Source organism: Perognathus longimembris, chromosome 1 (assembly GCF_023159225.1).
Source record: "Perognathus longimembris pacificus isolate PPM17 chromosome 1, ASM2315922v1, whole genome shotgun sequence".
Lineage (NCBI taxonomy): Eukaryota > Metazoa > Chordata > Mammalia > Rodentia > Heteromyidae > Perognathus > Perognathus longimembris.
In genome coordinates, this window is record NC_063161.1 from 84,369,798 (window position 1) to 84,946,513 (window position 576,716).

Below are 576,716 nucleotides of genomic sequence, written 5' to 3' on the forward strand. Positions count from 1 at the left end.
ATCCAGAGAGATTTCTCTTTTCTCAGTCATTCCTAGTCTAATCTAAGCCTTTGTTATTATTTCTTTCCAGCCCAGCATGGCTCGGAGAAGCAAGGGTTACACGATGAACCATTAAGCCGAGACCTCCAGGGTGTTACTGGCTCTACACTCCAGTAAGCGACTTTCCATGGGAAATTAAAATAGATGTCCTTTATTCCTTCCTCTCATCTGTGGAGTCAGGAGTGAAGGAGACAGTGTCCTCAAGAACGAGGTCTTGTGATTATCAATAGGAGTCAGGACAACTGATGGAAGGCTTAGGTCTGATTTATAAGGAATGCGGGATTTGCATTAGCATGGTAGGTTGAAAATAACATCCATGCATTAGACCATATTCAGATTTAATGGAAAAATAATGACTGCATTAAATCAGGCTTTATTATTATGGAGGGTTTTAATTTGGCAGGACCACTTTCCTTTTGTGATCGAGAAAGGGCTCTGTGAAGGAAGGCAGGGCTACCATGCTGATTCTTGACCTATATCCATTCTGCATGCACCCAGAAAGGATTGCACCTTCTAAAACAGGCTCATCTTTTTCTTTCCTTCCCTTTTCCCCTTCCACATTGGCATTTACTTCTTTAAAATCTTACAGATTAATTTAAAAGTAATAAAAATAAATAGAAGCCATTGTTCTCTCTGGCTTTATGAAATGGTTTCCATTGTGGCTTTTTGAAAAAAGAGGAAATGCATCATTAAAGTCGTTGCATTATTTATCAGAGAAGCTAATGAAATCGTAACTACAGTTACTGCATACATGCAGCCTAGTGCATTTTTGAAACACTGGCTATAAAACCCCAGTTAAACATTGTGGGGCTAGCTCTCCTAACACTTCATTGAGTGGAACTCACATTACTGCAGAAGTCTCTAGTCCTACCAAAGTCTTCTGTCATACTCACGGTTAAGTCCTGACCCTGAAATGCAGCCAGAAAGCAGGACTGACACAGGCAGGACCCATAGTGGATTTTAACCCATTTAAACTAAGATTGCCTCCCATCTTGCTTGTCTCTTGCTGCAATGAAGCTTATTGATTTATTCACCTTCCTTCCTACCTGCCCAAGTCAGTTGGAATGATTACAGGGAAAAAGGTGGAGAAAGATATATATTTATTTTTCTCTCTGCCTCTCTCCTCTTCCTCCTCCTCTCTTTCTCCATAAGACCTTTGCTCTTTCTCTACATATACATGTATATGTATATAGATAATATATTAATTGTACATAATATATTATATAAATTATATATTATATATAGCTCTCTATATATGTACATATAGAAGAAAGAGAGCTAACACTGCAGAGACAGTGACAGAGAGAAAGAGAAAAGACACACATAGAGAGAAGACAAACAGTCAGACAAAGACAAAGACAGGAAGACAGAGAAAAAGACAGTGAGGCAGAGAGAAAAGACATATATACAGAGAAAAGGCATGCTCACACACAAAGAAATACAGAAAGACAAAAACAGAAAGATAGAGAAAACAGAGAGAGGAAAAAGACACACACACATACACACACACAGAATTGACAGCCAACAGTCTGCAATTTTTAATGGAGGACATGGCGCTAAGGATGTGACTTGGCATCAAGTCCTCCTTTATAAAGTGTTTTACTTCCTACCTCATGGCAGCTTAGCATACCTTGGGGCCTGGGTTTGGGGGTGTTGAATGGTTTGGGAGTCCAAAAATGATTCTGGGTGAAGAATAAATCTGTCCCCTATGTGTCCTACGCTGATAGCTACTGCATCTCCAATGCCTCTTGATTCATGTCTCTGTAGTTGTTCGTTTCCTCTCCCTCCCTCATCAATTTTCCTCAACAACTCCTGAGCAGGAGACCTGGCAGGTAGAGCTTTATGAGCACAAGTACAAACCTTGTGTAACTAGACATCAGGGGAAAGCATGTGCCAGAAAGATTTCTGGAGGCTGCTTGGTGGCTCAGGCTGTGAGTTGGGGTCTTGGTGTATTCTATTGAGCATGTCAGGGCATATAGAACCAACAGAAAGAAAGGAGCTCAAGCCATTGAACTTCCTTCTTCCTTTTCTTTTGTGCTCCTCATGCATGCTAGGCAAGCACTCTGCCACAGCCCCAGCCTGACATTCTTTATTCATCTGGCATGGCCAGAATATTTGGCTCAAGTGCACCTAATTCTTTACAGGCCTGTAGCCTTTGTTTCATCTACTTTTAATGCACTGTTGACTCCTTTCATTAATTCCTGACCAAGAAGATTTTACACCAAGAAAGTCCTTCTACAGGGAGAGAAGGAGAGAGTGGGAGAAATGGAGGGAGGGGGAGAAGAGAGAAGAGAGAATATTTCATGATTTATTTCATGGTTCCAGTTGATTGGTCTTGGGAGGAACACCTGACCCAAGCTGAGACAAGCATGACCTTCTTTAGTCATTTGGGCTTAGTACTTATTTTTGGGTCATTCTTTGTAGGTGATAAGTGTACTATGGATGTAACTTGGGAGTTATTGTAGAAATTCAACAAAAGGAAACAGAACCCAGATGCATTTGATTGGATCCCTTCACTCTGCCAGCCCAGCTTTATTTTTATTTTGTCAAGGTGATGTACAGAGGGGTTACAGTTACACAAGTAAGGTAATGAGTACATTTCTTTTCAAGTACTGTTACCCCATCCCTTGTTTCCTTCTGTTTTCCCTCCCACCCACTCCCCTCCCTCCAAGTTGTAAAGTTCCTTTCCAACATAGTGTCTTGGTAAATATTGCTGTTACATTGGTTCACCCTTTGTTCCACTGTTTCTGTGATTCCTCTTTTCTTTCCCAAATCATATAAACTTGTATACAAGACAAAGGGTACAAAATAAAAAAACAACAACAATGACCACAAGGAATAAACCAGAGGAGAAAAACAAAAGAAAGACAAAAGAAATAATTGCAACAGTACACTATAAAAAAGAAAAATAAAGAAAAACAAAGCAACCCTGGCTTTCCCTGGATTATACAAGCCAGTGCCTTCTCTCTCTCTCTTTCTTCCTCCCTCCCTCCCTCCCTCCCTCCCTCCCTCCCTCCCTCCCTCCCTTCCTTCCTTCCTTCCTTCCTTCCTTCCTTCCTTCCTTCCTTCCTTCCTTCCTTCCTTCCTTCCTTCCTTCCTTCCTTCCTTCCTCTCTGTCTTTCTCCTGTGTGTTTTCTCATGCACACACCTTCTCTTTCACATACATTCTTTGCTTTTTTCTCTCTCTCCTTCCTTCCTTTCTTTCATCTTCTCTCCCTCTTTTTTCCCTCTCTCCTTCTCCTTCCTTCCTTCCTTCCCTCCCTCTTTCCTTCCCTCCCTCCCTCCCTTCCTCCCTTCCTTTCTTCCTTCCTTCCTTCCTTCCTTCCTTCCTTCCTTCCTTCCTTCCTTCCTTCCTTCCTTCCTTCCCTCCTTCCTTCCTTCCTTCCCTCCCTCCCTCCCTCCTTCCCTCCCTCCCTCCCTCCCTCCCTCCTTTCTTCCTTCCTTCCTTCCCTCCTTCCTTCCCTCCTTCCTTCCTTCCCTCCCTCCTTCCTTCTTTCCCTCCTTCCCTCCTTCCTTCCTTCCTTCCTTCCTTCCTTCCTTCCTTCCTTCCTTTCTTCATTCTTTCCTTCCTCCCTGTCTTCCTTCTTTTCTTTTTTCCTTTCTTTTCTTTATCCGTTTCTTTTCTTTCCTTATGCCATAACTGGGGCTTGAACGCAGGGCCTTGTGCTCCCCTTTGTCTTTTTCACTCAAGGTTGATAGTCTATCACTTGAGTCACGCATATTTAGGCCCTTACTGGGCAATTGGAGATAAGATTCTCTCAGATTTTTCTGCCCTGGCTGGCTTCAAATTGTGATTCTCAAACCTCATCCTTCAGAGTAGCTAGGATTATAGGCATGAATCATGACCACTGGACCTCCAATACCTCTTCTTGGGTGCTGTAGATTTCATTAGGTATCCATCATGGCAAACAGAATCCATTATGCTCTTCATTCATTCCTAGGTGCACTCTCACATGTTTGTGAAAGGCCAGTACATCCCTGGTATATGGTTTATCTTTCTCACTATGCTCACCATGTCCATTCACCTTCTCAATTTTCTTCTATGTCAGATAAATAAGGAATCCTCTCCCCAAGTTTTTTTTAATTGTTATTAAAAAGGTTATGTACAGAGGGGTAGAGTTACATATATCAGGTAAAGACTACATTTCTTTTTGGACAATGTCACTCCTTCCCTTGCTTGCTTCTGGTTCTCCCCAAGTTTTTAATAACTATTTTGTTTTTGCTGAATTGGAAGCAATGGGTGAGGAGGGTTTTGGGAGATGAGTTTATGGTGGACCCTGGGAGGCAAGGCTCAGCTACAGATTTGTGAGCATGTGATTAAATAATCTGTCACCAAGCTTTATGGCACATTTATTATTTGCTGGAAGCTACTAAAGAAAAGGAAGATACAGTTTTGCTTTTCTGGTGCCTACAGTAAAGGGGGTGGGGATGGATTAAGATAAATGTGAAGCACTTGCAAGTAAGGAGGGGAGATGTGTATAAGAGAAAATGATTTGGACAGCCTAACAGTAATGGAATGCCAGCTTGCTCTTTCTAAGATCAATTTGCACTTTTATAGCACTTCTCGTTCAGAGATCTGAAGGTGTGTGATAAATACAAACTTACTATGGCTTCCAATCCCCTTGAGTACAAGAGATTTAGAACAGGGAATAATCATGACCCAGAAGAAATGGGAAACATTCTTAGTCAATGTTCTGGGGGTGGGGGGGAATTAGGTAAGTGGAATGTAATTACCTCTGTTGGAATTGAGCCAGAACACACGAAGTTGAATGAATTATCAGACTTGTGGTCCAAGGTGATGCTAATATAACTCTGTCAGCTCAAATACAAAGGAGAACAGAGATTAGTTTCATTGCCTGCTTTCATTGAATATATTTCTTACAATATTGTGCATGAAAATGTTTTATTCTTCAAATTCTCAATCTCTATCTAAGCTAGATGCTTTCTGCAAAGCCTGCAACTGATCTATGTTCTCTACATCATCTGCAAGCATCCTCCCCCTTATTCTTAACTCCTGACCTTTCCCTCTTGTGCTGCCCCAGAGCCCGCGTAAGTGATGAACAAGGGAGTCTGTCTCTGCTGGGACCTCAGGGAAGACAGATGAGGCTGCATCCTTCTTTGACTTTTTCCCATTTCCTCCTTCCCTAGTTTCCCACTTGGATATATCATAACTTTTCCAGGTGCTATCATATCCCACTGTACCCTTCCTGTTTCCCCTTCTCCTCTCCTCCTCTCCCTTCCTCTCCTTTTCCCTCTTCTTATCTTCTCTCCCTTCCTTTCTTCCTTTCATCTTCTCACAGTTCAACAGTCTTGGGTAGCCTAGGTTGATTGGAAAAATCCCTTTCTATGCACATTAAATAAATTTTAAGTAACACAGATGCCAACCTCATGACACTCAAGTTCAGATATACAGATGCAAATAAAATGAAGTTTGTTTGTTTTTTTCTCCAAGTATTAAGATTTGAACCCAGGGTGCTGTGCTTCATAGACAAGCCCAAATGTAAATTTTTTTTTTTTGGTAATAAAAATGTTTCTTGGAACTAGAGCTGTGGCTCAAGTGGCAAAGCACCAGCCTTGAGTGGAAAAAGCTAATGAGAGTGAGAGGCTCTGAGTTCAAGCCCCAGTATATGTGTGTGTATGTGTGTGTGTGTGTGTGTATGCAAGCATGCACACACACACACAGAGTTACTTTTTGCTTTCTGCTTCCATTGTTCTAGAAAATGAGGTCTCATTACCTCCAAGTGAATTCAGTCAACTTCAGAGTAAAATCAGAGCCACATTTGTGATTTGCTTTTTTTCTCTTTCTCTCACACTGGCGATAAGTTTTGGAAAGGTAATGCAGATGCTTCTTGGTCTCTAATGAGATTAATTTGCTGCTATCCCTTGAGGCTTGCTTTGTATATCTAGTTATCAGACTGGGCCACCCCTGCCTGTTGCCTGCTGGCTTCAGCCTTGTGCTTAGAAGGTTACTTTTTGGTAGTAAAAAGATAGAAAGAACCCTGGTTGGGTTCATCCATCTTCTATATTCTTTTTTCTTGATTCCTGAATCCCTAGCTTTAGACTAAACACTGAAGAATTTAATGTCTTTTTTCCCTGTTTTCTTTTCCTCCCTCCCTCTCTCTTCCCCTCTCTCCCTCCCTCCCTCTCTCTCTTCCCTCTTTCCTTCCTTCCTTCCTTTCTTCCTTCCTTCCTTCCTTCCTTCCTTCCTTCCTTCCTTCCTTCCTTCCTTCCTTCCTTCCTTTCTTCCTTCCTTCCCTCTCTCTCTCTTTTCTCCTCTCTCATTATTTCTCTTTCTCTCTCTCTCTCTCTCTCTCTCTCTCTCTTATTTCTTTCTCTCTCTTTCTTATGCTGTCTTGGGACATGAACTCAGAGCCTGAGCACTATCCCTAAGCTTTTGTGTTCAAGGCTAATGCTCTATCACTTCAGCCACACCTCTAATCTCTAGGTTTTACTCTGGTTAGTTGAAAAAAGTCTTTCAGAATATTCTGCCCAGGCTGTCTTCAAATATAATCCTTAGATCTCAGCCTCCAGAGTAGCTACAATTACAGGCATGAGCCACTGCCACTGGCTTCTGTTTTCTTAATCTTAAGAGTTTGTATACCAAGAGAGGATGACATAAGGGAAATAAAAAGAATACTAGTTAATACTTCAAAGTATCTCTCCAAGTAAACCAAATTCTTATTACACACACACAGGTCTAATATAGAACTTCCTTTTACTTCTAGAAACCAGTGCGATATGGGCAGGGAGAGTGAGGAGGTGATTGGACTTACTCAGTGTAGATTGGTGGTGGCAATGACTATGCTCAGAAACCAAGGTTTTACTTCATTACAAGTGGAGATGGGATGTGCTCCTTTCTTTTTTGTTCTGTTCTCGGGGGCTTGAACTTAGGGTCTGGGTGCTGTTCCTGAGCTTTTCTACTCAAGGATGCTAGTGCTCTACCACTTGAGACACATACCCACTTCTGGCTTTTTGGTGGTTAATTGTAGATAAGCGTCTCATGAACATTCCTATCCAGGCTGGCTTTGAACCTTGCTCCTCAGATCTTAGTTTCCTGAGTAGCTAGGATCATAGGCATGATCCACTGGCATGGGGACTGTATGTGTCCCTTTTAACTAACAAAATGCTAGAGCTAGATGACAAAGTTAAAATGATGGAGAATTATCAGATTTGATGATGGCTCATTTCAAAGAGAGATCCAGAAGTTAGTTACAATAGGAAGAAATATTGCACCCATGTAATCATATGACATAATTATGCAGAGATGTATGTTCTTGCCAATCAGGAAAAAAGAAGGAAATACATCTTCAGTGCTAACATTAGTGTTGCCCTGCATTCTTATACTTCTCAGCTCCTTGTTAGTAACTGATGGTTTGCGATGTTTTTTTTTTGTTTGTTTTGTTTTGTGCTCAGTGGTCCATTTGAGCTTACTCCTAGAAAAGTTTATTAGACACATTTTCTTTGGAATATTGTTTTTGTTGGTTGTTTTTTTTTGGTGCTAGCCTGAGGCTTGATTTCAGGCCTGGGTGTTGTCCCTGATTCTTTTTTTGCTCAGGGCTAGCATTCTGCCACTTAAGCCATAGCTCCACTTCAAGATCTTTGGTAGTTAGTTGGAGATAAGAATTTCCTGGACTTTGATTTCCCTAGGCTGGCTTTGAACTGAGATCCCAGCCTCCTTAGTAGCTAGGATTACAGGTGTGAGCCAAGGGCACTTGGCTAATCTTAGAATTAAAAAAATTAATGCCTTATAATTTTCCTTTGGCTAAAATGTTTGTCTGCCAATGATATTTCTTTATTGTTTTGTAGTCTGTAGCATCAGAACAAGGCTCACATTACCTAAGCACTAGGCTAGAGGGAGTAGATTATGTTTAAGGACAGGAATGGTCAACATTAAATGATGAGTGGTGCGTGGAAGCAGAATATGTGTCATGGACAAATCAGAAGTGAAGTGTATGCCTAAAAGCAGCCTACTTATCTGGGAGCAAGATTAGGTGCATCCTTTCAAAGGCATAACTCGTAAATTACCTTGGAAAGTTGTGCACACATTTTTATTAGTTCACCATGGATCTTGGTAGTATTCGGTTTACTAGGTTAGTCTTTCTGCATTTCCTTTGAGCAATGCATTGTATTACCTGATCATTAGACTGAGCCACCTGCCTGTTGCCCAGTTTGATGACAAGGTAATACAAAGCCTAGTTGGTGGTGAAAAGAGAAAAGGCTCCAGGTTTGATTGGTACATCTTCTTCCTTATTTTTTTCTTGATACTTGAATTTTTGGCTTTTGAACTTAACACTTAAGAATTGGGTATCTTTTGTTCCCTGTTTTCTTTCTTTATCTTAAAGTTTGCAACCTATGAGCAGTCAATATAGGAGAAAGAAATGGATATACTGGTAGTTCTCCTAAACATTAGTTCTGCCAGATGCTGACGAGTCAGTCGTAGTGCCAGAAAGTTTTGTCTACAAGTATCAGAAGATGACTCAGGATGGCAATCAGAAAAAAGAGCTTATCCAAGTAAAGGTCTTTATGTGAAACCTGGACAACAGATTTAGAACAGGCAGGTACCCAAGGAGAAGCAGGCAACCAGGGGACACCATTTCCATCACCAGTGGATATCTAACTTTCTTTATGCTGCCAGTGGCTCAGAGTTGTGGACCTTGGATCTTCATTATGGTTATCTGGATGAACCTCCATTGTTCCTGCTTCTCTGCTGCTTCCCCCAGAGTGAGAGCCCCAGAAAGAGCATCCCACTGCTCCTGTCTGGAAGGTGGTACCTGGTTCCCATGAAACAAGGCAGAGGGCTCTCTGCCTTTTGACCTTTTGAAGTAAGAGCTGGGTCTGCCCTCCCAGTAAGAGTCATGCAGCTGGGAATTTCCCAAACATAGGAAAGTGCTTCAAATGCCTGACAGCCAAAGCATGCTAAATGAAAACAAGATGTTTCATAGGGAAATGTTCCATGGTCTATTAACTTGGGAAATAGCAGGTTCACCGGTTTATCAGAGGGGGTTTTAATGGAGACTCTTCAGGAAGAACTATATGATCCTCTTCCCTGTTTATCTCTGAATGAGTGTTCCATTTATAAGTCATCAATTCAAGGCAATAAGATGTTTTCTCATAGTTAACCTCAGCCAACCAGTCTCTTATGGACACACGCCATAGTTTTAGTTGTAAGAATAAGAAATTGCAGTTTCCAGAACTTTAAAATTATCGTTGGCTTCCTGGATAGCTCATATTTCACCATGAAGGTAAGATTACAATTCTACACTGGCAACAGTGACCCATGGCTTTTTCTTCATTGAGAATTCTCTTGGATGTGCTTCTATCATGCAGGTTTCCTTACCAAAGGATCTCCATTTGTTTCTGGCACATTCTCCAATTTGCCTGGACAAGTTAATGCAGCTTCAGAAAATGTAACTTGTGACCAAGAGACCTTGTATACAACAGAGATGGAAACTGCCAAGATTCACATTCTCTGATAACTCAAAACAAATGTCTCGCTTATTTTTATAGCACTACAATGTAAGAACCCGTAATTCAAACAACCAAACAAGAGCTGACCTTTATAGCCATGTTTGGCACAGAAAATAACTCCTATCCATATTCATAGATGATGTCTAAACTTTGAGCCAGAATCATAATTTATTTGAGAATTGCTAAGCTGAAGAGGATATCTTTACATGCAAACCCAAGGCCCACTCTCTAGGCAGTAGAGGAAAGTAAAAATTGTGTGCTTGACTTGAATTAGCCTGAGAGTTTAGTTTAGTTTTTTTTTTTTTTTTGGCCAGTCCTGGGCCTTGGACTCAGGGCCTGAGCACTGTCCCTGGCTTCTTCCCGCTCAAGGCTAGCACTCTGCCACTTGAGCCACAGCGCCGCTTCTGGCCGTTTTCTGTATATGTGGTGCTGGGGAATCGAACCTAGGGCCTCGTGTATCCGAGGCAGGCACTCTTGCCGCTAGGCTATATCCCCAGCCCCCCAGTTTAGTTTTTTAATACATTATATACTTTTCTTATTTTCAAATCTACCTATTACTGCCTTATTATCCTGCAATTTTTGTAAAAACGAAGTTAATACAGTACTATAAAATAGTTATTCTTAAAAAATGTTGGTTATATGCAGGGTATGAGTAATAGTATAGTAAGACATTTTCTATGCCTTTAAGGAACTTGTACTTAAATTGTGGATTTGTTTATTTAAAAGTGTGTGTGTGTGTGTGTGTGTGTGTATGTTGGCCTGGGCCCCTTAGCTTTTTTGCTCAAGGCTAATGCTCTTCTACTTGAACCAAAATTTCTAGCTTTTTTAAGAGCTTAAGCTGTTTTTGAACCTTGATTCTCAGATCTCAGCTAGGATTACAGGCACGAGCCACTGGCACCCTGCATAAAATTTTTTGAGACAAGATCTAGTCTATCTACAGTGCTAGGAACTCAGGACCAAACACTGAACAGAAAAATGAAGGTTTTTATTCTTTAGCACATAGAGAGTTAGATAGAGAGATGGGGGAAAAGAGAGAAAGAGAGAGAGAGAGAGACAAAGACAGAGACAAGAGACAGAGAGAGGCAGAGAAAGATACAGAGAGACAAAGACAGAGAAACTGTCATTAAACCACACATTCTATCATTGTTTATGGAACTATACTTGTGGTTAGAGCCATGCATGAAAAGTCTAGAATGTCACAAGTGTACGATGGAATGCGTTCACTGAGGATGGCCTATGAGCTGAACCTACCTTGAAGGATGGATAAGAATGAATGTGATGGAGATAGACATAGAGGGTAGAACCAAGAATTTTGTAGCGAAAAGACCTTTTGCTGGGACTAGGAGAAGAGTGGATTAAAATGCATACAGGCATGATAAATTTTACAGGACTTTAGACATTCACACAGAGACCAAAGGAGGATATTCTTAGGAGAGGATCACAATGGTTCAATAGCTATGGGCATATGATCATATAAAATGATGTTTATCAAAATGAACTCTAAGAAATGGAAGCAAAAGGTTTTATGTTATCTTGCCTCTTCTTTTCCTCCTTTGTCTTTGTTTTTTATTTCTGTACCTTGTACCTTTTGTCTTGCAAGTAAGTTTATCTGTTTTGGGAAGGATAAGGGGAACACAGAAATGGTGGGACAAAGGATGAACTAATTCAGCAGTGATACTCACTAGATTATGTTGAAAATGAACTATACACATTGTGGGGGGTGGGTGGCCAAGAGGGGAACACATTGTTGGGGGCGGGTGGCCAAGAGGGGAAAACAAGAGAAGAGCCGACACTGTTCAAAAAGGAATTACTCATTACCTAAAAAATGTAGCCATGATCCCTCTGTATAACACCTTCACAATAACAATAAAAATTTAAAAATGGATACAGAAATAGGTGGGGTCTGACTAGACAGCACCTTGGAAGTTAAATGCAGCAGGAAGGCATGAACAGGTATCATCAAGGAACAAGTGAATCAGATGTTCACTTGTGAGGTCAGTCCTCTTATTCCAGTGCCACTCATGGCAGGTAGAAAAGACCATGGTAAGAGCTATATAATTACATAAATGTAAGGGAATCCAAACCAACCAGACTTGGTGTTTGGTTAAATGAGAGAGGCATTTAGGAGAAGTAAAAGTAAATTTCCAAATGCAATATGTTTGACCAAGTGCTCTAAGGGACAGTAGAGCTATATAAATTGTCATTGGGTGTCAGCAACAGCACATACAGAGGCATATACCTTTGATGATGTGTAATATATTTAAAGAGATCAGATATAGGGAAACTTTAGCTTATAGCCAAGTCAGTAAACTGCAAACATCATATGTGATACAGGGGCTGTGGCTTGTAGGAGTTCTGTGAGAGCAGCTGTGGATTGAAAGATCCAGAAAGGCTTTATAACACCCACAGGACCTGGACAAAGAGAGGAAGAAGAGAATTTCTGGTGGAAAGACCACAAGGAGAAAGTGAGGAGAAAGTATGAATAGGTAGCATGGCAATGGGGTATGGAGCAGATTAGTTACATCTAAAAGTGGAATTTGTGTGAAGAAAATGGTGATGAGTTTGTAAGGGTAGACTGGAGATAACAGTGGGATAATAGAATTTTCATGAAATATTCACCAAAGCAGATTAATATTTGCAGTTAGGGAGAGGGACTCCTTCACATCCCCTGTGGTATTGGGTTCTGAGGGCATGGGCAATGTCTCTTAACTTTTTCACTCAAAGATGAAACACTACCACTTCAGTCACTGCTCTACTTCCAGCTTTTTGGTGGCTAATGGAAGATAAAAGTCTCAGACACTTTTCTGCCCAGGTTAGCTTTGAACTGTGAGCCTCAGATCTTGGCCTCCTGAGTAGGTAGGAGTACAAGTATGAGACCCTGGTGTCTGATTAGGGACTAGGAATTTTGTCTTACAACATCCCATTGCAGAGGTCAGAGAAACCTAGAACATGATGATCTTTTCCTATTGCAAGCAATGAAAGAACTTGATTAAAGAGGTTAACACAATTTTACACATTTATCTAGTCTGCCACACATTTATCTAGTCTGCCATATTGTTATAAAGCAAAAAATGGTCTAAGATACTATCGTATCTGATCATCACATTCTGCTCACTTACTTTAGCATCCTTGCTAATACTACTTAGTCAATGTGATCCTGACTTTCAATCCATCAACCCCAGCTCTGCCACTATCACCAGACAACTGGAGAGGCTTAGGTTCTAGGTCACTTCTGACCTACTTTATCATGGAATCTTTAACCCACCAAAGTCTTAATTCCTCTCTCTGAGTAGCAACCAGATTAGTGACTCTTGAATTCTATTGACCTAAGAGAAGCCCCCAAACAAGATTGGGAGTTCTAGGATGTTGGACAGCTCCAGGTCAACCCTAAAGTGGAACAATGCATTGTCTTTCTCATCCAGAAATCTGTGCCACATGGAGCTGGTTTTTCTGCTGATTTAGATGTGGTAACTTCCTTCTCCTATGCAAAGAATAGAGGGACCTTAGCCTGCAATAATATTGCTTCCTACAGAGCATTCCTGAATCTCTAATGGATGCTGCCAGATCGTTGACCTCTGTTCAGGAGGTCATCAAAAGAAATCAGTAATAATGACAACTAGGAACCATGGTAATTTAAATCCAAGTCCAAGTCACTATGGAACAATAGAAAAATACTTGGATTTGATATAGGAGAACTTAGTTTCAAATTTCAGTTCCATGTAATTTTGGGTGAGTTATAAGATCATATATTTAACTGTATTGTGAGATGCTATAATACCTTGGAGACATAGAGGAATTGAAATCAGGTCATGTGTATTGAAATTTGATGTGAATTATAAAGTTTGAAGTTATTAGCAGTAAGTACATTCTCTTCCTTTGAGACAAAAGTTCATCCCAGAGGGATAAACTTGAGAGTTTGGATGGATAAAGGTAAGCCTTTGACCTCTTTGCCTTATATTTATACTGTAGACTCCAACAACTCTAACCAACTGTAACCATCACTTCAATTTTGTCTTCTCTGAGACTATCAGTTATGGCTTCTATGTCCCCTCCAAAACTCATGTTGAAGCTTAGCTCTCATAATGATGGGAGTGAGTTGAAATCTTTAAGAGGTGATTAATGATGTTATCATGGTAGTGCATTAGTTATACAGTGGACTCCTGATTTTTTTTTTAAAGGAAAGGTTCAATCTGCTTTTCTGTTTCACACATTTGCTTGCCCTTCTGCCCTCCACCATAGGGTGATGGGATATGCAGATGCAGCCTCTCTACCTTGAAATTCTCAGCTCCAAATCACCAATCTAATAATCTTCTACTGTCTGTAATTTATCCAGCCTGTGGTGTTCAGAATAGGGACTATGACACCACCACTTCCTATTGTCTCTGTTCATGTATGCCTCTGGGTGCCTGGACTATGACACTCTGTCAGGTGGCCCTGGCTATTTTCAGTGTCACCTTCTCTTTTGTTCATTTCTCTCCTCACTCAGTTGTGAGAATGAGTTCTATTATTATGGCCATGTCCTTGCTAGTCTGCTTAGTTTCCTGGTTCTTCTTTCTCGCCTACTTACCCATTTAGCAAATTCCAGACTTTAGTTATAATCATTCATTCTTATTTTCTATCTCTATATTTAAAAAACTAAACATTGGCAAGGAATAACTTCACTGGCCAAGACCATTTCCTTTAGAATAGATGGCAATAAAGTAGCAAATGAGTAGTGAACTCTGCTTGACAATTTTAGTAATACCTTAATAATCTCTGTTTCACTAGAACAACTTTTTTTTTTTGTCAGTTGTGGGGCTTGAACACAGGGTCTGGGTGCTATCCTTGAGCCTTTTTATACTTAAGGCTAGTGCTCTATCACTTGAGCCACAGCTCCACTTCCAGTTTCTGAGTGGTTAATTGGAGATAAGAGTTTCACAGGGGCTTCTCTGCCTGGGCTGGCTTTAAACCGTGATCCTCAAATCTCAGCCTCCTGAGTAGCTAGGATTTCAGGTGTGAGCCACTGACGCCTGGCTAGAATGACTTTCTTTGAGACAAGATTTTGTTATAGGGCTCAGATGGGCCTTGAACTCACTATGTAACCAAGGCTAGCCTTGAATTCATAATTATCCCATCACTACCTCCTAAGTGCTAGAATTTAGTAACGTTTCTAAAAAGGGTAGTCTTTCACTTTATATCTCCTCCGAGTTTCCCCATCACTCCCCAAGCTTTCTAGTTTGTTCAGAAGATTGTATATGAATGAGGATTGCTGGCTTATCTAGTCTTCCCATACCGGATACTGCTGTCCCCTTCTATCTGGCCTATCTTCTCACACTTCCCTTGGTTACAGCAAGGTAATAAAGATGTGTCTTTGTTCCAAGCAATAGCAAGTTTCAAATCTGCTTCTGTGGGTGTCTGCTCTTTGTGGGACTTCACTCCATTTCATTTTCTCTTTCCTATTTCATCAACCTCTGACTTGGTTGAGACATTCATGCTCTTGAAGCTTTGTTTCTAAAACAAGCAAACAAATAAATACAGAAATCAGAAAGAAAAAGGAAGTCCTTTTTAGCTCTCTTACTGCTCCACTTCCTCATTACCCTCTTCTAGCCATAAACTCCTTTCCCTTGGGGTTATTGCTGTGGTCTCAATGTTCCTCCTAATTCACATCCTGAAATCTAATCACCAAAGAGAGGCAAGGGCATTGGGGGTGGAGGTGGAGCTTATGGGTCATGGAGGCAGAGCCTCCAATAAGTGACATCAGAACCCTGTTAAAGAATCCTGGAGAGATACTGCATGCTTCCATCCTGAGGGGATGATCAGGAAGGATCATGTGTGATTAAGTGGTCCTCACTAGACACTGAATCCTTTTGCACCTTCATCTTGAACTTCCCACCCTCCAGAATGATGAGAAATGGGTTTCTGTTGTGTATAAGTCACTTAGTTTATGGTATTTTGTTCTAAGGGCCAAGGTAGTTTTCTATTCTTCCTACTTTAGCTTGGTGTCATTTCCCATTCATCCTTCTTTCTAGGCCACACAGCTTCTACTTTCCACTCCTCTTTTCACCAGACTGGGGTGTGTGTGTGTCCCTTAGTTGTTTAATGCAAGAGATGTATTCTACCACTTAAGCCACACCTCCATTTCTGGCTTCGTGATAGTTAATTGGAAATAAGAGCAGACTTTCTTGCCCTGCCTGGCTTTGAACTGTGATCCTTAGATCTCAGCCTCCTGAATCAAGGGCACTCAACATCTCAGCAGGTTTTGACAGTCAGTTTTCCCCACTCCTCCTTTATGAAAGAACTGTTTGTTAGCCTTTGGAATGCTTCATGCTCTTGTTTTGTTCCCTATTACTCCTTTCTATTCTCTTTTGGTGCCTTCTCCTTTGCAATCCATGCATATTACAGTTGCTCAAATCCTCTGTTCTCTGTAAGATCAGCCCCTGGGGATCTCACTTAGGTCCACAGTTATAATTAAATATCATTTGTATGTTCACAATTCCCACGCTTCTTTCTCTCTGCCATGACCTTGCCCCTGAAATCCAAGCTTGCATAGGCACTTGTCTCTTTCATAGCTTCAGGTTTTTGTCCAGGGAATTTCATACACAGTACACAGCACTTGTTTGTTCCTTCTCCACCTCCTTTCCAACAAATGGCTCTGCTATTTGCTTAAGCCCCATACCAAGTGGCCCTTTTGTCCTTCTTGTCCATCACTTCCCCCAGGAAGTCAGGGACTTTTTGTCAAATCAGCCTCTGAGGTAGACATCTATGACACCCACGCATAACTGATGAGTTTTACCTAAGGCATCTCTTCCTCTAATCTGAACTGGTAAAGAAGTGCCTTGATTCTTTTTCTGGCTTCTGTGTTTTATTTTATAATCTTCTCTCCATAAAACATCCCAACTGTTTTACAAATGTAAATGAGATCACATTGCACCTTCTATAAACTTACACCACTGAAGAGAGAAAACAGTAACAACCACCACCAAAACAAAAACCAAAGAAGAAACTCTAACCCCATGAGGGTGCTAGGTTTTTCCCTCACGCTCCTGTGTTAGTCAGCCTTCTGCTGCTATCACTCATACCTCAGAAGATCAATTTATGAAGAGGAAAGGCAAATTTTGGCTCACAGGTTTGGAGCTTCCAATTCCTGATTAGATAAACTTAAGGCTTTTAGGCCTCAGATAGGGGAAGGGAGAAACCCATAATGGTAGTATTTGGTGGTGAAGCCAAACTACTCACCTCATGACCAGGATGCAAAAGAGAAGAGACTTAGGTCCTACCATCTGCTTTGATGTCACAATTCTACTGACTTAAAGACCTCCCACTTCCCAATAGTTCTATGCAAGGGACCAAACCTTTAACAAAGGCTTTGGAGGAAACATTCTAGATCCATATAATACCAATTCCATTGCCTCTCATTCCATTATTTTCCTTATTCACTGAGTTTCTGATTCTAGGGTATGTTAATTTCATTCTATCTCAGACAGTTTGTACATGCTGTCCCATTTTCTGGATTGTTCTTCCCCTGACTTTGCTTGTGGAGGATGTTTCTTCTCTTCAGCTTCTACCATTGTAGAAGCCATCCTCAACTCCCACTGAAACAGACATCCATCCTGATACTGTTCATCATAAGCATGCTGTTAACCATACTATGATTGTCCCTTTGTTTAATGTCTTGCTTACTGGAATGCAAGCTCCTCAAAGGCCCCTCTGTATCCTGTGCCCCTAGTACAGCTCCTAGTGGGGGAATGTATAGGACCTGTTGGATATAAAGAAGGTTTTAAATGTGCTGAAAAAGCAAACAAACGTGGAGATTAGCCCAGAGATTAGAGCAGATGCCAGTAATCCACTGAGGAAACCATGGCTTACTGTAAGCTGGTCAGACAATTCCTGGGCCCTGCCCAATGGAGAGCCCATAGAAATAATACACAGGTGTTTTTTTTTGTTGTTGTTGTTGGTGCTAGTTCTGAGGGTTGAACTCAGGGCCTTGCATTTTCCCTTGGTTTTCTTGCTCACGGCTGGTGCTGTATCACTTGTGCCATATTTCTGCCTCTGGCTTTTTGCTGGTTAATTAAAGATAGCATATCTTAAATGTGTGCCCACTGTGGATTTGAACCATGGTTCTCAGATCAAAACCTCCTGAGTGGCTAGGATTAGAAGTGTGAGCTTCTGACCACTTGTCTATAGCCATTTTTTGCAGCCTCTAAAAGTTGGAAAAACTCTTGTTATTACTGCCCTTGGACTAAAGTTATGCAAGTATTTTGAGTGTCCAAAATGCAAATATTTAAAATGTTTAAAAAACTTTTCAAATGAACCTTTTCATGAAATGTCTTCAAGTTCACAGTCAACTTTCCCACTTATCTTTTAATTAATGCTGGAAATAACTCATTCAACTTTTGTATGAAAATATTAGTAATTAATACTGAATCTAGAACTGAATTTTAGCGAACACTAAGTAAGAGGAGGAGATTACATACTGGGCAGGGGGATTTTTCAATGGCAAGAAATAATGTTGAGTGAGGCCATGCGTGTTGATGGTATCACAGGATGAGACAGGGCCGTGTTTGCTCCTTGCCATAGTTCTTTGTGTCTTAGTTTCTTTTTTTTTTTTTCAGCGCTAAGAGGGGGAGGAGGGCGCCGCTCTTAAAGGGGTCAGAGAGCGGCGGAAGGGGAGGGGTATGTGCACCTACATAGGGGCTGTGAAGGGATGCCCGAGCTCTTAGTTTCTTTCTTTCTTCTGAGTTTCCTTTTGCCTTCTAGTTGACAGAATTTGGTGCCTTGTCTGGGGGTAGATCCATTAGATTCTTACCCATAATTGGGACCAGACACAAGTGCAGATTCTTCGCCCTTAGTTGAGCATATATAGCAAATGACTCCTTATTTCCTCAGTGCTTCCATATTCCCGAGAATGCTCAGGCATTTCCTGGTACACAGGAGGCCCATTTGTCTGGTCTTCTCCCAGGAAGTGAGTCTGCCTTTGGCTGTTGAGAGGTTCTTTATTGTTTTTCAATTATCTCCAAGCATCCTCATTCTGTCTTGTGTTTCCATTTAGAACTTCATATTTTTCAGGAAACCCTTAACCATAATCATTTTGCTTGTCAGGGGCTGGGATAGAGCATCTCCCATGATAAATTAATGCAGCTAAAGCTCCCAGAAAAATTTTCATGTGGCATTCACTGCGTGTTGGGAATTACAGAACAGCATGCTGCAGTTCTTTAGTAAGTGTGATATACTGAGCTAGGGACTCAACATGAATGAAGAAACATGGAGATTTCTGAGTTTTCTTAAAAATGTCTCTGATTAATAGTCATTTGCAGTTAGAATGGATGAAGGGAAGGAAGGAATCCATTCACCATAGACTCCAAGAATGTGTTTCAGATGGTCAATTTTGGGGTTCATTTTCTCACTCTGGCCTGTAGAAAACTTAGCTCTAAGCTTCTGCAGATCTAAGAAAGAAAGAGAGAAAGAAATAAAAGAATCCTGGCGGTCTTAATAGCCAGGAAAGATTTACTTTCAGATGAGAATGTTGGTATTTGTATTACTGAGTCCTTTATTTAATTACCATAACACATTGTTTAAATTAAGTTTCATTTTAAAAGAAATAAAGGTTTAAATGAAGGGAAAAATATTATGTGAAAGTAGGCAGTTTGGGGAGACTTAATGTTCTGCTTCTCCACACCCTCCAAAGGAATTCTAAGGCCCTTAGGGAAGTCTTTCCTCACTGGCCTATTTACTTGACATTCACCTAACAGCAGTTTGTCTACCTATCTCCTGACTTAGGCCGAGGCAAGTGTCAGGTTGAAGTCCTGCTGGGCTCTCACAAGTCTGTTCAGAAGTGCTAGAACTGTTTGGCTTTATAGCAGCACACTATCAGATCTTTCACTATAAAGTGTCTATTTAGTGCCAAGCACTGCTAGCTCATGCCTGTAATCCTAGCTATTCAAGAAGCTGAGATCTGGAAAATCAAGGCTCAAAACCAGCCCAGGCAGAAAAGTTTGAGAGACTCTATGTACAGATTACCAGCAAAAAGCCAGTCTGGAGGATGACTCAAGTGGTAGAATACCAAGGATGAACAAGAAAACTGACCAAGATTATGAAGTCCTGAGTTCAAGCCATGGTACCATCACACACACAAGTCTGTTTAACTGGATATATGAGGCATACTTATATTCTAGGTAAACATGAAGAGCAGTTAAAATGGTGAATTAGACCAAAAAGTGGTGGTTATAGGATTTTATTGTCTGCTGAATTATCTTCTCCCTCTCCCCCTCCCTCCCTTCATTTCTCCTTTCCTTCTTTCCCCTCACTCCCTTCTCTCTTTTTTCCCTCCCTTTTCTTTTCCTTCCTTCCATGTTAAAAGTGTTTCTCAAGACAGCACAAACAGTAGACTTGCTGATAGATTTGGAGAAACTGAGGTTTAACCTTTATCTTAACAATTCCTTTTGCCCATAGTCAAATATAAGGCAGAGCAATAGAAATGTGCTACAGTAGCCCAGACATTAGTTGTTGATATGAGGCTTGATTTACCCATGTCTTTCGATAGCCATTTGAGCAAGAGACACATGCAGACTAAGTGACACTAAGAAGTGGTAGAGAATTGAGTGATGGCACCCCTCTGACTCTCCATGGTCCAGCCCCATGGCCCCCATGAGGCTATGCTGGTGGGAAGGCTGTGCAGCTGAACAAAACAGTTTTCACAAATGTGTCATCATTGTCCCTCTCCCCACAGTGCAGGTATGTGGAATGAGTAAACTGAGAGGTCACATCATCCCTCACAGTTTATGTACATGCCAGCAGCCATGGGTGATCTTTCTTATCTCGAACATTCAGCAGATGTTTCTGGAGTCCCAGAGTGGGAAATACAGTCAAGGGGCTCTGGGTAGCATGGAATTGGGATTGGGCACTCATTGAGAGTATAATTCAGGCCAGAGTTAAAAATGGACATCCAAGATGAGATGGAAAGTAGCAAATACCTTAAGAGAAAAGACAACAAGCTAGAAGAGTGGAGAGCAGAGGAAATGGACTCTAGTTGGAAAGCGAAGAAGAAACTTCATGTGAATTGTGATAGTTTAACCCAGCCTAGCAGCCTAGGGAGCAGGCAGAACAGAGAGAGCTGTGCACAGAATCAAGTCAGGGCAGGGAGCCCCAGAGGCATGTAGAACACGCTGGAAATATTTCTGCCACAGCTAAAAATTTGACATTGGTATTTACTGCTAATTAGATGCCACACTTTATTCATCTGCAGCTTCCCCCAGAATCAGTTTTCTGTTTTGGATGTTTTGGAGGGTGCTGGATTATACTTAGTTGTTTGAGATTCCTCTAGCCTGTGTTGGTTTCTCAGACCTTCCATATGTTCCAAGACCTGAAAGACATTGGGAAAAACTGGGCAAGCACTTTCAGAATGACTCCATTAGGATTTGTCTGATTTAGTTTGTTTTCTTTTGGTGAAGCCTAGGGTGATAGGTTTCAAAAAGGTGACTCCAGAAGTGAAGGGTCCTTTTCTGTATATGCCATCAAGTCTACCATTACAATATGAATGTGAAATCCATCATAGTTTCATTTTGGGTCTTAGAGTTCTTCTTTTCCTTTCTCCTTCTTCTCTTCTTTTCCTTCCTCCCTCCTTCCTTCCCACTCTTCTCTTCTCTTCTCTTCCCTTCTTTCCTTCCTTCCTTCCTTCCTTCCTTCCTTCCTTCCTTCCTTCCTTCCTTCCTTCCTTCCTTCCTTCCTTTCTTTCTTTCTTTCTTTCTTTCTTTCTTTCTTTCTTTCTTTCTTTCTTTCTTTCTTTCCCTTGTTCTACTTCTGGGCTTTGAATTCAGGACCTGGGTTCTATCCCTTTAGCTTTTTCCATTTAAGGCTACCATCCTAGCACTTAAGCCATAGTTCTCCTGGCTAGCACTTGAGCCACACTGCCACTTCTGGCTTTTTCTATTTCTGTGGTGCTGAGGAATTGAACTCAGGGCTTCATGTATATGAGGCGAGCACTTTACTACTAGGCCATATTCTCAGCCCCTCATTAACTTTTTTGACCAGGCTAGCCTTGGACCATGATCCTCTATATCTCCTGAGTACAGGTATGAGCCAGTGCATCAGGCTTGCTGAACAAGGTTTTATCATGGCTGTAGATAGATGGATGGAGGTATTTCTAGTCCCTAACATGTGATAGTCACAGAAGGCCTTCATAAAGGCCATTAGGAAGTACTGGTAATGTTGGTGGGGTAGCTGGAGCTAAGCTTGTTAAAGAGTCATAGGGGAAATATATGCCATATTTTTGAGACAGCCCCAAAACTCTACATTTGCTTATTATTTTAGAATATGAAACAGGGCCTAATGCTATGGATTATGCTGTAATCCAAGATACTTAGGAAGCTGATATCTGATGCTCACAGTTTGAAGGCAGACCCAGTAGGAAGGTCTACAAGACTCACATCTCTAATTATTCAGGAAAATAGCCATAAGTGGAGGTGCATTGTGGTTCAACTTGAAGAGCATTAGCCTTGAATGAAAAGGCTAGGGGACAGTGCCCAGGCCTTGAATTCAAGCTCAGTATTAGCAAACACACACACAAGATGTAAAACTGTCATTAAAGAGGAATCTCAAATGGCCTTTGTTCTGAGGCACCTACCGCTCCCCAGGCACTAATGTCTGTCCTCACACCTCCCTGTCTCATCTCCTTGGAGCAGAGGGCCAGCTAAAGCTGAGCCCTGGCTCACGAACCAAGATCCATTAACTCCATTTGAAGCCACTTTGCTGTTGGGTTTCCATCATGTTTTATCCACATTCATTAAACATTTTGAAATGGCTGTAAATTTCAGGAAGACCAGTGAGCCCTCAGATAAATAGAAAACATTAAGGCCATTTCCAAATGACCATAATAATCCTCACTGCCCTTCAGGAAGCTAAAAAGAGCAGATCTGTTCTGCAGTTCATTTCACTGAATTATCATGTCTATAGTTACCATTGATATGTTTATTTATTTAGTACACATCCATTTTCATCAGAACCTGTAGACGGGGAATGACACTTTTAGATGGAATAGCACTCCTGAAAGGCAAAACAGCAACAGACTGCTTACTGTAGATCTCGGCTGCAGGTGCAGATGCTTGGCTATGGTGTAGTAAGACATTCTTTAAACTATTTTTGATCTTAGCTCATGAAGTAATAGAAAAATATGATAACTTCTGAATGGAGGAGGAGAAAGTGATGGGAGAGAGCAAAGATGAGGGAGAGAAAGGACAAAGAAGTGAGGAGAGGGAGAGAGAGAGAGGGCATGGGGGAAGAGAGACAGGAGAGAGAACAATATGTATGAATTTGTTCCTTTAAGGATGGAGACTGGTTGTAAAGTGTCTGATGCCATGTCTAGGAGTGGTGGCTCCTGCCTGTAATTCTAGCTACTTGGGATATAGAGCTTGAGAGGATTGAGATTTAAATCCAAGTTGGGGAAAATGTTCATGAGACCTCATCTGGAACCAAAAGCGGAGTTCAGTAGTGCACAAGCCATTCCAGTTTGATGGGAGGCTATATTGGGCATAGCACAGTTCTAATACAACCTGGGCAAAAATGGTCCTGGGAGCCCCATCTCAACAAGCAACAACAAAAGCATGGGCATGGTGGTAACTTGTCTGTCATCCCAGCTGTGGCAGAAAGTGTAAATAGGAGGATTGTGACCCAGCCTTACCTCAGCCAGAAAGTGAAATCTTACCTTAATAATAAAAATGACCGAAAGCCTGACTCAAGTGGTAGAGCACCTGCCTAACAAGCACATAGGTCAGATTTCAAACTTTAGTGCTACCACCACCACCACTAAGAAAAAAAGATATTGCTATGAAAACAACTCATTCTCTTTCCCCATCATCCCTCCACATTACTTGTTCACTTTGTTCACTCTTATTTCTTAATTCTTTTTACTAGTGCAAACCTGCTGCCTGGATCTGGGCACAATTTTCTGGTTGACTTCTGAGTCTTTCTCCAGACTATCAAGCTCCAGGCTTCAGGGTGAGAGATACTACAGTTCTCTCACTCATGCTCTGATAGTCTTGCTGAAGCTTGCGGCTTCAAGCTTGCCATTCACTTCTCCTCTTGAATCATGCCATATGGACCTTCTAAAGTGAGAGTTGTTAGCTGGGGGTCATAGAAATTTACATCAATAGGATCCCGTGCATGGGAGGAGAGCCCGTCTAGGCACCTGGCCCAGTCTGAGAAGCTGTTCTACTGGGGGACTCTGAGCCTATATGAGGCAGAGCAGGCTGGGAGAAGAACCTGCAGTAGGTTTCCACCCAAGGACTAACACACATTCATCTACTTCTGATAGGTGGGGGGTCACACACTGCTCCTGGGTCCATATAAACCAGATAAACTATGAGTATCCTCTCAAGTCTGGCTCTTAATAATCATATCTGATTGCCCAAAATGAATGAAAACACAGAGAGGAGGGAAAAGATATTTCAATACCTCAATGACAGAGATTGTGCTGAACAGTTATTAAATATCATCTCAACTAATTCCTACAACAATTGTGTTTTCCAATTCAACATATCAGTTTGTGAGTATAATGCATTGCAATCACTTCTGTCATTCTCCCTCATCTTTCCCAAACCCACCCATCCCCTCAATTTACCTGGTTCCATGTTCATATAGTACATTATTATGCCCAATCTTCCACTCTCATTTGTCTGCCTCCTTAGCCTTGACATCACTCCTTGCCTGGGCTGGCTTTGAATCTCCATCATCAAATCTCAGCCTCCAGAGTAGCTAGGATTACAGGGGTGAACTTCTCCAGAGCTCAGCCAGATCCTGATGTTGATTCAGTCAAAGACAGCTTTTATTTTTTTCTGTTTTATATTAGAGAAACAAGTTGTGAAAATACTTTTAAAAAAGACTATATAGCTAGGAAGAACTGTGGCCAGCTTCCAAAGCTGACTGGTCAGAATTTTGGGCCTCTTTTGAACAGCTCTGCTATATTAAATGAAATAGCAACAAAAATCTGAAAATCTAAGTGCTAAGGGATATAAATATGTATGTATATTTATTTTATTTATTTTGCGTGCATGTGTGGATGTGTTTGTGTTCATGTATGTAATGTGTGTATGTGAATGTATGACTGTAATTTTGCACTGTATAATGAGGTTCTAGTCAATGACAGACTACATATACAAACAATAATCCCTTAAGTTTATGTCACCTAGTGACATTATAGCTGTCATAGTCTTAGTCATAATCATATGATGTTTGCATAGTGACAAAATCACTTAACACATTTTCCAAACACATATCTCTGTCATTTGTGCCACCATTGGAGCTTGTTGAGTTTAACCCTTTCCATTCAAGGCCACTTCAAGGTCACTTGAGCCACAGCTCTACTTCCAGCTTTTGGGTTGTTAATTGGAGAAAAGAATCTCAAGGACTAGCTTCTGGCAGCAATCTTCTGACTTCTGAGTAGCATGAACCACCAGCACCTAGCTATTGTTTATTTGTTTGTGTGACAGGCCCCCTTCAAGACCTTATAACATGAAATGCTTAATCACTGTATCATGTTAAAGATTCCTTAGGTTGGGAATATAAACAAGCACAAGGATGGCTGGTCTCTGCTTCTACATGACCAGGCATTCAGTTAGGAAGCTTGGGCATCTGGAGAGGGCAGTGAGTCAACTGGCTAGTGGATGAAATTATTTGCAGTTTCCTTCACTAACATATAAAAAGACTGGACTGATAATCAGGAAAGTCTGTGAGACTCTTATCTTCAATGAACCACCAGAAAACTGGAAGTGGCACTGTGGTTCAATGTGGTAGAGCACTAGCCTTGAGTGAAAAAGCTCAGAGACAATGCCCAGGCCTGAGCTCAAGCCCCATGACAAAAGCAAAGCAAAACAAAACAAAAAGAACAACTGTTGAGACTGCTAACTAGGATGCTCCCCATTTGGTTTGGCCTTAGGATAGGCTCAAGAGTCCAAGAGCAAGTATTTTAGTCAACAGAGAAGAGGTTCTATAACCTATTATAACCTAGCATAGGAAGTCACTGGGTGTCATTTTTCTTGCTTGCTATTGGCTAAGACAATTGTCTGGAAGCTGGAGATGTTGCTTGGGTGGTAGAGTGCCAGCCAATGAGCAAAAGTGTCAGATACCAAGTTTGAGTCCCCGTGTTGGACAAAAACCAAAACAAAATAAAACAGTTGTCAGCCTGATTATATTCAAAGGGAGAGAATGTAGACCCTACTTCTCTAGGGGAAGAATTTTTGCCAAGCTTGAGTTCATATTTTATGTCTTACAAGCTGATGCATTAACTGATCTCCTGTGTGCATGGCACAAAGCAGGCCAATCAAAGGAGTGAGTTTTCATCAGAATTCAAAAAGCTATAGCTTATACTTTCTTTAATCATCTCTCACCAGTTCAGGGAATTAAACTGAAATAAAGACAATTGTAATTGCTAAAGCCTGTGAGGTGTAATATGGTAGTCATTTCCCTTTAAGCTTGAATTTCTTCTTTTGAATTGTAATGCATGAGACTTTGAGGCAATAGGGAATCCTCTCTTGTCTGGTCTTTCTAGTCTCACATGTGTGTCAGATACATTTTGCAAATGTATCTACTAAGATTTGAGCTTGGCTGATGACCAGTTAGTCTACTTCAAGCAGGTTTCATGATTATGGAGAAGACATGGATTTATGTCATAGAATTTTCACATGTAGTGAGGTAAAATTCGGGGTGTCCATTATCTTTTATGGGAATAATTGCATACATTAATTATTTTCACTAACCTCTAATTGAAATACAGAAGCAACATCAATACTTACAAAACTATATGCTGTAAACCACCTGTACAACTCATGGGGTGGGGAGGGAAATGGGGAGGGCAGAGGCAGAGGAAAACGAAGGAGGAGGTAACAAGTTGGATAAGAAATTTACGCACTGCCTTATGTATGGAACTGTAACCCTTCTGTACACCACTTTGACAATAAATCAATTAAAAAAATGTCAACAAGCTAGGCATCAGTGGCTTGCGCCTGTAATCCTAGTTACTTGGGAGACTGAGATCTGAGTATTGTGGTTTGAAGCAAATTCAGGTAGGAAAGTCCTTATCTCCATGAAAAAAGCCAGAAGTAGAAGTGTGGTTCAAGTGGTAGAGTACCAGCCTTGAATGGAAAAAGCGGAGGGACAAAGTCTAGGCCTTGAGTTCAAGGCCAAGTTCTGGCACACACACCCACACCCCCCACACTCACACATGCACACACACACACACTCACACACACACAAGAATGGAGCAACAAGCCTCCCAAACATCTATACTTATGATCCTGGAATTGTGCCAGCAAGTGGAGTGACTGATAGTTCATGTGTTATTGTAGCATTGGAGTTCTGGGTATCTTAAAATACTGTTTATATTCACTGCTGCTGTGGAATTATGGGATTTATTGGACACATTGCTAGGTAGCATGTGACCACCGTTTACAGACAGTTCTGCCCTTGTAGACAGAGCCTTATAGTGAAAAGACATAAGCTACAACATTGTTTATTATATTTTTGGTAGGTTTAAGAGATAAAGTCACAATTAATCAAATTTAAAAGATGCAAAGGAAATTCACTGTAAGTTGTTGACCTCAGCCATTCAATTTTCTTCCCCAGAGACAAGAAATGGTATCAGTTTTAGGGGACAATTCTTGATCTGTTGAATACTTTCCACAATTTATATACACTATACACACAGCAAGTATCCAGTGTAATAAAAGCCTCTTATTTGGGAGGAAGTAATAGGAAAATAATACATTATCTTCTCAAATTCAAATTTCTTGGGAAGACAGTTAAAAAATTAAAGGCTTCCTTGGTCCTTAATTTTTGGAAAACACTTTGAGTTATTTGGTTTTGATGCTTCTAATGTTTTGTCCTATACTTCTAATAAAATGTTTAAATTTCTGTTTTTTGAATTAATAACTTTAGGTGGAGTCATATGACCTTCAGGATGAAATGCATAAGCTAAAGCAATGGAATTATCTAATGCAATTCCTCTACTGGTTACTTTCACAGCTTTAACAACTATTACTTCTTTAAAATTATTTTTTAAAGTAGTTGTTCAAAGGGGTTTCAATTCCACAAGTAATATATCTTGATCAATGTCATCCTTCCATCATTCTCCCCCACTTCCTCCTTCCTATATCTACTTTCAAGTTTTATAGTTGAATTTATACAAAATGTACATTGAATATAATGACTATTTTTGCTCACCCTTCCTTCCTCTATTCATGCCCTCTACGTTCTCCCTTCAAAAACACTTGTATTTCCTGATATTCATTTTGCTAAATTGCTTGTTGGTTTTGTTAAATTGTGTGTTAGTTGTTCAGAGAAGTTATACCATTGGATTCCTCTCCTGAGCATAACTCCCTTTGGTCAATTTATATATATTTGTACATGCTTTTGTGTATATTTCTATTTTAGATCTAATTTCCACACATGAGAGAAAGGATGCTCTGTTTGTCTGAGTCTGACTTATTTCATTTAATGTAATTTTTTTCTAGGTCCACCCATTTCTCTTCAAATGACACATTATTCTTTCTGACAGATGAGTAAAATTTGATTGTATATATGTATCATTTTTTGATCCACTCATCCATCATAGGGCATCTGGGCTGTTTCCATTACCTGGCTATTGGAATAGTGCATCAGTGAACATGGATGTGCAAGTACCTTTTCCATATCCTGACTTGTAATGCTGTGGGTATTTCAGTGGGTTCACTGGATCATTTCTTAGTTCTATGTTTAATTTTTTGAGTCATCTCCAAACTGTTTTCCGTAGTAGTTGTTCTCATTTATGTTCCTATCAGCAATATAAAAGGATTCCCTTCTCCCTCCAAAGCATCCTGCCAGCATTTGTTATTATTTATATTTACAATGTGGGTGCTAATCTTATTGGGGTGAGATGGAACCACAGTGTTGGTTTGATTTGCGTTTCTTTAATGGCGAGAGATGTTGAGCTTGTTTCTCAATGTGTTTATTTGCCCACTCTTACTTCTTCTTCAGAGAAGTCTCTATTTAGCTTCCTTGCCCATTTACTAATTGGGTTATTGATTTGGGGGGTTGGGGTTAGTTTCAAATTGTGAGTTGTTTGGAAAAATCACTTAAACACAAATACTATGATACTATCATATTTAATTTTTTATTTATTATATTTTATTGATGAGGTGATGTACAGAGGGAGTTCAATTACATAATAAGGTGGTGAGTACATTTCTTGTCATATTTGTTACACTCTCCCTCAGTTTTCTTTCCCTTCCCTAGTTCAGGTAAGCATATATACAATATCTAGTGTACCAAAATCATATACAGTAACCACATGGGGTACGCCAAAGGAAATTCACCTAGTACATTAAACATAACAACAATAAAATCCTCCTGTTTCCTTCTCTTGGAGTTCATTTTGCTTTAACCTCATCTTATATAGCCATATGTACGTAGTTGTTGAGCTATTGTGATCCTCTGATAGATCTATCCTAGACCTTTTTATGTTTATTTAGTAATTGTTTGGTTTTAGATATATGATGTAAAGTCGCTGACCCAAACATGTGGAAATGCCATTTGAAAAGAAGTTTGGTATTTTACAGACATGATCTCTCCTCCACCCCCTCCACCCCCAAGAACCACATATCAGGGAGACCATGTGCCTTTGTTCTCTATGTTCTAGGCTTGTCTGGCTTAACATTATTTGTTCAAGATCTGACCATTTCCCTGTGAATGCCATTATTTTATCATTTCTAATTGCTCTGCAGTATTCCATTGTGTACAGGTACAACATTTTTTTGGATCCATTCATCTTAGTGGGGCATCTGGGTTGTTTCCATATTTTGGCTATTATGAATTGTGCGGCGATAAACATGGATGTGCAGATGTCTTTATGGTATCCTGGATCCTGTTCAGGATAGATGCCTAGGAGTGGTATGGCTGGGTCATAGGGTATGTCTATGCTGAGTTTTTTGAGGCACCTCCATACTGTTCTCCAGAGTGGTTGTACTAATTTATACTCCCACCAACAGTGGAGAAGGGTTCTTCTTTCTCTGCATATGATAGTTAATTTAATACCCATGATGGCAAGTGGATGGGTAGCGTGTACATCACAGATACACTGGAAAAAGATTTCATTTATTTCCTGATTAGGAGGGAGATTGACAATTTGGGATTTTACATGCTTCTTAGAACAGATTTCCAGGAATCAATGGAGAAAGTCAATAGTAGCCTAAGACTTTGTCACAATACCTGAGTTTTTCACCTGCATCTTAATACATAGGTGTAGGTGTTGTATTATCACCTACCATCACAAGAAGAAGAAAGGTGAGTACACTACAAAATATTTTGGGAGATCACATTTATATAATTTATACTCTTGTAATTGTATTACAGTAATTATTCTATTATCAGTTATTGTTAACCTCTCCCTGTGCCTGATTTATAAGTTAAGCTTTATCATAGATATGAGTATATAGGAAAAATTAAGGGAAAAAAACAAGGCTTTAGTCCTACCTGTGGTTTTAGATCTCCACCAGGGGTCTTGGAGTGGATTCCCTGAACATAAAGGGGGACAAGCCAGTGTGTTAGTTAGGGCAGAGTAGACAGATGATCCAATTGCAGACTATGATGTGAACTACTACACTCTTCTGCCTCTTTAAGCAACAGAATCAAATAGATTCTCTTGTCTTCTACTCCATTGATTTCTTGTTAGTCCCAATTCCTTCTGGTAAAGAACATATGGAGGAGAGAGAAAGGAGAGGGGCTAAGGGGTATACACAATCAAAATATATTACATATACAAGTATAAAGAGAACACAATGAAACCTACTAAATACCTTTTGAGAAGGTGGGGAGGAAGGATGGGGTTAATGAATAAAAATAGAGGGTAAGAATCTAATCAAAATACATTATACATAACTATGAAAATACTATAATGAAACCACTTTGTACAATTAATGTATATTAACTTAAAATCTTTAAGAGACACAGGAAATGGTTGAAATGAAATATGATTGGTCCCCTCTACTTCCACTCCTTTCCCTATAATTTTATTAATTGATCTTGTGTTCTATACGTTGTCCTCTGACTTGCTCTTTGATTTGGCTGTCTTTCATTATCAGTATCAAAAAGTCTACTCTTTTTGTAGAATTCAATAGTCTTTTAATTACTTTTATGCATATTATATGATTTTCTATAACATTATGCAATAGTTGATATAATTTATGGTGATTATACTTAAAAGTAAATATTTGCAATTGGAAGAGAGAGAACCAGTACACAAAATTTTTAGAAGGGGGTATGTCTCTTAGTAAAAGCTAAGTGATTCACTTTGACTAGTGCCAAAAGGAAAAAAAGATAAGTTGTAGTGGTGCTGTCTCCATGGCTCCCAATGGAATTCTGCTTCTTGGTCCACATTCTCAACTTGAAAGAGAGATCCAGGCAAATTTCAAGGTGGCAAGTCAAAGAGATAAAGTCCCCAAAGGTCAATTAAATAAAGATCTGTGAATAAATTGATGGTTTACTTGATGTCCATGAGGCTCAAAATTATTTGGCTTTTCATTGTAAATATTTGGAGAATCATTATTTGAAAATTCACTACTTTTAAAAAAGAAGACCAAAGCTTCTTTATTTAGATATACCATAGTATACTTAATAGTTCTTCTGCTTGTGCTTGATGGATGTTTAGAGTGTTTTCGGTCTTCACTGTTACAAACCAAACAATATCATCATTTTCTGTGTTCTAGTTCTAGGGTCTAAACTCAGAGCCTTGAATCTCAATTTTTTACTGATGTATCCTTGCTCCCACTTTCAGCTTTTTACTGGTTAATTGGAAATAATAGTCTTAAGGATTCATCTGCCTCAGTTAGCTTCAAACTGTCATCTTTCTATCTTAGCCTCCTGAGTAGCATAGCTATGATTATAAACATAAGCACCTGGTATAAAGATCTCATTCATGCTTTGAGGCATTTGTGGTTCTCTTTAGACTGAGGAGCAATGACATGTCTAAATGTGTGTACACATTAAAAACTGTGATAAATATTGTCAAATTGCTTCTCTACACAGAGAAGACTTTAAAATGTGTATTTCTTCTACATTGAATGGGAATGTTTGTTTCTTCAGTAATAATAGGAAATTATAAATATTTTGTGAAATCAATGGGCAAAAGTTGGTACCTGATTATTCATATACATTTCTGTAATATTAATCAGGCTTACCTTTTAAAATTGACATTTTTCCAACTATCTGTTGACATTTGTAATTCTTTTGAAAATTGCTTAATAGCTTTCGCTCATTTAACCATTGAGATTTGGATCTCTCAGATCTGTAGATCTATTTGGTTTAGGTAACAATCTATATTTCTCTGTTAAAACTGAGCTCATTTTGCCAGGTGCCAGTGGCTCATATCTGTAATACTAGCAACACTGGAGGCTAAGATCTGAGGATCATGGTTCTGAGTCAGCTTGGTAGAGAAAGCCTCAAGACTCCAATTAACAACAATAACAACAAAAAAAAGCCAAAAATGGAGGTGTGACTCAAAAGTGGTAGTATGTGAGTCCTGAGGGAAACATCTAAGGGGCAGTGTTCAGATCATGACTTTTGTCCCAGTACTGGCACACAAATTATAAATAAAAACTCAGCCCAGTTAGATACCTGTTGCCCATGCCTGTAACCCTAGCTACACAGGGGGCTGAGATCTGAAGATTGCTGTTCAAAGCAAGCCCAGACAGGAAAATCTGTGACTCTTTTCTGCAATTAACCACCAGAAAAGCAGAAGTGATTTTGTGGCTCAGAGTGGTAAAGTGAGAGAAATAGAGAAAGAGCCCATGAGAGAAAGAACCCATGAGAGAAAGAGAGAAAGAGCCCATGAGAGAAAGAGCCCAGGGACAGCAAGTGCTCAGGCCGAGTTCAGGCCCCATGACCAACAAACAAAAAACAAACTAAGTCCATTTAATGATTAAGTTATGTCATGTCATGAACTTTATCACAGTTATAAATACAAGATGGTGCTTTACAGTTGCAAACACGAAATGGGAAGAAATTTGGATAATATCTTAGATCGTACATGCATATTCCTTTCTTCAACATGTTTGTCAATTTTATTTGTGGTGTTCTTTGCAACACAGACTAGAAATTTCTATGTAGTCGAATCTCTCAGGAATTGACATTAGCAAAGGATGTTTCAATCATTATTTCCCACCCAGCCTCTTTAAAACTGTACTTAACATTGTTTCCCTAAATTACCTTCTCTTTTTGACCTTTACAGTCATTCCTTTCTTTTTTTTCATATGACTCATGTTTCAGCTTTATTAAGATTTTTTTCCCCAAATTTTTATTATCAAACTGATGTACAGAGAGGTTACAGTTTTATATGTTAGGCATTGGATACATTTCTTGTACTGTTTGTTACCTTGTCCCTCATACCCCCCTCCCTCCTCCCACTTTCCCTTTCCCCCCATGAAGTGTTCAGTTCACTTACACCAAACAGTTTTGCAAGTATTGCTTTTGTAGTTGTTTGTCTTTTTTTACCCTGTGTCTCTCAATTTTGGTATTCCCTTTCAATTTCCTAGTTCCAATACCAGTATACACGGTTTCCAATATACTCAGATAAGATTACAGAGATAGTGTAGGTACAACCACAGGAAGGTGATACAAGAACATCATCAATAATAGAAGCTACAGATACAGATGGGATGTTGAAAGTAGTTACAACTGTGATATAACAATCGTTTCCATAACATGGAGTTCATTTCACTTAGCATCATCTTATGTGATCATAAGGGTATAGCTATTGGGCTCTTGTGATGCTCTGCTATGACTTGCCTAAACCTGTGCTAATTATTCCCAATAAGGGAGACCATAGAGTCCATGTTTCTTTGGGTCTGGCTCACTTCACTTAGTATAATTTTTTCCAAGTCCTTCCATTTCCTTACAAATGGGGCAATGTCATTCTTTCTGATAGAGGCATAAAATTCCATTGTGTATATGTACCACATTTTCCTGATCCATTCATCTACTGAGGGGCATCTATCTGGGTTGGTTCCAGTTTCTAGCTATGACAAATTGTGCTGCGATGAACATTGTTGTGCTGGTGGCATTACTGTGATTTTGTTTGTGGTCTTTTGGATAGATACCCAAAAGTGGGGTTGCTGGGTCATAGGGGAGTTCTATATTTAGCCTTCTGAGGAATCTCCATACTGCTTGCCACAGTGGCTGAACCAGTTTACATTCCCACCAACAATGAAGTAGGGTTCCCTTTTGGCCACATCCCCTCCAACAATTGTTATTGTTAGTTTGTTGCATGTGTTGAGGCAGTTTTGCCAGCACCATTTGTTAAAGAGGCTATCTTTCTTCCAAACTATTGTTTTAGCTCATTTATCAAAGATTAAGTAGGCGTAGTTCTGTGGGTTCATTCCCGGGTCTTCAATTCTGTTCCATTGGTCTTCAGGCCTGTTCCGGTGCCAATACCAAGCTGTTTTATTACTATAGCTTTATAATACAGCTTGAAGTTGGGAATTGTAATTCCTCCAGCACTGTTCTTTCTGCTTAGGATTGTTTTTGCTATTCTAGGTCTTTTATTGTTCTATATGAATTTCTGGATTGCTTCCTCTATTTAATTAAAAAATGGTGTTGGGATATTAATGGGTATTGCATTGAATTTGTAGATAGACTTTGGCAATATTGCCATTTTGATTATATTAATCCTCCCAATCCAGGAGCATGGGAGGTTTTCCCATTTCCTTAGTTCTGACATAATTTCATTTTTCAAGCTTTTAAAGTTCTCATCAAAGAGGTCTTTCACTTCTTTGGTTAAGGTTATTCCCAGGTATTTTATGTTTTGGGGGCTATTGCAAAAGGAGTTGCTTTCCTTATTTCTGCCTCGGTCTTCGGATAGTTAGCATAGAGAAAGGCCGTTGATTTCTGAGGGTTTATTTTATATCCTGCAACTTTGCCAAAGTTTTGGATCAGCTTTAGTAGCTTGGGGGTAGAGTCTATGGGATTCTTTAGGTATATGATCATGTCATCTGTGAAGAGAGAAAGTTTAACTTCATCTTTTCCTATTTGGATCCCCTTTATATTTGCTTCTTGCCTGATTGCTCTGGCTAGGAATTCTAGTACTATGTTGAAGAGTAGGGGAGAGAGTGGACATCCCTGCCTTGTTCCTGATTTTAAAGGGAATGGCTTTAGTTTTTCACCATTTAGAGTTATGCTTGCTGTTGGTTTGTCATAAACTGCCTTGATTATATTCAGGAATGTTCCCTGGAATCCCAGTTTTTCCAGGGCTTTTAGCATAAATGGGTGCTGGATTTTATCGAACGCTTTTTCTGCATCCAGAGATAAAACCATGTGGTTCTTTACCTTGCTCCAGTTCATGTGGTGGATTACATTAATTGACTTGCGTATATTAAACCAACTTTGCATCCCTGGGATGAATCCAGTTTAATCGTGGTGTATGATTTTTTTGATGACCTGTTGAAGTCGATTGGCCAGAATTTTGTTGAGAATTTTTGCGTCTATGTTCATCAGGGAAATCGGTCTATAGTCCTCTTTCTGTGATGATTCCCTGCCTGATTTTGGGATGAGGGTTATACTGGCTTCATAGAATGAGTCTGGTAGTGAACGTTCTCTTTCAATTTCATTGAAGAGTTTGAGAAATATTGGTGTGAGTTCTGTTTTGAAGGCCTTGTAGAATTCTGCAGTGAATCTATCTGGACCTGGGCTTTTCTTGGATTGAAGATCATTTATTGCCGTTTCTATTTCAATACTGGATATGGGTCTGTTTAGAAGGTTTAAATCTTCATGGTTAAGTTTGGGGATATGAATTTTTTCTAGGAAATCATCCATTTCTTCCAAGATCTCGAATTTGTTGGCCTAAAGGTTTGCAAAATAGTCCCTTATTATTTTCTGAATTTCGGTTATTTCTGTAGTGATGTTACCTGTTTCATCTCTTATGTTGTTTATTTGAGTGTGCTGCCTTCGGTTTTTGGTCAGGTTTGCCAGGGGTCTGTCTATCTTGTTGATTTTTTCAAAGAAACAACTCTTTGTTTTGTTGATTCTTTCGATGTTTTTTTTTTGTCTCTAATTGATTTAATTTTGATTTTATTTTAATTATTTGCTTCTGTCTATTGACTTGGGGTTTGGCTTGTTGTTCTCTCTCAAGGAAATTAAGGTGCTTCCTTAAGTTATTGAGTTGCTGTTTCTCCAGTTTGTTGATGTATGCACTCAGAGATATAAATTTTCCTCTGAGTACTGCCTTTGCTGTGTCCCAAAGGAGCTGGTACTTTGTGTCCTCAACTTGGTTGAATTCCATAAACATTTGAATTTCCGTTTTAATTTCTTCAATGACCCACTGATGGTTCAGCAGTGTGTTGTTTAGTTTCCATGAATTGTAGGATTTTCTGTGGTGGCTGAATGAGTTGAGCTCTAATTTTATTCCATTGTGGTCTGAGAGAATGCAGGGAATGGTTTTGATACTTCTGAATTTGTACAGATTTTCTTTGTGCCCTAAGATGTGATCTATTTTGGAGAATGTTCCATGTATTGCGGAGAAGAATGTGTATTCTGTTGTTGCTGGGTGGAATATTCTGTAGATGTCGGTTAAGTCTAGTTGGTCTATGCAATTATTTAGTTCTGTGGTTTCTTTCTTCAGTTTTTGGCGTGTTGATCTGTCCAGAGGTGATAGTGGAGTGTTAAAGTCCCCAACTATCAATGTATTTGGGTCTATGAGTGTTTTTAGAGTCAGTAGTGTTTGTTTGATGAAGTTGGGTGCTCCTGCATTTGGTGTGTAGATATTTAGAATGGTTATATCTTCCTGTAGGAGAGATCCCTTCGCTAGTATGTAGTAACCTTCTTTGTCTCTTCTTACCTTTTTTAATTTGAAGTAAATTTTGTCTGATACTAGGATTGCAACTCCAGCCTGCTTATGGGGGCCATTTGCTTGATAGATTTGATTCCAGCCTTTCACTTTTAGAAGATGTTTACTTTTGCTGGATAGATGTGTCTCTTGGAGGCAGCAGAAAGATGGATCTTGATTTTTGATCCAACTTATGAGCCTATGTCATTTGATTGGAGAATTAAGTCCATTAATGTTGAGAGTTAGGATTGAGAGATGATCGTTTGTTGCTTTCATTATCACTATCTTGTTTAAAGCTGTGTCTTCCCATTTCTTGATCTGATGTTTACTATTTAGGGTTCATTTCTCTGTCTGTATTGGGATCTTGATTATTTTCCCTGTATAGTACATCTTTGAAGATTTTCTGAAAAGCTGGTTTGGTGGAGATATATTGTTTCAGTTTTTCCTTACTGTGGAAGACTTTTATTTGACCTTCGGCTATGAAGGAGAGTTTGGCTGGGTACAGAATTCTTGGTTGGTAGTTATTTTTATTTAGTGTTTGTTATACTTCATTCCAGGCTCTCTTTGCTTTCATGGTCTCTGCTGAGAAGTCTTGGGTAATTCTGATTGCTTTTCCTTTATATGTGATTGTTTTCTTCTCCCTAACAGCTTTAAGGATTCTTTCCTTGGACTCTAATGATCCTGTTTTGATCACAATGTGTCGGTGGGATGTCCTATTCTGGTCTGGTCGATTTGGGGTTCTAAATGCTTCTTGTATTTGTATAGGCCTTTCCTTCTGGATATTTGGGAAGTTCTCAGCTAATATTTTGTTAAATAGGTTGCCTATCCCATTAACCTCTTTCTCCAAGTTTTCCTCAATACCTATTATCCTTAAATTGGGCTTCCTGATCGTGTCTTGAATCTCCTGTAGTGATCTGTTTTGTTGATTGGACTGGTTTTGTATTGATTTTTGATCTTTCTCCATAGAATCTAAGGAATCTTCAGCTCCTGAAATTCGATCCTCTGCTTCAGTTAGTCGGGACTGTAGGCTAGCTACTTGATTTCAAATCTCTTTTCCTTCTGACTGGTCTTTCCTGATGATTTCCATGTCATTTCTTAGGTCTTGTATGGACTTCTTTATTTCATTAACTTCATTACTTCGGTTTTGAGTGTTGTCTCTCATATCTTTAAGCTGGGTAGCTATCTTTTCATTTGACTCTTGAAGTTCATTTATTTATCTTTCTATTTGTGGATGTCATGAAATTCTCCATTAATTTTTGCTTTGCCTCCTCACGCTCTAGAATAATTAACTGAAGGGATTCAAACTTTTCATTTATCATGTTTATCAGTAGACTTTGTAGAGCATTTTGGGGGTTCTCTTCTATGTCTTTGATTGACTTTTCTGCTTCCTGCTTTTTTTGAGTGGGGGATAAGACTTCATTGTTTGCCATCTTTCTTGTGTCTCTTCTGCCCATTTGAATTGGGAATGCCAGTCTACCAGCACCTGTGAGCACCGTTTAAGACCCAAAGCAGCCCTTACCAAGCACTGTTGTGTAAATCTTACAAGTTCACAATTATATACAGATACCCTGTATACCTGTCTATAAAATTAGATTTGGTGTTCCTAAAGAATATAATTTCAATATAACAACCGATCCTGGGCCCTGTATTCAGTAGTTACTTATTTACTGTTACAACCCTATAAGCAATTCTTGTTTTTACATTAAGTTCTTTTAGGACTGGCTTTCTCTATGAACCCCTTTGATTCACTCAGATTAAGCTGGGATACCCTCTATCCAATAACCAGGAGTCAATGGAAACTGGAGGTCCAGGCAGTAAGTCAGGAGGGTAAGTTGGAGGTAGTAAAGAGAATAGAGTAAAATGTGTTGGGGAGGGGGGAGTGGTGATTTTGGTTTAGTTTCAGTGATGTGGAAATGTGGAGAAGAGTAGAATTAGTAGAAAGAACAAGGTTAAAATGACAGACAATGGAGAGTTAGCAGAAAAGAGTGGAGGTGTTATTCATAGGAAAGTAATTTTTAAAGAAAGAGAACGCAAAGAGAGAAATAAAGTAAAAATAGTGGAAGACAGATGCACAAAACAGAGAGAGATTATTTAAAAAAGAAAAAAAAAAAGGAAAAAAACCAGAAAAGGAACAACCCAAACAAACAGAAAAGAAAAAAACTTGATAAAACAAACAGGTAAAAATAGAAGAAAAAAAAACAAAACCAAAAACCGACGACGTTTCAGAAGTAAAAAAAAAAAAAATTTTTTTAAAGTTTAAAAAATGTTTGAAAAGAAAAAAAAAAAAAGGAATCCTCCTTGTTTGGGTGGTCTTTCCCCAGTCTCTGGTTTCCTTGCGATGGTCTGCAGTCTATTTTGCTGATTGGCTGGGTTTGACTTGATTTCAGTTTGCAGGGGGTGGTTCTGTTCTGACCCTTCTCCCTTGTTGGTGCAATCCTGGGTCTCTGTGGTTTGCACAGCTTGCAGATAGGCCTTGGGCGTCCTCTGTAGATGGGGACTTGAGCAGTCTCGGGAACCGTGGCTCCTCTGTCTGCTGTGGGGCCGCTGCCTTTAATGCCTGGCTTTGAATAGGCTGTGGACTCAGCAGGACGGGGCGCCTCTGGCCTGTTTTACCCGGCTGAGAGTTGCTCACCTGGGGGAGGCTCCTCCCTCCTGTGCGGGGCGGCCTCCTTGGCGGAGGTGGCTATGGAATGCAGCTCCATTTCGGGCTGGGAATTGGGCTTCCTCTGTGATGGGACCGTTTAACTTTCTCAGGAACCACTTGTTCCCCCATCTGGTGTTTCCGTGCCGCTGGGAGCTGCTCGCCGCTTTCGCTTTAAATTTATAAATTCCGGTGGGCAGGGTGAGGCACCTCTGGCTAAGCCGAGGCCCAGGACACACCTCCCGCCTGGGCAGGGGGCGTTCTCCTGGGCCGAGCTGGCTCTCACTGGTCCAACCCTCTTGCCCTTTTCAAAGATGGCTCCTTTGACCTCGCTTTCCCCAGGCCCGCTTTAGTTCCAATCTGGTCTGACCCTATGCCAGTGGCAAAGGTGGCGCTTTGCTCTGGCAGTGGGGGAAGGGCTACCTTCCAGAAGCTGCTCTGTGGGTGGGAGTGAGAATATCTTTCGTGGGGTACTCACGCTTTCTCTGCGATTTCAGGTCATCCGTGCTCAGCCGCCATCTGGAGGATTTCTCCCTGGTCTATGCTGTGTGCTTTAGCTGCGCAGAGTGGGGTTGCTGTGCCAGGCACTGTGCCAGCGCCGGCACTGGTGCGGCAGTGGGATGCCGCCTGGAGCTCAAATCTGTGTTTTTCAGACGAGCAAAGTCGATTTTTCCTTCCTGGCCAGAATCCCTGTACTGTTAGAACTTACTCTGGCTGTCTTTCTAGGAGTAAAAGTTTCTGTGGGGTGAGAAAACTGCGATGTCGGAGGGAGCTCAGCTAGTGCTCTTCAGCTCCTCTGCTGTCTTCCTGGAAGTCTACAGTCATTCCTTTATTCAAAAAATATAATGCCTAAGAGACATTTGGCATTTGCTTCTATTTTATTGTGTTTTATTTATTATCGTTGAGTAGTTGTACAAAGAGCTTTCAATTCCATGTGTCAGTTTATAAGTGCAATGCATCTTGATCAATGTCACCCCTTCCATCTTCTCTTCATTTCTCCCAACCTCACCCATCCCCTCTAGTTACTTTGTTCCATTTTCACATATGGACATTTATGTTTTTTATCACAAGGTTGGTATGGTAGATAAATGTCATAGACAATGACTTTCTAATTTTTTCATGTGTTGCAAGTAAAATTTATTATATTTTCAGGTACTAATATGTATCCAAACTATTTGTTGTTTGTTTTCTTCTCCACTCTACTGACATAGACAAATTGAATTTTTTTACTTTAAAAAATACTTTATTACCTTAAAATAGTTGTACGCAGGAGTTGCCATTCAATAAAGCAGTTTATAAGTCCTATGTATCTTAATTGATATCATCTCTTTAATGATATTTTGTTAATCACTTTTACTATACATGTGTCTTGTCCTTGGATTTCATGATTTTTTCTGATGTTTCTTCATTACACTAATGCTTATTGTAAGATTTTAAATTGTTATTATAAAGATGATGTACAGAGGGGTTACTGCTTCATATGTCAAGTAATGAGTGCATTTCTTTTTGTTCAGCATCACTCCTTCTCTCGTTCTCCCACTTCTCCCTCTCTTCCCTGCCCACAAGTTATATAGTTCATTTTCAACATAGTGTCTAGTGATTACCAATATTGTATTTGCTCACCCTTTGTCTCTCCAGATTTTGTAACTTTTTTTAAAGCAGAGAGAAGTTCCAAGGGATCCTTTTAATTGCAATGATTGTGCTCCCTACTTAGTGGCAAAAAACAATTTATCGTGTCTTTGTAACCAAAGATTATTAAACATTACTCAGTGTACTGTGGATGATAGGTTTCTCAATCCTATTGTTGTTAAACTGTGTTTGGTTTTCTTTAGTTTACTAATCTCCAGAACAGACCACTTTACAGCCCACAGAGACCCGTTTTTTATTGTAAGCACAATAAGAGTAGGAAGCAGATGGAAGGAATGCTGTGACCTTTTGCATGAACCCTAAGGCAGGTGTTCTTATGCTATAGTGAACACGGTTTATGAATTCTACCCAGGCTGGGGTGAGAGTTGGGAAGCAAATGGAGGGAAAGTTATTAGTTAAAAAAATGGTATTTCTTCCCTTCCTTCCTGGGATTTCTCCCATGCTTCTTTTCCTCCCAACTCTTCCACTGGTCCTGTCAAAGAAGGAACCATGGTGTTTCCTCTTTGTCCTCTCCCTTGACTGTCCTTTGGGGACCTCCCAGCAACTTCCTATTGCTGAGCACTTGACAGCTTAGAACCTGGATTGACTCAAACCTGTGAATTTCTTTTTCTGAAAGCTTAAGATGTCAAGGAGTTCCCTAGCTGATTTCATAAATTTTGTGTCACATTGTAAATCAAACAGCTGTGGAGTGGCCTGCACATCTGCTTGGTTCTGTTCTTCTCTTTATGCTGAAAGGAAACTGAGGTCAGTGAAATGTGTGCGTTGCTAGTAAGTACCTGTAGTATTCTTCCCAGTCATGAGCTCAGACTATCAGAATCTTTTGCTTCCACAAAACCAAAACACAACAACCAGTAAATGGAGCAAACTTTAACCTCCCCACACATACTTTTTATGGCTTCATAAACTTTTTCCTAAATGATAGGTTAGCAAGAAAAGCAAATGAGTAAGTCATAGTCTAGAGTCTACTGGAATCTATTTATCTTCAGTAATTTAAAGGTGTTATGAATAGTGATAGCAAATAGACTTAAAAGATAAAAGGCAAGAACTATTATTGACAACATTTTCTGCATTAAGACGATACCTTTCCATTTCCTTATGAATAGGGTGATGTTGTTCTTTCTGATGGAGGCATAGAATTCCATTGTGTATATATACCACATTTTCTTGATCCATTCATCTACTGAGGGGCATTTATGTTGGTTCCATATATTAGCTATGGCAAACGATGCTGCAATGAACATAGTTGTGCTGGTAGCTTTAGTGTGGCCTTATTTGTGGTCATTTGGGTAAATGCCCAGGAGGAGCATTGTTGAGTCATAAATAGGGGAACACCATGTTTAGTCTTCTGAGGAACCTCCATACTGCTTTCCAGAGTGGTTTAACAAGTTTACACTCCCATCAACAGTGTACTAGGGTTCCCTTTTGGCCACATCCCCACAAGCATCTGTTGTTATTAGTTTTCTTAATAATGGAGTGAAGTGGAATCTCATTGTTGCTTTGATTTGCATTTCTTTTATGACCAGAGATGTTTCCTATTGGCCATTTTAATTTGCTCATCAGAGAAGTCTCTCTTTAAGTCTTTAGCCCACTTGTTAATGGAGTGGTTGTTTCTTCGAAGATTTGTTTTTAGGGGATTTAATTTTTTGAATTCTAAGTATATTGTAGATATGAGGTGAAGGATTGACACCCACCCTATTACCCCAGGGACATATAGGCACCAGGCAAAAAACTGCTTTGATAAATGGGCAGGGCAATTCACCGAGGCCCTGCTGTAAACAGTCCTTTGTGGGCCTAACAGAAAAACTGCCAACTTCCTAGAGCTAGTGGCTCTTTCATTAACCTCTGCCTCCTTGCTCAGACCCCATATAAACCCGGTCCCAAATTCACTCCCTTGCACAACTTCCAATCCCATGAGAAGGTCTGTGCCCCTTACTGGCAATAAATAGTCCTTGTCTGTTGATGATCAAGTCCGGCCTATTCCTTTTCCATTCTCCTCCATTTTCCTAACATACATGAGGCTCTTGTCTGTTGTATATCAATGAAGATCTTCTCCCAATCTGTAGGCTTTCTATTTATCTTGCTAAAAATCATATTAAGTGGGCTGGGGATATGGCCTAGTGGCAAGAGTGCCTGCCTCATATACATGAGGCCCTGGGTTCAATTCCCCAGCACCACATATACAGAAAATGGCCAGAAGTGGTGCTGTGGCTCAAGTGGCAGAGTGCTAGCCTTGAGCAAAAAAAAAAGAAGCCAGGAACAGTGCTCAGGCCCAGAGTCCAAGCCCCAGAACTGGCCAAAAGAAAAAAAAATCATTAAGTGAGGTAATCCAGACCCAAGGAAACACAGGCTCCATGGGTTCCCTCATTTGTAATAATTAGTAATGTCTAGAATAGTCCTAGCAGAGGATCACAAAAGCTATGTACATATGACCATATAAGATGATACTAAGCAAAGTGAACTCCAAGATATGGAAACAAGAGGATTTTCTTTGTTGTCTTTAATGTATTGTGTGAAGTTATTTCTTTGTTTTTTTTTTTTTTCTTTCTTTTGGTTTGTCCTCTGTTGTCATCGTATTTGATTTTGGTACCTCATATAATAATGATACTCACAAGACAATATGCTGGAAATGAACTTTACAACAGGGGTCAGGGAGTTAATAGGGAGGGAAAGTGGGAGAAAAACGAAGGAGGAGGTAAAAATATTTGACAAGAAATGTACTTATTACCTTATGTATTCAAATGTAACCCCTGTGTACATCACATTGACAATAAAATTTCAAAAAACTAACAAACAGAAAATGAGGAAACAAAAACATAGTCTTTCCCTATTTTCCTTTCAGGGCTTGAGAAACTTCTTTTTTCTTCCAAGGATCATTTTGGATATTTATAATATCATTCATGGGCCATACAGAATTATCAGTGTAGGCAGATGGACAATGGGCAGCCAATGAGAAGAATATCTAACTGTCCTGTCATGTACCAAATGGGACTTTATATGGCTCTTAGGCCAGGTGATCCTCACCTCTGTAAGACAGATGTATTAGCCTAGGTTACTCCGTGGTAATAAGCACTCCTTTATTCCTTACTCTTTGGCCAAATTTCAGTAGCTTAATATGACAAAGGTTTACTTTTGTCTCATGCAGGTCTGATTCTGGCAAATGACCCTTTGGACAGTTTTCATTCATGTTGGCCATAGAAGGAAGTACTATAGAGTTTTGTGAAACTCCTAAATGTGAGTTATGTAGGTAGTGAGTAACTTACACTTATTTTCTACTGGTCAGACTAGCCAAGTAGCCCACTCCCACTAAGGGAATTTGAAGATCTAAGAGAAATACTACATATGGTACAAAGTAAATTTCCTTGTCCCTCCAAGCTGGATTTCAGGCAGATACAAACATAGGCTTCTTCAGTGTAATTACTTAATTCTTCACTTTTCAGTTCACAATTGCCCCCTTCACACTGTTTCCTTTCCTTTCACTTTTACCATGATGCCTAGAATTTTGCAATATGCATAGAATGCAGAGATGATTTAAAGTAGCAGAGAATGTGCCTAGATTGCATATAAATGCCACTAATTTTTTTTTTTTTTGGCCAGTCTTGGGGCTTGGACTCAGGGCTTAGGCACTGTCCCTGGCTTTTTTGTTGTTGTTGTTTTGCTCAAGTCTAGCACTCTGCTACTTGAGCCACAGTGCCACTTCTGGCCATTTTCTGTATATGTGGTGCTTGGGAATTGAACCCAGGGCTTCATGTATATGAGACAAGCAGTCTTGCCACTAGGCCATATCCCCTGCCCCTCCACACTATTATATACAGGAGATTTGAGCATCTAGATTTTGGTAAGTGGGAGTTCTGGAACTAATCCTGCATGGCTCTGATCTATTCCTGTATAGTGTTTCCATTGGTCCACTCACCACTATGAGATGAGATCGACTACCTTGAACCTTATTAGGCCCACCTAGACCTCATTTCTTCTACTCTCCTTTTCTTGAAGCAAATGCCCTTTCAGCAAGGTCTAGCTCAAGACTTCATGTCTCAGGTTCCCACAATCACCAGAATTTCTAGATGTGTTCTAATATTCCCAAGCCCTTCCTCTAGCAGCCATAACACTATCCCCAAGACTTAACTGGGTATCTTTTAAAAGTTTTGTCTTCTATTTCTTTGAATATATTCTTTATTTTTAAATTCAAATCACAGTGCTTTTTTAATATTTGAGCTTTACTCATACACATTTAGAGTTGGGTGAAAGAAAAATTCTGTTTGGGGCAGACATGACAAACATGGGATTCTCCCTTGTAATTATGTAATTCTTTTAGAGGTACTGGAGTTTAAAGTCAGGGCCTTACCTTTGCCAGGCAGGTGGTCTAGTGTTGATCTATGCCACTGGCAATTTTTGTACTATTTATTTTCAAGTTAGGGTCTTGGTGGTTCTTTTCCTTTGTTCCCCACCCCCCCACCCCCCCGGAGTGTGTGCCTAGGCCACTATGCATTTATTTTAGGCTTCCTGTCTTGTCTAGGATAACAGGTACCCACCACCATGTCCAGATCTTCATTGAGAAGAGTTCTCAAGAATTTTTTTGCTTAGCCTGACCTCATGAGACTATAGTCTCATCAATCTCAGCTTTTTAGGTAGATAAGATTATAGGCATGAGCCACCAGCACCCACCTCTAGTCACTAATTCTTAACTTAATTCTTAAGTGCATGCACAGCCTGCCATTTTTCCCTAAAGTTTTTCAAAGCTTTTTTTTTTTTAAAGATGTATGTTGTTTTGCACTTTTTGTGTGTTACTGTGGCTGCTGTTTTGTTTCAGGAATTTCCTTTCCTCTTGAATAATATTTGATGTTTCAAAAGTCCCACTGTGAAGCAGAAAACAGATCATTAGTCATACTGTCATATGGACATGAGATATCATCCCATCACACTGTGTCTGTTGAAGACAGCTCTGCCTGCCTTCTGTAATATAGGTTATCAGGCCAATAAGACAGCATTCATCTTCTTATCTACAGAGCTGGCACAATGCCTAGCACATAGCATTGGACCGAACATGTTTGCATTATTGGTGATGGAGCAAGGGCTCTGCCATGGGTGATGATGGGGATGATGATGATGATGATACTCATCAAAGATAATGTGTGTTAACACATCTATAAGGGGCTCACAGCATTCTGGGTCTGGTATGGAGAGGTACAATATTCCTCTTGGCTTATTGGATTTTTAAGTGCTATTAGTGGCTATTAACTAGTCAGTATAGATTAACACCCGCTCCTTGCCTGGATGCACATACAGCCATTAGTTGCAGGGAATAACCTCCCTGAGGAATTGAAAATACATAAAAACTGGGAGGAAGGACTTGTCTCTTTTGTTTCAGTGATGGCTCAGGTCCCAAGTATGTCCTCAGAGGTCATCTGCTACAAGCTCTGATGGTCTACCTGCTTCCAGTCTCCTTCTTTCCCTTCACCCTTCATTCCTTTTGTCTTTTTCCTTCTTGCCATGATAGGTAAAAGTGCTTAACAGAAAAATAAAACTATAATTTATCAGTGAATAAACTTAAGTCAGTAAATTTACTCAATAGCTTATTGAGTAAATTCTTTAAATTATTTCAAAAAGTCAAAAAATACTGTTTAGTGCTATTGCTGGGATGGAGCCCAGGGCCGGGACACAGAGTGACATCCTGGGCCCTCTAGCTCACTTTTTCCATGAAGAAGCCTGTCATGCAGAAACTAATGGCAATGATTAATGTGTGCTAGGCATATCATTATCTATTGTTGCTCAACATTTTAGACCTGTGGGATCATTTCAGCTCAGACATTATACCTATGTTCAAAGTTTATGCATTGAGGCAGTTATTCATCCCAGACAATATGCCTTGTAATGGTGGAGCTGAGTTCTGAGGCCAGACTGATTATAAAACTTTCCCGCATCATGATTGAACCTCATACCACACAGTTCCCTTCAGCTGAGTAAACACTCCATGTAGAGTAGCTACCAGGCCACCCACAGAGTTGGAATTCTTATTTTATATTCAAGAGTGATACCAAGAGCTAGAAAGGTTAGGTCTCTCTCTCTGCCTTCACACTGGCAGATTCAGGAAGGGATTAGGAAACCAAAGTGATTAGGTTTTCTATGGCTAATCTGGATCTGAAAGTTTGGGCCAGTACTAATTATCTATGGTCTGAATATACTTCTCTTATATTTTCATGATAAGGCTAGTATTTTAAGAACATCATTGTAGAAATGTTACAACATTAATATTAATAGTGCCAAGAAGGAATGCTAAATTACATTTACTAATTCAAAATAAATTTTGATAGGTAAGTCTATTTTACAGTAGACAGTGTGCACTGAGAGAGGATGAATGAGTGAATGAATGAATGAACAACATGTTAACCTTAATACATTCTATGAAAAAATTGATACTCTCTTAATGATGATGTCTAGCACCATCAGAGAACAAGTTTAGGTAAGTCAGCATTGTCAGTGAAAGAGGAGGCTTACTATCCCCTTTTGCTCTGCTAACAAAGATCTAGACTATAATTACCTGTGTGTTTGTGTGTAGTGATGATTGGGCTAGATATTCATTCATGACAGTATTTTACTGTTCTGTGTTAATAGGGAAGGTTAGAGGACATGGACTGACTCTGGAAAGTTTCTTTTTAAAAAAGCTAACCTGGCTGGGAATGTGGCTTAGTGGTAGAGTGCTTGCTTAGCATGCATGAAGCCCTGGGTTCAATTCCTCAGTACCAAATAAACAGAAAAAACCTGAAATGGTGCTATGGCTCAAGTGGTTGAGTGCTAGCTTTGACCAAAAGAAGCTCAGGGTCAGTGCTCAGACCCCAAGTACAATCCCCAGGACTGGCAAAAAGAAAAAGCTAGCCTATGCCCTTTTTTTGTCCCTTTTCCTGACTTAATTGCATTCTGTGATTGGAGATCCAGCTGCCATCTAGAATGGTGGGATGAACTACAATAGAGCAAAATGATAGTTTGGATCTCAGTTCTCACAGAGAATACAGATCCAGGGGTACTTTTGTGTAGATAATTTTGTAGCTAATTTAAGTAACTTAATTTGGATAGATCACCTGCAGCTGATCTAAATTGTAATTGTTCTGTCTTATACCACTAACTCACAACACATGTACTACAGTGTAAATTGGAAGAAGGAAGAAGTAAATCCTACTAAACAATAAAATAATTTTGTAGCTAATTGACCAGTCTAGAGAAATCCCATCCAAACAGCAGTAAGAAAGTTCAATCTGTTTGACCTATTTTCCCCAAGTTCTTGATCTGGGAAGAAGAAAACATTTCCTGGTTTTCTGTTTTCCCTTGTTATCACTTGCCTTTTGTCAGGTCTCTTTGTTGTCTTGGCCAGAGGATACCGGGTTTGAGACTGTTCTATCCCGTGTGGTGTCAGGATTTACCCCTTGCATAACAGCCAGATTTGGTGAGGCTTTTGGTACCATAGGCAAGGCAGGCCCTAGGAGAAGTGAGACAGCCATGGAGGAAGATAAGAAGAATGGTAATATAGGATGGATGCTCTGAGCCAGATACTCATTTGGTTATTTGAGAGCAAACAGGGTTTTCCTGTAGGCACACCGGCTCTGCCAATTGTATCTACAATTGAAGCTAATAAGTTTCTATGAGTAAATGGAAATAAAGTCAATAGACAGTGGAATAGCAGTTGTAGTGAAGGATTTTTCCAGTATTTGTAATAATAGCAAGATATCTTATTACTATCCTTCTGGGCCACAATTAAGCTACTTCCTTCTTGGGGACCGATTGTATTTCCTAATGTGGCTTGGAAATAGCGGCTTAAAATTTATATAGCACTTGTAAAAACATTTCTAATTTTTGGGAAAAGTGGTAAAACATGATGAGAGTTTTGAAACCTTTTCCTAACTCGGGCAACTTTTTACCATGCTGACCACATATTTGGTGTGTAAGGACTTTATTGGATGATGGTGAGAAATAATTGGCAAGAATGTGCTTCACTATGCTTTTAGAGGAGTATAAACAGATAGGGCATAAAAAGTAATGTGTGTTTGTATAATTTGGGATACACTTGGGTAAGATCAAATATATTAACAGCAATAGCACCACAGAGCTTATGGATGGAACCTTCTGACTACTTCATATATGTTAGCAATTCAGCCATACTACAGGCAAATATTGTAATTGTTTTCATTCAGATATTCAGATGAGGAAACTAAGGCACAGAGATTAATTTGTCTAAGTTTAGGTGGTAAAAGTTATATTTTACTGAGTATAAGGCAGAACTGGCTTTTAAACCAGACAGTGTGATTCTAAAGGTCAAGTGCTTTACCATTGCCCTAGACCATCTATAAACACACACACACACACACACACACACACACACACACACACACACACACACAGTTGAAGAATCCACAAGCCTCAATTATCTATCCTCAGAGTCAAATGAGATAATTTTTTAATAGTTCTTGACAACAACATATACATTGATGTGTGTGTGTGTGTGTGTGTGTGTGTGTGTGTGTGCACGCACACATGTTGTGCCAGTTCTAGGGCTTAAACTCAGGGCCAGGGTACTGTCTCTGAGCTTTTTTTGCTTAAGGCTAGCTTTCTACCACTTCAGCTACAGCTCTACCTCTGGATTTTGGTGGTTCATTAGGGATAAGAGTCTCATGGATTTTTGTGCCTGGGCTGGCTTTGAACTGCAATCCTCAGATGTCAGCTTCCTTATTATCTAGGATTACAGGTATAAGCCACCCATGCCCTGCAACATTGATTCTTAATAATGGAAGATATTAAGAATTACCTTCATTTTCTAAAATTAGAACTATCACTTTCTGTGTGAATCTGAACAAATAAAAGTAACCTTTAAGTCCTGATTTTTTAATTTGTAAAGTTGGAATCATATTTTTTCCTGTAAGGTTAAAATATGGAGTGAGATATAGGTGCATATAAAGTGCCTGTATTCTTTGAGACTCTGAGTTGTCAATTTCTGAAAACCCAATTTGAGTTGGTTTAAGTACAAAAGTGGGAGTTATTTCCTCCTAGATCTGAAAAGTCTCAGAATAATCATAAGACTGAATTCATAAGCAAATTGAGTCATCCTTTATGTTGTGATTTTCTTACTTTCACCTTCCCTTTTCTCTTGCTTACATTAGCTCAATTCTCAGGCTCCATGTGAGTATAAAATAATTTGTCATATTTTGTCAAATTCAAATCCATGTAGAAAGCAAGTGCCTGAGTGAGATTAAATTGGATTCAATCTGATTGGCTTAGATTGAGTCATATATGCTTTTTTGAACTAGTCTCTGGAACTCAGAAAAATTGTTTGCTCTTATTGGCCAGGAATAGGTGATGTCCCAAAGACAAGAATGAAGTCAATAATTCCTGAAAGTGGGTGGAGGTTGAGCGGGAGGCAGGATTTTCCTTTGGTACAAAAGCAGATTGTTTACCCTGTGAAGATAATGGTAAATAGATCCCAGACAAAACTCCCCACTTTAGTTATCATTCCATGTAAGGAATACAATTGGTTCTACTTTTAGGCCTACATTCCTCTATTCAAACACATGCAATACCACTCTGAAGCTATTTCTCAGATTGTGCAAAGAACAGCATAGGAAAACTGGGTCTTAACAAGGTAATACATGCCATTGGAATTGCAAGAAACTACATTGTTACCTTGCTTTTATGCAATACTTCCTTTTACTCCTACTTATTATATTCCCCTAGTGATCTTAAAAGCCTTTCACATCCTTTTTTTCTGGTAGGAAGAGCAGAGATGGAGTATGGATAATGCATCTTATCAGGCAATCTTCCAGCAAACCATCACCCAAACCTCTGCACTGAGAACACGAGCCAATGCAGAACACAGATGGGGATTTTTTTTTATTTATTAGAAATCAGACCAGGAAGTGAAACTTCCCTCCTAATCTTGACTATAAATAGCCAAGTTTATCATCTGGTGTCATTTGAGCTTTTTGTGTTCCACAGATATTATTTATTTATTTACTCATTTATGTTTTCTTGTTTTGTTTTTTGCCAGTCCTGGGGCTTGAACTCAGGGCCTGAGCATTGTTCCTGGCTTCTTTTTGCTCAAGGTTAGCACTATACCACTTGAGTCACAGCGACACTTCCAGCTTTTTCTAAGTATGTGGTGCTGAGGAATCAAACCCAGGGTTTCATGTATTTGAGGTGAGTGAGCACTTTACCACTAGGCCATATCCTAGCCCTCATTTATGTTTTCTTGAGACAGGCTTTTACTATGTAGCTTGGATTTCTCAACCCTCCTGATTCTGTTTCTTGAGTGTTGGGGTTACAAGTGTATGCCACTATGTCTAGATTTAACAAATATTTATACATTTATTGAGCACCTACAAAATATATCTTTGTGTAGGTACTGTAACTGCAATGGATTTGAGAGCTCCTTTTTGGTGAGTTTATGGATTCTTTTTGTTGTCATGAAATATGATCTCCATATATATCCTAGGCTAGACTACAAGTCAAGATCACCCTGCTTCACCCTCCTATGTCCTGGGATTGCAAGTGTACATGCCCAGCTTTTGAGGTTATATTCTACCATTCTTCTCCCATCACAGAAAAGTTCATGTTTGACCAGAGTCCTAACCCCTCCAAATGTTTCCCTATCAAACCACTCTATGCTTTTCAAATTCTTCTCCTTTCTTCTCCTCTCCTCTCCTCTTCTCTCCTCTCTTCTCTCTTTTTTCCAGCCTGGGGCTTGAACTCAGGGCCACTGGGTATTGTCCCTGAGCTTTGTTGCTCAAGGCTGGTGCTCTCCCACTTAAGCCATGACTCCCTTTTTTGGAATTTTGGTGGTTAATAGGAGAAAAGATGCTCTTATGCTCAAATGTTCAGATCTCAGACTACTGAGTATCTAGTATAACAGGCAGGAACAACCAGTGCCCATTAACAAACTCTGGTCTTATTGCACATTTACAAGGAGGAAGTGCCAGATCTTCTTGAGAATTGGGAAGGAGACAGTGACCTGGTGGCCACCACTCTGGTTTTTGTTTGTTTGTTTGTTTGTTTGTTTTATATCTTGAGATTCCTGTTAGGAATATTGTGAAAGACAGGATACACAGACAAAGAGACACACAGATATGAGAATGAGACAATCAGGACTAAATTTCAGCTCTGCCACTACTTTTGTAAACTTTAAGATGAGTTTGTCACTGATTGAAATACAGATGTTAATGAATACATTGTAGAAATGCTTCATAGAACATGATGAGATTTCAAGGTGATAACAATGATGACCAGTATTTGATATGATGTCTGGGACAGAGTAGAAACTCAATGCATGTCTATTTCTACACTCCTAACCTCTCCCTTCCCTTTCAGGCTCTTCCCTCCCTTCTAATCTGACTATGGGAGTGAACAGTGCTGGCCCCAAGAGGCTGACGCAAGGTCTGACAATTGTTTCTTCCATGCTATGTCTCAATTTCCCTTAAATCTTCATGGAGGTGAGTGCTCATCAGAGATACCAGCCAGGAATAGGGGGCCTCTGAGAGGGGGGTCCCCCTCGTCTCCTCTTTTCTCTAAAGGCTCTGGGATGATCTTGGCTGTCACCTTGGGAAATCTACTCTGGAAAGCATCATAATACCAGCTAGAAAAAGAAACCTGAGGATGGGCAAAACAAATGTTTCTTGGAGGGGGGTTAAGAGGGGAAAAACCTGGGAGAAAACGAGGGAGGGGGTAACACTGGTCTAAAGAAATGTACTCAATAGCTGCCTTATGTAACTGTAACCCTTTTATACATTACCTTTACAATAAATTTTAAAAATGTTTCTCTTTTCATTTCTCTCCAAGTCAGTATTACTGGGAATACATATACCCTAAATGTAAAGGACAACTTGTATTTAGTGTAGAAGAGCTTTTAGTGCAAAGTTACAGATCATAATTTAGTTTAGACTCACAGTTCAAATTGTTGGTTAGCCACAAAGTTGAGTGTCTTCAGGAATGGTTGTTTTAGGCACTTAAGCAATGGGTCTTTATCTCTGTGTCTCTCAATCTCAGCTCCGCTTTCTCCAACAGGCCATACTCTTATTCCAGCCCTTGGGAACATTCCTAGGAGTTTCCTTAACTAGACTTGTAACCACTGCTAAAAAGAGCACCCCATTTTGCTGGTTCCAAAAGAATTACAAGATTGTGTTTCCAAAGTCAGAGTGGTACAACCTACCCATTCCTGAACCAATCACACCTGAGCAGTGGGAAACAATTGTTCTGACTGGCCAGTCCTTATTTCTGGAAGCAGAGACAGACCAAGAATAGAAAGAAAGTGGTTCTAAAGGTAAATCTAGGCACCATTACCTGCAGAAGGAATATTAAGATGACAATAAAACAACATGGTGTTATGGCCTGAGATGTTGAACATTTCTTCATGTGTCAATTGGCCATTCTTCTGATGATGAAATATGGGTACTGGATCCAAGTAGCACCATCTTGGCATCTTGATAGGAATTAATAGAGGATGGGGACTTTCTGAGAACTTTAAAGGTTATAGAGGACATTATTTATATTGCAAGTATGTCATGAGCTGTTGGGGTCTAGATAATTGGGGTCCTTATTGCCCCTTATTGTTCCTCTGGATATTTGGTTCTCCCTATGTATAACACTTTTGTTAGGAATAACTATCCACATCTAGCTTGCTTTGTTTTGTGTATAACACTTTTGTACTTTTGTTAAGGCTTGATCTCCACACCAACATGTGTTTTTTGCCTTTAAAAGCTTTGTGCAAGAGACATTGGGGGGCTTCAGGTCTTTGTGACAAAAGTCCACCTGTGGTTGCCAGCTTTCCAATATAGACTCCCAATAAGACCTCTTAAATTGTGGTACCTGTATCTTTTAAAAAAATAATTATTTATTGTCAAAGTGATGTACAGAGAGGGTTACAGGGGTTATCTGTATCTTGCTGATCAAATTCTCATACAATACTAAGGAGTCGCTCTTTAAGTCTTTACCCATTTATTAATTGAGTTGTTGTTTCTTTGACTGTTTCCTTGGGAGGGGGGGTCATTTTTTTTTTTTTAGCTCAAAGTGTATTTTAGATTCCAGGCCTTTTTCTGGTGCATAGCTAATAAAAAATCTCCTCCCACTCGGTGGGCTTTCTATATACCTTACTGGCTGTGTCCTTTGCCATGCAGAAGCTCTTCAGTGTAATATGATCCCATTTATCCAGTCTTTCTTTGATTTGTTGTTTCTGTATCATTACTTAGGAAGTTTCAACCTGTGCCTAGGAGCCCTAGTGTTTCCTCTATCCCTTCATGTAATAGTTTCATGGCATCTGGCCTTCCTTTAAGTTCTCTGATACATTTGTAATTGATTCTGGTGCATGGTGATATATAAGGATCTAGCTTCAGTATTCTGCATGTGTATAGCCAATTCTTCCAGCACCATTTGTTGAAGAGGCTGTCTTTCTTCCATCCTGCAGTTTTGATTCCCTTATCAAATATTAGATGGCTATTAGGTCTGTGGGCTCAATTCTGGAAATGAAAATCAAAACAACATTGAGACTCAACCTCACTCCAGTTAGAATGACCATTATCAAGAAAACTAACAATAACAGATGTTGGCAGGGATGTGGTTGAAAGGGAACCCTACTACATTGTTGGTAAACTTGTTAAACCACTCTAGAAAGCAGTATGGAGGTTCCTCAAAAGACTAAACATAGAAATTCCCTATGATCCAGCAATTTCCAATAGGCCACAAATTAGGTCACACTAATGCCACCACATTAAAGCCACCAGTACAACCATGTTCATTGCAGTATTGTTTACAGTAGCCAAGATATAGTAGCAACCCAGATGCTCCTCTGTGGATGAATGGATCATGAAAACTTGGTATATACACAATGGAATTCTATGCTTCCATCAGAAAGAATGATATTGCACCATTTGTAAGGAAATGGAAAGATTTGGAAAAAATTATATTAAGTGAAGAAAGTCAGACCCAAGAAAACATATATTGCATGCTTTTTCTCATTTGTAGTAATTAGAATGTGCCTATAAATCTACAAGTAAACATAATGGATGATAAAAGACAAAAACAATTATACTTAGATATGGTAAATTAAGCAGGACTCTAAAACTTCACACAGTGAGACCAAAGGAGGATATTCTTAGGAGAGGATCACAAATGCTCAATAGCTAAGTGTATATGATCATATAAAATGATGTTTATTGAAATGAACTCCAAGAAATGGAAATAAGAGGATTTTTATTATATTGCTTTTTGCATTTTTTCTTGGTTTTTCTCCTTTGTCACTGTTTTTGTTTTTTTTCTGTACCTTTGTCTTGTGTGTAAGTTTTATCTGTTGGGGAAGGTAAGGGGGAGAACAGAAATAATAGCACTGACATTTGCTAGATACTCACTGGACACTATGGTGAAAATGAACTATACAACTTGTGGGGGGTGAGGGTTGGGGGTGGGAAGGAAAAAGCTGAGAAAATAAGGGAAGAGGTGACATGGTTCAAAAAGAAATGTACTTATTACCTGACTTATGTGACTCTAACCCCTCTGTACATTACTTTTACAATAAATAGAAATTAAAAAAAGAAAATCAGGGCTTAGTATTTTACCTTTTAAACACAAATGAGCCAAGTACAAAGTAAAACCTGTGCAAATGCAACAACAACAACAAAAAAAACAAAAACAACCAACACTCAGGGTTTTCCAGGCTCAATATTTTGTGGCCTTCCATATAAAATATCAAGAGCTTATCAAAAACTTCTAGGTATTCATGCACTTAGATAGGTATGGGAATTTTTTCAAGACCTAGAAAAATCTAATTATTAGCCTATTTGTCCTATCAAGCCACATAAATAAAAATGAATTAGAAAGAACTCATTCTTTTACCAGCAAAATGAAACTGATTCCTCCAAACCAATAAATGACTTTAACTTGGAAAGTACCAAAAAGTACTAGGAAGCCATGTGTGATGGTTACTTTTAACTTGGCTAAACTTTAGCACGTTGTTATTAAAATGCTAGCTTATGTATTCCTGTAAAAAATTTTATTCATGGTTAATATTTCTAATCAGTAGCCTTGAAGTAAAGAAAAAAAAGTTTTCCTTAAAGGTGGGTGGACCTCACCCAATTAGTTGAAAAGGATCCATCGTCAGGTTAGGTCTTGAGCTCCTGCTTGAGTTTTGGGCCTGTTTCTTAGCCCTAAAGGGGCTGCTTTAGGACTCCTTGTTCCCCTGCTTCTCATACATGCATATATACATATACATACATACATACACACATATATGTGTGTAAATATAACATATATGTAATATATGCACACAATATAAGTACATGTTATATACCTACACACATACACGTTTATGTACATACATACACATGTATACACATGCTTCTTTGGGAGAACACTGATTACACACTACACAGAATGTCAAAATGGGTCCTATGGCTAAAAACTGACACTGACTTTGCTTTCAGAAAGGTTTTCAGTGGAAATTGAGGTGGAATCCATTCTTCCTTACGATACATTTTTGTTATGTGCTTGTACCTGAAGAGCAGTAGTCTTAAAAAAATTTAGCCTGGTGCCAGTGGTGTGAGCCAGCTACTCAGGAGGCTGAGATCTGAGGGTCATGGTTAGAAGAAGCCAGCCTAGCAGGAAAGTCCATGATACTCTTATCTTCAATTAATCACAGGAAAGAAAAAAATGGAAGTGGTGCTGTGGCTCAAGTGGTAGAGTGCTAGCCTCGAGCAAAAGGAGCCCAAGGACAGTGCCCTGGCCCAGAGTCCAAGCCCCATGACCAGAAAAAAAAAATGTGTGTCAGTACTGTTGATTAATCTCAAAGCCTAGTCGCTCACTGTTCCTTAACTTTTTCTACTCAAGGCAGGCCCTCTATTCTTTGAACCACAGCTCTACTTCCAGCTTTTTGCTGGTTGATTTGAAATAAGTCCTAGGGACTTCTTACCCAGTCTGGCTTCGTACTATGATCCTCAGATTCCAGCTTTCTGAAAACCTAGGATTAGAGGCATGAGCCACCAGCACCTAGCTAGGAGTAGTCATCTTACTGACACAGTTTTACAGCAATGGCAATAGTTTTTATGGGTCCCTGAGAAACAAAGTGTCACTGTAATACTGCACATAAATACTTAAAAAGATAGCACCTCTCTACTGAGGAGCCTAACTACTTCACAGGCATTATCCCATGACAGTAGTGAGGTAGGTGGCAAATATGACCAAGCCCCACTTTATGGACCAAAACTGGGACACCACAAATGTGACTTGCTTAGGCTAGGCAGGAACTCACTGACATCACAAATGACAAGAGACAAAGAGCTTTGCAGACTTTAGGCCAGTGTTCCTCCAATTCATCCAACATGTGCTCTCCGTAACCTTGTATGGGAGTCACAGATGGTTATTGTAATGCAGATTCCTGGGCCCTGTCCTGTATATGAGGATGAAGCATTGGGACTAATTTGTCTGTCATGTTGCTCAGCTCCTCAGGTGGATCTGTGCAAGCTGAAGTCTAAGAACTACCTTCTCTGGTGTAGTTTTTCACTTGCTTTATCTGTTTGGCTTAATGGATAGAGAAACAGAAAAGTAGAAATGGAATAACTAGATTTTCTAGGTTAAATAGAAAGAAAAAATAAAAACATGAACTTACTTCTTCTTTTCAGTTTTTTGTGACTGTATTGGGCTTGAACTCATGGCCTGTCCCTTAGCTTTCTCAAGGCTGGCACTTGACCACTTGAGCCACAGCTCCAGTTCCAGGATTTTGTTGGTTGATTGGAGACAAGAGTCTCACAGACTTCCCTGACTGGTCTGCCATCAAGGCTGGCATCTTGAATCTTAGCCTTCAAAGTGGCTAGGATTACAGGCATGAGTCATTGGTGCCTGGGGCTGTCTTTCTCTCTCTCTCTCTCTCTCTCTCTCTCTCTCTCTCTCTGTGTATGTGTGTGTGTGTGTGTGTGTGTGTGTGTGTGTGTGTGTGTGTGTGTGTGTGTGTGTGTGTGTACATCCTGGGGCTTGAAGTTAAAGTCTTGGTGCTGTACTTGAGCTTTTTTTTTTTTTTTCTTAATGCTAGTGCTTTGCCACTTGAGCCACAGCTCCATTTTGGGTTTTTTGTTGGTTAACAGACTTTCCTACCAGTCTGGCTTTGAATTATGGTCCTCAGATCTCAGCCTCCTGAGTAGCGAGAATTATAGGTGTGGCCCACTGATACATGGCCTTATTTTAAAAACAAAATAGACTTTTAAATACCTGTCATCATTGTAAGGAGCTGATGACAGGAGATGAAGCTACTTGTGATCATGGATGAGTAAAGGCTCTGGACTTCCTAGTCTCCACTTGCTGGCATATTTATATTGCTTTGCTTTTTATCCTCCTCCCTCTCCTGGCAAAACTCTCTTTCTGCCTCTAGCCCCAAGGTTACCTGAGTTCTTATACTGAACAATTGCACTTGACATTTGCAAGCCCAGTATATTTTTTTCTGTAGTAGCTACTGGGAGAAGTTGCATAGCAGCTTTTAAGCGGTCTAAAAGAACTGACAGGTGTCAGAATGTCTGGTGAGTGAATTCATCTTGGCAAAATTGTTTGAACCACTGGTCAAACTCAATTGGTAGTTATGCCAACATAGATTGAGCTTCTAGTTTTAATATCCTTATCCACCATTTGTCATTGTTTTCTTTTGGACCAGTCTGATGAAAAGAAGGTTTTGTGCAACAGAAGTCCTTCCACATAACTAAAGCTGACTATTTTAGACAAAAAGGTTATATCTGTTATATATATATGTATGTATATATTCACATATATGTGTGTTATATCTGCATATATATATATATATCCTCAAAAGAATCTAGACTGCCACCACATATACTGTTCATTGTCTCTAGGAAACCTTTCTAAAACCAAAGCAAGAACTGTTTATGTAGCTGGCCTCTGGGTGAGTCCTGTAAGTTAGAAGCGGCCATCACTTGCTGCTCTGCATTGAACTCCATTCCTGTCCCAGTCCTTGATTGATCTGCACTTAGGACCACATAGTAAGTGAGGTGTGAGGGAAAGAATGGATGGAATATGGGAACTCCATCAATATGGGTAAACCTCCACTCAGCAGAAAGTAATGCAAAAACTCTTAGGTCCCAGAGGGGCAAAATTACAGAAGTGGATTCAGTTATTGGAACCCTATTTTATACCCTCTCCCTGAAAAGAACAAAGGAGATGATGTAAAGAATTAAAATGAAACTCTAGTATTTGCTTTCACAAATATTTTCATTATGTAAAACTCAAACTAAGTAGTATGAAAACTATGTTGGAAAGATGAGAATATAAATGTCTTTTGTGCCAAGATGCTGAAATAAATTATAGACCATTCATTCAGAGACTGTATAGCTGGTAATAAAATGAGGAGTATATATATGTATGACAGTACTTGGCATGCATTTGCTTAAATTGCAAAATATAATAGTTTCTGTTATTTAAAATAGTAACAATGAGATATATTTGAATGTGCACATGTAGAAAAAATTTAAGAATTGACACTGCATAGTTAAGAAAGTTTAGGAGCCGAGAGTTGATTTATTTCTGTAATCCTAGCTACTCAAGAGCTGATCTTCAAAATATTGTGATTCAAAGCCAAGCAAGCATAAAGGTTCATTAAATGCCATTTCCAAAATAATTAGTAAAAAATCAGTCAGAAGGTGTAACTCAAGTGGTAGAGTACCAGTTAGCAATCAAATCAGGTAACAGGGAAGCCCTGCGTTTAAAAAAAAAAAAGAAAGAAAGAAAGAGAGAAAGATTAAGGTCACAAGATCTAGTATTCACTTTCTGTATTATTGATGCTATGTGGGGGAATTAATTTGTTTTCTCTGCCCATGAAAGAATTAAAAGGCAGGAAAGTGTTTAAAGGAGACAGGGCAAGTGTATTTGAAAGTGAAAGGAAAGACATGAAGGTAAGGAGACTCTTCAGAAAGAAGGGCCCCAAATGGGCCCAAATGAGTCCTCTTGAAGGGGTTATAATATGGGGTTCCTCCCATATCTCCTCCCTTGAGCTTTGTGTGGATTGGTTGATGGCTTGTGTGTGTGTGCTGTCCAGGCTGTGTTCATTGATTGAGCAGACACCTCAGGCATTATGGGAAGAGGGAGTGTGTCAGCAGGAACTCACAGGTTTATGGGAAGAAGAAGCATTTGAGCAGGAGCCCAAGGCATGAGGGGGAACAAGAATGACCACCACAGGTGACCCTTCATCCCTACGCCCACCACTTCCACCACTTTTTAACTCTAACAACTTAACAGTTCCCACTTCTTTCCCTTGTTATAAATTTCTGTTATGTTTAGATTGCCCAAGAAGAGCACAATTAATTTCCTCATCAATGCAATGTTCCATTTTTAAAAATTGAAATGCTCAAACATTCTTTTTCTGGCCCTCTCCCTTCCTCCCGGGTATTAATTTGAACGTAAGGTCTTCTGCTTGCTAGGTAGACACTACCACTTGAGCTATACTTCCATCCCGAGATGTTGAAAAATGCATTTGAAGGGATTTTATTTTTTGTCACGAGCATAAAAGCAAGACTGGATGATGAGCCTCCTAACACAGGCTAATGGAGTGTGGGTAATGGACATGGTGCTCGTGTGGGTTCTCACAGAAGGAAGGATGGGATAGAATTGAGGTCACAGAAAGTGTATGGGTTACAACACCTATAAAAGAAGGAGGGAGCAGGCAGGGGATTCTGAGCTGAGTATATTCACCTCCGACATCGTGCCTTTTCAATTCCTCTACAGACTGGCAGAGAAAGCTTCTTCTTGTTTATTTGTCTGTTTTCTTTTTATTTTTTGTGTTGGCACTGGGGCTTGAACTCAGGGCTTTGCACTGTCATTTGCCTTTTTTTATTCAAGGCTGGTGCTCTACCACTTGAGCCACACTTTGATTTCAGACACATTGCTGGTTAGCTGGGGATAAGAGTCTCACAGATTTTCCTGCCTGGGCTGGCTTCAAATCATGACCCTCGGATCTCAGCCTCCTGAGTAGCTAGGAATACAGGTGCAAGCCAATAGTGCTCAGTGCTTTTGTGACAAAAATGGCTTGGGATAAAATGCTCAATTTCCCCTAGGCTTTTCTATCTGTAACAGTTTTTTTTTTTTTTTTTTTTACCATCTTGCCTCTACAGGTATAGGAGAAAAATAATGTGTGTGTGTGTGTGTGTGTGTGTAACAGGGTTTAAACTCAAGGCTTTCTATTTACTACATAGGAGTTCCACTTTTTGAGCCACATCCAAGTCCTTTTGCTTTACTTTTTAAATAAGATATCTTGGTGATCTGGACTATGAATCTCCTATTTGTGCCTACATCATAGCTGGGATGACAGACATGGATCCTGATGCCCAACTTCATTTATTTATTTATTGTTGTTGTTGTTTTTTGTTTTTTGCTCAAGGCTAGCACTCTGCCACTTGAGCCACAGCACCACTTCTGGCCGTTTTCTATATATGCGGTGCTGAGGAATCGAACCTAGGGCTTCTTGTGTATGAAGCAAGCACTCTTGCCACTAGGCCATACTCCCAGCCCAACTTTATTTGTTGAGATGAAGTCTCATTAACTTTTTAGCCTGGATTGCTGTTGAACTGTAATTGTCCCTATCTCAGCTTTCTGAGAAAATGAGATTACAGGTGTAAGCCACTGTACCCATCTGATGATGGCGTTTAAGAATTGTTTATTTGTTTAGGTAAAAATTATAGAGGATAAAGTTATTAGACAATACAGATATATATTTATTTGCTTATGTGAACTTCTCTAAATGAGTTTTGAGAAGTTATTGGGAAAAATATGACTGGCGGCCCTTATTCTTTATAACAGCCCTCTGAGGAAGTTAATATTATTTTCCTATTTTATAGGTAAAGAAACTGAGGCTTACAGTGATTAAAAAAATCACCTCTTCCAGGTCATTCAGTAAGAGGTAGAGTCAGGGAGTCTGGTTTCAAGTTCATATTTGTAAATAACACAATTGTCAAGTGCCAGTGGCTCACAGCTGTAACCCTAGCTTCTCAGGAAGCTGAGATCTGAGGATCACAGTTAGAAGCCAGTCTAGGCAGGAAAGTCTATGAGACATTTATCTCCAATTAATCAGCAAAAGCCAGAAGTGGAGCTGTGGCTCAATTGGTAGCCTTGGGTAGAAAAAGCTGAGAGACAGTGCTCAGGCCCTGAGTTTAATCTTCAGTACTGGCACAAAAAATAAAGAATAAAAAATAAAATAGCTTAATAAAATGCCTCCTATCTAAATAAATGAACATATTCACTACAGATCAAGGCTGACAACATGACCAGAGGAAAAGAAATACCTAGAGTGTTGTTCAAGAGTCATTCATGAAGATAGAGGTCCTACAGAAGACTGCAGAAGTGAACTGGGGGCCTCTGTTAAAGATGGTTTTGAAACAAACCCAACATAGGCTTAACTTCCATTAGCTTTTCCTGTGGGAGACTCTTCCCATCTAACAGAGAGTAAGTTTCACTAGATAACTCCAAATGGAGCCACTTGGAATATAGAATGATGGTTTCTACTTCAGAATTTGCTAAGGAATATCTTTCTGCCTTACAGATTTGTCTTGAGCAACCTTGAACTCACCACAATGTCCGTGAGGTCCTGAATTGTTCCCAAACTCTGCCTTTGCCCTTTGCTCTTGTTCTCCCAATAAAAGGGCCAATAACTAGCTATTCAAAGACTTGCTTTTTGTCTCTAGCCTTAAGTAGCGCTGGAACAAAAGTTCTATTTAAAAAAATATTGAGAGTCTTACAGTTATTGTTACTCCAATTAGGAACAGTGTTCACCCATAAGGTTACTTACCTAGAAAATTACTAAAAATCCAATATACATGGCAAGTCTCAAGTTTTCCAAAGGTAAATGTTAGATAGGGCTGTTTCCATGACAAAGTCTCCTTATCTTTATTGATCTTTTGCTCCCATTTTGTAGTAAGTAAACATTCACTTTGAACAGCAACCTTCTTCAATAATTTCAACAGACTTTGTTTGGAAAATGTGTTGGTTGTTCTTTATCATGATTGCAATTTTCCCAGATCTTGACATTAGGTTCATTGCTCATTCTCTGAGGCAATCGACTCCTGCCTTGCTCGAATAGAAAATATTCCCCTACATTCTACCTGTTCTCAAAAATTTAATGATTTAGGATATCTTTGCTGAAATGTATATTTGATTCATAAAGCAGTGATTATCCAGTATCTGGTCATGCCTTACACATAAATATTGTTCTTCCCTGCCCCACTGTCATTTTTAAGAATTATCTGTAAGGAGTTATACAAAGGAGTTGCCATCTCACAAAGCAGTTTATGACTGCAATATATTGGGATCAATGTTACCCCTTTCGACCTTCTCACCCATTCCTCCCCTATCCACTCCTTCCTTTACCCTTCTTAATTTTATAGGATGTAAATGAATTCTTGTCTACATTTCCCCCTCTTCTATTCATTCCTCTACCTTTTCTTCTTTACTCTTTTTGAGTATCTGTTTCCTGGTGTTTTATTTTGCTGAACTTTTATTTGGGCTTCTAAGGCATTACACTAGTTGAGATCTCCCTCAAATCTACTGTATTTCAGTCAATACACTGGTATACAATTTGCATACCACTCAACATATTTACTTATGAGTCTATAAGTGAAATCTAGCTTCCACATTGAAAGGAAAACATGCATCCTTTGTCACTCTGGGCCTGACTTACTTCACTTAATTTCTTCTAAGTCTTTCCATTTCTTTACAATGGTACAATATAATTCTCTCTACTTTTCTTTCTCATAGTTTAGCTTATCCACCAGCCCATCATTGAAAAACCCAAACAAAAATAAATAACAAATACCCCCAAATTCTTATGGATTTTATTGACTTTGTGTCATTCTCTGGTCATATTAACACAGAGTTATAGATTCATTTGGGGGATGTCAAGAAGAATATATTTTTTAATCACAAGTCTGAGATTGAATACATTAGAAACATAATTTTAATGGTAACAAAACAACTGTCAATTCATTTTTAATTTGCTTTTCCCTTGCTGTAACAAGTCCCTGAGAGCAACAGTTTAAAGGAAGAATGATGTGTTTTGGCTTATGATTTTGGAAGTTTTAGTCCATTGTGGCAAAAAGATGTGGTGGAGAACTGCTGCTAACTTCATGGTAGCAAGGAGAAGAGAGTGACAGAGAAAAAGGAAATGCCCTTCAAAGGCATATAGAGATAGAGAAAAAAGCCCTGCCCTTCAATGACTGGATATTTCCTGTAGCTGGGCTTTACCAGCTGGGGATCAGGCTTGTTAAATCAGCCTCCAAGAGATGCTTCACTTTCAAACTGTCACATAAGGTCACCTTGGTGTCTTAATAGTGATGTGTGCCTGTTCCCAACAGTAACATACATGACAAAGAGAAGATAAAAGGTGGAAGAAGGGGAGGAAGAGTAGAAAAGGAAAGAGAAGAGAAAAGAGGAAGAGGAGGTGAGGAGGAGAAGGAAAGAGAAGGAAGAGAAGGAGAAAGGAACAGAAAGAGGAGGAGGAAGAACAGGAAGAGGAGGAGGGAGAAATGTAGGAGGAGGAGAGGGAAAAAGAGGAAAAGGTGGCAGAAGAGGAAAAGGAAGATGAAAAGGAGGAACGAGAAAGAGAGAAAAGGAAAAGGAGGAGGAATAACCATGGAAAGGAAGACAAAAAGTATTCATTGTTCCAAGAAAAATAATTCTATAATTACAGAATTAAAATACTATTATGTGACCCTAGTGAAGAAAGTGCCTTGCTTGAAATGCTTTACCCCAAGTATCTGAAATAAGAAAACGTATCCAAAGGAAAAAAAATTCTGGGATACAAACATTGAAGACTCTCAAATTAGTCTGGTAAACCAGAATAACCATTTATATGCTTTGCCTGACACTTAAAACTTAAGTTCTTTGCAGATTACTTTTGGAAAGGAGAACAAGAGAAAGAAGAAAATGAGTCAGAATAACATGGAGAGAGAAAATAGAAGAAACTGAATTTCTTTTTCTCCTTTTCAGTCCAAAATATTGTAAGCAAAGAATGTAGCAGTGCTGATCAGAGATGAGCATTCAATGCAGTTCTCAGAAAACAAGCTCTAAGCTTTATAGGGTTCTGTTGAGTAGTGGGGTGGCTATAAGCAATGATAATGTAAACCATATTTATTTCAGAAAAGCTAGAAACAAGAATTAGTAGGGTTTTCACCACAAATAAATGATAAATGTTTGAAAAGATGGATAGGCATTTGAACATTTGTGTGATCTGAACATCACACAATGTATCAAAATATTAAATAGCACCCCATAAACAGACATAATTTTTATGTTGAAATAAATTTTAAAAACCAAATCTGAAATGTAAGGTAGAAATGAGAAGTTTTCTTCTTTAGAAATTTTGTTTAAAGTTGAGCTTAGAAGTATATTTGAACCTTTCAGTAATGCTGTTATTTCACCAATATGTAAAAGTTGCTGAATTCTTACAAATCAATTTCAAAATTCAAGTACTTTAGAACCAATCACCTTGAGTTTATGTAGCATCATCTCAAAACATTTTGACGACTCAAAATCACAAGGGAATAAAAACCAGATGGGTCAAGTGGGTTTGCAGAATTTTCTGGTTGAACAAACACTCCTTGCAGAAGTTTATTTACATATTCACGAATTGACATCTTGTACCCCTCTTCTGTGTTTCAGTGGTGGTGATCCGGGGGCATTCCCACAGCCACAGGAGATGGCAGCACCAACATCAGAGTTTATACCAAGCAGCAAAAGCCTTTGCACTTTCCCCTCATGAGTCACTTCAAATGAACTTTAAAATCTCCCAAAATTTCAAAGTTCATTCCAGAAATCAATTGATAAATGTGCAGTCAATTAATAAGTCAGGACTTTCCTTCCAAAATAACATGTTGGAAATATCACTACAATTTTAGGTGTTTCAATTTTTGTTTGTTTTGTTTTGCTCTTCAGGTTATGGATGTGTGATTCACTTTAATGTAAAAACTGTAATTTATATACTTGGAAAAGAATATTGAATTATTTCTTCTGAGAAAATAATTAAACCAATTTTTAACATTTTATAATTCAGGAAATTGAAATATAAAAAAATTAAATCTACTGGAGTAACTTTCCTGACATTTTAGAATTGCTGAAAACAATAAAGTGACTGTAAGAGCTAAAAAAACCATAATGAAGCAGACAGTTTTGGGCTAGATATTTGGGCTGTAAAACTTTGGATTAAAGAAATAAAAAGGATAATATATGAGAATTCTATTCCTTTTGGAACAAAAGTGAGAGATGGTGGAACAAATTGAAGGTTCAGGTATGTTCCACAGTATTCTGCACAAGGCCAGAATAGGTGGTCAGTGATGTAATATCAAATCAAATATCTATATTCATAAGAGGATAAATTAAAGTCCCTAATCAAGTAAGTAAATGAAATTTTCTTTTGATTAAATGTTATATCAAACTTGACAAATATGATAGCAGTATTGATATCCTTGGAAGCAATTTGGTTGGTGTGAGAAGTTAAACTCTACTGGTGTACAGCATGCAGCCCATATTTCTTTAGTTTTTAGCATTTTTCTCAGGATGAGACTTTTTATTCACTGCAAGATAAATCTATGTACCTATCACACTGAGAACTTAGCATCATTACTTACAACATCTAGTTCCTTAGAGATTTTTAAACTTAATTTCATTCCTCATCCAGCCATTTTATTATTTATAGTGGGATCTTAGTTTAAGAAGGGTTGAGGTCACAGTGATGAGAAGATCATTTTCTGATACCTTGTTGCAGGTAAACTTGTTTTAAATGAACTTGTTTTTAGAAAACATCTGTTATGTTACATATGATTTGGAAAACTATTCTTAGCAACTTACAATTTTTATTTTAATAATGCACTTTATTAAAGTGCATTTCTATTTTATCAGGTCCTGGATATTGTCGTTAAAGTCCCAATCACATAACATATGGTAAAATAGAAATACATATTTAAAAGCCACATGTAAATATTAGTTTTACCACAAAGAACATGACAGGAACTTTTTTAATAACAAGAGAAAAGCATAAACAAGTTTATTTAATCAAAGTTCCACATAACACAGGTGGCTTCAGAAATGACAGCTCAAAGATTCAGGGAAAACAGTTTTGTTTGTTTGTTTTGTTTTGTTTATCATGCTGATCCTGGGGCTTGAACTCAGGGCCTGGAAGTTGTCTCTGAGCTTTTTTACTCAAGGCTAGTACTCTACCGCTAGAGCCACAGATTCAAAAGCAACTTGGGCAGGATAGTTCTGTGAGACTCTTCTTTCAAATAAACTACCAAGTAAAGCTGCTAAGTGCAGCTATGGCTCAAGTGGTAAAACACTAGCCTTGAGCAAAGGAAGCTCAGGGAGATAGCTTAGGTCCTGAGTTCAAGCCGAGGACCTGCACAAAAAAAAGAGAACATACAGAACACACACACACACACACACACACACACACACACACACACACAGAGCAAGAGAGAGAGAGACAGAGAGAGACAGAGAGAGACAGAGAGAAACCAAAATAAAAGCCTTGTAACTACTATATTCATAAGAGGATAAAATCACAAATCAAGTACGCGTATGAAATTCTTGTAACTACAGAGAATCAAACTGAGGTATTAAAAGGTTTTATTTATGTTTTCATACAAGAATTTGTTAGATTTGAATTTTGTACAGATTAAGACTATTTTTAACAGATTTCTCCATAAATTTCAAAGCCCAAAGTCTCTTAATTTTGTTCTGTGAGACACATGGCAGAGCAAACAGTGCTTCTGAAAGACTTTACAATAAAATGCTAGGAAAAATTAGCAAATTTGCTGGGTGTGGGTGGCCCATGCCTGTAATCCTAATAACTCAATAACTGAAGTTTGATGCCAGCCCAGATAGAAAAGTTTACTAGACTCCCTCTCCAAAATAACCAGCAAAAAGCTAATCTGATGGTATAGCATATGTGGAAGAAACAAGCAAGTATGAGGCCTGGACTTCAAATCATGATAAAGCTATACACACACATGTTGGGGGGCTCTGGACCCCCTTTTCCCCTATCTCCCAGGGGAAATGCCTGAACCCAAACTATAAAGACACTCAGCCCTTCCCCTCCCACTGTCAGAAGGAGTAAGGCGTATCTTTGTGGACTTTGCTGAGTTGAGGAGAAATGCTGAAATCCCCTTACCCGTCAGATTCCCTCACGTGTCAGATGCAGGAAGAAAATTCCGGGGAGACAGCCTGATGGTTGAAGGGGTCTCACAGGATTTAATTGGGAGGGGGTTTATATAACGGTAATGGTGGGAAAGGAGGGGGACTGGCCAAAGGGCCAGTCATGGGCTAAAGACCATGTCTAACACGGTGATGTCATGAACTTCCTCTATGGGCAGGGACTACAGCCCCCCAAGAGCTGGGTCTCTGTAGAAGTCCCCACCATGATGGCACGCACGTGTTCGCCCCCCAGGGGCAGGGGCTTCTCTTCCTGTTAAAGGCGGAAGAAGAGGGGATAGGCTAAAGCCAGCTGTGGCCTCTTAAAGGCACAGCTGTCCCCAACACACACATACAAAGGAAGCAGTATATTGGATGGTTGTAACTGAGCAACAATGCAAGGCCAGGAGATTGACTCTTGTTGCCTTACAATAGGATTTATGTTCATTTAATTTTTCATGGCTTTCTTGAACAGTAGGGTGTCTTTTTAAACCTATTTCAATCATAGTACCAATCTTAATTTGCTTCTGTGAAATCATTATAAACTATTGCTTCCCTTCATTTTTGGAGTAAGCTATGATTGTGACTGGTTACCTTAATTTTTGAAAAATTCCCCCAATATGGACACGATGAAATGTCCATACCTACCCAAAAATCTCGAACCACTTTTAGTAGTATTTCCTCCAGAAATACCACTCTATGTAGATAAAATGAATTAAGGTCAGCCAGTCATTGGTAGTACACACCTATAGTCCTAGCTACTAAGGAGGCTGAGATTAGAGGAGCATGGTTCGAAGCCAGGCAGGGCACTAAATCCAAGAGACTTAAATCTCCAACAAGTCAGAAGTGGAGCTGTGACTCAAGTAGTGGAGTACAAGCCTTGAGTGAAAAATGCTAAACAAGAGTGTGAGGCTCTGAGTTCAAGCCCCAGTACCAGTACACACATATACACACACACACACACACACACACTCACATAGAGAGAGACACAGAGACAGATTGAGAGACAGAGAGAGAGAGAGAGATGAATTAAGACTACTGCCAGTAGGATGAGCAAAGAAAATAAAGCTTGTTTGCTAAATTGCTTCTAAACATAATGTCCAAAGATTTCTGTATCTATCCAGAGGTAGTACACCAAGAAACAACATGGAGGAACTATGAACAGGCATCTTTGTGCCAGACTGTAACAGCCACAGCTTGAGCATCCTTAGCCTAGAAAATCAAAGTCTAATCTGTGCCAAAATCTAAACCTTTGTCAGCATCAATATGATGCTGACTTCACATGATAGATCATGGTAAAGTGTAGGTGTACTAAAGACCTTATATAACGTTAACTTCAGGCTGTGTATAAGAATCACAATGAATAAATCTTATGTTTATGTGTAGTCATGGGCTCCATCACCTATATATTTATTACATATACATATATTACATATACTATATACTATATATGCATATTTTATATATATACATATACAGAGATATTTTTATACATCTTTCTCACACCCTACCCATTCTCCCTATTTAACCTAAGCCAGTGCCTGCGCCCCTGAAGGTGGCTGAAGATGTACTGAAGTCCTTTCTCCCCAAGCCTGCCATGTAATAAATCTCCTTCCTCTGCCCTTCATCATGGCTCTTTATTTGGCATATGAAGGTAAGTGGCTAGACTTGGGAGTCTTGGACTTTGGAACAGGGATCTGAAAATCCAGGTTCAGTTAACACCTAGAGAATTCTGTAAGTTCATTGGAACCCTCATTTTATTCAACACTGAGGAAGCTTTCCGTGTGTGTCAGGATGCTTTTAGGATGCAGGCGCTAGCCAGTGGAACCTATGTGAACACTCCCACATTCGCAAGTCAGTTTCCTGGGCTGCACAGTCTCCAATGATATCCACACAGGAGCAGGCGACCCCAGGACATACATCAAGAGCTGATTTTGGACTCCATCTCTCACATCTCAGCTTTTGCTATTTTTTTCACCTAAAAAAGGAAACAGAATATGTTAGTTATTTTTGGAATTAATAAAGCACTTCTTGAAGAATTTTTGATTGCTTGATTTGAGGAAGTAGCTTTCACTTGCCTCCACATAGCTTGTTAATTTAGAATGAAGCAGATTTCTTTAGAGAGCCAACCACATGGTGACACAGTTAAGAGAAGAAACCCCTTGAGAAAACCTGTGTGAGTGACAGACAGACAGGACAGTGGACGACTATGAACAGCTCTATAGATATAATGGAAGAATTATACGGAGTTTTAAGAAAAAGAAACATTTTGGTATGGGATTTGTAGGTAATATTAATCAGAAATAAGCCATGTTCCCCAACTTAGATTAGAAAAGGATCATCAAACAGAGTGGTTTTTTCATATTCAAAATATTTGTGAAAACTAAGTCTTTATAATTCACCTGTGCTATTGAGAGGCTACATTTAGCTCAGTAGAGGGTGTGGCTAAGGAAAAGATGTGTTACTGGGTTCATTCTTCCTGTATTTGTGAAGCAGGGTAGATGAGGAAAAAATGAGCCATGGGAAACAGTAGCCAGAAATTCACAGATAAACACTGTATTAGTGAGTAGCTCAATTAGAAGCACAGAAGCACTATATCTTTGCTTTAAGGTTCACATTCACTCATGCTGCAAACTTAAAAAAGGGAACAAAAGAAAAGGAATAAGAGAAACTATCTCCTTCTGACACTGACTATTTGCCCAAAATAATTAGTGTGGTCTGGAAAATAAGCAAATATATCTTAAAGAAAGATGCTTGTCCTGGTAAAACAACCACACAGGAAAATGATTCCACTCTTTGTTTAAAAATTTTACTGATTTTATGGATGGACACTGGTCTTGAAGGGAACATGGGCAGAATCCATTCATTCTTTAAAGGGATGCCCAAATCTTAAAAGAATAAAGAAAAAAGTAAAACCTTGCAGTTATGAATAAGTTTTGGAGACCCACTCAGATCAATGACTCAAGTTTGATGAGCTATTCAGTCTTAATGTGTCTGGGCCCAATTAATAAGACAGTATAATTAAATGTACCAGGTAACATATCAAAAGGAATACATTCATCCTAAGGTTAATTTGAGCCAAACCTGAATCTCCTCTTTACCCATAAATACCTGTGATGTTGGACCATTCATTGCACCTGTAGTCAGATGTGCCCACACCCATGTTTGAGTTGTGTGTTCTCTTTCTTTCCTCCACTTTGCTTTACCAATACACTTTTTTTTAAAATTGTGAAGTGATATACAGAGTAGTTACAGTTATATAAGTACATAAGTATATAAGTATATAAGTATAATGAGTACATTTCTTTTTGAACAATGTCACCTCTTCCCTCATTTTCTCCCAGTTTTTCCCCTCCCAGCCCCCATCTCCCACAAGTTGTATAGTTCATTTTCAACGTAGTGTCTAGTGAGTACCACTGCTGCATTTGCTCACCCTTTGTCCTACCATTCCTGTGCCTCCCCTTGCCCTCCCAAAGATGGATAAACGAAAATACAAGATAAAAAGAAAAAGAAAACAAAAACAGCAAACAAGGATGAAATTAAAAAGCCAACTAATGCGGCTGGGAATATGGCCAAGTGGCAAGAGTGCTTGCCTCCTATACATGAAGCCCTGGGTTCGAATCCTCAGCACCACGTATATATAGAAAATGGCCAGAAGTGGCTCTGTGGCTCAAGTGGCAGAGTAGCTAGCCTTGAGCAAAAAGAAGCCAGAGACAGCAGTACTTAGGTGCTGAGTCCAAGCTCCAGGACTGGCAAAAACCAAAACAAAACAACATAAAAGCCACCTAACAACAAAAATCCATCTTGTTTCCATTTCTTGGAATTCATTTCGATAAACATCATTTTATATGTTAATATGCACATAGCTATTGAGCTTTTGTGTTTCTCTCCTAAGGAGAGACATCCTCCTATTTTGGTCTCTACCTCAATGTGCCTTCAAATTCCTTTCTGCAATAATATCAAGAACTCAGTCTCCAAGGGTCAGGCAGAGGCCTCCTCCCTTTTGGAGACTTCCTTGAAGCACCACCCATCACCTGTATGGTAACAATTCTTGTACTGCTTGGGAAGATGATTAGTCAATCATGTGTTCTGGAAGCTCTGGACATTCTTTAACTTGACCCTAGATTGGCTCTTGTTTTTCATAAATGAGAGACAGTGTTCCTGGGAGTGTTTTACTTTTTTTATTGGCTGATTTTGGGGGCTAATTTTTACCTTTAAGATGTAAAACGGGAGAATTGAGGTCTGAATAATTTACAGTGAATAACTATTATTTGCAGTGAATAATTATCAGGATAATATATATGTAACAAGAAGGATAACTGGCAAAATATATGGAATGACACCTCAGCAGCTGTGAGAACAAGTCTCTGTGTGTGTGTGTGTGTGTGTGTGCATATATGTGTGCACGTGCGCGCACCAGTACTATTGCTTGAACTCAAGATCTCTTGCTCTTGCTTTGGCTATTAGCTCAGGGCTGGTGCTCTGCAACTTGAACACACCTTTATTTCTGGCTTTTTGCTGGTTAATTGGAAATAAGATTCTCATGGACTTTTCTGCCCAAGCTAGCTTTGAACTAGAATCTTCAGAATTTAGCCTCCTGGGTATCTAGGATTATAGTAGGGGATAACAACACCTGGTTCAATTTTCAATCTTCCACAAATCTCAGGCTCATTCTGAGTGTCAGAAGTTCTAGTTTTCTAGTAGGTCCTGAAAACAGAATGTCTACACAGAATCTTCTCTGCCTATATACTCCAGTCATTTTGATTCTAATCTCTCTCCAGGCTCTCAGCTAAATGACCTTCCCAGGCCACCTGCTTCTAGGTGGAGCTTTGTGAGATGTCTTAGAGAAAGTAACATATGCTACCCCTGCATGGACTGGGGAAGTTTCTGTTCCATTCTATACATATACTCCACCCCTTGGAAGTTGGGTAATGCCAGAGCAAACCTGCATTGAAGATGAAGTAAGACAGGCACAGCAAAGATTGAATTATAAGGATCTCTGAGTCACCGTGGAAGGAGGAGTAGTCAAGCAAGAATTTACTTTGAACTTGACATAGTGCAAAATACACTCTTATTGTGCTGGGTCACTTGGAATTTGGGAGTTTCCATAGAGCAGTATGGTTTATCCTGGTAACTATAATGAACCAATGAACCACTCCTGTGGTCCTATTTTATTTGTGAATTCTTCATCAGTATATCTTTAAGGCAGGTGACTTTTAGTTCCCTTAGTATGAGGGAAAGTTCTGAAATGGGGGGATTATTAGGAATGACAAAGACCTTTTTGTTCCTGGGATGTTTGATTTAGTTTCTTCTGAGTCCATTAGATTAGTCAGTATTTGTCAAAAGCTACCATGCATAGTTGAACTGCAATCCATTTTGGCAAAAAAGCGGTGAGGCAGCTTGGGTTTTCCATTTCATAAAACAGCAGTGTTTTGTGTTGTGTTGCAAATCATAGCACAGATGATTTATTATTAATTGTGGTTAAGATGCTGAAGTTTGTGAATTTTAAGGGCTTTTAATGTTGAAATAGTTACTGACTCAGAGGAAATTGCAAAACAAAAAAAGGTATAGGGAATTTCCATAAGCCCACGTACTCTACCTTCTTCAGTGTTGGTATCTTGCATAACTATAGAACATAACTACATAACTATCTTGCCCAAACCAGCAAGTGGATTTTGGTTGAATCCACAGAGCTAGTTAGCTGATTTAGATTACACCAGTTACATATTGTTTCTGTCTCTGTTGGTGTTTCTCCCTTTCCAGCTCCCTCTCTTTCTCCTCTCCCTTTCTCTCTCTCCCTTTGTCTGTCTTTGTCTCTGTCTCTCTCTGGGGTTAGCCACCATTCACAATTGAGAGAACTGCATCACTGAAAGACTCCCATTTACAGCCATATTTACCCCTTCACATTTTCCCCTCCCCAATCTCTTAACTCCTGGCAACACAAATTTGTGTTTCATCTCCATAACTGTGATTTTTTTGAGAATATTATATAATGGGAATTGTATAACATTTGACCCATGGAAATGGATTCTGACCCTTTCCCCTCTCTTTCCTCCCCTCATCTCATTTCCCTTTCTTCCTACTACATTGCTTCTTTGGTCTTTCCTTCTCAGGTTCTTGTTTCAAACTCAATTTTAACTTTGATTGAAAGTAAAGTGTCATCTGAAATGGCCTTTCACTGGCTGGTCCTAGGTCCTGTGGTATTTTTAGCAGACAATCCTTCCAGACTATGTGACTTATGATATGCAATACATCCTTTGTGCGCGGTTGTTATCTGACATAGAGTTGGTAGTAGGGTGCAGAGAATGCTCACTTGGGGCTTAGTTATTAATGCCTACTCTCCGAAGACTGGCTACCAATCCTTGTCATAAAAATGTAAATGTAGTTCATTTGAACTACAGTTATTTTAAGTCACCCTTAGAGTCATTGAAAAGAAGTTGGCTTTTAACTAAGGGATGACTCATGGAATTCTGGAGGATGGTCAAGAAAGGTCAGTACCAAAGGATGGGAGAGTCCAGAAGCTTCTGGGAAAAGAGGGGGGCATCAGACCTGGGTTCCAAGACTCTTCTCTCAAATCCTACAAATGATGCTCAATTTGAGAAGAAATGATGATGCCAATGATAACCACCTTGAGCACAAGATGGCAGTCTTACATCTGCTTCCTTCCTTGTGGCTGGCTGGAGAGAAGTGATAGGAAACAGCAGAAACAAATCTGCTTTAGTTGCAGAGAAATATTGAAAAATAAACAGTAATCACAAAGTGAGATCAGGGAATGCAAGAGATTAAAAATAAATGCAAGGGCTTTGGGAGTTTGTTTTGTTTTCACTTAAAATTTGGCTCCATTCATTGAGTCTTGAGTCCTGTGCTGAACACATGTGAGGTTGACTTTCACATTTGTATTTTAGACTCAGGTCTAGAAAATAGAAGCTCCCATGTACATTTGGAAGGAGGCAGACAAAGGATCTGGGTTCTCAGGTGAAGTCTTCTGCTAGGCTCTGATGATCTCCAGAAAATTTCTTCTAGATACAGAGATTCATGTTAACTTCAGGCAAGTGTGGAGGTGGGGATCTACTCATAGATAGGTGTTAACTAGAGCAACTGAGGCCTTGCCACATTCTCTATGTCTCTCTTACCTCCTCAACTGAAAACTAACTACAATGGAACACATTTTTATTTATTTATTTTATTTTTGTGCAGACCCTGTGGCTTGAACTCAAGGCCTAAAGTGCTGTCCCCGAGGTTTTTCTTCTCAAGGCTAATGCTTGACCACTTGAGCCACAGTTCTACTTTTGGCTTTTTGGCAGTTCATTAGGAATAAAAGTCTCACAGAATTTTCTGCCCTAGCTGGCTTCAAATTGTGATCTTCAGATCTCAGCTTCCTGAATAGCTAAGATTACAGGTGTGAGCCACTGGCACCTGGCTGGAATGTTTTCTTTCTGCAAAGAAAATCAGATCCCAGAATGGGAAGAAGGATGAGGAAGAAAGGTTGCCTTAACAAACTTCTCTCTGGCATTCTCTATTGAGATACCCAATCTAGCCCAGGCAGTTGGACGTAACTGTGTGCTCACAGACAGCCCTATAATTGTGTCCAAAGCACCAAAGCAAAGGAAGCTGTGAGACTGTTTCTGTGGTAAGGCAAGATTACATTGGGCTTTGGTGCTTCTCGTGAGGGTCAGCTAGAGGAAGATTCACATCACAGGCACAGAGGTTGCTTCACGGCTGTTTCGTCCATATGGAAGGGATAGGCTACCTTCCACTCTTGTTTAAGTGCTAGTGACCCTCCACTTGCCACTTACAAAACAAGGTTAATTAATGCAATACACACCTTGGGAGGCAATATTCTGCACATGAAGAGAGTTTCATACTTAACATTTGAGCATTCAAAGACCATGCCTAGTTGCTTATCCCAGAGCCTTGTAAGATAGAATTGGGCTGGTATGACCTTTTGATTAAATGTGGGGCTGCAGGCACAGAAAGAGTTCATAGTTAGAACCATATTATGCCTTGGCTTCATAAACAATCTTGTCATCTTTCATAGTTCTTTGGGTATGATATTTAGAGAACAAAGAGTTCCAAGAGGGGCTGGGGATATGGCCTAATGGCAACAGTGCCTGCCTCGTATACATGAGGCCCTGGGTTCGATTCCTCAGCACCACATATACAGAAAACGGCCAGAAGTGGCGCCGTGGCTCAAGTGGCAGAGTGCTAGCCTTGAGCAAAAGGAAGCCAGGGACAGTGCTCAGGCCCTGAGTCCAAGCCCCAGGACTGGCCAAAAAAAAAAAGAGTTCCAAGAACCTAGTAGAATCAGAACCGAAAACTATGGGTGATACTTGTTGAGGCTGTGAGACTACTGGTGGCAGATGTCATGATAACCCTCATCTCAATTCAAAATATTTTAAGTGAGCCAGGTGCATTGGCTTATGCCTGTCATCCTAGTTACTCAGGAGGCCAGGATGGAGAGGATTGTGGTTTGAGGCCAGCCCTGGCAAAATGTTTGAGAGGTTCTATCTTAACCAATAGGTTAGGGTGGTGGCATTTGCTTATCATCATACTAACTATGCATAGCTAAGAGGATCATAGTCCAGGCTGGACTGGGTGAGGTGAGAGTCTATTCCCCAAATAACAAAGTGAAAAGAGCCAGAGATATGGCTCAAATGATAGAGAGCTAGCTTAGTAAGTGTGAGGCCTTGTGTTCAAATCCCAGAATCACACACACACACACACACACACATACACATATGCACGCACATATCCTAAGTGGCATTTCCCCCCACATTTAAGAAAACGGACTTCTCATAGCAGAGCATCACAAGAGCCCAATAAGCTATACCCTTATGAACACATAAGATGATGCTAAGTGAAATGAACTCCATGTTATGGAAACGATTGTTATATCACAGTTGTAACTACTTTCAACGTCCCATCTGTATCTGTAGCTTCTATTATTGATGATGTTCTTGTATCACCTTCCTGTGGTTGTACCTACACTATCTCTGTAATCTTATCTGAGTATATTGGAAACCGTGTTATACTGGTATTAGAAGTAGGAAATTGAAAGGGAATACCAAAATTTGAGAGACACAGGGTAAAAAAAGACAAACAACTACAAAAGCAATACTTGCAAAACTGTTTGGTGTAAGTGAACTGAACACCTCAGGGGGGGAAAGGGAAAGGGGGAGGAGGGAGGGGGGTATGAGGGACAAGGTAACAAACAGTACAAGAAATGTATCCAATGCCTAACGTATGAAACTGTAACCTCTCTGTACATCAGTTTGATAATAAAAATTTGAAAAATAAAAAAAAGAAAACAGACTTTTTATTGTAATTCAAGGCTCTGAAGTTGTGTAAAACTTTTTCTGGAAAATGACTTCACATGTGTAGCATAAGAGAAAATGGGAAGCAGGAGAGCGCCTCTCAGCTAGCTCCAGGTCTTTCTTTTTTTTTTTTTTTTTTTTCCAATCCTGGGCCTTGGACTCAGGGCCTGAGCACCATCCTTGGCTTCTTCCCGCTCAAAGCTAGCACTCTGCCACCTGAGCCACAGCGCCCCTTCTGGCCGTTTTCCATATATGTGGGGCTGGGGAATCAAACCCAGACCTTCATGTGTAGGAGGCAAGCACTCTTGCCACTAGGCCATATTCCCAGCCTTCCAGGTCCTTCTTAAACACAAAAAACCATGCCCTATTAGTGGGTGTCTTCTAGGTAGTAGGAAAGGTTTGCTGAAAAGTTTCTTGTGTGTGCTGGTCCTGGGGCTTTGAATTCAGGATCTGGGCACTGTCCCTTAACTTCTTTTGCTCAAGGCTAGCATTCTACCACTTGAGCCACAGTGTGACTTTCAGCTTTTTTCAGAGCAGTTTATTGGAGATAAGAGTCTTACAGACTTGACTGCCCAGACTGGTTTTGAACTGCAGTCTTCAGATCTCAGCCTCCTGAGTACCAAGGATTTTAAGTGTGTTGCTAGCACCCAACTTACTGAAACTTTTTTTCCAGTCCTGGGACTTGAACTCAGGGCCTGAGCACTGTCCTTGGCTTCATTTTTCTCAAGGCTAGCCCTCTAACTCTTGAGCCATGGTACCACTTCCAGCATTTTCTGTTTATGTGGTGCTGAAGAATTAAACCCAGGGCTTCGTGCATGCTAGGCAAGCACTCTACCACTAAGCCATATTCCCATCCCCTTTACTGAAACTTTTAAAGAGTAATTGGAGGAAGGTAAATGGTACAGGTTCTATAGTTGCAAAGGACCTTGCCTGTCCCTGGAGCTTCTACACAGAAAAGAGGCAATTATATGAGAAGGCATGAGGTCATGCCTGATCATGAAGGTGTATGAAGAAGAAACCACTTAGGTGAATCTCAGGAAGAGACAGATTAATTCTACAGAATCACTTGTTTTCTATTTGTCTTTGTTGGATAACTTCAGGATTGCAATTCTGATACTGACTTTGTTTCCATGAGGCTTTGTCATCAGATTTAGGAGAGAATGGCTCTGGGTTTATCAAGAGCCTAGGGCTAGGGTACCCTAGAATAGGCAGGGGGAAGAAGAGAGGAGATGTCCACATGTAGAATTGTTTTTCAGGACCTTCTGAGCTTCCTCCAGACAGACTACTACAGCCACAGAGCAGATTCTGATCAGAGCAAAAGGAAGCAGGTAGCAAGCCAACCTCATGTCTTCTTAAGAGTCTAGTCTGGGGGCTGGGGATATAGCCTAGTGGCCTGCCTCGGATACACGAGGCCCTAGGTTCGATTCCCCAGCACCACATATACAGAAAAAACGGCCAGAAGCGGCGCTGTGGCTCAAGTGGTGGAGTGCTAGCCTTGAGCGGGAAGAAGCCAGGGACAGTGCTCAGGCCCTGAGTCCAAGGCCCAGGACTGGCCAAAAAAAAAAAAAAAAAGAGTCTAGTCTGGGGACAAGAGGCCAGTGTGCACAGTTGGTGGTAGGACAGAGAAAAGATGTAGGGGTGACCACCACTTGAGCAGCTTGAGATTCCTCCAACATGCCCTGCCATGCTGTTTCCAGCCTCCAGGCATTCAGTCATGTCATCCCTGTGGCCACTTCTCCTGGACGGTTCAAGTACACAATTCAAGACTCATCTCCAGAGTCTTTGCCTTCATAATACCTGACCCAGATCCCTGACTGAGGTTCTGTACTCTCCTCAGTTGTCAGGAACCTGTAGGCCTTTGGCTGATGTCTCCAATCTTACCCCATGTACATTGAAAAGATCTACTTTAGCATATGTCTTCTCATCAGATTTCAAGTTCTTTGAAGATAGAAATGGTGTCTGGTGCTTATTTACATTCTGAATGTTCCATGTTGCCTGTCAAGTGACTTGACAAGAACTGGAGGTCTGATAGTGCAAGCACTTCCCTGGATGTCAGGATGCAGGGAATGAAGGTGGATGCAATGGCGGCTGGATGCTGATGGTTGTAAGGTAGTCTAGTAGTGCCTTAAGAGAGCTCTAAGACTATTGAAAACATTTCATTCAAGGAACAGCTTTGTATTGTTTGTGTAATTACAAAGCATATTTTTTTGTTTACTGTTTTTATTAGCATGTCAGTAGTACAAGAAGATTTTATTGTGATAATTCCATAGGTACATACACTATACTTTGAACAAGTTTACTTCCTGTGTTATTTTCCTTTTACCTTTCCCAACTCTTCCCTTTATCAGTGTTTGGTGTGTTTAATTTTTATTTTCACATAAGAGAGGCCATATTTCTCTCTCTTTCTCTATGTCTACATATATGTATCTAGGTATAGATACATATACATATACACCTATACATTTTATGTATACACAAATACACATCTACATATATGTATGTGTGTATATATGTGCATGCATGTACGTGTATACTTGTATATATGTATGTGTGTATGTATATGTACATATGTGTATATGTATCTGTGAATGAGTATGCATATATATGTACATATGTAAATACAGCCTCTCCTTTCTTTTCTCATTTCTCCTCACAGACAGTTCCCTTTTTAGACTCATGGGTCATCATCATTCTATCAGTAGCAGCATTGCTGTCATCACTGTAGACCTAGAGTCCACAAGAATTTACTTTTTAATGGAAAATAATTCTTTGCAGATCGAGGGTTAATTAGCTATGCAATACAAATAAAGTTCTGCATAAAGACCCTTCAGAGTCATGGAGATGATTTTACAGTCTGAGCACATGAGGTCACTCTTGCCTCCATGTTGTTCTTAAAAATCCTAGCATGTCAAAGCTGAAACGAATCACTGAGGTTAACTAGTTCCTCATCTATTTGTGTGTGTGCGCACGCGCACACACGTGCCAACAGTGGAACTTGAACTAAAGGCCTTGCTCTCTTGCTTGGCTTCTTCACTCAAAACATGTTCTCTACCACTTGAGCCACACCTCCACTTCTGGCTTTTTGCTGGTTAATTGGAGATAAATGTCTCATGGGTTGTCTTTGAATCATAATCCTCAGACCTTCATTTACTTAATAGCTAGGATTACAAGTATAAGCCACTAGTGCCTCATTGTTTTATTTACCTATTGAGCTGAAGGAAACTACACAAAACATAATGACTGCAAACAACAGGAATTTTGCTCTATTTTTCACAAATCAGGGTCAGCCAATTCTCCCTTTTTACATGGCATCCAAGTAAATTAAGCCTCTCAGCAATGTTCAGATGATGGCTAGGTGGATCAGGAGGATTAACTGGCCTCATTCACATGTGCAGTAACTAGACAGGGAGTCTGGGGTGCAGGGCTGTCCAGTGTGATGGCTTTAGGGTGGTGGAACCATGGTAGTTTAGATTCTAAGGGTGAGTCTTACCATACCCAAGGTAAGAGCTACAACATAGCTTATGATGAATGAAGTAGGGAATGCATGCAATCTCCACATCATAGCATAAAGAGGAAGTTGTGGGAATCTCTGTCTCCTTTTTCTTTAGGCAGGCTGGGAAGTCAGTGTTGACCAAGGAGAGGAAGATGAACCTTTAGAAGAGGACAGAACAGAATGAAAGGTCTCAAAGTTCCCGATATACCATGGAACTCTAGATTTTTCCTGCAACATGCACCTAATCTGAACTGCGACACAAGAAGTATATTTTCTACTAGGGGAAGCAGGGAGGGGCTTGTGAAGCAGTATGAGCTTTAACTGTTAGTGAAAAAACTTAGCTAAGTTTTCAGTAGAGGTGCTCCTCATTTCTTCCAATAGAAATCACAACTTTGAGAGGCTACAGGAACAGAGGTAAAGAGCTCCCTTAAATAAAACAAAACATAGCACAAACAAATGTTAACACCAGGAAGGGAAGGCTAGCAAGCTCTGATTAAGTCAGATTCTGTCTCTGTAGACTCTCTTCTACCAGGATGCTTCTGCCTCTGTCATCAATGATGTTCTGATTGTTCTGATGATTGTTCTGATCTCTGTAGGATATGGGGATGGGAGGCAGGAACAAGTAAGACCAGGACAAGACAACCTACATTTCTGATCTGGCTGTGACACTGGAGATTATACAATGTATTTATGAGATGCCAAGAAGACTGTTACTATAACCAGATTTCAGGGAACTGATCATGTTTTATCTTTTTTTCTTGAGAAAAATAGATAAAATTCTTTGACTGGATGAGTCTAAAAGCAGATATTGATTTGAGAGAGAGACAAGTTATAAAATCTAAAATTCTGACCCCATAGACACAAGTGATCTCCCATGAGAAAGTAATGAGTCTCTCTGTAATGACCCTGTGGATTTGGGTGTAGAAAAAAATAGTGAAGTAGAACGTATAGCCAAGTTCTGAATACAACAGAACAGCAGGCATCTGGAAACTATGGCAGTAAGAGTGGCTTCTAGATAGTATTAAAGTTGAAGAAAACAACTAAATATAGAGGACAACAACAAAAGGACTATTTAAGTCAGGCGCAGAGTAACAAGCACAGAGCTTGGACAGATGATGAAAAATTCACAGTCAGAGACAATGAAAAATCATTCACTTCTTGTTTTGTGTCCTGGTCTGCTGTGCAAAGGAGTTTTCCATTGATGTGGTAATGAAGTTGCCATCTTAGTTAAATGGGAATATGTAAGAGAAGTCATAGTTTATTTCAATGGTTGTAAAAATGATAAAAGTAATTACTGGTCATTCTCCTGTGATCAGAGAAGAACTTCTGGTAATGATTGGCTGTAAGATGCTCCCAGAAGAAGGGAAAAATGTCTGAATTTTCCAAAAGAGGGGTAAAGATGAGGTTCAGAATGCAGCTAAATTACTGTTTCTTCTGTTTCCCCAAACCTCTTCCCACTTGCCCTTTCTACTCCTCCTCTTTCTGAGCTATCCTCCCCAATCTTTCTGCTGTAGGAGGCAGGAGAGTGGGTATACATTGGTGAGGAATATTACAATGCCTAAACTGTGAAGGAGGAATTTCTGCCCAAGACAACATGACACCAATTGCGGACAAGATGGTTCTAAAAAGTCATTTGGCAAAACTTTCATATTTGAATATGAGAGAAACAAGGCACAAGGATCAAAGGAACCAAACAAAGAAGTAGAATTATAAATATGTTTGTTTTTTAAACTTCAGTGTTAGGTTGACCTGGGGTTCAAATAAGAAACAATCTATAGCTGGGTGTGGTGACTCATGCCTATAATTCCATCTATTCAGGAGGCAGAGATCTAGAGGATTACAGTTTAAGGCCAGCCTGGGAAGAAAGTTAATGAGACCCCTGTCTCAACAAATAAAGTAGGGTATGGTTGTGGGGGGCCTGTGACCCCAGCTTCATGGGAAATATAAATAGGAAGATTGTGGACCAGGCCAGCTTGGGCAAAAGAAAAATAAGATAGTTTTGGAAAACTACTTAAAGGAAAGGTGGCTAGAGTATGGCTTAAACCATAGGACGTATGTCTTAGAAACACAAAGCCCCCAGTTCAAACCTAAGTACCTCTAAAATAAAGAAAAAGAAATAACCATAACCACAACCCACTAAATTGCCTTACTAATTTTCAACCTCAGTTGGAAGAATGGTTGGTTACTTAGCTGTGGAGATCTGATAGGATTTAATACTATAGTCATGAACACTGTTCTTTGCATGTAGTTGTCAGTCAGAACTGGGAATATTTCACTGCTCTCTACTACCTGGGCTGGATAACACAGAAATAGCACATTGCAACTGTCTATTGATGACTAATAAGGAATTCTTTAGTGATGTAGGCAGTATGATAGAACAGCTTGTGATAAAACAGGACCATGTGGGGTCGGATGCAACTATTGATGAAGACTGTTGACCTAACCTAGAAAAATAACTTGATGTTGACTATAAATATCAATTCAAATGTAGATTTCTGGATCAAGCATTTGTATATGATTTCAATTTTTGGTCAGTCTGTGGATTTTGTTTCCACCTGTTCTTAACATGTTCATCCATGTTCTATAAGTCTGTGTGGACTTACTGTTTGCTAAGTGTCTGATTAAGTATTAAAAGTGGGACCTTTGGGCAGAGACAAAAAGTGAAAGTAGGACAAGCCTTTGGGTATAGCTGTGGTCCAGAGTATTATAGTGGAATATAGACCACAGAACATCTGGGAAAAGGTGGAGCAAAGACTCCTCATCCAGAGCTGGAGCCTGTGGGTTTGGAAACTTTGTGAATAACAAAACAGGGTATTGGGGAGAGAGGGAGCCACTCTGGGGCTATTTGTGAACACCAGCCTCTGCTTGTATTGTGATTTGTGCTAGGACTTTTCCATGCCCAAACAATGGACCCTGGAATTTCTTTGTGCTATCCCCCTCCCCCCCGCCCCAGCCTCCTGTACTAAATTACACATATTCCTGAGAAAGTTGGACACTCACTGATAAACACTGTTAAAACTGCACATAGGAGTTCAGATCTCATTCTTTCTACCAATGGAGTGATTCTGGAAGCTGGGTAATACTGAGGCCAAAGGGACAAGAGGGACATTGTGGTTAGGATGTGGCTAATCCCAGAGAACGTTCTTTTCTTCCAAACAGGCTCTCTGATTTCTTTGGGTTAACAGAGTTAGGACTGGTATAAATACTTTTCTGCCTTTCTCCACAAAAAAAGACAAAACGTATTCACAAATATTGTCTTCCTTTATATGATTATATCTGCATATACATTTATATATGATGTATGAATGCCATATATTCTATATCACACTATGTATTACATTACATACTGTATATTGATCAAACTATATATTGTGGTATATTGTTATATATTGTATATATGTGTATATATAGTATTAGCTATCTTTCTGTTACTGTAACAAAATACCTGAGATAAGCATAGAAACAAAAGGTTTATTTTGGCTCATAGTTTTGGAAATTCTAGTCCATGGCCAACTGACACCATTATTTTGAGTTGTGGCAAGGCATGACACCGTGGCAAGTGTGGCGGAGCAAGCCCATAGCAAAAGAGAGGAAAATTGAGGCAAGTGGTCCCATGATCCCCTTCAAAGGCACATCACCAGTGACCCAAGGAACTTCCACTGTTCCCTGCCTGCTAAAGATTCCACCATCTCCCATGGAGGACCAAGCCTTTAACACAGCATAAGCCCAAGAGAATACAGGTAATTATAACTCCTTTTAACTAGGTGTGTAACACTATTTAGGATAGAAGTAATATAATTTATTGAATTCTTCCACTGTTCTTGGGCACACAGGAGGTTAATTCCAGATTTGGTTAACTAGGGGTAGGGAATATTTAGCCATGTGCAATATAAGGCCTAGAAATCATTGGTACATATTGGGGCAGACACAATAATTCTTGTTGGATGAAAGTGGCTTGTCTGTCTGTATTGATGTTTTCGTATGGCTTGTAATGGTGTTATAAATATCTAAATGGCTCTTGGCACCAAAAGGGCTTCCCATCCTTTAAATCACAGTTTCTCAAAACTTTTGTTCAAAATGTAAAAGAAATTGCACAGTAAGTCCCACTGAAATTAGAATGCTACAGAAAACAGTACACACACACACACACACACACACACACACACACAGTTGGTACTAGGATTTGGATTTGAATTCAGGTACTCTGCCACATATTCAGAAAATTGGAATTTCAAATAGAACACAAAACAGCTTTCTTGAGGTTTGATTGACACAATAAGCTGGACAATGTAGCTCATTTCTGTAAATCCTAGCTACTTAGAAGGCTGAGATCTGAGAATCACAGTTCAAAGGTAGCCTAGGCAGAAAAGTCTATGAGACTCTTTTCTCCAATTAACCAGCAAAAAAAAAAAATTACAAAACTAACAAACAAACCAAAGAAGAGCTTGAAATGGAGCTGTGGCTCAAGTGGTAGAGAGCTGGTCTTGAGTGAAAATTCAAATGAGGCCTTGACTTCAAGCTCTAATATTGGCCTGTGCATGCATACACATACACACACAGAAACTTGACATAATAAGAAACATCCTCAAGCATACAATTTACTAAGATCAAAACAATCTTCATGTTGAAGATAATGAGTATACCCAACTTCCTTCAGCTTTCCTTGTGTCTCCTTCTCGCTTATTCCTACTTACTTCACAAAGCATGCCTATGTTAAGGTTCTTACATCAAGCATTTATTGCTTTTCTTGATGTTATTGTGTATGTGTGTGTGCACACGTGTGTGCATGTGTCTGTCTTGTGCCAGTTTGGGGTTTTGAACTCAGGGCCTGGGTACTGTCCCCTGTTGCTGAGGTTTTGTTTGTTTGTTGTTGTTATTCAAGTCTAGAACATTCCCACTTGAGCCACAACTCCACTTTGGGCTCTTTTTTGTTGTTGTTTTGAGTGGTTAATTGGATATAAGAGTCTCAAGGACTTTCTGGCTCCTGCTTGGGCTAGCTTCAAGCTGTGATCCTCAGATCTCAGCCTCCTGAATAGCTAGGATTATAGGTGTGAGTCACTGGCACCCAGCTACTCTTTCTCTGGTAAGCATCATTCCATTATACAGCTAAGTCACAATGTAAGTTTCCCATTTTCTTGTCAGCAAATGTTCATATTGTTTCTAGCTGCTTCCTCCACCTCTTCTTTTTCCCAACTGAGCTGAGTTACTTCCTCAGTCCTGTATATATTCTTTTAAGAGATTTCTATTGAAGCTGGGAGCTAATGGCTCACGCTTGTAATCCTAGCTATTTAGGAGGCTAAGATCTGAGGATCGAGGTTCAAAGCCAGCCCAGGCAGAAAAGTCCCCCAAGAGATCTTATTTCCAATTGACCACTAGAAAACCAGAAGTGGAGCTGTGGCTCAAGTGGTAGAGCGCTATCCTTGAGGCTCAGAGACAGTGCCCAGGCCCTGAGTTCAACCCCCCTCCCCCAACCAACTATATATATTCAGATATTTTGTCCATTTTTGAATTTTTCTGTTGAGTTTTTTGTTGTTGTTGTTGATTTTATATTTAATGGATATTAATTCCTTGGTACATAAATTCATTCTTTCAGTCATCTTGTTACTCCATTGACTGTTTCCTCTGTTGCGCAGAAAACTTTCAGCCTGATTTAATCTCATTTGTTTAATTTTTGTTGTTGTCTGTATTTCATATTGTTCAACAAAACTTACCTTACACTCATGTTATATAATGTTTCCTCCTAATAGTTTTTAGCTTGGAGTTTTGCATTTAAATTTAAATCCATTTGAGTTAATTTAAAGAAAACACATATATTATGAGAGCTAGGAGTCTAGTCTCAGTCTTATTGTGAGCAAACAGTTTTCCCAGCACCATTTGTTGGAGAGAATAACTTTGCCTATACATATGCCCTTTGTTGAGAATCATTTGGCTGCAAGTACATGAGTTTATTTCTTGGTTCTCTAGCCTGTTCCATTATGTGTCTATTTCCTTACCAATATCATGTTTTTTCCTTGCTATGGTTTTCTAGTACATTTTTTGAAGTCAGATAGTATGATCCAGCAGGTCTATGTTTACCTTTTAAAGAAATCGTTCTACTTTTCCAAAGTGACTGTGTTGTTTTATACTCCTACCTGTAGTGTATGGGAATTATAGTTGTTTCACAGTCTTGCCAACAATTGATTGATATGGTCAGTCTTTAAAATTTTATCTCTTCTGATTATATTATGAGAACTTCACTGTAGTTTTAATTTGTATTTTCCCAGTGACTAACAGATTGGCCATCTTTTCATCTGCTGTTTGCCAATTATATAATTTCTTTGATAAAGTATTATATTCAATTCAGTTGCATATTTCAAAATAGTTTTCATTATTAATGAGTCGTGAGAAGTCTTAAGATACTTCAAATACAAATAAATTCACTATGAGACATACGATTTGTAAATATTTCTTCCTTTGTGACTTTTCATCTTTACCTGGATCCTTTGAAGAACAGCATTAATTTTTATAAAATCTAACTTATCTCTTTTGTTCCTTTTATAGATGGTACTTTATCTCTAAATATTTCATTTTTGATGCTGCTACAAATGGTATTCAAAAATGTTTATCATTGTTTCTTGCTAGACTATAGAGATAAAATTAACTTATAAGTAATTAACTGGTATTCTTAAAAGTTGGTAATTCACTTATTAGTATGAGTAGCTTCTTTGTAGAGTATTAGATTTTCTATACAGATCTTGCTATCACTTTATAGATAGGTTTATTCTTTTTCAATCTAGATGCTTCTAATTTGTCTTTTGACTAATTGGATTGATTAAAATCTCTAGTACAATGCCACATATAAATATGAGTGAATTTCTTAAACTTTTTTATAATTGAGGGAAGAAAGTATTCTGTTTTCTACTTGTCTTATGTCTTATGCTAGATATACTTTTCTCTTGTATATTCTATTTTGTTGAAACCAGGAAAGGGACTGGTTGAAGTTTTTCTATTCCTTGTTTGCTGAGAGTTTTCAGAAAGCTGTTATATTTGGTCAAATATCTTTTCTGATATTTTTCAAATATCATTTGAGCTGAGCAAATTGTTCCATGCATTGATTGAGTTTTTAAAATATTAAGCAGAAATTGAATGTGTGTATAAACCCTACTTAGTCATGATATTTTAGGATATGTGATATCTTATTGTATTAAATTTAATAACATTTTATTCAGAGTTGCAACATTTAAATTCCTAAGATATTTGTCTGCTGATTTCTTTGTTTCTTGATATCAAGGCAATGTTGACTTCACAAAATATTTGGGAAAATGTTCCTTTCTTTATGTTTTTGTGGAAGAGTATGGGTAGAATTAGTGTGGTTTTCCTTAGTTGTTTTGTAAAATGCACCAGTGAAGACATTTGGGTCTAAAGCATTCTGGTTTTTGGTTGTTTTTTCCCCTCCATCCCTTGGCTTGAACTCAGGGCCTGAGCACTGCCCTTGGCTTCTTTTTGCTCAAGGCTAACACTCTACCACTTGAGCCACAGTGCCACTTCTGGCCTTTTTTATATATGTGGTGCTGAGGAATCGAACCCAGGGATTCATGTATACACTACAAGCACTCTACCACTAGGCTGTATTCCCAGCCCAAGGGTCTAAAGCATTCTTTTTTTTTTTTTTGCCAGTCCTGGGGCTTGGACTCAGGGCCTGAGCACTGTCTCTGGCTTCTTTTTGCTCAAGGCTAGCACTCTGCCACTTGAGCCACAGCGCCACTTCTGGCCATTTTCTGTATATGTGGTGCTGGGGAATTGAACCCAGGGCCTCATGTATACGAGGCAAGCACTCTTGCCACTAGGCCATATCCCCAGCCTTCTAAAGCATTCTTTATGGGACTTTTAAAATCTATAAATTCAGTTTTTGTATTAGATATATAACTGTCCAGGTGATCCATATTTTTTGTGGGGAGTTTCATTAGTTTGTGCCTCTCATGGAATACATCATTTCATAAGTTGTCAAATTTATTTGCGTAAAATAGTTCACAATACACTTTATTATTGTGATAATATTTATGGAATAGTGTTTGCCATTGCTCTCATTCTTGCTATTAGAAACTTGAGTCTTCTCTCTTTGTTCCTAATCAGTCTAACTAGATGTTTGTCGATGTTTATCAATTATATTATTGTCCAGGAATAAATTCTTGTTGGTTTGCTTGTTGATTTTAGCCTTCTTTCCTTTCTTCCTTCCTCCTTTCTCCCCTCCCTCCTTTTCTTCCTTCCTCCCTTCCCTCCTTCCTTCCTTCCTTCCTCTCTCCTTCCCTCCCTCCTTTTCTTCGTTCTTCCCTTCCTCCTTTCTCTCCCTCCCTTCCTTCTTTCCTCCCTCCCTCCCTTCTGTCTTTCTTCTTTCTCTCTCTTTCTTTCTTCCTCCCTTTCTTTCTATTTTTTCACTCAGTCCTGTACTACTTCCTCTCTTCTGCTCACTCTATGTTTCATTTGCAGTCCTTTCCCATGTTTCTTTAGCTGAGGTCATCAGTTAGAGACCCTTGTCTGTTTGTAATACAGGAATGCTGTATAGTGCTTTCAACTTCTTCCTAAGTGCTGGTTTAGGGGTGTCCTAAAATTTCTAATATGTCTTGTTTCCAATTTTCCTTTGATTTTTTTTTCTTTGACACATTCCTTTTACTGTTCCGTTTTGTTTTGTTTTTGCCAGTCCTGGGCCTTAAACTCAGGGCCTGAGTACTATCCCTGGCTTCTTTTTGCTCAAGGCTAGCACTCTGCCACCTGAGCCACAGTGCCACTTCTGGCTGTTTTCTGTATATGTGGTGCTCAGGAATTGAACCCAGGGCTTCATGTATATGAGGCAAACATTCTTGCCACTAGGCCATACCCTCAGCTGACACATTCCTTTTAATTTTTTCAGTGCATCTTTCCTTGGTTTCAGGTAGCTTCACATGCTGGCTGCTGCTAAATCAGCACCATGCTGAGTTATTGATGTAGGTTTCTCTATTCTAACCTTACCATGACTCTGAACTGTAACCTCAGCTCTCTTGGGGTCCTGTTGACTCTCAGAGATGTCTCTTCAACTTTGGGAGTTGGATTCTGTTTGGGTTCCCATTTTGAGCCATGGTTGATGCCTTCTGTCTTAAACACTGTTGTTTCATGTGTTTCTTCACTGTGTTTGGCACTTGTCTGTTCCCTGTTACTCTAGTCGTAAGCAGAAGTTGGTGGTATTTTTAATTTTTTTACAACTCAGTATTGAGATTAAGAATCAATTTATTGTTATTATAAATATTCAAATAAAATGGTGTAAAAGAGAAAAAATAAGTATTACTACCTAGCATGTAGTAAAGATATTTAAGATATGCCTTAGTGAAGTTAAAAAATTACATATATTACACATTTCATATATTACATATTACATATAGGTGCATTACATTGTGATATAAAAGGCATATTCTGCCATGTGTCATGGTCAGAATAGTTTCAGAAACATTGCTCTAGCTAGATATTCATGGTCCAGTAGAGGCAGGAAACTGTAATGCTTTGTCTCCATCCTTGAATTGAAGGGACTTGGGGGTCACATTTTTATTTCCTCTTCTCTATCTGGAAAAGGTTCATCATCTCCCAAAAGTCCACAGCCTGATTCTGCCTGGAATGATCTCTGGGAAATAGCTTTGAGGGCTTAAAGTTGAGAAAGGACCACAGTTCTGTGAAACAAGAGCATGCAGTGAGGGTGGGGTAGAAAAAATGTGGGCAATTATGTACACATCTCTGCCTTGATTATTCTTCAAGACACGTGAGTTTTTCCGTGTGTCCTGGACCAAGGCATTTTTGCCCTTGGCTTCTCTTCCTTGGCACATTTTCACCCGGCTTAACGTGGGGTTCCACTCTTAGGGCTCCAGTGTGAATCACAGTCCAGAGGGGCTAAGCTGACCAACAGGTCGGCTCTGTCTTCCTGGAGTGCCAGTAAGAATTGTGAGCGAGATTTGTGAATCCTTCCTCAGGATTCTTAGAATCTTGGACAAAGACGCCAGTAGATATTTGTTGTCCCCTTGTAGTATTTAAGGTGTCCCCTTGTAGTATTTAAGCATTTCACTTTGATGTTCGGTTTCTCCATCTTTCCTAATCCTCAGCCTCTGCAGGATGACTGTGTGACCATTCTGTTTTTAGACTAGGCGCCAGCAATCAGCTCTCAGGGTCCCCTAGGATCGCTCACCTTTTCCCTGGCAGCACCTGGACGGGTTCTGAGGAGCACAGCACCCAGCAGGCAGAGATGCGTGCGCGCACCTCTGGTTGCACATCTGGCCGCCAAGCGCACCCCCAGCGCAGTGCCCGCCAAGACAGTGGCAATGAGCTGATGCTCCCGAGTGTGCCGGGCGCTGTCTCCCCGCGCGGGGGCACCAGAGCCCTCCCAAGTGTCAGGCACTGCAGTGCATTTTCCCAGTACCCTTTTAAATGACTGCGGAAAAAAGACTCTGAGCCACACATGGGAAGAAGAATTCTCAAACAAGGCTTGCGAATGGCCCACAGCCGTCCTTTAACTGCACCCGCAGAGCGGCTACGGTTTGTCACCCGACTCTCCTGGGTCTTTCCATTTGTCCCTAGTGAGACCCGGAGGCTCTTTGCCCACTCGGGGCTTATCTGTAGCTGGATGCGTACGGTGGTGCTCCGGGCAGCGCGGGCGCAGGGCACGCGTTGGCGCACACCTGCGCACACCCGCCGATGCGCAAGGCACGGCAGGGGAGCAAGGGCTCGGGGTACCCCGGGTGGCAGGTAGGCATCGCGGGGAATAAAGCTGCGATTTGGGAATGGCTGCATCCTATCGGGTTACCGAAAGAGGAAAATGATGCGGCGCCACACATCGGACAGGCCCGGGTGGCCGCCGCGCAGACAGAACCCAATAAGCGTCAGGCGCGCTCCCTCGCCCTCACGCGCCTCGATTTCTCCGGCGTGTGAAGACAGAAAATGGCACAGAAAAGATCCTGAAAGCCACAGTTGTGTTTGGAGGTTGATCTCCTTCTGCAAAAGCACCCACAAAAAGCCCCTCCACGCCACCGATCTCCAAATAGATGGCCCGGAATGGGGGACAGCGATGCTTGCTTACCAACACGGAACACGTTTTGGTGTTTACGCTATTTATTCATTTTTGGGGGTGAGGGGGATAGCTTGTCGGCTCTTTTAGGCAGGATAGGAGAGGAGAACGCAATGGGGGGGGGGAGAAAAGGGAGGATTCCTATAATAAGAATCAGCGCTTCCCCCCCCCACCTCCCCGTTCTTTCTTTCCAGAGCTGAAGCAAGCCGGGGTTTCCATTTCCAAAAGGGAGACGAGTCTCTCCATGGCGGTGATTGAAGAGCCCCGCGGTGTGAATTAGGGAGTCGGGGAGGCGTCGCGCGGCAGAACGCGTCCATCTCAGAGGTATCTGGATCGAAATGCGCGTGCATGCACACACACACGCCACACACACATGCATGCACGCATGCACGCGCCTGTCTACACGGCCGATGTGTGCGTGCGTGTGTGTGTGCGCGCGCGCGTGTGTGATCTCCCACTAGCTGCTGCTGTCTGCTTCTGACCAGTGGAATTGCATAGAAGCCTCCCCCCCACGCTTCCCCCTCCCCGCTCACCCCCAGATCCCCTCCCCTCCCGTTGCTTTTGTCTGGAGGGTGTTTATGCGTGTGTGTGTGTGCGTGTGCGTGTGTGTGTGAGCGTGTGTGTGTTTTTGGATTTCAGACTAATTTTCTGGAGTTTCTGCCCCTGCTCTGCGTCAGCCCTCACGTCACTTCGCCAGCAGTAGCAGAGGCGGCGGCGGCGGCGGCGGCGACGGCGGCGGCGGCCGCTCCCGGAATTGGGTTGGAGCCGGAGCCTCGCGGCTGCTCCTCTGCGCTCACTGCGCTCAGTGCCTAGCAGCAGCAGGAGCCTGGAGCCAGGTTCCGCCGGCGGGCTTGAGGCGCCGAAGGCTGGGGTGAGCAGCGCAGGCAGTGCCCTCAGTCGCCTCGGGGGGCCCTCACCGATTCCCCCCTCCCACTCCGCCCCTAGGGCGGCCACAGCTGCTTCCCAGGTGGGACGTGCCGCGCCACCTGCCCTCGCCCCCCGTGCCCAGCGGCCGCGGTGGATTCTGCAGCATCATTGGGGGTGGGGGGGAGCCCCCCGTGGCAGAGCCATCGACACCGGCAGGCTCCTTGTTCCCCTTTAAAGGGTCCTGCGCCCGGCCTGTGCCATGGCATCCCATTTCGAGGACCCTTTCCCTAGCTTCCTTCCCTCGGCTTCAAGCTTGGAGAGAGGGTGGGCATACTGGTGATCCCAGCGTCGCCAGTGCCATCGCGGGGCAAGTGGATCCCTGGGCCCGGGGGCTGGACGCTCCATCCGTCTTCAGTTTCTCGGTTGGGCTCTGGTGGGGGTGAGGCGATCGCGGAGGGACTGTGTCCCAATTCGTGGTAGGTAGGGTCCTGCGCTTCGCCTTATTTGTGTCTATTTATCCTCAGCCCCAAGGAGCGTTCCGGATCCCCCTGCGCATGTAACCCGGAGTCTGCGCCCAGAGAGTCCCGGGAGCGCCGCCGGCCGGTGCCCGGCGTGCCGGGCCATGCAGCCTCTGCGTCGGAGGTGCTCCGAGCGGCGGTAGCGCCCCCTGCGAAGCGGCCCGTGATGCCCTGGCCCCTGTAAACCTCTCCACCCGCTGGAATACGCTCGTTCCCGGACACACTCAGCTTTGGACACGCACCACTTCGCGCGCCTGTGACAAGCAGCGAGGAGCGACGAGGGCAGAGAGCGCAGGGAAGGCCTGCCCGCACGGGCGGGGGAAGCCGGCGGCTGCAGCGCGGGAACACGCACTCCGGCTGGCACTGGCGGCTAGGGATGTCGTCCTGCATGAGGTGGCATGCACCCGCCATGGCGAGGCTCTGGGGCTTCTGCTGGCTGCTTGTGGGCTTCTGGAGGGCCGCGCTCGCTTGCCCAGTGTCTTGTAAATGCAGTGTTTCTCGGATTTGGTGCAACGACCCTTCTCCTGGCATCGTGGCTTTCCCGAGATTGGAGATGAGCAGTGCAGACCCTGAGAACATCACCGAAATGTGAGTGCCTTGTGCCCAATTTCTCTTCTGGATACTGGGGCTCAGGCTGACCAGGTGGTAGGTTCTGGATGTGCATACTCTGTGTCTCAAGTGTGGGAAGAAGTCAGACACCAGAAACACAGAAGGGAGCCATCTGTCCCCTTACCTGAGTGTTTTCACTGTCTTGTGGCTGCTAAGGCAGGGAGATGGAATACACTTCAAAATAAGTTTGATATGCGAATAATATACCTTTATGCATATTTTCCTTTGAGCGAGAAATACAATATGCATTTTATACTTCAAAGTTCTGATAGATGTGTTTGAGCCTTTTCATATGCAATAACAGTTCTGGAATTTTTGTTTTGTGACATGCTGTGTGTATATTGTGTCAGGAGAAGCTACATTCCTGTTTACTAGCAAGGAGGTTAAAATTATTAACTTTCAGAAATCTCTTGAAGGAAGTAAGAGTCTCTTTCCCTTAACATCTTTCTCTAAGGTTTGGAGTTAACCAATTTCCCATTTCATTTCCTCTATCAGATTTTGCTTAGGAGATTGCATCCAGAAAATGATCCTTGAAAATGATCTGTAAGAGGAGAAGTTCTGAGTGTTGAAATGCACTTTCTCCAAAGGGAAAATGTGATCGTTGGAAGCCTAAAAGCCTGCTCTGATTTAATTTGGACTTGACTTCCCAGAGATAAGATTTTGAAACCATTTAGGTTATAAATCTTAATTACCCATTGGGTAATTTCCTGGGACTAGGCTGGATGGTATGGTACTCTGATGTGTGCTAGCTTTAGCCTGGGATCTTTAAGTCCCCAGGAATGTTATACTGTGTCCTGACTTGGTGGAGAGGCAAAGTGATGTATTTCTTTCTTCTGCTCAGATATCTTCTGACAATTATATTGCCAAGCAAGAATTCACCAGTTCTCACTCTAGAATTCCTAAATCACCTTTGCTGGAAATGCTATAATTTTTTTCCTTTCTGGAGGACTTGGGTATTTCCTATATTTCACAAAGATGAAGCTGTATTCATCTGTGCCGAGAAACTGTGCGACGAAGTTTTCCCCGGTTTTCTTCACAATGTTTGACACTGAGATAGACAGTCAGCCTTGAAAGTAGGGCTTGGGCTGTGGCCTTCCGGTTGGCGAGTGCGCATGCATTTCCTCTCCCCCACAGAAAACGCTCAACCATGTTTCTGCCAACGTAGTTGATGAAGATAACCTGTTTTTAATGTAAGTAAGAGACCTTCCTGGTCTCTGTTGCCCGTTCTGCTGGTGATGCTCATGTTGTGAGGCTCAGGAGAAGGAAATGACTACAGAGTTGGAGGGGGGAATACGCAGGCCTGGCAGAGCAGGATCTGCCGGGAGCAGCCAACCATGGGGCTGAGTCCGGAATGCCAAAACCTCAATCTTTTTGGCAAGGAGAGCAGCACCTCAGGCAGGAGAGGAGGGTGGGTAGGGCACTAATCAGACCAGCCTCGGGTTGGGCTGGTTGATGCTCTCCCAGGCTGATCTGAAGACTCAGTCTCTTTCATGAGATGGATGCCAGTAGTCAGATGGAGGAGGCCATATGGAATTCAGAACCCTTCAGGGCTGCTTAGAGGCCGTGAAGGATGTATTTATACAGTTTGATATTGGGGCTTTTTCCTTTGTGATTGCTTTTAAAGTCTGTCTTAGATTATAGTCATATTGGAAAGAAAGAAATGAGCTATAGCTGATTCCTCTTCACTTTAATATTTTTGAGGCAATAGCTGAGAAAAGAAAACAACAAAATTGTCTTTAAATTAAAAGTTACTTTATTTATCCTTCAGGGTCTTTAAAGAGTGATGTGTATATGAAATCAACAGATTTCATCAGAGCTTTCTACTATATTCTCAAAATTGTTTCTTCTCTTTAATATCTAATGACAGGTTTCTATCTTCAGGCTTTTTGATATGGATTTTTGAAATATTTACTAAAATAATTTGTCATGATCATTCATCCTATCACAACATTCTCAGGTTTTGCTCTTATTTTTTTTCTCCTGATTTGCAAACTCTTTGGTACTGAGGCAGCTCAGAGGTATATGGGATGGAGTATTCAAGTGGTGTTCAATTAGGTTAATGATATTAGTCAGAGGGAGAAGATATGAGGAATGTAAAAAGGTATATTTGTCTATTCTGTCCTTCAGCTGTGTTTCAACCTAGCCCATAAGTACCCAGGTAAAATGTATTGCAATTCTTATTTGGAAGGCATCTCATACTTATTTTTCATTCTGCCTTTTTGATCTCAAAATGACATCCGTGGATGAATTTGTTTCACTCTATGATACCATCTGTGCTCTCCTTCTTGCATATTAATATTTGCTTGAACAGCTTTGAAATTCTTGGCCAGTGGATACCAGCTACAGTTGGAACCGAACTAGGCATTTTTAAAACTTGGTTATTAGATCCAACGGAATTCCTAAAATAATCCATCCTAAAGTTTTAGTCTACTTGGTGTGTAGCTGAAGTTACATATTAGTATTTTTCAAAAACAGGAATAATGTAAACAAACTCTATTGAAGTTTTGATAAAGTAACAAAGTTGCTACTTCATTTACAACTAAAAATTGTGTATCTTTCAGCATCATTATATTAAGCCACGTTGTCCTTGGAGTTTAGAGAGAGTTAGTGGTTAAACATTTTAAAATAGATGCACAGATTAATCAAAAAGTAAGAAAGTTTTGTGTTTGCACACATTTTGAGCTAAGCTAACATTTTATTGCCAGTGATTGTTCAAACAGATTTTATTTTATTTTAACTTTTGTGCTAATACTGGGGCCTAAACTCAGGGCCTAGTGCTCATCCTTAGTTTTCTTGATTGAGATGTTTCAGTGGTTAGTTGGAGATAAGAGTCTCATGGGCTTTTCTGTTCAGGTTGGCTTTGAACCTTGATCTTCATAGCTGAGCCTCCTAAGTAGCTAGGATTATAAGTGTTACCTACCAGCTAACCCACCTTCAAGCCTATCTTAATGAAAATCATCCTGTCTCAATATTGGTCTTATATTGTTTACCTACTAAGCTGATAAGTCACATTTCTATTTCTTTGCCTAGTAATTTACACTATGCCTGTTGAATAGCACAGTGCAGAATGGAAGCTCCTGATAATTGACATTGGTTAACTCACAGTTGTGCTAAGTTAAGCTTTAAAATAAAACCAATGTAGTTGGGTGATGGTAGCTCATGCCTGTAATCCTCGCTACTCAGGAAGCTGAGATATGAGGAACATGGTTCAAAGCAGGCCTGGGCAGGAAAGGCTGTGTGACTCTTATCTCCAATTAACCACCTGAAAACTGGAAGTGGAGCTGTGGCTCAAAGTGGTAGAATGCTAGCCTTGAGCAAAAAAAAAAAAAAAATCAGGGACAACACCCAGTCCCTGAGTTCAAGTGCTATGACTGACAAAACAAAACAAAACAAAATCTATGTTACATAAAATTGGGGCTCAATATTAAAGTTATTGTTGGAATTATCGTCTAACTGACCATTTAGGTCCCTGTTGTATCAGTGCCAAATTATATTGCAAAGATAAGTTCTGTCCTACCAAGTGTTAAAAATACATGGTTAAAATGAGTTATGGACTATATTTTTACCTTACTAAAAATACACATAACATCAAAGTTACCATCTTAACCATTTTCCAGTGTAAAGTTTAGTTGTCTTAATATATCCTTATATAAGAATATCCATAACACACTCCGTGTGTGTGTGTGTGTGTACATGTACACAGGATCTCAGTTTGAAGCCAGCCCTGGCTGAAAAGTCCATGAGATTCTTATCTTCAATCAACCACCAAAAGATGGAAATGGAGGTGTAGCTCAAGTGGTAGAACATCAGCCTTGAGCCAAAAAGCTAAAGGACAGCACCCATGTCCTTAGATCAAGACCTGGAACAGGCACAACAAACAAAAATAATGAGAAACAAGTCTAATAATTTTTCCTCAGTTGAATATAAGCAGCTTCTATTGTCAGAGCATCTATATGCAATTTATTGTTGGCCTGGTTAAGCAGCTGTAATATTATGTCATTAATACATTGATTTTGGACCTCTCACCTTAATAAGCTTTGCCACTGCAATTAATCATACTTAAAAACAGAACTTGGCATTCAGTAAGATTCAGTGGAAGGCATCGGTTTTTATTACTCTGCTATTTACTTCTCAGCTCCTCCTTTGGGGCTTCTAGAACTTTGGGTTGTGCTTTTTATGCATTTAAGGACCATGCATTTACATTTTGAGTGTGGTTACATAAGCCACACTGGACTTGTTAATAAATAAGGCAGTCTAATTTACATCATTCATTATTTAATACAGCTTGCAAGCTAAAGTTGACAACATGCATGCGGTCTTCATAGCAGAAGTATTTTACAGATGACAGCTAAACACAAGCATTGTGAACCTTTTCCATGACATACCTTCAATCTCGGCAACCAGGAGCTGTTTCTTACACTGCATAAAACAATGGAAAAGTCCCATGACCTTTCTGACCTCCCCCCCTTTTTTTTTCCTCTCTTGTCTTCTCCCCTTCCATCACCCATTAGCTGTACAGGAAAATGGGGATTGCTTTTTTTTTTTTTAACTTCTTCTTGGAAAAGTGATATTTCCTTATGGGAATTCAGAGAGCTAACTTGAGAGAACAGCCTGGCTGTTAGCAGCAAGCAATGGAACGAAGAAACAATGTGTCACAACTCTTCTCTGAGTTTAGATCTGTTTAAAGTTATTCACTTCAACCTCTTTTTGTGTGTTTCAATATTCCCTTGTAAAAGCGGTTTGTAATCCAAAGAGTTGGCTGAGCAGTTGAGTTGAGGTCTCTTTCTCCCTAGGAACAGTCTGTATGATCTCTTTGACTATATCTAGGTCATAGGAGTATAAAACCTAGACTTTTTGTTCAGCAGGGGGAAAGGAGTTGAATTTCCTTTCTCTTTCTTTTTCTCCCCCTCTTTTCTTCCCCCCTTGATTACTAAATAGGCGCCTCTTGTTTTAACTCCTTGTTCATTCTTGCCTGTTGGGGAAATCAATATATTCAAACCATGACTAAATATCATACACTGGGATAATCTTCTAAGTCAGCTTGACTCTTCACTTTTCCAGCGCTTATTAGGGATTCAAAAATGGTAAGGTGGATTTGTGGTGCTGGATCTGCCACCTCTTGGAAAAATGTCAATTTTGAGTCTCTCTTTGATGCCTATAAATCAATAGGATGATTCAAGAGAGATTACTTAGGCATGGAAAACTTTTTTACTTGCTTGTGGGGTGTGTGTGTGTGTGTGTGTGTGTGTGTGTGTGTGTGTGTATGTGTGTGTGTATGAGAGAGAGAAGAGAAGAAAAAAGAGAGGAGGGGAAACATGGATTATTAATAGGTGATTGCTTTCATAATCTACTTGGTCAAGCTATTTTGAACACAAATCCCACCCTCCAGTCCTAAATGGCAGAGATCCGAGCTCTGCAGGAGCCTGATAATTTTAGCTCTACATTTGATTGCTGATCGATCTCCATTAAAAAAGGCAAAGGTCCCACATAATCAGGGGGGGCCTTCTCACCACTTACTTTGTCTCTGGAGTGTCCAAGGGACTGGAAGTCATAAATATTGATCTGGGAGATGAATGAGTGAGTGCTCCTGAAGTTATAAAAACCCTACCAAAAATATATAAGTACTAAGTTCTTCTTTATGTGTTTCAAATAAATATGCTGCATGGAAAAGGAGTCATTGACCTGGAAATGTGCCCAAGTCCCTAATAACTTATTACCTGATCTCAAGGTAGCCCCCTAATAACGCTGGCCTCATCTTGTTGGATGAAAACTGAGTGTGTGTGTGTGTGTGTGTGTGTGTGTGTGTGTTGCTACTGGGGCTTAAGCTTGGGGCCTAAAGCTCTCATTTGACTTTTTTGATCATGCTTGGCACTCTACTACTTGAGCCATATTTCGACTCCCAGGTTTTCGCTGGTTAATTGGAGAAAAGAAACTGGTGGCCTTTTTTGGCCTGGGCTGACCTTAAACTTGGATCCTTAGATCTCAGCCTCCTAAGTAGTTAGGCTTACAGTCAATGAGTACAGGCACTGAGCAAGGGCTTTGGGATTGATGCTCAGACAGTTTTCTCCTCGCTCTAAAGTTCCTAAAACATGTATCAGTGGTGGATGAGAAAGGTGGGGGACATGGTACCCACCACCAGCAGCACGCGTGAATCTGAAGAACTTTGGTGACCAGGTTTTGCATGGATGTTTCAGTGTCTGCTCTTTACTTCTTTAAACTTGGTCTTCTTAAGTGGGAGCTGCTGACAAGGCTGGTGGCTGGGTAGTACTGGGCTAGGAGGAGGTCATAGGCCCAGAAAACTCACTGTGAATCTAGAACTCAGAAAGAGAAAAGATCTGAAGAAATGATCTGCTTCAGCCCTCTCTTTGCAAATGCCAAGGGCAGTAAAGAGAGTTGCCTAAGGTCATGCTTCATCAGTGGCCTTGAAGGAACTGAACATGCCTGGCCACTGTGTCAGTGCACCTCCTCTCTGTCCTCTGTCCTCAGAATAAGCATCTGACAGCCCACTACAAGAAAAGTTTCAGCCATGGGAAGACAAGCTTAGGAGACCAAGTAATGAAAAAGTGCATGAGCTCCTATGGATCCAGAAGCCATGACCTTACACATACATTTATTTTTGTGGTGATGTTTGTTTAATTTACTGTGGATATATAGTTTTAAAATCACAAATAGTCTTTGTCTTCCAGCAATTCATATACAAAGTTGAGCTGCCAAGAAAAGCCCTCATGAGTTGGCAGTAAGGTAGGATGCTAAGATTGTGCTGCCAGGCTCTCCTGGTGGGCTGGCCTTGGGGAAATACAGAGAACTCAGATGAGGGGTATGGCCCCTGGATCTTTACCACAACCAGGGAAGCCTATGTGAGTGGAAGCACTCACCACCCTTTCTACCAAGCCCATTAGCTGACTGGCTTAGGATGGCTACATCTGTGATGACATCTCTCTGACTTGGTCACACGACTTCTTATTTCCTGATTTCTCTTTTGACTTTTGCTTTCTAAATGCCCCAAGACTAGTGATAGAGGTCAGCAGCTGAGCAAATGTATAAACTTCACAATCCAGTCAGCCACCATGTGATACGTTGCCCATGACCTGCTCTAAGACTTTTCTAGTAAGAACACACTTCTGAGACAAATCTCTGGTTTCTTGTGGGATTCATCCCCTAGCACCTGAAAGCGCCTTGTGCATATCTGCTCATTTAGCAGTGAAATCTTACCCTGAACTAGTCAAAAATAGTCATTCTAGCCTCTGAGGGATGGCTGAGCCAATTGTTTTCCCCAGGTCTCTCTACTCAAGTATATATGGTTAGGGATGGAGCCCTGCCTGATACCTCACTTAGGGCTCTGTCTACTTAACTCTAGTTACCACAATTTGCTCACCAAAGCCCAGGCAACTCTAAAAGAGATCTGGAAGTTGAAAAGGTATTCACACATTAAACAGCATGATGAGGGAAAGGAAGTGGACTGAGGCTTCATCTTATCTTTGCCCCTTCCATTGTCTACCCTTTGCCTCACTTCCATTCGATGCTTTTGTAATCTATTCAACTATTAAGAGATACATGATTTGAATGCCTGTAGGAAAATTGCATCCCCCCACAAAGAATGTAATTATTAATGACACCTAGTTGGATCCTATTTTTCATTAGAAAGAAGTCCTTTTTAAACATCTCACTCTTTCCGATAATCTTCAGAACTCAGGTGCTGGTGATTCAGAATGTCTGAAATCCCAGCTACTCAGAAGGCTGAGATCTGAGGATAGTCTCTGAAACTCCTATCTCCCAGTTAAATACCAGCCCCCCCGCCCCTGAAAATGGAGTTGTTGTGTAAGTGGTAGAGCAAAGCCATGAATGAAAAAGCTAAGTGACAGTTTCCAGGCTTCCAGCCCCAGTGCCAGCGCACACACACACACACACACACACACACACACACACACACACACACAGAATTGTCTAGGTACACACCAGAACTATATTTGTGTGTATATCAGGTGCCTATGAACACATAGATCTATACTAAATCTCCATACTGTGTGATTCTCTTAAGTTAATTGCAAAAATTAAAAAAAAATTCCCTGGTAATTGAGGATTTAACAACCTTTTTCTCTTCCTCCTTCTCTTTCTCCTCCCTCACCTTTTCCTCCTCTTCTTTCTTCCTCTTACTTTTCTCCCTCTTCCTCCCCCTTCTTCATTTTTGTGCTGATCTTGGGGCATGAACTCAGGGCCTCAAGGCCAGCTCTTTACCACATGAGCCAAAGCTCCACTTCCAGCTTTTTTTTTAGTAGTTAACTGGAGAAAAGAGTCTCACAGATGTTTCTGTTGGAGCTTGCTTTGAACCTGGATCCTCAGATCTCAGCCTCCCAAGCAGTGGGATTACAAGCATGAGCCTCTGTCACTTAGCAGATTTAACTTCTTAAATGAATCATTTTGAGGGTCTCCCAGCTGGGACTTGATGGCACATCTCTGAGTAAAGTTTGCAAATGTTAGTGCATCAATGTTCTTGGTCAACCCAATTACTCAGAGACCTATTATATTTATGTTCCTCGTCTGTGTCTATGTACATAGTCTGAACCAAAAGATGTTGAAAGTCTGGTTTTCTTCTTATGAAATATATAGTACAATTGAAGAAGATGGGATCTTGCAAACTCTACACTTTGGGATAAGAGTTGTTTCTCTTTCTTGTACCCTGGATTAGCTCACTGTGAGGTGGCAGAAGGGCCTGAGCATAAATCTCTGACTCTTACACAGTAAGTCATATTGCCTCCCTTCCCTGCAGGGGTGAGGATTGCTAGGAGAGAGAGCTTAACATGGTGACTTCTGAATTCTCTGGCCAGGTCTGATTAAAAAACTAAAAAGTAAACCAGCCCACCACATGCTCTTTTTAGGTGATTCTCAGTTTTACTTCAACTCTGTACTGTTACCACCCCAAACTCAAAAACGATTATGGAAGTGTGTGTGTGTGTGTGTGTGTGTGTGTGTGTGTGTGTGTGTGTGTGTTTCTTTTGCATCTCTGGTACTACAGCTGAATGTTTTTGCTCCCCCTTAATTTACAGGTTGAAATTTAACCCTCCCCCTGCCCCAGACAATGGTGGTGGGGACAAAAACAAGGGGTAGAGCTTCTATCAATGAGTTTGCTGTTCTTACACAAAGGGCTGCACCAACTCAAGCATTCTTTCCACCATAAGGACCCATGTAAAAGGTGCCAGTTATGAAAAATCGGCCTGTACCAGATTTAGGACCTATTGGTGCTTAACTAAAATTAGGAGTAATAAAGTGTTTATGAATTACCTAAAGTAGTTTGTTTTATACCAACTAGAACAGACAAGAAACTTGGATTTGACCATTTTCCCTTGTGATTCTTCATTCTTCATTTATTTTTCTTGTTTGTGGATGGCTTTTTAGGCTCCTCACAGTCTCCAGCTCACAGATAGGCACATAGATGGACAGATGAATATATATATATATACATACATATATATACATATATATGTGTGTGTGTGTATATGTATATATGCACACACACACGCTCTCAGGTAGATGTTGGACTGCAAAGTCCTTTGCTGGATGGTGAAGGAATCTTCTGTGCTCTTCTCAGATGGGTGATATATGGCTAGGCCACCATTTTTCAAATGAAGTCAAGCTGGATGTGGTTAGCACACATGGAAAGTCAGCAAAGCTAAGAAACCTGGTGGAACTGAAAGGAGTGCTGAGTGAGAGGATGGGATTTGGAGCATGAATGCAGTTTGCCTTTCATTGTTGTTGTATAGGAAGCTCAGTTTCTGTTACGTTGTTATTGAGACATGGTGTAACCTTAGAAGAGAGTTCTAGCAGGAAGTTGTTAGGACATGGAGGGTATACCCTCATGAATGGATTCATGTCTTTTTGGAGAGCTTGTTTTGTATCTTCAGGGAGTAAGTTAGGTCTTATGACTCTAGGCTAGTTACCAGGAGAGTGAATTGTTTAAAAGTGGGCAGCTTCCACTCCCTTCTCTCATGGGTGCCTTTGCATGCACCTCTGCATTGCTGACCTTCCATACTGGTTCCATGAATCTCTTGCAATAAGTGAAAACACACATCATGTTCTTCATGCTCTTAGCCCTATAAAACTATGAGCTAACACAGCCTTTCTTTATAAAGTACCCTGCCTCAGGTATTTTTGTTATCACAATAGAAAATGGACTAAGATCAGCTCCTATCCACACTTCAACGGTATCTGGTCCTGACACTGTGGGGGATCACTTAACCTCCCCATCCTGGGTTTTGAACCCGGAGTTTGGGACCTGATGAATGTGGTCCCTAACGGATTCTATGGCTGCCCATCAGTTAGCCATAGCCACCACATTATTTCCTTTTCTTTTCTGGAATTCACCCATGTCTCAGCAGGGCCTGCTCTGTGATCTTGGTGGCTAGGTGAGAGAAGTCCCATTTGTAGGTTTGCTTTAAGTTCAGCTCTCCAGTTCAGTTCTCACTGGGGGTAGCAGCCCTTCCGTAATTTCTTACTAATAGATGCAATTTCTGATCCCACCCCTTCCCCAATGCCAGGGGCATTAACATGCATTGTGCAGATTTAAGCAATTTCACAGATAGTTCATCATTGATGAGAACACTTATGCCTCTGTGTCTGTTGATAACTTTTTCAGCCAAGGTCTGGTCACTTTCGCAGATGAGGTTCTAGAAGGTTCTAATGAGTTTGCCTTTTTTGGACCACTTTCTGTGACAAATCCAGCAGGAGATGTTAGCAAGATCTTGTCTTTGTGTCCTTTATATTTCTTTTCATTTTAGCTGTAAGAGTTCACCACTTTATTTTTTCTGACTGTCATGGTAGCCATAGCCACTTCATTCAAACCATGAAAACATGAATTTATCTCAACAGTCATTATGAAGATGCTGGGGTTCCACAGACAGGTAGAGTGCTCTAATGAGGTAAGGAGAGTCTATATGACGTGTGTGTGGTGAAACACATTGGCACACACACATCTGAACACTCCCAACAGTAGGATGTGGCCCTGATATGTAGGTTGGAGGTGGAAGTTCCCCAGGCCTCATCTGTGGTGGCTGTAACCCTACTGGATGTTGGTATTTTCTTTCTTCCAAATCACCAAAGGATGCTGCAGGTGTCTGCAACTCACCTTTCCCTTTGATTATGATGGAAAGACTGCAGGGCATTCTCCTTACCATTCATCATTCTCTCTATTATAGATCCTAATATCTCCACACTTTTCTCTTTCAGAAGCATCCCGCTTCTCACTTGTATTTTCAGTTTTATTTTATCACTCAATATCTAAAGATTAGCATTAGAATGGGGCTCTGTCTCTTCTATTTTGGACATTTTCTTTTAACATTATTCCTGCCTGTGGCTCACACCTATAATTCTAGTTACACTGTAATCCCAGCTATTTAGGAACCTGAGATCTGAGGATCACAGTTTGAAACCAGCAAGAGCAGGAAAGTCCAGAAGACTCTTATCTCCAATGAAGCACCAAAGCAAAACAAAACAAAACAACAATCCTCCCTCCCCCAAACCAGAAGTAGAGCTGTGGCTCAAGGGTAGAGTGCTAGCCTTGAGCAAGAAAACTTAGGCATAGTACCTAGGCCCCGAGTTCAAGCTCCAGGACTAGCACAGGCACATATACAGCCACATACAAATAAACAAACAAAATCAACCCAGTATTCCCTCCTTTATCTCCCTTTATGGGCTGGCTGCCCTTTCCACTTCCCTGTCAAAGTCAGACTTGAGAAAGTGATGTGTATTTCATTATTTCATTATGTCAGTTTCCTCACCTTCTAATCCAGTCTTCTGCTGCTATACCACCAAACTCTTCCACCACAGTCCCCAAAGACTTTTATGGATATCTTCTTTGACACTAATGGTATTGACTTTTTAGCAGAACTTGGCTTCATTTCTCATTTCCTGGTGGAAGCATCATTTTCCTTTGGTCTTCATATCACCTCTTCTGTTGTTTTCCCACTTGTCTGAATGCTGCTTTTCATTCTTACTTTAGATTCCCTGTCTCTGCTCCTCCCTTAGAAGCTAATATCTTTTAACTGGACATAGTAGCTCCCACCTGATGGGAGATGAAAATCAGGAGTTACCAAGATTCAAACCCAGCCTGGAAAAAAAGTTCATGAGATCTCATCTCAACCACAAACAGATGGGCATGGTGGTATACACCTGTCTTCCAGCTGTGTGGGACATATAAATAAAAGGACTACAATGATCCAGATCAGCCAGGATATAAATGTGAGACACTATTTGAAAAGTAACTAAAGCAAAAAGGGTTAAAGAGTAGTAGAGAATTTACCTTGTAAATTCAAGGCCATGATTTCAAACTTCAGTACTACTACAGGGGAGGTAAATAAATTGATATTCTCTCTTCCCTTTATGAGTCTGTGACTTTTGTTACCTTCTTCATGCTATGGATGTCTGAATCTGTGCTCTTATAAACTTTTAGGAAGATCTTGGACCTATCACCAACTTTACTAAACACTCCCTTGGTACAGTGGCCCCGCAACCCAGTCAGGTGCTCTCTGTTCATTCACCAGACAAATTGTATCAGAAAATGTTATCCGATTTTTCCTAAACATTTCTTCAATTTGTTTGCTTTCTAAAATTCTCTACCATTCATTTTCTTCCTCCTGCCCTCTATCTCTGCTCCTGGCTCTCTTCAAATCTTGACTTCCATCTTCTCTATGCCAGACATGGTGCTAAGCTGTTGGGAGTGGGTAAAAAAATGACTGATTTGATCCCTTTCTTGTTACCAAGCTTGCAGTCTGGGAAGGAAAACAAACCTCAATGAAGAATGTATGAAGAATAATGTGATTCATGTTGCCATCATGCTTTAGTTAAATGCTGCAGTGACTTCTCAGTTTGTCTCTGCCTGCAGTCCCATCCTCCACCCACACGTACCACTTCTCAATATGCTGTTCTTCTCATGACCCTGCTTATAATTGACCCCAGCTCTCCATGTCTCTTAAAATAAATTCCAGGGTTTTTTTTTTCTTTTTAGTTGAAAAAAGTAAAACTTGGCTGTCATGATATTGCAATATAAAGAGGCATATAACTATTAAGTGGACAAGAATACAGCAATCAGCATAAGAGTTTCATTCTATGCAAGCAGATCCATAAAGGAGAACAAATTAGAACTGGAAGCCTGCTTGGTGATCTTGGAATTAGAGCAAGGGCATTTAATTCTGCACTTAAAATGTTCAGTGGCATTAAGCTAAGCTTGCCTGAGGCATCCATCTCCATAAAGGGAATTGGAGAACTTAAAGTACTTTGGCCCAGACCTGTGTCCCTGGATGGACAACACTCCTGTTTTCAATGCCCAGTACCAATTCTGAGTGACACAGTCTTTCTTTGGAAAGGTTAGTGCCTTTTGCCAAGGCTTCTCATGGCTGGGAGCATTTTTAATTCTTTGGAGTGAATTTTTGGTGCATCTTTTCTCTGAAAGGTGTTAAAAAATTTTTGCATGGGATTTCACTAGTAATTAACTTCTTAAAAAGTAATATCAGAACATGCTAAAGATGAAAAACATACAAGAGTGTTTTAGGAAATGTTAGTTTACCTCCTGCCTTAGACACCAGCCTCAGCCCCCTCTCTTCAACAGCTACTGTTGATTTTAGTTGGTATGTCTCCTTTTAGAAAGAGTTTATGCACCTACATAGCACAGATGTAGCTGCTTGGGGTTTATACACATATGAGAGAATGTTCTATATCTTGATAGCTTTTTTTACCTGGTGTGTCCAAACAGTGTTTCTACATGAACATATGTACATAAAATCTTCACAGCTACAATAATCCATGGACTGAACAGAGGGATTTCTGTAACCAATTTCCTATTGAATAACCTGATACACAGATACTTACACACATAGATCATTTTACTTATAAGGGAAAAGGCCTAAATTTGAATCATAGGGACATTTGTGATTTTGATAGGTATTTCCAAATTATCTTGCAAAGCCTTTACCTCATTTTATTTTCCCACCAAAATTTGAACTAACTTGCTTTCAGTCAACTAAGCAAACTCTATTTATCAGTCAGATTTCTGAGGAATAGTATCTTTGCTGTTTTTGTTTGTGTTTTGTAATTATGATCCAGAATGAAAGTTGTGGGGTTGTTGTTGTTTTTTTTTTGCCAGTTCTGGGGTTTGAACTCAGGACCTGAGCACTGTCCCTGGCTTCCTTTTGCTCAAGGCTAGCACTTGGCCACTTGAACCACAACACCACTTCCAGCTTTTTTCTGTTTATGTGGTACTGAGGAATCAAACCCAGGGCTTCATGCATGCTAGGCAAGCACTCTTTCACTAAGCCAAATTCCCAGCCCCAGAATGAAAGTGTTTTATATGTCTCTAAGTCATTTGTATTTCTTTTTTTTTCTTTAATGAGTCATGTGGTCATACCCAGTAGCTATTTTATTCATCTACTGCTTGGTGGTGGCCTTTAAGAAATATTGACTCAAAATCTCTTTAAACAGTGGGGATATTTTTCTTTTGCAAAATGTTAGCAGTTTGAATGTCTTCTGATGTCAGTTATGAACTATGACATGCCTTTTCTCTTCCTTTCCCCTTCTCTTCTTGTAAAGCAGAATGGAATTTTTAGTAGATTTTTTTAAAATTTATTGCTTTTTTTGTTATAGATGAGGCTGAGAAGAATCTTCCCTTCATTAAGAATATAAGACAAAATGTCTGCATTTTCTCCTACTTTTCCTGGTTCATTTTCACTTCTACTACTTCACTTTTACATGTGAAGCCTTATTCCATCTGGAATTTTAAAATATGAGAGAGGATGTAGCCATTGCTCTATAACTTCTCAAGGTAGCCAGTCAGCCAAGGGGATGTCTCAACACCACTAATTATTTAATTCTACCTTTCTCTCACTCATTTCAAATGGCAATTTGGTTGTAGCAGAAGACTACCTTTGAATGTCAACCCATTTTATGACCTGTCTTAGCCTATTGGTCAGTCTCTATGTTTATATTGTAGCACCACTCTCCTACTTCTTCAAGCAATTATTTCTTCTTGAAATATGAGTATTGATCATCAGTCTTTCAAAAATTTCAGGACTATTATTTCATGATGATTTTCTCTGGTGAATTTAAGGGTTCCATCTGTATATATTATATTCATATTTTAAATTAAAGCAGCACTGGTGTTCTTATAGCAAAGCCTCCTAATTTTCTAACAACCCTTACAAACCCTCAGTCTTCAGGCTTGCTGTCATTTCTCTAGCCTCTTGTTTTTGCTTTGTTTTACTTATTTATTTATCTGTGGTGGTACTGAGGATTGAACTCAGGGTTTCGCTTTTAAAAAATTATATCTTTATTTATTGTCAAGGTGATGTACAGTTAGTTTCATACATAAGGCAGTGAGTACATTTCTTATCAAACTTGTTACCTCTTCCTTCATTTTCCTCTCCCCTTTCCCCTTCCCCAGTTCCCTCCCCTCCCCACCAGTTGTACAGTTGGTTTACAGCATATTGTCTTGTAAGTATTGTAAGTGTTTCATTGGTTCTCCTTTTACCCTTTGTCTTTCCAGTTCAATGTTTCCCTTCCCTTCTCTAGTTCTGATAAATGCATATATAATACCCAGCATACCAAAATCAGTTACAATGACATCAGGGGTAAAACTATGGGGAAGAAAGACAAAAGAAAATGGCATAATTTCACATGGTATGTTGAAAATAACAACAATTTTGATAAACCACTTATTTCCATAATTTGGAGTTCATTTCATTTAGCATCACCTTATGTGTTTATACACACACACACACACACACACACACACACACACACACACACATATATATATATATATTTTTTTTTTTTTTTTTTGCCAGTCCTGGGGCTTGGACTCAGGGCCTGAGCACTGTCCCTGGCTTCTTTTTGCTCAAGGCTAGCACTCTGCCACTTGAGCCACAGCGCCACTTCTGGCCATTTTCTGTATATGTGGTGCTGGGGAATCGAACCCAGGGCCTCATGTATATGAAGCAGGCACTCTTGCCACTAGGCCATATCCCCAGCCGAACACCTTATGTGTTTATATGTACATAGCTATTGTGATCTTCTGAGCTATTGAGCTATTGTGATCTTCTGCTAGGACTATCCTAGACATGTACTAATTATTACCAGTGAGGGAAATCATAGAGTCTACGTTTCTTTGGGTCTGGCTCATTTCGCTTAGTATGATTTTTTCCAAGTCTGTCATTTCTCTAGCCTCTTGCTTTTGCTTTGCTTTGCTTTGCTTTCTTTCTTTACTTATTAATTTATGGTGGTACTGAGGATTGAACTCAGGGTCTCTTTCAGGCTTGCTAAGAAAGATTCTACCAGGTTAGACATACCTCTTCCTTGAGTCACAAGGGATGACCATGTGCCCAGCCATTGTGCTTCCTCTGTAGCAGCTGGGATATCTGGGATAGTAGGTTCTCACCTCCATACCCAGCCATTGGTTGAGAAGGAGTCTCTCAAACTTCTTTTTGCCCAATAGCACTGAAAGATGCCCAATAGCATCCTCCAATCTCCTCCTCCCAAGTAGCTAATTGCAGGTTTGAGCCACTTGTTCCGACTGGCCTTGTTTTGCCTTTCCTGTTCTTTCATGCTATGCTATGACAAGTACTGAGCTAGCTATATTGTGCCTGTCTCATGCTTTGGCCTGGAATCTTTCCTCCAACTTCTACTTCTGTTAAGCTCCTGCTTATACTTTAGGCATCAGATCCCAGAGCACTTCTTCTGCCTCTCAGCATCGGGCTATGTTCCTTCCACCATGTGCTGTTAGAGTACCCTGTGTTTTCTCAGCACAGCCCACAGCACTTAGTATCCTAGGTGTACACCTCTATACAACTATACCTGTCTGTACAATACACCTTTAAAGATATAAAGTGCGCAAAGGCAGAGATCATACAGATCTTACTTGCTGAGCTTTCCTACCATGTAACACAGCAACCTGGTTCTTCACATTATTCACAGACACAGAATATACACACAGGTATAAGTCTGTCACATAGAATTCCAAAAAGAGCATTTATGAGCAGGTCTCAGGGCATCAGTAAACGTCTCTTGACATGACTTTCCTAAAGTCATAAGGCTAACACATTTATTTACCTAAATATCTTTAATAGAATTTAAAAAGCACAATATTAGCTCCTGCACAGTAAGAAATTCATTAATGGTGGGAAGGGAAAGTATAGAGAAGCAGGCTGATTGTGTATCCAGAAGTAGATGAAGATACAGGAAGAAGATGAGAGGGTGAGTGGCTGCAGATGAAGGCAGATGAGGAACAGCCGAGTGCAATAGCAGAAATAAATCCAGGAAAAAAGAATTATTCTAGGGACATCTGATCTCCAACAAACAAGTGGGTCTAATGAGAAAGATTTGTGACTTTTCCATCCTGTAATAGCTAATAATGGATAGACTTGTGGATCAATTACAGCTTTTCCTGTGACTGCATTTAAAAAGTAATGCTGGAGTGAGATTTCAGATGTGATTTATCTTCCTTGTGGTAATGATGGTAGAGGCTGTTCATTTTTTCTCAAATAACTGCAAATATCAGGTGTATAAGAGGATCATGTCTTGGGCTAGTTTAATGCACCATTTGATAGTGTATTGTCTTGTATGTTTGCAGCCAAAATGCATTGGACTGATCTTCACCTCTTATCAGGATCCCTTTATATTTATAATAATTAACATGATTTGTCAAATTGATGGACAGTCACAAAATAGATCATGAAAAAACTGATAGGCCTATGAGATTGCAAAGCTTTTAAAGATAGAGTGGGAAATTTATAGGTGAACAGTTTGTGTTGAATATCCTAAAATATATTTCTCTCTGGAAATAAATTATTTTCATTTATTTATGCCTGCATGATGTGGTATGCTCATAATATACATACAAATGAGAATAATAGAGGTCCTACTTGTAGTTTGATCACTGAATTTTTAGAAAGGAATAGGTGTTACAGAACTGATGCTTAATATTGAATTCTCATGAGAAAAATCTTTTCAGTTGAGTCACACATCTCATGGTGAATCTATGTGACCCTCTGAGATCTCACTTCTTTGTTGTTTGATTTATTCTTTCAAGAAAATGCTCTCTCACTAGTAAAACTGTCTTCTGAAGTTTTAATTTCTTGGTGTCTTACTTAAACAGGATCTATTTGGTCAGTCATTGTATACTGTTTATTTCATTTTATAACTATACATGTACAGTTCAGAGTCTGATAAATATCCTTTTGATGAAGTCATCTTTTCCTATGGAAGAGAGCTAGGATGTTTATATGGGCTTATATTGACTAATTCCTTCCTTCCTTCCTTCCTTCCTTCCTTCCTTCCTTCCTTCCTTCCTTTCCTTCCTTCCTTCTTTCTTTCCTTCCTTCCTTCTTTCCTCCCCCCCACCTCCCTTCCTTCCTTCCCTTTTCCTTCTTCCTTTCTCCTCTCTTCCCCTCCCTCTTTGCCATTCTTCTCTTTGCTCTCTCTCCCTCCCTCCCTCCCTCCCTCCCTCTCTCCCTCCCTCCCTCCCTCCTAGCTCCTTGCCGCCTCTCCCTTTCTTTGTTCTTTCTTTCCATCAGTCAGCTGATGTGCTTTAGACATGTCTTCTGACCTGACACTTTCTTGGGCCCTAGTTAATGAGACTTAAGTCCATTTCTATCAATGAACCATCTGCATAGCCTGTTTCAAGGGTACAAGTAGAGACTCAGTTGGATCATCTTACCCTTCCCTTTAAGCAACTTAACAAACAGGAATATGGACAATCTATTAACAGTACCACAGTCAACAGTTTTGGGCCTTCACAAACTCACACCATCATTAATAGGAGTGTGCACATCAGAGGCATGATACACTCTCAGGAGGACAGATCTAAAGAAAAAGCCTGCACAGGCCTTAGGAGCAAACTCGCTTCTTGAGTGGGGAATCGTGGGATCCTGGGAACCTGATTGGGAAAGGAGGGGGTGAGCTCCAGTTGAGAGTCTCCTGATGCTCTGTAGATTCTCCCTTGCCTCATGTGAAAGAATTTGCTGAAAGAATACAGAGGGAGGGCTTGTAAACTGTGTAGGTGTGCTCAGAGCTAAGGGGCTATGGACCAATCTGATCAGGCTTGTGTCCTGTTGATCCATCTCATTGTCATGGTTTTGAGCTGTGATGGCACTCCAGAACTGGGTAAGTTCTGGGTGTGTGTCAGCAGTGAGGTCACCCAGCTGTCCAGATGGCTCCTTCATTGCAGTGCCCCACTCTTCTCTCTAGTGGTCATTAAGTTTAGAGTCCATGTTTCCAAAAAGAACAGCCCATGCTGGGGTCCCCCTCCAACAAGTGTGTTAATGCATCACAGACACATCGTGGACAAAGCGTGGGTCCATCTCTGGCACATAGTGGGACTATTAGGCATCATTAGCACTACCTGCTTTCACCTTCCTCTCTTCTCCATATAGATTTCCCTCCTAAGAGGTCTATCTGTATCTAAATGTAATATTTCAATAATCAGTTCATTATGGTGGGATACTTTATTTATTTTTAATAGTACCTTAAGAGGATCCTGAAATTGTGAGGACAATACTTCAAATTTTAATTTATTTCCTCACTACATTTTTAATGTTTCTTGGTGCTGGGAATATGGCCTAGTGGCAAAAGTGCTTGCCTTGTATACATGAAGCCCTGGGTTCAATTCCCCAGCACCACATATACAGAAAATGGCCAGAAGTGGTGCTGTGGCTCAAGTGGCAGAGTGCTAGCCTTGAGCAAAAAGAAGCCAGGGACAGTACTCAATTGGCATGCATAAGGATTGACCCATTCATTTTCCATTTTCTTTGGGTGTTATGTAGAGGAATCATACCTGTTGTAAGACAGGTATGAGGGAAGAGAGGCAAGAGTCTGCTAGGACGCATGGGTTAAATAACCTCTGCTACTTTCACTAGTTACTATACTTTCCTGTGCCTCAGTTCCCTGGGGTAGGCATAGGGACAATAACAGAACTTTTCTCATCGAGTTTTTGTGAGGTCGATTTGTGTTGATTGATTTATGTGAGAAATGCTTGCAGTCGTGCCTGATGTAAAGTCTGAACTTTCCTGTTAGTTTCTATTTTGTATGTCTATCTATATTTGGAGGGAGAGCAGATTGTGTAAAGCTGGAAGAGGAACCAAAAAGTAAAAGGACTTGCTCAGATTTGCCACTTAGCAGACACTGTGGTTAAGAGCACAAATGCAAAGGGTGGTGTTCCCTTAAGCCCTTTGGTTTATTAGCAGGCAGCTCCTGTCTGATTGGGATATCGACCTTTTGTGTCTTAACCAATCAAGAGTCAGATTGAGCAATTATTCCTATTTTTACAATCTCAGATCATTGACTTGTTTTGTAATTTTATTGAGTTCAGTCCAATTTGTTTTTTTTCAGTTTCTTTGCAGTTCTTCTAGACTCTGAAGGTAAATAGTTTGTGCTCCAATTTTCTCTTATAATTGTCTTTCTCATGCTAGAATTGCAAGGCCTTTATCAAATATGTATTTATTTGTATATATCTTTAAAATTGGGCTAAATACATGTAAAAAAGTTGACTATTTTAGCCTCTTTTTTTGTGTGTGCCAATACTGGGGCTTGAACTTAGGGCCTGCCTGGTAGCTGTTTCTTGGCTTTTTCACTCAAGGTTGGTGCTCTACCATTTGAGCCATAATTCTACTTCCAGCTTTTTGCTGGTTAATTGGAGATAAGAATCTCATGGACTTTCCTGTATGGGCTGGCTTTGAATCTCGATCTTCAGATCTCAGCTTCTGAGTAGCTAGGATTATAGGCATGAGCTAAAAGTGCCTCATCATATTAACCATAAGAGTATGGATCCGTGACAATATGTAAACTTAAGTTCTGTGCAAATGTCACCACCATGCACCTCCAGAAGTCTTTCTGCCTTGTGAAACTGAAATTCTGTTTATTAAACAAACATTTTGACTTTTCCCTCACCTGCTTCCCCTTCTAATTTCTGTCTCTATAAAGAGACTGCAACAGGTACCTCAAACCTATGCTTTAAAAAATATTGCTATCCTGCCAGGTGCTGGTGGCTCACACCTTTAATCTTGGCTGCTCAGGAGGCTGAGATCTGAGGATACAGGTCCTAAGCGAGCCTGAGCAGAAAATGTCCCCGAGGTTCTTATCTCCAGTTAAGCAGAAAAATGACAAAAGTGCAAGTATGGCTCAAGTGGTAGAGTGTCAGCCTTTAGTGAAAAAGCTATACAAGAGCAAGAGGCCCTGAGTTCAAGCCCCAGTACCAGCATACACACATACACACACACACACACACACTTCCTCTGTCTCTCACTCACTCACACACACACACACACAGACATACACACACACAATTTCCTAAATAAAGGTTTGTATAAGAGATTATTTAGGATTTTGAGATCTATTTCTTTCTGTAAAGTAACTATTTATTGTGCTTTTGCACAACTCCTTAACTCCTTATGACTAGGACTCTTTTAACTAGCAGTTTTGTAGTTTAGCTCCACAAAATAGAAGTAATCTCTAGCCTTCTATAAAAAGGTTAAGATGAGAAGTCAAACAGTGGAGATAAAATCAGAAGTGTTCCTCACATTGTGCTTCTCTCTTGACTCGGAGCACCTATAAATGTTAGCTGAAAAATTGTGTCAAAATCAAAAGAGACCATCACAGAGATCCTAAACTTTTACCACTTGAACCAGTCTTTTTTTTTCTTTTCCTTTTGACATTTTGCTTGTTGCTCATTTTTCTCCATGCTATGCTTGAGCTATCCTGAAGCTGGGACAGAAATATTAGTTCCGAATTTCTCTTTGTAATGGATCACTGGGCCTGCCTAGGGGTTAAGAGCTTTCTTCAGTTATTCGTGCTGAAGGAGGCATCTTAAAATTCTTACAGCCCAGGCTTATCATTGGCATTGTTTTCCTCACAACTCATAAATAGAACTTTGGTTTGCCTGAAATAAACAGGGAAGGAGGTAAACACAATTTTTTAAAAAAAACACAACATAGCTTATATGTTGGTTTGAAGTTTCAAGAAAGTTTTATTTTTAATGAGCTTTTATTCTGAAATGTAGAACATCAGTGATGAAATCATTTACTAACTCATTTCTTTGAAAAACAATTACAAGACTATTTTGTTATCAACTTGCTGTGTAGGATATCCACTTGATTTTTTATTGAGTGAATATTAGTAATATGACAATTGATTTTCTGTTAGTATTTCAATAATTGATGACAATTATTTTATATAATAAAGTTACCACTATAAAATAACAATGAATAAAGAATAAGAAAAGAGATCAGAACTTCAACTGCCCTTAATAGTTGGCACAGTGGCTATAACTGAGCCAACATTTGTCCTCAACTCCTTGGCAATGAAAAGAGAAAGTCATTACTAAGAAGGAGAGGACCCACTAATTCCACAGGAACCCAGCTTGGTGTGGCACCGTGGGCTGAAAAGATTTTCTTTTTGCAGAGACAATGGGTGATGCAACGCACAGATTTTATAAAAAGATGCAGACATTGATTTCATTTTCTTACTGAGAGAGCCAGGGAAAGCTGGAAGAAGTGACAAAGACATCAGATCTGCAAGGAGGCTCAAGTAGCACAAGAATTTAATCTCTCAGTGCCATAATTATACAGCACTGGATCTTAGACTTCCATCCCACCTTCCCTTTGTTGAGCCAGGCTTTGGTAGACGCTGGACTTCATACAATTTTAGGTTGTCCTCTCTCACCACAGCTTGAAATATTTTAGTCTGTTAGGCAAGATCTGTTCTTTTTGCAAGTAAGACAAGCAGATGATGGGGGCTAGGCTGAGTAGCCCAGTCTGTGTGCTCATCCAGGTGAATACAACACTGACTCCACACAGAGATAAGCTACAGGCATGATGGATAGGAGCTCTGTGACTTCCAGAACTTGGACCAATGATGGAGAGATCTCAGTTCCCCTCACAGGGCAGCAGATACAATGTTTGCCTAGAAGTGGGTAAGAGCAGCTGTGAGCAGGGAGCTGCCCCAGGCATAGAAAAAGCTATCAGGCTCTTGTAGTGACTCTGGTCCCTAGAGATATGGTTTTCTCCTTGCTTGCCAGGATGAATTAGCTGCAGAATATACTTTGAGTTGACGAGCAGATTTTTGTAAGCTTTTGGTGTTTTCTTTTGACCAATGTTATAACAGACCTCCCCCAAATACATATTTTGGCATAAACATGTATTTATGATACTTTCTTGATAGCAGTTTACTCTGAAGACAACTTCTATCCTGAGATTTCATGGTTCAACATTGCAGAGCTGTGTCCTGCTGCCTGCACAGGTCCACACCCTCCTAGTTTCTACTGAAGGATACTGTGAGCTATCGAAGGACTTAAGATCTAATAGAAAATAAAGTTATGATAGCTAGATCTCTCAAAAACTATCCTTGAAAATCCATATTTTTTTTCTCCTCCTGGAGTCTAAATTTATCACTACTAGGTATTAGATTATACTTGGCTGTGTCTGTAGCTGTTTTTGTTCATTTTTTACAATTGAAGTTTCTAGTTGTTGTTTTCTTAAAAAAAAGGCGGGTTTTAAATGATCATACTTGCTATCTTGTGTTTGGTGAGATTCATTTAGGGATTTCTATGTATCTTCTATTAATATAGAAGGGTAGTTGGAACATTGGGGCCTCAGAGGAAATTATAAACACAATTCAATCAGGGATTATAAATGCTTTCCACGAGCCACTAAAATGGCCAGCCAGGGTGTGACCAACTCTCACTGTGTTCCAAACCTCTGGTGGCAGGCTGCTGAATGGTCACAAATGGTCACCAGACCAATGAATTCTGCTTTTGTTAATTTAATTTTGATGAGAATATGTAAATTCAAAATTTTAAATATGAAAACACCTAATTTTGAAAGCTTAATGACTCATAAAACTTTCAAAAACAAGACATCTGATGTTGACCAAATCCAGATTACATGTTGCTTGTAGTGACTTCAGGTCCATTGATTTCTGAGATTTAACTGTCATTATTTGTAGGTTACAGTGCAATCTGCATGGGAAGTTGCCAGATAAATTCAAGTGTATATTTCACGTAAATTAATGATGTGTTTTCTTTAGACATTAATTTTTGTTTTTATAATTTCTTTTGTCGATAGTTGTGGTTTTAGTCATTGGAAGTCTCCTTCTTGGCTAGAAGAGACCTATAGAAAGAAACAATGGTATATAAACTGACAGAGAGATATAGAGTAACTTTTTCTCCATAATTTTAGCAAGCACAAATTGAAGTTCACCAGCCAATCAGTTACCAGGCCAATGCTTGAATCTTCCATTCATTGTAGATAGTAATTAGAATTAACTAGGATCTTAATGTATGAGCCAGTATTTTCTCAGCAACCCTGAGAGATAATTATTGTTATTATTTCATTCACTATGAAGAAATTGAGGCATCAGGACTGGTTTGCACAGCCAGAGATGAAACTAGTTGAAATACCATACCTTGAACTTGAACTCTGAAATTCCCAGGGCATTTTGGGTTATTCTAGGAAGCTGCAATTCTCAGAGCTTGCCATTGTGTAAGAATCTGAGGAGCATAGATATCCTTTGTGTATATGTACCACATTTTCTTGATCCATTCATCTACTGAGGGGCATTTAGGTTGATTCCATATTTTAGCGATGGTAGATTGTGCTGTGATGAACATGGTTGTGCTGGTAGCTTCAGTGTAGTCTTGTGATCCTTTGGGTAAATGTCCAAAAGTGGGGTTGCTGGGTCATTGGGGAGCTTTATGTTTAGCCTTTTGAAGAACCTTCACACGTCTACCATAGTCCTAGCAGAAGATCACAATAGCTCAATAGCTAGTACATATGAACACATAAGATGACACTAAGTGAAATGAACCCCAAGTTATCGAAATAAGTGGTTTATCATAGCTGTTGTTATTTTCAATGTACTATGTGAAATTATTCCTTTTTATTTTGCTTTTCTTCCCTATGGTTTTGCCCCTGATGTCACTGTAACTGATTTTGGTAGCCTGGGTAGTATATATGTTTATCAGAACTAAGGAAGAGAAGGGCAACATCAAAATGGAGAGACAAAGGTTAAAAGGTGAACCAATGCAACAGCAATACTTACAAGACAATATGCTGTAAACCAACTGTACAACTCGGGGGTGGGGAGGGAATTGAGGAGGAAGGAAGGTGGGAGAAAAATGAGAGAGGAGGTAACAAGGTCGATAAGAAATGTACTCACTGCCTTACATATTAAACTGTAACCCCTCTGTACATCATTTTGACAATAAATTTACAAAAAGAATCTGAGGAAATTATTTTAATCTTCTAGACTAGTTTTATATAGAGACAGGGGATACTCTTAAAAATGTCCTTACTCCTTTTTCAATAACAACTGCTTTTAGGTCATAGTTACTTGTGAAGACCCATTGTGCAGGAATTCTAGGAATTATCCCTTATTGGAGGTGCTGGATTTATAATCTCAGCAGTGGTTAAGATCACAGACACCAGAGGTCAAATTTCAGGTAAATCTAGGTTCAAATCTTTGGAGAGATGATCTGACATGGTTGAACATTAGTTTCCTCCTCTGAAAAATGGAAACAGCCATAGTACTGTCCTGGTGAGGCTGGAATGCTATAAGACAATCCTTAGATGGCGTGGTGCAGGCATCTGGAAAGGACTCCACACAAAGGGGGTTCCTGCTGCTACATCTAAGTTCATGACCAAAGGAAGTGTTAACATAATGCATCATGCAGTTAGGGCATTTGAATTAAGGTTGAGCAAGCTCATTCAGGTATTCTTCACATTCATGTCCCTCTAGATGAGATGGTATTCCCATAGCAGATAAGAATCATATCTTGAATCTTGCATTGGTTCAGTGTATCACCCAAATCTGTTCAGGGGCTGAGTTTTAAACTTTTTCCAGCATTTTGCTGAAAACTAAAACTTCCTAGATGTCGGTCTAGGGAATGAAGACAATTAAAAGAAAGGATCATTGTATTCTCTAGGAAAGATATGTCAAAAATAATCCTAGAATTTAGGTGTCTTAGTCCATGGCTCCTAGCTTGAGGAATAGCATAGTTATTCATGATACTTATGGATATCTACTTTTGTCAAATTTATCTGTCTATCTAGCAATCAACCTTTATCTCTGTCTATCATCTGTCTATCTATCTGGTGGTAGGGTTGGACATAGTTGGAGTAGCTGGAAGCAATTCCAGTTTGAAGAACTGCTATTTGACATATTCACATTTGTTTCCATTTTCTCTTGCTGTGTTGCCAAACTACAGTACAAGTACTAAAGTCCAAGCTAAAAGGAATTTTCACTTTTGAGTAATACTGCTGTTAAACTAATATACTCAACGAAAAGAGGCATTAGGCACCATCTAGAGGAGTTATTAGATAGGTTGTTAAAGAAAATGTGAAATCTTTTCAAATATGATGAGGACTCTTTCCAGGAAACATATAATTCAAAACTTTCTGTGAATATTTTTCTAAAATTACCTCTTTTCTTTTCCAAAAGCCATCTTTTTTTAAATCCAGGGAGAGGAAATTCTTTAAACTCACAAAAATGTCTTATTAAAGGTTTTGAATGTCAAGATGAGACTAGAGATGCTTTGGTGACCGTACAAAATAAAATTAGAGTATGGACTTGTTCTATGCTCAAATTCAAGGCCTGATCTCAATGCCTTTCTCCAGTTGTGACTTTCTTATATGTTAATATATGATTTTTTTCAATAATTCTTAGCAGTTCACTCCATTTCCCCCATTTTCTCCCCACCTGAGTGCTTGTACCTCTGCTAGGAACACACACACACACACACACACACACACACACACACACCCATATGTATATGAACCCATATATATATGGGTTCATTAAATACTGTGGCAATGAGAATTGTTTCCCTGGAGCATCCATTGTCTTTCAAGACTCAGAAAACACTGGCCCTGAAGATTTTAGAAGCTATTTGTAATCTTACATTCCTAAGATTTTGGGCAAATAAATACTTTATGTGGAGGACAATTAGATTCATCATTAAAAGCATAAATAAATAATTGGTTTGAATCTGTTATATATTTATAATCTAAATCCACAATTATTTATATATTTGTATATTTTTAAAGTTAATATTGGTATTGGAACTTGAACTCAGGGCTTCAGACTCTCTGACATTTTGCTTAAGGCAGGTAGTGTACCACTTGAACCACAGCTCTACATCTGGCTTTTTGGTGGCTAACTGGAGGTAAGGGTCTCATGAACTTTCCTTCCTGGATGACTTTGAAGAGTGATTTTCATGACTCAGCCACTGTGTAGTTAGAATTTACAGGTATAAGCCACCAGTGCCTGGCTAAATTTACCTTTACAGTGAACAAACTTTATTTTCAGTATCAACTCTCCATTTTCTCTATTGGCTCATTTATTTCCTCCCTTCCTCCATAAAAAATGAAGTTGTTGCAGAATCACAACCCTCACTGTGTTTCTTCCATGTCCGTGTGTGTGCAGCTTCCAATGGGATTCTAAAAACTCCAGGTGGAAAATTTATGTCTCTGTCTGAGTGCAGATGTTCCCGGGGCCTTGACTCCTGGATGGGAAATGTAGCTGTTTGAGAAGTTAACAGTTCAGTTAGGGTGTTAGGTAAGATAATAAAGAAGTAAGATTGCTGGGTACCCATGGCTTATGCCTATAGTCCTAGTTGCTCAGGACTCTGAAATGTAAGGATCACAGTTGAAAGCCAGCCCAGACAGGAAAGTTTGTGTTACTCTTATCTCCAATTAACCACCTAACAGCCAGAAGGGGAGCTATGGGTCAAGTGGTAGAGAACTAGCCTTGAGCAAAAAAGCTCAGAGACAGTGCCTTGGCTCTGAGTTCAATCCCTAGGACTGATACAAGAAGGAAGGAATGAAGGAGGGAAAGAGGGATGGAGGGAAGGAGGGAAGAAAAAAAGGAAGGAAGAAAAGAGGGAAGGAAGGAAGAAAGGAGAGGGAAGGAAGGAGTGAGTGAGTTAGGTAATATTGTAAGCATAAGAAGTATTTTTCTTCCCTCTTATTTTTAATTACAAACCTAAGAAGTGCTACAGACTTAAGAGGTACTAAAAAATGCTTGCCAACTGATGGAATAAAAATGTTCTGATTGAAAAAAGCCATTTTTGGTGTTGCTTGAAAAACACTGAAGCAGTATTTTGGGTTTTGTACCAATTTCAGGTTAGATGTAGGTAGGTATGTTGAGATACCCTGAGTATATGGCATGGGAACCAACCCTGAGGGCAGTGAATGATGGTCTTGGGACTAGTAAACCTGTAAAAGAAGTGCATTGAACAACTCTGAAGTTCTAGCTAGAGTCTTGTGTATAGACTTGAGAAAGGAGGAAGGCATGGTTTGGGCAACATGGGATGATTTGTGACTAATGATGGCTCTTGACAGATGATGGTTAATGGATAGGATAAAGGTCAGAGGTCAAATGGGGTCAAGTAAGTAAATGAGAGAAATTCTTAAGGTTTATCACATTTTAAAGGACCCAGTGAACCCAGTCTTTCTGCCATGATTTCAAAGCTGCTGACTTGTCTAAAAACGAATAAAGTAAATCTCTACTGGTCAGAGGGGAAGAAACATTTTTTTCTTGTGAATAAATAGAGCTCTGCTGACCTGTGAGAATTCATGAGGCAGGGCTAGAAGGAGCGCTGTGGCTGAAACCCCCTGAGTCTTGAGCTTTCCAATCCTTGGGCACAAGGTCAAAAGAGCTAAAGGTTGTCATGGAGAAAAAACTTCTGACAAGGTTGTGCCAAAATGTTGGCTTTCCCACTGCTTCCTTAGGGAAGAGAAGCTCTTTTGGAGACTGTTCTATTAATCAGAGCTTGAGAATTCCTCATTAAGTTGACAGGCAACTGATGAGGAATGGTTTTCTGGGGAGAAAGCATGTGGATAAACTGTTGTTTGAGATGGGAGAGCAAGACAGGCCTCTCTGTAGCCAGAGCCCTCCTGGTGGCGGGCAGGAGTCACCAGGAGAGGGCAGTGCAGGCAGCATATGCCTCTCTCTTGTTTTAGCCCAGAGGCTAGACTCTTGGCCATTTGGATGGTCCAAAAAATCCCAACAAAACCAGTGACTTGAGCTCAGATGGAGCTATCCCCTTAGTCAGGAGAAGCCCTCTGGCCTAGCTTTCTTGTAGTTATCTCACTTGCATAACTAGCTCCTTTTTTTCTTTCCCTCCCACTTCCTTTCCCTCTCCCTCTAGTTCTGTCTCTCCCTCTCCTTACCCCTCCTTCTTCCTTCTTTCCTCTTCATAAATTAAAAGGATTCAGAAAAGCATAATGACATAACTTCATGTACTTATATTCAGAGCTGATGCCGTAACATTTTGTCTTCCTCTGGCAAATCTTTTCTCTTGTCATAAAAGAAATAGGTGTGCAATTTAATTAAATAAATCATTTAACAATGCAAGTTACTTTACCCTAGATCTGTTCTTCTCTTCAAAGGTAACCTTCATTGCCATTGCTTTTTTATACTTTACATATTGCATGTAATGTGAACATTGCATAGCATGGCATATGCATACATGTATACACACACACTCACACATACACATACACACACACGTTTAACTGGTCTTAGGGCTTGAACTCTGGACCTGGGAACTGTCCGTGAGGTTTTATGCTCAAGGCTAGCTTTCTACCACTTGAGGCACAGCTCCATTTCTGGCTTTTTAGGAGATTAATTGGAAATAAAAATCTCATGGACTTTCTTGCACAGGAGAACATTGAGCCATGATCCTCAAATATCAGCCTCTTGAGTAGGTAGGATTACAGGTATGAGCCACTGGTGTCCAGATGTCTTCTGTATATTCTTAACATTCTACCTGAATTTTTTTATATTTATATATTAGCAATTGTTTTATATATATATACATACACACGCATATATATATATATCTCCGTGGAATTAGTAAAGACGTGTTTCTCTTCAAATAAACATATTTGGCTCATTTTATATGTTTAACTTTTTTTTTTAAAATCCCCACCCTGATTTACTTGGTGGTACTGGAGTCTGAACTCAGAGTCTTGTACTCAGTAGGCTGGCACTCTCCCATTTATCATGCCACTAGCTTTCCTTTTTGCTGTTCAATTGGAGATAGAATCTAGTGAGTTTTTCTTCCCAGGCTGGCCTCGAGCTGCCACCTTCCAGGTCTCAGCATCCCGAGTAGCTACATTGTAGTGTGAGCCAACAGTACCTGGAAAAGTTTCTGTTTCTTGGTAGATGTGCTTGGGTTGTTTTGGGCTCTAGAGTCTAGTATGAAGTATACTTTCAATGTTCTACTGAGTGTTTTACAAAGACTATTCTTGTATCTGTCCTCTTGTGTTGTCTATGGGTGAGAAATCACCCAAGAACCTGAATATCTGGGCCATGAAAATTTTCCAAGGTACAAAATACTCTTTAGTGTGGTTATATTAAGTTACCCTCTAACAGTCTACAAAATTTTTCACAACCTTAGAAATACATTGTATTGTCAGAAGTTAAATATTGTTTTAACTTCAAATTCTCTGTGATATGTAGGAGTAGCTTTTCATGGGGTTGGAGGCCATTAAGATTTTCCTCTGTGGATTTTCAGTTACTAAATTCACTGACTTTCTTTCTAACTCACCATTCCTCACATAGGGGTAGCTAAAAAGAGTTTCTTAAGGGGTAGATGTCATGAGCAGTTTATAGCTAACATAGGAACTTGCCAGGGACCTTCCTTGGAATCAGTGGCTGGAGAAGCAGCTGTAAATTTTCAAATCCAGTCTTCTCTTGGTCTTTATTCATTTGACCAAGAAAAAGAACACATATCCAGGATATTTCTTCTTCCACACTGGGCGGAGTATTCTCTGTAACGATTTTTATTATTTCATGTGGTTCATTTCAGCAAAATCTCTTGTTTGGCCTTAGATCTGAGAACAGCTGTGCTTTGCCATGCTTAAGGCCTGGCTTGCTTTTATCTCGTGCATATTATGAGTTTGTCACTGATCAAATTTACCTTCTTCTTTTCTTGAGTATTGGTGACCAGAAATGTTAGGACTAAGAAATTGCCCCTCACTCTTTTTAAACAATGTATGTGTTTTATAAACCCAATTTCTGGCCTCATTGATATCTCTGCTCTTGCTTTCTTCCTTTATTTTTTTCTATTCACTAACTCACTGTTTGTTTGGGAATAGCAGGGAAGTTTAGAAATTTAATTATCTGGTTAAAATGAAGTAAAAATTTAAATAAAGAGCATAAACAACTGAAAGGAACATTAAAGTAAAAATAAATGCTTTGTGCTGTGAATGTTGATTAGATTCCCATGGAGTGTCAGGCACTTGCTGTGAACTTGGAGGTCACAGCAATGGTCCATGTAAAGAGATGAGGAACAGGCACCATGCTATAGGAAAAGGACAGGCCTATCTGGAAGTCCTGCCTATGACTCCAAAGGAACCTTTCCCCATGTTTTCTATTATTTTGCTGCCAGCGGCATGTAGAAAGTGTTGAAACCATTGAGAGCTCTCTGAAATGCAGTTCATATTGTGAAACTCATTTAGAAGAGTAGGGTCACTGTGTTTTCATGAAAAATGTTGGCACAATGAATCTTAGGAACATGTTTCTAAAGTGTGATGGCTTTGAAACATTTCATAAAAACTTGGTGTTGAAAAACTTACTACTCAGTGCAAGTCTTAGAATTTTCTTTTCACTTTTGTGTCTTGTGGAAAGAGAAAAGGGAATTGCTGGTTATCAACTTTACTGTCATTCCTTGTGCACATTCATGAAGTAGCAGGCCCAAGTGGACCAACATTACAGAGAAGAAGGTGTCCTTTTATCTTAGTCTCCTTTCTCTCCTTCTCCTCTTCCTCTTCCTCCTCTTTTCCTCTTCTTCCTCTTCCTCCTCCTCTGCTTCTTTCTCCTTTTCCTCCTTCTTCTTATGCAACATGTAAATGTTTGTGTGGATCCTTTAAAATTATTTCTCTTTGATGTGATTTGTACCCTTAGCAAATTCCCCTACTCTTATTTATCTTTTTAAGAAATTCCCCAAAATCCCTGCCATTAATCTTGTCATTGTTTTATTTCTCCTATGGAGAAGAACAGACACTATTCTCTCACATTCTCTTTGTTTAATATATTTGTTACCATTTTAACTCATTGTTAAATAAATAAAATCATTTAGCAATGCAAGTTTCTATATCCAAGATCTCTTCTTCTCTCCTAAGGTAACCATCATTGCCATTGCCTTTTTATACTTTACAAATTGTATGTACTGTGAATATTGTGTGGCATGGTTGATATATATTATATAATATATTATGAGATATTGATATAATATGGTATATATTACATATCTATCATGCATATATCATAGTAATTATTATTTTGCTGGTTCTGGGGCTTGAACTCTGGGCCTGGGCACTAGCCTTGAGCTTGAGCTTTTGGGCTCAAGGCTAGTGTTTTATCACTTGAGCCACACCTTGGTGATTAATTGCAGACAATAGTCTCACAGACTTTCCTGCTCAGGCTGACTTCAAACCCTAGACCTCAGATCTCATCTTCCTGAGGATTACTGGCCTGAGCCACTGGTACCTGGCTTGTTTCTGTATGTTTTTAAGATCCCACCTGAATTGTTTTATATTTGTTTTTAGTGCCTTAATTGAAATACATTATTTATCATAAATATTGCAAAAAAGAAAGGGGAACTTTTATTGTAGCCTAGTTTCTCGTAATATATTTCCAACTCCAAATTTTGTCTGTATGTTGTCCATCCATTATCCATCATCCATCCATCCATCCATTCTTTGAGAACCTACTTGTGCAAGGCCTGATCTAGGTACGGTTATATGTGTTAGGAAGTGTAGACTAGTTCTATCTTCAGAGGCTGTGATCTGTGAATAAAGAAAGGAGCTTAAGTAATCAAAGTGTAAGGTATCATATAGGAAATTCTAGGTTGATGGTTTTAATTTTGTTGCTGTTGTTGTTTTGTTTTTGTGCCAGTACTAGGGCTTGAACTCAGAGCCCTGAGCTTTTTCTCTCAAGTCTGCTGCCATTCTTCTTGAGTTACAGCTCTGTTGTTAACTTTTTGGTGATTAATTGGAGATAAGAGTCTCAGGTGCTTTTCATGCCCCAGCTGGCTTTGAGTCACAATCCTCAGATCTCAGCCTTATAAGTAGCTAGTATTACAGGCATACCCACTGGCACCTGGCTTAGGATGGCAGTTTTATTAACTATATGTTTGTACTGATAGTGACTTGACTAATTGTAACCAGTTAAAATCCAGATCAAGCTTACATTAGTGACATATATCTTCAGAGAAAGAAAGCTAGATAAAAGGCTCAAGTGTTATTTTCAGGATCCTGTTTCTCATTACATCAATTTAGCTCATATTCCTTCTATATGCTGATGTTATTTCAGGACAGTCTCTTCTCTATGGTAGAAAATTTCTTCTTGAGAATCCCAGGTCTGTGTAATTCTTCACCTATGATCCCAGAGAACAAGATAAAATATGTTTCTCCAGCATTCAGTGTTTAATCTTTGGGAAGATTCTCACTGGTCTAATTGAGCTCACACATATATCTCTTAGCCAATTATCATGACCAAAGGGAGAAAGTTCTCAGTCTAGCCAAGGTTACTAGTCTATTCCTAAGGGTTTAGGGGATCAAAAGGAGAGGTGGGTTCCTACAGAGAGTGTACAAGAGTGAGGTGGGGTTTGTGAAATGTAATTTCTCAAAGGAAAAATTGGAATAGTTATTGACAATGGCCAAAAGAAATCATGCTCGAAAAGGGAGAGGGTAGAGTAGGGGTGAGGGTAGCAGGGAGGTAGTGAAATTCCAAGTTTTGTGAGATCAAAGGAGGAAGTGGCTATCTCTTTGAATATGAGGAAAGATATGACTTTTCCTGCCTGTTAGAACTCTGGGATTCTTACTGTTGTCCTCATAAAATAGAATATGCTTGAAAGTAGTAGCTATATTGTCATGGTACTTTCCCCTGTCCATTGGTGAAAGGAAAATGAAACTTAGTACATAAAATAGTGGTAAAAATGAGATTGAAAACAGAAAAGCAGTGCACTGGTTCTTGACTACAAAAACCTGGTCAGTCATGGTTTATTCTCAATCTATCTCCATTTTGCTAACTGCTCTCTCTCTCTCTCTCTCTCTCTCTCTCTCTCTCTCTGTATATATATGTTAAATAAAATGACAGAGCTAGGGGTGGTTGAGAAGGATTTCCTTGGGTACTTTAGAGTGGCTGGTTGGAAGTTACCTATTATTTCATGTTATTTTTCTACTGATATTTCCCATTCTGCTTTGTTGCAGTTTCATTGCCAATCAGAAAAGGTTAGAAATTATCAATGAAGATGATGTTGAAGCTTATGTGGGACTGAAAAACCTGTGAGTATTCAGGGCTGATGTGCATTACCTAAGAATATTTCCTGTGCTTTACTGTGGCAGGTCAGCACTCACTGGTTTGATCTAATGTGCATGCAATTTTGTGTTTTTTTTTTTTAGGACAATTGTGGACTCTGGATTAAAATTTGTGGCTTCTAAAGCATTTCTGAAAAACAGCAACCTGCAGCACATGTAAGTCGAGATTGATTCTTTTGCTTCACAGGACCCAATTGATGCAATATTTCCCTCTCCTGTTTATTTTCCTTCTTTTCCCACTCTAAGCTTCCTCTTTGAAAGTTAGGGTAGCTGTGATAATAGCTGAGAAACATTAGCTTTGATTTTGTTTGATTTCTGAATGGCTTCACAGGGGCATTTAGAACAGCCTGTTTATTCCCTTTCATGAATTTCTGGGCCATTTCCATCTTGGACCGAGCAATAGGCCAACAGCAAGGAGTCTGATGTGAAAACTCTGTCCTTGTACAGAGTCCTTGATTCTTTTCCTTGGAATCAAGATATGCTTTCTGGAAGACGTCAAACTAGTGGAATTGAAAGAAGCTGACTTGGCCCTGGCCTTCGTAGAGAACTAAAACTTACTGATGCGTTTCCTTCCTACCAAAGGACTTCTTTTGAACCTTAATTTTCTCAACATTCTCTGTCATGGAATAATAAAAAATAGAGAGGGAGGAAAAATGGGAGATGCTAAAGATTCTATTATAACAGTAGGACATGTTCTCCCCAAAGTCATGTTGATGATTTGCCTAGTGGAAATATGAAAATTGGAGATGGTAGTAATTGGGGATTGTTTGCTGCTAAATCCTCTAGATGATAGCATTTAAACCAATCAGCTGTGAATTTCCTGAGAGACTTTGTTATTAAGTGGGAACAGTGTTCGTGCCCTAAGCTGAGAATGGTGTCCTCCTGGCCTAGCGTTTTCAATGTAAACTTCTGCCAGAGCATCATTATCTATATTCATTGGCTCTGTTTAGGGTGATCAAGATCTTTTTGCAGTAATACCTTCCATGTCTTATAGTCTACACTTTACCTTTAGAGCTTTAATCTGTGTTACCTTACTTGACTTTCTTTTTTGTTGTTGTTAGTGGTGGTCATGGGACTTGAACTTGGGGCCTGGGTGCTGTCTCTAAGTTCTTTTGCTCAAGGCTAACCCTCTACCACTTTGAGCCATAGTATCACTTCTAGTTTTCTGGTGCTTAATTGGAGATAAGAGTCTCATGGACTTTCCTGCCAGGGCTAGATTTAAACAGCAATCCTCAGATCTCAGCTTTTTAAGTAGCTAGGATTACAGGTGTGAGCCACCAGTGCCAAGTGACTTTTCTTTTTAATGGTTGGTGAGGATAATCTATTACCATATCATTGTCCTGCGGAATCTGTAGGTCTTGCCTAGAGAAGGGTCCTTCCATTTTCTTATAATAAGAATGTAGAAAATCAAAGTTTTGCCATGCATATAATTAGTGAATCAACCTTTCTTATAATCAGTGTCCTCTTTCTTTTCTTGGAGAGAACAGTCCCCTGTCTGCTTTCTATGCCAGTTATTAAAAAAGTCATTTGCTTCAGGCAGATTGCATACATAGTCCATAGAGTTGGGTTGACATTATGAAAAAACATTAAACTTATAATTTCATATTTTATGGGCAGCATGAAGGGTGAAGTCAGTTTTAAAATAAAGTCTGTACAGTTAAGATAGAAACCATTGTGCAAAAAATGATAAAACACTAAGGGAACTTTATTAACACATTTCATTTAAGTGCTTCTTGGCACCTTCTGTGGAGTCAGTTTGCCTGTACAAATCTGATATCTGAGTAGGCCTTGATCGCATAAACAAGGGAGAAGTTGGATAGAAAGAAAAAAGCAAAATGCTATAATGCAATCACTGAAATGTAATTAATGACCTCAATACTTAAGACCTGGTATTTTCATTACAACTGACCTTAGACCCAAATTACTCAACAACCATATTTTACTGGCTGTGTTATCACATTACCGCTTCTAGTGTTGTGATTTGAACAGTGTGTTCCAGTTAATTATAATTTTATTTATTTTATAATATCAATGGATGAAAGATATCTTACTTTTTCTTAAATTTAAATTTTGTTGTAAAGGTGATGTACAGAGGGGTTACAGTTACATAAGTAAGGTAATGACTACATGCTATTTTGAACAGTGTTACCCTTCTCCCTCCTTTTCCTCCCACGTCCCCCACCCAGGGTCCCCTCCCCCTAAGTTGTAAAGTTCATTTCCAACATAGTATCTAGTGAATATCACTGTTGAGTTAGTTCACCCTTTGTCCCACAGTTTCTGTGATTCTCCTTCCCTTCTCTCCCTCACTCCCTTCCTCTACTGCAACTTGAGCTCAGGGCTTTGCATTCTTGCTTAGCTTTTTTGCTCAAGACTAGTATTCTACCACATAAGCCACATATCCACTTCCATCTTTTTGCTTCCTGATTGATTCTTTTTTCCTAGTCTAGCTTTGAAAAGGGATCCTTGGATTTCAGCTTCCTGAGTAGCTAAGATTTATAGGCATGAGTCCTTAATGCCATATTTTAGCTGCTTTTTTAAAAAATTGCCTCTACTTATGATTGTGGATGCTGGAGACTGTCTGGTTCTTCTCTGATTTTTTACATGTAAATTGTGCTCTTACTCCAGTTATTAATGCAATGGGGTATAAGGAAGTACTATAGAAATGTGTCTTAAGCCAGGTGCTGGTGGCTCACACCTGTAATCTTAATCAGGAGGCTGAGATCTGAGGATCAAGGTTTGAAGCCAGCCTGCACAGGATAGTCTATGAGACTTTTATCTCCAATTAGCCACACAAAGCTGAAAGTGGAACTGTGGCTTAAGCGGTAGAGCTTGGAGCATCCAGGCTCAGAGTTTAAGCCCCAGGATTGGAAAACAAAAAAAAAAAACAAAACCCAAGTTGGTTCTCTCTGCCCCTAGGATGCACAGATTACGCCTTTGAATTTCCCAACAGTATAAAAATGTGTACATCAGCAGTGTATTTTACCTTGGGCTTCAAGGACATTCAGATTGTATTCTCATGTTTCTACTTCCCACTGCCCCTACCCTGTCCAGTCTAGCATCACATGGTGACAGCTCTGGTGACTAGCCTCTGATTATGTTTTTTTGATGCCTTTATTTCCTGCCTAGCCTCTAAGAACCCAGAGACTGTGAGAAAAGCTAGTATTTGTATTTTCCAGGGGCTTTGCAATGGTGCTAATTAGCTCCTTAGCAGAGTTCTGTAATCAAACAGTAAGAGGATTGTTGAATTTGTTTTTCTCGTTCCCTCTTCCTTCTTTTTGGCTTTTGGCCCCAATACTAAGTATGGTTCATAAAATTCATCTTGTTCTTTGGCCCATAACCTCTCTCTGTGCTATGCTGCTGGCAGCTGCACAGAGGCCCTGCTGGGGAGAGTGGCTCTGAGCTCACAGGGGGAACCTGGGCATTCTTTCTCCAGCTTTGCTTTCTGTCTCTGTCTCTGTCTCTCTCTCTGTCTCTCTTTATCTCTCTATTTCTGTCCCTGTTTGTTTCTGTCTCTCTCTATCTCTGTTTTTTCTCTGTCTCTTTCTGGAAGAGTAAGGCTCCTTCCCCTGCTCATTCTTCTCACAAAGATAGAGGTTTCTGATTAGAGAGAAAACACTTGAGCTTTAAACATTCTGGGAAAGATGGGCAGATCGACTTCTCAGTGTATTATTCTCCAGTGAAACCATTCTTTATTCACACGCTAAATGTAAAGATTCATGTGAGCACATTTTATAACTTCCTCATGGATTGTATCTGCATGTGGGGAGCACTTCACACACAGTTTGAGGCCAGGCAAGATGGATGCACCAGAGGCAGGAGGGCATCTTGGTTTTGTCCTGGTTGACTTCTGATGACTGGAAATCTCAGTGGGGAAATTCTACCAGATGGACACACATTCTTGTGCTTGTTGGCTTCTGATGACTGGAAATCTCATTGGGGAAATTCTACTGGATGGACACACACATTCTTGAATTCTGGAAAGTCATGGTAGCAGGTTTTTGTTTTGCTTTGCTTTTTTAATCAACGGACCAGCTCTAGCTCATGCATTAGCTCTTGGGCTTTAATCTCTCTCTGACAATGATCCGAAGATCCATCACAGACACTTCCACTGATGATGTCATTGGGTTGATACACTGACTTGCCTAAGGAGCAGGGGCCAGGATTATGATGACTATCAGGTTCCATCCAGCTCTCAGCCCGACACTTGCATTTCTGAGCTGGAAGGAGACTTCAAGAAGTTCATGGGTTTCATCTGGTAGATTGAGGTCTTGGCTGTTTTTGTGAAAGCTGGTGTTTGCTTTACATTCATGTTACTTATTAAACTCATGGCTAGAGGCTCAAGTATTGGAATCACTTTAAATAAATCCAAACAGTAAACAAATTCACCAAGAGACTCACTTGCCAGGATCATGGTTAGGAATTTCCTATCCTAAAATCTTGTGGCTCTGATAATTGGAAACTTCCATTCAGTCAATAAACCTGCATATTTGGATCATGCCAGGAAATTCATGATTATCTTTGAGTCACAAACGGTCTATCTTTTCACTACTTAGTTCAGCTCTCAGATGGCATTTTGCAAGACCCGTTTAAGATAAAATCTAACTTATTCCTTGCTTATCTGACTTTTTTTTCCTTGTTGTGGTCATGGAATTACTCATTTATCTAGGTCACATATAGACATTGTCAGCAGCATTGATCAATTAGTAGCTGTGTTTTTCCTATAAAGAGCAATGTATGCCATATAATCTCAAAACATTCATGATACTGTCTAGATTTAAAGCATCCTTTTGCTCTGTACATCACCTTTACAAAAAAATTAAATTTAAAAAAGCATCCATTGTTCCTGAGTTCACATTTTTTCAATTTTATTTTATTTATTTTCCTATTAAATATTCAGAAAAAAACTCTAGGATGCATGTAACTTGACTCGCAATCAACATATGAAACAGAAGCATTTGAGTAAAACAAAAAGGTTTAAACATAGAGGTTGTGAAAAATATTCTCCCTTGGCCCAATATGCAGAGCCTTGTAGGAGAGGCAAAAAAAAAAAAAAATATATATATATATATATATATAAAGCTATTAGTCCAGGTGAAAGAAGATGATTGGCTGTAGGCAAAGCATGTACTGTGATCTAAATATATCATGTCTTAAAAACATCTCTGTTTGAACATATCATTCCTAAATTGTAGCATTTTAAAATCACACTCAATGCATTTGATTTCTTTCAGCAATCTCACCCGAAATAAACTGACGAGTTTGTCTAGAAAACACTTCCGTCACCTTGACTTGGCTGAACTGTAAGTACTGGTTTTGTGTGATATTTGGAAGCATGTTTTTCAAAGAGAAAGATAAGTGAGGTTTTTAAAAAACAAATGAGTGCTGTTGCAAATTTATGTTTACAAAAAAACTTTAAAATGACATTTCAAGTTTTGGCCTCTCAAATTTTATTATCTTTAAGTAGTTGTACAAAAGGGTTTCAGTTTAGCCCATTAGTTTATGAGTACAATGCATCTTGATCAAATTTGGCCTCTTGTTCTAATTCCCTTCTGATGACATGATTTAGTCATTGAAAACAAAAATCTCAAGAGTAATTCATTGATGATGTAATCATCATTGATGATGAATGTGGATGTTGCCTTTATACAAATTTTCAGTTCTGGGGCTTGAACTCAGGACCTGGGTGCTGTCACTGAGATTTTTTTGCTAAAGGTTATTGCACTACTACTTGAGCCACAGCTCCACTTACAGTTTTGTGGGGCCGGAGGGGTAGTTAATTGGAGAATAGTGTCTTATGGGCTTTCCTGTCTGGGTTGGTTTAAAACTATAATCTTTAGATCTCAGCCTCCTGAGCAGCTAGGATTATAGGAGTGAGCTACTAGCACTACATTGCACTAACTTTTTTCTAAGGGGGGGGGGGGGAAGCGAAAAAGTAGGAGGTTAGCATTAAAGTGGCTTTAAACTTCCTAGCAGGTCTGGTTCCTAGTACCCTGTCCCCAAAGAAAATGCATGAAAGATGAAATTATGTTGGCTAAATTCTCCTAGATGTTGCCTACACAGAGCCTGCTAGGGTGTAGTGAGCAGAGGAGAGGTTCTCCTCCCTATTTACCCACCCATCTTTGTGAGCTGTTCTTCAAGGTCTGCCACTAAATCAATATTTATCCTTATGTCCTAATTTCCTCTGCTGTAAAATGATAGGAAAACATTGAAATGTGTTGATGACTAACAGCTAGTACAAGTGTGCTCAATTCTTGGTCTTATCTCCATGAAGCAAATATGAACTGCAGCCATTCCCATAGTCAGGTGCTCAAAATAGCCCTAAGGCAGGTGGGGCACTGTAGGGGCTGGGAAGGCCTTTGTAGGTTAGGAAGAGATCTTTGCTTAAATGGTGTGCTGCCTGGACAGTGGTATCTTTTGAGGAAAATATATGCCTATTCAGAGAAATTGTGCAGACTGGAAAATGCCACTGGCAGAGACAAGCTGATAGGTAAGAATGAGGCTTTTAAATAGGATCAAAGTCTTGGCAATTATTTGGAGTAAACCAAATTCACAGAGCTGAATTTTCAGAGTTGTAGTACTTTTTTTAAATTAGTTTTAATTGACAATTGTGTATATGTGTACTGGGCCTAGGCACTATGTCTGAATTTTCTTTGCTCAAGGCTAGTACTCTACCACTTGAGCCACACCTCCAATTCTGGCTTTTTGGTGGTTAATTGAAGAAAAGAATGTTATAGACTTTCCTGCCTGGGCTGGCTTGGAACTGTGATATTCAGATTTCAGTTCCTGAACAGCTAGAGTTACAGATGTGAGCTACCAGTGCCCAACATTTAATTGATAAAGCATATTACCTATGGGGGACAGTATGACATTTTGATTCATATGTACAATGTGTAATGTCAACTCAGGAAGATTGCTCTATCTTAAATATTTATCATTCTTTGGGTTGTTAATTTACAAATTAATTTCCTCCAGCTATTTTAAAATATAAATTATTGGGGCTGCGGATATGGCCTAGTGGCAAGAGTGCTTGCCTCGTATACATGAGGCCCTGGGTTCGATTCCCCAGCACCACATATACAAAAAATGGCCAGAAGTGGCGCTGTGGCTCAAGTGGCAGAGTGCTAGCCTTGAGCTGAAAGAAGCCAGGGACAGTGCTCAGGCCCTGAGTCCAAGCCCCAGGACTAGCAAAATAAATAAATAAATAAATAAATAAATAAATAAATAAATAAATTATTGCTACACAACATCACTCTACTATGTTATGGAACACTGAAACTCACTCCTTTTGTCTAACTGTAGTTTTGCACCCAATCACCAACTTATCTATATACCCCTACCCATCACCCTTCCCAGCTCTGATAGCCATTCCTCTATATCCTATGTAATGAGGACATTGTACTTAGCTCCTACCTGTGATGGAGAACATGTAACTTTTGTTTTTCTTCATTTCTAACATAGGTATAAACATGGCCAACTAGAGGGACTCAGTTTCACATTTCCTGAAAGGATTAAAAATTCAGATTTCTTGGGGCTGGGGATATAGCCTAGTGGCAGGAGTGCCTGCCTCGGATACACGAGGCCCTAGGTTCGATTCCCCAGCACCACATATACAGAAAACGGCCAGAAGCGGCGCTGTGGCTCAAGTGGCAGAGTGCTAGCCTTGAGCGGGAAGAAGCCAGGGACAGTGCTCAGGCCCTGAGTCCAAGGCCCAGGACTGGCCAAAAAAAAAATTAAAAAAAAATTTAAAAAAATTCAGATTTCTTTACAAATTCATGTCTCAATATTCTTCCTGCAAATATGCTTAGTAATCATTTTAGACAAGAGTTAATTGTGTGCCTGTTACTTATCAGAATGACTAGGCCTTGGGAATATAAGGAGAAAAGTTTCTGAGTCAAGGATTCAATTCTCCTCCAGTAGTAGCTATAGAAACCTAAACAGATGTGTGTTATACTGACCACTGGGGAAGGCATTCCCACAGTGAGCGGGAGGGACCTCCAGCTGTGTGCACTATCCTGTGCTCCTATGAACTCCGTTATATCCATAATTTAAGCATCCTTCTGCTGATTTAATTATGCCCTCTTTTAAAGAAAGACTTTAGTTTTCCATGGACACAGAAACATCTTGGGTTACTTGGATTACCCACAATGCTTGTGGGTCTCTTCTACATTATATTCTATATCTCATAGCCACACACGCTGTTTTGATAGCATGGGATAGCAAGAGGTGATCAAGAAGACACAAATCAAACCAGTCTGCCGTGACTACATTTCCCCTAAATAAACTCCCAGAAGAGACTCCAGGGATCCCTGAGATTCTTAGAACTCAACCAGAAAACCACAGGAGCAAATGGTGGTGCAAAGCCCCATTCTTATCCTCAGCAAAGTATTGTGGTTAATGCCAGGCAGTCCTTGCAACCATTTTAAATGGCCTCATTTAAAGGCTCATTACCATAAATGGAATTCATCTCAAATAGGCCACTGAGTATTATAAATAAGCTTTAAAGATTTTTTCCCCCCTGTGGTTTTCCTCTTGACCACTTCCTCTTTCACCCATCTTTGGCCACAAGGAGTCCAGACAGCGTGGCTGAGATCAAGATCTCCTTGTAGGTTCTTCCACAGTGGGCACACTCAGGCTAGAGTTCAGTTGTCTGGTCCTCAGAAACCCCGAGTTTGGAGTCTGTGTGTGCATGTATGTGCATGCATGTGTGTGCATATACGTGCATGTATGCAAAGGAGGTCTGCAGTTTATTACCTACCCTCTTTTCTCTCCCAACTTTCTTGCATAAATAGTAAAGTAAAATGGACTCTGATTGTGTAATGCAGAAATCTGGAAAAGCTAATCTCCTACCTCTCATACCCCAGTCTTAGATTCTATTAATAATCTCATTTTAAAAAATTGAGATAAAATGATTTTGCTCCCTATTGAAAGTTTAGACTTTCAATGTGACAATTTTTTCAGTTGCTAGCCTGGTCAGCAATAAGTTCCTGAAAACTTATTGTTGATTTTTGTTTTGTTTTGTTTGTTTTTTGTCGTTTTTTTTTGTGCCAGGCATGAGGGCTTGAACTCAGGGCCTAGGTGTTGTCTCTGAATATTTTTTGCTCAGGGTTAGTGTTCTACCACTTGAGCCACAGCTCCCCTTCTGGCTTTTTGGAGGTTCATTGTAGAAAAGAGTCTCATGGACTTTCCTGATCAGACTGGCTTTGAACCTAGATCCTCAGATCTCAGTCTTCTGAGTAGCCAGGGTTACAGGTGTGAGCCACTAGTACCAGCATATTCTAATAACAGTATAAGAACAATGGTAAAATATGCATTATTTTCCTGGTATTATGAAACATTCTTGCCTTTCCCACATTATATTTATTTCATGTTTTGTTTTCTGCATGATTCTGTAGGACACCATCTTTTTTTCCTTTGTAGCCTTCCTGGTTTGCACATAGCAACAGCTCAGTAATTATTAGCTAAATGAATAAATGAGTACTGTAATATGTTGAAAGTAGACATAACTTTCAAAGAATTCATTATGTTGGGTGTAGTCTTACCTAAACACTAGTACCGTTAACCTGCAAAAAAAGAACCTGATTGGGTTTCATTTTTTTCCCTACAGGATCCTGGTGGGCAATCCATTCACATGCTCCTGTGAAATTATGTGGATCAAGACTCTCCAAGAGATTAAATCCAGTCCAGAAACTCAGGATTTGTACTGCCTAAATGAAAGCAGCAAAAATATTCCCCTGGCAAACCTGCAGATACCCAATTGTGGTAATTTATTTTTAAATCAATGCATTTTCGTTGCTATCAATTACTCTAATTACTTTAGTATGATGGAGATTCTGGGAAGATTACCACTCCTCAGGTTGTGGACAGTGTCTGAGGATGGCTGTGTTGAATCACACCACATTTGTGTGCAGTATGGAGCTGTTGGGAGAAGTTTTATTAAATACTCTTTGCATGTCACATATTGATTTGGAATGACTGGTTTTAAAGAGCACAGAGAAAAAAGTACACCATGAATTCCTTATTTTTCCATCCATCCATCCTTCTATCCATCCATCCATCCCCTAAATTATAAGAGCATAGCCCTTCACCAGTCACATCTATACCCAGGCTAGTAGAAGGAAGGATCTGGCAGTTGCAAACAAAAGCAATTCAACTCAGCCCATTCCCTTAAGCTTGTTTTATTGCCAGATGTCTGTGACTCTTAACTTGATGCCCTACATCTGCCCTTATACCTGCTTGTCCCCATAGCCTGGTTTAGGATCTCCTACTTTACTGTGGTTCCCCTCACTTCTCTCTCTAGCATTTCCATCTCCAGAATTTCAAAGGGCACCGTATGGCAAGATTACAGCTCCGTGAGAGCTGTGGGTTGCCAGGAAGGAAAATCGAAGTGTTCTGGTTGTAGTTCTGTGACATATTTAGGATACCCCTGCAGGTGTGTTAAGCCTTCAGTGAAATTTCAATCAGGGTGTCAATCAGTTCACAAGTGCCTAGTGGTTGATAACAGAACAAAAATCTTCTGACTCCTTCCTCTTGTCCACAAGGACCTGTGTTCTCAGAAGATTTTGAGTTCATTTTGTGTGTGTGTGTGTGTGTGTGCACGCGCGCGCACGCGCGCCACGTGCATACTGGAACTAAGGCTGAAACAGGGTCTGGATGTTGTCCCTGAGCTTTTTTTGCTTAAGGCTCGTGATCTGTCACTTTAGACACAGCTCCACTTCTGGCTTTTTGGTGGTTAATTCAAGACAAGAGTCTCACAGACTTTCATATCTGGGTTGAACTGTGGCTTTGAACTGTGATCCTTATATCTCCGCCTCCTAAGCAGCTATGATTATTGGAGTGAGCCACTGGTGTCTTACATGGTCCATTTCTATTTGGAAAAAAAAAAAGCTTGCTTAGTCTTAGTGAGTATATGCTGAAGATAAGTGTTTTTTTTTTTTTTTTTTTTTTTTTTTTGGGCCAGTCCTGGGGCTTGGGACTAAGGGCCTGAGCACTGTCCCTGGCTTCTTTTTGCTCAAGGCTAGCACTCTGCCTCTTGAGCCACAGCGCCACTTCTGGCCATTTTCTGTATATGTGGTGCTGGGGAATCGAACCCAGGGCCTCATGTATATGAGGCAGGCACTCTTGCCACTAGGCCATATCCCCAGCCCCATAAGTGTTTGTTTCTTACTTCAAATGACTATAGAAAACAGGACCTACCCATCTCACAGATTTTAGGGTCACCAATCAAACCTTTGGGTTTCATAATGGGGAAATCAGCCTTTGTTCTCATGTCAAGCTCCCTTAGCTTTCTTTGCTAGTCAAAACTTAAAGCATAACAAAATAAAACAGTTTTTTGCTCTATTACTGGGGCTTGAACAGCGAGGATAGGTACTGACCCTTAGCTTTTTTTCCATCAAGACTGGTGCTCTACCACTTGAGTGATACCTCTACTTCCAGCTTTTGGGTTGTTAATTGATGACAAGAGTCTCACAAACTTTTCTGCTTGGGCTAGCTTTGAATTGCACTCCTTAGATCTCAGCCTCCTGAGTGGCTAGGATTACAAGCATGAGCCACCAGCACCCAGCAAAACCAGATTTAAATATGTATTCATCTTTTCCTGATTGCTGGGGGGGCAGGGGGGGTGACTCTTCTTTGTTCTGGTATATATTTGTACCACTGACAGAAACTGACTAAAGGGACAAAGATTCACTGTTGAGTCACGTGGCCATTTGGCCAACTTCCAAATCCTTATGGCTGTTGGGGCCATATTGATCCAGAAGACCCCTACGGGGAAGAGGGAACATGTGAGTCCTGCTGTCTTTCACAAGCTGCCTCTTAATGTGTGGTCTGCTTTGCCTTTGTCTAAAATCCACTCTCCCTTTTCAGTTTTTGCCACATGCTCTCAAGAGCATTTTGACAGGGCTTCCCACCTTAAAGCTCTCATTGACAGAAAAATGGGGTTTGGGTAGAGTATGTAGGTAATGATACTCATACTTACTTTTCTTAGCCAGTTTGTCAGTTTTTGATCATTCTTAATTTTTTTTTCCCAGAAACTTCTCAGTAAATTGTGTTTCTGAGACTGAGATTTTCTGTCCACTCTCAGGACAGCATAGGTTGTTTTGCTCCGGTAGGATTGAATGGTCACCCATTCCTGGTAAGCATCATAATTCATTCCAATGTCAAAGATGCTTTTCGAAACAACCAATATTTTGACGTTGTGAGTGAACATATTTTCTGCCAGTTTTTGTTGTGCAAATATTTGTTTTCTTTCTGTTTATATTTATTTTCTTTCAAAATGTTTTTACTTATTTGTTATTGAACAATAAAGTTGATACATTTTATTGTAAAAGTAATGTCCTGTTTTATATACAAAGCTTGATTGTTTTTCTTGTTTATGACCATTTCAGGCCAGTAGTCAGAGAGCTCAGCTTTTTAGTAATTAGTTTTGGAGATGTAGTCTCTCAGACTTTCCCATCTGGGTTGGCTCCAGACCTTGATTCTCAGAATCTTATCTTCTTGAGTAGCTAGTACAACAGGCATGAGACACTATAGTTGAACTAGAGCTATTGTATTCTTTTAAACCCTTCATTCTGGCATATATGTTATTTTTATTAAATGTTCCATATCAGAGTACATTTTAATTATTTCCTATATTTTATTAGTAAGATAATGTTTCTATAAGAATCCATAATTACACTCTTTATACATACATACAAGGGCAAGGATTTTTTTAAGATGAATAGAAAGCATAATTTTTTAATTAAATTTGACTGTATTTGTTTATAGCTGCCCTTGCTATTAGTAAATGTTTAGTTTTATCTTTGTTAAAAAATGCTGCCATTGTTTTCATTTCATATTTTCTTGATTAGTATTGCAGATCTTATGTTTATTGAGTTGTCTGTATGCTTATTTTCCTATATTATTTTCCTTACATAATTCATTGATGCTGTTCCCTCCCTCCCAATTTCTTTTTCTTTCTTTCTTTCTTTCTTTCTTTCTTTCTTTCTTTCTTTCTTTCTTTCTTTCTTTCTTTCTTTCTCTCTCTGTCTCTCTCCTTCCTTCCTTCCTTCCTTCTCTCTCTCTCATTCTCTCTCTCTTTCTCTTTCTTTCTTTCTTTCTTTTCTTTCTTTCTTCCTTTCTTCCTTCCTTTCTTCCTTTCTTCCTTTCTTCCTTTCTTCCTTTCCTTCCTTTTCTTTCTTTCTTTCTTTCTTTCTTTCTTTCTTTCTTTCTTTCTTTCTTCTTTCTTCTTTCTTTTCTTTCTTTCTTCTTTCTTTCTTTCTTTCTTTCTTCTCTTTCTTTCTTTCTTTCTTCCTTTCTTCCTTTCTTTCTTTTCTTTCTTTCTTTCTTTCTTTCTTTCTTTCTTTCTTCTTTCTTCTTCCTTTCTTTCTTTCCTTCTTTCTTTCTTTCTTCCCTTCCTTCCTTCCTTCCTTCCTTCCTTCCTTCCTTCCTTCCTTCCTTCCTTCCTTCCTTCCTTCCTTCCTTTCTTCCTTTCTTTCTTCCTTTCTTTCTTCCTTTCTTTCTTCCTTTCTTCCTTCCTTTCTTCCTTCCTTTCCTTCCTTCCTTCCTTCCTTCCTTCCTTCCTTCCTTCCTTCCTTCCTTCCTTCCTTCCTTCCTTCCTTCCTTCCTTCCTTCCTTCCTTCCTTCTTCTTTCTTTCTTTCTTTCTTTCTTTCTTTCTTTCTTTCTTTCTTTCTTTCTTTCTTTCTTCTTCTTTCTTTCTTTCTTTCTTTCTTTCTTTCCTTCGCCAGTACCCAGGCTTGGTCTCAGGGCTTCGAGCACTGTCCTTTAGCTTTTTTGCTCATATCTGGTACTTTCCTACTTGAACCATAGCTCTACTTCTAGCTCTTTGTGATGGTTAATTGGAGATAATAGTTCCATGGATTTTTCTTCCTGGGCTGGTTTTGAACTATATTCTTCAGATCTCAGCATTTCTTTCAGAGGAACTGAAAAAAAAAAACACCACTTTTTTATTGGGTGGAAAGTCAACCTATACTTTACTTACTTGTCATTGTAATTTGCTGGTTCTGCACTCACACTTCTTTGAACTTTGAAGATTGTGTATAATATTTAAAAAAATTTGGTGGTACTGGGTTTTGATCTTACATCCTTGTGATTACTGAGCAGGTACTATATTGCTTGATCTGTATCACTGGCCCTTTTTGCTTTGGTTACTCTTTGATAGAATCTCACTTTTTCCTTTTGCTGGCCTGGACTGTGATCCTACTATTTATATCTCAATTCTGTTGTAGCTAGGATAGCAGGTGTATGGATTGCAAAGCCTTACTTGTTTTTCCTCACAGTGGCTTTGAGCCTCCATCCTCCTTATCTTATCCTCCTGAGTAGCTAAGATTGTAGGCATGAGACATGCTATCCCACATTCTCTTTATAGTCTGGGTTGTTGAGATCAGACTAAGACTTGTTTGTTTCATTGTTTCATTTGTCTTTGTTTTCTTTGGCTGGGTAACTAACTTATGCTTTCCTATTCCCTCTACAAGCTTTGAAGATTTTCCTTGTTCATGTCATTTAAAAATTTCATCAAAGTATAACTAGATGTCAGGTATTACTACTTTTAAATTCTGTTTGGTATTGTGGAGTACCCTGATAATACAAAGCAAATTTCTTTTTTTTTTCTTCAAATTTTTATTATCAAAGTGATGTACAGAGAGGTTACAGTTTCATACCTTAGGCATTGGATACATTTCTTGTACTGTTTGTTACCTTGTCCCTCATACCCCCCTCCCTCTCCCCCTTATCCTTTCCCCCCTGAGGTGTAATTTCTTTAATTTTAGTTCTAGAAAAACTTTCTGTGGGCTGGGAATATGGCCTAGTGGCAAGAGTGCTTGCCTCGTATACATGAAGCCCTGGGTTCGATTCCCCAGCACCACATATATATAACGACCAGAAGTGGCGCTGTGGCTCAAGTGGCAGAGTGCTAGCCTTGAGCAAAAGGAAGACAGGGACAGTGCTCAGGCCCTGAGTCCAAGGCCCAGGACTGGCAAAAATAAAAAATAAAAAAAAAATGCTTTGGGCTGGGGATGTGGCCTAGTGGCAAGAGTGCTTGCCTCGTATACATGAGGCCCTGGGTTCGATTCCTCAGCACCACATATACAGAAAATGGCCAGAAGTGGTGCTGTGGCTCAAGTGGCTAGCGCCTTGAGCAAAAACGAAGCCAGGGACAGTGCTCAGGCCCTGAGTTCACGGCCTAGGACTGGCCAAAAAAAATAAAATAAATGAAAAAAAAAAAAAAAAAGAAAAACTTTCTGATTGGTTTCCTTTGCATATTTTTTTCAGTGTGTGTGTGTGTGTGTGTGTGTGTGTGTGTGTGTGTGAGTGTGTGTGCGCGTGCGTGCACGCATGCGTGCGCCTGCTGGTCCTGGGACTTGAACTAATGGCCTAAGCACTGTCCCTGAACTTCCTTTGCTCAAGGTTAGCACTCTAATACTTGAGTCACAGCTCCACTTCAGGCTTTTCTAGCTGTTTATTGAAGATAAGTGTCTTTCAGACTTCACTGTCTGGCCTGGCTTTGAACAGCAATCCTCAGATCTCAGCCTTGTGAGGAAGTAAGATTACAGATGTGAGCTACTAGCACACAGCTTTGTTAGATTTTTTTATTCAAGAATTTTCATTCGATGGATATTTACACTGTGTCTTCATTGCCCCTCAATTATTTCCACTATCCTTGTCTTTCTGTGCTTGTACTATGAAAGACTTGGTTTGCTTACTACCTTGCAATTCTTTTGCTTCTTAATTTTTTTTTCATCTCAACCACCATGCTTTAATTTTGATAATCACTCTTTCATAAAACTGGGGTACTCCAAAACTATAAAAGAGCCTCAAACTTGCTAGAAGGTGCATTGAGACACATTGCCAGCCTTTAACTTTCACAATCTCCAACATACTCTTTCCTGCATTGATCTTCATTGATGGTAGTTTGTTATCACCAGCACTCAGGAACTGTGAAGTTCCTATGTGGGTTGCTTCCCCTTGCAAATAGCTACTGCTGATGTTGGATGGTATGCCTGAGGTGTGAGGACAGGGCTCTGTCTCCAAGTTTATTTCTCCTGTTGTTTCCTTACCCCATCACCCTGCTACCTGGCTCAGGTAGAGCTCTGGCTTGTCCTGCGTTTTATTTCTTTTTAGTTTTTACTCTTATGTCTACTACTATTTCTCCTTAACTCTGTTCCCTTACTTTCTCTTGCTCAAGGCTACCTCAATGTTTCCTATTGGTTGGTAATGTGTCTTCTCACTTTTTTTTTAAAGTTTTTATTATAAAACTGATGTACATAGAGGTTACAGTTTCATACGTTAGGCATTGGATATATTTCTTGTACTCTTTGTTACCTTGTCCCTCATACACCCCTCAATTCCCCCCCTTTCTCTACCCCCCCCCGGAGGTGTTCAGTTCACTTACACCAAACAGTTTTGCAAGTATTGCTTTTGTAGTTGTTTCTCTTTTTTTTACCCTGTGTCTCTCAAATTTGGTATTCCCTTTGAATTTCCTACTTCCAGTACCCATAAACACTGTTTCCAATATACTCAGATAAGATTACAGCAATAGTGTAAGTACAACCACAGGAAGGTGATACAAGAACATCATCAATAATAAAAGCTACAGATAAACATAGGACGTTGAAAGTAGTTACAACTGTGATATAACAATTGTTTCCACAACATGGAGTTCATTTCTCTTAGCATCATCTTATGTGTTCATAAGGGTATAGCTATTGGGCCTTTTGATGCTCTGTTATGAATTGCCTAAACCTGTACTAATTATTCCCAATAAGGGAGACCATAGAGTCCATGTTTCTTTGGGTCTGGCTCACGTCACTTAGTATAATTTTTCCAAGTCCTTCCATTTCCTTACAAATGGGGCAATGTCATTCTTTCTGATAGAGGCATAAAATTCCATTGTGTATATGTACCACATTTTCCTGATCCATTCGTCTACTGAGGGGCATCTGGGTTGGTTCCAGATTCTCGCTATGTGTGTCTTCTCACTTTACAAATGGTCCTGAGTTTTTGAAAAATATTTTATACCTTTTTGAGAGACAAGATAAGATGATTTGAGCTCAAGGTTTTGTTATGGATTTTTCCTCATGATGAGTTTTTTACTTTGAGTCTTTTAAAAGACATTAGATAGTTAAGCAGAAAATTGCACTAGAATGGTGGATTTCAGATCTTTGAAAATCCATGTCGAAGAAACCAGATAATAATAACATTCAAATTAAATGTCTTGCTTAAAAACTGTATTCATGGTACTGCTTTTTCCTTTAGAGATCCTTTTAAAACATATTTATTCTGTTTAAATCATGGATTAATAGAGTTCATCTTCTTTTCATACTTCTTTGGATGAATATTTTTAAGTTAACTCAGAATCAGTTGAGGATATACTCTTGTGTGTGTTATCATTCTAAATGATTAATTTGCCAATGATAACGGTCATTGCACTTAGTTGGTATTTTTTCTGTGCAAGAAAGCTACTGAGATTTCTTTTCTTTGTGAGACTGTTTTTTTAAAGTGCTTCTTCTTTTAGGTATTATGTGAGAAATTAACCCTCTGCATTGTAAATACACGTTTTGTCATGATTTTTAATGTAACTCTTATAGATATCTGGCCAATATTTGCTGAATTTATCAATTAATCCATGAGTCATGTTATTAATCAAATTGAACTAGAGATTTCATATAAAAGTCTGAATGTATCAGCTAATTAAAAATAAATAAAATAGGGGCTGGGAATATGGCCTAGTGGCAAGAGTGCTTGCCTCGTATACATGAGGCCCTGGGTTCGATTCGTTAGCACCACATATACAGAAAATGGCCAGAAGTGGCGCTGTGGCTCAAGTGGCAGAGTGCTAGCCTTGAGCAAAAAAGAAGCCAGGGACAGTGCTCAGGCCCTGAGTTCATGGCCTAGGACTGGCAATAAATAAATAAATAAATAAATAAATATATAATTCTGGCCAAATTATATCATACTTTAGCATTTTAATATTTTCTGTCTCCTTTGACATTTCTGTTCTCATTGCTTATTTTTGTTTTTTTTTTAGCTATTGTTGGGTAGAGTCTTTTTTTTTTTTTTTGCCTAGGGCCAGGCTTGGATTCTGTTTCTCTTATTTATAACACATCTGGGATTACAGGTAAATGTACCAGCATGCCCAGCTTATTTGTTGAGACAAAGTCACACTTTTGCTCAGGCTGGCCTTGAACCTCAATCCTCCTGATCTCTTCCAATACCTGTGATTACAGGTGTGAGCCACTATATACTACATAATTCTTGGGGCTGGGGATATGGCCTACTGGCAAGAGTGCTTGCCTTGTATACATGAGGCCCTGGGTTCGATTCCCCAGCACCACATATACAGAAAATGGCCAGAAGTGGCGCTGTGGCTCAAGTGGCAGAGTGCTAGCCTTGAGCAAGAAGAAGCCAGGGACAGTGCTCAGGCCCTGATTCCAATGCCCAGGACTGGCCAAAAAAACCAAAAACCTACATAATTCTTCTTGTACTTTAACAGAGTCTCATTTCTCCATTTTTTGTCTTCACTCCTTGGAGATTAATTGAGCATGGTAGGTAGGGCTGAGAGTTTTAACTGTACCTTTGGTATCATCAACAGCCCAAATGTCTCATTGTGTTTTTTGAACAGTCCTCACCTGCTGTGAGTGACTGCAAATTTATTCAAGCAGTGAAAAAGTTGTGATCTGTTTTCACACAAGGTCACTTTTAACCTCAGAAAAACTTTAGTAATTCCAAGGCAACAAAACCTATTTATACAATATACCTATGACCTGGAATAAAGAAAGGCTGTGAAGAGTTGTTTTAAAGACTGAACTGGGTCACATGAGTATCAATGTGAAAAGGCAGTTTTGCTGGGTTAGCTGACATACCATTTCATTTAAAAATGCCCCTGCTGCTTCTTGTAGTGTTTTTAGGTACAATTACTTATCACCTAGAATTAAACTGCTATTTTTCTTTTTGCTCAATTCCTGTATACTTTATTGTTTTGTAAGATAAATTTTCAAATCATTTTCACTGGCTGAATAGGATTATTAAGGAGTAGAGAACTTTAAGTTTCAATCCTGTAATTATGACTTAACTCTTACCTCAAGAAAGTTCCTTTATGAAGTACTAATAGTGGATGAAATGTTCTTTTCTAAGGTGTGTGTGTGTGTGTGTGTGTGTGTGTGTGTGTGTGTGTGTGTGTGTGATATCAGAACAGTCCTTCAACCCATTTCACTAATAGCTAGTTACCCTGAGGATGGTAGCCCCATGGTGAACAGGGATGACAATTCACATGGTGGGAGTCAGTGACTGCCCTGAAGGTGTCTAGGAGGGGAGGCAACTCCTTTGACTTAAATTGATTTTGATGTTTTATTTTGAACACTCACTGTTAGGTTCGGCCACAGTTTGTAACATATAAATTGATATACATTCTTTTTAAATTGTCTTTAGTTGTACAAAGGGGTTTCAAGTCAAGTCAGATTATGAGTATAATGTCTCTTAATCAGTGTCTTCCCATCCATCTTTTTCTTCCATTTCTCCCATCCCCATCCATCCCCTCAATTTACCTGGTTCTATGTTCACATTCTTAAAAACAAAACAAAACAAAACAAAACCAGGAAAACAGGTGGGTAGGAAATCTTTTCAGCATTCACAGATTCCCAGGGAATATTATTCCAAAGGCTATGTGGAAGCTGGATTGGTGTAGTGTCTGTCTGTCTGTCTGTCTGTCTATCTACCTATCTATCCTTGAAAAACATAAAAGTCTACTTTCGTGTATTGTGTTGCTATTATGTCATTAGAGATCGGATTTTATCCTCTAAAGAAAAACAAACCACACAGTAGATCGTTGCTGTCATCTTTTTTAGAATGCCAAATAAAGCTTTGAAAAAAATCTGCCAAGTTGCTGTTTAAAATTTTGTGTTTGGAAGTTGTATGGTAGCTGTCACTGTCATGACAGGGATCACAGAAGCTCAGAAGCACAATTTCCAGTGGCAGCTTGGAAAATGTTTTTTTTGGGGGGGTGTTTTTGTTTTTTGTTTTTTGCTAATTTTCTGTCATTTTTGCAGCTAGGTGTAAGGCAGGCACTTCTAAATAGGTCAGGTTCCTTCTGGCTTCATCCCTGACTGCTGAGTATGTCTGTTTAGGAGACAAAGACCCTGAGAGATAGGCTGAAAAGATAAAAGGATAGAGGTGAAGGTTATAGACTTAATATTCTGTTGAGGAAGAATTAGCAGAGAGGTTAAATGTTCATTTTTTCTAAACTCTTTATGCACACACAAACAGAAAGGGGAGGAGAGAAGATGAAGAGCAGACAAAAACATAATTTTATTGATTTTTGTTTTATTGCCTTGTGTGTATGTGTGTGTCAGTACAGGGGCTTGAACTGTTCCTTAGGTTTTCCAGCCAAGGCTGGAGCTTTACCACTTGATCCAAACTACTACTTCCATCTTTTTGTGATTAATTGGAGATAAGAATCTCATAGATTTTCCTGTTCTGGCTGGCTTTGAACCTCATTTCATAGATCTCAGCCTCCTGATTAGCTAGGAGTTACAGGAGTGAGAGTCAGATACCAATGCCCAGCTTGAATGATTTTTATACACATGAAATGACTCCATCATGGAAGGAACAGAGCTGAAATAAAAGAAGCAAGTTGAAAGGAACATAATGCAGACTTCCTGGTAAACACCCCAAAAGAAAACCCACACTTGACCCTTCTAGTTAATAAACCAGAATGACTTGAGATTTGTTTTTCTCAAATGTTAGAAATGTTTCAATTAGTGATGGAAAGAATGAAACTCTCCAGCCAGCTTCCAAGAAGCCTACACTCATGCATGGGGGAAGAAGCCTAGTCTTCCAAGCAAGAAGAAGGAGACAACCAAGAATTAAGGCCACAGACAGACAGGCAGACAGATGGATAGACAGACAGGCATGGGTCAGGCTAGTACCTGCTCCTCAGCTATTTAGTTGTGATCATTGCTGAGCTTGAACTTTTTCACCTGGAAATGGGATATGAAACATATTTTCTAGGAAATTTGGGATGAGCAGTAAAATAATTAATGAAAAAATACTTAAGCTGAGAATATGGCTTAGTAGCAAGAATGCTTGCCTTGTATACATGAAGCCCTGGGTTCGAATCCTCAGCACCACATATACAGAAAACGGCCAGAGGTGGCGCTGTGGCTCAAGTGGCAGAGCGCTAGCCTTGAGCAAAAAGAAGCCAGGGATGGTGCTCAGGCCAAGTCCAAGCCCAGGACTGACAAAAACAAACAAACAAACAACAACAACAACAACAAAACAAAACAAAAAAAATAAGATGGAGGCCAGTAGGAATTCTGTTTTCAATAACTATTAGCTATTAATGTTATTACTGTTCTAAAATATGTAGTTTTAAATGTAATTACACCACAGTTCACATCGATGGTCACATACTCAATCAAGTAAGCTTGGAGAATATAAGACAAATGGAAGTTAAATATTGGGCTTTGTGGTAAGATTTCTCTTATCTGTTAATTTTGCAAAATGCATTGTGAACAATCAGGATGTTCTTATATTTTTTCCTTGCTAAAAATTTTATATGTGGGGGGAGGGGATTGAACGCAAGGCCTTGAGCTTTAGCTTGGCTTTCGTGCTTTTACAACACTTGAGCCACACCTCCATTTTTGCTTTTGGTTGATTAAGTGGAGATAAAATCTCCCGGACTTCTCTACTCAGCTGGCTTTGAACTGCTGTCCTCTGATTTCAGCATTCTGAGTAGTTAGGGTTATAGACATGAGAAATTAGTGCCTGGCTTCCTTTTTGTAAAGAGTCATGTCCCACTCTTTGTCCCCTCAGAGCATCTTGAAAGTTTCCTCAAAACATATTTTAGGAAAAGTTTGGTGAAGTAGATAATTATTGAGACTTCTGTCAGTTTTAAGAATAATAGTTGTAGGAACAAAAGCCTACAGAACAATTGTTCAACACCTGTCATCCAAACCCTTGCCATTCTAACTAGGGTTTGTAAAACAGGACATTTGTTAAAAATGCAGACCATATATATATATATATACACATATGTGTATATATACATACATATGTATACACATGTATATATACACATATGTATGTATATACAAACATGTATATATGTGTGCATATATGTACATGTATGTGTATGTATACATATATACATATGTATATATGTGTCATTTTTTGTTTTTGAACAAGATCTTCTGATAAATTATATGCACATTATAATTGGGGCAGCCTTTGCTAAAAGAGAGTAAGCTCTTTCAATTGCATTTTTTGTAGTATCTACTCTCTATTGGTCTACAGGTCATTATGTCCTTCCTGAACAAATCCAGGTCTAGAGACATTGACCTAGACAGTAACTTTCTGCCTGGCAAGTTGACCTTCACTCATCTCCAGTGAAGTTCCTACCAGGGAAGAAAGAAAACTACTTTTTGATGTATAGAAACAGGATCCCACCACACTAGAGCTAGCAGCTCTTAGAAACATTGCCAGGCTTTGCTCTGTACTTGTGCTGATTTCAAATCTTATTAAGCCAGGAAGTAGTGCCTGGCAAGTGGTTTACCCCGCCTTGGCTATTCATGCTTTCCAATTCATTTTTTATTGTGCTAATTAAACCTCAAGTGATATTTCAAGTACAGATTGTTTTTTTCCATTATTGAATCTTTGGCCAGCATATTAACGCTGTAGAATTAATGTGAGTCAGATGCTTACTCATTTGTGGAAGACTTTACATTTAAAAGATCTAGACTTGGCCAATTTTACAGATTCCTTTGGAAACTGCTATGACAGGGTGAAATAATTTCTCTATAAATAAAGGAGAGTCATTCTTCTTTCACAGAATAGACACATATTATTTTTTAAGTGAACCAAATTCTTAGATCATGGGTATGCTGTAGTATTTGTGGCCTGGGTTAAAATGCATATGTGTAGCCCAAGGAGGGGTATTATGATAGGATGAATCCTCCAAGCTTTGGGTTCAAATCCCATCTTCTAATTGACTTGAGCAACTTTTAAAGATGTATTTGATGTTTCCAAAATTCATAGATGTAATTAATTTAAAATGGGAAGCTTTCAAAAGTGATTGAAAGAATTCAGTAAAACAGTAAAGGACTAGATAAGAATGTTTCAGTGAATGCTCAATAAATGTTAGTACTACTACTTTGGCAAATAAACATTATAAGAGTTGTTAGTCATGTAAACTTAAACTTGCAAAATCCCATTAGAATTTATAGGGAAAATTAAGATTATGGCATAGCATTTTCTAGTGAAATCTCTTCCTCTGCTCAAAATATCTAAAATACTAGATAGATATATGAAGGGAAGGAGATGAATCCCATAGCTTTGTACCTGAGATCCTAATGATTGTCCTTAAGACCTATAACTGGTGTTTGGCTAGAGGAGGGCTCATACCATTAGGAAAAGCAGTATTCCAGTCAGTAGATCCATCTATAAAATCACAAAGCAATTAGGACAGTGTCAAGGAAGCCTCAAAAGTTTTAAGACTAAGGGATAAATAATAACAGGCTTAAATTCTGGCTTAAAGGCTAGAAATTCTGGTTACCAATTTGGTGATGGGAAAGGTGAGGGAAAACTTGACTTGCATTGTAGAATTACCCTCAGCCACAGGAAGTAAAAGTATAGGTAACACATGGTGTTAGCTGGTAACACATTGGGTGAGAGTCTGTTAATACAGTTATCCATGTACCTTTGTCCCATATGGTTATGGTGATTGCACCCCTATTTCATTGTCATAAAATTGGAAGGTTTCACCAAAAGAGAAATAAAACAAAGATTCTGAGGAACACCAGATAGATTTGAGGCTGTGGAAACACAAAAGCATGATAGATTTCCATATTGATTTTGATATTGCCACTCTCCTCCCTTATTCAATAGGATATTGGAAGAACATTTTTTTCATTGGGCTCATTTGACCAGTTTCCTTCTCAAAATAATTTAATAATAATGATAATGATATCTTTTATCCAGTAAAGAGGTCAGTGGTGTATCCTATAGTTAAATAAATAAATGTACACTGTATCCTAAAAGATAAGTGAACAGCTAAAGATCAGCAAATATTTGAGGAAAGCCTACAATCTGAAAGGCAAATGAGAAACAACCAAAGAGAAGAGAAGAGGAAAAAAAGCCTCACAATTTCAAGAAACAAAGTTGATGTAGATAGAAGAAAAGTAATTTTAAAAATCATTAAAATTATATCAGAAGTCAGAAGAAATATTACATCCATGAAATAAAAACAAAGTGCTAAGAAAAATAACACTTGAGGAAATAGAGCCTTGGAAGCAAAGTATGACAGAGGGGTGAAGAACCTCAAAAGACGAGTTGAAAGGTACATCTGTAGAAAATTCCCTGTTAAAAGAGTAAATAGGGCCAGGGGCCCATGGCTCTCACATGTAATCCAAGCTACTCAGGAGTCAGAGATCTGAGGATCATGGTTTGAAACTAGCCCAGGCTGGAAAGACCATGAGACTTTTGTCTCAAAAAAAAAAAAAAAAAAGCCGGAAATGGTACTGTGGCTCAAGTTCTTGAGCAAAAAAGGAGCTCAGGGACTGCGCCCAGGCCCTAAGTTCAAGTCCCAGGATTACACCACCCCTTCCAAAGAGGAAATAGGCACAAAGACCAAATAAAAGGAGAAAAAAGATTTAAGAATGAAAAGATCCAATATCCAAGTAACAGTTCTAGATGGTTAGAAATTATTGCATCATAACTGAGTTGACCTTTCTCTGTGGGAGATAAGTGTTGCATTCTATAATTGATTTGGCCTTAAACATGATGACAGGTGATAACTGTTACATTTCAGGTGTCTCATCCATGAGTAAGGCTTATAAACTCACAATAAACTTAAAATCTTCATAGACAATTTAACTTTCTAGCAGGTGGATAGTTGCTAAGGTGGGTGGTTGAGCCTTTTTTGGGCATGTGGGCAAGTCTGGTATTCTTTGTGAAAGTAGTCTAGTTCTCTTTTATGATGGAACGTCTGCAGATAATATTAAAACAGAAAACCCCAGAAGGAGCAATACAAGCATTATATTTAGTGACATAGTAATCAATACTGAAAGAAGCAATTCTATCTAAGTAAGACGGGAATACTGATTTTTACGCAAGTTTTTTTGTCTTTCCTAACAAGCGTGATAGAAATATATGGCTATGTAGTTGATTAAGAAACAAAAGATATATTTTCAAGAATCTGCTTAGGTCACACCATTGGTTTCCAGTATATTTTGTCACAGCATGCTCCTCAATAAAACAGAAAGCCAAATTGTCACAAAAGTTGTAAAGAAAAGACATTGAGAGAAGAAAAGGTGACTCACTCCAAACCTAATGGGTTTAGGTCCTAGGGCTGTTTTCTTTTCCTTTTTTTTTTTTTTTTTTTTGTGGGTTGTGGGGCTTGCTCTGGGCCTGGACACTGTCCCTGAGCTCTTCAGCTCAAGGCTAGCATTCTACCACTTGAGCCATAGCACCACTTCCAGTTTTCTGGTGGTTGGAAATAAGAGTCTCATGGACTTTCCTGCCCAGGCTGGCTTTAGACTGCAATCCTCGGATCTCAGCCTTCTGGTAGCTAGGATTACAGGTGTGAACCACTAGCACCTGGCCCTAAGGCTTATTTCTATATACTGGGCTGTCTCTTGACCTTTATTATAGACTTCATTACTCAGGATATTTCAGCCTTTTTGAAATCCTGTGAAAAATTGGTCTTCATTGGATGCTTATAGGAAGGAAGAGCTCCAAGGAGGTATCACTAACTTCTGAAAACCAGGTTGTTGGTCTGTCCTATCTCAATGGTAGGAACACATACACTGTACAAATCTTGTTCTAGTCTGATTTTAATAATAAAGAACAATGGCTTTACCAGTAAGGGCTGTTTTGTCCAGAAAGGGTTATGTTATGTGCAATAAAGTAAAGATGGTCAGATGACTGCCAGGCTGGTGGGTTAATTGCAGCTTAATGGCTGTTGAAGATCAATTGCCTTTTCTGACCTCTAGGTTGCTTCTGGGTTAATGATGTATCACAGTTCTGTGGGACCCAGCTGTCTCCACAAGCCCAATCTCCAGCAGTGTTTCTGATACCAAGAAAAGTGTTGGTTTGACTGTCATATAATTTCTTTTTCTGAAAACTGCCTTTCTGTGAAACAGTGTTAGGATTCCTATGTGGTTTAAAGCATCATGTACACACAGTTATGAGTGATACTTTGAAGTGAGTACATCAATTAAAGTAAAAATGCTTAGCTTTGGAAATTGTATGACTATCAAAACCTTAATTTGCTGAAATGCCAAAACGTGTTTGTAAAGGTTCAAAATTTCTTTTATCAGCAAATATATTTTTGAATGTCTAAAATATTTTTTATAATAAAGATTCCTATAATTTTTATCATATTGTAAATAGGATGTTTTACATTTATGGTGACACCTCATACATGTGATAGTTTAGGCTTCACGTTTGTAAAATGCTTTGAAACTATACTTTTGCAAAAGTCTGAAACTTTCAAAATCCTAAGTCTGATGGTAGGTTACATTTGTAAGAGTCACTTAATACCAAAACAGACTTACACAAAAATCTAGATGAAACTTACCATTTTGTGTTTTTTATTATTAAACAAGTGGGGAGGAGGGGGAAGGGAAAAATAAATGAGCTAGGATGTTCATCTATAGGGCAAAGTGCTTGTTTATGTGCAAAAAACTCAATTAGCAACAAAGGAACAGAAAACAGAGGAGTTTTTTTAGCAAAATATTTTCACTGCAAGATTTTAGAGGAATATAGTAATTTTTTTTAGGCCTCATTATTGCAGACATTTTGTCCATATGTTATTCATTAAACTTATCAGCTTGATACTTGTTCAGCCTCAGAAAGTAAATGGTTTGAAAGCTGGAAGAACTCTCTATTTAATGCTATTATTTCAATATTCCATTGAATTTTTTTTGCACATTTCTGTTTGCTTTCCTTGTCCTGTAGGTTTGCCATCTGCGAATCTGGCTGCACCTAACCTGACTGTGGAGGAAGGAACGTCTATCACATTGTCTTGTAGTGTGGCAGGCGATCCATTTCCCAATCTGTACTGGGATGTTGGAAATTTGATTTCCAAACATATGGTAAGGCTTGTTTCCCAAGCATGTGGGGTTAGCTCTGTCTTAGAAGACAGATAATGAGAGTGTTTCAGAACCTGGGACCACATTAAACCTACTGGTGACCATGTAATCATTTATAGGCTTAGAGATAGAAATTAACAACAAAGTTTTTGTACATATTTACTCTCTACTGATTCCTAATTACCAAAGACTAATGCAATTTGGCATTTAGGTTATGTCTACAAAGTAGACAGGAAAGTTTTTATATATCCCTAATAGGCATTTTATATCATCTTGACCTAGGACATTGAGGATCCTTGTGATCTTTTTCCTAAGAGGAAGAAAGGTAGCAATTGAAGGGATTAAGACAACATCACTTATTAGCAATTAGCTCAGGTAACTTGCCTTTACTTGAGCTCAAAGTTATATCTATATTAAATGCACATATGGGGCTGGAAATGTGACAGTGGTAGTATGGATTTGATTCCTTAGTACCACGTAAAAAGCAAACACTGGAAGTAACACTATGGCTCAAGTGGTACAGTGTTAGCCTTGAGCAAAAGAAGCTCAGAAACAGTACCCTGGCTCTGAGTTCAAGCCCCAGGGCTGGCAAGAAAAAAAATGCATGTACCTATGTATTGGTTACACATACTGTTGTTTAAGCCAGAGAAGAACCCCTATGTCTGAACACTTTGGGATTAAATCTAATTAAGGTTATTTTTATCATTTGTAGAATGAAACAAGCCACTCCCAGGGTTCCTTAAGGATAACTAACATTTCGTCAGATGATAGCGGAAAGCAAATCTCTTGTGTGGCAGAAAATCTTGTAGGAGAAGATCAAGATTCTGTGAACCTCACTGTGCACTGTACGTAACCAGCCCAGCATGCATTTCTAATAGCTGATGCCTGTGGACATTGTCACATGGGTCAGTGGGAAGCTCTGCTGACATTTGGTACCAAAGAGTACATTGAGGTGCTTAATGCGTACTTCACTAAGAAAGGTGGCCAGCCTCTATTTCTGCTTCCTATCTCTAGCTCACACCTTATTTTTCTTTTGAGTTTTTATTCTGTCTTGAGCTTGTTGCCTTGTATCTTTCCTCGTGTTTTTCAGATGAACATACTTTAGCAAATTATACTCTTGTTAACATTTGAGTTTAAATTCTGATAAGTCAGTTCCTGACAACATTTTACATCTATGAAAGCAATATGAAGCTTTAAAGTAACGCTATCTGAAGTATTTGCTGGATCTTCAGAAACACCAAATTGTAGCACAGACATAGTAAAACTATACTAGCCTTATATTATGTTCTGTGGGAAAGTAGGTTCTACTTAAATGACTGAAAGTTATCATCTGAGAAAACCTAAACTACTGTTATTTCCCATTGCTGTGCACATGGAAGCTTCTTAAATGTATCACTTTGCTTTATGCTATTATAGATATCAAACATCTTAAAATTCTCAATGGTGGTAACCAGAGTGAAAATCAGATAGATACATCACACTGTTGCAAATTCAAACCTGCATAATACAAATGAATGAGGCTTTCATCTCAATTAGGATTTAGATAAGAAAAACACAAGTGTTCACATGTATGTGTAAAAAACATACACATATAGACTCACAGCTATAGCTGTTCTCCATATACTGGTTGTGCTCACAACACACATGCAGTTGGTGGATGTTGGAGCAATTGATTGACATCACCAGAATTCTTAGTCCCTCTCAGTTTTACTACTATGCTCAGTAGGAACTGGTTTTACCATTTCTTGCCACAATGTTATCCCCAATATACCCTAGCTATATGTAACCAGATTTCAGCTTTATATCATTACATGAACACCTCACTGAAAGTTCATTTGAACATGTGGGCATAATAAGTGGTCCTAGGAATACATGGAGTGTGGGCTGGTGGGAGAAGGTAGGTGTGGACCCTGCCAATCCCATGGGCTTTGTTGTAGTTGGTTCATAACACAGACCCACAAAGATGCTCATCTGCACATGCATACATCTTATTTTATGTAATGAATATAGAGCCTCCACTCAATGGTGTCTAAATCGGATTTTTATAGGCAGAATCTTACATGAACAACTATTTTGATTTCCCAACCCTATTTCAAGAAAGCCTGTGAGGAATATTTGTTTAAGCAAGCAAAAAAACTTTGCAAATGGAGACTTCGCAATATTGCATTGAAGTGAGAGAGCCTGTAATAATACACATTTGCAGAATTCCGTGACAGCACATGCTCAATTGTGAGGAATGTCACTGATAACTGGAAATCTTTCTGTAGATCATGAAGGTCAATTGGGTTCTTTTCCAGCTGTGCCTCTTCTTGGTAGTATTCTGGGAGGATTTACCTGAGCACAGAGAGGGTAACATCAAATTACCAGCTCTCTGTTGAAGACACGTGGACTTGAGTTCTTTCTCAGTTTAAGTGACTTACCTGGGTGCCCATTGTGGTCTGAGGAGTTGTCCTAATCTGCAAAGTTTGGGATATAGAATAAATCTGGGCAATAGTAGCTCAGGACTGTAATCCTAGCTATTCCAGAGGCTGAGATCTGAGGGTTTCTGTTCAAAGCTAGGCCAGGCAGAAATGTATGAGAATCTCTATCTAATTAACCAGCAAACAATAAAAGTGGAGGTGTGGCTCAAATGGCAGAGTGCCAATCTTTAGTGAAAAAGCCAGGCAAGAGTGCGAGGCCCTGAGTTCAAGCCCCAATACCAGCACTGCAATAAAGGAAGGAAGGAAGGAAGGAAGGAAGGAAGGAAGGAAGGAAGGAAGGAAGGAAGGAAGGAAGGAAGGAAGGAAGAAAGGAAGGAAAGAAGGAAGGAAGGAAGGAAGAATAAAGCTGGGGGTATGGCTCAAGTAGTAGGGCACTTGCCTAGCATGTGGAAGGCCCCAAATCAAATTCCTAGTGCCAAAAAGAAAAAAGGAGAGGATTCTGCATATTTGCAGGCTTCAATACCTAAAATTTTTTCCTTCTAACATTCAGTCAACAAGCAATGTATGAAGGCTGGTATTGGACACAGGAAATCTGGATTCTGGTCCCACATTTGCCTCTCAGTGACATTGATCAACTCCCTTAACCTCATTGAACTTTGTTTTGTTTTTAATCTGCAAAGCAGTGATATTAGGTGTGGATGTTCCTTCTGTATCTTTATATTAGAATATCAAAGTCAGAACATATTCAAATGAACAACATGTTTTAAATGCTTTCACTCAGGGTATATATTCTGTTTTAAGACACTAGTCAATAGACCCTCTTTCCCTAAGTATAAAACGCTAAACACTTTAAACTGAAATTGAGTCTGTTTTCTCAGCCTTAAATTGGACCTTAGACATTTCAACTATCAAAACACTGATATATAGAATGTAGCAAAAAATGGACTACACTAAAATTCAACACTTTAAAAAAGTATTTGCAATTGACAAGCTGTAAAAATTCTATTTTTTCATATTTTCTATTAACCAATCCACATGGATCACCATTTTCATTGCTTTGATCAGTTTGATATGTCTTAGTAAAGTTATTAGGAGATTCAGGATTTGATGAAAATTCCAGAGTGATTTTGTTGTTTGGGGGGTTTATTTAGAGAAGTACCATGAACATAGTCCTTACTAATTTTGGTAATGGATCTGTGTAATATTGAGGCATATATATTAGGAGACTTCCTGACCAGAAATTTTTTGGATCTATTTGGAGCTTGTTCTCATGTGCTCAGATTGGCTTTAAAGAATGACTGTGATGTGTGAGTCTTAAGTAGAGCAGGAAAAGAAGTTTCCCCAAAGCTCTCTGTAGGGAGTTAAATCAAGCTGGTGATGATACAAAACAATGATGGATTCCAGAGTTACTAGTCAGGGGTTCTCTTAAACAAAACAATGGTTGATTAAAATCCCCTATCAATGATACAAAAATCTGGAGATGGGGAGAATGCTGAGCTTTCTGATGCTATTAACTCTCTCTTTTTCAATTTAGTTGCACCAACTATTACATTTCTCGAATCTCCAACCTCAGACCACCACTGGTGCATTCCATTCACTGTGAAAGGCAACCCCAAACCAGCGCTTCAGTGGTTCTATAACGGGGCAATATTGAATGAGTCCAAATACATCTGTACTAAAATTCATGTGACCAATCATACGGAGTACCACGGCTGCCTCCAGCTGGACAATCCCACCCACATGAACAATGGAGACTACACACTCATAGCCAAGAATGAGTATGGCAAGGATGAGAGACAGATTTCTGCTCACTTCATGGGATGGCCTGGAATTGAGGATGGTGAGTACCAAAGATTTGTGCATGTGGAGAGAGGGTAGTTTATATTATTCAACTGATGACAAAATCATGTGGTCAGTGAACTGTCTCCAACCCCAGTGGCTAAAACTACCATTATTATTCTTTGAGTCTGGGTCTGTACATCAACTGGACTGGTTTTATCCTATGTGTATTTATTCTGGGGTGCAAGGTGAAAATACAGTAATAACATGGGAGAGCTGCTTCTCAGGTCAAGAGTAAAATGAAAGGGGAAAGCTGGTGATGGGAAAGGCTTCAATGCTATTGGCCAAAGCCACGACAAGGGCCAAAGACATCTGCTACTCAAAAAGGTGAAGGGGAATGAAAAATTTTGAATAGGTATTTGACGTACACTGGATTTCTAATTAGTATAGTAGTTAGTTCCTAAGGAAAGGGTTATTGTTGTTGTTATTGTTATCTCAGTGTTTAATAAGATTTCATTTCGTACCTGTAGTGGCAAGACTCATGAAAAAAATCATGAGCTGATAGACTTCAGTTGACTCATGATAAATTTTAAGTTGTATGTTCTACCCTCTTATCCATTTGGAATGCAGAATCCTGCCTCCTCATCCATAGATCCAATACAATGTATTTTTTCTTTTGCTTACCTGGACTGATTGAATTGAGCCACTTAAAAAAAAAGTCAAACCTGGAGTTGTTTTCCAGTAGCAGTAATAGGATGGGGGAAAGATAGCAATGCTGTGACAAGAGAGTTCCAGTGTATGCTCCCATAGCAGGGGACAATTGTCATCCCTCTATCTGGTTCTCATGTTGTCCTTTAGTATTCCCCTGTGCTCAGTTTTGTTGCCCAAGTGCTTGCTCCATGGGGATGGCTGTGTTTGGATGTTGGAACTGTCCATGGTTAGAACTGTACATGTCATTGATGGGAGTTAGTCAAAGGCACACAAAGGTGACCGGCAGAGGTCAGAGGGAAGGCTTAGCAGATATGAGCTGGTGGCTTATGGGGCAGTGACACAGACAAAGGTGATTCCACACAAAGCCACTTCGCCAAGCAATAAAGAATAATACACCAATTTTCATTACATAAGAACTTCTTATTGCCGGGCATTTTACTGATTATCTTTCAAATACGCTTCTTTGGGATATTCAAAATGGGATTTGGATGATCTAAGGAAGATTTATAAACAGCCCTTCAACGAGCACATAAAACAAACCAGGTTTTCATGCAACATTTGGATGCCTTTGGTCATTGTAGTCATTCCCATTAAAGTGTCCTCTTCATTGGGAATATAGCTGTTTGGGTGGGCTTGCTGTAGTAAATCTCTTATTGCCTATGAACAACATCTTATAGGACTAAAGCTGGAAATTCTAATTGGGAAAACAGCTTTTTGTTTATTTGTTCCTATTATTTTTATTTGTAAGTAACTTTAGATTTACAGAGAAGTTGCAATGAGCATATTCCCTACCCCCACACATGTTTACCCATTGCTAATGTCTACTGTACAGTGGTACATTTATCATAATAAAGAAATTACATTGGGGTATTATGATTCACCCAACTTCAACTTTCTTTAAATTTCACTATGAACAGCCTTTTGAAACTGTTGCAAGTGAAACTTGATTCAGGGTGAAGATTGAGTTTAAAACTGTCAGAGGCAGATTCTTTGATATCTGTGTGGTACAAAAGCAGTAGCTTCTATTCTTTTTAATGAGATTTTAAAGGGTATTCTTTTGAACATTTCTATATGGGGTTCATATTTGCCAGAACTGAGCTTCTTAACCATGTGGCCTCATTTAGATAGATCATTTCTCTTAGTTTTAACCTACCTAATATTGGCAAAGGATTGTTTTCAGGCATAAACCTTCTAGTTGCTCAAGTATTCTTTTTATTGATTAAGGGAAAAGAAAGTAGCTACTCAAGAGGCTGAGATCTGAGGATCTCAGTTTGAAGCTATGTATGGAAGGGACAGGAAAATCTGTGAAACTCTGATCTCCAATTAAGCATCTAAAAAGTTGGAAGTGGAGCTGTGGCTCATGTGGTAGAGGGCTAGTTTAGAGCAAAAGAAGTCCAGTGCCCAGGCCTTGAGTTTCAAGCCCCAGGATCATCCTTCCCACCCACCTGCCCCCCCAAAAAGGGAAGGGGGAACAATCCAGCTAAATTTCATAAGGATATTCTCTCTCCTTTTCTCTCTTATTCATTTATTCATTTTTATTAGGTCTTTAAAATATGGTATCTGCTTTGGAAAAAGACTGATTTGTTTTTCTCTTTATTTATTTAAGGATTAGCGATCAAAGAGTAACAAATGAATGCAGATATGATGGTGACTTGGCCCAGGGTGACAGTAGTAATAGCTGGCTCCCTGGACCAATAAACAGTGTGACCAGTGAGAGACTGACCTCACTTGACTTGTGGGATAGAGTCTTTGTGGATATTTATGAGATTAATGGATTTATGAGATTCATAGTCATAGCATTCAAAAATGACCTTATTTAGAATTGCTTTCTTTTCCTCTTAACCTCTCTTAAAAACAAGTAAAAAACCAAACAAACAATATAGGAGAAAGAAAAACATTTCCCTGAAGTTCTTTCCAAGTTTAATGATAGCAGGTCAAATTTGGCTTTAGATTCTTTCTGTGCTTCTATTAACATCATATAGCAATTGGTGAAGAAGTTCAGTGCTCACAAATCTTTTTAATAAGAAGTGTGTACTTGGGGGAATGCTAGTCCATTTCTGTAAGATCAGCACTGGGGAGTCTGAAGCAGAAGGATCATGACTTCAAGGTTCAAGGTACCTAGTGAGACCCTGTCTTCAAAAAACAAGAAACAAAATTAACAAAAACAAAATGCCTTATCCTTAACCACACTGGTTTTGATGAAGTGCTTTTTCTTTTTGTTACATGTTTCCTGTTTTACAAGGAAGCAGGCAAACCTGGACTTATCATGAAGCTCTTTTACACAGAGCCAGAAGAATAATGGTCAAAATTCTGGCATCTCTTGGAGGGCATGCCCCTCATGCAACTTACCACTGAAATGCCAGGGGATAGCTACTTTGCTTAGAAATACCATTTTGAGGACAGAGAATGAAGATTGGTGTGTTTTTTTTTAAAGAATCAAAACATGAATAAATGAAAATCAACCAAAGTCCCTACAACAGAAACTGGTGAACAGGGAACAGGATGGACTGATTGGATGTCTTGGTTGTCTTTGATCCTGGGTGGTGGAGAAACTGCATGAATGAAAGGCAGCAGTCCTTCTCTTGGAGGAAGAGTGGGCAGCTAGACCTGCAGCCAGCATCAATCCAGACCCATGCTACCATTCATAAAATGTGAGGGTGCAAGGTAGGCACAAAGGAGAGTGATCCAGCAAACTAAAATCCATGTGAAATGTCTTTTGAGGGTGCTGGGACCACCACAGATGTGTTACCATGGAAACAAAGGGGTTATCTAAGCTTTAGATGTCACTACTGCCTTCCCTAGGATCATTGAGAAAGAGAGCAAGGATGTCCTCAGACCCCAGACTCTGCACTGAGTATTTTGGATTTCACATTTAAGAACTGAAGTCAGTTCTGGCTAGTCTGGAGTAGTATTTTAAGCACAAAAGACAACTTTCAGCTTCCAAATGAAATCTAGTATGCATCGTGTTCTTCTTTGTAGCACACTGAAAAGCACAACTAGGAACCATCACATGAGTTTTATCTTCCTTTGTCCTAGTAAAGTCAGTTCATGAGGACTAGTCTTCCTTGGTCCTCAGCTCAGTAGTCAAATAGTTTCCTACACCTTACTGCAATTTGCAATCAGTGAGGGACTTTTCACTATTAATTCACTTTATCTCATTTTTAAATACACGTTTGTGACACCTTTAGCAATTCTGATTCAATGGCTCTGACTGGATGTTGTGTTCTATTCTTATTTTTATGAGATATCATAAGTAACCAGAGGTGAGTGTCATTGCTCTGATTCATGCAAGGTTTTTCTGCTTATAATTCTTTGGTGATCCTAAGCTTCAGACAGAATCTCCATTTAGAAATCATATAACCTCTGCTGGGCACTGTAACTCACTCCTGTAATCCTAGCTACTCAGGAAGCTGAGATCTGAGGATTGCAGTTCACAGCCAACCAGGGCAGGAAAGTCCATTAAATGCTTATCTCTAATAAACTACTCAAAACAAACCAGAAGTGGAGCTGTAGTTTAGTAGTAGACACTAGCTTTGAGCAAAAAGAAACTCAGGGATAGCACCAAGGACCTGTGTTCAAGCTCTAGGATCTGCACAGAAAAATGAAAAGAAAAGAAATCACATAACCCATCTGAGCTAGAAATCAGTTTTCTGGATTAGATCTCAGGGTCAAGTTCCTCTTCTCTCCTCCTCAAATTCAAGCTGACAGGATAGGTGAGGGCTGTAGATTGCTAGGGTTTTCAGCCCCTTTGTTGCCCAGGTTAAAAAAGGTAAGACTAGCAAATGGAACTTTGCTTGCTGATGGCTTTGTGCTCCTAAGAACTGGGAATGTTCAATACTGTCCCCTGGGCTTTCTACCATGGGAACATTTATGAGTTCTTGGAGATGGTTCTGTCTTCAGTTCCCATGATGTGAACAGATATCTCACTTGAGCTGGTGGAAGTTAAATCCTTCCAGGAAGGAGTTTTGTGTTACTGGGGTATTGATGTCATCACTCCATGTAGCCCTAGAACCCAAGACTCCCTGCTAAGACTTTCTCCCCTGCTATCTCCACAGGGTCCTTAGTACTGGAAGCCCTTGTCTTGACAACTCTGGGTGCACAGCTTGAAATTAAAGCAGCTGCAAACAGGGTTGCAATTTGTCTTGGATTTCCCTGTCAGGAGTCATGCCAGTTCCTCTGAGCCTTCCACCTCCCAGAAACACAGTGAAAGATCTCAGAGTAGTTCTGTGGAAGCACCCTAGAGGGAAGAGTAGTGTGGTAACACTTCCCGAAAGAAACCCCTTTTTTAATGTTAATTCTTCCTATTCTTTCCTACTGAGACTAGTTGAAGTCTCAAGGTGAATTAGCTGTTTCAAAGGACATGGCATAGGTCCAGTTCCTAGTCAGTTCCTTTATGAATTTTACCCCTGAGTGCCTTACATCCACATTGTTGGCTAGAGACTCTGTTTTAGTGCCCTGTTATTCTACAGTCTGGGGGTTCTGAACAATATGTCATCTCCCTCTGGAGGTCTGAGAAACATTATAAACTGTGCTACCCTATGTAGCAGGTTACAAAGCTCAAGGCACGATAGATCTTATTTTTTAGTGGCAAGGGGAGGTGTTGGGTGGGGAGAGGATAATGAAAAATACTCCAACCACCCAGAAAATGATAAAATGTGGAGAAATACTTAGCTCTCCATTCATGCTCCATGTTCCTCTTTGTGGTTGCCTTCATCTTGTCCTGAAGGATCAGCTTTGGATTCCCAGGGATGTCCCTGTCTTGGTGTGAGATATGAGGAAAGAATGGGCAATGAGATCATAGACCACCCCCCTCCCCACCAAATGTTTTCTTTTTTGAGATATCACTGAACATTCACTGGAATAGTTATTCCAAGTGATTCCTTTTGGAGGTTCTGGACTTTTAGTGAGATACATTTCTGTCTTTTGCTTCCATCCAAATAACTGTATTCAGACCAGATGTATGAGCTTGGAATTGGTTACATATGTGCTTGGAAGAGAAGAAGCTTTGTCGTGGGGAAAGGGGTTTTGATTTTTTATCTGATTCTGTCTCAAATCTGAGCCATCTTCCATCACTTCAGTGGTGGCTTTCTCTCTCAAATATAAGGTTCCCACACCTACTTGAAAGCTTGGAGTACCCAATAGATTATAGGAAGGAGCTCCTTGCCTCTCTTGGTGCCGTTAGGGAGAAACTCTTTACCCAGAAATGCTTTTGTTGTGGCAATGACATTGCTTTCCTTATCCAGAAACTTGGACTCATCAAGACTTTTTTTATTTTATTATGTGAACTTTCTTGGCCTTTACAGAGAAATCAAAGTTAAAGTTCAGTTCCTAGAAAGGGTACATAAATGCAAGCTCTTGTCAGTGCCTGAGATTTCCCCCTCCCTCATTTCCTCTTCCTTTAGAATAGGGGCTAGAGCTATGTCACAGGGAACAAAGGAAAACACCTCCTTCTTATCCTTAACATTTTCTTTCTCTCCTCTCTTTTTTCCCGTCCTTCCTTCTTTCCTACACTCCTTCTTTTCTTTCTTCTCTTTTTCTCTCTCTGTTTCTCAGTCTTCCTTTTCTTCTGGAAGTGGCCAGATATGCCCTGTTCTCAGTATTTGTGTAGCTAGCTTTTGCCTAATGCTTCATTGACAAAGGATCAAATCAGAGCCATTTATTATCACCTATATGGCTCTGAGCAGTTTTCTTGATGTTTCCATGGATGTGATCTTGCCAATGCTACTGGTCCATAAACCACACTTTGGATAGTAAGGATGGTTCATGGTACTCTGCAGACCCTGGAAAAGCCTCTAGGAGAACTGGTCCAGTATCTATCGAAATGACTTGGCTGACTTCTGAGGAAATCAAATCATAACAATGATAAAAACACACAAATGATAATTCGTAGAAGTGCCTTCTAATTGGCTTTGGAAGAGTAAGATAAACTCAATAAATGACTTATGGAGGTTTAGAAGACCGAAGAAAAGTTAAAGGCAGTGATTCCAGGTGCACACATATACAGATATGGGGTTATCTAAGGATTCTCCAAAGATCCTGATGTATCTTATTTAGCTTACAGGCAAGAAATAAAGGCTTTTCTAAGATGAAATTGATCCTCCCTGCGGCTGTCATTGGAATTCAATCCTCCCTATAGAAGTTCATGAAGTCTCTTCATGAACAGGCAGATATTCATGGAGACTAAGTGAAGATTAGATGAGATGTAGATTTCTTTCTGTTTTTAAAAGCAAACTTTGAAATAGAAATTAATGTCAGAGAGATCGCTTACAGTTTGCTCTGAAGAAGGAGCCTTTCTTAGCATCTTCTCTTCAGCTAAGTTCCAGGAACTCTGAAGGTCAGATATTTCTAAGTGTGAACATGTTGATTCAGAGTAGATTGTCTTGTCAAAGTCATTACCCAACTGATGTCATTCTTAAGGCTTGAACAAACCTACCAGAGAGCCAAATGATAAACTACTCTTGTCTGGAAGCTTCCATTCCTTAGGCAGTCTATAAAGAGTGTCTCCCTGGCCCACTCACTCAGGAAGAATGTCACAGCTCCAGAATGCTCATTCACATAGCAGTGGGAGTTAGTGACTTATGCTTCCTAATTCAGGAGCAGTTGTCTCCAATTCAAAATGTGCGTCAGGAACAAACTATAAATATTGGAAGAGTTTCCCTACAGCTTCTTCTGTGTCATTCTATCCAAAGACTGATGACGTCTGGATGAACTAGAACTATCTCTCTCTCTGTGTCTGTCTCTGTGTCTGTCTCTGTCTGTCTGTCTGTCTGTCTCTCTCTCTCTCTTTGCTATGCTTAGACTCTCCCCCCAAACTTACAGATTTAGGTTTGGCCTCTTTAGGCCCAAGAACATAGGTGAAGAAATTTCTCTTAACGTTATACATTGAGAAGATAGAGCATCATCTGCCCCTGGCACTTGTTCCTTAGGCCATTTGTCAAGATCCTTTCTTTCTTTTCCTTTCCTTTTTTTTCTTTGTCTTGGTGATGACAGTGAAGAAAATTCTATCTAGTTTTCTGCCTTAAATAACTGAGAAGAGTCTGATTTGGCCGTCAGCGTGTGGTGATCATGATAATTAAGATTTATACTTAAATAGGTCCTTCTCAAGAGAACTAATGTTAATTAATTATGTGTCTCAAAGCTCCCAGAGAGTTGCCAAAGTCAATGCTATTATCCTCCTGTCCTATGGAAGCTACCTTTGTTACAGAAAAAGAGAGGGATTCCTAATGCTGAATAGAAAATTCGTGGCTGAGGCAGGAATGAAACCCAGAAGTTGGAACCCCACGTTGTCCTGCTTTGCTGCTCAGGAAGCAAAGAAGAAAGGAGGATCTGACTGTCAAAGTCAGACCGCCATTGTGAATTAGAAAAGCACTGTTGACCAAAAGCAAGGACGATTTATTTGAAGAGACCAAATCTTTTGCTATTGCTTTATCACATGGAACTCTTTGAAATGTTTTTCCCCCCTAAGATCACACTAAACAGAATCTGCAAATAGAATGGTAAGAAAAGTCTTTCTCTTTTTAAGTCTTTTAGAGGGAGACTACATGAAGAAGGAGACAGAAGTATGTTCCTGACCTCCACTGTTATTTTTATCTTGGTGACAAAAAACAAAACAAAATGACTTCTACTGTCAGGATACCTCTCTTCTCTCCATAAAAAAAAATTCTTAGAAATGAGCATTTCCTTTAACCAGAGAGTCTTACTATTAATAAGTCACAGTGGTTTACTTGTGAAGATTTACAGTCTTACCATGTAGTTGAAGTACAACTGAGCTTGGGAGCTAAATAGAAAGACCCTTGCTTTAGGTTAGCATGGAATGAAGAGGCTGGTGAAGATCTTTGCTTTGATACTACGGGGGAAAAAGTAAAATCTCAGCGCTGTAAGACTGGTCTCTCAGAGGCTCTGGCATTGCCTGTTGATCCCGGGTCTCTGTGAGGAGTGCAACTGTGGGATGATGCTCTTGTCACTTGGGATGCTCAGGCTGCACTCTGGATCTGTGACTAGTCCCATCATTCTTGGCAACATTCCTGAGCTCAAGAACAATACACAAATGCACGTGACACCTTAGAACAGACTGGGCCCTTCAGAAATCAGAACCTGACCATGAGGCAAGGAGAACTTGGTACTTTGTCCCCACCTTCATCATAACATGTTGCATCTTTGACATTTGATTGTGGGATGAAATAGCCTACTGTTGATGGAAAACAGCAGTGAACTGAATGGAGCTCCCAGATTTCCAGATATGATGTTTTAGGACTTGGCTGGGCTCTGGCTGCTTAAATCCTATATTTCCAATCATATTCAAAGAAACAGAATAATGCTCTTCAAGTCTCTACTACAAGGGTGTGACTCAAGTCAGATGTGACTCATTCATCTTTCATTAATTCTTTTGGTTGGATTTCTTTCATTCCCAGTGAGCTTATAGTCCTGGCTATCTCCAACAGGGCTCCTTAACTTCAAGTTTGTAGTAGTGTAGGATAAAATATTTAAATTAAGTTAAAGAAATCCGCTTGGAATTAGACTTAAAGGTGGCAGGAATAACTTCAAAATGTAGCTAGTATTGTCAGGAGTCAGAAAGGAAAGCATAGGTTCTTTAGTTGTCTGCATTTAAAATGCATTACTGCACCTTGTTTTTCATGAGTGTGAGACCTGTATATTCACTCTGTGCTCGGCTTCCTGAATCTGCATCCATGGAAGGATTTTCTTCTTGTGGAAAGCACAGTCTCCATCACACAGTGTGGTATGCTAGGAAGGGAAGGGAAAACTACCATTCTTCTTCCTCCACTGTCTGCCTGCACATTTGACAATCTTACACTGCATTTAATTATTTTTGACAATGAAAGCAAAGTGGTAGTATTTCTCTCATCTGGGAAAAATGAAATTAGAAAAAAAACAACACTTTTCAGAAAGTTTAAATGTAGCCTAATTGTTTCACTGGCAAGCTCAACAGGAAAAAGTATGCATGGATATGAATTGTAAGTTTGCAAAACCAATTTTTTTCTAGGTTCTGGGATAACTTGTTTATTGGTGATTCTCCCCATCCCCCAATCTGATGTTCTTTTTTTCTATTGCCAACATTTTCTATGCTGAGTTTGATTTGATGGTCTTGGATCTTCCTAGATATTATGTGTGGGTAGGAGTTTGGGTGTGTTCCCTTTCTGGATGTAGCGTATGCATCGTTTTAATATGAGATCATTTTAGTATGTGGCTTTGGTAAGTATGACTTAGAATGGGTCTTTTAAAATGTTTTCATGGACTTATGTGCATAAAAGTAAACGATGAGCCAGATATGGTGGCTCAGACCTATAACCCTAGTTACTCAGGAGACTGAGATCAGAAGGATTGTGTTTTAAGGCAAGACCAGGTGAAAAGTTGGTGAGACCTCTCTCAACTAGTAAGAAGCTGGATGTGGCAGTGCTTGATTATCATTCTAGCTCTGTGAAAAGCATAAAGGAGGGTTATGGGCCAGCCCAGACAAAAAGCAAGACCTTACTTGAAGAAAAATAAGGAAAGCAGAAAGGGTCTGGGGCATGACTCAAGTGGTAGAGTATCTGCCTAGCAAAAATGACATACTGAGTTCAAATCATAGTACTACAAAAATAGATAAATAAGCTAATTACAATTCAATGTTGATCACAGACCACCCCTTCCATGTGAGATTCACGAAGATATGAGAATACATTGTAGTGACAAATTAATTCCTCCCAGGTTTAACTGTGAAGATCTCATATTCTGGAGAAGAAAGCCTTTGGGCCTGGACAAACGAAATAAATCTGGCAGGGACTGCTCCAATTTTAGAACTTAAACCCAAAAGTTGCATGAATCTCCTTAGTCTCAGGGCAGTCTAATCACTCTAGAATCAAAGTCCTCATACTTACAATCCCCAAATTTCTAAATATTATAACTCAAGTCAGAAATTGTGAAATAAGATAATTTCTGCCCTCCTACCTGACAAGTGTATGTTTGTAATGACCTGGAACAATGGGCTTGAAGCTCGATTTCTCAGGCTCTTCGAATTCATCCAAGAACATAGTGGTATTGGTTGAGCTGGACCCAGGCCATTGGCCTCTGACCCGTGACTCCAACAGTCCAAAGAATGGCTTCCCTGGTGTGCATGTGGTCAACCAAACCCTCCTCTTCTTTTGGTCACTAACTTTCTCTTGCAGTTTGGTCTGAAGGTTTTTGTTGAGGGCTGAGGCTGTTGCTCAAGTGGTGAGGATGTGGTTCAGATGGTAGAGTGTCCACCTAGAACGTTAACAGCATGGTGGCATGGCCATATTGATTGGCAGGCACAGGTTTAGGGAAGAAAGATAAGAAGAGGAGTTTGGGTCCTGGTTACATCAAGTGAAGTTTAGAAATGAGGGATAGCCCTGTAATACGTGTGCCCCTGCAGACCAAGACTGTGTGTGGAGGTACACAGTGAAAGGACTGCAGAGTGACAATCTCAAATACCCTATCACTGAGCAGCTCAGAGAAAGGTTTGTGCCCTTGGGGTTTTAGAACCTGCTCTTTAGTAGGGGTGGCAAATCCCCCATGGGACGGAAAACCTCATTTAGTCTAGGGACTTTTAGAGTCTTTGCAAAGACAAAGGACTTCCGAAGATGGATGAATGCTTGAAAAGTGGCACCAGGAAGTCTGATCCGGGGACCACTTTAGGGCTCTTAGTTCAAGGGAAAGTTAAAAGTCTCTTTCCAGGAGTGTCATATCAACTATAAATAATCCTGATAATACATATTGAGAGTATAACTGGAAACCAAATGGACATGATGTTCAGGATAATAAGGATCCTGAAAATACAACTGAGATTTATGAGTGTCAATGACTTTGCAGAAGCGGTAGGTGCACAGGCTATGCACCTATATATTTCACATGGCACCATCACAAGCTATACTACAAGAAAAGTGTTCTTGGAGTTGTGCAAAAAGCAAGAATACCACAGCAATTTGCAGTATCTCTAAATCAAAGTACAGAGCCATCTACTTATTTTTTTTCCTCTTGGTAAACAGATAGACTCCTAGTTGAAATGTGAACATTAGGGATATTTTAATTTGATTCTTCATTTAGATTAACCTCGATTATTCCCAGGGCAATACATGAGAAGAAACTTGGCTCATTTTACTTTATTTTAATGGTATTTTTTTTTCTGCTGAGCACTCAAAAGTAAAATGAAAACAGAGTAAGCTTTATGCTTTACAAGTCTCACCGTTTTACATGGAAAGTAGAGGCAAAAATATTTCAAAGGGTTTGGAAATTTATATTTCAGTCACTGAAGTGTTGGAACAAGATTTAATATAATTGCCAAGTAGACTTGTACATAAAGACCCCAGTTAGCTGCTCTCAGAAAGTGTTTTGCTACTAATTGTTATTGGAGATTTGCAAGAATTTTAAATGTTTTCTTAGCATGTTTCATGGAAATGCTTGTAAGCAGAATACTCTGACCTTCCTGGTGACTACAGAATCATTCACAAAATTAAGCTGATCTACTCTCATATTTTTATCTAATGTAACATTCATTTATAATCTTGTCCATTGATGATTGAAATGGGGAAAATACATGTTATTTCTTTCTGTGATGCTTTAGGGCAGGGATACTGTGTTTTCATCCTTCACATCTCTTGGATATCTGGGAAGAGAGTAAAGTTAGGCTGCAGATGTCATTATGTCAGGTGTTAATCAAATGTTCATGAACATTATATATAGCTTGACAGTAATCCCCAAATGGTCACAGAAATTAAAAAGTATTATGCAAATGACCTATTTCTGGGATTAAAAATACTAAAATTAGAGTTCATATGGTCAACCATTATATATATATATATGTAAATACATATTTGTCATAGTTCATTGATCTTTGAAATGATTTTGATTTCTCATTATTCTTTACTTTTTTGGAGGGTGGAAACTGTAGGTCTGGAAAGGAACAGGGTTAACACAATGCAAACAAGTATTTCAGGTGTAATTTAACTTTCCTGGAACAGTGAATTTGATTGTGAAATCCTCATTGTATACTTAGCACATTTTAATTGGTATAAAGAGTAGTTTTTTTTAACTCGAAAGTCTTAACTTACAAGTCTTTGCTCTGTTTTGTTTTATAGGTGCAAACCCGAATTATATTGATCTCATTTATGATGGTAACTATCACGTTTTCTTTTCTGTTTTTTTTTCTTCAAAACAACATTTGTGTATAATGAAACACATCAACTGAAAGAAGACCTTTAAGCTCGGTTAAATATATACATTAAGCACTACATAGGCCAAAATAACATCTCAAAAAAATCACTCAGTATTGATGGCTGTTTTCCCTTGATATTTACAGTGCCTGTAAATAGCACTTTCTCTCGCAGCCTCTGTTCTTGGAAGTACTAAATCCATTCTGCTGGAACAGACATTTTGCTTCCACAATTGGGAACTAATTACCTGTTTAAAAGCCATGACTACCAAGAAAAGGGAGGTATATCAGTTTCTGGCTATGACAGTAAAACCAATTCAGAACTGTTTCTGGTGTAATGAGAAGTGTGGTCATGGACAGACACTTTGAAGGGAGGGCTGGCTTCAGACCTGGCTATCCGGGCAGCTCAACTGTTATGTATCACTGGGGACTCCCATTCACCTGCGTTCAATCCCCATCCCACAATGGCAGCTTTGCTGAAAGCTGGTTCTCCTTATGGCTGTAGGTCGATGCTGGCATTGAGCCATTTCCAATAACACTGAGGAGAGAGTAGAGAGTCTAGTGGTGACAAAGAAGCAGCTCCTCAGAGGCTCACCAAGCCCTCTTTGTACTCAGATAGAGAGTCCATAACCCCAGCTACTTGGGCGACAAAGATCAGGAAGATCATGGCTCAGGGCTAGCCCAGTCAGAATGTTTGAAAGATCTCTTCCTAACCACTAACAGGCTGGGTGTGGTGGCATGCACCTGTCATCTCAGCTATGTGGGAAGTATAAATAGGAGGGTTTTGGCCCATCCTAGCCCAAGCAAAAAGTGAGACCATTTAAAAAGTAACCAAAGTCCCAAAGATGAAAGTTGTGGCTCAAATGGCAAGAGTCCCTGCCTAACAAGCTCAAAGCCCTGAGTTCAGTTCTCAGTACTGCCACAGGAACAGAAACAAAAACAAAAGCAATCTGTTAAGGCATAGTCTATTTAGCATTACTGAGAAGAGAGATGGATTAACCTTTGATTAACTAGATCTATTCCTGGAGTATGGCTCAGTTTCCTTGGGGGTGGGATGCTTGAATTCTAAACGACGTGAAATACTAAGGAAAGTTAGAGGGGAGGAACCCAAAAGTCCACGGTAGCAGCCTTTGAGTGTTTCATGTCTACTTTGCTAGTTTAACCAAATGCCAAACATTCATTACTGGGTGTAAAAACCCATCTTTAACCCATTTCTAACAAACCACTTCTATGATCCCAAGGCCACAATTTTAGTGGAGAGGCTACATTTCAATATTTAGCTTGGGATTGAAGAAAGGTAAAAGGCCTGTTCTTCAAGAAGTGTACCCACTGCCTTATATGAAACTGTAACCCCTCTGTACATCACTTTGACAATAAATAAGTAATTATTCAGAAAAAAAGTATACATACAGGCACTCATCTTTCCATTGGTATCAATTCCCATGTTGGGTCTTTGGGCAAAAATGTCATGATTTTAAACCATGAATTTTAAATGGTTTAAAATTTGCATGGGTGGCTGGCTATAATATAACATCAACAAACAAAATCTGTTCACATCTGAAATCACTAAGTGTTGTGTTTACAATGAATGTGGTGAAGATGTGTCATTTTTCATTATGAGTTAAACTGCAAAGCAATAATAGGCACCTTTTCTATTTCTTTTCATTCATATTCAAAGGAGCATTTTGCTAATAAAAAGATAATTTAAATCAAATATTCCCAAGGCCAAAGGCTTATTTGGGTCTGAGTTGATGAGGTAGCCATTCAGAATGTGAATTAAAGTTGCTGTACCTGCTTGAAAGTCAATATATAGATATTGATAAACAATATCATTTGTACTAAACTCACTAAGAATCTTTTATGATGTTTCATATGCAATATTACTAGTGAACATTTGATCAAGACACATTGTATTCATATACTACTTTGTTGAATGACGACTCCTTTGCACAGCTACTTAAAGATAATAAAAGTATTAAAATAAAATGAAAACTTTGCCCACAAAATGAGCATTTATTTTCATACTAATCCAACAGACTAAAATTGATTCCCAAAGAAGGCCTTTGAGCCCAAGCAAAATGAGAGCACATCTCTATGATTCTGAGTTTTTGCATTGGTCTAACAGTTGAAATGGGATTATTGTCAGTTTAGTACTCTTCCAAGAAATTCCTTTGTGGATTTAAGTTCCCTATTGATGCATATATCAAGTTCCATCTTTATTCAAATGAGATATAACTGCCTTGGGCTCAGTGTTGTTCATTTGAAATCTACCCTAATGTCTAGGGCTCTGCTGCCTTTGTGCCAGCTGGCCTTCGATTTGTCATTTCCCCCTCTTTATTTGGGAAACTGATAGTCAAACTTGGTTTCCAAAGTCTCTTTTGTGATGATGCTTAGACGATCTATTCTCCTTCACATTTGTTTTAAAGATGCCCTCAATAAAAGAAGTTATTGCTTGCATGCAAAGAAGAATCTCTACACTAGGTTTAGAACTTGACCAACAAAACAATGATGGAAATATCTGGGCTGAATAAAAGTTTAGCTTCATGCAATTGCAGTGCTACAGTGCACTTAAATCAGCAGTTGGCTCTGCTCCTTCAGGTCAGCCTGGGGCTGATGGTGATTTGGAGTCACTGTGATCTGCCTTGCTTTGTTTTGGGCCTTCCTGTGGCCTTATGTTTGTCAGCAGCTCAATGACAACTTCATGTTTCTTCTTTACTCCTTTTCCCAATTTAAGACTCAACCGCCATGATTGACATAGAGGACACCACCAGCAGAAGTAATGATACCCCTTCCACGGATGTTGCTGACAAAACTGGTCGGGAACATCTTTCGGTGAGTGGGATAAGCAGGTGCCTCCCACATTGGTTCTGAGCATCTTTGATACTTACATATTAGAGGAACTGTAGTTGTTTCCAGAAGACATTTTGCATTGTTCAGATGTAAACAGGTCATAGTGGGTTAGAAGGGTTATCAATGGAAAGATTCAAGAAAAATGATAAGTAATATGGCCTCCACTTTCTTGTGGTAGTACTGTGGCTTGAACTCAGGGCCTAGGCACTGTGCCTTAGTATTTTTGCTCAAAATTGGCACTCAACCATGTGAGTAACAGCTCCATTTCCGGCTTTTTTGGTGATTAATTGGGGCGAAGAGTCTCACATGTATTCCTGCTTGGGCTGGCTTCACACTATAATATTCAGCCTCTGAGAAGTTAGATTTATAGGCATTAGCCACCGGCACCCAGCTCTTGTTTCTCCTTTTGTGTACTTTTGCTTTTTCAATGTGAATATGTACCACATTAAGTTGTTAGTGGTTCTTGTTCCAATTGTCAGTTCTTTACATGGTGATCACTAGGAGATCAAGAAATGAAGGCTTTCATTCAAAGAGCACACTTATCTCTTCAGATCTTTATACAAAATTTGAGGGTTTGGGACTGGGAATATGGCCTAGTGGCAAAAGTGCTTGCCTTGTATACATGAAGCCCTGGGTGCAATTCCTCAACACCACATATATAAAAAAGGTCAGAAGTGGCACTGTGGTGCAAGTGGCAGAGGACTAGCCTTAAGCTAAAAGAAGCCAGGGACCATGGCTCAGGCCCTGAGTTAAAGCCCCTGGACAGGCAAAAGAAAAAAAAAAGAATGATAAAAATGTGAAGTTTCACCAAATGTGGGAATCCAGTAGTTTTAGGAGTGTGTAACATATAAATGAAACTCATATCATCATGGAGAAGCCTGTCCCTTAGCAGAAATAGAGTGTAGCTGTATAGTGGCATTTTGTATGGTCTCTGCATGGTTGACACACACAGGACTTGAGAGAAAGGAAGCTATGGGTCTTGTGACCAAGAGCTTGTCCTTGACTGAAGGGCACAATGTGCACAAGGCCACAGTCATAGGAAAAGCTGGAGATTTGGTCCCAAGATATTTAGCTCTGTTTCCAAGTGAGGAGTTGCACAAGGGAGATCATAGTTTCCACGGACCAGTGCTGGTATTAGTCTGTCACTTTTCCTATGCATACAGCATGTATGGAGGACTCTTGATCCCTAGAATTATGAATCCATCCTTTTCTCTCCCTCTCTGTTGTCATGCTTACAAGCTGACCCAGGGTCTAGCAAAGTAGGCCCTATGAGACAATTCTGTCTCATCCTTTGTTTTTGTGCTGTTTCCAAGCTAAGACTAGTTTTCACATTATTTTTTGTTTTGTTTTGATTGTATTGGGGATTGAACTCAGCCTTGTGCTTGCTAGACAAGCAAGTTATCACTTGAGTATGACTTCAGTCTTCTTGCTGTTTTAGTTTATATTTTCACATATTATCTTATGCTTTTGCTTTGATTGGCCTTGGACTAGGATCCTGCTATCTCCATCTCCCAAGGAGGTGGGATTACAGGTTAATTTCACTCTGTCCTGCTAGTTTTTACACTTTAAACATGGCTTCTAAAAATTAAAAAGAATACTGATGATGCATGCATGACATGGAAACTTCATGAAATTCTGATTTGGGGACTTAACCATAAATAAAGGTTTATTTGAATCCAATCATACCCACTCACTTGTGTTTTTTCTGTGGCTACTATTGCACTACAATGGTGAGTGAAGTCACTGCAGCAAAGTCCTTATTGGACTGAAAAGCTTGAACATGTTTAGTATGTGGCCCTTTACAGAAAAAGTTTGCACAATTTTTTTTTCCTGGAGGGTGCTACAGCTTCAACATGGGGCTGAGTATGCAGGCACATATCTGTAATCCCAGCCACATGGGAGGCAAAGATAGGAAAATAGTGGTTTGAGGCCAGCAGACAAAAATATGAGAAAAATATAGCATGGATCAAGTGGTAGATCTTGCTTGTGTAATACGCATGAGACCCTGAGTTCAAATCCTAGTGCTATCAAATAGTAATGGTAATGATAATAATAACTAGTAATAGTCCACCTTGTTGGATTTACAAGGAATTTGTAAATCTGTTTTATTCTAAGAAATATCTTCAAATGAAAACCAGTCAACTATCCAGTCAACCAATCATGATTCACCTACACATGTCTTCCACATAAAGACCACCCCATTCTAACACATGCACAGAATGTGAAATTTTGCCTTTATGGGTTTTAAAAAAATGATTCTTCTGATTGTCATGGGAGTCTTTGTTTCTTAAAGAATTTACATTTAGAATGACTTTAGTAGATATAAATGTTTGTTTGCAAATGGCAGCTACTTTCCAGGTTGACTTACACATTCTAGACCTACATAGAGAAAGCAGGGCAGGAGTTACTGCCTAATGAGGGAGTAGAAGCTTTGGAAAGTCAAGTATCTGTTCTAGCTCCCATCTCTGGCAAAGGCTGGGGATGCTGAAAACATAGGGAACCTGAATTCATGAATCTCAGCCAGAGTCCTTTTCAAAAAAGCAAGAGACTGTCCCGTGGTACTATTGAGAGAAGTCATCTAGTCTATCTCCACTTCAATATTCTTATCTATAAGGTTGCTTTGAATTTATTTCAATGTTCTCTTTCTATGTATAACAGTATAGAATCCAGTGAAATCAGAACTTTATAGCTGAAATATTATTATTTATTTCTTATAGATCATTAATTAGAAATAACACCAATCATAACTAAAAGCTCAGTCGCCTTAGGTCCGTGTGAGTGAGGGAGATGGTTTGGTTAGAATAAGTAGATCCATGACTAGCTTTGTAGGAATCGCTGCCATTCCTTGTGTACATAGGCTGGTGAGGCAGAATTAAGTCTATATTCAGACATACTCAGAAGCACTGTCTGTGAGAACCACTAGTACCTGAACATGTACTGTACATGTGTGCCTATCACACAAAGGGGAGTACTGTGCATGTGTGCCTATCACACAAAGGGGAGATTTGACCTTGGCAAGTGGTCAGCTTGGTACTCTACTGTGCTTGTTGACTTACCTGAGTCTATCTCCAGCTGACATCCTGGAAGGATAATGCTAAATGCTTTCATTTCCCCACCTTACTTGACAACAACAGTTTAGAGAAACAGTGTCATACATAATTCATAGGTTTTATATCTGGGCAGACTGGATCAAATTTCCAAGGTTGAGAGATGTGACCTTGGGTTTCTGATTTGTTTCTTTTTTTCAACTTTAATTCTACCAGCAGCATCACCCTCACCCTTGCAATTAATATTAAGGTATCTATTGTAGTAGACATTTTTCCTAAGCCCATCATCTATATTAACTCATTGAAGATTTATAACAAACTTCATGATTGAGAATTATTATAGTCCCCTATTTACATGTGGGACTTATGAAATGCAGAGAGATCAATAATTCTGGGGTCCTATATCTACATAAGTGATCAATCTAAATTTTATGCCGAAGAAGAACTCATATTCTTGAGAATCTCTGCTTGGTAGTCCCTCTCACTATCAGATGAATGTATCAGTCAGGATAAGCACTGCTGCTGTAACAAGCATGCCCACACCTTAGTGATATAAAGGCACCAGTCAAGTTGTCTTCATAACTAGTCAGGCTTCACTACATGTCTTGGCTGGAGACTCTCTATTCAGTCATGTTCTGGTTCTCAGCCTCAACTTAGAAAGTAGCTACTGTTTGAAGAGTTGGCATTTATTGTGACAGGGAGAAAGAGACTTCTAGGGCAGAGTTTTCCAACCTTGGAACAAACTGCACTTTAGGATAAATAATTGGTGTGGGAGAGGGCTGATCCTGTCCATATTCAGCAGTGTCCCTGGCTTCTACCCAACAGGTACTAGTAGCATTGTCTCCTCAGTTGACAAGCCAGCACTGGCAAATGTCCTGTGGGTGGCAATATTATCTATGGTTGAGAACCACTACTTTAGACTAAGATCTCAGACTTACAATAAAATTCTCTACCCTTCAGTAATATGCCTCAAATACAAGAAAATCATGGTGTGGGTGTTAAGGACAAACACGGGGGAAAATGGCAAATGGTGCAAATGATGACATCAGAGGGGAATAGTGCAACCTAGCATAAGGATTACTAAGCAGTTTGACACATGTAGGTTAAGTGTCTCAGTCCATGTGGGCATCTAACAGAGCAGGAGCTGGTAAACTATGTCTAGACTCAACTGCCCATCTGTTTTTGTAAATAAAGTTTTATTGGAACATAGCTGAGCCCATTTGTTTCCACACCTTTCCTGGCTGCTTTCATGCTACACTGGCAAAGCTGAGTCCTTACAACAGAGACTGTATAGCTGTAAGACTCTAAATATTTATTCACTTTTCCACACATTGCAGCAAAAGTTTGCCAATTTCTTGCAACTTTTATTTTAAAAGCAAGACCTTGAACCAGGCTCTAGTGGTTCACACTTGTAATCCTAGCTACACAGGAGCTGAGATCTGAGAATCAAGGCTCAAAGCCAGCTGAAGCAGGAAAGTATATGCAATTCTTATCTCAGCATAAAAGGCAGGAAGTGGAGCTATGGCTCAAGTGGTAGGATGCCAGCCTTGAACTAAAAAGCTAAAGGACAATGCCCAAGCTCTGAATTTAAGCTCCTGTACTAGCATTTGTGTGTGTGCATGCACGCACACACACACGCACGCGTGCACACACACACACAATCTTGGGCTGAGAAAAACTGGAAGGTGATGCACAAAGGTATATTTCCAATTTCACTTCTAGGGTGGTAGGATTCAGGGTGTACTAAGAGCAGCATCTTGGTTGTAAGGAACTTAAATAGCAGTGAGAACTAATTTGTCCTTGCCTCTCACCTCTCCGTCTCAGAATTGTGATAGAATTTACACATCTACCCATTGGTAAAATCCATACCCCGCAATTCCATTTTTTAACTAAAAAACAAAACAAAATCCCTCTGTTTGTCCTTTATCACTCATAGTAGGATGATACACAGATCATGAGTGTACAACACAAGAATTATCACAAGTGGCACTTGCCTAACAGTGACCATTTGCTTCTCAAGGCACCCTAACAAAAATACTAACCTAAGAAATAAAATGGGCAAATCTCAAACATACACAAAGGAGAATAGTAAAGTTAATGCCATTTTATCTTTCATTAGCCTAAAACGTTGTAATGTTTAGCCTAGTGCTAGTGGCTCACACCTGTAATTCTAGCTATTCAGGAGGCTAGCATCCAGAGGACTGCGGTTCCAGGCCATCTCAGACAGAAAAGTTTACTAGCCCTCATCTCCAAAATAACCAGTATAAAGCTAGGTGGGATGTGTGGCTCAAATGGTAGAGCCCCCACCTAGAAAACACTAAGGCCTAGGTTCAATCTCCAGTACCACCTATCAATAAATCATCATCATAATAATAGAAAAAATAATATTTTGCCATTTATATCCCATAAACTCCCCGCATCTCTCTGTTTCTCTTTCTCTTCCTTTGTGGCCAATTAAATGGATGGTTCTCTTTATCATCTATCTCCCTATAAGAACTACACCTATAAAGTATCCATTAGATGTGTAGATACCCATTTTTACAAGCTGTCACCAATATCTTCTGATTTATAAAGTAGGAATAATAAGACCTACACAGTTCATCACTTGTGTGGAGGATTGTGTGAACTGATGATGTATCTGTAGCTGTTAACAAGTAGTAAACATTCAGTGAACAGTAGCTATCATCATCATCATTACCATAGAATTGTAAGGAACTAATTAGCAAGATTGTCACTGGCCTCTCTTCCTCTTCTTAGGTCTATGCTGTGGTGGTAATTGCTTCGGTGGTGGGATTTTGTCTGCTGGTGATGCTGTTTTTGCTTAAGTTGGCAAGACATTCCAAGTTTGGCATGAAAGGTAAGAAGGGTTTTGTTTATTTTACTTCTTATGTGGAGTCATTTTTGGCTTATGACTAATGTTAATTACCACAAAAGAAGGAAGTGGCTAGATTGATGATGACTAGGCTTAAGGCTGAAAAATAGCAACAGGGATATAATACTTCAAAATCAAGAGAGAAAATTTCTGTTGAGTGCTCAGCACTGCCCACCTGCCCATGAAACCCCTGTTCCAGAAGACACAGAATTGTTATCTTGAGTACCAAGTGGCTAATCATGATGGAGGAAGAGACATGGTGCCATACTGCTCCTGTGGCTTTGGTGATGGCAAGTGAATCACAGTGACCCAGGATACCTTGAACTCATATACTCTGTTCAAGAAGGTTTCTTCTGCTCTGCATTTTATTTTTGAAGCTTCAGCGGTATGTTTTATCCTGCTTCTGCTTTTCCAGATTCTTATTTTTTGAAATTTGAGATACCAGCAACGAAATATGAACAGCCATTGGTGGTACATTGGAACTTTGAGCATGACTGGTCTTCATTTTTTCTGTGAAAAAATTATCAGTGTTAAATTAACACTATATTCTTGGCTATGTTGCCAAGCATAGGTAATTGGTCATTTTTTGAGGCCAAAAATTAACAGAGAGAAGGGAACCTGTATACGTCTTGTTGTTGTCTAAAAGGTTAATTTCAATGATGTTAAAGTAAATGCTCAAAAGTTAAATCTCTAGTTTGGGCAATGCATCATTGTTGTATTTGATGTGGTTTCTAACAGCTAGATATTCTTAAGTGCATAAGGGGGAAGTTGTGAAGGAGGCATAGTTGTGTCTTAGATGTGTTGGAGAGCAGTATGACGGATCTTTATCCTTGTGGTCTCTTTGAGTTGTTAATGCTGTTTGTGTACTTAGAACAGAATGGTTAAGTAGCAGGATGTTGCTGGTTATTCCGTGGACCTGAGCAGATCTGACATGTTACTAGTGACCATGATTCTCAAATCATAAATGAAGGGGAAAGTGGTAGTTGTTACCTTGACCTTAAAAGCAAAAAAACCCTGACGTCTCACCTTGATTCCCTCTAACTTGTTGATCCTTGACACTTAGGAGGAGGAAAGATCTTTGCATTCTCTGATTACTAATGAGGGTTGGGAGAGAGACTGCCCTGCAGTGGGTTTCATTCATTGCACATATGTGTTTCAAGCTTACCCCAGCACAGAAGTGCTTGCTAGACTTATGGAAGCATGGATTGCAGGGGAACACAGAGGTCTGACTTAAGGCTGCAAGCACCTGAGAACTGGCATTTCTACCTTTCCAAGTGATGTGGATTCTGTTTTGCACAAGGTTTTTGTTTTTGCTCCTTTTAGAATCACAATGCCTTGTCAGAAACATGGCTACTAGGCATCCCTCTATGTGTGTGATAGGTGTGGAGTTGGCATATGAGGCAAACTTACCTATTACTCCCCAGACTTTGTGGGATCCGATATCTTAGCTGTCATCCAAATTGAACTAGACAAACTGTTCTCAACAAGCTGACTCCCAGCTATGGCAATTTATCAAGTACGTTCTTTCCCTAGGAGCACTTGGAAGGTGCTCTTTAACTGAAGAGTACTGGATTCTAGCAGTCTAGAATTTTCTTTCTTGAGGGATTTAGTTTGGAATTTTTCCATTTCATGGGATTTTCTGAGAAAGGACATTTCTAGGTTCGTCTGAGAGTTCATTTAAAGCTTTGTGAATCCTGGGAACAAAATTTAGGAGCTTTCTTCATGCTTGATTTAGGAATGGTACTGACAGAAGAATTATCTGTAAATGTCAACTTACTTCTCTTAAGGGTTGTGATGGGAGAGGGGAAATGGTAGAGATTTTGTTTCAGAGAAGATGGTATTTTGTATTGAGACTCAGAACTGAGATATTCAACTTGGATATTTTGGGTGATTAACAGTAAAGTGCATATATTTTCTGAGGGGATTGTTAATGATTTAGAAGAAAGGGCTTTCTTAACTTTGACTTACTTCAGGCAGTTGCTACTACTATATTGTAGGTGTAGAATCCATTATTTCTAAACATAAATAAAATTATGTTTATAAATTTTGTCTCTGAGACTTGTGTGCTGCTTTTACAATAGACTTTTTTTCTTCTATAGCAGTCTGTGCTCTGATATGACCAAATTGAGCCTAATCTGAGGTTATTATTTTACAAATCAGATGCTTACTTGACAATCTTTGAGGATCTAGAAATTAAGATGTGGCTCATGCATTGAGCACAAATGAAAACTGCATAGGAAAGGGTGTTTACAAATTAATGTAAGTTAATGTAGTTTAACTGCTATTAGAGAAAGGATTAGTGGTGGAAAAACCAATGTTCTACAAGGGGAAAAGTATGTAAAAACATTACTTTCTGAAATAACTTGGCAGTATATCAGTCATGATTTCTGTGTAGCAAAGTAAACTATGCATATAGCCTGGGTCAATGGCTGATGTACTGATGAGCTACTCCAAATGACATTCTTGCCCTCAGAAGCATCTTGGGTGAGATTCTAACCTTGTGATAGCCTCTTATCCTGAAAACACAGGTGCTCATGTCTCTGTACTCACTCTCTTTGCTGTATCAATAAATTTTCCACTGCTGCAATGAAATGCCAGAAATGGATGCATTTTATATGAAAAAGAGGTTCATTTATCTCACAGCCTTTGAAGGCAGAAAATCTAAATATTCTAGTTATACCCCTGTGATGGTCCCCTGACTTTTTGTCACATCCTTATGGGAACTTTGTCACATCAAGGGCTTAGAGAGAGAGAGGAAAAGAGAGAGAGATGGGGGAGTAGGAAGAGAGAGATTTTGCCTGGTTAGACATGATGCCAAAGAGCAGGGAAGGACCAGTCTTTGCTCTTTAAAAAATATTATCTTTAGTTGTACAAAGGAGTTTCAATTCAGCATGTCAGTTTGTAAGTACAATGCATCTTGAATGATGTCACCCTTCCATTGTTCACCACACCCCTTCCAATTCCACCTATTCCCTCAAGTTACCTGGTACTGTTTTCTTTTTCGTTCATTCGTGTGTGGGGGGGTAGGTGTGGGTGTGCGTGCGTGCACGTGCGCATGCATGCATGTGCACACCAGTCCTGAGGCTTGAACTCAGGGCTTGGGTACTCTCCCTGAGCTTTTGTTGCTCAAAGATAATGCTCTGCCACTTAAGCCACAGTGCCACATCCTGCTTTTTCTGAGTAGTTTGTTAGACATGAGTCTTATGGACTTCCAGGGCTGGCTTCTAATAGCAATCCTCAGATCTTAACCTCCTGAGTAGCTGTGGTTATAGTATGAGTCCCCAGCCCCCAGGTCTGGTTCCATTGTCACATATGGACATTGAATAGGATAACTGTATTCACCCACCCTCCTCCTCTCTGTTCTTCTTGTTCTTTTATAACAACCATTTTACTTTTGCAGGAACTAACTCCCTCTGAGGGCCAGTATTCATTCCTTCTAAATTCAGCATCCTCAGTGAGCTAACCACTTTCCTCTAAGCCCCCTCTTAAAGGTTCTGTGCCATCTCTCAACATTGCCTCTCTGGAGGCCCAGCTTGCAACATTTCAGCATTTCGGGGAGCAAGCCACCTCCAAAGTACAGCACTAGCATTGCATGGTTTAACATGGGTGTCAATGATTTCATTTTGTGGTACAAGCTTTGAGAGTATAAACTACAGTTAATACTCTTGATTTGAAGGACACCAGGTAACACAAACAGAAATCTCTTAAGATCACAATGCAGCTGAATACAGGGAAGCTCAACCATTGTGGGTTGATGAAAACCCAAGCACTGTTTAGAAATGATGATGTTTTCCTGGGTAAGTGATCTCATTTCACATCAGTGAGTGAAATCTGGATTTGAGATTAGTCAGTAAGCTGTGGTGTGGGCTTTGGAGATGGGTCCGCAGGACTGTGAACTTACTGAAACATATCATTTGTTGGAATGCCGGTGGTGTAGCCCAGCTCAGGTAGCACAGAGTGATCTCCATGGAGACAGCATCCAGTTTGTCCATCTTTATTTACCTAGTACCTAGCCCCAAAATGACACTCAATAAATATTAATTGCCTGAGTGATTCTAGAGAATGTGAAGGTATGGTCAATTTATTAATAGACATGGTTGATATTTGGAGGATGGCTTACCTCTGAATGATTAAAAGTGAGACCCTGGGATTTTTCCAGCTTTCTAAAGGAGACACCCCCCCACACACACACACCATTTGTTTTAAATTTTTTCATGACTTAAGATAATGAATGGCCAGGGATAAGAGATTATCTGATGTGTTGTTCTAAACAGTGTAAAACAATTTATACACTCTTGGGGTAATTTTTAACATTTAGTGTTCAATTTGGGGTGGTTCTCTTGGTCTTTCATTTTGTGTATAGACCTTTTTAGTTATTTGTTTATTTTAACCTCTGACCTTGAAGGTGGTTTTGTCCCAGTTAAAAGCTGGCAGGAGTCCCAGAAAGTGGCTGTATCTTTCTGTTAACTTGGGTTTGTCTTTCATTGTTGCTTGCTATAGTTTGTGATTCTTGTTGCACATGCCCCACAGGTTACTGGTTCTTTTTCAATAAAGCTGTCAAGGAATAGAATCTATGCCTTTCCATTTCTTGTTCATGTACATTTGCCCTATCTTGGCTTTTGGTTAGATACCTAGTTCCTTTATTGTAGATGACCCCAGATAAAACTCCTCTGTTAATAGATGGCCATTGGTATTTATTATAGACATATAAAATGCATAGCAAATTTATTTAAATCTATGTCTCTACCAATACTTCCATATGAAAGTGTGCCATTTTATTCTATTTCTTTTAAGATAGCTTCTGATTTACTTTTAGTTTCTCAATGATATAAGGCTCAAAAAAATTTTCTTGAGCAGCTTTTTCTATTATTTTTTAAGTTTTTTCCCCAAAGAATAGGCAAGTGGGCCTTTGAATGCTCTCTCATGTTGTAACCAAGTCTTGTATTTAGACCTCACATTGATTCCTGGCTCTCTCGTTGTGTTGAGGATGTCCAAGTGCCTGTGAAGGAGAAAGGGCTGCCAAGGCTTCAAAGATTGCCTGTGCATTGGAGCCCTGCCTGTGGCAATGAGGGTATGCAGGGTGGGACAAAGAATAAGGGAGCTGTTAGCAAGGAGGAATTGGCCATTCATCCTATAGATAAATAGTTTTGGCCCTCGACTTTTGTGTTATATGTGCTTCCTGATGTAAATCCATATGTGATATGTCTCCTTAAGCTCAGGCACACCCTTCAGGTTTTTAGAGTAGAATATCTCAATGGCCCAAGGAAATTCTTGCAGAAGGAGCTAGAAGAAGACTTCTCTTTCACTGTCCTAATAGTCCTCACAGAGTTCCTTTGCACTCTGTTACCCTTGCTGCACTGTATGCAGCATGCACCCTTGCCTGTAAGATGCCCCGTATGCATTCATCCCTGCTATAAGAGCGTCACAGATTTCCAATTAGTCTTTACCAACTGAGAAGTTCCACCACCTGAAGATGCACACCCAAGATTTCTTAAGTTCAGATTCAAGATCCTCCATTTGTTTCTTCCCTTAAAAATGACCCCTTAGATGTTTGGTTGAAACAACAACCCCAAATACAGTTATTGAAAAATAATTATAAATCTAATGGGGCCAAAGCTAAAGAGGCTGAAGGCCTTTTATATGAGCTGAAAATTATTATGGAACATTTAAGAATTTGAATGTAACAGATTCTTGGATCAGCTTTTAAAAGAGGGAAATATGTGATCAAAAGCCAAAAACACAATTGTGGAAACATCTGTAAGGACAAACTGTTTTCCATATGACCCCTGACTTACCTTTTTAAATAAAAATAACATTGAAAAATTTTGACACTAACAAATGAATGTACTCTGGTTGCAAAATTTTATGCAGTACGGGAATAAAGTTTACCATGGAAATTCCCCATCATCTTCATTTTCCCTCTACCATTTTCACACCTAGAAATAACTGTCCCATTTAAGATGCACATATTATGTATATGGTCAAACATGTAGCTTCACATTTCATGTACAAAATCAAATATTGTTTCATTCCACAAGGAAATCATAATGCCAATTTTGTTCAGCAGCATTCTCAAAAATAACAACTAGCTGTAGACCAATCTGCACCAGCACTTTTGAGAGCCACAGCATCCTCCTTAATAGTATTTCCAAGCATCCTGGTACTAGGTTATTTGTATCTGAAGCCTGGCTCTGCCTCTTCTAAGCAATGTGACTTTGAGTAAGTATTTCATCTTCTCTTGTCTCACTATTCCTTCCTGCCATGGAGTGGTACATTAATTGGCTCTCTAGTATCTTAACTATCAACTTACAAAGAGATTAAAGTTTATCTTGGCTCACAGTTTTAGAGGCTTAAGGTCCATTTCCTTGGGGCTGTGGTAGCACATTATGGCAGGAGCACATAGCAGAGCAAAGCTATTCATCTTGTGATCATCAAAAAGCAAAAGGACTGAAACTCGGGACCTGACACTTTGGTTTATTGGCTAGTGCTCTACCAACTGAGCTTTTCTTCCAGTCCTCAGCCCTTTATAAGATGATCCTTTTGGGAATATTCCAGATTCAAATGATAGCAGACAATAATAGTACATACCTCATAGCATTAACAGGAAAACAAGCTGAGTTTATATTTGTGAAAATACTTATAAATATCCCTAGCATTTAGTAAGTAATCATTAATTACAATTCTTATTGTTATTGATGTTTGATTTATTTGACCCATTTAGCCATTCATTTTTGCAAAATTTTCAGAAAATTATTTCAAGTAAGACTTTTTATAGAGAGAAACAGATACTTGAAATGGACTGCTGAGAAAAGAAGTATAGTTTTCAATATGCCTTTGAAAAGCATATGTTTTCATTGTGGGTAGACTGCCATGTAAAAATACTGTTTAAATTTAGCCTAACATAACAGTATATAAGAGAATCCCTTTGTCTATTATTCTCATCCATCCTGGAGGTTATTAGCCTTATGTATTTTTTCCACTTGGGTTAAAAATGATATATATTCTTTTCTGGTCTGAGACTGGCACTCACACTCAGTACCTGATGCTTTTATTCATTGACTAGTGCACTACCAACTAAGCCATGCCCCCAACCTCTAAAATAATATTTTAATCAATAATAAATTTAAGCTTCTTTATTATGCAAAGAATAAGAATAAATCCCATTTAATTATTATTTATAAATTTAAAATGCTTTATATATGCTAACTTTTTGGCTGTATATATTGTTTCTATTTTATTCTTATTTTTGAGTTGTATCTTTGGCAAACAAAAAGGCTTATACATTTTATACAGACAGTGCTATCCTTTTTTTTTCTAAGTTTTGTATCTGACTAAGGAAGGCTTTTCCTTCTTTCTGGCTATAAACTTACTTTTAAATTAAAAAACATTTTACTGTATGTTTATTATTATTATTATTGGGTGTGTGCGGTGTATATTTGTGTGTGGATGCCAATAGTGGAGCTTGAGGCCTGAAAACTGTCTCTTAGCTTTTTTGCTCAAAGCTAGCGCTCTATCACTTGAATTACATCTTTTGCTCAAGGCTGGTTTCAAACTGTGATCCTTAAAGCTCAGCTTCCTGAGTAGCTAGGATTATAGGCATGAGCTATCACTTTTCTCTTTTTGAAATTTTTCTTTCTTAAGTTCAGTATAATATATTCTTGTTTTTTCATAGATACACAGAATAAAGACGAGCAAATTTTAGGGTGACATTTTCAGAGAAACCAATGGAATTAAATTTTCTAGAATCAGAGAGCATTCATAAAACAAAAAGAAAATCTAAAGAACTTAGTGATTGGCTTGACATTTTCAGAAAGACAGTCTTAAATTTCTAGGATCACAAAGTCACTAAACTCACTTTTGGAAAATAAGTAGCTTTGTTAGTTCTTTTTTATTTTATTTTATTTTATTTTTTTTGGCCAGTCCTGGGGCTTGGACTCAGGGCCTGAGCACTGTCCCTGGCTTCTTCCCGCTCAAGGCTAGCACTCTGCCACTTGAGCCACAGCGCCGCTTCTGGCCGTTTTCTGTATATGTGGTGCTGGGGAATCGAACCTAGGGCCTCGTGTATCCGAGGCAGGCACTCTTGCCACTAGGCTATATCCCCAGCCCCTGTTAGTTCTTTTTTTATCACATGAGACTGTAAGCCTCACAAGACAGTAACAAAGACATTAAGTTCTCACAGAAAATAGTTTTGTTTATTTTACTGCCCTACTCACAGCTCCAAATTGAGTTAAAAATATAGCTTAGCATTCTCTTAGTAGGGAATTACTTTTTCCAAGTACTTGGGAATTTCAGAGAACATTCAGTTGAAAGAGTTGAGTCATTTAGCAAATTGAAAATATATATGAAGAAAACATTAACATTAAGGTCCCTTTCTTGTGATTTGGTGAGGTTAATAAAAGTATATTCCCATGCTTGCAAATTGGAGGTCTACTTCAAATTTCTTTTCATTTCATGCCAACAGTTGGGTTTTATCTCGATGAGACCAAAAGAGGCTTATTCTGTATGGCAAAAGGTGCCACAGATTTGGCCAGAGTATTTCAGACAGGAAGATTTTCTGCCTTTACCCTTGTACAAGAACTTAACTCATTTTTAAAATTTGAATTTTGTAATTGACACATAATAATAATAGTAATAATAATAAATATGTATGGGGTGCAGTATTGATATTTCAATACATGAATACAGCATGTAATGATCAATTCACGGTAACTGGCATATCTATCACCTCAACCATTTATCATCTCTTTATATTTGGTATCATTCAAACTCTATTTGCTCTTTTGAAATGTACAACTTATTGTTGTCAGCCATAGTTGCCCAACCATACTATAAGATAAGAGAAATGATTCCTCCTGTCCAACTGCACCTCTGTGTCTGCTCACCATACTCTTTCCTTTCTCCTTTCCCTACCTTCCCCAGCCCTTAGTGACCATCATTCTATTGCCTGCTTTCATGAGATCCACTCATTTAGCCTCAACATACAAGTAAGAAGGTGCAATTTTGTCTGTTTGTGCCTGGTTTATTTCACTTAATGCAATGTCTCATCCATGTTGATGTTAATGACTTCACTTTTAGTGCTCCACTTTTAGTTGTCTGTCTTACCTAAGCCATTTTTATAAGCCCGATCTGATTCAGGGGGTAGGGTTATTTGCCTATCATGCAGAAAAATTGTAAAATATTATTGTGGGGCCTTCCTATACAATTTTAATGCATTTTTATTGTTATTGTAAAAGTGATATACAGAAGGATTATAGTTATATAAGTGAGATAAAGACTATATTTCTTTTTGACAATGTCACCCCTTTCCTTACTTTCTCCAAGTTTCCCTTACTATTTTAATCTCTAAAAGTTAAAAGATGATTGAAGTAATTAGATGTATACTTAGAATTCAGGAATAATTGTCTTCTTTAAAATCTTTAAACTTGGTTGAAGGCAAACTCCTCACGTGGATCAGAGCATCATTTGAAAAGGACTTGAGAAGGTACTGTGTTTCTTCTTATCAATGTTGGGGATTGGAGCCAGAACCTGGCATAGTTGGCCAATACTCTCCCTCTTAGCACACCCAGGCTCTCTGGCTTTCTTCTTTCCCTACTTCATTTTACATTCCCCTTTCCTTCTATTTTGTTCTGTTTCTCTATGATTCCTAATTTTTCCATTCGCCCCCTCTCTTTTGACTTTCTTTCTCCTTATTCCTAGCATTTTATTTTTAAAAAATAATAATTATTTATTGTCAAAGTGATGTACAGAGGGGTTACAGTTTCATATGTTAGGCCATGGGTACATTTCTTGTACTATTGATTTTTGCAGACAAGCTTTTCAGAATTTATGAAGAAGATAGACAATAACTTGGCTTTCATTCTAATGTATGCTTTGATTTTTGATCTTACTTTATTTTGAGCAAGAATAGTGAATGATTAAGGGAATACATTTAGGCTCAATTCAGCACAGTTGAAACAGGACTCTTGGTAGGTTAGCTTATTTGAATAATGCCCATCCTTTGTCTTGTAAGTTGATCAATTAGTAAGTCTTTAAACCTAGGTATGTATAGGATTCTTATATTTAAATTTGAATCTGGTTGGTTTTAAATCCTGGATTTTCCATTTTGTAACTATAAATTTGGACACATTTTTTAACATGCTAAGTCTTAACTCTGCTCTGGTAAAATGAAGAATAATGTTCATCTCTCAGATGATTATAAGATTTTTAATCAGTGCTTAGTTCAGGGCCTGGCTCTATGAACTAATTCCGCAGAGGTGGTTATTTTCTAGTTTGATGCTCTGGTAATAAATTATTAAGGAAAAAGGTATGGGAGATTCTTATCTAAATTTATGCTGAATCTCAATTGAAGAAAATTATCATACAGTTTGATGTGCATGAGTGTCCCAAGGTTTCTTAGTAGAATTATAGACACAATTTCAATCACTATACTGGGTGAGCATGTAAATTTTCTGGAACATATGCCTGTTTTGAGCCTTTCTGACTCAAGATATTGTGTACAAATTACTGAAAATTCTTTTATCATCCTTGGCACAGGTTATCTGTTTAAATTGTTCTGGGGTTTAAAAGAATCTTGGCTTATGGATTCATTTGCATAGTTTTAGTGGTGTCTTTTGAGAAGAGGAGAAGTATCGGCCACCCCTAATTTGCCTTAGCTTAAACCTAGAAACATGCATTCATGATTTTCTTTTGCATGGAGGGGATTACAACTGCTAAAATGATTTGTTTTATATAAAAACAGGTTTTCAATTTGATATATGGGAAAGGCAAAGAGGGATTCTTGAGAAATTGAATTCTTCCTTATGCAACAGATTGCCATCCATAGTATTATAACCACAGGCCAATACATTGCATTTCCTGTGAGAGAAGCCAAGGGTTGCATAGGAGAATGGCTCCAGAAGACCTTTTGTATTTTATCCAGGCACCAGCTAGCAAAAACAGAAAACATATTGGCTTCTTTTGAGTCCATCTCAGTGGTCTGAGGACAGACAGAATGTGTGGGAAAGAGAGGAGATGAGAGAGAGAGAGAGAGACAGAGACAGAGACAGAGACAGAGACAGAGACAGAGACAGACAGAGACACAGAGACAGAGAAAAATCAATGACCTGATCTTACTCAAATTCTTTAAGTCTTTAGTGAGGTATTAATATTCCAAATTGAAAGCAGAAGAGTCATCTCAGCCTCAATTAGTAACTGTAAACGGGCCTGAGTTCTGGGTGGAGTGAGTGGGAGGGAAGAGTGTGGAGAATGTTCATCAGCTTTTGCAGTCCTGGTAAGACTTGAGTGGAGTCAATTAGTTGAGCCTTTCCCACATTTAGGCCCTGGATCATTTGTAAAAGAAATCTGTGTGAAGAACAACAACAAACATAAATATGTGTAGGAATTAAAGAAAAACTCATCTGAGGGTCTTCTACAACTTTAGTAGCTACTGTCCTGTCTATAAAACCATCAACACAATCATATATTCCCTCTAAAAGTCTGCCAGACACATGTGGTGATATTACTGGCATTATTATTACTATTACTATTATCTACAGTCTGTGTTTCCCATTATTGGGGATCTGCCATCTCTTGTTATTCTCCCTTGAAACACCCTCTTTATAGGTAAAAGTAAATATTCTCAAATATAGTTTTATGCTGAGAAGATATTGCTTCTAAGTTATGAGCCACTTCTTATTTAGTTGACATGCCCAGTCACTCCATGTTGTATTGATTTCCATGTAGTGTGAGTTCTGACAATGGCCCCCTTTCCATCCTTGTTTGACTAAGCTAGGCAGCCCTCCCTCCCTTAGTTATTTCTTCCCGGAATTCCATGGGCTTCAGGGGGGAAGTAGTTCAATAGCTAAGTGATTTCCTGATGTTGGAGTCAGAATTTTTAATGCTTCATTGTTCTGTTTGAAGTAAAGACTTGAACTACTAGACTCATCCATATTGAAATGTCATGCATTCCATAACCCAGAATAAACACTGTCTACATAATTTGCATATAACCTTTCCTCTGTGAGTGTGGATGATTTCAAAGTGATTTTTAGAAGTAGATTTACATGTATATCCCATAATGATTTATCCTTCATGTCATATTTGTGTTTGCTTCTAATGCTATGGGCAGTGGGAGAAAGAACTGGTGAATTATCTACTATTGGATTGGACATTGAACAGGCTCATGTCTGAGGAGAAAGAAAAAGACATGTGGCTTTATTTTTCCATACTTCAAAAAATATTTAATTTTAGCCATTTTTGCCTTGGGTAGCAGAAAATTAACCTTTCCAGGCAAGCTCACGGAACTATGAGTAATCACAGAAAGTTCAGCATTGTCTATTGATTCAGGATTCCTCAGTTTCCCCTCCATTTCCTCAGGTGGTATTTCTGTTTCTGAGCAGAAGGTAAGATGGTGCTTCCAGGCTGACAAAGTTGCACAGAAAGGGGAGATGATGCACCTGTAGCCTTCGTAGTCCTGCTTGTATGGCGCTGGCTGTTTATCTTCCTGCTTGCAGGTCACAGTTCATAGTATTGTGTGTTCCTATCCAGGTTCTGTCATCTATCTGCCCAGGCCTCACTGACAGAATGTTCTTGAAAATTTGGAGACACAGACATGAAGGAGGCTGGCCCAAGTTCTTTCAGTTTGCAAAAACCATGAAGCTCTATCTATTTTATTGCTCTCTACCTGTCTAGGCTTGGAGTTTCCCTGACTTACTTGGGCAACTTTGTTACCAGAAATCTAGACTTAGGTTTCTTCTGTCTTTCCTCTAGCCCTTTCTTTTTTTTTTTTATGAAACCAAAAAGGCAGTTTAATATTTTTTTTGTACAGAGGGTTACAGTTTAATATGTAAGGCAGTGAGTACATTTCTTATCCAGCTTGTTACCTCTTCCCTCTCTTAAGGCTCTGTGTTTCCCATATCTGCTTCCTGACTGTATCATAACTTTTTCTTATGTGGGAAGAAGGAAAATGAAAAGTAGGAAAGTAGTTTTGCCTGATTTCATCTTCTAAATAATTTTCCTCATACATGTCAATCACAATTTTTTCCTCTTACTTTTGACTTTGAAATATTTAATATAAATGATGTTGAAAGGATATCAACAATGAGTATCCATAAAGTCAATACCTGGACAAGACCTCCCTTTAGCATTTTATGGTCAGAATATAAGTTTACAGCATCATGTCCCTTCTTTTCTCCAATAAAGTGTTTTTCCTAAAACTAGAGGTGTAGTATCTCTAAAAGAGTCAATTATCATATTATTATTCTGACTAATCAATAGCACCTTGCTGTCTTGGTCTGGAATTCCCACTATTGGTAGTGCTAAGGGACGGGGCAGGAGGGAAGAGGAGGCTATTCATTATATAAGTACATCTCTTTAATGCCTTCTTCTATCCCTAGACTTCCTTCTTGTATTTTGTTTGTTGGAAAATATTTGATTGGCCATGGTCCTTGAGAATCTTCTGTCCTATTTGTCTGTGTTTATTGTCTCTCTCAGCTGGCATGTGATGGTTTAGGACATCATCTTCCCAATGAGACCTGAAAATTCCATTCTATTACATTATACTCTATTTTCTTACCCATACATGTTTCAAAGAAACCAGCCCAGGTATCACTAATAAAAGAGCATATTTGAAAAAAAGTATCTGTCATGTACAGGTGTGTAAAATGAAAGTCTGAAAATAGAAAACAATGGCCTCAGTTTTAGATAATATCATTTGTTGGCATTCTTGAAAATCAGCAATATTTGTTTGGGCTTGACTTCTCAGTTGTCCATCTTATATCTTATACCACTTAATATGATCAAGTTCTAAAGGTCTGAAATTTTAAAAAGAGTGCATGAGAAAGCAATAAAGAATTTAAACCCAGGGCTGGGGATATAGCCTAGTGGCAAGAGTGCCTGCCTCGGATACACGAGGCCCTAGGTTCGATTCCCCAGCACCACATATACAGAAAACGGCCAGAAGTGGCGCTGTGGCTCAAGTGGCAGAGTGCTAGCCTTGAGCGGGAAGAAGCCAGGGACAGTGCTCAGGCCCTGAGTCCAAGGCCCAGGACTGGCCAAAAAAAAAAAAAGAATTAAAACCCAGTAAAAATTTCAAAATTCAAATATGTCAAGTGGAAAAGACACCAAGCTTAGTCCTTGATACTTCCTATCACTTTAACATTCATTCTAGCATATTTAGTCATAGTTCATTATACATGTTTTGTAACCATAGTAATTGATGAGTCGGTGAGTGTGTGTGTGTGTGTGTGTGTGTGTGTGTGTGTGTGTGTGTGTGTATACTGGTCCTGGAGTTTGAGATCAGGGCCTGGGCACTAACCCTGAGTTTTCTTGCTCCAGGGTAGTGTTCTACCACTTGGGCCACATCTCCACTTATGTCTATCTTCAGTGGTTAACTGAAGATAAAATTCTCATGAACTTTCCTATCCTGGTTGGGTTTAAACTGCAATCCTCAGATCTCAGTTTCCTGAGTATCTAGGGTTACAGGTATGAGCCACTGGTGCCCAGCATTTTGTTTGAGGAAGACAAACTTCTCTCCTTCTCCTCTTTTTCTTCTCTCTCAGATGTTTTCTATTCATCTCCTGAGCCCTTGCAGGCCTGGATCCTTGTGGTTGGCAGCCATTGTGATAATTTACCACTCATTTACTTAAAACTGGAACACACACACACACACACACACACACACACACACACATTTAAGGAACCTATTAATTGTCCTCAGAAATTCTTTGTGATTCATTTATAGTGTTTTAAAATATCAAAGTACACAAGAGCTGCATAGTAGTTCAAACAATAAATTATATTTTATTCTTAACTATTGCAATATGGGAAAGAGACCTCAATGTAGACCTGGGTTAAATTCCAGATAGAACATGGATAAATGAGAATGCACAGCCAAGAATAAGGATGTGGGATGAAGGATGGAAAATTACTAGTGAGAAGTGTGTTGAGGGATGCTAAGTGGGATTCTGGCTGAACCAACCTACCAGGATTTTTGTTGAAGACACATCAGGGTGGCTGAATATGGAAAGGGGACAGGTTTGGAGGTTGGGGGAGAGGGGTTTGGGTTAAGCTAATTTAGCACAATTCTTTCTAAATGTGGGAAATGAAGGCTACTGAAGTCTAAAAGTTAGTCCTAGTTGAAGAAGAGTTCAAAAGAACCCAAGTCGAGTTCGATTAATTAGAGAATCTTTGTCACAGAATATATCCTGCTATTTAGTTCTGGTCTTCCCCACATGATGACATAATTGTTTTAAATTATAAATTGCTAAATTAGAAACAGTATTAGAAAAATTGAAGGGTAGCATATGGAAGCATTCATGACTCCAAGAAATTAATTGCACATATTACCTAGAAATTATTTTGACATTTCATAGTTCTATGGTTATTTGTAATGTCCTGTTAGTTAATCTTCTGATGACCTCATGACCTAATCTAAATATTCAACTCACTCTGCAAAGTCTCTGATTGACAACCGGCAGGGTCCAAATCATCATTCCCTACTGTGGAAAAGGATGGAGATATATAGGAAATTATTATTTAAATTTCAAGAGTTTATTTGAGTCAAACAGAATTTTCAGACCTGTACTGGCCAGACACAGAATAGTTAAAACTCAATTTAAACTGCATCCCAGAATCTCAGATTGCTGTGATTGGTTAGATGAATATGCATATCTAAAAGGGCCATGAAATGATTGCTGTCAGCTTTCTCTTGTGGTGTCTGAGGAATGGGCCGTGCCCTTTCTCAATTGCTTCAGTCTGAGAAGGGTCTGGGCCTTTTATTAGCAAATGGTACACTACCTTTTTTTTGCTGGAGAAAAACACAACATAACAGATTGAAGAGCTCATTTTTTGATGCCTGAAGGCAAACTTTAAAAATTGAGTTTTATACTCCTAGGAAACACTGACTTCAAACTTAGGGAAAATATAAATATGTGTGTGTGTGTGTGTGTGTGTGTGTGTATGTGGATTGATTGATATGTGTGTGTGTGTATTCAAAGAAAGAAATGAGTTTACACTTAAAGTGTACAGCATTTGGTGATGATCACATCCAAGAAGTTAAAGGAAGAACTGACACAAACATTTCCATGTCATTCTTTAGAAGTTTATTTTCATTAGTGCATATTAATTGCACAGAAGTTAGGGATTTCTTTTTTTTTTTGAATAATTATTTATTGTCAAAGTGATGTACAGAAGGGTTACAGTTTCATACATAAAGCAGTGGGTACATTTCTTGTACAATTTGTTGTGGTATTTCCTTCTATGTACATAATATGCTTTGATCATATTCACCTCTTCTATTACTCTCCTTATCATTTTTCCTTTTTGTATCATCCTTTTTTTTAAGTTTTTATTATAAAACTGATGTACAGAGAGGTTACAGTTTCATACATTAGGCATTGGATACATTTCTGTACTGTTTGTTACCTTGTCCCTCATACCCCCCTCCCTCCTCCCCCTTTCCTCCCTGCTGCAGTATTCAGTTCACTTACACCAAACAGTTTTGCAAGTATTGCTTTTGTTGTTGTTTCTCTTATTTTACCCTTTGTCTCTCAATTTTGGTATTCCCTTTGAATTTCCTAATTCTAATACCAGTACACACTGTTTCCCATACACTCAGATAAGATTACAGAGATAGTGTAGATACAATCACAAGAAGGTGATACACGAACATCATCAATAGTAGAAACTACAGATACACATGGGATGTTGAAAGTAGTTACAACTGTGATATAACAATCATTTCCATAAAATGGAGTTCATTTCACTTAGCATCATCTTATGTGATCATAAGGGTATAGCTATTGGGCTCTTGTGATCCTCTGCTGTGACTTGCCTAAACCTGTGCTAATTATTCCCAATAAGGGAGACCATAGAGTCCATGTTTCTTTGGGTCTGGCTCACTTCACTTAGTATAATTTTTTCCAAGTCCTTCCATTTCCTTACAAATGGGGCAATGTCATTCTTTCTGATAGAGGCATAAAATTCCATTGTGTATATGTACCACATTTTCCTGATCCATTCGTCTACGGAGGGGCATCTAGGTTGGTTCCAGATTCTCGCTATGACAAATTGTGCTGTGATGAACATTGTTGTGCTGGAGGCATTACTGTGATTTTGTTTGTGGTTTTTTGGATAAATACCCAAAAGTGGGGTTGCTGGGTCATAGGGGCGTTCTACATTTAGCCTTCTGAGGACTCTCCATACTGCTTGCCAGAGTGGCTGAACCAGTTTACATTCCCACCAACAATGAAGTAGGGTTCCCTTTTGGCCACATCCCCTCCAACAACTGTTATTGTTAGTTTTCTTGATATATGACATTCTTACTGGGGTGAGATGGAATCTCAATGTTGTTTTGATTTGCATTTCCTTCATGGCCAGTGATGTAGAGCATTTTTTCATATGTCTCTTGGCCATTCTCATTTCCTCATCAGAGAAGTCTCTTTGTAGGGCTTTAGCCCACTTGATGAGTGGGCTATTAGTTCTTTGCAGTTTTGTTTTGGAGGAAGGTAATTATTTTAGTTCTGCATATATTTTAGATATGAGGCCTTTGTCCGTTGAATGGCCGGTAAAGAACTTCTCCCAGTCTGTGGGCTTTCTGTTTATCTTGCAAGCTATGTCCTTTGCCGTGCAGAAGCTCTGCAGTTTGATGCAGTCCCATTTGTCCAACCTTTCTTTGATTTGTAGCCTTTCTGGGTCTTTGTTCAGGACGTTCCGTCCTGCACCAAGGAGCCCAAGTGTTTCTCCTACTTCTTCCTTTAGTGTTTTCAGGGTGTCTGTTTTGATTTCGAGGTCGTTAATCCATTTGGAATTGACTTTGGTGCAGGGTGATATATAAGGATCTAGTTTTAGTTTGTTGCATGTGTTGAGCCAGTTTTTCCAGCACAATTTGTTAAAGAGGCTATCTTTCATCTTTTTTTAAAAATCTTTCTCGCAGCTTTTTTACAATGGGTTTTACTATGACCTTTTCATACAAGCACTCAATCCGTTGATCCCATGGTCTGTGCATCGATCAGATTCTCTGTCCTTTGATCTCTCTTTTCCTTCTCTTTTTTTTTTTTTTTGGCCAGTCCTGGGGCTTGGACTCAGGGCCTGAGCACTGTCCCTGGCTTCTTTTTGCTCAAGGCTAGCACTCTGCCACTTGAGCCACACTGCCACTTCTGGCCATTTTCTGTATATGTGGTGCTGGGGAATTGAACCCAGGGCCTCATGTATAGGAGGCAAGCACTCTTGCCACTAGGCCATATCCCCAGCCCCTCTTTTCCTTCTCTTACTTCCCTCTTGTTCCCCTTCCTATACTCTTCCATTTATGTTCTTGGCCATCTTTTTTTTCCTGTACATCTGATCTAGCTTGCACATATGACAGAAAATGTGTAATATTTGTCTTTCTGAGTCTGGATCATTTTACTTAACATGATGATCTCCAGTTCTATCTATTTTTCCTGCAAACAATTTCTTCTTTATGGCTAAATGCTATTTCATGTCGTATATAACCCACATTTTCTTCATCTGGCCATCAGTTGGTGGTTGAGTCGATAACTAGGCTTTTGTGACTAGGTTGATTGTTTATTGTGAATAATGCTGTAGTAAATATGGTATGCTGGTACTCTGTTGTTTGGCTTACACTCCTTCAGATATATGCCCAGGAATTGTTTAGCAGCATCATGATGTAGCTCTGTTTAGGAACCTGATTTCCATAGTGGCTGCACTAATTTACATTCCCACCAATAGTGCCCTTTTCCCTATATCTTCACCAGTATTTGTTTTTCTTGATGATAATCATTAAAACTAGACTGAGGCAGAATCTCAGTGTAGTTTGGATTTACATTTTCTTTAAGAGTGGAGATGATGATAATGTTTTCACTTATTTATTGATCATTGCGCTTCTTTTGGTAATTGTGTTTTTCCATTTGTCCATTTATTAATTGGGGTATTATTTGTGTTTAATTTTGAGCTTTTTATATATTCTGTAGATCAGTCCCTTGTCCCATTCTGTGGGCTGTGTATTTAGTAATTTTTACTTTTGATGGGCAGCTTTTTGTTTGGGTCCAATTACAATAAACAGTTATTGCTTTTATTTCCTGAGCTATTAGAGAAAGTTGTTGCCTAAGCCTGTATCTTCAACTGTTTTCCCTGTATCTCATAATGTGGTCTTGATTCACATTGTAGATATTGTAGATGTTGACAGGGCTCTACTTACCTACCCTCAAACCTTCTCTTCTGGTCAGGCTAGCAGTAGAACCTTCTTTTATTTATTCATTTACTTTCCTTTTTGTGCTGGTACTAGGGTTTGAACTCAGGGCCTTATGCTTTCCCTTAGCATTTTGACATAAAGATGGTGCTTTATGACTTGAACCACACCTCCACTTTCAGCTCTTGCTGGTTAATTAGAGATAAGTGTCTCTCAGATTTGTCTTCCCAGGATGGCTTTGAACCAGAATCTTCAGCTTCCTGTGTAGCCAGGATTTCAGATTTGAGCCATTGGCACCATTAGAGGACTAACCTTGGGCTAGTGGAGCTCCTTCTCCAGTCTCAGCAAGCACAAATGCCACACATACACATGCAGGTGCACACACACACACACACACACACACACAGCTGGAAGTGGCTGGGAGTTAAGCTGAGGCTGAGATTTCACTCAGACTATAACCTTGTTTTGCTTTTCCTCCACCACCACCCCCCACCCCCGCAACAACCGGCTTCTCTCTCTCCTGGATGTATTTTCTTTACTAAATCACTTGCAATGATCTCCTTTTCTGGTTCATGTCAGAAGACCTCTCTGCAGACAATTTGGGAGCTCTGCTAATTGATCCCTTTATCAATATCTTTAAAACTGTTTTTATCTTCTCTTTACTAATTTAGGCTACATACACACAATTGAGGATTCCTAAAAGTTAATTTAAAAATTACCTGAGATCTACATTAAAGTTAACATTTACTGATCAGGCTACTGTGCAGCAGATGATAGAATCATTTTTTCTCTAATTTTTATAATAATCCTGCATTTTAAGACTCAAGTTAATTGTGACCCAAAGAAATATATTCATATACCCAGAGCTAGCAATTGGTAGAACCATAAGTGAAATTGACTTCTTTTTGGTTTTAACATGTTAGCTCTTTCAACCCCCTCAGTGTACTAAAATATCAGTCTTTAGAGCTAGTTCAACCTCAAAGTTGATGACTTATTAAAATTAGAGATTATCTTTTTATTAGAAGATAAAATACATGATATAAAATCAAACTACATTTCCCACAGTGAGAGTGATTGGAGCTGATTTATTTGTGCTTGAGTTAAGTCACATCAAGTTGTTGTGTAGAGAGAGAAAGATTCTTGCCCAGTTTCTAACAGAATCTGAGTGGCTAATAGAAAGACACAATGATTGAGAAGGTGGCAATGGGACGCAGGTCTATGAATGTGCTTTGGGAGCAGCATGTGGGGGATCGTCTGTTAGCTGTCTCTCTGAGGTGGTCACAGTCTATAACTATTGCACAATGATGATGTTTCAAAAAAGTTTTCCTCAGCCCCTATGGTCCTTTTGCACTAACTCATCTCATAAGAGTTGTTTGTTTCACAGAGAAGTGTGTGTGTGTGTGTGTGTGTGTGTGTGTGTGTTAGTACTAGAACTTAAACTCAGGGCTTCTTACTTGGCTTTTTTGTTCAAGGACAGTGCTCTACCATTTGATCCATGCCTCTACTTCCAGCTTTTTGCTGGTCAATTGGAAATGGAGTCTCATGAACTTTTCCACTCAGGCTGGCTTTGAAATCTGATCCTAAGATCTAAGCATTCTAAGTAGCTATGATCACAAGTGTGAATCTCAGGTGCTTAGCAACAGAGAGAATTTTTAAAGTAACAATAAAGAGATAGTTGCCATCTATGTAGACTTTTGCCTAGCCTCTGTATTGGGTCCTAATTGATTATTCATGGATGACACAAATCCTATATGACAGTACACTAAAAATATGCCAGAGACCTTGAAAGTTTCTGTATGGTGTTGTCAGCACTTGCCACAGACCATAAATTACTCCTTTCAGAAGTGCCATTTTCCCAAATATTTACTTGGCTATTTCTTACTTCTTTCTTTAAGCTGACACACAGGCCCTACTTTCTCCAGGAAGCTTTCCTGATCCTGGCAGGATGAACGAAGTCACTCTTAGTGCATTTAGGTTACTGTAAGGAATCTTCCAGAGAAATGCTTAGCCTATCATTGAAAGAATATGCTCACCAGTTTGCCCAGGAACCTAAAAGCTACTTAAGGCCAATAATTCTGTTTTGTTATCTCCCTGTCCTCAGTACCCTGCCATGGTGCTCTTAGCATAAGGTTAATGCTCAATCCATATCATCTCTTTCTTCTTCTTCCTTTTCTCCTTCCTCTTCTTCCTCTTCCTCCTCCAACGCCTCCACCTTCTCCTCACTCCTCCCTCTCCTAATCCCCTTCCCCTCCTTCCCCTTCCTTCCTTCCTTCCTTCCTTCCTTCCTTCCTTCCTTCCTTCCTTCCTTCCTTCCTTCCTTCCTTCCTTCCTTCCTTCCTCTTCCCCCATCCTCTCCCCTCCTCCTCCCCGCCTTCTTCTCCTGATTAAACTGAATTGTGAGGGGAAAAGAAGACTTTATGTATTGTTTCTGTTGCTGTTGTTGGGTTTATTTGGTATACAAATTGAATAATTTCTGTAAGTTGTTTCAAAGCCATTCACATGACTTGGACAGGAAATACTGACTCACTAGAGGAACAGTGGAGACACTAGAGAATTGAGAAGAGAAAAATGAGTGCTAGGTGGAGTAGACAAAAGTTTGGTAGTCAGATACCACTAGATGGGAAAGATGTAGCTTAAGATATGTGAATTGTGATGGAGAATTGAGAAGAGAACATCTTTTGAAATAATGGATTTTTTTTTAACTTGAGGCACGGTAGAGTAGCAGAAGGATTGGGCATTGAAGTTTGATTTAAACTCCACCATGGTCTTTTTTCTGTAATTCAGGCCTCTCTTGTTCTCATTTCCTTTATGTGTAAAGTGAGAATACCAGCCCCAACTTCAGAGAAGACTTCTGAAGATAAAAGTTAATAAAAGGGACCCAGATAGGCACTGGTGCCTGATGCCTGTAATCCTGGCTACTTAGGAGGCTGAGATCTGAGGGTTGCAGTTCAAAGCCAGCCCAGGAAGGAAAGAAAGTCCATGAGTCTCTTATTTCCAATTAATCACAGAAAAATCTGCAAGTGGTATGGCTCAAGTGGTAGAATGTTATTCCTTGAGCAAAAGGAATTCAGGGGCAGTGCCCAGGCCAAGAGTTCAAGCCCTAGGACTGGCACAAAAAAAAGGTGCCTGGAAAACATTGTTTAGTTTTGTTCTAAAAAGCCTGCCTCAAAGAGCTTGGGATGGGATAATAGAGGGTTTGTAGAAGTGGAAATACATACTTCAATTTGTTCTTTCAAAGAGCACATTACTGAGCATGTGCTGTGTACTGGGAACTGGGAATAAATATTTATACATCACCTGTATGGCATAGTCCTGAAGTTGGTAGCCTAGTAGAGAGCTGATATCTCAGCAAATGGGATATCCTCAGGTAAAGAGCCCCCGAGAAGAGAGGAATGGTATATTCTAGCTGGAAGAATCCAGGAATTTTCATAAGTGGGCTCCACATGCATGAGGAGGAGCAGGAATACTGTTTCCCTGTGAGGCATGGAGATTCATGTTGAGGTAATTTGGACACTGACAGAGTAAGTATTGAGAGGACAATGGCAGGAGGTAACAATGGAGAGAGACTGGGGCCAGGATGCAAAGGGCCTTCTGCCATGGTGCAGAGTTGGGAACAGGTTCTGAGGGTCCAGCAGTGTCAGCATTTAGGAACTGAAAAAGAAATAGCTAAGTGGAGAGGCTTGGAATATCTAAACATGAAGAGTGTTCATACCTGTGTTGATCTTTTGGCTCTTGCTAAGGCCTTTTTACTTTCGTCTTTGCTATTGAAGTTTGAAACGGCAAATAAAGCTGCTCATTATAAGTAATAAGAACTATTATTGCCAGTCTATTTTTCAGCTGTTAGTTTCTATTTATATTGTTTTAATGGACTGAAAATTCTTACATGGTTCTTCTGAGTAACAAGTAATTTAGAGTCCGTCTGTACCTTCAGCAAATGTTTACTGGACATCTATCTCTCTGGGCCACCCTGCTATAGACCCCACTCTGGGCCAGTGGAGTCCTGTCCATGGGATTTCCATTGCAAGGCAGGATATAGTGGAAAGTCAGGCATGTGTGAGAGCTGTGGATATCACAGTGTGGGGAACTGGGGCTGTGGGCAGAATTGATGAGGCAAGTGAACTTTCTACTTGGCCACAGCAAGGCCAGGGTACAGAAAGTCTGAAACCTTATTTTCCTTATGGTCACTTTATCCATGATGAAGTCCTGGAGCTAATAGGTTCTTGCTCTCTCAGCATGACTGTCTGTTTTGGTCCATCCGTCTCTGTCTCTTTTGGAATGGAAGAATGAATATTACCTCTACCACTACCACTCACTGGGCCTATCAGTAGTCAATCATAGGGAATGAAATTCTCTACCCTGTCAATATTCCTTTAATGGGCTTTATTCCGAAGTGTGATGCTATGCAGCTTCTAATCTAGAAATCAGAGAAGTGACTGTGAGAATAACAGGATTGCGTTTTCTACCTCAGTTCCACAAGAACATGTGGCTCTGTCTTTGTCTTTCTCTTTTTAATTTATTGAGGCCATGCTCTGTGCTAGGTTTTGTGTTAAAGTGTTATACATTTATAGCTATTCTTAACTCCTCAACACAACTTCATGAAATAGACAGTATCACTGGAAACACTAGGATCTAGTAGATTTTATTGCCTGCCCAAGCTCTCGCTCCCTCAAGGGAAGCCAGATCTGACCGGGGAAGCTCATGGGTTAGCCACTGGGAATTCTTGTTCAGTGAGGAAGGAAGATGAATCAAGGCTCTACTCAAATATTTTTTACAGTAAAATACTAAATTGTTTTTTTCTCCTCATTTCTTCCAGAACCTTCTCTCCTAGAGCATATGATGACATAGAAAGATCCATTGTTTACCCTGATTATAATTTTTATTTTTAATTCCATGAGTTTGGAAGGTGCTGCTGGTGCAGGTGACTAGGCTCTTCCACCAATGGGTGAGAGCTGCTAGGTGGCTTAGGACCATAGATCCTTGCTGTGCAGAAAGGATAGACTCTGCTCCCTCCCATGTGCACAGCAAGGAAGTGACAGGGCGGGGGATAACACCTCTAGCTCTTTGACTCTACCCAGTGATTCTACACACTCCCCCAGCTCAGCAATTATATTCAGTACCAGTCCTGTGACCAACTATTTTTTCCTCTCCCCTGTTATGCCCAGCCTCATGGGCTTTCACTTAGCCATAGACATCACTATGGGCAACATGCATCATGAAGATTCCAATTTATTGCTCACTGTCAGTTCACAGACACTTTGTGTAAAGTTACAAGATGAATAACAAAGAGTAACTTTACCTGTGCCCTTTGATCTTGGTTCTTTGAGTAGAATACATAATAATATACACATATAACTTTAAAATTATCTATTATATTCATATCATATATTATAAATATTATATATGTATATAATTTGGAGTAAAGTAAAAGTAATAACAAACACTGCATTAATATCTTCCTTATCTGGACAATCCTTGACTTAACATGGTTTGGGTTGAAGTTTTTCTTTTTTTAATTTGATGATGATGCAACTTCACACATGTAAAGAATCCTCGCTTGGGGTTTTGGCTCTCAACCTTTCACTAGGCTAGCAGTGCAGTGCAGTCCTCTCTCTGAACACTGGGCAGTGGCAATGAGCCATGGGGCTAAGTCCTGTCTTCTACAATCATGAGGAGAACCAACACCATGTTCTTTGTTGTGCTGTGTTCCTATAATTAGTGGCCACATGGCTTTATATAAAGTTCATGTAACTTTCGTGTTGCTTATAGCAAGTGCATTTTCAATTTAGAACATTTCCAGTTTACAGTGGGTGGGTTTAATGGTATGTAGCCTTTTTGTGCATTGAATGACATCTCTGTAATTGTATGCACTCATAATCAGACACTTAGGGAAATTTTTAGTGTGTTTTATTAAACCAGTAAGGCTATTCTCTGATTTATATGGATTTTTGGGTAGTTGTAGATGTTTTTATTAAAGCTTTTAGAATGTGTGCAAATATTAGAATGTTAATATGCAAGAAAAATTGGTTTAATTGCTGGTAGGTCCCTGAAATCAAAGTCTGACCTTGGATTAAGGTCACTGACATCACTTGAGAACTTATTTAAAAATGCATGACTTGGTCTGGAGGTATGGCTCAAGTGGTAGAGTGCCCTGCCTAGCAAGCACCAAGTGCTTTATAAAGTTTTGTAAAGCATATGACAATGGTGTGTTGATGAATATTTAATAATCAGAGCTTGTTGAGGGGAGGATTTGGGACCCTAACTGGAATGTTTTCTAATTTCTATGGTGTAAATATTCCCACCTTGGGTGATTTTATTCTCCTAAAATCATGAAGTCAATAAACTCAAAAAAGTTGTGAAATATAACTGGGCACCAGTGTCTCAGGCCTGCCATCTTAGCTCTTTAGGAGGCTGAGATCTGAGGATCAAGGTTTGAAGCCAGCCCAAGAAAGAAAGTCTATTAAAATCTCAGCTCCAGTTAGCCAGCATAAAGCCAGAAGTGAAGTTGTGGCTCAAGTGATAAAACACCAACCTTGAGCAAAAATCTAAACAACAGTGTCCAGGCCCTAAAAGTTCTGAAAATTTAACAAGCAAGTATTGAGTGACTTTAGCAAACCATTGTAGAACAGTCATAAATAGCAATTATCTTGACAGTGAAGGTAGTTCATGCAAGATTTGATTGTAGAAGAAGCTTCTTTTTCAGAATCTTTGAAAATCATGCATGCTCTGTTTGCCTTTGGCATCTGAAAGCTAGATTTGCCTGAAGGCAGGGTGATTGCTTAAATACACTTTGGAGGTTGAAAAGTGTGATTAGATTCTTAAAAAACTAAGTCCTCTTTCATATTGTGGGTTTAACCAGTTTGACCATTTTCTCTCTTTAGATAAGTATATCAAGTAGCAGCTCAGCCTGTTTCTCTTCTATGGAATAGTCAGTAGGTATAAATCTGCTTGCCAGCTGGTGATTTTAGGAGAGTAAGAGGCTATTCATCCTTCCATCAGCCAGGATTCCTTATAATTGGGTGATCTGTAGAATCAGAATGAATCCCAACTTCAGGGACAAAGCACCTGCATGGGAGTTCGACCAGGAGCAGGCAAATCCTCTGCACTAATAGACTTTAGGCCTCTTCAGGAGACTTAGCTTGGAATTCCCCTTGGAGCCAGTAGGGCTATGGAGTTGTGTGAAATATCACACTGGAGAGAAATGCTCTGTGTGGTTTGACAGGAAGACTTCCCCAGAAAATTTAAGAGTGAGCCTAGCCAAGTACTGGTGGCTTATATCTGCAATCCCAGCTACTCAGGAGGCTGAACTTTGAGAATCATGGTTTGAAGCCAGCCTGGGCAGCAAAGCCCATGAGACTCTTATCTCTAAAAGTTCGAAAGTGAAGGTGTGGCTCAAGTGGTAGTATACCAATCTTGAGAGACACAACTCAGAGATAGTGCCCAGGCTCAAAAACAAACAAACAACAACCATGCGCGCACACACACACACACACACACACACACACACACACACACACACACACACACAACCAGTGAGCCTAGGCTTTGCATTTCCAGTGCAGCATAGGGAGCAAGTCTAGCCTCTTGCCTGAGCCATGTTTGTGCCCAGTGTGTGGAGCTGAGTAGAGTGAACTGATCTGCTCTCCCCTGTCCCACATCCCTGCCCAGATGTTGAGGGATGATTTAGATAGAGCAAACACACTGCCCTTATCCCACTCCAGTGAGAAGCACATTTCCTTCTAGGCCTGTGGCTTTAGCAGGCCTATCTCTGCTTTCCTGAGAGTTGAGCAGAAGTGGGGACCTTGACTTTAATGCAGAGCTGAGTGCCTTCCTCCCTCTCCCTGGGGAAGTATTGATTGGGTCGCTTCAATTACTTATTTATTAGATTTATAAAATGCTCATCTTGCCAAGGTCTCTGAGCACATGCACAAGAGTAAAAATATAAACAACTAATAATAAGCTTTAAAATCCACTAAATGTAGATATACATTATAGAGTTTCCACATCAACTCTTTGGGAACCTAGTGACATTGATTCAAGGCTTGCATTACAGCTTGATTCTTTTTAGCTGTTTATAAAACATGGTCACTTCTAATGGAGGGGGCTTATTTTCCTTCATAAAGCAAATGCATTAATGAGCAAAGAGACAAAGCACATAGATTTGCTGTTCAGGCTAAGGCCAAATTAAAAAGACAACTCATTTGCTATGTTGCAGACGTCAATTTCCAGCCAGCCCTTCACTCTCATCTTCCCTTTGATTGTGAAGGCAAAGATAGAAGTTAATCTTTAAAAAAACTGCTTTGCATTATCTATCCCCAAATTTTGTCTAGACACATGGAGACAAATTAGCTTCAAAAGAGTTTTCTTGTGCTGTCAAAGGGGCAAGATTCTCTGAGAACTTTGAGGAGAGTTTGCTGTGCCCTTCTTTTTAATCTTTGCTATGGGAATCAACAGTACAGTAGTCTTGAGCTGTTTAAAGGTATAGCTAGAATCCAGTGATATTATTTCTCCTCAAATGCTCATGCAGGAAAGTGAGGTATTCTATTAGATAAGAAAAAGAGTATACAACACATTTTTTCTCACAGCAGATTTAAAAAAAATACTAGAAATACTTAGAGGAAACCAAGATAATGGTGACTTGCCAGGTGCTAGTGGCTCATACCTATAATCCTAGCTACTTACTCCAGAAGCTGAGACCTGAGGATCAAGGTTGAAGCCATTCCAGGCAGACAAATCCATGAGACTTTTATCTCCAATTAACCACCACCATCACCACCACCACCACCAAAACAGAAATAGAGGTGTAGCTTAAGTGGTAGAAGACAGATTTGAACAAAAAAGCTAAGGGATAGCTTCAAGCCCTGAGTTTGAGCCAGTATCAGCATCAAAAGTAACTACCTAACCTAATTAATTAATTAGTTAATTACTGAATTAATTAAAATGGTAATGCTGACAAGACTGGCATAAGCATCCCACAGCACCAAGAGGTCAAGAAACACCCTTGGCCATTAGCCTTTGTGATCAGAAAAGAAGGCATTGCAGACAGAACCCTGGGCTATTTTTCTTGATGATCTAGTTATGACTTCCATGTCTACTACTGGAGAAACCTCTGGGTTGAGTTTCTTGTTAGATTCTACTAGTTACAAAGAAAAGGACAAAAATGTGGTGTTCTTTTAAAATAGTTGTCAAATTGTGGCCAGTCAACTAAATCTGGTCCCATTTTTTCTTTGAGATATAGTTTTATTGAAACACTGCCCAACATGTTCATTTTTGGCTTGTCTATGGCTGCTTTTATGATGCAGAATTGAATAATACGAGAGAGGCCTTATGGCTAGTGCAGTCTAAAACACTCCCTAGCCCACTATAGAAAAAGCTTGTCGATCTTACTATAAAAAAAATACACGCAAACTATCTAATGCCATGTCCAGCTGTTAGTTATATGCAATCCTCAATATTTTGTACCAGGTTGGAAAGATGAAAATCTCATATCTCTCTTCCTGTGAGGCCCATTATAGGACAACTTAGACAAAAACATGGTAGTGAGATAGAAAAGAAAAGGTGCAGACTGAAGGAATTCCAAGGCCCAGCTCCCTGGTGCAAATTTTAGAGTCTGGAACTCCACTTCTATTTTATGTTCACACAGTGTAGAGTACACAGAAAGAAAGCAACATTATGGCACATCTACCAGGGTTGTGCAGTAGTTCTTGGACATGTCAATGCCTACTTAAAAGCTAGTGTATCAGAGGGGCTTGTTGCTAGTAGTAGGTTTGGGGGTTTCTAAAAATGTCTTCTGGGGCTGGGGATATGGCCTAGTGGCAAGAGTGCCTGCCTCATATACATGAGGCCCTGGGTTTGATTCCCCAGCACCACATATACAGAAAATGGCCAGAAGTGGCGCTGTGGCTCAAGTGGCAGAGTGCTAGCCTTGAGCAAAAAGAAGCCAGGGACAGTGCTCAGGCCCTGAGTCCAAGCCCCAGGACTGGCAAAAAAAAAAAAAAAAAAAAAAAAAAATGTCTTCTGTAAAAAAGAGAAAACTTAATAATCTCAAGAATGTGGCAGATTTTGTATGCTATGTATTCAGAAAGTGAGCGAAATAAAAACCATGCTTCTTTTTTATTTTACTTTTTTGTTTTATTTTCTTCTTTTATCCTTTGTTTTATATTTCTGTGCTTTTTGTCTTTTTTTCTTATTTATTGTCAAAGTGATGTACAGAGGGGTTACAGTTTCATACGTTAGGCATTGGATACATTTCTTGTACTGCTTGTTACCTCCTCCCTCATGATTCTGATGTGGCGCTTCTGGAATTCTATATTTAAGTCATTTTTGTCAGTGTTTTTCACAGCTTAATTTTTAAAAATATACTTTGTTGTAGATTTATTGTTTCATGGAAGATTCTATCAGAACCCATGGCCTAACTGTATCAACCCAACATCTTTGTAGATGTGTCTTTTCTTCTCTTCATAAGTTGTTCCATAGAAAGCCAGCCCTGATTCTATCTTCCAGAGCCCAAATCACATATAATATTTGATAAGGGGCAATTTTAAAAAGAACAATCTTTGTTGTGAGGACTCAGCACTTTTAAGATAGGTAAGAACCATAGAAGAATATCCGTTATAGCTCCTGACTTAACACCCTTAAAAATAACCAACCCATGGCTACAATAAGGGGCTGTTCAATGTACCTTGTTGATTCTTCAGAAAGCTCTAGTATACCAATATTATCTAGTGATGCATCTCTTTTAGAGCATAAAATCAGTATCATGCAAATTTCTAGATTAATAAACAAAATGCATATTTCAGTCAGTCAGTTACATATACATTATAGGTAACATTATATCTTGAACTTTACCAAAGGTTGTTTTTGTAAGCTGTATCAGTAAGATGAATGCTCCCTTATGGAAACAGTAGCAAATGTTTGCTCTGATAGGTTGTGGCAAGGTTTAGCTGGAACGAATGTATCAAGTATAATTATAGAAAAGGGTAAGTATGTAATTAATGAAGCTTCCTGGATGTCTGTATTTTAAGCATATGTTTCATTTAAATGCATCTATAGAAAGTAACATCAGGTTGCAGAGAGATTCAGTGAGGAGATAGCTCAACTCTTATTATGGTAATTCCTCCAGTGTCTTTCCCATTAACTTGGGAATTTCTTAGCTAGTAAAGTCATTTATAGCAGGGCTATTTGTAATGATTTTTTTAATGCATGACTTTTAGGATAATACCTTGGAGGGTGTTTTAAAATTAAATAGTTGAATAGAAGGGAACTACTTAACAGCTTCTAAGATGGTCTCCCTGAAAATCAAGTTCTTATGAGGGAGGAGCAGAGTCTGGAATTTAAGCCTCACCAAATGACAACTTCATGTTGTTTATCTCATTAACTGCCAGACAATTCATCTTCCGTTCAATAGGGACTCCTTATCAACTTGGGGATGTGGCTTGGCCACAATGCTCATTTTTATAGAAAGCTTTATTTTGGAAATATCTGAGTTGAAGGTTGCTGAAATCTGGATCCCAGAATAAACACTGCAAAACCATTTATAAAGAAGGAGAGAAAAAAGAATAGAGCAAGAGTTATGTGTGAAGTTGTGGCCCCTCCACCGGGAGCTGTTTGGGCATCATTTGCTAGTTTCTCTATGCTACACCATCAGACCTAGTTCTGCTGTGCCTGGAGTTCTAGTGGAAAAGCTGTGGCTTTTTCTGGTCTCTGCGTTTTTTCCCACTTGGATGAATTCTTTGGATGTGAAAAAATACAAAAAAGATAATCAAGGACCATCTTGCACTGAAAGATGATGTTCTGCATACCTAATGGGCTGAATCACCCTTTCCCTTTTCAGATATGGCTCATGTCCCTTAAGCCGAGGATGTGGATGATGAATGCCATTGTACTTGTCATATCACCAAATGCCACATTTTCTGAGGCAATGACGTTCGTTTACCTCAGCGTTTCTAAGGGATTGTGCTCTGGAGTGTAACAGCTCAGACCAAAGCCATCTATTAACTTGCATATTGTCTATTAACTTCCTATGACTGGGTAGTTACTTCTGAGGAAGTGAGTCTTCTGAAATGAGTACCTTTGATCAAGCTCTGTGGCTTAATCTTGTGATATACATGAGTTTATATCTCAGGGTGAGGAAATGATGGGATTTGACTTCCCCAAGTGTGAGCATGTAGATTACATATAAAATAACAAAGGAAACTAGTGAAGATTGCTGGCACTTTGGGCAGATCTTCAAGAATTTATCTTCTAGGTAGGAAATACAAAGCTGTTCTCTCACTGCCCTTGACCTCATATGTGAGACACTCCTGAAGGATAACATGCTAAATGTGCTTGATGATATTTCCTCTCTCATATATTTCTTTAGACCAGTTGGGAACCTAAGCGGGGACATTTTGTATGGCTAGTGATTGACTTCCTTTCCCTGATAGTGGTTTTTGTCACAATATGATTTTGTTGAAATGGCTCTGTACTCTAAATAGTATTACCCAATATCATTATTTATGCAACTTGGCCCTGAATAATTCTCAGCTATTTTCCTAAGATTCACTACCAGAGTTGAGTATTTATGGCTATTCTTACTTTCTTCATTCATTCATAAATATGAATCTATACTAGGCATTGAGTGGGATGATCCCGCCTCCCAAGGAGATGACATATACTTTAGTGAGGAAATATATCATCAATCTATCTTTCAATATGGTTTGAAAGGAACCTTGAAAATGGTCCTTATAGGCCAGATGAGCATTGTGAGGGAGGCTTTGGATCCTGTAGAGTATGAGAATTAGAGGAAAGGCAAGGAGAAAGGAAGAGAAAAATTCCAGGCAGGAACTTCATGTGTAAGACATCAAAGTATGAGAAAATAGATGGAATTCAAACATTCTCAAGAAGTTTTGTTTGACTAAAGAGGTAGGGAACTGGGAAGCAAGTTGCAGCAGAGTTAGAATCCATGGTGAAGGCTTCTACATATAGTGTGAATAGAATTTATCCCAAAGGTTCTTGTGCATGCAGGAGGATGCGCATAAGTGAGGTGGTATGGAAATAACATGTTGTTACAGGGAGCAGAGTAGACAGGAGGGCTGGGGAGGAGAAATTGGAGGTGGAAATAGCAGTAGGTTTGACCAAATTAAAAATACTCCAGGCTGAATGCTGGTAGCTCATACTTATAATCCCTAGTTACTCAAGAGACTGAGATCTGAGCATTGTAGTTAGAAGCCAGCCTGGGAAAGGAAAGTCCATGAGACTCTTTTTTTTTTTTTTTTTTTTTGGCCAGACCTGGGCCTTGGACTCAGGGCCTGAGCACTGTCCCTGGCTTCTTCCCGCTCAAGGCTAGCACTCTGCCACTTGAGCCACAGCGCCGCTTCTGGCTGTTTTCTGTATATGTGGTGCTGGGGAATCGAACCTAGGGCCTCGTGTATCCGAGGCAGGCACTCTTGCCACTAGGCTATATCCCCAGCCCCTCCATGAGACTCTTAATCTCTAATATACCACTTAGAAAAGGCCAGAAGTGGTGCTGTGGCCCAAGTGGCAGAGTGCTAGCCCTTAGAGCAAAGAGGCTCAGGAAAGGTGCCCAGGCCCCGAGGTAAAGCCCCAGGACTAGCAAAAATAAATAAATAAAATAATCCAATCCAACATAATGTCACCACATCCTAATGGTGATATTTGAAAATGAGTTCTGTGCTTTAAAAACAAGTGAGTTTTTAAAAATGTAATCAAATACAGCTAAAGAAAGCTCTATTCTTGATCAGAAACCCAAGCACAGTCAGGGAGCTCTGAGTTCAAATCTTTGTACAAGGGTTACCATAGGTGATCTCCTCCCTCTTTTTAGCAGGCTTTTCCTCCCCATGTACAACAAATGTGGAGCTTTTTCCTTGTAGTGTCATTGCACACATATGTGACATGCTTAAATTATTCTTTGAAGACATGTGAGCAGTTGGTTTTGTATATAAAGGGAAGAAAAAAGGAGGGCATAAGAACTGTACCCACTGCCTTACATATGAAACTGTAACCCCTCTGTACATCACTTTGACAATAAATAGGTAATTATTAAGAAAAAAGGAAGAACTTTTACTCAAACATGTATATTTGTGTGTTTATTTGAAACTCTTTGTGCACATGCTGTGCACTTGATTAATACTCATTCAGAGGTGCTTGTGCGCAAGGTACCAATGAAGGGTTATTTCTGTGTGTGTGTGTGTGTGTGTGTGTGTGTGTGTGTGTGTGTGACAGTTCCTGAGGCATAAGGGCAGAGGGTGTTTAATAATGCATATTCATCAACCAATTGATGTCCATATATGGCAAAGGTGTCTAATATCCAATAGAAATCAATATAATGTAAACAATCCATCTGAGTTATTCACATTTTAATTTAGATTGGTAGAGGGAAAAAAAGCCTTTTGAAGGTTTATTTATATTTATAATGAGTATGTAATTTCCTTCTCAAAATTTAGTTTCTTTGAGAAATACACATTTATAAGATTATTTTGGCGACACGGTTTCAGCAATGGAAGCCATTTTCTTTAGAAGGTTGGAGAAATACAGAGTCATAAATCCTATTTAATTCAAGTTCATGCATTTCACAAGGGAAGGCTCCTTCTTTATCCTCTCTTGTATTTCCCTGGAGGCCAATAAACAGATGATGTTAGCAGCCATTTTTAAAATGCAAATCACACCACAGAAATTCTATAAAAGACTGTCCCCCTCTAAACACATTTAAACAACAGAAATAGCTTAGCTAAAGCCAGTGTTCTGCTCCACAAGGCAAACCCAACTACTTTATGAAAAAAGTTGGCTACTTCAGTACAATTCTTTTTATTGTCCATGCCTTTTAGAAAACTATGATCTGTGTTCTGAACCTAGTGAGTATATTTTCAAACTCACTAAATTTTGTGTAGAGCCTGTTCTATGAATACATGGGGGAACAGCATGTTTATGAAGCTACCTAAGTAGTAGCACTTACAGTCAAGTGCCTTTGTAGGGCTGAAGGTCAATCATACTCATTGTCAGTGGTAGATGTGTGCCAGAGGTAGTTCAAAGAATCCTAAATCATGCTAGCAAGACACTTGCACAAGTAATTGGTTTGAAGTTAAGCCTCCAAAATCCTGGCTTGTAGGACCTTCCAGTTTGAGAAATCTCTACCTATACATAGCTATGGTATATAATTTCTAAATTGTGTATTGTGCCTTTATTTTCCCCTATCTGATTATTATTCATTCTTTAACAACTTGAACCACATAAAAATGTTCTTGGAAGACATTCGTTATTAGACTGGCTTCTGTGTTAGAACATCAATTTGAAGAGTCAGGACTAGCCAGCCATTGAAGACAAAGGAGGAGCTTAGGTCTCTTTCATTCTCAGCCAAGTTGGTGTCTTGTGCACAGGCACCATGTTACCAGAGTCTCTCCCCAGGCAGTATGCACCAGAATTTATTGCAACATTGGTGTAAAAAGAACTGAAGATTCTTTTTAGAAGTATGACCTGGGTATTCCAAACACCACACATGCCTGTATTCAAAACCAAGGAAACCAGGGTTTGTTCAACAACCATGGGAGCCTTCAGTCCCTTACACTGGGCTCTTTCAACCCTGTCTCATCTCCTCACATTCTCTGAGACTCCTGAGACTTACCAAGTTGGTAAAATGAATATGTATGTGTTCCTTCAAATAAGTACCATGACAATAGTAATTGCTATTTATAGAGCATTTGTATTTATGCAAGCATGTTTGCAAGCCTTGTATATGTATTATCTCCCTTGATACCCTGAACAAACTCCTGAGTTAAGTGATGTCTTAGTCAATATCTAATGTGAAACTAGAAAACTTCAGACTGAGTAAATTATAAATAATACAAGTTGATTTGGCTTATGACTTTGAAGTTTGGGGTGTCTGATATTTAGAGGTCCCATCTGAGGGCTTTCTTGCTGTGTGGTAAACCTGTCAGAAGGTTATTACAGGACAGAGGGATCATGTCAGCTGGGATATCTGTTCCTCTACTTTTAATCTCATCATGAGTGCTTCACCATCATGAGCTCATTTAATCCTAATCACCTTGAAAAGGCCCCACCTCCAAATACCAACATCATATGAATTTGGCAGTTAAGATTCCACATGCAAACTTTTGATTGAATTCACTTCCTTGAGATTGCTCTTTGTGTAGGTGATGACCGGTAATTGCAGGTGAACTCAGGGAAGATTTCACCTACCAGTTTTTACTAATTATTGGGATTATTATTTATTTACATTGTTCTTTTCTCCTGTCTTTTCGTTCTATCTTTCCTTTACTTATTATGATACCCTCTCACTACTTTGGCTACCTTTTACTTTCTCTAAAATAAGATATGTTGTCTTCTATAGCCTTGCAGACTAATTTTTTTTCTAGTTTATTTTTTTTTCTTATTTATTGTCAAAGTGATGTACAGAGAGGTTACAGTTTCATATGTTAGGCCTTGGGTACATTTCTTGTACTGCTTGTTAGTTTAGTAATATTTACCCAGAGCAACAAACACTTGATAGAAAGAAAGGTGTTATCTACCAAACTAAAAAATGAGACAGTGAGAGAGAAGTCTTGCCTTTGAGAAAGACGTAATATTATGTTGCACATGTTTGAATCAAGTGCTTCGGGCCTCCACAGATAATCATAGATATGTGACTACAAAGGCATTAATTGCTTTAAGGCACTGTGGACAAGTAAGTGTGAATAGGGAGCTCATCCTATGAATGAAGGGCAAATATTCTTGTAGAACATGGCTAGAACCAAACTCTAGTGTTCATCTTTTTAAATGACACTTCGTTGTTCTTAAAGCCAAATGAGAAATAACAGTAGCTTGTTGCTGTTTAGATTTCTGGATACCTGAAGTGATGTTATCAAAGACAGTGCATATTAAATTATGACTTAGTACAGAAAGATCCCTGTGTGAAAGTAGAGACAACTGAAGGTCAGCTCAGTGCCTGGACGCCCAATGAGCATAGGTCCTGGAATGAGTTAGCCACTAGCTCTTTACTCAGCTGTAAAACAGGGATAATTTGGGACAGTGGGATGCATGGTAAGGCACTGTTGCACAGATAGAAATGACTCTGTACATATGTATGTCTCTTCGACCCTGTATGTTCTTTCTTAGCTCATTTTCTCACATGTAAAGAAATAGGGAACACGTTTAGTTGTCAGTTTCAACATCTACTTTATTAGTTACAGGACCTTTAGTAACTTTCTTTAACACTGTGTCTTTTCTTTTTTTATTCCTTAATTGCAAAGAATGCTGACAATAATAACTTCTCCTCCATTATAGAGTTGTTGTGAAGATTAAGTAAGACAGTGTCTGAAAATCTTTTAGTACAGTGGGCCATGCAGTGTACAGTGAATTTGAATAGTTATTCTCTACAGAGCATTTGTCGATGCTGTGACTTTGCCTGTGTTACACCCCTTTCTGTGTCTTTTGAGTAACTTCTTACAGGACTTTTCTGAGGACTCAATGAATTACGAATTATCTTTACACAGACACTTAGAAGGGAGCTTGGCATGTGAATACAACCATATATGATTAGCTGCTAATAATAATAATATCCAACAAGTATATTTTTGTCCTCATTATTATGAAGTCACAATTACCATCTATCTTGGGGATCTGAAATAAGCTACTTATAGAGACCAGTACTAATAGACTTAGTAGAAATGTAAAAAAAAAGTTTAATTAGAAAAAAAGGAAACGGACACTGAAAGTGTAAATTTGGTTGATATAGCTCAACCAAGTCATTATGCCCATCATTTTTTAGAGATCAGGCTGACTGTCTCTTCTCTATGCTGAGATTGGGGAGGAGATAGGCACCCTGGGAAGTTCTAGTGCCTTTGCTGAAAATAAGTATCAGAGTGCAAGGTGACTTGCTATTTCATGAGTGTCTGTTCAAGGGAATTAGATGAATGTCTTCCAACACAGCTTCAAAGACCCTGGGGCTGGCTTTCTGTGGAAGAACCTCTTGTGCAAGTCTCTTAAAGCCAAACATCTCCTGGGAAGGGATTGGGGTTGGGAATTGTGTGCGTAGTGGTGAGTGGTGAACTCAAAGTGGGATGTTTTACAGGGACAGCATCCTGTGTGATGAGATACATGATTCATGAGGATGAGGGATAGATGACAAAGTGACCTGGAGAGGATGGTTGGGAAGAATGGGTGCCATCAGCTTTGTGAGTCACAGTGAGACAGGTGTATGCTTCCCTTCCTGCACCCTCCTGCCCTAGGAAGTGAGAACCAGGGATTTAGAACATAAGGCAGAGGTAAGGATTAGGGAGCTTCTAGCTGGGTAAGAATCCAGAGTGTAGTGAGCTAGTAGAGAACAAGGGCTAGACCCTGTGGACAACCCAAAACTATGATGGAGGAGGTGAAGAAATTGAAAATATATTGAAAAATTTGAATGTAATGACAAAGAAATTAAGGAAGCAGAGATGTACTTTATTTTATTTTTTGTTGGTCCCTGGGGCTTGAACTCAGGGTCTGGGCACTATCCCTGAACTTTTTGCTCAAGGCTAGTATTCTTCCACTTGAGCCACAGCTCTCTCTTTGGCTTTTGAGTAGTTAACTGGAGATAAGAGTCTCTTGAACTTTCCTGCTATGCCTGGCTTCAAACCTCAATCCTCAGATCTCAGCTTCCTGAGTCACTGGATTAGAGGATGTCAGCCACCAACACCAGGCAGAGATTTTTTATTAAGACAGGGCATTTTAATTACAGGTTTCCATCTTCAGTGCATGGACAAGACACCCCAACTTGAATCCAAATCTATATGCCAGGCTCGGAACCATCATAGTTTTTGATTAGAAAAGTGAAGTCAAAGTTTTTGTCTAAATATGTGGCTTAAATCCTTTCCTTCATGTATTACTTTTTTAAAAAACCCAAATGGTTCTAAGATTGCTAGGCACCAATGACTATAATCCTATTTACTCAGAAGGTTGAGATGTGAGGACGACATCTCCAACCCAGGCAGGACAGTCTGAGACTCTTACATCCACTTAACCAGGAGAACACCAGAAGTGGAGCTGTCAGTCAAGTGGTAGAGCACTAGCCTCAAGCACAAAAACTCAGGGACAAGCACCAACATTCTGAGTTTAAGCCCTAGGACTGGTGGCACACACACACACACACACACACACACACACACACACACACACACACACACTTCTAAGATAGACTTATCATGACCCCCACACCCAGGAAGAGGGAAGATTGCATTCCTTTCCTAGGATATCATTCCATTGATGGTGGATGAAATTTTCCTCTAGATGTTCTCAGGATTAGTAGAGAGAAAACTGAGCTATCTTCCTGAATGTTTGTTCAGGAGAAATTTTGATGTTTACCACCAGATATAGGGATACAGATTCCTGGCTTGGGTGAGGGGCAAGGTTGTTGAATAGAAAAACATAAAAGGAATCCCATTAATGATTTAAAAGTCTGCTTAATTTCCCTGCCTCTGAAACAGAGAAATAGAGCTTGATCAATATTCTCAAGGTCATGCTTGGTATTTGCTATGTCAGCTAGACATTTTTAGAGTTTTAAAAACCATCCTTTGCATCCATCCTGATGGGTGTGATCAGTTTTTAGTGCAGAGAGATGAAGTCTTGAGTGTGGATCTGATGAGACATTGCAGGAAGAAGTGTAGCAAGATATAAGGATCTGAAAGGAAATCTACAACAGAGTTGAAACACTGATTTAGTTCAGGAAAGAATCTAGGCAATGGAAGGAAATGCCTTCCAAGTATCATGGTCAATCTGTTCTGATATTATTATTATTATTATTATTAGAATCATCCCAAGCTCTAATGTAGATTTTAAACACTGATATATGTTCTCTTCAATTACTTCTGTATTCTATTTTACTTACTTAGCTCTTTCAAACATGGCAGCAGCTCCTTGAGATGCATCTAATAGTGTCATATCATATTCCCTTATTTTGCTTTTCTATTTGTTGGCCAAGTGGAGCTTTCTAGAATAAAGATTTTTGTAATTTTATTTTTGTCAGAGACACGTGAGCATTTGACCTACCTCTTGCATTGACTAAAATGTATAACTTATTTTCTTAGCACCTTGAAAAGTGTGTTGGTGATAGCACAATACAACATGCTAATTGGTGACCAAGAGAAGAAAGAGGTTCTATTTCATGACCACCTAAATCTCTTCAAAAGATGGATTCCCTTTATCATCTCATTAGTTGAGGACTTTGACCAGAGTATCTATTGATATTCTATATTGACAGATAGAGTAGGCAGATGATAGATAGATAGATAGATAGATAGATAGATAGATAGATAGACAGACAGATAGAGATATCAACTTTTGGAGTTAACTACCTTTGCCCTCACTTTTACTTCTATTTGCTTATATTAAAAAATAATCCAAATAACAGACCATTCTTCTGGCAACAACTAAAGCAAACTTTGGTTCCATATGGAGTCAAAGGCTAGCAGAGCACTAAAGTGCTTGGAAAATATTATAGACACTTGAAAACACTCATCTCCCAGAAATCCTCCTTAATGCACACATTCCACACAGTGGCCAGACACTGAGACGTTCTAGAGAACATATGCAGTTTCCAGCCAGAATTCCATGCAGATACTTTCAAATATTATTTGACCTTGGAAGCCCCTCTATGTATTCCACCCACAGCATGATATTATTGATTTAGAGAATAAGCAAGTTGAGAAATTCCTCTTTCTGACTAGATTTTGCCATCCTCTGAGATAACATTTTGGAGATTAGAATCTCATGATTTAGAGGAAGACTTTTCTTAGAATGCTCTCTGAACTTGAAAGACACTGACTAAAACTCAACTCATGCCTGAAAAATGTCTAGACTCTTTCAACAGATGTGCCACTGGGAACAATGGTAAAACAACAAGAGGTGGGTTAGTTACATATGGGAATATATTTCTTTCAGGCTTGCCAAAGATCCAGACACGCATTTGAGGGGAAGTCTCTTTATCCTCTGATTCCCCAGTCTGGGAAGAGAAAGTACTTTTACTCCCAGTTCCCATCATGGAATGTGAAAAGAGAGAATCAGATTCTTCCTTCATCAAGTGTTGCTGAATTATCCCCCTGGTTTTAAGTATGAACCACTACAGTAATTCCACTGTGGCATATTAGGAGCAGACTTAATTAGAACTGTTTAATGAGGCAGGTCCCAATTTTCACTAGATCATGACCCTTCATACATTAAGGAAGAAAGACAGTTCACATTTTTACTAAACTGACATTTGGTTAATATGCTTCAAACAAGTTTTAGATATACTGAGCTGGTAATAAAATGAGCTTTGTCCTATTCATAACATGCTGGTAGTGAAATAAAAAGCATCAGTGTTGTTCTTATCATTTACTAGCACCTTGATGCCAGTTTGAGTATATTAAGGGAAACTTCAATTAAAAAAAAAATCACTGGATTCCTCTGATGGTCACTGAGTCAGTGGAAAAAGCACTGGCCTTTAGTATTCTGATTAAAGTCCCTTCTCTGCACCTAGTATTAACCTCAAACAATAATAACAGTGATACTAATGACATTATTTCCTGAGCAATTATGAGTATGAGCCATATGAAATTCTCATTTCTCTAGGCTATGACAGTGGTTAAATACAGACATTTCTGTATTTTCAGTGAGACAACGTATGTGACATATCCTGCTAACAGCTTCCTAGACATTATCTCATTTGATCCTCACTACATAGTTTTAAGAAAGGGAAAATGATCACCACTTACCAAAGAGAACATCAAACTTTATACAAGGTTACAAAAGCTGTCCAATGTCTCAAATTAGTAGCACAGAAATTTAAATGCTACACTTTCTTATGACCCCAATGTTCTATAGCCTTAATAGTAAAACAGATGTTATATAATTCTTCTGAAATTTATTTTCCTCTTTTAGAAACAAGGAGAGGCAGAAATGTCCTAGGCATTTGAGATGACAAAAGTATAATGTCAGTTATGGTATGGACATGCAAAGGATGCTCGGTAATGGGTAGCTTCTGACAGCATGAGCATCATCATTATTACAAGCTAACATTCTGTTTTTTCAAGTCTATGTACCAAGTATGCTCAGAGATGTGTGTGTGTGTGTGTGTGTGTGTGTGCATGTGTGTATGTGCTTGTTGAGAAAATATTCCCCTATTTACAGTTACTTTTCGTCCAAACTAATGGTTTGAGCCCAACACTCACACGTGCAGTTTTCCATTTCGCTATTTTCAAAACAGGAGAAAAATTGGTAGAAAAATACCATATTTGACAGCAGAGGTGTTGGTGACAAATTGGCTTAATTGAAAACAACCCCCCTCCAAAAAAAAAACAACCAACCACCCAGATTGGGGATGGAGGAAAGGGTGGATCAAATTAGTCAAAGAGAGTCTAAGTAGATTTTATTGATTGCCGTAGGCATGACCTTAATTGCAGTGTGAGTCATAATGAAAGTACTACCATGTCTGCACTCCTAATTGAAAGGCTGTGTGTTTCACATGGTAGACTTGGGCATGATGAGTGGGGTGAGTAGGAATCCTCCTCAGCTGTGTGTGTGCAGGAACAAAATACTGATCTGCTTCAGGCCCATCCATCTTCCTTAGGCTTCCCTAGTTCAAAATGCAGATGATAATTTTATGACATCTAATTTTGAAACTTATTTTTCCTGAAGAGATTTTATGTGCCAACTATGAGAAAGCTCATACTACATAGACTGAGATGTTTAAATGGAGAAAAGAAAGAGAGAACATTTCTATTGTTCTATTTTAGAATGACTCATCACTGTGTTGTAGCTCCCAGAAATGACTATAGAACAGGGGGTCAACATGCTAAGGCCCATGGGCTAAAAATTCTTTTTATAAATAAAGTTGTATTGGTCCACAGCCACATCTCTCTATTTATGGGTGATCTGTGGCAGAAGAAGAGTCGAATGGTTGTGATGAAGATTGTGTTGAAAGTAGTACTGGAGATCTTTATGCTTAGAGCTGACCTCTTTAATGTGTTATGCAGGGCTGAAACAATTCAGTGGATTCTGGGAGAGCTTGAGTCACTGTCCTTTCATGATCTTTGATACAAGTGTGTTGAGGAGGTTTTGGGTTTCCTTGGTAGTTAAGTGTGCACATCTATCAGGAGGCTGAAAATGTCTACATGTAGGAATATGTTAGCCCTCATTTACAGCAGTAGTTATAAACCCCATAGAGAGAAGAGAGAGGAGGGACAAAGAGATAGAGAGACATAGACAGAGAGAGAGACAGAGAGAGAGAGAGAAGGGAAGAGGAGGAGGAGGAGGAGGAGGAGGAGGAGGAGGAGGAGGAGGAGGAGGAGGAGGAGGAGGAGGAGGAGGAGGAGGGAAGGAAGAGAGAAACAGGTTAAAAGGCAATTTACCGGGGCTGGGGATATAGCCTAGTGGCAAGAGTGCCTGCCTCGGATATACGAGGCCCTAGGTTCGATTCCCCAGCACCACATATACAGAAAACGGCCAGAAGCGGCGCTGTGGCTCAAGTGGCAGAGTGCTAGCCTTGAGCGGGAAGAAGCCAGGGACAGTGCTCAGGCCCTGAGTCCAAGGCCCAGGACTGGCCAAAAAAAAAAAAAAAAAAGGCAATTTACCTGAGTTACTAGCATAGTATAGCAAAAACAAAACAAAACAAAAACAACAAAATCCAATATTATACAGTACTCTTTGGAATTTGATATACATGTGATACATGTGTTATTGATTGTTTGAGATTGGGTATATTACTTTGTCTACTCAATATTCTTATAGGTAGTGAAGATTCACTCATTTAAGCGTACTAAACGAGCAAGTACACAAAATGTCCCTTATTTATACAGTATGGAATATCGTAAGGGACATATAAAAATGCTGGATACTTTTCCATTTTCCATTCTTTCCCTTTTTACTTGCAGACCTTTAGAGTTATGGTAGAGGAGAATATGGTTAAGGAACAGAGAAATTCTTGAATATAAAAATATAAAAGGTTCTGTTGAGTCTGACACTAAATAGGCTATATTCTTTATCGCCATGTTTCATTTAAAACACAGGCACCTCACCTATATTGGCCTGTTTCCATCTTATTGTATGTGGTAAGGAGATAAAGTCTTAGTAATGGAAAGAGTGTAGACAGAAACAGAGTCTCATCAAGTCTGGGATTGGAAAATATATTAAAATCCCTCCCAAGTCAAGGATTTGCAAATATCTACAATTTTCATTTTCTTCCCTGTGAACTGAATTTCTATCTTAAGATCTCAGCCTTGTCCATGGCAGAGTGCTTAATGCAGAGATTTCTGGGTAAACTGTCTCAGCACTGGCACTGACATTAGAGTTAATGGCTCTGACATTTCTGAGGGTCAGGAGTAGGGGGCTACATTGGTACCATTCCCTTGGCATCTACTGAAATGTGGCTTTTGCAGCTCTTCTGTGCTTTAGTGTTGGCCTTGATCACGAGGCCCTCCACTGCTGAAACTACCCTTCCCTTCTGACCCCCAGCACCAGATCCACACAGGCCATTCGGCATCCTCCTTGGAGAGAGGACAGTCATGGCTATCTGGAGGGCTCTTATGGATGTGCTCGCTTACTGCTTTGGGTTCTTGGAAAAACTGAAGTTCCCTGCACCCTGGGTGCAGGTTGGGTGCAACATGGTTTTTTTCTTGTCACTGGGTCATGGGGGGCGGTCTGTTTCTGAAGGTCTTTGTGGAAAGCATCTTCTGGTCTCCTCACTTCCCTTCTGAGATGTCAAGAGGGTCTGTTTCTCATCAACCCCAGGATTTGTCATGAGAGTATAGGCCAGTCACAGTGCCTCAGCCAAGTTATCTAAGTCCATGAGTTACATAGTGTCTTTTTTCTGCTCAGTGCCTTTCTCCTGTGCCCCCAAATATATATATATATATCCTTGTTCTTGCCATTGAGTATACTTTACATCCCTTGACCACTTTTATGACCCTTCTAAGGATGTCTGACTCTCTGGGTCAACAGGTAATGTTTGACTCATTGAGCCAGTAAGTATGGTAGTCCTAACGGATTTTTTTTTTTCCCCTCTCTGGCATCCCATCCATCCCCATATCATTTCTGATCATCACATTTCCAGGGGCTACACAATATTATATAGTATCACCTGAAAGCTGGTTAATGTCAGGTAGTAAAGTCTTTGGTTTGTAGTTAACCCTTTTCCTTTTCTCAAACCTCCATGGGGCATTATTTAGGCCTGCATTAGCTGCAACAGCAAATGAAATCAACCTCTTCAACTAAGGTTTTCTTCACACTGGGATCCAGGCTCCTAGTGTGGCTCATCGATTTCATCACAGATGTTCTGACTCGTTCTACTTTTCTGCTGTTTTAGAAGGCAGGTCATCTGCTCATGTGGCATGTTGGTGACCTAAGATCTCATAAAAGTTACTTTGTCTAAGAACTCTCTATACATTCCTACAGGAAAAGGACAAGGAAACTTACCCTTTTAACTCAGTAAGAGAGGAACTTCCTCTTTCTAGCAATAGCTCAGTGGCTAGAATTCTGGTGATTGACACCCTTAGCTTTAAGGAATGCTGAGAAATCAAGCACATTGGCCTCTTTTCCCTCAAGGGTAGGAGAAGGCAAGAGAAAAGAAGATTGTGAGTGGATTTTGAATAAAATCAACCTACAGTGTCAAAGGTTAGATAGATGACCTTAGCAAATATATATCTATTTCAAATGTGGTGTTAATTTGTAATATCATAAGATTACAATTTCCTTGTCTTGTCTGAAGGTTCAAAAACTCTTCTTGATTTGTATCATTAGTTTAGTGAAATATTTGGACATCTCCTATGACCAGGGAATTTTCAAATCAATTTATAGTGGGAACACGAAATGGTAAGAGTCATATTTCACCTCCTTAAGGAACACACTTTTTAAAATGCTTTAGAAGAAATCTCATGAAAGCAATTGATAAATTACTGAAATTTAAGTTCTTTTAAGGCTGAATTACCTCCAACTTGCCAAAACATGCTAGAAATGTTTTACTGGCTTAATTTTGATTCCTTTATGTACAGGAAAGTAATAAAACTGCATTTTATGTGTATTTCATAACTTAGTGTTTCATAAATTCACACTAGCTTTTCTTTCTAATATAGAACAAATTAGTTCCTACTCTACTTCCATTATATTCTGATAAGTATATTGAAGCGGTATGAATATTCACTTGAGAAAGAAGCCTAGGAAGAGACATCAGGCACTTCCTCCATTTGACAGTACATTACTTACAGGTCGCCCAACTATAGCTCAAAGGCCATATCCAACTTTCCATTCAATTTTTATGAATTAACATATTTTTAAATGAACATAGTTGTGTATACACTTTTCTTGTTGTTTGTGGCTGTTTTCATTCTATGACAGCATAGTGAATAGTTGGGAAAGAGGTTAGAAATTATACACAAGTTGGTCCTTTACCAAAGCAGTTTGCCTACCTCTTTATCCCCAGTCATGGGTGATTCCCTAAGAGCTTGAGCCAGTGAATCAATTCTTCTTCCTTTCCATATAGAAACCAATTCAATGTCTAAGTAAATTTTTAAACAGAATGTTAAAATTAAAGTAACATATCTGAGTGATTTAGTAATAGTACATTCAGGACTCCTGTATAAGAGCTATCTTAGTCCATGTGGCTGCTATAACAAAATAGTACAGACTGAGTAGCTTCTAAACAGCAGGATATTTTTTTTTTTTTGCATGATTCTGGAAGCTGGGAAATGTGAGATGTAGCTACCTCTTTTCCGGCCCCAGACTTGATATCCAATGAGAGTCTACTTCCTGGCTCATGGATGGCACATTCTATGTCCTCACATGCTGGAAGGTACCAATGAGCTACCTCAGGCCTCTTTGAAAAGGACATTGATCCCTTTTATTAGGGCCTGACTCTACAACCTAGGCATCCACGTAAGGGTTCAAAGGTCCCACCTCCAAACACCATCAATGGAGATTATAGCTTTCAACATTAATTTCCAGGGGACACAAATCAAAGGAAGGACATTGATTTTCAAACCAAAAGTATCAGATACAGCTCAGTTTTTCATTAGAAATGTTTTTGTTATACTGATGTATTTTTCCAACATTGAGTCTGCAGATAGCATATGACCTGGAGCTCCTGACCCTTGTTTGACTTTGTGGCCTTGAGTAATTTACTCAAACTCTTAGAATCATCTTCAGCTGCAAGAGGAGAGAATTGACTACATAGCTTTCCTTTTCTTCTTTCTTTTTTCTTTTTTTTTATGCCAATACTAGGGCTTGAACTCAGGGCATGGGTGCTAAGCCTTAGTACTTTTCTCTCAAAGCGAGTGCTTATCTATTGAGCCACATTCTCACTTCAGGCATTTTGGTGGTTAATTGGAAATAAAAGTCTCATGGACTTTCATGTTTGAGCTGACTTTGAACCAGGATCCTTAGATTGCAGCCTCTTGATTAAGTAGGATGACAGGCATGAGCCACTGGTGCATACCTTTCCTTTATAACAGTTCTCTGATTCAGTGGATCATCTTAGTGCTAATAGCAATTCTGAATTGTCTTCCATTTGGTACATATGATCCAAGAAACTAGGGCTCTTCCTAATTACTGTGTGTTATTAGTTTATTTAATCTGCACAATTGTCCTAAATTTAGCACTATTATCAGCATCACTTGACACATGAGGAAACTGAGGCACCTTGCTCAGAGTCTTAGAATTACAGAATCTATTTAATGTATTAAAATTGAGAATTTTTAGCTCAGGATTCTGGAATGCTGGAAAGTTTGATCACATGGCACAAGTCTCGGTTCAACATCTGATCAAGACCTTCTTGCTGCACCTTAATGTGGCAGAAGGCACATAGTGAGGCAAAGCAAGAGTGTGAGCATGTGTGTGTGTGTGTGTACATATATATGTATATACACACACACACACATATATATATATGCCTTCCTCTTCTTATAAACTATGAATGCCATCATGGTGCCTCTACCTTCATGACCTCATTTAATTTTAATTATTTCCCAAAGGCCCTGCCAGCATATGAATTTGGGTATTAAGTTTCTAACACAGGAACATTGGGATCTATTGAAACCATAGAAGAGCCCATCTTCTCAGCCATTCATTTTTTTTGCCTTCCAGTGGATGAGACTTGTACACAATTCTCAATTTTTATAGCAACAAAGGGGAAACAAGTGTGGGAGATAGAGGTTGCCATTCCTAGAAACTCTGGACACATTTGAAAATTAGAACAAGAATTCTTTCATTTACTAAAATCCTATTTGGTGCCATCAAGATCACCACAGATGGCTCATTTTCTCCATCTTCTCCTGTCCAAAGTCAGATGATAACTTTTATTTTAAGATAATACTTTTGGCACTATGGATTCGAAACTGGGTCATTTCTGCAAATTCACTTTTTTTTTTTTGCCAGTACCATTTTTTTTCCAGTTCTGTCTGAGAATTAAAAAAACAAACAAACAAGCAAACAAATGATGCGGAACAATTTGTGGCAGATGGTAATTTCAGCTCTAGGTGAGTTTTTGCCATTATATTCTGGGAAATGGAAACTATGCTTTAGATAATCATCTGTTATTTTAGCAAACTGCCAAGAAGGAACTATTGTAACTATGATGGCTTTAAATGGTGATTTTTATTCCTAGAAATTAGTACATAAACCATTTCTGTTTGAATTATGTTGAATTTTAGATGATCGTCGTGAGGGGACATTTTAATTCTGTAGTCCCTTGCTGTGAGAATGATCCCACATATAGAAAAATTAGTATTCTGCACCATGCTGTGGAAAATAAAAAAAAATCAAATGTTTTGGTTGGGAGGTAGAAAGGTGAGATGGAATTAGGATTAAACATTAAGTTTGCTTTCTCAAGGTTTTACTACCCTTGGAAATTATAGCCCTAAACAGCTAAACCATGGTGTTCATTACCAGTGTAAGTCCCTAATTAATTTATGTTATGGTAATTAAGTTTATAATTATATAGTAAAACATTTCCCTTCTCCCTCAAGAAATTGACTGAGTCTTCTGAAGGGGCTTTGTGACTATAATTTAGGTGCAATTAGTTAGGGTTTGATTTATTCAACTGTTGCTGGCAGATGCTAGACAGGGAGAAGACAGTTTGTCTTGGAAGCAAATCTGGTTAGAGATGATGCATTCTTGTAAGCTTGCTCCTCACCTTTGCATGGCTAGCTTTGGTATCTGGGTCAAGTAGAGGTAGAAAACCTGTCACATATGGCTTCATAGCTGTTGTCTGTATCTATTTCTCATTTAACTGAAGATAAAGGCAAAAATCAGTTGGCAAAATGTTTCTTTCTGATACTGGAATTGGAACTGAAGCCTGTGGTATAGTTCTAAGTTATTTTCCACCATGGATGTGAAATCTCTGGCACTGCCAGCATTTTGGATGCAGAATGGTATCTCAGTCAGAAGCCTCCTTTCTGGCAAGGCAAGCCATCTTACTGACTAAGAAAGGAGTGTGGCCTCCCTGAGATGGACCAGCCCTGGCTGTGTAAGGCTCTTCTTGCCATGTCCCCAGGGAGTCTACCTCTCACCTTGGTCCTCTGTTTTCCAGGAGGGTGAACTTGGAATCTCTGAGCAATGTTTTCTTCAGTGATTTTTAAAATTTTTGTTTTGTTTTGCCAGTTCTGGGGCTTGAACTCAGGGCCTGAGCACTGTCCCTGGCTTCATTTTTGCTCAAGGCTAGCACTCTACCACTTGAGCTACAGCACCACTTCTGGCTTTTTTCTATATATGTGGTGCTGAGGAATCGAACCCAAGGCTTCATGTATACGAGGTAAGCACTCTACCACTAGGCCATATCCCCAGCAGAGTGATTTTTTAAAAAAATCCTTCATAGCTGATCAATCTATTTGGACCTAGGATTTATAATGTGTTTTTGAGGAATCATTGGAGGAGCTTCTGAGTGGAGTAAGGGCAGGGTTGGAGTTCCCTGTCTAGGACTGAAAATGGAAATCTGGAAAGCACTGAAGCATGCTTATTCTAGTGAGCACCTGGAGAGTATGCCAGTAACACCCTAGGGGGCAGTGTAGGGGGAGTTCATCCATTTAAAAGTGCTCTAATTTCTGAAAACATTTACTTCTTGGTAGAGAAACAGGCTTTTGCTGTATAAAAGAAGCTCAAGATTTTTATTTTGGTCCAAAGTGCTAAGATAAAATACAGGAGATAATGCTAAAAGACATTTGAGGCTGAGCACAATGACTCATGCCTATAATTCTAGCTACTCCAGCAGCTAAGATCAAGAAGATGGTGGTTCGAAGATAGCCTAGGCAAAAAGTTCTTGAGGCCCCATCTCAGTTGATAAAAAGCTGGGTGTGGTGGTATATATGCCTGCCATCCCAGCAACAAGAAAATTATAGATAGAAGGATTGTGGTCAAGGCCAGCCTAGGCCAAAAAGTCCTGCCTAAACATTACTCAAAAACTAGTAAAAGCAAATGGAGCTGAAGTTCAAGCTGTAGACTGCTACTTAGCACCCTCATGGTCCTGAGTCCAAACCCTAAAAACACCAAATAAAAGAGATAATTTGTTATTATGTCATATGGTGAGATGTGGTCGATCAGTGAGAGAAAAATATAATTAATATAATCACTTTATACCTTTATGATTCCACCCGTGAAAGGGAAGCACTAACCTTATTTTACTCTACTAGAAATAAATGAGTGTTTTCTTCTCAAAGAAGTTTGGGACATATGGTTGACATATACTTGGCAAGCTGTAATAAAACAAGATTTTTATAAATTATCACATTTCTCTGCTTTACATTGTTTATATTTTTCAGAACTGGTTTACATTTACTTTTTATTGTACTATAGCTTTGATAGTCTTTGTCTTCAACTTTCCAGTAATGGGTTAAAAAAGAAACAAAACAACACAGCAAAACAGGTGGAAGGGATGACATCCAATAAAACAAAAATACAACTTAAGACCATTTTGAAAGAAAAAACCCCATCATATTCAAATCTAGGCCAAAACTGCTGTTAATGAAATAAAAACAGTTCTCTCAGTCTACAAGAGAAACTGAGATAGGAAGAGAGGTAGGGTGGTGGAGGGAGAGGGAGAGAGAGTACAAAAGGGGGAAGAGACAGGGGATGAAAGGGAGAAGGAAGGAGACAGACTGATGGGGGATGGAGGGGAAGGAGACATTAGGCAGCTCAGAAAAGGAAGAAAAGAGAGGAAGACACTATTTCCACAGTCCTGGAACCAGGCATGTACGCATTTATGAAGGCCATTCCTATATTCAATCCTGTTGGCTTTAAAAAACATAGTCACTAAGTGGTTTACAATAAAGTCCTCAATAACAACTCAATGAAAGTGAATCAAGGTTATGCGTTACTTGTGGCTAGCTGTTAGTAATCATCTTGAGCATAATGGTTTTGTAAATCACACCTCCTTAGTAAAACATAGGCCTTTCTGGCCAAAAGAAACATATACATTTTATACACACACACATCAAGGAACAGAACTTATATATGTATGTTACACATCAGTTCTAGCCACAAAAACATTGTCTGTGTGTGTGTGTGTTTCCAACTCTGTTCTAAAGTTACATAAATGAGTTTCAGAGCTATCCCTGCCTTGGCTACTATATAGCACAGCTCAAGAGGAAACGAGGCACAATTTAAACTCTGGTATGTTTGGCTTTAGGGTATGTTTTTGCTGTTGAACCAAACTGCCCCAAGAAGGTACACATGTAAAGTGAAGTGATTACTTATTAAAATTACTGGGCACCACTGGCTCAAGCCTGTAATCTCAACTACTCAGGGTCCTGAGGATCAAGGTTTGAAGCCAGCTCAGGCAGATAGGTTCATGAAACGCCTATCTCCAGTTAGCTGCCCGAAACAGGAAGTGGAGCTATAGCTCAAGCAGTAGAGTGCCTTCCTTTAGAACAAAAGCTTAGGAACAGTGCCCAGGCCCCGAGTTCAAGTCCAATCCAAAATTTAAAAAAAGAGTTAGGCTAGGATCTGGTAGATGGATGAAAAATGGCCATGATTTTGAAGGAGGAAGTAAAAACTAATTTATAATGTAGTCATTCCTGGTATCCATGTGTAATTACAACTGTCTTTTCATCTCTCTCTCTCTCACACACACACAAACACATATTAAAATTTTTGTGTTTTTATATTTGCTTCAATGTCTCTCTTTTATGCAGACTACACTTCCTCTTTGCAACTAAGAATGTGTGTAGAGTTATGAATTAAATGAAGCCTTTCTCTTTTAATCACCTAGACTTACCCAACAACTTCCTACAAGTTTTGCAGAAAATCCTTGAAAAGAGTGTCAGATGTTTTGAATACATTATTTTCAAAAAAATCTACAATGCATTGTTTTTCCAGTGTCTTAGGTCGAATTAATTTCTGGTATGGCTGACATACTTCTTAACTAAGCTATTGTATTTTATGTGTCATAGCCTGCCACCCATACTTCATTTAAAAAGGAAAAATGGTGACATCTGCTGTGTGTGTGTGTGTGTGTGTGTGTGTGTGTGTGCATGTGTATGTCAGAGAGAGAGAGAGAAAGAGAGAGAAATGGGTGTGCTTTCTTAGAGTTTTCTCCTCATAAATTGTCCTTAACCAAGGACCCAGAAGGGACTAGTGTGCCCCAGCCTGAAGGAGTCAGGAGTAGAGGACTCTCCTGTCTCTCAGATGGGGTCTTGTAAAGCCACGGAGGTGGCCACACATCCAAGTGCACTGAGACCTTATTGAGTGTTCGTAAAGACCATGAGGTGGGATGGCTTAGCAGAAAGGGCAAATGAGCTCTTTGAGTAAAGAAAAGAAGCTTCTAGAACTGCAGGTTCATTTAGGTCAGGTTGGGAGTTCAATTGGCGGCCTCAGGCTGAATGCATATAAGGCTGTGACTCTGGGATTATCTTTGCACTTTTTGGGTTTCCTGTTGCGAGTCTGCTCTTGGGTAAAGTAAGCTGTCTGTTTAATGAGGCTTTTTGAAATGGGTCCCCTGCTATGTATTGTGAATGTGCATAGCAATTGGCTGTTGTCAGAATCCAGAGAGGTCCCTGTGATGCAAAAGTACATGAATAAGGAGACACTTTGCAGACTGATGACCTGTCCAGGGGTCCTTCCATCTAAACCTTGCTAGGGCCAGGGATGGTCATCTGGGTTAGAGTTGGATTTACTTTCCCAGGTTTCTGTAGAACTTGCCATTTCTCTTTCTGCACAAGTGTTGAGTCACACTCCAGTAGTCTTACAGAAAGCAGAGGGAGGATCACTCCACTAACCTTCTTCAGATTTCAGCAGAGAGTTAACTGGGTCCTTGGTGGCCACCATCTCATCTCAGATGCTTTTGAGGAAAGGCACATTTCAATTCTTGTTCTCATTAGGTAATGTCTGAGGTGATGGGAGTTTTGCCACTGGTGGCACTGGGAGAAGGCAGCACAAGAAAGGGGCATGTCTGGGTAAAAGATTCCTTCTTTCTACATTATCTTCTGTCTCTAGGTTTTGGCACAGGCCCTCCTCTGGATCAAAGCCTACAATCAGACAAAGATCTTTGAAGTCTGAAAGCTTCCTGCTCTCTGGCCATTCCACCCCTCCAACATCTCAACAAGTGCTCTTAGCAGCTGTGGAGGCAGGCCCCCTCATTGCTCCGGGGCCTTAGACACTTAGTAGCTAAAGTTCTTGCTTGAAGGACCTGAACAATGAGGAGGAGGCTGTAGAGCAACAGCAACAGCCCCCGGGAGAGGGACACCATTGTAAAGCCTAGGACTGACCATATGAACCAATCTTCTTGATAAACCAGAGATCAAACTACACACCAAAGACTCTGATAGTTTTACCTCGCTCATTGCTGCCAAACTATAGGATGACAGCTTACCTTCCAAAATGAGCAAGAGAAAGTTTTTGCTTTTTCTCTTGCTCTCCTGTGTCAGATTTTGGGTAATTTGTCCTCACTAGAATCAGTTCATGGGGAAGATGTGGAAACCATCCACATCAGGTCCCTTTGTTACTGGCATTCTGGAAGATTTGGTGAGAGCTGAGGTTTTAATTAGTTTGCATGCTTAGCTCATTAAAATGGAGATGGGATTCATAAGCATCTTTCTGTTCAGGTGAGAGTGTTAGAACTTCTCCTCCTTGAAGCCACTGATGAATTTGACCTCTGAAATTTGCAACAATCAGCAAGGGTATTGTGTAACACAATAGCAGCTCAGTGTAGTTGCTTTCTTAGCAAGAATTCTATATGTTAAAGGTCTTCAAACTTGATTTCTTAGCCAATGCTTTCAGGGCCTAGTGAAAAATGTTCCTCCATGACAAATCTTATTCATGCATGCATTCTTCCTCCTGAAGACCTTGAGAGCAGATTCTGCAGTCTTGAGACCTCTGGTTCTGCCCTTCAGTAACCATGGTCATTCTGCATGCATGTGGTCTCTGAAGTGTATCAACCACAACTAGTTTTTCTTAACTCCTCCTCTTCCTCCTTTCATCTCCTGATTTTCATCTTTATCATGATAATGATCATTCTCAGACAGGTAGTAATGGATCTATGTATTCTTTCTCTCCTTTTGTATTATTCAGATATTATTTAGAAATTAATTCCCAGATTCATTTTTGTCTGTCACCCATCGTTTTAGCCACAGTTGGGGCAGAGCCAAACAACTGCATTGTGTGTGTTTGAAGTTCTTTTGGATTTTATGCCATGATGGTTCACTGTGTGATAGGAAACACATTGCTCCCTTCATGCTTGGACCCTGCAGATTCTAGAGCTGTGGCTACACATGCTATGAAATACCACTGCTACAGTTTTTGAGTAAAAAGAAAATGTAAAGGGAAAGCCTGAGGTAGAAGTACCAAGTACATGCAGGAGGCCTTTTGTATCAGTGGGTGTTGTACATGTGGAATCAACCAATGGTAGTTCAATATTATTTGATAGCAAAAGTTGTATCTGTAGTAAATGTGCAAATTCATCACGATCCCCCAAACAACACAGTATAACAACAATTTATACAGCTTGTACTGTACTGGATACTAGCAGAAATATAGAAATGAAGTAAATGTATAAGGAAGATTTTGCATAGGGGGTATGCAAATACTATACCATTTTATATAAAGGATTTTAGCATTACAGAATTTCAGTACCTGCCAGGGTCCCTTGGATATCGAAGGATGACCATATATGCATATTAAGCAAACAATACCAGATAGACTCATGTGAATAGTTGACTAATTTGAGCTTTGGGTGTCTTGGTTATGGTGGAATTTTTTTTTTTTTTGGTTGTGGGGCTTGGGCACTATCCCCGAGCTTTTGCATTTGATACTAGTATTACTCTATCACTTTGAGTCACAGTTCCACTTCTGATTTTCTGTTGGTTAATTGGAGATGTGTCTCACATACTTTTTCCTGCCTGCGTTGGTCTTGAATTGTGATCCTCAGATCTCAGCCCCTTGAGTAGCTAGGATTACAGGTGTGAGCCACCAGTGTCTGGCTGATGGTTGAATATTTTGACCCTCTGAATGTCCCTCAGATCATAAGCTTCCACTCTTACTTTTCTATTCTATTTAAAAGCATTTTCAGATGCTTCTGTGGATCAGGCAGTGGCATCCACTGCATCCATATCTGTCCATTCTGGTCAAGTGACTCTGCTGATCTAACCACACCCTGCTTAGAATCATGGAATTTGAGTTGTGCAAACACTTTGGCTTTGTTTCTGCATTCTCACATTGCCAAGAACTTTGTGTTTCCTACTTTAATTTTCAGGACATAAGTAAACATTTTGCAAATGCAAACCCTAACTTTCCCTTTAATATACTTGCTGTGTAGCTTTGTCTCTGTATTGTTGCTTTTTTGTCTCCATAAATACATGGGACCACCAATTCTTTCCTTTGTCCCAAACCACTGTAACATTGATCAACATGAGAATTAGAATACATTGAGATCTTTTCTGCAGGAGCTTACAGTGCCCTAGGAGGCATTCATGAGTGTCCATGTATTCATCTTTAAAGGTATCACTATACTGAAAATGTGTGTGACTTTGTCTTCAGCTTTCCAGGGGGTGGATGCACCCAGTTGGCCGTGAACAGCAATGGATGTTGTACTGGCCTTTCCTTCCTTCCATTTCACGTCTGCTGCTGAGTGCACTGGTGTTTGCCAATGAAACTCAGACTTTAGACATCATTATGGTGAATCGCCAAATCCATCCTGTCCTGGGTATTTGTGTGTTGGTGTTGGGCACTTCAGGGTTATTTTATAGGATACAACTGGGATTAAGAAAAATAACAAAAGAAAAGAAATGCCAGTACAGAAAAAGGCTACTTGAGTATAGACTACTAGGAGGATAAAATATATCCTGCAGGAGGTGGCTTTTATATAGGCACAGAAGAGCAGTCTTGGCATTAGAAGGGGAACTTGCTTGCTGGAAGGAGGCCTCCGGATAAGACATGGTCTGTGGGCAAGGCACATCCTTAAAAAGCAAAAAGGATGTTTGGAGAGTGTCTGTACACATCTTGGCTGAGTACAGAAGGAGCAGGATCTAAACCTAAGAGAGTGGAGCATATCTATTACAAGTACAGATGATACTTTTATAAACAATAGACTGATAATCCAGAGATTCACAGTTTAGACATCAGATCTTTCACACATTCTTGGGCAATTTATCTTATCTACATGGACTGACTGAGTCCTAGAAAACTTAAAAACACACACACACACACAAGCAAGAGATAGTTGTCACCACCTAACAGATACTTAGGGGATTCACAAAAATCAAACTTAGAAATGGATGTGTTAGCCCAGGTGTTGAAATAATACATTATTGTAACTGACTCACATGAAACTTTGTGATGGATAGCTTCTGAACCCACTATTTTCTGGGCACCCGATGTTTATTATCTGACTTTACCAAGCCAACATTTTCCACAGGACTGAGGAAGAATTCTCCATGCTTTTCCAATGAAGGTAAATGGCTACGGTGAGGTCCCAGCCACCTCACTGTTTCCAAGGTGGCAGTCTGCCACACAGTTGCCCAAGTCTGCAGTTTTCTGCTTGAACTCTCCCAATGACAAATGTGATAAGATTTGCTGTTTTAGATAGCAGCTGTATCTTTCTTCCGTTCCTTCAGCTTCCTCCGAACTCAGCAGTTTTCCTTTTTGATCCAGATAAATTGCTGTTAATTTAAATGTACTGCAGATCCTTGCCATTTTATGGCTGATTGCCTCTGAGTAATAGGAGGGACACGTGTGCACGTTTGAATGTAAATAAATCTGAATGGGTTATGAGCCAATGGTAGAAAAGTGGAGCACTTTACTGACCTTCAGACCTTTCCTTAGTCCTTCCCTTTGAAAAGGCCAATGAGGAGATAGGAAATCAGCAAATTGCAGGCATCAAATTTTAGGCCACATCCGTGTTTTTTTTGTTGTTGTTGTTTTGCCTTCTCTGCCTTCAATTTTCCTTCTCATTTCTCAGACTGCACCTGCTTTGTCCTTGTTCCTATTTAGCTTAGCTAACGGACACAGCAGTGACAAGGTCTCTCCAAAGTTGTTTTCCATAGAGGAGCTGATCTCACGGAAACCACTATGCACCGTTGGAATGCTGCGAATGTTTCAGAATGTCACATTGTCAAAATATCTATATTTTGGGCTCAGAAGCTAGACAGCTCGTTTGGCTGCTAAGCCCACAAGATGTTCAGCCATTTGTTGTGGTCTAAAAACTTTCCCCCTCACTAGAAGAAAATAATGATCTATTGTTTTCTGTCATTTTGTGGTTCCTTGCTTGAGGATTTTTATTTTTACTTTTGTGGAGTTTTTTGCTGTTGTCATTACCCTCCCATTTTTATGAGAAGGTAGAAATATGAGATTCTGATAGGTAAATTAGGGCTGTGATTGAATCTGTCAATCACTTAGGATTATGAAGTAGTAGGCACCAGTGGCTCACACCTATAATTCTCGTGACTCAGGAGGCTGAGATCTGAAGATCATGGTTCAAAGGCAGCCTAGGCAGGAGTTTGTGAGACTCTTATCTCCAAGTAGGCACCAATAAAACCAGAAGTATTGCCATGGCTTAAGTAGTAGAGTGCTAGTCTTGAGCAAGAAAGTTTAGGGACAGTGAGTGCTCAGCCCTGAGTTCAAGCCCTAGGACTGGTACAGAAGAGAAAAAAGTGTCAGCTCTCTAAATAAAACTGTTTCAGTATGTGGTGGGATGTCTTTAATATGTCAATAGTGAGTGAAGATGCAGAGTATCAAAGGGGAGTCTTACTTCCCTTGCTAGAAGTAAGGAATGATAGAAAGCACAACCTAAATATATACCCTACGTGTTGCTCATTACTGTAACTGGCTGGCCTTCCTCACAAGGAAGGTATCCTGTGTGTGCATATGGAGTTTGCATTTCATGGAGCGTGGAACTGAGCTCTTGTTTCTTTGGGAAGAATGGACATATCACAGAAGTCCAGATGAAGAGGCTGTAAGAGGGACACGTCCATTTCAGTAAGGGCAAAAGCAGTTGTGGTGTTCCTAAAGGGTAGTCCCAAAGAGCTGGCATCAAGAGAAGCAAATTCCATTTCCTAATAGTGATAATTATTGAGCCTAGAGAGGGGCTCAGGGCAGGAAAATGGCAAGCAGAGGCAGAGAAGGGTGGCCTAGTTTCCCTTGCAAATGCTGTCATTGGTATAACTTACAGAGCTCCAGTGGCATAACCCCACCAGATAAGAGGCTTTGCTCTCAGAAATATATCTAGTCTGTTATTCTATGAGAATTTGAATACACCCCCAAATGGTTATGTAGGGGAACAAGTATGTTGAATTACTAAGCTGCTTTTTTCCTTTTTCTTTTTTATGCCTATCCTGGTGCTTGAACTCAGGGCCTGGGTGCTGTTCCTTGAGCACTTTTGCTCAAGGTTAGCATGGATTATAGGCATGAGCTACTGGTACCCAGGTTGTGTGTGTGGTATGTGCCAGTACTGGGGCTTGAACTCAAGGCCTAGGCACTGTCCCTTTGCTCTTCTGGCTTTTTGTTGGTGAGAGGTAAGACTCTGATAGATTTTACTTCCCCCAGCTGGCTTTGAAATTCAATCCTTAGATTTCAACTTCCTGAGTAGATAGGATAATAGGCATGAGCCCCTGGCACCTAGCTAAAATCTCTGGTGTTCATGGGGAGAGGGGAGTAAGTATAATCTTTTTGTATCACCTTATTCCTCCTGTAAAACTATCAGATTTGACATTCTTATACTAGTCCTATTGGTTCCAGGGAAGGGAATTTGAGATCCACCCTCTTAAGACTTACAGGAGTAATTAAGAAGTTTGGTTGATGAATTTGGTGAGCTTGTCCTACATGCCATAATGCACTCTTAAACTAGTTTGGCTTCTGTTTGCCTGGAAGCAAAACTTTTGGAAAAACAAGTTTAAAGATAGAAAGGAAGGCAAAATCTGCATACTTAGTACTTCCTAAATTCTAAGGGCTTTGTGTGTGATTAAAGCCACAAAAACATGTTTCGTGGCCTTGCTGAGTTCTTTTTCAGTGAAAGAACAGGAAAGAATGCTGTGGAATTAAGCTTTGTAGACCCTTTAGCATTGCTGTAAATGATGCTGCAGATCAGATCCGGGTGGTGATTCCAGCTCTGGAGTCAGAGTACAAGCATACTTGGCATGCCAGACACCAGGTTGAGGAAGATTGAGAATCTAGAGGCCTGGGCTGAGAGGAGCCTTCCAAAACTCAGCTTGAAAATGTCTTGGGGCTTTCTACTATGATGCCATCTATTGCCACTTGGGAAACTGATGGAGATTTATGCAATTTGCACATAGAATAGTTTTTACCAGAACCTTTGCTATTCTTACTGGGTTTTCAAGAACAAGTTCAGAGAGAAGTTGTCTTCAATTTATCTCCTTCCTGCACTGTGACACAGAGTCATACATAGTTCGTGGGCTGGTATCAGAGCTCTAGCACATAGCAGTTGTACGACCTTGGGCAAGCTGCTTAACCCACTGAGCCTGTTTCCTCATTTGTAACAAAGGCATGAAGGCACAATAGCAGGACTGGTCTCAAAGGGCTTATTGTGAAATTCAACAGGCTAATTTGGGCATCGCACTTGGAAGAAAGCCTGGTATAAAGGAGATTTGCTAGTTTGTACTAGACAAGTTATTTACTCATCTTTCACCACCTGTGGGGCATGGAATACTTGTGGCCAAGGAACTCCATATTCTTCCTTATTTTTGTGTCATCTATTACAATGTCTGCTGTTTGGTCAGTGTTCAAGAAATGTTTCCAGAATTAACTCACTGAATATGATTTATGTATTTGTAGTATACACACATGCATAGGCATAATTATGAATATACCCACATACAAATACATATATATTTTCACATAAAATATATGTAATGTATATGTACTATATTCACATATAATATATAACATACTGCATGTTTCATTTTATATGGACATATGGCTATTATATCTTATATTTGTGTCATATATATGGTATCATATGTACTTAAGTTTAAGCAATATTATTATTCCTGAAAAGAAATCTAAATCTTTGTATTAAGCAATACAGTCTTCTGGCCCACATGCTGAGTAACTATTTGATTTTTTTTTAATAATTTGATGAAATTAGCAAAGAAAGAGAATGAGTATTTGGTCAGATACTTGGTGTCCAATCAAATTTTCCTCCACATAAACAAATATCTGTTCATTTGTCAGAAATCATTTATGTTTTACACAGATTGCTCCTGCTTAAATTAAGCAACCAATGTCTGATATAATTAGGGGTGGTTTGTGTGTAGAAATCATTGCACTTTATTCTCATGTTTTATGTAAAACTGTTTTTAGGTTGAAAATGAATTTGTCCAATAATGAGATATACATTTGCTCCCAATTTCTGTCCTGTTATTATATGATGCTTTGTGTGTTAAAGCATATTCCATGTTGTCTTATGTTTTATTTATTATGTTCTTTTAAAGGTGATGATACATACATGTTCATTTCCATTGATTTTTCTTTTGAGCATGACTTCTGTTTTATTTTGTGTTTCTTTTAGGTTTTGTTTTGTTTCATAAGATCCCACTGGATGGGTAGCTGGAATAAAGGAATGGCAGAGGAAGGGGCTGTGGTGCTTGGTGGTTGCTGCTGCCCTGTAAGCTGAACTCTTGGGTCTGCTGTTGGCTTATCCCGGGAAGTACTGCTTACTTGGGATGTTCTGGTAGAAACGGGAGGTACTTGGCGGATGTACTGTCTGGAGCCTGCTTTATTGTGAGCTGTGACTGGGGAACACCAAGGCAGAGGCAGCGTTCAGGCAACTAAAGAGCAACTCAAGAAAAACAAAAACAAACAAACAAAAAAAACAAAAAAGATGCCTTAGATGAATCCCTCTTGTCTGTTCTTACACCTAGTTTGAATCCAAAGTTGAAATAAGGTTCCATTGGATTATACTACTCTTCTGAAAGGTGTGAATGTCTCCATGTCAATTGCTTGCTTATTAAAAGTGAACTGGAAAAATATACATATAAAGTTAGGGAAAAGTATAAATGCACACTAAAAGGTCCAGTAGATATTTAACCTATTTCAGCATCATTTTCTGATGTTCCCTAACCAGCTCTGACTTCAAGGAGTTTTGCCTTTTCCACTTACTGTAATACAGAGACTTAAAGAGTTGAGGTGAACACACCATTGTTTCAAGGACTTTTTGGTATTATTGAAAGATGCTTTTTTTTTTTTTTGTTAGCAGAAAAGATCCAAATGTGGGGGGGGGGAAGCTTAGGTCTCAGCATCACACAACATTAGTGAATATTTTAAAGTTCATCCACGGGCTTAAAAAAACAAAAAGAAATGGCAGCAGCAAAATCAAAGCAGCTGCTACTCCATCAGGGCTTTAGATTCAGGTTAAGCATAATCAGTTTCAGAATAACAAAGAGTAGACTATATGCATATGGTGAAATTATAACCTTGTCCCTCTTCATTTGCCCTCTGTGAACCACCTGCTTTTTAGAAGTCCTCCTAGGGAAAGGCCACAGCCTCTCATGCTGTTTGCATTACAGAGCTGCAGCTTTTCTACTCAGAAAAGGCCTGGGAACAGAATGGCAAACCTGCTGTGAGCTGGGAAGAATATTCTAAGAAGGCCAGTGCCCCTGTAGCATTCTGCCCTACTGCTGGGTTTTCATGGGCAGAAGAGCTTGTCCTGACCCCAGCAGCACAGAGGTGACAGGCTGCTAATGAATGTGTGCTTTCTTATGGCCTTTCTCATTGCTGAGAGGGCAGCCTCAGAGCTCCAGCTTGCTGTGTCTCTACTATGTTCTGTCTCGGGAACACCTGTTTCATTCATCTGGACTTCATAGTGACCTTTACAGACTCTGTTTGGTCTGGGCCAGGCTGTGTCCCCATCTTGAGTCCTGAAGAGAGGCATGGCTTCTAGGCTGTTTCCACCTGGCCCCTCCTCACTCATTTCTTGTGAGAAACACTTCAGATCCCAGCTTGGAACATTTCATTTGAGAAAAACACAATAAGCACTATTAGACATTCCCATCCACACTATGGTTGAAGTGGAAACTGATTAGCTTGTTAAAATCAATGTTTGAAATCGTTGATCCAGTTCTGCTATTAATCTGTAAGGATTTATAGATTGAAAAAAATATTCCAACATGTTTGGAACTTTCTTTTGAATCTTGCGTAACCAAAGCATTCATCTCAATAAGCCAGAACCCATTTAGGCATCACTTGACATAAAAAGAATGTCCATGATGAATATTTTATACTGTATCTTTTACATTAGCCACTAAATATGTTATTGCTGGGTCCCAGGGATTAAAGCATTTACCCTGACTATTTCAAATTCTCATCTGAGAGAGGAACAGTTTTTTTCCAAGGCAAATTCATACATTCCAGTTCCATTAGAATGCCAAGGCACTGTGCCCTTGCTGTGGGGAGGTCTGAATATTCTCTAAATTCTCACTTGCTCACTAAATTCCCATTTGCTCACTGCTAAATGACAGTTTCTGTCATTACTGAAATTTTCATCTTTCTCAAAGGTGTTGACTTACAAAGAGGCCAGCTAATAGCAGAAATCCTGACCCTTGAGGAGAAAATGAAATTCAAACTGTGAGCCAGGCAGAGGCTCAGTAGGACAAAAGTTCTTAAATATCAGCCATTGGTACAAAAAAAAATTAAGCTTTCATGTTATTTCATTGCACCATTAAAAGCTGATGGATTGTTTAAGGACTATTTTATAAGTTTCCCAGAAGTGAGAGGGTGGGAGAAAAGGACTGTCTTTAGTCAACAACTAGAAGGATTGGAAGGCATATTTAAAAACAAATGAAAATAAATAGGTTAAGGCAATTTAGTATATCAAAATCGCTCGACATTTCCCAGGGAGCGTTGAAAACAGCAGGCTATGAGAAAATAGTCTTAGATGCCTCTTACATTCTTTGCTTTTTTCCTTTTAATTCCTACAGACTACAATCAGTAACCTGGCTTGCTTTTTCTATACTATAGGCTTCCTTCTTTCATCCTTTGCTTTCTTAGGTTCCCCTAAGAAATTTTCACCTTAAACACTTCCTAATGGCATGTATTATATTTTTGCAGCATTTGACAAGGAGAGGCAACATCTTTTGCTGAAATCAAATCTGTTTCTCTCCAACAAAGATCTGGCATTTCAAGGCCAGGCATGTCTCCTTGCACACACAAACTGGTCTGGCTGAGCCAACACACAGTCAAGGGGCAGATGTCACCCAGCTTTAGCCAACTCTGTCCCCAGGAACGAAGGCACAGGTTTCCAAACTGTGTGAATCTTTAAAAGAGATGTGGAACCTGGATTTTTTAAAGTGTGAAATATCCCTATTTTTTTTAAAGTTGGCTCAGCTATTTTTAAAACATTATGTAGAGCAACAAAACATACCTGCGGGCTGCTAGTTCATTACTTCTGTCTTCTGAACACAGTCATTGTTCGCTCACCAGATCCACCTGTCTTTTGCTTGCAAACTCCTTTTCTTCCTTCCTAGCCAGCATGAAGTGTTCTATGCGATAAGCTATGAAATGAGGTTTAGCAGTGCAGCGATTTCCAGTGTGCTCTTCACCTATGCTGTTCTCCCTCTGTGACACTTTCCCATTTGAGTGCCTCTACTTTCTCACCTTGCTGGCAATTCTCTTATAGTAGTGTCTTCTCACCATTCTCTGCGTGGCCCCTTTCCATGTATCTAGACATCCTAGTGAGTCTCTCCTTGTATTGGGCCTGACCTGGGTTTCTTATAATTGTTACTGTACCACCTGTCTCAGGTGTATCAGGATGTGATGGGAAAGTGCACATACCTTATCTACATTGTGTGCTTAATGGCTGGGTAGTTAATGATGGTCTAGGTCTTATGTCTAGTTTATCCACTGTGGAATGGACAAGGAAGATAGACTAAGAAACACCCACAGTCATCACAGAGATGGGAACTCAACTGTGATGACGATCAAAGTACAAGCACCCAGAGACTCAGGAAGGGCCATTTCTCAGCAGGAGAAATGAGTCTCAACATCCATCAGATGGAAACAATCCAGGGGATTTCACTCCCACTTTCCCAGCAGGGACTGATTTCATTTTTAACCCATCAAGTTTTCTTTCCAAAAATAGAGAGCATGGACAAAGAATTAAGCAATCTCAGCCCCACCCTCTAGCACTGAACCCAGGGGAGTTTGCTTAGGGATCTTCACCCTTCAACTAATCCTGAATTAGATTCAGAATGGTGGAGTCTTGAAGTACCTCCCCTGGCTGGGTAGAGACCACACTTCTAAATTAGGAATTTACTGAAGGGAAAATAATTTCAGGGGAAATAACTGAAGGACTGCAAGGCAGGAATTCAGTTTCCTGCTGGGTGTGAAAGTGAACAGGAAAAGAGGGGACCTCCTTTCCCTCTCTCTCTATTATTTTCATAGAAAATCTTTCTCTTTCTGTCTCTGTCTCTCTCTGTCTGTCTCTCTCTCACTCGCTTTCTCTTTCGCTCTCTCTGATTCTCAACTGACCCAAGACAGTTTCTTCTTGTTTTACTGATTGCTTTACATAATTATAACACACTCAAGGGTTTTTTGTTTGTTTTTCCCCCCATTGCACAATGGAATCTAAGTACTAAAAGAGACTATACTAACAATTCTCTCACTCTCTGAAGGGCCATGATTCACACCTCCACCTGCTTTAGTGCTTGCTGCCTGGAATTCCTAGCTTGGTTTTGATCTATTCCTATCACAGTGCATGAGAAACTTGCTTCATCTTGCTTTGTCTAGACTCTAGATCCAGAGAGAGCACTGTTGTGAGGGGAGGTGGCCCTCTATTATGTGGTTCTCACAGGGTTACTGTCCCAAGTCATGGGGGCTGTGCCAGACACTAGTCTGTACTATTGGCACACACACACACATACACACACAGGCACACACCTGTTCTGCATCCCAGCATCAGTTATATAAGCAGATTGATTCCAAGGCAAGATTTGACTCTGATATTTGGAGACTGTGATAATCTGATGGGCTAGGTATCTGACCGATACTATGCAGATTTCACTGGCACTGGAAATAGCCATTTTACTACATTCTGCCTTGTTCATACAAGCATAGCACCTACAGACTATGTTAAGTTTATCTAAGGACATTCAGGAAGGTTAAGGATGCTTCTGAATTTAGTTTGCATTGGGATGATGCCAGACAGAATTAGACTGACAGAATTCCCAACCTACATGTTTAAAGAGTGGGGGTAGGCTGCCATAAGAGACAGCTCCCCATTGAGGACAGCCCATTTCCTTGTGTTGGTCTTGAGGACCAAAGGAACCTCCCAGCCATCTGAATGTGACAGTAAGGTGACCCAGATGAACTCGGTTCACATTTGCCATGTAGTGTGTCCTCATGGCCACTAGTGAGCACCCAGAAAATCTTGAAGCAATCCTTGCCCCACACAACATTGGCTTTGTTTGGAGACTTTAATTTCTATGAAAACAATTATATGAGAAGTAAAGAAAAGAACCAAGACTGTTTTTCACTAACTTTATTTTAAATAGAACCTTTAGGAATTGAGTGTAAGCAAACACAAAGAAGCAAATCCTTGGGTTTCTCCTGTCTCAGTCTCTCCCATTTCATGTTCAACTCCATTTGCTGTAATCGGAGGCAGCTCTGTGATCCTCCCCATGCCTTATTTCCCACCCACACCCCTCACACCCAATAATCTTATAGGTTTTCAAGTCATTTTTCACTTTTCTTGTAAATAATGGTTAACCATTTAAAAATATTTTGAGCTCTGTTGTAACAATGCAGGTAGATGATAAATGTATTTGCTGAATTCATTCTTTTTTTTTTTTAACAAGCCAATAAAGTTTTGTAATTCATCTCCATGTGTCTCGCATTCTCTGTAGATGTTGGCCCCCTCCCCTCCTTCCCTCAAACACATGCCACCCTCCGTCCTCCATGTGTTCTTGGTGGTGTTCAAAAGTAAAGGTGTTAGGAAAAAAAGATTGAGAAGCTTTAGTGAAAGTTTTGGGATAGTCTCTAATCCATTATAGATTCTGGAATAAATCATCTCACTGAAGGTTTTTTTAAATTAATTTTTCTTTTTTACATTTTTATCAGTATAAATTACACACCTATGGTATAATGATTTCTGTATTAGAACTGTTTTCATTGGCTAAATGCAATATGGCAATACATAAAAATGTTTAAGATTTCTTTTTTTAATAAAAACGAAGCAAACTCTACATTCTGTGGCAAAGCCTTTTGGTATGAGAAATCTGGAATAACTCAGGTCCCAGCAAGAAAGTATCCAGAGTACTGGCTCTCCGTTCTAAGGCGTCTCTCACATTCAGAGAAGGCAGAAAAGGGGAAGACAGTGGATGCAGAGGCAACATATGATTGATAGGCCTGACTGTTAGCATGGTGACCATGCTTCATTCCCCTTTGTCCTCCTCTTCAATCCTGTCACACCTTCCTGGCCTCATTTTTTCCCCTTTTAGCATAGGGCCAAAAGTTCTGATTCATAACAGCCTACCATCCACCACCTTCTAATAACCTTGAAACGTTTCACTCCAAATTAAAGACTTAGGGATTGGAAAACAAGTCTAATATGACTTGATGTCTTATCAAGCCAAGCATACCTCTCTCTTTTAAGAGCCTGGTATTTAGTGTTAGTGACCTAGCCTTTTTGTCTAATCCAGTTCTAAATTTGTTGATCTGAAATCAGATTTTTGTCAGATATTTGCAAGGTGTATGCTAACTTAAAGAGATAGGCATTTGTCCCAGACATACGGGTTTGAATCTTAGTTGTACTCAAGACTCCTGTGACCTCCACAAAGTCAGTCTGTTCCTCAGTTTCCTCACTCAGAAAATAAGATAATAACAGGCTATTACAAGAGTTAAATTGGCTAGCTCAATCAAGCCCTTGGCACACAGTGTGGCAAAGTAGAAGCCATTGCTATGGCTGATAATATATAGCTGTACATTAGGTTGGCATTGTTGTTGGGCAGGCCTCAGCATTTACCTGCGAATCATAGGCTCACTTGCATCCACTGGTCATATGACAGTTGTGTGGGTGACCAAATGGAAGAAGGATGGAGGCCAAATGCAATGAAACCACTCACTGGGCCATCTGGATCTATCCCAAGTTGTAAAGGCCATCTTGGAACATTCTCAGAGATATCATGCTTCTAATCCTGGAACACTCTCTTTACCCATGAGATTTTTGTACACTACTTTATTTTGACCCAAGATTTTATCTTTCTAAGGGGTCTATTTGAGCCTATATTATAATAGTTCAATGACTTTAAATGATGCTCTGAAATTTGAGAATTCTAAAAGAAATATCTTAAAGAGAGAATCTCTTCTTTTTTCACTTTATTAATTCAGAATTTCTGATCATTTCAACACAATTTACCTTATCTTTAATTTTTAAGTTCTCTAGTTAAAAATCTCTAGCAGGAAAATCTGTGAGATTCTTATCACCAATTAGCTACAACAAAAGGCCAGAAGTGGAGCTATGGCTCAAGTAGTGTGCTAGCTTTGAGCAAAAAAACTCAGGGAGAGCACTCAGGCCCTGAGTTCAAGCCCCAAGACCAACACACACACACCTTTGACTGAAAAAAAAACAAAATACCAAATTGTTTAAGACTACGTGAAAGAAAAGACTTGCTTCAAGTTCCACCAGGCCTTTGGAACAAGTGCTCACAAGCAAAGAATTGCAGATAACTGGATTATCTTTTTCTGCTTCCTGAAGTCATTTCTGGCACTATCTCTAGGAGGCCACACCTGATGGCTCTCCTGAATGGCTTCACATGTGAAGCAATAGAAATTGCATTTCTTTAAAAATACTTTAGTCCAGAATTTTTTTTGTTTTTATTAGTATTCAATTATTTAAGTGATATTGACATTTAGTCAGCATCCAAGTTAAGAAGTTTTTACCTTAAAAAACAAGGCCAAAAAAACCCAGAACAGAATGCCTTCGCCACAGGCTCTAAGGGAATAGTAATTAAGAGGTGCCGAGTCTCAGGGTGGGTCAAGCATGTTTTTACCTGCTTCCTGTTCTGCATGAGAATCTTGTCTATGTTTCAAAGATTAGGAAACTGAGGAACACAGTAAGGGACTTGTCCCAGGTTACCTGAACAACAAGTGACAATTCTTTTTTAATTATTTTTACTTACTTTTTGTGCTGGTATTGGAGCTTGAAGTCAGGGCATGAATGCCCTCTTTTAGATCTTTTGCTCAAAGCTGGTGCCCTATTACTTGAGCCACAGCTCCATTTTCAACTTTTAGCTAGTTCATTAGTCATCAGCTCTCAGATTTTCCTACTCAGGCTGGATTTGAACCTGGATTCTCAGATTGCAGCTTCATGAGTAGTTATGAATACAAGCGTGAGCCACCAGAGCCCAGTAACGTGATCATTCTAAGACCTGAATTCAGCAAGAGCTGGGGCTCTTAACCACTCTAGTATGACCTGAACTCTGAGCCCAGCTCTGACCAGGGTGAGGCCAGACAGATGCCTCAGACACAGATCAGAAGGCAGTCACTGTGAGGGAGGAGAAAGTGCCTTATGGCCACTCCTTCTGGCTGTGTAGTTGAGAACAGATCATTTTTGGCAAAGTAAAATTATAAGATTAACTTAAGTCACTAGGGAGGTGCCTATTCCGGTCCCTGGAAGTCCTTGCCTGTTTATGCCACTAGCAAATCCCTTGCAGATCTTGACTTGCAAATGCAAGTGTGTGGCATGGCACTGAAATTGGCACCTGTTGGTTGCTTCAAGGATGAATCCATTAATTAGCTCCTGAAAATCCATAGCATGTTTGCTTTTTCCATGATAACTGGAGATGGGTTTGTGGTTGTTGACTGTCCTCAGTGGATTTTTTTTGTCTTAGTACTTCCCAACTCTTTGGAGCAGTCCATTCTGTCCAAATAATAATCTGGAGAGAAAGCACCTCAGTGGGGCAGGAGCAGGGCATGGTGGGAAGGGATGTTTGAGGCTACATCCGGACACCTCCATGGATAGGATCCAGAAGGAGCAAAGAGAAAGAATTTGCCTGAGCTGCTTTTGGCCTTCTAGCACCAAAAGGAAGAGCATCCTCTGAGCAGCCTGATCTCATGGACTTTCCTGTCTCAGTACATCCCAGCTGGCAGCCAGTTACTGAGAAAGACTGCCAAGGGCATATGCTAATTTTCCAGCCATTTGGTCAAGTCTATCTTACCTGCCACAAGGCCCCAAGGGCCTATGTTTTGCTGAATGAAAATCTCTGCCCAACCATACACTAATGACAATAAGTATTCATTCCCTCTGTCCTTTTCATATTTTCATTCTGTTTCCAAGGAGGTGGGGGAGTAACATCCCTTGTGTTTATTTGTCTTCTCGAGTCATGAAATAAAAAAATGTAGATTCCACTGTTTGCTTTGAGGATTATAATTCATCTTCAGGTAAGTTCTGATAATTTTACCTAAAACCCCTCCAGTGCAAGTGGGGAATATAGAGTCAGCAGCCCTCTTTTACCAAGGGCACAACAGCTGAGAATACTTCAGGCCATTCAAGAAGGACTCTCAAGGCAGATCATCTTTCTCTCAGCATTCATTTCTAGATGCTGGATTGTGCAAGAGTGATTTACCTCTCCATTGGCCTTCTCCAAAGGTGGTCATATTGAGTGCTCTGTTTTAGTCCTACCTGGAAGTGGACTGGCTCCTCACAGCATCTGATGAGTGGGTACACTAGCAGATTTTGATGGTGGTCAGGATTTGTCTGGAACATTCTGTGTGTGGAACTCCCGGCTTTAACAGGAAGTATCCTCTACATTTGTAGGCCTGCTGGATGGCTCTTCCTCATGGCTGCTCTCATTGGCTCCTTCTGTCTTCCAATTGGGCTCTTCTCTCTCTCTCTCTGTCTCTCTCTCTGTCTCTCTCTCTCTCTCTCTCTCTCTCTCTTGCTCCTTCTCCCCATCTCCTATTCTAACTCATCACACCTCTCTAGGTAGTATCTGCAGTGTATCTCTTCATTTAAACTAACTAGAGTGAGTTCTTTTCCTTTGATAGAACCCTGAAACATATGCTAAATTCTTTAATAAAGTATCTCATTTTGTCTTACACCAAGTCTGTTCAAAGTCCATAAAATAATTATTGTAAATTAACATGTCAGACAGTGAGCTAGGCCCTGAAGAAGATAACAATAAAAAAATACCAAACAGATGCCATTTTTTATCTCATGGGAGATACAGTGATAGATTCTGAGGTTAGTCCATGATTTGCACACACAAAAAAAAACAGCTTGAGAAGTCCAATAACTTGTCCAGGGCACATAAATCAGATCTATCTGGCCCCCAAATACCTGCATCTAATTCTGCTTTTCTTTTCTTTTCTTTTTTGGGCTAGGAGTCTTTTATTTAGCTGTGCATAATGTCTGTTTGCCACCACCAGAATGATGAAATAACAGCTTCTTTCCTTTTTTTAAAAAATTATATTTTTATTATCTTTAAATAGCTGTACAAAGGAGTACCACTTTGTACAAATCAGTTTATAACTCCAGTGCATCTTGATCTAACTGTTTTTCTGAGATCAGTGATATCCCTTTGCCCCCAGAATTTTCCTTTGGATGCAGATTCTAAGACAGCCGTTAGCTCTTCATTTGGTGGCTGCAACTCTTCCTGACAGTGCATAAAGTATAAACTGGTTTAAAGTATCCCTACTCTCATTATATGCTCCTGTTAAATGCTATCTCTTCCTTCTTTCTTTCCTTCCTTCCTTCCTTCTTTCCTTTCTCTCACTTTCTTTCTCTCTCTTGACTTTTTCCTTCCTTCCTTCCTTCCTTCCTTCCTTCCTTCCTTCCTTCCTTCCTTCCTTCCTTCCTTCCTATCTCCCTCCCTGCCTCCCTCTCTCCAACCTTTCTTCCTTTCTTTCCTTCTTTCTTTCTCTGCTGCTTTGGAAATACTAAGGATTTGAACTCTGGGTCTCAAATGTAACAGCTGTACTTCTAGTCTGGTACTGGTTATTTTTAGAATAGGATCTTCCTAATCACTCTGTACCTGAGTCATGATCCACCAATCTCTCTCTCTCTCTCTCTCTCTCTCTCTCTCTCTCTCTCTCTCTCTCTCTCTCTCTCTCCCCCCACTCTCTCTCTCTCACCTTTATTTGTACTAAGATTTGAACTCAGCCTTATACTTGCTTGGTTTTCTTGATCAGCTGGCACTTGCCCCTTGAGCCATAACTCCAGCCTAGCTTTTTACTGCCTATTTTTTAGTTGAGGTCTTGAGGACTATTTTACCCAGGCTAGCTTTGAACCATAATCCTTTGTAATTTGGCTTTCTGAATCACTGGTGCCTGGCAATCTATACTTATCAGGTTCTGAATTTTTTTTAGACACTCAGATGGTTCTGAATTTTTTTAGAGTATAAAGTATTATTTTTATATTTTTAGAATACACATTATTATTTTATTGTTGTACAAAGGAATTGCAATTAAACAAAGCAGTTTATGAATGCAATGCCTCTTGATCAATGTCTCCCTGTTCACCATCCTCATCCATCCCTCCTAAGCCACCCCTTCCCTCACTTTTCTTAATTTTGTAGAACATACATTGAATTCTTGATTGCATTCTCTCAATCCCCTTTTCCTCTTCATTTGTGTGAGTTCAGATTTTTTATGAGATTATACACACGTCCCACAGTGTCCGGTTATTAGTTGAGAGCTGACCTTGAACATTGATTATGCTATTATCAGCCTCCTAAGTAACTAGGATTACAGACATGAGCCACTGGTGCCCAGCAACTGGCTTATCTTTCTTAAAACACTCATTTTCTCTGCTTTTCTATTCATTTTACTTCCACAATACTAATACCACAAATCTGCTTTTGTCTCTTCTTTAAACTTTATACAATAAACATTTAGAATTAGTCTGGTGGAATTTGAGAAGGCTGTGGGTATGTGTGTGCGTGCATGTGCGTTTGCATGAGAGACAGGAGAGGGAAAGAGAAGGAAGGGAAGATAAAGGAAGGAAAAGAGAGCTTAAGCACTAGAAAGATCACAATAGTTCCTACACACACATACACACACTTATTCACACCCACCCACAGGGAAGAGGACTGTTACATATTTGTAGACTTGTTAATTCAAGTGGGAATTTAATCCTAATGCATATATTATTTATGCTATTATTATTTCCCCAGTTTTCACTATACATAACACTCATAGGTCTTTTAAAAAACTTTCCATGTTGTATTTTTTTTATTTTTGTTTTACCTTCTTATAAATAGCAAGGAGTTTTGCTGAGAAAAATGATTATAAATCCCAAAAGGTTGTGGTGTTTTCTTCTGAGCACCAAGATCTGAGGATTGAGTGAATTTCAAACTTGGCAACACCTCTGACTTGGCAAATACTTTCATCCTTATTTATGACAGCTTGGAAACTTCCATTTTCCAGGATTTATAAATGATGTTACTGATTTTTCTCTCCCTTTTCTATTTTACTGTGAATAATGAAATAACAGCCTAAAGGTTTCCTTTTAATGTTAAAATTTTTAGCAGTGAGAGAGAGAGAGAGAGAGAGAGAGAAAGAGAGAAGTATGTGTGTAAATGGCTGTGTTATTTCTTGGTTATGAGGTGCATTTTACATATTTCACATGGGAAGTGTATATCCCTTTTTCGGCCTTTCAACAAAATAGAAATCTGGGAATGTTGATGATTGGGATACAGAGGTTGGGATTCTGGAACAAGTCAGGTAATAGAATATCTCAGTTTTTCCTGGTGATGTGAACTGTTGTTTCAGGGGAAGTCTGGTCCCATGTTCTTAGAAGAAAATCATCCAACTGGAGGAACAACTCAGAGATTGAACAACAGTTCCTCTCCCTTTTTCCTTTCCTCCTCATTCTCCTTTCTAAAAATAATTTCCCTTAATTTCACACTCAATTCAATTTCACACTAACCTTTATAATCTCTTCTTAAGAGTTTTTTGTTTTTTTTTGTCTCTGAAGAAAAAAAATGTAACCACACAAATATTGGGAGCCTGGTTTCAGCATTCACTGGATAGAACAGACAGCTTTGCGGAATGTGGATCAGAGGCATTTTCAAGTACACAATGTTTCCTCTCAGAAGCAGACACTGAGATGGAATTCAAATTGGAAAGCTTTTTTTAAAAAAAAAAAAAACAGGAGAAACTACGGTGAAAGAAAATGAGAGGAGGGTAGGAGAAGGCTTCAAGAGCCCTGGACTGCACCTTAAGAAGATCCTTCAATGAATGGGATGGGAGGGGAGTTTGAATCAAGTGTCCTGAGCTCCCATTTCACACTAAGGTAATATTGAGGTACTAGGGAGACTATGAGCCAAAATCAGCCATCAGAACCATCAATTGTCTCCCAAGATGGGAATGCCATGGTATTCCTGCTACTAGAACAGCCTGCAAAGGGCTCAGTTTCTGTGTCCACCAGGGGATGGATTTTAGTCCACAAATGTTGAGTGACTTTGTTAATTATCTTCCTTATTACTGAAGGTCTGAGAGGTGCCATTATTCTCATGGCATTATTTTCTGAAAACTGATTTTTGCCACCACTGAGCTTCCTGGTTACTTCTAGCTCCTTGTCTCTCTGTAAAGTCTATTGACCCATCTGCCTATCCCCTGACTACTTCTGGTTGGACTACCGGGATCAAGTTGCACCAGCGAGCATTTGCTTCCTTCAGAAACCTGCTACTAGTGGTTTAAAGGGCTTTAGCTATCTACAATCATTCTTTAAGAAATAAAAGCATACAGACTGGAAAATCCAATGTTGTGAACGGTCTAAAATACCATTTGGTTTTTGAGTGGTAGCCACCCTTTACTTTATGGTATCAGAAAACAACATCTGAAAGTAAGACCTGTTTTTGTTTTTCTCACCTCTATACACAAACCACAAGTCATTTCATTTCATTTCATTTTGTGTTCTCTATCAAATAAATGTCCTACCATGGCAAGTCTCATTATTGATTCATATTCTTTTGAAAAGTGTTTATAGAAAGTGTACACCAATACCTTGCCAGGCATGAGAAAAGAGTTGTAGTGGAACAGAGCAATTTGTCCTCTTACACAATTATTCTCCCCTGATCTCCAGACATTCTCCGATTGGATTGTTTCCAAGAGAAATGATGCCATATTCTGATTCAACAAACCTTATAGAATCCTTTCTATGTGCTAGACTGGAGGTTGCTGACTCAAATGACTTTGGAGACGTTCCGGGTCCTGTTCATGCATAGCTGGCTGGCAATCTGGTTCCATGCACGAGGCACAAGACACTCACCCCAGTTCTGGCCCATATTATTGTACTGGAATGCAGACTCAGCCAAATCTCCTGATTTTTTTTCTTGTTTTTTCCATGCTAGGAGAGATCTGGGTTTTTGTGTGAAATTTCCCAGTTTTTAAATGTTGGCAAGATCTGTCACTTTTTAAAAAAAGTCTTTGTGAGCCAATTATAACATGGTTTTATGCCAAATTCTGTCTGTTGTGACCCTGTTTCTGGACAATCTGCTGGTAGTTTTCAGATGTAGTCCCCTCCCCACAGCCTTGAGTACATGTTTGTCTTAGATGGGGCTTCTGGGAAGCAGATTCTCGGATAGAAGATTCTGGGCAAATGATTTATTTTAAGAGTGTGCCCAGGAAAGGGGTGGGAAGCAGCGTATACGAGAGGTAGCTAAGTAGGAGTGTCATTTGAAACAAAGCCTCTGTGGTGGCTTCAGTCTGATCACTTGGGGAACCCTTGAGGAAATGTTAATCCTCATGCTAATGAGGAATTTTCATATTCATGGACTTGCCAGTCATTGGCTGAGGTTCTCATATATCAAGCTCTCATAGGTCAAGCTCAGTCCTAAGGAAAGATGTACTGGTGTGACTGTGGTTATGGGCATGTTATACAACAGCAACCACAGCAGAATGAGGGGCCCCATGTGGCCCACACCCAGAGATCTATGACGGTCCAAATCTCCTGGTAAAAAGAGTGGCAGGCCCTGCATACTTTATTCTTCCAAATCCGCATCCACTGCATGCAGTCAGTTCCAAGCAGCCTCTTGGTGAGATTGCCATGCAGAATTCACATCATCTTTGACCTCTCCTTTTCTACTAAGAGTTCATGAATGGAGAGTGATATGACTATTAAGAGAAAGGAGGGGAAGCTCCATAGGGCCTAGAAAGTGGCTTTGGAGGCAGCCACATCCAGACAGCCCTAAGTGGGCTCTTGAGAGAGCCTACTACAGCTCTTGGGTCTCAGGAGCTTTTCTTGGAGTTGTAAATGCTGTATCTAAGTTTCTGGGTGGACTGCATCTCAATGTGGAGATTCTGGTGCTGGTGAGGTGAGAACTTTCCAAGAAGTAAAAGCTACTAAATCTTACCTCAGAACCCCAGCAATGCTGGGTGTGATGGCTCACATCTGTAATCCTACCTACTCAAGAGGCTGAGATCTGAAGATCGTGGTTCAAAGCAAGCTCAGGCAGGAAAGCCTATGAAGTTTTTTAATCACTTATTAGCCACAGGAAACCAGATGTGGAGCTGGGGCTCAAAGTACTAGCTTTGAGCACAAAAGCTCAGAGATAGCATCCAGATCCCCAGTTTAAGCCCCATGACTGAAAAAAAAAAGAACCCCAGCAAGTTAGTTCCATTGGAAAGTTTTTGTCTCTTTGGGATTGAAGTTAAAGATGTACTCTCAAACTGTTGACCAGTTTCCTTTGGAGGAAGTCCACCAGAGATGGAGAAACAAGGCATAAACAGCAGCACCATCTGCCAACCCAACATCCCTGGACTTGGTGAGTGTCAGAGGCACAAAGTACTAAGTATATCACATCTGCTAGATAGCATGTGATCTGCTGTGGTAACTGACAGCACTGTATCCTCACTTCTTGAGTACAGCTTCCTCTCCCTCATCTCTTGAATAATTTCCTGAAATCAAGTCAACCTTTCTTCCCAATGTCCTTTAACTCTTTCCCATTTTTTCCACTCACACCTCTTCCACCTTCCTCAGACCCTGTGAAGTTGAGGACAAACTGGCCTTCTAGCCCCTCTTCCCACTGTGTTTTAAATCACATTATCTTTACAAAATGCAGATAAGAGTAAGTTGGAGGTGTTACGTGAGTTGTAGCCATGACAATGCTAGTCGATAATGCACAATGATTATCATTATTGTTATCCATCTATCCAGCTTAGTCTCCAGAAATGGTAACAGATTTCCCCCGCACAAAACAAAGCCATGTTTCCTAAGCAAGCAAGCCAAGTGAGCTCCAGGTCCTGAATTCAAACTCTAGTACTACAGAAGAAGCAGCAAAAGCAGAAGGGTAGTGAAATTCGGGTGTTGACAGGGCAATTCGTGGCTTGCAGGCACATCACTCTAGTTCTCACTTTATTTTCTCTGTGACCCTAAGCCTTTCTTTCATTTTAAAAGAACAATCCTGGATGATTTCATCTTGTCCTAATTACATTGGCAGTGACTCCCCCCCCACCACCCTTAATACAATCATCATCATAAGTTCTGAAAGTTAAGGAAGGACAAATCTTCTTGAAAGCTACTGTCAACCCACAGAACTTGAGACTGCACCTTAACTGTGATTGGCAGCTCAATGGGATGCATCTGGTATAGGTGCTGAGGTGATCTGAATCAAATGATCTTTTCCCCATGTTGTGGAGTGATCCCTGAACATCATTTTCCTGTAAAATAGAATAATAATTGCCACCACATAAGCTGTGAGGATATATATATATATATATATATATATATATATGTATATATACTTGACACAAAGGTCTAACATGCTAGTAGCCTATAAAGATCTTCATTATTCATTCATTCATTCCCCCAATAAACATTGCAATCTCTGAACATTAAAATGAAAGATACAGGGGGAGGGGGGAATGAGGGAGGAGGTAACAAACAGTACAAGAAATGTATCCAATGCCTAATGTATAAAACGCTAACCTCTCTGTACATCACTTTGACAAATAAATCTAAAAAAAAGAAAGAAAAAAATAAATAAAATGAAAGACATACCACATGACCCTTAGTCATAATAGTACTTAGAAGAAGTTCGGTTTGTTCAGTGAATAAACAAATGGTCAAATCTGACCACTTGCACTACAAGTGCTTTGGCAAGTCATTGTAGACAACATCCTATGTGCAGGATGAATGACAATGCAAACTTTAAAAGGAAGCTCATTTTTGGAGGACTCTGTGTGTGTGTGTGTGTGTGTGTGTGTGTGTGTGTGTGTGTATGCACACGTGTGTGCACAGCGGTACTGAGACTTGAACTTAGAGCCAGGGTGCTCTACCTTAGCCTTTTCACTGAAGATCGGCACTCTACCAATTGTGACATGACTCCACTTCTAGCTTTTCAATGGTTAATTGGAGAGCAGAGTCTCATAGACTTTCCTGCCTGAGCTGGCTTTGAACAGCCATCCTCAGATCTCAACTTTCTGAGTTGCTAGGATGATAGAGGCCCATTGGCATTTGGTTTTGGAGAATTTTTTTAAATCTTAAAGAATATTATTGTACTCTCTGCTTCAGTGGCCAGAGTGGTTATAGGAGGAATAGGCAACATGAGGTTCCCTACAAAAGAATAACTCATAGTTCAGAGCCAAGGGACCAACTCGGATCTCACCATGCAAGTAACAGTCTTGGAACAAACAGCCCTCCACATGGGTATGTGTCTTATTTAAAGGAGCAGCTACTGTTGTTGCATTAATTCATTTATTCATACAATTGGCCATGTGTTGAGCTCTCTTTTAGGCTCTGCCCTGTTTAAGCTCTGGGATCATGTGTGTGAAAGATGAAGCTCTGTCTTCATGAAGCTTATGCTTTCTGAAAGTAATCCTGGCTTTAGTTGCCTGGTGGGAATTTAGACCCATTCCTGCCGAATCATCTGCCGTAAGAGAAGAAGCCAGAGTTTTATGTGAAATCTCCTGATTTTCAAATGTTGGCAGATAATATACATTTTTAAAAGAACCGTGTGCAAGCCAGACAAACGCTGTCTCCTGACTTAATTTGGCCTTCAGCCTGCCAATTTGTGATCCTAGGGGGTGGAATTTTATGACCCTTACCTTGAGAAACATTTTTCTCATGTCTCATTTTAAGCTAATACTCATTTTCCCTGACCTCCTGGGAAGCTGTTAATAGTTACTGCTCGCCTCTGTCTTCTTGAGTTCAGTGATTCCCATACACTTCATATCTGTCTTTTCAGATGGGCTATCTCAGTCTACCAGCTTTTCTTTTGTAATCCCATTCCCGAATCATTGATTATGTTTTCACATTTTCTAGAGTTTCCAGAAAGGCTGTCAGTACTGTGCTGTGCTCCTCAGTATTTCTTCTCTTGAGAATCAGAATCTCAACCCAAACTTTGACCTGTTCCCTAGATTACAACTCATTTTTTTCTTTTTTAAAAATTTTTATTGTCAAAGTGAAGTACAGAGGGGTTACAGTTTCATATGTAAAGCAGTGTACATTACTTACCCAACTTTTACCTCCTCCCTCATTTTCTGACTATCTTACCTCAATTTTCACAGTCATGGGCTGCACTGATTCCCAACCTTAGGTGTGAACTTAATTTCTCTCTAAGGGACATAGATTTAATAGATTTTTTAATTAACATTTTGTAAAAATTGGGGCTGTCAGGCTTTATGGCAGACTGATACAAATGTCTATAATTACATTTTTGGCACTGCATCTTGGGAAATGGTCTAGAAATGTTTGTTTTAACCCCTTCTGAAAACATTCTGATTTATGGGCAAGGCCTCTGTGTGCACATTTCTGGCAGGCCTCGTTGTCATGACAACACAGAGCATCATTTGTCAAAAGACTATAACTTCATTCGATGTTGAAGCTAAAAATTTATCTTTTGAATTTATTCTCATGACAGGGAGATTTTTGCATTTCCATAGATAGGCTTCTTCTCCCTAATTCGTTTTTGTCTGTAGGGAGTGTCAGTCTTCAGGTGCAGATTTTCTAGAGACTATGATAAAGCTCTCACCTTTCGCCCTACCCATAAATGAATTAGTTTATCCATCTTGAAGCGAACATGAATGGGCTCATGAATAAAAAAAATATGTATTTTTCTATGTGTTGGTAACTAAGTATTATTTTTATTTCTTTTGAAAACACTGAAGTGAAATTGTTGGTGGTTGGTTCATTGTTGCTGTTTTCCCTCAAAATATTCAAAGCACAGGAAGAATGAAAGCACCTGTAAAGCTCTCCTCTAAGTTGGAGAAGACAGAATACTTATTTAGCATATTTACGTATGTGCTCTGGGATTCTTGGATTGCAAACTCAAGGCATATTAGAGGCAAACTGATGAATCAGGGGAGTGGACTTCTGGAACCTGAACCGCATGGGGTGTGGCACACCTTATCCAAAGGAGGGTGATTCTTGGTTTTGTCTGATAGAATGTAGACCATTCTGAAGGATTGTTTCTTTTTATATTACCAACAGAAGGAAAATTTTTGTATTTTATAGGATTTTAAAATGCCAGTAGATCATGTGAAGTTGCTGTGTGTATGTGTATGTGTGTGTGTGTGTCTGTGTGTGTGTGTGTCTGTGTGTCTGTGTGTGTCTGTGAATAGTACTGGGGCTTGACCTCAGGGCCCAGGTGCTATTCCTTACTTTTTGGTTAATTGAGAACAGAGTCTCCTAGACTTTTCTACCCAGGCTTGCTTTGAATCATAATCTTCAGATTTTAGCCTCCTGAGTAGCTAGAATTACAGGCATGAGCCTCCAGTTGCTGGCTTAAAATTTTTATGAAAATAACAATAACAACAAAACACAAGGTTATAATCAAACCAACCACATCGGAGAGCAAAGTCCATGGGCTCCCAGACACGGTTTCTACACTCAGGCATGCTGTGCCACAACTTAGCATGGCTTTTTCTCCCTACATGAAATGACCAAAACAATGCTTTTGCTCTTCAGTGCTCAGATTCTGGTTTGAGTGGGGGAAGGTGACCTTCTGCTAATCTTCAAACTGGGTAAGCTATTGGGTGCCAGAACACATGACAATATTATCTAGGACCCCTGTGTTTCTCCCTGACATTTCAAGATAGATGGGGGGGTTGACCAGATGCCTTCTGAGATTGCCCAGGGAGTTATGATGTTCACTGCTTGTTTTTGATGGATTGGGGTAGTTTAATCCTCTTTAATAAGCCCTGAATTTTTCTTTTGCACTGGGAACTCCTGGATGAACTGTTGCCTTCCCAAAAGAGATAGTAAACAATGTTTCCCATGACTGGATGTGACTGGGTTTTGAGTCTCATCTATCAGTGAGGGGTTGGGTAAATGCTGACAATTCTTGAGACTCTACCATCGAAAACATCTGTGACAAAGCTGCCTTGTGGTTGTCAGTGTTTCAGAATAGAAATGATTTAGGCAACACCCATCATCTCCCTACAATGGATACCTATCACCTGGGTGACAAGAAGTTTGAAGTAAGACAGTCATGTAGAATTTCGCTAAGTGTAGAAAGCCATGGTTAATCTAGACATACGAAGAAGTGAGAGTGTGATATGTGATGCTTTCCCAGATTTCTCAATCCCTTCCCATGATGCCCTGCATGCATTCTATGTACATGCCTTACCCAAAATCCTTCCTCTGTCCATGACCACGTTTATACTCTTGTGTACAGTTACCTGTACCTGGAATATATGCATTCTTCATCCCATCTAAGCTTGGCAAGGATTTATTGAGTCACTCTGTACATTTAAACTTTAACAATGTTGGTTATGAGTGAGATAAAAACAATTCCCAAATAAATAATTATTATTAGAATTGCCATCAGGTGTGGCTCCTTGATACTCTGCTATCTCTTTGTCATACTTTTGAGTGGCCTAAGGCTGGGTGTATGTGTGTGTGTGTGTGTGTGTGTGTGTGTGTGTGTGTATGTACATGCATGTATGTGTGTGATGCATATAGGTATATATGTGATATCATTCGTATCTTTCTTTGAATTGTCTTTATTTGTACAGCAGAAAGAAACATGGCATAAATAAGGTAGATTACTGAGTAAATATGCCCCATAGCCTAAGACAGATGAGAATAGTCTACATATTTTCTCATACAATCTTGAAATGGTCATAGAATGATTACAAACTAATTCTGATGCCTGTATCTGCATTTACTTCTCCTTCCAGTTATTACTAAAATGATATTGGTATCAAGTTTTAAAGGGTATATATATATATATTTTATAGAAAAAGGTAAAAATTAGAAAAGGTAAAGTTAGAAAAAGGTAAAAATGTCCTATAATTTTCCATCCAGAAATTTTTACTTATGCTTCTCAATATTTTTCTATGCATATAGTTGCTATGTGGTTGAAATAATATTGTATATAAATGTTTTTAGTCCCTAAATGTATATACATATATGCATGTATACACATATACATGTACACATATGTATATGTATATACACATAGATAGATTATAATATACATATTTGCATACCTAAATATTTGTAATACTAAGGACTGAACTCAAGGCCCCATCTATGCAAGACAGGTAGGTATGCTACCTCTTGATCCATACTCCTATCCTTTGTTGTTTGTATTGTGTTCCTGAGATACAGTCTTGCTAACTTTGTACAGGTGACCTTGAATTCATGGTCCCCATGCTTATGTCTCATGAATAGCTGTGATTACAGGTGCTTACCACCACCACACCCAGTCCCTGTTACATGCACAGGCACACACACAAACATATTAACATTTCTCATAAATAAAATGTGTATGGCCCTTTCATATTTCATCCTGTGGAAAAAATCTGTAAGTACTTAGTTATTTAATTTGCTATTTCATTATTCAAAATAAATCTAACCCCATAATAAGTGTCCCTGTGCATAAATCTTTGTTTACATTTCTGGCTTTTCCCTCATAGGATTTATTTTAAGTTATGAGGTCTTAACATTTTTAAGAGCATTATAACACATTACCTATTCACTTCCCAGAAATATTGGCCAGTTTACAGTCGCACCAGAGAGTGTAGGAATGTCCAACTCTTGGCAACCCTGTTAACTCCAAATCTTCATTTTAGTGTTTATGCTGTCTAGTTTTGTGTGTGTTTGCATGCACACACGTGTGTGTGTGTGTGTGTGTCTACACTGCTAAATGGAGAAGATGCATCCACTCTTCCAGGTCTGCGTTGCATTGGAGACTCCCTGAGAGAGGTAGCTCTAGAAGTACTTCACGTGTGCCTACCCCTGTCATTATAACAGCACCCCTGTGAACTAGGCACATTATCTATTTTCCCAGGAAAGGAAGCTGAGGCCCTGAGGTCATGGCCAGCATTTAAGTAGGGTCTTTGGGCTCTAAGATCTACACTCTTAACCATCCCAAGGTTTCCAGCTACTATAAGGGAAAAGAAGAGACTTTAGGACCTAGGCCTGATAGATGATGACCAGCAATCAGCACAGGTAGCTGACCAGTGACACAAGCAAGCAGAAGAAATTCTATAGCTCTGTTTTCTGAGTGAAAGAGAAAGAGGCTTTAGGTCTCTGACTGAAAGTAAGCTAAACTCCTAAAAAGGCCAGAGACAGCTTAGCTCTACCAGAATGGCCTTTCGCTGTCACAGAAAATAAAAATTGTAAATTGTTCTGCAAGATATGACCCAGTAAGTACCAAAGGAATTCAGAAAGTACATTTCTTGCTGCTTCTAGAAAACAGCCATTTTAGAAAAACAAAGATGAGGTAAGATTTCCCTTCCACAATGACCTTTTTTGGAATCAATGAACTTTAATATTGTTATTATATCTTGTGGCCATTATTTCCTTCTTTGTAGCGGAAACTCCAGTGATTATCACTGATTCTTAGTATGTTACAGTGATAGGGTTAGTGTGAAGCTGTATTCATAGTCACCATTTAATTCAGTATGAATGCATTTGATATACAAGGCAGCTAGGCATTTTAAAGACGTTCAGAGAGATGAAACACACCTTTGAGAATTTTGCATTCCCACAAGGAACCTTAAGTTTACAAGAAAAACACACCAAGCTCTAGAGTATAATAAATATCACTAAAGATGCTTAGAGAATGGGCAAGGGGGTGGTTATGAAGAGAGAGAAGCATGTACACACACACAAAAAAACCACACACACATACATATATGATTGTTTATTGCTGTGGAGATGAAGATTCTCAAGGGAGCTGTTCTACTACACCCAGAAATATGGATAAAATGTGTAAAAGCAAAGGTAGAGCTGAGAGCCAAGCTGGGAGGAAGTTCTGGCTAGGTATGACTGAATATTTACCAAAGGTAGAAAACTTCAAATAATTGCCAGAGTGAACTAACCCCAGGAATAGAAAAGAGCTTGCTTTCACCAGGTGTTGTAGTGTCATGCTTACACTCCCCGCTACTCAGGATGCTGAGATCTGAGAATGGTTAGAAGCCAGCCTAGATAGGAAAAACTGTGATACTCTTATCTTCAATTAACTACCAAAAAGCTAGAAATGGAACTGTGGCTTGAATAGTAGAGTGTTAGACTTGAGCAAAAAAAGCCACAGGAACAGTGTCCAGGCCCTGAGTTCAAGCCCCAGGACTGGCACACACACACAGTAAAAACAGCCTGAATTCTCCTTTTTACTGTTTATATGTGCCTCACTTTTTTTTTCCTGGAGTTTTTTCCAATAACTGTCAGCTTGGGGATGGGAGTATAGCTCAGCAGTAATGAGTTTTCCTAGCATAGGTGATTCCCTGGATTGGATCATTAGCACTGGGAAAAAAAAACTCAGATTCACAGAAACACCTCTAAAATGACCCAACACCCAACATATTTGAAACGGTGGGATGAGAAGAATACAGGGGAAATCGGTCTGAATCCTTGATGTTCTTATTCAGCCATAAATCAATAGCAGTGATCATACAAAGCCATGATGGACTAGATCACCATCACATTAACTGACATTCTCTGAGTGTTCTTAGAATCCTTACTCACAAGTACACAGTGGGACCTCCCGTGGTGGTGATGGAGAGTTGGGGTCATCTACCCACATGGTTCTGATGTATACTATAGACTGAGGACTGTTTTGTGCAGTACTCCCCAGTTTGGGCTGCACGTTGGAACTATCCAGACTTACTGAAGAAATACTTAGCCCTGGAACCTATCAGATGGATAGCATGAATATCTGAGGGTGGGGGTCTCAGCATCAGCACCTTTTGTGAATATCAGATTATAATTTGTACAACAGTTTGGGAATAACTGGTACTGGACAACTCTTGCCTGCTATTTCTAGTGCTTTCTATGAGGAAAACAAAATAAGAAGGAACAGAGAAGTCGCGAGGGAGATAAGAAGGAAGGGGCAGGAAAATAAGGGAAGAAGCCACTCCTATAGAGAGTGTCCAATCATATTTCTGTATTTGGGGGCTCTAGGTATTTGGGGGCGCTATCCATCTATCATCTATCTACCTATCAGTCTACCTATCATTTTGTCTTTTTCTCTCTGTGTCCCTATTTTTCTATCTCTATTTCTGCTTTATAATGGCTTATTCTCTTGAAAATCCAATCAGGTAACCCACTGATATTTTGGATCTCACCTGAACAGCTTCAAAAAATATCTAAATATGCTAAATCGTATGCTAGAATCTATGCAGTGGGGCTGAGGCCTGGCATCACTATTTGTCAGACTCCCCAGGAAAACCAAGTGTGCAGTAAAGGCTGGGAACTGCAGAGCAATGTCCCTTGCAGGAAGCACACAGAACTGTCTCCATGGCTGAGTTTAATGGAATTCCATTGGCTCATCACATGTCACTTAGATCTGTGGTATTTTACTGTTTCTTCCTACAGAACTGGTTTTCTCCATTCTAGCTGAGCTGGGGCATGTTCATACAGAGCTGTACTAAGTACAGAGAACCTAATAAGAACCCATCAATAAGACTTCCAGATTTAGCAAGTAGATGTAGCTAAATTTAATTTTTAAAGAAAAATTTTAAGTGTTTAGCATAAGTATGTCTCATGTAACATTTGGCATTATATTTATATAAAAATGATTTCTGGTTTGTCTGAAATTCAAATTTAGCTAAGAATCCTGTATTTTTCCACGTCTAAGGGAGGTGAAATCAAGTCAACACAAATTTGAGAGTAAGTTTCTGGTTGTTTAGTTGCTAATGGGTCTGTAGGCTTGCTGTGCCTAGAGCCTGGAACTTGCTCTGAGCCTCAATGTTAGCACATCTTCTCTGAGCCTCTGTTGACAAGGAAGAAATAATCTCACACTCCACCCCATGACAGATGCTTCCTAAGCACATTTTTACCTTGATGATCAAGGTCAACCCTCAGCCTGGAGCTTCAAAGAACCCTTGCACATTGTCCTCACTTTCCATTTCAAATCTGAAGGGCTGTGTTTCATGTGAAGCCAGTATAACAATTGACTTCATCTTTCCTGGCTCAGTTCATTAACTCTGCCCACACACTGAGCCTTCCGGGATTCAGTCCACCAATTACAGGCAACAAGGAGACACCTCTGTAACACAACACAAACCATTACTACTCATAGCTCGGGCCACCTTCATGGCACTGGGACTTGTTCGCAGAAGGATTACACATGTGCTTTAATATTGTACTGTCAAGATTTGGAAATTGTTAATATTTTGTGAACAAAAGGGGTTTGCATTTCATTTACTATTGATCACTGAGAATTAGGTGGCTGGCCCAGCTTGCATTACAAAATAACACAAAACACTAAAATTAGTTGTCTTCTTGCCATTGATCTCAATTATTGCCAAGACAATTCTTTACATTCCTTGTAGTGGGTAGGGCTGAGTTTTCCATCTAAGTGATACTTCTTTAGCAGGGAAAGCCCAAAATGACTGCTGACTCATTCCTTCCTACTATTTTGGGGATACCTGCCTTAACAAAGACTTCTACCTAACTTAGCCATCTTATCTAGGAGCCTGAGTTAACCTACATATCTTTTCAAGGGTAACTTTTTTTTTTAAGTAGCATTTAGTAATCCATCCATCAGCAATTACTGAGTACCTAGCCCAGGGCTAGGCACCTTTCCTCCCCTGTCCTATAATCATGACCAATTATTGAGATGATGTTCTCAGTGACCAGCTGAGCATGACCCTGCACAGGGAGTTGTTCTGTGCCCAGCTACATTCTGCCTGGGAAACTAGCCATTGCCTTTGGAACATTGAGTTTTTCTACATCAAAGAAGGGTGTGTCCATCAGGTGCTAGAACCACAGGATAATTTTTCTGGAATCTGCCACAATGAGATTCAGACAGAGATAACAACAACAAAACCCACAAAATATTCCAAGATAGCCCATTGGGTTGGCAGAAAATCAAAGCCATCCCTCCCACCTTCTGGGTAACAGTCAGGTTGTAGAATCCTGCAACTGGCCCTGTGAATGATTGCTCCTGATAGCTATGTGGGGAACTGAAGGAGAAGGCTGACCTGGGGAAACTGGCGGATGGAAAATTATTCTGAAATGATGTGTGTGAAAGTACTTTGAAAACAGAATGTGTGAAAGCCATGGAGAACTTGGCTCATTTTATTTATGACTTGTGTAGCTAGCTTGAGGTAGTTTTGGCATCTCCCCTGGAATACCAGCAAATCCTAATCTAATATAAAACACAAAACAATTGGCAGGGTGAAACAGCTCCAGAATCATAAGCAGGCCCTCGTGGTTAAGGCATAAAACAAACATTCAATGGCCTACCTCATGCTAGTGCCAAGGCAGTTCCCACTGCATCATGGGGCCATCTTGAAAAGAAATCTCAGAGAAACAAAATGCCTTACCATTTGAGCAAGTGCCATAGTGATGTTCTTTGCCAGAATATTTTGAGTTAGCCTTATGGTGAAAATAAAATCACTAGAATGTGCTTGCTTATTAATACCACAGCTAACTTTTCAGATATTGATGTGAGGCAGAAAAGTCTCCAGGTATACAGAAAAGCAAGCACAGGCCAGCTATCTGTGCATCCAAACCCTACTTCTACCCCTCATTGGCTGTGTAACCTACTACAAACACCTTGACTTTTCTGTGCCTCCATTTCCTTATGTAATAGGAATACTTACAAGATCTACTTTCTATGGTTATTTACAGCTGCATGCAAAATGCTTAGAAATGGTGTCTGTGGCCTACTTACCCTCCTTCAATGCAGCAAAAACTGATGCTTTGTAGAAAGGCTTTGCACCAAGATTTTATGTCTGCTGAAATGAAGAAAGTTTTTATTTGCCATAAAAAGAGAAAACTTCAGATAACCTTACATACAACCTAGTAAAAAAATAATTCTATGCTACTATGATATATAAAGAACATAGTGACAAGTCATAACAGAAAATCAATTTGTTTTTCTCTATTTGAATTAGCTATTGATAAAATTGAATAACATTTTGGGGGGGGTCAATACTGGGGTTTGAACTAATGCTTCACAAGTGCTCCGCCACTTGAGCTATACCCTTTTTCCCTTAGTTGTTTTTCAGATAGGGTTTCATATGTTTTACCTTTTAGTCTAGTCCCAAGACCCTCTACTTTTGTATACCTGGAATTAGATACACATCCCTCTATGCCTACCTATTCATTCAGAAAAAAAAAAGACTCCCAAGTAGCCAGTATTATAGTTATGAGTCATTACGCCATTCTTAAATAATTTTTCTTACAAAAGTTGGTGGACTAAGAACAGAAGAATACCTTCTTTGTATGGTAAAGATGGTATATTTTGTAGTATTATAGAATAGAAATTTCTCACTAAAATCTGAAGCCACTCAAAAATTCCTGCATTATCTATTTTTTTAGAATGTTCTAGAAATTCAATGAACGGACTAAGTTATAACATGGATGTATAAATGGAAGAGACTTACTTATGGAAAAGACAAAAGATATTAATATTTGTAGGCATTGTGATTGTTTTTAAATTTCCATCACAATAGTGGTTCTAAATCTGGCTGGATATCAAATAGTTACTCAACATTTCATATTTCTCCCATATGTTGACAATAATGCTAGACAATGCAATAGCAAAAAAATAGCTGGAATAGGACAAGAACAACTACAATGAATCCAAAAGAAAATAAACAGATAGGAAGTTGTGTGTACCTGCTTATTACTCTTTACATAACTGGTAGTAGCAAAAACTAGGAACTGAAAAGTAAAATCCTAAATGGCCAAAAATATTAAAATGGCTAAATGATGTTAAACTGCAAAGAAAATGAAGGATACACTCCACAATGCAATATTCAGTAAAATGTGTATTATAATCAACTACATTCAGCATGTATATTCATTCTGCATTTTGATTCTACATTTGTTTTATACATAGTAAAAATGATGACCTTAGAATTTTAGTAATTATGGGTCACGAGATTAAGTGATTGGGTGACTTTTCTTTCCCCTCCCTTCCTTCCTTCCTTCCTTCCTTCCTTCCTTCCTTCCTTCCTTCCTTCCTTCCTTCCTTCCTTCCTTCCTTCCTTCCTTCCTTCCTCCTTTCTCTTTTTGTGCCAGTACTAGGTTGGCTTTGAATCATAATCCTTAGATCTTAGCCTCTGGAATAGCTAAAATTACAGATATGGGCCATTAGTGTCGTGTTTTTCTTTTCTTAAAAAGTAATTATTGTATTTAAGTAGTTGTACAAAGGAGCTTCAATTCAAAAAAGCAGTTTATGAATACAGTGTCTTTATCAGTGTCACCCCTTTCAACATTCATATCCAACCCAACCCTTTCAACCTACCCCTTTCCCTTCTTAATTTTGTAGGATATGTACTAAGTGTTTACCGTTTAGCAAATAAGTTTATATATACAATGCATCTTGATCTGTTGCCCCTTCAACATTTACCACCCTTGGCCCCATCTCTTCCCTTGTTTTTCTTAATCTTGTTTTATATACAATGAATCCTTGATTTTATTCTCCCCTCTTTCTCCCTTCACTCATCTACCCCTCTTGAAAGTACCCATTTCTAGGTCTTTATTTTGTTGGGCTTTGGCTTAGTCTTCCAAAAGAGTTATCCTATTTGAGCTCTCTCTAGAATATATACTTCAGTTAGTTCAATTTGATGAATTTTTTACAAAAATTAGGTACACATTTTATAATGTAAAAAGGTTTTCAAAATATTTAAGAAGAAAAATACCAAAGGACAAAATGGACAGCTTGTCTTTCCATACACAGTTTTGTGATTTTTTTTAATGCTTGTATACAATTTAAAGTAAAACTGATGTCTTATTTACTTAAAAGAGATATTTTTCATTTGAAATACAGAGCTCCAGTTACCTCTTGATTCATTGATGAAAAAATAACTGAACTTCTGTAAAGAAGCCAAAGCGATGTTTTTCACGGTATCTAGAAGACTCGAGTTCAATTTCTGGTGCAGTTGTTTCTGAGATATACACAATAGCCCCAAGAATTGAAACATCTATTTCATTAATTCTTGGAAAAATAAATGACATCACTTCCTTATGGCTGCAGTAATTAACACACACACACACACACACACACACACAAAATTCGTACCAGTTCAGAATGATGCCATATATTATTTACTACTATCCATTTGTGGTTTGGTGGTCAACCTAATGGGTGTCTTTGTCAGATGGCTCTTGTTGGCGAGACATTGAGGTTGCTCTCATCTGCTTGACTAATAATTTCTCACCAGAAGATTCAAAACACAATTTTCAAAAACCCTAAACATTATGACCACAGATGCATGCAATGAATTTTTTTCTCCTTCTTTCCTTCTTTCTTTTTCCTTTTTCTTTCTTTTCTCTCTCTCTCCCTCTTTTCTCTCTCTTTCCCTTTTTCCCTCCCCTTCTCTTTCCTGCCCCCTCCCTCCCCTGATGGTTTTAGAGCTTGAACCCAAGGCTTTGTGTCTCGTGAGCTCAGGTAATTTTGAGACAATGCGTTGTTATGTGTCTCAGGCTGGACTCAAACTTAGGATCCTTCTGTCACTGTCTCCCAAATACTGAGCTGTGTGTGCCTCTATGCCTGCCCAGAAAGCACCAATTTAACTCTGACTTTAAATTGGTTTTTCTTGTATTCACTTCGGTAATTATGCAATATTGGCCTCATGTCATGATCTGCCCAGTTCCTTGCACAAAGCTTAGCACATAATAATTGTACACACTATGATTTGGAACAAGGTAGAAATCAGAATAAGAATTTGAGGCTTCACAATCTTTTTTCACTATGAAGTGTCATTATCCTTTGTGGCTTCTGCATATTTAGACTTTCATCTCAAGACCCACACATCTTGGAGTTATTCATACTCCATAAAGGCCCAGAGCAGTGACTGCTTGCTTTATTTGGTCATCATGGTGGTTGACTTGTGACAAAGGTTTTTTTTGTTTTATTTTGTTTTGTTTTGGTTTTGTTTTGGGGATGGAGTTGATTCCTGAGTTTCTCACAGAGACAGAAAGGGCTGCTTATCCATCAGGCCAGGCCCAGTATACTTGTGGGTTTGCTCTACTTTGCTGATTACAACAAGTTCTGCCACCACTTCCCCTAATCCCTGTGAATAGGCAGGCTGCTAGGGCGCTGCCAGCCCCTCAAGTGTGCCTGTGAAATGCAGACAAATTGCTTTTCTTTGTGCAAAGTACAGATGAAAGGGTTTGGGAAAGTCTGAAACTATAGGGCTTGGATTTTCCTGATTATTTTTTTTCTCCAGCTATACTTACAGAAATATAGTGTTATTGAAGGGTGTATTTGGTTGTCAATATCTCTCTTTCCCACTCCAGCCCTGCCTTCCACTCCCTCCCTCCTTGTTGTTTTCTTTTCCTAATTTCTTAGACTTTAGAAATATAGGATCTCTTCACTGATTTTTCTTGCTAAGGAGGAAAATTTCCCAGCCTGTCCTTACTAAGCATGGCCTGTTCTCTGTGGAGCTTTGGTCATACCCTTCATGAGCATACACACCCTGGCTGAGACTTTACGACTTCACCAGAGCCTAGCTATCTTTTCTCCAGTTCTGTTTCAGCTCACCCTTCTGCTAGTTTGATGCCAATAGTACTTGTGTGCTCGTGCGTGCCTGCATATGCTGGTACTGGGGCTTGAACTTAAACTTCGGCCTGTCCCTTAGCTTTTACACTTAAGACTGGTATTCTACCAATTGAGACACCCCACCACTTCCAGTTTTTTGATGCTTAACTGAGGATAAGAATTTCATGGACTTTCCTGTTGGGCTGCCTTCAAATGGTGATCCTTATATCTCAGCCTGCTAAGAGGCTGGGATTACAAGCATGAGCCACCAGCTCCTGGCTGCTGCCAATAGTGATTTGACTTTCTCAGACCACAAACATTAATACATTTTTGTTGTTGTTGTTTGTTTTTGTGCCCAACCTAGGGCTTAAATTCATGGTCTAGGTACTGTCCCTGTGCTTTTTTGCTCAACAACTCCCAGAAGAGGCAATATTCCTCTCTCTAGTTCTACCTCCTCTCTGGTGTTCATTGAGTAGAGTAGCTCATACCTGTAATCCTAGAAATTCAGGAAACTGAGTTCTGAGACTTGCAGTTCAAAGGCAGCCCAAGCAAGAAAGTCCATGAGACTCTTATTGTCAATTAACTACCATAAAAAGCCAAAAGTGGAGCTATGGCTCATCTGGCAGAGCTCCAGCCTTGAGTGAAAAAATACTAAGGGATAGCACCCAGGCCCTGAGTTAAAGACTTAGTAGTGTTACACATGCACATGCACACACACACACACACACACACACACACACACACACACACACACGGGGGGGGAAGAAAGAGACACAGAGAGAGACAGAGAGACAGACAGAGAAACAAAACAGAAGTCTTTTCTTCAAATGCTTCACATTGTCTAGATATTTCCACATGAATATATCCCAAGATCACTGCCAGTTCTTTCCCTTCTTGGCCTATAGGAAGCACTTGTTCAGTTTCTCAATTCTTCTATAGATATTTCCTTCACTTGATTTCTAGGCTGCTTTGTTCTCTCTTTTCCTGCCACGTCAATATCTGAGCTCCTCTCTCCTCTAGCTCTACACTCTCTTTGGGACATATTATCTAGGCTTATGGCATTGATTCCCTTGTCATGGCTTTTCCTACTTCTGGTTTCCAATAAGGACCTCTTTCCTGGACACTAGACTTGCGTGCTCAGTAGCTTCCCGGGGATGTTAGGTGAACATCTATAGTCTGGAAATACTATTTGGTTACAGTGATTATTAAGACAATCCATTCTTTAGGTTGAAGTGAGGAGGACTAGATGTCCTGGTGACTGTCTGGGGAAACATCTGAGCTGTAGTCCCACAGGTAGAACTTACCCTTAGAAGGGACAGAACAGAACACCAAGCTGTCCACAGGATGTGACCTTCCCATGCTCTGAGTCATCTCAATAAATGGACACTCATTGAAATTGATGCCCTGTGACCTCACTCATCCCTCACATCCCTCACCCAACCCTTTGTTGTCTGTATCTTCTGTAGCTGCTTTCTGCCACTTCCACAGATGTTAACTTGGTCTTAACTCCACTGATCTCCTTCCTGGATTGTTTGGAGTCCACCCTGGACATCCTCTCTCATTATAGTAGCTGTGGAATGTTCCTTTACTTCTATAAAGCTTGGTTGAAATACTACCTTCTCTGGGAGGCCTTACCTCTCAGGGACAGTCCAATAATAAGATGCCTGGTATATAGGAAGATGCCAGTCCTTCTTATAATAATACCCCTAATGGGTTTCAGTCTCAATATTTTAATGCATTGGTTCCCTGGATCTATTTGTGAGGAGCAGTTATTTATTCTGAAGGTGCTTGAAAAGTCTTGTGAAATAGAGAAGACAGGACAACTGCATTTCCTCTCCTCTCTCTGGAGACTCTTTCCCATTGTAGGATTCCATCAGTTCCCAGTAGATCTCTTGGGTGAAGGTTTTTTTCTGCTTCTTATAAAAGATGGCTCCACTCTCCAAGTCCTGATTGGTAGGTTGGGCAGCTGCTTAGTTGAGCAGTCCTTGGTCTTGTGGGCTAAGTTCTCTGTAATTGTCTCCAGTGAGTTTTGGCAGGAGACAAATAGAGTTGAAAGGTATGGATCTTTAATGGGCTTCAGTGGCCTGGTCCCACTCTTTAGGAACGATACTAGAGGCACCAGTGAGAGGCTGCCATGTCTAAGCACAGACCCCACTAATGGAAATCTACATTTTCTATGGGACTGTTTCAGAGGGGAGAGGCTTTTGTGCTGGCACTGTGTCAGAGTAACTGGTTGAGAAATTAGAAGCTGCTTTTCTGAGAGTCTATTCTCTAGTTGAAAACACAGAGAAGTGAACAAACTGTTGTAATGCCTGGCCTAAAGTGAAAACTGCAGAACTGCATTTAACTGAGAGGTCAAAGAAGTAGCTCAGTTTAAAGTGGTCAGGGGAGATCTCCTGAAGGTGATCATAGAGAAATAAAGGATGAGTAAGAAAACATGGGGAAAGAATTGAGGTAGAATATAGAGGTGAGACACCATACTATGAGGAGATTGGGAGAGAAAGTGAGACAAGACAAATGTTGGGAATTTGGTGCTAAGTCAATGATGTAGAGTCATTGATCCACTGTAAAAAAGAAAAAAAAAACACCAAAGTCCTTTATAAAGATCTTCCAAGCAATAGTATGCAAGATGGATGAGAGGAAAGGAGGAGAGAAGTTGCAGGGTAGAACAGGCCCTGGCAGAAGATGTGTGGGACTTGGAAGTTCCTGGGCTAGAGCAGTGTCTGCCATCATCTTGGTTATCATTAGCACAGCCATGAATGGTCCAGTGTTTGGGCTAAAATGATAGGTCTGTTTTTGTAACATATTGTAGGTTTCTCACACATTCAGTATAAGTCAAAAGCAATTTTTGTAAAAGAATATGAAATGAAAATGAGCTCCTAATTTCTTTCTCATATCCCTTGATGTTTCTGGGTAAGTCATTGGAATTCTCAGTATTTTTATACCCATTTGCTGTAAACACCTGCCGTTTCTAAATGGAAACTGAAGAACATGATTATAGTTAGATGCTATGAAGGATTAGTGCAGAGAATGTGACATTACTTATTTCTGCTCACCACAGAAGAGAAAGCATTCCTAAATAGGGTTCTTACAATTTTTTGGTTTGAAGAAACCCAATGGAGAATGGCAAATACTAAGGGAGGAAAGGATGACATACAATCCCCAGCTTAATTGCTAGATTTTAGTCCTACTAACTTCTAGATTTTATAATATTTAATTGCATAGGACCAGGTTTCTAAGTTTGATGATTCTTGGGGAATGGTAATTTAATTAGTGGGTTAATTGTTAAACCTGACATGAACACTTATTTTTTTGAAAGTACATTTTCTCATAATTAAAAAAAAGTGATCTGAAAAACTGGTCCCCATATACAGCCCTCTCATCTTTTCCTCCATCTGATCTAAGGGAGGCAACTTTTCCCAGCAGAAGCTATATTTCTAAAAAGAAACAAGTGGAAATTTTATTTTAAGCCCCAAATTTTTTTTGCAGTCAGTTCATTCTTCATGATTCTTTATTTTCCCCACCAGCATCCTTCACTTTAGTGTTTTAAGGGAGACGTGTTTTATTGCCAGAGTCTTTACAACATGGAAGCCTACAAGCAGTTATAAAGATTGCACTTAGATGATATATATTAAAAATGATAAATCATTTTCAACCTTCCATAAGATTTTGTTTTCTCTGGATCCATACCTCCTTCTGACTCATGTACCTAGTCTGATTAATGCCCCATCTTCCTCTGTTATACTTTAATCCAGTGCCTGTGTTTCATTTGCCTGCCAATTGTGATAGCCAATAAATTAATCATACAACTACTCAAGTCCAGGCTTGTGTGCACAGAGGGGCTGCTGCCAGTATAAAACTGCCCATCAAAAGGCAGGCAATTCTGAGCCTTCATTTATCTAGTACCCTCAAGACTCACATCGTTCCCAGCAATTGGAGCTGCAAATGCTCATTTCTTCATAGGCCTGGGCTGGGAAAATGAGGGGAGGCTAATTAATGCATTCACCGGTTCCTACTGAATCAGCAAGCCCCTTAAAGGCACAACAGACACAAACATGCAGCTGCAGCTTGTTGGGATTCAAAACAACAACAAAGGAGCTAGTTAAATATTTGAATAGCTGAAGTATATGTCTATTCATTCCCATGGAAATTACTAAAATAGGCTGTCCTTCCATCTCCAGAGGAGTCAAAGTCATTGAAGTCTCAAGGTCTTTCATCCCATGTAACAGGCCTTTGAAGAGCAGGACTTTTACATCTCCATAACAGGCCAATTCAACATTAGTGGTAATAAAACTTGGGTGCATGAAAGGACTTTAGAATATGGGACCCATTCACTCTGGCCTCTGGGGATGCAGAAATAATTCTCTGAGAATAAGATCACTACTGCCCTGTCTCTATGTTACTTTGGCATCTTATGGTTGCAAATGGTTGAACAGTAAGGAGGATTTATTGTTTCGCATAAATATATCATCAACAAGTAAATACTAAGCTTCAGATGTGACTTGAACCAAGTCCTAAACAGTGTGACCAGGATCAGTCTTTTGGCCCTCTTCCATTAGTTGGCTCAGCTTAGAGACAAACTTTTCTTTCATAGCTGCAGGAAAGATGCTTCCCATCCATTCCTGATGCTACATCCTCCAGATGACCATCCAGCAGGAAAGACCATTGCTTACGTCAGCCTTTGTATACACATCTTAGGCTTTGCTTTAATCAGGCCATCTTTAGTCATAGGCCCATTCATGAACCCCTGTGGGCAAGGAATAGAATTACATTGATTTATTATTTATGTCTGAGCCATTGGTTCCACCTCGAATCATACTGGCTGCATGGGAGTTGGGTGGATAGCTAAATGAAAATCATTACCAATTGAGGAAGAGGAGAAGGAAGTATATATAGGGTAGCAACAAAAACAACACAAATTTTAAAACCCATTTTAGTTTGCTATAGCAAAATAGGAAGGATAGCTTAAACAACAGGCATTCATTTTCTCATGTTTCTGGAACCTGGGTACAGGTCTATGATAAAAGTGTTGGTCAATTTGCTCTCTTCCTGGTTAGCAGAGGTCAGTCATCTTACTGTATCCTTACATGGTCTTTCTCTATGCTCTTAGTGGACAGGCGTGGAGAAGAGAGAGGAAGAGAGAGGAGGAGAGGGAAGGAGAAAAGAGAGGAAGAGAGAGAGAAAGGGAAGGAGGGAGGGGAGAGAGAGAGAAGGGGAGAGAAGGAAAAAGAAATCAGGGAAGAGAGAGTGTGCACTTTTATGAGAACAAAAACTCTACTGGATTAGGGTTTCAACCTTGTAACATCATTTCCTTTACCTCTTTAAAAGTCATATCCAAATACATTCATGTTAGAAGTTGCCTGTAACATAAAAACTGTGAGTGCATACAACTCATTCAAAAATATAAATAAAACTGATCATCTCCAGTAATGCATTTCTCTTTCCTTTTTTTTTCTTTTCTCTTCTCTTCTTTTCTTTTTTGCCAGTCTTGGGAAGTGGGACTCTTGGCCTGAGCACTGTCTCTGGCTTCTTTTTGCTCAAGGCTAGCACTCTACCTCTTGAGCCACAGTACCACTTCTGGCTTTTTTTGTTTATGTGGTGCTAAGGAATGGAACACAGGGCTTCATGCATTCTAGGCAAGTACTCTACCACTAAGCCACATTCTCAGCCCCCAGTAATGCATTTCTAACTAATACTGGTTTCAGTGGGATTGTATCCACCAAGAATCCAATTACTTTTATGTTATCTGAGATAAATATGCTTATGGTTGCAGGAAACATGACTTCCTCTGGTTATTTCCCAATCAGTATGACTCAAGGTGAAATTACAACTAGTTGTCTATTTAGTCATGTCACATATACTTACTGACCATGAATTTAGGGGACCAAACAAGTTCCTGGAGATTGACATTTAGTTTTGATTTCAGGGCAAGCTTCAAAAATATTTCAATCTCCAGATAAGAGCCTTTTGAATTACCAGACAAGAGCCTTTTTTTGGAGCTTACCTTTTGGTAGAGCTTTTTAAGATGCAGTGCCCCCCTCCTCCTGGAAAGCCAGAGAGCTGAGGTATCAGATCAGACCCCCAGATCTTTTGAGTAATAGTCACATGATGTAGCTTAAATACGCACATATTCCAGTCCAGGATCAGAGTAACCTTTAAGAAATTTGATAGTTTTAACTATTAGGAACTATCAATATTTCTCTCAAAGTACAAATACTACAATTACTACTTTACTTCAAAGATGATTCCCAGAGAGGAGGCCTGACAAGCTGACACACAGAGGCAGGCTCCTTGGAATAAAGGCATGGCCTTCTAAAGAAATGGCATGAAAAGGTGTACAACATTGGCTTTTCAGAACAAGTTACAACAAGTCTCTTAAAACTTCCTGTTTCACTTTACTACATGTGTACATCATGCATTTAAACACCAACATATGCTTTAAAGAGGACCCAGGTAGACATGTACTTTCGTAAGCATACATAGTATAGTCTTTTTATAAAATAGTCACTATATTTTTATAGATGGACATACCTTTGAAGAAGATTCACTTGGAATTATTTGAGAAACAACACCTCAAACAGAAAGGATCATTACTCCTCTGGCTGCATTACATAGACTGGGTGGAGGGCTCAATTCCTTTTAGACTCTCAGGATCCAGAACCTCATCCTGCTACAGTGAACTATGAGGCCATTTGAACATCAAGGGTTCATGGGTCTCTGACCAAACAAGCAGGAAATGCAGAATTCACTAATGGCTATTAAAGCTTCTGCCTAGAAGTAAATCGTCACCTCTGCTCATTTTTTTGTGGGCAAAAGAAATTGTTGGGTGGAACAGTTCTCTGCCCAGGAAGGAGATGTGGATAACACACTGTTTAACCCAACCATGCATGTAAGTTAAGGCAAATTTGCCTCTTAATTGAAGAATACAAAGGTGAAAAGTTAAGAGTTTTTCCATGTATTTTCTCAGTGTCTATTAATTTAATCAATAGGCTCTTTGTGGAGCAAATGAATTTAACCAGTAATAATACTAAATGCAAGAAGCATAAAGGAGACATGATAGTGTTGTTCATAAACAGTTTATAGGTTAGGAGGAAGACACAAGTAAGTAGGTAATTAAAGTTGAGTGAGAGCAACTGTGTTAGCAAATGTTCTGTTGTTGGGACAAAATACCTGAGAAAAACAACTTATAAGAGGAAAAGTTAATTTTGACTCATGGTTTCAGAGGACTCAATCCTCCATTATCATCTGACTTCATTGTTTCTAGGCCTGTGGTAAGGTAGAACATCATGACAGGGCACGGGTATGATGGTGCAAAAATAAACTCATGGTGGCCAGGAAATAAAAGGAAAGAGTGGAAAAGATTGTGAATTGGGAACAAGACATATCTTTCAAGGGCCTACCCCTAGTAACATAATGCCACCGTGTTCCACCTCCTATTTTCTACCAGCTCTCAATGGCCCATTAAATAATGAATTCATCAATAGATCAATCCATCGATGAGGTGGTGGCCCTCATAGTCATCTCCCAAAGATGCCCATCCTTGAGTTGCTGTGTTGGGGTGTTGGGGTCTGTAGCCCCACCCCCGCGCTTCCCCACCCTCGGGAGAGACCCGGCCAGAGGACAAGCCAAGATAGGAAAGGGTTGGTAGGCCGACCGCACCCAGCCCTCCCTCACTGGAGGACAATCAGACGGTCTGGGAGTCAAGTTGGTGCAAGATCTCATTTACTGGGGAAGTACCTGCCACTAATATAAGGTACAGGAGCCAATCAGGTCTAAGATCGGCAGGAAGGGGAGGCATGAGCTGTCCATCAAGGGCGGAAGAGCCCACAGAACCACCTCTGGGTTATAACAAAAGACACTTGTAGCAGCTGTGCGTTGTTGTTAGGCGCCGCCATCTTAGCCACAAGTGGCCCCAAGACTGAGAAACAGGCGGGGCCAGCTAGTTGACTGCCAGGTGTACCCCACATTGAGGATTGAGTCTGTCCATTAGGAACCTTTGGGGAACATTTCAGATTCAAACTGTAACAACTTTACAACTCAGCCCCTGCTATTTGGTGCTCACCTAATTTTAAAACCTTTCCATACGACATTGAGACATTTATTGAACATGTACCAGGTGGAAGGTCCCGTAGTTGACAACACTATAATTGTTATTACAAAAGTAGAGGTAAGTACAAAGTGGAATAAGAGTTTGTTTTTTAAACAGAGTGCTTAAGCTCCAATAGGAGACACATCATTTCAAAAGTAATATTTATCCAAACAGATACTCAAAATGTTCTTGGATCTATTTCTGATTTGGGAAATGAAGAAATACTTGATTATGGAGTGCTTTAAGGTAAATTTGGTTGAATAAATAGAGTATGGTGATCAAAGATAAAGCTTGAGGGTTACATTTTAAGTAGGAAAAAATTTAATGGTACAAAGATACCCAGTTGGGGATCTCCATATAAGCAGACAGTATGAGTGTATTATTTTGTTCTTATTAAATTTATCATACTCTCTTGTACCTATTAGGTACTCACAGAACAGTTTTTAAATGAATAAATAAAATTTAAGGAATGCTTTTTTAATCAATAAAGATTGGAATTTAGATATTTAAACAGGAGTCATGGATGACAAAATTGGATCAGGTCATGTGACCTGGTAATGATTTTGAACATCATGGGGAATTTCAGACTTTATTCTGCTTTTACCCTAGTGTTTACAGACGTTCAATGACTGAGACTTCTTTAACAAGATCTATCACATCATAAAACTCAAAACAGGGCAGGATAGTAATTATTGCTCTTATTCAACAGAGAAGAGAGACAGAACAGACCAAGCAATTCTGCTGTGCTTCTTAGGAAAATGATGATTTCAAGAGTTACACAAAAGACATGAAGTCCAAATTGAACTTTTGTCCTCTTGTTCTCTTTCTTTTTCTTACTTCTCTTTTTCTCCCTTTTTCCTTCCTTCCTCCTTCCTTCCCTTCCTTCCTCTCTCCCTCCTTTCTCTCTCTCTCTTTCTCTCTCTCTTTTTTTATCTGTTCTGGGGCAGAGGGCATTTTTTTTATGTTTACAAACAGTAAGCAGAAATAATAGTACAAACAATAGCTCTTTCTTGAAAAGTGTAAGATAAACTGCCTGCCCTTTGCCTAAGCAAACTAAGATTTAAGAAAAAAAATCAAGGATAGCTTTTTAGGATAAAAATTACCTTCACTAGTCTCTCACCTAAGCCCGGATTTTTCAATTTTGTTAAAATTGACATTGTGGGCTTTCCGTTTTTTACCGCAATGGAGTAGGAGGATGGGGTAAGGGCTGTTCTGGGTACCAATGGCCATTTGGTGACACCCCTGGCCTCTGCCCATTCTAAGCTCCCTGCACATGCCCTCTACTCCATGCCCATCATTGCAACAGCATAAATGTCTCCAGACTGCCAGTTTTCCACAGGAAGCCAAATTACTGTTTGAGAACCATTGACCTAAACAGTCAATTTTGATTAGTTTCCAGAAAATCAGTGGACCTTGAAGAACACATTGGGCTTTTAGTGAGCAAACAGTAAGTCAAGAAACAGAATTTTCTCCAAAGGGTTCACTGACAGTGTGTAACTAGTTCAAGTGATACTAAGCAGGATGCTCATAGTTAATTTGTTTGACCTGCACTGCATTTTAAACAATGGGTTTTCATTTTGTTCTATTTATGGTGATTTTATTCAATTACTTTTATTCAGCACCCAGCTTTATAAGTGTGTGTAATCCTATTATGTTCTATTCCATTATGGTAGCTTCCAAACAGAAGAGCACACAGTAATAAAATCAAATAAGCATCATAGCTATTGTGTCCATCTAACACATTTCTGACCTTGGCTGGATTCAGAACTATATGAAGAGGGGTGGGATGAGAAGAAGTAGCAATCACTGAAAGAAAAAGGAAAGTGCCGGAGGGGGGTGATGTGAAGCTGGTCACCATGTGCCAAAATGGTCGAGAAGAATTCAAATACAGTTGAAATGAAAAATAGCTTGTAATGAGACGCAGGACTGGAAGCCTTACCATCCATCCACCATTCTGTTTTTGCAGAATCCCATCATATCCTACTAACACAAAGTTTCCTTTGCCTTAACTACAAGCAGATGTTGGTCTAGAGGAACAAAAAGGGAAGGAATTTCCATGCTATTCATGCAAAATCAAATACAAGCATAAATATAAACATGCCTATCTATCTATCTATCTATCTATCTATCTTCTATTGTAGAAATTGCAAAATCATCTCCAATTACATTTAATGGGACATCAGACCGAAGCAGTAAAGTCAAGTGTCGCATTCTTTCATTTGGGACTCACTTGGTGATTAGATGCAATGAACAGGTCTGAACAAGTCAGCTAGGTCGGAGTCATTATTTGGGTTCTCTATGGAAACCAAAGCTCAAGGGGATTTGACGAAAAGATGTTTGCCAGACATTATTGGCTCGTCAGTCTCCTGGAGGGCCCCTCATATCACTTCTAAGATGATTCTGTGAGAAGTAGCCAATTTCTTTTTCCAAAGACTTGCTCCAAATTGCTAGCCAGCATTGCTTTCCAAAGAGAAGAGGACTGGGGGAATATGTTAGGCAGCAATGTATCCAACATGAAGACACTGTTAACAGGGAAATTTTGTGTGTGCAACCAGACATCACCTGCCTTTCCTGAGGGACCTGGTGACAATGGAGAAAATGTTCACAGACATTTCCAAGCTCTCACTGAGGTGGCACAGTAGGAAGGCCTGTCTGTCAATTTTCATTATTAAGCAGAGCTTGACCCTGCTTAGCTCCAAGTTTGGAAAGGAATTATTAGCAACTCCAGGTCCCTCTCCGCCCCTCCCCACTTTATGTGCACATTCAGTTGTGACTGCTCCTGGAATTTGCAAAAGGTTTGAAACACTTAGTATGTTGTATAGTTGAATTGTGAGTGACTAAGAGGTAGACCACTAAATTTTCTTTGAAATATTACACATATTCAAAACAAAAGAGAGAAATTGTTGGCAACTCCTCCCCACCCCCCAAAAAAGTGTTTGATATATGGGATCAAGACATCTTGCTGTGTTCCAAGTAAATCATCTTTCATTGATTGCCAATTGAGGCTTCTGAATTTTAACTTTGTGGGGTTTAAGATCTTTTATACTTAAAATAATTAAAATGGGGGGAGGGGGAGGGGGGTATGAGGGACAAGGTAACAAACAGTACAAGAAATGTATCCAATGCCTAATGTATGAAACTGTAACCTCTCTGTACATCAGTTTTATAATAAAAACTTAAAAAATAATAAAAATGTTGCATTATAGCTGGTCAATTGTGTCTAATTGGTATCTAATCTGTGGTAAATTTTCTGATAAGTAAAAATCTTTTTAAACTTGCTTTTCCAAAGCACAGTCTTTCTTTCTTTCTTTCTTTCTTTCTTTCTTTCTTTCTTTCTTTCTTTCTTTCTTTCTTTCTTTCTTTCTTTCTTTCTTTCTTTTTTTCCAGTCCTGGGGCTTGGATTCAGGGCCTGAGCATTGTCCCTGGCTTCTTTTTTCTCAAGGCTAGCTTGCTACCAATCGAGCCACAGCGCCACTCCTGGGTTTTTCTGTTTATGTGGTGCTGAGGAATCAAACCCAGGGCTTCATGCATGCTAGGCAAGGACTCTACTGCTAAGCCACATTCCCAGCCCAGGCTTTTACTTTTAAGTTAAGAAAATAGTGATTCAAACAGTCTCTGTATGATTTAGCAGGAAAAAATCTAGACAAGTTGACTAAATGCTTTCCCTTAATTATACATGATCTCACATTTCCAAAATATCAAGCTCAGGAAAGCTACATAAATGTGTAAGTCAATCTATTCTCGGTCCAGCACTGAGTTCTATAGACTATTTGCGCATGATTGGATCTTAGGTGCCATTGTTCAGCCTCTGTCTCTATGTAGGAGATTACAGTCTAATGAGGTAAGAGGTAACCCTCTCAGGGCCATGCTTTTCATTTCTTGCAATGTTTTGAGAGAGGCCACACTTTTAGGCATCAAGTCCAGTGCCTTTTTTGCACACTACTCTCTGGGATACTGGATCTTCAGTATGGCTCAGCTTGAAATATTCTCATGCCTTGATAACCAGGACTGTAATGGGGCTACAGGACCCCTTTAGACACCAAAAGCTTGAGATACTTGTCTTTCCTATAAATGACCTCTTGTATACTTCAGATCATATCACTTCAAATCATGGCCCAATATAAATGTTATATACATAGTTGTTATACTATACTATTTAGGAAAGAATGGCAAGGAGGTCTGTACATGTTCAATATGGAGGCAATTTTCTTAAAAATACTTTTACTCTTTGGTTGATAGAGTCCTGAATCTTGAGATTCAGAATCCTGAAGTCTAGATGATTAATTACTGTCTTCAGTGAAGTTCCTTTGGAGGCCCACCAAATTAATCAGGAGGGTTGCAAAATGTGCTTACAAAATATAGATTTATTTTGGCTATGTATATTGCATATGTGTATTTTCATTACCATTTTATATTTTATATTATTATTTTTATTATCTTTAAGTTGTACAAAGGAGTTGCCACTTAACAAAGCAGTTTATGAATATGATGCATTTTTCACCCTTCTCATTCATCCCTCTCAACCCACCTCCTCCCTCACTTTTCTTAATTTTGTAGGAAGTACACCAAATTCTTGGCAGCATTCTTCCCTGCTTGTCTTCATTCATCTACCCTTTGACCCTACCCCACCCCTTTCAAGTATATTATTGTGTTTAATGAGGGGCTAGAGATAGTGGTGTGTCCAGATCCCTACACCAAATGCTTCTCCTGTTCCACCCACATCCTTTTGGCTCTCAACATTTTTGTACAGGTTGAATATGCCTTTCCAAAATCTCAGCATCAGAAGTGTTATAGGTTTTGGATTCTTTCATAGTTCAGTACATTTACATACATGTAACGAGATACCTTAGAGATAGGATCCAGATCCAAACAGGATTTGTGTATGTGTGTTTCATATATATACCTTAAACACAGAGCATGAAGTTAACATTAGTCAATATATTTAGTGTGTTGACATTTTGATTGTGGCCCTGGGCATGATGTCAGGTGTGTCATTTTACCCTTCTATCATTCTATCATTCAAAACTTTCAGCTTTTGGGTGGTTTTACAGTTCCTGTTTTGGAATACTCAACTTGTACCTTCCCACAGGGTCCTGCTACAAACACCTGTGACTCTCTGGATAAGGGCTTTATCATGGCCATAAGTCCCTAAAAAATGTCAGTTACAGAATAAGCAACCTGACTGCCTCACTTTTTGGATAGGTCACTGAAGCGCATTGTACACCATAGCTCTAAGATGCCCAGGGAGGGGAACTCCAGTTGTGTCCAGTGTGATCTACTGGACGGTGCATCAGAGTCTGTTTATGGAAAGATGACTGGCTTCTGGACCTCAGATTCTAACAAAAGATACAGACAAGTTGAAAACTGGTGGCTTATGCCTATAATCCTAGCTACTGAAGAAGCTAAGATATAAGGATCTCCATTTGAAGCCATCCCTAGCAGAAAATTCCATGAGACTCTTATGTCCAGTTAACCCTCAGAAACCCAGATGTGGAGGTGTGGGTCAAGTGAGTAGTTAATAAAACAAGTGAGAGTGTGAGGCCCGGAGTTCAAGCTCCAGTACCAACACACACACACACACATACACACACACACACACACACACACACACACACACACACACTACAGTCAATAGGCAATAAATGAAATAAAGGATGCTGTTGGTTAGTACTTTTCTGTTAAGGACAGAATGAAAACAAAGAAGCTCAGAGAGATTGAAGTGGTGAGGTTGGTAGTGATTTTTTATTTGATCTGAAGCACAAAAGATGAGAAATGAGCATAAAGAACCAGGAGAGAAGATTTGGGAAAGAAGTAAGAAAGAATACAAAGTGAGTGAGGATAGAAATGACCACTCAGGGGAAGCATATTTGAACAAACTAAGACAGGGAAATACTCAATAGGTAACACAAGGTGTTTTTTTTTTTCAAATTTTTATTATCAAACTGATGGTAACACAAGGTTTTACACAATTGATTCCAATGTGAGATCAGCCAAGGGATCTTCCACATCAACTGAGCTGCATAATATCTGAGAAGGAATTTAAAATTTGATATTTGGTTTTGCAATTTCTTTTTTCTTAAAAAATTATTATTTTGACTGCATTTTCTCAGAACTGTGTATAAGAAACTCACAATAAATTACACCTACTGTCCAGTGTTGAGAGATGTTTATTCAAAATTCAAGGAAAAATGTTTAAGGGATTTTAAGCAGGGATTGCAATAACCTGATTTAAAAGATGATTATGTAGGCAGTTCTGTGGAAAAGAGAGCAGGAGAAGGTAGGAAAGAAGCAAGAAAAACAATGGGTTACTGGAAGAAACTATGGAAGAAATGATATGTAATCTAAGCAGCCAAGTTTGACAGTTGATGAATAAAGGAATTAAATAAAATTCAAGCAAAGAATACATAAACATTTATTTATATCTCCATCTTTACAACCAGTTTTATGTATTTCAATGGCCCTTAGCATTTAAGGAAACTTCTGGAAAATGTGTGATGATATTTGTGTACTTCAGCTCAAGCAAAATGCAAATATGTACAGACATAGACACACAGTTTTTCATTTGTGTTGAGGGGGTGTTGAAAACTTTGGAGTCAATTAGTAAAATCTTAAGTCTGTATATACAATATGTGTGTGTGTGTGTGTGTGAGAGAGAGAGAGAGAGAGAGTGTGTGTGTGTGTGCGTGCGCTCGGGTAAGCTTCTTATCCCAATAAATAAGTCCCAACATGGATAATAGTTCAAATACAATAGTATATTTCTTGTATATGGATGGATATTAGAGAAAAAAAAATCATTGGCTCACTGGAAAAATAACACTGAGATTGCCTGGTACCAATGACTCATGTCTATACTCAAATACTCCAAAGGCTGAAATCTGAGGATTAAGGTTCAAAGCCAGTCAGGTCAGACAAATCCCAGAGACTTTGAATTGCAATTACCAGGAAAAGGCAGGAAGCAAAAGGTGTGGCTCAAGTGGCAGAACACCAGCCAACATACATAATAATACACACATAATACATTGATGTGTTCTACTGTACATTCACATTTAAAAAAAAACTTGGAAATTGCTTTTTGAGACAACCCTATGTTACCTTAAAGTCATAACTGTGTGTTCTACCTAGGGCTACCTTCATTCTGGCCATTAAAGTTCAAATAGCATGCATACACATTCAGGGTGTGTTGTGGGGCCAGGCTTGGTATGGTAGCCCTTTCTCTGTTTTCTTTCTATTAGCTAGAATTGAGTTGCACTGCTGCAACTAACTGCAAAGAAAGCTGGGAAATGTAGTCTAGCTGTGGGCCAGGAACAAAAAAGAAATAGAGGATATCATGAGTAACTAGCAGTTTTAGCCATAATATATGTAATTTTCTTTTTTGTGTAGGAACTAGTTAGTATTATTATTTTTCTTATAAAGAACAGTGGAAATAAGTTCCATTGGAAGTTTGAAGAAATGAGATTAGTTAAAAAGGAATTATCCTTTATACTGTGATTCTCAGACCCAGTTGAACTCAAAGCCAGCCTCTTTCCTAGACTAGAGAGATGTATTTTCTTTTCTAAAGGTTATGTCCTTAAGTGAAAGATTAAATTGAAGTGGAAATTTGGCCCCAAACTACATCTTTCTGTGCCCTGAGGAACAGGAATTAATTTGAAGCCAACTATTACTCACTCTGATTATGTGTCAGTAGGAAAGGGAGATAATTATCTTGTCAACAAGGCAATCCTTTGCATTCACTTCTCCTCCACCTCATGACCAGCATTCCAGTACTTTTTCTTTCTTTGCTGTAAGTATCAGCCAATCAACTCAAGTACTTTGGCTGTCTATTTTGAGCTCAATACTGGTCACACTTCGAAGCAAAGCAGCCCTTGAAGCCTCCTCTTTCAAGTGTCCTTTGGGGAGTAGGCGTGGCCATAAGAAGTTGGAAGTGAGGGCCATTTCTGCTTGTGAATCCTGTTTTCCCATTTGTTTTCATTACAATGCTAGCAATACCTTTCCTGGGTATGTTGAGTTATCTTACCTTGAAATATGAAGAAGTGACATTTGAAAGCTGGGTGCTGATGGCTCATGCCTATAATCCTAGCTACTCAGGGAGCTGAGAACTGAGGATCATGGTATGAAAGCCAGCCAAGGCAGAACAGTTCATGAGACTCTTATCTACAATTAACCACAGAAAAGCCAGAAAGGAAGATGTGGCTCAGGTGGTAGAGGCCAAGCTTTGAGCAGAAAAAGCTAAGAGACAGCCACTAGGCCCTGAATTCAAGCTCACTGTAGTACTGGCATGCATACACAGGCGCACACACACTAATACTTGAGAAAGCCAGTTTTAATTTCCATAGAGTTAAAAGGAACAAAAACTAATTTTCTTCTCATCACATATGAAAATAATTTCTCTGAAAGCTAAGTAAAAGAAATCCGGAAACTGCATTCTCTTGAGATCAGAACCTTTCTAAATATCACATGTAGGGAAGGTCAGGTTTCTTTCATTTGGCCTGTTTTCTGGCTCCTTCCTCAGGTTCTCTCGGGGGCATCATAAATATTACTTTTCAGTTCCCTAAACTGTAACTGTTTTCTCTGAGAGATATTTGAAAAGTAGTCTTTGGAACTCTTTATTTTGTTTCAAATCCAAGTTGTTAATGTGTTAATGGTGCTATTGTTTTTGTCTCCTACATTCTTCCTTTCTGATTGAGAAAAGGTTGAGTTTTTCACAAAATGAGATGGATGCGTTTAATTGATTATTTTCATAATTTAGAACTTTGCTGGTCTAGATTTTGAAAAGGAGATCCTTCAAGCTGACTGCAGCTGCAGTTGCTTGTGAAGGAACCCTTGTTTTGTTGTAGTTGTTGTTTCTATGAATAAAGTGTCTCTTTTTAAGCGGGGGGGGGGGGGGGTGGTGGTGGTGGAAAGGGTGGCTTGGCAAGACTCTACTCCTTATGGGTGAAACATCATAGGAAATTGAGAAATTTTTTTTTTGGGCCTGGTGGGAAAACTTGGCTGATGAAATTTAGCATTAAGGTTTTAAGAGTACTGTTTTAATCCATCAAAAAGAGCTATTGGATGTCTAGGAGCTTCCCAGGGAGAGATACTAATTTGACCATTCTGCACCTACTGAATTTGTGAAGTACTTTAAGATATGTTCCAGAAGATTGCCTTCTATGATCGTTTTAATGATAAGTTAGAAATGCTTTAGCAGCTTGTTAATTTTATCAAGGCCAAGCATAGTGTCCCCTGCCTGTAATACCAGGTACTCTGGAAGCAGAGATAGGGAAGATCTTCTGGTTCCCATGTAGCAATGAAAAAAAAAAAATAGTGAGACCCCATTTCAATTGACTAATTGTATATGAGAGTGAGCACCCATGATCCCAGCTATATGAGAAGCATACATTGGAAGATTTTAGTCCAAAGCCAAACCTGTCATAACCATGAGACCCTATCTAAAAAAAGATATGGGGGCATTGATCAAGTGCTAGATTGCCTGCCTACCAAGTGTGAGGCCCTGAGTTCAAACCCAAGTACTGCCAAAAAAGGGAGGGGAAAGCCATCAAGATTTACATTAGTTGGATATCTCTTCACTCTGCATATGTAAAAAAGTAGGTATTGTATGTACTCAAACAAGAAGAACCCTAGATTCAGACTTCACTTTCATCCCGCAATCCATCTGCAAACTCCAGACCTTGAGCAAATCAGCTGTGGGCATTAAACTGTGTTCCAAGTTCCTGCCATCCTGCTGACTTCATGCGACCTTACGGTATACAGTGCTCTGTCACTTTAACAAACTTGCTTTGAAACTCAAACCCTATCATTTTAACCAGTTGCTTGTGGCAATACTCCTAAGTAATTTGGTTTAGTTAGTATGAGAACTGAAGATTAAATTGCAACTAATGTGTAAAATTGCTTTGTATATTTGGTATGTAATATTTGTAATGTAGGTGAATTGGCTAATCATGCAATGCACAATTACAAATCATGCAACATTTCTGTTAGAATTGGATTTTAAGAATTCATCTTTATGTGATCATAATATACATGTAGTGCAGAAAACTTGTATTTTCTTTTTGTCACAGTAGATATTTGTTGACAAGGCTTCAAGAAATATGTTGTTAGAAGATGTTTTTAATGTATAATAAAGTCTATGATTTTTTTTTTTTTTTTTTTTGGCCAGTCCTGGGCCTTGGACTCAGGGCCTGAGCACTGTCCCTGGCTTCTTCCCGCTCAAGGCTAGCACTCTGCCACTTGAGCCACAGCGCCGCTTCTGGCCGTTTTCTGTATATGTGGTGCTGGGGAATCGAACCTAGGGCCTCGTGTATCCAAGGCAGGCACTCTTGCCACTAGGCTATATCCCCAGCCCTAAAGTCTATGATTTTTGTACAAAAAAATTTGCTGAGAAAAATCAACCTATAAAAAGAAAAGGGTTATCTTTCTTTGGGGGTGGGGGTGGCTTATGGTTATGATAATTTATCCATAGCACTTGGCCTCAGTGATTTTGGCCTATGGCACAGCAAAGGTCATGGCAGGAGCATGTGGCAGAGTGAAACTACTCACCTGTTGCCCAGGGAGCTGAGAGTAAGCACAAAGCCTAAGTCCCCTAGAGAACATGTTCTAAGGACCTAAAGACCTCCCATGAAGTCCCACTCCTTAAAAGTTCCGCCATCGCCTAATACTACCACTCTGAGGCATGGGCCTTTTCAGCACTTGACTTTTGGGGGAGATTTAAGATCTAAACTCTAGGCTCATTTTCACCACAGATGCACTGTCCTAAAAATGTGTGCTGTCAACCAGTGCTCTTATTTTAACTTCTAAATTCCCGTCCATTTTTCTAGGTTTCTTGGGGTTCTACCAGAACTCCCTACCAAATACCTTGGGATCATAATGCAATGTTTTTGGGGTTTGTTCCCTTCCAATTCTCCTCAGCCTTTAGTTGGTCATCACTTCTTCTGGGATCCCCTAACTATGGCTGACAGCTGTCAGTCAACTCCCTCCTCTTTCCTATCCTACTCCACAGTCAAGCCACCATTCTCTCAAAAACATACAACCAGGCTGGGAATATGGCCTAGTGAGAGTGCTTGCCTCATATACATGAAGCCCTGGGTTCAATTCCTCAGCACCACAGATCTAGAAACTGGCCAGAAGTGGCGCTGTGGCTCAAGCAGTAGAGTGCTAGTCTTGAGCAAAAAGAAGCAGCAGGGACAGTGCTCAAGCCCTGAGTCCAAGCCCCGGGACTGGCAAAACACACACACACACACACACCAAAAAAAAAAAAAAAAAAAACAAACCATACAACCAGTTTCTTGCCTTTAGTTTTTCTCTCCCATAGTCCTCTTCTGTCAAAGATGTTCTTCTACAATCAGTCTTGATTGTGTTTTTCCTGGCTTGAGATTGGCGGCATTTTTGTTTTGTTTTTTACTCTAATCACTGTTTTCACTATAAAAGCCCAGTTGTTGCTTTGGCCTGTACTTGTGTTTCTCAGAGGGTTTTTGTTGTTGTTTTGTTGGTTGTTCCCCTGCTCCCTCCTGTCCCTGGCTACATCAATGCTTTAATATATTTACTACATTCACCATGTTAGCCATAACTCAACTCTTGTAGTGAGTGCACATGTTCCTCAACTTACAATGCAGTTATGTCCTGACAAACCCATTGTATGTTAAAAATGTCAAGTCATAAACACATTTCACGTACTTTCCTTATTGAACATCACAGTTTGTCCTCTCCTACCTCCAATATGCTCAGAACACTTACATTCATCTACTGCAGCTGAGCAAAATCCTCCAACACAAAGCCTGTCCACTAGACTAGTGCGTGAAAACAAAAATACAATCTCCACAAAATGGTGGCAGCACAACATTCTGTACAAATTCTGTGTCTACTCTAGTGGTTGAGTACACTGAAAGTGTGGCTCCCTGTTAGGACCCAGCATCTCAGGTACATATTATGCTACAAATCATCAGCCCAGAAGTAGATCTGAATTCAGACTTTCAAGTACAGTTTCTACAGAGTATGTATTGCTTTTACACCCCAGTAAAGTCAGAAGTGCTTAAATTTAACCCTTGTAAGTCAGGCACATTTATATATTTTGGTAGGCTGTGGAGCTTAAACTAAGGGCCTGGATGCTATCTCTGAGCTTTTTCCCTCAAAGCTAGCACTCTATCACTTAGAGCCACAGTGTTACTTCCAGTTTTCTGGTGGCTAACTGGAGATAACAGTCGCATGGACTTTTCTGCCTGGGCTGGCTTTGAATGGCGATCCTCAGATATCAACCTCCTGAATAGCTAGGAATACAGGCATGAGCTACCAATGTCCGGCATTTGTATCTTTTCCCATTCTTTCTAATTCTAACTTGTTTTCTAGAAGTTGTAAGACTGGCTTGAGACTTCATCTGGCCTCTAGGCCAGGGTAGTTAACTGCCCCTTTCTTCTGAGCTCCCCCCACCCCATGTACTTCTAGGATGGCTTGCCTTCCTCAAGAGTGGTCCTGTCAAACCTCTGTCTGCAGGTGAAATAAATAAATGAGTACAAATAACTACTGGAGAAGTCTTTTCATATGTAAAACTAAACCATAAGTCTTCATGTTGTAACAAGTGGTTCATTTTGGCTCTTTTGGAGATGTGGAAATGCAATTAAGAAAGACAGAGGGAATCCTGGTTCTGGCATCAGACTAAGTCCCTGTTCAGTCACTGTAAGCTGGGATTTGTGCTAAGTTCCTCAGCCTCTCTGGGTGCATGTTCCTTATCAGTAAGCACTGGATGATTTGTGATCCACATGAAGTACAGCTGAAGGCCAAGAACAAGGGAAAAGTGTCTGGAATGAGTGGGGGACCTTAAGTGTGTTTTGATGCCTGGTACAAGAGAGAGGAATCCTGGCTCTTTCTTCTTGGTAGTCTTCTTTGTGGTACCCAAGCACACCAGGAGCCTGGGACAGGTGGAATGTCCATGGTTTCATGGGGTACAGATGGGAGGAATGCTTATCTGTTCTCTGCCCCTAAATATGAAGCCACACCAATGGCAGGATGGGAATGGCAGGAAATGGTTCCCTTTTAGCTGTCCTTTGGGTGGGGCTTAACAATGCACTTCTATTTTCTTATACGTTGTGGGTGAAAATGAGACTTGGTACAATGCAAAAGTCATTTTGAACAGTAATCTCTCTCTAATAAATAATCTCATTTATAAGTCTTACCTTTCAGAATGATGGCTTAATAGTATTTGGTTTTTGTTATCTTTTGTTTTATTTCTGTGCTAGTCCTGGAGCTCGAACTCAGGATCCATGAGCTGTCTATGAGCTTATGTGCTCAAGACTAGCTCACTCCCACTGGAGCCAGTGCTCCACTTCTGGATTTTTTATTTTATTTGTTGTGAATAATTAGAGATAAGAGTCTCACAGTCTTTATTGCCCACATAGGCTTTAAACCATGGCCCTCAGATCTCAGCCTCCCGAGTAGCTACAAATGCATAACTGAGCACCTATTGTGGAGGGACTGATGCTTTATTTATTCATTTTGCAGTAGTGGTGATTGAACTAAAGGCCTGGCATTTGCAAGGCAGGTACTATAAGACATCACTGGGTGCTCAAGGAGTTTTTATTTTTGTGGTGGGGCCTTGCTTTTTATGCCCATCCTGGCCTGGACTATGATGCTCCTACTTTAATTTCTTCTGTAGCTGAACAAACAGGTATGCACCACCATACCAGCTGTTGAGTGAGGTAGAGTCTCAGAACTTTTATGACTAGACTGGACTCAAAGCACGATCCAAGAATCTCCACATCTCAAGGAATTAGGATTATAATGTTGAACTACATCCCAGACTGGAATGATTTTCTCGAGAGTGATAGAGGCAGCTCCAATGAGTGAGATGTTTGTTGCATTATTACCATTAACAAATGAAAATCACCTGAAATGTGCAACCAGTGTGGAATGACTATTGTCCTTTATGACTTCCCAAGTAAAAGGGAAATGACACTTGGAAAAACTACTCAAATAATTGGAAATTTTCAGTCTGTGGCTTAATTTCAAGAAGATAAGTCAAAGGAATAAAGATCCCTCAGTAGCCAATGGGAAATACACCTGTTTAGATTAAAGTCAGTTAGTACCAACAAACCTACACAGAATCCTGTCTTTCTAGACTCAGCTCCAGTGAATGAAACTCATTGTATTTCATGCAAAGTTATATTTATTTGGCTTTATAACATAGTTGGCCTTTAGCTCACCCTCTGGAACTTGAAAGGAAGCATTCAAACTAATATCAGAGGAAAAGTGAATTTGGGGTAGGAATGCCTTGAAGTTGTGGTATATCAAGAAAACAACATCTAAACTTACAAAAAAAAAGTTAATCATCACACACGCTTTTTGTGTGTCTTTGAATGTGCAAGTTTATTTGTTTTTGGTCTCAGTACTGGGGCTTAAATTCAGGACCTGGGCACTCTCCCTCAGCTATTTTGCTCAAGGCTGGGGCTCTACCTACCACTCAAGCCTCGACTTCTTTTGCTTTTTGGTGGTTAATTGGAGGTTTACCCTGCCCAGGCTAGCATCCAACTGCGTTCCTTAGATCACAGCCCTGTGAGCAGTTAGGATTATAGGCACGAGCCACTGGCACCCAGGGTGTGCAAGGAGTTTGTACACACATCATTTTATTTAAATTAGTTCTTCTATTCAGCTTTTTCAAACTTCTCCTAAGAGGATCACTACGGAGCTGAGGAGCAAAGAAATACAGTGACTGATTTGGACTCCATTCTCTGTATCTGCCTCATATCCAGGGATTTTCCTACTCTGCAGAATTCTCTTTGAGCCCTGTGGAAATTACCTAGAAGGGAACAGTCAGCCTCAAGAAATAGTTCACTGTGGCTTTATACACTGGAGACCCTCCAAAAATCTGGGGTCTCTTTTTTACACATGTCTAGATGAGTCTTGTGTTGAAAGAGGCACAGAGCAGCCCACCATTACTAAGCAAGTCAGTAGTAGGAATCCTTGTAGAATTGCTATGCCTTTTTCTTGTCCCTCACGAATCCCTACCTAACCAATATGTCCCATAGGATTTTGTTCTCTCTCTCTCTCTCTTTCTCTCTCTCTCTCTATCTATCTCTATCTCTATCTCTCTGCCTGTCTCGGATTCAGAAAAGATCTGTTTTCTCTCATTATTTTCCCACATCACTGTGGTTCAGAACCATAGTACATTTGTCAAAATCATTGCGTGTCTTCACCCCTACTGTTTTCCTATTAGATGATTCAATACCAAGCAAGGATCTCTTCACTTAGGGGAAAGAGAGAAAGTGAGAAAGAAAGAGAAGGACTCACTGAGGTTAACCCTGTTTGGGGGTTATTTCTTTTCTCTTGATGACAGTGTCTTATCTGTTTTCAACTTCCGTGTTTTCAGGATGAGAAAGAAATCTTTACAGAAAAATCCAAAGGCTAGCTCCCAAGTGTTTGATAGGAAATCTGTCTCTAGTGGCTTCTCTTTTTATTTACTTTTTAATTTGGGGTTGGGGGACTTGTCACATTGTTTCTCTAAGGACAGTGCTGACTATTTCTGGTTTACACTTCTCTTTCGAAGTTTATTTTTTGTTTTGTATGGTTTTCAGATTTCTCATGGTTTGGATTTGGGAAAGTAAAATCAAGACAAGGTGTTGGTAAGTAGTTATTCCTTCTTTGAATAAGTAATTAGCTTATGTTGTTTAATTCAGATGAAATGATCTAGATACTCTTTATATTTGTTGGTCCTTGATTCATGTTCTGTGTTCCTGGCTTTTGATTTGTTGAAGAAGGAAGTTTAGGTTTAGATGTTTGTTTGTTTGTTTTTTCCCAGAAAAGGCACAATTTTTGCTAATTATGCTTTTGGTTTTTTTTGTTTTGCTGTTTGGAAATGGATTTGTTGTTATCCTGGGAGGATGCATCAACTACTGATGGATAGTGATGGGTTCTTAAGATGATTAAAGACATAAAACATAACTACATTGGAACTATACATGTGGCAGTTGAACAGTCAAGCCTGGACAAATGTGGCTCTTAACTTGTTCAATTGGCCAACTGGAATGGAGTTTTGAATTGGTAGATCAAGCTATTCATTTGTGACCATTTCTTGCTCAAAGCAGTCTTTAACATCCAGACACTGTGATTTCTGCTTGATTGCATTCCATTCCTTGCATTCAGACTGTGTGCTGACAACTGCAAGGCAGCGTGTGGAGCTGACTGAGTGAATGCAGAGATGTAGTTCATCGTTAGGATTGAAATCAGGTGTGATCTCCCGGGACCTCCAATTTGTTCAGTATTTTCTACGGGTACAGAGACAATGAATAAAAATTGCATGGAAGGCAGGAAAAGACAGGCTGTCTTCCATCATTTGTGCAGGTTTCCACATCTGATCATGATGGACAGATTCTCTTGGTTTGTGTTTCTTTTGGTAGCAAGTTTGGCTACTGGTAAAACTGCAAAGTAGGGGAAGTGTCTGAATGCCCCACTCTGAGCCACCTGACCTAGCTTTATAGGGAAGCCCACTTCCTTTTCCTTTTTACCTCTAATGTCAGACCTTGTCCTGTAAAACAGTGTCTATCAGTGTCTGTCCACTGATCCAGAATGGCCAGCAGGCTGAATCCTGGCTGAGGCAGATGAAGTCTGTAGGGGAAAGGTCACTCTGTCCCTCACCAGTCCCATAGATTCTAAGGAAAAGCCCTTGACAAATGAACAATGCCAAGGCAAAGTTGGAACATAAATCTGAGCCAGCTCAGGACTTCCAGGCAGCTCTCCATGGGCAAATTTCAGAGATAGCCAATCATAATCTCTTTGCCAAGACATTATAAAAGGCACCCTGTTTTATTCATACTGTGCTTTCATACTGTGATTTCATACTGTGCTTTGCTGGGGGAGGAGAGGGGAGTGTGAGTGCCGTGTGTATAGAGAAGGTGGTGAATTCTCCCATAACAGTGCTGTATAATGGTGTCTTCCTTCCACTAAATAGCAAATCACTGTGCTACTTCAACATTTTCAAGACAATTTGCACTACAGAAGGATATTTGTTCCCAGAAAACTTCAAAAATATGATTTGACCCTTTTAGGCCACAGTAGAGATTCTTTTTAGAATGTTTCAGCTACCACCCACCAGACTGCATAGTATTATTATTAGGGTTTCACAAAGCCAGTAGTTTTGGAGATGACGGACAGTGAAAGCAAAAACTTTGTGACTCACAGTTCTCAAGTGGGGAAAAGAGGAGCCATGCTATGGGGTGGGGACAAGGCTATGCATTGAGCACCAAGATGGGTGAGGTGGAGGAAGGATGGGGGAAAGCATAGGCATGAATCTTTATTGGAGTTTCCATGAGACCAGGCAAGGTAAGTAGGCAGGTCTAAGACTGTGTAGTTTGAGTCATTTCAGAGAACCTCTAGACATAGGACTGTTGGGAGTTTTCTGAGGTGGTTGGGGCAGGTGATGGCTTGGAGTTTGAGTCACAGATAAAGAAGGTGATTGGCAGTGTCAATGGTATTGGGTGGTTTGACATGTCCAGCAACTAGCTAGGGCTAAGGGAGCCATGTGGGAGGCAGTCCCGTCCAGAGTTAACAAGCCCCAGAGGCCAAAGCTTCACAACACAGAAAATAAAAAAATCTCTGTTAATACAGCTACTTAAGTTAATAATGCCTATTCTCATACACTGTTAATATTGAGAGAAGGAAACTCTTCTATGATGACCTTCCTCCATTCTGATCACTGGAAGTAAAGTCTAAGTTAGGTTTGGATATGTATAAATATATTCTAATATAAAATATGTTATTTTATATTGTTATTAAACAACAATTATAATAAGTTAAAACTATATATAATATTACCATCTATACTACTATGACCTTACAGTATATAACATCATTAATATTTCAATAGATATACCATGTTATTATATGCTATACTATAAAATTATATACCATGATATATTGTATACTATAACATTATAACTTTATAGACTATAAAAAATGTCAATACAATAATTAATGTATTAGAATTAATAATACATGATTTTCAAGTCCTCTGATGAATTTCTTGTAAAAAGCTGTGATGTACCTCTGACTCTTCTGTTTTTTTTGGTGTCTGCTCAAATACATGCATAGACACACAAAGCAGCAACCTGTGAAATGCACAGACAGGCTGGGATCAAATTATATCCACATTCATTGTCTCCATGGAGAGCTTTTCCCTCTTCCCAACTTTGTCATGCTTTACATTTCATTGTATAGAAATGTTCATAGGAAAATAGGCTTATTGCCTGAAAGTTTGCCAGCCGTATCAATCTTGCAGGGTTTTGGAACATCAATAATAAAAGAAACAGCACTTAAATTAATATTCCACTTGATGAATTGTTGAGGTGTGTGTTGCTCTTATTTGTCAACAGTGGCTTTCAGCAAAGTGAAAAGACATATGAAAAATTACCTCTGGTGCTTTATGCCATTTGCATACTTCATTGCATCCACCCTGCCTTGCAAACACTTACTTGAGACTCAGCAGTTTTAATTGCAGAGACCAGAGGAAGAAATGTCCTTGCTGGAGAAGGAGTAGAGAGCAAGTTCCTTCACAGGACTAAAGCAAGGGCTCCACTCTGTACTTGGCTGAATTCCTGGAGGAATCTCAAGATTGTTATCTAGGTGTCAGCCTCCTCAAAAATGAATGAAAGCTGCCCTGATGCTGCTGACCTGACCTAGAGACATAATCCTTCCTTCTTCTTTTTCTTTCTTTCTCTTTTGTGCCAGTGCCAGAGCTTCAATTCAGGGCCTACTTCTTGCTTGGTTTTTTTGATGAAGGCTTGAACTCTACATTTTAGTCACAGCTCCACTTCTGGCTTTTTGTTAATTAATTGGAGATAAGAGTCACATGAACTTCCCTGCCCGGGCTGGCTTCAAACTAGGAACTTCAGATCTCAGCCTCCTGAGTAGCTACGACTCCAGGCGTGAGCCTGGTAAGGTCAATCTATTTCTAATAAAATCTTGGGCTCTGGAAGGAAATACTTTAAATGTGGACTATTTGAAAATAACAACTCCTGCATTTTGGAAGTAAAGGTGGAGCCTGGAATCTGTAGAGACATGTGTAGCCACAACTTCACCCAACTCTTGGAGCATTGGCTTTGAGAACTGAGAGGTTCCCAAAGGAGATAGAGCAGAGGAACCAAAGGGTGGAAAGGTTTATTGACAACATGCAGAAATCTTAGCATGACACATCTCTATTCTTCATTGCTGGATAGAATCTGAGTAGATCTGGCAGGATGCAGATCATAAAACCAGGAAGGTTGAAGATATTAGAATGAACCTGTCTTTGTAGTTACTATTGGCAGGATTTCCACTCTTTGCTATCACAGGTGAGTAAAGAATAAGATGAGCACAACTGGTGGGCTCACCTTGCTTTTGAGTCTTCTGTGGCTTCTAAATTGGCTGTGTGAGAATTTGTGTGCAGAATTAAACCAGAGTATATCATTAAAAGCAACTTAAATGTGCATCCCATTGAGAGATGCATTAAAAACAACCTATAACAGCAGTTGGATTCATCCTACATAGTTTGTTTAAGATACAGCTAGCTGGGGAATGTCTAATTGTTATCACTACAAACTGTGATAATCCCCATAAGGGGGTAGGCAATGGATCTTGGGGATTGGAGGCTGGATTATCATTGTATCAGAGCCCCTGACAAAACACAAACACACACATACTTATGATTTCTATACTTTTTAGTGCAATAGTTAAGTGTGAAGAGAAAGATGAGGAATGTATGGAGATGCTGAAACCTGCATGCTGGTGGGGGTGGGGGGTTGAAAATGAATTCCCTTATACAGGACTTAGCAATTCAGATATTCCCTTGGCTAGTAAGGCTTGTGCCTTGCTGTGTATTAGATTCTGCTTTTTCGTTCTCCTTTGTCTTTGGTCTTTCCTTCACATCTTTCTCTTGGTTTATGCCAGTAGTCATGGCCAATGGTCTGCTTCCATGAGAAATTGCCCATTCAGTATGCTTCAGATGTATGCACAATCTATGTCAAAGAGGTCTGTCTCCTTCCTAAGTATGGATTGCACTAGTGATCATAATTGTTTTGAAACTTTCAAATAGACATTTTTGCTTGCAAGAAGTATGAGTTAATGATAAATGGATAAATTGTTCAGACTGCATATAAAGTTACATGCATTCTGCTGTTTAGACTTCAAAATGTGTCTTGTATGAAAAATGTTACATTTATTGCTTTAATATACAGGCATGTAGGTATTAACTCTATGAATAGTCTTATAGCTAAGGGCAAAACAGATAACTTTGTCTTGAGACTTGTCCATTATTGTTATGAAAATGTTTTTTTTAGGTGAAAGTGGCTTAGGTATTCAATGACTAAAGAAAATGAGACATAATAAGGGAACAGTCTAATATAATTTTAAGCCTCCAGTTAAGGGTTATTTAGGCATGCCTACTGGTAATTCATATCCATGAAGCACATTTATTTAAATTGACCATTTATTATCCTATCACTACTCTCAGTCCACATTCAAAAGACTGCAAGAAGATTAGATAATTAGCATTTTACAAATGTAAGCAGATACAGAGATACAAAGAAGCTAACTGACTTATTCAAAGACTACAGACAGAAAGTCAGATCTTCAAACTGCCACCATAACTTTCAGTGTCCTGGGAAATGAATCTTAAATTTATTCTGGGAACTCAGTGACACATGGTTCTGAAGGTATGCATAAAACAAAGAACGCTGTGGACAAACTTTCAGGAAATAGGAGTGACATAATTGGAAACATCATCCATTGCTGTTGGGAATATGAAATTGTACAGTCACTTTGGAAAATTGATCTTCCCTCAAAGTTGTCAAGAGGACTACAACATGGTCAATCAATTCCACCCAAGAGAAAAGAAAACGTGTTCCCACAAAAGCTGGGACATGAATTCTCCTAATTCCATTGTTGCTACTAGGGATATAGTTCAAATAACACCAGTGTTTTTCAATAAATGAATGGATGAATAAATAAAATGTGGCATATCCCTGAAATGGAATATTATTTGGCAATAAAAGGGAATACTGATGTATTCTATAATACAAGTGAATATTTAAAAATTATATGAAGTGGATGAAGGTAATTACAAAAGGTCACAGAGTATGTGATTCCATTTGTGTGAAGTGAAAGAATAGATCAATTCATGGAGATGGAAGTAAATTCATGGATTTCTAGAACTAAGATTGGGGAAAATGGAGGATACCTGCTGATCAGGGTGATGAAAATGTCCTAAAATTGGATTGTAGCCATGTTTTCTCAAGTGTATGAATGTACCAAAACCTGCTGAGTCCTACAGTTGAAGTGAATTTGAGGTATATGAATTATAACCTAATAGCCACTGACTTACAGACTACATCATTTTTTCCAACTCCAGGCCCAGCTTCAGTTATCAGCAATGATGATGACTCTGCCAGCCCCCTCCATCACATCTCCAATGGGAGTAATACTCCATCTTCTTCAGAGGGTGGCCCTGATGCTGTCATTATTGGAATGACCAAGATCCCTGTCATTGAAAATCCCCAGTACTTTGGCATCACCAACAGTCAGCTCAAGCCAGACACATGTAAGTACAGCTGTTTATACTTATTGGCCCATTTGTTTTTGGTATAGCTCTATCAATAAGTGTGTTTATCAGAAGTTCTGACAAGGCTGACTGGGTGGGGGTTAGTGAAATGTCTGAGGATTCTTGCAGCCTTTTGGCCTATGAACTAGATCCTTTAGTTTGTTGCTTATGGAATTCTGAGGGTGTGTCTGCTGGGATGGGAACTGTGGTCAGATACTTCTCTTGGCATCCGTTTTCCAAAATCATTTGTCAACATGAAGTTGGAATCTAGGCATGCTTATCTTGAAAAAAGACAGAGACAGAAACCAGAAATGCCATTAGAATGTACATATATCAGTTAGTGATAATAAGCAATGATGCAGTTTAAATCTGCTTTTTGAAAGTAATTATGGTATACACTATGGGTAGTCAGGTTGCACAAAGGTGGTATCCATTTGAGTAGTTCTCTATTCTTTGTTTAATCTACTCACAACATGAGGCCTTGTGTAATGTCATAGCAGCAAAAAGACATTTCAGCAGACCACATGAATATGAAATAGGCCAACTTTGTTTTCTTAGAATGAAAATTACCCCCTCAGCTTGGGGTTCTTCTCAGAGCCTCTTCCCCTATCTTCTGACAACTCTATGGACAATAAAAAATAAAATCACAGTGAACAAAATGGCTTCTGCACTTGGAACTCTTGGCTGGCCTTCCTGCATGCTTGAATAAGGGGCCCTGAGAAAGCAGGTGGCCCAGATCTCAGTGGTTTACTGGCTCTGATGAGTAGGTATCTTCTGTTTATCTGAACGTTTGTATTCTTTCTTAACTACTACTCTCTCACCTGTCTTGGAGGTGAGAAAGGAAGTACTGTTGCAAAGTTAGGCTTTGGAAATTGATTTTCTACCCCAAACCCAGGGAATGTGATGGCTCAGGAGCAGATATCAGACATGTTTATATAGAAAGAAACACCAGTGATTTCTTCTTATTCATCCACATTTGTTACAAAAGACTTTCCAATTTGAACTTGAGGCTACGCATTAGGACAATAACAATAGTACAAGCTTTCCATATGTGAAACTGGGCCCCACCAAAGATTTTAGTTGAATTTTTAATATTATGAGATAAAGAGAAAAATGGGTATGAAGCACATTGAGCTCTTCAAACCTAAAGACATTATTTGAAATCAAGGTGCTATTAATTCTAATATTGTCACTGAGATGTGAAAAAGATGAGCAGAGACAGTGTTTAGAATGAGCATCCTTGGTTAGCTAACCATCTTCTGAAGGATATAGATGCCCTGAATATGTAGCAGTCAACTCTGGAGCTGACACAGGATGCTGTGAGGGGAGAATCTGTCATTATCTTGATTAGCCTCCTTAGGAATCGAATACTTTGTATTCTGATACCACCAAGACAAAAACATGATAATCAAGGTTGATTACAATCAACAGAACCCCACAGACCCTTTGCTTTCCGAAAGAGAAAAGATAAAGCTGAATAAACATGTAGAGACCATTGGACCAACAATTCCAATGAGAGGAAATGAACAAATAGACAAGAAAGCAAATACCAGTGCACATGAGAACCTTTGGACAAATGTGAGTGATGACTGCTGAGTTCATGGCTTACCAGAGAGAGAAAGGACTTCTTCCCTTTGAAGTTCTAAAAAGAAGTGACATCTAGAGTCCATGGGAAATTCTGTAAATATTTTTAATGACTTTTGGCTCTGATGCCTAGCCACTTTGTGTCATCTACCCTTGGAAGGGATTGGAAGAGTTTATAAGCCTTCCTTCAGCTTCTAGCCTCCCTGCTCCACCCCCCCCCCCCCGCCCCCCCCTCCGCCCACGGCAGGCTCCAGACTACCCAGTACCCATTTAGCCATTCCTTCCTCATTAAGTCTCCCTGGATCCCTTCTTCACCCAGGCATCCTTTCCTGGTGGAGTCTTCTCAGCCACCCTTTATTTTAATGCTAGAGGAATTTTTTCTCTCTCTGAAACAATATACTCTTAGATGATTTTAAAAAGATTTAAAATTATACATCTTCCATTTTCAAAGAAGAAATGGGAGCAAAGAATAACTTGTCCTTTTCCCTTTGACCTTTCATGCTTATAATGCTTTACCTTACTTTCTTTTTCATTTATCTTCATTGTACATGTTGTCTTTTGTCCAGTGTGAGTATGAGCACCCTTGTGAGCATGTTATGCAGTCTCGCTTAGGTTAGACTGTAAGCTTCTAGAGAGTGGCAACTTTACCAGTTCACTATTATGTCAAAGCCAGAGACACGATGTAGCTGTGACATGGACCAGGTACGGATCAAATGTGATTATCTACTGCTGAAATAGCAAATAGCAGCATACTTGAAACAAGACAACCAAGTCTTTCCCTATTGAATTGCTACATAGCAGTTTATTTATTAGACATTCTTCTACCGATACGTTATGCAATTTAAACAGATTTAGATAACAGTGTCAACAGAAAAGATATACTACTTAGTCATGCAGATGTCTTCAAAGGCAGAGACTGAAAACGCAGAAGGATTTGCTCCTTGAAATACCTAAAATCTGGAGAGGGTATCTTTCATTAGGCGATTCTCATTGACGTTTCTAAATAAAGGAACGTTTACATAATCTCAGAAAGAGGGCTCAATCAGGTGTCAATGGCTCATGCCTGAAATGTTTGCTACTCAGTAGGCTGATATGAAAAGTCATAGTTTAAAGCCAGCGCAGACAGGAAAGTCCATGAGATTCTTATCTCCAATTAACCACTAAGTGCCAGAAGTGAGGTTGAGGCTCAACTGGTATAACACTATCCTTGAGCACAAAAGCTTAGGGATAGAGCCCAGGCTCAGAGTTTAAGCTTCAGAACTTGCAAAACATAAAAATAAAAAATAAAATAAAAGAGGTCTCTTTCATGAGCTGCATAAGTGATATGTTTTATTATTATATTTTTTGCCAGTCCTGGGCCTTGAACTCAGTGCCTGAGCACTGTCCCTGGCTTCTTTTTGCTCAAGGCTAGCACTCTTCCACTTGAGCCGCAGTGCCACTTCTGGCTGTTTTCTATATATGTGGTGCTGGGGAATCGAACCCAGGGCTTCATGTATACAATGCAAACACTCTTGTCACTAAACCATATTCCCAGCCCCCTGTTTTTATTTTTTTAAGATCTTAGAGAAATTTTAGGATTTTTCTCATGTGTTTAAGCAAACTGTCACTGCCACAAACTATCATATTTGCAAATTATTCCTAAAGCTCTGTACTATTCAAAGATATTGACCTTTTACCACAAGTGATTTCGGTTCCATTTTGCTGAATTGTCAATAATGAGTTTCAACTTGCTAAAAACTTGATTACCTAAAATACTTTTATAATTCTAGACACTAGAAAATCAGTGATGATAGCTTAGAGCACCTCACCATAGAGGCCCAATAGTTGGATTATCATACTAACATAATACAATGTGATAGGCACCAAGACAGGATAGCTTAAGAGAAAGATCTTGCATATGAATGACTTTCAGTATTCTAACAGGTTAATATAAGAAACAGACTGGATAAGAATACATGGTATGACAAAAATACTAGGTCTATGTAGGATCATGGACCTAGTATTACCAAATATTCCAATTCATTCAGAAGGAATTGCTGGTATTTAAAATACTAGGTGGGATAAATAAGACACCAGCATGAAACTCACTGTGCTCTTCTGAGTTAGAGTTCAAAGAACATTTAATACAAATGCCATCTTTTACAGATGAGGACTGTAAGTGGCTTGTCCAAATTTATATGACCTCAATATTATCAGAGCTCAGCTTGAAAAACAAAACAACATTGATCAAGATGTATTGTATTCATCAACTGACATATTGAATTGAAACCCTCTTGCATAACTACTCAAATATTAAAAAATATAAAAAACAATGATGATCCAATTTCTTTAAATGATGCATACAATTGTTGAAGTAAAAGATGATGATAAATTAGAATCCTTGAAATTCTTCAGGAGCCTTGCGATCATTTGCATTTATTTACTGAAGACAGAGATGGTTTGCAGAATTTTAGAGAAATCTGAACAGGGCTGAATTGCTCCTGAGCACTTTCCAATAGAAAGTCTGTCTACTTTATTGCAGGGCCCAGAGGTTCCCCCAAGACGGCCTGATAATAATTTGGTATTTGGAGGCTCCTGTGTCACTGCAGGAATTAAAGGAGGCTAAATCCATGCCTGATGGAGGAGAAGAGTTCTATGGTTATCTGCAAATTCTGGCCAGAGAACATCTTGAAGTCACTCCTTAGCTTCCATAACGTAGCCAAGCAAGAAGTTGCCTTCCCAGGACACAGCAGTGTGCTCTAATGACTAACCTCTCAAAGTACTCTGCCACTTAAACTGTAGACCATCTCCTTGACCAATCAGGATGGCGAGATGGAGCTGAGAAGCTCAGCAACATCAAGTCTGGAGGAGTTAGTCTTTAACTTGACTAGTCTGTTTAGATGTGTCTGAAAACTCTGTCATCTTACAACATGGGGTGGTAGGATTTACAGACGTGGCATCAGGGCATCTGTATAGCTATCGTCTCCTTGACTGCTGAGAAAGTGTTTGCCAGGGTTTGATGGAAACACATCTTCTGAGCTGAAAAGAAAAACATAAACAAATCATAAAAACCAGCAAAACTCCAAAAGCATTTGTCTTGGGTTAATTCACCAAGGGTGAGAATACATTATTATATCCATAGACTTATTGTCATTCTTAAAGTTGTGTCTTTCCTAGAGTAGCCTTGTAAATTAGCCAGGTTCTGGGTCTACAGTCAATTAGACTTGTCTCTAAATGAGTACATGTATGTGTTTGTCCTTACAGAGCATGCCCTCCATGCATAGCTAGGGCTGATAATTTCCTTGACAGATACACATTAATAATCCTGATTTTCCCCTCACTTTGACTCTATTTCCAATGAAATGAACTACTTACTGCCTTCTTTTATTGTGTGCCATATTTCTCCAGGTATTATACTTTGTGTATGTATGTGTGTTTGTATGTGTGTTTTTCCACTGGTCACATACTTGTTAGATAATTAGAGGGATAATTGCAGATTCATAAATGAGTGAGGATGAAGGAAAGAAGATGTTCTAAAGGGAGTGAGTGAAGAGTAGTTGAAAAGTATCACATAGGGATCGCACCCTGTTGTTCTTTCTTACCATGCCCATTCCATTCCTGTGTTTCCAACCAAGAAAGAAAATCAGCAGGTGATATTTTTCACAGGACTGCAGAGATTTTGAGTACATATGCAACCTTACCTTGAGTACAGATAAGGAAAAATTTGGAATTACATCCCGGACCCCAGGAGCTTATGACATCAAAGAATGAAGCTCTGAAGGTTGTTATTTGATTATATCACCAGCCAGCCATGCCATGCCATAACCATGATCCATTTGGATGATCCACAGTAAACTATCCAAATCGATCGAAACAACAACGATTACTTTAGTACTTGCTCCTGTCTTTGCTGAGTAATTTTGTCTTTCAAAAATATATTTTCTTTTAAGCATCTAATTGGCCAAATATTAGCTGCTTTGAGAACTGTTATATGCCTTTGAAACTATAGCCTGTGTGTTAAAAATAAGTTGTCTATTCTCCTCAGCATGAGTGTTAGGACAGGGGAAATGCAGTTATTTTGGGATCCTTAGAAGTTGTTTCATTTATGGCACACTGAGTTGACAACTTGTCCTGTAGGAGCTGTCATGGCACACGGCTGGCATTCTGTAGGTCCCAGTACAATTCCCTCTCCCTCTCAGTACCACGGTCCCCCATCGCTAGCAATAACAATTTGATATTATATTCCCATTCAGCTCCAAAGGAGATGGCAGGAAGCTACCATAGTGCTTTCTAAAAAGCAACTAGCCTTTCCTAGAATAAAGGAAATGAATACATGCTGCATAATTATATTGAAAATATAAGAAGCACATGTTATAAATTTCACTCAGATAGAGATTTGTTAGCAAATAAGTTTCAAGCACTTTCACAACTAAGTATAATCATGTGATTAGTATTTGACCACTGGGTGATATTATACTTGTTACCCAAAAAGAAATGACACCCAATTATAGGATACCCAGGCCTCCTGGGTAACACTCCACTTTATGGCTACAAAGGGGAAAAATGATAACAGATCAAAATCAGGGAGATAGATACTCATAGTGATATTCCAAAGACTGTTTGCTTCCTTATCATTAGCCTACCAAGATGGAATCATGCATCCTGCACAGATCAGACATCTCAGTCCTGTCCTATCATTTGTGCTATGTGGAAGCATCCCACTCCATAGAGGATCCTAATGCATTCCTTCTGAATGTCCCCAAGGCTCAGGAGTGTGCACACCAGCAGGGCCAGCCTAATAAAGCTTACTCTCAACTTTGGTAGAACCTAGCCACTCCTGCATGTCCAAGCAGACTATTGACACAGCTCAGCAAACACAAATATAGAGTAGCCTCTGTGTTGCTCAGTTGTTCCTATTACCTAGATGCTTTGAATGATTGAGTGTTCCCCATGGTGAAGTCAAGGCACAATTTGAGGTTTTAGATGTGACATCAACATGGTGGCAGCTACTACAACATATTCTGTTATCCTAAGAGGGATCCCCACCACAGTTGAGTTCCTTCTAGAAACATGTGCCATGCCAGCTCTCCCTCCTAAGCTCCAGTAGTGCTGCCCTTCATGCTTATTGAGAGTATACTGCTGTTTGTGGGTTTCTCTTGATTCAAATTTTCTTGGTTCTTATGCCTTTTCTCAAAGGGCAGGTAAGAAGAATTTGCAAAATGCCATGGGAAGGACTGGGAAGAGAGAACTTCTTGTGCAGCCTTGTTACTATGTATACAAAGGCTTCACTCCTCTAAGGAGGAGAAAACAGAGGAACAGGGAGGGCTTGCAAGGCTTCCTATCCCTGAAGGGATGTTGTGTTTCTGCTGGTAGTAAATACTTGACTTCTCGAAGGAGGGAAAATTAAAAGACATTTCATTGCCAAAAGAAAAGAGAGTCATCTATGGTGGCTCACGCTTGTAACCTTAGCTACTCATGAGGTAGAGATCAAGTAGATCACAGCTCAAGGCCATCTTGGGCAAAATATTCATGAGACACCACTTCAACCAATAAAAAGATGGGCACAGAGGTGCTTGGCTGACATCTCAGTTGTGTGGGAAACATATATAGGAGGATAAGCATCTAGGCCAGCCAGGATACAAGACCCTATTAAAAAAGAATGAAAACATAAAGTGGTTACAGCGGAGATATTTCCAAATACTTAGCAATGCCTTTTCTTCTACTTAGGACCCTTAGGCTGGGTAAGAATTTCCCATAAGCTGGAATCATTCAGCCATACCTTAGTCACTCAGCCTTTTCTAAACTGGTTGTTTAGTGTAGGCTGTGTTTGGTCAGAGTCACTGTATGTTTTTGTGTCTATGCTGGTACTGGGGCTTGAAGTCAGTTCCTGAGCATGATCACTTTGTTTCTTTGCTCAAGGCTGATGTTCTACCACTTGAGCCACAATTCTACTCCTAGTTCTTTAGTAGTTAAATGGAAATAAGAATCTCACTGACTTTCCTGCCTGAGCTGGCTTTAAACTATGATCCTCATCCTCCTGAGTAGCTAGGATGACAATTGTGGACCACTGGCACACAGATTATTTTTTCATCATGAAAGACTTCCTCCTGCTTTTTCAGAAATCTAGTCCTAGACAGGGGTTCTGGAAAGGAGATTTCTTTCTATAACAAAGTATACAATAAATATTATGTTAGTGTTTCTCTTTTGCATATTAATACCAAAACTGCCAGCTTGTGAAAATAAGTTCAGAATCAACAGATTCCTGTGATTTGCAGGAAGTTATATCTGTGTGATTCTGAACCAAAGCCAAGGAAGAGCAAGTCCTAAGAAGAAACAACCTAGTCCCAGTTTCTACATTTTTTTTTCACCAATTACTATATGTTGGTAGATGTCAATATTCTTGTCATCCCACTTCTTTTATTTAGAACATTAATTTGATCATGCCATTGACGTCGTGGTACATTAAATGGGAACCCAAGCTCATTATTAGATAATGATGGCATTTAGGCCAAGTACCATATCCCTAATGTTCCAATAAAGTGTTTGGTACCAAAAGGACAGGATAAAGCTATGTAATTATATCAAAATTATATCTTAAGAGCTAGTCGCCATTTTAGGGACTGTCTTCAGCGGAGGAGATGACATGATATCTCCGCTCTATATTAAGTGGAGATGCCATCACTGCACAGCCAGTTCCTACAGGAATGATGGACTTTCACATCCACTTATACTTCCATATCCAAAATTTACAATCCCCCATGTTCGACCTCTCTCTCCTGAAGAGTTTCTTCTTCTGCGTGTGTTTGTCATCAGTCTACTGCTAAGGAGCCAAGGGGTGCTAATTGGTATACCCCAGGGATAGAATTCAGATTTTTCTATTAATAGAGTACCCCAATCAGCTGAAATAATGACTTTCATATTTTCTTTTTCCTGGATTTCCTTCCATTAACATAAGTTTCTTTGGCTGTCTGGATTTTCCATCCTCTCTCCTTTTCTCAAGTTTAAGAACTAATAATCACAATAATCTTGCTCCCTAATTCCATTAACTCTGTTATGCGGAAATTTCTATTTCTTCATATGACAGAAACAGCTGCAAATACATACCATTGCTTGAACCTTACTTACAAAGAGCTTTTTCTTTTTTTCTCCTAAGGGCTGACAAACGATATGTGTTTAATTTAAGGTGTTTCTATTTCTTTTACCAGCCTTTGTTTTAAGGTATAGCAGAATTCTTCTGCTTGCATGTCAGGCTTTTGGTTTCCTAGAACCCTACATTAAACTTCATAAATACATACTGGGTTTGAAAGAGGAAGAAATGTTATTACTGAGAGATTGGTGATGACTAGCTAAAACAGATTTCTAAACCCCTGAATGTTGGGGAGTAAGACAATGGTCAAATAGGAAAAAAAGAATAAGATGATCAGTATTTTTCCTGAATTACACTTTACTCCTGTGTCTGTCTATACTATTTCCTACACATTATACCCTCTGAGTTGTTAACTCATATGAATCTAAGCTACATGTGGGTTTAATAGTTAATGCATCAGGATTGCCATGGGCATGAAACCATTCCAGTGTGTGCTGATTTGTTTTCATTGAGATGCGATTGCTGAGGGCCTTAATAACTCCCGTTGTTCAAACGTATGGGGGAGAAGGTTTTTGGGTGGTGGCATTATTGAGATGGCCTCCACACAATCTTTCCTCTTTTGAAGAGAAAGGACTTTGGGAGGATGTATATGGATGATTTTTCTCACAGAGGCTCTTCTGCTAATAAGCACCAAGTATGGGTGTTACTGTAATCTTTTCTCCAAGGTCTTACTGCCTGTCCATTATGGCCAAGAAGCCTTGTCCTGCTTGAGGGCCCTTGTCCCAGGAGGGCTGCTCTCAGTAGCTCTGCTTTCTGAGGCTGCAGCATATTCTTTGGGGTGAGGTAGGGATGGGGCAGGGATGGAGCATTGTTGATTGGTAGGGTACTCTTGTTGATTCCCCATTCCCGCATCTGACGCAAGAGAATAGGCTCAAAACATGGCTGGTACTTCCTTACTCTGTTCAGAAACTCCAGAGCTGGTTCTCACAGATGAGTGATCAATTGAATTTGGAATTCTTTGTCACATAGACATGCTCATACAAATGAGATCTGTTTTTTTTTCTGGAATTTATGATGTAGTCAATCATTCGGCGTAAAACACGCACCAATAAAGACAAGAGTGTCAGACGTATGGTCTCCATTGCTTTATTTGTCATATAGGATAAACTATTCCCGCGCATATTTCAAACTGTAGTTTAGTATTGGAATTCGTGAAAGCACCTCAATCACTTACAGGTTGTCTCTAGTGGTTAATGTGTTGTTTCCACATGGCCCTTCAGCATTTCTTGCGGCATCATCACCTTCCTCTAGGTATGACCAGAATTATAGTAAGAAGAATGTCTCTTCATGTACAAAATTTAAAGGATCATCAAAAAGAAATCTCTGGACTCAAATTAAATACTCATGAATTTTTTTTTAAAATCTTTAAAGTCATTGCAGCCTAGCACTGGTGGTTCACACCTAAAATCCTAGCTACTTAACACTGAGATCTGAGGATCACAGTTCAAAGCCAGCTTGGGCAGGAATCCTTGAAGGTTATTTCCAATTAACCCCCCTCCCCCCAAAAATTAACAACAACAAAAACTCAGAAGTGAACCTGTGGCACAAGTGTTAGAGCACTAGACTTGAGGGGGAAGAAAAAAAGAACCTCTGAGACAATACTAGGCCCTGAGTCCAGAACCAGCATCTCCCCCCAAAAGTGGCATGGAAAACATTTATTATGAATATACTAAAACTTTGAGTAAACTACATGGTTCAAATAGACTGGAGGTAAATGATCTGAGTCCAGCAAGTTTGGGGTCAGATTCTTTCATTCCTTCAAGTTATTTTTTAATCATGAAAATTATTTTTTAATCATGAAAATTGGCACTCATTTGTGTTTAAAAACATTGCATTGAGTTTGTATTTACCTTGATGGTTGCATTTTTTTATGTCCATACAAGATGAATGAGAAAATCTTACTCTCCCAATTCTAGTCCAGAGTTCCTGCTGGCCTGAATTACAATTGTATAAACCTCAGGCTTTTACAAATTTCTGTTTTGTATACACAAACAACTCAGCTGATTATCTGTCAGCCTTCTCTCTCTTTCTGAGTTTCTAGCCTTTTGTTCTTCCTTGCTCACCATCATCTGTCCCTGGAGATACATTTCCTGTCTGCCTTTTGCTCAACCAGCCTTAGTCTTTCCACTGTTACCATCCTGTCCTGTTACTGAATATCTGAGAGACTTGCATTCTCATCTCACTGAATGTTTTAACAACCTGACTGCCACTGAGAGGAAATGAATCAATGAGTTGGGCAGAAAGAGAGAGAGGACAGAGGAGGGACAGACAAAGAGGCAGAGACAGAAAGAGAGGAAGACAGGCAGGAGAGGGAGATGGGGAGGGGGGCAGAAAAGGGATGGGGAGGGAAAGGCTCTTTGGATTAGCAAGGTTAGGGGAACTTCTCAGTAAATTTAAGGAATAGCCCTGAGGGAAGATTGGATAAAATAGTTTAATAAGTTCTTTTAAAAATTATTAGATATTATTTTATTCCCCAGAGTTTGGAGATTTAGTGTTAAATTTGCTAAATTAAAGAGTATTTGAAATAGAAAAGATTCCATTTTTACTCTGCCTGTTCCTTAATGCCACAAGCCTCTTTTGTAACCATAATGATTACATTCACTGTTTTAAACAACTAGTATTTAATGCCTGTTATATGCCAGGACTCATGGGTCATATTCCACATTAAAAACTAATCCTCATTGATATTGCAGAATAGATACTAGTTATCTGTCAATAGATGAGAAAACTGAGGCTCCTAAAGGTTAGGAGTCAAAAAGAACAAACTCAAACTAGCATCCTTAAAACATGGACAAGTGGGCTGGGGATATAGCCTAGTGGCAAGAGTGCCTGCCTCGGATACATGAGGCCCTAGGTTCGATTCCCCAGCACCACATATACAGAAAATGGCCAGAAGTGGCGCTGTGGCTCAAGTGGCAGAGTGCTAGCCTTGAGCAGGAAGAAGCCAGGGACAGTGCTCAGGCCCTGAGTCCAAGGCCCAGGACTGGCCAAAAAAAAAAAAAAAAAAAACATGGACAAGTTTCTATCTCAAGTCTCTGGAAAGTCAGGCCTCTTTCTGGCCTAGTGTTTTCCCCTCTTGTGCAACATTAATACCTTGCAATTCTCTAGCTCTGCAAGAGTTAGTCCAAGTCTGAATGGTGTGCTGGTGGTGTGCCTTTCAAGTGGGCATGTGGATCTATGCTGGAGTTATTCCCCTGCCAATTTTAAGGCTGGGAATATCCACCTATCAGACAATGAATGAAACCCAAGTGGAGAAAGACAAAAGCAGGTTGATTCAGACTCACTGTGCAAACAGTGATGTTTCCTGTCTTAGTAGCAACTTTACCAAAACTCCTAAATCATCAGTAATGATAACCCCATCCCACTCTTCGTTTTCCCAAACTCACTCTGAAAAAATTTCCAATTTCTTTTTCTGAAAAAATTCTAGAAAATATTTTTGAATGCCTTTGCTTCTGGAATAAGTGCATCACATTTCCTAGATGAACTTGATGTTCCTGCTTTGGAGACAGAGTTCAAAGAGCGCTAAATGGTTGGAGGAGCCCACTGAGAGGCACAGGGAAATTGAGTCTCCCCCGGTAATTTGAGGGTTAAACATGCATTGCTCCTGTCCAGGTCACTCTGTTCTAGGGAGACTAAGAGAAGAAAGTGGCTAATAATGCCTTCTTACCAATGTGCCATAAGGAACTGATACTGATGAAATCAAGTTTTTAGACTCTATCCTCAAGTCCAGGAGTTCCAATCACGTCCAGTCACTTGCCCCCATATGCCAAATAGAGATGGGGTGAAAGGTAGAGAAAGGAGATTTAGTACATGGAAGCCAGAAGAAGACAGTACATCTCCAGGCATTCAGTTAAATGGGGAGAATGGAGACAAGGAGTGAGGGAAGTATGCATAGTGAAATCAGCCCCAGGTCACAGGTGTGTGGCCTGGTTGATCATTAGCCCAGTCTCTGTTTCTGGAGGAGTTCTTGGGGTGTTGTCACTTTATTACTGGAACAAGGCGGTCCTGGTGACTTCTTTAAGAGGATGAGACGGTTCTGCTTGTTTGTGGGGAAGTTTTCCTTCTACACAAGATGGCTCATCTGTGAATGTGGTCTTTCTTGAGGTCCAGCGTGGTGGCAAAGATCAAAGGGCACTGATTAGGACTTGGGGGAATATTAGTTAATTCACAAGGTTCAACCAAAGCATCTTTCAGATTGCCATCTACGTTGCCCAATCTTGTGGACATCTCGGTGGGCAGACAAGCACTGATTTGCTTACTCTCAATGACTCACTCTTTCATGTTCCACAGAATGGCCTATACATTCTAAGTTGGCTTTCTGAAAGGGCTTAACAAATGGGTGCATCTTTAGGGGATGTTTTTTGCACCATGTGTTGGCAGTGATAAGTGACATTATTCCATGCACACACCTGGAGTTTATCTAAGGTTAGGGGACATTAAAGAGTCAACAGCTCTAAGCACTTCCCTAGTGACAGGTGAATAAACTAGACTTCCACATGCGACTAGTGCCTTGTATCAGTGTTTGGGTAGTGAGAGTAACACATTCTTCATAAATATCATGTAACAAGTCTTTTCTGGTTTGAGAAGTACAGATGTATTTGAATGGTGAGATTAGCCAAGATGAATAATTCTTCTCTGATCTAATGTTCACTCTCAATTATCTTGATAACTTAGAAATAAAAAGAACATAGTTTGGAATCTAAATTATGCAATTGTAATTAAAGCCCATTGAGACAAATATCAGCACCATCAATATATTGTTTTATGGAGATTTCTAACTCCCCAAACCCTTATGTATACATCAGCAGAAAGCTGCAGAACTAAGGAGTGGAGGGGGGCGGGGGTTGGGGGATGGAAGTACAGCCAGACAGTAACTTGGAGAGATGAATTTGAATCATACTTCAGAGAAAAGAAGTTGAAAGATTTCCAGAGAGTTTGACAGGTCCTTTGCTTCCCCTCAGGTGAGATTTGTGTGTATATATATTTTCATGTATCCAGGTACATTTGCCAGTATGGAAGCTTCCTCCCAATAAAAATTAACTCTGATGAATAAGACACTATGGGACTTCTATCAATAACATTGTAGAATGGGGAGAGGGCAGAAAGGGCGGGAGGGAAAGTTCAGATCAGGATGAGCATATATAATCATATTCTCTGTCAGGTGATGAATGTATGATGAGGAAATCATGCCTTCTGCAGAATTCGATGGCAAGAGTCACTGAATGATATTGAACGTTGCAGATGGAAGTGAAATACTTACTGACAATTTTGTAAGTTCCTAATCATGGACTATTCAATGGACAAAAAGTGCTTTGTAATTTCCTAATCATGGACCATTCGTTGGATAAACAAGTGCTTTGTCATCTTTGACTCCCAGAAGAGTGTCCAGGATTTTGTAGGTGACTAGTAAATAGCCAAACATCTGAAGAAGAAAAAACAGATGATCTTAACTATTGCTTCTCATCTGATGTATTGTTAGAGGGATACATACATTTATTTTCTACTTCATTGGGCTTCTGGTATGGCTAATCAGTTAATTTTGTCTATGAGACTGGAAAGAGCAGAAAGTAGCCCACCTGTCCATTTCAATTATATCTTACCCATGGCCATGTCTGTTCGCTGTAGAATTTAAAGCTGTTTTCCTCATTTTTCTCCTATCCTACTTCACATGTTATTTGCATTTTGAGCATTCAGTCTGGTTCTGTAAATTGGATTTTAGGTATGCTAATGCTTTATGTTTTGGATTATGAGAGAATAATTTCTCAGAGGCCTCATATTGAAGTGCCAAGTGTGACTTTTACTCAGAGAGGAATTGCCAACAAGAGGAACAGAGAAGACTCTAGAAGACCAAAGGGAGTAAATACGTGAACACTAAAAGTGGAGTGATTTGGGAAAACTAGAAAGCAGCATATTCCCAGTGACCTAAAAACTACTGGTCACTGAAATATTTGAAACCCAGGGCCCAAGAAGGGGCAGTTTGGGAAAATGTGTTATAGCTTTCTATCAAGAAGAAACTAAGAACTTTCCAAATAGGGAGCAAGGGACTTATTTTCTCACCCTCTGAGGTACCAGATAGCTCCTTCTGGAGACTAATGAGTATATTTTGAAAGAATTAGGGCCTAGATCACCCCCAAATCAGGGCAGAATAATCTAGAAAATTTGAAAACTCCCTAGGAAGCTAAGAATTTGATTGATGGTCAGCAACTATTTAATTTTGTCACTAACAATAATAATAACTAAAATTTATTGTGCAGTTAAACTATGCCAGCCACTGTACAAGGTACATTATTCATATATCTGTATATATATACATATATTTATACTATTTAATTTGTACAATAGTTTTATGTTATAGGTATTATTTGTTACTCTAGCTGCACAGAAGATGAAAATACAGCACAGAGAATTTAAGCAAGTTGCCCAAGAATGTCAGTAATATGATTTGAACCTAGGCAATATAACTACAGAATGTAATATACATTATATTAGTATCATCCAGTTCTACTTAGTCATCCAACATGCCTAGCCTTCTTTCCTGCTTCCTGAAACTCATAGTATTGATACACATGGATTTAAGACCATTTAAATTGGAAACTTAGCTAAACTGATGAGTCCATATATCTGCAAATTTTTGTTTTACTCCTGAAACTTCCTTCCAAACTGTAAAAGGACTCTTTGCATTTTCAACACTAATTTAAATTGTGGTAGGAAATGCTCCCAAAGGCAAGGCCAGTGTGCCAGGCCCTCATTTTGATACACAGCCACCCAATGGCAGCTACTTGGCTTTGAAGGGTGATAATAGAAAGCTACTTTATGGGGTCTTTTTTTTCTTTTTTGAGGTTTTGCCCAGCTTGTTTCTTACTCAACAAATATCCAAACCACTGTTGGAGGAGACCTATCTGTACTTACCCTGAGCCTTGCAATCATCTAGCTAGCCAGTCAGCTGATGGCAGAAATCCTAACAACAAAACCTAAGGTTGTGAACCTGTGTTTCTCATTGTGTGGTCTCTGTTGTACATGTGTGTGTGAGAGAGAGAGAGAGAGAGAGAGAGAGACAGACAGACAGACAGAGAGGCAGAGGCAGAGGCAGGGACAGACAGAGGAGAGAGAAACTGGACATTCTGAGATTCAAACTTGGTAATTCCAACTAATGTCTATCAAATTTGAGTGGCTAGTGTTGAGGCCAGAGAATCTGCATTGGTATGAGTCTCTGATGATTCAGATGCATGTTGAATTTAAGGATTATTGCTCCTGGCCACAGCCACTGGAAGGAGGAAGGCACTGGCAGCTAGTAGAGGTAAGGAAGAAAGCTCTCTGGAGTAAGCCTGAACTTCGGTTACTGATGAGTTTCTCTTGGTCGTCCTCCTTTGCTGATATTTGACAATGTTCTTTGGTCTGCATTCAGTTCTTCCAGGTTTTTTAAGATGGAAGAATTTCAGTAATGATCGTTAGTACATAATTATGATTTAGAGTCCAGAATGTCATAGCATGGGACATTTAAGTGAGAGTGATGTTGTAAGCTCGTTTAATGTCTGCATGAAGAAATGACTCCCTCTCCTAAACAATCAATGTGGAAATAGACTGTGAGAACTTGATCCGTTTATGAGTTCAGGAATCCCTGTCTACCAACAAAATAATCGATATAAACAAAGGGTTTGACAAATAACAGATGAGAAGAATAGTCCCTTATTTATTTTTTCACCAACATGTCATGATGTTATAAAAACACAAAAATTCCTAATCCTTCCTATTTGAAGAAAAGGATCCAAGTGAAATATAGGAAAAAAGAAATATCCAAACTGGGTCTGCTTAGGTTTTATGCAATTCTAAGTCAAAATAATTAGAAATTACAGTTCCATCAAAAGTTTACACAAAAGAGGTCAAGTTCACTAACTCAGTGTATTTTCCTCAAGAAACTACACTGTCATATAATACCAAGTTATCACAATGTTAATTGTTATAGAGCTTGAATTTCACAGTATAAGAAATTATTGAGGTACAATTTCTTCCCTTTCCACAAATTCTTAGGTTTCTTTTGGAATTTCATCTCATGGGATTTGATCTGTACAAATAATATAAGAAGGAATAATGGGACTCTCTGAGAAGAATAATTGAGTCATCCAATAAAAAGTGTTCAAATTACATTTCACTATGTAATGAATTCTGCTTCAACTTATTTGACATAAATAAGATTGGGTAAGAGAAACTAAAAGTAAATTCAATAAATTAATAAAACTATCAGAGCTACTTCAATTTCCTCCCCAGACAGTGTCTGCTTACGTGTATAATAAAACCTGTTCTTATAAATTAAACTCACAGCATGTCACTTGGCAGAAAGAAAACATTTAAAGAAGAGTTAGAAAATGTTTGGGCCTGATTAAGGCAGTCCCTTATTTCATAAATACCAATAATCCTTTGAAAACTGAAAACTGAAGAGTGAGTTTTAACTGTCAACTAGAGATTGAAATATAACCAAAAATACTCAAGAAGACTGTAAAAACAAACATGAATGTAGTGCTGATGATTAGCTACTCTTCATATTTTCCTAATTATACACATTTACTGAACAGGAGGAGAATTTTGCATTTTGTCTAGACTAACACACTGTCTCCAGCAGCATAATAGATCACTGTTTGTGAGTCTTGCACAAAAATTGAATTTATATCTTTGCTGCCACTTGTGGAGTTCATTATCTTGCGATATAACCACTGGGGAAAAATACCATTTTTAGTGTTTAATAAAACTGTGGTCTTCTCGTAATACTTATGATGCTTGAACAATTTGTTAGGCACTATTTATCAAAGACACTGAACACTAATTACACTGCATGTAGTTCCAGTAAGGGTGAATTTAGCTATTTCCTTTATTTACTATCTACCAGTATAATCGCAGCATTTTATAACTGCTCTGTTGTTTATGTTTCTCAGGATAGATGTTTCTTCTCAAAATGTTAAACATAGAGGATAAATCGACTAGGTTAAAATGTAAAACACATAAGATGAACTGAATGTAGTTGAGAGTCAAAGGAATAGATGGAAAAGTCTATCATTTTTTTTTATTATTGTTGTTATCCTTAAGTAGTTGGACAAATGAGGTTTCAATTCAACATGTCAATTTGTGAATACAATGCACCTTGATCAATGTCATCCCTTCCATAATTTTCTCCACCTATCTATCCCAACCCCATGAAAAGTCTATTACTTTGCTCTTGAGATAAACTAAGGCTGTAAGCCAAAGTAGTTGGTAGACTGTCCAGGAATGTGTCCCCTGGACTTACTAGGGCATCATAACTCTCTGGGGGTACAGATGATCTCTAAGGCCCCTCAAGCTTTGCCATTCTGTAATTTCTGTGATCTAGGTCCATCAGACTTTATTTGTTTGTTTATTTAAATTTTATTTATGTATTTTAAACTTTTAAATTTTATTCTAATTTTTGGACATGTTCTGGAGCTTTAACTCAGGGCCTGAGCACTGTCCCTTACTTTCATTGGTCAAGCAAGTATTCTACCACTTGAGCTATTGCTCTACTTGTGGATTTTTTTTTTGGTTGTTAATTGGAGAAAAGAATCTCATAGACTTTCCTATCCATAGTTAAAAACTGGATTTGAGCCATGATCCTCTTATCCCAGCCTCTTGAATAGCTAGGATTATAGATACGAGCCACTGGTGCCCAGGATATTGGACATTATTTAGTGTGGCAATACTGCCTAGTAACCTGAAACACCAGAAACTTGTTTTCTGATAATCCTTTGAAAAATGAGGTTCAAATAAGAAACCAGTGAAAGAAACCAAGAAAGAAACCAGTGCTAACTCGTGGGGTCAAGACCTTGAAACATGGTCTCTAGCTATTAAAGTGGTGTTTTGAAGAAGGGTGATCAAGAACTATCATACTCATATGATTTCAGTAGCCTTATATCTTTATGTTTAAGTCATGATTTTAATGTGAACCATATGAAAACGTGTGCAAGTGTGCTAATAAGTTGAACCATGTTGAAATGAACTTGAAGCAAGATAGAAGTGAGCTTTTTTTTTTTTTTTTTTTGCTTTCAATTATCCTGAAATTCATGTCAAACATGTAAGAAGGGCTCCAAACAGATATAATTTGATCAATCTCAGGGGGGAAAAAGAGTTCCAAGAGGAAGATAAAGTTCTTTAGGATTCATTGAAAGTGAATATATCCACAAGTGATTTTCTAGTGGAATGAATGGATGAGGTTGGGAGAGATGGGGGAGAATGATGAAAGTGATGATTGAGAAACGTGCAAGTACTCATAAACTGACATGACTGCAACTACTTTAAGATTTGTTTAAAGGGCTGGGTATATGGCCTAGTGGCAAGAGTGCCTGCCTCATATACATGAGGCCCTGGGTTCGATTCCCCAGCACCACATATACAGAAAATGGCCAGAAGTGGCGCTGTGGCTCAAGTGGCAGAGTGCTAGCCTTGAGCAAAGCCAGGGACAGTGCTCAGGCCCTGAGTCCAAGCCCCAGGACTGGCAAAAAAAAAAAAAAAAAAAGATTTGTTTAAAAAGTGGTTTCCTTACCTCAGTCTTCAATAATGGCTTCCTTATCATCAAGGTTTCTCTGACAGATGAGTTAGCAAAAAGAAGAGAACTTTAGAGAACCCAGGAATCCTGTAGAGGGGAAGCGGGATTTTCATTCTTGATGTAAACTTGATGCTTTCGTAGACATATGTGACCATAATGAAAACTCTGCTGTGGTCACAAAGGGACAACTTATGAGTATAATATTTCCTTAGGAGAGATTATGGTTGTATGTTTTTTCCTTGAAGATAAATTTGCAGTTTAGAGCAGAAACCTGTGAGAAATGGCTTTCTAAACTTACAGAGTTGTTAGTCACCAACTTCCTTATTGGCCAATATTTGATGGTTTGGAAAAATGTATTTACTCCCTGGGGCACTGCTAAAACTTGGTACTAAAGTCCCTTCATAGTCATTACTCAAACCTGAGGCCAACTACCACTGTCAAAAACTCCCATTTTGTCCTAGTAACTCAAACTACTTTATCCATCCAGTCTTTGCTTTAGCAACAGGTACACAACCTCTTTTTTTTGTTGTTGTTGTTTGATCACTTTACAGCAATATCTGAGGCTGTCTGTAGGATCCATGTGCTGAATATTTCTTATGCATCATCCCTCATGACCTTTCTCTCAACACTTACTCCTTGGCTTGACCTCTCACCAGCTTAAAGCCAATTCCTGCTTCTAGATTTTGCTTAGCTTTTATTTCCTGGACCACTAAGTGTTATTCACTGGATAAGATTTTTTTAAAAAGGAGATGAGAAAGGAGCCAAGTCGCAGATGTGTTTTGGATAGTTTGTGTCTATGAGCACTAGAATCTGAAATTCTGTATGAAAGGATCTGTGAATGGGCGAAATTAGTCAGCTAATGAAGGAGTGAAACCTGGTAAGCAATTTTTCTTGACTGACTTAATGAAAAGCATGAGCTATCCATTTCTGCTGAAACTCACTGAGGGTAAAACAAGTGTGGGATGGGAACAAAAGATAAGATTCTGCGTGGGCTTGAACTCCATTCCCAAGAATAAGTTTTGCTTGGGTGGAAGGTATGTGGTTCATCAAACAAAAAAAAATCAATGATTTGTGGCACTTTATGCATTTTATTTCAGGAGAATTATAATATTTCAGGAAATGCAAGTGATTCTTATCAAAGCTCAAGCTGGTGTTTTGTAAGTTTGAGGAATGTTGCTCCTTTTCATCTCATCCCCTTAAGCCAGGCACTTTGTCTTTGAAGGTCAAGACTATGTCAGAATTAAGAGCCAAGGAATTTTTAGGAGTTGACCTAAGGTTATCTCTCATCAGCCAGCCTTCTTCTGGTGGTGTGAATCTGGCCTAAGGCTTTGAGACCTACTCACCTCCAAATGACTGGCAAGAAATTAAACAGTTTCTGAAAGAAGTTTTCCTGCTGCCCTAAGAATTAAACGCGCTATCCTAGCATCATTTATGACAGCTAGTCAAGGCCTTGGGGCTACATGGTATGATTTTTGAGCAGAAAATGATTTGACATCCAAATACATAATCTGGCAACCTTGCTAGGGCTTAACTATGAGCTGTGTTGTGTTCTTCACGCAGCAAGACCAAATATGTCAATGATAAGTTCAGGTCTAAAGTGTGGCCCATGAAGCTGTTCCTGTGTGACCATTACTAAACAGTCGTGCACTCTGTGGCTTCAGACAATCTTCTAAATGGGCTAGTTGGCTTTCTATTGCTGGAACAAAATACCTGAGATACCAACTTAGGAAAAAGAAAAGTTTCAGTCCATAGCTGCTTTGAGCCTGTGGTGAAGCAGAATATTGTGGCACTAAGTGAATAGAGGAACAGAGTTGCTCAGCCAATGGCATACAACATTCTTGTTTGGAAAAGAATATTTGTTAGTGTTAGTTAAAATTATAATTTTTTTATATTACAGGTACTAAAAAACATGTGATCTTATTTTCTGATTCTATTTGATGAATGTTATAAGGAAATGTAAAACCTATTTTTTTTTCTTTTTTAACATTTATTTTTAGGCTCCCTTGTTAAGTAATTCAGGCTCAGAGAGACAAAGAGCACATTTTCCCTCATGTGGAAGCTACATCTAAATTATAAACATATATGAAAACATGTACAAAGCATATATACAAGGTCATCTGTGTGTGTGTGTGTGTGTGTGTACATGGTATTCCCAGCAGAATTCCAATGGTATAACTACTTTGAACAAGTAACTTATGTTTAACAAACTGAGTACCAGAAAGAGGGAACATATCATGAGAAAGAGAGATTAATGGAAGACAAGGGGCAGATGAACTGAGACAGAAAAGGTGGAAGAAGGCCTTCATAATATTCAATGTATATATGTAATTATTCTTGATAATCTTTGCCTTTTCTTCTGCTTGAATTCCATAACATCTTTAAGCTCAGACTTACTTAACGATTACTTTATAACCCTTTTATTTTCTATTTCTTTCCAGACCTGTACATTCATTTTTGTATAGATGTCCTCAAATAACATATCATACATTAGTTCCTTACTTTGCCTCAAATCTATTCTTTTTTTTTCTTTTACCCTTTCTTTTACTTCTTTTTTATGTTTTTTATTTTTTTTCAAATTTTTATTATCAAACTGATGTACAGAGAGGTTACAGTTTCATACGTTGGGCATTGGATACATTTCTTGTACTGTTCGTTACCTTGTCCCTCATACCCCTCTCTCTCCTCCCCTTTTCCCTTTCCCCCCCTGAGGTGTTCAGTTCACTTTCACCAAACAGGTAAAACCTATTTTTTAAGGTAGACAACTTCTTGACAAATGACAGAGTAGAATAGAAAGCCAAACAAACCCAGCTTCCTTACTATACAAGTAGTTAATGCTTCAAATGAAAGTCAAGCAAGACCAAGAATGCAGAAGAAACTGTGGTTCTTGGGTTCACTCCAGGACAGAAGTTAGCTCTGCAAAGAGAAAGAGGAAGAAAATTTCTGAGGTTGATCATGTGCTAGATGATTCTACACATATGTTTTCAAATTCATTTTCAGGTAATTTCTTATAGATAAGAAAAATGACACTGAGAGAGTTTAACTGAAAGACTCACAGCTAGGTAGGAAGTGCCAGAGATGGGACTCAAAAACAAGGTCTCCAAACCTCAGTGCCTCCTGAGGACTTCGCCTGATATCCAGGTATCTTGCCACCATTGGAAATCCCTTGCACAACCTCACACACTGTGAAACTCACCTTACCCAAAGTGGCCCTTCAACTCATAATAGCAGAAGAGTTGAGACCACTATCAGGACAAATCAAGTTCATGAAATCTGCTTTGAATTAAACCCCTGAGAAGTTCAGCCTTCATCTGCTAGCTTGTGTGTGTGCCAGTCCTGGGGCTTGAACTCAGGGCCTGAGTTCTGTTCTTAAGCTTTTGCGCTCAAGGCTGGAGTTCTACTACTTTGAGCCACAGCATCATTTCCAACATTTTTGGTAGTTAATTGGACATAAGAATCTCTGATTTTCTTGCCAAGGATGGCGTTCAACCAAGATCCTCTGATCTTAGCCTCTTGAGGAGCTAGCATTACAGATATGAGCCACTGGTACCCAATGCTTTTACAAACTTTCTAAAAACTTAAAAAAAAAAACACCTCTAAAATATCCTTGATACTTCTGGCAAAATTCAGAACTAGTCTTGTATTTTAATTTAGATACAGTTTTAACCAGTTATTAGTGTACTACAGGTACAACAGTTCTAGTCATCATCAGTGGATGAGTCCATTTCTGTCTAATAGCACAATACCATGGATTGGATGAGTTCTAAAGAAAGGAAGCTATTTATCTCACAGTTCTGCAGATTCAAGGGCTTGCATATGGTGATTACTTTCTTGCTGACCCAAATGGATATGGCACATGGGATCACATGGCAAGAGATAGGGAGTGTGTGTGTGTGTGTGTGTGTGTGTGTGTGTGTGAGACAGAGAGAGAGAGAGAGAGAGAGAGAGAGAGAGAGAGATTCCCTCTTCTTACAAACCCACCAGATTTAATACTAGCGTGTCTACTCTAAGGATTATCTAATCCTAATCATCTCCCAAGGGTCTCACCTTTAAATGCCAGAGTCAGATTAAATTTTCAGCATTTTAATACCATGCAATGGAAATCGAATCTCAGAATGGGGTGGGGGGTAAACCATAGTAAAACATAACAACAAAGAGTCAGTTTTAAGGCAGAATTGCTAAACCATCAGTACTGCTATTGCTCCTGTGACAGTAGCATCAGACAGAGAACTAGGTTTTAATGTTGACCTCCTAACTTCTATTCTTGTGTGGAATAAAAGTCTCATAATCTTTTCTTTAATCTTTAAGTAGTTATACAAAGGAGTTGCCGTTTAACAAAACAGTTTATAAATACAATGCATCTTGATTAATGTCACCCCTTACCCCATCCTTTTGGAGTATCCACTTCCTGATGTTTATTTTGCTGACTTTTGGCTTTACTTTCCTAAGGAATTATACTATTTGAATTCTGCCTTGAATCTATCACATTTTAGTTAGTACATTTGTATATAGGAGCTGTGGCTCAAGTGGCAGACTGCCTGCCTTGAGTGGAAAGTCTCATAATCTTAATTGGCCTCAGTTTCCACCCTGGAAAATGATGTTAAGGGTACTATATGACACTAACAGCTGCTTTGGGAGGGGTACTTATTAAAAGTCAGCTGTGTGGTTGGCTTCTATCCTCATCAAGGTTTGCATCAAATGAAGATAACTGCTCAATTGCTTGGGATCTTTTATATCCTCAGTGGTTTTCAATACATATAACACACTAGCATTGAACCTAGCATACTGACAGCAGCTTCAGTCCTGTGTACCTATCTCTCCATTGTTTTCTCCTTCTCATCATATCACTCTAGGTTGCCAAACACCTGAGACCTTTTCATTTGTATTTATTGATTATTTTGTATACTGAGTATTGAGTCCAGAGCCTTGCACAGGCTGAGCACACATGCTGTTTCTTTAGCCACACCTCTGTCCTTCCTTTGGTTTGTGTTTTCATTGTGAGACAGAGTCTTGACAACTTTACCCAAGGTTGGCTTAGAACTCAAAATCCATCTACCTCTGCTTCCTGGGAAACTAGGATTACAGTGGTATGCCTTCATTCCCACCTGATTTAGGACTTCTTATGTTCAATGGACCATGGAGGTGATAGACAATATGCCTCCATATTGACTCAGCCATGTTAATGACTGTGATCTTTACCATCCTCATGGGACAGATGCTAGGCCAGAGACCAGAATGTAATCATTGTTACATTCATATATTTAACTTGGCAGAAGATTGCTGATAGTCTTTCTTAGAAGGAATGTTTTGATGAATTGCTGGAATGAGTATCCATTTTCTAGTATTCACTTGTTTTCCTGAGTACAGCAGACATAGACCTCAAATTTCTGATCTTTACTCACCTTCTAGGATCAGTTATACCTGACTACTTGAACACAGTCTCTCAGTTACAGGATCAGGAATTTGATAGAAAAATAAATAATGGATGGCAAATATAATTGACATTTCTTCTTTCATAATGTCTTCAAATGGTCCCATAGCAGTCACCTGGGACTGACAGGCACAATTTGAAAACACTTGGCTCTGGGCATCCAACAAAGACTTAGGACCCAAGACTCCTCTCTATCATATAACATCTAGGAAATACATCTGAGTAGGAAAGACTGTTTCTTGTGACATCTATTCCAAGGAAATGTTTCTCAGTTATCTTCATGGAAATGCTCAGACCATCACAGAGACCTAAGAGGGTAGATCTAAGATGCCTCCGTTATTACAATATTTCTTATTTCTCACAGTGCTGTGAGTTTACCTGGTAGTTCTGTGCACTTATAGTGTTGGTTTGGATAAGTCAGATGGCCCAGAAAGATCTCTTGCATATAGCAGGTGGGTGGTGATTGCTGACTGAGAATTCAGCAGCAATGGCCAACCAGAGGCCTCAATTTTCTTCCATGTAGACTTCTCCACAGGGACTCTTGTGCTGTCTCACATCATGGAAGACTCAAAAAAGTCCAACACTGGACTCAAACTGAGGAGATTACACAGCACGCATGAAAACAGGGAGGCACAGTTGGCGAGTAGTGGTCCACTACAACATAAGACTTTTGTACATTTTCCCAGATGGTATCGGTCATCTTTTATCAGAAAAATTATATTTCCCTAAAGAGTCAAGTAAAATCAATTCTTTGGAAATGATGGCAGTAGTCATCCAATGATTTTGCTTAACTTGGTACTTCTCCCATGGATGCCATTTCCGGAGACAGTTCCAAATTTTTCTTCCTTCCTCAGATGTCATGTTGGGTCTTGAGATCCAGAATGATGATGTGGGAGACGACTAACACACATTTATCTCACTTAGGATGTACCTATGACTGAGCCCCAAAGCCAACTGGAGATGATTTTTATTAATGTTCCTTTCTGTGTTTTTATCTTTTAGCCTACAGAGTTGACAGTGATAAATGAGAACCTACAGGAACATGGAGGAGACCCTATTTGATTAAGATGTCCCAGGATATGACTTAATTCATTTGGCCAAGCCCATATATTCTGATCATTAAAGAAAAAAAGAGTTCTTTACTCCCATATGTCACACTAGAAGTTTGTTTTGTTTTGTTTTTACGATGTAAACTTAGGCCAGTGGATGGGAAAACAGATGTGTGAGTGCCATGGAAGATGGTTTCAGTCACCTAGCTGATTCATTCCCCTGATAGTGGAGGAGGTTTTCTTATTAGGAGAAAGAAAGATAGCTTGAAATAGTACAGCAGCCGGAAAACAAATCATATATCCAAATGTATCTGCCCTGGACTCAGGTCAAAATCTGCAAATTATCCAAAGGACATTTTTCTTGCTTAAGTTCTCTGAGCGCTGCTTCTGAGCAGGATGCAACATAGCAGTTCTGTCGTGCCCCAAGAGAGGCCAGGAGCAGGAGAGTCTCCAATGGTAAAGACACAAGACGTTCTGTGCATGGTCCTGGTTAATGTGAGTGCTGCCTTTCACATCTGCACATTTTTGCATGAGATTCCAATTGGCACATCCCCCAAACTAACATCATCCACTCTAAAACCTGACTTCTAACAAGTAGATTTGAATCTCTTCCTCCCTTCCCCCTCTGTATTTTATTAACAAACAGTCTTAAACTTACAGAAAGTTGAAAGGGTTGTTCAGTGAACACCCACATATTCATCTGGATCCTAAAATTACTATCTCCCTACCAGTTTATCACTCTGTTATTAGAACTATTTCAAAATAAGCTGAAGAGAAGTCTATGATTCTTTTCGTTCTTCCCTTTTTTGCCTTTCACGCTTTCTCCTTTTCATTTCCCTTTTTCTTTTCTCTCTTTTCTTTACCTTCTTTCTTTCCTTTTCCCTTCTCTTTAGCTCATTCTCTTTCTGTCTCCGTCACTCTCTCTCCCTTTATTTTTATGTGTGTGTGTGTCTTTCTCCCTTTACCTTCTGGAAAGACACCAGCCTGGAATATACTATTGTGTATGTTTTGACAAGCCCATACACTTATGGTATGTAAACCTCTTTGAAGGCCCAGAACACTCTTTTGTCTCCATGAAGCTTTCTCCTGTGCCTGTCCACTGAGTCCTTCTACCAACTCCATACCAGTAGCCGTCACTTATTCTGAGCTTTTCAAACCACATATTCAGTCTACCAAGTCTGCTATGTGTATCAATGCAACCATGCAGTGGGAACTTGGTGTGAAAACCAAACTTCTTCAAACTCCTTTAAAAATCATATGCCACAGATGCCACTCATACTCCTTTTGCACTGTCCAGAAGGAAACACTTGCTCCAGAATTCAGCCCTGGTTTCTCTGTAATTTGGGGCTTCTTGACCCCGAGTCTTTATTTTCAGTCTCCTAAGGATTGCAGCAGCTTCTGATTGCTAGCATGGCTGTGGACGTGCGAGCCAGAGCATGTCAGAGCTGGGCAGAGCCTGGCACACCCATGCAGACACTGTGAATCCCAGACATTGTGTTTATTAGCAGCCTTTGTGTCTGTGAGTTGGACTCTGTATTCTTGATTTTCTTTTGATTGTTCCATGCGACAAAGGAGGAAATAGTTTGCTTCAAAGTACTAATGTGATTCAGAGGGGCGGATGGCATATATCTCTGGGACAGGATGAAAATTCTTGGCCAACCAGGCTGCCACAGCCCTTTCTGCCTCTAGCACGTGGGAGCTGGAGTTATTCAGTTTTTCCCAAACCCACAGAGCACTTCTGGACCACCAGAAATAGGACATTCTCCTTTCCAAGATAGATCTTGTACTTTTAAAGCACAAAGACAGGACAATACAGAGAAAATGTGTCCCAGAAGGCCTCTCAAAACAAGTGATGCAAGGAAATCTCCTTACACTGTTGGATTCAAAGGGCAAGCATATGCCTTGAGGGGATTCCCAGGTCTGGACAGCTCAATAATATTCAGATAAATAGAAATACTAACAGGTGCTTGGAAGCCATGTGCATGGGCCAGAACCCACCCAAGCAGGAGCTTTAGATGTTCACATGACACACCCACATTTATCTAAGAAAACTGCTGCTCCAGCCCTGAACACCATCCAACTGGGAGCTGGTTCTCTTTGTTTGGCATCTCACATGCTAATTTAATGGGACACTGATTGGACAGCCAGAGCAGCAGCAGCGATCACACTTATTTCTACTAACAGCTTATTTTATTTAGTTTTGTTTTTGTTTTTGTTTTGTATGTTAATGGCACACTTTGGTTGCTTAGCTGAGGCAAAGCTGGGCTGCTTTTTTTTTTTTTTTTTGCAGTTTACCTATCCCAACTTTCTCTTCAGTCTTATTTAATAACAAGAGATTTCTCTGTCCAATTTATACTGAAATACCCATTCAAATCTTTCATGATGTTTAAGGTTGGCTAGGAGCAAGAGACTTGGTATTTTATAGCCTGAAAATATTGTGGTCATGTGAACTGATAGTCTAAGCAATAGCTCATCTATTAAAAAAAAAAAACAACAAACCCAACCTTGCCAGGAAGCCTAATTTCCAAATATATTTAAACATGAGTGATGACAGACATCAAATTAATAAATAGCCATGTGCATTTAAAAATAACAGATAACTATCAATCATCTGTAATATTGTGTAAGATGACTTCAAAACACCATACAGATGCAGGGACACAATTCATAAGGCTTTTTCCTCTAATTAGCTCCCGACAAAGCTTCATAGATAGGGAGAAATTGGACAGGCATCAGAAAAAGATAAGACATATACAATTTAGCTCAGCTGGACTAGAATCACAGGAATATACAGAGGTCTGAGGCTCAAGCTTATTCAACTAATAATGGGGACAAAATCTAACCCCAGATAATCTGGGCAACCTGAGACAATAACCTACACAATTCAGCCTATGCAGAACAAAGGAAAGGAAGTTTAGGGCGGAGGAGACAGCAGGATATTGATAGGAAAACAAAGGACAAGAGGTTCCTAGAATTTTTGTGGGTTTTTTTTTCTTTCTTTCTTTTTTATAAGAAAAAAATCTCTTTAAAAAGTGTCTTTTAAATTAAAGAGACCCTTTTAATCTTTGCAACCCTATCTTTTAAGCAGTTCCTTGGAAATAAAGGTTTCCACTTTCTCCAGATTTGGGGCTACAGCCTGAATAGGATTTCAGAAACCCGTAAATCTGGAAGTTGCTGGCACTTTCATCATTCCGGGTTTTGTTCACAGCAGCAGTCTTTCATGAAAGGCTTTTTAAAAGTTGCTTTCCCTGGCATGATCCTCCCCCTGCAGCTGTCCACCCCAGCTTCCATTCATCCAAGAAGCCAGGTAATCCAGCCCTAGGGAAGGGATGGGGAATTTGTCTCCACATTTCTTTAGAGCCACGGTTAAGAAACTGGAAACAAAATCCCAGGCAGTGGACCACCAGAGACCACTTTGTTGAGTTAACCACAACCAATAAAGAAGGAGGTGGTACTTCTTTTTTATAACTGTCCTCCTGTTACCTCACCTCCTCCCCCACCCCCACCCCCAACAACTTCCCTAGTTTTACTGTAGTATCTCAGCTCTCTTATCTCAGGCAAGGTGGAATCCCTGAAAACCATTTATGCTTCATTATAAAAACACTCTTGGTGCTTAGGTCGGTGGACCTATTTCCAATTCTATGTAAACCAATCATAATGCTGCTGGTAGCTACAGAACTTGATCCCAGGACCTGGTTTGTTCTTGGCTAGTATCGACAAAAGCTTAATAAAACTTTTCATTTTAGTAACCCAATAGTGTCTGCTGTTTTAGTTTAACCATGATAATAGACAGAAAAAAAATACAAAATTTGCCTCCAGAGATCATGAGTGGAGTCTTGGATTGACTAATGACTGAATTTGTATTCCAGGACTTAATGTCTCTGAGTTGGGTTTTTCCATTATAGAGTACATGAATACTAACTTCACATCGTTATATGAGATGATGAGTGTAAATACATGTACATATGCTCTGCTGTTTTGCTCAAGGCTGGCACTCTACCATTTGAGACACACTTCCATTTACAGATTTTTGCTGGTTAATTGGGGATAAGAATCTCTCACTTTGGAAGTCAGGAGGGGAAAAACTGGGAGAGAATAAGGGAGGAGATGACACTGTTCAAAAGGAAATGTATTCATTTCCTGACTCACCATAGCCCCTCTGTGTATCACCTTTACAATATATATATATATATATATATATTTTTTTTTTTTTTTTAAAGAATCAGATTTGTCTGCCCACTCTGGCTTGGAACTGAGATCCTCAGATCTCATCCTCCTGAGCAGCTAGGATTCCAGGCATGAGCCACTAATACCCAGCTAAATATATGATATTAATACGAACAAAATAGAAATTAAAAATATAACAAGAAATAAACAGCCAGAGGCATGGGGTTTTCTTGTCTTCTTGTAAGGTTTGATTGCTTTTAAACGGATGCTGGCTGTCTCTTTATGTGTTAAAGAAGAGAGTCCTCATGAACTCCTGATGCCCTTCAATTACAGTCATGATTATAAAATGTTTCGAATCTTTGGGGAGTGTGAGTGAATCAATAGTGTTGTGAAGCATGGAACATAGGGCTCTTTATGGCTTCATTTTGTGGGGCTTCCCCCCTTCTCTCATCTCAAAGCTTCTGTGCAAAGTCTGTGGTTAACGGGGTTTGCTTGCTATATAAAAGAGCCTAGGGGAATTATTACCTAATGATAAAGGAAAAATGAAGGATCCCCTAAATCTCTAACTCATCAAATGAGATTTTTTAAAGGGGTGCTAAGGTATTTGAGAATCACACTGCTGTGCCCCCCACATTCTCTTTCTCTCTCTTGTTCTTTCTGTGGCACTCATTCTCTATTGCTTGCTTGCTCTCTCTGTGGCTCTCTTTCTCTGTGTCACTGTCTCTTTCTTTCTCCCCCTCTCTGTGGCTCTCTGTGATTCTTTCTCTTGCGGTGTATCTCTCTTTTCACTCTGTCTCTCTGCCTCTGCCTCTGTCTCTGTCTGTCTTTCTGTCTGTCTCTCTGTCTCTATCCCGTGCATGCACTTTAATTATTCTGTTTAGATGGGTTGTTCACTAGGAGGTGAACTAAAACATATATCTATATATAGATCTATAGATACATATTTCTTTTTTTCTGGCTCAGATAGCTACACTTCTTAATTCTTAAATACAGCAGGATGCTATCTCCAAGAGATTAGATGTATACTTCATCACCCCCTCAGCAGTTACTCACTGGGCACTGTGTGCCAAGCACTGTGCAGGATGGAAGTCCCACCAATGCGGGGACTTTGGTCTTTACTGTCCCCTCCTGACTCCTCAGCCGGGGCAGTGCTTGGGAGCATGTAGATGGAAGAGTACACAGTGAGGAAACCAGAAGTTCATTTCTTTGTCTCCCACGCTATAATCCAGTGCTAAGGATGTGGAAAATACCAATATTACGAGAGAATTGTATGGTGTTAGGCCATTCATGGTGGATGATTTAATATCCTTTGATATTCTGGGCTATCTCACTATTTTACACATCTTTGAAATGAAACTGGAAGACAATGCACACATTGGAAAGGTCTGCAGATTATAAAGAAAGAGAAATATCAAATATCAAAATATCAATATTTTCCCCTGTAACATGTGACTTCATTTCTACATACTTGACCTCGAAGCACATGTTTAAAGAGAAAGGATTCTATTTGAATAGGGAGATGTTTTAAAATCTTGATATTTGAGCATCTCAATGAGCAAAACCCTTGTTCTTCTGTCTACTTTTGGAGTGGCTCCTGACTAGAAGGAGGGCGAAGATGAAGACAAGCAGAGGTGAGAGTAAGAAGGTCAGGGACAAGTGAAGTTAGCCTATAGAAAACACATGGCCCTTGCTATGTAGTCCTGTCATTGTCACAGTTTGGGGGGGGTGTACAGACAGACAGATGGACAAACAGACAGAGATAGGGACAAAGACAGGAGCAGAGAGAGGTGAAGAAAGACAAGAGAGAGGTTCTTATTTTTACCATTTATCGGCTGAGCCATGACAGCTGTAGCTTCCCCTTGGTGTGGACAGAAGGCCAGACATGGGCCTTGTGCATGGTGTTCCCTCGCCGTGGAGACCTGGAGGCGAAGGTGCCCTCTGGGTAAGAGAGAATTGAAAAGTTCCATCTGCTACAGGAGCATCTTCCTGTGATGTTAATGATTGGCTTTGTAAGCTAACTTATTTATGTTACTATTGTGTCAGTTTTGAGGCTTGAGCTCAGGGTCTGGACACTGTCCCTGAGCTTTTTTGCTCAAGGCAGAGCCACAGCTCCACTTCCAGCTTGTTGGTGGTTAATTGGAGATCAATGTCTCATGGACTTTCCTGCTCAGGCTAGCTTTGTCCCATAATCCTCAGATCTTAGCCTCCTGAGTAACTAGAATTACAGGTGTGAGCTACCAATACCATCTGTAAACCATCTTTATAAGACAGTTTCATCTCTAAGGCCAGTGCTGTAACCACTGTAGCCTAGTGGGGGATGACTGGAGTTGAGGAAATTGGCTGCTGAGACTCAACAGTGGCAGGGAAATGTCTGGTTCCAAACTTGGCAAAGTCTCTGATTCTCAGTGCATTTCATGACATTCTGTGCTACCCTCATTTGTCCAGGAGAATGTCTCCAATGGACCATTGGTTTGAGGTTTTCCACGTGATGCTGTAATGCTGTGTCTGTCCGTGGCTGTGTACTTAGGTGTGTTAGGGCCTTCTGTTTCTAGAAGCAGTTGTTGATTTTACAGTGAATGCCATCAGAGTGGAAGGGTTATACAGTAATTTAATGTTACTGTGAGAAGAGGGATATTCAACATTGCTGGTGTGTGAGTCTGTGTGTGTGTGAGGAGGGAGTACCTTAGTTGTGTATGTGTATGTATGAGAGAGAGGTCTCAGTTGTGTGTGTGTGCATGTGTGTATGTGTGAACATAGTCTTACTTTACCAACTTTTCTCTTGTGACAACAGAGTGTGCCATCTGTCTTGATACAAATGTGCCCTTGTGGAGTGATTTGAATCACTGGGATTCAGAGGATGTGAGATGATGATTCTCAGATCAGATGCAGTCATGGGCATTCATTGCTCTTTTTCAAGGGATCATAGCACAAACATTTACCTTGCCAGACTGACAAACACTAAATATGTTGGAATTTAAAGACTTCTATTTATCATCTATGGGTTTATTTTAGAAAATTCCAATGATGTGCAGTTGTTTTTCCTTTGTATATCTCATCCCCACATAACCATCATACGCTGCTTGTATTTCAGTACAAACTTAGGTACAAAGTACCTGAACTGTCCAAGCTGGGGGAGGGCAGGGGGCGCATAGAAGCCCCCAGACATGGTAAAAATGATGATTTTTTAAAATCTATACACAATATAATTTGAATACTCCTGTCCTGTTAAAAATCATATCACTTTCTTATTTCTTCTCTTTCTGCAAAGTTGAAAGGACACCTGAGCTCCCACCAGCCATGCTTCTTGCCCTTGCCTTGTCTGTGCATCTCTGCTGCAGTATCACTGAAGGTCCATACAGCAGAGATTCAGTAGCTTACTTGGACACAACTATAAGACATAGGATTTGAATTTGGTTATAGTTACTTAACTGAAGTGAATATAGGTCAGCAACTTGAATCAGCTGTTTTGGAAATACTTTCTGCATGTGGATTGCATTCGCTCACATTACAGCAATGAAAGGAGGAAGAGAGAAAGGAAGTGAGAGGGAAAAGAGAGTTGTAGTAAGGAAGAAAGACAAAAATGAATATCAAATATGTCTGGAAATGAAAAGCACTGAAGTGCCTCCAGGATCCCAAACGATAGGGTTCTAGTTTCCTATGGGGTGGACACTTGCCTTCTTATTTGGTTTTGGAAAGCAAAGGCTTTCCCTGAATATACCTTAGGCAATTTTAAAAAATCCAAAGAGAGACCATAATTCAGAGACTTTCAGTTTTGCAAGTATTCCTTTTGTAGTCATTTGTCTTTTTATCCTGTGTTTCTCAATTTTGCTATTCCCTTTCACTTTCTTAGTTCTGATACCAGCATACACAGTTTCCAATGCACTCAGATAAGATACAGTGATAGTGCAGGTACAACCACAGGAAGGGGATACAAGAGGGTCATCAACAATAGAAACTACAGTTTCACATGGCATGTTGAAAGTAATTACAACAGTGATATAACAGTTGTTTCCATAACATGGAGTTCATTTCACTTAGCATTATCTTATGTGTTCATAAGGGCATAGCTATTGGACTCTTGTGACTAGCCTAAACCTGTGCTAATTATTCCCTATAAGGGAGACCATAGAGTCCATGTTTCTTTGGGTCTGGCTCACTTCACTTAGTATAATTTTTTCCAAGTCCTTCCATTTCCTTACAAATGGGGCAATGTCATTCTTTCTGATAGAGGCATAAAATTCCATTATGTATATGTACCACATTTTCCTGATCCATTCGTCTACTGAGGGGCATCTGGGTTGGTTCCAAATTCTAGCTATGATAAATTGGGCTGCGATGAACATTGTTGTGCTGGTGGCTTTAGTGTGTTCTTGTTTGTGGTCTTTTGGGTAGATGCCCAAGAGTGAGGCTGCTGGGTCATAGGGGAGCTCTATGTTTAGCCTTCTGAGGAATCTCTATACTGCTTTCCAGAGTGGCTGAACCAATTTACATTCCCACCAACAATGAAGTAGGGTTCCCTTTTGGCCACATCCCCTCCAACATTTGTCATTGTTAGTTTTCTTGATATAGGACATTCTTACTGGGGTGAGATGGAATCTCAATGTTGTTTTGATTTGCATTTCTTTTATGGCCAGTGATGTAGAGCACTTGTTCATATGTCTCTTGGCCATTCTCATTTCCTCATCAGAGAAGTCTCATTTTAAGTCTTTAACCCACTTTTTGAGCGGGCTATTGGTTCTTTGCGGTTTTGTTTTGGAGCAATGTAATTTTTTTAGGACTGCATATATTTTAGATATAAGGCCTTTGGCCGTTGTATGGCCAGTAAAGATCTTTTCCCAATCTGTTGGCTTTCTTATAGCTACACCTTTCCCATGAGATATGGCATTAAATTCATTTATCATTTTATTAGAAAGCAGACCACTTTCATGGGTATTGAAGAAAATGCTTGCTTTCTTAGAGTTGTGATCACATGAAAACTCTAGTTTTAGTTTAGGACATTAGAGATCATAGAATTCTGCTTCTTCATTTAAAAGATGATTTGGGGACTAGGAATATGGCTTAGCAGTAGAGTGCTTATCTAGCATATGTGAAGCCTTGGGTTCAGTTCTTCAGTACCACATAAACAGAAAAATCTAGAAGTCGTGCTGTGGCTCAAGAGGTTAAGTGCTAGTCTTGAGCAAAAAGAACCTCAAGGACAATGCTCAGGTCCTAAGTTCAAGCCCCACGACTGGCAAAAAAAAAAAAAGATGATTTAAATGTATGTATGGGCCAAGGCCTCATAAATAATAATAAGCAGAGAAGGAACTAGAAACCTCTCTACCTGTTTCTTTTCTGGGGTTCTGTCTCTGTCCTTATCTTCTTCCCAACCCTGCTTGGGTATCAGGCTATGTGAAGGATCTCATTTATTTCTGTGCTGTTTGTGTGGCTGAGGATAATGAAGAAAGTTGGAAGTTTTCACCCTTAAAATCTGGAAAGCCTGCAAGGAGTCTCAAGACTCCTATGGAGCCAGAGGGGCTGACTTGCTCCATTTCCTCTTTCCTTTGTACTGTAGCACTCCAGAGATTTCTACAGCCATGGTAGTTCTAGAACAGGTCTGCCCTTCCTTCATTGCATACTTGAAGAAACTTCCATTGCTATTTAAAAACATTTGCACTTGTGCTGTTTAAATGGAAATTACCAAAGTTTTCAATAATTGGGTTGTGTCAGCTTCTCTAGTTACTGAGTAAGAAAGGGAGCCTTCTTAGCTCTTCTGAGGTGACAAGAACAGCTCCAATAAGGTAAAAACCCAAAGGCCTAATTTATTGACTCATTTAAAATTCCTTTCTCCAAGGCTCTAATTAAAACGTTTTCAACAGCCAAAAACATCTATCAATTTAAATTTTTAAAAAACAACCTTAACAACATTTTTTTTTCAATTGAGAGGAAGCAATATACTGATCAAATGACTAATAAGGAGGTGGCAGGAGATACAGAGCTATTGTATTAATGAACTGCATATAGTCTGCTCATATTTTGACCCAAAGTAATATTGCAAAGGGAAACACTGCCAATCTGATGATAGTTTCTAAAAGAAGATGTTTAATTATAGGTTGCAAATTCAATTAAGTTGCTTTTTTTCTCAGCAAATAACTCAGAGAAAGTGACTAAAATAGGAAGATATAAATATTAATTACTTGGCTCATATCACTTAAACATTTTAAACCAGGTTCTATATCTTGTAAACTAATAATAAATATATCATTCTTAGTAATCAATACAAGAATAAGTCTAAATTGATTTTTATTGTATTTCTCCCGTCCCCAAATATTACACACATATCTAAAGCTCAGTAAATGGTGGTAACTCAGAGAGCTGGCTAACCTTGGGTTATGGACCCTTCTTTCCCTCCACCACTTTCTTCTCAATGGGCTACAGTTAAAAACCCTCTCTCCAGGCACTGGTAGGTCACACCTATAATTGTGGTTACTCAGGAGGCTGAGATCTAAGGATCACAGTTTGAAGCCAGTCCAGACAGGGAGGTCATGGGAGACTCTTATCTCCAATTAATCACCAGAAAACTGAAAGTGGTGCACAGCCACAGCTCAAAGTGGCAGAGCACTAACCTTGAGCCAAGAGCTCAAGAAGGGCTCCCAGCCAACCCCCATAACACTCTCTCTCTCTCTCTCTCTCACACACACACACACACACACACACACACACACACACACACATCCAGCTCCAACTCAGGTCTAGATCACAACATCCATTGTTTACAAGTCCCAGAAACTCACTAGATCCTCTCTTCTGATTATAAGATAGGGTAGGAAGAAGAGGAAAGTTTCAGGGATGCTATATTTGACTTGTTTCTAACCATTTTAAAAGAGAAATCTCTGTGTGTGTGTGTGTGTGTGTGAGAGAGAGAGAGAGAGAGAGAGAGAGAGAGAGAGAGAGAGTAGTAGTAGTAGTAGTAGTAGTAGTAGTAGTAAAACTTGAATTCAGGACTTTCCGCTCCCACTTAGCAAGGCTGGTGCTCCACTATTTGAGCCACTTCCTATTTTGGGCTGGCTAATTGGATATAAGGGTCTCACAGATATTTCTGTCTGGGCTGGCTTTGAATTTTGATCCTCAGACTTCAGCTTCCTAATTAGTATTTCAGGCTTCAGCCACCAGTGCCTGGAAAAAAAGTCTTAAGTTTTTATAGGTAATGAGAGATCATTGACTTTGCAAATACACATATATCTTCAGGCTATCATGAGGAAAAGAAAAGCAGGAAAACTTGCCTAGAGGATTATGCATAGAAAGAGATAGCTGAATTATCTCCAGCTACTTCTTCCAGCTACACCTGAAATAGGATCCCAGCCTCTCCTTTCTAGGTCTCTGAGGCTTCCTCTGTGATATTAAAGAGCTTTGGCTTTGCTATCAGTGAACTTCAGGTTAAAAATTCAGTCCTAATACTGAACTGCAGCCTTCATTATTTCATTTGTGAAACAGGTACAAGCCAGTTGCAGGTGGCTAAAATAATAGCTACTCCAGAGGCTGAGATCTGAAGATTGCAGTTCAAAGCCAATCCCTGCAGCAAAGTCCAAGAGACTCTTATTTCCAATTAACAACCAAAAAGCTGTAAGGGGACATGTGGCCTTGAGTGAAAAAGTTAACCAACAGTACCCAAGTCCTGAGTTTATGCCTCAGTACAATAATGCTTGTACTTCATATAGGGCTTAAATGTAACAAATTTCAAGTCATTAGCATGATTGCACATGTTTACAAACAAGACTGGTCAACCAATCTGTAATTCATCCTTTGAAAATTATCTGCAGCTAATTGTTTCTCCCCATTTCTCCATATTCCTCCTCCACAGTGACCATGTTACTGTCATCTCCCAAATAAAATACCTATTAGCTCTCTCCTGTATTGAACAAAACCTTAAAGCCCGATGCATTCTGGGTTTTGATGGGCAAGAAGGACAGACAGGAGTAGTAGTGTATCTCTAGACCATTAAAAAAAAAGTCTTTCCTTCCATTGCCTGATCCCCATATATTCTTTCTTTTGGCTGTGTGTGCCTTTCTTTCCTCCCCTCTTCTTCCTTTTCCCCCTCCCTCCCTAACATAGACACATGATCACAACAGACTTGTAGCTCCAGCTGTCTATCACTCAGGCAGCTTTTACCCAGCAGCTCCTGCTTCCATCTCATTGGCTACTGATGTGTCACACCTATCATGTGTCTGATAGACACCAGATTCTACTGAAGACCTTCACCAGGCCTGGAGCAGTTGGTCTTTTTTATTGGGTCAGGGGACATTTTACCAGTGAATCAGTGGAAATCTCTGCCTGAGTCTTTTCCTAACTAAGCACATACTTCAATGATTATAGAGCAGCTGTTTCAGGCTGCTCAAAATTAGTGAATTGAAATAAGCCGTACCTACAAGGACAGGAGAACTAGAAGGAGGAAAAAAAATCTCAGAGATGCTGCAAAACAGCTTAAATTTGGAAACATCTTTACTTCTAACCACTTTCTTTATGGCCTTTCTTTTCTAATCAGAATTTCTTATAGATTATTTTCCCCCACCTTGTATGCCCATGATGCTCTGAACTGGGAATTCATGAATTCTAATCCTCATCAGTAAATTGGCTTCTTGCCTAACCTTGGGCAGAGGACATACATGTCTTTAATACATTCCTCTAGGAATCACTACAGTGCTATAAGAGCCTTAATTATTAATGGAATTTGCAGAGAAGTTGCCTTGCTGTGTAACTCCAGCCAACCTTAATTTTTTATAAATAATACCTTTATAAATACCTCTGAATTTTAATAAGTTATATTCTCAGCAAGATGTTTATTTTCTGAAACATGGCTTCTGATTTATGATTTCTTCACAGGTTTTGCTATACTTCCTCTTCCTGCTTCTTTTGACCATTATCCACCAACAAAATATTTTAATTTTTTACAACAACTGTAGTTTTAAAGATTCAATAGGGAAAGTGGAAACTAATTGAAAAGAAGAGAATCTGGATTTTCTGTAAATGTCTCATTCCAAGTTCTGCTGTCCTTTTGGTGTCATAGATCAAAATTTAGTGATGTCACTTCAAGTAACAAGATATTATATGAAAATATAGCAGACATTTTTCTCATATTAGATATGCTTGTTGGCTATAAAGTCAGTGTTTTGAAGCTTGCATTACCCTGATTGGAGCAGTCTAATAAATTATGGCTAGAGTGGGATGTAAGTCATAAGAATGTGATTCATGTTATGACTGTTTTACTCATAGTTGAATCTCTTGAGCTATGAAATGAAAAATAGTGGCAAAAGGGAAAAATAATGCCAAGTAATGATGTTCTAATCCAAGTACTTAAATAAAATAGAAAATACCTCACTTTAGTTTATGAACCTCTGACTTTTTTCCTACTTTAAAATAATACATTCTGAGCTTTGCTTAAGTTTGACAACTTTAAAGGACATTAAAGAATTTTTCTTTAAAAATAAAAGAGGAAAGGTAGGCAGTCAGATAGTGCTGATGTGCCTATGTGAACATCAGTTGGAGGGGAGGAAGCATAAAGGGCTCAACATGAAATGCTAGGGTAGAGTTACTCTTAATCTGGAAACAAAAGTCAGAGAGGGAAATGGAGACTCAAAAGGTCCCTGTGAAGGAGAAGAAAGAAGACTGTAGAGATGTTGAAGGAAGTAAAGTTTTTCTTGGGAGACACTGTTTTCTGAAACCTACTCTGGCAGGCGGGGGGGGGGGGGGGGGAGGGAAGGGGCGGTGGAGAGAGGGAGGAAGAAAAGGAAAGAGAGAGAGAGAGAGAGAGATTCAAACCATTAAAAACTAGTAGAGAAGATTCTAAGACACAGTGTGAATGCATGAGTAGAGTTCCAGAAATAATTAAAGAATGATGACCTCCCAGAATTACAGTCCAGGCTACATAAGAAGACCCTGTCTCAAAAAACAGACAAGAACAAGAATGATGAAATTTCCTACTTTTCCTAGACTGGAAGATAGAAAGGACAGTCATAGGACAGGGAGAAGGAGAGAGAGAGAGAGAGAGAGAGAGAGAGAGAGAGAGACTTTGTAACATTGTTTGACAAACTAGTGCTCATGAAAGCTCATTAGTGAGTCACAACAACCTGTAAAAAAAGAAATTAAAATACAAATTGAGTTAAGTTGAATAAAAAAGAATCTATCACCTCATGGGGAGTAAATATGCCTTATGAGATTGCAATGGTATACTGACTAATGTGTCCTAGGTTGCAAGGTGAAAAGTGTTTCCTAATTTGGATTGCAATTAAACTTGGGATGATATTGTACAGTGCCTTAGGATAATTAATATGGGAGTGTTGGGTAGGTGGATTCTACATAGGGGACTATGTATTAACATAGATTAAAAAGGAGAAAGAGTCTTATCGGTAGATTGGCAGCAGTAACTGGAAAATACTGGGAAGAGAGCTGGGGGAACCCATAGAGGCAGAATCAATGAGATTTGTTCACCAAATTTGTATTAGAGGACAAGATAAAAGTCAAAATTGCCTTTTATTTTACCCTGGGTTTGAGTGAACCCAGAGAAAAGAGACATGAGAGACACGTGTGGCTGAGAGAGGCCAAAGATGAATTCAATTTTCAGTGCTTCTCATTTGAGAAGCAGAAGAGATATTGGGGGGAGGGGGTCCTCTAAAGGATTTGGGGAACTGAAAACTGGAACTCAGAAGGTCTGTAAGGCTACAGATGTTGATTGAGAAAAATTTGTGAGAAAGGAGGAGGATATGTAGGTTGCTTGACTAAGTAGTCATAGGATGAGAGGATGTGGAAGTGAGGGGGAAGGGGAGGAACAGGAAATCTGGAATTTCAGTCGTGGGACTGCCTAGAATTCAGGCTCAGCAGAAAAAGGAGAACAATGGACAGACAAGAAAAGTAATCTCAGTGAACCGAAAAGACAAGATTAACTTTGGGGAGCAAGTTACAGGGTCCAAGAACGCAAGAAGGTCAAAGTAGATGACAGCTGAGAAGAATAGTGAGTTTATGGGGGTGGAGCCCACCAGTGACCTTGGAGGGCAGGTCTGCAAACCCTGGAGTACGCTGACTCAGGGTGAGAAGAAGATACAGCTATGTGGCCAGGGAGGAAAAGCCCCAATGCAAAGAGTTGGTAGGGACAGAGGAGACAGTGACTGAAAAGTTTTTATTTATTTCTTCCCATTGGCAAGCTCTTCTCACTTTTGCCAAATCTATGTATGGATGACCCAGTTCAATGAGGTTAAAAGCCAGTTGTGGCCATTACAGAGTGAAAGTGGAATCGATATAATTGTTGGATTGGAACATGTGGATCTCCTTTAAAATGGTGAAACTGTGCAGAGCATCACATGGCATTAATATTAAGAGGTGATGAATGTAATCTCAGCACCAGCAACCGGATCACTATAAGAAGGGCAAGGAGTTACGGTGAACCCAGCTGGAGGGTCTTCATTTGAGAAACTGCATAGCCATGTCCATAGCAACAGAATACTTTCAGAGAATGAACTGAAAAATGTGCTGTCTTTGACATCCCAATTGACAGTTTGGTGAAAGTCTAGATTCTTTGGTTGTTCATTAGCAACAGCAACAATAAAGAAATAGGAACACACTTTCTAAGTTCATTTACTTCTCTTCTGAGATGTGGAAACAGAAAACAACACATATTTTTGTACTAGCTTGGCAAAAAATATCAAAAGTTTTACCTCGTTCTCAGATGGGTAGATTAACAATAAATATCAGAGAATGAAAAGAATATGTTCTTTTAATAAAGTAAAATGTGTTGCCTGTGATACATCATTTTTTAAAGAGAAAGAATGATAATTATCTTGCTTTGTAAATTTTTTCCCCAAGAATATCGATCTAATAGAATTAAAGTATTTATAGACCCCTGGGTCTCAGCCTATCTTGCTTATGGCTTTGTTCTGTTTCCAAATGTGTTTGAGTATATTCAAATGCCTCATCTAAGTTTAGAGTTTCCTGAATTTCCAGCTTCTATGAAGGTCAGTAGATATGGCTGGCTGTTTTGTGCCTTTTCTGTAGGCTGTTGTTCTATTGCCAGAGCAAGGGAGGTGCCTTGGAGATGTCCTCTAAAAACTTTTCCTGCTGGAGAAATACTAAGATGAGTTCACCATTGGCCAGGGAACCAATGCCTTTTAAGATATCAAGCTAAGAAAGCTGAAGTTGTTTTAATACTGGATTTCTGGAAGAGGAAATAGGCTCCCTGTATCTGGACTCATCCAATAAAGGAGCCCGATTCATTTGTAGGAGACTGTGGGATGAAGTCTTTGGGAATGCTGCCTTTGACAGATCTTCAACCTGTATCTGATAAAGGACTGACTAACGAGCAGGAAAACTTACATCAAACACTTTGGAAGTACATCAGGTCAAATGATGCGGACTTTCTAACAGTTGTTAAAGCGGAAAAAGCACAGGTACTTTCTGTCTTTCTAGACCTTGCAGTTTTCTGCAATTGAACATCTATTAGTTTTTCACTTCCACAAAAATATCAAAGGAACAAGAAAAGCAAATACACAGAACATGAGTTCTAAAAACAAAGAGATCTAATTGCTTTTCTAAGGATGGCATTAATTTACTTGACACATTCCTCTAATGTTTTCCTCATTTGCAGCAAGCAGTGTTTTAACAATGTATGATGCACATACTTGTGCAATGCTGATAAAAAAACACCCAGCCACAAACATTTATTGAACACTTATTACATAGCAGGGTGCTTGCTTGGCACTGTGGGAGATTTATGGGTAAATAATACACTAGGCAGGCCCTTGAGAATCTCACTTATTATGAAAAGGGGATCTGATTCTTAATTGTTAATAATGAATAATAATGTTGAGTGTCAAATGGTTCTCTACAGCCAATAATGTCATTTGTCCTGTATTAAACACTTTTCCAGAGCCAGGTACTGGTGGCCTATTCCTGTAATCCTGGCTACTCAGGAGACTGAGATCTAAGGATTGCAGTTCAAAGCCAGCTTGGGCAGAAGAGTCATGAGACTTCCTTCTCCAGTTAATCACCAACAAGCTGTGAGTGGATCTGTGGCTTAAGTGGAAGAGCATTGCCCTTGGGCAAAAACACTCAGGAACAGAGCTAAGGCTCAGAGTTCAAGCCCCAGGACTGACAAAAACCTGGAATAGGAACTTTGACTGGTACAGCACCAGCCTGGAACAGAAAACTTAAGGGACAACCAGGCTGAGTTGAAGCACTGGCACAAAACATTTATCCAGAAACACAAGGAGTATTTCTTATATTTTTAAATAAGATTTTTGTTTGAAATGATTGTACATTCCCATGAAGTTGCAATACTAGTACAGTCAGACCCTTTTTACAGTGTCCTCCAGGGGTAGTACCTTACATTATCTTACAACATTGTGTCAAGGTACAGAATAATTCCTTATATTGTTTTTGCGCAGCCACACTTATTTTCTTCCCCAGACTATCCTCTCCTGTCCATAACTCCTTTTCAGCCACTAACCTGTTCTCTGTTCCCATAAATTTGTCATTTTAAGAATGGTACACAGCTGGGTGCCTGTGATGTATACCTGCAATCCTAGGGACTCATGAGGCTGAGATCCAAAGCCAATCCAGGCAGACAAATCCATGCAACTCTAGGCACAGTAGCTCAGATCTGTAATCTTGGCTTCTAGGGGGACTGGGATCAGGAAAGTCACAGTTCCAGATTAGCCTGAGCAGAAAGTCTGGGACACTTCATCTCAATGGAAGAAGCTGGGTGGGATGGCAGCTCAGGACCTCAGGTCCAGAGTAGTGCAGTGACCCCAGGGCCCATTCAGCAGCACCACTGAAGCTGAGCATTTCTTGCTTACCTTAATCAGATCTGGTACAAGGCCTGAGTGTAGCTGAGCCTTTTGCTGTTGCTTACATACAGAAGTAGTAGAGATTAGTTGAAGACCAAGTGGCATCATATATATGTACACACACACATATTTATATATATTCTCACTAATAATGTATACATAGCATGTAGATGCATGTACAATCTTTGATAACAAGATCCAAGACTTAGCTGGTCTACTTTTGTTAATTCTTAGAAGATTTCAAGCCAGCCTGCTTACAAGTTGAATTTCAGGAAAGAGATGGGAAGTGATTTATGGTGACACCTATTAAGCGTTTATAGAACATAATACATGTGTTCTTGCTCCTACCATAAAATTAATTGTTGCTAATTAGTTAGGGCTGCCAGCTCACTTGGGTGCTCAAGTCCATCATACTCCTTTCTCCTGGTCCTGTTAATTAGCCTTTCAGAGTCTCCTACTAGTTCAGAGTTCTGCAGATTTCCTACTATTACACTCTGTGGATTTCTTATTTAAATGGTCAAACCCATGATTTGGCTTTGGTTGGTTTGGGGTCGAGGATTAATATTTGGAGGGGGGCGGGCACAGGGGTCCTCATGGGTAGTTTAATGATATCACACAAGAAACATGTACACCTGCAGAAATTATGTATGTGTACTTGACAGAACAAATATCCCCTTTTTAAAAGTCCTTCTTTTCATAGAGTACTGAATTTCTATGAAATTAAGCTTTCAGAGATTTGGCTTTGGTTCTTGTTTCTGGATTTCCACAGTCAGGGATGAAATTGATTTCCAGTGGGATGATAACTCCTAAACATGGGCAGTGAAAGTGGCACCTGAGCTGGACAGCTCCTAGGCTGTGGAGAGTCTACAGGAGATGCTGTAAGGTGCTGCACATTCTCTGACAATGAAGACCCTGTCCCCAGCCTTTGCAGCCCTTGGGAGAGTTTCGACTCCACTGTACTGGCTAGGGAGTATGGTTTATGTAATTGCTGCTGACTTATTCAGAGTCAAAGGGAGGTATTCCATCAGATTTTGACAAGAGCAGGTAGCCTGCTTTATCCAACTAGCATAAATCCAAGGTTGACAGTCCTATGTGGTTGTTAGCACAGATAATGACAATAAAAGAAAGGGCTTTTCCCAAACACAGTCCTGCACCCAGTGAAGCCTGTTCACGCCTCTGCTCAGGGTGCCAACAGAACAGTCAGCCACTGAGGACAGAAAAACTCCTGTTTGCATTGATCATCACACAGCCTCTGCCCACCTCCTGCCAGGCAGCCTATTTCACACATCTCTGTGACACAGTAATGTGACTTTATTGACTGGCAATCAGCTGTCAGTGCAATGTGTGAGATGGCTGGTGTGAGTATGTGTATGGAATGCCCCCACACCCAAATAAAGAGTGAGTAGAAAGCACAATCCTGCTGTGAAAATTTAAAGACAACATGAGCTTTTATTAACTTTCACTTACAAGAGCAGAGGCTGTAGGTATGGCTCTGGTGCCATTCCTGTCTAGCAGCTTTCCTGCCAAGTGAAAGAACAGGAGTGATTCCAGGCATCAGTCTTTATAAGTTGGGACAATCTTTCAGTCAAAGTCTTCAAATATGGGTTCCCTACATATCTTAACCCACTTCTGTTACTATAACAAAATAATGGGATAAAGTAAGTTATAAAGAATAGAGGTTGATTTGGCTCATGGATCTAGAGGCTGGAAAGTCCAAGTACGTGATGTTGGCAGCTGCTCATCATCTAGTGAAGGCCTTCTCCCTGCAGTATAACATGGCAGATTGCTAGTTCAAGTCCCTCTTTCCCTTTTTATAAAACCACTGATACTGTTGGGGTCCCATTTCCATGACATCCTTTAACAGTAATTGCCTCCCAAAGGCTTTCCCCCAAATACCATTGACATATGGCTTTGGGGATTAAGTTTCCAACACACAAATCCCAGAAGATCATAGCATAGCACCCCCCCAGCATTTCCAATCTCATCCACGCCCCTCTATTTTCCCTCCTCTTCCAATATTTCACACATGGGCTTTTCTGCTCCTCCGTCTCATCCCCATCCTACATATATCCCCTTAAGTTGGAGGGGCCCAATGAAGGGTGTATCTTGATAAGCTCTTCTGACATCCAATGAAGGAAATCATACTGCATGAATCTGTAGTCATATACATTAGGAATGCCCAGATGTAATCCAGTTTTTTATTCATATGTATTATCCTTTTACTTCCAAGAAGTCTTCTTGGACAGAAGGCCAAGGAATGAAGTACAAGTCCTTTTAGGACAGATTGATGTGATATTTAATGAACTCTTTGCTTTGGCAACTCAGGATCATTTAATTTGGCAGCAGAGTTGAGGGAAATATGACTGAGAAAGCTATTTGTGTTTCTGAGAGTCAGGATAAGTGTTGTAGCTGAGTTGATAATTCTTATGTCTTGATTATCAAATAATTTGGCTATTTAGGATTTATAGCTTTCTTTGTTACCACTCCACTGCAATCCAGAACTTTAAACAATGTTTTGTTTTTGTTTTTGATTTTGATTTTGTTGGTGATGGAACTTTATTTAACTCAAGACCTGGGCCACAGAGCCACTTTTGGTTTTCTGGTGGTTAATTGAAGGTAAGAGTCCCATGCCCTGGCTGGCTTTGAACCTCAATCCTCAGATTTCAGCCTCCTGAGTAGCTAGGATTATAGACATGAGCCACTGGCACCAGGCTAACCCATTTTTTTTTAATATTAAAGCAACAACTTCCTAACTACAATCTCTGCTTATAGGATTTTTCATTTAATACCTGAGCCTACTGCTACAAGACCTTATACTTACTTATATACAGTAGTTTCTTCTCCCTAATGTGGGAACATTCAGTAGCTCCCATCTGCTGATATGATACAATCTCCACCCCTTATCTCATCTTCAAACTCTATTTTCTGGTCCCATTTGCCCATTTTAATGATGGTATTGAAGCATATGTGCATGGAATCTCTAACTCCCCTACCTCCCATCAAGCCTTCGATTGAGCAATCCTAGTCTCACCAATGAGCCTTTGTGCTTTTTCTCCTCTTTCCTCTACCAGTTCAAATACACATATTCTCCACATCCCAGCCCGAATATCTTTCTGTTCATGAAACCTTCCCAATAGCTATCATCCACACCAACTTGATGTGATGAGTTTAGATGACTCCATTAGCAAATGTTTGATCCTATTTTTGCACTAGATTTATTTCTTGTTAGTTTATTATTTATTGTGTTGATACTGGGGCTTGAATTCAGAACCTGTGTCTTGTTCTTTAGCTTTTTCACTCAAGGCTGGCATTCTACCACTTGAACCACACCTCTACTTCTAGCTTTTTGGTGGTAAATTGTAGATAAGACTCTCACAGACTTTCCTACCTTGGGTTGGCTTTAAACAAAGATCTTCTGATCTTATCTTGCTAAGTAGCTAGGATGACAGTCATGAGCCACCAGGACTTGGCTCATGTCTTGTATTATCTTAGTAACTTAGCTGTAACTTTTGTCTCTAGAATAAATCTTTTAACTTTCTAGATTCTTCATGTCCAGAAGGCCTACTATGCTACTTGAGCATAAAGAACATTGAGCTCAACACGTACCCAGGCTGGAGGTTAGCGGTGTAGACTGGGGATGTCCCTTGAGCTCCTCAAGTCTCTTGTTTCTTCTTCTGTAATATGGAACTCAGGCTTTTTTCTCAGCCTGTTTCAAGAGTTTCTTTAACAATCAAATAAAATAGCATGGGAAAGGTTTTTTTAAATGAGTTTTAAAATGCTCTGAGAACACAAAGCCCCATTATTATTGTGGTTTGTCTGTAATATTTAACATTAAATTGAACCAATAAAATATATCTGTGAGGCACTATGTAATCTTGAGTGCCAGATTGCTGGATAACAGTAGTCACACCACATAACATTTATAGTACATTTCATTGTTCAGAGTGCTTTTTATTTAGAATATTGTTTTGTTCTTGGTGATGCTCTTCAGGTTAAGGGGGTCAGGTATTTTTATTCCCATTTTACAGAGAGAAGAAAGAAATCAAAGAGACAAATGCATCGAGTGAGTAGCTGTAAGGCAGGCATGTAGTTAGATGTTGGTAGCAGTGAACAACTAAACTGAGGCTTCCATTCTGTCACTTAACACATGCCTGTAAATTGTGCTGCTTTTACTGTGATTTCACAATTACCACCCTGTACTCTGCCCTTAGCATGCTTTCCTCCATGGTTTTAAATTTTACTCTTTCTCTTCTGTTGCTTCCTATATAGCAACACCATGTATGTTTTCTTTTCCATTTTTATTTATTTATTTGTTTGTTTATTTATTTATTTATTTTGTGCATGTTCTGGGGCTTAAACTCAGGGTTTGGGTGCTATCTGTTAGCTTTTGTAAACTTAAGGCTGATACTCTACCACTTGAACCACAACTCTACTTTTGGCTTTTTGGTGGTTAATTGGAGATTAAAAAAAAAATCTCGTAGACTTTTCTGCCTGGGCTGGCTTTCAAATTGTGATCCTTACATCTCGGCCTCCTGAGTAATGGGGATTATGGGCATGAGCCATCGGTACCTGGTGCCATCACTGGGCAGAGGGAAAAGTATAAAGGATACTTTATTGTGTCTTACAAGCATATTCATACATCACTTAACAGTAGGGACATATTCTGAGACATATATCACTGGACAGTTTCATCGTTGTGTAAACACCACAGGGTAGACTTCAGCAAACTTAAATGGTACAGGTGAGTCATACAATGTGGCCTTTGTGTGCAATCCAGAGACCCAGCAAACACAAAACTGTATGAGCTGTGGCTCAAAGTGGTAGAGTGCTAGCCTTGAGCGAAAGAGCTCAGAAACAGCACCCAGTCCCTGAGTTCAAGCCCCAAGACCAACAAAAAGTAGGCCCGGATGTGTGGTTCAGTAGTACAGCACCAGCTTACCTCATTGAGCTCTGGTTTCAAATCCAAATATTGTCCAAAAATTAAGTAAATATATAAATAAGGGTAAATAGTACAGCAAATATTCAAACCAGGAATGAAGTCATTCATTTTGATGATCACATATTATGTATTGTATCTCTGTATGCACCATGCTTACATGTGACTGTGTCTATGTATGCGCCATGCTCACATGTGACTGTGTCTATGTATGTGCCATGCTTACATGTGACCAGCATTATGGTAGGCTTATTTCCACCAGCATCATCACAAATACGCAAATAATACATTGTCCTCTGACCATGAGATCCGTAGGTGGTAGAAACTTTTCAGCTCCTTCTTATGGGACCTCTGTACTATAAGCAGTCTATTATTTATCGATCAAGAAGTTATTCACATATATGGTGACGAGTGAACCTGGCTGAGTCAGGGAAAATCTACATCAGGACATTGACAAAGTTCAAGATTGGGCCCTCACTGTCTGCAGAGAATCTTAACCTGCTGAGAAGTCACGTTGTCTCTAACACTTACGCAGGTAGGGATGTGACTTTTTTTCTTTTTGCAGATAAAATATTATAGATTTATTGAAAACTTCATTCTCACTTCGAGTATGCAAAATACAAACCCCACAAAATGTTCAATGTTTTTACTTTGTTGTTTACAAATATATAAAATAGAAGTTTGCTTAAATTTATATTACATAGTTATTAAGGCAAGGAACTATGTAGAAAAAACACATTTGTTATGCGTCAAGCATGCTTAAGAATAAACCATTGTACAAATTATTACATAACAGACTGTCTGAACAAAAAAAATGTTAAGGATGTTAACCAAGTGTCTTTCCCTAACTTAGGTCATACATGTAGATCAGAAGACAAAAATAGATTCTTTGGGGATGTGACTTTTTTTTTCTGACCACTAAAATGAACTACTTATTCCTCTTCCAGATAGGAGACAGAGGTGTACAAGATCCCTCTCTTGTCTGTACCCCTCCCTTGCTTCCCTCTTTTTCTCATGTTGGGCTTCCTGGTCTCAGCCTGGACTCTCTCCAGGTCCCATCATAAAGGAGGGTCCTGTCTTGATCCCAGACCCCTCAAAATATATTCTCACTGAAGATTTCCCCACTTTATCTCATGTATCGATATAGTAATAAACTCTCATCTCATTTTAGAAATTCATTAATCTCACCCATTAGGATAATCACCTCTCAGTCATTTCACTGTTCCAGAGGAGTAGCAAATAGGTACTTACTTTACTAAGCTGAGATTCCATTATCTGACATCCAGTGTTTCTCAAAGCCAGGGAATCTTCTAGCCCTACCCACAAGGGCAAAGCATCATCCACTGATTATTTTCTCAAGTTCAGCCTACCATCTAATCAAACACTGGCTTATTCTTGAATTAATTTCTTCATGAAAACTTACTCCAAATATTTGATTCCATGTTAATCCTTCAAAGTATGCCAGTCCCCGATGTAAGTGGCTCACAGTAACCTATATGAGTGTGGCTTTAAATCATCTGGCAGAAGTAGGGCTTTTCATAACAGATCAAGCTCTCCTGGGAGAAGAAAAATTCTATAACAAAATGTGAGGAAGCTTTGGCAGCTAGATTTGCCTAACTCTTCTATCTGAAACCCAAGGCCCAGTGAGTAGAATGATTCCTTCATGAATCAGTGTGATTAGATAAATGTGTTCTTAGTTGTGCATGTTTTTTAATCATTGTCCTCTTTAAGTGGAAAGTAGAGCTCTGCCTGCAAAGTTTGGAAGTCGTCCAAATGACAGAAGCCACAAAACAAACCCTTTATCATAAGACAGAGAGGAAAGGAACCCAAACACTATGACTCTCACATTATAAATCTGCTTTCAACTCATCAACTGCTTTCAGTACCATTGCTCTGGGCACGCCTAGGGCTTTGCAGCTCATCAAGGATACACGGTGTAAATAGGCAAGAGATAAAAGACACAACACTGGTAGCTAAAGAGGAAGAGTGGCTTGTCCCCTGAGGACAAGCTATAGTAATATTCCATTGACTTCATAGGGCTTTTCCCCCTACCAGCTGCTGTAATTACACTGCTGGGCTATATATGTTTGGTTAATAAATGTGTATAATGGGAAAGATCAGTGTATAGGGAAAACAGCACTGGATTAAGGGCAAATAAATATGTTCAAGGCCTAGGTTGAGACAAGAGCTTGCTGTCCCTGATAATTAAATTAATAAGTTGCTGGAGGTCTTCAGGCACACTATTGGAAACACTGCCTGGTGTGGAAATTTCCAGCAGCACTTGCTTAGAAATAGATTGAAGACAATGGGCATAAACATACGGGAGGGATGACTGTATTAGAGGTGAGCTTCCCTACCACCTGTCTGGCAGAGTATCAACCAAGCAATCTATTATTTATTCTCAGACCAGTCTGTGGTGATGCACTTCCTAGCCGCCCCTCCATGCAGGGTGGCTTCCAACCTGAACACAGAATGACTGGCCTAAGAGCACAAGAACTCCCCATCCACTAGCCAATCTTTAGTTTTATTTAAGTTTAAAAAGGTGTTGAGTTAACTAGGCATATCAGAACAATAAAACCTGAAGGGAAAGGTCAAAAACAAAACTGAGCTCGGAGGAAACAAGGATTTCAGGACACAAAAGGGAATTTCAGGAGGAAAAAAAAATTCTTGGTTTCAGATATTTTTTAAGAAGACATATCAAAAACAAAGAGAGCTATAAAAAAAAAGAAATTATGAGAGAAGAAGAAATGTATAGTGATGATAAATGGGATGGTTAAAATGAAAGTTTCAGTTGCAGGCTTCAACGATGTTCGGGAAAACATCCCAAAGTCAATAACAGAAAGACTGAGACAGAATGTTGGGAAAAAAGAAAACAAAGAGAAATAGAGTTCCAATTCCTGAAAGGTGACATATGACAGTTGAGATTTCCAGAAAATAGTGAGAACAATGAAAAAAAATGATAAGGAGCAGAGTATCAAAAAAAGAAAAAAGAAAAGAAAAAGAAAAACCAGAAGATGGTTTCGAAGTGTTGAAAAAGTACCCCAGACTTCAGATTAAGATGCATACTAAGTGACAGCAGGAGAAACAAAACCTACTTGAATTCGATGCTAGGAAAGAGAAAGCATTTGACCTTAGTGCTGGAAGCATTTTTCTTCAAGTGGCCAGCCATTTACTGCAGGAATTACATACATGGGAAAGAAAATGTAGCCCTGTCTGCTTACTATTTTGGAGTGTGATACTAAGCTGATCTTGATCACGCAAATTCTGTTTACTGCTTTTCAAGTTTTAGAATCATAACACTGAATTGTATCTCATGGTAAACTGAGTAAATCTTAACAATTTGACCATGTAACAGTAAACATGAAGCTAAAGAATACAGGAAATACCCTGATGCCAGTGGCTTATGTCTGTCATCTTAGCTACTCAGGAGGATCTGAGGATTACAGTTTGAAGCCACCCCTGGTAGGAAAGGCCATGAGGTTCTTCTCCAATTAACCATCAAAAAGCCAGAAGAAGAGTTATGGCTCAAGTGGTAGAGTGCCAGCTTTCAGCTAAAATGCTAAAGGACAGTGCCCAGGCCTTTAGTCCAAGTCCGAATATGTCCCACCTCCTTTGCCCCAAATAAAGAAAATGGGAAATTGTTGGAAAAATGGGAATTTCGAGATATTAATATGTTCATCATAATCAAAATAGTAATGCAACTATGATAGATGATCACCAAAAGAACAACAACAACAACAAAAACAAAAACAATTCTCAGTTATTGGGAAGGAGCTGGGGATAGTACAGATAAAATCAGTAAGTTTATAACCTTCCACTGGGCAAACAGGAATAGAAGAGGGTATATGAATATTATTAACTATAGTTTGGAGTTAGTTCCCCAAAATAAAAATGAAGTTGACTGGAATCATTTGCCAAGAGAGTGAGATTGAAGAAAGGCAGCAGTTCGGAAGGCACAATTTTTTTCCCCACCTCAAGCGATTTGCTAGTACTTAGTCTAGTACCATGGTCATGTGCCACGTTCCAGTAATAAGTTAGGTTGCACCAGATAAGATTGCCAATATTTGTTTGGTTTGGGCCTGCATGAATAAAAATTACATTTGTTTCAACCTAAGTAGTTTTCAGATTTTGGACATGTCTTCAGACAAACCCCCAATATGTGATCAAGTCACTGACTTCCTGGCATTCTGCAAATGTCATGATTTATTATTTCCAACAATGTTCTTTGTTCCAAAAGCATTTCAATCTCTGTTTTAAATTAATGGAAAATTTAAATGACATTATCCAACCTTAGGCCCTATACTCAAAGGTTTGGTGTATTTTTCTCCTAATCACTCTTAACCTTTTATGCTTTACAGCTATCATGGCTGTGTGTTCTGCCTTTTACAACTGGTATACGTGCCTCCTCTCACCTCTCCACTAGGTTGCCCCCTCTTTGAGGAAAAAAACCATGGTTTTATAAGAAGAGACTACATGGGCTTTGAAGACAAGTCTAGCATCTCCTGTCAACTTTCCAGATGCACGGCTTTGGACAAGTTACTCAACATCCCTAGTACTTAACTCATATACCTTTCAAGTAGAGATAGTGCTATTTCTTCTTCAGTCAATCAGGCAAAATATGTAATGCAAAGCCTAGCACACAGCTGATGACTCTCTACTACCCTTTCCCCCATTCATTCTTGTATCTTCCGTACTACCAAAGTTCTTTTCATAGGGATTGTGAAATGGTGCAATGAGGAGTATAGATTGGCTTGAAAGATTCTGGAAAAATCTTTTAAAGACATTACCTTTTAAAATATGAGTTCAACCTGGACACTGGTTACTCAAGCCTGTAATCTTAGCCACACAGGAAGCTGAGATCTGAAGATCCCAGTTGGATGCCAACCCAGGCAGGAAAGTCTGTGAAACCCCACTTCCATTACTCAGCAAAAGCTAGAAGTAGAGCTGTGGCTCAAGTGGCAGAGCAGCAACCTTTTGTGAAAATGCCAAACAAGAAAGAGGGAAATCCTGAGCTCAAGCCACAGTACTGGCACCAAAAATGAATAAATAAAAAATCAATCAATCAATTTATAATATATGTGTCCAAAACTCTTATCTTGTCTCAAGTGGTAGAGATTTTGCCTTAAAAAGGCAAGACCTGAGTTCAAACCCTAGTTCCCCCACCACATAAAAGCATATATAAGTAGTATTGAGAAGAACTGCCAGGGACCTCTGCTGCTCCACATATTAACTGGACAGGTAGCCATCCAGAGATGGGAAACATCTGAGATCCATCTAAATACCTGTCTGTGACCCTCCATCTTTCAAATATTGGCAGCTATTCATTGGTTATGAGCTCTACTGAGCATCTACCTTTCTATGTAGTTGGGGCAGAGTCCACTGCCAGGGAAAGCAGTGTGGGAAGCTGGCACACAGTCTTGGACTTTGTACGATATCCACCGGCTTCCCATTGCTTATTAAACTAAGCACTTTCCCTTTCCTCAGACATGCAAAATTTGCCTCATAAAGGCTTCAACTTGATTCTCTAAAGTTGAGGCCAGTGACCCACAAAGCATTTCCTGAGCTGCCCCAGTTACCATCCAGTTACCCATATGGATGTCCTGATCCATTGCTCAACAGTGAAGATGTAGGCAAAAGAAGTCTTTGAATGACCACAGTGTGGCTTCTGAAATATCCTCATCAAAAGCAAAAGAATGGAAATGTTCCTTAGAGGCACATTTGCCAAGGTCAGCTAACTTGCAGAAGTCAACCAGAAAACTTTAGTAGGCTGTTGAAGGAAGAAAAGTGTGCCTGGAGGAACTCTGTGATCAATAAAGCAGACATGAGTATAGAGCCCACCAGTGTGGCTGCTTCTGCACACAGCTTGGAAGGGAGGAGGAGAAGGTAAGCATGGTGTTAATAAGATGTTTTCAAGCTTCAGGAGTAGAAAGAACTTCAGAGTTCAGGGCCCCAGCGTTAGAGGGGTAGACAGATAAGACTGTCTGGCCCACCTGCCAGGATTTTGTACAATCACTCTGCATAATGATTCTTGAAAATACAAACATTGCCGGGGCAGACTGACAAGTATTGTTCCAGCAGGGAGAGCTGTCAGGGCAAATCAATCCAATTCTACCACATGCCAGCATGTAGAACAGATATAATTTTGGCTGTTAGGGGATGTCAAAGCGAAGGATGTACCGTCTGTGTATTTTGAAGTGTGGTGTTCCTTTCAGTCTAACAGCTTGAAAGATTTTTTTCTGGGGCTCTCCACCCTTTTCTGTTATCACCAAGAAATTGTGGGAATTTAAATTCAAACAACTCTATTGCTTTATCTGAGGTTAAGTTCAAGTTACATGAAGCCCAATTCCATCCCTGTAAGCATTCTGTCCTCATTCCAAGTGTTAGGATTTGCTTAAGGGATGTAAGGTCATTTGCTGTCTTTGGCAGTTGTGGAAAGCATTAGAGTAAGGATCTAATGTCCTCCCAGGAAACTAAAGTATCCTTGTCAAGGCTGTCACTGAACAGGACATAAGACTTATCTAGAAGTTTTGTGTCCAATCACTCTTCAGGGGCCCTGAAGGTACACTTGATCCTTCCTTAGCCCAGTGCTATGCTGAGAATCAAGGATGAGGCCCTCAGACAGATTTGAAAATCTCTCTGCTGTCTCAGAGATTTGCACATCTCCCATCCCACTGAACACTCTGCACCTGCGACTCTTCTCCAATCACTTACCTCCCCTCCCTCATTCTTTCCCTCCCTCTTTTCATCTGTTCCTGTATTGATTCCTATTGAAATCTACAAACACCTTCAGGACTCCCCTTTCATCACCTATCCTCTGCAGTCACATAACATCTCTAAGCTGACTTGTCTGTTCTGCCCCTTCCTCTTCTCCAACAACTCCCACAAGGCCAGTGTCCATTTAACACCTCCATTTCCTCACTATAAGACAGTCACTCACTGCCATCTCACCTCTGTTCTCCTAAGGGTCATCTATAATGCCATCTTGGGCCTCTCATGATTCCATTTGTATCTTCTCTATCTTACTGTTCTTCCTTATAGTCATTCTCTGAGAATTAGATTTTGGTGACACTCTCTGTTGCCTGTGAGGTCACTACTTGATCTCAACTTACCTGGCTCTGGACAGTACTTCCAATAATAGTAAGTGAGGCGAAGCTGTTCACTTCTGACAGTTAAATAGGGAAGATGGACAGGAACTAGCTGGATTCTAACCTCAACTCTGCATGACTTTTATGAGAATGAGGGCTATAGCTACTCTCAGATGGGCTTTTCTGATTTCTGCTTTCAGCCAAAGCAATCTTTCTAATGACATCTTATCATTATCACTTCTCTTCTGTGTTTTAAATCTTCATGAACTCTGTAGAATTTAGACTTATAGATGATAGATAATAGATGAATAGATTGAATAGATGATAGATTGATACATACATATTTACATAGGTGATAGATAAATGATAGACAGATAGATAGATAGATAGATAGATAGATAGATAGATAGATAGATAGATAGACAGATAATACTCACAGATTGTGGAACATGTGTGCTACAGCAAATCTAAGATGCCATTTAGACCCAAATCATCATTTAAGGATAAAGAAAAGTTACTGTCTACAAGTTTCTATTTTGAGTGCCACAATTTGATTCTACTACTTAATGAGATATTCAAGGCCCTCCATGGCCCAGCCCCCTTCTCTTTCTACAGTATATCACCTGATCCTCTTCTCCAGGAAACACTAAGACACTGAATTTTCTTCCTCCTCCTTGTTCTTTCTCTTGTCCCACCTTAAATGCCCCATTTACCACCATTCTCTCTTCTTGTTCAGTAACTCTCCTATTTTTACATGTTCATGTTATTATTATTTATTCATAAGACAGTTTTGATTGCCTAATGTGTTTGAGGCTCAGCAGTAGGTTCAGGAAAATTGCATTCATTTATCAACCTCCTACCCGAAGCCCTCTTGAGTATGTCTATAGGCACTTGTTTCTACGCCATTATGACGTTAAGAACTGTGGACACTGCAATGCTTTGGCTGAGAATGGCATTTGTGTCACATGTTCATTTTTTTATGGAGACTTCCATGGGGAGTATTCTTAGGAAGCTCACAACTTACCCTAGGGATATTGTTGATAACACTGATCACAACACAAATCCCCCATGTAAAATTCCTTTGATTTATTCCTTTGGAAATGAACTGCCATGAGGAATCTTCCCTACCAAAGAAGTGGCCATGCCTCGAATCTAATAACCATGTGGGACTCTACCATCTGCATATTTGCACCTTTACTCAATTGTTTGTCTTTCCTTTCTATTGCTTTTCACCTAACTTGAGTTGCTTTTTCAACTTTTGTTTCTCTTTATTCTTTCTAAAGTACATGCAAGGTTTTGTGAATGAAGCAAAGCTATAAGGAAAAGCATGACAAACACAGGTGCATGTGTCTTTCTGATCATTTAGGCTTTGAGTTCCTTGAGGACAGGCATCTTTTTACACTTCTCTATTTTTCTGCGTCCTAGAAAAATTTCGAGACATTTTTTCAGTATGTTTAATATTGGTTTGTCAATCTAAATTTAGCAAATAGACCTACAATTCTCTAAGTAGGCAAAGTAAAATTCATATACTTTGTTTTTCAGAAAGAGGATGAGAAGAGGTAGTGTTATAGGGGAAAGAATTCAAATTTTCCTTTACTAATTATAGAGTCCTGATTGAGTTATTTAGCTCATCCAATCCTTTTCTCTTTTCTTTAATTAGAAAATGGAAATAAGAATGTCCTACCAGATTGCTGGGAAGACCGATAACACTTGTAAATCTCTCCTCACATTCCCTGGCCTCTAATAGCAATCAGCCCATGTTAGGTGCCCTCTTACCTTCCTTTTTGCTCATTTCATTGGAACTAGTACTTGGGAAAGGCTAAGTAAGTGGATTGCTCTATGACCATATGTAAGTCAATTAATTGTGGTGTCATCTGTGAAATAAATGTGGCCATTGACCTCATTCAATGGGATATGGAAATTAATTGATGGTAATGCACATTGGGATATTTTTTGCTGAAAAGTGTTTAAGGATGACTCGATATTACCACATTTCCTATTTCATCATTAGTATTATCTATGGATATTTTGTCTTTTCTTGTCTTAGTGTGTTTTATGTCTGTGGTCTTAATTGCATTTATTTTCAATTTAGTGCCTACTTATATCTTAATAAAAGGGTCAACATACACTAAAATAAATCATTGCTAAAGCTATCCCCCAAAATAGTAGATGAGACTTTAAAAATATTTCTATTCTTTATGCAAACTTATTTTTATAAGGTGGATGATTTTATCTAGTTCCATATACTGCCTATAAATTAAGATTCTTAATACATTATTTTTATAAATGATATTTCAAATCAAGTTCAACCATATTTCAAAGTATTTAACTTTTTTTGCCAGTCCCTGGTCTTGAACTCAGTGTCTAAGCACTGTCTCTGGCTTCTTTTTGCTCAAGGCTAGCACTCTACCACTTAAGTGATAGTGCCACTTCTGGCTTTTGCTTTGTATGTGGTGCTGAGGAATTGAACCCAGGTCTTCATGTATATGAGGCAAGCACTCTACCACTAGGCCATATTCCCAGCCCCAAGTGTTTAACTTTTACATTCTGCCTTTCATACTCATGGTTATGTTTATTTCAGTTTTATAATGAAATTCTTCTTTTTGAGATATTTAGTTTCTTACAGATGATTAATATGAATGTCTGAAGCATATTATAGCACTTCATTAAGTGAAAAATCTGTTTTCACCTTAAGGAGCAGAAATCCTTGCTACCTTAGGCCCAATTTGTGATCTGTGTTTCAAAGTCCAAGGAGCCTTCTTGTGAGAAGTGGACCTAAGTCCTTGCTTGTCACCTGAATCACTGAGGCTCACGTCACCCATGCTGACTGTTGCTTACTGATCTAGTACAAACCAGAAAATGGATTGGAAAGATCTCTAAATTTTCTCTTTATTAAAATAAGCCCAGTTTTGTAAGACAGAGCTATCAAGGCAGCCTTGCTTTGGGCATGATGGAAAACAGAGAGAAGGTTCCAGGAGTTTCTAACATAAGCATTGTCTCCCACAGTATATTGTTTTCTATCTTCCTGCTCCTTAAAATACTTAATCTTCATATTGCTTAGTATTCTGTGATCAAAGAATGTTTAGTTTAAGACCCATGTGCTGGGCAGGCTGTGTCCAATGGGCCAAGGTTTTCTATGAAACCCCATTACTGAGGAACAAGGAAGACACCTTTCCTATAAGATCTTTTTTTTTTGCCAGTCCTGGGCCTTGGACCCAGAGCCTGAGCACTGTCCCTGGCTTCTTTTTACTCAAGGCTAGCACTCTACCACTTAAGCCACAGTGCCACTTCTGGCCATTTTCTATATATGTGGTGCTGTGGAATTGAACCCCGGGCTTCATGTATACAAGGCAAGGACTCTTGCCACTAGGCAATATTCCCAGCCCCTATAAGATCTTAAGTAGAGAGAATCATATCTATGTATCTTTGTTACTTGTTTTAGATTTAGTAGTAATGGCTATAGACATGGATTGGTATTCTTTCTGTATAAGTGTATATTACTATATATATATATATAGTAATATATGTATATATTACTACTTACTTCTGAGAGTAAATTCAAATCCTATACCAAGAATTGAATTTAAATCATCTGAAGTAGCAAACATCTTTGTAAACTTCTTCAGCTACTTCATGACAGTGACAGTAATGTGACCCTGTTAGGAAGGCAGATAATGGCTCTGTTCTAGTGTTCATGAGACAGATGAAAAAAAGTATTACGTATCTCCTCTAGAAAATCTAATTAATATCCATATTGTATGCAAACTGAGCCTGGTAATAGTCTCTCACAGCTCTTATTTATACCTTCTTGTGTGTGTGTTTGTCTATATGCACACATGTATGTATGTGTGCACATATGTGTGTTTGTGTGTTGGAGTATAAATTGCAAAGAGAAGCATTATTTTTGTCTGTTGTAGGGCTTGAACTCAGGGCCTGGGCCCTGCCCCTGAGCTTTTTTGCTAAAGGCTAGCACTCTACCACTTTGAGCCACAGATCCACTTTTGTTTTGTTTTGTTTTAAGTGGTTAGTTGGAGATAAGAGTCTCAGAGGACTTTTCTGCCAGAGCTGGCTTCAAACCCCGATTCTCAGTTGTCAGCCTCCTCAGTAGTTCGGATTACAGGTGTGAGCCACCAGCACCTGGCTCAAAGACAAACTTTTCATATAAAACTTAAAAAATATGTTTTGACTTTTTCTTCAGTTATAGAAATACATTTGGGATATAATTCAGGTTTTATTTATTTAATATTTATATTACATTTATTCATGTTGAGTTTGATGCGGAGATTTTTACTTAAGTCCCTAAAATGAAGAGCAGAGAATTGTCTGATCTCAGAGAAAGGAAACATATAAGAATTTTCTATAGTTACATGACTACTTTATTTACCATGAAATCTTTACTTTCACCTCACTCATAATATTTCATATGAACTGACTCAAAATGTTTGTTAGCCTCTTCAAGGCAATGATAGCCAAAGTGCTGGTTCAGAGTGAGATAAAAAAAAAAAAAAGAGCTTGTCTAGAACAGAAATGAGAGCATCACATTTTTCATTGAGTCTTGTTCCCAGGAAAAGCCAGCTAAGTGCCATACAAACAGACTAGTCAAGTACTCTAATACCTCCAGCCTCTGCTTCACTGTTAGAAGATGTAGGATAAAGGGTAGACCAATGTCTCTGTAGCTAAGACAAGATCAAGTCTGTCTGTCTCTGGACCTAGGAAGGTAGGTACGATTGGTATTAAGAGGGAAAGTATGAGACAGGACTTCCATGGGTGAATGGAGTAATCAAGATGTCAGCCATCAGGGAGCAGACTGGACACCAGCAGATGAAGATGTTTCAGGGTAGCTAAGGGTTTAGCAAGAGGGAGAGGTGGTAATACAAAGCAGGCATACGATGCTGATAAATTGAAACATGGTAGGAATAGATTTCATTGGAGAGGGCTACAGGGAAAAGACTTGGGTAGCATTGGGAGCTGTAGAATATCAGGCAGTGAGTCAAGAGTTCCTCAGGGAACTGGAGGGGATGAGCATTGGAGAGAAATACTAAATAAGGAGACAATTTTTGCAGAGCATAAGAAGCACAGGAACTGAAGTAGATGAGGACAGGTCCTGATACTTTTGTGGAAGCAGAATGGGAAGAACACTGCAGAAGCGTCAGATTACACTTCCTCCCAACTCCTAACTTCTCAGAATTGTGCTGCACTATCATGTAACCAATAATGTTTCTGTCAGTTAAGGGATAGTATAAAAAATAGTATAAAATTATTAGTAGTAAACACATTTTTTCAGAAATATTTCCATAATACTGCGTATAAAGGCCCAACCAAGAACACAGGCACAAATACAAAGTTATTGTCTTTTCCCTTTAGTATAAAAAAGAAACTTATTTTTAAAGGGAATGCACGGGACAAGTAAGACATTCTTCAGATAATTTACATGCCAAAACACAAAAGAGCAAAAAGCCCATTTCCTAAAGAAAACATGCATTTTTCTACTTTTACGGTAAATATGGGAAAACACTCTCATCATTATAGTTTTGAAAATGCTGAAATTAATTGTGGCCTTAAAAATTTATTTCCACCAGGAATTTTTCTACCTCTTGAAATATTAAAAGAAAAAAATAGATGTAAATCAAATGCAAAAAATAAAAAAGAAGTTAAATGCTTGATGGTCTAATGTGAAGTAAATCAGAGAGCCACTTAATTCCTAACGAACATATGACAACCAAGGAATTAAATATTAGATTTAAATAGGGCAGCTAATTCTCTGCAAGAATTACATTTGTGTCTTTATAGGGCACTCTACCTAATGAACACATTTCTCTCCTCTTAAATTCAGGCATTGCTACTGAAGCATGAGGAATTAATATATGTTCTCATATTAATTAATATTGTTCCTCATAAAAGGAACTTCTGATTTTAGCACTCTGAGTTCCCAGAGGCTCACAGAGGCATTCACAGCTCAGAAGCACATGAATTATCAAGTAAAAATGCCCCCTTAAAGCAAAACTTTAATCACCACTTGAATTTCATATATAGTTATATGTCAGAAGGAACTGTATAGGGTATCCATCAACATAAAATGGATAAATATACGATGGTATAATCCCTCTACAGAGTGATAAAAGGTGGTAAAAAGAAAAGGATTATGATCACACACACAGCATAATACAATCTCAAGAACATTGTAGAGTGAGGCACAAGATATGGAAAAATTAGTACAGTATGAATTCACTGATCTGGGTTCAAAAACAAACAAAGCTGAAAAATCTCTTGTCAGGAATAAAATCTTGGCAGCAAAATGATAAGGAAAATGACTAATATTAAATTCAAGATAGTGGTTATTCCTGGAAATAAGAGAAATTCATACAAACAAGAAAAATGTGGTGGCAGTTGCATAGGCCTGTATTCTTAGCCATTCAAGAGAGTGAAATCTGAGGATAGTGGTTTGAATACAGATCCCCAGAAGACAGATCCACGAGACTCAATTAACCTCCAATTAACCAGCAAGAAGGTGGAAATGGAGGCATAGCTCAATTAATAGAGCTCCAGCAATGAGTGTAAAAGCTAAGGGAGAGTACAAGTAGGCCCTGAGTTCAAGCTCCAATATAAGAGAAACACAAAGCAACATAATGATATTTTTATAGTACTGTAGGTGAGACATCTGTAATTCAAAAATTCAAAATCCATCAAGACATAAACTTTCTTTTTAAAATGCCAACAAAATACCACAAATAAAAGTTCCCACACCTGACCTCATATGACAGGTTAAAGACAAAAATGCAGGTGCACTAAAAGTATTACATAAACCACCTTAGGCTATGTGTATTAAAATACATAGATGCATATAAATTTTGTTCTCAGAATAAAATCACATCCTAAAATCTCATTACAAATATGCAAATATTTCAATTAAAAAAATCTGGAATTCCCAAATATTTCTAGTCCCAAGCATGTTGGATAAGTTACACTCAATCTTACTAATTCTCTGTTTCCTAAGTGGAATGGTGAGTTCAGAGGTACTCACTTTATTATCATGTAAAGTACAGGGGTGTGCTTTGTATTTTCTTTTATATTTTTTTTAACTCAGTTCATAATCAAGAAAAAAACTTAAAGGTTATCAGAATAAACTATAATATTAATCTCAGTATTGTGCTTAGCTACTAATATATGAAGGAAGGGTACAGGAGATCTGTACAGCTCACTCTGAACCTAGGGAACTTTCAAATGAACAGGTGGGGAATAAATCACAACACAGCTAAGCAAAAACCCCATTGTAACATGAGGTTATCACAGTGCTCCTGGAATGCCCTCAGAGGGACAAAGAACCTGAACTTGAAGAGTGAACTAAGCAGGGAGACATTTTTTACTTTTTACTCTTTTTCTTGACTTCATCAACTCTCTTGTTATATCAAACACATTTTATAAATGCAAAGAGACCTCATGGGTAGAAGAAAAGACATGGACTCTGAATTCAGGTAGACTTGGATTTGAACCACAGCTCCTCCATGTTCAGACACAAATACTTGAAGTGACTACAGACTGCATTCCCATTTAGAAAATGCAAAGGGAAAGGAAGGTTGTCAAGAATGAACTAAGAGAATATTGTTGGCCTCACATTTCATTCTCTAGAGGTTATCATGACCTCTTTTAAATATAGCCATTTTTGGTTGTCTATAGGGTTTAATTCCAGAACAGCACTCGGATACCAAAATCCAAGGATGCTCAAGTCCCTGATATAAATAGCATATCATTTATATATAACCTATGCATATCCTTTAGAATTCTTTAAATTCTCTCTAGAATGTCTAAAGTACCTAAAATAATTCAAATATTATCTAGATAATTGTCATATTATATTGTTAAGGAAATAATGATAAGAAAAAATCTTCACATGCTCACTACATATGAGGTTGTTTTTCCCTGAACATTTTCTATCTGATGTTGGCTTATTCCATACATAAGGAACAAATAGACATTGAGGGCCAGCTGTACTACCATTCAAAAACAAGGAATTCAGCACACTGGTGACTGTGATGGAGAAAAATGCCCTTCTGAGAGATTCAACATTGAGTGGTGAAGTTGGCTTCTGTATTAGGTCTGACACTCTGAGTACTGCCTTTCTCCAGTCCCCATCTTGCTGCCATTGGAGATACCTCCTACCTTATTCTTCAAGGAGACATATGACTGACTTTGGTTAGTTTTATTCTACACTATGGGAGAAAATAGTCTCTCTTCACTGGATTCATTTATTCTTGCCTATTTGTGGCTTTGGAGTGCTAAGATAGGATATGATCTTAGGAAATGGAGGCTAGATAATTCTTATCTAAATTGAAACTATCACTGAGGCTCGATAATAGTCTAGGTCAGGTCACTAGAAGCCTAAAATTGTGGTGAAACTATAGCTGTAATTAGCAACCAAGGTTTCTTCATTGTCCTCTGAGCCTATATACGCATTAGGATTGGAGATGCTTTTCCCATTGGACATATAACCAACAAATACATGCAAAGTATCTGACTTATAAGAAGCTGACACAAATGTTAATTCCTTTCTCATTTCTTCCCTCTGCTTGTCTATGAAGTTCATGAATACTATTTTTCAGTCTAGTGATGGTTTTAACCTTAGTTTTATCAAAGCAACAACTAAAATCTGGTTAATAAGGAGATGAAACCTCCAGGTAGCTCTTTGAGACAGGCTATGAGGACAGACAATAGTCCTCTTCAGTTCATTCTGTAAAGAAGAAAATCTTGGGTCTGAAAACTCAAGGTATGGGCTGTTGATTTCCCACCTTCGTTTATTTATTTTGTGCTGTACTGAACCTTGAACTCAGGACCTGGGTGCTGTTCCTTAGCTTTTTTTGCTCAAGGCTAACACTCCACTACTTGAGCCACAGCTATACTTCTGGCTTTTTGGTGGTTATTTGGAGATAAGAGTCTCACAGACTTATCTACCTGGTCTGACTTTGAACCTGAGTCCTCCAAATCTCAGCCTCCTGAGTCACTAGAACTATAGGCTTAAGCCACCAGCACCCAGCCCTTCCCATATTTTGAATTCACCTCAGCATGCTTCAATTCCAATTTTTATTCTGTCTTTGTTTTTCAGTTGTTCAGCACATCAAGCGACATAACATTGTTCTGAAAAGGGAGCTAGGCGAAGGAGCCTTTGGAAAAGTTTTCCTAGCTGAATGCTATAACCTCTGTCCTGAGCAGGATAAGATCTTGGTGGCAGTGAAGGTAAGAGAACATTTGAGAATGCCTCCTTATCTATGGCCACACTCGTGTGTGGAAGTTTCACTTTCTTTCATTGTATCTTAGTGTCCAGGTCAGGAGTAAATTATATTAGTATGGCGGACGTGTTTAATTCCTGCACATTTACCTTAATATACAGCCCAAATGATACTGGGAGTACATTTCACTGTCAGAGGTACTCAGGAACAGCAAACTAGTCCACATGATGGAGATAACTCCGCACTACTTTTCTAACAGAATTCCAGGTGGAAATCAATAAGTTCAAACCATTCCACAGTGAAATCTTGGAGAGTCAAACATGTTTTCTTAGATTTCTTGGTGTTTGTGGTACCACCCACTGAGGCTTGTTTTCAGATTAGAAGGGAGACCTATTGACTTCGCATTCCTCTTAGCCTTCATTACACAGAGTTCTTCTATTAGGTCTTATCTTCCCTTTTCAAATGTTTCCAGAGATATAGGGATAGATAGATAGATAGATAGATAGATAGATAGATAGATAGATAGATAGATAGATAGGATAGGATTTCCTGAAAGGGTAGATGTCATTTTCTGTGGATTCCACCACTCTAGCAGACCAGACGTTCCTACTACATGTTCCCATGAATTAAAAAAGGAGAACTGTTTTTCATAAAGATAAACAATAATACTGAAAGAGAGAAAATGACCACTTTCTAACATACATGGTTTAACAAACCTTTCTAACACACAAGGTTTAACAAAAACAGCACAAAGGATTTTGGCAAAAATACATTAAGTCCTTATAAAATGAAATAGGTAATGAAATAAATATTGTGTGACAATGCAATAAATTCAATTGTTTGGCTTTACTTGCTATAATTGGATTTCTCATTGTGTTTCATGCCTGTCAAACCACTCATGAATGACATTTCTTTAAAACTCAGATACATGTTCCACTCCTGATATATTTAGAATTAAATTAACTAAGTATATACATATCAACACCAAGAAAAATAAAATTACTCTTGTGCTTACCCCTGAAAGTTTAATAGTTTCACTGAAGTTCATCTAAGTATTAACAAAACTATGTATTTGTTTTCTTTGATACTTGGAAGAAACGAACTGAAATGGTAGAGAAGGTACTTAAGAGCTACATTTTTTTTTGTGTGTGAATAAGGCTAGATCTTTCTAGATGGAGAAATGGCTGGGGAGATTGAGAAAAAGAAGGAGGATAACAAGGGAGATCTTTGCAAGTGATGAAGTCAGAGTGAAAGTCCTCCACTGATTATTGAGATGCTCAATTTCCACTGTTGCCATTGATTCTTTTATTTACTAAAAATTTTTAATTATCATCATTTTTCAGTTCACAATATTCAAATAACTAATAGTGTCATATTTACAGTCTTTGCTTTCTTCATCTATTCCTTTTTTTTTTACTTTTTGATAAATGAGATAAAAGTTGTTCTAGTTATACAAATTGATAGACTGACCAATAGGGGGTCATCTAATCCAGGCCTAGCATGAATTGTAGACAAAGAAAATAAAGACCCTGGGTTGGTGCTCTGGGCCTGTGTTTGATACTCCTAATTTAGAGGTCAACCAGGAAGTAAAAATCAAGATTTCAGACTCTGAATTCACTTCATCGTGTCACAAGTCCAACTCATTAAGTGTAAGAAATTCCTGAGAGACTAGAAGATTCTAGATGACCGTGTGGGGCCAGCTGAGACACCTCAGAGAGGTATAGAGAGAGGTCCAATGAGTGACTTTAGCCTTTCTTCTTAGCGCCACTCCTTATTCTTTGCCTATTTTCTGTAATTTCTGGTAATTCCCTTAAGGAGAAGGTGTTGAAAACTAAATCTAAGAAATCTTCAACCTTTATGTTCAATTTTCTTCTGAAAAAAAATGCTAAAACAGACCTCCTGATCTTATACTAACAATGAAGTGTGACAGCAACGTCTATCCCCTGGTATCTGAGCTGGTCTTTAAAAACAAGCATTGTTAGGTACCACTGGCTCACCATATAATCCTAGCTACTTAGAAGGCTGAGATCTGAGGATCATGATTCAAAGCCCGCCCAGGCAAGAAAGCTCATGAGAATCTTGTCTCCAATTAACCAACAAAAAGCTGGAAGTGAGTATATGGCTCAAGTGATGGAGTGCCAGCCATGAGTGAAAAGGAAAGGGACAACTCATAGGCCCTGAGTTCAAGTTCAAGCCCTAGAACTCGCATACACACACATACACACACACACACACGAAGTTGCCATTCTACCTTCTTGCTCCCAGTGTCCTTCTGTCTAGTCCTAAGTCCCATCACAATTGTTACTGAGTTTCTCTTGTTTTAAATCCCAACTACAGCCCTAATCCTACATTTAACCATACCCAATGCCTAGTCTTTATAATTCATGCTAGCTTTGCCAAATAAGATTTTATAAATTAGTGGTTTATGATGAGTGTTTTCTCTTTAAACAATAATGTTCCAGGAAGGAAGGTCGGATGGAAGGAAGGAAGGAAGGAAGGAAGGAAGGAAGGAAGGAAGGAAAGAAGGAAGGAAGGAAGGAAAGAAGGAAGGAAAGAAAAGGATTTGATTCTTAAACTTTGACTTCTCTTTGTCAATCCTCTTGAAATTCAAGTGAAACTGTCATCTTGGATAGAATAGACAAAGAGTTTGCAAAGTAAAAATTCACACTAATTTCATAGTTACGAATCCAAGAATTCTCATCCTAATGACCTTGAGTGTGAATGTATATTGAAATCAGAGATTTTGCCAATGGTAACTAGAATAACTCAAGCTTCAGAGAAGATACTCATTTTAACTGTCTGGAATTCAGAGGTTCCACATTCATCCACATTTATGATAATGTGAATATCCCATGAGGTTCAGGGTGAAGTGGACAAGAAAAACCCATGGGTCTTTCACAGAACTCCCTCTCTCCAGCCTGATATGTTCATTTGCAAGACTTTGGGTCAATTGAAAGTATATTCAAAGGTTAGATGACCTTTGGAGAAAAATATCTGCAGCTCAGCCCTGACCACAATAAACACATATTTTTAAGGAATGAAATAACCTGAACACCGCTTTCAGGACTGCGCAGTCTTTCACCTCTGCAGAGTGGCTGCTGGGTTTCTCCTCTTCCATTGGAGGCACTCAGGGATGTTTGACAGCCTTTCTGCTGTTGCCTAGCAACTCCTGCAGCATTGATTATGCATGCCAAGAAATAGCAGCTATTGTCCTTTTTTCCTTCTCTAAGGAAGAGCTAGTGACTTTGGTTTGAAACCCAAAGCTTTGGATTCAGATTGACAGATGTCAGATTGCTGTAAATTATGGTGTTAATTCTCCCAAGTGATTTAAGAACTCAGGATAAGATGGAAACAGTTCTAAGGCAAGTGCAGACTTTCAAGAATGCAAAAGGGCTAAGCATTCTTCTCCCACTAGAGGCTTTGCTTGTTTGGGTTCAACTGGATTGTCCTTTTAAAATATATTTTTGGATGACCTTTTATTTCAGTGAAATGGATTTGTCAACCATCTTCCCCCATTTACAATGAATTAGAAATGAAGCTACCTATGGAAAGAATGAAAAGCAGAGAAATCAGTCTTTGATCAACTGAGTTCCTTTATCTTTAAGTTACTCAATTACCAAGGAAACGCTTCGTTGAAGTTTCTCTGCATTAACTGTGGATGCATTAGCTATTTTTGGCTCCATGCTGCCTGCATTTCAATAGCTACAATTCTGACAGCATTTTCTTATGCTATGAATGCAAGCTGATTTTAGTTGATATATAGATATATATCACCATATATATATATATATATATATATATATATATATATATATATATATATATCCACAAGTCTGTTGTGTAGGATTTGTGGCCTCTCTTCCCTCATGCCACTCAATCAGGTATGTTTCTGAGAGAGAGAGAGAGAGAGAGAGAGAGAGAGAGAGAGAGAGAGAGAGAGAGAGACCCTAAGCTTCATGCTTTATAGACTTGAAAACTGAGGCCCAGGGAAGTGAAGTAACTATCCCAAGGTATAATTTAAAGGAGCTGGTGATAATCCTTTAACTTCTACTTTGACAAAATTAAAAATGGTGGTATTTCAGTTCAGCAAGACGTTTTCTTTGGGATTCAGCTATAAACCTTACTTTTCATGTTTCTGAATTCCTTTTTGCCAAAAGAAGAAATTACAATATTTTTTCCCCTAAGGATTTTGAAAAGATAACTGATAACTCCTAAGCAAGAGACAGGTCCGAAGCAATAGCTAGCATGTTGTTGCCCTTGCTCTGTGTGGATGGCTTTCACTTAGCCCACTGGTCCAGGCAACTGGATGAATGCTCAACCTGCCAGCTCTCAGGTCAAGTTGCTTCTTTAGATGATTTCCCTTTGCTTGTTTCTCCAACCAAATCAGACCTCCACGTTATATGCTTTTAAAGCATTTGCATTTGTTCTTTATGCATTTTCAAGGTTTCTAAATTATACATGTATGTGTGAGACAGTTAACAAAGGACACTGAAAGTCTTTCTTCTCTTACGAATGGTATATTCTCCAGGGTGAGAGTCCTGCCTTTTAGTACAGTTTAATATATGGCATCATGCAATGAATGCTTGTTGAATGATTGAAGGGATGATAGATGATAGATGGATGGATGAACATGCTGATCATAGAAATAACAGTCTTTTAATAAGGTAAAGACTAGGGTATTGGCATTTCTAGGCAAGAAAATGATTTTAGGAACTATTGATAGTCATAGCCGAAAGAATTATGAAGATGATATATAATAATGTAATATTTTTATCAAATAATTGTACAAAGAGGCTACAGTTTCATATATCAAGTTATGAGTACAATGAATTTTGATCAGTGCCACCCCTTCTTCTTCCATTTCCTTCTCCTCCTATTCCTACCTTCAAGTTATATAGTTCAGATTTTGATACAAGTAAGCAATATTTTTTTCTTTTTTAAGTTTATTTTTATTGTAAAGGTGATAGATATACAGAGGGTTTCAGTTACATAGGTCAGGTAATGAGTACATTTTTTTTTTTTTTTTTTTGCCAGTCCTGGGCCTTGGACTCAGGGCCTGAGCACTGTCCCTGGCTTCCTTTTGCTCAAGGCTAGCACTCCGCCACTTGAGCCACAGCGCCGCTTCTGGCCGTTTTCTGTATATGTGGTGCTGGGGAACCGAACCTAGGGCCTCGTGTATCCGAGGCAGGCACTCTTGCCACTAGGCTATATCCCCAGCCCCGAGTACATTTTTTTTGAACCATGTCACCTCTTCCTTCATTTTCTCCCTATTTTTCCCTCCTAAACCCCCTCTTTCCAAAGTTATGTAGTTCATTTTCAACATAGTGTCTAGTGAGTACACTGCTAAATTACTTCACCCTTTGTCCCACTATTTTCTTTTATTTTCTTCATTTGGTGCTAGTCCTGGGTCTTGAACTCAGAGCCTGCAATGTCTGTGGGCTTTTTTTTTTTTTATTCTTGCTCAAGGCTAGTGCTCAACCACTGAAGCCACAGCTCCTCTTCTGGTTTTTGTTTTGTTTTTGTTTTTGTTTTCTCATGGTTAACTGTAGATAGAGGTCTCACAGATTTTCCTGCCTGGTCTGGCTTTGAATAATGATCCTCAGATCTCAGCCTCATGAGTATCTAGGATTCACTGACACCCAGCTAAGTAAGCAAGAATTTTTTTAATGACTGAATAACTACATAGATATACATACTGATCATCTTTAGCTCAAGGACCACATTTTGCCAACATGAAAACAAGAATCTAGACATTACTGACCCATGCAAGGTCATATACCTCAAATGAGGTCATTTGCTGTCAGAGCTAGGACTCAGAATCCATCCAGTGTTCATTGTGCTCCACATTTTCACTTATTGAGTTTTACATATGCTCTGGTAAACCAAATTAAGGAAATTCAGCACAATGTCACTGATCAAATAATATAAAGAAGTATGTTAGTTATGCTTATTTGTATGCAAGGATGAGAGGCATTTTCATATTTTCCCAAGTAGAAATTTAATTCAAGGGAGTAAGTCAAAATAGGAAAACTGATTCCTGAGGGAGAGTTTTGACCTCGGGGAAATGCCAGCAAAACCGCATAATCAGCTTTCCTGAAAAGAATAATATAATGTTTATTAGAAAACCAACGCAAATTAGTTTGAACACAAAAGAAAATTTATTAGTTCCTAGAAATATACATTACTTGAAATTCTGTTATCCTAGCTGTGAGCACTGTTAGATCTAGGGAAATAATAGTTCTCTTTCTCTGTCTCTGTTTCTGTCTCTCTCTCTCTCTCTCTCTCTGTCAATCTCTCTCTCTCTCTCTCTCTCTCTCTCTCTCTCTCTCTCTCTCTCTCTCTCTTCTGTTTGTCTCTATTGCTTGACTCTGTATCTTCTATATTGGCTTCATTCTCAGGAAGATTCTATCTACACTCTGGAAAAGATTTTTATCTAGAAGCCAGACACCAGTGGTTCATGTCTGTCATCCTAGCTACTCAAGAGGCTGAGACTTGGAGAATTGCAGTTTCAAGTAAGCCTGGGCAAAAAAGCCCACAAGACTCTACCTCCAAAATAATCAGCAAAAATTAATGCTGGGGGGCTGGTACTGCGGCTTAGTGGTAGAGTGCTTGCCTAGCATGAATGAAGCCCTGGGTTCGATTCCTCAGCACCACATATACAGAAAAGGCCAGAAATGGTATTGTGGCTCAAGTGGTAGAGTGCTAGCCTTGAGCAAAAGGAAGAAGCCAAGGACAGTGCTCAGGCCCCAAGTCCCAAGCCCCAGGACTGGCCAAAATAAAGTAATACTGGAGGATTGACTCAAGTAGTAAAGTACCACTATAGCAGGTTTGAAGACCTGAGTTCGAACCATAGTATCATACATACATACAGGCGTGCACACATACTAGACTTTCATCTTTGAAACCCAAAAGACAAAAAGCTGTATTTCCCAATCATTAGATAAAATTGCTCGATTTGAATTCTATTGGCGTGTGATGGGTTACATCACTATGCTCTGAAGCCAGAAGAATGAAATATTCTGATTCTAGCTCATGACTACCTCTAGAAATGGAAGATTGTTTTAGTTCTTCTCAATACACATGGCCCAGATATGGAAGAGTATTAACTCCCTGGAAGAATGTTCGAGATAGCAGAACCCAAAGAATGAGGAAAGACATTTGATAGAAAAAACAAGAAAGATTTACCAACTTCCATGCAACCACAGGGCAGTGTGTCTGGAATAGTTGGAATCTCAATGCTCATTTTGGGATCTGATAGAGCCCTTGTGATAGCTCTTGTTTATTCTCTTAGCAGGAGACCCTAGAGATTATCCTCTGGGCTTCCCTGCTAATATACTACAGCTGTCTCTTGAGTTTGCTGTTTCCTTAATACTTGGCTGCTCCTTCCACACCAACTACTATTCACACAGACCTATGACTCACATTCTGATTTCTTAACAAGGAAAACACGGTGGCTTTGATTGTCCCAGTGGGTCATCTGTAACTTCATGCTGGGCCACCTGCCTTCAATCCAGTCATCCAAGGTGGTCATGTGGTACTGAAGATTCCACCATCAAGAAAATAACTAAGCAGAGGGCACCTATCTCAGAAGATGTATGAGATTGAAAACGGAAGTACATTCTCCCTAATCCTAGAATAGTGCAAAAAATCATACATGAGCAAATAAGAGTTCACTGAGTCTACTACCCTACCCCAGCAAGTTTATTTCTGAGATTATGGGTCTTTTCTTTCCTTCTTTCTAATGCAAGTCATCAACTCAGTCCTTGTATCTGGATGCTTCCTACAGTTCCTCCCTGTCCCTCTGCTTACTTTACACTTTTCCATTTACACCAACACATGAAGTGCTTGTTTCTACAAAATAGAAACTGCAGTAAAGGAGAATATATTTAGAAAGATTCTGATTTCATCAATATTGCCCTAAAAGTAGTTTGCATATTTAGCAGAGTTAATACTGTGAAAGCACTGATTATTGATTGTACCTTTACAAGATTCTTGAAGCAAAATTTTAGAACATATAATGATGTTTTGTTAAAAGACTTGATCAACTTTATTGTTCAGTCATTGCTTAATAGATTTCTATTGTTCTTCAAGTATAAGGTGCAGTATTCCCGTGTGTGTATGTGTGTGTGTGTGTGTGTATGTATGTATGTGCATGTGTGTTCCTTTCTTGTAGGAATCCCTCACACACTTGGATTAGTTAAACCCCAATTATTAAGCTACTTCATTCATATTCCTTTCTCAGTAACTTCAACTTTTAACCTTTGATTAGGGATCTTTTTGTCTTATTTATCTTTTTGGTGACCCCCTTTGGTGGTTTAACTGCATTTTTTTTCACTAAACTAAAAGCAAAATAGAATATTGATCACCAGGGTTGGAGTCTGTTCAGCTCAAGGAGAACCTCCCTCTATTAAACATAGCTTGAGGATGTACGTGAGACATACTCAATGAAATGGTTGTACTCTCTTTTAATTTACTTTAACATGATGGACCAACCCATCATTCAACTCAGAATCTACCCTGGCTCGCAGACATCGTCATTGTCTAGTGAAACAGACAAAAGTATGCCAATGTATTTAAGACTTATAAATATGTTTCAGTTGTCCACAGTGAAGATCAACTTCTGATTTTCTCTTTCCAGTCACGATTTCTCAACACAATAGTCATTAGGAATTAGTTTCCTGTTTTCCAAAGCCTTAACATTTTCTAACATGCATCTTGATATAATATGCAAGCATCAGCCATCAATTTAACCACCAAATTACTGCAAGTGTTTTAAAGTGCATGAAATAGAACTTCCCTTCATGTCTCCCTTTGGGTGGTCGACTTGTTAGAGAGTCCTAAGAGCCAGCACGGCTGTGAGCATAAAGATAGTAGCAATCAACACCCTGGCTATGAATCTTGTATTTGAGGCTGTCACTTGGTACATAATTAAATTCCTTTCAAAGGCCAGTTACACACAATTAACTGAGTTGACATACACATGGTATTAACTCCCAGCACAGAGACAGCACCATTTTAGTGCCTTTGATTATTATCATCTTCATGCAATTTATTTAGTTTTTCTTTTTCTAGAGCTGCTGAGAGCTAGCTACCTATTGCAGATATATTGTGTTATACTTGCTAAGATTTTATTCCTATCAAGTTCTTTCTTTTGCCATGTTTATTAAAACATATTCCCCCAAACTTCACTTGTTGAACTGATAGATCTTCCTTCTGCATTTGCTCTTAGGGAAAAAACTATCAGAAAAAATGTAACTTGGATTTATTCTAAATGCTTGGCCAACAATTGCCCATAACAACCCATAAGAAAGATGTCTGCCTTAATTCCAGTTCAAATTTATATTTTAGAAATGTTTTCCAACCTTCTCCAGACACAGGTTTACCTATTCATAGCCCACAGAAGTGGCTTTTACAAAATAGTCCTATCCAATAGAAAGATAATGAGAACTGCAATTATAAGCCATATTTATAATCTTTGTATATTAAGAAAGCAAAAAGAAACAGATGAAGCTTATTAATGTAGGTTATTTAATTCAACATATCTATAATATCATTTCAAAATATTATTAATATAAAATATTAATGAGATACTAATGATTTTTGTTCATACCCAGTTTCTTAAATCTGGTATAAAATTTTCAACTGATGTACATCTTAGTTTGGAAAAAATCAACATTGCAAGTGATAATTAGTGGCATGTGGCTGATGACAGCCACATTGGGCAGTATATACTTAGAAAACATCAGGAGATGTGAACAATTCATCCTAACCAAATGATCCTGACCCAGAGGAACTCTGGCATATTAATCCTTTCTCAAGCAAGCTGGTTACTTAGTTTGAGAGTTTATTCATTTTCATATTTCAAATGGATGGAGGCTGGCCATAGGAAGATCTAATATTTTCTGCAATTTGTCTTTCATTTTAATGAAGAGATTCTGCTTCTATGATCTCTGACACATGACAAAAATTTAAGATCAGTCTTATAAGAAAAGTCATGATTTCTATTTTATCTTAAACCACCTATACTTTGAAAAGGAGCATCTTTTATGTGTGTCCTACTATATTTGATCATAGTAATATATCAGATAAATCTTCTTGCCTCCTTACTAGTTTTCCATTTGCCTCAACACTTTTACTATTTCATTTCAGATGAATTCTGGTTTCCTTTCTTCCTCTTCTTCCTTGTATTTTCTCTTCATTATTTCTCATTTCTGTGCTGAACTGTGTCTCATGTGGCTCCATTTTCCCAATTCTGAATGAATATGTACTTCAGGTCATATCTTTCTATGCCTCTGAATGAGACCTCTTTTTGAAATACGTCTTCAAGAAAGGATAGCAGGGGCTGGGAATATAGCCTAGTGGCAAGAGTGCCTGCCTCGGATACACGAGGCCCTAGGTTCGATTCCCCAGCACCACATATACAGAAAACGGCCAGAAGCGGCGCTGTGGCTCAAGTGGCAGAGTGCTAGCCTTGAGCGGGAAGAAGCCAGGGACAGTGGTCAGGCCCTGAGTCCAAGGCCCAGGACTGGCCAAAAAAAAAAAAAAAAAAGAAAAAAAGAAAGGATAGCAGGTTTGAAGTATCAGGAAATTTATCAGGAATAAGGAAAAACAAAGCTACGAGGTAGACACTAGGAATAAGAGAATAGCAGTGCTCAATGATTGGGCAAATATGACTGTTAAAATGCAACTTGAGTGGAAGGAATTGTCAGGGAGGTAAGCTGACACCCATATTCATGGCCACATGCATCGCCAAAGAACTCAGAAACCAGCCAAGCCTCATATAATTGAGTAAAATGACAATCCGCCATGGTACTAAAACAGAGATGATATTTATAAATAAGGTTGATGGCAAGATTTTCCAACTTCTGATTGCTGTCTGGCTATGATTCCACCCTTAGAAAAATTCCGTCCTTACAGTGCCAAATTCAGAAGATGATTTTGCCCAAGTTGTTACCACCATATTTTCTGAATCTCTTAAAATAGAATTGAATCATGATTTTACAAAGGGACCCAACATGCAAAAATGTATGGGCATACAGGATGAGGCCAGGTTTGTGAGATGCATTTGTCCCATGAATAGTAAAATCTTTCTTAAATCCAGAAATTTACTGCAGCACAACGTTCAACATTGTACTAAGTCAGTGAGATCTTTTCCATTGTATTTTGCCCTGGGAAAATGGAAATAGTGAATTGTTGTTAACTTTTTCAGGTCAGTATGCCCAGAAAGGAATTCTTTTCTCCTTTACATCCCTTCTTCCTGCCTTACCTCTTTCCCTACCTTCCTCCCTCTATTCTTTTTCTCTGTGCCTCTCTCTTGCTCTTTCACTGTATATGTTTCACTGTATATGTTTCACTCTATATCCTCCTCTCTCCTCATCTCTGTTTGTCTCCGTTTCTGTCTCTCAAACAGACAGACAGACAGACAGAGAGGAGAGAGAGAGAAGGAGAGAGAGAGAGAGAGAATCTACCATTCTTGAATCAATATTCCATAGTTTGAACTTCAGTGAAAATATGGTATGCAGAATTTGTTTATGCCTATAATAATGACCTAAAACTATGAGTGTGTTTTCCACAGGAAACAAAAGCAAGGATAAAGGCAAAGCGAGGCTTTAAAACAAGGACTGTCCTTTAAATCCAATCCATCTCTCCATAGAGGTAGAATCCCTGGGAAAGCAATGTGAGCCAAGGGCTGGACCACCAGGTCCAGACCAGGGAGAGGTGAAAGCTCTGAGAGGCACCTCCTCCTGCCTAGGGTTGATCCTTGAGATTATCCGTGCATCTTTTGTCTTCTCTAGACCCTTGTGTGAGCAAACTGAATGCTGGAAGTCTCGTTTCAAATTCAAATCACACAATAAGAGCCCTGAGAGGCATCCCAAATTGCAGTACCTCCTACCATCCTTCTAGGGCCACTAGGAAGTATACAATATTTCTACTCTCACTCTGTAGGGTAGAAAAACAGAATTTGTACCTGATTGGGTATATTCAAGATTTGAACCTGAGTCTGTGTGTGTGTATGTGTGTGTGTACATGTGTACGTGTGTGTGTGTGTGTGTGTGTGTGTGTGTGTCTTAGGGCTTGAACGCAGGGCCTGGCACTATTCCTGAGCCTTTTTGCTCAAGACTAGCACTCTATCAGTTGAGCCACAGCTCCACTTCTGGATTTTTGGTAATTTGCAGAGAAGAGTCTTATAGGCTTTCCTGCTGGGCTGAATTCAAACCTCAATCCTCAGATCTCAGCCTCCTGAGTAGCTAGGATTACAAGTGTGAGACCTGAACTTGAATCTTTTAATTCTAAATTAGAATTCCTTCTACTTGAGTACCCTCAGGGTGAGAATTTTCTCTGGAAAAAACAGAGATTGGAGGACATTTTCCCTTGAGAAAGTGTATTATCCAGCCCTTCTCAGCCTTCTTGGAAGCAAGTTCATCAACTTGTTTTTTCTCCCTAGTCCTTCCCACATTTCCATTCATTACTTTAGGCCATATTATGCCTATCTAGATGACCACTCACTTTTCCTTACTTTACCACTCTGTTGCCTCAGCTTTTCCCAGACTTTGTATGTCAAAATTTCTTTAGGTGTTTGGCACTGGGTGAAACAGCAAGAGATAAAATTGAACAGGATATGATTTCATTATCAAAGATAGTTGTGGAGAGACACAAGCATCCCAAACCACAGTGCAAGCCAAGTGTGAGAAATACTATAGGGTATGGTTTTTCTCCATGAGTTCTCCATCCTAACAGATGACTACTTCCATCTCCTCCTATTTCATCTCATTGCCTCTTTGGCTATTTTGCCAATGAAAGGTTTAGCAAAACAATACAGTAGCAAACACAAAAACAACCAAAGATGTACTTGTGCATAAAAACAATCTAAATAAAATTGTAAAGATAAGCATATAGAAATTTAGTCTAGCTCCAGCACAACTAACCCTGGGAAGATAGAGAATGGGACATGCCCATCTTCTTCAGGTTCAGGGGAGCAGACACTCAAACTCAAGTTCTCAGCCACTGTTCATTTTGTTGTTAGTAAATGAACAAAAGTGCTGTTTCCATGGCAATGGCTATCAAAGCTTTATGGCCTCTCTGAGCACTTGAGGATCTAAGTCTGCTCACTTTCCAAGCACAGCCAGTGATGCTTGTAGAGATACTTCTGAGAAACCACATTCTAAAGTGAGGGTGATGAATGGCAATTCTAGAATTTGGCTTAAGAAGCCACTGTCTCTAGCCTAATGAAAATGACAACATCAATTTCATCTCTTTGGGTTAAGTTAACTCTGGGGAGAGAAATTTACATCTTGCTAAATAAAAGTAGTTAAGAAGAATGCTAGATTCAGGGCGTGGGGGGGGGGAGAAAATAGTAGCTGGAGAATGAGAAGTGTTAGTGGCACTTCTCTATAATTCTCAGCAAGCAGGAGGCTAAGATCACACGTGCAAGCAAGCCCAAGCTAGAATGTTTCAGGAACTTTTACCTCCAGTTAGCCAGCAAAAAGCCATAGGTAGAGTTGTATCTTAAGTCTCACGTGGTAGACTGCCAGCCTTGAGCAAAAAATGTAAAGGGTTGTGGCCAGACCCAGAATTCAAACCCCAGTATCAGCACACATGCACACACACACACACGGAGTGTTTTGTAACCTTTCTCTGCCTCACTCATATGATATTAATTAATGTCTTCCTATGTGGAGGGTGGCCCTTACGTTAATTTGTCCATTAATCTTATCCTGTGATGGGTTCGGTGATAAACTACCCAACACCTGGACCTGAGGAATGAAGGACTTGTCCGCTCAGTTGATGGAAAAGTTCCAACAGAAAGCTGTTCTAAGCTGCCTGCCCACTAAAGAGATTTGCCAACTCCACTCGAGGTGATACTCACCTCCAGGAGTGGCCCCCCTCCAATGATTGATTATTGAGGGTATCTCCCCACTGGATCACCTCAGGAAAGCTCTGTAGTAGGTTCATCCTGTGAGCCAGATGAAGCTTCTGTTGAGAAGGCAACAGCTTAATGTTACCCCTGCCCAGTCTTTCCAACAGGCTGTAATAAATCCCTTACCTGTTAATCCCTCCACTCAGATAGGCTCCTAAGTAGATGTGCTACCTAGTCAGCAACACATCCTTAAGTCTACAGGAGATCCAGGTTGGAAACCATCCCACAGGGAGAGCAGAATTGAAGCAGCTCCCTGGGAAGGACCACGAGAACTTGACAGGTTTCTTAGATACTGATACAGTCACTACAAATGATAGTAGATGATCATGCTTCCATTCTGTTACAGTACTGAATTTAAGTGACCATGAGTGGTTATGTCTGCAATAAACCTTGGGAACAATTACTGCATTCTTCCTGGAGAAGGGATTCAGACCATTACATGCCATGTCCATCAGGAGACATCCCTGATAGGCATTTCCATGAGAAGAAATCACTCCTTGTCTGAGATCTTCTGTTTCCATTATTTGATTTACATGGCCTTTATTACTCATTCACAAATATCTACTGAATAAAACTACCACACTTTTTGTGCTGTATCTAGTGCTGGCACTGCAAAGATAGAAAGAGCTTATAACCTATGCCAGAGGTAAGCAAATCTTCACAATTAGAATGCATTGCAGTTAGTGGTGTAATAGAGATGACTATGAGGTGCATCTAGATGGGTCATCCCACTTAGTCTGGGGGATATGGGGAATGTGAAAACAATGGTGCTTGGTCAGGTACCACTTCCCAGGGACATTGTGGTTTAGCTAAATGTTGGGATACTGGTAGATGCTAACAAGGTATATTAAGTTTTATTAAATGACTTTTCTAATAAATTTATTACAAATTAGTAACTTAAAACACAATTTTGGTCTTCCCAAATCAGTTTTACAAAGCAAAGTCAAGATGTCATCACAGGTAGTTCCTTCTGGAAGTTCTGAGGTAGAATCAATTTCTTCTTTTCTAGCCACTAACATCCCTTAGTTTATGGGCCCTTCCTCCATCTTCAAAGACAGCAGTGTAGTATCTTTGCCCTGCTCTAAACTTCTATTTCTATCCTCAAATCCTGTTGTTATTACAAGGACTCTTGTTTAACACTGGGATCACTGGGATAATCAAGTTTATAAAAAGTTTTATAAGCAGAGATGAGCGGATGAGCTTCAAGAAGGAACAGAAACCATGGAAATCATTAGATTCAGACCATGGGTGAAAATCACAGACTATAAAACAAGCTCTTGTGTCTAATTCAATCAGAGCACACCTGTGAATGTGTTTTATAAACTGCAAAGCTCTATATACCCATGAGGATTGCTACTCAGTTATTAATGCAAATATTATTTCCTTAGGAATTAGGCTATTTTCAATCTTTTGTATAACAAATGAGATAAATACCCTTTCCTCTAGTATTCTTAGAACTCACTGACAAATTGGTGAAGCAATCTTCTTTTGTCAGTGGTGGGGCTTGAACTCAGGGCCTGAGCACTGTCCCTGAGCTCTTTTCTCTCAAGCCTAGCACTCTACCACTGCAAGTCACAGCTCTACTTTGGCTTTATTGTTTTTGCTTTGGGTTTTGTTTTGTGTTTTTTTGGTGTGTAATAGGAGAAAAGAGTCTCATGGACTTCCTGCCCAGGCTGGCTTTGAACTGTGATCCTCAGATCTCAGCCTCCTGAGTAGCTAGAATTACAGACATGAGCCACCAGCACCCAGCTTGTAACCTTCTCTCTGATGTCTTCAGTTTAACAGGTGTTGGTTTCCTCCTGTTTTTTTCCTCCCCAGACACTGAAGGATGCCAGTGACAATGCACGCAAGGACTTCCACCGTGAGGCTGAGCTGCTGACCAATCTCCAGCATGAGCACATTGTCAAGTTCTATGGTGTCTGCGTGGAGGGTGACCCACTCATCATGGTCTTTGAGTATATGAAGCATGGAGACCTCAACAAGTTCCTTAGGTACATATAGGAAAGAGTGAAGGAAAGCTGGTTGGAAGAGGAAAAGGGACATCACAAATCAAACAACACAAAAGAGAGTTACTAGGAAGGGTGAAGGGACCTCAGGATGTTTCTTTGGAACAATCTTTCCTGACAACTACCGTAACACATGCTATAAAGAAGGGAACAGAGACAAGGGAAGACTGTAACATTGTTTTTATCTTCCTTATCCTATCACTCTACATAAGGTGATGCTCATGATTCAATTTGAATTCTTGGGACATTTTTACATTGTTTCATGTGACATATACATTGAAAATGGGCCTTAGAAGGTCTGTAGGAGTTTGTCAAGTAAATATAAGAAGAAAATTACTCAAAGACAAAATAACTGTAAGAGCTAAGGTACCAAGGTATAGAATCCAGGGTTACCAGACTATGGAATGAATCAGGAGAAGGGAAGTGGATAAATAGCTAAAGGGGTCAAGGCTGCTAGAATGTCATTTAGACTTTATTGTAAGGACAATAGAAGAACCAGGAGGCCAGTAATTCAGATGTCCTACAGTGGTAAGAACAGAATCCAAAAAGCAAAATCATCTATAGAAAGCATCTTGACTGTTGCTGAGACTCCAAGGTCATGAAAAGGTACACAGCTTCAACATGGGCTTATCATAGTAAGCAGAATCTCTAGAAGAAAGCAAAGAAGAAAAAAAAAAAGAATGAGCATGGAGTTCCTTTCTTGCTTTCTTTCTTTATTGATTTATGTATTGATTTATTTTTGTGCCAGTGCTGAGGCTTGAGCCCAGGGTCTGGGCACTGTCCTTTAGCTTTTTCACTCAAGGAAGATGCTCTACCACTAAGGTATACCTTTACTGCAAGCTTTTTGGTGATTAATTAGAGACAAGATTTTCATGGACTTTTCTACCCAGGCTGGCTTTGAACTGCAGTCCTCTGATCTCAGCCTCCTGAATAGCAAGAATTATAGGTATGAGCTACTGCACCTGGTTTTCAACTGGATTATTAAATACCAGCAACATAAACTGCATTTCTAACATTGGACTGAATGTGTCTTAGTTGGTGGCTGAGGTGATAAAAGGAGATCAGAGAGACAACTTAGAGTAATATAACACATGAGGGAAAGTAAAGTTGCTTTGGAAAAGTGGGGCAAAGTCACACAAGCTGAAAGGTTATAGAATAAGAAGATAATGGTCAGGATCTTGGCCTCCAGTGGGGGATGAGGTTGAATCCCGGCTCATGTGAACTCAGGGCCAACAAATCGGGATACCTGAGGGCTTTTAGAACAGAAGCATAGAGTAAGTGTTTGGCAAACAGAAGCCAGGATTCCATTGGTAAAGTATACTTGTGACCAACTACCTTTATGAAATGATGAGAGGCCAAAACTGATTCAGGAGGGTAATGAACATTCTGAATGTTTGTAACCTGTGTCCATTCTAGGGAAAGAAAGGAAGCACTGAGACTCAGATTGATCCAAAGGAAAACAAATAGTATCTCTATTTGCATTAAGCATGGTATAAGTGGGAGTGGTACATGTAAGATTAGGGACGGAAGACTCAAAGTTCCCAGTAATGGAAGGCAAGAGACACAGGCTTCCCCTGGAGGGCCTGGATTCTCCATCCTTGACTGCATCTGCTACATATGTCTCCTAGGTGGGTCTCTAACCTAGAGGGCATTCAGGGACCTCTACTTTGACTTTGAACTTTTCTCAATCAAGTCTGGCTTAAACATGCTATTTTCTTTCCAATTTGGCTGTCTCTCATCTCTGAAAGTTTAGCCAGCATGCTTCATGTGGTAACTTGGTAGAAAGTTCAACTTAGAGGAAACAGGAAAGATACCAGAGGCAGATTGAACTTGTCTTCATCAACTTCTGTTTTCTGGCCTGTACATGGGGTACCAGGGACATCTCAGGGAAAAAAATAGGAGGACTGTTGTGAGGACAGAGAGCCAGTAACTGTTGCCCCCATTATCCTTCATCTCTGCCACATGCTCCCATATCTTGGCTCAAGGATCCAAACCCCTGTGGAGTGGCAACTTCTGTGTGAGGGCCACTCCCGGGCCTCTTTGTCTTCCTCCCCTGTATCTCATGAGTACTACAGAGAGAGCTGTGTACAGAAGTCAGCACCAGATAGCTTCACACGTTGCTGGAATGATTCAGACATGGTGACACTTAAGTGATGAGTCAGTCTCGGTGAGACTAGAAGAATGAGGAGGGGTGTGCGCTGCGGTTTTTAGAAATGTCGTCACGTGGTTGGTGCTGTCTGGATCATTTTACTGTCTGTAGCCTTGTGGATGTACATATGATTTGGTTTCCCTTGGCTGGAATAAATCTCCATTCTCTGCTTTTCCTATGATCAGATGGGCAAGGGGATTGTGGGTAAGATCAGGACTACACAAACAACTCAAGGTATGGAGAAATAATTGTACGACATTGTCCTATAGCAACATATTTTTTCTCTCATAAGATTGTTGATCTAATTAAATAACATGAGATAGGCGATTCCTCCTTGTCAGAAAAGCTTTTTATTGTAAGTGATAAGACATATTTTATACTTTGTCTACTCAGATCTACTCATTTAAAAATATAATTTACTGTTATTATAATGGTGATATACAGAGCGGTTACCATTTCATAAATCATGTAATGAGTACATTTATTTTTTTATTTTTTGCCAGTCTTGGCGCTTGAACTCAGGGCCTGAGCACTGTCCCTGGCTTCTTTTTGCTCAAGGCTAGCACTCTACCACTTGAGCCACAGTGCCACTTTCAGCTTTTTCTATTTATGTGGTACTGAAGAATTGAACCCAGGGCTTCATTCATGCTAGGCAAGCACTCCACTGCTAAACCACATTCCAAGCCCGTACATTTCTTTTTGAAGACCTGTAACCCTTCTTTTTGGACAATGTTTCCCCATCCTGTCTCTGACTACAAGTTGCACAGTTCATTTTCCACATGATGTCTATTAAGATCTACCCATTTTTTGCCTTTTTGTTTGCTTATTTGGTTTCTTGGTGGTACTGAGGTTTGAACTCAGGACCTTGCCCTTTTTGGTCAGGCACACTGCAACTTGAGCCACTCGAGCCATTCTCCCAGCCCTATCTTGTATGACTTAATATGACAAGAGAAACAAAGAAGTTGAATTTGGCTGAGGTCTAGCTGATCCTAGGAGAAATATCCACCACTCACACTACTTGTCCAATCCAAAATATTTTCCAAAAACTGTAGCATAGAAAATCCAAATATCTTCACCTAGATGCAATTAAATGCTTTTGTGTATACTCAGATTGTATGTGTGGCTGTGCACGCACATGAGTGCCTGAGAAACAGAGACAGGCAAGCAGAGATACAGAGAGACAAAGGCAAACAGAAGCACAGAAAGAGGCAAGAGAGACAGACATAGAGAGAGAGAGAGACAGACAGACAGACAGACAGACAAAAAGAGACAGAACATGAGCTCCAACTTGATGCTTTCAAAGTTGTAGCTGCCAACCACTCCCCAGCCTCCTTTCTGCCTTCTGAAGGAACAGGAGCTCAGTTCCCATTTGGCACCCTGCACAGGGTGTGGGGCATTTGGAAAGTTGCCCTACCCTTTATTTTAGAACCTACTAAACTCTGGAATCAAGAGGTTTGCCATGCCAAGAATCAGATTCCCAGGTGCAATAATGCATTGCAAGGACAAGCTGTCCTCTCTCTGGGAGGAAACCTGGCACAGAGCTGCCAGAAAAGGTCCCCTAGTGTCCCTGGCACTGTCTGCTAAAGACAGATGTCTTTTCTTATCTCCCTTTAGGTTTATTATTATTATTATTATTCCTCCAGAAGCATATACTGCACCCAACACGGTCAGGTCCTATTCTAAGTGGAACAGGAAGTGAGGTTGGGAAAAAGACTTCAATAGAAACAATTCACCCATTTTCCTCTTAAAATGACTCTAGAGTTTCCTTTAAATGTGGAAAAAGGCGCACAAGTATTTTTCAAGCATTATCACCTAAAATTTGAATCTTTATAAGCACTTTACATACTTTAACTTACATAAACCTTACAAATTGTTTTCCCCATCATTCCCATGTTACAGTTACATGGAGTCACACAGAAGGTGACTGAGCTGGGACTCAATCCATCAGTCCCTGACTGCAAAGCCTACCCTCTATCTATTTAACAACTCTGCAATCCTACTTGTTTCAGCAACTGTTAAACTAATTAGAAGGAGAAAGTTAGCAGGTACAGGGATATAGGTGGAAAAGAGAAGTAACTTCTAATGCCCACCCAGTATAGTAACTACAGCTAACAACAATTAATTGTGCATTTCAAAATAGCTAGTAGAGAAGACTGTGAACGTTCTCAACACAAAGAAATAATGACATTGTTAAAAAAAAAAAAAAAGATGGATAGGGTGTTGGTGGCTCATGTCTGTAATCCTAGCCACTCAGTCAGGGAGCTGAGCTCTGAGGATTGTGGCTCAAAGCTACCTGGAGCAAGAACGCTCATAAGATTCTTATCTCCAATTAACCACCAAAAGTCTGAAAGTGTAGCTGTGGCTCAAGTGGTAGAATGCCAATCTTGAGTAAAATAGCTAAGGGAAAGCACCAGGGTCCTGACTGGCCCTGGTATTCACCAGATAGATAGATAGATAGATAGATAGATAGATAGATCAACTTCCTTGATCTACTGATTAATTATCCACATATTGATCACACCAGATCCCATGAAAACATACAATTATTATGCACCAACTAATATTTTTAATTTAAAATTTCTTCAAATAACTCATTTTATTTAAAAACACAACCAGGAGGGAATGGTAAGCTATAGAATTCAGAGCCAGTGTAGAGTGATGAATTTCAAGCTACAACTGACACTGGAGACATGATCAATAAGGCTGAGCAGTCTCCAGACTTCCCCAGCAGTTGCTGCTTTCTGTATTGATAGTACACTGTCATCTCTTAAAGAATATTCTGGAAGAAGTCAAACACAGTTTTATTTCCAAGGCCTGTAGGAGAAACAGAGCCTGAGATATGATGAAGGACACAGTAACAGAGGCTACCATGTTCTTTTGAGGTTCCTCTTAAACTCTTGTTCAGAATTCACTGACCTCCTTTTGCTGCTGCACTTAAAAGCTCATAGGAAGCAAAAGCACTCAGAGGCTTCTGCCCATGAGAGGGCTTTTGGAACACAAAGGCCTCTCCTAATCTATGCATGGTGTTATGAAGTGCATTGGGCATCAGTGGGCCACCTACTTTCCAGTGTCTACAGAGTGCAAGGCTGGAGGCCTAGTGGGGACTTTTTGCCCTAACTTCAGACCTTTCTGCTACCCTGAAGTCTTTGCTTCTAACAGATAGTTAGACTAATCCAGGTTTCTGAGGTTTACCCAACACTTATTCACTCTTTGAACTAAATCTATGCCATTTGCACTTGCCCAGATTCTCTGGGTCCTCATTTCAGACCTTCCCTTTGTTTCTGTGTGTCTCTGGGTCCTTGCCTTGGGTTCTGAGGGTCTCAATGGAGTTAAGAAAAGGAGTAAAAGCAAACTTCCTCCTGTCATCAAAGGAAATGGCTTCAGGAACATTCAGGGAGGCAAGAAGAGCCAGCCAACCCTTGTATATTTTGTAAAAGAAAACTTGTATTATCTTCCTACCATCTCTCTATCCTTTTAAAAGATCTTTTACCACTGATTTCCCTAGGAAAGGCTAATAGAAACTGTACAAATAATCTCAATCCTACCTCAAATAAATGCCCTTAGAAAGATGCACTTAGCACCACCATTTTATGGAATGAAGAAAAGATCTACAGTTCATCTGTAGCCACACAGCAGACAAATCACATCAGTCATAACACAACAGTGTGTTAGGAGTAGATTTAAATTCAGTTCTGTCACTCAGAGCTTTTGTCTCTGCTACAGATCTAACCTCTAGGAACTTTTTTTTTTCTTTTGGTGTTGGTACTGGGGCTTGAATTCAGATCCTCCTGGTCTTGCTTAGCTGTTTTTACTCAAGGCTGTCACTCTACCATTTGAGCCATACCTCCATTGACAACTTTTTTCTGTTTTGATTGGAGGTAAGAGTCTCAGGAACTTTCCTGCTTGGGCTGGCTTCAAATTGTAATCCTCAAATCTCAGCCTCATGAGTAGTTTAGGATTACAAATGCGAGCCACTGGAACCCAGAATGGAGGGATTTCCAGCTGAGGAAAGCCCAAAGCATTTCCTCTGTGTAGTTCCTCAAGAGGCACTTGGGGACTGTGGTTTGAGAAGTAAAAAGTTTGAGGCTTTACCTTGCAGAAAAATAGAAAGGACTTCCCTAAGGAATAGTTAAACCCAGCTATTTAAGACAGGAACTAAGAGATCACCCAGAAAAGCTCCCTTTGTGTTTCTGACTAATAAGGAAATTGCAGACTATAGATGTTAGCAGAGTTCCTAAGATCTGTCCATCCTGGCTGGACTCCCCCACTTCTCTCCCAGTGCTTGTTTACAAGAATGCAAGATGAAAAGTTTGAAGATAGCATGCTTTGGAAATCAAAAGCAGGGAGGATCTCTGTGTCCTAGAGCCATGATGAAAGAGGTTATATTGTTGGGAAGGGAGTAAGGGGCAGGACAAAATGTTTTGGCATAATTTGGGGATGATTCTGGCTTTTATAGTTTTCAAATACTCATATAGTGCCAGAACCTGAGAGTATAACTCATTCACTTTAAAACTTAAATTTTCTCTATTTCTTTCAAGTATTTCAAAGTGTGGTGAAGGAGACCTTACCCTTCTTCATCTCCCTTTGTGAGGAAGCAGCCTTTTGTCCAGGTCTTGGCAAAGCCTCACAGCAAGGCTCGCCTTGATTTCTTGCCCTGCAGCGACCCCTCAGGCCATGAGGGGCACTGACCATGAATGCCTGTTGCGGCTCAGTGCAGAAATTTCACTTGTGGGAACTGCCATTGCTGAAGCAGCATCCTAAGAGAGAAGACCTTCCCCTACCTGGAGCACATAAAGTTCTTGGTATGCCTTAAGTCATCACAAGTGATGACTTAGTCAGATGTACAAGAGAACAGAATAGAGATTTTAAAAGTGCTGTAGCCCACCTTTCCAGTGTATGAAGAATCAAACTTTCTCCAGCAAAAGAATGGATGAATTATGATGGCAGAGAGCTGTCCTAGGTGATGGGCAGTCCATAGGAACAGAACAGGGGCAACAGAAATGATACCAGATGTCCAGGCTGCAAATACCCTGGATCTCTGCTGAACTGGGTGTGAAGAGTCAAGGGCAGCTTGAAAATTATGTGTGGCCACAGGTCAGGGAGGTAGAAGAGGCTACAGTTTGGGGGAGCCCCCCAAGGTTGCTATGACCATGCATCTAGGAAAGATAACCTCTTCTAATGGGCTTATTTTGCTTTAGCTATCTGCTACTATCAGGATCAAGGGCTCTGGTCCTAGGAAAGTTCTAGAGCCCCTAGTATGTAAATCTGTGTTTAATGGAGCACATGGTGAGTCCCAGTTCAGGTACTCTCACATACCCCTGAGAATTCCACATGCTCTGGTGCTCTTGCAGATTTGAGAGAAAACATGGGGCCAAGGGCCTGTGGCTCACAACTGTAATACTAGATGCCTAGGAGGCTGAGATCTGAGGAGCAAAGTTTGAAGCCAGCCTGGGCAGGAAAGCCCATGAGACTTTTATATCCAATTAACCACCAAAAAGCTGGAAGTAGAGCCATGGTTCAAGTGGCAGAGCACCAGCTTGAGCACAAAAGCTCAAAACAGTTCCCAGGTCCTGAGTTCAAGATCCAGGACTGGCACCAAAAATGGTTTGGAAGAGGGAAAACTTTTCTCTTTATGCTGTTACGGTGAGGCAAAGGCCTCTAGAGTCAAATCGCTGAGGCTGCAACTGTCCCCTTTGTCCTCTACCAGGGCACACGGCCCAGATGCTGTGCTGATGGCTGAGGGCAACCCGCCCACGGAGCTGACACAGTCGCAGATGCTGCATATCGCCCAGCAGATCGCCGCAGGTATGGTCTACCTGGCATCCCAGCATTTCGTGCACCGAGACCTAGCCACTCGGAATTGCCTGGTCGGGGAGAACCTACTGGTGAAAATCGGGGACTTTGGGATGTCCCGGGATGTGTACAGCACGGATTACTACAGGGTGAGTAGCTGTCCCAGCTAGTGGGAGCCTTTCTCTCATCAGACTTATTTGCTTGGAGTGATGTCACAAACTATCACAGACTTGGGGACTTCACTGAAATTCATTTCTTGAAGCTCTAGAGACTAGACATCCAATATCAAGGTGGTAGTGAGATTTATTGCTTCGGAGTCCTCTCTTTGCTTTGCTTCTCCGATTATTGTCATATGTGTATGAAGTCCTGATTTCTCTGTATCTCGCTCTCCTTGTTAAGACAGATTGGACAAGAGCTCACTTTCATGTGCTAATTTTCATCCAATCAGCTCTTTACAGTCCTATCTTCAGCTATAATTGCTTTCTGGGGCTAGAGAGTAAAGCACTCAATGTATAAATTTTAGGGAAACATGGTTCGCATGACATCCTTCCTGCCTTTTTTCATATCTCTCCTGAAATGATGTGTCACATCTCCAAGAGAAAAATTCCTCAGCATGAGAATTTTCAGAGGAGCCAAAGAACTCTGGAGAACTCCTGGAAGGGGAGTGGTAATGAGATGATAGGATTTGGGGGGCTTACCTTAGGTCTGTGAAAGTATACTTGAAGGCTTTGAAGACTGGGCAAAGATGAAGTTGTTCCCATAAGTGATACTCCATCAGACCTGGGAAGGTCCCTTACAGAGCCATCTTGCCTGGAAGATGGAATGTGGCTGAGTCTAGTCCATCTGCTCCTGCCTGCTCCACTCAGCCTGCTTGCTACACACTAGTTTTAAACCACAGAAGGTGGGGTTATAGGCTATGACTCCAATCCACGGATTGCATGGAATTTGTCCCCTGGGAATATGGAATTTGCTCATTGAGATCTCAGAATTTATAGATAGGGAAAGGAGACATTTCTGAAAACTTTGAAGTTCAGATAAATTTGTGTGAAGGTTTGGGGTATTGGCTCTTATGGGGTTTTTTCCTACCTCAGATTCTCCGTTTGATGTTCTTATTTGAGTAGCTTCCCTTGAAAGTGAAGGAGGAAATAGAGGAGAAAGAAATACGAAGTAGGATGTTTATTCTCTAAGTGGATAAGACATGCACATTGCCTTCCTTTCCTAATAGAATAGGGCTAGTGAAGTCTGTGCTTCTGCTGTCCTTTGCTTTTTTCAGAATTATTTGTTCTTGAGAAGGACCTCCTCAGTTTGTTCCCTATATGCCTCCTGAAGCCAACTTTGCTATAGTTAGTCTTTAAAAAACGAATCCAGTAACGTGTTGAGCATGCTTCTGGCAAATTGTTTTGTGGTGTTTTTTCCTTATGCCACTTTATAAGGATTGTCCACATGTTGTATGGCAAGAAGTAAGAAACACTAAGTTGAAGGTGAATCTCTTGAGTGTATTTAAAGGAGACGTGAACATAGCCCTAATTTTAGATGTTTAAGCTAGTATTTAGAAGCATTCATTTTAAGTCTAGAAGTAACTGGCAGGTTTGAGTATCTAAAACATGACAGACTTTTACCTACCAATAAATGTATCCAATAGATGCATCTGTCCTATTAGTTAATTCCAATTGCTTGGTGGGAGATGGGGATGGAGTATCTCCCAATCCAGGAGATAAAGAAATAAGGGGATACTTCTCTGAGCAGAAGTTTCACTGATCTTGGTGAGCACATGAAGGAGAAACCTGTGGGCCAAGCCATTGCTGCCACTTGGCAGCTAATAAAGTCTTTTTAAAAAGTATCTGGAGCAAAGTAAGTGCTCAATACTGTTAAAAATTAATTGTTATTCAAATCAATGGAGATATTTTCAACCCCAAAGCCAAGATGGAATTAGGAAAGGAACCCAATATCATCCTCTATAGGAATCTCTAGAACATTTCAGAGAAAAAATGCTGCACATCTCCACAAGAAAATGAAAGGCCACTCAATGGAAAAACAGGCAAAGCATTTAAACAGACATTTCTCCAAAAATGGCCAAATGGCTAACTAGTGCATAGGAGATACTCAATACCATGTCCATTAGGAAAATACAAAGAAAAATGACATCACTGGATGGTGTGATAAAAAGATAGACAGGCATGAATGTTAGCAAGGATATGAAGTTAGAACTCCTTCATTGCTGGTAGGGATGTAAATTTGTGCAGCTGTTCTGGAAAACTGTTTAGTAGTTCCTAAAAATGTTCAGCATAGAGTCACCAAAACAACTCCAATATTCTCCTCCTAAGAATACACCCAAAAGAACTGAAATTGTATGTACACACAAGAATTTGTATGCAAATATTCATGGAAGATCTGTCCATCCTATTTACACCCATATGGGTGTAAATAATGTAAGTGACCATCAATTGATAAATGATGCAATCATCCATGCTATGAAGTATTATTTCACAAGAAAAATGAAGTAGCAATCATGCTGCTGCATGAATAAACCTTAAAATAGTCTGGTAATTGGAGGAAGCTAGACACAACAGGCCAAATATTGTATGCTTGTATTTATATGAAATGTTGAATAGGAATATATATGGCAACTAGACACTGATTAGTGTTCCAGGAGCTGAAAGGATGGGAAATTGGAGAGGAATTATAGTGGGTACCAGAAATTTTTGCTGGGGTGATGAAAATATTCTAGAATTATATAGAGACAATTGCGCAATATGTGAGTATACATTCTAAAAACCCATTGAATTGTAAATATGATGGCATAATGAATTATAACTTAAAAACATCTATAGTGTAGAAAATGATGCCAATATTGTGGCAATCATTATGAACATGAGAAGTTAATCTTGGTCAATTACACATTATAAAAACACACATTTGCCATGTGCTATTATTTGGTAAGAAAATCCGTTACTTAGGTGACAAGATCTTATACTACTTCCTGATAAATTGATTGGAGGAAATACTAATTTCCAGTTTCTTTGTTACATGTTCTTGGAACTCTCCGAGTCATTAACAAATGTATTTCAAATGTCACATCAATTTCATCCAACCTACCCCATGGCTATTACTTACCCACCCAAACCCAGGAGAATCAACCAGCCTTATACTGACTTTGTCATCAGTGGGAATAGGCGGGAAAGAGTAGAGAAGTGGATGATGGATGGAAGACCTGACAATTAGACAATAGTCTAGAAAAACAATGACATTGTGGATTTTAGTTTGCTTTCATCATCCTAGAACTGGTTCTGGGGATAGAATTGCTCCTTGAAACAGCAGAGCAATAAAGTCCATTCTGCTGAGTTCACCAAGTAGACAAGCAGAAGGGGCTGCTGGTTCCTCAGGAATACAGAGCACACGTGGTAGCAATGGATGAATGAACAATTCTCCTACAGGATCATTTGGAAACTAAGTCTTAAACCCAATCCCATCATGGTATCTCTTCATCCATCACCATAGCTGAGGTCATGTGCTCTCCTTATTCAGGTTTCTTCTCATTTCTATCACCTTTAATGAGGTTTCCTTCTTTATTTCTTTTTCCTATCTTCTGCAACGGCTGGTACCAAACTTCATGTCAGAAGTTAATGTAGCTGATATAGTCTGTCACCGGCAAAGCCAATGTTCCCTTTGGGGAGCATTTTTAGGTAAGCCTAGGCTCTCCCATATGGGAGGCAGGTGATCATAAATGGTGCTACTTGGGTTGGGAATGACCATTATCTCCCTTTTTGTTGCTGTTGTTGTTGTCTTGTACCTGTACTGTGGTTTGAACTCAAGAAGGCCTGGGCACTGGTCCTTTAGCTTTTTATTTGCTCAAGGGTGGCACTCTACCACTTGAGCCACAGCTTCACTTCTGACATTTTGGTGGTTCATTGGAGATAAGAATTTCAAAGATTTTCTTGCCCAGACTGGCTTCCAACTGCAATCCTTAGACCTCAGCCTATTGAGTACCCAGGATTGCAGGCATTAACCACTGTTGCCCAGCCATATCCTTCATCTGTAAGGAAGAACCAATTCCACAAGCCTTCTGCTCATGGTAACTTGTGAACAGCCTTTGGGGTGATGGAAGAACTCGGCACAGCCTCTGATGGAGGAGCTGGTGTCAGCTGTTCCCCTCATGAGCGAGCTGGCAGCACCAGGCCTCATGGATTCCTCCCACCCTGTTGCAGCTGAGCTAATTATACCCTCCCAGTGAAGGGAAGAATCAACACTGCATTTGCATTGAAACCAGCCCGACATGGCGGGTCCAAAATTACTCTAGCATTTATGTTCTCTGAATTGTTTTAATTAGCAGCTCTGCAGTACCAGTCTTCTATTTTGTTTTTAATCTATTTCCTCCACTGGCAAAACCTGACATTTAGGAAACATCTGAACCAGATTTCTGTCACATTCTGCCTCTTTTGAAGACCTAGAATCTCAAGTCTACTTGGTCATTACTCTGCCACTGGAAATCCATTGATTTTTTTTTTTAAGTACATTTTGTTGGTTTTCTCTGTTTGGTTCTAACATGTGCTTAGTCACAGGATGTACTGGTTAATGGAAAGCCCCAGCCTTCTGAAATCTTAGTGTTTAAGCCTTGTTTTCCCTCAGGCTTTAGCTTTATGTGAAGGTGATAAGAAATCATACCCTTTAATTCATCTTCCACTTAAGAAGAAAAGGAAGCCAAAGAGGTATGTTGATTTAGTATATGTATTTAAAGAAGCAAGTGATTATAAGTCATAATTGGCTACGAAAGGCTATATTTAGAATGTGAAAGGGTTAACATGATAAAAGACCATAGACAATAATGTCTAAGAAATCACTGTAAGGTTATCAGTGCCAGTTGATCATCTACAAAGAGAAATACAATATGGTACCATATTAAAAACCAGCTGATATAAGCCAGGCACTGGTGGCTCATACCTGTAATCTTTGCTACTCAGGAGGCTAGAATCTAAGGGTCTTGATTCAAAGCCAGCTCAGGCAGAATTTTCTTGAGATTCTGATCTCTAATTAACTACCAAAAAAGCTGGAAAGGGAGCTGTGACTTAAGTGGTTAGAGCAATAGCCTTGAGCAAAAAACTCAGGGACAGTGCCCAGACCCTGAGTTCAAGCCTCAGGTTGGGAACACCTAATATAACCAATAGCCAATAAGCAGATTCAAACCTCAGCACCTTTTCCCTTAGCTTGTCTGTTTACCCTGAAGTGAGAAGGTTGATGAAGTAGAAAATAAAGTCCTGACCACTAAAGTGAGGAGAGATTTAGATAATTAAGAACTGAACAGGTAGATAGTAATTATAATTAAATTAACTATCAAACTGTGGTTTTGAGATCCTATGTACTAGCCACAATCAAGTGGCTCACACCTGTAATCCTAACTACTCAGGAGGCTGAAATCTGAAAATCACAGTTCAAAGCCAATTTGGGCAGAGTAAATCCACTAGACTCTTATTGCCAATTAATCACTAAAATTCTGCTATAAGTGAACATATGGCTCAAATGGTAGCGTACTAAGCCTTGAACAATAAAGCAAAAGGACAGGCCCTAAATTCAAGCCCTAGTGCCAGCACAAAAGAAAGAAAAAAAAATCCTTATGAAATATTTTCATGTAATGTGAACAAAATTAAAATATGGATAGGTAGACAGAGATATGGATTCATTCCCAAACTATTTTTAGTGACCTATTATGTAATGCACCAATGCTATCCCCAATAGCAAACAACTTTGGAGATAATTCCAGTTTCTTGTCATCTCTCACTTCCTGCAAACAGAGTAATTACTTATAGATTTGCCCGCCCCCAGTACTCCGTTTAACATAGAGTATAGAGCATCTTGTATCATCAAAATTAGGTCGTATGTCCCTCTTGTTCACATGAAAGAAGGTGGAGGGCACAAACTGGCTTGGCAAATGTTGTATACAAGGTAGGTCAAATGATAGTTGAACAAGATATTATTACAGAACATCTTGAGTATATAGATGGTTTAGCTGAGCAGGTACACACAGCCCTAGGATTCACAGTGGTCTCCAACTCTGAGGCTAGAAGCATGGGCCTCAGGAAGGGATTGTGAGAATGTTTGTCTCAGATAATTTCTTTTCAAAAAAAACAATAGGATGAAACTTGACTTCCATTGATTACTATAGTAGAAAAACTTATTCGTGCATCCTCTAGCTAGCACACTTGAAACCAGACACAGAGTTTATTCTAAGGGCAACTCAATCCCTTCCTGAATCAGATATGTCTTTTGTGTCATTAGCTCTCATTTACTTGTGTCATTTCCTTGCCTTTTCTGCTACCATATAATACTTATACGATGACTTTTAACTTTTGCATGAACCATTATAGGCCTTTCTGTTTGGGTTCTTTTGCCCTCAGAAACCTGAAAGGTTTCATTTTATGAAATCATCTTCAGTCCATACCTTTATCAGCACTTGGAGAGAACACTTCAAAGAAACTGCCAGGGAGAAATCAGAACATTGAGTTCAGACTAATTCTATATTAAACTGGATTTGCATAAATTGTTTCAAGTTTCTAAATTGGTTTAATTTGTATTCAAGCTTTCCTAAGAACCTTTTTACATAGGCTTTCAAGTTGCTACAAGATGAGTGTGAAAGTCTTCTCATTCATTCATTCATTATTTATTTATTAATTCAATATATATGTATAAAACATCTACTGTATGCCAGATCCTACATCTAGATAAAAAGAGAAAAGACATATGAATTTTTTCATAGTTTTTTTTGTTTTATGCACTGGTACTCAGGGTCTTACGATTTTGCTTGGCTTTTTTTTTTTTTTTTTTTTGCTCAAAGCTGGTGCACTGGCTCTTGAGCTATACCTCACTACACTTTTAGCTTTTTGCTGATTAATTGGAGAAAAGAGTCTCTCCGATTTATCTGCTAAGACTGGCTTTGAACCAAGATTCTCAGATCTCATCCTCCTAAGTAGCTTGGATCACAGGTGTGAGCCATTGGGACTTGGCTTTTATGGGACATTCCAATGCAATGGGATAAACACTATAATACAGAAATGTGCTTGGAAACCTCCTGTCTACTTCAGGAAATCCAAGCTGGGTTCACATAGATCTGACATTTGAGCTGCTATTTAAGATTGTTCTATTGACAAAAAGGCCCTACATCAGTCTGGAGAGAGAGAAAGAGGCATATAAACTAGCAGATAGAGAGAGAAAGATGCCAGGAGACCTGTCATGGCATGTGGCTAGACAATGAGGACTCCTTTTCATGCATATGAGGCTACTTAAGCTGATATCAGACTCTCAAGGACATACCAAAGACCTTGGACTGCATCCTTTTTGCCACAGAAGTTCAACAATAGTATTTATACAAGGTAAGGGCATATAAGAATACATTCTGATGTGTCACCGGATCTATGAACATAAATCCCAACAAACGTCAACATCCTCACCCCTTAATTTGCCTTAGAGGCTGCATATCCTAAACTGAGTTCTTGAGCTGTTACTGGTGGGCTTAAGTGAAGGTGCCCTATGGTCATACAGTGAATATTATTTCTCTTCCTGGAGAAATTCTTGGAGCCTTTCATTTTATACGGAGCCTTGGGACTTATTTTTTTTTTATATATTTTTTATTTTTTTAGGATTCACTTTATTTTATTTTTTTTCCTTATTTATTGTCAAAGTGATATACAAAGAGGTTAGTTTCATACGTTCATACGTTAGGCTTTGGTTACATTTTTTGTACTGTTTGTTACTTCCTCCCTCATTCCCCCTTCCCCCCAGACTTGTTTTTTTTAATGCTGCTATTTTTGGTTAACATACTGTAAATTTTGCATGCTCAGTGTAGTAGTTACGATCACTTTTCTAATAAGAAAATTTAAGAAAAAATACTTTTTAGGAGAAGAAAATTCTCACTAAGGCAATTTTTGGTGGATAAATGACTAACTTTTTGGACTGCCAGTTTTGTTTTGGACTCAGATTACCCTATTCATATTAATAAATTTATTTTTATTTATTCGTGTGTGTGTGTGTGTGTGTGTGTGTGTGTGTGTATTACTAGACTTTGAATTCAGAGCCTTGTTTGGTAGGAAGGTATTCTACCATTTGATCCATTTCTCCAGCCCTATTATGCTTTAGTTTTATTTTTCAGGTAGTATCTCATATATTTGTCCAGGGTGGTCCTGGAGTATAATTCTCCTCAGTATGGCCTTGTGACCTTCTAGTGAGAGCTATGAGAAGCTGGAAGAGCTAGCCTGAGGACTCATTTCTCAGGTCCTACTTGCAACCTATTCCTAATTAGTGACAGATGTTAACAGGAGTGGGAAAATCACTTTTAAAAAAATGCAATGAATTCTTCCCTTTAAAAGATTTAGGAAACATACATCAATGTGATACTTAGTCATTAACAAAAACGAGAAGTATTAAACATTCTAAGTGAGCAATCTTATCTCCTCTACAGGTAATACTTTATTTTTCTCTTTCTTTGTAGGTTATCTGTTTATTACTAGTATTGGCCAATGTGGTTATCATATGCTGCTGTAGGTTTATTTAAATATTTTCATTCTTTGGTTCACTGGTCAGGCTTATGATTCTCATCAGTTTAGGAAAAATCTGGCCATTATTTGATTAAATATTTCTTCTCTTCCTTCTACCATTTTATTTTATTTTTTAATCATGAAGTACTTGTATAATGGAGCTTCCATTCAACAAAGTAGTATGTGAATACAATGAATCTTGCTCACTGTCACCCCTTTCATCATTCTCCCCATCCTTCTCAACCCCGCTCCTTCCTTCACTTTTCTTAATTGTGTAATACATGCATTGAATTTTATAACTGCCACTGATACCATCACAGGATGACTAAGTTCTTATTTTTGAATTCTATCTTCAATTTTAGTAATGTTTTTGTCTGTAATGTCTGATTTCCCATTCAGTACATTTTCCGTTTTATTCTTTGTAATTTTTATTTCTATGAGTTCAATTTCTCAATTTATCTGTATTTCTAGTTAATTTTTAAGTAGGTAGAATGTATATATTATATATATGCCCATATATATATATTCCCTATATATAGATATATCTCTATATAGATATATAGAGAATAATCTATATCTATATTCTCTGTATATATTCCATATATCTACATATATATGTATATGTGTGTATACATACTTACACATGCAATATACATATATACACATATACACACACAGAAAATATATGTGTATATATACACATATGTATTGTATCTTTTCAACTTTAGCCACCTTGATCTTACTAGACTTTTTCCTCAGTTCATGAGGTGTGCTAGTCCATTTTTTTTGTTTTGTTTTTAATTACTGTGACCCAATACCTGAGGGAATGAATTTAAAGGTAACAGGATTTACTTTGGCCCACAGTCTCTTAAATCCATTATGGTGGGGCAGGGTAGGGTGGAGCCAAGCAACTCACATATCATGGTGAATAGGAAGTAGAGAAAGAGGATGCTTGCACTCTGGCTTTCTCCATTTTCTTTTGTGAATCCTTGTAGATCCCAGCCTATAGGATGAAGCCACCCATTTTCAGAGCAGGTCTGCCCTACTTGTCTTCTCAGGAGATAGCCTCAAGACATACCTACAAGTGAGCTTCCCAAATGTCCCAATCAAGTTTGTTACGGAACTTTCTGGCATCTGTCTGAGTTCCCATTTCTGTCACTTTCAATGAGTGAATCATGGGCAAGCACATGACTGGACAAGTTTGCTTTCTATATCTTAAGGATTCCTATCTTTTTGTTGTTGTTGTTTCGTGCCAGTCCTGGGCCTTGAACTCAGGACCTGGGTGCTGTCCTGAACTTCTTTGGCTCAAGGCTAGTGCTCTACTACTTGAGCCACAGCACCACTTCCAGCCTTTTCCGAGTAGTTTATTGGAAATAAGAGTCTCGTGGACTTTCCTGCTCGAGGCTGGCTTCAAACTGAGCTCCTCAGATCTCAGACTCCAGAGTAGCTAGGATTACAGGTGTAAGTCACTAGTGCCCAGCTGGGATGCTTATCTTTCATTAGCTTTATCTACCATTCTGAAAATAGTTTCTATATAAATCCATATATTGGGTGTTGGGGATACTAAAATAAATCTCTTCTCTGTCACTTCAACTTTCCTAGAAGCAGAAGGGAGGTGCTGCCTATCTAGGTGATAAATATGTAATTTCAAAAATATAATCAGTGAATTACAATCTACAATAAAGAAAAACAAGTTCTTCTCATCATCTTTTTTAACAGCTACTTCCTGTGAAGGTTTTTTTTTTGCTTTTTAATTAAATAACTTACATTTACATAATCCTTTTCTACAATTAAAGTTTTCCTGCCTACGCAAGATTATTACTTGAGTAGGAGAGTAGATTTTCCCCATCTCCAATGAGTATTGAGCAAGAAGAAATTATCTTAGCCTACTCGCTACCTCAGAGAGATTACTCAGGCTCAAAATGTGAATTAGTTCAAGGAGGCATTAGAAAAAAAGAATGAGTGGGCACAATATGGATAAGGTTACACACCCCCCTGCATTTTCCCACAGACTTTGCTATGTGGGCAACGTTGGAACATCTTGGATAGATGAAATGGCTGGAACAGCCAAGATAATATTGCATATATGATTCTTAACTATGCCTCTTTAATATGTAGTTACTGAGTAAGACTTGTTCTGTTCCATAAAGAAAAATCACACCTCTCCTGGGGAGAAGACACATAAATGAATCACTCTGAAACTAGGCACTGTGATGCATGCTGTTAAGAGCAAATTGATTTATAAGGGAGATGTGGGATGAAATCTGAAAAATTCTATGAAAATAAATTAAGTTGGACTGAGTCTTAAAGGAATAAAAGTAGCAGGTACTGGAGTTATTAACCTCAACAACTTCTATTCTGTGTGACTGCTATAGTAGTTAAGACCTGATTGCATTTGCTGCTTTAAGTTATGTTCTAATTTTAAACCCTGGTGTCCCACACAGGTCAGGGCACTTGTGGAGCTCTTCCCAGTCTTACCTAAGAAGAGTCTCCCCAAAATACTGTAGAGTATTCTTAGAAGTCTTCCCAAATAAAGATGCCACCCAATGTTACTGGGGCCTCAGGATGAAAATCAATTTTATGTCCCACCATGACTTGCCTTCATCTGTCGATGTGTCATAAACTCTCTTAATATTCTATCTTCAGGTAGTTATTCAAACATATGGGATTTGACATGCCAAATAAGACAAACCTCAACTTAGGCTTCACTAAAAAAATCATCAAACCAAGTTGCTTATGGGATATATCCTTGAGAACTCCTCGCTTCTCTTGCCAGTGAACACATGAAGTTGCTGACTTGTGGGTTTCCCATCCTGCTCTGTCAGTACTCAGCTTAACCACACAGCAGAATACCTTAGAGTAATTTCAATTTTCTCCCAAATCATGATTCTAGGTCTTGTTTTTTATGTATTGATTCAGCATTTTAGAGCATATGTGAGCATTAGGGGGTACAAATTAGAAACTTAAATTTTGAGTGAATCTGTTACGTGAATTTCATGTGTAGCCATGTATAAAAACCACTAGAGTGATTCTTCTCAGGAACATTTTGAGACAATAATTAAAGATATAACTTGGTCTCATCTATTCTAAGATGAAAATGACAACTTTATAACTGGTCTTACTTATTTAACACATTCCCAAAATAGGATAAGTACTCTTGGCAATTCACTCAGACACTACCTTTGCTTCCCTGAAGGAAATGGTGGTTATTGCCATAGTATTACCACAGATTTTTCAGATTTCCACTAGGAAAGACCCCTTGAATTTTCATCAGTAGCATTCAACCCTATCTTGCTCTCTTTCCCATCAGAACTCAGAATGATGAAATTCTAGACTTTTCCAAAGGAGCCCCAAATCTTATGATCGGGGTGAGTGAATGGAATGTTATTTGAGGATCTCCTCTCTCATCTGTGGAAGTAAGCTTGGCTCCTTCTCTAAATATTGTCCAAGACATCATGAACGTAAAGAAATGCAGAGAAAAAAAATCAGGTTACAAGAGAGGAAAAATGCCCCTGGACTTGCCAGGACTGGGCCAGCACTGCTTCTTACCAGGACAAGAGCTCTAGGTGCCCAGCAGTCTCGGCAGACCCCTGCTGGTCTCCTCTGTCACTGCAGGGTTGTATATCTGTGTGGGTGACTGGTGGGGGCCTGGCACAGGAAAAGCAAGAAAAGGCTTGTGAAGAGTCAAACAGCTTGTCAAGGTATCTTTGTGGGTGTCTGTATTGAAGTGTCACAGTATGAAGGCTTTTTATTAACAGTTATTTTAGAATCCTACCACTGAAACGGAACAGTTTCTTCCCTACATGGCACTTCCAGGCTGGCTGCCTCCCTCACAGCCCTACGACAGCAGCAGCCTTCTCATAAGGGGGTGGAGAGCATGACGCTGGGATCCTTTGACGGCTGAGCTTGGCTATGTGGCCCACGCCCTGAGCCCTAGAGATAATTTGGTTCATTCACATGATGCTGATGACGAGGGATACAGCAGCAGCAGCGGAGGCTGAGCAAGACTGGAGGCTCGTGCCTCGCTGTCTGTAGCACAGCATGTAAGCCTGCTTGCTGTTGAGAGGGTGTGGAGGGATCCATGGCTTCAAGAAGAGCACAGAGAACGGAAGTGAAGCTGTAGGCCAGTGAAAGCTAAGGTTAGTGGGTATCCTTGCAAATCACATCTGGCACAGCCTCAAATTCTCCCTGTGATCTCTAGATAGGTAGTGGATTTCTTTCTGGAAAACTCACTGGACTTCATTATAGGAGATAATTTTGACCCGGAAGGACTTCTGTTAATACCTCAGAGGACTGATACTGAATCTTCTAAGGAAGGCTAATATATCTGGCTTCCTTTTATATGTCAGCTTGATATGGAACTGTCTCAAACACCTTCTGATCATACAGATAAGAAAAGGATATTCAGACAGGTGAAATGACTTGGCCTGGGTGCCAGAATATATTCTTGAGGGAGATCTGGCATCTGAATCCTTGTTTGCAAAGCTTTCTTGGTTCAGGCTCTCTCAGAAATAAACCCTCCCCCAGGCTCACTGCTCAGCCCCCATCCCTTTCCCCTTTGCTCACTGGGAGGTGGACAAGTGTGGCCTGGTTCTGCTGACTGTGCAGAACAAGGTTATATATTTTTGTTTATTGAAGGAAGGAACGAAATATTTTGAGTTCCAAAGTATCACTTTAGATTGCGAATGAGTTTCAGGAGTAGTCTGTGCCAAAAATCCCGAACATCCATCCACCTTTGTACCTCTCCAGATTTCAATCATTCCTCCTTCTGATGAACATGCCAAAAAGCACAGACTCACGGGCAACAGGACTGCATCTGTTCATGCAGTGTGTGACTTGGATTGAGTCCATTGCTCAACATCTCTGAACCTTACTTTGTGTCTCATTAAAATGGAGAAAGGTCTGTCTGTTTGCTACTAAGTTCCATCATGAAGCCACCTTGGGAAGTGTAGCGTGTGTGTGTGTGTGTGTGTGTGTGTGTGTGTGTGTGTGTGTGTGCTATTACTAACACTGCTGTTGCCACTGGTGAGTAGGGATAAAGGAGAACCTTGTTGGGTACCCCAGGTTCTAGCATCCATGCCCTAAAGGGGTCCTTTCTCTGGGCTCCTAGGAATATGAGCAGTGTTGGATCATTGGGGATGGTCTCAGGGTGCTACTTCTAGGGCCTGAATGTGGCTTATCACACTTAACTTTTCTTTGTATCCCAAGTTAACGGCATACATCCCACCAGAATTTTACAGTGACTCTGCCTACACTCCTTCAGCCAGTGATGTTTGTGATGTGTTGTATCAGGATTGCAAAAGGACTTGTCCAAACCCCTAAGTACCCAGTCCTCAGTAGTCTATACTTCTTTTACTGTACCCTTCAAAGCAATGCCAGTAGCTACCACTAAAAGCACATCTTAACAATATGTGATAGGCGTCCTCTGTTTCTTCGTAGTGAGTCCAGAACTATCATCACTCACCTTTTGTCAGCTACCCTGAGTCATAACTATTTGCCTGAGCATGAAATACATGTCACAAAGGGAAGCCATCCTGGCATCAGCAACACACATTGCAGAACAAGCTGGACTTGCTTAGCATGGCACAAAATTTGGCTCTGCCCTTTAGCACTTAGAAAGACAGGGCATTCCTCCCCCAAGTAACATTTTCCTCAGCATCTGTTTGGGACCATGATGAAGTAGAAATAAAGCCTTTATAAGATGGCCAAAAATAATGAAACTGTGACCTCTCTGTACATCAGTTTGATAATAAAAATTTGAAAAAAAAGATGGCCAAAAATAAAATAGCATAAATACAGTAATATAAAATAGCTAGGGTTATTTATGACATTGTATCAGAGTTATAAAATGTTTAAAATGTGATATAATAACACATGTTTTTTGTTAAAATGCTAAATAATGAATCTGGCATCAGGTCTTATAACTACTATAATTTCAAAGTGATGAACATAAAAGATGTTTTGAGCTATCTGTAGCAACAGTAATGTGACATGAAAATACCTGATTTCTATGGATAACAACTTCATAGATTCTACTGAAACAACTGTGGCTTGTTGCCTATGTTAATTACCCAAAAAAAAGCTAAGATTTAGTTGCAGGCTAATGAAAGCAAAATAGAATCCAGGTTTATAGAACTCCTATAAATCAAATCCATGGACTGCTGTAGTGTCTATGAATGACAGCGAGTGGTCTCTACTATAGAGTATTGTAGACTCGTTCATGGATGCTTACAATGGAGCACTTCTGGCTAAGAGCATTCTAGAACACCACTACCATGGAGATGGGGATTATTCAGTACTATAATCAAGCAACTTTAACCAGACTTTTGGGTTCAAATTCTACCTGTATCTCTTATTAATTATGCAATCTGGAACAAACTATTAACCTCCCAAGTCTTAATTTCTTCGACTTCAATGATAATAATAATAACAACAACAACAATAATAATAATACTTGGTGTGTGTGTACAACAACAATAATAATAATAATGTGTGTGTGTATGTGTGTGTGCCCACCCTGGGGCTTGAACTCAGGACCTAGGTGCTGTTCCTGGGCTTCTTTTGCTCAAAGCTAGTACTCTAGCAATAGAGCCACATCTCTAATTCTGGCTTTTTAAGTACTTTGGTGGAGATAAGAGTCTCACAGACTCTCCTGTCCAGGCTGGCTTTGAACTGCAATCCCCAGGTCTCAGCCTACTGAGTGGCATGAGTCACCAGCACCTGGTTCTAATAATACTTTTTGAAATATATATACAAATGAAGTGCACGTTAAGCAGTACCTACATCATAGGATGTGCTTTATGTGTTAGCAGTTAATACAATTGTGTATGAGCATAGCAAGAGGATATCAGAATAGAATTAGAGTGTCTCAGCACTAAGCAGGGCAATGTTAAACAATCTATGAGCACACTGGTATTTGAGTAGCTGTGAGTTTAGCCCTTGTTTTTCTGCCTTTTGAGAATATTGCAAAGGACCTTGTCAAGAGCCTTACTGAAGCCCCCTCATCAAGTGGGCTAAAGACTTACAAAGAGACTTCTCTGATGAGGAAATGAGAATGGCCAAGAGACATATAAAAAAGTGCTCTACATCACTGGCCATAAAAGAAATGCTAATCAAAACAACATTGAGATTCCATCTCACCCTAGTAATTGTTGGAGGGGATGTGGCCAAAAGGGAACCCTACTTCATTGTTGGTGGGAATGTAAACTGGTTCAGCCACTCTGGCAAGCAGTATGGAGATTCCTCAGAAGGCTAAATATAGAACTCCCCTATGACCCAGCAGCCCCACTTTTTGGTATCTATCCAAAAGACCACAAACAAAATCACAGTAATGCCACCAGCACAACAATGTTCATCGCAGCACAATTTGTCATAGCGAGAATCTGGAACCAACCCAGAGGCCCCTCAGTAGACGAATGGATCAGGAAAATGTAGTACATATACACAATGGAAATTTATGCCTCTATCAGAAAGAATGACATTGCCCCATTTGTAAGGAATTGGAAAAAATTATACTAAGTGAAGTGAGCCAGACCCAAAGAAACATGGACTCTATGGTCTCCCTTATTGGGAATAATTAGTACAGGTTTAGGCAAGTCATAGCAGAGCATCACAAGAGCCCAATAGCTATACCCTTATGATCACATAAGATGATGCTAAGTGAAGTGAACTCCATGTTATGGAAATGATTGTTATATCACAGTTGTAACTACTTTCAACGTCCCATCTGTATCTGTAGCTTCTATTATTGATGATGTTCTTGTATTACCTTCCTGTGGTTGTACCTACACTACCTCTGTAATCTTATCTGAGTATATTGGAAACCGTGTATACTGGTATTAGAAGTAGGAAATTGAAAGGAAATACCAAAATTGAGAGACACAGGGTAAAAAAAAGACAAACAACTACAAAAGCAATACTTGCAAAACTGTTTGGTGTAAGTGAACTGAACACCTCAGGGGGGGAAAGGGAAAGTGGGAGGAGAGAGGTGGGTATGAGGGACAAGGTAACAAACAGTACAAGAAATGTATCCAGTGCCTAACGTATGAAACTGTAACCTCTCTGTACATCAGTTTGATAATAAAAATTTGAAAAAAAAAAAAGAGCCTTATTGAAACCAAAGTGTTCTGTACCCAAGGCCATCACTTAATCTCCTCAGCAAGTTTACTTTCATGGAACTGGATGATCACTTACCATGGCTTCACATTGATAAACATGTGTTCTCTTGTTAGGACCTCTTCTCTCGTAAGTGCTCTCAAGCCACCTTTACACACTGTGTCCTACAATTCAGCCTGCAAACAAAGTGAGATATTAGTTGTTTCTGGAATCCTGCTTCTTTACTCTTGAAAACTGTATCACTCTTTGTCCATTTCCCTCTTGAGATCATTTTTTTTGTTCCCCTTGTCTGGCTGTCTATATGAACACTAAACAGACACTGTTGAGAGGTATAGGCTGTGCATTCCTTAGCTATGTATGGCCAGAAGTAGGTGGGTTTTGAAAACTATTTCAATCTTTCCATTGAAGAGCAATTTTACCAAATTTGTTTTAGCACTCCTAGATTGTGGTTCAATCTTCTTGATGGAACAGAGAGAAAGAAAACAAGAATTATGTAGCTGATTGACTCAATAAATATTGTTGAGCATGAACATGTTGAGCATGAGGGGGGAAAATTGAGTAAAATTAGAAATCTTAGCATCTGAAGCTAATGATCCAACTGGAGAGCAAGCCATTTGTCAGATAATCTCACAAATATATGTCAATGCCCAACGTATGATACTGTAACCTCTCTGTACATCAGTTTGATAATAAAAATTTGAGAAAAAAAAAGAAAAAAAAAGAACAATAGTAAGTAGTATGAAAAAGATATTCTGAGGGCTATGAAAACCTGAAATAACAGAATATTTGATGGCATGGAAGCCCTGGGAGCACACATTGAGGAAAGCATCATTAAGCTGAACCTTGTAGGTTGAGCTAACGGCATCACAAGATGAAGATTGGTTTCAAGCAGAGGAAACAAAGGGTAGGGAAGCCCTGTAATAGCAGAGGAAGAACAAGATGAAGGCAATAAGGGAGGGCAAATATTTTGGGACTGAGAAAGGTATATAAAATCTAGCTGGAGGAGAAAAGGACTGAGTCACACAACACTTTTCTCAGTCATGCTAAAGATTCTTATCCTAAAAGGAGTGGGTTTGGCTCGAAAAGCTTAGAGCAGGAACAGAGATTTTACAGCTCAGGAAAGCCATCTATAAGTAGGTAGAGTAAAGGCTTCTTTAGTCTACTAAAGATAGACTTAGGTAGCATGATATGATGGGCACAGATTATTAGAGTAAGGCAGAGCAAAGTAAAGAAATGTTTTGAGTTACTTAGGAGGCAAAACGCCAGGACCTAGAGATGGATTTGGTACGGATACAGAGGAAGATGCCAAGGATCTGAAACAGATTTCTGACCAGTATAAGTGAGCCGTTGTGGATTATTCTATGACTTGGTCTGGGAATGGGTGAGAGGGGAACAGAAATTCAGTTGATTGCATGTTAAGTTTAGAGTGATTGTAAGCCATCTATATTTTGCGTGTCTTTAACAAGACAATAAACACTGAGAGGAGAGTTACTGCCCAGGAGTCTGGAGCTGTATCAAAGAAAGGCAGGGCAGTTGAAGGAACTGGAGCAAGAGAGAAAAAGACATGGGTGTGAACATTTTTGCCACACAGATGAGGATTGTGGTTCCAGGAGTCAAAGCTGCAACTGGTGCACAGATGTTTCATGAACAGATTTGATACAGTGTTCGGCCTAAGTATACAAGCTGTAACGTGGGTGCTCTTACCAAGAGTTGTATTCCTTCTCAATGAACTGATGTGTTCAAGTGAAGACTTCCCCAAATGGAGCAGGAAGGGCTTGGTGTTTCCCAAATTGTACTCCTTGGAACCTAGTGATTTGTGAACCATATTCTCCTTAGTGATTGGTTCTGCAGGCAAATTTTGGTTTCTTTGGTGTATGTATATTACTATCCTGAATGCAACTACTAATACTAAGTGCATCGTAAGTAATAAGAAATTAAAATCCACATGTTTGGATGTGTTATATATACAGTTGCAACACAATAAGCAACAGAAAAACCTTAGTGTGTTTTTGTGGATTAGCTCTATAATGCATAGATGTTACCAATTTAAAGTTTGGGAAATGAGTTCCTTGTGACACAGTGCTCTTTTACTTTCTTCATTTTAGCCTATTCTGGTTTAGATGTGATTTCCATTACTTCTAAAGATGCTCATCCATCAAAGATTCTGAGAGTTTTATTCTGGCAGTTAAAATAAGCTGCCATATTCTTAATTCTCTACATGTATTGTAACCCAGAAAGAAAGAATATAGTCCAGATCTTGGTCTTCTGTACACAGGGAACCATGAAACACTCTCCTTTCTAGAATCAACCATGGCCCCAAGTGCCACAGGCCTCACTCCATGCTCTCTTTTAAACTTGCCAGACTTCATCAGAGCATTCAAAGGCATTGATTATATGTGCATGGGCTACTCCAAACACTGTGAAGCTTAGTGTCTCATTATATTTATGACATGAGTATTTCAGTAGCTCAAAGACCAAGCCCAACAGTTTCTCCATGTCCCAGAGAAGACAATACTCAATGTTCATGGCTTTGAAGCAAAGGACTGTGAGTAATTAAGTGGCAGTAGTTAAGAGAAAAAAAGGAGAAATAGTAAGCAGAGCACGGAGATCCAGAGAATGTTTGATTCAACCTTTTACCAGATGACTGCTTCCCTATTCGTCAAGTCCTTAGCAATACCCACAAACTTAGCCACAGAGGGAACATTCATCCAAGGACACATTTGACCATAAGCCTTTCCTCATTGTTCATTCAACACCAGAACACTTGTGTGTCCTCAAATACTCCTGAAGAAATCCACAAAAAAGGAACAGCAACATGGCAGACTTATTTCAACCCCATGCATTATATGCCAAGTTCTTCCTTCCCAAAGCATATACGTCAAAATCAAGCAAGAAATAAAATGGACCAAATAACAAGTATAATACTCCCAATACTAACCCAATTATCTGGAGTTACATGAGCCCTGGATGTAGTAAATAGTGATTTCTCATTATTCACTGTCGCCTATGCAACCTGTATGTGGTTTGAGCAAACAGGGGTCTCTCTGCACCTCAGTTTCTAAGGTCATAATGGTGAAATGAGGATATTGTGTGGAGCTCTGGTAACTTTTTTTCTCTGAAATTCTAAGTTCTACTCTCAGTTCCATTGAATTAATGAGAACTTTTTCTTCACAGAAAAGACTTAAGGTTGTAGAGAATTGACAAGGCTAGCAAAAGTAAATAATAAAAACAAAGATAAAATTGTGTCCTTCTGTGGAAGGCAGAGTTTTGCTTAGTGGTACTTTTCTGTTTATGTCCAACCCCGATGAATTTCTATTTTCTTCTAGATGTATATTAAGAGGATTATATGGTGTTATCATCCTCCATCTTTTCCATCGCAGAGCAATATCCTTATACTAGTTAAAGAACTTTATTTATTTATAAGTAAGACCTTTATGAGTTTTACTTGTCCTGGTGAATGTGTGCATGAAAATACATAAAATGACAAAGAAAAGAAAAAAATCTCTGAAACTTGATTAGATCCTTTAATGACAGACATATCTATCTTTATGATACATATCAGTTTTGCTTGCATATGACCCAGGTTTCTCCTCGTGACAAATATCCCAGCATGAAAAGGTCATGAATGAACCAATGTAACATAATCATGAGTTAGTTTCCATTAAGTAATACACCAAAGGATAGATGCCATAGGCTGCTTGGCAGTACTCAAAGCAAGTTAAATGTCAATATAATTTTCAAAGATCTGTTTCCTAGATGACAATTTGGAGCTGCAGAAGACTGAAGGTCTTTCCCAGCTTGGAGCTACATAGCCCACTTTGAGGCACGCTGGGAGAAAAAAAGGCTTTCATCTTATTCTGCTCTGTTTGGGAGCAGAATTCTATAGTTAGGAAGAGTGATTTTTTTTTCACATAATAACCCAGTTCAATCCAGGCATGAGTTATGTTCAGGTCATCATTAGCTCTGCATTCATTGTTAATGAATCAACAATTTTCGCTGATGTGGACAGCACTTTCTCTTCCCTTCATTCTCTCCTCCTGTAGGTCATCTAAGAATGCCAAAGTGGAATTGCATGCCTCTTGCCCTTCTGCCATCTCTACTGTCTTTCAGCAGGCAGGCTCAAGGAAGTCACTGGCATCTTGAAGGTTAAAGGTAGTGTGTCCGCACATCCCCTGGGTGTGGCACATGTCCAGGAAAGTAAGCTGCACAAGCAAAAAACAGTGTGGGAAAAAATGTCCAGTTGAATAGAATCAGGATGTTCTGAGCCTTGTCTTGGTGCTGCTGGGGCTGCAGCTTGGCAGTGCCAGGAGCCACTTACTGCCCTTTCTGCTCTGGTAGCACCTTGGAAGGGGGGACCTCTTTGAAGCAAGCAAGCACAGGGCTAATGGAAAAGGATGGCCACCCAAAGGGAGTTGTCACAGGAAAGAGAGCTCCTTTAAGGAGTGAACAGCATGACAGTGCCACCCTAGCACTCATGAGAAGTAAAGCTTTTTTTCCCCCATACTTCATCTTCTTTCCAAAAATGCAAATAGTCTCTGCCCTTGGAATAAGGAAATGGGTTGCTAGGCAATAACTTCTAAACAAGCATTTCCCCCTGTCCCCTTTTCTTGACCCCTAGAACAATGAAGACTTTTCAACAAATGGAACCAAGATGGAGAAAAAGACATGGCAAAATGAAAAGTGGAAGTAGAGATTATGGAAGACAAGTGTCATGTTCATTGGTTTTGCACTGGGCAGACTGAAGGTGGCTTCATTTTTACCACCCTATTATATGGGTGTTGTCACAATGAAAGTTAGCCCAGCATGCTGATCCTACCTGTAATGGTGGATCACAAAAGCGTCACATCACCAATGGACCTGGAGTTCTCCGCTCTCAGTGTCTCTATCAGTGTAACAAAGTTCAGAATGATCACCATATTTTTAAATAGTTATTTTTTTTTAGCAATCCTTGTGTTCTGTTAGGCCTTGCCAGTGTCTTTTTAGGAAATAGGCAATACACTGAAATTGTGTTGGATATAGGACTACTGACAAAGACGAGCTAGGTTTCAGGGGCAGCACAGAGAATTGTAGAGGCTGTCTAAAGGGTCAATGGACAGGAGTGGCTGCCTGAACTAAAAAGGGTAATTTAATTATTGGGAGGGGACCACCTGTCAAAAGCTATGCCTTTTTGGTAGAAGGATCTAGCTAACCTGAGATAACTCCATGACAAGATCTTCTCCTGGGGACATAGTTGGAGGCCAAAGGACAAGGCAAGAATTGTATATATTAGCTCAGGATGCTGTAGCAAAATGCCATAGACTGGGTGGCTTAAACTACAGAAATCTACTTCCTCTCAGTTAAGTTTGAGATCAGATGCCACACCATTTGGATTTCTGGTGATGGTTCTCTTCCTGGTTATAAATGACCATCATCTCACTGTGCTTTCATATGAGAGTGAACTGTGGTGTTTCTTCTACTTTTTTTCTTATTGGATATTTTAATTATCTCTAACTAGTTGTACAATATGAGTTGCCACACAACAAGGCAGTTTATGAGTACAGTGAGTCTTGCTCAATGTCATCCCTTTCAGCATTCTTACCCATCTCTCCCAACCCAGCCCTTCCCTCACTTTTCCTTTTTGTAGGATATGTATTGAATTCTTATTTTTCTTTGCCATTTGACAAGGTAATTTATGTATACAATGCATCTTCATCTCTGTACTCTTTCAATATTTTCACCCCTGACCTTCTCTTTGTTTATTTTTCTTAATTTGTGGCACAAAGTCCTGACAACATTCTCCCCCTGCTTCCCTCTTTCATTAGTCTATCCCTCTCCTCGGGCCCCATTCTTTCTATTGCAAGTACCCATTTCCTGATACTCATTTTGTTGGGCTTATACTTAGTTTTTCTGAAGAATTATCCAATTTGAGCTTTCTATAGAGTCTATTATACTTTAGTTAATTCATTTGTAACCACTTGCATACCACCCAGTGTGTTTACTTCTAGATTTATAGTTACATTCTAGCTACCACAAATGAGGGAGCTCCCCCCTCAACCTTTGTTTCTCTGGGTCTTGCTTACTTCACTTCATATAATTTTTTCCAAGTCTTTCCATTTCCTTACCAATTGTGCAATACCATGTTTCTAATGGATGAGTAGATTCACATTGTGAGTATATATACCACATTTTCTTGACCCATTGTCCATTGAGGGGCATCTGGAATGACTCTGTGCCTTGGCTATGGTAAATAGTGCTGCAATGAACATAGTTGTGCCAATTTTTTTAAGGACTCTGGTTTTATTGTATCATATCTTTACCCTATAACCACCTTTAATTTTAGTTTCTTCCAAATGCTCTGTCTGTTATATGGTCACATGGGGATATGAGGCTTCAAGACAGGAATCCAACATGAATACAATTCAGCCCATAGCAATAAGTAATAATTCCGAATAGATATTCTGAAAGAACCAAATGCTAGAAGCCTAAGAGACTTAGAATGTTACCATGGGAAACTTACTGCAAGATTTTAATCTATATGTTCTTGCAAGAATGTTATCCTTATTTCTTTGTAGAGCCAACTAAAATTCTGAGAGATCAAGGACACATAGTGACCAACCTGTTTTAAAAAGAATTATTAAAGCCATTGGTTCCAAAAGAACTATACAATGGCCAGAGAACTCTGCTATCCATCAACTAGGTTCCTTTGGCTTTTGTCCATTTTAAATGTTTTTATGAGATAAGTAATGTCATGAAAACATTCCCCAAACTCCAAGAGAAAAACTAAACTATCCCTAAACTAACATGATTCCATATTTGTGATTTGTACACACTATTACCTTTTATTTTTGTGTAACTATACAATGTATGTGCATATATGTGCACATAGTCATATTATTTACAGTAGCTAATTTTCTCTAAAATTATTGCAAACATTGGATAGCAAACCCTGACCCCTAGTCCTAGTAGGAACACAATGTTAAGCTCTATAAATTCTGGTCATATTTTTGTGAGCCTTTTAAAATATAAACTGTTTATGGGTTTTTTTTTCTGCTTAATGCTATCTTGTTTAAGATAAGACGGTCTCCAAGTTATGATGGTTAGTAATACTTAACAATATTACTAAAACAACATCTGTTTAGTAGAAACCATACTTCACATTTTGAATATGATCCTTTCTCAGTCTTACAGACATCAGTGTAGTCATTTTATGATACTGGACAGTATGTGATGAGAGGAAACAGCAGAACCTCTCAGTGCACTATATGGTGATGCCAGAGTGTTTGTTGTTAGGTGTATTGAGTGCATTTTCAACTTACTATATTTCCAGCTTGTGATGAGTGTGCTTTAACTCAACTCATTGTAATCCAAGGAACATCTATCTATAGTTGATTCATTAACATTGGACATGGGGGCCATTGACTTGAACATAAGGCAGAGCTGAAAATGTTCAACACTGTGTTTTCTCCAAAAGTCACATCCTAGCCTTCTTGGGTTCAGGAATACTTTGTAGGGTAGCACTTTTACACTCTTTGGAGGTCATATCAAATATCTTAATAACCAGCAAATAAACAACAACAAAAACCCCAAATGCATTAAATATGTCACTCAACACCCCCCAAAAGGGATGCCCATTTGCAGTACAAAAGCTGAAGCAAGATGCTGAGTACCTCCTTGCTCTCTATTTACTGGAGATGTCTGCATTGAACAACTCAATGGCCATTTTCAGGATATTCATTCTGCAAACATGGGAGGTCCTTCCATTTTCTCATTTCTTCAGTTTTGTCCACTGAGGTTCTATAGTTTGTTTTTTTTTACTGCAAAGCTCTTTCAACTACTTGGTTAAGTTTTTCTTAGGAATTATGGTTGTTGTTTTTAGGTTGTCATAAATAGGACTGAATTCATTCTCAGACTATTCATTATCGAGATGTAAAAAGCAATTTATTTGGGTTTATTAATCTTATATCCTTCTATGTTGCTCAAAGTGTTTAGCAGAGCTAAAATTTTGACTTATTGATTTTTTTCTTGTAAGTGAATAATCCCTTAAATGTCATAGATGGCTAGAGGAGATATATATATATATATATATATATATATATATACACATACACACACATATATATACAGACACATATACATTTGTGCATGTACATATATATTTTATATGTACATATCCATTTATAGGTACACATATACTCATGTATTATATACAGATAGCAATATATATACATATATATATATATATATATTGCTAAGCAAATAATTTTCCTGGCCCATGATTTCCCACTTTAATTTGGAACAAAATATAGTTCATTTAACCTATAGTGCAAATTTTATGATAATTGGAGCCATGTGAGTTTTATTTTCTTTGTAAGTTAATTCAGAAAGTACACTACTCTCATGTCTTTTCTTCTTAAGTGCAAATATTGTCTTTTAAAAATAAAACCACATTTTAGTTTAGCTATTATGTTCACAAGACACAAAGGAAACATTTTAGCAAAAGAAATTTTTCTGAAATGTTCATGTTTTGAATTACTTAGCAACCCTTAAAATGATGGTTTCTGGGTTTTTATTGATTATTCTGAAGATAAGTTTATGCAGGCAAAATGGTTAAAATAGCTTAGCCATGAAATTAGCTAATGCAGCTGGGAAGCAGGCTACCAATACAGTTGATTGATGGATATTAGGTGCAATAACTAATCGTAAAATTTAATTTCTGTATATTTTTCCAGCACGTTTGTGATTTCATTGGTATTCTGATCAATGCAAATACAAACTAAGACTGTTCCTTAATGCTTATGCACCATATCACTTCTCCATCTTATTTGCTTGAGTTATGTATTACACCCTGCGCCCTCCCTTCCTTGCCCATGGGACAGTGGCTCAGTGTTCTATGTCAGCAATGGAGGTTTGGAAGAGGATCTGAGTTTAGTGTGGGATTTTGACAAGATCACTTTCACTTATTCAAGTACTTATTTGTTGTTGTTGTTTTTTAAATTTTTGTATTGGTACCAAGTCTTAAATTCAGGGTCTCACATTCTTGTTTGGCTTTTTCACTCTAGAATGCACTCTACCACTTGACTCACACCTTCACTTCTAGCTTTTTGTTGGTTAGTCAGAGATAAGCATAGACTTTTCTGCCAGAGCTGGCTTTGAACTGCCTTCCTTAGATTACAGCTTGCTAAGTAACTCACATTATAGGCACAAGCCATTAGTCATGGGTCAGTATTGCTTTGATGAACCCTGCCACACCTGCACTTGAGTGATTTGGGGGGATGCTTCTTGACTGAAAACTGGCAAAGTTGGACTGACCAGAGTTGTCTTTCAGCAGGAAATTGACTTTAAATTATCAGTGATTTTGATAAGAACACTCATATCTGAGTTCACTGGTATCACTGAAGAACTCCTCTCTGGTTCAGACATCTTCCCTAGATTCCTAGTGGCTTCTGTGGGTCACAGGAGGCATCTGATTTAAATGGTAGCTCAGTGTCTCTCTCCATCACTGAAAGAATCCTTTCATTTGTCTAAGGTCCACCTTATTTTCTTTGTATCAGCATCTTCACTAAGGTTTAATTTGATCTTATCTCATTTCTTACCAACAATCTAATCTGCAACAACAAAGGCATGCTTTTGTGCATATCTTATAGAATATAAATATCTAGTACCTGACACTTCTCCAGAACACTAGATAGCTACTGTTTGTTTTAAAAGGAGAAGTTATATATTTTGGCTTGGAAATAATTTTAGAGATATGATATAACACAATTTCATCTCCATTCCAGAAAAATAAATAGGCAAAATATAATGGTGTAGAATTATGTATCCAAGAGTTTGGAAAACATGGAGTTCTGTAGATGGTATCGATTTTCTCTCATAGAGATATAAATGACCCCTTCTATTTTCCATTTTTCTTCTGCCACACTATACCAATTAGGTGAAACCAGTACAGGAAAGTTAAAAAATAGGGCTTAATATTCTGACCTATTCATAATTAGATCTAAGATTAAGGCCATTTTGTAGATCCCAAGTTCTAGTTTAAATTTTTTTTTCCTCTACGTTCTTTAAGAGGCAATCTTTGTGTGTGTGTGTGTGTGTGTGTGTATGTGTGTGTGTGTGTGTGTGTGTGTGTATGTGTTCCAGTCCTGAGACTTAACCTCAGGGCCTGGGTGTTGTTCCTGAGCTTTTCTACTCATGGCTAGTGCTCTACCACTTGAGCCACAGCTCCACTTCCAGCTTGTTGGTGATTAACTGATGATAAGAATCTCACAGACTTTCCTGCCCAGCTTCACCTTTGAACCACTTTCTACCAGGGGCTGGCTTTGAACCACAATCCTCAGATCTCAGCCTTGTGAGTAGCTAGTATTACAGGCTGTGCCACTGCACCCAGCTCTAACAGGCAATCTTTCATGTTTATCATCATTCTGTTTCCATGGTTCCAAGTTAGTGATTTCAAGTAAGATCGAGGGAGAAAAGGCCAATCTCAAGTGAATAACCAGTTATACTTAGGCTCTGTTCTGGACGGAGCACTCACAGCTTCAAGTTACAAGCACTTAACAGTATTTATGTCTGCTTGACTATAACATCTCTCTTTGAACCCTTGGGCTTCTTCTAGTTATAGAAATTGAGGTCAGCTACACTTATTATTTTCCTAGGATCACTCAAAAAGTGTCAACCCCTTCCTTCTTTCCCTCCTTCCTTCCTTCCTTCCTTTGTTCCTTCTTTCCTTCCTTCCTTCTGCTCTCTCTCTCTTTCTTGCTTGCTTCTTTCCTTCTTTCTTCCTTTTTTTCCTTCTTTCTTTTTTACCTGGCCTGGGGTTTGAATTCGGGGCCTGGGGACTTAGCTTTTTCACTCAAGTCTGGTACTCTCCTACTTGAGCCCCATGGCCACTTCTGGCTATTTGATGATTAAGTGAAGAAGGTAAGAGTCTAACAAACCACAATCCTCAAATCTCAGCCTTTTGAGGCTAGGATTACAGGCATGAGCCACAAATGTCTGACAAGTGCCAGGTTTTTGAAGAGCTCAGTGATCACAAAGGATCTTTAATTCCCAATTTAAAGTTATGTAGAGTGCCCAAAGCTATAGGGGTCTGGATCCCACTAAAAGAGTACTTAAAGGGTTATTCTCAGTAAAAACCTCCAATTTCCATCTCAGGGGCAATACACTGCTTATTTTAATATCTGTCATAAATTACATGACATAAGCAGGCAGGCATGATATCTATGATATATAAACTATACTGAATGAAAGGAATAGCTTATTTGGTAGCAATAATAGATTGGCCCATCTAAACTCCAGACGGGACTTTGTCTGACTCTTATGTTTGTTGAGAGGTAGGAGACAGTGGGTTTAGGGGTTTGGCATTCATAATCAGGCAGATATAGATTTAAGTTTCAATTCTCTTTTCCTTGCCTCATGATCTTAGCAATGTTGAGCTTTTGTTTCTTTCTATCTAAATTGTGAGACTTGCTGTGTAGTTTAGTGGGTAATTACTGTCCTACATATTCAAAGCTCACAGTTCAATCCCTAGTACTATATGAACAAAGAGGTGTGATGACAACACTGGCTGTGGGAAGCTGTAAAGACTAGAGCAATCATTAGATGATTATTAGCCTATGTGTTCTAGGCTTCCAACCTTGGCATGATTGAGTTGTTTGAAGGACTTCTAAAACAGACTACTGTCGCCACCACCAAGTTGCTGATTCTGTAGTATTTGGGAAAGTGACAGTCCTAATATTCATACTGCTAACTAGTTTATGGAAACCGAGCTCAATTGCAATGATCTTAAAGCCCATGTTGCTAGTCTGGGGATTATACTCTGAAAATTAGCACTATATAACACATAGTGTGTTCATAGCATATTCTCATATTTCAAAAATTAATCATAATTTGAGCAGTCACCAGTGGATCTCACACCTGTATTCCTGCTACTCAGGAGGTTGAGATCTCAGGATCATAGTTCAAAGCCAGCCCGGGCATGAAAGTCTATATGAATCTTATCTCCAATTAACCATTAAAGTCAGAAGTGGTAACAAAACAAAACAAAACACCAGTCTTGTACAAATAAAGCTAAAAGACAGCATCCAGGCTCTGAAATCAAGCCCCAGTACCAGCATCCACAAAAAATTAATCATAATTCATACAGAATCATTTATGTACATACTAGAAAGAAGTTGTTGAGAGTTAAGATCCCAAGTTGTTGCCTTAAATTTCACTGCTAATTCATTGTGTTGCCAAAGAAAAGCCTCTCAAGTCCTTTACTACATGTGTTGTTATTTTCTTCTTCTTGTATCATCAGCAGGCTGTTGTTGGGATCAAATAAGAGAGCATACCTTACAATAATATATTGAACAGTAAAGTCACTGAAATTATTAAGGACTCTGTGTATAACTCTGCCTTTCTAATACAGAAATTATTTTTGACTGAGCTACCAACTCCAAGAAGAGATAAAAGTCACTTACCTGTATTTGTAAGGGCATTTGGAGAAACAGTCAACTCCCTTGTTAATATGTGTTTTTTTTTTAATTTAAATAAAGCGATACATAGGGATGTTAGCCAATCTGTTGACATTAGTTAAGTATACTTTTCCCATGAAGTCACCATCTCTGAAGCCCTGGATTGTATGGGGTGTGTGTGTGTGTGTGTGTGTGTGTGTGTGTGTGTGTGTGTGTGTGTGTGTGCTGGTACAGTGGCTTGAGCTCACACTTTCATTTGGCTTGCATGCTGGGCTGGTGCACTTGAGCTACACATTTTTCTGGTTAACTGGAGATGGACTCTTGTGGACTTTTCTGCCCAGATTGGTTTTGAACTAATATCTTCTTACCTTTGCCTCCTGAGTAGCTAGTGTTACAGGCCTGAGCCACTGACACCCAGCTCTGTATCTCTATTTGAAGAATGTTTGACCAGGAGGATGATGTAACAGATACGACTAACATTCAACATTCATTCAGACTCCCAGAGGATAAAACCCTTTAAGCAATTCACAGTAGGTGAAATCTACCCCTCACCCTCCCTGAGTCCATAGGTTCATTCATCACAAAATGTTAAAAACATCATATTCCTGGCACATTTAGATCATAATCATCTACTGTGACTAAATCTACCCTTTGAGCTAAGCCTTTAACTAATTCAGACTAATATCTTATCTACTAATGCAATTATCTACTAATGCAATCTACTAATGTCATTGTTGACATAAATATAGGTTGTTTTGTTGTAGTTTCAGTCTGAAGAAATCTACCCTCCTTGACTAATAATGAAAAGAAAGTGGTGGTGGGGTCGGGGGAGAAAGTAGTCATAACATTCAATGAATATCCTACAAACAAGAAAATTGAAGGAAGGGTTAGGGTCAAGAGGGATGGGGGAGAATGATGAAAGGGGTGACATTGATTGTCAAGAGACATACATTGTGACATACATTGTCAAGAGACATTGTATTCATAAACTGCTTTGTTTTGAATGGCAAGTCTTTGATTACTACTTACAGATAAAATATATTAAATATATGTTAAATATATTTAAAATACTTTTTAAAAGAAAATACCCTCTTTGAATGGGGTAATCATAATTTGAGGTAAAGTTCTAGAGTTTCCAATGCCAGGTTTATGTGCATAGAAGTATTGTTCTTGGTAGCATCACTACAGGCAAGGGGAATTCTAATTAACTCAACCAGTATTTATTAGAAAAGATCAATCAGACACACATACAAGGAGCACACAGTGTAACTGACAAGCAATACCATTAGGGTTTCCGTGTTTTCTTTTTGGCTACAGTTTCAGAAATAAAACTATAAAACCAGAAATGTCAGGAAGGAGAAGGAAAGGAGAGGATGTATTGGGGATGAGGAAGGCAATGACGGACTGATCTCCAGAACTCTAATGTCTAATCAGAAATCCTTCCTTTAGTTACATATGCCCTCTGGCTTCTTGGTAGTGGAAAGTTGAAAGGGCGGCTGCTGTCTGTCAGGCACAGGCAGGTTAAACTGTAGTTATTATCTGGCAACTCTTTGAAGGCCAGAGATGACAACCCTTTGACAAATAGGTCCCATATCAATTCAGATTGTAAAGCTCCCTGGTCCATATCCCTTCAGATTGTCCAATAGTCATTTTTTTCAGAGGGATTGCTTTAGTCCTAACTACAACAATTTGTGTCATTTTACAATATTAGGAAGTGTCATGGGGAGTAATGCATCTGCTTTCATGATTGGTGTGATACCTTTAGATCTAATGAAATTATGTACTAAGTTATTGGAGAAGGCAGGCAATAGAATTTTAGAGAGAAAAAAAGGAGAGAGAGAAAGGGACAAGTGGCCCTGTACCCACATTGGGTGACATATTTTAAAAAAACAAGCAAAAATATCTTTTAGATTAAAGCAGATCATATTCTAATGGAGCTTCGTAATACAAGTCATTTCACTGAGTAAATACGACATCTTTTAGCTCAGGATGTTTCTGGCTGTAGCCAGGGAGGAAAATCACACTTTTTCCTGAAAACAGGATCATTTATGTTGCGGCGGGCGGCAACCTCGTCCAGCGAGGAAAGGCGACCACCACACGAGGATCCTTCCCAATCACATTTTATTGAGGAGCCGCTTGGTTGAGGGAGAGCTGAAGCGAGGGGCACCAAAAGGCCAAAACCGCCTGCTTATATACCGTTGGGTGAGCATGGGTCGCTCCCTGATTGGTCTGTGACTGGTTGCTACTAGCAGCTGCCACGGGATTGGCTGGGACTAGAACTCACTTGCACATGCGCAGGGTTCAGGCCGGTAAATCCGTTAGGCTTTGCCGTTATTTACCAGTAAGGCTGCAAGGAAGTAGGAGCCATCTTGTAATGGCCTTGTTGCCGGCTTCCTGCAGTTCCCCCTTTTTGTTTTTGTGCAGGTAAGAGTAGAGGTCTGATCTCTGTGTGCTATTTTGGAACATTGTACTGGCTTTCCCATGAGTGTTATCCATTCATCGGACGCCAGACCCGTCCGATACCTTTTTTCCAGAGGTGGGGTCTAGGGTATCTACCCACGTGCAATCAGACTTGCTCTTCTTGGGGCCTGTTACCTCAGGACTCCCAAGTGCGGTGCTATTGCCCGGCATCCTGCTCTGCTCAAATGCACGCCTATCCCTAGTGCAAGTGAAGCTACCAGCTTCCTGGGGTGCAAAGGCCGTGCAATTGAGGGCTTAGTCCCTTTTTAGGGCTGAAAGCCAAATCTGGGGGGAAGCTCCATACTCCAAGGCGGCTAAAGCCTGTGAAATTACAACCTTGTCCCTTTGTGTTTGGGTTCGCAGGTGACAGACCAACCAGAGGCAGACCATACTGCCCCCTAGGCATAGTAGTAAAAATACGAGTAATACATGGGACTTCCATGTTGCAGTCTGCAGAAAACAAGGTGGGGAGGAAGGGAGAATCTGCATGCAAGGGCATAGGTACTGGCCATGCCTTAGTCACAGCCCATAGTGTCATTTCTTTTGCTGCCATTGGGGCTGCAGTCAGCACTGTTGCAAGTAGCAGGGGGATCAGTCGTACCACAGGGCAAGTGGATGGCGTCTTCATCTTGCGGGTCTTTATTTTCGCAATGGGTTTCTTCTGTCGTTTCCACAGGCCTGGTCAATCTCGTTGGCACCCAGTGAGGCACTTCTTGGCCCTGAGGAAAAACACAAACAGCTCCCCTGGATCTCGTTATCACCAGATCCGGTCCATACCATTTGTTATTCAAAACCTCTTTCCACATGACCATATCCTTTCTGACAGTGACCTTAGTGGCTGCATGTCTATCAGCAGCTGACTCACAGGCATCATTTACATTTAAAAAATTTAAGGTAAAGAGTACAAGTGAAAGCCTTTCCCTGGGGGTCGCTGTCTCAGCTATTCCCCCTTTTTGTTTTTCCAGTAATTAATCAGAAAATGGTTCATTGGGCGCCTGAATCACTTTTGTAAGGTTGCCAGCCACCTCTCCTTTGTTTGGCAAGGCCCGCCAAGCCTTGTAAAATATCTCATTTACCTGGCGGTAGACTTCAAAGGGGTAGGTGGTCTGTTCCACTGCATAATCTCCCTGTCCTAGGAGCATGTCCACCGACCATTCGGCTCTCCCTTCTTGGAGATTCTTTCTGAATTGTATTTGTGCCTTGTCCTGAACAATGGACCTAAAGTCAAGGAACTGCCCATGACTGAGACATGTGCGCGCAATCTCAAACCAATCCGTGGGCGTCATGGCATTAACCGTGAGTCGCCGCAATAAAGCAGTGGTATAACTGGCTGTAACTCCATATGTGCGCACTGACTCCATTAGATCCCTTAGTTGTTTATAAGAGACTGGCTCATAGGTCCTTTCATCTGTTACTGGGTTCTCAAAGACTGGAAAAGCCGTGGCCAACCTAGACCACGTACTTCTCTTTATGAAGTTGCTCCGCCCGGACACCGCATAAGGCGGGGGGGGCAGAGGGTGTTTTTTGCCTGGGGACCTTGGCCCCAAGGGGGTAACCAGGTCCGTATCTGTCCTTTTTGTACCTAGCAGCGGCTTCCTCCAAGCCCTCTTCATCTTCTGGGCTCAGCTTGCTGCCCGAGGTATGGCCACTCTCGGCCTCGCTCTCTGATTCACTGCCCTCTATACTAAGAGCTGAGAAGGAGTTATCAATCTTAAATTCCTCCAAAGAAGGATACAATGGGGCAACTGGTCCTTGTCCCTTTTGAGTTTGCTTTTGTTTTGTCTGTCTTGTCCCCACCGCCTGCGCGATCGAGGATTTTCCGGAGGGCTGCAGTCCCTCCTCCAGACCCTCATGGGGTCTCCCTTTTCTTTCTTTCATCTTTTTATTTTTATTTTCCTTTTTTTTATTTTCCTTAGGCCTAACCACTTCCCCCTTTACTGATGAGGATTCCGAAAGACTATCCTGGTGCTTACTAAGGGCCCTTTGACCTTCCTTTATAAGATCTATGGAGTGTCCATCTTCCAGGCATGAGCGTACCATGCGCCATAAGGGCATAGTTGCTCTAGAGATCTCACCCTTTTCCTGAGCGCTGTCTAAATCCCTGCCTAACTTGTCCCAGCAAACGAGGGTCAAGCCGCCAGAAACCGCGAACCACGGCGCCTGTTGGTCTATATCAGTAAGAACCTTCTTGATAGTTGCCTTGCCAACCTTAAGACCGCGCTGTTTCAGCAATGTCTGAAGAGGAGTGTAAAGGTCCTCAGAACCGGTTGTTTTCCCCTGAGAATTTCCCATGTTGCACCCTTATCTACGAGTGTCTTATCCACGGGCGAAAACCACGTTATCTACCGTGGGCTTACTTTCACTTTTAACTTACTCTAGATCAATGCAGCGGCACTCTTTTCCAGGTTCGTCACAGGCACTCTTTTCCAGGTTCGTCACAGGCACTCTTTTCCAGGTTTATCTTTAACTTAGAAAAAGTGAAGATTTGAGGCTTAAATTGTCACAAGTCTAGGCAAATACCTCAGTAAAAGGTCATTATTACAGTTTTATGCAGTGAAGCACCAGGTTTAAATTAGGCTTTCAATATCTGTTCAAGGACAGATTGAATGGATGAAGAAGACAAATTCATTTGGCAATTACATTCAGATGGCTCTGGTGTATAGATTATAGTTGTTTTATTGAAAAAATTAAAGGAACAGATTGGTACATGTGGCTCATGCTATAATCTCAGCTACTCAGGAGGCTGGGATGTGGAAGATTGTGGTTGAAGGGCAGCTTGGGTAGAAAAGTCTGTAAGTCTCCATCTCCAAAATAAACAGCAAAAGGCAGTGCTGGAGACATGGGTCACAAGGTAGAGTACTAGGTGAGTAATCGCAAGGCCTTATGTTCAAACAATAGTACTGCCAAAAACAAACAAACATACAAAAAGGACAAGAAACCCTAATGGTATTTTTTTAAGTTAGAAAAATACAAAAATGTTGTTCTTGGAGACCGGAATAGGAGCAGCTTCATGTCCTGAATGCAAATATCAGGAATCAGAAAACAGGTCACTCAGCCAAAGCCCTAGCAGCCCATCACCAAAGTAACCTTAAAGAAACAACACCAGGGGGTTGGGGATATAGCCTAGTGGCAAGAGTGCCTGCCTCAGATACACGAGGCCCTAGGTTCGATTCCCCAGCACCACATATACAGAAAAACGGCCAGAAACGGTGCTGTGGCTCAAGTGGCAGAGTGCTAGCCTTGAGCGGGAAGAAGCCAGGGACAGTGCTTAGGCCCTGAGTCCAAGGCCCAGGACTGGCCAAAAAAAAAACACCAGGACCAAAGTAAAAAGATTAAACTTCTACAGTCAAACTTACCCACCAAAGCCACCCCAACTTGCAAGCCACTATATTGTTTTGTATGACTTTTGTCCAATGTTCTAAGTACTTCACTATACTCAGAAAAATACATTGGCATTATGCTGTTTGTCACCACTTCAAAAGTTCTGGTATTTTGTTTCTTAAAGTCACCTTCCTTCATTCATTCACTTATCCATCTGTGTGTGTGTCTCTGTGTGTGTGTGTGTGTGTCTATGTATGTATGTATAGATATATGAAATAAATGTTTATAGAATTTCTATTTTATTTTAAGCATTATACTTTCCATCTTTGTCATTCCTATAATATACACAAGAGAAAATCTCAAAATAAGTCATTGCAAACTTTAAAAACTGAATACCTAGATAAGTAAAAATCAATTATATAATTTTCAAAACTACAGTTAATCTAAGCATTATATACATTGCTGAACAGCATATATGCTATGTTTATATATATATGTTTATATTTATCTATCTATATTATGTTTCTGCATACCTGGTAAGTCATGCAGAACTTCTGACCTGCAAGCTAGAAGTTGTCCTGAGCCATTTTTTGTATTGCAATAACAGAATACCATGGATTGGGCAGTTCTTAAAGAGACAAAATTTGTTTTGCATGGCTCTCGGGAGTCCAGTGTCAAGGTACCAGCCTGGCATGAGGGCTTCTTGCTACATCATTCCTAGTAGAAGGTAGCATAGTGACATAAGATATAAAAGGGAGTCACGAGAGGGTCGAACTTGCTTTGACTAAAGAATACAGTTTTGTAATGACAATCCACTTTTTGTAATGACCCACTCCTGTGATAGCAACATTAGTTTATTACAGTGATTTGATCACTTCTTCCCCCCTCCTTTTTTTTTCTGGAGGGGGTCAGTCATGGGGCTTGAACTCCAGACCTGGGCACTGACCCTGAGCTCTTTTGCTCAAGGCTACCTAGCATTCTACCACTTTGAGCCAAAATACCACTTCTGTCTTTCTGCTGGTTAACATTTCATTAAGTTTCTAACATATGAGTGCAGGGCATTCAAAGCATAGAAGAAGTAATCTGGCTCAATTTTCTCTCATTCCAAAAGCCACAAAGCAGCACCAGACTATCAACCTCTTCTCTACCGGGGATTTTTAACTTCTTAAACCCATTGTTCCGAAAATGCTTTCTTTGTAACTTCTTTGAAAGTAAAGACCACATTCTTTCTAAATGGTGCCAACTTTCAAAAATTTCTTTAACCAACATGTTTAATCTACTGAGAGGTTCTTCACATCCAAGCATCCTTATGTCATTATATGCCAAGCATGCACAATATCAGCACCCAACCTTCCTAGGTTCAAAGTGAGTTGTCAAAATAAGGACAATATCCCAACCCTAATGGCACCATTTGCAGAGAGGTTCCTATCCTCTGCTCCTGGCTTAGTGGCTCCCCATCACAATGAGCTTTGGTTACACACTTCCAGACTGATCCTGAGGATTAACTTAGATGATGTGTATGAAGGGCTTTGAAAACTGGCAGGTATATGAAAAATGTAAGAAACTGTTACTCTGTCCAGAGTCTCCAAAAGAAGACCAGGGCAGTAGTCATCTATTTATCCCAGGCTTTTCACAGTAGATACCATGCACATGAATTTGTTATATATTATGTAATAATATAATTATTCTTATACTAACGATATATTATATTATTAGATAATATTAATATATTATAAACAAGATATTATATATGTATTAATTGAACTGGGGTTTTAATTAATACTGAGGTTTTAACTCCAGTATTATATATGTATTTAAATATTGCATATTTAAATATCATCTAATTTACATTATATATATCTGAATAGATTTGAATAGATTCAAATAATATAATACAGGTTACAATATATTTTTCTTTTCTATGAGAGCAGAAATAGTAATCAAAGCTGTCATTGTCCCAATTCCCATTTTGATCAAAGCATATGCTATCTCTGTCATACATGTCAGTGGTATTAATACATAGATAGTACCTTATTAAGGAGACAATATTATAATATATTATATTATTTGAATAGATTCTGGGATTTTAACTCAGGGTCTTTCTCTCTCATTCTCATTTGACTTTTTTTGTTCGAGGCTAGTGTTCTACCACTTGACCCACAGCTCCGCTTCTGGCTTTTTTCTGGTTAATTAGAAGAGTCTCTCATATTTTTCTGCACAGTCTGGCTTTAAACCACAATTCTTATATCTCATCCTCCCGAGTAGCTAACATTACAGGCATGAGCCACTGGTACCTGGCACAATAAATATGTGTTGAAAATAAAGTGAATAAAAGATTTGTCAGATCTCACATGGAGAGCCAGGCTTTGGAAGTGAAGCATGTCATCAAGCTTTTGTGTCACAAATGACATCAGAGAGAAAAAGGTGAATGTGACAAGGTTGTGTATCTTAAAACAAATGAGACGTTTCTCTGTATCCAATGCTCCATCTGAAAACCAATTGCTCTTATTCTGTGTCATTTGGTATTCATGCCCCAAGCTCAGGCACTCTCCTGCTGCCAGGGTTTCCTGACTTGGGTCTTAAGTGAGCTGCCCGCCCTGGCTTATTTCTATGAGTTGTCAGGCACAGATAAAGGCTTGGTGGAATGAGCCCACTCCTTGGAGTGAAGAGAACTGTCAGAAACATTGTGGTCTGCCTTTAAAAACTCTCCCACGTTAGGCCTAAGGAGAACATTTGTGTGTGTGTGTGTGTGTGTGTGTGTGTTTGCTTTGGTTTTGAGAACCAAACACCCCTTTGACATTCTGTGTGCCAAGTTACTTAACACTGGGTTGTTTCAGAAATGATGCCATGAGCTCATGACGCAAAAAGCACTGCCTTGATTTAGAAACAAGGAGAAAAGAGATCTGAACAGGAGGCTTAAGTAACAGAAGGGAATGAATTAAACTATTACAGAGAGAACAGAACTGAGGGGCACCTCCAAATTGATGGGGATCACCAACCCCCCTCCACACTGTCTATTGATCTCAGATCCCATCAATGATTGAGTTGCATTGCTTGAGGGAGCAGGCTGACTCTGAGAAAAATTAACCAGCAAATATACCTGTTCAGATTCTCCCTCTCGTCAAGCACTACAATAGGGAAGCCCACAATTAGACTATCCCTTCTCTTTTCAAAAGAGGTCTGGTTGTGTTTCAAATATGATTTTTTTAGGAGAGCAGAAATAGTAATCAAAGCTGTCAGTGACCCAATTCCCATTTTGATCAAAGCACATCCAGTCTCTGTCATACATGTCACTGGTATTAATACATAGCACCATATGAAGGAGACAAAGGCATGTTTTACCCTCAAAACGTTGTGCTGGGCACTCCAGGGCTTGTGATGATATGGATATTAGCATATGGAGATGAAGCCTTGTCTACAGGTGTCTTTCCTGCTCTTCGCACCCAGGTCTGTGCTATACAGGCTTATGAGCCTGAGGCCACATCTATATTATGCATCCTCCTAGGTCCTCCATCAAGGAAGCTCTCCATCTTCAACCACATCCTTCCCAAGGCCATTTCTCTCCCTCATCTTCCTCTATGCACCCTGTTTGGAAATTCACCAGTGGAATTTTCTCTCCCACAACTCTATGGTGAATTGGCCTCTCCCTGCCCCACCCCCCAGCTTTGTAAGGCTTGGTTGCCATGGCAGCAAGCAAGTCTTGTCTGCCCAGAGTCTAGTGATTTCGGAAGAGAGGATTGTTGCAGTGGAGGAAAGGGAATAAAATTTTTTTTAAAAAAAGGTCATTAAAGTTGTCCAATTAGCATGCAGCACCAGAGCCCTCTGGAAGCTTCTCCTGCTAGAGAAGGAGCAGCCTGTGGAGCTGAAGTTCATGCTGGCTGGGATGGAATAGAGTGGGCAGTGCATTTGACTGAACACACCCAACGGAAGGACGCCTACCCTATTCCCACCCCAGCAAGAATCCAGGTCCTGCTGTCTTCTCTCTGGAGCCTCTTCCCTCTTTGCTACCTGTGACACCATTTGAAATGTGGGGCCATGGTGTAATTTATCCCTCCAGGTCTCATAGATTTAATTATTGTTCTGGTGGTTGTCCAGTCAGCCATTGTAACAAGAAGACAAACGTAAGAGTCCCCAGCATATTGTTGACTATGTGATATCTGGAAAAGGCCAACATGTTTGTTTTCAGAAATAAGAAAGAGGCCAGGTGACAGTGGCTCATGCCTATAATCTTTAGCTATTCAGGATGCTGAGATCTGACGATTGCAGTTCGAAGCCACCTTGAGCAGACAGGTGTGTAAGACTCTTATCCCCAATTAGCCATCCAAAGGCTGCAAGTGGAACTGTAGCTCAAGAGCACCAGCCTTGAGCAAAAAAGCTATGAGGCAGTGCCTAGGCCTTGGGTTCAAACCCCAATATAGGCACAGAAGAAAGAGACCAAACTTTCATAGGTAGCAGTATCCTCATGGCTCAATTAGAATGTGGCTTTCAATTCAGAGCAACCCATATAAAAGTCAAGTCTTGTGAGGGCCAATGGGCATGTCAGCCACAGAGTGCTGGGCACCTGGGAGGATGTCACTATGTGCTTGAGGGATGTGAGCTCCCCTGTACCTCTCAGGTCACCACCTTCACCTGTTAAGAGAAAGTGTGAGGGATATACTACAGTAGGATCTGTGAAGGTTCAATTTGAAAATGCGGCTGTTGACAAGTGGAACTGTTACTAGAAAGGATTGCAGGCTTCATGTAAGGAAGGTCCTTTCAGGAGTATAAAATCTGAGAGAAATGTTGAGGATGATCATCTCTGTCTCCCCTTCCCCCAAACCTATCCTGAAGGAAGAATCCTGATATAGCTGCCACTCTATGTGTAGAATTTGTCTTGCCGCTGCTAGGAGTATCCTCCGTGACTATCCACAGAGCCCCTGGTTCCTAACTTCCCAGAGATTCCCACACTAATACTCACTGCCATTTCTTTTTTGTTTTTTACCCTTTTTTTCCTCTCTCTCTCTCTAGATTCTTTGTCTAGGGACCTTGTGATCATGAGGGTCACCTCCCGAGAGCCTGATGATTCCAGGGTCTGGTATCACATTTGACAATAGAATGTAGTCAATATTTGCCATCTACATAGTTTCTGTTGCATCTCTTGCCACTCTCTGCCCAGCCCATCCAGTTTGACTTCAGATTCCATTGTTCCATCAAAGTGGCTCTGAGTATAACAACCTGAGCAGGGCTAGCAGCAGTTAACCAGAATGCCCGGATGTCAGCCCTCTGTGCTCTATGTATGTCAGTGTTAGTGCATTCCTACTACGTAGGTTGCTACCATTGAGAGAAGCTGGTGATGAGCACAAGAGACACCTCTGGATTCTGAGCCTATAAGAAGCTCAAAGTAAAACATTAAAAAAAGTGCATAGCAGTTCTTTCTCAACCTTCAGTGTGCCCTCTCTGGAGACAGCAAATGGGCATTTTCAGTCCTTATCTCATTTGACAACTGCATCTGCTTCTTTCTTAATATGGTCTCTCTCTCTCTCTCTCTCTCTCTCTCTCTCTCTCTCTCTCTCTGTCTCACATACACACGTGTGTATGTGTGTGTGTGTGTGTATGTGTGTGTGTTTGTTTGTCTGGGTTTGTGTATGTGTGTTGGGGCATGACCTCAGGGCCTGGGCACTGTCCCTTAGCTTTTTTGCTCAAGGCCAGCACTGTAACACTTGAGTCACATCTCCACTTCTGGCTTTTTGGTGGTTCCTTGGAGATAAGAGTCTTACCGACTTCTCAGCCTTTCTTCTTGATTTTCTACAAACCATACTACCGTGCATGCCCTCACCCTGACTTGTCACTCTAGCTCAGTCTCATATTTCATCCCTCTGCAGCCCCTATTACACTTATAACTTTGTGATTATTTTGAAATTTTGAAATAAATTATCTCCCCTATTCTGAGTCCTAAAAACACATGGATTAGTTCACTGTTGTTATTTTTGCCAGACATAACATAAAACAGATATTCAATAAGTGAATAATTGAATCAACTGACTCTTCTTAAGCATCACTTGATTGCCCCCCACAAAGATGAAAATGCTGGCAGCTTAGAGCACAAGTGGGTAGTTATGACACTGCAAGCCCCCAGCCTGGGTAGTGATAATTTGTCCAGTGATCTTCCCCCTCCCTTGTCCTGTCTTCCTCCTGAAGTCTGCAGAAGCACATTTTATGAGCACTGTTTCCTGATCAGTTCAATGCTTTGGGCTCTTTAATATTCTATATCCCCATGCTGTCACCATGACCCAGTTTCAGACTTTGAAACTCAAGTATTGCTGACAGAATCTGTGCTGTGGATGGCTTCCCCTCTCCCAATTCTCTAAATAAAAGATGAAGTCAGAATGATCACGTATATACTGTCTCAAAATAGTGCTTTATTTAGAGAGGGAAGGTGTTAGTTATTACTGGCATTTAACATTTGTTGGGTGAACAAAATCTGCTGAATATTGAAGAGAATATGGAATGGGCGAGTTCCTGCTCAATGTGTATATGTTATGACCTAAATTAGATCCAGACAAAGTCACTAATATGTGAAGGATGGATCTGCAGGGAGCCCCCCTTAGAATGTATGACAAGCCTGCTGTAATGGGTGTGGAAGAGGGGAGGTTATTCCCTGAGAGAAGGAGATGTTATGGTCAGGGTTGAGAGGTAATACTTAAATCATTTTAAAAATAGCAGTGTGCTAAAAACTCCACATGAGTTCTTTAAAAACGAACAAGGAAAAAAGCCTTGGGGGGAAAAACTACTTTATTTTTTAATGTTGTAGAACCTTCTTTAAGAGAAATGCAGCTCTTACATACCCACTAACATATGCTCAGTCCTGGGTCTACTGTTGTCACATGATTCAGAAAGTGTGCTCTGTAAAGACTGTTTCCATGAACAAGGACCACAGTCTGGCTCTCCAAACCCCACTGAAGAGTAATCACATTGATAGAATTCAAGGAGAGATCCCTCCTTACCATTCACTTTTGCCCAATCAGATCCTGTTAAATTCCAGTTGCCTGTGTGCCTAGCACAGGACTTCTACAAATTTTGATTTGATCTCAAAGCATTGTGATAATTCCTGTACATTGGAGGGACTTCTGACCTGGGAGCCAAGGGACTTCTCAGCTTACTTTTTACCACAGTGAATAAGTCATTACCCAAATATTTGTTTTTTTTAAAAAATTATATGAACACTGGATATCACAATGTCCAGCTTCTTGGATTATTGTGAGAATGAACATCTATGAAGAACCTGCTATGTGACCTGGAACATGGGTTTGGCCAAGTTTCCAGCACTGAAACATACCACCTTTATCTTGATACCTAAACAAAAACTCAAGACAAAGTCCAAGTTTAGGGTAATATTTCCAGACTCAAAGTGTTTTAATTCAGTGGATCACATTCACGTGTCTAAAGGTAATTAGTATGTAGCAGGGGACAAAAAACACATGGGCCTCTGAGATCTTCAGGTAAGTCAACAGACGCTTTCTAACCTTTCCAAGTATTACAATGCTGGGAAAATAAGGAGGAAAGATCATTAAAAGGAAAATATATCTGATTGGCCACAAGTCCTAAATGTAACAAGATACTTAGAATTGATTTCACAAGGAACATTTTTTTTTTAAATATTGTGATCATCATCACACTCCTTTAGTTTGAACCTTATTGTGAGCATATGAGATCGCGGTACACAGGTCGTAAAAATGTCAAAAGAGTGAATAGATTTAGCATGAAATATTAACCTCAGGAAATAAAAAAGCATTTCTAAAGATGTAACCTTCTTCCCATTACCATGAGTAATGAAGCACTAAAATGTATTGACACAGCATAGAGAGAGAGCGTTGCTATGGAAGACTTGGTAGGAACCTGCATCGATGCTTCTTCCTGGGTCACACTTACAGAAGGAAGTTTGATGGCATTGCACAAGGGGACACCCTAGGACAAGGGGGCAGTTTTGCCCCTATGATTGGGGCTATCCCCCCAGAGCAAATACTCTTTGAAGCAGAGATTTGCAGACTGAATGTAAAGATACATCCTACCATGTCAATCTCCCAATATCACCTGAGAGGAAGAGAAAGACTCTGTGTTGGAATCTTCCCATACTGTTTGAATCTCTGGGAGAAGACACAGGCTAGGGCTAGGAACCCAAGTAATGGAGGGTCATCAGCCCAGAGCTGTATTATAGGAATGCATGCTGGAAGCTCTTTCCCTCAGACAGGGCCGTGTGTGTGTGTGTGTGTGTGTGTGTGTGTGTGTGTGTGTGTGTGTGTGTGTATTGAACTCTCAGGGCCTGGGCACTGTCCCTAGCTTTTTTTAAGACACAGGCTAGGGCTAGGAACCCAGGTAATGGAGGGTCATCAGCCCAGAGCTGTATTATAGGAATGCATGCTGGAAGCTGTTTCCCTCAGACAGGGCCGTGTGTGTGTGTGTGTGTGTGTGTGTGTGTGTGTGTGTGTGTGTGTGTGTATTGAACTCTCAGGGCCTGGGCACTGTCCCTATCTTTTTTTGCCCAAGGCTGGTGATTCACCATTTGGGCCACAGCTCTACTTCTGTTTTATTTTTGTTTTGTTTGCTGGCTAATCAAAGGTAAGAGTTTCATGGACTTTGCTACCCCAGGCTGGCTTCAGTGAGCCCCAGATCTCAACCTTGTGAGCAACTTGGATTACAGGTGTGAGCAGATGTGAGCCAACAGACAGGTCTTTGAGTACCAGTCCACACCATAAGATTAAAGATTAAGTGAAAAAAGAAAGGTTAGAGTACATAGTAGTTAGCTCAGGCACTTGCCATTCTGTGGCAGAGAAACAGAGTGATTTGTGACATAAAGGAAAAGTGAAGTAGAGGGCACCAAGTAGGCCTACTTCAGAGGCTGGTTTTCTACTCAGCAAAGCAAATTTCAGAAGAGTGGTGGGCTAGGCAGATGCTTAAATAATGATGGGTTTGACCAAGTAGGTGGGAGAGAGCAGGCTCAGTTATGGTATGAGGAGGGCAGAAGGTAGGGACATTGAGGCCTTGTTGCCCAGCCCCCTCCCTATAGCAGACACCCCTCATTCCCTTCCCTGCCTCAGAGTTTCTTTGGGAGCATAGGCTATGTTCTGCTCTAGCCCCTGTGGCAGAGACCAGCTTGGCAGGACATAGAAACACACACATTTCCTCCCCGCCCCCCCCCCCCCCATCCCATTGTGACTACTCAGTCTCTCCCTCACATTCTCACTCCACTGGAGACTTCACAGCTATACTAGATCTGAGCATGCCAGCAGTTAATGACCTGATGGCTGTTTATATCTAAAAACTGATTGCTAGTCAGGCACTGGTGGCTCATACCTATAATCCTATCCACTCAGAGATCTGGGGATTGTGGTTCAAAGCCAACCTGGGTAGGAGGAGAGTCCATGAGACTCTTATCTCCAATTAACCACCAGAAAACCAGAAGTTGCACTGTGGCTCAAAATGATAGAGAGCTAGCCTTGAAAGAAAAAGCTCAGAGGTAGCACTCAGGCCCTGAGTTCAAACCCCACAACCAACAACAACAAAACTGATTGCAGCCAGTGTAGGTGGCTCTTGCCTATAATCCTAGCTATTCAGGAGGCTGAAATTTGAGGATCATGGTTCAAGACCAGCCCAGACAAGAAGGCTTATCTCTAATTAACCACCCAAAAGCTAGAAATTGAGCTATGGCTCAGTAGAGCACCAACCTTGAGCAATAAAACTAAGAGTCAGCATCCAGGTCCTCAGTTCAATCCCCAGTAATGACACACTAAAGAAAAAAAAAGGAAAAAAAAGAAGAAAGAAAGAAAGAAGGAAGGAAGAAAGGAAAAAAATGACAAAAGAAAGAAGGAAAGATACCTGATTTCATGAAACATAGGCTATTGTACCACCAATTTCTCCCTTTTCTTGGACCTGCTCTGGGTGACTATTATCAAGCATTATTCTCCTGGTGGTAATGGCTCCTCACTTGAAGATGGTTTTTAGGCCTAACTTTGCCCATTTCCCTCCAGTTAAATGAACATTTACCCCCTATGGCCCAACTCTCAGCTTTCCTGTAGAAGACCTGGTGATATAAATGCAAAGCAAGCCTGCTTGTAATTCCCAGAGACCCCCAGAGGATAAGTTTCAGAACAAGGCCAGTTCTGAGTGGCTAAGTTTTCATTAGTGGAGATCATAAAATGCCTGGCCTGTGAAGGCTGGAGGTTCATGTTGGGTGCAAACTCAGGTGTGTGAGCAGCAGAGCTTCCCAAGTGCTATGAGTGTTTATCTATAGGGTTTTACTTTGTAAAGCTCACTGTGGATTCTGCTTCTATGTAACCTAATTTTTCCCTCCAAGGGTAACCACTTTTCTCACTTTAAAATAATGGTGTGACTTCAGTGATTTAATTTAAAGAGGAGATGAAGTGATCACCAAAGTGTTTGGCAAATGGATAAAAGCCTTTTGCAAGTTATATATAAACACTCCTATCTTCTGAAAGGTTTGTTAAATACAGAACTGGCCATTGGTTATATACTTCTTGTTACTGACCATTGTTCCATGTGTGTACGTGCACACACCCATACTGGGATTTGAACTCAGGGAATACGCCTTGTCCTTTAACTTTTATACCCAAGGACAGTGCTCTACCATTGAGCCAAGCTCCACTTTCAGATTTTTACTGATTAATTGGAGGTAAGAGTCTCATGAACTTTCCTGCCTGGGCTGGCTTCAAACTGAGATCTTCAGATCTAAGAATCCTGAGTAGCTGGGATTACAGGAGTGAGTCACAGGTGCTTGGCTCCACTGGGGGTCAAGAGAATGGTCACTCATGGCTAACAGTAAGCCATTCCTGTGGGGCAAGTACAGCTGGAATAGAAGAAAGAATCTCATCTTTTGCCTTGGCCATAAGGTGTCAGGAATGGGGTAGGGCTATCTTCCCATGAGGCCTTCAGCATCAGGCCAAGCCAGATTAACACATGAGGAGCTCAAATGGATGCCTGCTGAATTGGAGCCATATCGGGGTGGGGGGGGTGGTTAGAGCTTGCTCAGACTGACCTAAGGGAAGGCCATTGGGGAGACTGCCAGGACACAGTGAGAAGGCTGAATGAACCTGAGGCATCAGAACAGCCCTGTCAGTTGCCTTCTCAGTATTTATTCTCTAGAGTTTAGCAAAACCTTCTAGCTCCCCATAAGCTGTCCTAAGGTAAAATGGGAAGAGCTGTTTTTCAGCATTAAAAGCAATAGAGTAATTCCTCAGGGCAGCATGCGGAAGCAGTCATAATTAAAAGGAGAAAAAAACAATGAGAGGAAAAAGGGGTCCCATCCAGGAGTCTTCATCTGGTGTCGAACCTGGCGTTTTCAGTTCCCTTTGTAAGGGAGGCAGTTCCTCTGTTGGTCTGTCTGTCTTTTCTCTTCTCACTCTCCACTTCCCTTCTTTTTCCTTTCCTCTTTCCTTTTATTACTTCTGCCTTTCCCTACTCTCCTTCCTCTTTTTTTTCTCCCTCCACCCCCTCTCTCTTTCCCTGTGATATCAATGACTTTTCTTACAAATTTTCATTGATTTGTTATTTGTTTGAAACTTTGAAGTTACTTTTTATGGAGGGACTCTCTTTCCTTTTTGAGAAAATGTTTAATCCATGGGATCATCACACGTCATTACTTGTTGTTATAGCTTGAACATTTGCCAAAGGCCTGTGTGTTAAATATTCAGGCCTCAGCCAATGGCACCATTGGGAGGCAGTAGAGCCTTTGGGAGGTAAGCCTCATTAGGAAGAAGTTAGGTCATTGGGGATGGGCCTTGAAGGGGCTGGCTTCTTCCTGTCTCCCTCCCTCTTGGCTTTCTGAGTAACATAAGATAAGCAGTTTTCTTCCACCATGTTCCTCTTCCATGACATACTGTACTGCCCCAGGCCCAAAGCAACAGAGTCAAGTGTACATAGACTGAAACCTCTGGAACTGAGAGCCAACATAAACCTTTATTCCCTTTAAGAGTGATATTTCACTTATTTTTTTTCACAAAAATGGGCAATTACAAGGGTGTCTTGGTTTATCACACAGCTATCATACAATATCTGAATCTTTGTTCATATTCTATATCCCTTCTGTATACATGTAAATGCCCCTTTTATAAGGTTATTTTGTGGGTTAAAGTGCCACAATATGAATCCCAGTAGCAGGCACCTCTTACCTTAAACCCAGTGGCAGGCTTCCCGTCCCCCACACTGGCTCAGGCCTGCTAAGAGCAGAGCAATGTTCAGTAACAGAGATGAGAGCAGAGAAGGTGACTGGAGGTGAGTCTCTGATAATGTCTAAGAAGATGGAAGTGTAGACAAGGAAGGAGAAGGTGCAATTGATGGTGATGGGGCAAAAGGCAGCCTTCTCAAGATTACCTTCTGGAGGGTGCTGTGGCTCATTGGAAATGAAAAACTCACCTCTCCATCTATTCCAACAACTGTTTAATATGTGCTTGGCACTATCGCAAGCACTAGAGACAGCAGTGAACAAAACTGTCACATCATAACATTTATTCCAAAGGAGAAAGAAAGAATAAAGACAAACAAATAAATATGAGGAATAATGTTTAGCTACTTTTGTGCTCAAGAAGGATCATGAGTTTGAGGTCAGTCTGGAGTATGTAAGAAAATTCTTCTTTAAAAAAGAAAAGCAATTTTAAACAAATACACACACACACGCACACACACACACACGAAGAACAAGGAAAAGGATAAAGACAAAGAGAGGAGAAGAAGAAACAGGAGGAGGAGGGAGAAAATCAAGATGATTGGAGCTTTGTGAGCAAAAGGGAGAGTGGCAGATGGTGAGAACAGAGGAGTGAGATGTACCTGCACTGGAATTTGGGACTTCTGCTCAGATGTTTGAATGTAATGAAAGTAAAGTGGAGGTCAAGGAAGAGTTGTAAGCAGGGATGTTGTGAGACCAGTTTACATTTTGGAAAGAATACTCCAGTTGCTTGTGGTGGATACACTAAAGGATGCAAAATGAGGTGGGCATACTGTTGGCATATTGTGGTAGCCTTGTCAAGGTGACAGCAAGTAGCAAGTAGAAGTGGCAGTGATGAGGAGGTGGATACTTTCAAGTATGTTTTGCAAATAGGGATGAATGGCTTACCTGTAGACCTAAGAGTAAGGATGGAGGGTGCCAGTGGCTCACACCTGTAATCTTAGCTATTCAGGAGGCTGAACCTTGGTTCAAGGCCAGCCCAGGCAGGAAAGCCTGTGAGACCTTTATCTCCAATTAACCACCAAAAAAGCCACAAGTGGAGTTGTGGCTCAAGTAGTAGAGCACTAGCCTTGAGCAAAGAAAAACTTCAGAGTCAGCACCCTGGCCCTCCGTTCAAGCTCCATGACCAGCACTCACTCACTCACTCACTAAATAAATAAATAAATAGAAAAAAAAGAAAACAAGGAATTCATGATGGTTCCAGGAGTTGTAGCTTAAATAAAACAGGACTGCTTGATGGAGATTGGAGACATAACATGGAGTGGGGAAGAGAAAAGAATAAATAGTGTAGACAGAGACTAGATCCTCATTGGCAAAGCAGGAAGATGGATGAAAATTCCAGGTGTTTTTTTGTTGGAAATCATCTCTGTCTTTTCCTAGAGCAAGCATTGGGAACTTCTTTGGTCAAGAGTCATTTGTGTACTTATAACATCCACACAAAACAACTTATAACAAGCCACACAAAATTATCCATACATACAGCTAGGTCTCTGGGCAGTCAATCAGAAGAATATGGGTCTATCCTATCAGATACCAAATGATTTATTTCTCAGGCCTTATATAGCCTACAGGCCAGACATTCCCAACCCCTGCCTTAGAGTTTTTGGTTACTTTGCAGCAAGTTGATGATTCTATCTAAGCCCCATCCTCCTCTGAAATGTTCTTGTCTTCATCTCTAAAGACTAATTCATCAATGAAGATAATTTTTATTTCTGAGTCTAAGTTCACAGAAAATACACTAATGATTAGAGACTTTCATGCTTCATGAAAGTTATTTCCATAAATGAATTCAAGTTGATATCAAGGAGAAAATATAGTCTCCTAAAGGCCAACTCAAAGTTTCAGCATAAATGAAGTGAATGAGATAGCAGACAATAGAGAGCTGGGAAGGACATTAGATCCTAGGAGTTGACTAGAGGAAGGAAAAATGGACAAAACAAAAAGAATGCTCTGTGAAGACTTCAGGCTTATGTTTTCTTTGCTCTTCTCCCTTGGGATACCACAGGGCAGCTTTCATCCTTAAAAGCAGCTCAAATTGTCTCACAGTTCAAAGGGGGATCTACCACAGTTGTAATGTGATTACATCACTAGAGGAATAATTAGGAAATAACAGGTAAAGTAGAAGTGGTCCCTGACCCACGGACTAACCATACAGACGCCATTAATGTAAATAAGCTTCAATCCCAAGGGAGCCATAACTAAGCATCCTAGAATTCCAAGATTGAGAAACATACGGGAATGCATCTGTGCTACTGAAAGGACTAGTAGCAACAGGATCCCTCTCTTTTCCAGCTTTTAAAAAATGTGCATGTGGAGGGAGACCCACAGAGTAAGGCCTACTTAGAGATTAGTTATTTTTATGCAGTTCAGTTATATCATTGGTAGAATTTTCTGGATCAGAGAAGATGTTTCCTCCTGAATAAGGCTGACAAAAAGTACCAGCTGATGGTCTGGCTTGGCTTGCATAGCTGGTCATGCCATCAAGTAGACTCTGGAAAAGCATGCAAAGTATGACATAGAATCAAAGAAGAAGAGCTATGTTAGTGAATATGAAACATCTACCTTCTTTTACCATCTTGGGTCCTGATTCTGTCTGTCTGTGGTCTTAGATTTTTAACATCTTAGTTTCCTTAGTAAGTGGTAATGAAAGCTAGATTATAGACTGTGTTTGTTGGAAAACTCCATAGTATTAAGTAGTTCGTCTTGAAATGCCATCAAGATGCAAGGAATTATTTAGATATACAGGGTGAGAATTGCTAGACAAAAACAAATTTTGAACTTTGAAGTGCTACAAAATTCAAAGCAGTTTGAGTGTTGATATGATGCCACAAGTGGAAATTTCCCTACCATGAAACTTGGCGCTGCCAAGCGCCAGTGGCTCACACCTGTAATCCCAGCTATTCAGGAGGCTGAGATCTGAGGATCGTAGTTCAAAGCCAACCTGGGCAGGAAAGGCTGTGAGGTTCTTATCTCTGATTAACCACCAGAAAACTGGAAGTGGTGCTATGCTCAAGTGGTAGAGCACTAGCCTTAAGCTGAAGAGCTCAGGGACAGTGCCTAGGCCCAGAGTTCAAGCCCCATGATGGACCAAAAAAACAAACAAACCCAAAACTTTATGTCATGAACAAAATTATTTTAAATGGTGTAAAATATTTTATAATTCAGTATTAATTAATATTAATGTTTGAAATTGATATCGTATTAGACCGCTATAGTATTTATTTTGATAAATGAAAATGTCATATATTCATGTGTACACAAAACATGATAAAATTTGAATCTTGGTGCAGGGTTTTTGTTGTGATTCAGAGGCTATCACCTAAAAGCTTCCTTTTGCACAGCCATATAGATGTTCTACAAGGGAAGTATCACTTCTTTAGAATTTAATCTATTAGGGAAGTTATGGGCTTGGTTCAGGCTTATAGGTTTATTCCATTTTACAGATCTTAGAGATATATTGAGAGACCTTAAGTAATTTATTTCTGTGTTAGCTAAGTTTCTGCCACTGTAACAGGTACTTGGGATAACCAACTTATAAAGACAAAAGTTCCATTTGGCCTCAATCTCAGGGGTGAGTGATTTCATGGTCACTTAGCCCTGTTGCTAAGAGACTGTGATGGCAGGGTATATTATGATAGGGATGGGGGAAGGGGATCTGTTCATCTCATGACATTTGGGAAGGGGTACAAACACCAATGACCTAACTTACTCCCACTAGGCTTTACCTTCTAAAAGCCCTACTACAAACTGGCAACCAAGATTTTGGCTTATGGACCTTTGGAGTACATTTAAGATCCAAACTACAGCACCCAGTTAGCAAATGACTGAGCTAGAAGAGGAAGCAGGACTTTTCACTATAAAGCTAGATATCTTCTGCTAGCAGTACTTCTAAAATGAGAGTCCAGGTAGCATCTGGATACAGATGATGGGTCTAGATTAGCAACTCAAGAAAACACAAAAAATAAACATGGCCCATCATTCTAAACATCAATTTTAACAAATGTCTTGGGGGGCGCAAAACATCTACTTTGCATAATGTACTATAAACTCTAATGTAACAATTATAACAGTTGTTGAAGATAAGATATGTGGCTTAAAAATGCCACATTTCTGGAATCCTAGTTACTCTGAAGGCTGAGATCTAAGGACTGAGGTTTAAAGCCAGTCTTGGCACACAAATATGTAAGACTCCTATCTCTAATTAACCAGCAAAAGCCAGAAGTAGAGGTGTAGTTCAAGGGATAGAATGCCAGATTGCATGAAAAGCAAAGTAGTAATGCAAGGCCCTGAATTCAAGTCCCAGTACTGGTATACACACACACACACACACACACACACACACACACACACACTATTCATACCTGTCCTAAATACTTGGGCTACCTCCAGAATTATTCCAATTCTGGACACCCTCTCTAACTTTTATTTCTTCTTGAAGTGTTAGGGTGTTTTGGTGGAAAGCATTGAGAAGCACAAGACTATACCACACTGCTTTTCTTTAACACTGAGCTTTCTGTATTTTGTTCAAGATTTACAAAAAGTATACCATGATTTTTGCTGTGCATATGTATGTGTGCATGAGTTCTTCAGTCCTGAGACTTAAACTCAGGGCCTGGGCACTGCCCCTTAGCTTTTTTGTTCAAGCCACTCCATTTACGGCTTTTTTTTAGTTAATTGGAGATGAGTCTCACGGACTTTCTGCCTAAGCTGGCTTTGAACTGCAATCCTCAGATCTCAGCCTCTTGAGTAGCTAGAATTACAGGCATGAGCCACTGGCAACTGGCAATATGTATAATTTTTATTGGTATATTTTATCTGTAGATATATCCAAAGAGTTGCACAAAATTATGAGTTATAAATATAGGTCTTGGCTTTAACACCGAGCATGACACACATGTTCTGTAATTGTGTTGTTTGTGCTATATTATATCTTAGCTCTCAGGATTATCATAAAGACTTCTGATCTGAAAATATCATATTTCAGTTATATTTTTATACACTTGCATACAGCCCCAAAGTATATACTAGTGCATTTATAAATTAGTTCTAGTTTCCACATATGAAAGAAAACACTTGTTCTTTGTTTCTTTGAACCTGACTTAATTCACTGAACATAATTTTTCTAAGAATCCAAAGGATGTATTTCCTTAGAAAGGCTAACACGCAGTCCAACAAAATGATTACTGGGAAACAGGTCCTCAAAAGTTGGGGTGGGGGCCAACAGAAGGGGGATAGAAGAAGTGAAGAGAGGAAAGGAGGAGAGTAAACAGTCATAACATTAAATCCACATTGTACAAAATTATGAAAACTGAAGAGAAGAGAAAGTTAAGAGGGATGGGGAAGAATAATGAAAGAGGTAATATAGCTCAAGAAGCACTGTGTTCATAAACTGATATACTGAATGGTAACTCCTTTATACAACTACTTAAAGATAATAATAAAAAATAATCTTTTTTGCATCTGAAGTCAAACTTGCTACACTACATGTTTCACAAAGATAGTAGAAAAGGACCATCATGATGCATTGAGAACACTCTAAAGAAAGAGAGAAAATGGCACTGCTGTTATTGGAATAGACACATAGAATGAACTTCGCCAGCTGTGAGAAGAGAGGATTTTATTTACTTTAAACTGCCTCTGCTGTGCTAAGGCTTTCTCTCAGGTTAATGGTGGCATGTGGGTTCTTCAGTGTTAAGTAACAAGCCCGGGTTAATTATGGTGCAACTGAATTTCTTCACTTATTACCCATAGTGCACTGGGGCATCATTTATGACAGTTATCAAGACCCACCTCCAGAAGGATGTTTCTTATGCAAACAATTTTTTCTTGTTTTTTTCTTCATTCTATTCTGTTTATAAAAACACTGCCTTCTTCCTTTTTCTGAAAGTTTTCTGTTATATCACACCATGGTAATTCTCTCCAGAGGAACACTTCCTCACTGGAATTTCGGTAGTAAAACCAACACAATAAAATCATCATAACGTAAACAACAACATAAATACAAATTGTTCCTGCTTTCCTGGCTTACCTTTTCTTAGTCCTTGTCAGTCCTGTGGCCTTTCACTGTGAAAAAGTGCAATGCTGTGGTCCCAAATGATGAAAATCGGATGGAATCTCTGTTTGAAAAACAGTGCTCACAAGATTTTTAAAAATCTTAGTAATATTGAACATTTTATTATATTTATTTTTTATTATCTTTAAATAGTTGTACAAAAGGATTTCAATGCAACATGTCCTTTTGTGACCAAGATTTATTGTACTCATAAATACTGAGCTTATTAAAATGGAAGCTACCAGTGGGTATGGGGCACAGGTATGTAATTCCAGCATTTTGGAGACTGAGGCAGGATGATTGAGCATTTGAGGCCAGCCTGAGTTTCTAAGACTCACAACAATAACAATAACAACAAGAGAATTACAAGGGAGGCAAAGGGGATCAGTAGAAAAGGGAATGGCATATTATTAATCTCTAATTTAACTTCATTCTTAAAAAAATTATTATTATCTTTAAGTAGTTATACAAAGGAGTTGATATTTAACAAAGCAGTTTATCAATACAATATACCTTGGTCAAATCTTTTTTTTTTTTTTTTTTTTTGCCAGTCCTGGGGCTTGGACTCAGAGCCTGAGCACTGTCCCTGGCTTCTTTTTGCTCAAGGTTAGCACTTTGCCAACTTGAGCCACAGTGCCACTTCTGGCCTTTTTTATATATGTGGTGCTGAGGAATCAAACCTAGGGCTTCATGTATAGGAGGCAAGCACTCTTGCCACTAGGCCATATTCCCAGCCCCCTTGGTCAATTCTTGTTCATTTTTTTTTATTTTTGTAGAACTGAGGTTTGAACTCAGGGCCTTGTGCTTGCTAAACAGGCATTCTACCACCTGAGCCACTCCCCAAACCCATTGGTCAATTCTTAATACGAAGAATTCTATTGTCTAGATCCAGATGTGATTTTTCGACATCCATGTGATTGCTGTTGTATGCCTTGCTTGCTGTAGATTTACTTGCTCCTGATGAGAGTCAAGTATAAAATAAGATGAAGTGGCAATCACCTGTGAGCACAAGTGTCTTGGGCGCTTCAGATTATAGGCAATATGAAACTGTATCGTGTTTAGGCTTTGCGTAAGTCACAGGGTTCCAGGAAAGCATTCTGACTTTGTCTCCACATCACAGGGAGTCCCAGGTTTTCAGCTTCATCAGTAGCTACTCACAAAACTGGCAAGTATTATGGAGGGCAAGAGTGAGATCAGAAATTGCCTTAAGACTTAATTATTTTCATGGTCTGATCTGAATACACCAAATCCAAGGAGTGTGTTGAAGAATTGGTCCTCAAATAGCAGGACTTAAATAGCAGGATTTAGCCATGTGCTAATCTTTAAAATTAGTAAGAAGAAAACCATAAAACTCACCCAGGAAGAGAAGAGATCCTTGTTATGGAGTCTTTACGTGAAGCCACAATGATGAGATGAAAGGCCACAGATTTGGAGTCTGGGCTAGAATTGTCTGCCTACTAGTATCCATTGCTCTCTTGGTTCCTTTGGGCCACACTGGAGTGTCAAAGAAAGTTCTGTTAGGGAGAGATAATGGACTGTGTACTTGCATCCCCACAGAATCTAAGGTTGAAGCAATGTTAGTTTTCCATCCCTGCAATGAATACTTGAGATGATTATTTATTAAGAAAAGTGGTTGATTTGAGTTACTATTTTTGGAGGTTCCAGTCTATGAATGGCCTCTAGTGAGTCAGAATATCGTGATGGCAAACACATAGAAATTAACGCCGCCTATCTCATAAGCAGATAGCAAAGAAAGAAGGAAGAAGGAATGGAGATCTCAAAAGAGTATACCTCCAGTGATCTAAACCTCTCCTAAAAGGCCCTACAGGCTCCATCATCAATCCATGGTGCCACCATGGGAAGCAAGCTTTTGCCACATGAACCTTTATGGAACGCTCAAGAGCCAAAGCCCAAACATTCAGTGTTTAGACATAGAACTTATAAGGAAATAGTGGGATTAAATAAGGTCATCAGTTTAATGTCATTATAAGGAGAGTACCTGTGAGCACACAGCAAAAGCTGTTACCTATAAGCCAGGAGGAAAGCCCTCACTAGAAACTGGAGCGGATAGAATTTTGATCATGGACTTTGAGTCTCTACAGTTGTGAGAACATAATTTTTTGTCACTTAACCATTCAACCTGTGGAACATTGTTTTGCCTACTTCTATGCCCTATCTGTTTAATCTTGGGCTTGGAAGTCTTTAATCTCTTAAATTTGGCTAAAGGCAGGATAAAGAGAAGGTCAACTCTGCAAAATCATAATTGCTGATGCTATTGAACTTTTTCTATGTGCCAAGAGTAATTGTAAAAGATATAAATCAAATTAATTGAGATGTAATATGCACACCACAGAATTTGCATTTTGTAGATTACAGTTGTGTGACTTCTGAAACTTAGCTGTCATTGCAATTTAGGCACAGGAATGTCCATCACCTCAACTCTCCACTCTGCCCTATTAAAGGAAGTTCACTCTCTACTCCCAGATCTGGGCAACCACAGATACTTTGGTAACGTGACTTAAGACTAACGTATAAATACTGTCATAGACTTTTTCCAGTCTGGATTTCTTGTAATAGCTTTTCTAATATCAATTCATTTAATCTTTGCAACCATGTTTTAAGACATGATTCTTATAGTGAATAAGTGTGAAAGTGCTTTGAAAAAGCAAAAGGTCTATACATGCATTGTTATTATCATTTCATTACCTATATTATACTTATTTTATGTTAGAGGCAAAAAAATCAATTTCAATAGAATTTTACTAGAATCAACCTACAATCAACCTGTCTTTGTGGATAGCTTTGTGACATTTTTCATTCAATATAGTTGGTAATTTGCTTTGTTCTGACGACACAGATTTAATTATGCAAAAAATAGCACTAAAATATTGTAAACAGTAAGGTTAGGTATACCCTCTTTTTGACTAACACCTAGATACTTGGTCCTGAAGATACTAAGACATTATCCCGATGTCTATGATCAGACTGTAAAGAGAAGATGGAAGATGTTCTAGTCTTTACCAGGGATCAGTGCTTGAGAGAGAGTGAACAAACTAACCTCAGCATTTGCCCTGGCTCATGTTGAGCTGTATTCATTCAGGAACAGGAAACAAGGCAGAAAGGGATGAGTTTCTCACCAAGCTACATCTCCTGCTTCAGGATCTACCACCCCCACCCCTGATGATAGCACCCACTCACTCTTCATGCTAGAATTCTCAGCTTCCTGCCTGTGGCCACAGAGCTCCCACAGGCTTAACCACAACAGTTCCTTCCAGATTCTTGTGGAAGTGGAAGTTGTGTGGACATTCTTTCTTGCTCCTGTTTTTTTGTGTGTGTGTGTGTGTTTTTTTTACCTCCTATTAAAAATACAGCACCTGATTTTTTTAAAAAAAGTAAATAAGGTGCAGCTATTCCTTAAAATTTATGACTTTCATGAATTTTTTAGGAATAGATTGGGAGAAATTGCTGAAACAATGCAAGCAGACATGGGGCAGAATGAAGAGATGTTAGGAGCTCCTTCAATATTTAATGTAGCCAAAGCCACTGACAACTAATCATCCCTTAATGAGACCTGCCCTTTGGCCTGCATGCTTCTAAGGGAGTAAAATGTTTGGCTTCAGAACAAGTTATCACTCACTTGCTGAGTTAATACCATAAGCTAAAAGTGGCCTCTCAGGCATCATTGGTCTTTACTAGTTGAGTCTACCAAGTCCTAGATTAACATTACTTATCTTGAAATCACCAGTGGTTTTGAGCCAACCAGTATTTGCATTGTTAGATCTATAGAAAGGCTCCTGCACAGCAAGCATTTCTCATAAACAAAGACAGAAACTACGGGTGATAAAAGATTATTGAGATAACCACAATTGTGTGTTAAAATAAGAGGCAAATTTGGCAAAACCAAATACAACATTAGTAATTTATTGAAATTGGACAAGATTTGAGGGATGGTTCAAAATAAGAGCATTATAGGATTAAATAGGGACAGCAATACTGAGAAGAGTCAATACAATAGAAGAAAAGATAATGTCTACTCAGGAGGCTCTGAAAGAAGAATTGGGTTCAAGGCCAGCTGGAGCAAAAGTTAGTGAGAATCTTATCTCAAAAATGAGCCGAATGTAGTGGCTCACACTTTTATTCCCAAATACTCAGGAGGGAGAGGTTGGACAATGTTTTGAGAAGCAAACAGAAAAGCAGAGCTAAACTGTCACTTTGTCTCCCAGTCCCCCTGGAAAATGAGGTGGAGCTTACTTATAACTAGTGCCAGATATGAAGATGATTTATATGCTTAAGAATGATAACAAAGGGCTGGGAATATGGCCTAGTGGTAGAGTGCTTGCCTCATATACATGATGCCCTGGGTTCGATTCCTCAGCACCACATATTTAGAAAAAGCCAGAAGTAGCACTGTGGCTCTAGTGGTAGAGTGTTAGCCTTAAGCAAAAAGAAGCCAGGGACAGTTCTCAGGCCCTGAGTTCAAGCCCCAGAACTGGCAAAAAAAAAAAGGAAGAAAAAAGAAAAGAAAAGAAAAGAACAATAACGAAATAATTTTAAAAAATTACAAAGTATCTAGGCTCTCAGTGTGTCAACTTATATTTATACTTGGTCAGTAAGGTTTTTTTTTTTTAGTCTAAATGCTAGTTTTCCAATGAAGGACACAAAATATATGTTGAACTTTAGGGGAGATTTTCTAAATTGACAATCTAATGATCAAAAACTGTGTACTTCAATATGCCTGGGTAAGAAATGAATTCTTTGGTTACATTGATTCATGTGTGTGCCTCAATTAAAAAAATGAAATCACTGATTTCTAATTCACTGCATTAAAAAAATTATTTATTGTCAAAGTGATGTACAGAGGGGTTACAGTTTCATACATAAGGCAGTGAGTACATTTCTTATCCAACTTGTTACCTCCTCCCTCACTTTTCTCCAACCTTCCTCCCTCCACAATTCCCTCCCCCCACCCAGTTTGTACAGTTGGTTTACAGCATATAGTTCTGTAAGTATTACTGTTGCATTGGTTCGCCTTTTACCCTTTATCTCTCCATTTTCTTAACCAAGGAACTTTGAATGTTTGCTCGGGTTTATTATCTTAAACTACTTTACAAACAGATTTAAAATGATATGTAGGTCTGAGTATTTTAACTAGGCCTATCACTACTAAAGTTATAAGTAATAGCTCCAATAAACAGTAAGAAATAAAAATTTGAGAGAAAAAAACAGTAAGAAATAAAGAATAGTGTTTATCTTGGTATGTTTTAAAAACTCACATCCATTATTTTGGAGTCTAGAATTTAGATTCAACAAATTAGACTCTTGGGCCTTAGACATGATTCAGATTAAGGTTGCTGGTTTATTCAAGTTGCAGTGACAAGAATTTGTGTTCTAACTACCATCTTCAGTTTCTCTCCTTTTTATATAGCATCCATCAAAATGGAATGCCAGTCACCATCTTGAGATCCATACTCTTCCACACTATGAATGATGAAGTGTTTCTAGACTTCATTCCCAGACTGAACCCAGGCTGAGTGGTTGCAGCTCTGCACATGGACAGGCCACTTGTCTACTTTGCAAATGGGAAAATATGAACAGAAATTTAATCATTATATTATCTTAAAGTAGTGGTACAAAGAAGTTTCATTTCAATATATCAGTTGAAGAATACAATGTATCTTGAAGGACTGGGATTTCTAATACAAACTAGAGAGCCCTTATGCTCTCTATGAATCCTAGTAGCTTTGGTTACATTTGAGAGACAACAAATATCATCCAATAGTTCTTATTTAGAGTGTGAAATTGGCAAAAAAAAAATAAGGATCTATATTTCTACTCTAAGACTTGGTTCAGTCTAGAGTTCAGAGAAATGGTTGGAGGATGGACAGGAAAGTAATGAAGGCTGATCTCCTTGGAAGACTGCCTTGAGAATCTCTCCAGTATCAGCACTCTTAAGAACTGCACTTGAAGAGATGTGGGGTGCTTACTCACCAACCCCTTCATCTCTACCAGACATCACTGATTAGGGCCCATCCTTCTGAATGCTGGTGACCCATGAATAGAGGAAGGAAGTATCTTCTCTGTTTCCAAGACTCCACTAAAAACACTTGGAACTGTTACTGAGCCATAGTGGGGAGAGGGAGGGGAGGAGTTCCTTGAAATGGCTGGGATTTGAGATTGCCTCAAGGAGATCTTTCATTTGTAGGGGAAAAGAGGTAGAGATCAAACATTCCAAATGGAATGAGTACATTCTCTCTGTGTGAGGACACATAGCTTGTCTTGCTGGCTGTACTCAAGGGTCTGTGTTGAAGACGCATACCCAGACACACAGAGTGACCCATCAGAATGAAAGCAAGAGCTCTAGTGGGGAAGGACTTGGATTGTGGCTTTAGGTGAGCTGTTTTAACTCTGTAAAGTTTAGAGCCAATGTCTATTCCAGAGGGTATCTGTTAGGTGGATTGAGGCAATTGAATGGGAATTCAAGGTGAAGTAGTATGTATTGATCATGCTGTGGTGCAAGAGTGGTAATCAGTGATTTCATAACCATAATGTTCTTTGCAGGATGTAGCTGAGGGCTTCCCTAGCCCCATGCAATGGACTGATTAAGACATAAGCCATACCTAAAGGACCCAAACCAAGCTGGTGAATAAAACCGCAAGAACTAGAAATTTAGTCTCTCAGATTGAAGAAAATAAACACTTCATGTCCAAGGCAATATACCAGCTAGCTTGATTTTCCATCTCATGTCCCTCCTATCTGGCTAGTTTAAAGAAAAGCATGCAGCCTGCCCCCACTTGACCACTGAAGGACTTGTGAGCCATGGCTGCATAGAGTGCAGTGGGGCAACAATTCTGACCCCCAGTGTCATACTTGGGATGGCATTCTAGCTCACAAACATTTGAGCAAGACTGTAAGGGCAAGTTGCCAAGGACTACAGTACAAAACAAATGTCTCCTTGTGTTTGTTGCTGCATAGTGTGTGGCTTTGTATAACTCAAAAGCCACCAAGGGCTTGTGACCGGAATTTGACAGTAATTTGTAATATCAGTGACTCTTACTTTTGGGAGAATCTACTCTGTAACAAGCTACAAATCCTAAAGAAAGGGCAGGGCTGAAATGTTCAGAAGTGTTACGAATGGGTTTAGAACACTTGTGAACCCTGCCTGAACTTGTATTAGATTGTCCCACCACTCACCCGTTTGACATCAGGAGAAGGAAAGCATTATTTAGAACAGCATGTGTGAAATCCCTGAAGAGATCTTTGAAAGAATTAAAGTGGAAAAATCTGTCCCAAAGCCACTTCAAGTAGAAAATAAATGATCAGAGGGGAAAACATGTAAATCAAAAGTAAATTTCTTTTTCCCCCTCTTTTCAAGTCAACAGGGCTTTTTTGTTTAGCTCTTAGCAGTGCAGAACAGAGCACCTGGTACACTGGGGGCTATAAGGAAAGGAGCCATGTGGTCATTGCCAAGTAGGAAGTGTAAAGGAATCCCAGGTGTTAATTCTCCCTCTAAATATCTGCAGAAACTGCTGCCCACTGAGGAAATAAGAGAATAAAAGGTCTAGAGAAGGAGTCAGCACCTTGAAAGCATTTGGCCCATGAAGACTTATCAGTACCCTTTCACAACAGTCTTGTATTTAGCTCATGGCCACCTATTGTTGCCACAATTTACAGCTGGAGACACTACAATATAGAGAGGTTTGGCAAGTAGTCAAGGTTACTCAGTAGTAAATAGCTGGCTGTACTATTAGAGCCCAAAGTCTCTAATACCACAAATTACTATTGGACAATAAATGGCATGTGGGTGCCCAAACAGATTTGGACAGCCTGGTGTCTTGCTAGATTACTATATCCAAGTATACGTTTTCAGCTTGGTTCTAGAAGGTTCTGGCTCTGAAACTCTTTATAAGAGTTCTGGCTTTCCAAAAACACATATTTATATTATATAATCTGCATTAAAGTGAAATCTCTTCTTCCCTCTTGAACTCCTCAGATGCTTTAGCATGACTGTGTATTCTGAATCTTCAAGAAGAAGGGAGAATTAGAGGTGCTAGTATGTTGTGCTTTTGACCTAGGAACTTTCAGAGCTATCTCTTAACACATAAAACTACTATGTTGCATCATAACTTCCTACTTCGTCATCTACCCCACACACCAACAGCCCTGTTGTGTCCCTCATACCTTGACTCTGTATGACCAGAAATCTGAATTGTAGTTTTGGAATTTTTATGAAAGAAATAGTTACATCTTTTGCTGTCAAAACCTGGCTCTCTTGCTCCATTCAATTTCTGTGCTATGAAGTTGCCTGCCCTTTATAGACTTTTATCTTTTAGGATTTCCATAAAAATTCAAGGTGTCACATTTTAAAATAGCTGGTGCCAAAAGGCTCTGTGCAAGGAGTAATTGATTCCTTCCCCACAAAAGAATGCCCCTCTTCAGTCCTAACTTTTTTTCAGCACCATTAGCAGACACATGTACTTGTCAAAGACATTCACTTCCACTGATATATAAATAACATGACTCAGACAGTACAGCAAGAAGACAGTCACAGCCTTCATTGGGAGACCCGTGGGGGTCTGTTTTATCCAATGAAAAAGAATTCACAACAAAATGCCCAGCTGGTCTATTTGCACCCCTTCTGCAATGGACATTAGGACAGGAGCTGTTTTTTAGATGGAATGGGAGGGTTCAAAGTGGAAATGTTAGAATCAGGGCCATAAGGCAAGTTCTGATAGGAATTCTATTCCTATTATTCCACACAATGTAGGGGGTGGGGGGAATCCCTTTTTTATTTTATTCTATCCCTGTTTATGCATGCTACTCAAGTGGAGCATGCTCACATTTTGGACTTTAGAAGTGTTCCTGTAGATGCTTTTTGTGTGCATGAAAATGGTTTGTAGGGATGTCTATGCCTCATTCCTATCTCCTCCATGTGTCAGGACTATCACCTTAGTAGGTAAACTTCTATAGCTGGTGAGAATAATTCCGTCCTCTACTCACTAGACATTTCCATTATGGGCTCTAGGCCTTTGCGGGGGTGGGAGGGTGGTGCGGGTATTATAAAGTTACATTGAGCTATGAATAGATGCTTTGTGATTTCAGTGAATGTCAAGGAGCCACAGAATGGTATATTCCAGGGGTTCACACCCTTTGCGAATGAGTATGCTATTGTGTTCAGCCATTTCTGGCATGCAACAGAGGGAAGGTGAACAGCTCTGTGCACTGACAAAGTCAATCCCTGCCTGGCCATAGAGAACTTCTCCCTTAGCACCGTTGTGAGAGCTGCCTGGATGTGGAAGGATCCTTCTTCCCTAAACCAGCAAGTTATGTCACTGATTGTCATTTAGACTCATTATATAAGAAGAATGATGGTGATGAACTCCCTCTTTCATGCTCCTGTGCTTTCTGTGATGCTAAGAGCACCATTTAAAATCACAGAGAATATTGGACAGCTCAGGCACTGCAGCTCCTTGGGCTCCTGAGTAGAAGAGCATGTCTCAGGTGCTGATGGTTCAGTTACTCCCTATAAGAAGACACAAATAGAGCTGAGTTCTGGTACCTCACACTTGTAATTCTAGCTACTCAGTAGGCTGAGATCTGAGGATCTCTATTTGAAACTAACCTGGGCAGGAAAGCCTTGGTGACTATTTCCAGTTAACCAGCAAGAACATAGAAAGTAAAACTGTGGTTCAAGTGGCAGAGCAAAAAAGCTTGAGCAAAAAATTTCAGTGACAAAACTAAGGCCCTGAGTTCAAGCCCCAAAACTGGCACAAAATAAAGTGAAAGAAAAAGAAAAACCCACATGGTTACTGAAAATGAGAATTGGGCAGAAAATTCTGTGTAGCATTCATCAAAAAATTCGGGGTTGAGAGTTGCAATTCCTTCTGTAACACAGCCTACTCTCTGGTATCATGTGTTGGTGTGTCCTGTAGCTTGGTGGTGGCATTAAATGACCAATATGAAAAGTGATACCAACAATCATATGGCCACTGTGTAGGAATCAGCTTATGGCTTTTAAACCTGTACAGCCTTAGGTTCCACAATCCTGCAAAGGGTATCTTTTTCTCCATGAAATAAAGAATCATGACCAAATCTGCTCCATCAACCATGTTTCTCTTTGCCTGTTCTAGTGCTAATAACAGCTAATATTGCAGCCTGTGTTTTCACTAAAATATATTTATTTATTGTCATCAAACCTGAATTCTTTCTGTCTGTAAGCAATATGCACCTCAGTAGCTTATCTGTAAAATAAGGATAACAACCTTCTCTCTTGATTACCACTGGATTGTACTAAGGATGTTTTAATCACCACCGTGCACATATAATATCTTGAAGAGGAGGGAAGCCTTGTCCTTGTCCCAAAAGCACAAACACTGGTAATTTATGTGCAAATCAGAGCTCCTTGTTATCTTTTTCAAAATTATCTTGTTAATTAGAAGACTGAGTTACTTAGTGCTTGTCTTAATCCAAGACGCACATTTGCCAAAATATCAACTCTGCTTCTATCTTTTTGTGGAGAAACAGAATTGTGATTAAGATGAAGAAATCATTTTGCTGGGTGGCATACCTGTAATCCCAGCTACTTTGAAGGTGAAGAAAGAACAGTCTGGGCAAAAGTACAAGACCTTATGCGAAAGTAAACTCAAACCAAGAAGGACTCAGGGCATGGTTTAACTTAGCAAGTGTGAAGCCCTGAATTTAAAGAGAAAAGAAAAGAAAGAGAGGAAGAGAATGAGAGAGAAAGAAGAAGAAAAAAAGAAAGGAAGGCAGGAAAGCAGAAAGGCAGTAAGGTAGGAAGACAGGAAGGCAGGAAGGCAGGAAGGCAGGAAGGCAGGAAGGAAGGAAGGAAGGAAGGAAGGAAGGAAGGAAGGAAGGAAGGAAGGAAGGAAGGAAGGGAGAGAAGCATTAAGCATTTTTCTCCCTGTCTCTGAGGCTTGAGATAGTGAGGAAATCATGTCCCAATGTCTTTCTAAACAATGAAAATGAATAAGCTTAGCTAAGGAGGGATAAAACATCCCCACAGCCCTGTGTACATATGGTTCTGGGTTGACTGATCACCTTGTTGATGACTTTCCTGCCAGGTCGGTGGACATACTATGCTGCCCATCCGTTGGATGCCTCCAGAGAGCATCATGTATAGAAAATTCACCACAGAGAGTGATGTCTGGAGCCTGGGAGTCGTGTTGTGGGAGATCTTCACCTATGGCAAGCAGCCCTGGTACCAGCTGTCAAACAATGAGGTATGTTAATGAGGTCAAGAGAGACCACAATTAGAGGGGACCATATGTATTCCAGAGTCATCCCTTAGCTGGGACCTTCTGTGGACTGAAGTCAGGCATCATCTGTGTGGCTTTGTTGGGGAGAACACACTTCCCAGGTTGCCTTCTATGAAGCTCAATTTTATAGCCAAAGAATAATCACTCCTACTATTTAAAGGAAGGTTTTCTAGGGGTTAGAGGCATGGCTAAGTTGTTAGAGCACTAGCCAGTGAAGAAAAGTGGCAGGGACTGAGTTTGAGTCCAGATCTTTGACCTAAAAAAATAAAAAAAGAAAGAACAAAAAGGAAGCCTTTCTTCTTAAATAGTTCTAATTTTAAGGAGGGAGGGAGGGAGGGAGGGAGGGAGGGAGGGAGGGAGGGGAGGAAGGAAGAGAAAGAGAGAGAGAGGGAAGAAGGAAGAAAGGAAAGGAGGGAGGAAGAGAGAGAAAAAGAAGGAAGGAAGGAAAGAAAGAAAAGAAAGAAAGAAAGAAAGAAAGAAAGAAAGAAAGAAAGAGAGAGAGAGAGAGAGAGAGAAAGGGAGGAAGGGAAGGAGGGAGGAAGAGAGAGAAGGAAGGAAGGAAGGAAGAAAGAAAGAAAGAGGAAGAGAGAAAGGGAGGGCAGGATGAAAAGAAGGAAAGCACAATATTTTCAGATTCATTTTGGCTCCTATAATCTAAGAATTAAGGAATCACTTGATGCTGTGCATCTAATAAATCATACACACAATCCTAGTTCCCTTAGTGCATCATGCCTTGTGGTGTTATTCCAATGAAACTGCAAGGTGCTTTCCTTTTAGCATGTTTCACTAGAGCATCAAGAACCAGTGAGAAACCCAAACTTATTTTATTGTGTGCTGGTACTGGGACTTGAACCCAAGGCTTTGTGCTTTTGCTTGGCTTTTTTACTCAAGGCTCTACTACTTGAGCCATACTTTCACTTCCACTTCCACATACTTTCACTTCCTGGGCTGGCTTTGATCTTTGGTCCTCAGATCTCAGCTTCTTGAGTAGCTAGGATTATCAGCATAAGACATCAGGATCTAACTCCAAGCATTTTATTTCCCTTCTTGGATCTTTTTGCAAATACACTCCTCCTTTGGCATCCATGCAGGATGGATCCATGCAGGACATGTTTGCACACCCATGTCTGCCTTTTTAAAGCCAATTCCATTAACCCAGATGCCTGTCCATCTCTATAACTGGTGGCTCCTTAAGAGTCAGCATCTTCACACAAAAGTGCTTATACCTCAGGTGAATGAAAACTACAACATTATGGGACTTTTCAAAGAGGCTTAGGAGCATCTGCACAACAAAATTATTTCTGGTTATAGTTTTAGTGTCTGAATTAAGTAAAATTTCTTTCGATATTGTTCTTCATGAAAGCAGTTGTATAAAGTTCGGGGGGGGCTTTACACATTTTACACATAATTAGTCAATCAGATTATTTTGTAAACCAACTTTTCTCTGTGACAAAAACAAATAGTGAGTTGATCTCTCTCTCTCTCTCTCTCTCTCTCTCTCTCTCTCTCTCTCTCCCCTCCCTGTCTTCCTCCTCGTTTTCTCTCTCTTCTTAAAATTTTAAGCCCTCCCTTGACCTGGGCATGCTCACATATATTTTACTTATATCCCAGTACTCAGTAATTTGAGGCAGAAGATCTTAAGTTTGAGGCCAGTCCAGGCCACAAGTGTGAGTTTCAGACTAATCTAGACTAAAAAGCAAAACTTTGTCTCAAAAAACATTCTCTTTCATTAGAAGTAAAAAGGGAAGAAGGGAGAGGGGGCAACCAATTACCCAAGTATCTGTCTGTCTCTTAGTAGGTGCTGATATAACCACATAGCACAATATTATCCAAACACTGATAAATGTAGATACAGTTTTACAGTCACCTAGAGGACAGGAGTTCAAACATTCTATACATAAAAACATGTACATATTAATGGGGATGGAAATGCTGGTAGCTACCTTGATCTGATGAGCACACACACACTGTGTGTGTGTGTGTGTGTGTATCTGTACAATTATTGTAGGTGGATTTAAAGGATTAAAATACAATTTTAAAAAGGAAAAAGGCTACTCTTTGCACTTCCATTTACTTTATCTGCATGACCCCCACACATACACCGGGCGCATACCCCTGGTCTGATCCTGGTTTTGATTTCTGTCCAGGTGATAGAATGCATCACTCAGGGCCGAGTCCTGCAGCGACCTCGCACATGCCCCCAGGAGGTATACGAGCTGATGTTGGGATGCTGGCAGCGAGAGCCCCACATGAGGAAGAACATCAAGGGCATCCACACCCTCCTTCAGAACTTGGCCAAGGCATCTCCAGTCTACCTGGATATTCTAGGCTAGGGTCCTGTCCCCCAGACCGATCCTTCCCAATGCACTCCTCAGAAGGGCCGAGAGGACGAACATCTTTTAACTGCCGCTGGATGTCATGACTCTGCCGTCCTTCGCTCTGACAGTATTAAAACAAGACACGAGACGCTTTCAGAGGGAAGCAATGTGTGCTCCATCCACAGATACAGTATTGACTTCATTTTTTTTGCATTTTCTTTCCATCTCCCTTTTATCCTTCCTTTTTCTTTTTCCTTTTTTTTCCTCCCATTTCTATGGATCTTTTCTGCTTCATAGACCCTTACCCTCTCTTTAATCAATCTGGCTTCTGTGTTACTCTGAACTCTGCATAGACAAAGGCCTTAACAAACCTACTTTGTTATATCAGCAGACACTCCTGTTTGCCCACCACGACTAACAATGCCTTGTTGAATTCCTGCCTTTGATGTGGATGAAAAAAGGGAAAACAAATATGTGACTTAAACTGTCACTTCTGCTGTACAGACGAGAGTTTCTATGGATTTACTTGTATTTATTTATTATTATTACTCTTCTTATTGTTTTGGATGGCATAAGCCTGTGTATAACAAGGAAACCTTATCTATGGGAGATTAAAACTTGAAAGAGAGATTGACCAGAAACCATACTACTACAGGAAAAACAAAGACAACAATGGGAATCAGCTGGCACGCGGCCCTATGAATGAAAACCCAGCAACTGTTAGCTGGGACGAATGTATCTGGCACCTTCCCCGAGGACCTTTCTGAGGAGTAAAAAGACTGTTGAACTCTGTGCCGTGAACTATTCTTTTCTCATCACCAGAAACACTAGTGTGCAGTAGAGAGAAGAGATGGCTTATGGGATACAAGATGGCAGGAGAGATGCTCGGACCCAGTCTTATCTTGGTTGGCCTGGGTGATAACTCTGATGTGTTTCTCAAGTCTTACCTACTACTGGAACCTTTTTCAAGGTCAGTTGAAAGAGGTGGATTCTTGTCTGGAAATCATTTCAGGGTCAGTGAGAAAGCCAAGGGCTTGAAAAAGTTAGGACAAATTCTCCATGTGGAGGCAAGTTTCTCTTATATTGAACTTTTCAGATAACAACTCTTTCCAACCCCTACCTTCCACTCCCATCCTTTTTAACTGTGCAAGCAAAATTGTGCATGGTCTTCGTCAATTAATACCTTGTGTGCAGAAACTACAGCTCCAGATGTCATGCCCCTGATAGTAGGTAGAGCAGATCCATAGGGTGTCTAACTTATGTAATTAAGGAACGCTAATGGAGTTCATTAGCTGAGAATAAATTTCTCTGCACGATATGGTCAGTGGCAATGATGGGTTTTGACCAAATATGGACTCTTAAGCCTGCATATTTTCATCTCCATCAAACCCACAGGACGGTGTGAAGGACAGAATCCATCCGGGAAGGAAAGGAAACCTCACCCGGGGCATCACATGCATTCATGTTTAGTGTACACAGGACAAAGTCTCTTGCTGTGGGCTCTGGTTGGGAGAGAGTGGTTTTATTCCAAATGTATTCACTCCATTGTCAGTATGATGTTTGTTTTCTTCACTCCATTGAAATACAAAACCTAAAAAGAAAAATGAAAAACAATGGCACAGCATGCCCATGGGAAACTGTGCACAGACTGAGCATGGAGATGTGCTGTTAGGCATAGTCATGGATTTGTGGAAGATGGTGTAAATTTTAACAGAAATTTACAGTGATTTGGATAGCCAGTTATACCAAGGGAGAAAAAAAAGGTTTATGTTCCTTCAAGAAAATTTGCTACCCTCTGTGAGGGGAATTTTGCTAAACCTGACATCTTTCTAACTAATAAGTCAGATTGAAAGGGAGTGATTTTTTAACTCATCTTAGTTCATTTTATTTAGTATTTGTTCCTGAAAGTGCAAAGATATCTGTTCATGTATCACTTGAACCTGCTAGTTACTGGAATAACTGGCTTAGAAGGTTCTCAAAAACAGTGAAGTGTCAATTAAGAGAGAACAAAAGGAAATCCAGTACGAGACGTGGTCAAGTGAAAGGAGGCAAACAAGACGAACAGTATTACAGTTTCTGTGGGTTCTGCTCTGGCCTATGAAAGATGGGAATTGAGTTATTTATTCTTTTTGTATATGAAAACAAACCCCTCCAGAATACACATAATAATATAACTATGAAAGCCATATCTCCACGATATATGCACAGAAGTATATATCATACTAAGGGCCCATGGTACTGTTAAATCACTGTGGAACTCTGTAAAGCAGCAAGGAAGGGGCAGATTTGTACAAATTCTTCTAGATGCCAACAGCGGTGACCCAAAAACATACACAGGTTTGTCATTATCTGTGTCTGGCCAGCTGCTCCAGGTGGAAAAGCTAACAGAGCAAAGGAAATGGAACTTTAAGAGGTCAAAGTTAAGGAGGGCCCTGCAGTTTTAGAGGAAAATTTTGTTTAAAGCTGATGAGAAGATGGGAGCACTTCATTTCAATTGTATACTTTCTTCTGAAAGACAAACGCAAAAAAATAGATATTAATAATTTCTTACATCTTCTAACAAGCCCCCCTGAGGTCTTCAAATGGTTCTATGCAAGTGCAAGGTTTTATAGTTATTTATATTACTTATTATAATAATATCATTATTTTAATTATTCCCTCTGTTGTCTTGAGAGTATGTGCTGATTTCAGAGGTCTCACTTTGAGAGAACTGCAGATCACTACTAAAATAATGAACAAGCCACAGAGTATCTTGAAATATTTATTGCTATTCCTCTACCACTCTGTTTCTCATGATGGTCTGATTTTGAGAAAAATAAGAACCTCATACTAATATGTAATAATCACCAAATATGGCCTGCCCTCAAATACATTAAAACTACAACAATCACAATGGCAAGCTTAATTTACTAACTCAAACCCAATCTGACACTTGTTTCCATTTATAAATCATTTAATAGTTTTCCAAACACCTTTCACATGTGTTTGTAAATTATTCCTATTTTTATATGTGAGGAAGTTGAGACTTAGAAAAGCTTAGAGGCATGTTGGAAATCTCCAGCCTAGGTTCCAGTACCAGCCAGCTTTATCCAAGTACTTCGACTAGATAGGTTTATGATGCTGTCCACTAAGAATGTTCACAAGTAGGCAGTAAGGAAGGAAAGCACACTAAAAAATTCACAAAGCAGGATAGGAAACTAGAAGAACACATGGGAATACATGAGATGGCAAGCAGCTAAGATATCATGGTATACATAGTCTTGCTCTTACCTTCAGCTAAATCCTTGTAAACTGAACCAATGTCATAATCAGACTTATTTAGAAAACACTTTAAGCTGCTATCAAAGATTGTATCAGAATTCATACTATACATGTGTTCACATCAGCGCTACTTGTAGTATTTTATGTATTTATATATGTTATAAATACCTTATTTATATATGTACAAATGCACATACACTGTGTGTTTGTGTGTTTATGTATAAATATATAGTCACATGGTAATAGAAATACTTTATAAGTAGGGTGCAGTGTGAATAATTTGCTTAAAATCTGCTAAATAACCAAAACTTTTCAAAACATCATGTTGGCAGTGTTTCCATTTTCCATGCGGATAGGATCACAATGCAATATTTAACTCTGTGCACTATTGACTGGGTGGAAGACAACTGAATAAAAGAATCCCACTCCACTGAGTCCTTTCTCTGGCTCCTTACAAAAAAGAAAATGCAGACTGAGATTGATTTCATATAAGAATCCAGGAAAAGATAATTGAATATATTTTTATTTTCCACATTTCTATCATGTTCATGTTTTCCCTCTTTATTATTGCATGGGTTCAGAGTACAAGCATTCCAGATGCAAAATGGAATGCTAAAGAACAGAATCATAAAGGAAACAGTGAGAATCCAGCACTCCACACCAAGATGGCAGCTTGTAAGAATTCCCACAATAGAGTGTGAATGTATGAACCAATGATGTGGAGTGTTGTTCTTGACAAACAAGTGTCCTTGGTCATGAATACTTTCACCATATAAGTATTCTTTTTCTTTGAACTTTGAATAGCCTATAATATTCAACACATTAAATTTTGTCTTCAATATAAGCATGACTGCATAAACAAATATACATTCAATTCTCTTGCTCTCCCTTTTTTTTCCTTTATTTAGGACCTTCATTTCAAATCCTGCCTTTGCTTTGTCCTTGTATCATTACAAGAAATTTATATCCTATATCATTTATAGGAAATTTCATGTAAGTAATGACTAGTGACCCAACTCTCCAAATGTGTAAGTTAGCAGATAAAGCTGATTTTTAACAACATGTAACTGGAATGTAGACACTCAGGTTGCATAGCTTGTATATGAATTTCAAATGTTATTCTAAAGAATTGGGGGGGGGCGGGAAGGGAAGGACTTATAGTTTAAAAGGACAGCGCAGGAAGGAGCATTTTCTTATTGTCAGGGCCAGAATGAATCATTGCTGCTTAAGTCAAAAGTTCTTTAATTCCCTTAGATTTTACATCCTCCCTTCTTTTTCCTTTGACTTTTACTTATTTATTAAATATGTATTTATTTATGTATTTATTTATTTATCTATATGTGTTTGCTCCAATCATCACAAACACAAAGCAACGCAAAAATATATGTGTGTGTGCATGTGTACATATATATATGTTACAGGCAAAACACTGTGAATCTCACAACCACCAAGCAACTACTTTGCCATCTTAGTAAATGTCTCAGGAGATAAAATGGGGAAAGGTGAAACTGTCACTTTTCATTCTGTGTTGTAGGCCAGGTCTGTCTTTATTTTATTTCTGTGGTCTATGCATGGATACAAATGATAGTGAGTGAAGGTTGGCTGGGCAATCAACTACTTAGAGCAACACTGTTAGAAGCCATGTGCTTGAAAAGGGAAAACAATATGAAGAAAAGCCTGCATCTTGCAGCTTGCATATCTTACTATTGCTTAAAAATATATAAAACAGCTGGAAATATCTTAAGTACAAAGATCTTTGAATTAAATGTGGATTTCAACTATGTAATCCCGCCATAAACGACCAAATGATGTTAAAATATCTCTCCCTGCTTTCTTTCACCATTACTATGACTTACAAATCTGCCTAGAGATGTGGATGCCTCACATTTGCTTCTGTATCTGGGGAGATGTTTGTATATATCTAGGCTGTCTACACACCCATTCCAATATCTCCCTGCAGATATATTTCCCCTTCAATGGTGGCCTGGTATTTGGAACTCTCTTTTCATTTGATTTATTTTTCTCTTAATGTGATGTCTCTGTGCCAATACTTATCAGTTCTTGTTTTGCAATGTTTTGAGGTCCATTGCTTTACTAAGAGCACTGCATCTTGGCTGATTTCAAAGTGACACCCGAATACAGTGTTTTAAAACAAAAGTTTGTTTGTAAATCATGTGACCAGCTTCTCTCAACCTGACATGGAAAGTCTCTTGTACTACAGTGTATTTAATAAAAATGATGTCTTACAATAAATAACATCCTCCAAAATTGAGACTAAATGTGACATGATTACTTTTTAAATATGTATAGAATTTCTGTAAAGCATGGTATGTTCTTTTATACACATATGTATCTGTGTGTGTGCATACATGTGTGAATTTTAACTTTATTTTATTGTAAAGGTGATGTACAGAGGGGTTATAGTTACATATGGAAGGTAATGAGTACATGTTTGTTTGAACGTTGTTAGCTCTTCCCTTGTTTTTCTCCCACTTTCCTTTCCCCCACTCCCCTCCCCTACCTCCAAGTTGTAAAGTTCTTTTCTAGCATGTGTCTTGTGAGTATGGTTGTTGCATTGGTTCACCCTTTGTCCTTTGTCTCACCATTGTGTGATACATATGTGAATACTTTGGTATGGTCTCTGTGGATACCCATCGTGTTTGTGATGGAATCTAGTGAGGGTAAGTAGTCTCCTGCACAATTTCCCTGACTTCTCCACAAATCTGACATTTCAACTCACATCTCAGAGAGCTAAAACATGATTGCTTTAAATTCTGAAAAGATATATTCTATCTCCATGATCCAATATAGTAGCCTTCAGTTACTTATACCTAGTAGGCACTTGAAATGCAGCTATTGTGACTAAAGAACTGAATTTGAAATTGTATTTAATTTCAATTCATTTACATTTTTAAGCAGCCACATGTGACTTGGAACTGCCATATTGGATAGCACAAAACAAGAAGACATTGTTTTACTGTGGTTTCTATACTATCAGGCTAATGGAGACTCCCAAGAGAAATGTATATTGTGATATACACCAGTTGGGGTAGCTTTGAGGTTCTGGATTACTCAAAGCTAGAAGGAACCAACCACACCATTACTTTTCCAAGTTTACTTCCTCTCCTCCACCCTGAGAAGCACAGCAAGGATGGGACTGACCACATTTCTGGCATAGGTTCCAGGAACAGAAGGTTTCGATGTGAACTGCCCAGAACCCAACTTCCTCTCCTGGATACTTCCTCTCAGTGATGCCCATATATTTTCCTTGAGTTACAAAAATATAGTAGATGAAAACCCATCAAGGACTTGGGGGATTCAAAGCTGTATATAGAGCAAAATAACTTGTCCAAAATTCCAAATAGGATTATGTGTCTTTGTGAGATTGACATATATATCCCCCAATCAAGAAATTCAATTAAAAGAAGAAAGTTTTATCACTTATACCTTAGCCAGCTATAACCTAGTCTGGATAATTAATGATATCAGATTTTATCATGTTACTTTTTAAAATTTTTTCTTTATTGTCAAAGTGGGATACAGAGGGGTAACAGATTCATATGAAAGGCAGTGAGTACATTTCTTGTTCTACTTGTTATCTCCTCCCTCATCCTCCCACCTCCTCTCCTTTTCCCTCTCCTCCCAAGAGTTGTGCAGTTGGTTTACACCAAATGGTTTTCTAAGTGGTGCTTTTTGAATGGTTTGTCTTTTTGTTCTTTGTCTCTTGATTTTGGTATTCCCTCTCCCTTCCCCAGTTCTAATACCTGTATAAACAGTTAGCTCAGTGGCAAAGTGCTTACCTTGCAAGTGCAACATCCTGGGTTCAATCCCCAGTACCAAAAAAAGAGACAAAAAATTTTAAATATTTTCTAAAATTATTTTTTCAGTTACAACAGTTATCAGTAGAAATTGGAAACTGGAAGTCACATGTTCCAGAGAACTTAGTTGGTATTTTTGTGTGTGTAGATTTCCTAGTCTTCCCCATTTTGAAATACTCCTTTTATAAACACACAATGGTGTCTAACTTCTTCAATAAAGATTATATTTCTGAAATATTATTATGACTAACCCCATCAAAACAGACATATCATTTTTAGAATAAGTTAATAAGCTTTGAATTCCCAAAGTCCTTGATGGGTTTTCATCTACTATATTTTTGTAACTCAAGGAATGCTTGCTAGAGAATGCAAATAAGGAGAAGGCAGGGAGAATGCCATCAAAAATTCAATTCATATCCGACAAAATGAAGAAAATTGAAGGAAGAGGTGAGAGAGATTAGTGAAAATGTTAAAAAGAGTGACATTGACCAAGATGCATTGTAATCATAAGCTGCTTTGTTGAATGGTAATTCTTGTGTACAACTACTTAAAGATGATAGACAGACAGACAGACAGATAGATGAAAGAGGAAGAAAGGAAGGAAGGAAGGAAGGAAAGAAAGAAAGAAAGAAAGAAACAAACAAACAAACAAAGAGAAAGAAAGAAAGAGACCAGAGGAAGACAGAGACAGGAAGGGAGAGAGGGAGGGAGTGAGGGAGGGAAGAAAGAAAGACAGGACTCTTTTCTAGAGTCTTCAAGGGACATATGGCTCTGCTAACACCTTGGTTTGGGAATTTTGTTATTTCTAAGCTATTCAAATTGTGGAGATTTGTAAATGGAAACTAATGCAGCTATAAGTTGCCCAATTTTAAAAAAGTGAATGGATTTATCCATCATAGTTTTGTTTCCATTCTGTTGGTGTATCCTCAGTGAAGTCCCTTTTCCAGAGATCTTGTCCATATCCCAGATTGTGAACTTGGTCCTAGATTATAGTTCTGCATTTTTCCCTCCCAGGGATCAGTAAGTCTGAATTGCTCCAGGACCTTATTTGAAGCACCACAGACCCAAACAACACAGAATTTCATGAATTTGAACCTTTATCCTTCTCACAGGGAGGTTTAGGGTGCCTAATTCCTGAAGAGTGAGTATATTTCCACCCATAGCCTATGGGATCCCACTCATTCCTACCTAACTCCCTAAACCTATGAATATAATTATGATCCTCATTTGTTGATACAGCACCCTGGATTTATATAAAATCTGAGTCCTGACACCCAAATTCCAATCACAAAACCATTTCCCTAATTTCAGTAACTTTGAGAGTCCTAAAAATTTTGGACTTTAACTTGAGTTTTAATTTCATTTAGCACATCGAGAGTTTTCTTTCTCTTCTGAACATTTTGTTCTATTTTTATCAAATGTGTGCATAGGTTCAGATCAAGAGGTGAAGAACCTTGTATGTGGAGCTGTGGCTCAGGTGTAGAGTGCCAGCCTTGAGTGCAAAAGCTAAGAAACATCCACTAGGCCTTGAGTTCGAGCCCAGTACCAGCACACCTGTGAAGTTTTGCACACCTGTTCAATCTTCCATCATCCCTGGAATCTCAACATAATCTTCTTTAATTTGAAGTGAGCATTTCCTTCACATAGTCTTCTTTCTCTAGCAAGATGAGTACCAGAACACATTCTCAAGTTTTCACCATGGATCAGGATCACACAGGGTACCTTGAAAGAAACAGAGGTAAAACTTTATCCTGAAAGAATTTGGTTCTTTTAGTCTGTTTGTGAGCCAAAATATACATGCTTTTTGCACTAATAATGTACAGATAAGACAGAGAAAGATTATGGGAAAGGATGAGCCTTGGCCTCACAATGCCAACCACCTCCAATATAAACACATTGTGCTCCACCTAGGACTTCCACAGAGTAAAGACTAGCATAAAAACAACTCTAGAAGAGTACTAGATAGACTTGAAAAGCAGACATGATCCATGTGCAAATGGTTGAGTAATGAAATACATGTTTTCTCAGAAAATACATTTCCTGCAAAACTCCCCAGAAACCAGTGCTTAAGGGAATAAGTCAATCACCCCAGATGACCTGAAATGCTGGGGATAGGGGAAGAACTCCAGCTCCTCACCCTACCAGAAGATCTAGTAGTTCTCCAACTATAAATTCTGAATAGGCTCATCCTGCTCTTGTTTGCTCAGAGCCAACCAGTCTATGACCCTGAGAACAAAGCCCCAAGAAATGTCTAGAACTGAAGTTCTGTCACATTGCTAGTAAACCCCAGCACTGAGCACTGCAGAGGAGGGGCAATACTTAATTCATAGTGCAATCTAAACATGGAAGAATCCCAAGGTCTGGTTCTCTCCTCAAGAGTCTAAATTCAGTCTTATGAAATAGCTGTGTGTGTTCTGAGAACGTCACTGGCGACAGGCACAGGGGACAGACTGTTTCTGTCTTCCTGCTTTACTTAAGGCAAAGCTACTCCATGATCAGTCCATCATATATGCTATGTGTACTGTCTAGGCATTTATCCTTGTTTTCATGACAATATTAGAGTAAAATTCAGTATTAATGCTGTAATTGACCATTTCCTGTTACTGGAATGTAAGCTTTATGCAGGCAGCTACTTTAATGTTTAATGGGTGGTATTCAACATGTTTTAATAAATGGATAGATGAAGTGTTAAGGGCTTGAAACGTGAAGTCAGGAAATCATAGCAGTAGTTATAGAGGACTAATATAAGACAAACATTCCTAATATTTTCAGAAGCAAGGGAAAAGGACTTGGGCAGGTCAATCCAACGTACTTATGCTTTAGATTCCTCACTTACCAGCTAAATAACAGAAGCTTTTTCCTCTCAGAGGCAAATGAGCTCATTTGAAATTATAAAGCAAGCAAGTTATTAGTATAAATCACTTGAAATATCCCTGACATGTAAACAGCCATTTTAAAATTTCTAACTCAGTTTGGGAATTCCAGACAAGGCACTAGAAGCAAAAAGGTCCCTATACACACAAAAAGTTTTCTTTTCAAGTGAAAATGGAGTTACCATGATGATTTTCCTTTTACTAAGGCTCCACTATGTTGATAAACAAAAGCTTAAGCATTCCTTGACAGACCCTGTCATCATTGATGAAAATGAGGTGACTATGGTCAGATGAAAAAAGGATACCATTATGTGGCATCTTTGAGATAAAGGCCCATTTCTTTCAGTTCAGCTTGAGCAGGGGACTTTCTACCTTTCCAAAGTACTTTGCAAAGTTATCTAGTGCTTCTTTCATTTAGGGAACCAAACGTTTTTTTGGGAGACAAATAGTGACCTAATATCTAGCACTGGAGTTAGTAGGGCTTCAGATAAGTGCTATCTGAAAGAGAGAAGGTGGAGGGATGTGGCTCAGAATGGCTCCCTGGAATGTCCCATAGCAGGACAGATTTGTAAGGTTGGAAAGACAGAAGAGGGCAATCCTATGGCCATCCTTGTGGGAGGATTTGAGCCCCTCCCCTCCTCCATCCCTCCACCCATTTGCATTTTGCTAATGATCCTCAACAAGGACTTCCTGCTGCTGAGACAACATCTGCCTCCTGGACAATACTGCCCATGGGCTCAGATCTCCTGGGAGTGCACAAAGTAACTCTTATTCATTATGACTTGGCATCTCTTTAAGACTCCCTTGTGTGCTCCCTCCTACATCCATTCCCCCACAGAAAACTCTGGAATACTTGCCAAATACCCAGAAGAAAGAGCAAGAAACTAAACTCTGCCTGTTAAAATAAATGCCCAGCCTGCAGCTCCCGAGTTCCTGGTTAAACACCTCATCTCATTTGTTTTCTTTTTCTCCTCACCTGTTCTCCAGGCTTTATCTCATTCTTGGCACAAGGGGAAAATAACTTTTTAAGGAATCAGTGAGGTTAAAAGTAAGATATGTGTCCTCTTCTCCGGGAAACATCTTCTATCAGTGGTGTCAACATAACAAATTACAGCTCCTCACAGCCTTCGTACCCAAGATCCATCTCAAAGTTCCCTTTGTGCTGCTTTTTTTTTTTTAATAAAGAAAAGTAAAATAATGGAATCTGAGTTTTCAATGGGACATCTAGTTTTTCCATCCCAAAGGACAGAGGGGGAAAAGGTGAAAGGCCCTGATTATTTGCCTGCTCAGGCAAGAATGAAGGTAGGGAGTGTTTGCTAACCTAAAGATAGCCTTAATTTTATTTGTTTTTCCTAAGGAACATCTGCTTGTACAATGATTAGACACTGCCGTTCATTAGCACAGGAAGTAAAGTGTCTGAGGTTTGTGTCACTGGGAGTGTTCGAGAACAAAAATAAGACACACTCGTGGGAGTGATTTGAGAGAATTTTTTCACACTGTGTGAAGGTTCATCTTAGGAAACTGTGGAGTATTCAGAAGAAATAGTGGTTGAGAAGGCAGCTGTGTGCAGCGATAGGCACCGCTTGCCTAAGAACCATGGGCATAGGTAGTGGACACTGATTGTATGTACTGTGAATGAATGCCTAATGAAGGGCTGGCTGCAGCCACATTTCAGAAAAAAAATTACTGAATAAATGAATAAATTTCTCAGGCACACAGTGAAAAGAATGCAGTGCATTCTGCATACTCTTTCTAGATTCCAAAATGCATTTCCATAGATTATGGCATTTTCCTTCCAAACATCTCTATGAGGACTCTAGCCACCCAGATACTCTCTTTCCATATTTTGTAGCAAAGGTCACACAGTCATAGGAGCAAGCAACAGAACTGGAGCTAGAAGATAAGTCTTCTAATTTCTGATAGCATTCCAAAACATTAAGCTATTTAGCCAGTGACTTTAAGGGAATCTCATCAGATCTGTAGTTCTCATTTATAATATCAGAGTCCAGTGGGTATATATTCTGAATCCTTTGCTTCCTTTAATCTCTTCTACCTTTGGTTGAGGAAAAAAAAAGACAACACTGATAAAAATTGGATTTTTTGAACATTTTAAGGATTGTGTGACATGTGTCTCAAAGAGAAAGTTGATAAATGTGAAAGTTAATTTCTTCATTTCTCAATCTACTCTTTGAGATTTCCAGGAATAGAGATTTGGTTAGATATTTGAAAGTTGGTAAAATATAGCCATCAGTTCGAGTTTTCTTATTAAAAGAATAAACTGGACATATCTGTTAAAAAAAAAAGTGTGACATTGTCCCTTGGAAGTGGACTAGATGCCAGAATTCAGAAAGTTTAGGATTTTGAGTGCACTTAGGGGATGTTATAGCTCACCCCTATGAGATTACACAAAAAATAAAAAGGAAACATAGTGGCATCATGAAAACTTAATCTAAATGTTAGAGGTGGAACTAAATTCTATCTACTGGTTTCCTAACTTTTAGAGACCCTATATCTGTGGGCCCAGTTGTATGTTTTACTAGCTTCCTGCGCTGTAGCAAACATTTTTAGATGTGTGTGTGCGTGTGTGTGTGTGTGTCTGTCTGTCTGTCTGTCTGCCTGTGTCTGTGTCTGATGTGGAGCTTGAACTCAGGACCTTATGCTCCCTTCCTTAGCTTTTTCTGAGCCACTCCTCCACTTTCAAAACTAGGCAGTGCGTGTGTGTGTGTGTGTGTGTTCACATGCATGCTTGTTTAGTATCTCTCCCACAAAAGAGGGTTCAACACTTATATTTGAGCTCTATTAATGGTGTGAATTATATTTTAAATATCTACCAAATAAAATTAAGGTCCTTCTTCCATTTCTTGCTGTACCTCAGTCATAAGAACAACATGTCAAACTGCATCATCTCCTAAATTTTAACTATCCCCACCACTGACGAGTTCTCTCTCAAGAAATCAGTCCCAAATAACAAGGTAGAGATGGTAAAGAATAGGGAAAGCTGTAAACAGCTCCCCACTTCTATCCCTGGTGGGGGGGCTACAGCCCCCTTCCTCAGCCTCAGTCATGATTCTTGGAACCTACTGCCCTCAAGGGACAAAGTCCGCCCTTCATCATCCTACCTATTGCCTCCACATCTCTCTCACGTCTTTTGAAAGAGATATTTTGGGAAGCAGCACACGCACATCCAGACACCAATTACTCAATCTCCCAGCAAGTATGGAGATGATGGAAGTGTAGCCCTTTGGTCTCCTAGCAACAGTGCGGGGCGGGGGAGGCCGCGCTGCAAGCTGGTTGCCCAGCAGCATCCTGCGTAGAAGGCATTTGCGCATTTCACTTTTGTTGTTTTTGAGGGCCATTTCTAAAACAGGCTCTGTATTCTCAGGGGGATTTTAGGCACTTAAGTTATTCTTTGAAAAGATCTCTGCTGACATCCACAGGTCCTATAATTAACATTTCCAGCCTTCACAGGCCGGAAGTGTACCATCACCCCTAAAAATACAAAGCCTAGTCCTGTTCTTCCTCTAATCTTTTATTAGGATTTGTTGGAACGTCCCCTAATTCTTCTCCACTCCTTGCTCCATGCTGCCCTCTCCAGCTTGTGTACATATTCACCCCAGATGTGGATATTCAAGCCCTTCTTCCTTTTTCATTTATGTATTTTATTTCGAAATGCTGGACTCTACTTTCTGGGGGGAAAAACAAAACAAAACGATCACAGTCACTGCACAAGCGTTTGCTTGAAGAAAGATTCTTCAGCTGTACCCTAACTGAACTGCCATGCCTCTGATAATCTCCAACTCTGTTGCCTCCCCTCTCACCCCCAGCCCCTCACCTCACAATTATTCATATGTCTGGTATAAAGAATTTTTGACAGAGGAATAAAATGATTCAATGAAAGAGGGGTGAGAGCTTAGCATGATCACTGACCCCTCTAACTGATACTTGAGACCTGGAGAGTAAGAAGACTGTGTTTTGGAAGGCAGTTGTTTCTAAAGTTTATGGGATGGACACATTTGAAGTAGGATTGGAAATAGAAATAGAGTCAGAGGGAGAGGTGGGATTTCAGTTGAAAGGGTGATGGAGTTGAGGGAAAGCAAGTGTGCTGTAAATCCATGACCCACATCTGTTATTTCTGACCTACAGGCCCCCTCAACTCTGAGAACCTTGGAGAAGGTTAAGCTCTCTGGCTAAGATTTGGGAATGAAGGAGAGCATAGGGAATGGCAAAGACTGAAATGCTGTTAGGGGAAGGGGAGAGGAGAGGGGGGTGCAAAGGATCAGGAGATGGGATGAAATGCATTGTTTCAGGAGCACTGATTGAAAAACCAGGAAGGGGTACTAAACCTGACCTGAGCTCACAACCACTTCTTAAATACTTATGATAAGAAATGATGGATGAGATGAGAATCTGTGATTCCGAGCTAATCTTCCAGGTTTTCTTTCAGCCAAGTAAAAGGCCATTTTTATAATAAACAGAGATAGTCTCCCATATCTCCTCTTCTGCTGCTCTGTACCCTAATTATTTTTCCTTAGACCAGGAAGTTTACAAGATGCCATTTTTAAAGTATTGATGGTAATCCTTGCATTACATATATTAGATCATCATATTATATAACTTAAATATATTTTTTAAATACCATTGCTATCAGCCTCCTTCCCTTCTGGAACTCATGACTTACCACACAGAGCTTTGCAAGGCCAAGAACTTCTAGCACTTTCAAGGGGGCCCCTGAGAGAAGGCACCTATCATCCTTCTCAATGGAATGTAAGTCTGAAACCTTTAGCTCAGGAAGCCTTAGGCAATGGCTACAATCTCCTAGAAAAGGAGAGGACTTCTTCCCATGGCTCTGAAATGCTGGACAAGTTTGAAGGTGAGATTTATAGATACCTATAGATACAGGAATTCTTTGCACTACTGGGTGTGAGTCAGAGACTAAAATAAGCCAGATTTGATAGACTGAGGGATTGCAAGAAGAAGAATAAAAGTAGGAAGAAAGATGAACAAGGCAGAGTAGAGTTTGTTCACTGTTTGTGCTTATTGACTACTCTTTAGAGGTGAGAAACTGAGCAGGAGCAATAAGACTTTCTAAGTGAAATCCAAAGGGCAATCATAGGGGAACAGAGTTTTGCCCTTGTGGGCTTCCTTCCAGTGTCCTCAGTCCTTATAGACATGAACTTATAGAAAGTCAGCACAGCTCAGATGCCCACCATTTGCTAGACCACTATGATCTGCTGGTTCTTCAGAGATGCATAGAGCAGTCACAGAGCTTCTGTCTCCCCACTTAGCATCAGCTTTAAGTGAAGCACAAGGTTAGAGCTCATGGATCCAAGAACATCCCAATTCATAGTTGGAGACAGACTCTCAGTCTTGGGAAAACATTCAGTTAGGTGAAAGGGAAAGTCAGGTCTATATTTCATATATATGGACTCAGTCACCCAGACTCTCTGAAGGCTGAAAAACAGCTTGTGCTTTCTGTCAAAAGCTGTGAGCTTGGACTAAGGGCCAAAACAGAACAGAAGGCAGAGCTACAGATGTGAGAAAAGAGACTATGAACATAGACTTTCTTCTCCCACTTTGATGAGGATCAGTTCTAGGTCCATTAAGTTTCATGAGCTGTCTGTCCTTTAGAACTTGGCAACTACAAGGAAAAATATACTTAGAAGTAAAGCACGATTCCCCAAATCGTTATTTCTGAGCCTGCTGAGGTTGATTTTTTATTTTGTCACTTATCTAAAGTTCTGCATGTTCAAGTTCTGCTCTGACACAGGCCTTTGTCTGGAGCCCAGTTACCATGGCAGTGCCTCCAAAATAGAACGAGTCCAACACACATCAATAGACAGTACAATAAATAGAATAAGTACTACTTACAATACATTATTCAGTTTCTACTGGGTAGTAATTTGTGCAGAGTTGGAAATAACTATGCCTCCCCCCTTCATTTAATTAAACAATTCCACAAATCGGAAATGCAGTGTTTATATCAGAGTGGAACTTGAGTTGCTGAGTGATTTAAGAGGCCAGGATCATGGATAGGTTTGCTAGGGAAATGTCAATGTGGTAAAGCTGGAGCCTTTCAGAGTCACTCACTCTAAAGGACTCTCTCTCTCTCTCTCCCTCTCTCTCTCACACACACACACACAGACAGACACACACAGACACACACACACACACACACACACACACACACACACACACACACACACACACACACACCCCACCTTGCAGTTTGGTTTGTTTTGAGTATACAAACAAGAAACAACATTTTCCCCCAATAGTGGGGTGAGCATTCCTCCCTGCTCCTAAAACCTGGTTTATTCACCTGGCCTGTGACATGCTTTAATTCATAAATTGCACAGGAATCCTAACTGCAGGTAGTCATAGGGAAAGAGGAGGCTGGGGAAGACCCCTCTAGGAAAACAAATCTAAAAATTGCTTAAGCCTAAGCTCAGAGAAAATCTCCAGATTTGTGTTAGTACTTCAGTGAATATTGTGTAGTTTGGACTAATTCTAGGTAACTATGCAAGTCAAGGCCCCCAGTCCTTCACCTCCTCCCTGTGAGGTCCCTAATCTCACATTAAATAGGCAGCTTGACTCAAGAGGACAGTGAACCTTCCTGACAATCACACAGGCCTGGCTTCTGGAAACAGCTTTGTCTTCAGCTTCTGTAACTCATACATAAACCTGTGAATAACACTCTATTGCACTGGCTTGGTATAAACTGGAATCATGTTCTGTGGGTACAGTACCCATCAGAATGGTTGTAGAAACTGATTATTTGTATGTGTTCTCTCCTTTCCTTTCCTTTCCCCCTTTTCCTTCCCCTCCGGTTCCTTTCCCTACCCATCCCCTCTCTTCTCTCCTCACTTCTCCTCTCCTCCTTTCTTGCGTTCTCGCTCGCTCGCTCGTTCACTCCTTTTTTCCTACAGCTGTAGCTAGTATAATAGAATGAGCCTAGGACTTGAAGCAAGCATACCTGTAAATTATAGAACCCTTAACAAGCTAATTAATCTCCTAGGCTCTCAGCCTCATCTGAAAAGTAGGAATGGCCCAAAACAACTCACATAGTGTGAGGAATAGAAGAAAATATAAACATAAGTCTCCCAACATATATCTTGGCTCTGGATAAACATTTATCATATACTTTTAGCTTCCTTGGAAGCAGATTCTGAGAGGGGGAACAGAAGGTAGGCTATTTATTAAGGAGTGCTAATGGTATCACTCTAGCAGAAGGGAAGAAAAGCAGGATTAGGTAGAAGAAAATAAATTTCAAGACAAGCTTAGTGATGTCACTGGCTACTTGTCAGAGGAACACTGTGCTGCCATGAGCTCTCAGAGATCCCTCTGAGTTTGGCCAAGATATAGACGTGTGGACTCCCATACTACAACTAGTATCATATTTGCAACTAGTATCAGGGATACGCTGATATGCATTATCTTCCTTCCCATTGTCTTTTCGATTTGCCTTGCCTCCAGCCCCAACCTTACTCTCTCAATAGGTTTTAGTATGTTACTTGGATCCACACGGCCTGAGCGCCTGGTCTCTATGCCCTTCTTAAGATGAACATGTTTGGGGCTGGAAATATGGCCTAGTGGCAAGAGTGCTTGCCTGGTATACATGAGGCCCTGGGTTCGATTCCTAAGCACCACATATACAGAAAATGGCCAGAAGTGGCGCTGTGGCTCAAATGGCAGAGTGCTAGCCTTGAGCAAGAAGAAGCCAGGACAGTGCACAGGCCCTGAGTCCAAGGCCCAGGACTGGCAAAAAAAAAAAAAAAAGATGAATATGTTTGCAAACAAAATTGGACCAAGAGGCACCCAGTAGATTAATGAGAGTCTAAATAACTTGTTTTCTGCACCACTGTGTAAGAGGGACCTACCTCCTCCTGATGATGCTCACTCCTCTTTTATCAGTGTGGCACACAGATGCCCAAAGTGCCCACATAGGAGCTACTGCTTAAAATTGAATAGGGCTCTTATTGTGTTTCCTTGGTGAAAGTGTCCTTTGTGGGGGATAAGTTCTCCAAACCTGGGAGAAAAGTAGTTCTATTGACCTGATAGCAATACTTTTTATTGTTGTTGTTTCAAGGATTCTGGGGGATGGACTGTTCGATTTTTATGCAGTGTTTGAAAAATGGGAGTGAGTGATGCCCTCTAGGTGGAGAAACTTAATTCATATCATGAATATGTAAATTTATTCGAATGAATCTCTAGTCCTTCCAGGGTAAAAGGAATTGAGTTTATCACACTCTTAAAAACAAACAAACAAAAAACAACTCTTTTTGTCTTGTTGTGAGCTGATGCCAGATTCAGTACTGGCAAGTTAGACATCAGCAGTGAAATCAGTTAGGTCAGTCTTAGTAAACTGAGTCCATGCACAGTGCCAAGGCATAGCTTCCCATGTGGCGTTGTGACTATTTCCCAGGTACTCATTTTGCCTTTACTGCAGTGATGGCTGGTGACAGAGCCTGGCTGAGGGCACTGGACCAAAGTGTTGGGTATATGTGCTATGATGGATGCTCTCTGAAGGACACTAACATGTCAGACCAGCCAAGAGTTTATTTCCTCTCAGCTTCATATCTACTCTCTTTTTTAAGTAAACATTTGTTTTTACAGAAATTTTAGATTTGTGAAATAATTGCAAAGATACTGCAGAGAATTCTCGCATAACTTCCAGCCAGTTTCCTGCTTTTAACATCTTACATTAGCCTAGTACTTTTGTTGCAAACAATGAATGAACAGTGACATGTTATGGTTAACTGATATCCATACTTTATTTCATCTCATTGGCTTTTCCTGCATTTTCTTTCCTGGACCAAGATCCTCTCCAGGATATCACTCACATTTGGCATTCACATCTCTTCACCTGTCTAGGTATCACAGTTTCTCAGACTTTCCTTGTTTCTGCTGGATTAAACGAATATCTGTAGATTCTTTGTGGAATGCTTTGGCACTGGAATTCATTTGAAGTGTTGATCATGTGTTAACTTGACTAATTTTCTTTGGAGGAGAAGTTCATAAAGGATAAGAACTCTGTGTCACAGTATTTTAGTTGTGTGTGTGTGTGTGTGTGTGTGTGTGTGTGTGTGTGTGTGTTTGCTGGTCCTAGAGCTTGAACCCATGGCCTGGAAGTTGCTTTGAGCTTTTTTGCCCTAAGCTAGTGCTCTACCACTTGAGAGACAGCTCCATTTTTGGGTTTGGGAAAAAAAAAAAAAAAGGTTAATTGGAGGGAAGAGTCTCACAGACTTTCCTGCCAGGACTGGCTTCAAACTGTGATTCTCAGATCTCAGCCTCCTGAGTTGCCAAGATTACAGGCATGAGCTACCAATGTCCAGCTGTACTACAGTCTTTAAATAATTTATTCTACCAGCATGACTTATCCTTGTTGGTGTTAGCCTGGATCACCTGCCTTGGAGTGATATTAGTCAGATTTCTACATTGTAAATTGCTCATTTTTTTCTTTCATTTCCAAATTCTGTCTCCTTGAAAGAGGAGTATTTATATCAATTATTAAGAAATTTTCTGCATGGGAGAAACATTATATCATTTCTCCTATTTATTAATTTATTCAGTCATTTATTTATGTCAATACAATCTCATAGGCGTTTATTTTCTACCCTGGACAATAACTCAGTAGTACTTTGCTTGTGTTGTTGCTCATATCACTCTACCTCCTTCTGTTGGTATTCCAATGAGCTTGACACAGCCTGTCATGGTAGGTTTGTTTTGTTTTTTGAACATGTTCTGTTACTACAGGCATCTATTTTACCTTGTCTACTTCCTGCCCTAGTCCTGGGATCACTCATCCTCTAAGAAACCATGTTTCCTTTTATTAGAAAAGTATAAGAAACTAACATCAAGTAGCAGCTACACAAGTGTAGCAATCATAACATTGTTGTTTCTAGGTCTTCCTAGCTAATAGATCAAGGATGTATTGCAGATATCAATACAGATATATAGATGCATTTGTTGTAGATAATCCTGTTGTACTTACTCATGTATATAAACACGTCTACAAATTTCTTTGTATATAACCAGGCCTCTGCATTGAGTCAAACATAATCCATACTGATTGTCTCCGAATCCAACCAATTCACATCTGGAATATTTGCCCTCCTCCTTGTATATTTCTGTAAGTTCTAACTAAAGCAGTAAGAACTATGAGTCCACCATCTGTTTATTTAATTGTCCAGCTCCAGCATACATACATAGTCATTTTTGAATTTTTGGTGTATAACCTCATGGAAAACAATGTCATAGTGATTATAGGCAGTTCTTTTGGTCATTTCTCTTACAGACTCCATTCATTTCCAAAGTGAATTAAATCAGTATCTTATCCCTCTAAATCCATTCTACTTTATCTTATTTATGACACTAAAGCTGTCAACTATTAAGTGTTGTTGGCAGAGGATATTGCAAAGAATTGGAAAGATGTTGAAATTTCAGGAAAGGGGACTTCTGTTCCTGCTCTGAGTGTGCCTTTTTTTTTTTTTTTTTCACCAATCTTATGACAGCGTGACAGACAGCAACATGTCCATAATGCTTACCTTCCCAGCATGTTCTTCAGACAGGGCCAGCCTCATGACCACTAACAGTGAAGCCACACAGGACTCCTGTCTCAGAACGGGGCCTGTGTTCTTTCTAATGCACTTGCTACTGTCTTGGAATTTTCTTGCAAGTAAAATTCACTGGGACAATGGAACAGACCTGTGAGCAGAAGCCATAACCAGATGACAGGACGCACTTGGGCTTAGTGGACAGCGCTTGAGTGGGAAGCATTAGGCTGACCACCTGGTACACACAGGCATACATGGGCAGGAAGGTGCCCCGAAATGGACAACAGCAACAAAAGAAGCATCCATGATGATAGTCACCACCCTACAAGAGAGAAAAGACACCTCATGGATGCAGTGCTGGGATCTGTCACAAGGGACCACCTAGCCTAGCATCCCTAGGTCTGTCTGGTGGCCTCAGCATATATATTAACTCTCTAGTCTGAACAACAGAACAGGAGTTTCCTGTGTTCAATAATAAACATTTAGTAAGTTAAAAGCACATATATAGGCACTTCAAAACATATCAATCGTTGAAATTTCCTAGGGAATTTATGTCTCTTTTTTTTTTTTTTTTTTTTTGGCCAGTCCTGGGCCTTGGACTCAGGGCCTGAGCACTGTCCCTGGCTTCTTCCCGCTCAAGGCTAGCACTCTGCCACTTGAGCCACAGCGCCGCTTCTGGCCGTTTTCTGTATATGTGGTGCTGGGGAATCGAACCTAGGGCCTCGTGTATCCGAGGCAGGCACTCTTGCCACTAGGCTATATCCCCAGCCCTATGTCTCTTTTTTAATTCTCTTTTAAAGTATATTTTATTGTCTTCAAGTAGTCATACAAAGCAGTTGCTATGCAACACAACAACTTATAAATACAATGCCTCTTGGTCAATTTCACCCTTAAGAGAAAAAGTATTTATGATCTCTGATTTTGAGATTCAAAAAATTGGAGGGAAAATATCTACAGGCTGAATATAGAAATTAAATTTAAAGATCACTGCAATCAATAGAAAAGAATAGTATTTTATGAGAAACTAACAATGAACCAATTATTAACAAGAAAGGCAATGTTTAAATTAATATCTTCTTTTCCTTAAAAACACATGGATAGAATATTTAACAGACATCATGAATTATACACATATCAGGAAGTAATTTTACTTTCTTGTACAAGCTACACAAATTACAGGAAATGTCAGAAGAAGCATTAAAATGCCATTTATAAATTTACACTTAAAATTAAATTAAGACAAATAAAAGTGATTCACATAAAGAGTTAAATCATCTTAGAGAAAAGATTTCAAATCACACTCTAGATGTACTAAAATGTATATTTCAAAATAATTTGTCAGAAATTTGTCTCAAGCTTGTCACAGTCTATAATGCACTGTCTTAAGAATTCCCCGACAGTTACATTAACAGAAAAAAATCCTTCTCTAAATCAAAAATTATTTATGATTTTACATTGGCAAGAGCAATTGATAATGCATTCAATTATAACCATAAAAATAAAATTGCTAAACTTTTATGGATTTGGAGAAAAGGGAGTCAGAAATATCTCATGATTAATAAATCATATTAATAAGTTATTACTGTGGTACTGAGCAAATTAACTTTTTGCATTTATAAATTTGTTGTTATATGTGTATCACTATTATACCTCTTACATGGCATGAGTAATAAATTTTTAATCTCTGTATTGTAATGATTTTTTTTTTTTGCCAGTCCTGGGGCTTGAATTTAGGGCCTGAGCACTGTTCCTGGCTTCTTTTTGCTCAAGGCTACCACTCTATCACTCGAGCCACGGCACTACTTCTGCTTTTTCTATATATGTGGTGCTGAGGAATCAAACCCAGGGCTTCATGTATACAAGGCAAGCACTCTACCACTAGGCCATATTCCAAGCTCCTGTATTGTAGTGATTTTAAACTGTATTTTTTCCCTCTGCTCATTGACCCAGGTGTCCATAGCTTTGTTCTTCACTTCTCCCCACAAATAATGGGACAGGCCTTGTAACCTAGCAGGTGAATTTCCAACTAATGGACAGTTTCATACTTCTCACCTTTAGCTCCTCAGTCAACTTTTTGGTCACATGCCCCAGTAGATCTTAAAGTTGGTCTCTTTCCAAATATGTTTCTTCCCTTGATACTTTGCCTTAGCACTTCTCCCTCTATCTGTTATTCTTCTTACTCCTTAGAGTTTTTAGTAGTTCATCCCCTAGTCGTTATCCCCTTATCACTAGTTTAATGTTGATTTATGTTGAACTTTCCATGCTTATACTACCATGTAGCTGCATTGTACTCATAAATGATGTGTTGAATTAAAACCTTTTTGTATAGCTACTCAAAGAAATTTAAAAAACCTGTTTTGAAAGCATACTCAAGGATACTTTAACAAGATACAGTTGTTAATGGTAAACCTTCAGCTTATGGCTTCTGGTGGATATGGGGATCAAGATCTGTTCCTTTACCTCTGCAGCATGATGATACACAGAATGTAGACTTGGGTATCTCTCCAGTGTGCCTATTCACCCTCAATAATACTGTGGTCCTGCACAGTCTTGAATCATCTCTCAATCCTAATGTCATGTTTCCTTGAAAGAGCTGAACATTATCCACCTCTGGGGAGATGAAGAAAAGATAATTTTACTCCTGTTTCCTTCTGCCGCGAAAAGTGACCCAGTGCCATAAGTGGGGATTAATTGGCCTTGTCTTACTTCAATTTTGAAAAGATTTTTATTTTTAATCAGTCAGGTGAGGTCTTCATAGCAGGGAGGTGAAAGAAATGAAATTCTACAGTTTGAGGCAGCTGCTCAGCCGCTGGGAGGTAGAGATCTACTGAAAAAGGGAAAAGCGTTGACTGTTCTTTGTCCTCCTGGGGTGGGCAGGTCTGAGAAGCACCTGTCACCATGAGGAGTCACACATATGAACCAGCACAGCAGAACAGAGGACAGAAGCACAGGTGGAAGGTGGAAGGAGGTGTGTGTAAGCTATTTTTTCCCCATTTACTTTTTTTAATTTTTATTGTCAAACTGATGTACAGAGAGGTTACAGTTTCATACATTAGGCATTGGATACATTTCCTGTACTGTTTGTTACCTCCCCCCCCCCATTTACTTTTATAAATTATGACCTTTTAACAGTTAAATTCTCTCCAGGATTTTTATTTTTGTGGCTAGCTCTTTATTTCCCAGTATGGTTCACTTCTAGATATGGTAAATCACTGCAGAAAGTCAACCAGATGGCTTGATGACTTAATTTACTCTCTCTTTTGGGGAGAACAATGGAAAGAAATCCCAGCCACTCATCCTCTTGCAGGCAGAAATATGCACTCATTGCTTCTGAAAATGCAAAGATGAGGATGCTTATTGTGTGACTGAGAGCTCTGGAGAACCCACAGACATATTCTACCTTTCCATTTTATTTGAGAACGTCAGGAACTAATTGTGCACCTTGCTGGGGGTGGGATAGGGGAGGGGGAGGCCTACTATATATTCCAAGTATCAAGACCTTTCTTTTACAATTGGAATATGGAGCCGACATAGAGGAAATACTTTCAAGATGTTGTGGGAGAAACAAAAGTCTTCAAGACTCCAGCACTTTTGAACTCACTATTATTTGCCACCTGCATGGTTTCTGATCTCTGTGGGGGTAGAATTGGCTATTGTTTCTCAGAGACTATAACCCAGGCATCCTTCCCAAATCCATACTCAAACAGGAGTCCCCCTGAATGATACAGAAATAAAGCAGGGGAAAAGATGTGAACTCTAACCAAGGGTTCCAAAATATTTCCAGATAGCAGTGTGTTAATGAACAATGTCCTTCTTGGGGACCCTTAGGCTTCTCCATTTGAAACCGCAGCCATATTGCTCTGCATGTCTCATCCACAGTGGATCCCAGTGTGGTTCCAGTACACAGATGGGCCTTCTCCATCAGCACAGAGGTGTTCCCATAGCCAGTGCAGAAAGACCAGAGAAGCAATGGGCAGGACATTTGCAGTCACGCCATTCTGGCTCTTACTTAGTTGTGCACTTCCTTCATGTCCTAATTTTCCCATTTTCGAAGTGGGGCTAGTGATATCCATTTCAAATGGCAAAGAGGATCTTCCAAAGAAAAGGATCAGACATTTCATAAATTTATGGGTGGTTAATTCCATCATGGTTGGTCATTTGCACTTTCCAAAGTGTCATTTATATTGTCTTCAAAATTATTTGTGGAATTAATGAAGCATATTAATTATTTTCCAGTTTCCATTATAAATAAGATAAAATAGAGTATTCCCAGTCAGGGAAAAGGCATGAACTTAGCTAGAAGAAACCATCACAAGGTGTCAGTTTTTATATTCATGCATTCTATATTTTGCTAGTGGAAGTATGAACAGATGGAACCCCACTGGAAAACAACATAGGGGGCAAGTCTAGCAAAGCTGAACTTAGGTGCATTCCTTGAGACTCAGCAACTCCATCTCCATATCTCCGAGAATGGATCTTTGTATATAAAGCTGCTTTGCTAGCCAGCCGTCTACTACTGAAACAAATATCTGCTATAAGACAATTGATAAAAACAAAAGGAGTTTTTGGTTGATGGTTTCAGTCTATGGTCTCTTGGTTCCATTGTTTGGGGCCTACACTGATAAGGAAAGTATAATAAAATGAAGCTATTCAACCCATGGCCAGGAATTTAAAAAGAGAAACTGAAGTTTCCTAATCTCTTTCAAGGGCACACATCTGCACCCCACCCCCACCACATACCCAGAACTTAAAACCTTCTGTTAAGACCCATCCTTTGAAAGTTCCATTTCCTCCCAATAGGACCACAGGCTATTGCAGGAATATTCCAGATCCAAAATATAGCAGCGAACTTTATGCTTATAATAGTGAACAAGAGAAAGTAAGCTGTCATGTGTCACTGTTCTCTTTTTGTGTGTGTATGTGATGGTCTTGGGGCTTGAAGCCTAGAACTCTCTGGACTTTTTTTCTCTCAAGGCTGGCATTCTACCACTTGGAGCCATATACAGGTCCACTTTCAGCTTTTTTGGTGCTTAATTAAAGGTAAGAGGCTCACCAACTTTCCTGCTTGGGCTATCTTTGAACTAGGACCTTCAGATCTCAGCCTCCTGAGTAGCTAGGATTCAGGTATAAGTCATTCACACCTAGTACTTCTTAATATAATATTTTACAGAAATAAAGTTAATAAGAAATGTATGTACTAGTACATATGGTTCTTATGTCTATAATTTTGAGAAAATATTTGCTATTTAAAAATAGTTATGATACTTATAGTTTAAAATAGCCACAGAAGTGCCATGTTTTGCTTAGAGATACAAACATATAATTCAAATAAAAGAAATTCAAGGAAGGACAAACATGTACTCAGAATAGTGATTACCACTGAGGTAAGGAGTGAGTTAGACAGCTGGCCAAAAAAAAATGCAGAGGAATTTAACATAGGATGTTTTAGAAATGTGGCCAGCATAAGAATGTTTGATGTATATCTTTGTTATATAACCTGGAAACAAAAACTTTTGAACAAAGAAATCCTGAAGTTCTTCTTTCTCTACTAAGAATGAGGAGGGATTCTATAGAACTCACCTACGTCTTCATTATAAACAGAAACAGCCGAAGGGCAAACAGGGTGAAATGAGTTACCTAAGTATCCAAGGTCAAGTGTTAAAATATTACTATGGGATTAGATCTCAGATTTTCCAGGTCCCCAGCCAAAGGCTATGGCACTGCTCTTTCTAATTGCTTTTGGTCCAGGGCTTTTACTCTTGTGATAGGCAGAAACTTGAACACAGGTGTGAGCTAAGACGTGGAGAGAGTTCAGACTCCTGATATGTAAACCGCACATACTAGAGATACAGAGAACAGAGCTGGATGAAGCCAGGAAGGAAGAATGTTCTTGAATAGTTGGTTAAGCAGTCTCTCCAATGGCTCGATTGGTCTTTGTTGGAATAATGAGGGGGCTTTTCTAGAAAAGGCCAGGGTGATTCACATTTCCATTGGCTTTCCTCATCAGCTCAATCTGACGGTTATAAAGACTTATATCCTTGAAACTCTCAAGGAAGGAGAAATCACAATTGAGTTTAGTAGGATTACAGTAACAGGTTGATGAATAAAAACATCAAGCCTTTATATGTGCAATTCTATGTATAAAATAAGGCCAAAAATGATACCATAGTTAAATATAATATAAGTGTTACTTTACATGTCTTACCTTAATATTAATACATGTTGTATTAATAAATGCTACCTTAATACATGCTGTACAGTGAACTTATTCTCTACACTTTTTTTTTTTTTGCCAGTCCTGGGCTTGGACTCAGGGCCTGAGCACTGTCCATGGCTTCTTTTTGCTCAAGGCTAGCACTCTGCCACTTGAGCCACAGTGCCACTTCTGGCCACTTTGTATATATGTGGTGCTGGGGAATCGAACCCAGGGTTTCATGTATATGAGGCAAGCACTCTTGCCACTAGGCCATATTCCCAGCCCTATTCTCTACACTTTTAAGTCCCTCCTCTTCCTAAGTTTTCAGATAGATCTGGCCATCCAAGTGTCTTTTGAAACTAATGAACTCTTGCTGCTTGCTCTTCCTTTCACATGTTCTAATACCTTTTGAAGTTTTTTTTTTTTTTTTTTTTTTTCTTCTTTTTTTTCTTATTTATTGTCAAAGTGATATACAGAGAGATTACAGTTTCATACGTTAGGCCTTGGGTACATTTCTTGTACTGTTTGTTGGAAGTTTTAAACCAACATTTTCAATGCAAGACCTGGGAGACATAGAGTAATTGCTTAAGATGGAAAAACTTGAGCAATTCCTCTTGAGTCAGTCCTCCCTTCTACCTTTGGGGACATTCTTAGCCCATTTCCTTGACCCATGAGTTTATAGTTGTTGTTCTGTCTTGAGAGTATCATGCCACCCATTTCAGAAAACTTATTAATAATCAATACAGTGTTTGGACTCAATCCTTTGAAAACCTTTATTTCTCACTTCTATTTCATCTTTCAAAAAACATATGCAAATAAATGGGTCCCAAGTTTTCTTAGAAAACTTTTCTAGATGAGATTCATTTCTATTAGATTTTTGTTCAAGAAAATCTCACAGATGATGTACGGTTATTGTATCTCCAATCTCCTTTATAAGGAGATGGCATTTTCTATCAAGGCATAAGAATGCAACCACACATTTATGAGCCACTTCATACCTGTGTCTGATAAAGCAGAAGGTGGAGGAGGTCTAGAAACAGTTTTCCATCTCAAGTGGAAAGCATCCTCTCTCAGGCTCTTGTTTCTGTTGGACTTGGGACTAATGCTAAGTGAGTCTTGGGCTTCTGCCAGGGTCAGTTGATCCATCGTGCTTTTTTTTTTTTTTTTTTACCTCTATGTGGATTCCTGAAGAAAGCATTTGTGAGCACGGAGGAAGGACAAGGGAGGACTATGAACCCTGACACTGTAAGGAAGGCCTTCTGGGCTCCACAGGTGGGTGGACAGGTGAGAGGGGCAGAGCCTTTTGTGCAATGAGCAGGATTTAAGGCCAGAGATATCAAGTTATTTTTAAGAAGCTTCTTTTTCTCAAGGCTATTGATCTACTACTTGAGCCACAGCACCACTTTCAGCCTTTTCTGATTGGTTTCTTCGAGATAAGAGTTTTATGGACTTCCCTGCCCAGGCTGGCTTCAATCTACCATCCTAAGATCTCAGCCTCTTGAGCATCTAGGATTATAGGTGTGAGCCACCAGCACCCAGCTCTAATTCAGTTTTTAATAGCACTGTTTTAACATTTATTCACTAAGTCTAACCTGGAAATACATAGCATTATTCAATATTCTTAAATTGGATTGAAATATACCTATAGTTTAAACACCTTGTTTAGTAAATGGTGCCCTGGTTTCCTCCTAGCTGTCTGAATGGCTGAATGTGTTGTACTAAAGGAGAGGCAAAGGCTAGTTGATACTTTGTGGGCTCTTCCTGTTAATACTAAATTTTCTTTCAGAAGACCTTGAAATGTAACAGAACAGAATTTGCAAAAATGAGCTGATGGATTGATTCTTCTGTCTTCTTAGAATCATCATATTCCTTTAACATACCACCACCAAACAGAAGATACTTATGTCTTCATTCCTATTACCAGATCATACTCCCCCTCCTGAACAATGACCTACCAATGTTCATAAATCACTTAAAACCTTATTATTGATTGGATCATGTTTATATAAATTTCACTGGAATATTAAATTCTTTTCATGTAAGCATTTAAAGGTAGCATGATGTTTGTACCTCTGTCTTAGCTTGTCTTTATTTTCAATGTGTCAAGAGTGTCAAAAAGTGAGAAGAGCCCATCAATCTCCTACTTCCAAGAAACTTTCATTTCCACCACCTTCTGTAAAGTGCCAACAGTCCTGGGAAAAATCTCTTTCCAGGCCACTCAATTGTCAATGCAATGTTAAATCTGTGTTGAATATTGAAAAACAACAGTGTGTGCCCACACACATGCGTGCCTGCACACACACACACACACACACACACACACACACACACACACACACACACCTTCTCTCCTGAAATAAGAACTAAGGATGTCCCAAGGGAAGGAAACTTTTCCCTTTGATTTTTGTTTTTTATGTCTTCCTTCCAGTCTAGGTACCATTAACACCTGACATCAAAGTCACAGGTCAAAAGCATGACCTTCCTCAAAGGAATTCTAAAGAAAATTACCTTTCAGAAATGGCCAGTTATAGCAAAGAAATCTGAGGAACCTAAAGTCATCAGATCTGGGGAGCTGCACCTCTTGAGCTACCCTGGATATCACCAAGACTTATGCAGAATCCCCTGTGCCAGGAGTAGCACTGCTGGATCCAGGGCATACCCCAAACGGAACTCATGGTTTTTTCCTTCTTGTCTCCTCCTTTCTCATGATGAAGCTAGAACTCAGCCTTGTGTTTTCTTTGTGTTTGGTTTTTGGAGACAGAGTGTCTCAGTGTCTCCGGATAGACCAGTCTGACCTCAAACTACTGATTCTCCTGTCTGGGCATCTTGAATGCTGCTACTACACATGTATACCACTATCTCTGAACTTACCCTTCAATTTTGTTGCAACCCAGTCAAGCCCCAGTGGGTATAACTCCTAAATATCTCTGAATTATACATGCCTCCCCATGTCCTTTGCTACCACCTTACACAAGACAAAAATGACTTCTCTCCCATATGACAGTCATTTTCTTAACTGACATTCTCACTTCCTTCAATTTCAGTAAATATAAATTTGGAGAGAAAGAGAAGGGGTGACATTATCCAAAAAGAAATGTACTCATTATCTGACTTATGTACCTGTAACCCTTCTGTACACCAACTTTATAAGAACAATTTAAAACTTAAAAGCAGGGCCAGGAATATGCCCTAGTGATAGAGAGCTTGCCTCCCATACATGAAGCCCTGGGTTCAAGTCCTCAGCACCACATACATAGGAAAAGCCAGAAGTAGCTCTGTGGCTCAAGTGGCAGAATGCTAGCCTTGAGCAAAAAAACGAAGCCAGGGACAGTGCTTAGGCCCTGAGTCCAAGCCACAGGACTGGCCAAAATAGATAAATAAATAAATAAAACCATAAATTTGCAGCAGTTCATTTTGTCACTGGTCCTACAGAGTGAAGCCAGTCTATAACCTGTCTCCCAAGTTGACTTGTACCCACATTTCTCCCCCAGAACCTCACCAATTTGTTTCCCTCTGATTACCTGTTCAGTTCCTTGATGATGCTAGGCCTGATATTATTCCAGGGCCTTTATTCCCTCTGCTGAACATGTTTCCATCTTTGCCCCTATAAGATGACTTGGAAATTCTTGTTTTAAGTTGTCATCTCACTCTGCATTTCTCTCTAACCATTTGCCACCACTAGGGTAGTAGAAGAATTGTATTCTTTGACTCTTCAGTATATCATTGCTCTGTAGAAATACATTGTTTTTCTTCCTTTACTTCTTATATTTATCTCCTTTAGTCTCATAAGGTTGTGTTTGTTTTAATTTCATTCTGCCCACCTATAATCCAAAAGTGATTCTTCCCAGTTAACAGTGAAAATGTTCTTTCTTCCCTCAATTCTTCCTACCTTGTGGAATTCAGGTAATATACCCAGGAAATCATCCTACCCTGAAGAGAGGGAAACACATTTTGTTTCATCTTGCTCAGGAGCTGATCTCACAGGAGCTCAGCTTTTCCTGATGGTAGAGGTCCTACTACAAGACATATAACTTGATGATACTTGAAAGCTGCAACTCGGGACACCTGGAGCCCCCTTGGGTTGATGACAAAAAGGAGAGGCTTCTGGAACAAGCAGGACCTGACCAAATCAGTTGACTGTGAATGGATCTCTGCCAGGAGGAGTCTGGCAAGTGAGCTGAGGGGAGACTCACTTGGATAGCAGCAATTTCCTCAGGTAGGCTTCATTTACGTAGCATTTCCAAGTCAGCTGGCCACTCTCTTCCTCATGTGCAAAGAACTCCAGGGTGTTTGTAAGTGTAAGGGAACTTCTGTCCTAATGAAAGCTAAGCAGGAGGCCAAAGCCTTTAGTATCTAACTGAACACTCTGGCGCACCACAGGCTCATGTGGAGCTGATATTGTTACAAAATTATTAATGATTTGTTTATACATATGCCTTCCACATCTGCTTCAGTGGAATGTAACTTTTAAGGAGCTGGGATAATGTCCACCCTCACAACCACTATGTACGATGCCTGGTGTAGCAGGTGGCACAGAAGCATGCTGCCTCAGCTCCACTCCCAGAAAATGAGGAATCTGAATCATGTTGGCAATTCTGGTGATTGTAATTCAGAAGTGCTTCTTCCTTTAAAGTATCTGACTTAGAGTACCAGTAGGAACATCAGTTTGAAACTACCAAAACAAGACAGGCACTGGTGGCTCACGCTTGTAATCCTGTCTACTCAGGATGCTGAGACCTGAGATTCACAGTTCAAAGCCAACTCAGGTAGGAAAATCTGTGAGACATCTCTAATTAATTACCCAAATGGTGAAAGTAGAGCCGTGGCTCAGATGGTAAAGCATTAGCTTTGAGAAAAAACCAACCTCAGGGACAGAGTCCAGGCTCTGAGCTCAAGTACCAGGACTGACACAAAAATAAACAAATAAGCAAATATAATTAAGCAAAATGAGATGTTAGCTTTGCTGCTCCTTCTTCATGGTATTTCTGCCATGCTCCTTGGAACACCAACAACAATCCAGGGTCCTTCTTCTAGACAGTCTACATTTATGTAACTGAAAACTTTCCAGTTACAACACGCTATCTCCTTTATTCTCACAAGACTATAAAACTCTCTGACCTTAGTATGGGATACAAGTGAGCTAAGATTATCAAACGTTTAAGACAGTATCTTAAGGAAGACATTGTCTTCTTGATGCTTAACACAGGAATTCCTGGACCCGGAATCAGCATCTTTGGCATATGGGATGAACTAACTCTGGTGTTTCATCCAAGTAAGGAAAACCTTCTCATGGCTGTGGGCCTGGTCTCTCAACCTCCACATGGTCAGAAAAGATCTGCCTAGCCTATTCCAACTTTGATCAATGATGTCTGTCTGGTTTCTCTGGTTAGCTAGTATATTAGACTCCCTGAGCTCAACTTAAATTTGCAATCCTCTCTTGCTTGTATGCCCAGAATAAATACAGAATCCCATTCTGTTGGTCTGGATTCCATCTACATGTTCCTCCAATGCATTCTTTAAACCCACTGTCTGCCTTGTGTGCACAAACCCAAGCAAAGCCCTGTGCCCTCTACCAAGACCTGTCATCGCTCTCCCCTCCTCCTCCTCTATGTATTTTTCATCATCAGCTTTTAGATTTAGGCAAGAGTCCCAGCTGGAGGAATGATGACATTGTTTGTATTGTATTTGCTAACATGCTGGGACCAGATTTTTAGCATAATGTCAGCCCCTTATGACAGACATGTAAATGAGTTTAGTTCCAAATCTGTAAAAAATTAAAGGGGATTAGAGCTAATCATTTGTTGCAGGAGAACACATTTTTGGGTTGAAAATACAACTTGTGGCTTGAGGACAGGCAATTCTATCAACATCTTTTCTTCCCAACACAGCTCATGGGAAAGGATCCACATTCTTTCCTCCAAAGTTCCAGAGAGGTTTAGAATGAGGCCACACCAATTTCTCAGACTCCAAGAGAGGCTCACATCCTTTATCTTCCTGGGTGACAGTCATAATTGTTTTGTTCTCAGATCTCAACCTAATGTTTGATAGAACCTTCAATGATATCACCTGTGGCATTTCTTATTAAAAGAAAAACCATGTCACTCTGAAAATATTCCTGTCCAATGACAGATGCACTTCATTTTTCATAAGAAAAGTTCCTGTTGACCCCAATTGCTTTAATGCAAAACCAAGACTTCCACATTCCATTTATTTATTTGTTTGCTTGTGTATGTGCTTGTTTATTTTGTAGGTACTAGGGCTTAAACTCAGGGCCTGTACTCTCCCTTACCTTTATCACTCAAGGCTAGCACCCTACCACTTGACCCAAAACTCCATATCAAGTTTCTTTTCAGGTTAATTGGAAATAAATAAGAGGCTCTCGGGTTTGTCTGCCCAGGCTGAGCTTTAATTTTATTATAAAGATGATGTGCAGAGGGGTTATAGTTATATAAGAAAGGTAATGGGTACATTTCTTGTTGAACAGTGTTACCCCTCCCTTGTTTTCTCCTATTTTCCCTTCTCCCAACTCCCCTCTCCCCCAACATAGTATCTTGTGAGTGTCACTGTTGCTTTGGTTCACCCTTTGTACTTTGTCTCACTATTTTGTCATTCCCCTTCCCTTCCCCAGATCAGATAAATGTATATACAAGACACAGGGTACCAAAATCAAAAGCATTAACAATAGGGGATATGAATGGATCAAGAGAATGTGGTATTTATACACAATGGAATTTTATGTTTCCATCATAAAGAATGACATCACCCCATTCATAAGGACATGGGAAGACTTGGAAAAAATCATATTAAGTGAAGTAAGCCAGACCCAAGGAAACATAGGCTCCACGGTTTTTCTCATTTGTAATAATTAGTAAGTGTCTAGGATAGTCCTGGCAGAGGATCACAATAGCTCAATAGCTATGTACATATGACCATACAGAATGAGGCTAATCAAAATGAACTGCAAGAAATGGAAGCAAGAGGATTTTTCGTGGGTTTTTTTGGTAAGGTATTATGTAAAGTTATTTTTTTCTCATTTGTTACCCCCACCCTTTGGTTTATCCCCTGTTGTCACTGTTTCATATTTTGGTACCCTGTATTTTGTAGATATGTTTATTAGCTTTCTTTATTAAAAGAACTACTCCTTCCATCACTTTTCAGAGCCATTTTTTACATATTTCTCTACCATCCCTCCCCAGTCAAGCCTTTTTCTAGATGACAAAGTTTTTGCTTTGTTTTGTTTTATTTACCAGTCCTGAGGCTTGAACTCAGGGTCTGGGTGCTGTCCCTGAGCTTTGTTTGTTCAAAGTTAGTGCTTTACCCACAGCTATACTTCCAGCTTTTGGGTGATTAACCACAGATAAGGGTCTCGCAGACTATTTTTACCTTGACTGACTTTGAACCATGGTCCTCAGATCTCAGCCTTCTGAGTAGCTAGGATTACAGGTGTAAGTCACCAGCATCCTGTGATCCAGGCTTAATTACCCCATTACACAGGTAAACTGAGGCTTGTGAATTGTGAAGCCAACAACTGAAATCACATCTGCCAGTTTCCAAAAGAATATATAATTTTTGCAATAGCCTGAAATGGGACTTTTATAGATTCCTTTATCTAGTAAGATTCTATTCGTTTGTAGTTTTCAATTCTGTACTTATATGATTCCATCCAATTACTACCCAACTTCTTCTTTCATCACATCCACACCATGTTCTTTATTTTTCCTCCTGCATTTTCTATTTTGCAAAGGCAGAAATAGTCACAGAAACAAAATTGATTTTAGAGAGGACTAGAATGTAAATATAATGGTCTTCAATCCCAATCTTTTGTAGTAGATATAGAGAATCTTCTGAGCCTTTCAAACAAGTATTTTCATCTAACTTCATTAGTCATAAAATAAGTTCCTGATTTCCTGAAGGTATGTAACTCTTTTGGGAACAATTACTCCATGTTTTATTTCTATTTTTACTTTTTTACCCTCAATTATCATTACACTTGGCACAAGTAATTGGGAAAGAACAAAAAGAAAAATACATTGGGAGAAAGGTTTTAAAAACATCCATGAAGAATTAACATGCTAAGCAAGTAATAGCATAAACAAGGGACATGTTTGACCTACTTTAAGTAACAAATGTTTAAAGAACCGTGGTACATGAATACTTTATTGTGTTAACACAGAACATCCCAAAATATCTGTCATTCACAAAACAGGCTCAAAATTTGCCATGTCTTGAACTTAGAATGTTTCACAAATACTTTTTTTGCCAATCCTCTCTCATTTTTACTTAAGTAAATATATTTCTAAAGGAAACTTCATGAAAAAACTAAACAAAAGGTAAGATTCAATCTACAAATAAAAGCTACCAGTGAACACTACTTCCTAGGGAACATAAAAGTTAATCTGATTCTTGCTGATGCCTCCTAACTTGAGATGTATTCCTTCCCTGTCTATCTGTTTCCCCTTTTTTCTGTTTCTGTGCCTCTCTCTCTCTCTCTCTCTCTGTGTCTGTGTGTGTGTGTGTGTCTAGAAACAAGCAAACTTGTAAGAGTTGATCAAATAATATCTCTGTACTGCTGAGTATTCCTCGTTTAGGGAGTCATATTGTAAGAAGAGCATTACAAATGGAATAAGTTCCTTCCTTGCAATTTAGCATCATTCATATACTCTGCCTTTAAAATGCCATTGAATCTTTCATATCACTAGCTTTTCTCACCTTGAGAGACAATTTTACTGCAAGCAGGCTTATCAAACCTTCTTATAAATATTTTATTTCCAATGAATTTCTGAATCTGAATGTCATACAACTTCATTCCTTCATAATATTTAATTTGCCCATCCTTATTCCATTGCAGTGCCCTTCAGGGATATATCCTTTCTTTCCCATAGTGATTCTGTATTTCAGTATCAACCTGAAGCCAAACAAGTCCTGATGGCTTTTCCGGCCTTATTCTGGACAGCGCTGCCCCAATTAGAAACAAAAAGGGCACACTTACCATGTAACTGTCCTGTACTGTCACCCATAAATAAATCCTCATTGTCAAGACAATTTCAAAAATAACCAACATCTCTGCAGTGGTTTTCTCCTTCTGGAAGTCTCTCTTTTTTAGGTATTTAAGTAGATGTCATCTTTCCTCAAACCACCTACTGCACATGACAGAATTTGTAGAAATCGAATAGTGGGAAGGTTCTGCAAGACACCACAGTCGGATCCCATTCTTATAAGGTAAAAAGAATTTATTTATTTATTTATTTATTTATTTATTTATTTATTTGCCAGTTCTGGGCCTTGGACTCAGGGTCTGAGCACTGTCCCTGGCTTCTTTTTGCTCAAGGCTAGCACTCTGCCACTTGAGCCACAGCGCCACTTCTGGCCATTTTCTGTATATGCGGTGCTGGGGAATCGAACCCAGGGCTTCATGTATAGGAGGCAAGCGCTCTTGCCACTAGGCCATATCCCCAGCCCAAAAAAAGAAAAATTTTTAAGCCTACAGATAAGGGTGATATTTTAAATACTGGTACTTAGATGATCTTATTTTCTATATGCAATTCAATTCTCTCCCCAAATCTCTCAAAGCTAAGAAAGTAGGGAGCTTAAACTTGCAGCTAATAGGGTTGTTTGTTGTTGTTGTTGTTGTTGTATTTTTTCTTCAATACCAAGCACTTATTCCCCCAGGAGCTCCATCCTACTTATTTCTGAACAAATGCTTAAGCCCTACTTCAGTCCTTGTTCAAATGAAAGCTCTGGGAGTACAGACTTGGAGCCATTTGGTTTATTGTTTCCTTCCCAGTGCCAGAACTGTACCTGGCACACCATTGGTATATAGGGAGTGCTTTGGAATCAATGAATAACTAGAATGTCTCTTTTGTTCTGCTTGACCCTAGAGCTTAGAGAGAATTTGTGAGGTCTCAACTTTGGATATAAGGCTTCCTGATATCTCCAATCACATTGGGGGAAGTGTGTGAGAACATGAATCATGTAAGTGATAATCACTGCTGAGTTGAAGGGTGAGGTGGGCTCAGAGTATGGAAACTAGTGATGTATTATCATTATGCATGTCATTGTTTCAAGTTATCAGCAGCCTATATTTTTAGTGTATATTAATTATACATGGTTAGGGGTTCTGTTACAACATTGCCATATAGGCTTGCAGTATACTTTGCTTCCTTCCTTTTCCACCACTAGTAGTTCTTGTTCTAGCTTCATGACTTTGTTTTTGTTTTTGCTTTCCCCTCAGTTCCACAAATGAGAGAAAATATGTGATAGGGACAAATAACACAGATTATTTCACTTAACATGATGTCATTTACTTAAAAATGTTATGCACATTTTTATTGTTGAAATGGCTACAGTGAACATTGAAACATCCCAATTCAAAATATTGGTAAGTTAGAAAAGGGTTATAAGTGTAAAATGATTAAAAAGTAATAAGCTGATTGAGTTTTCTTCAGATTTCTACCTGTGTCCATATGATCTTGTGCATACTCCAGTACTAAGAGACCTTGTGTCACTGGAATTTTAAGGAATGCTGGAATCCCAGCCTAAACTAACTGAAACATATCAGATTGGCTGGGTCTGTGGCATCTGCAGTCAAGTTCTCCAGTAGATCTTCATATACAGTGGACATTTAGCACCACCCTCCACAGACAGGTATTGATGACTCGCTCCTGCAATCCTAGCTAATTAGGAGGCTTAGATCTGTGCATCGAGGCCTGAAGTCAGCCTGAGAAGAAAAGTCCCTGATACTCCTACCTCTAATTAACCATAAAAAAGCTTTAAGTGGAGCTGTGGCTCAAGTGGTAAACATCTAGCCTTGAGCAGAAAACACTAAGTGAGAGTATGAGGGCCTGAGTTCAACACTGGAAGAACCCAGGAGCTTTTGGGACATAATGAAAACTATCAGCTTTGGAAACATGACAAGATAGGAATGTCACCAATAGCTGGAAATGAGCAGCCACTTGGAGGGAATCAGCAGGTGTGTTCTTAGAGGTGGGTAATTTTGAGATAGGGCCCAAAACATTGCATTGTTACCTGTGTGTCTGCAGTCTCCAGTGCATCCCCAGGACAGGGGCCATGGCAGGCTAGCCTATAGCTAGAAGAGGAAGACCATGGAGCACACATGAGGGAACTTCTGCAAGCCTCTCCCAGGAATCTAAGGTAGGACAAGAGCCAGAAAAATATGAATTGGTCATTAGTCAGATTGAACCTTGGAAACCTCACCCCACAAAAGAATTTCACAAAGAGCCAATTGTCCTTTAGTGAAGTGGAGGGGACAAAGGAGACACAGTGCTATAAGGGTTTAAATAGAGACACTTGAGAGGCTCAGAGACAGTGCTCTCTCTCCTGACTCCCTCTCATATCTCTCTCTCTCGCTCTCTTCCTCTTTCTCCTTCCCTCTCATTCTTTCTTCCCAGTCCTACTGTTTGGTTTTCACTGGTTTTTTTAAAATTCATGATGGGCTGTTTCTCTCAGGCTCTATGTCTTTGTCAAGCAAGACAGGACATTTTGAGGTTGCTTCAAACACTTATCCTTCCAATGCTAACCTCCTGAGTAGCTAGGAGTACAGGTTGAGCCACTGATGCCCGATTATAATCTTTTATCTCCATCTTCTACATCAGTTTCCCTCTGTGCATCAAGGAGATTGGTTGTGTCTTGTGCCCAGGAATCCAGGGTAAACAGTCTTTCCTATCTATGCTCTCAAAAACACCCTACATTTTTACCTTTAACTTTATGATGCTCCTCGTCTGTAGCAAGCTCCAATTTGAAAAATGTTCTTGCACAATAGCAAATGGAAGATTAATAAGGCAGATCTCTCATGTTAAAAGGCACTATCGCTTTCTCCAGTTAGATATGAAGATGCCAAGATAGAGCTTCTACGGGGGCAAGAAAAGATGATATAAAGCAAAGGATCACTTTTTAAAGAACACCTAAAGAGTAAAGTTCAGCAAAGAGAAGAAGAGACAGGTTGAAATCAGTTTTATAATTGAAGAGATTTTCTTATAATACATTCTTTTTGAAACTATAATCCAATGAGTTTGATCAAAACACAGCACCTATCCAATCTTCAAATCTCCACCATAATAAATACCATTCATGGTTTACTTGGAACAATACTTTCGTGTTTGGAATCTGAATGTAATAGTTTATCATTTTATGGAGTTCTTGTCACCTGTAGAACCTGTGCTGGGAAGGATATAACATACAGCAATAATTTTCAAAGATAATTCAATTTTTACTTTGAAAATAGGTAATAAAATTGTAGGAAAAGTTACCAACAGACATAAAAAAATTTATAAATACTCATCCCAAACCAATGACTTACTTTTTTCTTGTCTAACTCAGCATAGATCTAAAAATATTCAGACAATCCAAATTTGATGCATCCCAACTATTTTGAGATCTAGTTTAGAAAAACAAAAATATCCAGAAGAACTGAGGTTTGTCTTCTGCATTTTTAGCAGAAAGTCACCAAAAGCAACTTTTTCTTCTCCGCAGACCTCAGAAGCCTTAACCTGGGAGGAATGGGATGTCTGGCTATATTTGTCATGGGACCTGGTTCTGTTTTCCATTCATTCACCATCTTTTTGGATTTTAAGATAACCCTAACATGTCTATGAAGTACTTTTCAACAGTTACTATATGTGTCACTTTGAGCTTCCTGTTCTACTTTTTCCCCCATGGTGGGGACCCTGTTTAAATCACCTCTCACCTCTGGCACATAGACAAGTAGATATCTCTCTCTTTTTGCCAGTCCTGGGCCTTGAATTCAGGGCCTGAGCACTGTCCCTGGCTTCTTTTTGCTTAAGGCTAACACTCTACCACTTGAGCCACAGCACCACTTCTGGCCATTTTCTATATATGTGTTGGGGAATCGAACCTAGGGCTTCATGTATACAAGGCAAGCACTCTAGCCACTGGGCCATATTCCCAGCCCCAAGTAGATATTTCATACATGGAAGAAACAAAGTAAATGATCGTTACTTGATTGAGCAGCAATTATTATGCTCAATTATGCTTTTCTGGGGGAATTGTCACAACCACAAGATTCCCATTTTGGAAATTCAAGACCCTTGGATGCTGTGATGCCCAATTCCTGGGAACTGGGCCATTACTTCTTCTTCTCACATTAAATTAAATGGAAAATTGCATAAAAATGTTCATTTCTCTGTGTTACAGAACAATAGCCCTCAAAGCTATTTAAGTCCTTCTCTTTAAACTTGTAAACATTACCTTTTTGGAAAAAAAGAGTGTGTGTAGATGTGCCTATATAAAGGACCTTGAGATGGAGAATTACCCTGGATGATCTGGGCAGGCTATACATGCAAGTAGGGAGTGAGATTGATACCCACATGGAAAAACCACATGAAGACAGAGTAGAAGGAATTGAAGATGTTGGCCTTGACAGCTGGAGTGGTGCACTACACCCAAGAGGTCAGCACAGACACCAGAACTCGAATAATTCAAGTCCTTGAAAGTCTCCAGAGGACTTGACCCTGATGGCACCTTGATTTTGAGTCTGTGATGTGAATTTTGGATCTCTGAAACCCAAAACAGCAGTGATAATAAATTTATGTTATCTTAAGACACTAGTTTGTGGTAATTTGTTACAGTGGCAACAACATACAAATATACTGTCTGACCTTAGCTGTCCCTTCTCAGCATCCACTTCTCAACCATTTTGACATTTGACAATGTGTGATAAGAAGGCTGGCTAGCAGACTCGAAGACACATAGACTTTATGGTTTCCTTCATTGGTAATAATTAGTACACATCTGGGATAGTCCTAGCAGAAGATGGCAATATCTCAATAGCTAGTACATATGAACACATAAGATGATGCTAAGCAAAATGAACTCAAAGTTATGGAAATAAGTGGTTTATCATAGTTGTTATTTTCAATGTACCATGTGAAATTATGCCTTGTTCTTTTGTCTTTCTTCCCCATGGTTTTACCCTTGATGTCACTGTAACTGATTTTGGTACTCTGGGTTTTGTATACACATTTGTCAGAACTAGGGAAGGGAAAGGGAAACATCAAAGTGGACAGACAAAAGGTAAAAGGTGAACCAATGCAACAGCCATACTTATAAGATAATGTGCTGTAAACCAACTGTACAACCTTGGGGGAGAGGTTCGAGGAGGGGGGAAGCTAGGAGAAAAATGAGGGAGGAGGTAACAAGTTTGATAAGAAATGTACTCACTGCCTTATACATGAAACTGTAACCCCCCTGTACATCACTTTGACAATAAATAAATTTCTTAAAAAAAAAGAAAGTGGCTAGATCCAAAGTCAGACTCTCAACCTCATCCTCTCTTTAGGCAGCAGTTAGACTCACTAGGCTAGGTGCTCAAGTGCCCTGAGTTATATTTTACTGAGGACAGATCAGCCAGACAGCCTCTCTGCTTTAGGGTCTGGCAGTTGAATGGGTCAAGAAGCAAGCACAGAAGCACATCTCCAAGTTATATATGCTGAGGGAGACAAAGGGAATGCTCAAGAGTCCCCCATAGGCTTTAGCCAGCCCCTTGCTCAGATTGGGAGGGAGGGAAAGAGTGATGGCAAGAAGGATTTCCAGAGGTGATGATGAAATTTCTCAAATTGAGTGACAATATTTATACTTAGAAGCTATCTGCCAATTTTGCATGAATGCTGTGGCCAGAGAAGCAAGGCTCAGGCAGAATCATGTGGATGGACCACTTTGGAACTCCATAATACAATAACAGCCTTCTCTCACCGTGCCACCTCTTTGCACAAGACAAGCTCACTCACTTCTCTGGTAATGAGCAAGATGTTTCTGCTTTTATTTTCCCAACAACTAGGCAAAAGCACAGAATGAATGAATGACAGCGAGCAAGAAATGGGAGGTGCTAAGGAAACACAACCCAGTCTTCATGCACACAAAGCCCCCATTCTCAGCTATTCTGAGAGCAAATACTGTTTTTCTCAGACATGCACTATATAACTCAGTGGTATTAAAACAAAATGTGCTTTATTCCTCTGTGATGAAACATAAAGTAGCTCCAGATCCCTGTTTATGCTAACATAGAAAAGAAACTTCACCTTAAATCTGTGTCGTATGTGACCTGAACTCAGTAACCTCCATATTTATAGGTTACTTTTGAGTGAGGATTCTGTAGCTTAGACCCCACCCTTCATTTCTCCTGGGAATAGCTGGAAGATGCTGTATTCAGTACCACAGCTTCCACTGGGGTTGAAGCATTCAGTCGGAGACTTTCATTGGTTCTCAGTGGCCTTTCTCCAACCACTCTTGGGTGCCAGGTCTGCCCTCCACATCTTCATGTATGGGCAAGGTCAGGTTCAGATCCACATGCTCTTAATCTTCCTTTGTCTACCTACTAAAGTGCTCAGGCTCTCTCAGTAACTTCCACCCTTCTTGAGTCTTTCAGACTATCCCAAGGTCAAGGAAAACCTTGTCTTGGACCTACATTGCTTCTCCAGAGTTCAAGCCCAGCTGGATGCTGTGGTAATTCTAGGATTGTGGACCTATAATGCCTTAATTTTCTCATGCATTAAGTCATGATTTTAATGGTAATAACTCTCCATGGGGAGTTTGTAATTGCTGACTTGGCTAGGTTGAATTCCCTATCTCAGAATCCTCTGCCAGTGTGTTTGCAGTTAACACACAACAACAGACACACAATTGGAAGTTGTAGGCAGAAGTGACACAGCAGTAGCTCACATGCATTCCCACTCACTCACCACTGTGCTCACCTCCATGGTATGGACAATGTCCCAGGCAATGGCTCTTGTTCCTCTGGGCCCCTTTTCAGAGTTCCAGGCAGTTTGTGTTTAGTTCTATGATGAGGGCTCTGACTCCCACAAGGTACTCACACTGTCAAGGTTAAAAGCAACAAGAAGGGGCTGGGGATATGGCCTAGTGGCAAGAGTGCTTTCCTTGAATACATGAGGCCCTGGGGTTCAATTCCCTAGCACCACATATGCAGAAAATGGCCAGAAGTGGCGCTGTGGCTCAAGTGGCAGAGTGCTAGCCTTGAGCGAAAAAAAGAAGCCAGGGACAGTGCTCGGGCCCTGAGTCCAAGCCCCAGGACTGCCCCCTCCCCCCAAAAAAAGAGAAAGGAAGGAAGGGCTGGGAATATGGCCTAGTGGTAAAGTGGTCGTCTCGTATACATGGAGCCCTGGGTTCGATTCCTCAGCACCACATATATAGAAAAAGCCGGAAGTGGCGCTGTGGCTCAAGTGGCAGAGTGCTAGCCTTGAGCAAAAAGAAGCCAGAGATAGTGCTCAGGCCCTGAGTTCAAGAGCCAGGGCTGGCAAAAAAAAAAAAAGGCAACAATAAGTAATTCCAGTCCCTATCAATCCTATCTACGGAAGTCCTATGGATTGCACAAGATGCATCCTCCTGAGCATCAATTGGTCCTCCATCTCCCTTAGTTTACACCACCTTCTCTTTCCTGCTGTGGGCTTCAAAAGTGGTATCAAACGTGGAAACAACAAAAGCAAGAGTTTCACAGAAGCCATGAGCCAATGGCTCATGCCTGTCATTGTAGTTACACAGAAGGCTGAAATCTGAACACCACAGGGTCTTACTTCCAATTAAAACAAGCTACAAGTGGAGATGTGGTTCAAGTGGTACAGGATAAACTTTGCTTAATTAAATCAAGTTGCACAGAGATTGCTGAACCACATCCAACAATATGTCAGGATGAATCTCTATAAATGTGCCCAAGCCAGTGGCTCCATTCTCTCCATTGGGTCCCGAATTTCTTCAAATGCTGCTGGGAATTCACTGAGGCAATGAGTATGTAGCCACTAAGAGAGAACTGGCATTAGCAAGCCAATTAACAGTGACTATTACCACATTGGAAAACAACATGGGCAAAGTAGCAGTACTCCATCCAAGTTAACTTAACTACCATTCTCATAAGGTTTCAGAACTTCTCCAGACCTACCCCAGCATTCTCCCTGCTGAATACCCTTCTGTGACACAGGCCTAAATTTAGACATCATGGCCTTTGTCCAATTTCAGAGGTTCCATGGGTGTAAAATTTTGGGATCAAGGCAGGAAATATTTTAGTTATTTATTTTAAAATTTACAAGAGAAATATTTTGCAGTTGACATGCATTGTACAATGGTTAGAATCTAGTGAATTAACATGGTCACCCCTTTGGTTGTAAGAGCACATTGCACCTACTCTAGGTTTTTCAAGAAAACAATGCAAGCTGGGTGGCCCATACCTATAATTCTAGCTACTCAGGGCACTGATATCTGAAGATCACAGTTTAAAGCCATTCTGGGCAGAAAAGTCTGTTGAGATTTTTATCGAATCAACCAGAAAATAAACAAATAAATAGAAGTGGAAGTGTGTCTCAAATGGCAGAGTGCTATCCTCGAGTAAACAAGCTAAAGGAGAGCAAGAGGCAAGAGCCCCCTGAATTCAAGTGCTACTACTGGCACAAAAGGAAGGAAGCAAAGAAGGAAGGAAAGAGGAAGGGAGGGAGAGAGGCAGGGAGGGAGAGAGGCAGGGAGGGAGAGAGGCAGGGAGGGAGAGAGGGAGGGAGGGAGGGAAAGGAGAGAGAAGGAAGAATACAGTGCATCATCATCAAGTATAGTCACCTCGCTATACTGTTGTGCCAAGTCACGAGACGACCACCAAGAAAGCCACCAAGACTCAGACGTTCCGAAATGCAAAAGCAAGGCAAGGCTTTATTCAAGCGAGCTGCAACTCCGGCCTCATCCTACCCACAGACACAGCGGAGGTTAGGAGGGAGCCTCGAGCTGCGATTACACAGGGCTTATAAAGGCAAAAAACAAAGTTACAACAATCAGGTGTTCAAGCAAGCAAGATTAGGACACAGGTACAAATCTGATTGGCTCAGGGCTCAAGGCATTCTGGGGGCAGTTAGAGTTAAGCATTCCTAGTGGTTAGAGTTATTGACCGACTGGGCCCTAATAAGCTTGTCCTGGGTTTGCACAGGGCCTGCTTATCTCAGGTTCACATGGTTAAGTGGGGTTCGTGTGGTAAAGTGGGGCCTGACTTCAAAGTCTGGCACTTCAATACCTCTTGAAATTTGCTCATCATAGTTTACTAAGACTTAAAGTTTGCACTAAGTACCTGCTTTTGCAGAAGACTCGTAAAGACATGTATCTAATAATGCCACCACTATGAGAATATGGCATTATAATTTCACCAGTCAAGGTTTCCCAACTGAAAACCAGACTCATCTTGAAGTAGACAAGCCACAGCTAAGGAGGCCTGATAGGCGTTCTCTTAAGATAGAACCACTTGGAACTTTACTCTGTCTCCTCTTTGTGTCTTCAGTGTTTCTCTTTTCCTTTCTCTTTTTTTATTGTTGTGACTCAGTATATCTCTTCCTTCTCTCTTCTCTCCCCTTATTTCTCTTCTTTTCTTTATTATTAGAGCCCTGGATCCAGACAGTACAGATTTGAGCCCCAACTCTGTCACCTACCAGCTTTGTGACCTTGAGGCAGGTCTTAACCTCTGTGTTTTCTCATCATTAAAATAGCAACCATCAAAACTCTCTTATTGGTGGTTGGAAGGATTATGTGGTATAATCAATCCCTATAAACCTATCAGACTTCCATCATATAACTAAGTCTACTTGTTTTGCATGGGGATCAGCTGTCCATTACTACAACAAAAGATATGAAATAAAACTTCCTAAAAGTTGGGGAAGTTTCGGCCCATAGTTGCTTTGAGGCCAGTGGTAAAGCAGTATATCTTGGAGGGCACAGTATATTATGGAGGAACCTGCCTATCACGTAGAAACAGAGAAGCAGAGCACTGTAGGAAGTGAGAACTCATAATCCCCTTCAAGGGTATACTGACTGTGACCAGACTCCCTTCTACTGTGTTCTATGACTGGCCATTAACACCATTCTGGGTGCTAAGGCTTCAGCCTTTGGGAGCCATCTTCTCTGTCTCTCTTATTGTTTTTCTCTCTCCCCTTTTTTTACTCTTTCCCTCTTTTTTTCCTCTTGATTACTAGTCATGGAGGTGAGATAGAGATGGTGATGTCCCTAGAGATCACAGGTCTTAAACTATTTTAAAGTGTCCTTTTGTCCCATTCTGGAGAGCTCCTCTAAATATGCACGTCAAGTCCCTCCTTTTCTGTGGAGGTCCTTCCCACATCATTCTGCCCGTCATGGCAAAGATGAACTATGACTGATAGGTCTCCAAACATGTATTCAGAGAACACAGGACATTCTTGTCATGTCCATATCATGAAGCCAAACATTTTCTATTGCTTTTCCAAATTACAAATGTAAAATATCTAATTAAAATGCTAAATCCAAGATAAGAAAAGCAAATTGTCTCAGAAGTTAATTTCTGGAGCTTTTTCTCCAGAGTAATTCTCAATATTTTGGGTTACCACATTTTATTAGGCTGTTGGTAAGAATAATATATTTCATGAATAATAATAAAAATGGGATCCTGAATAATAGAAAATTCATTGAAGGCTTCTTTTCTTTTTAAGACATTTGTTCCTACTTGTGTCAGGAAGCTGAGAGAGAAATTCTGTGTTGCTTATTTCCTTGCTTTAATACCATCAGGCCTTTTTCTCTTTTCTTCTTTGTTTCTTCCTTCCCCTTGCTTTCCTTTCATCCCAATACCTCTAATTTTGCTCTTTCCCCTGTCTTTTCTCTCCTCCTCTCAGATGTTTTTCCACTATGACGTGGTGACATGAATTTTATGTCTCAATGTGTCTTGAATATAACATTAAATCAACTCTTAGAACAAGAACTCAATATCTGGTCAATGGGACTCACCCAACAATATACAATACAAAGCCTTGTGCATATACCTCTTTTACTGTTGTAATTTTCATAATATAAGAATATTTTACATGGCATTTAGTTTATCTATTTTCTGTTGCTATATCAAAATACCCAAGACTGGATGTTTTTTAAATCACACTCAGTGTTGCTGAGAAAAAGAACTTCAGAGACTGGGAATGTGGCTTAGCAGTAGAGTGATTGCCTAGCACATATGAAGACCTAGGTTTGATTCCTCAGCACCACATAAACAGAAAAAGCCAGAAATGGCACTGTGGGTCAAGTGGTAGAGTGCTAGCCTTGAACAAAAAGAAGCCAGGGATAGTGATCAGGCCCTGAGTCCCCAAGCCCCTAGACTGGCAGGGAAAAAGAAAGAAAGAAAGAAACTTCAGAGAGGAATTTTTAATTTGAGGTCATGGCTTCAGAACTTTCAGTCTGCTGTGGGGAGGATGCTGTGAAGTAGAATAACTCATGCTATATGGTGACTAGAAAGCAGAGAGAGAGAGAGAGCCTACACTGGCTCGTTTTCTTCTTTGTCCATTTGAACACCTAGCCTACATGATGGAAATACCCACATGTTCAGAGCAGGCCTTTCACTCTTAGTTGATTCTCTCTGGAAACACCCTCACAGATATACCCAGAGGTATGTTTTACTAATCTCCAAAGCTCCTCTCCAAACAATCAGGTTAACATTCAAGATTTAATCATTCCAATTCACCCCTTTCAACTTGACACTCAAACACATCTCCTTAAATCATAGCATTTAACCCCTGGCTCTCAAAACACTCGTGTAAAAATAACTAAGGAACCATTTAACAAAACAAATGGCAGGAAGCTGAGACATGTCTCATTGGGAGCCTGGACAGCAAAGACAAAGGGATAGAGGCAGAGGAATGGAGAGAAGAATTGTGGGCAAATAAAAGCATTCTATTAAATGGAGCCATGTAACTTGAGGATATGAATAGGATTGGGAAAGATGGGGGAGAACCATGGAAGGACTGATATTGATCAAGATGTATTGTACTCACAATCTGACTTGATGAATTGCAACCCCTATGTGCAGCTACTTAAAATTAAACTAAATTAAATATATACAAAAATGCATTCAGTCCATCTCCAAGAAAAACCAAACATTGCTCAAAGTCTCCTCTAAGACTTCAACATTTAGTGGTGAGCCCTGAAAAATCAAAAAGAAAATGACATCCTTCAAATATGCAGTGGCACAGAATGAACATTCTCAGTCCCAAATAAGCACCAGGGACATAGAAAGAAGGGAAAGGACTAAACAAGAGGAAGATTGAAAATCAGTGATATAAATTTTTAATGCTATCACTGTATGCCTACCATTCAGGCCACCCAAAGGGCTCATGTGGCCCATTGCCTACGGCTTTGCCACTTGCACTTCCTACAGCTCTCATTGGACTGGCTGTTCTCATCACTTGTGGCTTTTCTTTGGCAGGCATCCCATGTTCCTGGCACCTTTAAATTTTTTCAGTACCATTGTGTCTTCAACTTCACTCTCTCAACTTAGGTATCCCTTTCTCAAGGCCTGCTTGTAGGGACTCTGATTCTGCTACACTTTTCCTTAGACATACAACGATTTTTTTAATGTTGTGGGATACATTTTAATAGCTAAATATCATAACTTGATATCTGAAATTTTCTTTAGTTCCCTTTGAACATTTTTTCCAGTGAGGGAGGGGAGGAAGGCTACAGATATACTATAGCTAATTTAGGGATAAATTCAGAATCACTGGATTCCTTCATCACAGGTATAGGATGCACAAACCAGCTTAACAATTTAATAGAATACTGAAACCTTATTTTTTAATCCTCTCAATATGGTCTAAAAATATTTCTCAAGTTCCTTTTAAATGTGTTATTATTGTTGTAAAGGTTATATACAGAGGGTTAAGTTACATAAGTCAGGTAAAGAGAACCTTTCTTGCAAGGCTTCCTTTTGAATTTGAGGGAAATCTCCATAAACCCTAAGTCTTTTTTTTTTCTTTTTTTTTTTGCCAGTCCTGGTGCTTGAACTCTGGGCCTGGGCACTGTCCCTGGGCTCCTTTTGCTCAAGGCTAGCTCTCCTACCACTTGAGCCACAGCACCACTTCTGGATTTCTCTGTAATTATCTGGAATTAAGAGTTTCAGAGACTTTCCTTCCAGAGCTGACTTCAAACTGCAGTCCTCAGATCTCAGCCTTTTGGGTACCTAGGATTACAGGTATGAGCCACCAGCACCCAGCTAACCCATAAGACTTGTATTCTTCATGTCTGCAAAATTAGCATCATATGAAAAACGTTAAGGTTTGCAGCTATTGCAAGGCTGCAGCAGCCTCTGGGTGCCTAGACCAGTTTCCTAGGTGGATCTGTTTACAGAGAAGCCTGGGGCTTTCTTGTAAAGACTTAAAATAAGAATTCAAACCTTCATACTCTTGATTGAGCCTGTGATGGCTAGGATCAAGCCAATTCCTAAAATGCCCTTTTTGCATAGTACTTATTATTCCAGTGCATAGTCCTGGCTTCTTTTAAAAATGACCTTATCTCTCCACTCACCACACTTTCCTTGACTCTAGATTTATACTTGCTTCTTTTCTGTCCTGGTTGGCTTTGAGCCATGATACTCAGGTCAGCCTCCTGATAGCTAGGATGACAGGTGTGAGCTCCTGTGCCTGGCTCCCTTCTTATTTAAGAAAGAAAAGCTTTAGGGAACTGGCACATGAGGGGATTGCAGGTCCTGTAACACATACTCTGTCAAAAAGTTTCATGGAGTAGGTACTTCTTGCTTAGCAGATTTGATCCTGAGCAGACTTTTGACAGCCCTGCCAAGCTCTTCTTAGAGGTTCCACACACCTAAGACCTTAAGAATGCAACCTTTCAATCCTTTCAGAATCTCTGGTGAGGCGCCTGGGATTGTCATTTAATAATACCGATCTTTACCCAAGTACAAGGTCTGAAAAGTCAACAGCAGGCATTTTAAATGGAAACCCAAAGAGACTCAGGGTCCTCATGCTCATACTTTCAGCTCTTAGTAATTGGTGACAATAAGAAGAATCAAGAAAGAAAACCAAATAAATGTGCAACAAACTCAATGCTGTTTTTTTTAAAAAAAAAATTAAAGAAATACAGTCAGCAGGTATCATTTTGTGCCTTTTGAGCAGAACCAGATCGGTGGGCTCTGGAGAGAGAAAATCATTAAGAGTTTAAGCATAATTAACCATTAGAATTCATTAGTGAAAACTATCAGGGTGCTTTGCTAATTCCGCAGATTTAAAATTAGCCTCAATTCCTAGAAAATCGACACACAGGGGAGGTTTCTGCTGGTACAGCAGTTAAACATTTGAAAGGCTTGGGAAACATGCAGGATGATTGTCCTTCAGGTAGTGCCACGTCCTCTATGAAATTTGTTCCCCCAACAGGTGGGAGAGAGAGACTCCATCCTTAATGTCAATCACCAATCTTTTTAAGATGTTATTTGTTTGTTTGCTTTCTGAAGGAAGTTGGAAAGGAAGAGAATCTTACCATTCTGGAATTCATCTGTTCATTTCACTCATGATTCATTCATTAACAAATACTGTTTGGGAACCTGCTGTGTAGCAGAGAAATGGGTGTGTGAACAACACTGATGAAACTTCACTTTCAGAAATTCATGTTCCAAAGCAAAGATCAATAATGTTTTTGTGTAAATGACTGAGTAGTAGAGTTGTTTTAGGCCTTGTAGGCCATGTAGTTTCCATTGCAATTGCTCAACTCTGCTCTGGTAGCACCAAAGACAGAGACCCTACATAGGAAAGGAGTGAATAAGTGCCTCTTTCATTTAATTTACATTTAGCACTTGATTTTCATTTATTTTTTTAAAATATTTATTCTATTTTAATAAAATAGTACATAAATATATATCCTCATTTAATATATCAGACAATTTATTTACATAATATTGAAACAGTATTTAAATAGATGGCACATGTTATATTAACTAAACAATACATATGTATGCATAATGTTATGCTACATTAACAAATAGTGCCTATATTCTTCTTTATGTTATTTGTTTTATTCCATATGTATATCCGCATTCGATTTTTTTTTTTTATTTTTCTTCTTATTTATTGTCAAAGTGATGTACAAAGAGGTTACAGTTTCATACGTTAGGCCTTGGGTACATATCTTATACTGTTTGTTACCTCTTCCCTCATTCCCCCTCCCCCCTCCCCCTTTCCCTTTTCCCCCATGAGTTGTTGAGTTGGTTTACACCAAATGGTTTTGCAAGTATTGCTTTTGGAGTCGTTTGTCTTTTTATTCTTTGTCTCTCGATTTTGATATTCCCTTTCACTTCCCTAGTTCTAATACCAGTATATACAGTATCCAGTGTACTCAGATTGAAGGGGGGAGTGAAGAGTTAAAGTAAACCCTATTTTCAGGCAGCCCCAGTTTTGTTTTCTGTTTAAACTATGAGCAAACCCAGGGCAAGCTTATTAGGGCCCAGCTGGTCAAGAACTCTAACCGCCTGGTAATGCTTAACTCTAACCACCCCCAGAATGCCTCAAGCCCTGAGCCAATCAGATTTGTACCCGTGTCCTAATCTTGCTTGCTTGAATACCTAATTGCTGTAACTTTTTTTTTTGTCTTGCTTGAACACCTGATTGCTGTAACTTTGTTTTTTGCCTTTATAAGCTCTGTGCAATCGCAGCTTGGGGCTTCCTCCTAACCTCTGCTGTGTTGGTGGGTAGGACAAGGCCCGGGCCGTGGCCCGCTTGAATAAAGTTTTGCCTTGCTTTTGCATTTCGGAATGTCTGAGTCTCAGTGGCCTTCTTGGTGGTCGTTTCGCGACTTAGCATAACAAGATGAGATACATCAATCCATCCATAAGGTAATAGAGAATTTCATGGCCTTCACAGTAGGTAAAATATATATGAAAAGGTGCTCAAATTCACTCACAATTTTAATTGCAATGAAAATAACAGTGACCTGTCACATTTACCTATGATATGGGTAATGCTGAAGCTGGGTGTTAGGGAAGGTACTGGGGGAAAGCCTCTTATGTTGGGTGAAAGGATGAATTGGTGCAGATACAGGGTAAGTGGGTTTATCAGCATCACAAACTAAAATTCATGACTACTAATTAGCTAGGATTACAAGTGTAAGCTACTCAAGAAGCTAAGATCTGAATATCATGGTTTAAAGCCAGTGAGGACAGGGAAGTCCCTGAGACTCTTGTCTCTAGTTAACTCGAAAAGGCCAGAAGTGGAACTAAGGCTCAAGTGGTAGAGTGCTCACCTTGAGCAAAAATCTCAGGGCCAACACCCAGCCCCTGAGTTAAATATAGCTCCAGGACTGGCACAAAACAAACAACAAATAATAGAAAATTCATGACCACTAAACTCAGCAATTCCATATCTAAGCATCTGTCCTCCACTTGCAGGCACTCACTGATACAAAGCTATGCATCCAAGGCTGAGAAATTCAGTACTATCTGTAAACAAACACAGTAAGAACAACCTAACTTTTATTACTAAGGGCATAGTTAATTCAACTGTTTCATCCACTCAAAGGATTATCTATGTTAGCACTATAAAGGAGCTAGCCTTATATTTGCTAATGTGGAAAGAGTTTTCTCATGTTATTAAGTTAACAAAAGTGAGAAAACAAGAGCCAAGGGGAAAATTGCTCCCATTTGGATGATGCATCAAATACACACACACACACACACACACACACACACACACACACACACACACACACAGTAAGACTGTCTATATAAGAAATCTGTCATCATCGTTTGAGTTGGGACCCAAGGGTGAAGAAACATCTTTCTCGTTGTATAACTTCTCTTATAAAAAAAATCATATGCACACACTTGACTTTGATTTGAAAAAGCCCCCTGAGTACACCGAGCATTTATAAGGCCAACAGTGAGCACTAAAATAGCTTAAGCTCCCCTGTGGCAATGCTGGGGCTGCATTCTCACAGGGCTCAGGGCCGGCCCTCAGGCATCAAAGACCTGCACAGTCATAAGGAAATCCTATTGAAGTCCAAAAGTCCATTCCTTAAATGGAATTACCCACAATGCTCCTCAAAATCACCCAAATAGTCTGGTTCTTTGTACCAAGGCCCAGAACTTCTTAATAAAGAAAAAATCGCAAAAGATACATATAGTTTTTAATATAGTTTTTGTCACTGGCATTACACTCCTCCTGCTTCAGCTTCCATTGGGCTGGGATAAAAGGCATACACCATTAGGCTTCCCTCTAAATATGAAGGACTATTTTTAGTTCTGCAGTCACACATAAACAAGTCACACACCACAAACTACCCTTTGACAATGACTGTTCTACAGCCATCACAGCGGGGCAGTGGTTTTATGGCAAAATTGCAGGTTTGAGATTCTTTTCCTATGTTCTACCAACTGCACTGCTGCTAGCAGAACATGGGTTTAACTTTGTTTGTCCATAGGTCATGGCCAAAAGCAGACATCTTTCTGGGCTCTACCACACTGGTGTAGCAAAGAGAATCTTAAGTCAGGATTTGAGTCTTCTCAATCCTTCCTTAAACGCTCTCCTACTATGTACCTAAAATTGTCTCCCAAACTCAAGAGGTCTGCTTTTAAAAAGTGCTCACATGGTTCCTCTCTCAGTACTTCTTCCCTTTCCTCATCTGCCCTCCTGCCTTCCTGTCCCCACCCTGGTCTTATTCCTTTGTCACTCATAAAAGGTGGAGAGAAGTAGCTACCATCAGGAATAGAGGCAGTCCTCTCTTCTTTTCCTCACCCCCTGCCACACAGCTTATTCCTTCCCCAGAATGTCATACTAGGTCAGAATCCTCATAGTCGAGTTCACTTTCTCTGCTTACGTCTAATGCTAAGCAGCTTGTCCCTTTCACTTTCTAGAGCGCTGAGGGTAGTTGTGTGTGCATGGGGACATCCGTGGAAGAACTACCAGATAACAATGATAGACAAGCAGTTGTGAAGAAAGAAAAGGAAAAGGAAAATCTGGTAGCACACTGAGGTTAAGGAGAAAAGATTTTAGTGTTCGCTTTTGGTAAAATAAGATGGAAACTACAAAGTTTGATGAATGATTGTGTTGTCTTCATAGGAAAGGCTGACCAAAAAAATGCAGACAGATTAATTTAGTTTGTCTGGGTTGTAGAAGAATGGAGCAGCCTCACAGGTACTCTTGAATTCAGAGCAGGTCCACTGAGGGAGATGAGTTGTGTTCCAGTGTGGCAGCTGTGGGAACCACAGCACAGACAGCACAGAGATAGCCTGATTTTCTGACCAGAATCAGAGTCTGGTGCCTGCTGTAGCCACAGGAAGAGGCGTGAGGCACTGAGGAGCTTCACTGTGTGTCAGTCTCACCAAACCACGTGGATGTTGGTCCTACCTTTTATCCATTTCATATTTAGACAAAGTAACACCAAATTTCCTCATGTATAAAATGAGAAGGTCTGGTTGCAGTGACAACTCCAACATTCTGCAAGGCTCCCACACTAGACTGAAACTTCCCATTTCTCAGTTAAAACTACAGGCACAAGTATTCATCATACTTGAGCTTTTTACTATATGAATCTTCATATTACTCTGTGTTACAGTTGGAATATGGCCTTAAAAGTTTGTGTGGTGGAACTTTAATTCCTCCAAAGAGACAGGTGGGTGGTATTTGGAGTCACTGGGTTGGAGCTCTTATGAATAGATTGATAACTTTCTTCTGTGAGACTTCATGTCTTATAGCACAGGATTCGTTTTTAGAGCAGGTTGGGATAAATCAAAAACACCCATGTGAATTGCCTCTTCTACCCATGTCCATCTGCCCTTCCACTTTCCCACCATCCTTATGGAAGTCAGTCACGTACAGATTTCCTGGCCTCCAGAACCATAAACCAAGAACATTTCTGCTCATTATAAACATCCCAATCTGTGGCACCCTGTCACAGCAACAGAAAACATACTATAATATGTATTGTCTGGTAGCTGACTCTGAAAAGATTCAGGAAATGAGAAATATGGCCTTGGGGTATGAACTACATAAGGAAGGGGTGAGTGGGAACACATGAATTGGTTTGTTCCTTGGTCATCTCTATGAATTGACTTGCCCTGTGAACCAATTTCCCTCTGTATATAAGATCCCCAAATGCCAGCCCATTGAGAATACAGAAAATCAACATGTATATTTAAAGTAATTGGACATGGTAAGTAGATTCCAAATAGACAAAAATAGACTGAAAAAAGCACAGTTGTGACTGGATGCTAATGGCTCACATCTGAAATCCTATGTACTCAGGAAACTGAGATCTGAAAATCCATGTTTGAATCCAGCCAAGGCAGACAAATCTGGGAGACTCTTATCCACAGTTAACCATCAAAGACCTGAAAGTAGAAGTGTGGTAGAGCACTAGCCTTGAGCGATTAAAGCCAAGCAAGAGTGTGAAGCCCTGAATTCAAGCCCCAAAACTATTGGTCCTCTCTTTCTCTCTCTCTGTCTCTCTCTCTCTCTCTTACACACACACATACACTCACAGACACATAACATCACAGAATAAGCACTTACTGTGTCCCATGTCATTAATGATGCAGAGAACACTGATGACACATAATACATGGTAGCAGGTAATATGATCATGTGATAGTACATACTGTGATTCATGTATTATAGGATAGCACATGGCATGCGTGTGTAATAGTACATAGCATACAACAGGTGTTTTCGGGAGGGTATGTGTTAGGATCTGTGGGTAGCATGTGTTATATGATGTGTAATTGACACACTACAATATTGTGTGCTGTTGTGACATGTTACATGGTATTGTGTGCCATGGAATGCATGATACCTAGAAGCAAGAAATGTATCTATGTTAGGATGTACCACATAGGTGTTACACAGTGACATCAGATATGACTATGTGGCAGGATCTGCTGGGTGGCATGTGATACACAGTAGCTTATATTCTGTGGCCCATGTGGTATGCCGGGGGCTGTAGCTGGAAGTGGAAGTTCAGAGATAAAGCACAGCATGGAAGGGAGCATAGGAACTAGGGACCGGGAGGCCTTTCTGGATCTGGCTGGCTGGTGCTGGTGAGTGGTGGTGAGGATGCCAGCAGTGAGGATTGGAACAGGCACAAATGTCAGAAGCAGGGCAGTTCCTTGTACCACCTGTATGTCCTACAGGCAGCTCAGATCCAGCATGTCTGAACCAAAGTAATTATCTTCCTTCACAAACCTGCCTTTGTCCTGCTTTCCTTCCCAAGTAGTGGCACAAGCCAGTTGCCCAAAGCAGGAGACTTTGAGTCATCTTATATCTTTCTCTCTATCTATGTATTTTTGCCAGTTCTGGGGCTGGCACACTGGGCTTAGGCATTCACTGTCCCTGAGATCTTTTGTGCTCAAAGCTAGTGCTCTACCACTTAAGCCACAGCACCACTTCCAGCCTTTTCTGAGTAGTTTAATGCAGATAAGCGTCTTACAGATGCTTTCCTGTGGGGGCTGGCTTTGAACCACGATCCTCAGATCTCAGCCTCATGAGTAGGTAGGATTACAGGCATGAGCCACCTTTGCCCAGTGTCATCCCTGTCTTATGCCCCCCAACTGCCCATGCCCTCTGATTTGGCCACTAAGAGCTGTATTAATGTCAAAGGGCTTCTGATTCCCAGTCTCTCCTTTGCTGTCCTCAGGCCCACTCAATTTCACAGGAGGATAAAGGAGCCACAGTATATTCTGGGTGCCATATCAGAGAGAGAAAAAGAGAAGAGTGACCAGAGTAGCACAGAGAAAAGCAAGATTGAAAGCCAAGCATGGGCCAAGTGTGCAGAAGATAGGTGTGGGGTAAGACTGTCCTCTGTCCTCTCTCCTCCCACAAGGATGCTGAGGCTGACACTGGAGAAAGGATCTGTGTCTGTAGTTAAAGCTGCTGCTTATTTCTCAGCCCAGGAAAAGCAGGAGAAAAACAAGCTGTGTTTCCAAGAGGCTGAGACACAGGAGGTAAAGTCACAAATGTATGCAAGGCATTCTGCAGAGTAGAAAAAATAAGGGTGAGTTACTGAAATCAAACTTTAAGAGGTACAAAGCCATGATTCAACCTACTACAGCAGGTATGCATTTTTTTTCAGTTGACAAACACAGGTGCAGAAAATAAATGTAATTTTCTTTGTTTTCCTACAAGGGAACTTAGCTTCTGTCTTGAGTTTTCTTTCCACTGAAGAGCTTAATGTAAAATATGCCATATAAAATGCTTAAGCCACTCTGGAAAACAATATGGTGGTTGCTCAAGAAATCTGAAACAGAACCACCATATGATCCAGCAATTCCACTTCTGGATGGAACCAAGAGGGACCTACAGTAGTCAGTTAGATGCTCAGAGACAGAACCGGAAGCAGCATGGCATTTTCTAGTGGCTGGTGGAAAAAACAGAATGGGGGATTTATTGGCTAATGGGAACAGAATTTCAGTTTTACAAATTGAAGAGCTCCCCGGCATTAGAAGCACATAAAAAATATATTTTAATGCCACTAGATCACACATTTAAAAATGATTACGATGGCCAACTTTATTACAAGGATGTTATCACAATATTACAAGAAAGAAGCAAGAAAATGATTTTAAAGTACTTAAACTATTCCAGAGAAATTCAGTCACATGGGACATGAATATTTTCTTGGGCTGTTTTTGGTTTAAATCAACAGCAAATTTCTTTGTCCCTTTTCTTCTGTGAGTTGCTTAGACATGGTAAAATAGCCAAAGGGATAGGATGAGGAGGTGCCTAGCCAGGAAAAATATCTTCCTTAGGCCTCTCTGTAGAGGGATTACTCAAGATCAGATCACCTCCAGACTCTCACACCTCTGAGAATATCCTACCTGGGGATCCTTTCCAGTTTTTGCTGTTGGACATCTTGTTGTGAAGAAGACAACCCTTTGGGACTGCCAGCTTGTAGTAAATACTCAGGTTGTTTCCACTATTGAGCTACTGCTATAGTAATTTCATGTGTATCCCTGTGTATCTTCATTATGGATGCATTTACAGTTCTGTTGGACAGATACCTGAAAGTACAACTGCAGTCAAGCATAACAGAAAAATGTTTTGATGTTCGATGTCCAATGTTTTGGTTGTCTTGTGAAATGGCTATGAAGCTAAAAATCTTCCTGTCACCTACTGTGTTTTAAAGGTATCGTTAGGAACATAAATGTTTAACAATGGTTGATACTTACCTACAGTACAGAATAAAGTAGCATACTATATGGGTTTGTAGTCTAGGAGTAACAGGCTATGCCATCCAGTTTTTTGTTAAAATGCCCACAAGAATGCTCCAACAATAATGGAATCATCTAGCAAATAGAAAATTTCTCATATTTCATATTGAGCTACACATGCCTGTATTTAGTCCCAAGTTTGTAAGTGGTCAAAATTAGAAGATTCTGTCAAATCATTTTTCCGGTGTGTTTACCAACTTACAAGATCTACTGTCAGTGTGATAAATATGAGAAATGTTTGCTCCAAGCTACACTTGATTCTTTTTTTTCCATCTTTTTTTATTTTAATCACTCTGGTGGTACACACACACACACACACACACACACACCACATACATATATATGCAATACTGCAGTTAGAACTTGGAGCCTCTCACTTGCATGGCTAGCACTCTGCCACTTACTTCATGCCTCAGATCTGTTTTTTCTGATTATTTTGGAAACAGAGACTAGTATACTTGTATACCTTGGAAACGAAGTCTAGTGTACTTGTATACCTAGGCTGCCCTTGACCCATAATCCTTCAAATTTCAACATCCTGAGTGGTTAGGATTATAGGCATGAGACATTGGCACCTGGTTTGGTGGGCATGCAAGTAATGCATTGTGGTCTTACTTTTGTATTTTCCTGAAGATAAAATTGAGCACCTTTTCATAGGATGAAAAAGTCTATTCACATCTATTCATAATTTCATCTGTTAGTGTCTGTTCAAGTATTTGCCATTTTCCTACTTTCCTTCTTTTTTCCTTCCTTCCCTCCTTCCTTTCTTTTTTCTTCCTTCCTTTCTTATTATTGGCTTTTATCAGTTATACATGGAGGGAATTTTATTTTTACATCTCTACACATGTTTACATTGCAGTTCAATCGATGTCTTGATTAGCATAATTTTATATGTATGTGAAAGAGAGGGAAATATATTAAAACATAAAATCCACCTACCTATTTTGGCACATAAATATCTTTTGTCAGATATGCATACTAAATGAAACGTCCACTGTGCCTTGCTTGTTTATTCCCTTAGTATCTTTTCATGAACCAAAGTTTGTGTTACTAATGTGATCCAATGTATTGTGTTTTTTTTCCACTTATAACTAGTGCTTTCTGTGTTGTGCTTAAGAAATATTTGGCTGTACTCATGAAGACATTCTTCTAAAAGCATGATTGTTTGCTGTTCAGATTTTTCATCTGCAGTCCATCTGGAATTGATTTTTGCAGATGGGGTGAAACAAAAGTCAAGATTTATGTTTTTTTTCCATGTGGATATTTGGGTGACCTAACACTATTTATTAAAAGACTACCCTCTTCTCAATGTGCTGCAATGTCATAAACCAGGAAGCCATTCCTGGGACCTCTATGGATTACGCCAACAAGTATGTCTGTCCTTTTGTGACTCTCCACTGTCTTAATTGCGCAGCTTTAGATTGATTCTGGGGGTTGAGTAGGATAGGTCCTTTGGCTTTGTCATTGTTCTTCTGGAGTGCCTTAATCACTTTTGCCTCTGACTTTTCCATATTCTTTTTTTTTTTTTTTTTTTTTTTGCCAGTCCTGGGCCTTGAACTCAGGGTCTGAGCACTGTCCCTGGCTTCTTTTTGCTCAAGGCTAGCACTCTGCCACTTGATCCACAGTGCCACTTCTGGCTGTTTTCTGTATATGTGGTGCTGGGGAATCAAACCCAGGGCTTCATGTATACGAGGCAAGCACTCTCGCCACTAGGCCATATTCCCAGCCGTCCATATTCATTTTTAAATCAGCTTTTCAATGTCAATGCATGCATGCACACCATGTTGGGATTTTAATTAGGATTGTATTGAACTTGTTGATGAAGTTGGGGAAACTTGCCATGCTAAAATATTGAGTCTTCGAGTCCAGGAACCTAGCATATAATTCTCTTCACTTAGATCTTCAATTTTTCTCAATAGTGATTTGTAGTTTACAGTATTAAAGTCCTCACAAATTTTGTTACACATTGTAAGTATGTTGATGCTCTCATATTTTTTATTCCATGATCTGCTTTTTTTTTTTTTGGCCAGTCCTGGGCCTTGGACTCAAGGCCTGAGCACTGTCCCTGGCTTCTTCCCGCTCAAGGCTAGCACTCTGCCAACTGAGCCACAGCACCCCTTCTGGCCGTTTTCCATATATGTGGTGCTGGGGAATGGAACCTAGAGCTTCATGTGTAGGAGGCAAGCGCTCTTGCCACTAGGCCATATTCCCAGCCCCATGATCTGCTTTTTGCTTCACTAAATAAAACTCGGATTTTTATGAGGTTTTTTTTTTTTTAATGTTTTATTTGGAGCTCAGGCCCTTGTGCACTTGCTTGGCTTTTTCATTCAAGGCTGGCACTCTATCACTTGAGCCATGCCTCTACTTACAGATTTTCCACTGCTTGATTGGAGATGAGTCTCTCATGTTTGTCTGCCTGAGCTGACTTTCAACCATGATCCTCAGACCTGAGTGTCTCAACAGCTTGGGTTATAGGTATGAGCCATTGGTTCCTGGCTATATAACTATTTATTATAAAATTGCGAATGTGCTACTACTTTAGTATTCTATTTATTTCTGGTATAGAATTAAAAGCAAATGTAAAACCTATTGATCTCATGTGTAGTCAGTTGCTTTATTAAGCTGAATTGTTCATTTTAGTTATTTGGCAAATTTTTCCAGAGCTAGCCCCAGCCTGTAGTCCTCCAAAGCCATACCTCCTCTGGAGCTGGGATTACAAGTGAGGGCCACTAAACCTCACCTTGACTGGTGTATTGTGAAATGACCTCATTCTTACATTTTAGGTTGTGTTTAAAACCATATGCACGGACCATGTGAAACTGTAGCTTCTTTTGTTGATGATCCTCTTGTATCCCCTTCCTGTGGCTGTTCCCATGTTATCCCTGTATCTCATCTGAGTACCCTGGATACTGTATATACTGGTATTAGAAGTAGGGAAGGGAAAGGGAATATCAACATTGAGAGACAAAGGAAAAAAGAAAAACAACTCCAAAAGCAATACTTAAAAAACCATTTGGTGTAAACCAACTGAACAATTCATGAGGGGAGAGGGTAAGGGGGAGGTGGGAGGGGGGAAATGAGGGAGGAGGTGATAAACTGTACAAGAAATGTACCCACTGCCTTATGTATTAAACTGTAACCCCTCTGTACATCACTTTGACAAGAAATAAGTAATTATTTTAAAAAATATGCATGGAGCCAGCACTAGTGGCTCACTCCTGCAATCCTAACTACTCAGGAGGCTGAGATCTGAGGATTGCAGTTCGAAGCCAGTTTTGGCAGGAAAGTCTGTGAGACTCTCATCTCCAATTAAACACCCCCCCTCCCCCAACAAAACAACAACCCAGAAAGTGGTGCTCTGGCTCAAAGTTGTAGAGCAGTAGCCTTGAGTGATAAAGCTCAGGGACAGTGCACAGGTCCTGAGTTCAAGCCCCACAACCAACAAAAACAAACAAAATCCATTTGCAATTGATTTTGGTGCAGGGTGATATATAAGGATCGAGTTTTAGTTTGTTGCGTGTGTTGAGCCAGTTTTGCCAGAACCATTTGTTAAAAAGGCTATCTTTCTTCCAAACTATTGTTTTAGCTCCTTTATCAAAGATTAAGTAGGCGTAGTTCTGTGGGATCATTTCTGGGTCTTCAATTCTGTTCCATTGGTCTTCAAGCCTGTTCCGGTGCCAATACCAAGCCGTTTTTATTACTATAGCTTTATAATACAGCTTTAAGTTGGGTATTGTAATTCCTCCAACACTGTTCTTTCTGCTTAGGATTGTTTTTGCTATTCTAGGTCTTTTATTGTTCCATATGAATTTCTGGATTGCTTCCTCTATTTCATTAAAAATGGTGTTGGGATATTAATGGGTATTGCATTGAATTTGTAGATAGCCTTTGGCAATATTGCCATTTTGATTATATTAATCCTCCCAATCCAGGAGCATGGGAGGTTTTTCCATTTCCTTAGTTCTGACATAATTTCATTTTTCATGATATTTATTCTTCAGTTGTTGAGTTCTTGATTTTTTTTGAAAGATACAGTCAGATCTTGTTGAGTCCAGATTCCCCAAATCTTCCATTTTGCAAAATCCTTCATATAAAATGGCATAAATATGCACATCATCTGCACATATCCTTCCATATAACTTAAGTTCTCTTTATATTACTTATAATATCTCATGCTCTGTACTTACAGTACAGTCATTATATTTTAGAAGAAAATACAAGAAAAATCTTTTGTACATGTTCATCACAGAGGTAATTTTTAAAACTATTTTCCATTGGCAATTGGCTGGATTTACACATGCTGAGCCAGTAGATGTAGAGGATTTCCATATCAAATCCTGATAGACATCCATCACCCTTCTAATTTTTTGAACTTATTAATTGAAACTATATTAAAGTCCTTTTAAATTACTCAACCCTCGGTTTCTCATTCTACCTTAAGTCTACGTCGACATATTATTTTTTCTGTTGCTTTTCAAGTTGCACTATTTTTTTTAGTATTTTGATTTCTCCTTAGTGATATTTGAGGTGGGGGAAGTGATGTTTTTGTGTCTGTAATTCAAGAATTTTAGAAAATTACAAAGTAAAATATTACCCTAGCCTGACCATCTATTAATTACTATCATAAGAACAATGGAACATTATTCATGACATAGTATAAACAGAAACAGAAACAATTCAACCTGTGACCAAATTATACATGATGCATTTTCATTAAAAATTGTGGTTTTATTTTATTTAGATTTAGTCAGGAAAAGAAGTAAAAAGAATTGCTCATCTTTGAGTAAACATTTCTCACTCCACTGTGGATTATTTCACTGAAGAGTGTCCTAAAATTAATTACTGTAAAATATAAAATGCCAAAGGTAGCATTCATATTTTCTCACTTTCCTCATTCTAACCTTCTGTTTTCCCTATTATATTAGTATCATTTCATATAGATTTTACTATGTATCTTTCTGCAATCAAAATTTGAAAGTGATTTCATTGAATTTTTTTACTTTTTTAAAATTATCCTTAAGTAGTTGTACAAAGTTGTGCTACCATTTAGCAAAGTAGTTTATGAATGCAATATATGTTGATCAATGTCAACCCTTTCAACATTCTCACCCATCTCTCCCCTACCCACCCCTTCCCCAACTCTTCTTAATTTTGTAGGATGTAAGATTCTTGACTACATATTCCCACTCTTCTCTTCATTTTGCCACCTCTTTCCCCTTGACCCTACATTAGCCCTTTCGAATACCTGTTTCCTGGTGTTTCATTTTGCTCAACTTTGAGTTCTCCTTTGAGTCTACCATATTTCAGTTAACACAGTTGTATATACTTGCATACACTTGCATAAGTACCTATAATATTCCATTAAGATTTTAACTCAGACTTTTACTAGGAGATAATTATATAGCATGCAGACTTGCAGAAAAAAAGTGCTTCTTCTATACCTTTTACCATCCTCCTACAGAAAAACATCACAATAACATTTATATAGATACTGGACACATAAATGACAATGGCATTTATGCTAATGGTGTTCCATCAGCTCAATAATCTTATGTTATCATTTTATAATGACCTTTATCCATCCATGATGATAATCAACTACAGCAGTAATCTGCTTCACATTTTTATAATTTAATTATTTCAAGAATGTTAGAATGAGGTGGAGGCTTGTGTTTATATTTTCAGTACATGTGCTGGTTGACTTCCAAGGGTGTGAAGATGTTCTGTTATTGACTTCCAGTTTGATTTCCCTGTGCTCAGATGATATCCTGTTCTATGATCTCAGTTTTTATATTGGAGGTCCTTTTTATAATCAGGTTATTATCTATGCTATGATCTATAATCTATTCCCTGGACACTAGAAAAGCAACTACGATGAGTTATAGTTGAGTGGTATATTCTGGAAATTACTGTTTTGTTCTCTTGTTTGTTGGTTGTGTTGATTGTGTTCTTAGTGTATTGTATGCCAATTTTTAATCATTGATTGAAGGACAATGTTGAAGTTAAATCTGTAATCATAAATGTATTTTTCCTTTCAGTCCTATTACTTTTGTTCATATATTTTTGAGGCTCTGGGTTTTATTTTGATTTTTGGAGAGGGGTTGCTGTTTTTGGTGCATAAACATTTAGGATCTTTATTTCTTCTTAATGGACCCTATGATTGTATCATTTCTTTGTATCTAGCAATTTTCTTTGCTGAAGAATCTACATTAACTGAGACTATTATAGCCTTTCCTGCTTCTTTTTTTAAAAGTAATGTTTATATAGTATCTTTCCATCCATTCCCCCCCTCTCTTAGTCATGGGGCTTGAACTCAGATTATGGGTGCTGTCCCTGAGCTCTTCAGCTCAAGGCTAGGGGTCGACCACTCCAGCCATAGTACCACTTCCAGTTTTCTGTGATTAATTGGAGATAAGAATCTCATAAACTTTTTCTTCCCAGGCTGGCATTGATCCTCAGACCTCAGCTTCCTGAGTAGCTATGATTATAGGCATGAGACACCAGCACCAGACATCCTTCTGTTTATATTCAACTTAATTATTTCATTGTATTTCAAGTGAGCTGTTAACAGACAGCAGTGTTTTTACACATTCTGTCAGTGGTGTCTTTATAATTGGAACATTTAAGACATTTATATGTAGAGTAATTAGTGAAAGGGTTTAATTTCTTTCACTAAGTGTTTTGTTTGTTTCCTCTGCTTGTCTTTCCTATGTTTCTTTTTTTTCCTTACCTTCCTATGGATTATTTACATATATTTTTAAGGTTTCCATCTTTATTTATGTTTTGAATGTATACTATGTGATAATCTCCTAGGATTGATGTTGTATTACTTCAGGTGAATTACAGAAACCTTCCTTTTCTTTATTCCCTTGCCTTCTCCCACTTTACAGTATAATTCCCTTATGGTATTTTTTTCCTGCTACAAACATTAGACACCATAGAAGGTGAGGGTGTTATAAATTTTGCTTCAGCAAAATTTCTTAACACAAGTTAAGAGACATATGAGAAGTAGAATAGGCTATTGCATTTTACTTTTTTTGTATCAATTACAATTTTTGTTCCTTTCTAGGATTTGAACATTTTGTGATTTCCTTTCAGCTGAAATAACTTCCTTAAGCTATTTTTTTAATGCCAGTACTGGGATTTGAACTCAGGGTCTAGATGCTGTCCCTTAGCTTTTTTTTTTTTTTTTTTTTGGCCAGTCCTGGGGCTTGGACTCAGGGCCTGAGCACTGTCCCTGGCTTCTTTTTGCTCAAGGCTAGCACTCTGCCACTTGAGCCACAGCGCCACTTCTGGCCATTTTCTGTATATGTATATGCTGGGGAATTGAACCCAGGGCCTCATGTATACGAGGCAAGCACTCTTGCCACTAGGCCATATCCCCAGCCCATGTCCCTTAGCTTATATTCACTCAAGTTTGATGACTTTCATTGAGTTCCTTCTAAAACATAACTCCAAGTTCTTTGTTGAGATCTATTCTTTTCAATAAGTAAAAATTATAAAAGATGATTATTATATTGTACATATTATACAATTATGCATGATAAAAAGATTATATTATGTAGTAATCATATTATAATGATCATTATTAAAGATAATAATTGCTATTCAGTGCACTTTAGGATGACTTTGTAAAAATTTCTTTCACATAATTCAACATTGGATTTATCTCGTGAGAATTTACTATCTTTCCTCATATATGTTGCATTTTTCCTGATTCTTGATATGGCTAGCTATTTTAATTAGTGCCTGGATATTTTGGATATTATACTTGGAATCCTATTAAATCTTCCTTTTACAACAGACCCTTCCTCTGTTGAGGTGAAGGGGAAATCTTGGTGTATGCTGAGCAGTGTGGATCCCACTACTGCATAAGCAGGAGCCCCCTCACGTTACCTCAGTAGATTGTTGGGTGGGAGTTGAGCTTCCCCTGACTCTTTCCCAGCAAAAGTAAGACACTGCCCCCCTCCATCACATTATCCTCTGAATTACAAACCAACTCTGCATTGGGTCTCTCCACTCCATGTGATTTTGTTGGTGGCAAGGAAGTGCAGCATCTCAGGGCCTCACTAGCACCAGAATGAAGAAGAGTGTCAACTGCCTGTCTGGAGCTTGCTCAGCCTTGTTGATTCCAGGTCCGGGCTGAGTCTCTGATCCTCACAAAGTCAGGCTGATGGGTGTAGTAAGGGGTCATGCTGACTAGCCTACATCCCACCTTACTGTTCCCTTGTTGAGGCTGGGTAAGATAAAGGCTCAGCAGTCACTGGGTACCACAGCTGAGCTTTATGGAAGGGCAAGTGGAAGGGAAGAATAGGTGTGCTGACTAGCCCTGCTTTTCTCTACCATGTTTCATCATCTTTGTCTCTTTGAAGCAAAGATTAGATCTTCAACCCTGGAAATATGGCAAGGCAGATGGTCAAAACCAAGTGACAACTAGCTTTACCTATTAACTTACCCATGATGGTCCTATTACTACAGGTGAGTGGTAGTTCAGCTCCCCACCAGCCCTCACTCACACTACCCTGCCAAGGGATTTTGAGGGCTCCCTGCTTCACTGAGTAGGGGATGGAAATCAGATGCTCACATAACCATCGTATCACTAGCTCCTTCCCTTAGGTATGAGGGTGGATAATTAGCTCGAGGCTCTGCTCTACAATCAAAGCAGAGGAATCAGAGAAGGCCACCCTGTTCCCATGGAAAGTGAGGTTTAGCAAGATATTTCTGCTGAATCCTATTGAAACATGGGAGAGTTTTGTGTTTCATTTGTGTCTGCTAGAAGGGGATGGATACTGCCCTTTCCACTCCTTTTGCCAGGTAGAGTAAAATTGCATCTGTGCCTGCTGGTGGTACTGGTTGGGGATTTGTGTAGTGCCCTGGCATGGATACATGGGAAGCAATAAGGGAACACCCTGGATTGGCCATTTTGTTCTTCAAATCTCAAGGAAGGATCCTGGGAAGTGCTTATCTTTCTGCCTTTCAGAGACTTTGTATCCTTATCCGTTCTATTGAGTCTAGGGTCTTTTAGTTGTAATGTTTGGGAGAGGGGACCTATTGTACACTAGAAGAACCGGAAATGGGCTACTGTCTCTTGGAAGAATCAGAAGTCCATATGAGATCTATATTTGAAATAGATCCATCCCACAGCTATTTCCTATTTGATTTCTTTTATTATTTTATCTAGATTTTCTTTCTTTTTCTTCACAATCTGTTTCATCCCAAATTGGGAAAATAACTGAGATTTGTTTTCATCTCTGGTGTGCAGTGTACTGGTAAATCAGCTCTATAGGGAAAAATTGAGTGAAATAAACACTGTCGATGGAGTTAATTTCCAGCTACCTAATGATCTCCATAAGTGAAGCTAGAAAGTACTGTGTGTCAAGGAATCTTGTGATCCTATGTGGGCTAGCACAGAGCAACACAATTTGTCATTCTGTGAAGTCTCTTTCCTTCTTCCTGGAAGAAATGTTCACGGTGTTTGATATTCTGTCATTTTTATCAAAAAATCACAAGCTTCCTTATATATTATATAAATGCTGAAAATATTGTTATTAGCAGCAGTATCCCAAATGCAAGAAAGGACCTATTTTTGTTGGGGTAAAACTTTAACGAGCTACTTTGTACACAGGACTCAAACTAGGAGTCCTGCTTGAATAACAACTATTGAAGGTTGCCAAATCTGTGGAGAAAAGGGGGCCACCAGCTGACTCCTATGTTGCTTTGTTGAAAAGATTCTAAACTGAGAGCCAATACTGAACTCTTTTATAAGGTCAGGGGAGGACAGTGAGGGAAAATCAGAAAGCTGATCAGGAGCAAAAACAAAAGAATTCTCTCTTAGGACTTGTGTATAAGATATAAACATCCTTTCCTGCTTTCCTATGCAATTTAGAGTAACATCTACTAAAGCAGAAATCTGTGTATCTTTTACACTTATCTGGAAGAAAATGAGAAATGGTGGTCACCTAGGACATCACGGTAGCAAGCTTGGGAGAGTTAGGGCTGCTAAATAAGATCAAAGTGTTGTTTTCCATATTATCTTATATCCTGTTTTTAAAAGTTATTTTCTCAGGAGGTAACAAATTGTAAAAGAAATGTACCCACTGCCTTACATATGAAACTGTAACCTCTCTGTACATCATCTTAACAATAAATAAGTAATTATTCAGAAAAAAGTTATTTTCTCATTTAATATGGATGTGTATATCTGTGTGTGTGTGTGTGTGTGTGTGTGTGTGTGTGTGTGTGTGTGTGTTCTTTGCAGTGCTAGGAATGGAAGCCAGGGCTTTGTGCATACTAAGCAACTACTCTCTCACTGAACAACAGTCTTGGTTTTCTGAAACAAGGTTTTATTTGTAGATAGACCTGGCCTTGAACCCAAGTATATGTCTCCATAAGTAGCTCATTTCATTATATTTTAAGGATAAAGCAGGGTTTTTCTGTTGTTACAACCCTTCCCATGAAATCTTATTGTATTACCTTAAGCTGAGACACAATTAAGTAGCAGTACCTTTAGTTGTAGTTAATATAATTATTTTGTGAGGATATTCTTTTACCTCTACCTTCAAAAATGTATCTAGTTCCATGTCTACTCCTAAGATGGCCTTCCCGTGTGGAATCTTTGTAGTGGCTTTCTATCTGGTCTCTTTGCTATGGTTCTGGACACACCATACTCTAATCCCAAAATAGCAGCTGCAGTGAGTCTGTTAAACACACATCAGATCATGATCCAGTGAGTTCTAGCTATTCACAGGCTCCATATCTACAGACTGAGCCAACTGCAGATCAGAAATATTGTGAGAAAAAGCACTGTACCTGTAGTGAACTTGTACAGACTGTTTATTGTCATTATTCTTCCAACCGTAGAGGGTGATGAAAACCTATATAGTGTTCATATTGTGTTAGGTATACTAGGTAGGGTAATTAATAGGAAGATGATGTGAAATATGTAGGAAAGGTATGTGTAAATTATATGCAAGGCAGTACCATTTTATACAAGGGACCTGCACTGCCAGGCATTCTGCTATCCGTAGAACTATGGGAACCAAGTCTATAAGGCAACTGTGGATAACCCATCTCTTTGTTCAAACTACTCCCATGTGATCCCATCTCAATAGAGTAGAAATGAAAATCTCCCTCCCTTCATCTTATTTCCCACTAAAAATGATTCCCTAATCATGGCAGTTTGACTTAGGACATCTTACTCTATAGTTGTGTAAAAGGGTTCACATTTTGAATTTCATCTTTCCCAAACTAGAGCAGGTGGTTTGACTTGTTCTCATGATGCTGGGCCAAGGCAGTGAGTGGCAGCTTCCAATCATTCCATTTCAAATTGCTACTTATCCCCCAGCATCCCAGGTCCTTAGAATCCTCTTTTTGATCCCCAAAGCACCTGTCTTTCCCTTATTTACTGAGTTTCTTGGTGATTGTCTGCTCTTCCTACTTGACTATAACCTTCAAGTTTCAGGAAGGTTTTCATTGTTTTCTCAATTTTATTATGTTAGGGCTGAGGTATGAAGTATACTTCAAAAGTATCATGTGTTGAAGACTTGATCCTCAGCAAGTAAATCCAGTCAGTGAGAGGTGATTGGATTTTGAGGGCTTTGATTTAATCAATAGATCCCTGCACTGATGGATTCATAATTTGATGGCATCACTGAGAAGTAATAGACACTAGTAGACATAGTGCTGATGAAGGAAGGAGATCACTGACAGTGTCCCTACCAAGGGTGTATTTTGCCCCAGAATTCTGCTTCTGTCTCTTTCTGTTTCTTCTGTCATGATGTTCTGCCTTCCCTTAGCCCAAAAGCAAGGGAACAGTGTTTGTGCCCTGAGTTCAAGCCTCAGTTTCAACACACACACACACACACACACACACACACACAAATTTAAAGATATTAACTAAAGGTGTGGCAGTAGAGAAAGTAAGGACAGTCCATGTGTTTTCATGCTCAGCACCCTTGCTGACCTGTATCTTTGAATCTTTCCCTTATGTTTGACCAGAGAAGAACCTGTAAACTTGACTCTTAACATCTTGTTACAACTTTCAAGAAAAGCAGATCATTAAACCATACCCAGAATATTTAGCTGCTGAGATCTTTGCCTAGAATTGCGAACTGGAAGTCAGGGAGAGGGCTCACCTTATCATATTCACCTTGCCCTATTCAGTTTAATTTAAAATATCATGTTTTTTTCTTGGTCAGTTTCCCTTCTTCTATCAGATCATGGCATATACTTGTTCCAGGCATAACTATCCAAACAACATTACATGAATGGAAGGGAGGAAAGAGGAGAAAGAAGGAAGTACACATTCCACTTTTCTCAAAGACACCAATTCACCTGCGAGTGTAAATCACACATCTCTGCTCCCGCTACCTCTTTTTAAAGCAAAGAATGTGCTGCAAAACTGCCAACTAAACTTAAACAAACTCACTTTTTAGAAACTGGCTTTCAGTTCAACATATTTTTAACAACAGTTAAACAACAACCTCTTTATTGTGAAATACATTTTTAACCACAGTTAAACAACAACCTCTTCATTGTGAAATACATTTAGTTCTCCACAGATTTTTAATAAAGTATGATTCATAAATTCAAAGAGAAATTATAGAGCTTGAGATCATTATAATACTGCTATCAAGACAAGAATTCTGCCTCCAAAACATTTTAGGAGCTATGATTTAAAAAAAAAACCTCTCTGGAACTATATGTTTCTTTTTCATTATCAATGACTGGCATTCATTCTGCGCATAGGGACCTGTATCTGGAAAGTTGCTGTAAGAATAAACATGCTGTGACTTTTCAAACTATGGAGAATGGGCCAGCTACCCAGATCAGCTGATTCTGATATGGAATTTTGGGGATTAAAACCCTAACTGGAATTTTTGAGACCATTTACTTTATCCCAGGCTCTTGTTCGGCCCACACATTTTTTTTCATTATTTAAGTAGTTGTACAAAGGAGTTGCCATTTAACAAAGCAGTTTATGGATATAATGCATCTTGTTCAATGCCATCCCTTTCAACATTCTCACCCACCCCTCCCAACCTACCCCTTCCCTTGTTGTGCCAAGTCACGAGACCACCACCAAGAAGACCACGGAGACTCAGACATTCCAAAATGCAATAGCAAGGCAAGACTTTATTCAAGCGTGGCTGTGGCCGGGCCTTGTCCTACCCACCGACACAGCAGAGGTTAGGAGGCAGCCCCGAGCTGTGATTACACAGGGCTTATAAAGGCAAAAAAACAAAGTTACAACAATCAGGTGTTGAATCAGGGTTCGAGGCATTCTAGGGGTGGTCAGAGTTAAGCATTCCCAGCGGTTAGAGTTCTAGACCGACTGGGCCCTAATGGGCTTGTCCTGGGTCTGCTCACAGGGCCTGCTTATCTCAGGTTCACGTGGTAAAGTGGGGTTCACGTGGTAAAGTGGGGTTCACGTGGTAAAGTGGGGCTTGACTTCAAAGTCTGGCACTTCACCCTCACACATGTTTGCTGGTGCTGTTACTAACAGGACTTTGGATTGAGCTCTAGCTTGTAGGAACAGAGCCGCAGCAGCTCTTGATCTTAGGTTCTGTGAGCCTTCCTGTTAGGAAGCCCCAAACAAACCCTTTTCTTGAGCTAGGTTGAATACATTACTGTTGCTGGCAACCAAGGCAAGGCCATTGGCTGCTTAAGGAGTCATCTGAGAAGCTTTCCTTCCACAATGGCCTGCACTAGTGCTACCTAACCTGTTGGTTTACAGAGGAAAGAATCTTGTGCTCAAATGTGAACCAGCATATGGCTCTCTAACCTATCTTCTTATCAATTACAACACGAAAGCTGTAATCCCTCAGAACAACTAATGTATTGTTTATCAAAATGAATGTCAGGAAGTAGAAATATATTTTTCTGGGGAGGGGAAAAGGGGCACAGGAATGGAGGCTTGAAAGTTGAGCAAATGCAACCCTTATATTTAATGTACTTACATAAAAATTGAACTATGTAATTTTGAGAGTGGATATGGGAAGAGGAAAGTAAGGGAGAACAATAGAAAGAGTGGTGTTGATGAAGAAGCATTGTACGCATAACTTGATTTTTGCAATTGAAACCATTTTGTATAACAGAAGGAGGAAGAAGAGGAGGGGGAAAAAGAAGAGAAGAAGAAGAAGAAGAAGAAGAAGAAGAAGAAGAAGAAGAAGAAGAAGAAGAAGAAGAAGAAGAAGAAGAAGAAGAAGAAGAAGGAGAGAAGGAGAAGGTCAAAGAAGACGGAGAAGAAGAGGAGGAGGAGGGGAGAGAAGAAGGAGGAGGGGGAGGGGGAGGAGAAGGAGAAGAAGAAGAGGAGGAGGAGGAGGAGGAAGAGGAGGAGGAAGAAGAAGAAGTTAAGGTAGTTAGGATGTGGGCAAGGGCATGGGTAAATGTAAATAAATGGGCTCCAAAAACAAATAATAGATTTGGAAAAATATCTATAGTAGTTATAAGAGGCTGAGTCTATCCAACCTAGGATATAACAGGGGAAAAACAGATAATAAAATGTGCCTGATGAAGAAGCTCTTGTACTATGCATGCACGATGTGTCTAACAGTGTGAGGACTTGCCGTCAATTCCCAGACCTCAAGCAAAGAAGCTCTGAAATCTTCCATCAGAGGAATGCATCAGTGGTGATTGGTCGGTCTACTCTCTTCTGTTGCTTTTTCACAGGAGACAGAGGCAGCATGGAAGAGGGAAGTGCCTTGCATTAGGATGATGCTGTTCATGCAGATGACTGCAGATACCACTTTCTTTTTAATCATGAGGGAATTATTTTTTTCCTTACTTAACTATCCATTTTTCCCTTTGAAGTCAACTTGTGTGTTAAGTCCAATTTGCACAGAATTATTCTCTAGGAAACTTCCTAATCACACACTGAGTGTGCCTGTTTCTAACACAAAACTTCCTGGGTCCCTAAAGTGAATCACATGCACCTCCTTGGTATATTTACCAGAGATAAATGCTTTTACATATTTGAAAGTAAGATTAATAAGATTTTAAGCATTTCTGTGTGCCCTGTTTCTGCAAGCAGGAAAGGGGTAAGTCTTGGAATCAATACTTCCACACTCAGGACTCTTCTTCCAGGTAGAAAGAAGAATCCTTCCATTCACTCGGTAAGTCTGCTGAAGGGGGCTAGGAATGTGGCTTAGTGGTAGAGTGCTTGCCTAGCATGCATTAAGCCCTGGGTTCAATTCCCCAGCACCACATATACAGAAAACGGCCAGAAGTGGTGCTGTGGCTCAAGTGGCAGAGTGCTAGCCTTGAGCAAAAAGAAGCAAGGGACAGTGCTCAGGCCCTGAGTTCAAGCCCCAGGACTATTAAAAAAAAAAAAGTCTGCTGAAGGTTGGCAGACATGCTATGCTGACAGGTGCCTCAAGGCATCTGCTGGAGAGAGAAGGACATGGGGGGTGGGGAAGGAGGGAGGAATACAAATGAAACCAGAGACAGGACTGGCTGTCAGTTCATCAAAAAGTATTTGGTTGAGAACTTCCAGGGTTTGTGATATTATATTGAGCACATACATCTGAAAAGAAGAGATTAAATTCATTACAGGAATGAGAATGGGGAAGAAAACAAAACTCTAGAAAAGAGAAATTAAATCACCCAAATGAGACAGAAACTGTATCAATGCCAGAAAAAAGAACGAAATCTATTTTCTCCAAACGCTGAAAATAAACATGTTGACTTCACTAGAAAACATTTATTTTAAACTGTTGGAAAACAGAAAAGCAAACCTTAACGTAATAAGAGTACATGTGTTAGAAATGAGGTTATCGAATTGCAAGGAATTTTGTTTGTGTTGCTATTAAATAACTATGCACTTCCAAATGTTTCGTTTAAATCTGTTATTAATTAAAACTAAAAATGGAGCTTGCACTAAGTCAATCCACAGCCTACAAGGGAAGACTCTATCCCTGTGTGCTCTTGTCAGTCTGACCCACCAAAGCAAGCTTCTCTTGATGTCCAACTTCCCCAGGTACATTTTGTTAGCATGGTGTCTGCCTTCATCATGGACTATAGCAACAAGTCTTAAGATACCTTACTTAGTGAAAAGATCAACCAAACCACAGCTCCTGCCAGCCTAGGTTGGGTGTGACTATAAAATATGCCACGTGGACAATAAAAGGGTTTAGGTCACACTGCATTCTAAGAAGGGCTACTTGTTCTGAGTGTTTATAGTTTATCTTTTGGGAAGGGCTGAGATGTAGCTCAACAGCAAAGTGCTTGCCTAGCAAGTGCAACATCCTAGGTTCAATCCCCAATCCCAACAAAGAAAGGGACAAAAAAAATACAGTTAAAAATTAGCCCTCTCTAATTCTCTTTTTCTCTTCCTCTTTCCCCTTTTTCTTCACGTGCCTCCATCTCATGCAGGCCAGCAGTTTTCTGCCTGAAAAAAATATCCTTTCTCTGTGTAACAATGGGGTTTGAACTAGGGGCTACCCTCGTTGGATAGGGACTTTGCCACTTGAGTCATGCTTCCAAACCTTTTTACTCTGTTTTATTTTTCAGAGAGTCTAACTTTTTACCTGGACCAGCCTGAATTGTAATCTTCTTATTTGTACTTCTAGCGGTAGCCACCACAGCTACCTTTTTCTGTTGAAATGGGATTTCCTGAAATGTTTTGCGCAGACTGGCCTACAACTACAATTTCCTCATTTTAACCACCCAAGCAGCTGGAATTACAGGTGTGAGCCATTATGTGGGATTTCAGCTCTTGATTACAATTATAATCAGAGGCTACCTGATGCAGATTTATCCCTGTAACATTGTCTGTCGGTGTCACTGAAATGTATATTTTCATTTTCGGACATAAAACAACTATGTACAACATAAAACAGGAAGTAGCATAGGGCAGAGTACCTTGGAGGGTTAACCGAGTAATATCTTGGCTGTTCCCAAAGTATTCCCCTTTCAAGAGTCTGATGCCATCCTGATAAGTTTTCCTTTGGGGCTATTTATTTCCCTCTTTTCCTTACTGGGTTTTATTCTCAGTCTTCTGAAATTTTTAAGTGATGTAACTGTATTTGATCCCTTTTTCATTTACTTGACTGGGTTTGCTGTTAAGGTCTTAAATTTTTTTCTGGTGTGATAATACCTCACATCTGTTAAGTTTCTGTATTCCTTTCTGGAAGTTCTAATTGTCAGATGTTCAGTTTTCTGGTCTGATTTTTTTCTATTTTTCTCTCATATTTTTACATCACTACTTATAGTTTTATCATCTTGAAAATGTCTTTGGGACTGTTCATAAATTCTTAATTCAATTTAATTTGGAGAATCATCTTATCTTGTTCCTCATCCCTTTCTCCTGCTATCATCTTGCACTAACATACATAGGACAAGCAAGTTTCAGGAACAAAAGAGTAAGGGCCAAGACAAATGAAAAGCAAGCAGAAAAAATTCTCAAAGGTTACATTGAAAAAATTCTCCAAGGTTACATTCCTAAAAAATTCAGGAACCAAGCACTCTCCTTAGTGGGATATTTTTTAATGGAAATTAGTTCTATAAAAGAAACTAATGATATCAAACATGTCAGTAATGAGAGCACTAGTTATTTTAGCATTAAACATGATGAGAGGCTTCAGGATTTTTTAGTTGATCTTTATCAGATAAGTTTATTTCTTTCTATTCCTATTTGCTGAGAATTTTTATGTTAAATAAAAGAGGAAGGAAAGAAGGAAGGAAGGAAGGAAGGAAGGAAAGAAGGAAAGAAGGAAAGAAGGAAGGAAGGATAACATGGCCTGACAAGCCATGCAAAAACCAAAGCAAAAAGTTACGCTGGTCTTGTCTTTGCAATTGTGATACTTTGTTAATCATAGTTCTTTGCAGTATTAAAACCACTGCATTGCAATATACTTTATCATGATTGCTGAGCTTTAGGCACACTTTAAAAATTAGCAAAGAGATTAAATGGCTCAGTTGTCTCATTGGCTTCATCTCAGTCCAAGCACTGAATGAAAGAAAGATATAGTGACTATGAAAACTTCTCTATCACAAACAAGTTGAACTAGAATATAATTCATATGTAAAAACTACAAAGTACTCACCCAGAATGAACATTGAAAACATAATACTATATTCAAAATCCAGGCTAGATATGGTAGCTCCATTTATAATCCCAGCTACTCTAAAAGCAGAAACTAGAAGAATCACAGTTCAAGACCAATTTAGATTAAGAAGTTAGAAATGCCCCATTTGATCAACCAAGCACATTAGCCTGTGGCTGTAATGGGAGAGATAGTTAGGAAAATCGTGTTCTCAGGCTAATCCAAGGCAAAATCATAAGACTTTACCTAAAAAATAAAAAAGGGCTGGAGGTTTGGCAAGGATGAGGCTCTGAATTCAACCCCTAGCAACACTGACAACAGAAAAAGGCAAGATATAAATATTGTATTATCCTATTTGTAAAAAATTATTTAGAAAAAGCAAATTCCCCAGAAACTGAAAGTAGGTTAGTGGTTTCTAGGGAGAAAGGAGAAAAAATAAAGTAAGGTCTGAATAGATGAAAGGTTTCTTTAAAGGAGATAAACATGACCCAGAACCAGATCATGATAATGTTTATACAGTACCTTAGGTGTAGTTGGTTTTAACGGCAGTTCATTTTATGATATTTGTATTTTTTTTCAAAAGATAAAAATTGAAGCTGAGAATGAGACTAAATTGAAAGCCAGGCACTGGTGGCTCTTGCCAGTAATCCTAGCTACTCTTGGGGGCTGAGATCTGAGGATTGCAGTTTGAAGCCAGCCCAAACAGAAAGGTCCCTAAGATTCTTATTTCCACTTAATCACCAATAAAAAAAGAAAGATAGAAAACAAAAGAAGGAAAGACAGAGACAGGAAGGAAGGAAGGGAAGGAAGGAAGGAAGGAAGGAAGGAAGGAAGGAAGGAAGGAAGGAAGGAAGGAAGGAAGGAAGGAAGGAAGGAAAGAAGAAAGGGAAAAAAGAAAGGAAGGAAAAGGGATGGAGAAAGGAAGGAAGGAAAGGAGATAGAGAGGGAGAGAGGAAGAAAAAGAAAGAAAGCGGAGGGAGGGAGGGATACAATAGGCCAAAATATAAAAATTGAAATAATATATACTCTGAATGTAGTAGAACTAAAGTAGTAATTAATGCCAGAAAGATAACAGGAAAATGTCCAAACATTTGGAAATTAAGCACACTTCACAATAATAAATGGGTCAAAGAAGAAGTTTCAGAAAGAATTTTAAAAATTGAACTAAATTAAAATGAAAATACAATATACGATATTTGTAGGATACAGATGGGCAGTAGTGTCTCACACCTGTAATCCTAGCTATTCAGGAGGTTGAGATCTGAGGATCGTGGCTCTAAGCCAGCCCAGGCAATAAAGTCTGTGAAACTCTTATCTCCAGTAAACTACTCAGAAAAGGCTGGAAGTGGTGCTGTGGTAGTAGTGATTCAGCACTAGCCGTGACCACAAAGAGGATCAGGGACAACACCCAGGCCCTGAGTTAAAGTCCCAGGACTGGCCCCCACCCTCCAAAAATAGGGATACGGCTAAAGCACTACTGAAATGAAAAGTTACAGCATTAACTGAGTACATTAGAAAAAAGAAAATATTTCAAATAAATACAATTGTGTTGCTATCTCAAGAAAAATATCTAGGAAATTCCCACAAAAAAATTGTCCCAATGGGAGCAGAAGAAAATAAATAATGATTATATGAGTAGAAATTAATAAAACTGAAAAACATTTTTTTAAAAAATCAATGAAACAAAGAGCCATTTCCTCAAAATAAAAATCAATAAAATTTATCTACTTGCAGCAAAGCTGGCAAACAGAGAAGACACTGGTTAGCAGTGCCAGGAATGAAACAGGATATTGCCACAGACCTCACAGCCATTAAAATGCTAAGAAGAGAACACTAATTTCACGCTCAAAATCAAGGAAGGAGAGGACCAATTCTTTGAAAACCACGAGTGAGTAAAACTTGGACAAGATGAAACAGGTTGCCTACATCTTTCTTCACCACTAGACACAGGCATCTCCCGGCCATGTCATCCCACTAGAGAATTCCACTGATTTTCTTTAAAAAAAAAATACATTGTTTTCCAGAAAATAGGAGGTAATATTGTCCAAATTAGTTTATTTGTATAGCACTACTGGGTACTCAAAACAGAGAAAGAGAGAGAGACAGAGACAGAGACAGAGAATACCATGAGTAGTTCTTAAATCTGGACACACACACATCATCATCATCATCACTTGATCATCATCATGTAAACAGTCCCAACTCAAAGTCCAAATGTATAAAAACAATGATATACCATAACCCGGATTTGTTTCACTAATATGAAGTGAGGCTGGTCAGTATTTAAAATTCAATCTGTAGTAGAAGCTACAGTTTCACATCACATGTTGAAAGTAATTACAAAAATGACATAACAGTCATTTCCATAACATGGAGTTCATTTCACTTAGCATCATCTTATGAATTCATAAGGGTATAGCTATTGGGCTCTTGTGATCCCTTCTGTGACTAGCCTAAACCTGTGCTAATTATACCCTATGAGGGAGACCATAGAGTCCATGTTTCTTTGGGTCTGGCTCACTTCACTTAGTATAATTTTTTCCAAGTCCTTCCATACTATTGATGACCCTCTTGTATCCCCTTCCTGTGGTTGTACCTGAACTATCTCTGTATCTTATCTGAGTACTTTGGAAACTGTGTATACTGGTATTAGAACTAGAAAACTGAAAGGGAATACCAAAATCGAGAGACACAGAGTAAAAAGACAAACGACTACAAAAGCAATACTTGCAAAACTGTTTGGTGTAAATCAACTGAACAATTCATGGGGGGAAAGGGAAAAGGGGAGGGGGGAATGAGGGAGGAGGCAACAAACAGTACAAGCAATGTATCCAATGCCTAACATATGAAACTGTAACCTCTCTGTACATCAGTTTGACAATAAAAATTTAAAAAACTCAATCTGTATGCTACATTGTACTCCTTAATTAAAGACAAAATCACCACATAATTAATGTAAAAAATTGTATAAAATCCAAGTAAAAAGTCTCTCAGCAAATTAGATACAGAAGGAACTTATCAGTTTGATAAAGACCGGTACAAAAAAAACCCCAACATTTTACAATGAATATCATTGTGAATGCATTGTCTCTTAAGTTTGGGAACAAGAGGAAATGAGAATGGCCAAGAGACATATGAAAAAGTGTTCTACATCACTGGCCATAAAAGAAATGCAAATCAAAACAACATTGAGATTCTATCTCACCCCAGTAAGAATGTCCTATATCAAGAAAACTAACAATGACAAATGTTGGAGGGGATGTGGCCAAAAGGGAACCCTACTTCATTGTTGGTGGGAATGTAAACTTGTTCAGCCACTCTGGAAAGTGATATGGAGATTCCTCAGAAGGCTAAGCATAGAGCTCCCCTATGACCCAGCAGCCTCACTCTTGGGCATCTACCCAAAAGACCACAAACAAGAACACACTACAGCCACCAGCACAACAATGTTCATCGCAGCACAATTTGTCATAGCTAGAATTTGGAACCAACTCAGATGCCCCTCAGTAGATGAATGGATCAGGAAAATGTGGTACATATACATAATGGAATTTTATGCCTCTATCAGAAAGAATGACATTGCCCCATTTGTAAGGAAATGGAAGGACTTGGAAAAAATTATACTAAGTGAAGTGAGCCAGACCCAAAGAAACATGGACTCTATGGTCTCCCTCATAGGGAATAATTAGTACAGGTTTAGGCTAGTCACAGAAGGGATCACAAAAGCCCAATAGCTATACCCTTATGAATTCATAAGATGATGCTAAGTGAAATGAACTCCATGTTATGGAAACGACTATTATATCACTGTTGTAATTACTTTCAACATGTGATGTGAAACCGTAGCTTCTATTGTTGATGATCCTCTTGCATCCCCTTTCTGTGGTTGTACCTGCACTATCTCTGTATCTTATCTGAGTACATTGGAAACCGTGTATACAGGTATTAGAACTAGGAAACTGAAAGGGAATACCAAAATAGAGAGACACAGGGTATAAAAGACAAATGATTACAAAAGCAATACTTGCAAAACTGTTTAGTGTAAATCTACTGAACAACTCATGGGGGAAAGAGAAAGGGGGGGGGGAATGAGGGAGGAGGTAACAAACAGTACAAGCAATGTATCCAATGCCTAACGTATGAAACTGTAACCGCTCTGTATATCAGTTTGACAATAAAAAATAATAAATAAATAAAGAAAGAATGTTGAATCTTGGCACTCCTCCTTCTGAACAGAATACTCAAAATTCTAACCATTACAAGATAAGGAAGGTATAAGAGGAGGGAGGAAAAGAAAAGTGTCCCTATCTGTATGTAACATGATTGCTTACATTGGAAACTACCACTCTTCAACCTAATAAATGAGTATATAGTAAAACACAGAATACAAAATCAATACATGAAAATAAGCAGTATCATTTATATCCGCAATGTAAACAATTTGAAACTAAAATAAAAAGTCAAAGCACAATACTACTTAAAGACTTCCTCACTGAATGAAATATAAGTTTAGCATGCATCTAACTAAGCCAGTACAGGGTCTATACACTAAAATCCAAAATATTAATAAAAGAAACTGAAGAAAACCTGGAAGACATACAACACTCTTAGATTGGAAGAGTTCAAGTGCTAAACATGTGAATTGCTCCTAACAAAGTCTATAGGTTTACCAAAATTCCTGTCAGAATCCTAGCAAGTGCCTCATAGACCTCTGTGCAGGCTTCTTTGAAAATTTATATCCAAAGACCTAGGTAGTAAAATAGCTAAGAGGTTTTTGTAACAGTCAGTGTAGGAGAATTTATTCTTCTCCATATTATGGCTCACATAACTGTAAATAGAGTCTAGTTCTGGCCAAGGTGCAGATCTTGTGGATCAATAGAATTCATCAGAAAAATTGTGTGGACATCCATTCAATATGCCCAATTTGAGTCTTGACCAAAATTAAAGAGTGAATCAAAGCAAGAGGGATAGTTTTCAACAAATGGTTTAGGAAGGATTGCACTTCAATAGGAAAAACAAATCAATCTAAACCACACAATGTTTTTTAAATCTCAAAATGTATCATACACTTCAATGTGAAGTATACATCCATTAAACCTTTTAGAAAAATTGCTAGATGTCAATGGCTCACACTTGTCCTAGCTACTCAGGAGGCTATCAAAATGGTGAGACAAAGGGTAAAAGCTGAACCAACACAACAGCAATACTTACAAAACAATATGTTGTAAACCAACTGCACAAGTGAGTAGGAGGCCTGAGGAGGAGGGAAGGTGGGAGAAAAAATAAGAGAGGAGGTAACAAGTTTGACAAGAAATGTACTCACTACTTTACATATGTAACTGTAACCCCTTTGTATATCACCTTGACAATAAAAATTAAAATAAGTTGTTGGGATCAACGTTTAAGAGCCAGGCCAAGCCAAAAAAGAAAAAGAATGTTGTGGAGACTCTCAACTCAATGAAGAACTGGACATAGTGGCCCTCTTATGCTAGCTTAACTACCAGGAAGTCTAGCACAAGGTATCATGCCCAGGCAGGAAATAGATCCTTTGTCAAAAACAATGAGCAAAACTCAAGGCTGGAGGCCTGACTCAGTGGCAAGTCCACCTGCCTGGTAAGAGAAGAAAGAAAAGAAAGGAAGAAAGGAGGGAGGGAGGGAAAGGAGGGAGAGAAAGAAGAAGACGCAGGAAAGAAAGCATAAAGAAGATTCACAACTCAAAAAAAAAAAAAGAAACAGGAAAAAAAGTCATAAGCAGACATGAAAAGATGAAGTTCATTTCACAAGCCATCATAAAACTGCAAGTTGAAACCATAGTGAGATATCATAACACACCTACCAGAATAAAGAAAATGAAATAAAATAATTATACACCAAACCACTGGCAAGGATTCATAAACGTTGGACCACTCATACATTATTGTCTCGCTTTAAGACCCAGAGACTTTTAGTCATTTATCCCCATTAAATGAAAACATATTTATGGAAACACTTGTATGTGAATGTTGCTAGCCTATTTGTATATGTATAGCCTGTACCCAGAACATGTCCACCAGTTCTTCCGTTTGGGAGTAGTTAAACAACGTGACATGTGTATATCATGAAATACCAGTTGGCAATAAAATGAAACAAACTGACAGGCCAATTCTTTATTCTTAATTGATATTGTTACTAACATCAATTAATTGTAGGAAGTTCCATTTTAACCTGTCCTTGTATGCATACAATATCCTTAATCAGACCCACTCCCTGAGAGGGAAATGGCACCCTCCAAGTATGCCTATCACCAAGAGGCATCGAGACCCTACCTTCCCAGCTCCTACTCACAGTGACCATTACTGCTCATGGTATTCACTTGTTTGTTTGTTTCTGGGTACATTTTTTCTGCTGGTGAAATTTAATGCTTTTCCTGCACAGCACACATTTTCTACACAATGGTCCATGTTAAGACAGGAGAACAGTGTTTTTCTAAGAAAAACATCATTGGTTTGCTTTTACCCCAATTTCCATTTCAAAGACAAAGAGAGCTTACAGAAATATTTACAATGAATTAGTATTAAAAAAGAAGCTAATGGCAAATGTAATGTTCTGTGATGAGTGCCCAAAGGGTAGGCACAACAGCCCTAAGTTGGTTATGAATCTAGTCTCAGTGTCCTCAAGCTAAAGTAAAGAGAGAAGCATAATCAGAGAGAGGTCTGTAATATCTCTATAGCTAAAAGATCCAGGTGACTCTGTCAAGCATCATTTTCCTAGCACAAAAACTTCTTTCATGAAATGCAATGGAAGAGGAAGAATGTGTTGAGAGTAAATTCCCTTACAGAGATTTATACCATGTTTTCTCCCTCAGTACCAAAGTTGGAACAACTGAACATTGGAGCAAAACATTTCAGTGAGGAACATTTTAAAAAATTAAATCACAAAAGCATGTGTGGAATTTTCCACAATATAACGTTGAGAATCAGAAACAATAGGCAGATGGGTCGGATTTACATGCTTCACTTAAGGCTGAAACTATAGAGCATATGAGAGTGTGACTCTCTAAATGAGTGACTCACAGGGAAAGGGTTGTGGACACAATCATTTACCATAAGATTGCTTTTTATGGCATTTTTCTACCAATACCTGTAGAATTGAAGCCCGTTTTCAAAGATAAATGGTGCCATTTTTCTGGTGCTCTTCTGCTTTGCACATAGAAGCAAGAGTTCAGAGAGAATCTCTGAAGAGATTCTCTCTGAACTCTTGACACAGGGGGCCAATGCCAAGTACTAGAATGTTTTAGTTTGTCAAAGGAAGCTTGCAAGTAGAAAGAGATGGAGGTGTTTTCCCAAGTGATGACTTGGGAACCTTCTAGAATCTTCCTCTTTGACTTTTGTTTTGTTTTGGGGGTTTTGGTGGGTTTTTATTTTCCAGTCCTGGAGCTTGAACTCAGGCACTGGGTGCTGTCCCTGAGCTGCTTCTGCTCCAGGCTAGCACTCTACCATTTGAGCCACAGCGCCACTCTTGACCTTTCCTGAGTATTTGTTGGAGATGAGAGTCTCATGGACTTTCCTGCACTGGCTGGCTTCTAACTGCAATCCTCAGATCTCAGCCTCCTGAATAGCTAGGATTACAGGCTTAAGCCAAGAATGCCCATCTCCCTCTGTAGCTTTATTCAGAGGAAGCTGACTGGTCACATCCCATCATCTGGATTATGGACCAGAGTTTGAAAAATGGAGTCTTTGAATGACAGCCATTTATAGTAGGTGAGGGACCTAGTAGTGAGCTTTTCTCACCCATCAAGCAAACTTAGAACTATGGAAAATGAGGGAGACTGGGGGCACATTCAAAGCTAGGAGCGAAGGAGGACTGCCTGATTCCACTAGGTCAAGTATGATCAGAAAAACAAGTGTGAGTTTTCAAAGTGCATAAGCAAGTTGGACCTCATGTTCCATGAAATGCAAATCTTCTTTAGGCCCTACTCCAGACCTACTAAATAAGCAACTCTGAGGCAGGTCCTATGAAAACAACTTTAATCAGGCATCCATGTGATTTCTGAAGCCTGCTCAAGTTGAGAACCTTTGGGCCTGACTTGTAGAAGGAAGAGTTGCTTTCCCATGACTCACTCCACTTCATGCAAATTTGTCATCAGGATGGTCCAGCCATCAGTAATGCTACCTGGTCTCCTATTTGCAGAGTTACAATATCAGTGTATCTGCTGTTCAGGCATGTTCTAGCACAACCTCTTGGCCATAATATTGCCCAGCTGGCCCTGATTTTCTTGGTTTTCCTCCAGATTCATAAATGGCCCATCTCTAAAACAATCAGTTGGAGTATTTATAGCATATAGAACTAGCCACAGCATAGCTTTAAAAAATCTACAGTAGCCTTTTCTATTTTATTATTAGTTAACTACAAAATATAATTGAACTTGACAAAGGACTATTAGGGAGGCATGACTGTGTCAAATAAAAATAAATGTGAACCAAAAAAAAAACCCCTACTGTTTGTATTAGTACATAGTAAAAAAAAATATATATTCACATGTTTCTAAAGGGAAAAAATCAAAAAGTAAAAAGGCAGAGAACTTCTCAGAATGAGATGTTCAATTTATTCACATGCTTATAAATACAGAAAATCATGTTGCTTGTTAAAATCAAAATAGTAGCAATGCTCCCCTCTAGCAAAGATGATGACATGTTTGCAGCAAATAGCTAGAACTGGTGCTGTCAATGGAAAGTACAATGGCCAGATGTTCATTGTATCATGGTCGATCAAACATGCTCTATCTTTGACGTTCAAGAGTTTGGCTCCATGGACAAATCTGCAGTGCAAAAGCCAATGCACAAAGAAGAGCTCCAGAAGCTTCTACCACAGTGCTCCCAGTTGAGAAAGAGTGACTGGTTACTTAATTATAGTTATAACTGAAGAGAAAGTCAACAGTAGGTTGAGTCAGGAAGTCACGTTAAAAAAGAATTCAGACTCTGTATGGCTTGCTTGTGATTTATTTATTTCTATCATGCTATAGCCAGGGCTATTAAAATAATTTCAAGGACATAATGATGAGTTTAATAAGATACTGATGGTGGTTTGACAATGGTTTAGTGCCTTAAGTAATCAAACATCAGGGTAAAGTGCATTTTGTGCGTACTTGCATCCAGAAGCAGCACTAAGACTTTCCTTCAGATGAGCTAAGTGGTTGCTCTTGAACTAAAAGCTCTTTTGCTCATCTTGGATGATGGCTTAGAACTGAAACTGGCATCTAAGGCAAAAGAAAATGACTTATCAAGTGTAAACTAGATCAACCATGCTATTTCTGATGTGGGCACATCAGTAATACACCAGGCCAGTGATTAAAAGGTGAAAAATGGCTCAAAATGCAAACTATGCAGATATTCCACAAAGGATAAAGTCCAAACTTTATTTCATTTGTAACAAAAATCTCCAAGTTAAATGGCCTCTTCATTCAATTACCAGGTTTTGCTTCAATGCTGTATACATCTAATTATGTTTTTAAAAGTCATTTTCAGAATCTAAATTACTTAGAAATACAGAGCTACTCTAGGGATTTCCTTAAGATACATATTTCCATTCTTTTATTTGGCCAGTCTTTGGGCTTGGACTCAGGGCCTGAGCAGGCTTCTTTTTGCTCAAGGCTAGCACGCTACCATTTGAGCCACAGTGCCACTTCTGGCTTTTTCTCTATATGTGGTGCTGAGGAATCGAACTCAGAGCTTCATGTATATGAGGCAAGCACTCTACCACTAAGTCATATTTCCAGCACCTATATTTGCATTCTTTATTTTTGTAATTCTTTTTTCTCCTGAGCTACATGAAAAACAAAATGGAATCTGAAATAATCTCAAAACTCACCTTCTCCCAGATTGTCTTTTGATTGTTGCATTCGAGTAAATTTGAGGGGTTGTATGTCTCTCCCTCCCCTACCCCTCCATCTGACTTGGTTGTATCAAATTCCAGATTTCTATTATCAGTAATTATTTTTCTCTGGGAAGTACCAGCTACCTTTAGATGATAGATGTAACAGGTTTTTCCCCCTTCTGAACTGACTGACTGTTACGACAAGTGGCAAGGCCTGGTAGTGTGCCTCACCATTCTTTCTTGCCTTCTGTGCTTCTTTGGTCCTAGACTCTAGACATCCCTAACAATGTTCACAATAAAGCTAATTTTCAAGCTACTCTCCCTCAGTGTTGTGTATAGCCCTACCAACTAGATGTGAGCAAAAGCTGTATGTCATTCTATTCTGGCTCTTTGACTGTAATAAGTCAACTTGTGCCTTTCTTGGCCCATTTTTGTCTTGCTAGTTAGAAGTAGACATCATGAAAAGTCCTGTTAGACCATCTGGATGAAAACAGGGCTGTACTGCCTCCATGATACTGTAGAGTTTGATTTCAGCCTTGGATTATTTTTCCAAACTGAGAATAATGAATTTTTGTAAAAACATTTTATTTAGTATTTGTAGCACTTGCATAATGTCCTCAAGTCTTAAAGCAGTCACACTGTATCCTAATAATCAAGGCATTTGGATTCTAAAGTCTACAGCTAAAATTCCTAGCAAAACTCCATGATCAAAGTGTTAATGGCTAATGTCTATAATCCCAGCTACTCAGGAGCTTACGGTCTGGAGGATTGTGGTTTGAAGCTACCCCAGGTGGAATGTGCTAAGCTCCATCTTCAGACTAAACAGCAAAACCATTCAAGACTGGAGGCATTTCTTAAGTAGCCTAGACCAGCTAGGAGCCCTAAATTCAACTCTTAAACTTAAAAAAAGCTAAATAGAGCTATATACAGATTTTGAAAGTAACATGATATAACCATGAAGACTGTGACCTTTCAGGTCATGTAGACTTGACATTGAATTTTGTCTGTCCAATCCCTAGCTGGTTCTTTATGGCTAAAATAATTAATATTTATGAGCTGAGTTGTCTTTGGTTACAAATTGAGTAAGAATAATACATCGTTGGGTTGTTGTGAAGGTTAAATAAGCCAACATATAATGTTCCTGGCACCTAATAAATATTTAACAAATGGTTGTTGCTATGATTCACGAGTCAGACACCCTCAGGAAGGAGGGAGACAGGAGGCAAGTGTTGGAATGGCTTCATCTGCCTGCCTTATTCCTGCAACTTGGGTGACTTATGAGTGCTACGAGGGAACTATGGGCTGCTGGGGAGCTGAGGGGCAGCCAGGCACACATGTGTGTTTCTAATCACATTCAGTTGTTCACTACTCTCCTCTGCATTTTTGAAGATCATAGAAAAATCTCATCCCATGTCTGACATAAATCTGGATGCAGTGTGCTATGCTCACTCACTAAACTGATTCACCATCTCATTCACTTTAGCTGGCTGGTGTGAAGCTCTTTCTCCTACCTTTGGGCTGTGGGTACTGATGGACTGAGAAGTCACTTGAGGAAAGATTTTGTTCACCTCTCCCAAGCCAAAAATCAACGCTAGCAGAACTAAAATGATGTCAAATGCCAGAGTCCATTGGAAATTTCTGATCGCAGCTACATGCCCCAGATGTTCACATTGATGGATGGCAAACCATTCTGAAAACTTGAGCAATGTACAGCTCCAGGGCTTGGTAGGCTGGAGCCAAGGTTTATGATGCAAGTAGATGGGGAAATGGGTCATTAAAATTCCTTATACAAATAAAACTTTCTCTAATGGTCTCCATCCTGACTAGTAGCCTCTTAACCTTGCCAGTGTCCCATCTATCCTGCAGAGTGGTGGGCCCAGCTTTGGGTCATTGTAGCCTATCACACTTGGCCTTCATGTAGATGATCATGAGAATTGGGAACTCTCGCTTCCTAATCTTGCCCCTGACAGCCACACTGTCTTAAACTCACCACAGAGACTTACACATTCTTGTTTGAGATATTGGCTTATTAATTAAAGGGAGGAAGGGAAGAAAAAGCCTCCGTAAACTACAACTGTCAGAAGAGTAAAGGTGGGTCAATTCATTTCACATCTACTTTTTCTCTTTAGAATTCATCTAGGGTAAAGAAAAGATGTAGGGAACCAACATTGATTGATTATCCCTCAGTTCCCTTTCAGCTTCTTAGTCTAGACATTCTGCTTCTCTACCCATCCTCAAGCCCCACAAACTCCTTTCTCTCACCTGGCAAAAGTAATCCTTGCCTCTTTGCAAAACCTAGACACATTCATGTCTTAGAAAAATAGAACTTATAGTAATGAAGTCAATACTTTTGGACCATTGAAGTGAAGTTTGGCTACTGTTACAGGGAGCATTCCACCCTGGTGAGCTAGTGTTGAGATCCAGCTTCCAAACACAACGCTGCTCCTTGGAAAGGGAAACCCATCCTTGGCTCAGACAAACTAGTAGGTGATTTTGATGGTTCATCTTAATGATCCACTTCATTAGATAGAGAGTGGCCTAAGAAGTTAATAAAACCCACCTCAATCTTCCAAAGAAGATTCGCCAATGGGGTAGACTCACTCTGAGTGTGGATGTCATCACCTCATAAGGCTGAGGCCCTGAATAGAATCACCAGGTGTGAGATTCTTTGTTCTGTTATGACCTCCCTTCTATGATGGAGATGGATGCAAATGTCTGAAACCAGGAGCCAAAATAAATCTTTCATCCCTTATTTCCATTTTCTCAAGTATTTGACACTCCAGTGAGAAGTTAGGCTACTATAGATAATTAGTACCAGAAATGGGGACTTTACAGTGATTACCTGAAAATGTTGTTAAAAAGACCTTGAAGAATCAGGGTAAAGAACCCTGCAAATCCTAGTGGGAGCTCAGAAGACCAAAACATTGATAGGAATTCACACCATGAAGACTGTGGTCACAAGGTTTCTGATGAAAATAAAGAATGCATTGGGGATTGGACTGTACGCCATTCATGTTATACATCAGCAAAGAACTCAGCCACATTTTGTCCATGTCTTGAGGCTTTGAGAGAGGCTTAATCTGGCAGAGAAGATTTCAAGATAATCTAGACTACCTGACTACCTTCAGGTGATGCCATGGTTATTGCTGTTTGTAGCAAGGGTCATGGTAAGTATTGGGAACAAAAAAGAATAGAAAGACTAGAAAAACCAAGAGAGTGGTTAGAAAACTCAGTGTAAAGTTGGGACTAAGGAAGGTCTGAGTTCTGAAATGATTAATATCTTTAAAAAGAACTGGAACAATAGGAAAGGCGTCTGAGGACATTGTAGGAATTAGGCAGACCTCACCCATTGCAGACCCAAGGGTAGAAAAAAATAAGCATATTTGAAAGATATTCCTTTGAGAAGTGTTCCACTGGCAAGTCCTGTTATTACAGAGACTAAGAAGTTGTTTATTCAGTATATTTTCATCATGTTGGGCTGCTCAGTCTCTCAGGTGCTGCCCGAGCCATGGTCCAAGCAGATTTGGTTACTGTTCAAGCTAGCAACAGACCTTGGCATCATTCAGGTGGTACTTCTTTTCTAGGCACCTAGAATGCAAAGATTATGGGGCCGTAAGGCTTCTAACCCAGATTTGATTAAAAAAAAAAAAAAAGACAAGGAGGCCTGGCCTTGTGTGGCAGAGTTAGAGTTCCAATATATATATATGTATGATGCTCTGTGATTGACACTAAAGATGCAGTGGAAACTCTAGGGAAGTTAGAAATGCCAGAGACCTGAAATGTCTTCCAAAGGAAGTTACAGTTGATCAGCAGAGCCAGCCCTTCTTGGGCTGCATGTGGGCTGCAAATGGCCAGGCCATGGGATTTGGGCTGGCCAAGTCCTTCTGCATTCACATCATGACACCACATGCTGTAGGTGCTGAATGGGAGGCATGTCAGAATTGTCCCACTGGGTTTCAGTCCTGTGTATTAGTCCAATCCTTCTTTGATATTGTCATATTCTTCCACTCTGAAATGGCAATGTTTCTTCTGTAGCATTGGACATTGGGAATATGTAATTTCCTTTCTGATTTTTTAAGGACTCACAGCTAGAAATTTGCCTTGAATCTCAGAAGAGTCTTGGCACTTGAACTTTTGAATAATAGTGTGTCTGCTAAGACTATGGACAATGTGAATTTAGTTGAAATATTCTGCAAATACCTCCTAAGCCTATTTGATGTTTTTTTCTCACCACTCGTGAGGCTTGAACTCCAAGCCTAGGCACTGTCCCTGAGTTTTTGTGCTCAAGGCTAGCACTCTATCACTGAAGCCACAGCTCTGCTTCCAGCTTTTTTGTTGTTATTAGTCATGGGGCTTGAACTCTGGGCCTGGGCGCTATCCCTGAGCTGTTCAGCTCAAAGATAGCAGTCTACCACTTCAGCCTCAGTGCTTCTTCCGGTTTTCTGGTGGTTAATTGGACATAAGAGTCTCACAGCCTTTCCTGCCTGGACTGGCTTTGAATGGCAATCCTCAGATCTCAGCCTCCTGAGTAGCTAGGATTACAGGGATGACCCACCAGCACCTGGCTTCCAGCTTTGTTGAGGGGTCATTGGAAATGAGAGTCTCACAGACTTTCCTGCTCAGGCTACTTTTGAACATCAAATCTCAGATCTCTCCTGAGTAACTTAAGATTATACCTGTGAATCACCAGTGCCTGAGTATGATGATTTTTTAAAAAAATATATTTTGGGTGATTTATCTATGGCTAAAAATTAATTATAAAAGTTATCTACCAATACTGTATTAGGGTATATTTTAGCCTTTTATTTTATTTTTACTGATACTGATATTTAAACTCAAGACCTTGCATTTGGTAGAGCAGGCACTCTGCCACATGATCGACAGACAGTCTACCAGTTGAGACCTTTTTGCTTTAGTTATTTTTTCCCATGTTAGCCTGGATCATGATCCTCTCACTTATGACTCTCACGTAGTTAGGAAGGAAGATAGAAATGTGCCACCACATCCACATTTTTCTTTTCTTGAGATAAAGTTTCACTAACTTTTTTCTCAGACTGTCCATGAACCATGATCTTTATTTCTGACTACTAAGCAACTAGGATTTCAGGCATGAACCATCATGCCTGAATATCTGAACCTTTGTGTATAGTAGTGTTTTATGAATTTAAGTATGCCAGTATTCCGTGTATATGTTTACAGTTATTATGTCCTTGTGATAATTGTTTCCTTTAAAGAGATGAAGTGACCTTTCTTGTTTTATACTGATCAATTTTAGGTTTAATTCTCCTTTGTCAGGTAGGGATAGCTTTTCCTGCTTGCTTTGGGATTTCTTTTGTATGGAATATCTTCTTCCATCTTTTGACTGTTAGACTATGCCTGTCTTTGCTGGTATAGGCAGCCTGTCTTTACTTCTGTAGGCAGTAAGTAGTTGAGTCTTGTTTTTATAGCCCAACTTACCAATCTTGGTCTTCTAATCACAATTGTGATTAGAATCTGGTCAGTCTTTGCAATAACAGTTATTGAAGAGCCATGTCCTAATTTCTTTTGTTCCATTGTCTTTGTAGCTTTCTAATTGTTCCTAATCAACAGTTTTTATTTGCCCGGCTAGGTTTGGTTTTTCCTATATTCTCATGGTTTTGTTTCCTTCCTGCATTGGGAGTAGGGGCCATTTAGGTATATTTTGCAATGCTGGTTTAGTGGTCACAAATTCCCTTTACTTTGTGCTTATTATGGAAGATCATTGTTTCTCCTTTGCTTTTGAAGGTTAATATTGCTAAATACAGTCATTTGGGTTGACAGTTATTTTCTTTCAAGTCTTAACATACATAATTCTATGCCTTTTAGAATTTTAGCCTAAAAGTATGTTGGTCAGGTAGATTTGCCTTTATATGAAAATTTGGAACTTATCTTTCATATTCAATCTTTCAATATTCTTTCTCTGTGTATACTTAGTTTTAACTATAATATGATTTAAGGTGGTCCTTTTCTGGTATTATTGGCTTGGGGTTCTAAAGTGTCCTGAACCTGGATGTCTATTTTTTTCTGAGGATATAGGAGTTTTCTTTGTTAATATTTAATTGAAAAACTTGAAAAATGCACAAAGGCATAGTTGGTTACAACTCTGCAACATTCCTCCTTAAAAACTTCTTAAAATATGATGTCCAAGAAGGAAGATTTCACTGCTCATATGAATAAACTTTCTCTCTGTTTTACCATGATGTACTTAACAGAGAAACACTCAGTTGGTTCTATATATTTTTAAAGGAGCATGTGCAAATACAACACAGAAATGGCTCAACTGGGGAATCAAAAAGCATGTTCTTTTTGTGCACATGGAGTTCTAAAAATTATTGTGGGAGAGTCACGTGAGGAGAGAAGAACTGGCTCCTTCCTCTAATGGTCTTACCTCCAAACTCTCAATTGCTAGCTGTCTTTCTGTCTCTAACTTACTCTCTCTTTCTCTCTGACTCTGTTTTTGTCTCTCTTTCATGTACATTCATACACGCACATTCATGCAATGACACAGACATGCACATGCACATGTGAAGATTTCATTGTTGAAGGGACCCACATTAGTTTGAACTAGCACTAGCTTTATTGGATTGGTCAGTTTGGAATACTAACCTTCAGCTCTTGACTCTACCTATCCTAGTACAAAAATACACACATCCTGTGGATATGAACTGCTTCTCAATGAAGTATAGTGGATAGAAACTTACCAGTATATGCAAGAATGCAAGGTGATTTTGGAAACAATTTAAGTTTCCCACAGGCTTGTGATTCCAATATCTACTCTCTTCAAATAAACTTCTGATAACAAAAGTTAACAACCTCTAGAGGATGTTATGGCCATCTGTTGGGATTGCTTAAGTTTTGAAACGTAAGGAGAAGAAAATAATACAAACTTCAAGTTTTGTTGCAGGCAATGTATAAAAATCTCAAAATATTATCCTAGAAAAGAAAAGCAGTTGTTATAAATCATGTTTCCGTGTATCCTGTGTTCTGCTCTCAATTTCGTGTTTTAACATTTGTAATTAAGAAAAATAATGCTAGTTGGCAAAATTAAATAAACAGTCCAATGGGGGGAAAGAGGGAGAAAACATAGGTTAACTACACTAAAGAAACTATAGTTTACATTTTGCATATTTCCTCCCAGTCTTTCTGCTCCAGACATTTTATGTAATTGAGACCATATTGTACATTTGTTTCTAGATGCCACTTTTTATACTTAGTAACACAGCACAAGCATTTCTCTGGGATGTTAAAAGATTGCTACATATTAAGGAGCACAAATTATTTCTGGTTAGAATAAAGAGATGGTTTTCCAAGAGATGTAGTGACTTTCATGTTTGGAATCACAAGGATTGTCATAGAAGGCTTAAGATGACTGAATGATAGATGTCTAGAGCCCCAGCTACCATCATGCTAAGGATTTGAAGCTATCAAGGCACTAGCTGCTGTTTCTCTAGAAGAGAAGCTGGCAGCGTGAGCTAAAACAAACCATATCAGATCTCACAAAACCCAGTTTAACAGTTTCTACAAGACAAAAGACACAAAAATTGTGTGTGTATGTGTGTGTGTGAATGTGTGTGTCTGTGTATGTGTTTACATATTTTGGCAGTACTAGGGTTTGAGTTCAGGATCTTTTGCTTAGGTCCTCTACCACTTGAATCACCCCACCAGTCCCTTTTGTGTTGATTATTGTTGAAATGGGTTTTCTTTATGCTTAGGCCAGCCTGACTGTGCTGTCAGTAGCTATTTGTGGCTTCCTTGAAATCTAGAATGGCAGATGTGTGCCAGTATACTCACCTGTTATTTAAAAAGAAATCTTAACAATTTTTTTTTGTATCAAACCATGAATCTCAGCTTCTTCTTAATCTTTACATAGAATCAACAGTAGATTGTGTGTGTGTGTGTGTGTGTGTGTGTGTGTGTGGATTCTTCACACTTTTTTCTAGTCACTTTCTCATTAATGTCTGCCTTAATTTTTATTATTTCTTTGTGCCTTCTAATTTGGGATTTGGCTTCATCTTGTTTTACTAACAGTTTGAGATTCTTCATCCTTAGCTTGAATAAGGAAAGTAAGATTTTTCTATACTGTAGATAATTCTATTTATTATAAGTGTACTCCTGGAATATTAACATCAGCTTTGTGATGTATCAATAAATTGTGCAAATTGTTATTTGGGATAAAATACGTGAGTGTTTTCAGATGAAGTACAAGCCTTCCTGTAAAGTTCATGTTCCCTAGCAAGGCTGGGGAGGTAAGTATAATGTGTTCCACACAATTGTGAAGTTTTGGAGAGTAACATTTTTCTCTAAGTAGTTCAGTGTGTATTTAGAAAATGGAAGGCAGGAAGTGATTCTGTTGGGAGACATCTACTTCCTAGCTTCTTCACCTGCATTGGTTATGACCCCCGACTCCCTGAAAGTTTAAGAGAACAGCATGAGCTGAGAACTCAGACAGATCTTGGATTAAATTCAGACCCACTACTTGATAGGAGAGTGGCCTTGGGTAAAATTATTTGGCATCTCTAAGTCTCTAAGCCTTTCATTCTTCCCTCATTAAATTCAGATTATGTTACCTACCTCCAAACACCAATGGAAGAAGTTTAAATAACATACATCTGGCAAATGATCTATAGTCATACTCTGTACCTAATGAATGTTCACTTCCAATTTTTGAATATTCCATGAACTCATAAATAATTATAAGTTCTATCAGTGTGATTGAAAGTAGAAAACGAAATAGAAGACTTGTCCTTGTGAATGAAAAACACTTCAAAAGAGCTGCAGGCTCTGCTGACTAGTTCACTATGCTGGCTCTCAATCACCTGAGTCATGCCTCCAACTCGGATTTTTCTGGTTATTTTGAGAGTAAAGTCTCACAGACTTTTCTTCCCATGCTTCTTTTGAACCATAATTGTCTGGATTTCAGCCTCCTGATTAAGTAAGATTATAATTGTAAGACACTGGAACTTAGCTTTATAATGCTACTTCTCTTATGCTTTCAGAGTCTATAAAAAGAGGAACTCGTAAGAAAAAAAAAGTCACCCTTTCTGTTAATGATTTTTGCCCCATGGTTGTTTTTCAATGATACAAATGGACTGGCCTTGTAGAAATTTATGACCAGTACTCTGACTTGTCAGGGTAATGCTGTACCAGTTGTAAATTATTTTAGCATGCTCCTTAATATATGCCAATAAAATAGGGAAAGCTGAATGGGTGCAATATCCTTTGCTCTTCCAAGCATCTCAGTAAGTGTTGGTCTATGTAGAGATAACCCTATAAATTAATGTGAGGTAGGAAAAGTCAGATTGACATGTGGAAAATTTATGTTTTAGAGACTGACAAGCAGAAGTAGAGAGTCTATCCAGGGAAATGGAGGCCTCAGAAGATGATGACAAAATGGAACCCTAGAGAGCCTGGCCATTGGTAGACTGCTTTTGCTGAGGACTAAGCTGATGGGCTTTTTAGATGGTGATACCCTATATCCAAGTGTGGCTGTTGTCTATGCAGCTTCTGTTATTTCAATCATCACGCACCAGACAAAAGTCTTGCTATCACCCTACAAAGAAGAAAGTAGTTTCCAATGGAATGAAAGAAGTCAACAACCAAAAAAGAAAGAAGCAAATAAACAAAAACCTAAAGCCACATTGCCAAACTGGATTCTCTGTGGTCCTGGAAAGCAAGGGCTTCTCCAGAAATTTCTTGAGACATTGGAAGGAGAGATGGGGACTGACTTGAATCATCTTACCCAGGAACTAAGATAAATGGTCACCCAAGAAGTGTAGGACATTTCAATGAGAATTGTGATTGTGGGATTTAAGAAAACACTTTATTTCCTTAAATGTCAAAAAAATTAAATCTTTTGTGTTCTTCATGTACATGTGCTGAGAACACATGAGTACATTAGTTATACTTAGTCCCACTACAATGGAGCCACACTGCTAACCTGGAGTATTTAGAGGCCAGTGGTCAGCTTAGATCAATGCCACTGGAGTCTGCCAGTGGCTTTAAGAGTCAAAAGAAGCCAAGTTCCTGGGCACAGACAGAGGTTAGTCTTCCCTGACTTGTTAAGAGTCACTGGATTGAGAGCTGAATTGTGACCCCATTAGCATAGTGAGTCTACAAGGTTTTGAAGTTCTTCCACATCAGGACTACTGGGCTCTACTTCCAGATTTCCCTTCACTCCAAGGCAAATTTGCAACCTGATGCTCACTCAGGCCTTGCCCCTCCGTTCTTCCATCTTTCACCAGGAAAGTATTCCAGACAGAAATGTCAGTTAACCATGCACGAATGATAAAGTGACATTAATTTCTTTAGAACAAGTGAGAGAGGCATTCCCAATCATTTCCAAAGCCTACATTGAGGTAAGTATGTCTTTTACCAATCTCAGGCTCTACTCTGTCAGTTAAACTCCAAATTATAGATGCTTTGTCACTGAAAGCTCAAGAAGATGTTAACCACGGAAAATACCACCCAGATTAAGAAAGATAAGCATGCATTTAGGTAAGCCACTAAAGGATTCTGTCTAATATTTCCCTGGGACATATATGAAGCATAAGTGTCAGGAATATTTTTAAAGTTTTCTTTGGCTCAGGCTCATCACTAACATACAAATTTCTGTGAAGGAAGTACCATATTTTGCTCAAAACGCCATATCCTTCTGTTTCCAAAAAATTTTTAAAGGATCTAAACCAAGCATAGATTATATTTGGGGCTCTTTGGCAGAAAGATAAAGAGGAAAGAAGATGGAAAATATACTCCCCTGCTCAGCTTCCTTCATAAAATGTATGGGCTACTAAATCCTGCTGGGAAAACAACAAATGATATTAACAAGCCATGACTTACAGTTTCAAAATCCAGTAAATTATATTTATGGTTGTGCATTTGTCAAGATAAATAGCTAATGGTAATCCAATAAGCAGATAAAGGTAATAAAATGCACTGATGTAGGGCAGAAGTCAGACTTACTGATGGGGACAACCTTTCACATCCGTGGTCCTAAAAGACCTCATCATATGTCTTGGAACACAGACGATGGCCAGGTCAGGGCCAGGGGGTTGGGCAGAGAAAGGAAACAAAAGGTCACTTTTGTCAGTAGCCCTTCAAATGATAGATGACTTACGACTTTCTACTTTAGTGGCAGTTAGCAATTACATTTCCTATAAAGAATTATACAAGAATATGGAGAAGAGAAATATTTCTGCCTCTGTGAGATTTTAGAAAAGAAAAACTAGGGCAAGAAGCAATGTTCTTTGGGGGAATACTGTCCCGAGGCACCAAAGTAAGCCCTGAACACATTTTCAGAGTCTAGACTAAAATAGAAAGCCTAGCAATTATCCAGCTCCTAAAGTTGGCCAGGGACTGATTGTAACAGACTCCTCTAGGTCTACATCTGTTGTGTTGTGACTGAGAATAGGGGAATAGATACAATTTGAAATCCCCTTCCCAAGAGGTCCTATTCTCTAGGGGGTCTCTGAAATCTTTCTCTGCTAGACTTTTATGGACACAGCAAAATGGAAGAAAGGGATCTCAATTGTCTGCCCTTTTACTCACTGGAAAAACAAACAGTCCTGTAGTAGGTTATAAAGAATGTTCCATCAAGTTGACTCTGATCTCTAGATTTATGTTGGGCTTGCCTGTAAAGAGCTCATATATTCATGACTTTGTACTGGGGCTGAAACATGCAGTGCCATTGATGGAAGCATTCCTGCCCATATCTGACATACACAGGCTGGCAGTGCAGTGATAATCACAAGCCTTGCTCAAGTCCTTGTTACCCATTGAGGCAGAAGGATGAGAACCGCTGACTCACTGACCCAATACACATTGATCAAATTAAAGGGACACACATGGTCTAGAGACATTTCTACAATGGCCACCCAAAGCCACCACTGAGTTTCTCTAGCTTCTCAGCTTTGCCTTGCATGGTTTGAATTATTCTTCTAGATAGTTCTAGAGAATATGATTTTAGCAAATTAAGTCTAGTTGTCAGAGTCCTCAGCAAATGGGAGACCCTTTGTGTGTACAGTTTAGCCTGCCTGCATCCAAATTCTTACTCAGGCACTAAGATTTTGCACAAGTTTCTTAAATGATTTGAGCTTCAATTTCTTCATCTGCAAAAGAGAGATGATGCATGCTGGTAGTAATGATTAGTGATCAGTCTGAAAATACTCAACAGATAGCATATGCTCATTTAATAGTGGCTACAATTAGCTCCAATATAACCATCCCGTAAATATTGACATAGATGACAATTAACCTATGCCCAATATTTTCCTGAAATACCAATTCATAGCTCAATTTTTCTAGATCTTATAATATCTGGTATCTTACAAATGTCTAGTAGTAGTATAGTTCACAAGCTATTTTTCTATTTGTTAACTCATTATAAATGTCACAAGCATCAGAAAGTTTGGTTTTATTACTATACTAACTTCACAGATAAATAAAATGAGATTTAGAGAAGCAAAGTGAATTAACCATGGACACAAAGCTAGTGTATTGGCTAATATGGCTACCAATGACACTAGCATGATTACTTTATCTATTGCATAACAACATTTAAGTTCACATACACTCTTTCATTAAACTAGCTCTTGTTTTATTCTTATAGCTAGATGCTTAGAATAGAGTCATAAAGAAGAGAGCCACAGAGCCTGGCTTCATGGACTTGATGTCCAGGCAACAAACACGGGTACTAAACAATAATGGAAACAAAACCACCTAAGTAAAACTTAAAAGGATCTGAGCAAACACCCTGCCAGTGAAGATAATCAGTTGGCAACTATACACATCAAAATCTTTTACATCGCGTATTATTAGAGAATTGCAAATTAAAATGAGATAAAATATACCTCTATTAGGATGACTAAGTTCTAGAGCAGACACTGGTAAAGATAGTAACCAACAGCAACTCTCATTTTGCTGAAATTATACTAAGTATACTTCAAAGACTAAGTATACTTCATACATACAATCCAACTAACATGCTCCTTGATAGGAATTGGAAGATGCTGAAAATGTATATTCACACAAAATCCTGTATATGAATGCTTACAGTGGACTTGTCAAAAATTTGGAAGCAACCAAGATATGCTTTAGTAGGTAAATAGATATGGTACATCCACACAATAGAATATTATTGAGCACAAGAAAAGGGAATTATGTATGAAGACATGAAGGTATCTTAAATGCATGTTACTAAAATTTTAAAAAAGAAGCTAGCATGAAAAAGCTACATCCCATTTAATTATGAGCAAAAGGACCAAGGGTCTCCAGGAGGGAAAGGGAAGATGAATAGACAGAGTAGAGCTATTTTTAAAGATGTAAACCCATTGTGTTTTATCTTATAATAGTATACACTTGTCATTACACATTTACAAATGCATGGATTGTACAACACCAGGAGTGATCAAAATCTCAATTGTGGACTTTAGATGTATGCCAACAGTGCTTCATTGACTGTGGCAAAACTGTCACCTTGGTAGGGGTGTTGGCAGTAGGGGAGACTGGTCAAATGGATATTTGAGAACTCTGTACTTTGTGTTCATCTCTGATGTGAACCTAAAACTGCTCTCAAAACTAAAATCTTTTTAAAAAGCAAAACTAGGCTGACAGTGAAAAATATAATGAAGGAAATCATGCAGAGAGCTTAGCCGGGCATAGCTTTGGAGATTCAACAATTTCTAAGAGTTTATATAGTAAAGTGAATTTTGAGCTGAAATCTGAAGCATGGATAAACAATAGAATTACTAATTATGCTAATACCATAACTTGATGACTTAAAGTTATTCTAAGGACAGCACAACGCTGATAAAGGACAATAGATAAAGCTCACTTGGGGCTGTTATTATACCTAGTGACCACTACTTGTAATGATAAGTCTATTTGTGTGAAAATGCCTCAAATCTGGGGGGTAGGGAGGGAATAGTGTAAGAAGGGGCTAACTATTGTCATGGTAACAAAAACACAAAGAACCCATGCTAAAGCTTTCCAATAAGCAAGAACAGCCAAAATTGTATAAGTAGCCATCCTTGGGAGTTCACATCTGTTGTTCATTTGTTGATTTTAGGTTTGAAGAAAAGCAGAATAATTGGAAATACCTCTATAGTCTATTGAGTGAAAGAGCTCTTAGTGGTTCTTAAACCCATAATCCATTACTTTTAACATCTAGTACAAACCTTCTTTCTCCATTTAAAGATTGGACAAGAGCATTGAACAACATCTATGTTCAATCATTTCAAAGCTATAGATCAAAGACAAGGTTTTGCTGAAGCAAGGAGGAAAGAGAGTTCACATCAAGAAATGAACATCTGTTGAGAGATCAGGAAGAAATAAGGAAAACGTATATAAAGAAGAGGAGAGAACATATTTAATAGATGATAGGAAATGTGCTGCCCGTCTCAGAAGAGAAATACCAAGGCAAGAAGACTAAATACAGCCACCTGCATACCAAAATGGCTCAAAGTGAGGATACTGATTAAGACCTAAGGCCAAATTCTACCACTTGTTAGCTCTAAAATTCTAGGCAAGTTTCTGGATCGCTCTACAATCCAGTCTTCTCATTGTAAAACAGTTTACTCAGATATTATCACAATACCCAGCACAGAATAGCCACTTGACAAGTATTAATTATATTTGTTTTAAATACATTGTCACTCTTGCAACATAACTATTTCCCTGTATCCCAACCCTGTTAATATCTGATTCCCATTGGGTTGAAAACAACTTAAGAAAATGCTTGAGGGAAAATTTAAATCCCTTGGTGAGTTGCCAAGTAAGCTGACAGTGTAAAGGGAAATGCCAGCCAAGTGGCAGTTTCTAAAGCAAAACCACATCTAAGTCCCCTAACTCTAAGGAGTTCCAGTTTGGCCTCAGGTGATTGGTGAGACCTGTTATGCTAGGATGTGCTGATCTCTTCATTCCTCTGCTTATCCCTTTTTAGCAAAGTGGTCATCTCGCCCATAACAAGGTAGATCAATCATCTGCCCACCTATGCATCAGCCATCTGAACTGTCATCCAATCTCCTTTCAGAACACTTAAGCCACAGCTGTGTACCATACCAGTATCTGAGGATGCTCTGCTCAAGGAAGAGGGAAATACAGTTTCACCATTTACTCCCAAGATGACCTCAGCTCTTCAGTCTCTCCTCTCCACAGTCAGAGATGAGGACCCTGGCTTGGCTATGTGCCGACAGGAATCATTTGGCCCACTTACACTTGGTTGATAGGAGAAAGATCATAAAGAAATGGGTTTGTAAGGTGTAGGCAACTTGTGGAGAACCCACAAGGACTACTACAGTCCATGGATGTACAATGGAGGGCTTAGCAGTGTTAGGCCAGAAGGACTGTGGGAGGGGACAGTTATCAGAATCCATAGAGGTCGCTTTGCAGAAGCTCCACAGCAATGAACCAGAATAAATTAGCTACTTTCCCTGTTATCTGATTTGTGTGTGTGTGCGCGTGTGTGTGTGCGTGTGTGTGTGTGCACATATGTGTGCTGGTACTGGAGCTTGAACTCAGGGTCTCAAGTCCTTGCTTAGTTGTTGTTTTTTTTTGGGGGGGGGAGATTTTTTGCTCAAGGCTAATACTCTACCACTTGAGTCATATCACCACTTCTAGCTTTTTGCTGATTAGTTGGAAATAAAAGTCTCTTGGTTTTGTCTGCCCAGGATGGCTACAAACTGTGGTCCTCAGATCTTGACCTCATGTGTAGCTAGGATTATAGGTATAAGCCACCTGCCCTGATTTATTACTGGTACTAAACTATTGGGGAATCCTCCAACAAGGAATCTGTTGATTCAAGCAATATAGGTGGGTGTCATTGGAAAGAACAGAATCTGTCCTGGAGCTAGAGGATGATGCAGAAGACATCCAGCATGGATACCTCTGAGAAAGGCAGAAAGAAGTCAGTTTCTAAAATATTTGTCAATACTTACATAATAACAGAACAGAAACCCCCCCACACACTCCCCAGTCCTCACAAGGAAACCTGCAATCACTCAGCCACCATCCTTCCTCATACTCAGTGAAGACTTCTCTTTACACACTTGTTTGTTTGTTTTTTCCATTTCAAGATTTCTACTTTTGTGCTTTTCATTTGCAGGTTTTGGCTCATATGTTTATTTACTCCTCCTTTTTTAATGACATTTTTTTGCAATCAAACTTTAGTTCATCCTTTTGAACTGATATTTGTCCTTCAAATAATAGCTGAAGCAAATTGTGTCAACATCCAATTTTCATTATTACTTAAAAATGTTGGTTATCAAGAAGAAGAGGGAAAGAAGAGGGAGGGAGGGAGGGAGGGAGGGAGGGAGGGAGGGAGGGAGGGAGGGAGGGAGGGAGGGAGGGAGGGAGGGAGGGAAGGAGGGAGGGAGGGAGGGAGGGAGGGAAAGAAAAGGTCAGGCCTGTTATCCTACCTACTCAAGAGGTGAGATCTAAGATCACAGTTTGAAGCCAGTCAAGGCAGGAAAGTCTGAGATTCTTATCTCTAATTAATCAGCAAAAAGGAGTAAGTGAAGTTGTGGCTCAAGTCACATAACATTAACTTCGAATATAAAAGCTAAGAGAATGAGTGCTCTGGCCCTGACCTGAAGCTCCAGTATCAGTATCAGAACTAACTAAATAAATAAATAAAGGGAGGGAACAATTCAGGTGCCATAGTAATCAAAAGGATTTGCATACCACATGGAATGGAAGAAATTTCCAGACAGTAGCTCCAAAGGCTTTATCTTTGGAGGTGTTTCCTAGTTTAAAAGCACACAGGCTTTTGTTAGTCTCTGTGACAATAAACCACTGCTATCTGTTCAACCCATTTCATTATATTATTCTTAAAGACAACCAATCAAAGGTGCCAATCATTCTACTTAACTATGTGGCTAACCATCTATTATTAATTAGAGCACATACTTCTGGCATAGTAAATGGGGTCTCAAAGATCCAAGCTCGATGAGCTCCATAATGTAATAAGGGCTGTGCCTGGCCTCATGTGATAAATGGAATGAGATTGATCACCACGCAGGAAGGACTGGCATGTGCTCTCTCTGAATGCCCCTCCCACATTTTCCCTGTGATTTGCCACTACTAAAATGCTAAATGGAAACATTTTATATATGAAATAAACAATCAAAGAATCCTTTGTTTTTAAATGCTTGTTTGAGATCAGTCAAAAAATCTGGTGACTTTCACAACACAAATCAAGAAGAGGACACTTGCTGAACATTTTTGGTTGGGTCACTCTTTATCCATATTGAGGAAGAGATTTCTGGCAAGGCCTAGGTGCTGAAATTAGATTGGAAATTTGGGTCATCTTTACAATTATGTTCAGATGGGATTGCAAGAGTGTATTGGGGGCTGTGAGATGTTTGGGCCAAAAAAGTATATTTCAAAATATGTGTTAAAAAAGGACACAGTTTGTTCTGTTTTCCTTTTAGCTAAATTTCTACACATAAAGATGTTTTGCAAAAGAAAACTAACAACAGCAAAGATGTTTGATCATGAGCACATCCCAACAGAAGAAACTGACTTGTCTTTTTTTTCTACAAATAATATTGCTTTATTAGCACAATCTCCTGATCATTTGATGTTGATCCTCAATGTGCTTTATTAACATTAGCCTGATAATCCCAGCAAGCGCCCAGGGAGGTTCGCAGGCTGCCCACTGCTGTCACTTCAGGTGAGTTCACAGATAACTACAAATGTTAGCCCATTGCTGAACTGAAGAAAGGGAGTTCTCAACATAGGCAGTGTCGGTGTGTGACATTTGGCCTGTTAATAGTGTTCCTAGGGGCTATTGGGGATGCTGTGGTTTGGATGTGGTTTGACCTTCAAGGGTCCTGTGTTAGAAGTTTGGGCCCCCTTGTGGCAGTGTTGGGAAGTGATGTGGAATCTTCCCTAGATGGAGCCCTGAAGGAAGTAATCAGGTCACTGAATTTGACCCTTAGAAGGAAATTAAGTAAGAACAACTTTGTGCTAGTCCCCTGGTTTGTTCTTGAGAAAGAGTTCATCTAAAAAACAAGTTCAGCCTCTGAATCACTGTCCTGCCCTGTGCTCGCTCTCTCTCTCTCCCTCTCTCTCTCCCTCCCTCTCTCTCTCTCTCTCTCTCTCTGATACACTCATAGTCTACCATGTAGTCCTCCTCCAGAATGAGTGGTAACAAACCTTTGAACTTCCAAAACTAAAAGCTAGTCAAAACTTGTTGCTTCATGAGCTACTCGGCCTCAAGTATTTTCATCCTTACAGCAGCACAAAGAGTTTCACTAAGTCCTTATCTTCACCGAAGCTTAGCGTTTTCTGTCTTGGGGGGGTGGGGGAGGAGAGGGGACAGCTATGTCTGTTGCTGTTTGTCATACATTTAAAATCAAATTTATTGATATTTATCATTTGCATATAAATAATGCCATCCATGGAATATAGACAATTTGATCCTCTGTGAGAAATGATTATATCCACTGCTGTAAACTATTCACAGAACAGGTCCATATTCCAGAAGCTCCCTGTGCCCCTTCCACATTCACTGGAAGAGCCTCCGAGAAGGAAAAGCTTCTCTTTTGCCTTCCTGGTCTAGGTACCTCTTTTGCCAGTCTCCAGCAAGGAATATGACCGTTGTCATTTCACTCAGCCGCTGGACTGTGCCACTCCTCAGCAGTAAGCTCAGCAGGGCACATCTTCCCAGGTCTTCATGAAGATAGTGTTGGCAGAAGATCCAGAAGACATGGCATTAACTGTATCCAATTTCAAATGACTTACAGTTACATGTGAACACTCCCATATGGTTGTTGGCTAGGTATTGCACAACACAGGACTAGCTTGTGTTACTAAAAGTTTCTTTCAGAATGGTTGCCTGTGAGAGTCAGACAGTTTTTCACTCATACAAGTTAATTTCATGGACTATGTGTTTCTCAGGGGCAGATTCTTGGCTTTTGATTTTTTTAAGTAAGAGAAATAAACTCTGCATGCAAATAACCCATAGGCCACCTCAGATTATAGAGGAAAGAATGAGTGATGACTGGTTTATTGCTGAGTTTTGTGTTTAGGCATCCAGGTCCACCCATTGGTTTTCCAGTCTGTATTACAGTGAACAAGGTTTTTGGGCTCTCTGCACTCCAGCTTCTTCATCTGCAAAAGAAGAGCCAGAAGATCTAGCTCACGGGCATCTAACATACCTTAGACTCTCAATAAGTGGGAGTCAGTGATCATACTCCCTCCTTCTGTCTAAAGGTGCTAATAAATACCTGTATCCTTATGGAGCTTTACAAAAACTGACCAGTGTCTACTAGCCACAGCCTCTGAGATCATCACTCATACCTGTCTTTGGTAAGCTTAATCTTGAGAGCTGCTAAGAGCCAGGAGCAGAATCTGCTCACATGCTAGGAGACAGTAGCCCCCTAAAGATAGAAAACCCTGGGTGCCAGTATAAGGACGATCTGGTCGTGGCATCTGTTACCTAAATCTGCCAAGATGATTTAGGCTGATCTGAGTGGTTAGGTGAATTTTCCCTTTCTCCCTCACCATTCTGTGTGCATCTCTCCAAACCTTCATGCTCCACCAAAGAGGAGAATCTCCCCCCTCCTCCATAGAGAATCATTCCTTCATTAAGAATGTGTAACTCTGCTCCCCTGCTAGGACCTCCAAACAACCGCTCAACTTGGATGAGACTCACAGCAAATCACATTCCTTGCTAGTGACCTATACTTGCAGGAAGCCCAGACATATACTCTGTTTGTTCAGATCTCATGATAAATTCCCACCCAAGGCTACCCATGGGTTAATATTGGAATCAAGAGGTTAAGAGCTATGCCTACCCTAAAACTTTCTCCCTGTGCAGCAGGTGCTGAGGAGGAGGTGGCTGGCAAGTCTCAAGGTAGAGGAGAGAGGGAAGAAATGTCAGGGAAGATATGCCCTGAGTGTCAGCTATTATTTGAAAACTTTATTAATGAAACTACTACTTACTACTATCAATTGTTCAATAGAACAAAGACCAGAAAATAGTAAATCATTTAGTCAATGGCACTACTGCCTTCACTTTACAGAAAATGGAACTCAGGCTTAAGAAAACTAACCTACCTAGGTCACATAGGTGAGATCTGTATCCAGGTCACCATGGCAACATAATGTATGCCCATGAGTACACTGTGCTGTTACCTTTGCCTGCACTGATTTCCTCCTCCATCCTTGCAGAGATCCCATACAGTCAATGGCACTAACTTTCATAGATGAGCAACAGAAATGAACATTGAAATATGATCCTCTCAAATTCACAGATTTGTCACCCTAGTACTAGAAATGACATTTATACTCAATATTGTTTTAATTTCATGTACAATATGTCCTGGCCCATGTTCAGCAGCTATGATAGAATGCACAAGGCTGCGACCTTTATAATGAGCAGCATATTTTGTTCATCATACTGAAGGGTAAGGAATTCTGAAGAATGGCATCAGCATTTTGTGGGGAGCTTTATGTCATGTCATCCCAGGGCACAATGAAGAAGTGACAAAGGAAGACAAGAACTAGAGAACAAAAGGCACTAAAGTTTATTTTATAACAAACCCATTCTACAGCAATTAAACCACCCCTATAGTAATCCATTTGTGAGGACCGAATGAAACCTAACCAGTTCTCAGTGCTATTGCATTAGACATAAAGTTTCCAACATATGAACTTGGGTAGATATATTCATACCATCACACAGAACTCTCCCTCACTTACATGCTCATAACAAAGATATTAAGAAGTAACACTACTGAGCACCTACTATCTACTAAACACTGTTGGATAATTTTTATATGTACTAATTCATTTTAGTCTCATTAAAATGGGCCTGTCTGTACAAAGGCACAGAATGATTAAGTCAGTTCCAAGGTTACTTAATAAATAGAGTTTTAGATTTGAACTTAGAAACATGGCTTCATACCCACATATCAATCAACATGTTTAAGCCAATTTCAATGCCTATATATCTTTATACCATTGATAGATAGCTTTCAGAACCACTCTAATATACTTGGGCAGGATTGGAACTAACAGAGTGACATAAATATCTGAAGCAAAAAGGCATTAAAGATAATTATTATTGTGTGTGTGATGGTACTGGGATTTGAACTCAAAGCTTGAGCACTCTCATTTAACTTTTTCACACAAGGCTGGTGCTCTACCATTTGAGCCACAGCTCCACTTCTAGTTTTTCGGTAGTTAATTGGATATAAGAATCTTAAGGAGTTTTTTGATGCAGCTGGTTTCAAACTTCAGTTCTCATATCTCAGCCTCCTGAGTATCTAGGATTGCAGGTTTGAGCCATCAACATCCTGCTCTCTCATGGGTTTTCATAGCCCACAAACTTGTTTTGCATGAAGCATTCAACAAAATTGGCATTCCACAATGGAAATTATTCAAGTCTAGAACTGACATGAGAAGTTGATTTATTTTTATTGTTTTTTTTTAACAACAATTCAATGCAATTTATTTAGGACCACTGTCTCTCACTCAGAGGGAAGCTCACAAGGCAAGCACATTAATCTTGGGAGACAGTATCTTGGATACCAGCAGTTTGGATAATTAGATTATTACTCTCAGCATGCACAGTCTGTTCATAAGCAACAAAGAGGCTTATCAGATTCTAATAACCCTTAGTACATATAATACAAATAATACAAACCACTGCACCCAAAGACATTCACAATTACAATTTGCAAAGAAAATTCCATAACTTCGTCATGGCTATGTAAAAGCCTAATACGTACTTTCCTTTCATAACCAAAAGGCCATTTCTCTCATCAGCAGTCTCACCAGAACATTTTTATTGATTCTTGAAAAGCTTTTCATTAGGGAAATTCCGAAATTAAAAACAAGAACAGAGTGACCTTGAGATCTTCAGAATTCAGATTCAAAGTCAAGAACTATCAAATAAATTAGGTATACTATACTATTAGGTATACTATTTCTGTGAATTGAATTCTTCGCATATCTTGTAACCATTAGCCAAAAGTGTCCTTCATCTCTATGTTTGGCAGTCTCTAAGTGTCTCAGATAAGGCATTTCAGATGATCAAAGAGGATTTACCCAATCCACAAGCTTAAACCATCATTTTAGTTGGGTGTGATGGATCTCCTGGGGTTGATAACTCACCTGCTATATCCCCTAGTGAGCCCTAACACATAGCTGTCTTTGACATGGTCAATAAGAGTGTGTGTTCAGCTAGAGTTCATAGGAAGTCAATACTCAAAATGGTCAAGCTCTAATAGGTATTAAAAAATAACCCACAAGTCCAATATCTATCATAACTCAAATATGCTTTCTTTGGCACTTCTGCATCTGACCTGGATAAACTCGAGTCCACCTTTGTTTTCAGGGCTCTGACCCATACTTTGGAATTTTGTAAGTTGCCTCACTCTCTCCTGTGTAACCTGAAAGCATTACCTTTATCACTGTAGATGTCCAGTAGCTCATCTGACCTTAGATGGATACCCACAAGGGTGTGAAATTCTAGGTCTCACTGACCAATTATTGTGACTCAAAGCAGTGGCTTTTTGGATAGTGACTGGGGAGTTTTCCGTGGACCAAGGAGATCTTGGAAATCCTATTTCTCCAGAAGGCACTGAGCAAAACTCCACCCACCTGCCTTCCTATCAGAGGCCATTTCTAGTTGGATTGTGTTAGTCTGTGTTCAAACCAAAGGATGCTGATGGATCAAAGAGATGCTTTAACACACTGATCCAAGAGAAATGGTAAGGCTTGGGGGAGTTAATGCTGTTCTGCCAGCTCCTTCCAAACTTCTTTCATGCTCTGTTTAGCTCATTCTCCTTGTCTCCATCCCATGTAAAGTCATCAGAAGTCTTTCTTCTCATCTTGCTGTTCTATGGACTCATTGGTCTTCTAGCTATCTCTAGACTCACCTCAAATTTCTATCCCAGAAGGATCTCTTCCTGCCCGAATAATCCCTTCTAGAAAGAAATGCTGTGTCCACCCTGCAGAACGCCTATGCACCCATTCTCTGCACACAAACACTGCTTCTCAGCCAGAGGTAGGTGGGGATCTTAACCCTCTGAGCCTCCTTTTCCTGGAACCTCTCAGTCTTTTAGGAGAGACAATTTACATCAATATCAGGTGGCTTTGCTTTACAGGCATTTTAACCCATTAGTGTTTAACCCATTTTAAACCACTGGAGAACACAGATCTCTTCCCTCTCAGTTGTGAGTTGTTTCAGGGCAAGCAACAGACCTTTTATTTGTTGAACATCATGACCCAGGTATGAGGTATGGCATTTTACATTTCCTCTCCCATTGAAGCATCACAAGAAATCCATGATACATATCCCATTGATTAGTCTTGTTTTGAAAAGGAGAAAGGTAATGTACCCTCACTAAAAAAAGATTATATAAGCTAACTAAGATTACACTGGCAATAAAGTTGGAATTTTATGTAGACAGCTTTTGAAACCTAGTGCTTATCCATGTACATTGCCTTTAATAATTATGAAATACGTGTCATGTTTGAAGTTCAGCTCCAAGTACCACTTCCTTTCTAAGATTTTTCCCAGCTCACGATTTCTTCTTCCTCTGGACTCATACTTGCACTGACCATTTCTCATTAAAGGACTAATCACTTTCACATTTGCATGCTTTGAGTACCTCCCATCCTGCCTAACACTGCATTGAAAACTCCTGGCCTGGCTCAGAGTAGCTGTTAAATAAATATCAATGATCATGACAGCCATTTGTTGTGGAATCCATCCTCTAGGTAAATCATGATAAAAATAAGAGTACCCACTCATTCATTATTGTATTCAACCAGTATAGTACCTATAATATCACAGGTTATTCAGGAAACATGATGGATTTTGAAGTGAGGGAAAAGATTTGACTGTTAGATGCCCTCAATAGCATACCTTCTGGTGTTTTCTGTCTTTTGTAAACTTGATGAGTCTTTACAGCATTTTGTATTGGAGAAAAACAGTAACAATGCCAATGATAATGTATTCATAAAAATTCAAGTTGGTTTTGACTATTTGAGGATAGACCAGTTCTACGTGTATGAGAAAATTCATTTCATTATCATCTACTCCCCCTATATTCCTCATTTTTTAAATTCTCCTTTAAACTTGTAACATTCTATTTGTTTCTTCTTAATTAAGGAACTGAATGAAGCTTCTGATGCATATTAATAATAAATTAATATGAGATTCATGGCTTTCCCCTTTGAAAGAGTATCCTTTTAGAGGCCTAATAAAATGCTCAGCCTGAAACATATCTAATCCTAAGAAGTAAATTCCTAAAGTGTCTTTCACTTTGGAGGTTTCTTTTTAAATTTGAGCTATTATTTACACACTATAAAATTTACATTTTTGTTTTCCATGCTGAGAATCAAACCTGGAGTCTTATGCAAACTAGGCAAGCACTCTACCCTGAGCTAATCCCAAGCCTTTAAAACTTACCATTTTAAACAATAAAGTAGAGTGGGGTTTTTTCATGTGTTCATAAGGTTGCACAACCATTGGCTCTACTCAACTCCAAACCATCATCATCTCTAAATACACAATACATCCAGCTCATCAGTGAGCAGTTCCATTTCATCCCCTGACAACCCTATGTTATTTTCTTTTTTCTTTATTTGTCAAAAGAATCCTACAATATGTTTCCTTTTGTATCTGGCTTCTATAGCTTAGCAACATGTTTTTAGATTGCATCTGTGCTATAGGTATCTCTTTTTATAGTGGAATAATATTCTGTTGTATGGACATACCATGTTTTATCTGTTCATCCATTACACCTTTCCATTCTTTACATTTTGGGGCTATCAAGAGTATTTTTTGCTAGGAACATTTAAATTTAAGTTTTTTAGGGCTCATACATTTTTTATTCCTTTGTGTATGGAACTAGGAGAGAAAATTCTGGCTCATGTGGAAATGATATTTGACTTCTTTAATTTAATTTTACTGTCAAGGTAATATGCAGTAGGATTATAACTATATACATAAGGTAGTGAGTACAGTTCTTGTTGAACATTGTTACCCCCACCTTGTTTTCTCCCACTCCCCCCCCCACCTAACCCTCAAATTGTAAAGTTCATTTCCAACATTCATTTTTGAGATTAAATACATGTGTATATATGTATACGTGTATATACATATATATTTATAAAATATATTTAAGACATTGATGTTTAACTTCCTAAAGCACTGCCAGGCCATAGTTTTTTTCTTGTCTTTTTCTCTTTCTTTTGTAGGGGAGGTGTCCAAGAGTGGATCTTGAACTCAGTACATGATACTTTCACTCATTGGCTAGCATTTTACCAAGTGAGCCATTTTCAAAGCATTCTATATCATTCTTAGACATAGATTCTCATACCTCCACATCCTCCCAGAAGAGATTTCCTCTTGAAAAACTGAAAACTGAAACACCTTAAAAAGTATAGCTATAAAGAACTTTTGCCACATTTCTGAGAAGTCACTGGGATAATGGTTTGTTTCAGGGACACTGGTTTCTGTTGGCTTTGCCAATGAGCACTTTTTTCCCTACATTTTACAACCCCACACTTGACAATTTCCAGCTGATATTAGGGTTTTCTTTCCTTGATCTAGACTGGCTTGTGGGAGTGGGACTGGATGCTTTCATACCTGCCCTGTGCCCAGCTTTGATATCCAAGCACAGCTCATTGGGAACTCAGAAATATGGCAGAACCACCATTTTTAATACCATCATCCTCCTTCGAGTGATCTGATGAGGTACTGATATCCTCCTTCAAAGCATTGAGTATCTTAAGACTCTATGTCTATGTCACTCACATAACATATTTCTTTCAGCTAGCATACAACATACACCTAGGTCAGATACTTAGAAAATATGAGAATATTAAACTAAGAAGCTCTCTGACCTATACTCAGATCTCTCCTTGGACAACTCACCAATGGCCATGTCTCAGCTGACAAGGATAAGTGAGGGAAGTGATGGGAGAGAAATGTGTGATAAGCTGGTCAGAACTGTTGTGAACTTGGGGATTTTTTTTTTTTTTTGGCTTCCTCCTCTTCCCGGACTTAGGTAGTGAGTGACATGAGTAATGGGCCATTTCATGCTTCTCACACCCCCACCTTTGCAGCACTTTCAGCTCTAAGCATGTTTCAGCCAGCCTATGGGGAGAAGCACCAGGCTTGTTGCTAGAAGGTTGACTTTGGTGTGGTTTCACATCAAGCCTCTCAACTGTGCCTTTTAAAGTTTCTTCACTACCAACCAGCTGTTATTCACTGCCTGTGGTTTTCTGTCTGACAGTCTATAGGAAGATTAATAGTTCTACAGCTAAGGGGATCATGATTCTAACACAAATTTGCAGCCATCTCAGAGGATGCACTGACAAAATTCTTTTGCAAACATAGGGTTCACAGGACCCTGGAAGACTGAAACTGGCCCCCTCCAGTATAGGAGTTATTTCTTTCCATGAGTTACTTGGTTCCCCTTCGAAGTTACTCTTAGCATTTCAATAACTCAATCAGTTCAGCCTTGTGATTTGCTATCTTTTGAGCTAAAAAATTAAACTGATTTTGTTTTACTTGTTTGACAATACTTGTTTGACAATACTTGGATTTCAGTGTGTGTGTGTGTGTGTGTGTGTGTGTGTGTGTGTGTGTGTGTGTGTGTGTGTGTGTATGTTCAAGGCTGGCTATCTACCACTAGAACCATAGCTCCACTTCCAGATTTTTGCTGGTTCACTGGAGGTAAGTGGCTCATGGACTTTCGTGTCTGTACTGGCTTCAAAGTGTGATCCTCATATCCCAGCCTCCAGAGTGGCTAAGATTGCAGGCATGAGGACCAGTCTCTGGATGCTATAGTTATTTTCAAAGAGTACCTTTGCTTGGGGTTGGTCTCAGATCACAATTCTCCTTCCTGTACCTCCCAAGTAGTTTGGATGACAGATATACATCACCAAATTCAACTTATTGAGACAGGGTCTTGTTAACCTCCATCCTCCTGATCTCCACTTCTCAAGTGTCGGTGATTATAGGCATGACCAACTATACTTGTCCCAGAGCAATAATTTTTATGTAAGTAAACACATTCACCTTATGAATCCCTAATATATCTGTCTCCATTCATATTTGGACATTTAATTGCTAGTATGATAGTAGTAAGAGGTGAGGCATTTCTTATGAAGAATAGTAAGAGGTGATATGATGAGGGTTGGAACCTTTCCAGAAGGGCTTAGACCCTCCTTAAATGAGAAATTTTGACCATTCTATTCCCTTTTGCACTTCTGCCATCTACAATGTGAGCATGACAGAAAGACCCTTAGCAGACCCTGAATGCCTACAGCTTGATCTTGGACTTCCCAGACTCCCAAACTGTGAAAAAATAAATCTCTATTTTCTATATATTATATTACCTCATCTGTGGTCATTTGTTACAGCAACACAAATGAGTTAGACCAGCCATACTCATTCACAATGTATTTCATGTTGTTCTGATTTCCAGAGCACCATATTGGGTTTGAACCCAAGGGCTTTGCACTTGCGAGACAAGTACTCTCCTGCTTGCACCACCCCCTAGCCTTTTGTTTGTATAGGGTCTGGGTATACAGGAATGCACTGCTATGTTGGTTTTTTTTCATGAATCTTAAGACGCACCAGTTTCTTTTCAGATAGATCCAATGGACATGCGTAGTGAATACTATCAATGTCGCCATCCTTGTTATATAGCCCTCCAAGTCTTCTTCATCTTTCTTCTTGAATCCTGTCCTGACATTCCTGCCACTGGACTCTGTTCTTCTTACTTGTGAAGCTCCCTTGTGCACTTGGAAATAACTACTTGGAGCCATGAGAGTTAAGGCTTGGTGGTGGTGGTGTGTAGTGTTTTGTTTTTCATTTTTGAGATAGAGTATGTAATCCAGATTGAACTTGAGCTCATGATCCTCCTGCCTCAGCCTGTCCAATGATGAAACTACAAGCATGTTCCACCATGCTCACCTTATAAGTTATATTACTGTGTATCTTTAAGCTCCTTACATAATTTATAAAGGAAGGGAAGAAATTAATAAATATTCATTGGATATATGCCCCTGTGTATTTTTATCTTATTTAATTTTGGGAAATGAATGTTATAACTCCATATAGCTTAGGTCATTTATCCAATGTCATATAGCTCATGGCCAGTTTTGTTTCAAACTCCAGTTTCTAGGATTCCAAAACTCATGCTTGTACATCAATTTGCACTCAGAGATACACACTACTGAAATGACTTCTCATGTGTCTTAGTTTATTGACATGCCTCTCTGTTATCTATGTTCAATATAAAATGTTTGCATTGTTGATAAAGGCTCTCTGACAGGTATAAGGACACATCTCTAGACCCAAGAAGCAACATACAATAAATGTGTCAGTTCATGTCAGGTCAATATGAGATCAGTATTGCAAGTTCATAAACAAAGACATAAATTTAAAGCTCAAACTAGCTTTTCAGGAGCACACACATCTTTCCACTTCCAACTAAATTCTAACCAAACCATATTAGGTTACATTAAGCTCTGCATATACGGGGAAACCTATTTTCTACTAAACCAATTATCTGGGTCATCTTTCCCAATTATAGCAATAATCAAACTAATGTGTTCTTAAGAAGACTGAAATAATTGTTTATGATCTGGTTGCTTTGGTCAATGAATAATTGCATTGAGTGGCCATTAAAGAAAATCTAATCAATATATGTGAATGCACTGAGTCAGTCCACAGATATCACTATGGCAGAACATGAAGTACCATGGATCAAATTCTAGGGTTGATATCAGTGTTAGAATATTTTCAATTTCTATCTTACAATAAGATCCATGCCAGGCACTGGTGGCTCATACCTGTAATCCTAGCTCTTGAGAAGGTTGAAATCAAAGAATTGTGGTGCAAAACCAACCCAGGCAGAAAAGTCTGTGAAACTCTTAGCTCCAATTAGCAGCAAAATAAAACAGAAGTGAAGGTGTTTCTACAGAAGTGGAGTACCGGCCTTGAGTGAGAAAAAGCCAAGTGAGTATGCAAAGCCCTGAGCTTAAGCCCTAGGACCAGCACAACGAAAGGAAAGTTGATTCAAATACTACTCTGCTTCCCCTTTCTTCATACTTTCTTTCATGAACTTTTTCCTTTCTCAAGCTGCACCATGCCCCCTGCCAAGGTTGCACATGCTGCTATTATGTCCTACTTATCCTTTATATCTATTGTCAATCTTAATTTCCTGAGGCAAAGCTTATGAAAAGACCCTTATATGGAGTCTTACTGCATAACAATTTACTGTTTGTACCAATGATAACTTAGAAATGACATGTAATATCTAATTAGTGTCTGTCTCCTATACTAAATGACATTAAGATGAGAATTGTGGATTGCTCTTTGTGTTTCACCAAACACCTACCAAAGTACATCTATAATTATAGGCATATAGTAAACCTCAGTAAATATGTAGATTAAATAGTTACATAAAAGCCAGGCAGGCATCAGTGGCTCATGCCTGTAATCCTAGCTAATTAAGAGGCTGACATCTGAAGATTGTGATTGGAAGCCAACCTAGGCAGGAGAGGCCATGAGACTTACCTCCAATTAACCCCCAGAAAACTGGAAGTGCTACTGTGATAGAGTGGTAGAGTGCTATACTTGAGCAAAAGAGCTCAGGGACAGCACCCAGGCCCTGAGTCCAAGCCCCATGATGGACAAAACAAAAACATGAATAAGTGAAGGGTAAAACAAATACCTTTATTTAGGCTCTTTTGTGTATTTAATCTTCACAATACTTTTTTTTTTCCAGAAAGACATTTCCTTAACCTATTCCAGAACAGGAAAATAATTGAAAAGGTTTATTTTTTCCTAGTAAAAACTAAAACCCAGATCAGTCCTAACACAAATCCATAAAATCTTAAATCTATTTATTTTTTCTCTAAAATATTCCATTACAGCATTTTTGTCGGAGCAGTTCTTGTTATTATAATAGAAAAGTATCATGGAGCTGAGGATGTAACTCAAGTCATCAAGCATCGGCCTGATAAGTGCAAGGTCCACAGTACCAAACCCCAAGACCTCAAAGAAAAGAAGTGGGGGAGGAAAAGAAGGGAAAGGGGAGGAAGGGGAAAAGGGAGGGAGGGAGGGAAAGACAGAGGAAGACAAAGAGAGAAAGAAGAAAAGAGAAAGAAGAAAAGAGAGAAAGAAGAAGGAATGGAGGGAGGGAGGGAGGGAGGGAGGGAGGGAGGGAGGGAGGGAGGAAGGGAAGGAGAGAAAGAAAGTGCTCCACAAATTTTAATGAAAGTGAATTGCTGAGTGATTTCCAGTGTTTTTCCAGACTCCTGTGAGGGTTGCTTTGTACCTTCTCTCTGTAACTATCTCACTTTTGAAGACTTTCTGCTCTAAATTCTGCCTCTTTCTGCTTCTGAGTCTGCTCATTCTCTTTCCTAGCCATAACTTGCAAGCCAGAGAATGGTCTTAGTACTTAGCTAAACACTACATCCATGTTTGGAGACACCAAAATACTTCTCAATGCAAAATAAAAAATGAGAGCAGAGCCAGGCATCAGTGGCTCATACTTGTAATCCTAGCTACTCAGGAGGCTCGAGATTGAGGTCAGCCTAGGAAGGAAAGTCTGTGAGTCCAATTAACCATCAAAAGCCAGAAGTGGATTCCATTCACTGAAATGTTTTTAGGCTGTACCTATTGGGTAGAGGTGCTATGAGAATAATACTGATGTTAGCCTTTTACCTTGTGTGCTGATGGAGAATTATATGCTGATGTTATCCTTACCTGCCTGTCCTTCCTTCCTCTCCATCTACTTCACTACTGCTTCAAAGACACCCTTGAAATATGATGCTCCTGGGTGATGCAACTTGCAATCTTTTCCTCTTGAGGTTCTGCCACATTTTTATTGAGTTGAAAACAGGTCTCCGAATCTGGAAATATCCACAGATTGTTGTTTTTCCAAACTAGAAGAACCATTTTTGCTCATCCAGAGAAAAGCTCATCTCTTCCTTTTGTTTCTCATTGATTTCATCAGGTCCTATTTATGTCCAGGAATTATGTCACAAGAGGCAAAAAAAAAAAAAAACCCAAAACATAAATCTCACAATTTCCTTCAGTTCAGGGAAAAGAAGAGAGAAGAGAAAACATTCAGATTTCAAAAATTTGCCTACCATGCTGTAATGGAAAGTTGCATTTATTTCTGCACCCTAGCTATGGGAGTCCTAGACCAATGTTTTCTCCTTCTTATCTGACAACATTTAGGAATAGTAAAGAGCAGTTTTCTATTTTAACTCACAAATGTGATGTTCTTCAGTGACAGTTTGCAAAGAGTTTCTGTATAAAACATAGCTGATTCAAAATCCATGGGAGAATAATGGTGATACAAACCCATAGGACCCACAAGTTGTGACACAACAAGCAAGAGTTAAGGAAAAGATATAGACACAGTGGTGATTGAGCAATGGGATCTCTCTTGAGAGGGTTTTGTTCCTCTAGGGATATATCTAGAACTTTGATGATAGCTTAACCAATGTGTGCCTATTTCCTGGGTTAGATTTCAAGTTCTGGTTTTGCCTTTGGTTTATTGAATTTTGAAAAACCACTTTTTTTTAAAGCCAGAAGTGGAGCTGTGGCTCAAGTCATAGAGTGATTACCTTGAACAAAACAAAAGCTCAGAGACAGCGCCCAAGCCCTGACTTCAAGCCACAGGACTGGCACAAATATGTATAAAATAATGGAAAGGCCATTAGGAGAAGGCTTTTAGAAAGGAGAAACCCTAGAGAATATTTATATGAATGAAGTTTACCTTCTAACTAGGGGCTGTGTTAATGGAAGGGAGGCAGCTACTTAAGAACCACTCACATTGAAACTAGGAGCCTTGGAGCTGCCCCTGGGGATGGGCTGGTAAGCCTTGGGCAGATGGATTACACACTTCATGGTGCTCAAAGAAAACTCCTTGGGGAAGCATCTTCCCGGGCTCTGTGTTCGTTTTGTCTGCAGTTGGCTAGAACACAAATGGCTATTCTATAAACTGGGATTTTAAAGACATAAGGTGCAAAATGTTGGGAGATTTATACAAATACTGTCTATACATGCATCTTTCCAGATAGAGGCTACTGATGCAGACTGAACGGCCATCTCTAGACATGTATGTCTTATCTCCTTGTCTAGACCCTAGAGATCCAAGTTATTCAAAGGCCCTACATTTACCACATTACCCTCTTTAGTTTGCTTATGTAAGTAAATTCAACAGCTCAGGAGTATCCAAAGTCATTCTCCTTGGGATTCCTAGCTGTGATTGTCAGATTAAACCAATAAAAATACTTGACATCCAGATACCTTTGAGTTATTTTGAGCTGCTTATGCATTATCAGCTAAGATACACACACACACACACACACACACACACACACACTCACACACACCAACATACACACACACACACACAAAAAAACAAACATTGCTGGGCATTGGTGGCTCATACCTGCAATCTGAGCTACTTAGGAGGCTGAGATCTTAGGATTGCTGTTCAAAGCCAGCCTGGGCAGAAAAGTCTGGACTCTTATCTCCAGTTAACCAGAAAAATACTGGAAGTAGACGTATGGCTCTAGTGGTAGAGCACCAGCCTTGTGTGAAAAAGCCAAGTGAGAGCACGAGAACACAAGGCCCATTACTGGCACAGAAAGAAAAGAAGGAAGGATGGGAGACAGAGAAAGAAAGAAACAGAGAAAAAAGAGAGAAGAAAAACATTATACATACTGTACCATACCAAAGGAATAGTACATTGATCTTTATGCAAAGTCCCTAATTCAAATAGGAAGTGCATATCTCTTTCTTTAATTCTATCTCCCTGACTAATTGGCTGCACTGGCCAGTTTATTGTTTTCAAAAATTTGCTTCTAAAATTTCCTGCAGTTAGTCTATGTTCCCATTACATTGTCACATAACTTCCATAATGGTCACATTGAACTTCTTTTGTCCTTTTGTCCATTCAACACTCATGAATGAGAAGTTATTCTCAACATAAGCAGTATGAGCTAGTATACAAAACATGGCTGGCACTAAGTTTGCAACTCCAAGAACTTCTTTTCAAATTTTACTTGTTGCCACACATAATGGCATCTTTCACAGCACAACTTGCTTTTCCTTTCTTCAGTATAAAATAGAATCTCTTCATCAATCATTTTTTAAAGATTGCGTAGTTGTCCTCTTTAAATCTCTTTGCTGGAAGAGAATTTAGTAATAATAAATAATTATTCAAAAGATTAAGCTCATTATTATAATATGGGTTCCCACATTATTATGAAATTTCTTTCTTTTTTTGCGCTAGTCCTGGGTCTTGAACTCAGGGCCTGGGTGCTGTCCCTGAGCTTTTGTACTCAAGGCTAGCATTCTACCACTTGAGCCACTTTCACTTCCAGCTTTTTGGCTAGTTGGAAATGAAAGTCTCACAGACTTTCCTTCTCTGCCTAGTGTAAGGTCCACACCCCAGAGGGCTCCATGCCAATGCTACCCACCTGTTTAAGTCTGCACCCACTACCTGAGTTACCTAGGTAACTCGCATACCTCCAGGCAGTTACGTCCTCCTTCTCTAGCCATATCACCCACCTTTTTCTATATAATCCAGCTCAACATGAGTCACCACTCTAATTCCTTTTCTCTTTCCTGTTCTCTCTTACTCTTACTTGCTGTTTTTCTCTTTTGCCCTTCTTCTTTCTTCTATATCTCCCCATACCTCCATCTTGTGTGGGATGGTAGTTTGCTTCCCCCCCCCCCCAATTAACGCCTTTCTGCCTAAACCATGTGGCGTGTTTCCTTTCCAGCGAACCTTACCGCTAGCTTTGAACTGAGATCCTCAGATCTCAGCCTCCTGAGTAGCTAGAATAGCATAAGCCACCAGCACTGAGCTTTGAAATGTCTTTCCTTTTAAAAACAGCATAGCTATTTAACAGGATAAGACTTTCTGTCACTTCTTTCTCTAACACATTAAAGGAGTTTGTATAAGAGATGGAAACTAGCAGGCACCGGTGGCTCATGCCTGTAATCCTAGATCCTCAGGAAGCTGAGATCTAAGGATCATGGTTTGAAGCCAGCCTGGGCAGAAAAGTCTGTGAAACTCTCATCTCCAATAATTAATTACTCAGAAAAAAGAAGTGATGCTGTGACTCAAGTGGTAGAGTGCTGACCTTGAGCACAAATACTGTCAGTGACAGGGCTCAAGCTTTGAGTTCAAACCCCAGGACCAGCAGATAGATGGGGGGCGGGGGGGGGGGGGTGGAAACTTCAATAATTTTGTTTGCATTTCTGTTGATTTGCAAAATTACATTGTTAAAGAGATAACAAAACTATAATAAAAACTAGAGAAAAGAAACTTTCCTCACTAGATTACCTTAAAAATCAGCATATGGTTTGAAGACCTTTGTTTCATAATTGCAGTAAAATTTCAGTGCTTCAAATAAACTAATGATTCTCAACTGAAATTGTTGAAGAAATCCCTTGGGGTTTTTAATGCAAGAAAAGTGAAGAACCCGGCATGCCAACAAAAAGCATAAAAGAAAACATTTTAATTGTTCATTTCAAACAATACAAACAGCAAAGTAGAATTCCACATCACTGTTGAATGACAGCCCCTTCAATG

The 576,716-nt window shown here is 39.5% G+C and overlaps 1 protein-coding gene across 2 annotated transcripts; it reads left to right on the plus strand.

The window, feature by feature from the left end:
• Positions 1-92,382: 92,382 nt before the first annotated feature.
• Ntrk2 (neurotrophic receptor tyrosine kinase 2) lies at positions 92,383-456,515 on the plus strand. Of its 2 annotated transcripts, XM_048331472.1 has the most exons (19): positions 92,383-92,527; positions 93,048-93,629; positions 127,898-127,972; positions 128,090-128,161; positions 133,237-133,305; positions 137,610-137,764; positions 154,950-155,086; positions 155,796-155,928; positions 159,038-159,343; positions 172,086-172,121; positions 174,894-174,991; positions 180,814-180,913; positions 294,989-295,036; positions 300,793-300,981; positions 365,808-365,938; positions 381,668-381,840; positions 389,712-389,946; positions 453,988-454,146; positions 456,330-456,515. In XM_048331472.1, the coding sequence occupies exons 2-19, from the start codon at positions 93,418-93,420 to the stop codon at positions 456,513-456,515; spliced, it is 2,514 nt and encodes an 837-aa protein (XP_048187429.1). In that variant the 5' UTR covers positions 92,383-92,527; positions 93,048-93,417. The 2 variants fall into 2 exon arrangements, with proteins under 2 accessions (XP_048187429.1, XP_048187438.1); XM_048331481.1 differs by lacking the exons at positions 294,989-295,036; positions 300,793-300,981; positions 365,808-365,938; ... (2 more) ...; positions 453,988-454,146; positions 456,330-456,515 and adding an exon at positions 241,030-243,824.
• Positions 456,516-576,716: the final 120,201 nt, after the last annotated feature.

Excerpts from the sequence above, each read along its gene's own strand:
- Ntrk2 (XM_048331472.1), top strand. The coding sequence starts at position 93,418 with ATGTCGTCCTGCATGAGGTGGCATGCACCCGCCATGGCGAGGCTCTGG. Across the intron at positions 127,973-128,089 it reads TATGTGGGACTGAAAAACCT|GACAATTGTGGACTCTGGAT; the intron begins GTGAGTATTCAG and ends TTTTTTTTTTAG. Across the intron at positions 174,992-180,813 it reads CTGGTCGGGAACATCTTTCG|GTCTATGCTGTGGTGGTAAT; the intron begins GTGAGTGGGATA and ends TCCTCTTCTTAG.